Below are 567924 nucleotides of genomic sequence, written 5' to 3' on the forward strand. Positions count from 1 at the left end.
AAGTGCCCTCATGCAATCATACATGTGTTGTTTTTTTTGTTACATTTTCTGCGAAAGGCACAGAGATTGTACCTTAGAGCTGATATTTTAAGAATAGGTTTCTATTGAGCAATCGTTGAGTTAACCCTGTGTCATTCTGAGAGGAAATGTACATGAGCAAACTGGTCATGTGTAACTCTGGCATTGAGCCACAAGTGGAATTTTTTATCCACAAAATGCGACTACAGCAGCACCGAAAATGGAGCAGCTCTTTGCCCAGACTTCTTTTGTGTTTGGCAGACTCCCTCGTTTTGTTGTGCAGCCTGATCGTTCTACTTCAGCTCCCCCTGAAAGCTTGCTGGAGAGTTAATTCAACAATAAAATGAGAACCAGCGAGGTTCAACATGTGGGTATGTGCTCCTCTAAAAATAAAAATAAATAACATCACTGCAATTTCCTAATTCGAGTGAGTCAAGTGATGAACTTGATCACAAATTTGAGGAAATGAAAGTTACTATTTCATATCTTCTGACATCAATACTTAAAAAAAACTTCCTTCCTTATATCCTGATTGCCATGGTAATACTGATACCAATGAAAATGATTAACTGTGTAGATTTCCACAGTGTGTACTCGGGCTGATTTTAAGCTTCAAACACACTTTTTCTTCTTCCAAACCCTTCTCCCCTCATAGCCGGAGGGTCCTCTGCTGTACAGTGTCAGCTTTCACTCGTGCTTGTGGGCCATCTGAATTGTATTTTGAAGTAACTTGAGTGTTATTACTGCTTTCCTCTCTACTGCTTGAAATCCATTTTACACATTAGAGTCTAGCAGAGATTCACCCGTCACTGGCATAAATCTGCTTACCTTAGATTAAAGTGGGATGCATTGTTGAGTCACAGTACTGCAAATAGATGCTGTGGTAAACTGATCTGTAGAACAAAGCGTGCCATTAACCTCAGGATGTGATTTTATCAGTTTATCACACAGCACATCCTCAGATACCTGTTAAGTCTTTTATTAGAACAGTCTATCAGGCAGGAACTCACCATCATAATGGACACATTTAGAGACTCGCCAAATAGTATAGCTGCTGAGAACAGCAAGGCACTGATACAACCTACAACCTGTATGCTGAATAAACATGCGATTGGACTTAGACGGGCCATTTCGTTCATGCAAACCGCCGATTTGTGTTCAGGTTTACTGAGGTTATTTGTCCTTGTTTATCTCAGATAGACTCAGACAATTGCCTCTCAAAGTGAAAAAAGGTATCTTGATATCACTGTGACAGAGACTTGGAAAAAGACACTTGGTTGTTTTGGAGTCCTTAAACATGCCAAATGAGTCAACAGAGATAATCAGAATCACAGGAAGCTTTCTGACATGATAAACCCCTTACCCACATTCCCGGTACACCGAGCAGAGATGAGCATATGTCAAAGATTTATTTGCATACGTATGTTGGCGCTCTCAGGTCTGACTGGCTGCCCCTGTGGCTCATTAGAGGCCATCATCAACGCAGCTGCAAGTTAAGTAGTCCAGTCAATCACCTGATTAGAGCTCACTCCTGACTGCAGAAGCACTGATTGACTCTTCCTGTAAAGAGGGAGCTTTTGTCTTCCCACTGTTGGGTTTTGGTCTGCAATATTGCACAGCATCTTTTCTTTCAGTGTAAACTACCACAAGTTTCAGTTGTTGGGAAATGGAACTATATAAACAAAAGCAACCAGAATCTATATCCAGTTACAATGCACTGACTGGGGTTTTTTTTGCTTTTTGTTTTATAGGAGCTCAGCGGACAAACCCGTCTGTGGTTATCATTAAAATATCTGCCTGGACTGTTGTGAAATTCAGGTTGCTAAGGTCCCAGTAGGCCTCATGTGTTTTGTTATGTGGGCGTGCGATATTGCTCTCGCCCTCTGACTCTGTGGCCTGCATGAGTCTTGTCTTCACTAACTATTGTATCCCTCCCTCCAACACTCCATGTTAAATTGCACTCTGTTACATTAAAACAGTGCAGAAATATGCAGGGCTCGCTCTAAATGTTTTAGGCTAAGATATCAGTCATGACTTCGGGACAGAGCCAAAGCTTTGGCAGCTACTCGGAACAACAATGTGTTGCTTAGGCCAACTTCACCCGCTGCACTGCAATTCAAATGAATTATGCTCCTGGCAGCAACTTTTCTCAACTTATCAAAATAAGACACGCTTTTTTCGGTTTGAAATAATGATGCAATTTGCAGTAAAATGCCTGCTGGAAACTTTAGTAAATCACAGCTGTATGAGTCATTTAAATAATTTGTGCTCTGAAAAGGAATCTTTGACAAATATACACCCAAAAAGGAAATTCCAAAAATACAGTCTTCAACCACCTCATGTATTTCTTTTTTATTTTATATATTTTACTCAGAATACAGGAAATAGGTACAGCAATGTATTAATACTCATGCAAACATAAATGGAAATACAGCATATAAGGAAAAAAAGAGTATTTGGTGTCAAATGTATTCTTTTTTGTAATTCTTTAAGTAGTTACTTCTTCAGGCCTCTTGAAGGACATTTCAATGAAGATAAACATCTTCATACATGGAGATCGCCCTCAGGAGGATTACAGCTGGCAGCTTACCAACTGTAGTGTGCACAGACAGACCAACAAGACCCAGAGGTAAATCTTTCCATTAAAAGCCTCTTGTTCATTCAGACCAAAAGAAGAACTCACACAGCTGTCTGTCCTTAAGACAAGCGACCATAGAACCTTCAGCACAAACAGAGAAAAAAGCTCAAAATGCATGAAAAGAAAAACCTGCTTCCACTTTACTGACCTGTTGCTTTGACCTCTTTGTTTTAAGAGAAAAATACACCTTTCAAGCCAAGCTGATGCCACTTGGCAGGTCAGTCTCTGTGTGACCAGAAGTGGACCATCAGACCCATAAACAGCTTCAGGAAAGTGTCATTTTGTATTTCATCCCCATATATTCGGTGACAACAGAACATGCTTATGGCGATATAGATGCTGTTTTTTGTTTGTTTTAATCTCTAAATGAAGGACTTTGGGTTATTTTCACTATGGGTCACACTGGAAAACGATCATAACATCAGTATACAGTTTACTTACATCCATAATTATGTCTAATGCACAATTTAGTCCAAAAAAAAATCCTCAACACTGCACTGCTGGGTGCCAGTTTAGTTCAGTGGAAGAGCAGGTGGCTATATGACGTACGGCCTGAGTTTAAGTCTGATCCGTGGCCCTGTCATGCATGTCTTCCCTTCTCTCTCCCCACTTTGCTGTCCAGCTACACTGTCTCTATCCAAAAACAAGGCTAAAAGCCTCCCTTCACACAAAAAAGTGGTGCCTCCTTCATCAACTTTCCTGTTATTTTGGGGGGATTTTTGTCACCAGTTGGCATTGGTCTGGTAACCTCTGGTCTGAACAAATGCATATTTGCTGGGTGTCTGCTGGCAGTCAAATTAATCACAAACAGGTAAAATAGTAGCAGGTAACTGTGGTCACCAGTAAGTTCTAGGTCTATGTGACTGAAGCCTTAACCAGCTTGTTAGCTTACAGGGGCAAAGGTGCATCTTTTTGGGCATCACAGCTACAACTAAATTAACCAAAACTGATACGCGGAACAAACTAAAATTACTAGATTTGCCCCTCACCACCCCACTCTGTCAGAAATCTTTTGTTTAGCAGATTACAAAGAAATCTGTATGCTGCTCAGTTAGAAACTGTTTTCTTCCCAGTAATGATGCTTGTAATCTCTGTGTCACAACATTGTTCTACTCAAATTGCAAGAGTATATAAGTCACACTATTCTAATCGATATGTGACACAATATAAATTGTTTTCACTAAAGGTCGGCTAAGTAATCACTTGCAAGTTCTAATGCTAAACTTTCTTCAGTTTGCAGCTGGGTTCAAGTCTGTTTGTGCTACGAAGTGTGCAGAAAATGAAGCTCTGGCGCTCTGATTCCAAACTGCAGGACTTTAAAATGCGAAGCTGGCGGGAAATGGATGGAAAGGAAGATGCCGCTGGCTGTTTGTTTTTGTTTAATATGATGAAATCAGCCTCCAGATGGGATCCTAGAATGATTACCATATGGGCCCACAGTGATTTATGAGACTCGTTGGCGCTGAATGCCTCGGTTGCTCAGATTCCACCTGCCGTCAACACAGACTGATCACTCTGTCATATGAAGGAGGCAGTGATGTGTACATTTCTTTGAGATGTCAAAGAGTGTGTTAAAGTGAAATAAACCTATTTTATCTACATGGCAAATGACACATTTTCACAGATTCTGATGAGTCTAATAACCATGCAAGCAGACACAAGTTAATGAATTTTTGACAAAAGAAACGATGGATAAACTTAATAACGCTTAACAATAAAAGTCATCTGGTTTTATTTTCTGGGGTTCAGAAAAGAAAACAAATTACAGCCTTCTCTGCAGTGAGCCAACTATCCATATGTTGATTTATTTACTTTATTTCGTTTTCTGCAGAGCAAACAATACACAGACAAAATATTGGGCCGCACCTCTTAACCTTTGTGGTGCAGCCAGTCATACGGTTTGCTTTTACCAACATTTATGAAAGAATGGGTGATTTTAAAGAACTTACTAAACTTGAGAGAGATGCTGTAATAGGATGCTGCTGATGCAACAGGTCAGTTTGCGAAACGTCTTGCCTTCTAGATGTTCCACAATCATCTGTAACTGGTATTAATGCAACGTGGAAGTATTTTGAAACCAGAAATAAGTGTCAGAGTGGGAGTCAAGGACTGCTGAGGTGCATAGTGTGTAAAAGTTTGTTTGCTGGTTCTGTATAACTGTATACTGGGAGCTTCATGGGATAGTTTTCTATGGCTGAGCAGCTCCTCTTTTCTCCCTACACTGTATATTACACAAATCACCTCAGGGCATTATTTACAGTTGGATCAAACTCTGACTATACATGAAACACGGTGACAGATCTGATTACTGACTTGTTGGTGATACCAGGGGGCTTTCCTTGGGTGTTACTATTAATGGATTTCAAATGATACACCCACCCTTAAAAACAAAGCCATCCCTACTTGAGCTGTGTAAAGACCTCCACCAAGTGTGTGATTTAGTTTCCCTTGTCACAAAATCATCACCCTGCATTGGAAAATCCTTATAATATCTAGAAAAGCAGCTAAAGGCAGGCGCCTTCAGGCGAGCGCACAAAATCAAAGGTTGTCATCCAGTAGGATTGTCTTATATTTAATCAGGTTATAAGGTGCTCTAATTTTATTTTGTACCCATCTGTGTATTACCAAAGTAACCAAAACAAGTCACCTGCCAGTCATTTCTTGGTGGGTGAAGGAAATAATGAGCAGCTCACGGTTCCTGAGTCATCACTGTGTGCATTTGACAGAACTAGTGGCTCGCTCACCCACGCCTCTGAACAACACGGGCCAATGTGGAAGTGCAATAATAAGTGAAATAGCAAGAACTGCCTCAGGGAGGGCCATCGTAATAGCTGTCCCTCAACGGAGACCCAATTATTTTGGTCCCCTGTCTTTCTCGCCAGATCATTCACTCACCTATTGACTCTGCTCATTTCTTCAAGCTGGTGCAGGACCTGACATGCTGGTACATGAAGCTGGTACATAATGCATGACTGTTATCCAAGGGGATATGTTACTGACGAGCAAACAAATATGACAGTGTTTAACACAATCAAAGATACCAGCAAGACCATCAGTCAGATGCAAAGACAGAAGACAAATGGTACAGCATTTACACGGCAACATAGCACATTATCTATTTTGTCCAGACATTCATGGAGGGAGCATCTTTTTGAAATTCTTTGTGATTGGAAGAAACAGGACAGGCAGACGAGAATGCAAACTGAATAAATCATGAGCGCCGCTTTAGGCAAAATGTCACGAGGAAGATGCACACACACTCTTCACTATTGTATTTACACCTCAGTTATTCAGTAAAATTAATCATCTACAATTCCCTGTACGGGTACCATGCAAGTTCACTCAGTTAACTCACAGTTTGTGGGGCAGCTTATTCAGAAAGATCATATCAGCAGCAGTATGATAGCAGGAAGTGTTTATAGTATTTGCAGCACAGTCAACAACCACACAGAAGAAAAGGGCTGGGTGGAGCAATAACACCTTAAAGAGGCAACCTTACTATAAATTGTGCAAAATGGTTTTAATGCATGGGTATTGTCATGTATGAGTGTGGCTGAACTACGAAACCCGCTTCGCTGTATTAAGAAAAAAGCATCAGGGACAGAAAAAGAAATGCAAAGCCAGAAAACACTACCAATGCATGTAAAATTTTCTCATATATTGTATTTGGAATTGTTGAACGCTGAATATAATGATGACAGTGCAGCTGATTTCTGTACATTATGCAGTTTGCATGTAAATAAGTGAACAATATAAACAGGGAGTCGTTGTTGTTATAGTTTTAAAACTGTCATTATTTGTTTCTTGTCTCCTGTGTGAAACCTCTCCACTAAAACCTCAACAGAGACAAAGGCAAAATATTCGTATGAAGTCGAGGGGTCTGTAAAGCTCATTTTCTGCATATGTTTTAGTCTGATTTTCTTCATTTCGTGGAGGTGTTCGTGGACATGTTAAGGGCAGCCAAACACAGCTCTCTGTCCTCTATCTTGTCACCTGAGGGGAAAAACACACATCCTGACCTCCCAAATCGTCTTGCAGAAGCACTTGTCATTCTGCCACCGAGAGTCGATCCTGCAGTGACATGGGTATTTCGGATGCTGACATCTAAGGGCAGTTGTTGCTCTCAGTGTGGCTCTCCTGCACACTCTCATACATATTGAGACCCCCTCATCCCTGCCTGCTGAACCATCCATACTCCAGAGATTGCAAAGAGTGCCACCATCGCTCTCCCCCTCTGACTCCCTAACGAGATCCTCTATCTCTGACACCCAGCTCTGTCACCCAGAACAAAGCCTCGCCTCAGACAGAAAAGCAAGCAGACTGACTGCTCCACAGAGGCTGGATGGAGAAGAGCGAACCGTTAGGGGAAGAGGCACAATGCTTGTGCCAGAGGGATTTATTTCCTGCCCTGACAGGTTGCTTTTTTTCCAGGTAGGCAGATGGATTTTCTACCTCTAGAAGCACAGTTCTAGCCAGCAGCAGAAAGACAGCGTGTTATTTTAATAGTGTATGACAGGTCATCTCTGGAGTGTACTTTAAGTTAACATGTCAGCTGGTGTGAAGATCATGATAACGCACGTAGCAACCTGTGAATAAACAACATTTGTTTTATTCTGCACAGAGAATAATATGAAAGCTTGTAAAAAAAAAAAATGCCGCATAGACATTAAACATTAATTAAAACATTGCTATAAGAGATAAAAGCATATGACAGGAATGCATTAAAGATTAGAGATGCCTAACTAATCCCAAAGTAGCACAAGGCTTTTAAGGCAGTTAATAACAGAATTAGCACTCATCAATGATTTTAACTGCAGACTCGTGTGGTTTTTATCTGCTCTCACAGCTGAGAGGGTTAGCTCATGTCAGCATGTGCCAGATGGGCATAAAGCAAGTCCACAATATGACCTGGAGTGCATTCATCTCATGCCATCATTTATCCTTCATCAGTTACTCATTCTGCCATATTTGGCCTGACTTTTGAGCTAAAGGGGAGTCAAGAAAACCATTTTTGTGAACATTTCAGATGGAGAAAGGGCCAATATGTCCCCATTTTGATGCCTGTCTGTGTTGTCGCCAGCTGAACTGAATTCAAGAATGGAGGGAGGTACGCTGAAGTCGCTTTAGCCTCTACACATTCTCTTAAGTCTTGATTTAAGAAAAAAAAAGATATAGTTGATTCTACTAGTTGCCCCAGCTTTGTGGGGGATCTTTGACTTTGAAGACTGTAAATAGCATCTTACATACTTCGATTTCCAGGAAGCATCAGCATTTCCTATCACTTAAAGTGTAAAAATAATGAGTGCTACACTCCTTTAATGCAACAGCGAGCACCTTTTCGTGATCATCCTGACTGCTCATGTCTGTCAAATGCTGTCAGTTTCTAACTGAGATTTTATGTTATTCATTTTTGGTCTCCATGACAAAGTTATTGATGACATCAGCTTTGCATCACTACAGATGTTTAGTTATCATCCAGAGTCAAAGATTACACATTGTTTTCTGAGCTTTTGCAGGAATCTGTGTATAGGTAAACTGTAACAAGTTAAATCGCTGGCCTGCTTCATGTTAACTTTGATTATTCGAGCCAATTTTGTACATCAGTGTACTGTCACACGAGGTGACAATTTATTGTCACACCTTGTGTCTTACTTGTGCTGCTGTCATACCAGAGATTCACTTCCACTGGTTGAGTCAATAACTGAAGGGAACTCAGAGAAGATTAGTCGCTGCATTCATCAGTAAGGTAAAGAAGTCAATCACCCATGCACTAAAACTGAAATAAATAAATATGATAAATGGCCTGTATTTGTATAGCGCTTTATTAGTCCCTAAGGACCCCAAAGCGCTTTACACATCCAGTCACCCACCCATTCACACACACATTCACACACACATTCACACACTGGTGATGGCAAGCTATTGTAGCCACAGCCACCCTAATAATTGAGGATCTCTGAATAACAACAAAAGGCAGACACAGACAGACCAACTTGTAGATGTGACAGTAAAGCAAGTGCCAAGAGTGGCTCCAGAGATAAATGAGAACAACCAGATACAGCTCATTTCACAAACCATTCGGAAACGAAGTGTGTTATCCAGTGGAATTATTCCAGAGTTAATGTCTTATTAATTTTAATCCACCGAGAGAAGCAGAGCTCTACTGTCATCACAGAATATATATATATATGAAAGCTGCAGGAAGTCTTCAGGTCTGGAAAGGGAAGGTAATTTCTTTGAATGGCCAATAGGAGGCGACTTATTTGATAATAGAAGAAATCTCTGGGAAAATGACCCATTTGTTTTTATTTATATCCTAAATGAATGCATTAGTTATGATCTTGTGACCTCACATGCTCGTTTATTGGTTTATTTAATAAACCAGTAATTTGTTCAATTTGTAAATTATTGTCAGATTTAGAATGATAACTGAAGACAAAGCAAGGCCAGATAAGGACGTAGCTACGATGACAGTGACAAGCTGCTATTACGATGTTTACATACGCTCGTCGTGGGCATGAATGTCATGATCATTTTGGAACTGTGTTTTTTCCTGTTTATATAAGACTGTACAGCAGACATCTTTAATAAGAACTGGGAGAACAAGTTTGAATTTATTTTGGACTTTTTCTAAAGCACACAGGGTCAAAACAGAAAGGCTCAAATATATGCAAACAGTCACTCATCTTAATAAGTGGTGCTGAAGGTTTGACAATATATCTTACTCTTTAGTGATTGTGATTGACTGAAATTCGTAGTTTCTGTTTGCATAAAAAGGATTTGCTTGACAGTGCTCGTTGGATTAACCAATATACAGTGGCTTGCAAAAGTATTCGGCCCCCTTGAACTTTCCCACATTTTGTCACATTACAGCCACAAACATGAAAAAGTCCTGTTGTGCTCTCAAGAGGACATCTTGCGCCTTCTTTTTCTATTGCTGCCACATTTATGTGAGTTGGGCTAACAGAGCACAGGGACTTTCTTTTCGAAATGATGAGGATTATTTTTTGCAGATATTATGGTTCTGTAGCTAAACAAAACTTTTATTCGGTTTCCTTTGTAGTGGACAGCAGGATTTACTACCTTACAGTTTCAATCCGTGTACATACTTGAGCAAGCACAGGGCACAATGAGATAGCAGGGATTTTACTCAAAATTGTGGAAGGAGGGTCGGTGGCTGTCAGATGTGGTGGAGGAAGAACAGACATTAGAGCAGGAAGATGAAAGCACAAAGGAGGATATACCAGCTTTTTAGGTGGCATGTTATAAGATTTTTCTTTTTTTAATGCAGGGCTCTGAAGATTTTAGGCAATACAATTTCTAGAAAGGGAAGAAGGAGCCTTTTCACTTGAATTCACACACACACACAAAAACACACTTCTTTAAAATGTAATTTCTTCTTTTATTCTGTTGATTTCTATAATTAATAATATATATGTTAAAAGTGCATTATCTGCTGTCTTTATCAATTACATTTAAATGAGGTTGGGGTTTTCTTTTTTGCATGAAACATGGAATCAGGACAACACTGGCAACAAACCACAGAGACAGCTGCTCCTCTGATTACATCAAACAGGAAATAAGCAACCAGGTTTAAGAAAACATCTTTGAGCACATCAGTGTTTGCGGCATGACTCAGATAACCTATGATCCAAATTTAGTAGTTCCAGGTTATAAGTCAGGACAGATTCTTTAAGATTAGGCAGTCCATCAAAGTAACAAATGCACTTGATGTCTTTGATAAGGTTGGAACAAGCCCTTCCGGATGGTGAGTCCTCTCATAAGCACAGTGCAACATGCCACATCATTCTGCTGACACCATGGACGGATGATTTCTTTCACAGGCTGCTGAGTAATCAAAATCCCAACACTTCATTACCCTGGTTTACACTATGCTGCTTACCCATAATGTACTTAGGTGACATCATTTTCTCCCAGCTTAGGCTTCTTAAAAGCTGGAAATGTCCTCCTCCAAGCTTTCACCTTCCTGCTCCACTGTCTGGCCCTCTAAGTATTACTCCACTTGCACCGTGCTGAGAAAAATCCTGTCTTCCACCCTCTGTCATACATCCATTACCTAGCAACCCAGGTTTAGTTGAGTGTTAGATGTGGAGAATGGAGAGTGTTCTCTTCATCTAAATGTTTTAATGTTCATAAAAATAAAATTAAAAAAATGTCCAGAAATTCACAGAAAAAAGAAAAATATCCATAACATCACTTTATTCTGTAATAAAACAGGACCTGATGTCCATTACCAGGGACAGAAGATAAAAAAATAGATAACTATTCTATTTGTTTTTCAATTGACGCTGTAGCATGTTTCTTTAAAAGGCAATATTTAAATAATCTAACAATGAAATATAAAAACGTTTTTTCTTCTGTGTTTCAGGAAGATATGAGGGTGCGGTGCCTTTTTCTCAGTGAGGCCCGCCCTTCGCTTGTAAGGTCTCATTCTTCAAAACCAAAAAGGCGATGGCCAAAACACCATCTGGGTCTCAAAAAAGGGAGTTGACAAACCACAAGGTGTCACCAGTTACGTCGCTGTGCCGATGTCTGTTAAACCAATATGCAGTTCTGAAGTAAGTGAATAGGAAATAAGCAGCTGGTAACTGCAGCCACAGACAAAGTAGCTGAGCCCTCAGCAGCGTGGTGCTTCTGAGAAGCTCACTTTGAAGTCAGATAACTACAGAAGCTGCTTCACTTAACCCTCGCTGATTGCTGCCAAGGCTGATTGAGGCAGGCTGTGATTTTGGCTCTGGTGATGATTGTGCTTTAGTACCTTAGATTTTGGCCATGATGCACTATTTGACCATGAGTGAAAAGTGTTCGGAGGGACCTTGTGTGCTTCTCCACAGCCATACTTCTCATATTATCGATGGCAGGTTCTTTTGAGCCAAATACCAAAAATACATTTGGTGCAATTAAAGTTAAGTTTAAAAACAAAAAGGTGCCCCAGCAGGTGTATTTGCACCAATCACAGCTCATCACTGGGAGAATACTGATTAAATATTTTCCCAAGTTTTCTATCTTCCTTCCTCTCTTTTCTCCAGTCAGACTCTCAGAGAAGACATGGCGACATAAATACACCCTTTACCACTATACCCTCCTATTTGCATTGAGAAGTCTGCATGAATAACACAGGTAAAGAAATAATGCAAGTCAAGCAAGCGCCATTATCCTCCAAGGCGAAATTGCTGTGGGTCAGAACAACAAAGGCTCTGTGGTGGGAAATGATGTTAGTGTGCAGCTGCAGAAAAGGGTGCAGTGAATTCAAAACCTCAGATTTCAGACGGACCTTAGAATGGCTGCTAATTCATAACCTCCCCTGAGATACCTGTGGTGAGAGTGTGTTGCTGCAGAGTTACAGGCTGTGCGTGAATACCAGCTATTTAGAGCTGATAGCCCGCCATGGCCATCTGCTGAAGATATGCCTAATAGTGTTGGCGTTGGCGCGCAGCCAGAAATATATCCTCAGCACCTCAAGCTGTCCACAGCAGGTGGTAATCTCTATAAAAGCCATTTTACTATAAACAGAGGATGCACATTAAGCTTTAAAAGACATATATAAAGCCTAATAGAATGGCAGTGATGTGAAGGACAAAGAGATAAACAGATGAGAAGGATTACTAAAATGTCACTAGAGAAAGAAGCTGAGGATGAGGATGTTACTCTTGGTTTATACGAGCATGGGTTCCTTTTTTGTTATATTCAAAGACTTGATAGCAATGGCTTTGAATCCTGATCATAGTGATTTTGAGGCCAAGAGCGCTGCTGCAGTCTTTAGAGGATATGCTGGACAGAGACCGAGTTGTTTGCGTAAAAAGCAATGCTGCCCTCATCTGTTTGTTAGGGAGTTTACATTCTGCTGGCAGAAGAAGGGCAAATGGAGGTGAAGTGTGTCTTTTAAATATTGGTCTATTTATTTCCTAGAACCAGTTACTCCCAGTTTATGGTCACAGGTGGAGGAATTGAAAGTAGCTTCCTGTTATGACCAGAAGCAGTGCAAGAGCTGGCAGTCGGGTTTGGGATTGAAACGGGCAAATCCAGGTGCTAGACTAAAAAGAAACAGTGTAATTACCAGAGAACACTAGATTTACATCTCCTCATGGTGATTGCATTTTGCTTGATATGCCTGCTTATTACCTTAAGACCTGATGAAGTGGGTGCATTACAAATTTGGAGAGGAGAATTGTTTTATTTTGGGTTTAGAAGAGCTGCAGCTGTACAAACAGCTGTATCTAAGACGACTACTGCTGTGGGGACAAGTACACCCTTACTGGTTCCAAAGCAAAAGGGATAGGTAACAACCAGGTTCTGCTCATCAAATGCATTTGATTCATTTATCTTCAGCAAGTGTAAGCATAAATGCAGAATTTCTGGCAGTTTTATTGCTCTGGAGCATTTAGATGTGTGTTAACATGATGCTACGATCTTCCCAGGAACATCCAAGCAAATTCATCCCAAATGTCCTTTAGACAGACGAGACCAAAGAGGAGATGTTTCGCTATGTAGAGAGGTGATGATTTGGGTTTGTTTTGCAGCCACAGCACCTGGATACCTTGAAGCCAAAGTAAAATGTGAGGCCATCAGTCAAACAGCTAAAGCTTGGCTGATACTAAATCACGCAACAGGACAATGATCCCAGGCACAGCAGCAAATATACAAGAGAATGGCTGAAAATAATAATAATCAAGATGTTGCAATGGCCCAGACTAGGTGGTTAAGAGAGCTGTGTATAAACGAATACCACAAACCTCAATGAACTGAAGCAGCACTGTGGAGAAGAATGAGACAAATTTCACCCACAACAAAGTGAGAGACTGATGAAGTCATACAGAAAGTGATTACATTGGTTGTTGCTGCTAACAGTGGTTCTACAACCCCATAGGGAGTATTTAGTGTTTCACAGGAATGCACCACGATGATGATGATGATGATGATGGTTACAGAGTGCTTTGACAACTTCCTTTTTCACAGGACTGTATGTTGTTTACCCTGACTTGTCAAATCAAAATGATCTTTTGTTGTGTTTATGTCTCAAACACTGCAAAATTGCATGAATGAATATAACCTGAAATTAAAAAAAGGTTTCATATTTGAACAGAATGAGCTATATTCAGAGTTTGACAGTGAAATACTTAAACTTACTTACTTTAAAAAAAAAAAATTATTTTTCTAAATGTGGAAAAATGCTGTGCCCGCCCAGATCCTGCAAACATGATCTGTGAAATTACTCTGTTTGCACCTGTAGGTAGATTTGGTCTGCATTAGGTGAGTCTTTCACTCTCATTGGCTTTTAAAATGTAAAAAATATTTACATATTAATAGATTCTGGATCTCCTGAAGAGAGGACGAGGCACCGATAAGGATGGAAGTGAGTTGTTGCTTTTTCTTTCTTCGATAACAGGTCAAAGCAAAGGAGATTGTATAAGATGAGCAAGAGGGCACTAAAATATTAAGGGAGAGATCCACAATGATGGTCGAAGTATATACCGCAGGGGGGCGTTTTAAACCCCTATTTTGCAGCAAATAAATAAACTTTTGTGAATTTTTAAAAATCTAATTTGTGTGGAGATTCTAAACATGTAGCTTGAGATCTCACTGAACACAGAAATGAAAGCTAATTTATATAATGCTTTCAAATAACTACAAAATAAGTACCCAGTTGTGTTTCAAGATTTCTCTACAGCCTTGATCTTTGGCAATAGAGGGGCTTTAAATAGGATTTGTTTCTTCTTTTACATGTTTAAAATACCCCATAACTAAAAAATAAATTAGATTACATTAGATACCTACTGATTACATAATGTCGCTCTTGTCCCTGAAAGGTAAAACTCGGGGAAAAGGTTTCCATGACTCAGCCAATCAGGGACGGCTACGAAACGAGAGTTGTATTGCTGTATTTTCACCCAATCGGCTCTGCCCTTCAATACACTTCGGACCAATGATATTCGAGGATGTTCAAACGTTGAGCCTAAGGAAGTTGGAGATGTGTGTATTATGTGTACAGCTGTTCCGACTCTGACAAAAAGCCAGCCGCCGTTTGGTCGTTAAGTTAGCTTAAGGTTTAGAGCCTCCGTTTGTAGCTAAAGGTAGCTTGCTTCCTAACTTACGGGCGTTAAAAGTTGTCTCGTTTAGTTGATCTCTCGCGGCAGCTGCCATGCTGCTCGTTTTCCTCCTGTTCGCCACCTTTCGGGTCTCCATGCTGGAGTGAAATTAGATGGGGGGCATTACACCAGAAGATGGAGGATTTAACCAGGGGTCCTCATGGCTGCTGTGAAGGTGTGGAGTTACTACAGCGCCCGTGTCCTAGGAGGATGGGGCCCGCTGCTTTGCATCGCCCTCGGCTCACTCGTGGCGCTCCTGATGCCCATGGTTGGGGTGGAGGATCAGTGCTGTGCCTCCCTGAGAGGCATCGCTCTGCTCCGCTGCCAGCTGTGGGGAAGTCCACAGCAGCATCCAGCTGTGCAGTCCACCAGCCTCACCGTCCCCTTCACTGCTCTTGATCTGCTGCCTCAGAGGCCCAAGCCGACCAAAGGTACACTCACGTTATTTACTGTGGAGGTCAGCTTAGTGCCATATGCAGAACAATATTAACCATATGTCGAGAAAGAAGGCCGGTGTGAACTCATGTAGGGCTTAATTTAACAAATTTATAGAGAAAACTGCGTTCCCTTTATCGCTTTCAAGCTCTGATCGTATTGGTTTTTCCTGTATGTTGGGATTTCTGAATGATGACATTGTGAAGACGTCAGCTTGTAATTCTCCAAATCCTCTGCAAATTGTAGGTATTTTCACACTGTTTTCTAACTGTGAAGACCAGCGAACTGTTAAGGAAAAAGAGGAAGCACAACAACTAAATGTAAAAATAACAAATTTGCGGCTTCAGTGTTTTAAATTGAATATTAGTTCCCTGAATGATTTCTGAAGTTGTTGAAAATTCTAGTTCATCCAAGTGTAATAACGTTTTTTTTTAATTAATTAATGAATTTATTCATATTTTGTCATGACATGACCTGCTGTTTTACTGCATCTTCACTGCTCACCCTGTCAATCATGTCGTGATTGCAGAGATGGAGCTGGAGGCCAAAGCTGCACTGCAGTTGGCTCAGGAGATGAAGAAACTTGGGAAGAGGGAGAAGGCTCACAAGCTGCTGGTGCATGCACTTAGCATGAACCCAGACTTCGTGGATGCCCTGACGGAGCTGGGGACCATTTTAGAGGAGGAGAAGGATGTCGTCCAGGCAGATCACCTGTACACCAAGGCCCTGGCCATCTCACCGTGCAACGAGAGAGCTCTGGTTAGCCGAGACCGGACCCTTCCCCTGGTGGAAGAGATCGATCAGCGTTACTTCAGCATCATCGACAGTAAAGTGCGCCAGCTTATGTCCATTCCTAAAGGGAACTCTGCATTCCGCCGAGTGATGGAGGAGACCTACTACCACCACATCTACCACACCGTGGCCATCGAAGGCAGCACGCTCACGCTGTCAGAGATCCGTCATATCATTGAGACGCGTTACGCCGTCCCCGGAAAGAGCCTGCAGGAGCAGAACGAGGCGATCGGGGTGGATGCGGCCATGAAGTACATCAACACGACGCTGTTGTCCAGATCAGGAGCCATCACCGTCAACGACATCCTGGAGATCCACCGGCGGGTGCTCGGCTACGTAGACCCCGTGGAAGGAGGGAGGCTGCGCACCAATCAGGTGTTTGTGGGCCACCACATCCCTCCTCACCCTCGGGACCTGCAGAGACACATGCAGGAGCTCGTTCAGTGGCTCAACTCCGACGAGGCGCTGCAGCTTCACCCCGTGGAATATGCTGCACTCGCCCACTATAAACTGGTGTACATACACCCATTTGTTGACGGCAACGGACGTACGTCGCGGCTGCTCATGAACCTCGTGCTCATGCAAGCGAGATACCCACCAATTACTATCCGCAAGGAACAACGGGCTGAATACTACGCCGCTCTGGACACAGCCAACGAGGGTGATGTGCGGCCCTTCATCCGCTTCATAGCCAAATGTACAGAAATAACTTTGGACACGTTGTTGATTTCTACTACGGAGCACGCCGTGGGGCTGCCGGGAGCAGGCCAGGACCAGACCTGTTTCGACTGCAAGCAGACCATCCCATTCCACAACTGACCATAGGGTAGGGATACAGGAGCATGGCAACACTGGCATGCAAACATAGATGTCATTTCATTTTAGAGCTCATCATAAAATGCGAATTCCTTTGTCCACATCATACCCATCATTCCCTCGTCACAGTTTGGATTCTGTGCCTGCTGAATTCATCAGCCTGCTTCAGGAAGGTGAACTGAAATTTGCTTTTTGTCGTGTCAGGTTTGCTTTACCACACCCTAATTTTCCCACGCAAGGAAAAGTTGTGTTGTGGGAGAGTTTAGGCGTTTTAATTCTCTATCATAGGAAACAGGAAACAAAACAAGATTTCTGTCGGACTTGAATCTTCAGTTTCAACTGCGGATGTGCACGGTGAACATTTAGTTCTTTGACGTAAAGATGATGTCTCCAGACACTGTAATGCACTTTCCTGTATTTTCTTATTTATTTTAAAATAAAAGTGGTCTACAATGAGCAAAGTAGGGCATCATTTGTATGACTTTATTAAAACAAGTTTCAGACCAGAAAAGAAGGGAGGGAAAAGAAACATGACATGATTTCAAAGAATGAAAGTGAAAAAGCACAAAAATAAATACTGAGATTAAACGAACAAAAAATAGCCTTTTATTATTTACCTCTACTCCAAATGTAAAACACTGACTATAGAAATTATACAAACGGCAATGCACATAATACAACCTTTTTAGTATAGACAAAACAGAAGGTGACTTCTACAACTTCAACTTTTTTTTCTCCTTTTTTTAAATTAGGCCACTGCGGTGAGAGCAATACATACAGCTTGTATTACATGTTTTGAAAACTTAAGATTCATCACAAACTATGCTGACCTTTTTTTTTTTTTTTTTAAACGTGTTTACCAAGTATCATGTACACAAACAGAATTTTATTAATGTGTAAAACAAGACAAGTGGACAGCTGATCGACCCCCTGAAACATGGGATTACTGAAATGGGAACTGCATAGATTCTGACCATTCTCTTGTTTTTCCAGAGAGTGCCGTCGACTAAAGAAAACCAAACCGCACTTATAAAAACAGCTTGAGTTTATATTCACTTTTTTTTTTTTTTTTACTTCTTTCAATATTAAATGTTAGAGTGCTGCAAGTGACTCTTTTTTTACTAAATAATCTGCTGTGGTAATTTTCGCTAAGAGTTAAGATCAAATAATCTGAAAGCCAATTAAAAATTTGCCAATGTAGACAAAACTAATGACTGAAAACTGCCTTGAAGGACAAAGCCTTTCTTCTTTCTGAGTGACTACAGGCTCACGAAGCCCACGTGAAGCCAGGTGTTTCCTGCCATCAAAGCACTTCAGAATCACCAGCTTCCTGCTTATGTGCACCCTCTTAAATTTCAGGCAGGTACCCTTCGTTCCTCTTTAAAGGTGACTGACGTTCTCCACCTGAACAGACGGGCCACGCATGGAAACATAAAAAATATAAGCAGGGTTACTTAAAACAGATTTGTGAACACTAACTCAAGCATCAGCTGTGTGCTGCAGGACAGCAGCTTTCACACCGTCTTAAAAGGTCTTGTTTTTTTGTTGACGGTAGCTTTAGAGGTCTCTATAGCATAATAATACTGGACATTAGTACGGTAGTTGACGGAGACTCAGTGATGATGTTACATAAAAAATAATGAATCAGCTGTACTAGAAGGTCAGGAAATAAAACTATTTCGGCTCCTTAAAAACATCTGGAGAGTGTCTTTTCACCACTAGCACATCCAACATTATGTACACACACCGACTATATTACACCACGTCCAAACTTTTGCATATACCTATTTAAAACAACATTCACAAGTTTGGCTGTTTTGAATATTTAAAAAAATACTCTCCCATATGCTTCTGTTAAAATCCCTTACAGTGCACAACAACAACAACAACAAAAGAGAAAAACAAAAAAAGGAAACCTTGCAACAATTTTAGATACAGTATATTTACACACAAATATGATACACTTTTAATAAAACATCCTGGCTGCCATCTTCAAAACACACCCATCAAAAACAATCCGAAACGCTCTTTGAAAAGGGCTCGTGATGGGGATTTAAGGCAACCTCGCAGAACGGATGGTGAGAGCATGACCGGGATTAAAGGGACATCAGGTAACCGGTTACGAAAAAGAAAAAAAAATTAATCAAGGACATCCATTTGTAAGGACACAAGATGGCTTTCAGTGTGAAGGCGGTCGTCACGCTCTTGCCTGTCTTCTCACATGTTGAGGAGCATCTTGGCAAAGTCTGAATTTGACAACTGCTTCGGCTCTCCGGCTGCATTTCCTGCTGCGCTGGCTGGCTCTCCATCCGCAGCGCTCCCGTTCTCCACTTTCCCGGCGGGCACGGATTGTCGGTGGAGGGAACGAGGGAGCATGGAGAGCTGGGTGCGTCCTTTCCCTCTCCTGGGAAAAAAAGGAAAACAGTCAAATTTGTTTCCTGTCTTTATTACCAATATAGATCTGGGAATCAGGGAAGAGCAATTGCAAACATTTTGGGAAACTTACGCTCCGTACACCTGGCGAGGCATGGCGTCTCCCGTGGGCCTGCTCGACCCAGGCTTATCTATCGTGTTTCTGCGAGGAGGGTTGCTTATAGCAACAGAGATTTTGTTGCCCTCCACTTCTATGCCGTCCATTTTCAGCACTGCCTGAGAGGCCTGGGTTTCATCTGCGAACTCAACATATGCCAGACCCTGCAGAGCCACACAGCATAAGAGGGTTAACACACCAACAACTTCGCCCTGCGTGTGGGTCGAAGGCAGCGATCACTAGCTCCATCATCTCACCGCTGTGCTCTTTATTCCTCACCTTGGGTTTTCCTGAGCGATACGTGACCAAACGAACTTCTTTGACGGTGCCGTGATTTTTGCTGATTTCCGCCAGCTGCTCCTTAGTGCACGAGAACGGCAGTCCAGAGATGAAAATTTTGTGTTTCTCCATCATCGTGTTGTATTTAAACACCTACAAGGACATAAGCGTGAAGATATCACTTTGCACTGCATGCTCCAATCACGTTAGCCAAGCTGGATGAAAAACTAATTGAATTATGTGCTTCACAATATTTTAGCCCCTACAATAATAATCTTGGACTGGGTGAAGTGGCATTGATAGCTGTATTAAATGAATAAAAATGATGAGGCGTCTAAGTTCAACACAAATGCAGGAACTGAGCCACGCTTACCTTAAAGTCAGGATTTTTGTTTTTGTCGACACAGGGTGACACAAACACAGGCCTGCCCTCCACATCCCGTCGGTCCAGCTTCAGGGCTTCAGGGACTGACACTGGGGATTCAAACTGTATATAACCGTAGCCTCTGAAGCTTCCTTTACCAGTAAAGATGGGGCGAATCTGCTTGATTGGACCACAGGTCTCAAACAGCGTCCTGAGTTTCGCCTCTGGCTCCTCCAGGGTGTACGCCAGATTGCTGACGAACACGCTGCTGTTGTCATTTCGAAGCTCCGGGTTGTCTTCGTTCTGCCTGTGGGCAGACGGAGCTGCTGCTGCTGCTCCTTGTGGGGCTTTTTTAGTAGCAGGCGGAGCAGGCTTATATCCAGGGGGCGTGGCCTTTCCAAAGAGTCCAGTCTCTGTCTCCATGTACTCATCTGTGGGTTGGTCAGCGTTTCCTCGGTGCCTTTTAGGACCTTGTTATGTCACAGAGAAACAAAAAGTTAGAATCACACTTAGTTTTGGTTAAAAAAAAAGAATTAGTCCATCAGCTAAGGAGTCTATTTCACCTGCGTCCTCATTCCATTCATCTTGATAATCGTCCTGTTCTGCTTTCCTCTTCTCCCCAGCTCGCGTTCCCTTCTGGACCTTCTTCTGAGCCTTCTTTTCTACCTTGGCTTTCCGCCGCTGCTCAGCTCTCTCGTCCTCTTGCCGAGCCAGGTTGGCTTCTTTCTCAGCTGCCTAACAGATGGTCAGAACATGGTAACATTAGCCAAAGGCAGCCAAACGATACACCTGGCCGGTGCAGTACTGCTCCTACCTTCGCTCGCTGTTCATTAATCCTGTTCAGCCGGGTCTCTGTCTTCTGCACGGCGAAGTCCCAGTCCTCCAGAGAACCTGTAGGTGGGAACGTGTAGTATAAAGCCATACTGTGTCAAATTCTCCCTTTTCTTAAAAATAATGATTTATAATGAATTTATAATCATTTTTAGTTTGAGGCTCACCTTCCACTCTCTCAAAGCTGAGCAGGACTTCACATACATGCTCCGGGTAGTCTGAGGTGCACTGAACTGCTCTGTGGAGAGCTTTTCGACAGTGAATCGAGTCCCCGTATGACCTGAAGATTAAAAAAAAAAAAGCAAAAACCATCAAGCACACCCATTTTTTTAGTTAGAAAGTTTTTCCCAGTCAGGCATGTCCCGTCTAACTCGCACACTGAAAATTCCAATTACACTGACATGTACTGCATGTGTGTACTGTGAGTGTGCAGTCAACATGTTGACTGTGAAACGATGTGCAGTCAAATACATTTGGACAAACTGCCGGTAAATAACAGATACTGTTCATCTGCTCTGCATAGTTTTTTTAAGCCCGACACTTTTTCTGTTGTCATCCACTTGACAAGTTTCATTGTTTTTTTAAGGGCACACATGTTGAGATATGCCAAGTTCTAGCTGGTTGGAAATCACCTTGTTTGTCTGTGCAAAATTCTTACCTTGTAACTTTCTAATTGTGTTATATTTGGTTCTTTTCATAGATTGAAATAACGCCTCAACAACAAAAAGACATTCTTCTGAATGTGGTCAGCTAAATAGTCTGGACTGAAAATGAGCGAGAAAGCAGCCAATGTCCAACAGTGATGGGATTTCTGGCTCTTTTTAGAGAACCGGCTCTTTCAGCTCCCAACCGGCTCTTCAGGTCGTTTTGTTGCTTTAATTAATTTATTATTAACAACAATATAAAATTACGCACAAAAGGAATTACTAGTGTAAAAAAAAACCTGTGGTTTTATTTAGATATATTTATATATAATTATATACGGTGGCCCCTAGAGACAAAGCACGTCCAAGCTCCAAAGCACATTTCTAGCATTACCTGAACTTCCAAAGCAGAGCTACTAGATCACTTAAATTACACAATTGAAAGCATATGTGTATTGTTTGTGTATTTATACACAGGCACTCATATATATTCAAATAATTAAAAAAATGTTCATTTACCTGTTACTACCACACACCAAATACGGTCGTTGGTACTTGCTGGCTTGTGTAGCCACAAGATAACAAAAGCTCAACACTGCGCCCAGCATCCTGGAGCACTTCTGTTGTGTTTTGTACGTGTTTTGGAGTTTTTACGTGCTTTGTCTCTAGGGGCCACCGTAAATATACTTTTATTTATTCACTCCACATAAAATGTAATAAAGTGAGAGAAGGAAAAAAACCCACGACTCCCAATAACGGCTTGCGTCGTTCACTTCAAAGACTCGGCTCTAAGAGCCGTTTCGTTCGCGACCGACACATCACTAATGTCCAAAGAGAGTCTTTGAAAGACCTTCAGGAACCCGGAGACTGCTTTACAAATGACTACAAGAAAGTCTGTCTCCTTGGTATCAATATATAAAGAAATGAGTGGTGGGCTTGAGACCTTTGCACAACAATGTAGGGTGTATATATTGTATAATGCACTACTTAGAAGTAAATGAAGAAGAGACAAAGACAAAGTCACAGACTCACAAACCTTTCCAGGTTGTAGTACTCGAGCCACATGTTGGCATACTTGGCGTTTCCTTTTGTCATGATGCTGTCCCACAGTTCTCTGGCCTTCTGCATGTTCTTGCAGTGAAGTGCCTGACAAGGAAAAGGAAACATCTATATGACAAACACAATAACTCCTGTATCCAAGTTGTCAGTGAGAACGCCTTTACCCTCCATCTCATTACAAAGAGGCTAAAGGTGATTTTTACAAGTGATTCTACTGTGACTCAAACATGTCTGTAGGAAGCTGTGGAGCTATATTAACTCTTTATTTAAGGCCTAATTTAAATAAAGAAGCTTACTTCTTTTGTTACGTGATTTGACCTGGCTCATTCTACTGTGCTAACTGATTTACTCGCCACAATCCAACAACACTACTACACACTGCATGCTCCTGAAAACGGTTGTCATAGTAACACCGCTTACCTCTATCCGTGCCCAGATCTGCATGATGATACAAGAAGGATCGCCACTTTCACCAAACCCTATAGTGACAAAGGAAGGTGAATAATGTGAAAACTAAACCAGGACAAGAAGACAGCAAAAATAGATGTCGGTGCCGTCTGCTTACGCTCTTCGACATCGTGTTTCATGTAGTCCAGAGATCGAGAGAAGGCTGCTCGTAACTCCTCTAACTCTTTGCTGGACTCTGCAAAAAAAAAAAAAACACAAGGTAACACATCATCAAATAAATTATTTGAGTTGTGTTTTGGTTTTTTTTTGACATACAAAATGTTCATGACACGAAACCGCTCTCACCTTTACTGAAATCCACACGTCTCCTCAAGTAGTCGAGGTACGCCTGCCAAATTTCCACATAATCGGTAGCCTGAATGAAGCCTGCATTTAGTGCCTTCTCAAAGACGTCTGCGTGGAAGACAAAAGAGAATAATACACATCAGACGACAACATTTCTCCATAAGGTCGTTAGTATTTTCAATAAATTCAAGGTGGTTTTAAAATGAATGAAAGACAAGCACACGTCTTTCATTATCCTTTATAATGCTAATGATTTAATATCAAGGTAAAATTCGGGTTGTGTTTGGTTTCATCTATTGCCTGTTTTATGACTCTTTATGGGCTACAGCGGTAGACATTAACCATAAAAGTCATAATAAACCAGATTAGGATAGTCAGGTTTTTTTCAGAAAACAAAGAAATAACTATACTGCAAGTTAAAATAAAATATTTCCACATCTCACATCGTAAATATGCTGTATTTTTCAGGGAGCAGGCCATATTATGGACTAATTTTGCCTTTTTGTCATCACATTTAATATAAATGTGATAAGGACTGGTCTCCCTTAGCAACTTCCAAGAAAAAATAAACACAAAAATGTGCAGGCCTACGTGATCTTATAATGATGGAGCCAAGTCCATCCAATCATTTTTTTTAAACTCTTACATACTTGGAAGTCAGGCAAGGTTAAGAAAGGTTACATTTTTCCACATTTCATTAGTCACACAGCTCAATCTTTTTAAACTCAAACATAGTTTGTTTATTCTGCTTTGTGGTTTCATTATTACTAAGTTAATATTCATCCTGTGTTAGTAATTGCTTCCACAAATACTTGTAAATTCTGTTTATAATAAATGAAATAAACAAAATCATCACTTATAATGAGAACAATTATCAGTTTGTCTCTAAAACCAATGCACATCCATTCAGAATGAACGCAAATTAAATTCCACTGAAAAATCATATCAATCTTTTTCAGTCGTATTTGTTATGAAGGAAAAAAAAAAAAAGGAGTTCAAATAGTTTCAATATTGAAAGCAGCGGGCGCTCTTGTGTGAACAGCTTCGAGCTGTGCTCGTGTTCTTACCTGACACGGTCTGATGGTCGGCTCCGTGCCTCTCCAGAGCAAGCAGGTAGCTCTTCCACAGTCCCATGGTCCAGGGGCAGTTCCTGACTGCACGTTCATGAGTGGAGAGAACCAAGTCTTTGAACTTCAGCTGACGATCCTGACGATCACAGAAAGAAAAATAGTTAAAAATGGTTAAAACAGTCTGAAAAAAGAACGAGATGAACAGCAAGGTTTTATACATTAGACGGGGTGTGTGTGTGTGTGTGTGTGACCAACAACTCACGAGGTATGTGGTGTATTTGGCCCACATGTCTGGCACCAGGCAGTTCTCTGACAGAGCACGCTCAAAGGTTATCTGGATCCGTGCTGGGTCGCCCTCCTTTAGTTCAAAGTCGATGTAGGCCTGATATTCTGCTAACTTGGGAGTTTCTGCTACCATCTGCAGCAAAACAACAGCAGCGTTCACAAAAACGATCAACATCATTTAAAAACATTACAGAGAACGAATGGACATCATATTTAGCAAAGTGCATTACCAGTGCCTCCTCAAACGGTTTGCACTTCTCCATCTGCTGCACAGCTTTCTTGTACTGATGCACAACCGTCTCAGGGACGCCATGTTCGGACCACTCCTCATATTCTGCGTAGGTGCCTTCCATGTCTACAAAGCAGCAGAGCACAGTTATCACAGATTTTACATTTACATCACACCATCGATAGTCATTTTTCAGTTTATGTTCTACTTTATCTGTTGCTTCATTTAAATTTAGAGATTCAAATGTTTCAGAAACGGCACGGCTCTCCACTCAGAGAAAAACAACACGATACCAAAACAACCGGTTACCTCTCCAGTAAACTAATGAGGAGTGCACTCGTCACTCTGACACGTTAATTTTATCCTAAAAGCCAGCGTCATCATTTTCTTTAAACTGGGTAATTTCTGACATATGGCTCTCGCAACAGGAATCTGTCTCATTTTACAGCAACCAGTCTGGCCAGAAGACACGTCATGCTTACCCATTAAGGGGATGGCCAACTGTCGGCGAAACAGTGTATGGATTCGCTCGAGCTGGGTCTTCAGCATCTCTTGTTCCTCACGGCTGGGAATCCTGCCAGGGGGAGGCTGAGAGGAAAGCCAGCAGAGAACATGGGTGTTAAAGCACAAGCCATTCGGTTAAACATGGAAAGAATTCAAGTCAGCAATCTGAACTGAAGAAGTGTTATATTTGACATCATTAACATGGAAACAAAATTATTTCCACTAGCTTTTAATTTCTAAGACAATGGTTGAAACAATATGGCATATGTACACAATCAATACAAAAACACAAATATAGCTTATGTGTGAATGATGAACTCTGTCCTAGTGACGGGCGCACAAACCTGTACTGTGGACAGGATGGCGTTCTCAAACTCTCTGTACGCCTCCCACACCATCTGTCCCTTGGTCATGTGAAGCCCCACTGCTGTCACCGCCCTCTCAAAGATGGATCTCACCCTGTCGATTCCGCCTGGTGAGCCCATACCACCGATCGAGTACTGTGCGTACTCAAGCCAGATATCGGGGCCTGTGTGTGTAAAGTTAAATGTTAGGATCGTGTAATTACTAATCATCAGGCCGGAAGGTGGTGGCGATGGTGTTGCGCACTCACAGATATAGTCTTTAACAGCTCTCTCAAACAGCTCATATACTTTCTCTCGGTTTGGCTCCTCCTCAGTCAGACGGATTTCATCCTTGAGCCAATCCAGCCAGATCTCTGGGGGATTAAAAAAAACAAGGTTTCAGTTGTAAATAATGCAGAGCCGCTTATTCCTCCAACCCCAGAAGCATGTTAGCCGTGCACCGACCTTCAGTGAGAGGGAAAAGCTCACTCATCTTCTGCCTCGCCTTTCGCAGGCGGAAAAGTTCCCCTTCTTGCTTTAGCAGCTTGATAAGATCCACATGGCAGTTGTAGTCGAAAGCGTTGATGGACAGCTGAGGAGTTACACAAAGATGAAGAAGAAATGAGATACGTGACAATGCACTTCAGGGGTTTTGTAGGCACAAAATCATAATCGGTTGGCATGTAAAATCTACTTTAAGCTGTTCTTGCATTCACAAGAGGTCGCCACAGCAGGTAGCTCCGCATATTTGATTTGGCCGAATTTTTACCCTTCATGACGCAACCTCTCCCAGGATCGCACCAGGGATCTTTTGATTCTTAGGTGAACACATAAAACAGCTACAATTGGTTTGCATGTAGGAAAAGTGTGTTACCTTATTTAATATCTCTCTATGAATGTAAAAATATTTTTATGAAGCTTTTTGGCAGGCCAAGATCTCTTTGGTGAAAATACAAATCTGTTATATGCAAAAAAAATCCCTGCACCCTGTGTATCCTAAATAAACTAAACCCAATCCTTCATGAGAGCAAATGTTTATATTTTGTTGAGTTGTTGGTTGAAAATTCAGGTAGTTTCGTGGGTTGTAGTTTGATCTGTTAGACTTTTGGGCTACAGCAGTGAGACTGAATATTTAAAAATATCTCTGTATATAGCACACTACAGTCAGCAGTACCACACACTGATGCTCGCAGAGGGACTCGTGTACAGTCATGCAGTTGGATCTATATTTGAGTGTATTTGTAGGTTGCAGGAGAGCTACACCTACCACACAGTCAACTCAGCGCAACACCAGCGACGCTGCAGAAGCACTCTCCGTACTTAAGACTACAGCAGATTCAATGCTATGTGAAGGGGTCACTGATCACGTGACGCCCATTAAAGTTAGCACAGCGTGTACTGTTTTTGTTTGTACTGTACTTTCTTTCTAACCCACACTAAACGCTGGGATCCCGCCGTAGACTGAGACTGCAACAAAAAAGGCGCGTGTGAATACGAGGCACGCGAACTATTAGCCTCGCACATTAGCAAGGCAGCTAATCACGACAGCTATATAAATGACGTGGTTGTATATTTAGATGTTTTGGTTAACGAGAGCTACCAACGCCACGTATATTTTATGCCTTTACTCTACCATGTCATGACGGAGGAGTTCACAGCTTTAATGCTGCCAACCCGATTGTGGCTGGCCGTGTTTACCACCCATTCATTCTCATTAGCCCCTCGGCTAACGCTGGCTAATTACCTGCTCCTCAAGTCGCTGGATCTCGGCTTCATTTTCTTTCTCGTCCTCCGACGAATCGTCCTCCTCGTCTTCGTCTGAATTTTCCACTCCCATGCCTTCCTCCTCTTCTTCGTCCGATTCCATCTCCCTCTCCTCCATCCCTGCATCTTCCTCCTCCATATCTTGCAACTGCGTTTGCTCTGCGTTGCTTGACGCTGCCATGTTGGAAAGCCTATCTGCCTGGTAACAGCCTGCTAGCAGCCAGCGGGACGACGAGAGGCGGAGCCCGTCAACACGGGTCACCGTCTAACCCCGCCCGTGGCCGCTAGTGGGCGCTCTCTGGTTGTGTAAAACCTTCTTCTCTCATTTGTTTGTCAACACAAGCCGTTCGTGCTTCCTCGTGTTCACTCGTTGATTTCCGTTCGCAGTTGGTGCTGGAAACATGGCGAACGCCTGCCTACGAAGCTCCTCGTCCTTGCTGCTGTTTTTCAGCAGGAGGATTTTCAAACCGGAGCTGAGCGCTGTCTGCTTGTACCACAAAAAGGTAAACGAGTGAAAATGCGTCACCTTACTTAGAGTTAGCTGACATTTTTTGTTGTTGTCACTGGTAACACTGCCCTGTCTGTCAGCTGCCCCACCAACAGATCAGAGATATATATATTTTCTGATAAGTGTGACCTCTCCCTAAGGTTGTGGACCACTATGAAAACCCGAGAAACGTGGGCTCCCTGGACAAAAACTCCAAAAATGTGGGGACTGGATTGGTGGGTGCACCGGCATGCGGTGATGTTATGAAACTTCAGGTAAGCTGGAAGCCAGCAGCAGAAACCAATGTATTGTCATGTCTTTGAAATTCCGATGTTTGACTCTGTGCTGTTTGCAGATCCAAGTGGATGAAAATGGAAAGATCGTCGATGCAAAGTTCAAAACATTTGGCTGCGGATCGGCCATTGCTTCCAGTTCTCTAGCAACAGAGTGGGTGAAGGGGAAGTCGGTATGTTAAATTACCAAAGTACAGGCAACCAACAAATGGACCCTAAAAGTGCTGTTTTCTCCGCTTTATTGTAAAGGATCTCATGAATCTGCTTTTACCCTGCAGGTTGACGATGCTCTGAAGATCAAGAACACAGACATTGCCAAAGAACTCTGCCTTCCTCCAGTCAAGCTTCACTGCTCAAGTAAGTTCACAGTCGTTATTAACACCTCTTAAGACATGGGTGTCAGAATATATATCATATATCAAATATAAAGTCTGGGGGGCAGAATCGACCCAGCAAAAACTTCAGTCCGGCCCACTGGAAGACTTTGGAAAATGTGAATTGTATTTTCATTTCAAGTTTTGTAGCTTTTCCTAATAGAAGGATCTCCACTGTGGCCATTCATACTAAACCAAAGTATTTTAGGTCAGTTAATAAAAAAAGACAGTAATTTCTTACCATTTAAGCATAAAGGGTCATGCTGACTGATTTCTTTAATTCAATATGGCAGCATTTCCTAATTGTGTAGAAAACCTGAGAAATATGATTCAAACTGTTTTGTTTTTTTTTCTTACATTAAGCTATCTCAGGGATTAAATATGTAGTTAAACAGCTTTACAACAACAAAGGGGAGTTTCCCTGGTCCAGCCCACTTAAGATCAAAATGTGCTGTTAAGTTTCCAAAATAGCTTCAGGACCATGCACACCATTTTCCCCCCCGAAACAAATTCTTTCTCTTGCTCTGTTTGAAAGCACATACATTTATGCTTTCAGATCAGGTGTTTCCTGTGCAATAAATATATCTCTCAACAGTGTGGGCTCTCTCTGGGTACTCTGGTTTCCTTCCACAGTCCAAACACACGTTACAGTTGTGGTCAGATGTTTACATTCACTCATCATTGGCATGAATCTCATGGTAATTTGGGTCTTTTAATGGTTTCTTTGAACTGTTGTATTTCCATCTTTACATACATCTTTAATGGCTTGATGAGTTCATAGCAGGCTTGAGCCTCAGCAGTTCCTGAGTTGTTTCTGAACATCTAAACCAATTTACTCTCATCTAACGGTGACAGTTTGGGTCTTCTTCCAGACTTTGACAAAAACACAGTTACCAGACCCCGTGTGTATACTTTTAACCCTGTGTGAGAATCAGAGAAAGTCCATAATAAATTCAGAAGAACAGTTCAAAGAAATCATTAAAAGTCCCCTAATACTATGTCAGTCCTCCCCACGATAAGTGTAAACTTCTGACCACATCTATAGGTTAACTGATGATGGTGTGAATAGCTCTGTTTCTATGTCTTAGCCATGCAACAGATTGGCGAGCTCTTCATGGTGTAACCCGTCTCTATGGAAGAATGAATGACTGTATTAATCACACCTACATAATGATGATATGAAATCAAATCACCCAGTTATCATGAACTGAATGCTTTTTGTTTTCCAAATTATGCTCATAGTGGCTCTAAAATCTGCTTTTTTTGTCAGTGCTTGCAGAAGATGCCATAAAAGCAGCACTGTCAGACTACCGGCTAAAGCAACAGGACAAGGAGGAACATGTTAAAGCCAGCAATTAATGTTTTTATTCACTGACTATAATAATAGATGTATCCTATTGTTGGATATTGTGCCTCTCCTAGTGCCAGAGCAGTGCAGACGGGTCGCTGTAATCACATCGCATCAGATCTTGCATCCATTGGGGAATTCTCCACAGGTGTGGGTCCCATATTGTTCAAGTGTTAATAGCGTTTATGGATTCTTTGCTTTTATCACACAATCAGAATTGTTTAATTAACAATGGGTTCATGGTGAAGCTTAACACTTTAATACACATAGCATTAAAGACATCTTTAATGAAGCAGGGATGTGGGTTTGTAGTTTTATTTTTTTGGCTTTGAGGCTCTTTCTGGCTCACTTGTGAGACAATGTAGGTCCCAGATGAAAGACTTGGTATGAGAATGTCAACAGTTAAAGTTTACATACAAAAAAAAGTTCAGAAAATTTGTATGAGGTGCTTTGCTTACTGTGAATAAACAGATTAAAAGACTTCAGTGTCTGTGTGTGTGTAAATGTCATCCTGCTGATCCTGAATCAGCAGGAGCCACCCTCTGCTGACGCACAAGCACCTTTTTCAGCACGAGCAGCACTGCCAGCATTACGAGAGCCACTAACACACACAGCACAACGAGCAGAGAGACTATCGCTGCAGAGGCCTGCTGAGTGAACAGCTGTGGGACGAGAGTGGGCACGAGTGCATCTCTATGTGTGGAAAGCAAGAACTGTGTCCCCTCAGCAAGGGTTACGTTACTCTGAGGGTATCGAGTTGTAATGTTGTCTCTGCACCTCTGTTCCTCCTCAGGGAGAGAAGTAGTAGTCTTTAAATGGAAGGGGCTGACTGACTGACTGTTATTTAGGGATAAACACTCCTCATAGGTAAGAGTCTCTAAAGAGTAGTGCAAGACACGCGTCTTGGAAGAGTCTTGATTACTGTTTAGAGCTTCAGAAAGCAGTCCATTAGTGGTTAGTTTTGATATTTTCTCTGCTGGCTGCGCTGTTAGCATCCTCGCCTGTGCAGAGCTGAGGTCACGTTCGTGTGTCCTGTCATTTGGCTTCAGGACACGAGGACAGATGGCCACGACAGAGAGATTCAGAAGCAGACGGTGGGCGAGATGATCAGGCTCTGTGCACACAATGTCTGTGGCCATCTTAAGCCTACCGCTCAGCAGCCAGCGGTACAGATACAGAATGTCACACTCGCACACCCACAGGTTGTTGGTGAGGTCCACAGATCTGAGACGTGGCAGGCTGTCAAAGGCGCTCTCTGGGACTGACCGCAGGCAGTTGCTGTTGATCTTCAGGACCTGCAGGTTGACCAGGGCAGACAGTGAGGGCAGGTCCAAGGCAGAGATGCAGTTTTCTGAAAGATCTAAGTGGGTCAGTGATGGTGGAAGACTCATGGGGAGACTGGTAAGCCTGTTCCCCTTCAGCATCAGGACCTGCAGCTTATGGAGACCCTGAAGTGCCCCGGGCTGGATGGCACGAATACGGTTGTCCTCTAAGTCCAGGTGAGTGAGGTTTCCCAGCTGCCTCAGGACACCTGAGGTGATGTAAGTAATGCGGTTTTCTTGCAGCTGCAGGGACTCCAGGCTGGGAGGCAGGCCACGAGGGAAGCGGGCTAGCAGATTGTGACTGAGGCTGAGCTCCTGGAGGCCAGAGAAGGGCCAGAGCTGGTGGTCCACATTACAGAGCTGGTTTCTGGCCACAGATAGAGCCGAGGTACTGAGAGGAACCAAGCGAGGGAGTGACCTCAGGCCTAGTGACTCACACAGAACCAGAAATCCTGGACAGCAGCACCCAGTAGGACAGGGAGACACTGCAAGGCAGGCTAGAGGACAGATGCAGAGAGCCAGCAGGACACCACATCTGCACCAAAGCATGACTCACTGCAAGAATAATGCAGGAAAGATGAGAAGTTAGATGAATTTAGAGGATATGGTTCTTCTAAAAGTTCTATAAAGGAAGGGGTATAATGTTATAATATGGCTTAATTAACGGTTAATAAGCAGCTGAAAGATCCCTGGTTTGATCCAGGAAGGACAGACAAATTCCACTGGGGCTGCATCAGGAAGTGCATCTGACATAGAAACTCTGCCAAAACAAACACGTGGAGCCACCTGCTGTGGTAATCCCGTGTGGATAAGGAAACAGCCAAAAGCAGCTTTATTAAAGGTTAATGAACCATTTATTAATACCAGTACTCCACCAGCACACTCTGGTACATATAATGACCTTATGGAAAAGAGCTGCAGAGTGTAAAACCCATTCATGGAATTGCCAAAACTATTTATAAAGCCACTTCTTACGTCTTAAAACCCCATGATAAGGTGTGACTTGTTATAAAGTGATGCCAAAGAGTGAAAGCTGCCTCACTTACCATTCTTCTTTCTGTGTATTATCTGCTCCTCCAAAGAGACAGGCAGGGGTGCTTTCCCATGCTCCCTACGTGATCGACTGTCCCTCTAAAGATAACCGACGTTGCTGATAATTCCAGGCAGATGCTCATCAAAGTTTAATGACAGCCTTAAGGAGCTCTATTACCTGTTCTTGATCATCTTCTCCATCCGAACTGACCAAGAAGTCCTTTTGTTTGTCAGCTGTTTTATGATGAACAAGCTGAAAATACAAAAGACATTCAGAAAAAAAAATGGTATGAAAAAAAGGATGTCCTAAATATTCTCCTGTTGGAGCCCAGCTAAGGTGGAGGTTATTAGTGACTTTAGTGAAGATGTGCTACAAGGTTTGCATCTTTCTGGAAGGAAGAGTGAAAGTAAGGGGCTAGCATTTTCTCGAATTATTTAGCACCTCATTGATAAAAGAGCAGGGAATCTGAGCCCGGTGTAAGGCTCTGTCTGGGCTCACGTTTCAGCCACCACATGGTTACACTTGCTTTTCAGCTGGTGCGCTATCATGTCCTGTTTGATCTTTGGCAGTTTGACCTACTTAAGACCTGAAAGAAGTTTTATGTTTGAGGATTAAAAAAACATTCTTATGAATTTTCTACCTTTTTAAAACAGATTTCAGATGGCATCATGATTTATCCATGTCACACTGGAAATAAGATATATTAAAATACACAACTGAAAGAGTTGCACTGTTCATACAGCATCAATATTTCATTACTTGCTCAAAATATGGAACAAAAGGGATTCGACTTTTTATCATAATTCTAATGGGAACAAATCAGGGTCCCCAGGATTTGTATAAACAATACATGAGCTCCTGTTTTGTGCCAAAGGGTCCGTATGTATCTGGATTACTGCTATTGAAATATTAAACAATTCTGTACAGTTGCCAGCAAAGGACAAAGGGGGCTCTCGTCATCTCCAGGCTCGAGTACCTTCTTCTGCAGTCCTGCGAGGTGATGGTGCCAGCGGCTTCATCCCGGCCAATCAGAAAGCTCTGGCAGTGTTTTTTTTTTCTTTTGCAGATCAGGGGTTTGAACTGTTAAAAGAGAAGACAGCCTATATCATCACAGAGCAGATATCACAGATCTGGCATTTCGGTAATTACCTTAAAATAGTTACCAGTGATTTCTGTGTGGACGCAGGTCAAAATTACAGATTCCCAAGTGGAACATAATGTGCACGTTGAGATTGTCCTCTTGTTTTTCCGAGACCTTCCTCGCCTTTTCTAATTGTAGGTTTCCACAGGGTTGTATCTGTGCTTCATTTGGCGTAGCTTCAGCCATGTACGCTGCTACATTTACGGCACTCAGAGACATCTTTTTTGATAGCTTTATTAAATATAAGCAAAACAAAACGGTCTTTTTGTAAACAATTCAAGTGTCAAAAAAGAAAGCAACTGTGGCTGAGGTTAGGCGGAAAACAGTATGTCAGCATGACAAAAGCATCGGCACATAATTCAGGCTTAGATTAGATGCTCAAGGTCATTAACTTAACAACAGAACAGAGTAATTTAATCAAAGAAAATCAGATAAGAGAGACAAATATGCATCTGTCAAGCCTATACACGTAAGCTAAACATGCCAACTGTCTGTCCTTCTACTCACATTTCAAACGTTTACACTTAAAATAAAAAAGCATAATTTATCGTATACATAAATGCACTAACTATTTAAAAGGAAAACTTAAACATTTGTTTTCTACTGCCTACTTTTTTATACATTTGCCCATTGAGAGCAGGTCAAAGGTATTAGCCGAATAAATATGTACAGTCATCGTACAAAGAAAGTGACCCTCTTTCAGTTCAAGACAGTTCAGAACAGCATCCTGTGACATATTACAACATGTCACTGATTTAACAAAGACTAAGCTGAAACGCAGAAGCAGTGTGTGGAAACTAAGTCCACCCTTCCATTATGAAGTAAGGGGGTAACTAACAGCCAGGTACTGCTGATCAAATGCATTTGATTAACTAATCATTTGATTAACTAATCATTGATTAACTAATCATTGGCAGGTGTGAGCACCTTTATAAAATCAGAGGTTTGTAGGTCTGTGGTATTCAGGTGTGTTGACACAATGCTGAGGATGAAAGACATCAGCAACAGTCATCAGTGTGGGAAAGGTCATAAGGTCATTTCCAAACAAACTGAACTCCATCACTCTACAGTGAGAAATATAATTCACAAGTGGAAAATGTCCCAGCAAATTCACCACAAGGTCCACGCCCCTAAGATCTACAGCTCAGACTGTGCAGGCCTCAGTTAGCATGTTAAATGTTAAAGTTCATGACAAAACAATTATCAAAGAAAAGACTTAACAAATGTGGCTTATTTGGAAGGGTTGCCAGTAGAGATGCTTAGGTTTAAGTTACATCTGATTAAACCACAAGACCAAAGCAGACATGTGTGGTCACTGTGCGCGGCGCCATGTTTAGGGAAAACTGAACACAGCATATCAGCACAAACACTTCATAACAGCTGTCAAGCACGTTGGTTGCAGCCACTGTGTCCACCATGAACTCCTCTGCATACCAAAGTATTGTTGAGTCTAATGTGAGACCATCTGTCTGACAGCTTACGCTTGGCCTAAATTTGGTTATACATCAGGACAATGATCCCAAACACAACATCGAATCTACAACAGAATGATTGTTGCAATGGTTCAGCCAAATTTCAGATCTCAGCTCGATTGTAATGCTGCAGGCCAAATACCCGCAAACCTCAATGAACTGAACCACTGCAGCAAAGAAGAATGGACCAAACTTCCTCCACAACGACGCGTGAGACTCGTAAAGTCATTCAGAAAACAATGACTTCAGATTATCGCCGCAAAAGGAGCGTACTTAATGTTTCACACTCTGCTTCTGCATTTTGGTCTGCAGTTTTTCAAGTTAAGACCTGATCATTCTTTAATATGTCCTGATACGTGAAACCTTAGAACTGAAACACACTGTGATCTCTTTTTACCATGACATGCAGTACACATAGTAGATTTGTGGTAATTTATACAGCCTTTGTTCAGATACCTAAAAATAACACAGTTAAAAGGTTTTTAAAATAAAATATGATATCATGTGAAACTTAACAACCCGATGCAAACAAAATGAAGTAAATATAACTGTAAATATAAAGAGAAAGTTTTGCTACTTATCACGTCAAGTTTACTGACATTTCACTTTGACTTATTTACAGCACCGAACGTGTTGCTCTAAATGACAGATCCAGATGTTTTCACTCCAGCAGGACATAATGAGGAGATTCCTTTGGACAGGTATGTGGAATAATACTTTATTTTAGTTCCCTTTGAAAGTGTTATTCACAGGAAAATAATACTTATTATATAAAGTTTTACTGCCTCAGTAGCACAGTGGTGTTATGTTTTTTTCAGTAATTACAGGAAAAAGAAAAATCCTGTGCTTGCCGTGCCAAGTTAAAGTTGTTTTCGGCACATGAAAACAAAGTGGCTGTTAAAAGGGTCTCGGTATGCTGCTATCTTTCCTCGTGCCTGCTTATCAATCAAACAATTTGAGCTGTACCATTTGTAATCTTTTCAGTAACCAGTGATTTGGGTAATAATCCTCTTCACTGTATATTTAAATCTAGATCTTAGACTTTAATGATGGGTAATTTTTCTTCATGAGGCATGACTTCACTTAAATATAGACCTATTTCCCTCTGTAAGGCTATTCTAATGAAAACACATTTTGAGGACCCATTTTGCCTTTGCCCGTTTCTGATCTTGTTTAAAAAGCGAGAAAAAGCCCACCACTGTGACCTAGTGGTGGCCTTTTTTCAGATGGCAGGTGCAGACTGGCTGACTGGAGCTAGAGCTGGAGCTGGTGCTGGGACTGGAGCTCTGCTGAACCTCCTCCCTGTGCTTCACCTTCTCTTTGTGTTTTGGTTCCTCTCTCCGCTTTTCCACTGCCTCTGTATCTCTGACCTTTCTGACCTCCTGTCGAGGTGATGACCGGACGTCTCTCCCTCTCTCTCCCACCAGCGCCTTGGAGGGCATCCGCAGGTTCTTCGGGGAGGACATGCTCTGAGTCTGGACCCTCTTGACGTGATCGACGGCGTACGGTTTCTCCTGCAGGTCACTTGAATCCTTGCGTCCTCCGGCTTTATCGGCCGTATACTTCCTGGGTGGATGAGGTAGGGGCTTATATGCCTCCAGCTTGCGCTTGTGACTCATTGCAGAGGCACAGCAGATGATGAAGACCATGACGATGAGAAGAGAGGTCACCACGATGATGATGAGCATGTTCTCCTGCAGGAAGTCCACTACTCGGGTCAGGACGTAGTCCTTCAGACGGATCATGGTGGTGGTTATGGTGTTGGTGAGAGTGGGACCCCCGGTAGCGGCGGTAACGTGAACAGGCGCGCGGGTAGAGAAAGACACCGGGAAAAGGAGCTCCAGCTCGGCTTCATCTCCGCTGCCGTCCATGGATATGTTGTAGAACAGAGGTGTGGCGTGACACACAGAGCAGCACAGCGAGAGCAGGGTCACACAGGAGACCTGAAACACCAAGTGAGACTTCATCTTCTCTTTGAGTCCTGCAGAAACAACAAGAGGATGCTTTTAATTTCAGGCAGCACATAGACTCGAAGTCACTGAAAGAATAACGTTGATTGTTAGGTGAAAAGATTTGGGACTGCCTTTCTCAACTTTAATATCTGATCAGAAGGCATGTGGTCCTGTCTTGGGTAAGATTTATGACGTGCACGTTTCTGGTTGTACTGTCTCTGTTGGCAAGTGTTGTGCACACGTGTAGTGCTCTGTTGGCTATTTTATTTTTAAAGCTTGGCTTCATTCTGATGGATGACAATGTGCCCAACAGCTCCTCTAAAACAGCTCTAAATCTTGTTGGTTTCATCCTCACACATTAGGAAGACATAAAATGTAATAGCTTTGGTTTTAATGTGGTCTGACTGTTTCCCTTAAGACCAGCAGCCTGTTGCAGTGACTCCTGGTTTTCAGGTGCTGGTAGGACAAAAGCCTCACTAACTGTTGCTACTCTTTATCTTAAGCTCCTCACTCACCCTAAATATTTACCGTATCACATCTCAAGTGTGACTGGTATCCATCTTGACCCGGGTTTTTCATTTGCTGCCTCTCTCTCTCCTGCACCAGATCTATTTTAGCAGACAGCAGAGTAGCCATTACTTACTCGGGGTGGAGACAGTGAGTTTGGAGCTGGAGGCCTTATAATTTGTAAAGCAGAGGGAGGCCACCCATCCACCACACCAAAGCCAGGAGGAAACTGTATTCTAAAGCGAGCACAGAGGCGTGGGAGACCTGCGGCTCTCGCCTCTATATTTACGCTGGGCAGCAGCTGCTGTTCACCAGCCCACAGCAGCACAGTCTCACTGAGGATATTTCTGCTTCCAGGAAAAGCTGCATTTACACCACGACTGAGTGAAACCTCCTAGCTTGCTCAGTGTTACATTTCTCCATCCTTTTCTTTTTGGCTTCCTCTCACTGAGAAGATTTAACCGAAACCAGTGAGTCTGTTAGCTCTGCAAACCTGTTTAACTCTTTAACCCAGTCTGTAATTACACAGTGCTAAGCTGTAAAGACAAGCTCCCCTTCCCAGTGTGGTCAAACATACAGCATGTACTGTGCTGCACCAGATGGCGGGCTGGGTCTCCATCCTTGAATGTACAGCTCTAGGATGGCCCTGCCCCTTAAGTCCCCATAATTACAGCTAAAATTACATTTCCTGTATTTCACTAGAGGGTCGCCCTTATCTTCAGCTCAAAGCCTTCTAATTTGTGACACTTTAAAGCTTTTATAAACTTAATTACATGAAAAACTTTGAACGTGCAGAGCCATATTTTACACATTCAGCCTGATGACCCAGTGTGCAGCAACTTACTAAACAAATGTTAGACCATCTCAAATATTTCTTGACATACAATTGTGGCTACCTGGTACACGGTGCAGATTCAAGGTTAGACATTTAGATCTTTTTTTAAGGAAGTATTCAGAAGAAAATAATCCATAAATAAGTCGTGCATTCAAAACTACAGAAGTATTTAAGAACTGTACCAACGATCCCTTTAACTTTTGCTGCAATATTACGACTATTACAGTTGCATGTTGAGCGGTTTTCCCTTGCAGTGAGTAAATTATAGCACAAGATTATCAGCATAGTTGAATCTGTAGTGATGCATCACATGATTTACAGTTGGATTATGGGAAAAGTTTGCAACATTTGAATCTCTGACATAAAATAGTTGAACCGAATGTACTTTTGCACAAACATTCAGACTTCATTTATTTCTTCATCACTATTTGCCACTCGTGAAACGAATGTATAAAAGTACAACGTATGAAAGGTCAAACATCCTGAAAATATTTGGCTTCTCTTTAACCTTGAACTTAATTTCACTACAAATGTAAAATGTATACTTACAGGATGTGCTAGCCTCGGCTTCTCTTCTGTGCAGCACAAAGCAGTGAGTAAGACTGCAGAAAGAGGGAGGAAAAGGGGGAGACAAGACAAGACAAGACGGACAGACGAGAAAGTAAGAGTGGAAGACCGTTTCCGAGGATTCGCCCTCCCTGCTGACTTGTGCCGACTTGTTGTTTTACTGAGCTCTTAAAAGTATCCTCACCTCAAACTCATGTCCAGCCCTCCATCTTCAGGTTCTCCTCCCTCTTTTTCTTTCTGAACTTTCTATCCTCCAACAGCCTAACTCTTGGTAAGTTCATGTAGCCGGCCATGTGGGACCAGATTTTTTTATCATACATATGTTTTTTTGAGAAACATTTGATCTGAGCATGGTGATACTTCACACTAACAGGACAAAAGATACGCGGGATGCTCTACAAATAGAAACAGTCTTTATTTGCAACGAAAGGCTAATTTGCCACAGTATGTGCTCGTCCATTCACAGTCTGACTGACAGATACAACCTTAGCCTCAGTGTTTATCTTTAAAACAAATATGTTGCAGTTGGTGCATGTTAGTCCCAAGTTCTTCGGAAAAGGGTTTTCTATTCTTGGTGGGGCGAGTTCCACAACTTTTTTTTGGCCTGCACTGAATACTCTCTAATTACGTTCCTGCTGATTACAGCCTGTCTCTGCAGGGCATACAAGACCAGTACAGGGAGAAAGCACTCTTTTCATCCTGAAACACATGTACAGAGCAAATATATGAACTAAATGGACTTTTAGGAGCACTGGATAACTGTTTAACTTGCAGGGCATTTATTTAAGGGTGCTCGTGTTTCTCGTCTTGTTACACAGTACTGCGTAAAAGTGTCAATTATAGTTTTTTTTTTTTCTTTCCAGGGAGCCAAACCTTTCTTATAGTGGTCTGAAAAAATACTTTCTGAAGGCCATTTTCTGGAAATCTTTCAGTTTTCTTTGGACATTGGCTGCTTTTTCATTCATTTTCAGTCCAGTTCTTGTACCCGTCCATTTTCACAGGAATGTTTTTCTTTTTTTAAGCCACTTAACCCTGACCCATGAATCATCCATGCATTAAAAAAAGGCACCAGTGTTGTGTCTGCACATAACAAACAAAGAACCAAGTTCTATATTTAGCCACTTTGGAATAAAGTAGGTGTTATAAGAGGCTGGTAGTAACTATTTGTTAAGTTGAATCTGTAGAAAATGGTAAAGATTAAAGTGTGACAGGCACAAACTAGCATGTTTGCACCAACAAGGGGATTCCCAGAGAACTGTTGGCCAAAACCTGCACACATCTATGTGATTAAGAAACAGAAGAAAAAAAAAAAATCTAGCAAAGACCTGACAAGACGTGAGAGAAGATTTTTCCCTTCAGTTGGTCCATCTTAAGGATGGCTCATACCAAGTATTGAGTTTCAAGCTTGTTAGAACTGTATGAACTCAGAATTGACTTTTACTTTATTCAAATGATAAAAAAAAAACCCCAAAAAAACCCCCACTGCTACTATTTTCAAGCCACACAAAGAAATGAGAAATAACTCAAGACTTTTGGGAATGCATGTTGACTCTGTGTGTGTGTCATACAGTAGTACCTAATAAAGTGTCCAGTGAGTGTCATATTGATCATTAATTGGTGTATTTGTTAATTAACAACTGAACAGTGAACTCATTTTAAAAATTCTTTATTAATTTTTCTTATAATCAATGGTTTGATATTTGAAGCAAGAATAATGAACAAAAATGCTGAGCAGACCTCCACACGAGGCTTTCATCCTGGTTCATTTTTCATCAGATTTTCTTTCTTGATAACCTCCGACGTAACGGAGGTTCTGCTTTTCTCATGATGGCAAGGTGCAAGGAACAAACAGGGGGAATGTTTAAAAATCCACCTCCCACACAAATACCCTCTTCAGCACATCCACAAAACAAAAGAAATGGGGAGGAAAAAAATAGATATGGTCACGTTATTTACACAGTTCTCACTCATTTTCTAGACCTCAATTACAAACATACATCTATCTTTCAACACATTTTTTATTTTTCCACCTACAGTGTCCCTTTGGATCTCTATAAGCTACTACTCCTCAAAACTCCGCTCTTGTGCCAACAGTGCTAACCCAGAGAGTGGCAGTCTCATATAAAAGATATGGCAGTATGACCAGTGTCAGCCAAACATGCATCACACTCTACATTTCCTGTCACTAATATTCTCAGATTATTGACGACTCAGCTAACAGATTCCTGGTTTTACATCATTTTACATTTTAAGCTTGTACCCCAGAGGAAAGTGTCACAGCGTCAGGGGCACAATGTGTTTGACAAACCCTGACAAAGTAATGCTGCCTGGTGAACTTTATTATGGACTGGCAGGACTTCATGATGTCACACAATACGTAAGAAACTGAGTCCTTTGAATTTTGTACTGAGTATAGCACCTCAAAGTGGGTTTAAACTCCAGGCACCTCGCCTCCATTTATTCCACAAAACTACTCACAGAACAGTCGACCTACAAAGAAACCAAAAATAATAAAACACTTCCAGGGTCACCTCTATGGCACTTTCAGGTCTTTACAGTGGTAACATTTATTAAAGGCAAACAACAGATTGAACCATTACCCGTCTCAGCTTCCCACAGGGAAACAATCTTTAAAAAAAACAACAACAAAAAAAAACAACAACAACTCAGGTTGAAAAATATGATCCATTTTCAAATTTGACTGCACTAAATTGGAGCATCTGAGAAATAGCCAAGATGTGGAAGTGCTAAGAGGGATGTAGAAACAGCTGGAACAAGAAACAGGATTTAATTGAACATTGAAGCAATAACCCAACTACTTACTTCTTCTAAATTAAAAGGAAAACTCTGTAGTGGAAAGTCTACAGTGGCTGGTACCTAAAAGGCCAGAGACATGAGGACCCAGATTAGGCCTTTGAGGTCTAGCCAGCTTTAACATCACATGTTTAAAAGCAGTCAAGTAGCTGCGGGATTATTTGATGTCATTTTAGAAAACTTTCTTTTGTGCTTGTACAGAAAACGCAGACATCAGATGGCAAAGCAAACAAAAGAGCAGTGACAAAAAAAATGAGCCCACTGCACTTGACTACAGTGATGTGCTGAGCAAGCACATGGATAACCAAACAATCGGGTTGGAGTTTTTCCTCGCAGAAAGAATGAAAATGCAAAAGCTCGTCTTTCCATGAGCACCACATAAAGAATCCCAACAACTAAGCAGTGCGACCGAGTCACCGCAGTGAGTGTGTTTCCCCCCCCCTCATACCAAGAACAGCCAATAGGAATTGTGGAATGTGTCACTTTCTTGAATAAGTGCAGAGTGCATGTTGGTAAAGCAAGGTAGAAAGGAATGCATGTTTACTTGGACTATTACGTCCACAGTCGGAATGATGGAAAAGCGACAGGAATGAAAGGAAACAGCAGAGGCGAAGTGTGGATTTCTGCAGCTTCAACAGAGACAGCAAGAATTAGTCACTTAAGGTTGTGTCTGAGTGTTTGGTGTCCGCTGTGGCAACCTGCAATGTATTTTAACTACAAATTTAATCTGTCAGTCTCTCTTTCAGAACCATCCAATTAAATTATTTTAATTTCATAGTGCATCACTGATTTTGTTTCTGTACTTTAAAAAAATACTGCTAAGGAAGTGTAAACAAAAGTCCAGATTTGGCAATGTCTTAATTTTGGAGAAGGGCAAACACCAAACACTGAGGCCTACTTATAAAACATGATGCTATACAATGATAAATTGGGGGTGGGGGGCTGTTGACATGGTTTTCTTGATCATTATTCTAAAATGCAAAGAATTATGTAAGATCTTTTTATACAAGTAGACACAATTTAAAAAAAAAAAAAAAAAAGACTGCCACAGAATAAAAGGAAAAGTCCTTTGCCACCAAAAAGAAAGTATTTTCTACTAAATCTGCCACATGTTCTTCTTATTCCACCTGTTTTAAACTGAGGGTTGGGAGCTGGCTAAGAAAAAGTTCATCTGGAATGTTGCTAGGGATCTTTGCTAGGCAGACGAAACACTGTCATTGAGATAGGCAGTGAGTGTTCCCGCCCACCCCCACCCCCAGCCAGTGGAGCGTCCTGAATTGTAGCGGGTTGGGCAAAAGGGTCCTTAAATGGCAAGTTTGGACATCTGCTCTTCAAGTTGGACGAGTCGCTTTTCTTGACTGCTGATCATGTCCTTGAGGGACTTGATTTCTTTCAAGATCTCCTCCAGCTTGGCTTCAGATTTCTGTGAGAGATACGAGAAACAAAAGTGAGACTTAATGGGCTTTTAACCATCTTTATGAAAATACAGCTACAGTCACTTTTAAAATGAGGTAAACCTAAGGTGGGTCCCTTAGTAGTACGCCTTGAAATCCGTGGGTCAAAGAAACTTCTAGGAATTTTAAGCTGGTTTTGCACACACTGAACTTAATGACTGCACCGATGAATAGGGCAGATCATAGAAAGATGGATTCACAAGGAGTGAGAGTCTAGTTAAATCCACTCCCTAACAGATTGTGGCAGGTTTAGTTTATTTAAATTCAACTTTTACCTTAAGATCAATCAATTTACTTAAAGAGACAAGTTTCTTCATTATTAAAGTTTGATGAATCCATTATTTACTGCTCAAGTTAAAATGTTCATCTTGATCTACACTGACCAAAATTGCTGGTTATTAATTTTCTTTCTCTTTTTTTTGTCATAATCTGACAGCTTTAAGTCAAGTGTCCTTAAGACAAAAGCTTCATTTCCCCTAGCAAGAATGACCTTAAAGCAGACTACTCTCTAATCTGTGCTACATGTAAGGCCCTTTGGGACAACATCCCAAGTTTTGTTTTAAATCAAGTGTGGTAGGATCTGGCAGTCTGAGGGTTAACATCTTTCAACACCACTGGAGCCCAGTGGGCTATGATTACAGAGCAGACCTTCACAGAGACACATGGGCTGGGACCAAGGCTGTGTTGTGGGTGAGGTGCTGCTGGACGCCCAGGAGCAGGGGCCCAGAGCAGCAGAAGACCTCTCCCTCTATGCGCCAGAGTGGGACGAGTAACATTTACAAACCACCTCATCTAAGTTTGGCAGCAATCTGCCATGACTAATAAAATAAAAAAAAAAATGTAACGCTAGGAGCCCCAGACAGCCACCTGCAAGGAGATGAGACAGTGGCATAGCATGACCTACATGCAGGGACCTCAACATATACAGTGTAAGACTGTGAAATAAGGCATCTCAATCTACTGTTTAATCTAATCATGCAAAATAAATAACTTAAAAAAAACGACCTTACTCCTCAACACTACACGTCTGAGACTGAGTGACAACGTACTGTTAAACCGGTTTTAACTGGACACACTGATGAAAGCAAACACTCACAATTGATGGAGCTGGGTGGGAGGACTTGTTGGAAGAGCTCGACTTCTCTGAGTTCTTGGTGACCTTGTTGTCCAACATGTTCTTTTTGACCACTTTGAATTCACGGTTCTTGCCCGGGACGTAGCCATTCTTCAGAGAGATGAGAATGGGGTCTCCATTCTTACCATCAAACCACTCCTCAGCCTCCAAAGCAGGATCTGGACCAGCTGTGTCTGGGTACAAGTCGTCCTGGAACAGGTCCGACTGACGGGAGAGAATAGAGCAATAAGTTGTGAGGAAAAGAGAACTTGTGAATGTGGTGCTTGTGATTTAAAGAGTAGATTAGAGGTCTAAAAGCTGCTGCAAAGTAGCATGTTAGGGCGAGTACTCACCTTTCTAGGCACAGTCATCACAATAGGCTCACACTTTCTTTCATGCAGTTTATAGAACCTGCAACATAAAAAGCCTGGTGTTACTCACAGTTCAATACATCATTACACAATAAAAACAGCAGTTTCCTGTGGATTGTTGCATAACGGTTACAGTTTGCCTCCTAGTGGTCAATCAATGAACTCCACATTAGAGATGATGGAATAAAATCAAAACGATTTCTGGTTTCAGAGATGATGATTTAGGACCAGTCTTGGGTTACCTTGCAATTTCACACTTATTGACATCGAGGCCCCTCTTTGGCATGTAGCCCATACCCCTCTGGGGCTCCTTGCTGGCAAAGGTGTTCAGAAAGTGAACATAGGGAGCCTCGTCTGTGATTTCAAAGTAACGGATGCTGCTGTCTCCCTATCAGGATATAAACAAGTGTTTTATTTCTAATGTGTGCACATTTAAATTGAGACATTAGGCTTTGTGTTAGAACAATGCTTGATTTGATTATTGGGTGCTTAGAAGGAAACGCACCTTTCCACAGAGGTAAACGACATTGGTGTCTGGGTCATAGAAGGGCAGAAGCACTCCATTACTGGTGTCCATCTCATTGACAGTCATTGGCTCCTCCAAGTTTTGCTTAAAACAAAAACAGAAGAAAGATTAATTTGAGGCAATACTGTTCAAAAACATTAAAACACAGCTTTACATACCAAGTCCATAATGAGGCAAACTGAAGTGCTACAGGTGTGGAAATAGATCTTTAATCAACTCTGAAGCCCTTATAACTCACACAAGTTTATCATTACAACAGCAATGATCAGTAACAAACCTTATAGTGATCGGGCGACCCTGAACCCTCCTTTAATCATGCGAATGGGCGATTCCCATGATGCACTGAGCATTTCTTCTTCACCCACTCACATTGTGTTCATACACCACTCTGCATTTCATCATTAGTTATTGTGAAGCAGCTTACCGTATTCCAGAGAGCCAGCTGCCTCTCACTCATGCGACTGAAGCCAGTAGTGAGGATGTTTCCATCACTAAGGAAAATGGCCCTCATGGGGCGAGCGCCCTCGTGGGCTTTCTCTTTCTCCTGTGAAATAGAGGTTAATGGTTAGCCCTGCGAGTCCGTGTTACTGCCTTATCTGCAGTTCATCATGTTTGTTTCTGCTGAGGTCAGAGGTAGGAACACTCATAAACCTGCTTACTGGTGTGATCATTTAATCAGACAACCATCAGGCAGAAGTGAAATAATACGCAGAACACAAGTCTGAATGAAGATTTTTGATGTTTTATGAAAGGAAAATTCTGGTATGGGTGATTTTAAATGTGGCATGAATGCATCAGAAATATTCAGCATTTCTGATACTGATGGGATTTTCACCACAACAGCCTCCAAAGTTTCATCAGAACAGCTTAAACAAAACTCCACTAAGCACAGTTCTGCACTGAGTCGATGTGAGCAGCTGAAGATTGGGAAAAACATGGTTTGGTGTGATGTTTCTCAGCTTTAGTTCTGCCAAGGAAGGCTCAGGCTTTGGTTATAAACTCCATGAATCTACAAATCCCAGGATGAATCCTTGGCTTTTAGGGACAAGGAAAGATTTCGTATGATTCCAACAGAGCATGTTTGGAATGTACGGAACAGAAGAATCAAAGCATTAAATCAGAAGCTGTCAGAATAACGTAATGCAATCATGTCAACACTGGAGCACAATCTCAAAGGGAGGATTTCAGCATCTTGCCCAATCCACACCACAAAGAACTGAAACTGCTGTGAGATCAAAGGGAAGCCTGACCCAGCATCAACAGGGATGTCACAATACCAGAAATCTAAGAGGCTGACGATGATACAAGCAAATACCACTTCAATTCTACAACACTATCAATCAAGTTAACGCATTTAAACATAACCTCTTATTTAACAAAAACAAACCAAAACAAAAAACAAACCACTTTCCGACACTTCTTGCATTCTGGTTTTTGGAGGTCTATGTTATATCATTAACCTGATAAACTAACTCAAATGCAATTCTGGCTGCACTCTGTCTTTTTTCCGCTCCGACATTCACAGCAAAATTTGAATGCATCTGTACTTGTTATTAAACTTTAGGTGCTGTTACTGCCCTATTTTCTCAGGTGCTTACAGCAGCCAAGGCACATTGTGTAAATTTTTACAACACCTTGGTAGCAAATTACTGTTTCCCATGACAGTCCTTGGTCTGAATCCAAACTAAAACTGGTAATTCATAATTCAGACTCACAGCTAACAACAATTTTAAGGGAACAATGTTACCATACCGGGGCTTACTAGTCTCTCTACCTCCAAATCAAAAATCCCTGCACCTGAATTCATATTTACCTTTTAAATACTTCAGATACAGTTCAATATAAAAACAGAAAATATGACAATTTATTTGCAAACTACTTACTCCAACAATCTCCTGCTTGCGGGGGTCAATAACCCGGATGGACTTGTCCTTGCAGGAAGTGCAGATAAGGCTTCCATTGCGGTTCCAGCACACATTGTAAATGACATCAGGATGCATGTCCTCCAGGTTGATCATGGCCTCGCCGGTGCCCACATTCCAGATGATTATCTGGTTATCACAACCTGGTGACAGATAAAGGTAATGGTGAGGTTTGTGTTCAATCTGATCATCAAGTTTTGAAGGCAGCATTGTTTTATAGATTTGGAAACACTGCCAGAGCTCATACCTGCACTAAGGAGGATGTTTCGTGCTGTTGGATGCCATGTGATGATGCCCACACGCTTGGAGTGGCCCTCCAATATCACCACTGGCTCAGACATGGAAGTGACTAGGCCATTCTCCGGAATCTGCCACACCTGTAAAGAGACCAGGAAGTCAGAAACTGAGAGCAGACAGTAAAAATTCTCTGAAGTATGAAAAAAATATATATATTCTAAAGGATTTCATGATGATTATGCTGAACACAGTCTAGCAATTAAAATGATTACTGGATCTAAACTGTAATTACAAAAAGGAACCAGAGGGGGGCAGCAATCACTAAGAATTCACAGCATGTTCCTTACTGACTGATACACACAGTTAGACTTAGCAAAATATACTTTTCTTCAGTATCAAGTAATCCAACTAATTACTATTTCTATTGTTACAACGCCGTTACCGTTACTAACAAGAAAATGCGGTGCAGTCGCATTACTATTGTTCAACAAACAGACGGTTGAAGCTGTCTTCAGCTTACCGCACCTTATATCAGTTGCATGGAAGTAGCTGTCTATGTAAGTAATCTGGGCGCTACAGCTTTAAGTAGCTGCGCACACTCCTGCAGGTGGCAATCACTTTCTGGCAGACGATCACTTTTTGGCACAACACCTGGAGTTATCAGGAGCAGTGGCTAGCCACTGTAGAGCATAGGGAACTAACTCCAGATGTAACCCATTGCCATGGTTTAGGGAACAATGACGAGAGAATTAAGCCAACATGTTTTTGGTGTCAGGAGAAATAACACCGACCAAAGGAAACCCACACAAACCCAGGAAGAACATGGAAACTTCACATGTTCAAAACCAGATGGGTTGAAAGCCGGGACCTTCAGCAGTGCCAAACCCAACTCAAATTTTAAGAGATGTGCAGAAAAATGCAACATTATTACCCCACCTCAAAACCAGCTATTTAAGACTTCAGGATGTCAAGTACTGATTGGTTACTATTCACTAACACTATTTATAACATGATTACGTTGATTCATCTGATCTACTTTGTCATAACACTGCTGCATGAAAAGAATTTGAGGTTAAATTTTTTCCTTACATTCTTTAGTGCTCGGTGCCTGGCACAGGCATCCTGTAAAGGTTGTCCTTTCAGAGGAATAGAATGGGTACGCCTAATGCAGCATTTTAAAAAGAAAATAAAGGCCACTCCAGCACATTTTAACATTAAATTAGCTTCGTTGATGTCCAGTGTGTACTCTGTGATAACAAAATCTATTCCTTAATCTACAATAAACGTTTTATGCCCTGCCTACGTTATAGTCCTACTTTACAGGCCTGCTGTGTACACCAGCCAACCCACTCTTACCAAATCTAAACTAAACATCACTGAGAGTCTATTTAGGTTGTGAAATTTACCGTCACATGTTCTATGATATGAAGAGAGGAACCAGCAATAGTTCCTCTCTTCATGGCTCACACTTCTGCAAAACAAACCAAATAAATACTGCCTTGATTTAGCATGGGATTAACAGGAAGTCAGGCCTTTCAGGTGAGGAAGTGGCTGCCATCTAAACAGGCTGAAAGCCTATCCCAGCCTATTATATACCAAATAAGGACATATGGAGAAAAGTAAAACAGCAGCCTGAAAAAAGTCAGTGACCTCAGCTCAATAAATAGCTAAATCATTCCCCAGCTCTGATTCCTACAACACATATTTGAGCTTAATCTAATCCAGAGGGTGAGGCCTGCAACCATTCATGAGTAACCGCAGCCTTGCCTTTCGCAATAAGAGCATGTAGACTCTTGCCTCTTATGATCTAAAGAATGTATGCTCCTGTTGACCCGAGGAGGTTTGAGTTTGGGTGTGATGGGTGAGGCGAGCCTTACCATCACGGTGCAGTCCTCTGAGCCGCTGGCAATGACCTGGTCATTGTGGGGGCACCAGTCAATGTCCAACACAGGGCCTGTGTGACCACACACTGTGGGGTAGGATTTATCAATGCGGCCCGTCTGTAAAAACACAGATAAACAACAGAGTAATAAGATTAGTCTCAGTCTAGAGAACATTATCCATGCTGGAGGAGCGAGTGTGTTTTGAAACAGGACAATTACAGGATGATCCTAAATCCTACCTGCAAAAAGCAGCTTATAGATCTAAAAAGTACTTTGGATTTATCTTGTGCGTGCGTGCGTGCGTGCGTGCGTGCGTGCGTGCGTGCGTGCGTGTATGTATGTATGTATTAGGGGTGCAACGATATTCGTATCGATATTGAACCGTTCGATACAGTGCTTTCGGTTCGGTACGCATATGTATCGAACAATACAACATTTGTAATTTATTTTATCAACTTTCCTTCTGACGATGCTGTCTGTGTGGAGCGCTCAGTGAATCTGCGTTCGACTACTCCGCCTAGGGTCGACAGTGCAGCCTAGGCGGAGTAGTCGAACGCAGATTCACTGAGCGCTCCACACAGACAGCATAGTCAGAAGGAAGAGCGCAGGGCACCTCCCCCACTCTCATTCAGATCTGGCGTTTGGAATTATTTTGGTTTTCATGTGACGTATGACCCTGAAGGTAAGAGAGTCATGGACTAAAGTAAAACAGTATGTTGGATGTGCCATGCAATGCTCAATTACATGGGTGGGAACTAGTGTGTTAGCGCAGTTAGCTCGTTAACGTGTTGGCCGTCTAGCCCCATGCACGGGGCGATCGGCGGTAGCTCGTTAACGGAGATTTGCCGTGTTGTGGCGTTAAGGTCATTTCAACGAGATTAACCTGAAAGCACTAGTGGGAACACAACGAATATGACTGCACATTTACGCCGACATCATCCTAGTGCAAAGACAAAAACAACAAGCATGCTACTAACTTTAGCCGAGTCATTTAGACAGCTGTTAGCACATGATTCTCCTTATGCTGCTGAGAATATAGCCCAGAAGAAGCGGATAGTATAGCTTTTATTTTGGAAAGAGACATTTCTCTGTAATAAACTCTCTTTTCCAAAGATGAGTGATTCCTCAATCAGATACAGGGCTCGCAAAATCGGGCTAGCGATTTTTTTCAGACGGGCTACCAAAATCTCTCTCTGCCCTGCCCGTCGGGCTATTGTAGGAAGGAAAAATATATGTCAATGCTTTTGCATTCTTTCAGAAATGTAGCTGGGTAATTATGTCATTGGCATCGGTGAGCCACTGTCAATATGTGACATATTGAAATTGCGTTTGAATTTGCGCTTGTTTTTTTGCTTTCACTTTGCAATCATGCGAACTGTGTATAGAGAGCGACAGCACTGATCTGTGAGTGATGATAATTTGTGCACCAATTCCTCTGACATCTCTTATTAATCGTTAGCTTACTATGCAAACATGACAAGTGAAATCTCCCGCAGCAAGCTTAAACATGTGAGAGGCTGATCGCGCAGAGAATCGCTGAGCTTATGTGAGTGCGTGTGTAAAAGTAGCAGGATATATATTTTAGTTCTGCTGAGCCAAATAAGACAGGTCAGGGTGAAGAAGTGACAGCCAAAGAAAAGCTTACCACAAAACGGAAAAGTTATGACAAATCAGACTATAAGGCAAAAAGAAAGTGCAGCTTTATGGTTTCATGGACAAAAGAATTTCTGTGGCTGCGATATGATGAGCTAAATAACCAGGGCTGCACATAAGTGGTCCGCAGGTGCGCATTCGCTGTCAAAATAAAAAACGCGCACAAGGGTTAGGGTTAAATTTTAAAACTGTACTTTTGAGTTAAAATATATATTTATAATTTTAATAAATGACAAATTAAAAAGGCATGAACATTTTTTTTGTATCGAAAAAATATCGAACCGTGACACCAAAGTATCGAACCGAACCGTGAATTTTGTGTATCGTTGCACCCCTAGTATGTATGTATTAGGGGTCTCATTTGTCATAACTTCTCCGTTTTGTGGTAAGCTTTTCTTTGGCTGTCACTTCTTCACCCTGACCTGTCTTATTTGGCTCAGCAGAACTAAAATATATATCCTGCTGCTTTTACACACGGACTCACATAAGCTCAGCGATTCTCTGCGCGATCAACCTCTCACATGTTTAAGCTGCGGGAGATTTCACTTGTCATGTTTGCATAGTAAGCTAACGATTAATAAGAGATGTCAGAGGAATTGGTGCACAAATTATCATCACTCACAGATCAGTGCTGTCGCTCTCTATACACAGTTCGCACGATTGCAAAGTGAAAGCAAAAAAACAAGCGCAAATTCAAACGCGACTTCAATATGTCACATATTGACAGTGGCTCACCGATGCCAATGACATAATTACCCAGCTACATTTCTGAAAGAATGCAAAAGCATTGACATATATTTTTCCTTCCTACAATAGCCCGACCTGCCCGTCTGAAAAAAATCGCTAGCCCCAGGACGTCGGGCTAGCGATTTTGCGAGCCCTGTATCTGATTGAGGAATCACTCATCTTTGGAAAAGAGAGTTTATTACAGAGAAATGTCTCTTTCCAAAATAAAAGCTATACTATCCGCTTCTTCTGGGCTATATTCTCAGCAGCATAAGGAGAATCATGTGCTAACAGCTGTCTAAATGACTCGGCTAAAGTTAGTAGCATGCTTGTTGTTTTTGTCTTTGCACTAGGATGATGTCGGCGTAAATGTGCAGTCATATTCGTTGTGTTCCCACTAGTGCTTTCAGGTTAATCTCGTTGAAATGACCTTAACGCCACAACACGGCAAATCTCCGTTAACGAGCTACCGCCGATCGCCCCGTGCATGGGGCTAGACGGCCAACACGTTAACGAGCTAACTGCGCTAACACATTAGTTCCCACCCATGTAATTGAGCATTGCATGGCACATCCAACATACTGTTTTACTTTAGTCCATGACTCGCTTACCTTCAGGGTCATACCTCACATGAAAACCAAAATAATTCCAAACGCCAGATCTGAATGAGAGTGGGGGAGGTGCCCTGTGCTCTTCCTTCTGACGATGCTGTCTGTGTGGAGCGCTCAGTGAATCTGCGTTCGACTACTCCGCCTAGGCTGCACTGTCGACCCTAGGCGGAGTAGTCGAACGCAGATTCACTGAGCGCTCCACACAGACAGCATCGTCAGAAGGAAAGTTGATAAAATAAATTACAAATGTTGTATTGTTCGATACATATGCGTACCGAACCGAAAGCACTGTATCGAACGGATCAATATCGATACGAATATCGTTGCACCCCTAGTATGTATGTATGTATGTATGTATATAAATAAATTAGTTAATGACTAATGCTGGCTGAAATGAGTTATATGTACATTTGCAGTGAAGGCAGCCTACCAGAGCAATTATGAATTTAAACAAACAAACAAAAACTTCAGACCCAATAAAACAATTTCAATTTTTTAAATTTGCAGAGTGGGGAAACCCCCCAAAACAAATGCATTTAAAGGTAACACTTAACCATCCTTGTGTACGGTTAATTACAGTTTGGTGAGAAAATACAAAGAACAAGATTAACTGTGCGGAGTCAGAGGTTTCTTTTAATGGAAGAATCAAAAAACAAACTAGTTCAGCATCACTGAAATCAAATTTAAGATATCAAGTCACATTACATGGCTCAATAAAACAATTTAAGCATGAAAAATAAAATTAAACTGCTTAAAGCCAGCCTTGATTTATAACATCTCCATAGCCAAAAAAACAAAACAAAACAAAAACAAAAACACTTGGGTTTTACTGCAATCTGAGTTTGTGTCTAAAACAAACTGATTAGATTTAGCTCCTGCTGGACCACCCATAGTAATTAAGGAAAGTTTCTAGTAGTGACGTCAGTAGACAGTAGAAACATGCCAGAGATTCAGTGCAGCGATTTACTTTTAAATAGTAGCCCCAGATCAAACATTACTAAGCTCTTTATATAATCTGCTCACGCAATTCTGACTATAAGGTTACAAATGAATTTCTAATGTATGCACTTGCACATCCTTAAAGTCATACTGCAGATGGATTTCACCTCTAAACCCTATGAGTCCAGAGAGCCAGGTGATCTCTCTGCATGGTGAGGTGACCTATGCTCTAAAGCTTGGGTGACACACCCTAGTCTGTGCTGACTCCCTTGTGCCACTGCAGAGCCATAGAAATGATGTCACCCACTGTGGAAATAGTCCCTCTGCTGCAGGCCTATTTAAAGCATCATGGCTCGTATAATACAAGGAGTCCCTCACTGCCCACAGCTATTCTGAATGGCTTGACACGAGCTACTAAATCCAAGAACCGTATATTCTGTAATGAGTCAGTGTATGCTGGCTGCAAGAGTCAGGACCACTGAGGCATTAAAGTAGACTGCAAATTGTACATGACAGACTTTATAGCCAAACAATTAATGTATTTAAAGCTTTTAAATATAAACATTTTACTTCTGATTCATAGCAAACAGATTTTGTTTTTATAAACTAATTATAACCACTATGAACCCTTAAACTCACACAGGCAATGAGATGGCACTTCAACCTTGCTGTTATTGCATACTTTTAATAACATGACTCATTTAAGAGGTCCACATTGATGCAAGTGTCTTCTGGGCCAGTCCAGACCTGCAGTGTCCCTGTGCTACGTGAAATATACCACGCTTGTACCAATGCTGTCACCTGACACAAAGCTGGGCTGTGACACACACTCCAAGTTTAGTGATCAAAGTCTGGTTTATGTGACAATGATCTCTGTGCGTGTGTACATGTAATAAGAAAAAAAAATCACAAGATCGTGCCAGAACCTTGCCCTACTGAACACACCCTCAAATCCACCCTGAAGCCTAGTACAATAAGCTGACTTTGACACTACTGTCAATAGGTTTCTGTGAGCTACCAGCTTATATCACGTAACACTACCATTACATTATGAAAATATACACCTTTCTTTGTTTAGTAACTTACATTCAATTGAGCCAGGATGTTTCTGGGCACATAATTTCATCACATGCGAATGTATATTAGCTCGCAGTTAAATGTATTCATGGACAAGACTTCCCAAAGGCAATAGGAACAGGATGTAAAGCAGGAAGGACATGGACTGATGACCAGGTGTTTCAACAGAAACTGCATAAACAAGTTTGGAAAAGAACAAACCGATCACACAGATAAGATAACCCAACAGTTCAGAGCCATTTGCATTTCCACTTATTCTAGTACTATAGCATTCCAAAGAGGGCATGAAGACATTGTCCATATGTCTGTAGTGTCAAGTTGGAAAACAATACACAGTAAATTAGTAATTGTAGCACACATTTCCCATCATGCTTCTCTTTAAAATGGTAATCTCATATTAAACATAGCCAAAATTAAACAACAGGATACTTGCAAGTAATCCCTGTGAGCCAACTCTAGAGCCAACGCTCTAAACTCTTTTTTTAGCATAGCTCTGGTAGCAGTTTGAACAGCAACATCAAGCTACTTTATGTTCTGTTAGTGAGGGGTAGACAATGGGAAGAAAGCAGACTTAAAGGCAGGTGGCCTTACAGGAAGAACAGCCATAAGGGCTTGTTTCAGTGAAAGAATGAGCTGAGCGGCTGCATCAAGGCCCAATAAGAGATAAACAAAGATTATCTGCACAGGGAATCATGCAAGGCTACTAGAGTAGAGTCCAAAAACAAATATGTAGAGCTAAAAAATTAACAAACTGTGTCAGACCTTCTGGTTTCCTTGTCCTACGCTTCTGAAGTTAATAATAAATGTTGGTCTGATTATTCAAGACCTTGTATGTGATGAGAACGATTTTAAATTTCATTCTGGATTTAACAGGAAGCCAATGAAGAGAAGCCAGTATAGGAGACCTATGTTCTCTCCTTCTAGTCCCTGTCAGTATTCTTGCTGCAGCATTTTGAATCAATTGAGCAATTTTAAAGGATTTTTCTTACAACATCCTGATAATAACTTTACTACAATGTTCGTTGCATATTATGACTCCTGTGTTCTGCTAAGCAAAAAGGATCAATCCATAAACATGTCAGCCCCTTTAGTCTCCGTTGCCCTTTCGCCTCCCGCCTGTGCTAACCGTTTTACAGCCTACGAGTCTCGTCTGATCCTCGTCTTAGTGTGTTTTATGAAGAAACAGATACACACAGACCGAGCACCCCTCTGTGTTTGGGCCATACTGATTTGTTAAGTAGGGCTTAATTTGTACAACACACACTTGAGCATAATATGACCCCCTATGCTCTATGAGAGAATTTTGCCTATTTTTATTTATTTATTTTAATAAATAGCACCTACTCTGCTCAACTCCACTCTACTCAGTTTTTAGTGTTTTCCATTATATGGTAGTACCTGGTAACAGGTGCGTGTTAGTATCTACAGAACTGGGCTTTCAAGCAAGCTGAGTCGAGCTGAAAATATAATGTCAGACTGCAGGCCACTGATTGGCCAAGGAGTGATGTCACTGGATGAATCACGAGAGCGACTCCTTCACAAGAATCAAACATAAACACAAAAAGCCATAGGTGCAGATACACATCGCGTCAATGTCATCCATTGTTGTGGTGTGGAGGTTTTAACTACAGATGACATGTTACAGTAAGAAATAGTTCTCAGATGGAACCAGAAGCACGAATACCAAACTCCAAAAGAGAAACTGATGTTTATATCTCATCATTTTTCTACTAACAGGATAAGTTAAATCCATACTTTATGCTCAAATCTACTGTGATATTTGTAGTCCCAATAACACTTCAACTAAACTCCCGAAAACCCAGGCATGGCAGAAGAGGCCGACAGTTCGACCAGAGAGCCAGGCGTTCTTCACATTCCACACCTCAGCCTCAAGCAGCTCTGTTATGAGTACGACTAATGAGAGCAAGTGGGCTGCTAGGGTGTCAAATGTAACACCCTTTGAGGTGTTAATTGTGTTAGTGTCTGATATACACAATTAGGAATTTCAGGGTCTGCAGAGCGAGCACAAGCGGCTTGCCTCAAGTCTGCAGAAAGTTATGATGACATGATACACAAGTTCAGGAACGCAGCTGGCATGAAGCAGGGCATCAGTAATTGTGAGCATGGGAAATTAACAAGCACCAGTGGGATTGCCTGTGTATAGCAGTACACCTATTGTGTGCATCTTAAAAGTCTCATATTGTGAAAATGTATTGTTTTGTGGTTTTTCCCCCACCTGGAGGCATAAAACAAAAGCTGTGAACATTTTTAATACGTTACTACTTTCATTCCTCCACTACATCTATCTACATACATCCACCTTTAAAAGCCATTTTCAACTTTCCACATTAAACTGCAGCTACTTGCAAATCTTCTGTTATTGGTTGCAAGAGTGAATAGAGATTCCTTAAGACTCAATACAACTATCCATCCACCAATCCTTTCTACTGTGTATACAATTCAGGGTCAGAATACTCTGGGGGTCACTTTGCAAGAGGCAAGGCACACTGTGGACAGGACACCAGTCTAATCACAGGGCTAACACACATTCATGCTCACATTAACACCTACAGCCAACATAGAATCAAAAACATACTATTCAACTCTTTGGATGGTGGGAGGAAGCAGAAGTAACCTCAGTCACACGGAGAACATACCGACTCAACAAAGAAACCCCCCAGATGGTCAGCAGGTTTTTACCGGGAGCACTTCTGCCATGAAGCAAGAGCATTAACCACTTTATCATCCCATGGCCTGCTTATTGGTTATTGCAACTGATTCAAATGCTAAATCAAGTGTGAACTTTGAAAGCTTGAAGAAGAAGAAGAAAGAAAAAAAAAATCAATAGACTGGACATTTTCTCCACCTACACCCTCTACTTCTAAAAATTATTTTTTACAGCCGATTTCCTCATTCCACTCTGCTTAGAGTCCCTGAAACTGCCTGCTTTCTATAGTTTGTGGCTAGCCTTCTGGCTCAGTACTGCATATATGAATGACAACTTTTATACTGGTTAAGCAGATCATTTATTTTACACCATTTGCCTCATGAGAGACAGCAGTGAATTAGAAATTGTGCATTTGAGGTGTTAGAGAACTCTGCACTTTATTGCCGTTTTTACAGTAGACAAGGCATGCTTTTAAAAAAAAAAAAAATTATATCTGCTAACTAGCAGTGCTCTGGCCCTTTCCTGCTGTCATACTGCAGGAACCCAACTCATTTCACGTGGCAGTTTTAAATACTACCCAATACCATATCTCAGCAACAACATAAAGCCTCTGGTTCAGTTTGGGTTTGGGTGTAGGTCAACAGATTATTCAAATTGTACATTGCCAGTAAACCCCAGCACCTTTGATCAGTAAATAACCCAACCTTTAGGCCCTGTGTATTCAGGCAGGTATAAGACCTTAACACCTCAGCAGAGGAGTGTACAGTGATAAGGCAACTTGTCCACACCTCAGCAAAAAAAAAAAAAAAAAAAAAAAAAAAGTCAGCATTTGAGGAACAAGAAACTGCACCAGTATAAACCACGCCTACACGAGCAGCAAGCGACTGCGCTCACTGCTGAATACCTAACATGTCCATAACTACACTACAGACATTTGAATCCTTTGAGAGGAATGTCTGAGGCCTAGAAAACAACTGGTTGCATAGCAACAAGTAAGGCTGCAGAAAATAAGGGTGAATCACACCCGATGGATACAAAGCACAACACTGAAACATACACAAAAAAAAAAAGAAGAAAAATGCATGAACGAGATTCCCTGAAGGCAAAAGAGGACATTCTTCTCATTCACACAAGGCCTGCACACCACACTTCCTCTCCTTGCAACTCAACATGTGATTCACACATGCACACCACTAACAGGGTCTTGCATGCATGCCGTCCAGTGCTAAGAGCTTCATGGAAATTTCCACTTTTGCAAGTCTCAGCCTATAAAGCTGAGGCGAGGAGCTAAGGTAGAGATAAACAGCTGAGGAGTAAGTAGCAACGGCGGCTACATTATCCCAAGATTTACAACCTCCGAATGATAGGCCAGGAACAATGCAAAGCTGGCTGTAAACCAGAGCCGTATTTCACTGAACAGATTAAGCAAGCATACCTGTAGATAGTGTAGAGTTTATTATTAGATATTTTGCAGCCAACATCTTTGCAGCATCTTTGGTGACAGAGATTACTCAAATGAAAAATCAAAGCTTCCATTATCTTCTAGTACGTCTAAACAGATATTTTACACCCCCTGAGGGATGGACTCTCCTCACGTCTATTATGAGCAGAGGACATGCTGTGACAGAGTTCTGCACTTTTGGCTGAAAGCTGCTAAAACATACTTGGAGCATATATATGTTAAGTTGGTAATGCATTCAGATGTAGATAGATGAGAAATGGCTGCAAACTAAATAAATAGCTAAAAAAAGATTTATTTCTAAAAATTTTCTTTAAAGATTTGCTACTTCAAGAAAAAAGCCAGGAGTAATACTGATTATCACATTAAAATATTTAAATACGGCACTTGGATACAGTGAGTGACTCATTGACAGAAACAACATCTGACTCCAACCCAATTCTCTCATCTTGGCCGCTTTTCATATTTCGGCCTATCCCAGAATTCACATGTGTACTTACACTGCACGAAGCAGCCAATGGCAGGGCAGGGAGGAAATGGTCTTGGAAGCCTGTCAGGCAGGGAGCAGTGAATGACCATATATGGTAAAATCTGCAGTCAGCAGGACTGAGAGGCAGAAGCGGCAAAGGCAGAAGCAAAATGACCAAAGTGTGGGGAAAGACCCTGGATATCATGCACACCCAGTGCATTTTTGCATAAAGACACAGGAAGCAGCTACAAAGGCAGTAAAACCTAGTGAATATTAGACAGAGGAGAAATAACGTGTCACTGTAGAAATGCCCAAGGATTACTAACAGGCACAGGCTCAGCAGAGTGAATGAATGGTACCATTGATTTAAAACCCACACTCCAAATTTGATTTCTGTAAAGTGCTTAGAACATAAAGGTGTTGCTGGGTAAAAGTGTTTATTGAGCAGGATTTTTTTTAATAACACTCCCATCATAGGATGAACAAATCAGATTTCGATTTAAAGGACTATAAATTAAAATCCACAGTAACAATTCACTCATCCTTCGCTCTTCGTTCGTGTTGACCAGAGAGGAGCCACCAGGATTTTTTCTCCCAATTACGAGCTAGCTGCTGTATTCACTTCTACAACTTCCTTCATATGGAAATCAGGGAATAAATTAGCAGGCATCCAGCTAAGAATGAGAAAGGGACAGATTGAAAGCATGAGGGAAGGGAATGACATGTGCAAAGCTAGACATCTGATCCCCTCTCTATAAATCTCATTTTTCTCTCAGGAAGAGGCAACAATACTCGTGGCTGTGCTGAGTCAGGGCGGCCTGCCGCACTAACCCACAACCTAGTGAGTCACAAAAAAGAGCCACCCCCACGAGGTCAGGTCACAGATCTGAATTTTAGGTGATGCTTTTTATTTACCCAAAAAAGCAATTTGAGGACAAAAGAAATATTGCTCCCCCCGTCTGGGCTTGCATGACAGTAACAAAGACAGTGCATAGTTACTTATAGCTTAATTACCGGGGGGGGGGGGGGGATTGCATCATCACACTTCTGCTGCACCCTCCCGATGCACCCCTGCTGCGGAACCCCCCCCCCCCATAAGTGGAGTAATGACAAAGGGCTGTACTGGGAGTAAGCATTGGGACAAAGGCCCAGAGCAGCTGGCTTCCCGTAGAGACTAGGAGCCACACAGCACAGGCAGATGGGTTAGCCGCACAGATGCACCCTCAAATTAGAAATCCAAAGGGGAGGGAGGTTGAAGACACTGAGGGGATGTGCACCCTTGCAAAAAAGTGGAATGAGACCCAAAAAACTGTAACTCAAGAGTTTTATCCACAAAGCAGAGCTGCATAAATGAGAACACAGAAAAACAGGCTCATTTACACAAAACTTAAACTTGTAATCCATTCATAACTGAGAAATAGCTTTTCCCATGTAGTCTTTTAGCAATGGCGTTAAGTGCAGAGATCAAATCTTTAATACCAATCCACTGCTCTGCAGTCTAGTCATACAATTTGCAAGAACAGACTTGTCCCACTTTTGAGACCTGCATTGCCAGCTGAGGCTATACTGAGATTTCCAGATGGACCTGCTTTGTCAGAAAAAAGAAAAAAAATCATTTGAGAATAGTAAGGTCATAAAGACTTGAAATAGAAGTTAAAAGGAAAAAAAATAAAATAATTGAAGCTTAAATCTTTATGTTAGTTGTAGGTTCTAATAACTGTCTTTTCCCATTATGGTTATCTGTAAAACAGGTTTGGTGGCACAAATACATGTCAAAGTATCTTTAACATGCATACATACAAATCTTAACTAACAGAATTCCCCTTTCAGCGCCAGGCCCTCAAAGCATGGGCTGCTCTATGAAGAAAAGACTCACATTTGAAGGACTAGTTTGTCAGGGTTACAAGAAAATACGTGGGAAGATCTGAAAGTCTCAATTGAGGAAACTGCCTAGAGGTTTTCGCTGTACAGAAAGACCTCACTGAAAACTTTTTTTTTAATTCAGCAGTGAAAGTAGACTTTGTTCAGGAGACACACCATTACTGTACTGCAGCATGGCATGCAAAGGGAAGCTCAGTAGTACACAGACACAGAAAGAGGAGGACCCAGGAGGAGTGTGAACCGGTTCGAGCTCGCAGCCCACCTCCAGTACAAGCTTTGTATTGAATGAGGTGCTGAGAGGTGTTAAGCTGTGTGATGACAGGCCTAAGGATCCAGTCTCCAGTGCCAGGGCTAGCTCATATGACATGGCAGTGTAGTGGTGTACACTAATTACAGGTCCAGGGTAGATCTGTCAACAGCATTGCAGTGCTTATGTCACTCTATGTCAGGGCCTGCTACTTGGCCACTGCCTGACGCTGACAAACAAACACAAGCAAGCAGCAATTCACCACTATCAAACATAACAGCAGCCAAGAGGTTTGTGGGACATGCCAGGACATTGGACCTCTATTGCGCCTTAACTGACCTAATTATGACACAAGGTAAAAACAAACGGGAGGCATGTACCCTGCTAATTTGTTTACATCCAAAAACTCATCAACATGGAGGCAAGGATCAGGAGACCGTGTAGCTTGCATTGTGCTTGCGTGGCTTGTGTGAAACAACCCACTGTTAAACATTAATCCAAAGGTTTATAGTTCAACTTTATATTCATATTACTCAAAATATAATCAGGGAGCACTGAAATCATGTAGTATGATAAAGAATACGATTTTTTAAAAGTGGATGCAACCATGCTTACACATTCAGTTCACTCCATTTGCACACCTCAGCCCAGTCCAAAGGGCGCACAACACATAATAAACTCACCTTGTGCAGAGGGAGGACGAGGAATGCTCCGCCACCGCTGGCCTCAATAATTAGGGCGACAAACTTGGGGTTCACTGCACAAAAGGCACTGTCCCACGTGACCCTCGAGACCCGGATATCATCGTAGCACTGGTCATTCTTCACCGCCTGGCCGAAGACGTGACGGAATTTGCTCTGCCGTACAACTCGTCTCATATCTGCAGAAAACAAAAAAAAAAGGCAGAGAGCACATTTATTTAAAGACACACTGTTGCCGTTGTGATGTTGAACCTATTCATTTCAGCAGAGGTTTGCACAAGCCGCAACTGCAATATGCACCAACACAAATGTAGAGTATGTGAACTAGTGAAAGCCTCGAGAGGGTGAGACACCCAACGAAAACGTTCAGCACATTTGTGATTACAGACTGAGAACATTAGAGATTTGATAAAAGTCTGAAGTTGTCGCTATGCACAGTCTCCTTGTATCTATTTGGTCCTCAGAAAGAGGAGTTTGTCACATGCATGTTTCAGATTGACAGATTTATCACCTTTTTTTAAATAATGTGAGGACGCTACAGTGAAATACAATGGTGTGATTTCATGGTTTCGCTAATGTCAGGTAAGCACTTCCAAAAAGGTACTGTGAAACAGAATGTGTTTCATGAGATTTTAAAGACTTCAAACTATTTCCAGTGGGTAGCTGTAACCCCTGTCACGCCTCCTAAATCTTCCATTGTGCCAAACATTAAACATCTGACATACTAACAGCATGTATCTGTGGCACACTTTTAGAAAGAGCCACTTCTAAGAGGGAAAAATAGGACATACCCAATCCAAACAAAAACAGACTGTGGCTGGTTCAGCTAAAATCTTTACCAAGACAACAATCTGTTGGCAGACAAAGGCACTCTGGAAAACATGCTCATTCAAAAGCTTCAAGTTCCACAGCTCTGCCTACAATAACAAACCACTTCCAAAGATAATGGAAAGCCATCCAACTTCAGACAAACAACTGAATGAGGTCCAATCTTACCAAAACCTATAGATAGGCAAACACTCTTGGGTGGGTTTCGGACTCCTTTATTCTATTTTTTTAATATTCGACATGGGAACAGTTTCAAAGCCTGAATCACCACGACTAAAGCATGGCACAGGATGTGAGACATGTTTTGAAGGAGGTTTTCCACTGTGTGCAGAGAGAGAAAGAGAGACGGGGAGAGAGCAGGAGAGTGAACGAGCAAGGAGGAAAGAGTGACTATGAGCGAGAAACACTTGTGTGGCATGTTTCCGACAGGACAAGGATCACAACACAAGCAGGAAGTTCGTCCTGTTGAGCAGTGGGAGTGTCCGAACAGCCCTTATCTATCGTAAAACAAGTATAGAATGTCATTAACTAGTAGAATGAATAAGTTATTATAAACCTAAAGAGGCTAATTTGTTCAAAAATGGAATTACATTTTTAATCTCAAATTGTAATCTTGCTCAAAACAGGGAGGAGTCCTCCCTACATTTATCTGGTTCAGGAGTGCATTGGTGTAGGAAACTCAAACTTGATTAGTTCTGGAAAGAGCTGATCAACTACATTGAAGTCCTTCAAAGATAACCAAAGGTAATTATTCTGCAACTTCACAAAACCTTATATAATGAGCTATAATTACTTTTCATGTGTGTCAAAAATGGAGAAGGAAAAAATAAAAATAAAAAAATGGGGTGGGGGGTGGGGTGGGGGGGTGTTTTTCCAGGAAGGCGATCGCAATCTGGGTCAACACTTTACAGGAAAAACTTGTGATAGGCAAGCCTTGTTTGCATACCTGTACAGCTTTGTTTGTCACATAGCTGCATGTCAGTAGAAACTGAAATCAGATGCTTCCCTGGAGGAAAATGTGCTGACGACACCAAAATATGAGGCAGATTTGCACGCTTTTATTTGCCCGTAGCTCTTTTAATTACAGGTGAATAATTTGATTATTATTTTAACGTTGTCCTTTTTTATGCATCTCTTCTAACAAATACAAGGAAACCCTTGACACATGAAAACACATATCACATGAAAGCCTACATGTGCCCTTGAACTCTCAACCAAGCGGTTTCTGTCATATTTCAGCCTGCTTAAAGATCAAAATGACTGGGTGTTCATCAGAAGTTCGTGAGGGTGGTTTGTGCCTATCCGACTACCCTGGAAAAACCCGGAAATCATTCATATGGTCGTCAAACCCCATCTGTATTGATATATACTGAGATGTCAAAACTTATCGTCAAGGGTACAGGGGAGGTCATCAAATGTTCTCTTTGTGGAGTTAAAGGAAATATTCTAAAGTCAAACTGACTGTACTTTATTCTGTGCAGAGAGATCAAAAACACATGAGTGGAAATAAACTATGTGCACCATATGAATTAGACAAATCAGACGTGATGGCGTGACTGCTTGAGGTCAGGATATGGTATGAATATTGGAATGAACAAAGAGTGCACAGCAGGTGTTTAGAGAGGGCTTAAACTCACTTTTTTTTTTTTGCTTTTTTGTGGTGGCGGTGATGATTGAGCATGTACATGATCACAAAAATGAATTCATACTTGGGTTCCCTGCATAGAGGTGTTTTTTTTTTTGTTTGTTTTTTGGGGGGGGGGGGGGGTGTCAAAAGCATCGTTTTGGTGTGGTGAGTGACATGTTGCTTGTACTGTACAATTATGCTTACATGCATAACAAAAACTTAATATCCACTGTGAGCCTGAAAAAAAAAATCTTGTAATGTCATTTCATTTTAAATAAATTGCCCTCCATACAACATACTGGTGGGCAGCCTGCTTCTGCACAAATCTACGCAACGAAGAAAACCTCCACTGATGGGTACACAGCATGACTGAGCTCCATTTAGTGACACAGCCAAAACTAAAGCCTCATCCACATAAACAGCAATTTATCCATCAAATCTGCTTTATTTGCACCACCTCAGATGTGAGATTAGTTTCACTTGCTATTTGGCCAACAGTTATTTCCCTGTGATCACTACAGAATTACACATGCCATGGCCCGTGTTACACTGCAGCTAGTCTGTTCTTGTAAGTACAATCCTCACGACACACGCCAACAGTCCCTGCAATGTAGTCTAAAGGCCATTTTGGTATTCGCAGCTGTCAAGACGTGCAAGATTGTGATGGTTTTAACAGCCATTTCAATGACAGATCAGTACAGGGGCCCAAAGAGTCCCAGACTGTGCAGAGGGAGATGTTGCAACACAACCACACCAATCGTAAACTCCAAAACATGAGATGCAGCGGTGTCTTTGGAGTTTTACCTATGCTAACACTGTCAAGGTAAACCACTAAAGTTCAGGAATTACTTAAGCATTGCTGATACAAAGTGAAGCATTAGCTTAGGGCTGATTCTTCACCTTAAATGTAAACTGGTGGACGATTTAAGTGGAGTTTCTTTTGTTTGAAAACGCAAGCCTACCAATCAGGATAATCAGGTGCAGCTAAGTTTTGAAATACCAGAAGCCAGAGTCCTTGCCACACTGTCATCAGCAAATCAAGCAGCAGAAAAGCCCAGTATTACATTACTGATGTAATGCCCAGCTACTCAAAAGTGATGTAACTATTTTGAGAAAGAAGTGTTTACACTACAAATGCTTAATGAAACCAGACTGATCCACTGTTTTCTAGATTGGATATGCAACCTTAATCACGAGGGATGGACAGTGTACACGCTGCAGGTCCGAGCAGACTGGGTGGGGTGGCAGTTGATAATACAACACTGGGTCATGGTGAATAGGCCACGTTGTGTGGTAGTGACGTGTCCCAACAACATTTAATCAGGAAGACGGCACAGTTTCAAAAGAACTTTGAGCCTCCTATACTCACTGCAGACTAGAATTACATTTATTCCAGAAGTATTGCACTTGTATATAAAAAGCAAGACTCTCAGTAGTTTTTTACTACATTCTGACTCAAATTGAAATGCTCCAAACTCCAGACTTTCTCTAGTGATCAATTAATTAACAGTCAGTGGAAACAACTCTTCAGCTGGGAGCCATTAAACAACAGGAAAATAGGAGCAAAAGTGTAAGTCCATAATTAGAAGTGTGGCAGCCATTTGTGCTAGTTTGTTACAAGACAATGTGTGTGACAAATAAGTCGCATACTTCATGTACACGATTTATACATCAAGTCTGTTAATCACCAGTTATTTGTTATGTTTTCACTGCTATTATTCCTCTTCAGTTGTTTTGGGGGGAGGGGGTTGGCATTTCTACTCAGTTGTTTTGTGTAATGTGTAAAGAGGTACGTATTCCAGTGTCTCGGATCTCACTGAAGGGAAATGTCACCAGGGCCAAGCTCAGGTGTTGACAAGAGGAAGGACAGAAAAGCAGCAGTAGTGTCACAGCTGAACTGAAAAGAAAAAGTTATCCAGCCATGCCATTTATTAAAGCAGAAAATCTGTTATGTCAGGTCCGTTTAGAACGCCGTCATCTGCTTGGTTCTAAATACACATATAAAGCAACCATGACCACACCAGTTTTCCCTCATTTGGTAGCGCACATGGTGCTGAATGTGTTCAAACTCAAAGACTGATCATCTTATTTGCTCAAACTGCAAAAGTTAACACAAAAACAGAGAAGAACTCTCAAATAACAGCTTCTAAATAGTTAAATTGATTACAGCTTCAAACTGCAGATATTTAGTGTTAAGTGGCTCTGGCATGTAAAATCAGCGGGGCCTGTGTGTTCAGGCAGTAAAGGCTTGGCACTGGACTGACAGCTTCAGTCATACGTTAGTGATACGGAGACACTCCCAGGAGAAATGCTGTGTGTATTCAATGATAGCCTCCTGAGAGTTACAGTTCACTGATTCAGCCCCAAGTCAAGAAAAAATAAATAAATAAAAATATTTTGGGCAAATAAGATGAAAGCAGACCCATGTACCTTATTGCCTCCTGAGCCAGCAGCACTGAGCCTGATGTGCAGAGACAGGAGGAGGGCCCACACCCCGAGGAAATTACCAACAGGAGTAGCACCAGTGTGACACAGATTTTAACATCCTTGTTTGTATTCCTCAACTGCACTCACATCTGACACTGTTAAGCAATTGAACAGTATTCCAGTCATGTGTAACCAGTATCAAACAACAGACAATACTACCTTTAGGAACAGCAGAGTTTCTAAAACCAAGGTTTTCATTTGGGTCTGTGCTAGATTGGGCCCTCAGACTGAGGGTCACTCCACACTGCCGTGCTGGGCTATTTTGCTGTGCGGAAACAGATTTATCTTCTACATATATTCTGTCACTCATCAATGACGAGAGTGGGTGACCACTGGCCAAGGAAATATAAATGGCCCCCTTTAATTTGTGTTATAAAACAGTCATCCACTGTGGCAGCACCTCAGTGACAGGAGACATCTCATGCTGCCACAGTCAGTTATGTTCACACATTTCAGTTAAAACATAGGCCACCTCAATCTGTCAACACCCATTTGTATTCCAACCGGTTTCCCATTGACACAACTAACGTACAATGATATTACCAAACATAACTGCACCGTTGTAAAGACAGAGCTGCAGTAAAGAGTCTCTGTTATGGTGCTGAAACCCAAATATAACCTCTTGTGAATCAAATCAAAGCAACTCAAATCAAGAGTAAACAATATATATCAGTTAAAAATCCACTTCCAGGCTCTATATGTTTTTAATCACCGTTTTCAGGGTGCAAAACTGCACTTGCTGCTTTGTGTTTTAGAGTGTGCTCGCTGCTTGGTGAGTAAGATGTGACATAACATGAAAATCCCAGCCACAAATCAGGATGAGCTGATGTTGGAGAGGGAGGGGCAGCGGAATTAGAGCGGAATTACAGACAGAGCCTAAACGGTCACCAACCGTCATTATGGAAAACTGCTGTATACTATATACTCTTATTAGCTGCATATGAATTACATCAACCTACTTTCTTTTCCATCAGCATGTCAACAGTAGGGCTGGGCCATATCATACCATTCACGGTAATACCTTGATGGGGTTTTTTGCACTAATAAAGTTGGTGAGTTGTAAAGTATTTTGTCTAGTGTCAATTATATCGTCAGTTATATCGTTATCGCAAATTTTCAAATGTATATCATGATAAATATTTTTGGTCATATCGCCCTGCTCTAGTCAACAGATATAAAGAAGTTAAACTTTAACTACTTTTATTAGTTCTAAGATCATTTTAAATGAAGTTTAACACCAAACCAAGGACAGCAATATACATCAAAAATGAAAATATACTAATTTCATGTAAAGTTCTTAAATTACCAAATAGTGCCACCTTGTTAAACTCAGCCCAGGTCACTGCTAGCCATCCATGCAGGTTCACACTAATGACACACTAATATGGTGGTAATATAGAGAGGAAGGTGCATGGGATTGTATTTGTGGTTAAAGAATATCATATTGTACCTTTAGTAACAGTCAGTATAGGACAGACATTTCTTTCTCACACTCAAATTCCCTCACACCACACACACACACCCGCCAATGTCGCCTCATTGCTCTTCACACACTGGCTGCCTTTTGCCTTTTGTCACCAAGACCGCATGAGACGCCACCTAAATCCCCTTCCTGTAACCAAGGCCACGGACCACTATTGTAATCAGAGTCCAGCTACATTCCAGCAATTTTTGAAACAATGAGATAACGTGCCTAGTTCTTTTTCTCCCCCCACCTCTCTCCGACCCCAATCTGTGCTTTCATTCGTAAGCATATGTAGCCCAGCTAGAAAAAAAGAGCAGTGGAAAGTAGTTTTTTTTTCATGTATAATGTAAAGAATTTAGTCATTTCTTTTTTCTTTTATGTTTAAAGGAAGATGTGGACCAATAAGATTATCTGTTGTCATTTAACTTGGCCAATCAGCAATGAGCTCCCAGTGACCCTTGCTGTTGACCTTGATCACATGATTTCCTGTGTTGCCATTTCGTTCCTGTTCATATAATGCCATGTGCCAGAGAAACTAATGTTCCCGAAGTCGAATCGCTAGGAGTTAAAAGCAAGTCTGCTGCAGTTGTTTTTGGTTGTTCAGAGTTTCACCCTGTCAACGGTCAGGTTTTTTTGTTATCTGGTAAAAGGATGACTCGACAGATGGACCCAGTCTGAAGCAAGCCCCATCGAGGAGCAGTGATTCCACAGTTCCAGTTAACTGGATGGCGAGCCAACCCGAAATTGAAAAGGATTTGCCAAGGTTTTATTGAAGCCAAAGTTTCGTTCCCATTGAAGCTTCAGATACCTGCAGGACTACGAACTTTCTTCCTTCATCGGAGTGTGGTAGGACAAACATTAAACAAACTGAACGGGCCCCAACGATCCATCAGTTATCAGACATTATCCACTCATATAATTGACTCAGAGAAAGCTGTATGCGCGCACTTTTATTTAGTTTGTTATTTTGGGGGAAATATTTTGTATTTTATTTTATTGTTTTTTTCATTACATTGTTGCAGCTGTTGTGTGTCAAATATAACAAATTTGTGAACAGTATATTGTGGTGTGGTCTCTTCTTATTGGTGTTTATACCTTGGGCTCCTGCCGATCCTAGATCTTCTGATACTGGCTAGTGGGAGTTCGGTCATTCTTAATAATAATTCACAAGTTGGGTTACATAAGTGGCGAGCCAGCCAGGAGCCTAAGAATTTTTAAACATCAGTAATGAGAAATTGTGTCTGACATGGATTTTGTCCAGCGCTCAGGTGTAAAAATTCCCAATGCAGTTATTGTGAGTGGGATCACGAAATCAGAGAAAGATGAAGAAGTTTTAGAGTTTTTGAAAAAGTATGGTGGTGTTAAAACCCTTTTGCCAGTGGATGATGCTACCTCAGAATTTCATCAAAACCTGATTGTTGAGTACTCAAGTGGCTCAGCTGTAGAAGCTTTAGAGCCTCTTATGCCATACAAGTATGTTGCAGAGGGTGAACCAAATGTCTCTTACTGTGTGAGGGCCTTGGCAAGCGTTTACACTGCTAAGGTGGGTGAAGGTGTCACGAAGTCATACTTGGCTGAATTAAAGGGCTTGGCTAAGCTCAGTGGCAAAACCTATGAGGAAGTATTGAAAGAGATGATATCACAAATCTGTGAGACAACTGAGAATACAGATGAGGCACCTTCTGTCTTACATGATAGCATTGTTGATGAGACACCAATACCACAGCCCCAGTTGCTTTCAGGTCCCTCAAGGGTAAGCAGTGACCAAGGTGTCTCAACTCCAGTTCCACCCTTGCGTGTACAGAAGCCTTCAATAGTGATTAGTGATGTAAATCCCCCTGAAGTTCAGAAGGTCGTTGTTGAGCATATTTTAAGGAAGGATGACATTGGATCACAGATCCATTCTTCAATGCGCATCCGTTCCTTCTCAGGGAAAACTCCCAGGCCTAACAATGAGACAGACTATGAGACTTGGCGCTCACACATTGAGCTGCTTTTAAGTGACCCCAGTATGACCCATCTGCAGGTGTCCAGGAAGATTTTAGAGAATTTGCTTCCACCTGCAGTTGATGTGGTGAAGTGCTTGAGTCCCAGCGCACCCCCAGTAGCCTATCTGCAGTTGCTCGATTCAGCCTTCGGCGCTGTAGAGGATGGTGAGGAGCTTTTTGCTCAGTTCATGAATACCCTTCAGGACCCAGGCGAGAAACCATCAGCTTTCCTCCATCGTTTACAGCTAGCACTAAATTTAGCAGTAAAAAGGGGGGGTATTCCACCTGATGATGTAGACAAACATCTCCTCAAGCAGTTTTGTAGGGGGTGTTGGGATAGTGGATTGCTCTCCAGTCTGCAACTTGAACACAAGAAAAACTGTCCACCGTCATTTTCAGAGCTCTTGCTAATGTTGCGTACCGAAGAAGATAGACAAGCTGCAAAGGTTGATAGGATGAAAAAGCACATTGGTTCATCAAAACGAGTATCTGTCCATGCTCAGAGTTCCTGTGTTTGTGCAGGCGTAAGAGAAAGCCCACAGTGTGGTCCGAAAGCTATTGAGGAACTTCAAAAGCAGATAGCTAGCTTGCAGAGTCAGCTAGCCTCATTTGCATCACAGGAAAAGCTAAGTGAGCGTGCCAACAAGAAACCGGTTAAAAAGACAACCTGTAAATCGAAAATGGACAACACACATCAAGAAGTGCATCGATTAGCCGGAGTAAAACAGACAGGCAGGCCCAGGCCTTGGTATTGTTTTCACTGTGGGGAAGATGGGCATATTGCCACTTCTTGTACAAACCCTGCAAATTCTGCACTAGTTATTGAAAAGAAGAAGCAGTTGGAGAGGAGGCAGCACGCGTGGGAAAGTCAAAGTTGTCCCAGCGACTCCAGTTCACCTTTAAACTAGATCCAGTCTCTGTTGTGGGACAGACAGAGGCTGAAGAACATGCGCAGCGTCCCACAGACGTAAAGATTGTCAGCAAAGCAGGCAAGTGTGTGGATCTAGAGCACTCCAGTAGTGAAAAGCAATCCTTCAGGCTTCCAAAGGGTCTGATTGGTACCAGGAGCACTGCTGAAGTGATAATTGAAGGTAAAACATTTAGTTGTCTGCTAGATACCGGCTCGCAAGTGACTACTATCCCCCAATCCTTTTATGAACAACACATGTCAGTGCAGGACATCAAGCCTCTCTATGACCTCTTGGAGGTTGAAGGGGCGAATGGACAGGCTGTACCTTATTTGGGCTACATTGAAACTACTGTCACTTTTCCAAAAGAATTTCTTGGTATGTCTATTGAGGTGCCCACATTAGCTCTCATAGTTCCTGACGTTCGAGCTACCTCAGGGTCCTACTTACTCATAGGGACAAATACACTTGATGTGTTGTATGACATTTATTGCAAAGCTAATCCAGGAGATCCCAAGACATTTCCTCACGGCTACAAAGCGGTCATTAAGGTGCTTGAACTCAGACACAATCAGTCTAACGTCAGTCACCATGGTGTTGTAAAACTGAAGGGCAGAATCTCTCAGGTTGTCCCAGCAGGGGCCACAGTGGTTTTGGAGGGTGTCTCTACTGCCAGCGGTCTTCAGCATGAACAATCAGTTGTTGTTGAGCAGCCTTCCAGTTCCTCTCTACCTGGTGGTCTGCTAGTGAACACTTGTCTGGTTGACCTGTCCAAACAACGACCCTTTAGGCTTCCAGTTGTGATTACCAACCAATCTGAACATGACATTGTCATTCCTGCTAAATGTCAAATTGCTGACATTAGCGCTTACCAATGTATTTTGTCAAAGGAGCAGAGTGTGGTTAACTTGCAAAAGGCAGATCTCACTCAAGAGGCCAATTGTAACTTCAACTTTGGAGAGTCCCCAATCCCTCCCGAGTGGAAGGGTCGTATCACACGACTCCTTAACAACATGCCAGATGTATTTGCGCAACATGACTTGGACTTTGGAAGAACCGACAAGGTGACTCACCACATCAAGCTCTCAGACGAGGCTCCTTTCAAACACCGTGCTCGTCCGCTACACCCTCAAGACATTGAGGCTGTCCGTAGGCACATTCAAGAGCTTCTTGATACAGGTGTAATCAGAGAGTCCGAGTCTCCCTTCTCTTCGCCCATTGTGGTAGTCCGTAAAAAGAATGGCCAGGTCCGGTTGTGCATAGACTACAGAAAACTCAACCTTCAGACAATAAAGGATGCTTACACGCTTCCTAAGCTTGAAGACACCTTCGCGGCTCTCTCTGGTTCCCAGTGGTTTTCTGTGCTTGACCTAAAGTCTGGATATTATCAAATCGAGGTAGATGAAGTGGATAAACCCAAGACGGCCTTTGTCTGCCCTTTGGGCTTCTGGGAATTTAACCGCATGCCGCAAGGCCTGACAAATGCGCCAAGCACATTCCAAAGATTAATGGAGAAGTGCATGGGGGATATGCATTTGAAAGAGGTGCTAGTTTTCCTCGACGACTTGATAGTGTTCTCAAAGACCCTGGAAGAACATGAAACAAGGTTGTTGGAGGTGCTCACTCGGTTGAGAGAGTTTGGATTAAAGTTATCACCTGAAAAGTGTGTGTTTTTCCAGACCTCAGTGCGGTACCTGGGACACATAGTGTCCAGAAATGGAGTTGAGACAGATCCAGAGAAAATCTCTGCCCTTCGTACTTGGCCAGTTCCTCAGACCCTCAGGGAATTGCGATCTTTTCTTGGGTTCGCTGGCTATTATCGAAGGTTCGTAAAAGACTATTCCAGCATTGTGAAGCCCCTCAATGATCTGACTCAGGGCTATCCTCAATCAACCAAAAGGGGTAGATCAAGAGACAGCCAAGAGCATTATCACCATCCCAAAGAGCCGTTTGGGAACCGTTGGACATCAGCTTGCCAGCAGGCATTTGAGTCAGTTATTGAAAAGCTGACAACTGCCCCTGTCCTAGGGTTCGCTGACCCTCAAAAGCCTTATGTGCTCCACACTGATGCTAGCACTACAGGCCTTGGTGCTGTCTTGTACCAGGAGCAGGAAGGGCAGTTACGTGTCATAGCCTATGCAAGCAGAGGGCTGTCGCATAGCGAGTCTCGATACCCAGCGCACAAATTAGAGTTTTTGGCGCTTAAGTGGTCAGTAACAGAAAAGTTTAGTGACTACCTATATGGGAATCACTTTACTGTTGTCACTGATAGCAATCCCTTGACGTACATATTGACGACTGCAAAACTTGATGCAACGAGCTACAGATGGCTCGCAGCTTTGTCTACGTTCACATTCAAGCTGCTGTATCGTCCTGGGAAGCAAAACTGGGATGCGGATGGGTTATCCCGTAGACCCCACGGAGCTCTTGTGGATGATCTGAAATCCCAGAAAGAGAGGGAGCGCATTTTCCAGTTCACTCAGGGTCATCTCGCTGATCTTGAAAATCTCGAGGAAGCCAACCAAGCGGTTGTGAAAGCCATTTGTGAAAGACAGTCAGTGTATAGCGCCAGCTCTGTTAATCCGAGTTTGGATGGCTGTGTTACTCTTGTTGAAACTCTTGCTATGTCCTCTGATGCTGTGCCTGACTGCTATGGACAAGAAGATGAGTTTGGAGGATTGCCTGTTATTCCTCAACTGACTGAGGCTGAGTTGATGGATAAACAGAGAGCTGACCAATGTCTAAGGCATGTCATATCCCAACTTGAGCATGGGGTAAGCCCACCGCCTACTTTAAGGGGTGAACTTCCAGATCTTCCACTCCTACTTCGAGAGGTTGGTCGGTTTCAGCTTATAAATGGCATCTTATACCGGAGACGCCAGCTCGGGTCTCGGGTATCTCACCAGCTAGTACTGCCCCCAGAGCTCAGAGAGACTGTTTTGAGCAGTCTGCATGACCATATAGGTCATATGGGCATTGAGCGCACATTAGATCTCGTTAGGGCCAGATTCTATTGGCCCAGAATGGCCTTGGATGTAGAGAGGAAAATAAAGACCTGTGGTAGATGTGTGCGCAGAAAGGCGTTGCCTGACAGAGCTGCACCGTTAGTCAACATCAGTACCACAAGGCCACTGGAACTGGTTTGTATGGACTTCCTCTCTCTCGAACCAGACAAAAGTGGAGCTAAAGACATCCTTGTGATCACTGATCACTTTACTAAGTATGCAATTGCTATACCAACATGCAATCAAAAGGCTCGCACAGTAGCTAAGTGCCTATGGGACAATTTTATTGTGCATTACGGGTTCCCAGAAAAGTTGCACAGTGATCAGGGACCTGATTTTGAGTCTCGCACAATAAAAGAGCTCTGTCAGATGGCTGGCATACAGAAGGTTAGAACTACTCCCTACCATCCCAGAGGAAATCCAGTGGAGCGGTTCAATCGCACATTGCTGGACATGCTAGGCACTCTTCAAAACAAAGACAAGTCTCACTGGCGTGATTTTGTGAAGCCCCTTGTTCATGCTTATAATTGCACCAGGAATGAGGTGACTGGATTTGCACCGTACGAGCTTATGTTCGGTCGCCAGCCTCGCCTGCCGGTGGATTTGGCTTTTGGGCTGCCGGTGAAAGAGGAGCAACAGATTTCACACTCACAGTACGTGCAAAATCTGAAATCCCACTTACAAGAGAGTTACAAGGTAGCTACTGGAAATGCTGCCAAGATAGCAGAAAAGAATAAATCCAGATTTGACAGGCGTGTGACTATTTCAGATCTGGAGGTAGGGGACAGAGTATTAGTCAGAAATGTCCGCATTCGTGGAAAAAACAAGATTGCAGACAAGTGGGAGGCAGCCATCTACATAGTCGTAAGCAGAGCAGGATCCCTTCCAGTGTATACTGTGAGACCTGAGAAGAAAGATGGTCCACTGCGGACATTGCATAGGGACCTATTACTCCCTTGTGGCTATCTCCCCAACGAGAGTAGTGACAAGCCTGTAGGGCAGACACAAAGACGCAGGCCAGCAACACGTCTCAGTCCAGTTGCAGACTCCGATCAATTCTCAGAGGCTGAGGATGAGATTTTCCCCAATTACTGGTTCAGAGACGCCCCCAGTTCTGAGATACCTACGGTCACCATTCATCAAGAAACGCACCCTTATTTATCAGTGTCTTCTGGGGAAGATGCACAACTTCCAGAATTTTGTCCCTCAGTTAAAGGTTCTACTGCTCGATATCCAAGCTGCAATCCACAGACTGACCAGTTATGTAACTTACCTGTTGACAGTCCAGATTCAGCAACTCTTCCAGTGTCTGAGAGTCACTGTCATGACACAGAAATCGTGAGCGATGACCAAAATCCACCAGCAGAGATGGAGACCGAAAGGATTGCACCTGGAAGTGATTGTCGTGACTTGAATCCCGGGTTATCTTCTCTTGCTCCAAACCTGTCTACGGATGTTGAGGCGGCAGGTCGAACTGAAATGGGATTGTCAAATGAGTCACCAACAGATGAATCTCCTGAAGAGCTCTCAGTAGACCAGACACTGATTGGAAGCCAAGACCAACCTGGTTCTGCTAGACGATCAAATAGGGAGCGAGAACCGCCTAAACGCCTTCAGTATGTGAAACTTGGGCATCCACTTATAGCGGTGGTGCAATCTCTGTTCCAGGGTTTAACCACGGCTTTTACAGACATTTTGGATGAGGGTTATCACCCATTAGATTGCCCTGTCCAGACCCATCAGACAGTAATTACCCAACCATTGCCATGCAACGGGGCGTGCATGAGTTCAGTGGGGGAGGTTGTAGCCCAGCTAGAAAAAAAGAGCAGTGGAAAGTAGTTTTTTTTTCATGTATAATGTAAAGAATTTAGTCATTTCTTTTTTCTTTTATGTTTAAAGGAAGATGTGGACCAATAAGATTATCTGTTGTCATTTAACTTGGCCAATCAGCAATGAGCTCCCAGTGACCCTTGCTGTTGACCTTGATCACATGATTTCCTGTGTTGCCATTTCGTTCCTGTTCATATAATGCCATGTGCCAGAGAAACTAATGTTCCCGAAGTCGAATCGCTAGGAGTTAAAAGCAAGTCTGCTGCAGTTGTTTTTGGTTGTTCAGAGTTTCACCCTGTCAACGGTCAGGTTTTTTTGTTATCTGGTAAAAGGATGACTCGACAGATGGACCCAGTCTGAAGCAAGCCCCATCGAGGAGCAGTGATTCCACAGTTCCAGTTAACTGGATGGCGAGCCAACCCGAAATTGAAAAGGATTTGCCAAGGTTTTATTGAAGCCAAAGTTTCGTTCCCATTGAAGCTTCAGATACCTGCAGGACTACGAACTTTCTTCCTTCATCGGAGTGTGGTAGGACAAACATTAAACAAACTGAACGGGCCCCAACGATCCATCAGTTATCAGACATTATCCACTCATATAATTGACTCAGAGAAAGCTGTATGCGCGCACTTTTATTTAGTTTGTTATTTTGGGGGAAATATTTTGTATTTTATTTTATTGTTTTTTTCATTACATTGTTGCAGCTGTTGTGTGTCAAATATAACAAATTTGTGAACAGTATATTGTGGTGTGGTCTCTTCTTATTGGTGTTTATACCTTGGGCTCCTGCCGATCCTAGATCTTCTGATACTGGCTAGTGGGAGTTCGGTCATTCTTAATAATAATTCACAAGTTGGGTTACACATAGAAAACACTACACAGATAGTGTTTTAAGGAAAGCAGCTGTATTCTTTTACAGTTTGTAGACAAAATGAGAAGGACTGAGTGATAAAACTCTAAAAATAAATAAATAATTATAAAATGGCTTTCCTTGATTCTGCATATTGACTGTAACTGTTGTACATTGACTTCAATGGAAAATCTATAGAACTCATTCCACCCACATTTTGACAGACTACAATCCGCACTAAAGCAGCCACACATTTGCTAATATTCGAGTGCAGCTGTGGACGCCAGCACATTAAGAGTGTGAGTGAGATAAAAGACCAAATGACTACAGATGATGACATTGATGAAAAGAAGGGTCAGAGGAATTATGTAGTGTTCAGATGTTTTAACCATTGTTAACCAATATTTGATCTGGCAAAACTTTACACTGGATGCTCTTCCTGACACAACCATTCCCATTTATCTAGGTTTGGGATTGGCACTAGGAATACAATGGCTTAATGCCCCTCCCAGCTGGAAGAAAGCCTGGAGAGGTGGAAGTATGCTTTGGAGAGAAGAGGAATTAAAGACCGCAAAAGCAAGACAGAACATGTGTGAATGAGAAGGAGTAGAAGTAGTGAAGACAGATGAGTTTAATCATCAAAAGCAATGGGGAATACACAAGAGGGATGAAGAAGAGAGTGCAGGTAGGGTGTAGACAAGTGTCAGGGGTGATTTGTGACAAAAGAATAGCAACAGGAGTGAAAGGAAAGGTTCACCAGATAATAGCAAGTTCAAAAATCAAAGCTGAGATGGTTTTGACATGTGCAGAGGACGGATGGTGGATAAATTGGAAAAAATATATTGAAGAGTTGCCAGGCAGGAGAAAGGAAGACCACAAAGAAGTCATGGTTTTAATGAAGGAGGACATGCAGAGGATTGGTGTAACAGAGGAAGATGATAGGCATGGTATGAGATCAATATGATTCTTGGTGGTGACTCCCTGAAGAAAGGAGCTAAAACCAGGAGGAGACCGTTTAAGTGTGACAAAGGCTACTTTCACACTGCAGGCGAAAGTGCATCAAATCCGATTTTTTTGGACCCTATGCGACCCATATCCGATCATGGTATGACAGTGTGAACGGCACAAATACGATATTTTCAAACCCGATCTGGGTCACTTTCGTATGTGGTACTGAATCCGATACATATCCGATGTTTTAGAAAGGGACTGCTGTTTGAACGGTCATGTCGCATTAAATCCATCTTTTACATCACTGACGCAAGACAGATGCCAATTATCAGCGCCGGAGAAGACATCGCGAAAGCTTCCTGGCCATCCAGTGTAGATGTCAGTGATACTATTGGGAAGACAACGTTGGAGAAACGTGAACATTTTATTTGTACTGTATAATCTGCAGATTCTGACAGAAATCTGCAACTATCCTTTGAAGCACCGCTCCTCTAAAACAGCAATAAGGATAATTATTAGGTTAACTACATTATTATGTAAATAACTTAAAGCAAAAATTGGGAAACGTAAAGTCAGAAGTCTTTATATTAAGGGCCATCAGTCAAACAATACTGTTTGCTCTGGGTCTAAACCAGAGTGTTGTGTGTGACGTCTTCTTTTGCGCATGCGGGCCTCTTTGAGCGTTCACGCTAGAGCGCATTTGCTGTCGCATTTTATTTGTAGTGTGAACAAGCAGACCAAAAAAAAAAATTAAAAAAAATTTCGGATTTGATCAAAAAAATCGGAATTGAGCATTAACACCTGCAGTGTGAACGTAGCCAAAGAAGCAGAGCAGCTTGCACTGCATACTCTACCTTTTTTCCCCACAAAGGCATGTAAATACATGTAGACGCCAGTACAGGGAGTCAAAAATGTTGGATTTAAGTAACCAACCCTCGATGCCTACTATCTACTGGTCATAAACAAATCTCTCAGACAGCACATTCCCAGCTATCTGAACAGCTGTGCCATACTTCACTACCAAACCAGACTTGTGCTCTGAGCCATATATGAGCCTCACTGCCCACTTCACTGGAGCAGTACTGTTCTTGAATCTATTAAAAACAATTGAAAAAAATGAAATGATACAGAACCTTTTTGCTTTTTAAGATATTATTTTGTGTTATTTTGCTTGTGTTATTTTGCAAAACGTTTTTGAATTACCGCGACAAGATTTTTTCCCATATTGTTCAGCCATAGAAATATATTTAGATTTACGACCCAAGAGCAGCACAGAACTAATTACTAGCTGCGATCACATACCTCAGATCCTATGTTTAATATGTTTAAGAAAAAACTGACACTGGCTGTTTTCCAACTTCCTCGTTTCATAAGAGAAAAAAAACAAAAAAAAAAACAGACTCCTTAAAGCCAGACATAAGAAACAAATGTGTCAGAAAACGTCTGCGTGTTCAACATGAGACTGGCCATGCCTCAGAGTGCTCAAGCTTAGCCCTTCATCCAAACTCTTTATCACTTTCTGCTCTATAAGACTTTAAGGACTAAATCCCAAACTTCTTATCCTACTTAGAAGTCAAGGTTTAACAGGAACCACTTTAAAGTCTTAGAAAATTACTCACAACAGGAAAAACCCTAGTTTGTGTTGGTGTTCGTGTGTAGGATTACATTTATCTGTGTGGACATTTTCTTTTTCCCATGAGACAATCTGCATGATAAGCCAAATGAAAAGCAGACAAAAAGTCAAAACCTGCTTATTCCTCAACTCAGAAAAGAAAATCTGCTCAATATTACCGCCTCAGTGTACAAAGCATATTCCTTGCCTCTTCCTGATTAGATACTTCCCCTCCCCCACTGACTAATGCACAAACCACCACTTCATTTCAACAGATGTTGTAAGTGGTGGTGGGAAAGACCAATGGATAAAACAGTATTATTAGTGTGACTGCACCTGCTTGAACTGCTCATCTACAGTTCATTACAAACGTAAAGAAGATGACTAACAAAAAGTGGACTGCGGATTTAACTTCATTCTTCAGCACAAGAAAAAAAATAAACTTTATGCCAAACATATCAGGACACAACAGAAAGGGTATTTAGATGCCAAACTGACTACTGGCTTGTTTTCATAACATGGTCTTTGTTATGGACGCAACTTGTCTGAGCAATGGGGACTAACGCAATTAGCAGCATAGATTTAGCCAGCTGTCCCTTTTCTTATCTACTAGTCCAGTCTAAACAAGCACGACTGCACTAAGCAGGTAGTTAATTACATGTATCTGTGCTCAGATTTAAAAAAAAGAAATTTATTGATTATGTAGGAATTGAGATAACATCTTGCATAGACAGGACAGAGGCATGTAAGCGAATGGAGTCTTTGATGCAGAGGCCAAATCGATGACTCAATGTTTAGCTTCTTTCCACATGACACTGATGATGTCCAAGCATCTAACATACACATAAGGCCAAAGACTTGGACTAGTCCACCAACTAGAGGATTTGTTTTGCAAAGGGGGGGGGGGGGGTACTCCAATAGGACCACACGGAGGACGCTGTGTTTGGTGCAGTGTTTTCATGATAAGATAAACTGCAAAAGAGGCCTGCAGTCCATAATCTAATCTAAAAACCAATCTGAAAATTTACTACATAACACTTTGTGGCATGTGCTGGTCCTTGGCCAGGGACAGCTACCAGTAAGTCATACCACGGAAAATATATGCTTCCTATTTCAGTTTCATGATTTTCTTTCTACACCTTTGTGCAGTGCATGGATGCCACAGAAGATTAGATGAAATGGAAGCAATGGCTTTTTCTGTTTTTTGTATGACTTGTTGCATTTTAGCTTGTTTATTTTGGTCTTCCTGTGCTGAAAGTAGGTTTACCTACCCTAATGCAGGCACTAAAAAGACTCCACAAGTGGGATTTTAATAACTTTAACACTTCCTACTTTCTGCCCTCTGGACAAACAAAAAAAGAAGAACCGTGTAAAGGTTTCTTCAGTCCGAAAGTGCTTATTCTGTATTTCCCTGAAAAGCCACAACTACTTGTGAAAAAAGATGGAAAAAAATCCACCAGATGTGAAGTGCTTGCTTTAAAGAAGTCAACACTAATTAAATAAATGTAACGGACATGCTGGATACCATATTACTTTCATGTAATTCGCAATATTTGAAATTCACTTGAAAGTTCACCACAGCCCACACGAGAGCGCCTTGCAGCAGCTGATAGGAACAAACACTCCCTCACATCTTATGCTCAGTTTCCCTCTGCTTCCTGACCCACTTCCTCTCTCAGCCCAGCCATAGGAAGGCAGGCTATCCACTTCTCAAGACCGTGTGCTGCAGCACAACAGGCAGAGGTTGATGTGTCTGGAATGGCAAACAAGTCTTAACACAGCTGTAGTACTGCTGACCTCAGGGTCGCTCTGTCAGCCTTCACCTGCTTTTGTGACCACAGCATGATTCGCACATGGGAAGAAGGGGGGACCCTCCTTCAACTGAGAGCTAATTACACATAGAAGCTGAGTAACCTAGTTAAAGACAGGGGCCAAGTATGTAAGTCATGCTGCCCTTTTGGCACACTAACCACAGTCATTACAATTCAAACTACCCTATTGTCATAAACAAGCAAATGAGCCAGTGGTGGCGCACAGACACAGCGATACACAAAAGAGTGTTTGGGAATTCATGCAGCCACTAGTGACTCTTTACAGAGACTACTTATGACTGCCAAATGGGAATAAAGGAGACAGCACTGAGTATTTAATTATCTCCATAAAACCTTCAGATTTGGAGTCAACAATTGTAATAAATCATTTCCAATGGTGGTATTGTTTTGATTGCTTTCAATCACTTTAAAAAAAAACACAAAAAAAAACACAAAAACAAATCATCTCTAGTTCAGGCGTTTGCTTTTCTCTGTTCAGTGCACCTGTTTATTGAATATGTACTGGCCATATAATGAAGTCAAAAAGAAAGATCTTGGCTTGAGAAGCTGCATTTGTGAAACGCAGTTATGTTCCTGTCCACCCCCCACCCCACCCCCCAAAAAACACCCTCATTCATTAATGGCAACACCCATTTAATTACATCTGTGGTCCAGTTGTGGGCAGTTTAATTAAGATATTGAGGCAATAAACCGTTTTTGACTGCAAGCCAAACAACACTTGCATTTAATATACAGCTCTCCACGTATGATGAAGCAGAGGCGGTTTGGTGATGGTGGAAGAAGGGGGGACGCAGTAATCTATGCAACTGGGAGGTGCATCCACTTTCATGCTTTGACTCCTTCCCATTTCCCTTCCATAACACTGTGTTAGTGGGTCAGTTCTGAACCTAGCAGCATTTGTGTGAATACAATGGACTCGAAGAGGGTAATTTACTGTATGTGCGAATTAAAGACTTAACATTTGGATATTTTTTCGAGCCCATTGTTCAGTTTGAAAGAGACTACAATGACGCCAGCAGTGAATGCCAGGGGGCAGGGCGCGGTTGCACCTCGGCGTATGTGGGTCTACCGTTTGGGAGATAAGTTTTCCTGCCGCACTATGGCTAGCTACCCCACCCCGATCCATAACGTACAAACGGCACATTCCCTCCCTCTAAACCCAAGAGCCAAAGGAACAAAAATCATCTTTGTCTAGGGGCTAGAAAGTTTTTCAGCAATGTCAGTTAACTGCCGCTAACGGTTAGTGCTAGCTTTACCGAGAAAAAAAAATGTTCCCATTACACAGACTGTCCCGATTCATTTTAGCTAGCGCATGCACTTTCGTGTCTGGACTGCTGTAGTTGGGTGTAGGGGAAAAAACGAAGATCGCCGCAACCAATTTAAGAGAGCGAAGCAGAAAAACGAAATATTCTTAAATAATCTACATCATCTTTAACCTACCTTCTGAGAGGAAAATGCAAGTATCTCCGAAAGCTGAATGAAAAAGCACAAAACCCAACTCGTATCCCAACTGATTTCTCCTCCCTCTGCCGGAGCCGCTGCTGCGCTGACACGAGCCGCTCTCTCTGTGTGCTCTTTCCCCTCTCCGTCACAGGCCCCGCCCCTCCGCTGCTTTGGCGAGCGCTGCGTGGATTACTTTCTTTGAAGGACACAGCTCACAGCCAATCACAAGCATAGACCTCACACCTCCTTTCTTCAGGTTCCCACTTACTGAAAATGACTCCTAAACTGTGTGTTTATGGCAGCTTCATACCATTTTAATCTCTATTGCACGCCGTTATGTCCTCCTGTTATCCATTTACTACATACTGGTTATTATATACATATTTTTCTACAACCATATGTTAAGAAAAAGCACAATTTCACAACCCATTTAGATGAACTGCCAAATGCAACTCCTTCATGATCCAGGAGGATTTCATAATATGGCATGAGGCTGAGGCAAAAATAGCTGGATAGTCTGGCTTTATGCATGCACATCCAGTTGTAAGTGAGTGGGGGCAAGCTGGCTGATACTATTAGAAGGACACACACACACACACACACACGGCATGTGGCTAAGTTGGCTAACAAAGTTGGATTACATTTCTTAGGCTTTTTCCAACATCAATAAGCAAAAAGTGTGATTCAGGATGAAGCAACACCAATACCTGCTTAGTAGATACTGAAATTACATTTCACATCTCCATAAGAACACATGTAAAAGTACTGCAGAGGGTCATCAACACAGCCCAGAAGATCACTGGCTGCTCTCTGCCCAGCCTGGAGGTCACTGCAAACTCTCGGTACCTCAGCAGAGCTGGCAATATCATCAAGGACCACTCTCACCCCAGCAACCAACTGTTTGAACTATTACCGTCAGGCCAAACCAGGACAAACAGATTCAGGGATAGCTTCTTTCCCAGAGCTATCACCGTAGTAAATAAGCACAAAAACAATTGAACCTATTCCATACCGTCACTGTCATTATATTATGCTGCTATTCATACTGTCATTATATTAATGTTGCTATCCTGTATATATTGTACATACTATTGTTTGAGTACTTACGATTGTTTTTTTTTTGTACTTTTTATATTTTACATTTATATTTATTATTGAAACTTGCACCAAGGGAGTGGCACTCCAATTTCGTTGTACTCTGTACAATGACAATAAAGGCTATTCTATTCTATGTACCCCAAGTGTAAAACAGCACCACGAGATGGCGGTATTTTACAAATCCAGAGACACTAGAAAACAGCCGTGGTCTATCAGGCATCCTTTCCCAACATTTTAGGGCTCATATGCCAGAAAAACTTCAATAAACACGGACATTGATTCATTTTCCTGCTATCCTGGTACTCCCAGTTAATTTGACGCTGCAGTAAATGGAGTACTGCACAAAAGTCTTAGTCTTATTTTAGTTCTGTTTTTTTGCACAATACTCAGCTGAATCAGTTCCCAGTTCATTCTGCAACAAGAATGATGACCTCTAAAAAATTACCAGGGTAATAAGCAGTCCTGCAACAAATGATGGCTTTAAAAAAAAAAAAAAAGTGCACCCGTACACTAAAAAGAAGTGGTGCTGCTTCAAATGTAAGTACCAAATATTTCATTTCTGATTTATCCCGGATTTATCCCATATGCATGAAAAGCAATTTGCATTAATATTTAAAGATCTTTGATTTTAGGCTTAGATTTAGCCTCCTTACACTCTGCAAAGTACTATGTATGTTACAGTGTAGATTTCAAATTACTTACCTTTTCTCATTGATGGCTTCCTCTCGATGGGCTTCTCGGGGGTTTTCTGAGCAGAATCAAAAGCCGCCTTCATCTGTGCCACCTTCACGGACTGGTTCTGCTCATCCGACTTGAGTTCAGCTAGCTTTGGCCGCTCCTGGTGCTGCAGCTTTTCATGCAGCTGAACTGTCTCCTTTATGAGTTCAGAGACGGGCCTTGATCGGGGAGTGCCCAGGGACTTGTTTCTCTCTGAGATAGAGTCATCATCATAGTCTTTGCCAGGTTTTTTAGCAGTATCTTCTGGAATCTTGTTTTCTGTGTTAAGCATCATATGAGCATCCTTCCTCATGCTGACTGAGACTTGGTGGATTTCCTCTGAGGTAACCTTAACACCTGAACTCGAGACTGAGCCAGCATCTGCAGCTAGTGCAACAGTTTTCTTCAGGGACTCTTTTCTCCTGACCGACCGACTATCTGCCTTTTCAGAGTCAGATAACTGTGGGTTGCTTTTGCTCTCAGCATCACTTCTTATCTTCAAAGGAGGTCTGAGAGTACTGGTGTCTGTCTTTTGCCCATCATTCTTTGTAGGTGGAGACAGAGAGGAAGGTGCAGATTCCTCGCCACTCACTTCACTTTTTTCATGTGAAACAGCTGATTGTAAATCATCCGAGCCTACACCCTCAGAGAGGCCTATATCTGCCTTTATCTTCACATCCTGCTTGTTTGAAGCATCAGTTGAGTCTATGTCTTCAGCTCTGAAATCACATGATTTTGGGCATGAGCTCTCAAAACAAAGCAAATCTGAAGCTGCACTGTGAGTAGAGATTGCTTGTTTCACATCCAGGTCTTTACTGGTGTAATCTTTTGTTGCATACTCTGCTTTATGCTTATTGTGTATCCCATCTGCAGAGGAGGACAAAATCCCCTTTATATCACTTTCTGAAAGATCAATCCAATCACCAGGCGATGCTAATGCTGAACTGTCAAGGACCTCCTTTGCACTTACATCTACAGGAACATCTGAGGTGTCCTTGCAGTCAGTATGAACTTCTTTTATTTTAGAAAGGGATGGTGTTGCCTCCTTTTTATTCCTCTTAAGCAGCTTCTCCAAAATAGAGCTGGGTTCAGTGGAAACTGGATTCATGTCAGCTGTATCCACGTGTGAATAAGCCCTTGCCAACTCTCTTTGGTCATCGGTGGCAGCTTCATGTTTAGTTTTACTTTCTGCGCTCTCCTTTGAAGGTCTACAGTGAATGGTATCACTCACGTCTGATAAAGGCGCTCTCTGAAGGCTGTTTTTCAAAGGATGCTGGGGTTGAGGTGGGGGTTCTTTCCCCTCACTCAAGCGGCCCACTGTTCCCGCGCAAATCTTAATATCCTCATTCTCAACTTTATGCATCATAGTTTCATTCAGATCCTGAAAGTGCAGAGACTCACTTCCTGCATGAGCTCCACATCTGCTGCTCGTCTGCATCATAGATCCCCGTTCAGAGATGTGAAAAGAGCTTGCGTCCTCTGGGTTTTCACCTTGGTTCTCCTCATGTGGTAAGGTTTCCTCTGCCGGATACTCCATCTTGATCTTTTTCTCACTCTTGATCTGACTGAACCGCTTACAAGCTCTTGCACTTTCCACAGTTTTCAAACTGCTCTTGCAGTCCTCGTCCGTCTCATGTGGGACCAGTGGAGCAGTCCTCCCTCCTCCTCCTCCTTCCTCCTCCTTTCCTGCAACCCCTCCCTGTCTCACCTCTCTTGCAGCAGCAGAACTCTCCCACACATTCATGTGCTCCTTACTAGAAGGTGTTGTTGGCTCCTGATCCTGAAACTCTGGCTTTACCCCGGAGTTACTGCCCTCGTCTTCACATAATGTTTCTCCCTTTATGACATCACCTGCATGACTGCCCACACATTCAGAGTCATGGCTGGGATTCGCCTCCTCCGATCCTTCACTGAAACCTTGCTCTCCTCCTTCCACTTTGTCTAGATTCTGTCCCATGATGGTCTGTGGAGAAAGACACAATGTTAATCTCACAACAGTCGACCAAATCCTCCTTCAATCACACACTGAAAACTGAAATAAACAAAAACAGTGAAAACAGAGGAAGAAGTGAGCAGACACTGTGCAGCACATTGCAAACACTCATAGTCACACGGGCCATTTTCATGGAGGTGGTTAATTGCCCACCTTATTACTTTAACTGCAATAGTATAGTCCCTGTTGACTATTTAATGCACTTCCAATGTCTGGGCCAGCTTGACTTTAAGTCAAATTACATTTGCAACATTAAGCAGTGAGCTCTCCTGTGAATTTCCATACTTTGTTTTTCAATCGATCAGTAATCCAGTAAATGTATGAATCAGGGTTTTTTTTGTTTGTTTGTTGTTGTTTTTTTGAGCATCACAGATGATGAACTGTTACTTGCAGTCTGTCTCAAAAGAATTTAATTAGTTCACATTTCTTTAGCTGAATTTAGCAAAAGTGTTAAAGATTACATAGTTTTTCAGGCACTAAATAATATTTCTCAAAGACCTACTAGCTGAAAACTTGGCATATCTCAGCATGGTGTGCAATGTGTGCTTAAAAACATCTTAGGAAACAGCAGATGTGCAGTATCTAAGAGTCATGTCCTCAAAAAATAGAAAAAGAGTCCAGCCCTTTAGTTGATGCATCTACAAGTCATGGTACAACAGTGAGTGTCTACAGCTATCTGTAAGACACGGGCGGAGCTCTGCCATGGATTGCAGCTGCATTTCAGTCAGTGGTGCTGGACATCTTGTCAAAATTGGTGAAATTAAGAACGCAAAAGTATCTTCGGATTTTGATTTTATTGCCAACAGCTTAATTTTTCCATCTTGACAGTTTTACTCGATAGAAGAAAGAAAAAAACAAAACAAAAAACACACATTGTGGAAAACTATCAGTCATGGATTGGTCTCCCCAGAGCCCTGACATCACCATTATTAAAGCATGTGAGATTATGTTGACAGAGAACGGAAGAAAAAGCAACAGACATCGAAAGAGGAGCTTCAGAGTTCAGGCCGTACTGAAGAATAAAGGTGGTCATAGCAGATATTGACTTTCAAGCTCAATACAACTGTACAAACACCGTTTTTTGCTTTTTATACTGTGCAGCTCTGCAGATGTTTCAATAAACTGCTCCACCTATTTCCAGTTTTCCCAGAAGAATACAAAGATGTGGTGGGTGGCTAGAGACTTCAGCACAGTGCTGCATGTTAAATGTAGGGAGATGTGTATATTCATTTAACTGAGGGTCTGTGTTGTATATCAGCAGGCTTCTCCGGAGAAACATTATCCTCCACAGCTGACTGCAGCTATTGCTCTTACAAATATGATGGAGGTGTCATTGGTGCTTATGAAGATAAATGGTCAGAAAATATTACAGCCTTAGCAAGAGGAGGTAAAATGAACTATTATTAAGCCAAGCATAAGGGGGGGGGGGGGGGGGGGGAATTACAATTACGCTGAAGAGAAACCTTTCCATGAGTGTGTCTAATTGTTTAATGGGTTACTACCCACCAAACTGCAGCAGTAAGCAGAGAAAATGGTTAAATACAATGAACAATGATCTGGACACGGAGTCTGTTTCCTGTCTACGGCCTCATCACCCATCTGTGTGACAACATATGACTGCTCTTGTCTTATCATCTGACAGGCCTGCATGCTGGCCAGAGACATGTTGAAAGGGGCTAATGTTATCACAAAGCAATGGTGGCATAACTCTGTGGAGAAGCTGTGATAATGAAAGAGAGTGCAGATGTGCATGATAGCACACATAAAAGGCAGAAGGAGATGTGAGGACATCAAGCGAAAACAAGTGACACGTCTGCTTTCCTTCACGTCATGCGGCCTAGTCAGGTTGAAGCCAGTGTCGTAGCTCAGTAGAATTCACATTCACAGATTATCCTCCACCTACTCTCTCACTCATTGTAGGGAACCCCTTCCCTTAAGGCATTTCATCCATGCTAACAACAATTCGTGAATTATCCGGTCTCATCCCTCCTGAATGCCCAAAGCCCATCACTTGATCCCCATGTGCTCTGTTGCTCCAGCATACTCAGACATCCAGGAATTCAAAACCAGTGAGGCACAAACCAAAGTTTCAGCATGTGGAAAATACACAACTTACTGTTTCCCTAAGCTTTGATAAGCACAAGAGAGCAACAAGCCTAGCTTGCTGCTCCCAAAATACACTGGGCGTAATATTAAATATTACCCCCAGGAATATGTTGCAGCTGACACTTACCAGTTAGACGCTGTAGCCAAGTCGATCGCTCCTCGCTCAGGACTGACAGAGTGCTCTTTGTTGGTTGTTTGGTGATGATCGGTCCTCCCTCAAATAAACCAGCAACAGGAGCCTTATATTACATCCATGTGATGTCACAGCACATTTGACTAATAAGATCAGGGGGCGCTTGGACTTGTAGATTTATTTTTTGCTGTCTTGGAGATGTAAAATTAAATATCTCTAACACTGTTTGGACACACGGTTTATGAAGAACAGAAATAGTCGATCAGAAACAGAAATCATCAATCATCACTGGGGGAGGGCAGTCAGCAGCACAGTGTAATTGCAACAATGGATATGTATATTCAATGGCCACTTCATTAGGTATGCCTGTTCAGCGAAAACATCTAACCAGCAAATCACATGACTTGCAGACATGACATGCTGAAGTTTGAACTGAGCATCAGAATCAGGAAGAAAGGTGATTTAAGCGACTTTAGAGGTGATATTGTTGTTGGTGCCAGAGTTTCAAAAACTCAGTTGTCTGGTTCAAAATGCCTTGTTGATGTCAGAGGACACGGTAAATCAATTAACCACTGGTTGCAACCAAAGTATAACTTCAACCAGTGGAAGTCCACACCAGGTGTAACTCCTGCCAACTAAGAAGAGGAGACTGAGCCCTCGATTATTTTATGAGCACAGTGGATAACGTGTCATGTCACAAAGCTCAAACTGACTTCTTAAACATGACAGTGAGTTCACTGTACTCACATGGCCTTCACAGTCACCAGATCTTAATCCAATAGAGCACTTTGGGATGTGATGCAACAGGAGAGTCAATATGCACCAAAATCTCGGAGAAATGTTTCGAGCATTTTGTAGAATTAAGACAACCTGTGGGGGGGAGGGGCCACCCTGGTGCTAGCATGGTGTCACTAATAAAGTGGCCAGTTTGTGTATATTTGAAAACAACAGCTTCAGTGGAAATGACAAATACAAGTAGATGAGAACAAAGACATAAGACACAAGGCAGACAAGCCCCACTAGCAAATATAGAAAATGACTTAGTTTGTTTTTGCTTCAATATGAATCTGTGTGATCAGGGTGAAACACAGGCCTACTGTAGGACACAGGCAGGACTGTTGCTATTTTACTCACTTCAACCCACTTGGAGGGTGATTACGTTTGCTAACTGTGTTAAAGTCCAACCAATTGAGGCTGTAGATTAAACGTGTAATGCTGTTGGGTTTTTAAACAATTTCCTTTTAGATTTAATTCCAAATCCTTGCATGTATTTTTCTTTAATTGTTTACCTTTTGTCCGTGTCTTCTGTGTTTCCTCGCGTCTTCCTCTGTTTGTCGTGTCTTAATTATGGCCGCTTCCCCTTTTAATTTGGTGATTGCTTTTCCTTGTGCGCTTATTTCCTCCTGCTTTCGAATACATTTCTTGAGTTTGGTTTAGTTTAGTTTTATTCCCCTCCTTCTGCTAGATAAAAAAAAAAGTTGATTCGTGTTTTTATTTGTTAACATTTTTTATAATTTAAATAAATTAAAAAAAAATGTGTATGTGTGTGTGTGTGTGTGTGGGGGGGGGGGGATCTGAACTTCCTCGGACTCTTACCCAAGTGTTACGAGCTTAGCATTTTTTTACACCTCTGTCCAGCAGTTAAGAAAAGCAGGGTTGTTGTTTTTTTATGTTGTGTCTGGGATAAACCGTGAGCATTTGTATGCCCAGGGGAGTGGGATATTATCTGAAAACAGCTCTGGCCATTTCTTTTGTTTGCGCTTGGTTACTGGAGTAACGTCCCAAACAGGATGTGTCCTCAGATAATAAAACAAAAGTGGAGGTGCTGCAGCCAAGAATTCACCGGCAGACGAAGGGGAAGAGGGGCCCGTCCACACCCACCGGCCGCTTACTGAAAGCTACTGTGCCGACAGACAGGCAGCCAGTGTTCTTATAAGCCGGTGTGTTTGAGTTTATAAAGGTCACTTTGAATCTAATCTCTAAAAAAAAAAACAATCTGTTACTAGTTTAGCGCGATGTTTAACTCGAAGCAGGCTTTTTTTTTTTTAGCAGATTAATGCGCCTGTTTACAACTGTTTAACAGGTTACATCAGGGGACTAGTCATTCATTTCACATCCGTTGACAAACTAGTCCAAGTAGAAATGGGTTTTATTCACACACATACATACACACACACACGATATAAAACTGCAGCTTAGCCACCTCACTTCCTCATCACACGCTATTCTGTGCACAAGAGCAGCATTCATACACACGGTCACGCAGGCCTGCAGAAACAGGAGTCTGTAAGTTAACTCATGCACTGATGTCATGCAAACACTGACGGGAAGCCAGATGTTATATAACCTGGCTGTTAGAAAATATTTCCTCTGCCAAAGCGTACAGATGAGGGCACAATCATGATGTAATGTCAGGGCGCACACTCCATCACAGTGGATTCGTGTATTTCGTTATTATGTCTGAATATCTGTGCCGGACAGTTCGAACATTCATGAAGATTATTCTAGCTGTTTGTGTTCACCAAAACATTTCAAAGACTAAAACCTTTTATTTATTACAAGTTCAAAAACTTATTTTTCCATTTGCCATCCATCCACATTGTTTGTAATTTGAACATGGAAAAAAAAAATAGAGATACTGACTGGGCACGACAGAGAAAAAATGAGTTGTAAAAATGCAAGGAAACGGAAATAATCGCAAAACAATAAAATACAAAAGAAAAAAAAACATTTTGGTTTTTAAATGCAAAAGATCATGGAATAAAAACTTATTCCACAGGTACGTGTTGTTTTGAATCTGTAAATTAAGTTGGATTAAGTTACCCAGTCAGGGTTACCATAGCTGATAATCATGTATATTATGGCTCAAAATGTTATATTTTTCCTCCAAGGAACCACTTTGCTGTATTGTTTTGAAAGTGGTCTTGAGAACAACTTGGTGAAAAAATGATTTTCAATTGTATTTTTGGCAGTTTATTACTAGCAGCTTGTCACAAAAACAGCAAATTTGTTCCCACTTTAGTTGAATCTATGAAAAATGTCAGACACATAGACAAGTCTTTTCACACAAAGACGACTTGGTATGATAAGAAAGGTGTTCATACCAAGTATTAACTTTAAAGCTGGTTAGAATTATTCAAACTCCATTTTTGCTTTATAGACTGTATTTCCATGTGTGTTATTTTGTATTGTTGTTGTATGTTATTTTTCCATTTACTTTATCTTCATGAACCAGTTCTTAACTGTTGGGGGCTCAGTTTTGAGACGACTGTGATTCCTGTCGGTCCCCTCTGGCATTTGACCCCGAATTGCAACGTTTGGATCTTTTACGAAATCCTGAGTAACTCTTCAGTTTTGAAAGAATTATGCTCAGAGAGGGAAGAGCAAAAGCAATTATGTAAAAGAAATGTTTATTTCCATAATTAACACATACAGTACAGTATCTTTACCAACATAAAAAGTGCAATATGCATTCAAACTACAGCAATGTACAGTACAAAAATTACTGCATACTTAAATATAAAAAGAAAATGGTTACCAAACCATGAAGTAACCTACTGTGATCGCTGTCACGTCAGTGTGACAAAAGCTTCAGAACTCATTAATGATATGAGTGTAAAAGCTTAACAGCTATGAGCCCGGTGACTCCAACGAGTCTCTTTTGTTTCTCCCAAAAGGTGCAAAACAGATGTGACAGCATTTAAATATGTACGTGATTGACGTTATGATTCACATGTTTTATACAGCTTCAACGGCATTTCCTATTTAAGACAGCCAAAATTAAAAAACTTAAAAAAACAAAAAAAACAAAAACACTTTGGTCTTTCACATTGGAAAAAAAAAAAAAAAAAAAAGTAAAAAAATGTTGTGAGCTAAAAATGTTGGCAACCCTTAAATAATTTTAAGGTAAAGAATGTTGTAATGTTTTCTGTTGTTTTGTCAAGAATGTTCAGCTAACTTTAGCTGTCATAAATCCCCAGTTTCTGTCACGCTTTATGATTTTCAGCCATGTAGTGTGACTCCACACTCCGCTCTCCAAGAACAGTGAACATTGTAGGGAATGATGAGGTCAATAACATTACTCTAATGTTATTTTGGAAGATAGCTTGTTGTGTACCAGTATTCACTCAATAAAAAAAGCAGTGCAAAGGAACAACAAACTCAGAAATGTTTCTGTTTGTTGAGAACAGTGAGCGTGCCTCTGGCAAAAAGTTACCTCTCCTCTCTACTCTCATCCCATTCACTCACTCAGGGACTAACACATAGTAAATGCATTAAAATGGATTTAAAAACCAAACTGATTTCCTCACTTTAACTAGACATCAGCAACTGAACTGACTTGAACTCTTGGTTGGCGTTCATGTGAGCAAAAGCTCCATGAACACAACATGAGGTAACCATTAATTTTACAACCCGCTAGCATCTTAAACATAAACCGTGTGGTAAACAACTATGTTTATTCAACAGTTTGCTTTATGTGAAGCTCTTTGAGGGAATCAAGTTCATCAATGTAGGCTACCACTTTGTACCCGACAGATAAAAATAAGATAAGTGCCAGTGGACACCAAATTAAAGGTTACAGATCACCGTACCGTCTCGTTCTGCGGACGAACACACAGCTCTGTGCCTCTGGTCTCGTAGGTAAGGCACTTGTTTGTCCATAAATCAAACAACTTAGAGGTGAACTGATGGCTTTACACACTTCTCAGATACAGCAATATGACTTTCATCACTGTGAACAGCAGTTTGAGAAACAATGTGGCAAAGGAGAGCATACACTCCTTATAACAACAGTTGGCTTTCTTTTTATTTTCTCAGACTCTACCCTTTCCCGTTTCCAGAATCTGTACAACCTTCTTCAGCCCCGCAGGGTGACAGAAGAGGGGATGAGTGGACCGTATACAGCCTCCACTTGATTTGTCAGCTTCTAGGTTCACCTGGTCGTGCCCTCTCTGGAGTGTGCAAGTCCTTGCGGGGCCGGGATAGCGCAGAGGTGGTCGGGGAGTCCCAGTCCAAGCTGGGGTCTGGCTCTGGCGACAGTGAGAGGAGCAGGAGTGTTCCTGCATCTGAGGAGCAGACTGAACACAGGTCCTCGGAGGACAGGTTGAGGCTGCCCAACTTGGCCAGCGAGTTGGACCGCTTCAGCCTCGAGGGCACAGTAAGGCCAGCTAGCCGCATGCGGGTCTCGATCTCCTGTGCCCTCTGGCGTACGAGGCCAGGCTTCCCCCTCACGCTCCTCAGGCTGTCACTGCTGGAGCTGCGTGTCAAGGTGGAGCCGTGAGGCGAGGAGGTGGGTGTAAGCAGCCCAGACCCCACCACCCCCAACAAGGCTTCATTGGTCAGTGGCACGACCAGTGGCTCTAACCGCACTTGGCATGGCGTTGAAGATTTAGCGAAGTCGCTGGAGAACTCCTCGTCCTCCTCAGTGTGAAAGGGACTCTTTTGGGACATTTGGCATCCGTGCAAAGGCTTCAGAGAGTTCAGGCTTTCCTGAGATAAACCCGCAAGTCTCTCTAGTCTCTCTGCACGGCGGCGGACCAACCCAGATTGTCGCAGCTGTAAAAGGGTCTCCTGTTGTTGGCCAAGGTAGCAAGCCACTGCAGGCTTGTCGTCCTCAGAATCGATTTTCATCAGCTCAGGGAGAGCCTCTGAGGCACTAGCAGACTGACTCTCATCAAGCTCAGTCTTTACTTCAGAGAACTCCCCATTATGCTCAGGCTCTACTAACTGCAGTGATTCTCCAAGCCGTTCCTCTCTTTCAAGTGGAGCCTTGGTTGGGGAGGCAGCACAGTTGGCACAGTCACACAGAGGCCCACAGGGGCACCGCAGTCCCACTGAGGATCTGAGGCCTTCAGATGAGGTATGGGACTGTAGGAATGAAGCACTTGGGACTTCGGGAGGAGTCAGGTTAAGGCAACGCTTAGAAGCCAAGTTTGGAGAATCTCGTTTCAGATAAGACTTGGTCTGATCACACCAAGGCAGTGGCGTAGAAGCATCGGCTGGAAGAAGGATGGAGGAAGCTTTTTTCTAAATAAAGACGGCGCAGAAAAACAAATGCAACAATCAACAGTTATTTATGCAAATATTTAGCATTTTCAGTCTGAAATATGGGCTAAACTTCAATTTTCAAACTTACATTGTAGTTGCATGGAGTGCTGAAATGGTTGTTATTGTTGGAATTTTCATTGAGACTTGCCAGGTCCATCCCATTACCCTCTACTTCGACATCTTGCGTTTCACCACCGCCTTCATCATCTGGCTGCATTAATACCTCCATCTCTGCCTCCTCCTTTTGCACGTCCTCTTCCTCCTCCTCCTCCACTGTGCTGAATTCCAGCCTCAGACGCAGCTCCTCAAGGGGCTCCGGACCGCGACTGCAGGTCTGGGCCGCAGTCCCCTCTGCCGTCGGCCCAAAGTGGGGGAGCGGCAAGCCCTCACGGCCATCAAAGGCCTCGTCATCCAGCAGAGCATCCCTTTCCACATCCTCAATTTCTATAAAGACCTTCTCCATGCCGAGAAGGGGAGGGCCGCGCACAGGTGTTGATGGTTCACTGTCCAGCGCAGAGTCAGAGAGACGGCGGAAGTAATAGTTGTTGTAGGCTGGGTCGTTCTCCAGGGGAACAGTCCTGCATGGGGAGGGGCACGCTGCACCTTTATCAGATAGTGCTTCCTCACAGCAGGGAGACATTCCTGGATCTGGAGTCAGGATGCCTCCCTCCTCTCCTCTGCAGCACTGAGCCATTCCCTGCTGTCCCTCGGCCATCTCACAGTCTCCGTCTGGATGCCAGAGCTTGTTGTGCCGTTGTTTACTGAAAACAGAGAGAGACCAAACACAAGTTTAAAAAAAGCTTAAAGAGTTCACCTACAATTTATGCATAGATCAATCGAGGGATTATACCTGGCATCCAAGATGCCTTCGTATTCTGCCAGCTGTCTCATGAAAGCTGGGTTGGGTCGCGTGATGCTCCTCTTTTGCTTGACAAAGTTATAAGCTTTCTCTAGCGACCAGCCGTACTCCTTCATGGCATAAGCGATGACGGTGGAGGCAGACCGACTGACACCCATCTTGCAGTGAACGAGACACTTGGAGCGGTTCTTTCTGTGGGAAGGAATACATGCACATTTTTATAAAACACACATAAACATCAATTAGCAATGAAAATAACCAAATAAACTACAAACTTTCCTGTTCCACATTTGCCTTCGTCTCATCTGAAAAACTGTTGAGGTTGGATAGTAGATTAAAAACAAAAGAGGCATCTGAGGACTAATTTTCTTAATAAGTAAACCAGACTCATTCTATTACTCGATTCAGCTGTTTTGTGAAAGGGATGATCAAAGTAAACCAGAAAATGCTGAAACGGTTTTACACTTATTAAGCAATATTTTGGAACACACACACGTGATAAAATAATCATGTGAGGTTTGTTTTCTCAATTGTTTACTTTGTTCTCTCCTTGCTGCTCCTTCTCTCACTCCCAAAATCTCTCTTTTTCCACTTGTGGCCTCAGCTTATGGACTTGAGCACCTCCCCAACACTTAAACTGGTGGATCCCTTTATTTCCCCACTGTGTGAACTTTATCAAAGCAAATTTTGTGTTAATCAGCACTTCAAGAACCTGCCTGGCTGGTTCAAGTGTTGTCAGAAAATATGATCCCTAAAGCAGGAAGTTAAGCTGGAATTCTGTTTTTCTGCTACATAACAGATTGTTAACTAAACCTGTTCAACTTCTTTTTAACACAAATATCTAAACATTCAATCACATGGGAACACCTCAATGGCTTTTAGTCATTTAGACACGGTCATGACAACCTGCTGAAGTTTAAACTGAGCATCAGAATTGGGGAGAAAGGCAGTTTAAGTGAACGTGGCATGGTTGTTTGTGCCAGACAGGCTTGTGGTGGTGCAATAGTATGAAGGATATTTGCTACCAGCCGAACACTAAACTCCACAGCCTACCTGAGTATTACATAAAACAGTGGGGCCATCTTATGACAGCTGCTTCCAGCAGGATAATCCAAGAGAGCACCTTTGGGCTGTGGTGGAACAGGGGATTCGCATCATCTGCTGCGTGATGCTATCATGTCAATATGGACCAAAATCTGAGGAATGTTTCCTTGTTGAATTTACGGCATAAAGAATTTTAGGCAGTTCTGACTGCAAAAGGGGGTCTGACCTAGTATTAGCAAGGTGTGCCTAATGAATGAGTAAGTGTATGTACTACAACCTTGAAGTTACCAAGTGGGGTCATTTATGACCTCAGCTGTATATTTATATGTACTAATGTGTTACTTCACTAAAATACTAGCTTTGTTGACAGTAAGTCTCTAGTGATGATGACATACAGATAGTTATATCATTGACATGTTTTCTGTTCCACTCAGGACTCACTTTGCTTTAACAATGAAGTTATATGTGTCGTTCCAGTGAGCAAGCAGGTCGGTGGCCTCTTCATCGTAGACGCGTATGTTGTGATAACTGAATGTGCCTGGAAAGAAGTTGTCTATTTCTCGGGTTACATTGAGTATATAGGCCACCCTGGGGAGGAAAGATAACATGAACTCATCAACAGCATTCTTTCTTGCTCAAATCATAATGAAAATATGTTTTTTTTATGTGGATATCTGAGCTTCTCTATTATCTAAAATAAATCACCCTGACTCTTGCAGCTCCTCCAAATTAGATGCATTCCATTCAGAGCCCTAAAAAACAAAATGAGAGAAAATAATGTTTAGACTGGGTATATTTTCAAATCTTTGGGAGACTGTTCTTTCTCCAAAACAATGATTTTAAAGGCAAGATTACTTTAACACTAATGTTCCTTTGGGGTAGAACAGAAAAGGAATCATTTTATCTCAGCTACTCGCAGGAAACAACAGATGTAGCAAATGTTTCTGTCAATGTAAGAGACAGCATTAGTTTTCCCACCAGGTAGACATGGTCAAAGATGAGGGTGGCTTTGTCCATCTGACCCAGGATCAACAGCATCTCATTATCAATGAACTCTTTGTATTCCTTAAGGTTGCAGTTCATGTGTTGCTCCAACTCTGTACGGATCTGAACAAAAACAACAACAAAAAAAACCAAAAAAAAAAAACAACACAGCATGACTTATGTGTGAAGGGCAATAAACACACATTTAAGTGATCTCTTTTAACAAGTTAGTCCATTGATTTTTATTTCATCAAGTGACCTACCAAAACAAAGGACAGGGGCTATTCAAAAATCTTTTATCTTGCAAGCTAGACAGTCAAAAATTGACATTAAGAAATGGCAGTTAAAGCAATAACATGGAGGTATTGACAACATCTTAAAGACTATTAATACTTTCAGATACAACTGCCCATCTGCTGGGTGAAACCTAAGCAGAATATTGACCTTCATATAACTGCAAAGGAGCTGCAGGAAGGTTTAGCTGACACAAGTGGCACTGCACCTCTCCACTCTGCAGCACTGATGCAGAAACAGGATCTACATCTAAAAAGGAAATCCTACCTGCAACCTCATCACAGAAGACTAAAGCATTGCGCTTGGGTAAGCCCAATTCACTGTATCCGTTTCTTGATGAAGAGACTACAGTGACCAAATTTAAGTAAAAAACAAATCCAATCTAGAGCTCAACAAGCACAAAGTGTATGGAGTGGCATTCAGAGTTTCCTAAACAGAAACTCTGCAGGGAGACTTTATGCTATATGGTAAAAAGTGAATAAAATCCTAAATCAAGAATAGAAAAGATAAATGGTGTAAAGAGGGGTTAGTAACAACTAACTTGGTAGGATAGCCAAATGCTATAATTTAAGTTAATGAGAAAAAAGTAGGATGCATGTTTAGGTGTTTGCTTAGTAGTTCTTTTCACTTCCAAAGCAAGAAATTTGCACAGGCGTGCCCAAGTATTTCCATAAATAATGATAAATCTTTAAAGAATAAAATTTAAAGGAAGCCTTTCAAAACTAAACCACATGAAATGGAAAGTAAATGACTTTTTTTTTTTTTTTTTTTTTTAAACCTGTTTGGAGGTGACGTTCTCAAGGTCCTGGCACGTCATGATGCTTCTGAGTTTTGCTTTAATAAGGCACTCTGTCCTCTCTCTCTCTGAAGGCCTGCAAAAGATGATGTCTCATGAAACTCTCAGCACTTGTTAAAGACAGCTGCTCCAAAAGAATCTGAACCCATTTCAACAAAATTTAAGTTGGACTGCGTTTACTGACTTGTCGACAAACATGGTGGGTGAGTCTGGTCGTGTGGTCTCCAAGTCCTTCATGGCGTTCCACTCGTTGATGCAGCTCTGGTCTGAAGCAATGCAGCTCTCATAGTAGCCCATCCAGGTGAGAGCCATTCCTCCAGGGAAATAGTTATACCTGCGTGAAACCTCGCATGCTTTGTGCAGAACCTGCAGGGCTGACCTAGATGGTTGTTGAATAGGAAAATAAAGAATTGATAGTTTGATTCTCTTTAATGATGAAAAAAATAATAATAAAATAAAATCACATGATTGTGTTGTTTACAGTTTGGCCTTGTGCACTTTTGTGCACATATGTCTTTATGCCAGTAGGTGGCATATTGAGCACTGCCTCAGCCTGCACCATTGCAGCAGAGTCTGTCTATTAGGGGATTTATTGTTGTGTGCCATGAAAGTCAACTGTAGCAGCCAGCCACTGTGACTCCGGGGGTTGATCATTACTCACCACATAGCCTGCACTGACACGGGTTTGAAGACATGAGTCCGACCTGCCGTGTTCACAGTAAAACCCCTGAGGAGCAAATAAAACAGATGGTTACTATGTGTTCATCTAAAGTGTCAGGGATGGATGCAAAAAAAAAAAAAAAAAAGCAGCACGATAATGCTCCAGCTGTGGCCTCTGTCCTTAAAACAAGGGTCATAAAGAAAGAATTTAAAAAAAAAAAAAACAAAAAAAAACCAAACTCACCCATCTCCATCCAAGTGGATCTTTGTATCGCTCCACAGAGGTAGCACCATGCCTATCGAGCAGCTTTTACTGGAAAAGTAGAATAAAAAAGGCAAAAAGGGGGAATGAAAGAACAATGTTTACATGGACTTTTAATTCAGTTGTTACAAGAAATTTGTATTTTGTTTAAAACTACTAGCTTCACAGGTAACTCCATACCTCCAACAGAGAAATGGTAACATTTAAATGTCAACTGTTTTAAGGTACAAAGGTTTGAGCTTATGTGTGGCTAGAAACAAGGACATATTTTAAGCTTCAGTCAGAGTGGTGCAGGTGAGTGCTATCTACATTCACAAGTACATATTGTATAAAGTATTTCATCTGTCTTGTTCAGAATAAACACAAAGTCAATAAAAATATCAAATCTTTAATGGAGCTTAGCCTTTAAGAATATTAAACTCTACATATTTTACCAGTCTTTGTTGGTGAAGTCGATTCCCAGAAGGATGTTCTCCTCTGTGTCTTGTCGCCCACTGGTGTACACCACCACCATGTACCGCACACGATCTGACCATGCACTCTCCAGCCGTACCGCCTGCACAAGACACAAACAGTGGAATTCAAAGTGTTTCATCCAGGTTATAAAATTTCAAAACACTAATTTAAGTATTTATATAATAATTAAAATGTAAACATTGTGTTAACTGCCTTCACACAGGCAGAAAAGCTAATGCACAGGAGAAGCAAGAAAATTCTGGTAAACTGCTTTTCTGTCCAACAAAGTGTCGCACGCTTGATGCAACAGGGTAGCTGAGTGCTCAGGATGTGTGCGGGCACATAGGTGGTAAACATAAAGTGGGTAACACATACACCCCTATGCTATGGAAACATGTTGTAATGCTCTCCTGAGTATGTTCAAACCTGCCCTTGTGAGCTAATAATTACAGTGAGCAAATAAGCATCTGATTACACAATAAAATGCATTCTGGAGGGTTTGTTAGTCACTGGTCTCACTGTGTGTGTGTGTGTGTGTGTGTGTGTGTGTGTGTGTGTGTGCGCATATTTCCATCTAGATGTATGAACAGATTTAAGCTGTCTCTTACCAGTTTGATTCTGTCCTCTGATCGAAGAATGTTTATCATCACCTGCAGGTGTTGAGGTAAGTCACCTGTTGAGGTGGTGACAGTTATTATAAATTTTCATCAGCATACACACATTTGTAGTTTGAAAACAATAAGGAGAATTAAGGAGAATAAAAAGCAAGCACAGTGGCTTATTAAATGCACTGCTGCAGGATACTGAAGGTAAGTGAAATTAGGCTGCTCCCTAGTGTTGAACATCAAGGCCAAAACTAATACCTGCTCCTGGAAAAACGAACAGATCACCTGCTCAGTGATTCTTATCAGCTGACAAAACGTGAACTGACAATGAAATTGCATGCACAAATTTATCTAACCACAACAACTCAAGAACTTGTCTTGGCTCCTTTTATATCACTGAGTGATCTATCTGCCAAGACATGTCAGTGGAGCTGGATAATAAAACAGGGCGTGAAGATGGACCAGCAGTTGATAGAGAGCCAGCTATTTTGAAATATGTCACAACAGGTCAGGAGAAACAAACTGACATCCTGACTGGTTTAACTTACAGATACTGGCATGAGACAAGGTAAAAGACTCTTTCTGGCAGTGTCATGTCATTTCTCTGCTCTGATTTTTGGGCCAGGCTTAAACTATATACATTATATTTAAAACCTACAAATAAAAAAAAGAGGAGGATCAACACTATATTGAAGGTATTCTAAAGCTCCTCCACCAAGTTATTGCTTTCAGTACTAAAACATTACTCTGAATTTATTTGACAGACCCTGTTTATGCTTTGGGTTCCTTCTTCATAGCTGTTAGAAATAAATCCTCAGAAAACTATTCACATGCTGTGGATCAAAGTCAAGTGAGTTCCTAACACTAACAGCTGCAAGTTACCAGTCATACTCAACACATAAATGCATTGTTTTGTTAGTCTCGTTTAAACTAGTTCAACTTAAAGTCTTCACTTAAACCACTGAGCCTGGAGAGAAGTTAACAACAACCAAACAGCTCACTCATATGTAAAGTCAAACACGTCACAGCCACATAAATATTGACTCCCAGATTGCAGAGCATTGTATTTTTAATGTCATGGTTATTTCCACAAAACTGGTTGATGAGACCAAAATATTTTATTCCCACAGAGCAGTTGTTCTTCTCATGCACGTTTTGCATGAATCCCTCTCACTGTTCTGCACTTTTCGTTTCTTAAAGGCCAGAGTTACTGGGAAATTACACAAGTATTTCCATAGTAAAATGTGTTTGAGGACAAAGTAGGACCTTCAAATATGTGGGTTACCTGACAAAGTGGCTGGCAGCATAGACCAAGCTGCCAGCCGCAGCCAGCACTTGCCAAGTGACTTGGCAGTGCTTCAACTGTTGGCTAGTGTTAAAGACCCATAATGTCATTGGACTGACTCGTAAGCCTTATGTCTTTAAAGCTATAATTGTGTCTTTCAAAAGTGATTAAAGATACATGCAAGTTCAGTTCAACTTGTAACGAAACCTCTGACTTTAATCAATAGAAAATCAATTACAGATAAATCACTAGTTCAAGTTCAAACAGGCCTCACAGGAGTGTAACCATAAATGAGAGACTTAAAACAATTTGTATAATGGTTCTATTTCTACAATATCCAAATTCCAGTATTCTATTGCAATATAATGGTATTGTGGCATTAATTTACACAAAGAACCACAAACTCGGTTTCACATAAAAAATTAAACTTGAATAATTTTGTTTATCTTGCTTGAGCTAAAATGATGAAAAACTACCAAACAAAGTCACAAAAGGGAAATCTGAGTACAACTGTTTATAGTTACTAGGTAAAGTTAACACAAGCAAAGTAGTTCAAATGATAAGGCCCTCCTTTAATCGTCAGCAGAAGTTTTGTCCACAGTGCTAACATACGCTGGATTTAAGCACTAATCTGCCTAAGCTACACGTCTGGAACATGCTTATCAACGAGGCAGCCTCCATTCTCCACACCTCAGCCGCAAACATCTGCTGCAGTGTTAGGAAGTTTACCAGCTAACCTGGATGAGAAGTCTAATGAAGAGATTCACAAGCTCATGAGTTCAGTTTGGGTGAATGACGTGGGTATTGTAGTGTCTCACCTGCATGTTTGTGATGAGGATGTGCTTTCTGGCCCTGGTGACTGCTTCCCTGCTGCAGAAAGAGAGCAGCACCCTTCACCATGAAGAAGCTCTCACTCAGGCTGCAAACAAATGAGAGGAAAGTCAGGGGTTACACATCTTTAGAAAAGACACACTGTGTGTAAACCACAACTCAGCAGAGCAACAGCTCAGGTTGCTCTTTGGAAAACTCAACCAAACAGTGGGACACGAGACAAATGAATTTTTTTTTTTTTTTTTTTTTTTTTAAACAGGATGCTTCTGTTCAGTTGGAAACATCCAACGAGATGACAATAAATCCTGGTTGTCTGCTGAGGGCGAATTACCTCAACAGCTGAGTGGAAAAGCCCAGCTGCCATGTTACAGGCCCAGACGTCAGGTCTGCAGCCGCCATGAATCAAGCTTTGATCCTGAATGCTTATCTGTCTTTTTTCTGCTGTACTCAGATTTGACCTGTCAGGACTCCACTGTCTTGGTATAATGCAGCACAGGCCCAAATAACTGACCAAACTGCAGCTGTTTGCGGCGCTTAACCTCCACAAAGACCGAAAAGCAGCAATTACTACGTCACACCTGCTTGTAAAAATCCATGAGTTTTTCAGGTTAGGCTTAAGACGTGTCAACAGACGACACAAGTATGAAGGCGCAAAAATAAATAAATAAGTGAGGTGTTTCCTCCGGGCTGAATTCAATCATTCAATTTCACTGAAAAACAATGTCAACGCATTCATAAATCTACAGTACCTGGCAGCTGCGTGGAACACACGCATCACGTATTCTGTGTGCGCACTCTGGCAAACCAGGACATCTTTGAAAAAACAAAATCCTAACATGTACTAAAGAAGTGCCTGCCTGCAAATACGGTCATCAGGAAATCACTGTTTTCAAGTTGTGTGAGCTTAGAAAGCAACACTGGCATCAGTTTATGATTATGAAAGAAAAGAAAAAATATTTTGCTTTTCAAGTTTGCAGAAGTTTAATGAAAAGAATTGAGATGAAATCACACTTCCATGGGAAACTGCCGATTACTGCAGTGGCTCCTAAGGTTGCCTCAGAGGAAAAACTCAAATATGAATTATTATCATAAATGTCCTCATCTGAATTAAATCAACTACTGCACATTTTTATATCCAGCTCTGGAATTCCTCTCCCAAACAGCCCTCTCTGATCATACTTTCACAACCCACATACACAAGAGCAAGCCTGGCTCAAAACAGATGATTTTGTGGGAACAAAGGATTTCGTTTTGTACACCTCACAATAAACTCCGGCCGCCCCCAGCAGCACAGCAAAAAAGTTTCAGTGACAAAGTATGGGGGCGGACACCTCTCAACAAGAGCTTTTTGTCTCACTTTGGAGGATTTTTGTTTCACTGTGTTCTCTGCTTGGGATTTATTACGCTGTCAGGAAGGTCTACTGTCAGGGAACGACTATATGTGCCAAAAGTGGCAATACCAAGAGCAAGAGCAGAGCAACAGCCCCATTATTGCTCAGCAATTTGCACAAAAGTTGTAATCCAACTGTAAGTTCACTGATCTTAACCTGTGATACTAGATAACTTCTAGCAAAAAAACCAAAAACCAAAAGTGCACTCTGGTGAAATTTGAGAATCTGTGAAACTTGTCCTCGTGTAAAATCAAGAGCTGTCCCGCAGCTTCACGATCACACTCAGACATCCTAATTGAACCTACTGTCTCTTACCCTGCAGCACCCTGCTATCAGCTTCTCCACAAACACTATGGCTAAAAATACATCTGGTATCAAAGCAAAACAAAAACAACAAATGACTATGAAAGAAAAGCTCGCCAGATAGCCAGAATGATTCAGCTAGAATGTGGAGTGCTGTACCCATACCTTATTTACATCATAGTGAAAAGATCACAGTGAAAAAGTCACAAGAGCACAGCTACTAACAGAATGATGGTGAATCCAAGATTTTGGAATCGCATAACTCCTTTTAACTGATGTTCATTATCTCATATCAGCAGGAAAAGTCCTAAAACCAACTTAGTCTGTTGACCTGAAAAGACACCATGGCATCTGTTAGAATAGAATCCAGCCAATCTTCAACAACTTATACTGACAGATTTTATTAAAAGTTAGAATATACCAAGTTGTTTAAAAATCTAACCACTATCATATCAGTGAAGGATTTCATTCTTAGCTGTTTAAATCCCATTTAGAAGTTAAACTTAACTTACATGCGGTTTATCTCACTCTGGGTCAACACTGCATTCTTCACAAAATAAGGTAGCATCTTCATCATGGCCTCCTCAATGGCTTCTACAACCAGATACATCCTGTTAACCCGAACCAGACACACGCGTCTCCTGCACGAGGTAACCCCTCTTGGTCAGCCTCCAGAAACAGCGAAGGAGCAAAGCAAGAGAAGAATGGTGGCTACAGCACTCTTGAGTGACAGACTGACTGACAGCCTGTACTCATCTGCGCTGCTCAGTAGAGAAGTGCCGCCTGTTCAGATGCCACTCCCTCCGTTTCACCTCCTCCTCCTCCCTCATGTGAGCGTCTCTTTGTGCAAGTCAGCCTTCTTCCTGCAGGGACATAGTGCAGCCTCCACCCGTTGCCTCAGGCTCACACAGCCAGTCTCCCTCGTCTCCCAGTCTGTCCTGTCTCTATCACACACTTTTGCAGTGTTACACTGAGCTCTGTTACGATTAAGATATTCCAGTATCACTCAAAGTGCAGATCTCCAGTATGAAATCTGTGTCAGCTGAGAATGACAAAGTTAAAGAGAGGTGGTTTCTTCCTTAGCTAATGCAGAACATTTATCTCCAGGATGTTGTGTTGCTAAAAACATGTCTGCAAAACGACGGAAAAGCAGGGGAAAAGCAAAACCACTTGAAAGACAAAAAAGCAGACTGAGGAATTTTGGCTTGAAACTCCCTAATGGGATGTCTCCATGCCACATTATAGGTCAACAGAATCCAAGGTAGTTCCTCTAGGCTGCTTGACACATGGGCCAAGCATGGCTGGATAGGACAGTAAGAACTGGCAACGTCCCAAAACTCCTAAATCTCATTATACGCAGGCTTATAAGGGAGGGATTATCTTGGCTCTTTCCTTAAAGTGGCCAGTGCTGGTTCTCACTCATTCACATGAACCACAAACAAACAACATTGTGTTATATTGTTGGAGATTACAAGAGGTGAAAACAAGCATATCTTCTATGTCTAATATGTCAGCAAGGACTATTGCTTTTAAATGCAGGTAAAGAAGGAAAATATGGAACTGAAATTAAATACAATGAGGCCATTATAGTTCACAACAATTGGTGAAACGTGCAGCCACATGGTAGCCTAGGCTATAACTTTCCTTTGCACTTTCTCTTTCTCACCAAGCATTTAACCCCCCACACATTTACAATGAAGCGGCACTACTGTGTTAATCTGAGAAGATTGGCTAACAGACACTAACAATAGCTCTGCGACACGGATAACAAGATAGCCCTCCTTTTCTCCTCAACAATGGGACATCGTCTGTAACACCCGTGGTTACTAGCAGGTGCTGTACTCTACAAACTGCTCTGTGGCAGTCCAGGTGAAACCCTAAACAGCTTGATGTGCCAGGTGCAGGAAACAGAAGCGTAGACCTGAACATAGGAACTTATTCTGCATTTAAGGTCAAGCTTTAGAAGCAACAGGTAGGAATAAAGGCATGTCATTTAATTAAGGTGTAGGCTGTTCCTGTAAAAGTGTCCAGGTGGACCTGAATGGGGCCAAGCAGGACCAGATGTCTGCTAAAGCACTGCTCTGAGTCACCAGGTGAGCTGCTATGTTAGGAAGGTACTCTGGACTAGACTGAGCACTCACAAAGAGGCTACACAGAGGCTGTAACCAGGCGGGTTTATCCACGGTCTTAGAGTGTTTTGCACACAGCAGCACAATAAGGGGAAAAAAGCCTCCTCTCGGGGCTGTCAGTTGCATAATGCTGGCATTTTTCTCACTGACACCACTGAAAGCAGTAAAGAGAGGGAGGGGCCAGACATGGAGGAACAGACCTCAAGTATCTGTGGAGTTTTGAAGGACCTGAACAGGAAACAAATAACGTCATCGTGTTACAGAGAAAAATAGACCCGGATCTGGTGATTCTACTGTAGTTTGTTCTGCCAAAAAAGAGTAAAAGTATTTACTTTCTGGACAATAAAAGTACAAGTATAATAGTGCCTGTGGACAACCTCATCTACCAGTCCTTCATCTCACTATCTGTGCTGTGCTTTCTTTCTCTAACGCGCACATTAACACACATTTTTGTCCGATTCTGTGTCTTGCCCACCTCTGCTGTGTACAAGGTGGTAAAATGAAATCATTCCTTGGTTTAGCGCCATAGACACCTGCATGATGTTTATGTTGGCCCAAATCAACCCCTCCAATTCGTCATCATTATCGAGGTGGGCCAGGAACAGCGAGCACAAATACTCCCAGTTGGCAGATGCACAGCTGTCAATTAACAGATGCAACTACATATCTACCACAGAAGATAAGCAGTGCCTGTCAAGTAAAAGACAACTTATTACACCTTACTATAAACATGAATTTACTGGCATTTTAACCACAGAATGTTATCTTACAGACTCCTCAAAAAATGAAAGAAATCTTGAGGCATGCCAGCACTCGCATCACACATAGATCATTCCCTCACACATGCATTGCTTGGGGACACAGCACAGAAGATTGCATAACTCCAAAAGAAACGAAGCTCTTAAAATGATGAATGTGCACACATCATCCAAAGTGAATAATAAGAAATCAGGGAATCAAGTTTATGAGAACAAAGAACTTTCAACAGGAGAAAAGAGAAATCTGTCAATATTAGTGACACACAAAGACCGGCTTTCTCTGTTTCACCGTCTTGACAAGTTTATTTTGTACATGGGACTAAGCTGTTACAAAAGTTATTGTATTGATTTGTTGTGAAATAAAAAGTCTGCCTGTGCTTTGAGATTCAGTTTGGCAGAGTTCATTTTTCAAAATACAGCGGTTACAGTCATTGCATTTAATGTTTTAAACCTTCACATCTTGCACAGTTATTGGAAGAAAACTTTTTTTAAAAATTGCTTCATGTTTTCTCTGTCAAAAATATTTACACATCTACATCAACATAAACTCAAAGAGCCTAAAACAGTGCATTTGCATTAATGTTACAAAAAGAATAAAATAACACACGATAAAGGGACAATTACTCTATTTTGAAAAAACACACCTCTTTCTCTCTCTCAAGCTGCCCCAGGGACTCAGAAGAAACTTTTGGAAGAAAACTGAGTTTATTACTGAACACAGCTGAGTCATAGAACTTGTAATGCATGAATCCCTTATCCAAAGATAACAAACCAAACATATTCAGCTTGGGAGTATTCACAAATTTGAATGCTCAAAACACAAGTTACTAGAGCCAAGTGGTTTCTTGAAATCATTGACTGTTCTAAAAATGCACTCTTGTTCTTGTTATAAGATCAGGAACACAAAGGGAAACCCACTTCAGACTGAAAAGAACAGATTACAACAATTATGGCTGCTGTACATTATAGTCATGTCAGATTTCTCATATTCCTACATAATATAAACACATAATATATATGATGCATTATTAGATACACCTGACATAGTTACTATGACCTGTAAAAGTTTAAACTGAGCATCAAAATGGAAAGAAAGCAGGCTGGTCAGAGTATTTCAGAAACTGCTGATCTACTGGGATTTTCCCACGCAGCCATCTTTAGGGTTTACCAGTGAGCGACAGCTGTCTGAGCAAAAATTCCTTGTTTATGCCAGAGTAGAATGGCGAGTCTGCTTTGATACAACAGAAAAGAAGAGCAACTAAAAAAAAGCGCTTGCTGCAACCAAAGTATGTAGAAGAACATCTCCAAATGCACAACACGTTGAACGTTGAAGCAGATAAGCAACAGCAGCAGACGACTACACCAGATGCCATTTCTGGCAGCTAAGAACAGGAAACTGAATCTACAGGCTCACCAAAATTAGACCTCAATTTTGGTAGTGCAATCTTTAAGCACTTTGGTCTCCTTAGTCCACTGAGCATTGTTTAAATGCCACAGCCTACCTGAGTATGGATGCTGACCATGTCCATCCCTTTGTGACCACACTGTTCCCATCTTCTGATGGCTGCTTACATCAGAATAACACACCATGTCATGAAGCTCAAAAAGTCTCAAACTGGTTTCTTTAAAATGACAATGAGTTCACCGTGCTCAAATGGCTTACAGTGTCACTAGATCTTAATCCAACTGAGCACCTTTGAGATGTGGTGGAACAGGAAATTCACGTCATGACTGTGCCAACAAATCATCATCAACTGTGTGATGATACCAGCGTGGACCAAAGTCTCTGAGGAATGTTTTCAGCACCTTGCTGAATCTGTGCCACGTAGAATTAAGACAGTTCTCCAACCTGGTACTGGCAACTAACAAAGTGGCTACTGAGTGTACCTGACACATCCATCCGAACAGACTAGAGAGTCAGTAAGCATTTTTTTTCTTTTATCTACACTCATTAAACACTGCTTAATAATTTGCTTGCAGTCAAATACTTTTAAAAAAAATGCTGATATTGTGTGTTTTTAATAAGTAAAAAGATCAAATCCTAAATGTTAAGTTTTTTTTTTTTTCCAATCTATGCCACACACACACACACACACACACACACACACACACACACACACACACACACACACACACACACACACACACGGTCTGTTAAACAGCAAAAAAGAAAAGCTGTGGGAACGCCAAGTGACTCAGATAATGGCGCGCAGTCCAAGAACACGTTGATCGGTCTAAGTGCTGATAAATAAACAGACATAATTGTCAACATATTACATGATAGACTACTAGGAACAGCATGTTTTTTTTGTTTGGGTTTTTGTTTTTTTACAGTTGGCTTTTAAGAACTGTAGACTTTAATCAGACACACACCCACACGCTTTTTATGACCCTGACAATCAGGTGTGCTCATTCACCGATAGCGCCTTGTTTGCCAATATTCCAGGTTTTACTAAATGACTCAAAGGCAGATGCAGACAGTCAGTTGATAACACCTGTGTGGTACCATATCACAGAAAGCTTAAGCTAAATTTGAAGTAAACTTACCTCAGATTTACTCGCCGTTCATCTTCACTCCCAAAATCCTGCAACAGATAACAGAAAAGATTTATACCATACTGAAATCATTTCAACTGCACTGTTACTGCTATAGCAGAACTATAGTCTTGTCTGTATTTTACTAAGCACAAACTCTGATAAATGTATGCAAAAAATCAAGCAGCAATGGAGGTGCTATACATTCAGCATCTACACTTTGGAAGATGAACATACAGAGATACTAAATTTTGATATAAAGCATACTTTCTAGGGTTACCACCACTACAGCTACTCATGTGATCAAATGATCTGTAAGAAAGCTGTACAACTTCAAACACCTATTCTTAACCGTATCAACAATGGCTCACCACAGCAGGATTGTAGGGATGCTAGGGTAGAGTTTGATTGAAAACATGACTCTGAAGTAAATGCCAGGGTAGTCAAGGTACATGTTTTACCTTCATTTTAAAGGCAGCCACACCACCAAGAGAAGCTTACAAGGTAAGAGTAGATAAGACTCTAAAGTTCATCAATATTTTGAAAGATGTTGTTCCAAAGACGATTTTTCTTGTCACAGTGAAGGTGCATTAAAGGCAATGGGACTCAGTTGATGCTGAATGTAACAAACATTCAGCTAAAAGGAAAAATAAAAATGAGGAGTACCATTCGTAGGGAGGACGGAAGGAAATCATTTTGCACGGGCTTCCACAAAGTAATGCACAGCGAGCTGAGTGTCTTTATTATTGTGCATAAGCATGAAAATAACCTCACACATTAGCTGCCTCGTGCCTTCATACCAGTATCTCCTGCCTCCCTGTTTACCTCAGTTCTCCTTCCTCCCCTTCCTACAGTAGTCCTCCTCCACCCCACCCACCCCTCATGAGCAGATGACATCATAGTTGCAGCAGATTTCTGCCAGCTTTATCTGTCACACCTAAACAGCCGTCAGGCAACAATGACATACAGGACAGGACCAAAAAAAAATCCCCTTTAGAAAAAGGAGACAATCTACTTGCACTAAATAACGTGTCACCATATTTATGAGTACAAAATAAGGTAGAAATAAGAAGTATTTCAGCCTATCCTTACCTAACACAGCTCACACACTTCTGGTTGTAAATAAAGCCAGCTATAGATAGTAATTCTAGTTTCTGTTACAGGCAGAGAGCAGCACAAGGTAAGCTTCTCTGCCTATAGCTGGTAGTTAGCGCCCCCATCTGGTAACGAATAACTACTTAAATAGCAAAGGGAACTTATTTTGAATGGCTTAAACCATTACTTCTTCTCAGTGAAAGTATGCAGAAACCTCAAACCGTGACTATCTACTGTTACAGTTAAGTATTAACAATTTCAGTTGTCGTCGTATGTGTCTGTTTGCCAGGAATATGGTATTTTCCCATGCTTAATCGCACGACCAACGACACAGCACGATGGAAATTAGAATAGCGATAATCTGTGTGTAACTGTTTCCAATTTGATTTCTGTAATAGGTATTTTATAGTCAAGTCCGCCGAGTCAAAACATCCACACAGCTTTAGAGTCAGTAAATTAATGCAAATATAGCAGCAGTGCATTAAGCTCCCTGACAGTGCTGTGTGCTTGATATATTTAAGAAAAACGTTCATTTTTAATGTCAGCCACTCACATCATAAACAGCTAACGTTAATGTTAGCCACAGCTCTTATCATTTATGAGGCACTTGTCAAACTAAGCTAACGTTAGCTCTTTAAAATGGACACCTGGCCAATTGAACAGGTGTGGCGTTTCTTTAATATTATTAAATAACAAAAAAAGATTTCACAGACTAATTGGAATAAGCGATAGTCAGCTACAACTCTCTGTAACGAAAACGTTTGCTAGCTACCATGAGCTAACAGCCTAGCATAACTAACTAGCTAATTCAGTCTCAATCAGCAGGCCTTCCTCTGGCAGCATCTCCCTCATCCTCACTCTGACACCACCACAACGGAGCATTGAAGCTTTGCTTCACTCGGCACCAAACTCACCTCCCCCGCGGTCGTAGTTGCTGTGCTGGCGGTGGAAGCGGCGCTCGGGGTCGGGGACCGCTGCAGAGTAACCAACGCCATGGCTGGGAGCTGAGGATGATGATGCACCGGCCGGCCGCTCTGGCCTGGTGAGCTGCAGCTAGCTGCTGGGCTAACGATACATACAGCTGACAGAGAGACTGATGATTGGAGGGAACCGAGCCGAGTTATCCTTTCAGGCAGGGCCCCCGGTGAAGGAAGTTATGCCTTCAATCCATCCCGGCGACACTTCTTTTGTAATTATGTAGTCATAATATAACTGCTAAACCTATGAATAACAGTGACATCACGGCAACTGACATGTACAGCAGCCTGTTTGTATGCGACCTTTAAACGAGGCAATTCAGGTTTACATAACAGGCTATTTACAACAGGATCGAAAACACAAACAAGGCTATGTAAAAGCACACTCGTGGGTAGGAACAAAATGTAAAAATCGCGAAAGAAAGAAATATTCAAAAAGCTTTACAGATATACGAAAAATAAGCAATGTCTGAAATATGTTTTTACTATTTTGTTCAGAAGTAGGCGTGACTTGACTCATAATAATGTGCAAAATGCGACCCAAAGTACAATAACAATTTCATTATTATTATTATTGTTGTTATTGCTGTTCTGACTGCTTTTATAATAATGAATCAATATAATGGCATATCTGAATATACTTAAAGTGTTGCTTCTGCGTGTGTGTGTGTCCCCGTCAATCTGTGTTGAGGTGTGGCTTCATGAGACAGGAATGGCAATTTTATTTTTATTGCTGATTATTAACGTATCCTTTTTGCTTTACACCAGGTAATGTATTTCTGACTGTCGGTGGATTATTCTGATACTGATGGATATGCAGAACAGGACAGAACTTGCCACAGAATCTGCCCATTTTTTTTAAACATTTCTTCATTATTAACGAAATCTCTGATTTTAATTCAGCACATTAAAGTTTTTGAAATGAAATGACAATGATCCCAAACACACTGCCAATGCAGTAAAAAGAGACCGGGATAGAAAACACTACCAGTCATGGATTGGCCTCCCAGGAGCTCGGACCTCAACATTATTGAAGCAGTGTGAGATCATGTAAACAGAGAACACAACAAAAGGCAGCCAACATCCAAAGAAGAGCTTTGAATGTCCTTCAAAAAGCCTGGAGTACTATTCCTGAAGATTAGTTAAAGAAATGACAAGAAAACTGACCAAGACAGTTCCGACTGTGTTGAAGAATAAAAGTGGTGATAGCAAATACTGACTTTCAGATTCGTAGGAACTGTACAAACTACGTTTTTGTCTTATATGCTGTATTTCTGTGTAAGGGTCAAGAGTTTTGGACAACACTGTGACTTCCATCGTTGCAGTCCTTTTAATTATCAGGCGAGATCGACAGAACATTTTCTCAGTAGGTTGATTGCGGTTTAAACTATACACCGTGAACGCGTCTTGCGCTCTACGTGCCTGCAATCTCCGCCTTGCTTGCAAGAGAGAGGCGGACCAGTTAGAAGTAGGAGCTGAAACACTTTTGCTTTTTAACTCTGCCAAAAGCGGTGGAAAACCAGAGTGAAGGTAAGGCGAAACTTATTTGTAATCTATAAAGTGGACTATGCTGACAGCACGTGCGTCTGATCCCTCTAACCATGCTGCTTTTACTCAAGTTTCAGTAACTAAGTTGTTGCTTCTCAGATGGATTCTTTGTTTCACCAGATCTCAGTGTTACGTAATACTGTATTCTTAATAATAACCATGTGGAAGCACAAGTTCTGCACAGCTGTGCCTCACCCCTCAGTTATGCAGCAGGTTTGATCAGTGGAGATAGGTTGTTTAAGGTCTTTATTGTAATTTCTGTTATAGATACTGCATACGCACATGTAATGATTGACTTAAAATGTTGAAATATTTTACATTTTATTTAAATATTTCATTAACATATAACTTATTCTCAACGATGAGCAAATAGACAAAAAAAAGAAGAAGAAAATCGTTTTAATGTTAATATTGAATCCAGTCTTAGTCAATCTGCTGGTTAATGGTTATGTTTGATTCCTTCATGGGTTAGTGAGTCTCACTGTGTCTCATGTTAGTGCAGACATGCGGGTGGCAGTGATTGGGGCAGGAGTGATTGGCCTGTCAACAGCTCAGAGCATCTATGAGCACTATCACTCTATTGTCAGTCCGCTGACCATCGAGGTGTATGCAGACAAGTTCACTCCACTGACCACTAGTGATGGAGCAGCCGGCTTCTGGCAGCCTTATCTGTATGATAAGGGCAACGTTCAGGAGACGTGAGTGTGTTTTATTTAACTTTCCTTTAGATTTTAGTTTTTATCTACAAACATTACTATTGCTACATTATTCCCATATGTGTCCTTCACATTTAGAAAATGGAATAAAGAGACATTTGACTACTTGCTCAGCTTTCTCAAGTCACCTGAGTCCATAAAAATGGGAATATTCCTTGAGTCTGGCTACAACCTTTGCAGTGAACCCGCACCAGTGAGTACTGCTTCTTTTTTTTGGAACTACACTTTTTTTTATCTCAAAGATAAGATTTATTCTTATTAGGAAACCTTTTACAGCCAAGAACATAGGTGTGTGTATATTTGGTTAAAGTGCAACATCAAGCAACTCATTCACAAATTTATTGCATTTCGGGGCAATATCTACACTAAACAAAGTCCAGTTGCTCTGAAGTAGAGCTTTGTTCAGCCACATAAATGATTGTTGAATGCACTGGTTGGAAACTGTAAAGAGAGAGGCCCCACTAAGGGTTGTTTTTACACTCAGAATCAGGGTTAATTGGGATTCTGTGTACTAACGCCACAGACATTTCTAGCAAATAATGAGGAAAAACTTGCAGGAAAATTGCTTTGCACATGATTAAGACTGTGGAAGCTGTATAATTATTCTAGAAGTACAAGAAAGCACAAATATGCAAATTCTGAACTCTTGTAACAAAGTGGATGACATCCCATAGTACGTACAAAACATTCAGGAATGCACGCGTAAACTCCTCCGGTATGTAGTAAGGACCCTGTCACACTGCAGTTCTGAAAATATGGAATATGGAAATATTCAGCTGTCTGCTCGAGTGGTCTGACAGTCACGGACGGAGATGGACTTATGTGGTCAGAAGTTTACTTACACTCATCAGATTCTTGTCATACCACAGCTTTACCAAAAGTTTAAATTGGGTAAAAAACAGTTAGTTGCAGAGATCCACATTAGCAGATGATAAAAAGAAACACAAAATACAGAAATTACAAGAAAGCTTGCATTTGGGTGTTTAATGATTTCTTTCAACTGTTCCCTTTTTAGTGCGGAATGATTGTAAAGCATCTTTAATGACTTTAAAAAACCAAAATTGGGTGCTCAAGTTTGGATTTATTTTAGATGTTCTCTGCACACAGTCAAAACTAAACATACAGACTCAAATATTTACATACATTAACTTTAACTTCACCTTGAATCAACAGCTAGGTGGTTGAATCTTGGACACATGTGGGTGTTACAACAGGACGATGATCCCAAACACAAACACACATGAAAAATGTTTTTTGGAATGAATAAAGCAGACTAACATTACAAAAACCAGCCAATTTAAACAAGCTTGTTGATGGCTACCAAAAACATCTGGTGAGGTGCCACTTACATTTAACCAAAAATCAGTGGGGGCTAATGTGTATATATATGAGACTATATGTATAGTTTTGATGCTGTGTGAATTAAAGAAAATCCTAAATGAATTCAAACTTGTGCATGTTTAAGTCATTAAACATGCTGTACAATCATTCCACTCCAGAAAACAACAGTTCAAAGACATCATTAACATTGATGTACATCCATGGCCATGATGAGTGGATGTAACCTTGAGAACACAACTGTATATTAGCCGGCACTGACATTGTTGAGTGATTTCTGCATGTTTGCAAATAAGATCATGCAGTGGGCTCTTTTTTTTTTTCTGTTGTGTCACATTAGTTTAGTGCCGGTTAAAAGTTCACAGGTCAAGCGATGAAACTGGAAGACTTTCAAACACTTATTTTTTCATATTCTTATTTTATCTTAACCCTTAACTTGCTATGCTAAAAGCTTAGCAAAACAGAAATAGAAAGTTGCAGAACCAATCCAAGTTGGCACAATGCAGAGTTACAATAGTGATGCAAAACTCAAGTATATGTCCAGTTTCGGGTTCAGTGCACTCTGGAAATTCTTTTGTGAATTTCATGTGTTACAATAAATCTGCTCTTAGCAGCAGAAAGCATTTCATTGAGCTTTCTCTTGCAACATGAAGTAACATACATTTCTTTTAGTTGTAGTCATGCCTACATCAAAAGCCTATTTGTCATGAATGGAAATGGCTCGTATCTCATTAGAGCAGCCAAATAATCCCAAAGTACAATCAGGCTAATTCTGTGTTATTTAGGAAACCGGGTAATTACGTCAACCACAAAACTGCCTGTACTGGTACTGATGGTGATCCTTCACTGTTACCACAGTGTCCTATATTGTTCCATATTAGGAAAACGGAAACCAATATTGTACCATAAAGTTTCACTGCAATCTATGCAAGATGTCAAATATTAATAATATACACGATAGAGCAACTCTGTTTAGTTGGCAGGGCTTATTCCCAGCGTTAATTTGGCATTTCATAAAAAAAAGTGGTTATCCTCAGTTGTAGCAAATGTGGCTGAGGAAGTTAGTAAATAACCAGGAGCTGATGAAACCCCATCTAACCCAGAAACACTTATTAACATATTAACTTCTATGAGAGTGTGTACTGAGAAATCTGACAACAAAAAAATGTTTCTTTCAACTCGATTCCTAATCTTTAGGGAGTTTGTATGCATTAAGCTATTACTAAGTAGTTCACAGGATGACTTTCATAATGTAATAGCACTGAGAGGAATGTGTGACACAAACATGCGTTTGAGTCATAACCAGAGTGAAGAGTCAGCTGACTCGATATCACCAAGACAGCCCATGCATTAGCAGCCCAGATATAACATGGTAAAGACAAGCGAGTTTTCAAGATGCACTTAAGTTACTTTCTCTGTTGAAGATCTCTTTATTGAAGATAAAAACCCAAACAAAATATCAGTGTTTGGCCACAAGAGACTCAGAGTTTCACAGTGGATACATCCTCTGTAATAATGTGATTTGGTGACTGTGACACCCATAAGATTGCCCTCTCACTGCCTGTGGCTTGTTTTTGGTTGCAGGATCCCTCGTTTAAGGACAGCGTTCTTGGCTTCAGGCAGCTCACAGACCGAGAGCTGCAGATTTTTCCTGGATACAAGTAAGCTCTTTCTGAAAAACGCCAATGAAAGACAAGACACAAATAAACAAATAGTTAGCCACATAGTCAGCTGTTTACATACAGTGTGAACAAGTTGACTTTGAATGTGTGGTAATTAATTAAAGAAACTACTTGACCCCATAAACTCTGAACCATGAAAAAATTGCCAGAAAATTTAAATTAAAAAATGCAATGTGTATTTAAATGTATGACCAATTTAGAAAAAAAAAGGAAAAATTACATTTAAGTTTGAATATATGAGTTTTAAGTTGTATTTTCTTTGCGACATCTGGCATTTGTAACCCTAACAGGGTTAGGGTTGTAAGTCACACTGAGGATGTTGACTCATGTTTCAAATAACATAAAATCATGTTTAGTTTGATAAACATGAATTTAAAAATGCTAAATGTGTGAATTTCACTGTATTACAAGCGTCCCACTAAAAGTTACCAGTATTTTTTGTGATTGAATGGACAATGTTGCACAACCAGCAGTTTTAGTGAAACATTTGCTTCTTATCATTTGTTCAGGTTTGGGTGGTTCAACACTGCTCTCATGATAGAGGGTAAAACATACTTACCTTGGCTTATGGAGTGGTGAGTGATCACCTAACTGACTTCTCATGTTGTATCAGTATTGATTTATTTAGTCCAACCTCCTGAGTTAGCTTTAAAATTCCCAAAGTATTTGACATTGTTTGAGATCCGTTGTTTTTATATTTTACCTTTAACATAAGACCATATCGTGTTTACAGTTTTATAATGTTGTCCGATATATATGCTGTACCTGGTGGACTGAAATGATCCCACAATACTGAGTAACGTATACTTGAGACTTCATCCTATTATGTATTAGTAATAAGAGTAATAAACATGTAGTCTTCATTAGGTTCTTGTGTGTTTAGCATCGATGCTCCTTAATATAAAAGGTTTTCTAGTGCACAGTGTTTTTATTTGCAGGTTGCGAAAAAGGGGAGTGAAATTTTATCACAGGAAAATAAAGTCCTTCAAGGAGGTTAGTGAAAGTTTTCAGTGTATTGTGCTTGCAAGTTCTTTATACATTCACCGGACACTTTATTAGGCACACCTTCTAATCTGACTTAATTCGTCATGGGATAGATTCAGCGAGGTGCTGGAAACATTGCTCAGAGATTTAGGTTCATGTTGACATCATTTCTTGTAGCTGTCTGGTCTCTCTCCTCTGACCACAGGCATTTTCACCCAAACAGCTGCTCACTGCATAGTTTCTCCTTTTCTGAACATTTTCTGCAGTGTGGGAAAATCCCAGTAGGTCAGCAGTTTCTGAAATACTCAGACCAGCTGGTCTCCCATTAACAACCACACCACACGTTCAAAGTCACTTAAGTTACTTTATTTACTCATCATGACGCCTGGTTTGAACTTCAGCTGGTCGTCTTTAATGGTGTTTTGCTGACTTATGCCCAGTCTGTACTATATTAACATTTATTACTGAATGTTGTAATGTTTTACAGCCTCCAGACAAGTTGAGCAAAAGTTATCTGTCACCATGTTTGTTATCTCCTATCATCCTTGACTTTTTTTAGCTGGCTGAAACCGGAGCAGATGTGATCATAAACTGCAGTGGGATGTGGTCAGGCCAACTGCAGCCAGATCCAGACCTGAAACCAGGCCGTGGCCAGATATTGAAGGTGAGAATATACAGGGCTGTGTGTATGTACTGCACAAGAGATAAAGGAATGACGGAATGAACTAGTGTTTGTTTGTATTTCAGGTCGATGCTCCCTGGCTGAAGCACTGGATTATTACCCACGATTTCACCAAAGGAACATACAATTCACCATATATCATTCCAGGGTAGTACAAGTAACATGCCACACTGATAAGCACTGAACTGCAGAACCACACAGCTGTTGACTTATAGTATTACTACATTTGCAGTTAGAGGATTTTATATATTTCACCTTAAAAAAAAGTTTTCAAATGTAGTAGCTCTAGTAGTTACTCTCTGTAGTTCAGTCGCTATGTTAACAGCTGCAGCACTTTTTCGTATAGAATAGAATAGAATAGAATAGAATAGAATACTTTTATTTGTCAATTTCTTCAAATGTACTTGCCATACAAAGGAATTGAAATTACGTTTCACACTGTCCCATGCGTAGACATTGACAACAATAAGGTGCAGATGCACAACAAAAACAGCCCTAACAATAAAGTAATAAATAGTAATATAATAATATAAATAGTGCTAAAAGAAATACTAAAAATATATATATAGTTGCAGGTGTGTGCAATTGCAATGCAAGTCAGGAATGTTTTCAGTTCTTGGTTCAGAGAGTGTTTCTTTGTTGGAGAGTGTGCGTGGGTGAGGGGGAGTAGAGTCCAATCTGTCTTCCTATACTTCTGCCAATCTGGTGATTCTGCTGGCTGGGAGTCGGGAGGGAAGAGAGTTCAGCAGTCTCACAGCCTGGTGGATGAAGCTGTTGGTGAGCCTGGTAGTGCGGGAGTGGAGACTTCTGTATCTCTTTCCAGAGGGCAGGAGGCTGAACAGACAGTGCGCGGGGTGGGTTGCATCGTTGACAATTGTGATGGCTTTGCAGGTGAGGCGAGTGGTGTAAATGTCTTGCAGGGAGGGGAGTGGTACACCAACTATCCTCTCAGCTGTTCTCACAATGCGTTGTAGAGCTTTTCTGTTATAGTCAGTGCAGCTACCGCCCCACACAGTGATGTATTGTATTGTACAGTATTGATTTGGGGTTGGAGTACAATGAAGACAGAAAGCAAGAGCTGTTTTTATCAGTGTGCAAAACATTTGTGTCCGCAGAAGTCGTCTTGTGACGCTTGGTGGCGTTTTCCAGATGGGAAACTGGAGTGAACAGAATAGCTCTGTCGACCATAAAGAAATCTGGGAAAAAGCTTGTCAGCTTGAGCCTAGTCTCAAGGTACGATGAGTTCAGCAAGGCCATAAAAAGATATGATGATTCAAGTGTGATTAATTATTTACAGTAAGTGTTCTGTGGTGCTGAAGTTTTTAACATTTTTCATTTTATATATTTAGACCTCATTCTAAAAAGATGTAACTGAGTGTCAAATTTTCAGTTTCTGAGTTACCTTTATTATTATGTATTTGTTTATTTATTGTCAGTTCTGAAAAGCTTTCATCTCTTTGTTCTCTAATCTCAGCATGCCAGGATAGTCGACGACTGGTCTGGCCTCAGGCCAGTTCGCAGCAAAGTCCGACTGGAGAGGGAAGCCATATGGTCTGGTGAAACCCCCATAGAGGTATCCTTTCTAAGATCTAAGTAGCGGAACTGTAAATACATATTTCTGCTATTAATTGTCTAAAATACTGTGGCATTATTCAGGTGATACACAACTATGGCCACGGAGGTTTCGGACTCACCATTCACCGAGGCTGTGCCGAGGAAGCGGCGAGGCTCTTTGGTCAGATCGTGGAACAAAAAGGCAAAGGTCCAAAAGCTCGCTTGTGAATTGGTGTGCAGAAGTAACGATTGATGCTCTTTTTTTTTCAAATGTCAGCATCAGTGCATATATTGCTCCTAGCCTCCACTAATTTAATATTAAACATCATTTTCAAACAGTCTCATGCACCTGCAAAGTTAAGGACAAGGCCACCATTGTTAATTAAACAATGGCACATATGTAAGACAATCGTGCTGAAATCTATTTGAGATTTGGATAATTTGAGAAGCACTTTTTATGTATAAATTGTACATATTTTTGTGAATTTTTTAGTGCACTAAATGCAAGATTTGCAATGAATTTAAAATATTTAACTAATTAATAAAAACACGACAGTTACTTGTCTTTGAAAGATCATTTACTACAGTATCATACACATTTACATCCAGTGCGTTGACAAGGATCTGTGCACACAGACACGTAATGCAGCTCTTCATCTCAAACATTGGCAGGTAACAGCTCATCAGACCTATACTCGTTAAATAAATACAGAGATTATTTTTTTAAACAAAACTTCCCTCAGTCCATCTCCTCGTCACCTCTGTTACAAACAAAAGCAAAGACAACAACTAAACCAGGTATTGATACATTATTTACAGAACACAACATCCCGTTGTGGACATTCGGAAACGCAGCATCAAAGTCTGCTGAAGTAGGGCACGAGATGCATCAACGTCTATAGATTATGACACCACATACATGTGTGAATGTTTTTGTATTTTTAAATTATGTAAACCTTGCTAACTAGGCTCAGTCAGCTTTGGATGTTGAGAAACTGCTCAGATTTAAATGATCAAACACTTTAATGTTAACGTAAATACAGGATCCATGGAGCATGTTTGTGCTGTAAATATGAGAAGTTATTATCTTACTGATGTTAATATCTTCTGGTGAAGGTTTCAACAGATCCCTCAGCTTGCTATAAAGAATCTGTCCTGATAATGATCAAGAGATGAGGTGGTATTTTCAATGTTACCTGCATTTTCCATGGGTCTTTACCGTGTTAAAATGTGAACTAATACTGACACAAGAACAACACATACAACACAAGAGTTCAAAAGGATGCTCGGTGTATGAAAGCTAGTGACTTCCTTTCACCTCTCACGGCTGAAACTATTAAATAACCCCACACCCTTTTCATTCAGATGCCCTGTTGTTTTGATTGTGTGGGATTTTCCTTCAATCTATCAATGCTCTGTTTTAAAAAATAAAGACAAGTGTGATTAGTGTATTTCAGCAGGCAAATTGTGCGCACAGGATAATGCTGTTCCTTACATATGTATCTACGCCCACTACGTTAGCAGAAGCAGCTTTCTCATAGGTTTAAGAGTAGGTCTCGACCACAAGCTAAATAGGTAGTTTTAAGGCTTTTTGAAAAGAAGATAGTTGTTTGACCTTACGCTATCCCTTTTGCTTCTCTTGGATTAGAAAAGCTTGATTAAAATACTTTGGTTGAAGTATTAGAATTCTCTCTTTACGATTTTCCTCCCCCATTCACTCTCACACTCATGTAGGTCATTTGGTCTTTCTTGATTACCCTGTGTGCAGTTATACAGTGGCAAACTTGTGAGAGCAATGGTGTTTAAAAGACTAAAAAAGTACAATGACATGTACATGTAACTACTGTGTTGCCTGGCTCCCAGCCACTGCGGTGACTAAACTGAAGATCATTGAAGGGGGGCAAAGATGAACACAGAGAGCTGGTTTTGTTGTCTTCCCTCTCCTTGCTTCTCTTCTTCACTGTGGTCTCCTCTCAGCTGCACTGCAGCTGATGCATCCTCAGCCCTGGGAGCCGGAGCTGGAGTCAGGGACTCCTCCAGCGCTGTGGGAAGAGGCCCTACCCATCATCTCCTGTCCCCACTCACGGTGGCTGGACTCCTGCAAGCCGCGGCCTGTCGTCTCAATTGGCAGCGCGCAGGAGGCGATGGCCGCGAAGAGGCAACAGCAGCAGTACACTGACAGAGCCAGGTACACAGAGGACTCCAGCATCACCTGCAGGATGAAGCCCATGGACAATCACAATGTGTGACACTAACACTCTGACATTTTTGTGCAGTGTTGTCATGGGAAAACAAAGTGTTACCTGGGCAACAAACGGAGTTATTAGGGCACCAACCCTGGCCATTCCACTGCTTGTTCCCAATCCTAAAGCTCTGGTCGCTGTTGGGTATACCTGCAGAGTTTCAGAAATACATAGGAGGCTGCCAATTTTCTAATTCTGCCCTGCAAATGTGTTTTACACAGTAGGAGCAAAACTGCTCACTGTGTAGATATCTTACCTCTGGAGTGTACACATAGGCTGCCTGAAACCCTCCTGCAATAAATGCTCTGGCGATGAATATCAACACTGTCATGGAGGCTCTGCAGGGGATAAATCAGTATCAGTAAATGGACAGCATTACTAATTCTTAAAGTATTTAAAAGCCTGATTATGGCCAGTTGTGCCTTTACCTCCCAACACAGCCATAAAGTGGAATAATACACATAGAGAAAACGAAGAAACACAGTGCCATGGTCTTCCTCCTTCCCAATCGATCGATAGCCCACAGCGTCACCAGCAGTCCTGTACAACATCAGCATACTCAGACCCCTAAAATCAAACTGCATGCTCTCACATAGTAGAAAAAAAAATGCAGGTGCAGCCAATCATATTGAGACACCAAAATGAGTGCCTGCATGAGTGTAAAAAAAACAACAATAGAACAAGAATTGAAGCAAGAAGAGAGGAGGCATTTATATTAATGCATAATAACCAGCAGGTGGTCATATTTGTGCATAATTTAGAGCAGAATTTGCACAGTTTTTAATATATTGAACAACAAATTTATGAGAGCTTGGTGATGTGTACCTGGGAATTCAGATAACGTAGTCCACAGCAGGTCTTTGTAGTCGTCAGAATTCAGGTATTTACACTCTAAGCTGCATCGGAGCTCCTCCTTATTACCTTTGGACACTAGAGGGAGTTACACCAAACAGGATGCTTCAAATCCAGCACTCAGCCTACTGTCTGTGATGCTTTTTGCAAAAACATAACCACCATAAAGTGTGTGAAGCCCTCAGCATCTGACTCACTTCCACATGCGCCTCCCTCCTGAAACAGCTCTGTGGTGAGCAGCACCAGCCCATAGTAAGAGAAAGCATTCGCAAACCTGCATGAACAGACACAGATCAATTCATGCTGATTTGCTTTAGGTAAATCACTGGACAATGAAAACGCAAGGTTTTCGAGAAAGAGGAAGACATTATCAATTGCTAATTTACCAAATAAACCACAGCAGGACTGTGGTCCAGCGGAAGTGAGATGAAAATAAGTCTCGAATCTTCCCACGATCTTCCTAATAAAAAAAAACAGCCATAAAAAAAACCCTCAGAACACAAATGGCAGTATGATAGAGGGTACTTAATGTACACAAAGCATTTAGTTTTTGCAGATGCACACCGCACCTGTCTGGCGGCAATCAGTTTTCCCAGTGGCATGGGTGCTCCGTTCTCAGTGGCAATCCGCTTCAGTGTGTTCAGAGCCTTTTCCTGATTCCCTGTCAGCACGTCGTATCGAGCACTCTCTGGCAGCCACTGCTCCCACCCACCAAAAAACAAAAGAAAAATTAGGTTGATAAAGCTGTAATCTATCATGCTTCAAATTGTAGAGCAGCTCAAGACTGCCAACATACTTACAAAGCACAGAATGGCAAAAATGAAGAGAGGAATGGTAGAAAGTCCGAGCAGCCAGCGCCAGCCCAGAGTGGGCATCACCAAGATCGCTAAGAGGACCTCAAATACAGTGCCCAGTGCCCAAAATATCTACGACAGCAGCAAATGCAGGTTTTAGGGCTGAGAAGGTTTAAGTGCTGAAATGATATAAGATTTGTGCACTCCATACCTCAATAAGCAAGATGCATGTGGCTCTGGACTTCATAGGCAGAAACTCAGCATACAGCGTCACCCTTACAAAAAGAGGCACTTTATTATGAACCCAATCGCCATACATTACAATTTGATTGTTTTTTTGCTTTGTTTTTTCAAGATGAAGGGTTACTCACGACTGAGGTGCCCCTCCAATGCCGAAGCCCACCAGTGCACGGAGGACAAGGATCCAGCCGTAAATAGGTGCAAAAGCACTCATCAGGCCGTAGAACATCGTCCACAGAACACTCAGCTTCAGACCCTGCATGTGTATACAATCAAGACATAATACACTGCTAAATAAATAAATAAGCAAAATCTCACTCTGGCATAATGAAGCGGCTCACTCCTGTTGTCTAGTATGTACTAAGAAACCCTAACTCTGTAAATCATTTGGACCTCTGACTGAATGCTATTAGAACTTACTGTCTTTCTGCCGTATTTGTCAGATATGTTCCCCCAAAGAGAAGAGCTGATCATCATCCCGATGAACACTGCCTGTATCAAGAAGAAAGAAAGAAAAAAAAAAAACAGAAAAAAATCAAGTCCCAGTCAGATTGCAGCCAAAAGTTGTCCGACATAGCATGCACATCCTCTTATACACTGTTCTTAAACTGTCGGTAGTATTTGGTTTTGGTTGAGCCACAAAAATGTGAATGTTTAGTGTCTTTAGTAAGTGAACCTTAATTTCCTTGTTTGAATGATATTCTGTATTTCACTCTGACTCTAAATAAGACTTTCAGATTCATTAAGGTTGCAAAGATTCAGCACATATCTGAAGTGTGCTCAGGTCTTCTTTTCTTCGCCATTTGCTGGCTCCGTTTTAATCCAAGCACAAAATCATCCCTGGGAACTCGATCAATAACTGACAGGACGGTCATATTGCACTGCAAGAGGAGGACTTTCACAGGCATAAGAGAGACATTACCGATGTAAGCAGTGCCACTTCCAGGCTGGGCAGTCTCCATTCACAGTGGAGCTGTGGAGCTAAGATGCTGAGGATCATCATCTCCATAGCATCAGCCATCTGAAAACACACAAAGATACTCAGTGAATTCATATGCAGTTGTCATAATTACTTTGTATTGTGCTTATTTAAATGAAAGAGCAGTTCTCACCCAGGATAGGCCAGTGAGGATGGAGAGTTTCCACTGAAATGTCCCAAAGCCTATGGCTTCTACGGCATCTTCCACCATGAATGTGTCTGAGAGAATGAGGGCGTGCAGCAAGATTGTACTTGAGTCTGAGCCCAGGAGGAAAATGTAAGACCTTAAAACAGCTGTCTGAGAGAAATGAAGCCATGCCATACTGTACCATCAGTCGGATTAGCAAACTCTCGAGGTACTGGAGCTCCCTCAGTGAGCGCCACAGCCTCCAGATCAGTCTGCTCTGCAGTCCTTGCCTCCTGCTCTCTGCTCTCAACATCTTCCTCTGAGCGTGTGCTCTCACCTGTGCGACGGAAGCGGACAACACTACAAAAAACATAAAGAAGAGGATAGAGTATATCTTATCCTAAGCTCAGGAGAATGAACTTATCTGCAATAAGGCAGGTCACAGGAGTTTCATAAGACTGGTGTCAGAGCAATGCTGAGTGCAAATGAGAGTCAGAGGCTGTTGCCTTGGTGATATGAGCTTTTCCTGGCTTTGATTTTGTGTATGGGTGATATTATTCTCCAATGGGGAAACCATATCAGGCCAGCAGACAGGTTGGCACACTCCACTTCACTGCCAGACAAGCTTTTAAAGGCTAAGAGATACACATGTGAAGGATGGAAGGGATACTCTTCTTCTACATGCAGATAATTGATAGTTTGCTCAGCCTGAAAGAGTGGGACGTCTTAATCACTGTAATTACATAACATAGCCTGCTTGCAGTGGAAAGTAGCCTATCAGTATTACAGATGAGTTTGTGAGATTTCCGGGGAGGTCTGTGTTCCCCTGTAAAGACTATAATTTCCCCTTTCAATCTCTCTGGTAAGAAATGCACACGGGAGTAGGAAGTATGCTGCAGTGGACTGCTCTGACATGTTTACCTTCCCTTTGAAACAAAAATAAAATGTGATTTTAATTTTTTTTAGCAGGATTCTGAAAGGAGACTCCTAAATATCTCTCACTAAGGCTAAGCTAGACTGTCATAAGCCAGCCTTAACGCATGTGCAGCAGGGCTGTGATAAATTGTCTTATGGCAGTAAACATAGTAAAAAAAAAAGAAAAAGAAAATCATGTTTAACCCCCCCAAAAAACTTATTAAGCTGAGAAATCACAGCCAATCTGCTTCCAGTAAATAAATAGTTTCTTAGGAAGATGCTACGCCTGTAAACAAAATGCCTCCAGTAGCGGAGACAGAAGACGCGGTGTTATTGTTCTTTGTTTCTCTTCTGTCTGGGAACACATGTGGGGATTATAAAACTGCACGATCGGTGCTTTTGAGCAGCTTCAGGCTATCTGTGGTCCAGGGAGCTAATCAAAGGCGACGCGAAGCCGTCAGAGGGCGATGCGTCGGACAATCACGCAAAGCCGGGAGGAGAAAACACACAGAAAAAGGCGTTGGTGTGCAGACTGCACCGTACTCACGGCAGCTGTCTCAGCTGGAACAGATCATCGTCCATTTTGGTGTTCATTGGCCGACGGTCCGTTTGGCATCATCGCCGTTTACATGGTCACGACGGGCTGCGATTTCAGCACCGAGGAGAGCGATCTGCTCCGGGTGTCCGTCGACAGCCAATGAGAGGCTGCCCTGCGCGAGTCACAGCGCGAGACTCTCGGAAAGGCATGAGCTCAGGAGGGTATAAGACCGCATGACTGCTGATTACACGAGCCAACACATGACGAGTTATCAACACTGACGCTGGAAACCAGACCGGGAAACGCACAACACAGATGAATCGGAATTTTTAAAGCTGTAACGTCAAAGTTATTGAAAGAACACCCAGAAGCGAGTGTACGAGTGGGGTTGAAACTATTAGTACAACTCGATGCAAGTTTGCTATATATTTAAATAATAATAATAATAATAATAATAATAATAATAATAATAATAGGGGTTAGGAAATAAGTTACAACAAGTGACGTAACCAGGGTTTAAAAATTAGTAAGGTGAAGATTTTTTTTCTCTTAAGGTATCATATTCCAGGTGTAGATAGATTAAATGTGAGACGGAAACCTGGTAGAAGCTTTCCCTTTTACGCTTTTAGAGTCACATAGCTTTCGTGTCAAAACTGGCAGTCTTTAAAAAGGGAACTAGTGTTTCCAAGTACTTTTTTGTCTTCATTCTGAGCGCTATACCAGTTTTCTGTTTAAAAGAGTCCAACAAACATCCTTTTTTAAATCTACACTCTTGCTTGGTAACTGCACTCGTGTGCTTTCTTTGAGATAAATGGAAGTTTCTTTGGCATTTTGTTTTCTAAGCCAATGAATTTCACATACACTCACGGAAAAGTCACGTTACGGCAGCAAAGTGGACAGTGCAGAACAAATAGATGCGGTATAACTTATAACAGGGGTGGGCAACTCCAGGCCTCGAGGGCCGGTGTCCCTGCAGGTTTTAGATGTGTCCTTGAACCAACACAGCTGATTTAAATGGCTAAATTAGGTCCTCAACATGTCTTGAAGTTCTCCAGAGGCCTGGTAACGAACTAATCATGTGATTCAGGTGTGTTGACCCAAGGTGAGATCTAAAACCTCGGGGCCTGGAATTGCCCACCCCTGACTTATAACAATAGTGCTATACAGAAAACCTATACACTGTACAAGGTATGAGATTTTCAATTTATATATATCATACAATATGAAGCTTAGTAGCAGCAAAAAGGGACGTTTGATGCAGAGGTTGTGTGTTTATAGCAGGAAAGGTGGAATGTTGCACCTGTGCTCCAATCATCAGTAGAAAAGGCTACACTTCTGAAGAGACTAGCTCCAAGAGTTGCAATACAATCAAAACCAGAGAGTTTGAAAACTGAAGGACTTCGTTTAATACATGTCCCCTCTTTTGCAGGTGCAACTATATATATATATGAAAAAATAGAAGCTGAAATTTAGATTAAAAAAAAAATTAAACAAAGAAATAAAAAAAAAAATAAAAAAATAACAAAGCGCAGATACGTGTTTATCAGTCCACTTGAAATGAAAATAGGACAATGGAAAAGATTACTTGCCTTCTGGCTCTGGCCCTATACCAGAGGGTAAGCCAATCCTTTACTTTCCTCGTGTCATGTGTAAAACAAGTGAGGGGCAGTGTGAGGCAGGGCACAAGTTCCTGAACTTCCCGTAAAAGCCACTTAGAGTTTACAGGCCAGATTTAATTGTCTTTCTTCTGAAAAAACAAAACCATCTGATCTCGTAGGTGCTTACGGCCATTACAACGTTGTAAAAACATGTAAAAAGAGAAAGGAGAAAATAATTGAAATAAGACCTATGGAAATTTGGAAGGCTTGCACGGTGTTTTGATGGGTTAATTTCTTTTCCAAGTGTGAAACCTCTCGTTTTGTTCTACAAAATGTTTTGGGGAACTTGAAAAAAAAAAACTGTTTTGAGTTTCAGCTTGAAGTGTGATTTTAAAAGATTTGTGAAATGTAAAGAATTTTGTGGTTTTATTCTGTTTTCTTAAAGAGTCTGATGAAAGCATAAAAACTAATTCAGACTAATCAAATCAAAACCAACGCATCAGTGCTTCAAGCCCTACTTTTTTTTTTTCTTACGAAAGCAGGTAATGACGTTACAGGCGTGCCACTCTTCCTTGGGTCCGTCCTGAAACACACCACCAACCATTGAGAGTTCCGCAGAAGGAGCAGGATGTTGTGGTGCAGAGCAAAAAGCTCTGATAAGCTTGTTCGGGAGTTTCTTGGCACTGGACCCGTAATCAGGTAAATCCTCACCACCTGGCACAAAACAGCTTAATTGCAGGTGCACGCGGAAGGAAGAAGCGCGGTCGCGATGCCGCCGCCGTAGGCTTTGGTTGGACCCAAAATGAAACATGCGCAGACTCGCTGTCTGGTTTAATGCCACAGTTAGTAAGCCTGCTACAGGAGATATGCACTGATATTAATGAGGTATAGACTGTTTTTGAACATAGAAGCGTGGGTGCTTATTGATGGAGGATACGTAGGGGCCAGAGGGTAGCCTTACCTCGGAGCTCTCGGTAAGTTAGCTACTACAGCTAAACCTAGCCTGTATGTCCTCTTATGTGAACTGGGTCGTGTTTACTTACTGATAAAGATGTGGTAATTAGTAACGCCAGGGACTTTTAAATTTTTTTTAACCCACATAATGTTTGTATTGAAGCCGCAAACATAAGTTCAGGCAGTTCAACTGAAGCTTTATCAGAGCAGATGTCGGTGGAGGTTTTCTTTGATGTGATCGAGTCTCGTCGTGTCCTCGTTTACTCCAGATTAGCTAATTAGATGTCGGGTTAGTAGATCAGAGTGGAATTGTTGTGCCCGTTTTGTCTGTGCTGTCTGAGAGGATAACATTTTACAAATTCTAAATATATTTATATACTCAAATGCTAGGACGACTTATACCAGTGTGGCATGTAAGAAAAAGTGGGATTGATGAATAAAAGTTTAATAAAAAACAGTTTGTAAGAATAAACTTTATGACAGAGCTGATGTTTAATTATATTTCACAGCTTTAGTCTGTAAAGTGTTTGGTGGTATATTAGAGAATTAATATTCATTTTTGGCTTGAACCTTTATCATATTTTGTTTCAAATCCGAGCTGATCGCTTTTATTGGGTGCCAAAAATTTAGTGATGCAAGATATGGTGGCCAAAAAACAACAAAACACACACACCTCCATCATCAATACAACTATCAGTCTATATATGTTTAAATGTTACTCTCATGCCTATCCTTTCTGTCCTATTTTTATGAATCCTCCCCCCATGTCTGATCCCTTGCTGTGTTTTGTTGATAGGAATATGTTGTTGTCGTTGTTGTTTTTAGAAACAAGATGATAAAGAACTGGGGCGTCATTGGTGGGATAGCTGCTGCGATTGCAGCTGGAGTATATGTTTTGTGGGGTCCAATCACAGAGCGAAAGAAAAGAAAGAGAGGTAAGAGCTGTTGTGACCGTGTGGCGCACACATTATATTTATGGCACTGTTTACATTGCAGCAAACTACAGTGACTCGTGGTTCCCTGCAGGTATGGCACCAGGTCTTTTAAACTTGGGGAACACCTGCTTTCTGAACTCGTTACTTCAGGGCTTAGCAGCATGTCCGTCATTCATCAGGTGGCTGGAGAAGTTTGCAGCTCTGCCTTCAATCCAGTCCTGCAAAGACAACCAGCTATCCACGACACTGCTCCAGCTTCTCAAAGGTACATAAAACCAGTGTGTCATATAAGCACAGTGTACTGGACATGCTGAGTTCCTCTGAAATGTTCACATGGAGGTTGTTTCTGCACTGACAGCGCTATCCAGTGAAGAGCCAGGTGAGGATGATGTTCTTGATGCTGGATGTCTCCTGGATGTCCTCAGACTGTACAGATGGCACATCAGCTCATTTGAAGAGCAGGTCAGTCGGTATTATTGCTGATATTGTTTTTATTTCAAATGAATAGTGCAGTGCACTAGTACTTTTCCTCATTGACCCAATCTCACACACATTCAGCAACTTAATCTGCCTCCAGGCTTTTTTTTTTTTTTTTTTTTTAAACACACATTCACATACACTGTCACTCTTGGGGGCAACTCAGCGTTCATTATCTTCTTCTAGGATATGTCTGGAGGAGCAGTGGATCGATCCACCAGCTTTAGATTTGTATACAATTTGCTCGTCCACCTCATAACCGTTGTTTGTGTTGGTTCATCCCTTCTTAGGATGCACATGAGCTGTTTCATGTCCTTACATCTTCTCTGGAAGAGGAGCGAGATCGTCAGCCCAAAGTCACAAATCTGTTTGATATGCACTCCCTTGAGGTAATTCATTTTTCTCACCATTTCTCTTGCATGTTGCATCCATTCCAATACACTCTGTAGAGTCTTCTAGAACAATGAAGCACAATTGTAATCTGGAGTTTGTAGGCCATAATAATCCAAAGATTGCCTCCTACACTCTAAAAATCTCAGTCGGTCTCTGTGCTGTTGAAGTATCAGAAATATGTGTCTAGTTATTCTTTGTGTGTGTGCTTATTTTATACCAGAGTCTCCCAGATCAAGATGAGAAAACTATGACATGCAGAAGTCGAGGTGAGAAGGAGTAGAAATCATAGAACCTAGATGATAAAACAAAGTTGTATTTCATTTGAGTGAAATTCTCATTTGGCAGCTCCCCTTCATCCAATACCAAGTCCGTGGAAGTTTCAGCATCCGTTTCATGGCCGGTTAACAAGCAACATGTTCTGCAAGCGCTGCGAGCTACAGGTGAGTTTTTTGTTTTGTCTTTTTGAGGGGAAAAAAAAAAAAGGAAAATTACTGTTTGTCTTCTTTCAGGATGTGATTTTATACCTCTGCTTTGCATTTTTAGAGTCCAGTGCGGTACGACTCGTTTGATAGTCTTTCCCTGTCCATTCCTTTACCTCAGTGGGTAAGTGAAAATGTATCTTGTGCTGTGTACACAACAGTATATTTCATGGTTGTTCTGTTTGTTATAATATGACTTGTGCTTGTTCTCAGGGGCGGCCGATCTCTCTAGATCAGTGTCTTCAGCACTTTATCTCTTCGGAAACCATCAAAGAAGTGGAGTGTGAAAACTGCACCAAGGTACACTCACTTCCATATCAGTGCCAAGCTATACTGTGGCAATCCTCTCATTAAATGATTTACTCAGTGAAAGATTTGAAGTAGGGAGGTCGCCTGAAGAGGAACAAAAGGTCCAGTTGTTTCTTTCACAGGTGTATTTTTTGCTGATTTTATGTATAAATTTTAAGTTTTTGATCATTTTTCCTCAGCTTCAACAAGCAACCACAATAAATGGACCAGTTGTAGAAAGCCAAAGGACAACATTTGTTAAACAGCTAAAACTGGGGAAGGTAAGTAGTCTCTTTTGGTTAAGCATTAATAACCCAATTATTTATTTTCCTTTTAGGAACTCTGTACATGGCAAATGCTAGTACTTATCCAGCTTGAGGTTGAAGGGTAAATGATTGGCAGTCTTTGTTAGCTCCCCCAGTGCCTTTGCATCCATTTGCAAAGATTGACGTGGTCGAGTGAAGGAACCCCCATCAAACGACAGGAGCATGTGCAGTTTGCAGAGTATCTATCAATGGACCATTACAAACACAACACTTCCACACAGAGGAGTCAGCGGCTCAGATGCACTGCAAAATCCATAAAGGCTGAAAGCAGAGACGATTCAGTAGAAAAACCCTCTGCCAATGGCTCCGGTATGTTGGAGTTCTTGCATCTGTAGTACTATTATTATTATTATTATTATTATTATTATTATTATTATTATTATTATTATTATTATTATTATTATTATTATTCAGTTTATTAGATTCATGCATTTATTGTATTTCGTGTTTCAGATTCAGAGCATCATAACAACAACAAACCTTTTTCTAATGGAACTTGTTCATCGGTCCTCCTTCACACTTCTGGTGTGAACCCACAGCTCAGCCTCGCATATGACTACAGGTAATCAATAAGGAACTCAAATATATCAGGGTATTCAGTGGTGATCTGGTAATTGAAATCCCTTTTTCCGCATTGGCAGAATTAGCAGATATCAATGTGTCTACAGATTTTTATTTTTTTCTAGTAGAGCTAAAACCAACACATATGGACAAAAGTACTGGGCCACCTACACATTACACCCACAGGAGCTGCTCAGCTGTGGAAACTCCTACCATGAAGCTCCCGGCAAACAGTTTTTGTGCTGATGTTAATGCCAGTGGAGGTTTGGAGCTGCCACTATGGATTACATTTACACAGTATGCACTTTGCTGACTGACTCTGCTCTGTAATTTTATGTGGTCTGTCACTTTGTGGCTGTGTAGCTGTTCTTGAACACGTCCACTTTGCAATAATACCACTTTTGGTAGAATATCTAGAAGAAGTTTCACAAACTGACCTGTTGCAACAGCAGCATCCTATTACAGCTCTACCCTCGAGTTCAATGAGCTCTTTAGAACAACCCGTTCTTTCCCAAATGTTTGTAAAGGCAAACTGCATTGCTAGGTGATGGATGTTTGTAAATCTATGGCAATGGGATGGCAAACAGTTCAAAGATTAAGCGTAGTGGCCCAACACTTTTGTCCCTATAGCGTGTATTAAACTTAACAAGCCTTTCTACTGAAAGCTAAACTATCACGAAGCTGAAGTTTCATTGTTTAAACGCCAAGTAGGCTACCCAAAGGAAATCTACAGCTTCGTCTTAGACCTATTTTTGCTCTCATACACCTACACTAAGTACTATACAAGAAGAACCCAGTATCCCTTTATTATGTTTAAACAACATCGATACCATTACCAGCATTTCTATTTAATAACATTCAAAGCAATAACTTTCATTGTTTCTGACATCCATTGTCTGTCACAACCTTATTAACGAACGCACCGGTGAAAATGAACCGAAACAAAGACTGCATCCAAAAAGCGTGCATGCAGATTGTTCCACACAGGGTCTAAGCGAGGACTGATCATAAACCACATGTAATTGTCCCGTTCCTTCCAGTTCTACAGAGTACCTTTTCCAGCTCACGGCGGTGCTGGTTCACCACGGTGACATGCACTCAGGACATTTCGTCACCTACCGCCGCAGTCCCTCCTCATCTCGCAGCTCTTCGCCCTTCAGCTGCCAGTGGCTGTGGATGTCAGACGATTCGGTACGCAAAGCCAGCCTGCACGAGGTGCTGTCTTCCAACGCTTACATGCTCTTTTACGAGAGAGTTCGAAGGCTTGGCCTCTCTCTGCAGTCAGAGCAGTAACCAAAGGCTCGCAGCCTGAATGACTTCTGCCTTTCCAGTCACACTGTCACACTCGATGTGGCAGGGGACAGCACGGTTACCAACAGGTGGCTTTGTGAACATGACACCAGAGAAGAAAGCCATCCTAGAGTTGTCCTAGGGTGTAGTGTGATGTGTTGTGGACACCTTGCCTGCTGCTCTGCTCCAGAGGAGGAGCCTTTTAATCCCAAAGATAATAAAACTGCAGGATTTTTGTGTTAGCGTTTATCGGTAAGCTACTTTTTCTTTGACATGTAATAATTTATGTAACACCTCGACTTCTACCAGATAAAGAAAGAGGAACATTAAACGCTGCATCGGCCACAACATCAAAAACCACTGACAAGCAAAATGAGTAATGGTTGTCATCACTGGTGCAGTGATCTGCTGCAAAACCTATGGGTCATGGTATATGGATGCTACTTTGGTACACTCCACCCACCTAAAGACTGTTGCATCCCAAGCAATGGCACTCTGTGGCAGTATCCTCCTCCAGCAGCATATTTACCCCAAACCCCACCTCCTCGTGTGAGTGTGAGTGAGAGAGAGAGACTGACTTGAATGTAAAGTGGTTTGAGTAGTCAGTAGGACTAGAAAAGCTCTAAATAAATGCAGTCCATTTACCATATTCCCAGCTTCCAAATTCCCCAAATCCTGATCTGATGGAGAGGCTTCATCCTGCAAGCAAGCAGATTAAACAAATGCCAAAATGATTTTGGTGACACCACAATATTAGACTGGTGGTTTTACTGTTGTGGCTTATTGGTGCAGTCTATGCCAAGATAATAACCCTACAAACTGCGGTTCACATTGAAAGCGTACAGTGTTTAGGCTGGCTCAAAAGTTGGCTAGAGGTGTGGTTTCTGGTGTTTAAATGTGAATACACCCTAGGCTGCTTCAAGGTGTTCCTATTATTTTGTCCATTGCCTTCAAGTGGCTCATTAGGACTTGTCAGTGATTATATTTAGGAGCTGTTGCATATTCTGTAAAGTCACAAAGGTGGAATTATCCTTGACTCCGGTTCTCTTTGTCAGATGTAGTTTGCCTAATCCTTCTCAGCAGTGTATGTAAACCCAGAGCAGTAATAATGTTTCTATTGACACGGTTTCTGTTTGATTATTTTTGCTGTTTCTAGTGAACCCAACTCTATCACGATTTATAAAACTGCACGTTTGTGGTTTAAGTGCCATATTGTCTTAAATGCCTGAGATTTTAAACACTTGGAACCATGAGTGCTACAATTAATGTGAACGGGGCCCTTCCTTGAAATGTGACACATCACAGCCAGTTGACATGCTGTGGGTGTTTTTAAACGGGTTAATAAGAGACGTGCCCTTAGTTAACATGACTGCAGATTTCTGTAGTCATCCTGTTTGTTTATAATTAATGTGTAACTTTTGACCAACAAGGTCAAAATGAGCAGTGATCTGTTGCAAAACTGCTTAATTTTTGCAGTTTGCACTACTGTATATTCATGTGAGATTGTATTTGTGTGCAGTCTGTAAGGTGATCGTTTTCAGGTATTAAAAGCATTAACAATGGTCTTTAGAGTGTTTTATTAAAGCAAGAACATTTTTTGGTATGTTTAAGAGATTGTTATGTTAACTACCCCATTATTTAAGTGTCTTTGAATGAAATACAGTTAATTTGAAAACTGCTCAATTTGCAAGAGGTTTAAAAGTATACTTGTTACTGGTATACCAAAGGCAGCAAATCTTTTATCTGATCAAATGTTCACCCTAATCAAACTGCTGATCTACTTGGGCCTTTCCCACACAATCATCTCTGAGGTTTACAGAGTGTGGTCTGAAAAGGAAAATAACCAGTGAGCTGCAGTTCTAAGTGCCAGAGTCAGAGAAGACTGTCCAGACTGCCTCCAGCTGATCTGAAAGCAACCGTAACTCAACCACTTGTTACAACCAAGGCATGCAGAAGAGCATCTCTGAATGCTGGAACTGCAAAGCAGATGGGCTACAGCAGCAGGAGACCACACTGGGTGCTAGTCCTTTCAGCTAACAATAGAAAATTGAGGCTACAATTGGTATAGTCTTACCAAAATTTGCCATCTAATGATTGTGGCAGCAATCTAATAGAGCACCTTTGGGATGTGGGGGCAAACAGAAAATTTGCATCATGAATCTAAAACAACTATAGGATGCTAACATGGACCAAAATACCTGGGGACTACTCTGAAGGTAAAAGGGGTCCAACCTAATAAATTGGCGAGTGTATATAACCTTGGAATCTGACAACTCTGGAACATAAAAAAAGCTCCTGTATCAACAAATATTTCCATATCCAGGGAACAAACTGATGCTGAAGTCATGCACCCTCCTCTCATACCCATTTAAGCCCATTAAAGAGAAGTCTGATTAAAGCAGTCTACATTTGGACCAACCTGACAATCCACTAAGAAGTACATTTTCATTGTTTACATGCCTTTCCTTTAAATGCAACCCAGCGACCTTTTACTTTCCAGAGCTGCTAGAGTACAGCACCAGCAGTCCAATCAATGAGAACTAACAAGCTCACAAGTCAACTGTTTACATTTATTGATCTGAAGTCTTTGCCTTCTTTTCGAACAGAAACATGAATATGAGTTGAGCAAAGTTAAATGCTGATTCACTGAAAAAAATTAAGACAGTCTTCCTCCAGAGTGTCAAGTTGCTTAAATTGGAGCTGTGCTGTTAGTGGCTGTGCACATGGCCATGTCCCTAACTTACACCCGGCTTTGGCTTGGTCTCACGCTTGCTGTCCAGCAGAATGCGCCTGAATGTGAGGTTAATGCGAGGCAGGAGGATCTTCTTGCGGACAGGGAGGCTGTGGTACCAGAAGGTGTTGGTCGGCGGGTTCATGAGGAGCAGGCTTCCGTGAGCGAGCTCCAGCTTCACAGGTTCAATTTGTCGGCGGCTCTGCTTTCCTCGCGAGTCTCTGTGTTTGAAGAAGAAGTCCCGCGCTGCTCCCAGAGAGACCGACGCGATGGGACAGCCGGGGTCCAGCTCCTTCTCGTCGTCACGGTGCTCGCCCATGTGATCTTGCCCATCTTTGTACCTGATGGAGAAAAGTGTGTTGATCAGTAAAACCTCCAAATCTCAAAACTGTGACATTTACAGCTTGCATCAGTCATTTCTCACCTGTTGACCAAGACAAAGTTGAATGTCTGTCCTGTCGTTTTAGTGACAGTGTCTCGAATGTATTCCAAAGTTGGAGTCCATGGGCAGGCTATACGCCTCACCCCAGAATAAGTGTACGTTAGGCCTGCGTCTCCATACGTGGCCTGCTTTCTCGGTATGTTGTACACCTTTCCATACACCTGGACCTTTGACTCTTCACCTGGAACAAGCGCAACAGTTAAAATGCACTGCAACTTCTGCTCATAACTTTAAAGAAAACAGGGTTGATGTACCTGTTGCATACACCACCTCCTCCTCCAGCTGTGTAAAAAGGCAGTCTGCCTCCTCTTTAGAGAAAAGCAGTGCATAATCACAGTCTAGTCCCTCTGCTTCTATTTTTTGCCAGGGAACAGGATTGGAGAACTCTGCAAAGGCTGCATCCTCATCATCTTCAGAGTCTTCCTCCTTTATTTTCTCGTCTCTTTCCTGTTTAATCTTTTTTCTCGGACTTCCTGCTGGAGTGTCACTGGTGCAGCGACGTTTGTTCCGATCCTGAATCACAAACTTTTCCATTGGTGGATTTTTAATACCTGAGTGATGGAAAGAGGAAACATTAGCATTCCTCAAAGATGTTGGTCCATATTAACACGACAGCATCACACAGTTGCTGCAGTCTGGTGCACATCCATGATATGAATCTCCTGGGACAGACATGGTCAGCAAAGCTGTGGGGTTTAAACAATGCTCAGTTAGTAGTAAGTGTGCCTGTGAGTGTACTAAGAAAATATCCTCCACAGCATTACACCACCTGCAGCCTGGACCTTTGATACAAAGCAGGACTGATCATTGCTTTCATGCTCTTTACTCCATATTCTGACCCTACCATCTGAATGTTGCAGCAGAAATCCAGACTTATCAGACCAGGCAGCGTTTTTCTAATGTTCTAATGATCTTTATCCAATTTTGGTGGCCACTGCATCCTCGCTTGCTGTAGCCCTTTTGCGTCAAGCTTCAGCTGTTGTGAGCAAGTGTTTATTTGACTTCCTGTAGCCTTCCTATGAGCTGGAAGTAGTCTGGTCATTGTCTTCTGACATCAACAAGGCATTCTCGTCCACTGAGCTTCTGCTCACTGGATATTTTTCTTTTCTTCAGACCATCCTCTGTAAACACTAAAGATGGGTGTGTGGTCAAATCCCAGCAAACCAGCAGTTTCTGAAATACTCAGAACAGCCTGTCTGTCACCAAAAACCATGCCACGTTCACCTTTCCCCCACTATGGTGCTCAGTTTGGACTTCAACAGGTCTTCCTCGCTATGTCTGCATTTCTAAATGCACTAAAATTCTATTATGTGACGCAACTGGCCGACCTGCATTATGGGCAGTTGACCCGGTATACCTAACAAAGTGGCCGGTGAGTGCATGTTTAGTTTACCGGAAAGAAGAACAGCAGAAAATATGCTCAGTTATTTTGCATGAAAAATGACTCAAAACTGATTTAAATATGAGGCTTTCTGGTCATCATTACGTGGACGTTTTGTTTCGTTCAACAAACACCTTAAATAACAACAACAAAAAAATCCCTAAAAACGTCAGACAGACACTTTTTTTATTCATGTAAATAGACGCTTATCCTTATGCTAGGTGCTGCACGCTTACTTTTAACAACATAAAACGCCAAACAGTAGTGTGTCTTGAACACCCCTCAGCTCATTAACATATCTCTGTGCCGTCACTGTTTAGGCGCCAAATGTGTTATTCCCACTTGGGGAGATTTGGGTTTCGGAGCAGCAGACTGCTGTTTTATTCTCATTCCGGGTATTTTTTTTAACTCTCTTGGTTTACAGCAGGTTACCACCGCAGTGTTTTAGACAAAATGATTGGACAGAAGACTATTAACTCATTTTTTTCGCCAGTTTCGAAGAAGAGGACTTCTACGGAGTTAATTGAATCCGAGGAGGATGCAAACGAGCCGGTGAGTGTCATTTCTTTTTTAAAACAGTTTAAATTTTAAGAGTTAAATATGTACCTTATAAGTTTTATATTAGCTTGTTGGCATGTATTTAAAAAACTTACAGTGGAGTCATGAGCGTTTCAGACACTGGGAGATTTGTACTTTCCCGCGACGCGTTCGCGTACTCCAAGCTGCGTTCAAAGCCACCGCTGTGTTGTTGGTGTTCAGCGTGACACTCGCAGCGCGACTATGATTCCACCGCTCTGTCGACACTTTCTGAAGCCGTTTAGACCCCCGGCTGTCCGCTTCTCACCAGTTCTATGTGTTTCTCAATACATTAAAATTATCCAGAAAAAGCAGAAGGGCTGTGGGGTGGAGACGGAGCAGAGCAGCCCACGCCCTGCCCCTCTGTCCCCGGAGCAGCTGGACAAGATCGCCCGCAACAAGAAAGCGGCGCTGGAGAGACTGTCTTCCGTTCAAACACCACCAGGGTTCGGGGAGAGCTGGAGGAAGGCGCTGTCGGCTGAGTTTGGAAAGCCGTACTTCAAACAAGTGAGAAGAGGAGGAGACGGGATACTGCACACTGTGTCTCTGTTGTTTTGAACAGTTATAGTGACTTCACATCTCTCCCACAGCTGACGAGTTTTGTTTGTGAAGAGAGGAAACGCCACACAGTTTACCCACCTGCTGAACATGTATTTACCTGGACACAGATGTGTGACATCCGAGATGTAAGTGTGTAAACTGACAATCGATGCCATGTACAGATTGAGCTTCAGTGACACTGGTTGTTAGACGTAGACATAGACTTTGTTTCATCCAACAGTGGGGAAATTCACTTGTTACAGTTTTTTTTTTTTTTTTTGTGCTGTTATTATATTTGTAGATGTACATAAAGCGCAGTGGGAGTGATAATGATACACATGTATTTTTAGACGGTATTTATTCTGTGTGTATACTGTACAGTGCGACTGTTGTCGGGATGAAGGAACAGTCTGCTGCTCGAGAAGCTGCTCAGGGCCTCCACAGTCTTATGCACGGGGTGTGAGGTGTTGTCCATAATCGACATTAGTTTGGCTAACGTCCTCGTCTCACCCACTTCCTCTATGGGGTTTAGGGGACTATGCAGGACCGAGCCAACCCTCTCTGCGCTGCCATCTCCCCAGCAGACAACTGCATAAAAAAAAATTTCCTGTGTGATGTATTATCTGAGGTGTCCTTTACTCTGTCACAGTCGCCTAACCCAAACGTGTGTCTACAATTCCAGGTAAAAGTGGTGATCCTTGGCCAGGATCCATATCACGGTCCTAACCAAGCTCATGGATTGTGCTTCAGTGTGAAGAGACCAGTGCCTCCTCCCCCCAGGTTTGAAGCCCTTCACTACCTCTGATGGGGGAAAAACACATAAATGGCTTTCTTCATGCAATTTCTTCTTTCTTCTTCTGTGAATGAATAACTTTCATACCTGCTTGTTCCCTGTGTTGGAAATTTGTGAGTTAATTGAAATCAGTGCTGTTGAGTCAGATCCTTTTCATTTCCAGCTTGGAGAACATGTTCAAAGAGCTGAGCTCTGACATCAAAGGCTTCCAGCACCCGGGACATGGAGATCTGACTGGATGGGCCCAACAAGGTACTTGAAAAAAAACAAAACAAAAAAACCCATTTTGTTAAATGTTTAATCATAGTTCCACAATAAGAGAGCTGCAACAAACCTGCTCTCCTCCTCCTTTTTTTTTTTTTGACCTTGCTCACCAGGAGTGCTGTTGCTCAACGCTGTGCTGACTGTCCGAGCGCACCAGGCCAACTCCCACAAAGACCGAGGCTGGGAGGCATTCACTGACGTTGTGGTGCAGTGGCTCAGCAAAAACCTGGAGGGCCTCATCTTCATGCTGTGGGGATCATATGCTCAGAAGAAAGGAGCTGCTATAGACAGGGTCAGTTGTTTTTAATTCAGGCTCATTCAGCTTAAGCTTTATAATGTGTTTTCATACTAAGTTTTCTCTCTGTGTGTTTATAGAAACGTCACCACGTCTTGCAGGCTGTTCATCCGTCTCCCCTGTCTGCTCATCGGGGGTTTTTTGGGTGCAGACACTTCTCAAAGGCCAACGAGCTGCTACAAAAATCTGGAAAGTCTCCCATTGACTGGAAAGCACTTTGAATTCTAGTTTTCTAGCATGTGTTCAACTACAGACCAAAACACCCATAAGCTTTCCTGCAACCTGTTTTTGCATCTTCTTAGTATTGGCAGCTTTTTCTGTATAGTTTTTTTGAAAGCCTTTTGGCTAAAGCTTACTGTTGAACTGCATATCTTTGTATGCACATAACAGTTTCCATGTTGTAAATATGTTTTGTACACTATTGCTCTTTTTAGGTTAAACAATAAAGTTCCTTTTTTGTTCTTACTTTTTTACATAAATGTTGGGTTAATTAAAGTGATTCCAAAAGGCAGATATAGTGTTTTAATGCCAGGCATGTTGACTACCTCTGACGTCTGTAACACTGAGTTCTGTTAGGGTCTGCTGTTGAATAAGGGTAGTTTTTTTTCTCTCACAGTAATTTAAAGTAGTTCATAGTTTTGTAAACTATTAACTTGAAAAATAATCTGAGGGACCAACTAAAACTATTTTCTCCTAAATGGGGTGTAAGTAGAAGTATAAAGTAGCATACATCAACTATAAATCAACATTGTGCTTTCATACTTAGATGGATACATTTTTGGGTTTAACCTAGGCTAAAAAAACAAACTGCTTTTAAACTTTAACATAAAGTAGTCAGAGTCATTGTAATGTTCTTGTTACAGGTTAGCTGTGTCTAATCAAAAATTATATGAGATAAATGTTTATAATATCTGTTGTACATTTATAGGTCTACTCCGATCTATAAATCTGTAAGGCACATGTGAAGGTTGTAGACTGGAAAACTGAGATATGCTGTGTGAATACTTTTTTAAGAAGAAACATTTTTTAAATTTCTTGATTCATGCTCAATCACCTTGCTGTGAGGGGCCCATGCTAACTAGTGCTGACCAAAAGAGGTCACATTGCAGATTAATTTAATAATTTTCTTTCTAATAATAATAATCATAGGAAGAAGAAAGTATATAGTTTCCCTTGCTGTGTATTTATTCACCACTCTGCATTTAATAATCAGTTATAATCTCGGGGCCCAACCAGTCACGGCTAATGTCCGTCCCTCTATGAGCCTGGTTATGCTGAAGGTTTCTTTCTGTTAAAAGGTAGTTTTTCTTTCTTTCTTTTATTTTATGTTCTTCAAGTTTATGGAACATTTATGCAGCATACACCAAAAAAAATACAGACCTTAACTAATTTAATTACATGTACATTTCCCATCTAGCATACACGCAATTTAAAATATTAAATCTGGTCGAATGAAATGTACTTGATTGATATATATTTAGTTTATACCAAGGGTGATTAATTATTTACTAAATAAACATTTTATTTTACGTATTTCAACTGCATTTTACTCAAAATTATTGCTTAATGGTGGATGGTGAAATTAAGGTGAATTTTTTTTTCTTTTCTTTCTTTTTCATGCTCGTTTCCGAACTGTTTCGGATGTAGACGTCAATGCATGGCGCCACCAGTGACGCAATGACGTCGACAGGAAGAGAGGCGGTAGTGGTAGTAATATTCACACAGGTAGAAAACTGAGAATGCCCGTGCAGAGCCGCTCCGTGCGGGACTCCTCCGTACATTTCAGGTTACTCCAGCAGTACCTGGTCCTCCTGAAGAAATACCCCATCCTGACTAAATCTGTAACCAGGTCAGTACACGTCGCGTTTCTGCACTTTGACAGTGTTGCAAGTTAGAAGCTCCCATTTACTGACAGCCAAACCACTGTACTGTAGTCAGGTTTCTTGGGACGTTTATTACACTGTAACTAAGAAAAGTGTTTTTATCAGTGTTTTGTTTCCTGCTCGTCTTCAGGTTCTTTAAGACTTTGTTTGCATTGAACGCACACTCATTTTGTCACAGCACTGCTTTTAGCCAATCAGCATCTGTCCTGAAAACCTCCCCCACTAAGTCTTTTGCAAGTGGACTATTGATACTTATTGACAGTTGTGTGTGTGTGTGTGTGTGTGTGTGTGTGTCCTTTGTATTTTCAGTGGCATCCTCTCTGCTTTAGGAAACCTTCTGTCTCAGTTTGTGGAGGCGAGAAAAAAAGCCCAGAAGGGAGCTCCTGTCAGTAATATCGATGCAGCTGGAGCTGCACGCTACGCCATTTATGGGTGAGATCCAGTAAAGAAAGCAGACTGAGCACTGACTTGTTTTAAGGCTGCAGGTCTGTGATTGTGATGTTGTTCCAGTTAGACTCTGATAAAACTAATCGAACACTGTCCAATGTTATTGGTGTCTGTGATAACACAGTTATGTGATAACATTTAGATGTTCTTCTGCTATTCATATTTGCCCTTGTTGTGTGTTTCAGGTTGCTTATTACAGGACCCGTGAGCCACTTGTTTTACCAGCTGATGGAAGTATGGATTCCCACCACAGATCGGTTTTGTGTAGTCAAACGTCTGCTGCTGGACCGGCTTATTTTTGCCCCGGGCTTTCTGCTCCTTTTCTACTTTGTAATGAACATCCTGGAGGTGGGTCATCTCAGACACCATTGCTTTCAAATTAGCTCAGTATAGAGGGACACCTGCTCTCTAATGCAAAAAAAAGTCATGTCAAAACTGAGGCAGCAGAGGCCCTCACCTCATTTAATTATTTCTTAATTTATCAAAACAGCTCACACAACTTAGGAGTCCAGTTTTGCTTTTTCATTGCACTGGAATGGTGTTTAAGCGTAGTTGTTGTGGTTCAATGAACAACAATTTTTTGTTGTTCATTATACACACCATTGCCAGTATCTTAACAAGCTTTAATGCCATACATATGTCCTAACATTGGACTGGCACTATGATGTACACTCATTGGCCAATTTATTAGGGACACCTTGCTACTATTGAGCTGGATCTACTTTTGTCTTCAGAACTGTCTTGATTTTTTTTTAATGGCACAGAAGGTGCCGGAGACATTCCTCAGAGATTTTTGTCTGTAGTGACATGATGGCATCGCACAGATTCTGCAGATTTGTTGGTTGCATGTCTCCAATTCCACTGCATCCCATAGGTGCTCAATTCGATTGAGATCTGCTGATTGTGGAGGCCATTTGAGTACAGTGAACTCATTTTCATGCTCATCTGACACCAAGAACCTGGCAAAGTACCCGATTCAACCTGGACATTTACCATAGTATTAATTATCATGTCCACGATATAAAGATTTTATATATAAGCATGTAATATGACTGTAACCACTGTCCCTTAGGCTAAAGGATGGACTGATTTTGAAAAGAAGATGAGAAGAAGTTATTGGACCGCTTTGAAGATGAACTGGAAAGTTTGGACCCCTTTCCAGTTCATAAACATCAACTTTGTCCCTGTTCAGGTACACATTTCACTTCATTTCATCAGAGAATGAGTTATTTTCTGTCGCCACATGTAATTAATTTCTTTGCGCCTTCTGTTTCTGTGTACATTTCTGGTTTCAGTTCCGAGTGCTGTTTGCCAACATGATCGCCTTATTTTGGTATGCCTACCTTGCATCTGTGAGAAAATGATGCTACCAAGACGTCTCTAGAGAAAACACATCTTCAGGAAACAGTTTTGGCATATTTGTAAATGCCTTAAAACTGAGATCATACAACAGACTGTTACGTTTACTGCCATAAATCTGTGCCTAATCTGGTCACTAATTTTCACATACACAAGCGCTTGTGATTAAATTTAAAGTGGACTGAAACCATTACCACATGTTGCTGTAACATTTTAAATACTTGACTTGAAATTTATATCTTAACAGTGTAAGATCTAATAAACTATTACTTTATATGACTCATAAACATTGAGAATGACAGCCCCACCTTCCTGAGCTGACACAGGCAGAGGAAATGTGAAGAGACGTAGGCTCCTGTTGTTAACTTTATGCTTTGTAATAAGTACAGTTAACATGTATTTGTCATGACAGAATCACCAACGTGTTGATTTGTATGAGTTACTTATCTGTTGTGCCAAAAGAAAACACAGATTTGCAAACTGGTTAATGAACCCATATTGTACGGTCTATGGGAATGTTCTTGTTTTTCCAAAATAAAAGCACTAATAAATATGATAAATGAGTTAAGTCAAGTTTATAATATTAAATAACATACATGGGTTTTCTGAACCATTTTAAAGTGTCCTCAGCCTCCTCTCAGGTGCAAAGTCATGTAGATGGTGCTGTGGTTTCTGACGTTGTAGTCCTCCAGTTTGCCACCCTGCATCTCCCGGCCTTGGTGAATGAGCCTCTGCTGGCTCGCTGGCACCCCCTCTCTTTTCTCGACTCTGTTCTTGAAGTTGCTCACAGTCTCGCCGGGTTGGATGTCGTAGGTGCTCATCTGTCCCTTTTCATTTCTGAGGAACACCTGGATGGGAGCAGGTGGAGGAGGCTCGGTGACCAGCAGGGACACCCGGGAGCAGTGCTGTAAGCCGTAGTAGCTGATGGGTTTGGAGTCGTCGTTGGGATGACCGTTCAGAAAATCCAGTTTCTGCGTCTGAGGGTCGACTTCCAATTTCTCCTGGATTTTTATTTTCAGAGAGCCAACTGTGTCCTCTGGGTTCACGGTCAGAGTGTGGGACTCACCCAGCATGTTAATAGTTATATCCATGTTGGTTGTAGTCTGAAAGAATTCAAAATAGTCCATTAGAAAACACACACACTGGGGAAAAATGACTTTTCAGTTCTTTATCAGCTTCCTACCTTGTGATGACGTTTTCACTTCAAGTCTTCAAACGTGGAAACGTAAATGATGCTCGAGCAGCAGCTAAGTTGAAGGGCTCAGCCTTTATATACACTCTGCCTCAGCTGATCCACACCCTCACACTCACCTAAGGTTCGTTTTCCCTCTCTGCCATAACAACTTTCAGTTTCTATTGTCTAAGCATGACTTGGCTCTAATGCTGTAATTAAAAAGCCTTTCCTTCACAAAATCTAGACTTAAGAAAAATGCCTGCATGACCTGCAGAATCTCCTTATCATATTAGGTGTCCACAATTGTCACTTAAAGTCGAACTTTATGCTTTCTCACTTTTGAAAGTGATTACATCCTTGCATTACATACTTGAGTCTTTTGCTGATAGGTTTCTAAAAAGAAACATGCAGATTTAAAATATAACATGCAGCTTTCTATAGATGGATACATAAAAACACTTTATTTGTTACATTTATGATTAATGTATTTGAACGTAGACACAACACATTTGTGTCGGCCTTGGCTTATTAAAGTTCGTGTCTTGAACTTTGCCTGTGTGTGTTTCAGGTACTGCACTCTCAAAGACTGAATCAACCGGCATTTCAGCCATGGGTCATTGTGAGCATCACAGGGAAGGTTGAAGCCGCCCACTGCAGCTGTATGGCTGGAGTCGCGGAGAGCTGCACCCATGTCCCTGCTCTTCTGTTTAAAGTAGAAGCAACAGTGAGGATCTCTGGCACAAGGACTGTTACAGAGGAACCTGCATACTGGGTTTTGCTGGGTAATATGACCAAGATACAGCCAGAGGTTGGCCATAAGATAGACTTCTCCTCTTCAGCTGCCCAAAAAAAGGCTCTCTCAATCAAAACATAAACAGACCATCTGTAGTGACAGGTAAAAGAAGCCGTCCTCAAAACAGAAAAATTCCACCTGCTACTGTGGAGGAGTTGGATCAACTGATGGGAAAATATTTTTCCAAGCATAGTTCTGTTCTGAATAGCCCATAATGTTTTAATTTAGGGGGGCCTGTAAATAATTTGCATTTACTGATTATGTACTTACTAATTACCACTGTTCAAAAGTTGAATAAAGAAAAAATCAGGTGTTTACCTATTTTTAATTAAAACCAGTTTATAGAACATCACATCAGTTACAATGTAGAATCAGTGTCATGTATAGTTTACAAATGACAAAATGTTCACATAAAATGATGACAGCATTTATATAATATCACCCACTGCTAGCATTCTGTAATTTACTGTCTCTTTTGAAAATGTATCACTGCATATACAGCACAAGACTTTTGGGAGTATTTAACAAGAGCATTTCCCCTGGTTTTACTAACACACTGGGGCACATGTTCACCAAAACGCAGCAAACCTTTGCCATCTTATCCAGGAGGGTCACCTTTTCACCCTCACATGGAAGAAGTAATCTGATTGGCATGGTGTTAGCATGTAGTATGTATGTAGCATGTACAAAGATTTCGTAGTGCCCCATGTGTAGTGTTGGAACCCAGTCATTCATTTCATAGGCTGGTTTGCTGCAATAATGCCAAATAATTAGCAACTTTATAAATAAAGGTAGTTCTTCATGTTTGTTCTAATTTGCTATGACCTCAGAGCGCATTGAAAATAAAAAGAGTAACTTACCAGAATGAAAATACTGAAGCACACCAACAGATATCTGTGGATGGTAGAGAACTGAATATCAGCTCGTCTCACAGCCGCTATCCAGGCTAGACGCCTTCTTTTGGTAACATCCAACACATAAGCTCCCTCATGATGCTTCCAGGTGAGGAAACAATGAAAAGAGAGCCCGTTTTCAAGCTTATTCCTTTGCTGGTAGTGCAATCTAACATTACAACCGACCACACAGCAAGCATTTGTTTGGCCTGCTAATATGGCGCCTCAACCAAAAATCCTGGCCACGCCCCATCCGGTAAGATCACGCTCCAGAGCCCTATTAACGTACGGATCTAGAAAGAAGACGCTGCATTTTTAACTCTGAGGGAGATGGAGAATGAGCCTATTTCCAAAAAAAGTGGAGTGTGTTCCTTTAAGTACTATATTGTATATATTGTCAAAAACTACAGTGTACATAGCAGTTGTTGTATCTTGTTTACTGTATCACTGACAGATAATTTCAAAGTCAAGTGAACGCTGCATTATAGTGAGATATTGTGTAATGTGAAATACTGTAAGCAAATAAATAAACTGTCTAATTCTTGCTAAACCTTTGACTCTGTTTTTTTTAATCCAACTGTTTTGCAGATGAACATAAAACATGTTGTTACTTTTAGTATTATTATTATCATCATCATCATTGTTGCACTAAATACATTTTAAATAAAGGATACTTTGATATACATTCTACTGTAAGGTTGGAAATGTGTTTTCTTCACTCTGAAATATCTTTTGAAATGCATTTTGTTTTGAAAAAAGATATTTTCAATTTCAAAAATATCTTTTTTTGAGCATCACAAATACAACATATATTTACCATATATTTGAAATATATTTTGGCCAGGAAAAATGTATTCTTTTACCGTATGGGCGTGCTGCCCCTAGTTAAAATATTATACTCATATTCTAGGAATACACGACTATTGCAGTTCTTTTTTTTTTTTTCTTTTTTTTGCCTGTCCCATTTGGTTGTTTAGCCGTCAGAATTGTTGTCTGAAGACCAACAAGGATACCCAATGGATTTATTTTGCCAAATGGATCATCGTGGCATTGCCGTATTGGTCCATTTGATCGACCTTTGTTTTTATTATTTATTTTATTTTATTTTCAGTTGTTACAGATGGGACAGACATGAGTGAGGGATAGGAAAGGGAGAAAGAAAGGAAGGAAAAGAAAAACAGAAGGGGAGAGGGACAGTGAGAAAGGGGGGGGGGGGGGGGGGGGGAAATGAGCTGGTACATACCTGAGCGCCCAGCCCCGGACACCAAGAACCACCAATGTACCGACCCCTGAGGGCATCAGTCACCGGCAGGGAGTGTGGTGAGGGGAGATAGGCCTTGGAGGGCCTGGGAGTTCCCAGAGAGGTGGAGTCTAAGACCCGACCTGACATATAGACACAGACAAACAGGCACACACAGACACAAACATGCATTCCCACCCTCATGCACACATATACAAACACTCAGCACTCACCAAGGATTGACATAAATAGACATGTACACACAATCACACTCCCCAAACATACTCTATACCCCGGGTCCAGGTACCCTCGCCCCCAGAGGGGGAAACAGAACCCAGACCCAAGAGATGTTACCCTTCCCCCCGAGGTGGAGGCAAGCAGACCGTCCCAGGCTCCGCAGCAGCAGGGAGGCCAATCGGACAGCCAACATCTCCTCCCAGCCCCCCCGCCCCGATAGCTAGCAGAGAACGGGGGTGTGTGAAGACCCCATACCTCCCTCCTCCCACTCATGTGTAGTGTTGCTGCGTGTTGTTCTAAAGTGCATTTAAAACAAGGGAGAGCATGGTGCTGCTGCCAGAGAGCAGCAGGTGTTAGCACGGCCCCTCCCGAGAACCCTCAAGGTCTACATGGATTTAAAATTGAGAGGTGGGCACCGGCGCCACAGGTGGGGTTGAGTACACAGACCGTCCACTGGACGCCGTTAACGTGCCCACCCTCAAGGCCCTATATATATATATGTGTGTTATGAGAGTGTAAGTAATGTGGATGTCTAAGTTGTGAGATAAAATTGAGGCACAGGTGGCTAGAAGGGGACCCTGGTGACACACCCGCACCCCAAGGCCCTACCTGTGTGGGTGAGTGTGGTGGAGCGGGAAGAGGGAGGTAGCCGGGGATGGGGAGGAAAAGGAGGGAGGGGAGGATCAAATCAAATCAAATCAAAATTTATTTATATAGCACATATTAAAAACAACAGTGTTGACCATAGTGCTTCACAGTCAATAAAAACATGAGACAGTTAAAACAAACAATAGAAGAGGACAACAAACAATAGGTAACAACGCAACAAGCTAAAACAGCCAACTAGACAGAATCAAAATCCAAAGTAAAAAAATAAGTTTTAAGACGTAATTTAAAAGACTGGATAGACTCGGCAGTGCGAATATGAACGGGGAGGTTATTCCAGAGTCTGGGTGCCACGGATGCAAAGGGAGGATGCCCCTCCCTAGGGCCAGCTCCCCCGCTGACCCCAGTAGGCACCCCCGTCCTTGGACTATTGCAGTTCTTAAAGCATAGACAGACAATATGAAAGCATTTTGCTTGTTTTTTTTAAGGGGGATGGACGTTAACATAGATATTTAGCCATAACACTACAATATATTCCCCACAAATCAAAGTCCAACATTTTCTTTATTTAGTTTTAATCAGGAACTTAGTTTATTAACTTACATTACAGCAAATTTATGCATTTTGTCCACGTGTTTATTTTTCTGTTTTGCAGCTGGTCGGGAGGCTGGTGTTTATTCTCTGCTGCAATTAAACATGACTTGCGGTAAAGCTCTATGGAGTGGCTCGATGGACAAAAACATAAATATTACACATGTGGCCCAGAGAAAGAAGACTCGCGTTGTGAGTTTGCTAACCCTGTTTCCCTGCACATCAACGATTGCTGTTAAAGCAGAATTGAAGTGTACTGTTCAAACACAGGGATTTTAAGTGGCACCACAGTGGATTAAAACAAACAAACAAACATAAAAAAAAAAGACATGTCGGTTTTTCCTGTGACTTTCATATTGTGGACAGTTAGAGCAAGGAATGCCAATTTCTCATGGTGAATCTTCAAAGACAGAGCAGAGTGGGTCTGCTTCAGTGGTGCATTCATCAGGTGATGAAAGCTGAACTTGTGTGAATTTCACTCTGGGTCTGTAAAAACTCAGATGAGCAATGTTCTGCCTGTAAAACATTGGTTTGTGTGTAATCCACACCAGGATTATTTATAATAAAAGCATTTTTTAAAATTGTGGATTTACTACTTTTCCTTGATTATTAAAGGACTACAACACCCAAACTAGTCATTACTTTTGCTTTAATTCTGAAATTTTGTTTTTATTATAGCGAAAGTAGTCTTCAGGAAAAGTTCTCCAGGCTTCTTGAAGGACATTCAATTCAATTCAATTCAATTCAATTCAATTCAATTTTATTTATATTGCACCAAATCACAACAACAGTCGCCTCACAGCACTTTATATTGTACAGTAGATCGTAGAATAATAGATACAGAGAAAAACCCAACAATCATATGATCCCCTATGAGCAAGCACTTTGGCGACAGCGGGAAGGAAAAACTCCCTTTTAACAGGAAGAAACCTCTGGCAGAACCAGGCTCAGGGAGGGGCGGTCATCTGCTGCGACCGGTTGGGGTGAGAAGGAAGACAGGATAAAGACATGCATTCAAAGCTCTTCTTTGGATGTTGGCTGCCTTTCCTTCCCTTCTCTGTCAAGATGATCCTACTATTCACTAATGTTGAGGTCCAGGGTTTGGGGAGGCCAATACACAACTGATAGCATTCCATAATGTGTTTTTCTATTTGAAGATGGTGGTGTTGTAAATGCTATTGTATAATTACGTTAGCACAATGGTGATAGGAAGGCCCCAACCCCGCCTTCCTAATGTGGGAGCCAACCAATAGGACCACTCCCTCCATGTCTGCGACCAGTGAGACCACAATCATCCCCATCTAACAAGGTACCAGTGATATGAGACACATATGTTGCTTTCCACTTGTATGCACAATCATACTGGGTCACAGGTGGTATAGGGGAAGTCTAGTAAACAGGTCCCTGGTGGCAGGAAACTAAGTCCGTGGGTCAGAGGGGGCCAGCCGAGATTCAGTCTCTGAGCATGTTACATGTAGGACATTGGGTTCTGTGTTCCCTCTGTTTGGTTTCTGCCCATGTGTTCCTTCTGTTCTCTGTCTGTTACTGTGTCTCTGAGTCCAGTCTGTGCATTTCCTGTTTTATTTTGAAGGTCTGTGTCTTATGTCAGTGTGTTCAGGTTTGTGCTCTCCCTGTCTCGTCTGTGTAATCAGTGTCAGCTGTGTCTCCCAGCTGTTTCCTTTCAGTCCTGTTCACCTCTTGTATTTAGTGTCTGAGTCTTCCCCTGCTCGTCGTTGCGTCATTCTTCATTCTACTCTGTTTGTTCTGTTTGCCCGGTTTCCTGTCTGTTGCTTCCCCAGTTTAGTTAGTTTTCTGTTCAATTGGCAAACTCCCTATAAAGACGGGTGTTTTGACTCCACGTTTGTCTCTGTGAGTCCTGCTCTTGGGTGCCTGCCTGCCTTCACACAGGCATGACATTTTCTTCTTTTCTTTCTGTTATTTATCTTCCTTCGTTGAGTCTCTGTTTCCTCCTTTTCTGCTTTACAGTTTTTCACTTTTTCCTTTTTATTTGTTTCCTGTGTTTGTTCCTGCTGCTTTTATTAGATGCAAGCTCCTCTGCAGAAAGAAACACAATGTAGGACACATGTAGCTTTGAAAGATGGGTGCAACACTGACTGTCCAGCTCAGCTCAAAATTCAGTGTTTAGACATTTTTCTAGCTCTCCCATCTTCTTCTTCTTCATCCTCCTCCTCCTCTCTTGGTCTCCTCCTCGAACCGCCTGGTACTGGGTTGGGGGGCAATAGCACAGGAGCATCCTGGCCATTGTCTCCATCGTCATCACTGTCATCTGTGTCACTATCAGGAACACTTTCAGTGTCGCTCTCAGATCCCTCATCTTCCCACCACCACCTCATTTCGTCCATTGGATCTTCTTCTGCTCCATTATTGTACAAGGGTCGTTCTATTTCTAGAGGTGGATTTCTTTCTCTGTAATCTCCTGCTCCCATCTCTGCTAAATGAATGACCAATGGTTGTTCTATTTGTTGGGGTGGATTTCGTTCTCTGTTATCTCCTACTCCCATCTCTGCTCCATTAATGACCAAGGGTCGTTCTATTTGTTGGGGTAGATTTCTTTCAATGTTATCGGCTACTCCCATCTCTGCTCTATTATTTTCCCAGGGTCCTGCTATTTCCTGGGGAGGATTTATTTCGATGCCTCCTACTGGAACATCAACTGCCTCCTCTTGTTGTGGCAGTTGATTATCAACTACACCAAGCAACTGATCGATTTCAAGCCAGGGGAACATCATGTGAACTGCTATAAGATTTCTCTGTTGCAGCCATTCCAAAACCAGCTCATCGACTGCTAGCCCTACACCAACATGGTTTTGTTCACCATCGTCAAGGTTTTGTGAGCCGCCTCTATTCATTTTTTGAAAACAGTCTGCTTTAATAGACTGGAGGAAACTGGTCGGTACAGCTGTCAAACTTTAGCTGATTGGTATAGAACTTTTAAAATGTCCTTGAAAAAGAGTTTAAATCGCTTTAGCAAACCGTTTAAAAACACGGAGCAAATGTGAACTAATCGCAACTGATTGCTGTGAGGAACACTGCGAACTAACGGCTATTTGAGGATTTTCAGAGATCAAAGTCAAGATTTTGATTGGTTATGCTTCGATCTGACTTTTGTGACGTCATCAAATTCGGTTCATTGTGGTGACGGTCAACGTTCTGCTGATGAAAAAATGTCGCCGGTGACTGAAACTAATAATCAGTCCGCTGTAACTGTATGCCAGGCGTTTATTAGCAGCCAACATGAACGTCCGTACACTCGTAACAGGAAGTACACATAACCCCTAGAGAGAACCACAGCGACACCTGCTGGAACTTTCCGTAACAGCAGAAACAGGAGGCAGTATGGACAAACATAACATTGCTGTTATCTACACAGGTGAAGCCTTGAATGAATTATAGTGACAGAAAGGGGCCACAAGATGGCGCCATTTTTCACGTAGTAGATACCGCCTGTTGGCTGTTTGGTTTACGTTCACACCACTCCATGAGTATTGTGCATAAAGTTTAAAGTTTTCCTCAGGCTCATGATTTTGTTTTCCTTTCTGGCTGAATTAAAATTAATTCATTTAATAAATGATGAAGAGATGAACGTCATAGATTTCCTTTGACAATTTTTGTGTTCCTACTCTTGTGACCTGTGATGGTATTTTTTTTAATGTATTTGTATTCTATTGCATTCTCAGAGTCTGGCCCAATCCGGTTGTTCAGTCTGACGTCACTAGCCGTGTCTGGGTCTAAACTCCGCTGCAGGTCCATATATCAAACGATCACTGTGGCATTACTGAGAGTTGAAAAACTGTCTAAAGTCTTTCATCTTTAATAAAATGATCAGCGTTCTGCTCTACCAGGTGTAACAATTGAGTTTAACATCCAGGCATCCATGAAAACGGAATTTATGACATTTAACGGAGTTAGAAGTTAGCAGGGAGTTAGCTCGCTAGCTTCTATCTAAATACAATATAGCATGTCCTGACTGCAGGGTTTTGGAAACAAATTAAAACGTACAGCTCTGTTATCACTTCCAGCATAAATGAAGACAGAAAACTAAACAGCAGTGACGTTTGTAGGGTTACTGAAGTTGGGCTAGCTGGTATATAATGATGTGCTGCGTGACCGCTAGCGACACAGCTACGTTAGCATAATATAAACAAGCTAACTTTTTTTTCCACTCGATAAAAGTTACCGTGAGTGTTCTCGGTGGTCAGGAACAAATGTAATCGCATGGCAGGATGCTGTAAAAGGACCAAACTTCAGCCAGGAGAACAACTGAGATAATCCATCCACAATACGAGGTTAGTCATTCATATACTGCTGCATGGGCTGGGCTGTAGTTACATCCTAAGGTTTTAAAAACTGAGCTTAAATAAATGATTAGCGGTAATAAAAGCCGAGGGAGGTCAACAGTGATCACTGACTGTTTTAGGAGCTTTTTGAGATCAAATAGAAGAAAATACATAACATTAAACATGTTAACAACACAAAAGCCATATTAAACGCAGACTACTTTAGACCCGGAAGTAGGATTCGTCGCGTCATCACTGAACAACCGGATCGGAGCGCTGAATCCCACTTTAGACTACCAATCGTCAGTCGACGGAAGTTTCGTCACCACAACAACAACATGTACCGGGACAGCAAAGCAGCCGGTAAGTCCGCTATTTTTTTATGGAAACTTGCATTTCTTTTATGTTTACGGTAAATTATAGACTCTAAGATGCTCCTGGACTTAGCTGAAATTACACGAGGCTGAATAGTTCATTCAACTCTTACTTTAGGGTAGGGCTGCTCAATTAATGGAATTTTAATCACGATTACGATCTGGGCTTTCAACGATCATTAAAAATGACTGAGCCGATTATTAGCCCCTCCCTTTACTCTCGCGCTGCTCCGTGTGGCAAATCGAGCGCACCTCTCTGCATTTCGAACACGCATCACAACAATTAGGAGGACCCGAGGGAAGCTCGGAAAGCTAAGCAGAAGTTGTTTGGAGAGGAGAGTGACTGCCGTTGGTTGAAAAGAGAGGTAAAAAAAAAAACTTCAGTGGTGTGGAAACATTATGGGTTTGCGGAGTCAGACGTGGATCAAGTAGACATAGTGTGTAAACTTTGCTATGGTGTCATAGCTGCACCACAGAGCAACACTGCAAAGTTCACGAAACATAGATGTTTACATTTTTCATTTATTTTTTATATTGCAAACATTTGCACTGTTATCAGTATTTGCACACTATTTTATATTATTTTTTAAAGTCATTATTCAATACATTGTTATTGTTAACCCTTTAAATCCCTGTAGAACCGAGCCGCGTAAGCTAGCGCAATAATTTGTTTTGCATATGAAACTGGAGGAGTTGTACTTACATCTTATGCCATCAGCTTGTCCTCGGTCACGGTTTCCTTCCACATAAAGCTTTGCAAAAATTGCATAAAAAGCGCTTGCAGGAACAAAAACATAATATTTCAGAAACACGCTTTGCGTAACACTTCCCACATTGAAACAGACATCAGCGAAAACTGTCGCATGTCCGCCATTTCCTGTCCGAAACCGGAAATGACATCATTTTCTCGGAAAATGTAGGTTTTTACTTGTAGGCCTTAAAAGCCTATACTGGTGTTTTTATAAGTCACGTTTGACTTTTCTGAATAGTTTCTGGGATGCTTAGAACTCGAATTGCACTGCTGGAAATAGTTTATTTTGATGCACCTGCTGTTTTCTTTGCAAATTTGCATCATAGGATTGTTTTTTGTTTTTCCTGCAGTATATAAAAATTGCTGTATCTCTAAAATAAAACTATGAAGACACTCAAAATAAATTTCCTGTTGTTGTAAACTATTTTTTGCAACTTTTTTGTATTTAAAGTTTTGAAGGATAAGCCTCTTAAATTTCCCCAAGCAGAAATATATGTAAAAAAAACAAAAACGATTTTCAATTTTTTTGTAGTCTATTGCACTTTTTTTGCAATTAATGTAATTACTATGGACTTAATGCAGACATATTATTAAAACATGGCCTATAACAGTTGTATTGATGTATAGCAACTTGAAATGCTCCCAAAAATGGCACTACAGCATGTAAAAAAAAAAATATAAGCTCTGGCGGACTTGGTTCTATGGTAGGTCTTAAAGGGTTAAATAAATATCGTCAAATAATCGAGATCTCAATTTCAGTGAAAATAATCGTGATTATCATTTTTGCCATAATCGAGCAGCCCTACTTTAGGGTAAATGTTAGCTGCGCGGTAGCCAGCATCTAATGCATTACGCCCATTTCTAGTGTTTTCAAATGGCTACACCTGATGACGGCGACACTAGCAATTCGTGTTATAAATCCAGATGCCCCTGCACATCGTCAGCAGGCCGGGTGAGAAGTATGGTCTTCACCAAACCTCCACAGGAGCTGCTCAACCGAGTCGCTGCCTTCACTCAGGCACAGACGGTATCCACGCGCCTTCACGTCTGCAGTGCCCGGTGGTGCTTTCCGTGGCTCGTTACAAACGATGTGACATATATGAAGTCGTAAGTGTATCGTGTATTTAATATCGTACTAGGCAGATTTACTGCACTACCATTTACTACACATTTACCTGTGTATGGCTATTGTCAGTAAATGCTGCTCATCGTAAACTTTCTTTAAGTGTGTAACATTCACAATGATACTGTTGTTGGTAACGTGTATGATTCCAGCGTACCTGACAGGCACTATTGACTTTTTGTACACAGTTGATTATGTAAAGCCCCTCGCATTGGATTCATAATCAAGTTCACTGATTGACTGCCCTGCAGTGCTGTTTTCCTGTATTCCTGTTTCATCCACTTTAATAAAGTGTCCTGTGTTATAGTAACAGTGAGTTGTGGATTCACTTAATGAATGCCTAAGTTGGGCTTTAATCTGCCTTAGACTTACTGGTCTTCTTTGAATCAGCACCACAATAATCGTAAGGGCACTGACAAAACATGCAAGTATAAATAAATAAAATCTATTGAAAGAGAAATATGTTTGATATGTTTTTATTAAGTTGCACACAAATAGCATTCTCTGCCAACAGGCTCAGAAGACAAAACTGTATAGAAACTGTGGAGGCAAATTTCTTTTCTCTTGTATTAATCACATGTTTAATCATATCACATTAGTTATAGTAATATCACTTTCTCACTTTACGAGCACTCCCATCACCAGTTTACATGCATGTGGAATGTTAACACAGTGAGGCCATTGTAATGGGAGACGTTAAACAGATAGTGGGATGATCCTAGTGTTTCACTGGGATGCTCTCTCCACATTGCAATGTGTTTATTAAACCCACTTCATATCAAGCTCACTGGGTGTGTTGCAGGTTATTGTTAAAATTTCCATAACAAAACAACACAGACCGGAACCACAGAAGCAATGTGTACATGCAGGTGGCAAACACAAGTTTTTGAAGTATTTGTACAACACATGCCTCTGCAACAGCTTCAGTGTTTCCTAGAATTGATTCGGAAACAATAACAAAGCTATTATCTATATGTTATGACAGTCAAATTTCCCCCAAATAGTCTTGGTTGAGGTCGAGTGACTGTGAAAGGTATATGATCACAACATTTTCATAATGAACTATTCAGTGACCCATCTTCAAATATTTAGTCACAGGACAAACATAATCTCTCATAGCATCTTTGTCATGATTTTACAACTCTTTGACCTTTGACAAGTGGACCCTAGCATGGCAGCAAAGTGCAACAATATCTCTTCGTGTACGGGTCAAGAGTTCAGGGTATGCATTTAATTTCTTGCATGTCTGTAAATGACTAGTACAATGGTATGAATAATCCTTCACATTTTACCAGTATAAAAGTAAAACAATTACATCGTCTCATCGGGGCAACCTAAAAGACTCCTTTTATGGCTAGTCTTTGCACATCATAATAACACAGAAGAGAAGAAAGCAATTCATTCTCGATTGCTGTTAATTCCAGGGGATTTTCCAACCGGTTTTGGTTATTGCATGTGCACTGATAATGCTTACTGTCCTGTCATTGTAAGCCAGTCAAAATACATAAATAACACATTGTGATCATGCTGAAGACCACAGACGGCAGTCCAGGCGTCCCGCACTTAGACTGACTCGAGTCAGTCTAAGTGCGGGACATTGTCTTAAAAAGTGGGACAAGGAATAGAAATGCTGTACAAACCCACATAAAGAGGGGCATCTGGTCACCTGGGTAGGCCTATAATAGATGTATTGGAGTCAAAACCACTGAAGGATTTTAAAAATAATTCTGTGCTGAACTGGGAAACAAAGAAGTGACTTCAGTAATCAAAGAAGTGACTTCAGTAATGGCAACAATAGTTATTCATTTGTGTTTTAAAGGTAATACTGTTGGTTATGTGTGCGGGCACACACATCACACTGTGGACTCTGTGGAGAACAAATTGCGTTAGATATCACGAAATACGTTTAAAATTCGTTGGCATGCCGAGCAAAGAGCCCTTTAAAGTGAAATGCTGTTTATTTGCCATCTGACGATATCATGTGGAGTTGCGTCCTGCCACCTGTAGGGGCGCTGTTTTGGAAACCCCCATATGCGTCATATGCTCGTCAAATGATCGTTTGGAGGTTGATCAAAACAACCCCTTGATACCTGACCAAACAGGTTTATCCACTAAGTGGGGGATGAACAGCTGGGAAACAGCTGCTGACAGGATTACCAGGAAAAAATCGGTCTAATTTTAGTTGACTGTACTTTTTTAGTTTTAGACATGATTTACAGGGAAACAAAACAGAAAGGGCAGAACAGAGATGGGTGCACTGTGATAAGGAATTGTCATGATGACCAACAATGCGGTAACGAAATGATCCTCGGTAGAAATAAGGGTCTCAAAGTGTGCTAAGAAAAAAAAAAAAGGGTGGGAATGGATGTTTGTATCTGTGTGTGCCTGTATGTCTGTGTCTATATGTCAGGTTGGGTGTCAGACGCCACTTCTCTGGGGACATCTCAGGCCCTCCAAGGTTTGGAGGCCTATCTCCCCCTACCACCACTTCCCCTGCCAGTGGCGGACTCCCTCAGACATCGGTGCATTGGTGGTTCTTTGTGTCCGGGGGTGGGCGTCCAGGTACACACCGGCTCACTCCTTGGCGGCCGCTTATCGGGACCTGGAGCCTGGGGCTCGCTCGGGCCACTTCGGAGGTGGGGTGCCCCCGGCCTCTCGGCCTGGGGCTCGGTCACTCAGGCACGGCTGGCTGCCGGCGGAGCTCACGGGCGCGTCACTGCAACCCCCCCTGGCTTCTGCTCCACGGCTGCTGAGTGAGCCCTCATCTGGGACTCTCCTCAGCTCTTTCTGGGACAGTGGCACGGCTGCCCCTCTGTTGGTCTTCCTTGGTCTCTTGTGTTCTGGGGGCCTCTGGATGTCTGGAGTTTTGATCTCCTCCATACCTGCTTCATGCCCTGGAGGACGGGGCTGTGGCCCCCCCACACCCTCTAGCAGATCATTACATGAAGGAACCTTTTAAAAAAAAAAAAAAACAAGCGCGTCCATGCTCACAGGTGTACACACGGGTGATCACACCCACAAACTACACCCTTTTTGGCTCCTACCTCAAAGCACACTGTGTTCTGTTGATCTTATGTGCTGCACAATAATGTTTAATATTTAGTATTTACTGTCATATTCCCATATATCATTGTGATGTTGTTTAGTCTATTACTCTTGTTCTGTTCTGCTTGTTTTCTTTTTTCTTTCTCAGCAGGTGACCCAGGTGATTGATATATGCATTTTTTTTCTTTTTTTCTTTTTTTTTCTTCTGCTCATTCTGTTGGTTTTTGTTTTTTGCCCTTCTCCCCCGTCCCTCTTCTCAGCTGTTTCTCTTTCCCTCTTTCTTTCTCCCCTTCTTTCCTCCAGTCAAGTCTGTCCCGTATTCAGTAAGCGAAAATAAAATAAACAATAAAAGGTGAATCAAATGGACCATTACGGCAAGGCTGGGATGGTCAATTTGGTAAAGTAAATCCGTTGGGCATCTTTCTTTGCCTTTAGACGACAATTCTGATGGCAAAAGAGCCAAACGGGACAGGCACAAACCCCCCCCCCCCCCCCCCCCCCCCAAAAAAAAAAACCACCTTACCATTGCATCACCACCACTCTCAACCCTTCACACTAGACGGGTTGGAGCCATGCTTTCATATTTATGCCAATCCTGACTTTACCGGCTGAATATCACAGCAGACATCGAGATTCAGACCAGTTGTCCAATAAAAACTCCAGTGTTGCTGAGCCTGTGTGAACTATGATCAGGTTCCTGTTCTCAGCTGACAGGACTGACACCTCCTGCACCTCGGCTGCATACCACCTAACAGCAACAAACGTAGATCACCTTTCTTCCCCATTCTGATGTTCGGTTTCAACTTCAGCAGGCGTTACTGGCCCTACCTACATATTTAAATGCACCTATATGCAGCTTGTGATCGGAAGTTCAGATATTTTTGTTTACAAGCAGCTGAACAGATGCACCTAGTAAATTGGATAGTCAGTCTTTATCTTCCTGTTTCTCTCTCTGTTGCCTGTCAACAATAAAAAATAAAAGACTAAAGCAACTACAAATAAATAAATAAATAAATAAAAATGCTGCTATAACATTTTAAATACTTGACTGGAATTATATATATTTTAAAATTTATCTAATAAAATACATTAGTTTATATGACTGAGAGTCTCATAAACTTTAAGAATGACAGTCCCCCTTCCTCCCTTCTTGAGCTGTCACGGACACAGGAAATGCAAAGAGAGAAAAACTTCTATTGGAAACTTTATTCTCTGTAATCAGTGCAGGTAACATGTATTTGTCATGACAGAGTCCATAAAATGCTGATTTGTATGAATTACAGTTGTTCGTTGTGCCAAATGAAAACACAGATTTGCTAACTTGTTACACAACACATAATGAGAACAGTGAATAAAAAAATAAATACAAGATTAGTCAAACTTATTAAGATTCTATAGTATACATTTTTTTTCTGGTGTATGAATCATGTTAAAGTGTCCTCAGCCTCCTCTCAGACGGAAAAACATGTAGATGGTGCTGTGGTTTCTGACGTTGTAGTCCTCCAGTTTGCCACCCTGCATCTCCCGGCCTTCATGAATGAGCCTCTGCTGGCTCGCTGGCACCCTCTCTCTCCCCTCGACTCTGTTCTTGAAGTTGCTCACAGTCTCGTCGAGCCTGATGTCATAGGTGCTGGAGTGTCCCTTTTCATTTCTGAGGAACACCTGGATGGGAGCAGGCGGAGGAGGCTCGGTGACCAGCAGGGACACCTGGGAGCCGTGCTGTAAGCCGTAGTAGCTGATGGGTTTGGAGTCATCGTTGAGAGGGGTCTTCTGGCCGTTTATGAAAACCAGTTTCTGCGTCTGAGGGTTGACTTCCAGTTTCTTGTAGATTTTTATTTTCAGAGAGCCAACTGTGTCCTCTGGGTTCACGGTCAGAGTGTGGGACTCACCCAGCATGTTAATAGTTATATCCATGTTGGTTGTAGTCTGAAAGAATTCAAAATAGTCCATTAGAAAACACACACACTGGGGAAAAATGACTTTTCAGTTCTTTATCAGCTTCCTACCTTGTGATGACGTTTTCACTTCAAGTCTTCAAACGTGGAAACGTAAATGATGCTCGAGCAGCAGCTAAGTTGAAGGGCTCAGCCTTTATATACACTCTGCCTCAGCTGATCCACACCCTCACACTCACCTAAGGTTCGTTTTCCCTCTCTGCCATAACAACTTTCAGTTTCTATTGTCTAAGCATGACTTGGCTCTAATGCTGTAATTAAAAAGCCTTTCCTTCACAAAATCTAGACTTAAGAAAAATGCCTGGCCTGTGGAGTCAGTCTAAGTGCGGGACATTGTCTCAAAAAGTGGGACAAGGAATAGAAATGCTGTACAAACCCACATAAAGAGGGGCATCTGGTCACCTGGGTAGGCCTATAATAGATGTATTGGGGGTCAAAACCACTGAAGGATTTTAAAAATAATTCTGTGCTGAACTGGGAAACAAAGAAGTGACTTCAGTAATCAAAGAAGTGACTTCAGTAATCAAAGAAGTGACTTCAGTAATGGCAACAATAGTTATTCATTTGTGTTTTAAAGGTAATACTGTTGGTTATGTGTGCGGGCACACACATCACACTGTGGACTCTGTGGAGAACAAATTGCGTTAGATACCACGAAATACGTTTAAAATTCGTTGGCATGCCGAGCAAAGAGCCCTTTAAAGTGAAATGCTGTTTATTTGCCATCTGACGATATCATGTGGAGTTGCGTCCTGCCACCTGTAGGGGCGCTGTTTTGGAAACCCCCATATGCGTCATATGCTCGTCAAATGATCGTTTGGAGGTTGATCAAAACAACCCCTTGATACCTGACCAAACAGGTTTATCCACTAAGTGGGGGATGAACAGCTGGGAAACAGCTGCTGACAGGATTACCAGGCAGAAATCAGTCTAATTTTAGTTGACTGTACTTTTTTAGACATGATTTACAGGGAAACAAAACAGAAAGGGTAGAACAGAGATGGGTGCACTGTGATAAGGGATTGTCATGGTGACCAACAATGCGGTGACGAAATGATCCTCGGTAGAAATAAGGGTCTCAAAGTGAAAAAAACCCTTACCATTGCATCACCACCACTCTCAACCCTTCACACTAGACGGGTTGGAGCCATGCTTTCATATTTATGCCAATCCTGACTTTACCGGCTGAATATCACAGCAGACATCGAGATTCAGACCAGTTGTCCAATAAAAACTCCAGTGTTGCTGAGCCTGTGTGAACTATGATCAGGTTCCTGTTCTCAGCTGACAGGACTGACACCTCCTGCACCTTGGCTGCATACCACCTAACAGCAACAAACGTAGATCACCTTTCTTCCCCATTCTGATGTTCGGTTTCAACTTCAGCAGGCGTTACTGGCCCTACCTACATATTTAAATGCACCTATATGCAGCTTGTGATCGGAAGTTCAGATATTTTTGTTTATAAGCAGCTGAACAGATGTACCTAGTAAATTGGATGGTCAGTCTTTATCTTCCTGTTTCTCTCTCTGTTGCCTGTCAACAATAAAAAATAAAAGACTAAAGCAACTACAAAAAAATGCTGCTATAACGTTTTAAATATGGAATTATATATATTTCAAATCTGACGAAATCGCGTGGAGTTGCGTCCTGCCACCTGTAGGGGCGCTGTTTTGGAAACCCCCATATGCGTCATATGCTCGTCAAATGATCGTTTGGAGGTTGATCAAAACAACCCCTTGACACCTGACCAAACAGGTTTATCCACTAAGTCTGAGGGTCGACTGCCAGTTTCTCGTAGATTTTTATTTTCAGAGATTCAACTGTGTCCTGTGGGTTCACCCTCAGGTTAAGGAACTCACCCACCATAGTGATAGTTATATTCATTTTGACTGTCTGAAAGAATTAAAAAATAGTTCTTTAAATTACACCCGAAAAAAAGAGTTTTCTGTTATTTCTCGCAGGCTCGCCCAGCTTCCTACCTTGCGATGGCTTATCGAGGCAAAACAAACGTCGGAAATCTTTAGGTAAACAATGATGCTCACACAACAGCTGATCAGCGCCCGCCCACTCACTTAAGATTCGTTTTTGAACTCTGATGTAATAACTTTCGGTTTCTAGTGTCCAAACATCACGCAGTGCTATGGTGCTTTTGGTATTTTGATCAGAGACTATCCTTCTTTATAAACAAAACAAAACACGTGTTTACGACCAACCTACAAAGGGCGTGTTAGGTTAAGAAATATGGAAATCCCGATTTTTTTTCAGATCTCTCTTTTGGTAACTCGGAATCAAATAAAGTATGATTCTGTTTAATTTTGAACACAAAGATATGCAAACTATTTATGAACATTTCCTTTTCGCTTTATTCTACTGGATGTGTTGCGGATCATTTCAATACTGGAGAAAACTTCTGACTGTATATGTGCACTGAGACACACACACACACACACACACACACACACACACACACACACACACACACACACTGTGAAAATAAAACTGATTTGAGTCTACTTTTGATACAGACAGTTGTAACTGACCTCGGGTCAGCGGGAAGCTTGTTCCAATGACCACAGTAATGTCAGCACCCTCAGGACTCTTAATGGTGAATTCCCTTTCAGTAATGTGTATGTAAGGACTGGCTGCTGCATTCTGAACATGCTGAAGTCTTCCTACTCAGGATTTGGATAGTCTTGCCAATTCATTGGATTAAATTCTTTTATAAATGCAAATGTTAACTAGCTACTGCTAACAATACTCCAGTGTCAAACCACACTTCTGCAGCAGTGTAATATAAAGAGCCTTAGATATTAGCAATTTATTGCTGATGTAGCTCCTTTGAATTAAGGAGATTGGCATCAGCCACAATGTTTCATTTTCACTTATTAATTTATTGTTTCACAATGTTTGCTGCCAGTGATATATGCAGGAACAGACATCACATATATGATATAGTAGAGTCTGTGGGGGACTAAATTATGTAAAATTCCTACATTGTATTGATGTCACACCAGAAATGTTCTTTTTAAGATCTGAATTACATGGAAACACAACAGAATGGTCAGAACAGAAGATTGGTACTGTGGTCATAAAGGGATGGACATGGACAGCAACAGTAATTAGTTAATCTGTGGTGACTAAATGATGCAGTAATAAGGGTCTCAAAGTGTGCTAAGAAAATATCTCCCACTAAACTAGCAGTAACAGCTTGAACTGTTCATACAAGGAAACACTGATCCATGTTGTTATATCATTAACACCAAATTCTGACTCTGCTATCTGAATGTTGCAGCAGAAATAGAGACTCAGCCTTCCATTGTCTAATTTTAGTGAACATGTGTGAATTATAGCCTCAGTGTCCTGTTTTTCACAGACATGATTGATACCCGGTGTGGTCTTCTGCTGCTGTAGTCCTTCTGGCTCGATGAGCTGTGTGTTCATAGTTCTTCTGCATTAGATATTTGAGTTAATGAACAGCTGAACAGTAGCCCAGTGAGTGTTTGTATCTCTCTCTCACTCACTTAAATCACTTTTCTTCCACATTCTAATGCTCACTTTGAACTTCGGGAAGCCACCTTGACCAGATCTACAAGGTTTAAATGTAGATATTCAGTTCAATTCCATCTAATTGCTGCCGTGTGCTTAGCTGGTTCGTTATGAGCAATAATGCGCAGTCGAGTGGTGTACCTAATAATGTGGCCACTGAATATATTTCTCTTTCTCACACTCTGTAGCCTACCAGTGACTAAACACCAAATACTCTAAAATATTCAGCTTATGGTGATTTTTCAGAAAGTAAGAAGAGAATAGTTTTGCTCACATTTTTTGAAATCCTCCAAGATAAATCTTCAGGAAACATTTCGTATATAAATGTATCTAACTGTAAAAAAGCCAGATAACTGAGATAATACAACAGACTTATGTTTATTGTAAATCTGCTTAATCTGATCAATGATTTTCACATACAGAAACTATTGTGATTAACACTTAAACAGTGGACTGGAACCATTACATCCTGCTGTTGTAACACTTGGAATACTCGACTTGGAAATTAAATATTAGATATTTTCTCTCTCTCTCTCTCTATGGCCTACCGATTACTAAATATCAAATGTCCAAATACTCTAAAATATTCAGTTTACGGAAATATTTTAGTATGTAACTTCTTGTTAAATTAAATTTTAAGACAAATCTTCAGGAAACAGCTTAATCTGACTACTATTGTGATTAACACTTCAACAGTGGACTGGAAACATTACATCCTGCTGTTGTAACACTTGGAATACTCGACTTGGAAATATATATGACTGAGAGTCTCTTATAAACACTGAAACTGTGATTTTAGAACTACTTTTAATGGGACCCGTTTGTCTTGTGATCTTCACGGTATAGCTACAGCCCCCCCGGAGCTGACACAGACACAGGAAATGTTAAGACACATAAACTTCCGTTAGAAACTTTATTGTTTGTATTTAGTGCAGTTAACATGAATTTGTCATGACAGAATCCATAACACAGTGGTTTGTGTGACTTAAACACAAACTTTAACACAGAATGGTTAATGAACACAGACGGTGCAATCTGGAGGAATGTTTTTTTTTCTTCAAAATAAAAGCACTAATAAATTAAAAAAAATATATACAAGATTGGTCGATATCATTAAAATTAAATAACATGCATGGGCTTCCTGGTGTATGAATCATGTTAAATTGTCCTCAGCCTCCTCTCAGACGTAAAGTCAACTCGATGGTGCTGTGGTTTCTGACGTTGTAGTCCTCCAGTTTGCCACCCTGCATCTCCCGGCCTTGGTGAATGAGCCTCTGCTGGCTCGCTGGCACCCCCTCTCTTTTCTCGACTCTGTTCTTGAAGTTGCTCACAGTCTCGTCGAGCCTGATGTCGTAGGTGCTCGTTTGTCCCTTTTCATTTCTGAGGAACACCTGGGTCGGAGGAGGCTCGGTGACCAGCAGGGACACCTGGGAGCCGTGCTGTAAGCCGTAGTAGCTGATGGGTTTGGAGTCGTCGTTGAGAGGGGTCTTCTGGCCGTTTATGAAAACCAGCCTCTGCCTCTGGGGGTCGACTCCCAGCATGCTCTGGATTTTTATTTTCAGAGAGCCAACCGTGTCCTGTGGGTTCACCCTCACGGTGTGGGACCCACCCACCATAGTGATAGTTATATCCATGTTGGCTAGTCTGAAAGAATACAAAAATAGTTCCTTATAATACAAACGCTCAGGAAATAAAAGACTTTTCAGTTATTTCTCACAGGCTTGCTCAGTTTCCTACCTTGCGATGGCTTATTGAGGCAAAACAAACTTCTCCGGAAACTTGAAGTCTTCAGTCGTGCTCAGGTAAACAATGATGCTCACACAACAGCTGAGCGGAAAGCTTCAGCTCAGCTCTTTATATACTCTCCCGCTCAGCTGATCAGCGTCCGCCCACTCACTTAAGATTCGTTTTCCATCTCTGCTGTTACAACTTTCGGTTTCTAGTCTCCAAACATCACGCTGCAGTGCTATGGTGCTTGGGGTGGTTTGATCAGAGACTATCCTTCCTTAAAAACAAAACAAAACACAATTCGACCAACTTACAAATTAAGCCACGTGCAGCGGTCGTGCGTCAAAGGGCGTGTTCGGTTAAGAAATATGGAAATGTCGATTTTTGAGATCTCTCAGATTGAAATAAATTATGAATTTATTTCATTTTGAACACAAAGATATGCATTTTTTAAATTAACATTTCCTTTTTGCTGTATACCACTGGATTGCTAACTATCAGCAGATTACTATATCACTGGCAGATTACTAAAAATGAAAAAAACTTCTGTCTGTATAGGTGCACCGAGGCAGCAATGTTCAAGCAACAGAACTTGACCGAGAATCAGCACATTTGTAAGATTTCTTCATTGTTACTGGAGTTTATGAGAGCTATCGCTATGTTCAATGAAACTTAGCACAGAGAACTGTTCTTAGTTAATGCGGTGCATCGAATTTTTCCATAATTAAATGTTAATGGTAATTTTATTTATATGGCAAATGTCACAGCAATAAAGTCAATGTGCTTAACATAAAAGATATCATAGACATCATAGGCATCCTATGATGCCGTGGACACACACACACACACACACACACACACACACACACACACACACACACACACACACACACACACACTGTGAAAATAACACTGATCTGAGTCTGCTTTTGAATACGCACACAGTTGTAACTGACCTCAGGTCAGCGGGAAGCTTGTTCCAATGACGACAGTAATGTCAGCACCCTCAGCACTCTTCATGGTGAATTCACTTCCAGTCATTCTGTGCTGAAATGGAAGTTATAGTGATGTCAGTACTGGGTAATGTGTATGTAAGGACTGGCTGCTGCATTCTGAACATGCTGAAGTCTTCCTACTCAGGATTTGGATAGTCTTGCCAATTCATTGGATTAAATTCTTTTATAAATGCAAATGTTAATACTGCTAACAATACTCCAGTGTTAAACCACACTTCTGCAGCAGTGTAATATAAAGAGCCTTGGATATTAGTAAATATATCCTTTGAATTAAGGAGACGGGCATCAGCCACAATATTTAATTTTGAGTTATTAATTTATTGTTTCAAAAATTTTTGCTTTCAGTGATAAATGCAGGAACACACGTCAGATCACATATATGATATAGTAGAGTCTGTGAGGGACTAAAATGTGTAAAATTCCTATAGTGTATTGAATTTTGCAGCAGAAATAGCGACTCAGTCTTATATTGTCTAATTTTAGTGAACGTGTGAACTATAGCCTCAGTGTCCTGTTTTTTACTGACAGGCTTGGACCCGGTGTGGTCTTCTGCTGCTGTAGTCCTTCTGGTTCGATGAGCTGTGTGTTCATAGTTCTTCTGCATACCTTGGTTATAAAGATGGGTTGTTTGAGTCACTGTTTCCTTCTTATCAGCTCAAAGCATGTTGATCATGTTTAAATGTAGTGACCTGCTGCTATGTGACTGGCTGTTTAGATATTTGAGTTAATGAACAGCTGAATAGGAGCCCATTGAGTGTTTGTATCTCTCTTGAGCTTTCAATGTGTAGTCTATCACTGACTAAATGATTTTTCAGAAAGGACAGCAAGGAAATGTGTCAATTTTAAATGTTTATATCAGAGAATATTTTTCCGTGTTTTTCCTTAAATGGTTTAAGTTCTGTTTGCTGACTCTCTTCCATTAGACCATAGGTGTCAAACTCTGGCTCGTGGGCCAAATTTAGCCCGCAGCCTAATTACATTTGGCCCGCGAAGCCATACCAAATTACTATTAGAGCTGGCCTACTGGTATTATACAGCTAATATATATATTGTTTGGTATTAAGCTTTGCTTGTTCCATATTCCGTTTTTCAGCAAAACGTAAATGAGTCCATAAGAAAAGATTCATTCTTATATCTGGAGGAATAAATATATTTCAGTAAATATTAACGTTAGCCCACGACTTTTTTTCAGTTTTGAATTTTGGCCCACTGTGTATTTGAGTTTGACACCCCTGCATTAGACCCTGACTTAGTCTTCCAAAATCTAAGCTCTAAGTTTGTGAAATTAGTATTGTTATTATAATATTTTGTATTTAACAGGATGAACACTAGTTTAATGTCCAATAAACTTGCATAGCCAGAGACTACAGAGACTGAAGCGTGTTGTGCGCTCTGCTGAGAAGGTGATTGGCTGCAGACTCCCATCTCTGCAGGACCTGTACACCTCCAGGACACTGGGGCGTGCAGGTCGGATCACAGCTGACCCTTCTCACCCTGGACACAGTCTGTTTGACCTGCTCCCCTCAGGCAGGAGGCTCTGGTCCATTCGCACCAGAACCTCTCGCCATAAGAACAGTTTCTTCCCCTCTGCTGTTGGACTCATGAACAATAACCATATGACTGTTCCCAGCACTAACACATGACCCTACACTGTGTTCACTGCATCATTCCATGTTTGGCACTGATCACCACCTGCACTCATGTATATATCTATCTACTTAGCACTTTTAATTCTTATTTTTATGTCTATTTAATGCACTAGTATGTTTGCACTAAGTACCGCAGCAATTTCCTAATGTTGTAAACCTGCTCAACATTTGGCAATAAAACCCTTTCTGATTCTGATTCAGAAAAGCCTATATGGCACCAACAAACATACCATGTTTAAAATCACTTTTCTTCCACATTCTGATGCTCACTTTGAACTTCAGCAGGTCACTTTGACCAGATCTACAAGTTTTAAATGTAGATATGCAGTTTAATTCAATCTAATTGCTGCCGTGTGTTTGGTTCATTAGTTACTAGCAATAATACACCGTTGAGCTGTGTACCTAATAATGTGGCTACTGAATATATTTCTCTTTTTCACACTCTGTAGCCTACCAGTGACTAAACACCAAATACTCTAACATATTCAGTTTATGGTGATTTTTCAGAAAGTAAGAAGAGAATAGTTTTGCTCACATTTTTTGAAATCCTCCAAGTTTGTAAAATTAAATATGAAGGTAAATCTTCAGGAAACATCTCGTATATAAATGTATCTAACTGTAATAAAAGCCAGATAACTGAGATAATACAAGAGACTGTTATGTTTATTGTAAATCTGCTTAATCTGATCAATGATTTTCACATACAGAAACTATTGTGATTAACACTTAAACAGTGGACTGGAAACATTACATCCTGCTGTTGTAACACTTGGAATACTCGACTTGGAAATTTATATGACTGAGAGTCTCTTATAAACACTGAAACTGTGATTTTAGAACTACTTTTAATGGGACCCGTTTGTCTTGTGATCTATACGACATACGGCCCCCCCTCCCCCCTTCCCCAGCTGACACAGACACAGGAAATGTTAAGACACATAAACTTCCGTTAGAAACTTTATTGTTTGTATTTAGTGCAGTTAACATGAATTTGTCATGACAGAATCCATAACACAGTGGTTTGTGTGACTTAAACACAAACTTTAACACAGAATGGTTAATGAACACAGACGGTGCAATCTGGAGGAATGTTTTTTTTCTTCAAAATAAAAGCACTAATAAATTAAAAAAATATATACAAGATTGGTCGATATCATTAAAATTAAATAACATGCATGGGCTTCCTGGTGTATGAATCATGTTAAATTGTCCTCAGCCTCCTCTCAGACGTAAAGTCAACTCGATGGTGCTGTGGTTTCTGACGTTGTAGTCCTCCAGTTTGCCACCCTGCATCTCCCGGCCTTGGTGAATGAGCCTCTGCTGGCTCGCTGGCACCCCCTCTCTTTTCTCGACTCTGTTCTTGAAGTTGCTCACAGTCTCGTCGAGCCTGATGTCGTAGGTGCTCGTTTGTCCCTTTTCATTTCTGAGGAACACCTGGGTCGGAGGAGGCTCGGTGACCAGCAGGGACACCTGGGAGCCGTGCTGTAAGCCGTAGTAGCTGATGGGTTTGGAGTCGTCGTTGAGAGTGGTCTTCTGGCCGTTTATGAAAACCAGCCTCTGCCTCTGGGGGTCGACTCCCAGCATGCTCTGGATTTTTATTTTCAGAGAGCCAACCGTGTCCTGTGGGTTCACCCTCACGGTGTGGGACCCACCCACCATAGTGATAGTTATATCCATGTTGGCTAGTCTGAAAGAATACAAAAATAGTTCCTTATAATACAAACGCTCAGGAAATAAAAGACTTTTCAGTTATTTCTCACAGGCTTGCTCAGTTTCCTACCTTGCGATGGCTTATTGAGGCAAAACAAACTTCTCCGGAAACTTGAAGTCTTCAGTCGTGCTCAGGTAAACAATGATGCTCACACAACAGCTGAGCGGAAAGCTTCAGCTCAGCTCTTTATATACTCTCCCGCTCAGCTGATCAGCGTCCGCCCACTCACTTAAGATTCGTTTTCCATCTAACAGGCTTTATAAGCTGTTATAAGTTTCGGTTTCTATTCTCCAGTGCTGACTAATGGCTTACAGCATTACAGGTGTATTGATCAACACACCCCGTGACGCGTTTATGAACATATAACCTAACAGGTTTATCAGCCAGGTAGGGGAAACACCGCTGGAAAACATCCACTGATACAAATCACAGGGAAAAGCTGCTCTCTTTTTAGCTACTTGTACTTTTTTGGGAGTGTGGATTGTATGGAATCAAAACAGAAAGGAAAATAAGCCATTATGCACTGATTAATATTGTTACAATAGATAGAGATCATCGTGTAAATCATAAATCAGGTGTGATAGAAGAAATACTTTAAATAAAGTAAAACACCTGGAGGCAAACTCCTGTTCTAGATGAGAATCAAAGTACTTGACGCATTAAAATGTCTCATGTGACTGTTATATACACTCACTCTCCGATTTATTGGGTACCCCTTGTTAGTTCCTGGTTGTACCCCTTTTGGCTTCAGAGCTGCCTTTGTAGTTCTTTGTAGCACAGACTCAAGGTTTTGGAAACACGCCGCAGAAATTTATAGTTAATGCAGTTTTGCTGGATGATTGCCTCAATGAGTAGTTGAAAAGGCATACCTAATTAAATGGCCAGTGGGGGTTTGTATATTGCTCTTTCAAAAGCAGGGGTATCAAACATGTGGCCAAAGGGTCAGGACCACCCAGCAGGTGGTTCAGTTTGGTCCACTGAATGGCTTTGCATACAGGTTATTATACATTAGGTTCACTGGTGTGGCCCAGATGAGAGGAAACTGGGCTTTATGTGGCCCATGAGCCAAATTATATTTAACACTAATGACCTAGAATAAAAATCATGACAGCTTTAATCACAGGGAGAAGAAACACACAACAGTTTCTAAACAGTTACAAAAAAGTTTGAATACATGCAAATCTTAATATGTAAAGTATTTAGAACTTCCCAGTAAATGTACTGGAATTAAGAATTAATTACACACAAAACAAAAATATTCAACTACAAGAATCTCAAACTGTACTTAAGCACAGTTCATTTTATTCACTGCAGATCAAAATAATGTACTACCTTTGACCTCAGTGTCCTCATAGAGGCTGTAAATAAACCGTCCACTCACTATTTCCATAAAACGATACTGAAACTAAACAAAACATGGGCGGCAAATGAAAGTGAGAAACACAACTTGTACAAGTTTTTTTATTTTCCTGTTGCAGAAAAAAATGTGAAAACACACACATCACACCGTGTTTATGACTGTAGCTATGAAGGCAAGCTGGCCTCAACTTCATACACATCAAAACTCTGAGTTTTTCAGCATGGCAGTCCTCTCCTCCCCCTTAGGTAGAGGAATATTTCCTGTGGTAAGAAAACAAGCAATAGTTAAAGACCCCTGCAGGTACACAATGAATAACATAACATATTGGGTAATTTTATTAATTTCTCTACTCATTAATCCAGTCATACCATTTTTAAATCAACACTAATTGACAGAACCACAAGAAATTTGGGTTTTTATTACCTGGTGGTGCCACAAAATATTCTTCAACTGTGCTTTTTGAGAGCTGAAGCAGTTTTTCAGCACAGTCACCCTCCATCACAGCATCCTCCCTCAGGTACAAAACCCTGATTGTGCAGGGATAAAACCCAATCTTTAATCAGCATTGAAGCTAATACGTGCAAGTGAACACAGCCATTAATTTATTGACAGGTGCATACCTGACATCAACCCCAGCCATACCTGTCCTCCAAAACTGAATCCATCGGTTCAACCCCTGTTGTGTCAACGACATGAAGCTGGTCTGCAAACCGTATGGCTTTTTCCAAACAGGCCAGTCCCTGTTTGGTGCGAAAATCCACCAAAGCCAGTCGCTCCAGTTTGTCCACCAGGTCAGCAGGAATATGGGCAGGCTGTTAGATAAATGGTGTATTGCTTAGAAATGTATGGGTGACAGCTTACTTCAACCATCACTAAACTATGCCCAGTACTCTACATAATCACTGAATAAAGTCCTCAATCATTTATTCTCAGCCAACTTTATAATGACCAAATTTTTTTCATCAAGTTATTTTCCTCTTTGAAGAGTTTAGCTGTCTGTCACTGCTACACAGCTTTATCATATCCAAGCTAATTTTGTATGACATTGTTTTGATGTCATACAAAACCCTAAAGCCTCATGGCAACAAATAACTCACTGAAAAAAAAAAATTGTGGGATCTGCCCACTATCAACTAAACTGACATTAGGAAGGTGTTCAATGGCCAGTAATGGCCTAAAGATGAATGACTGAAATCTGTCAGCTAAATATCTAACATCTACTGTGGATTTCCAGACATTCAGTCATGACTGTACTATGCTGTGCCGTGCTGTGTTAAGGGGATTACCGGAGGAAGCTGTTCCTCTGGTACTGGTTCCCATGTTGCCACCTTTGGTATCTGTAGAAGAGACAACCTGGTAACAAGATTGAGCCACTGTTCAATAGAAGATGCTGCTATATTGGATATAGTGAGGGTAGCAAAAACTAAGTATATTTACTCAAATTCTGTAGTAAAGTAGTTTCTGAGATAACTGTACTTTATACCCCCACTTTCAGGGGTAAATGTTACATTTTTAATATTTATGTTGACATCTCTAGTTATTAGTTACTTTTAGTATGAAAAGGCAAGGCAGACCCTGTGACCCTCCTCATATGAAGACACTACATTTAGAATTTTCTGTGTGTAAATGAGAGGGAGACAGGTGTACCAGTGAAGCTGCAAGAAGCAGAGGTAGTGAAGGTAGATGTGTTTAAACACCTGGGGTCAACCAAAACAACGGACAGTGCACAAGTGGCAGGTGAAGAAGAGAGTGCAGGCCGGGTGAAGTGGGTGGAGACGAGTGTCAGGGGTAATTTGTGACAGGACAGCAGCAAGAGTGAAAGGGAAGCTGCTGTGATGTATGGTTTGTAGACGTTGGCACTGACAAAAAGTCAGGAGCTCAAGCTGGAGGTAGCAGAGTAGATGATGTTAAGATTATGTTTGGACCAGGATGGGCAGGATTAGAAATGAGAACAGCTGAGGTTGAGCAGTTTGGAGACCAAGTCAGAGATGCAATTCTGAGATGGTTTGGACATGTACAGAGAAGAGATAGTGGATAAACTGGACACAGGACACAAAGGGTAAGACTACAGAGAAGGTTCACATATACACCGAAAGAGAACATACAGAGGTTTGGTGTGATAGAGGAGGATGCGAAGGATAAGGTGAGATGGAGGGAGATGAACTGCCAAAAAGGGAGCAGCAGAAAGAAGAAGACAGTTCATTTTGATTAGTGGTGTTTTATACTTTGTCAAGCAATGTGGACTTTATTGTGTTATACTACAAAATATGCTCATTATCCCCATGTGAGGGGATAAAATACAAACAAACTGTAACTAACAACTTTCTGGTCCAACAGGAATTTTAGTTTATAGTTATCAGGTCCAACTAATCCCAAATAGCTAGGAGAAATTAAAATCACATCGCAAAGAAAAGATCTCTGGATCTAAAGAGCTTAAAATACTGTGCAACTTTCAAACTTTGTGACCTCTGACCTCTCATATTGACTGCGCCACCAAACAGCGGTAGCTTTCCTGCAGACTTCGCACATAAATGTTGAAATTATCAGATATATCGTCAAAAACCACGCTTAAGTTTTAATCGGCATGTCTCAATTAGAGGGGCTAACCCAGAGCCCTTCTCTAACACTTCACTTCAGCCACGTTTTAATGCTAATGCGTTGCACTTAATCAGGACTTTTACTTGTGACACATGTACTGTACCTTCTGGTTAAGTGGTTCAGAGCTGAGCAGACGCGTTGTATTTGCGCTGTGGCTCTGCGGCCAGCTGATTCTCTTGCTGTTTAGGATTGTTATTGAGTATCCATCATTGGGTAGCAGGCTAAATAACATCCGAGGGATTTTTACCGACACGCCACGGAATGTACGCGAAGCAGCGAGGCTAAACACGGACATTTTCAACACAGCTAGCTGCCAGTCAGCTATGTCTAAGATGTAGTAGAAAAATTAAGCATTTCACTTCTAGTCTACTTTCACTAGGAAGGTAAGCTCCAGGATAACCTAGCTTCACATGCTATAGCTAGCCAAGGACCTGCTGTAGCTAGCAGGAAAAACGAGAGGAAGCGAGAGTTTGAAATCTGAACGTACTTCCTTGTTGGCACCGCCACACTTATTTTCTTTAGTTTATAAGGAATGAGGGTTTTAAGCCTGTTACACGTATAACACAGCTTAATAGATGCAAGGCTTAAATTATAACAATTTTAAAATACGAAAACGTATTAGACCTCAGTATAATTTTGAGTTAGCTTGCGACAGCCGTGTGTCTTCGCATCGAGCGCCCGGATAGCTCAGTCGGTAGAGCATCAGACTTTTAATCTGAGGGTCCAGGGTTCAAGTCCCTGTTCGGGCGTCAGTTTTTGTTTTCAAAGTACTCAAAATACATAACGACCCTGCTGGCATAATAGCGGCGTTCTTTATCCTGTAAGGGGGCAAACGCGCTGAGAAGCTCGCTTTAAAAAATGAATGCAATGAAGCTGATTTCCACTAAGGTGTAATTCTTGACTTTAAAATCTGTATAGAGTCTCTTGACAAAATAAGTCACAATTTAGTCACCACCACAAATGTCACACCCTCAGGAAAAAAAAAGAGCTCTTTCATTTGTAAAAACTTTCATGTGAAGTGAAAGTACACTTTCTTTCATTTTTAAGGGTTTTAGTATCAGGGAGTAATGAAAACTTAATTGAATCCTTAATAAGTTCTAAAGTTATCTAAGTCACAAGATGACATATTACACACTGATTCATTATTAGCCAATCAAATGCAAATCGGAAAGTGTGAGCACCTCTGTAAAAGAAGAAGCTTTGGCAGTTTGGAGCATTTAAGTGTGTTAACATAATACCAAGCAGCAAATGTTGATCTGGGAAATCAGTTAAATCAGTCTGGGAAGGGTTATAAAGCAGTTTGAAGTCAGTCATTCTATAGTGAGAAAGTTGTTGTCTTCACCAAGAGTCATCGTCCCAGCAAATTCAATGCAACTGTGCAATGTAACAAAAGGACTGAACATCTATCACTTGTTTGGAGGAGTTGAAGAAACCTCCAGAAGTCTTCTGGGTGCATTTAGTTTTTATTTTATTAAGTCCTGATACATAAAACAATTTAAGGGGTAATTTCTTTTTCACATGACTTCCTGAATCTTGATTTTTGTTTTCTTACTAATGAACAGAGCCCTGTTGGTATTTCTGCCTAATCAGCCCCCTTCACTTTGATTATATTTAGTAAAATGCACATTACAATTATGGAAAAATAATGATTCCATTTTATTTTTTATTATTAGAACATATACCATTTAATATATTGTATATATGACCTAAGTATAGAATTTGATTGTTTTACAATACACATTTAGAACTGGCCACAAAATAAAAATATCCGATTTACAAACAAAGCAGCATCCGAAAGAAAGAAATGGATGAATGAATAAATAAATACTTTGGCATAAATGTTACAATAAATTAAAACAGGCTTTCTGACAGCATTTAGCATTCACAAAGAAACACCAAGATTAAATGCAGCTCATCCCACCACACCCTTGAAACAACACTTGAAAGTTTTAGGCTTTAAATGATGAGTATACGTCTGTCGAATCTGCCAAAAAACAAAAAAATGCACTTTTAAAAATCTGCCATACGGTAACTTTCATTCTCAGCTCTCTGCTTAAACCATCCTCACACTGAATAATCATATGATCTCCGCTTTTCAGCTAAAATTAACATTTAAAACAGGCACCGGACAATACAGGACAACACAAGGAAAAAAAAATCAAGATGAGTAATCACAATTTAAAAGTTCACACTTGGTTCACTGGATAATGAAAAAAAAAAGAAGTTAATCAATCCAAGCTTGTTTCTTTACACGAATCTCCGCTAAGACATCAATTGGTAACATAAATGTCAGATTATGATTTTACAAGATAATTTATTTCCAATAATTCAAACACGTTTTCTTCTCCCGGTACACCACAGTTAACACACATAACAAATAAAGACATACTATTTGGCAGACGAGGCAGTTCAAGAACACTGGAAACACCGTTGGCTAAACCAATAACGTGGTGTTAAAAGCTGAATTATCCTGAACACTGTGTGTGAAACGTAACTGGACTGGGTTACATTTTGGGCTCCAAGCCAGTGTCCTGAATCAGTCTGTAAAAATTACTTTTGCTTTAGGGTGTAAAGCATATTAAAAGTCTGCAGACATTCTTTCCTTCGTTAGAATAAGAGGATAACTGTATCTCTTTAATAGCTCTATCTTGTAGATGAAAAATAATCAATATAAACTATTATCACAATGTATTTTTCCCATAAATATAGTCTCTGGTTGAATTCAGTTCTGCTTTTTGGTTTGAAGTGTGCAGCTAAAACCATCTTTATCTGAAAATATTAAGTGCACTCGGACTAAAGTTGACACTTGAGGGATTTCTGAGAAAAAAAAGAAATATTTGGAAATTAAACAGCTTTACATTTGTTTTCACTTCAACGTACTGACAAATGTTAAGCGTAATATTCTCACACACCTGCTGACAACACAAACAACATCGAATAACATATAAGGATATAGTCAGTAAGGCTCATAGCAGCAAAATGATTGTAAAGGCTTCATGTATGTGTGAGAGCGTGCGTTCTTCTCTTGTGCTGCTACAGCCGGTCACACTTTGCTCGGAAGGAAAAGAAGACAAACAGCACAATCACTTGTTCTCTATCAGCATCTGCACCTTGCACACAAGATCTCTGGCCAGGGTCAAAATCTGCTTGATGTTGTGACGCTCCGCCATTTCTGAAAGGCACAAACAAACAACAGCTTGAACATTTTTACCCGTGCAAGATTGCACAGATCGTCTCTGTAACTGTCTGTATCCGTGATATTGTAACTTTTTGAAAACATGCTCAGAAAACTGTTTACACAGACTTTACACTCGCAGTCATCCATAACACACTCTGCATTTCATGCTCTAATTAAAAGTTTTTGTGGACATGACATTGTAAGTTCATGCTGGCAAGCAAATAATATCTCTGACTCATTTACATAATTGTATTCAGCTGCTCATAATTCAGTCTAAAGCAATTTGTACCTGAAAATGAGCCTCACTCCTCCTTAACCCTGGCTATATATATTTTTTTTAAATTAAATTTTCACCTGAAAATATGTCAGCAACACCTACAAAACTACGAGGGCACGATGCCAGCCTTGCTCTCTGTGGATAAGACAAATCTGTGGGAGCGTTTTGAAATACAATATGAATCTTTAGTGAGCCAGAGTAGGAGTTGTAAATTATTTACTGTCAGTAAATAATGTTTTAAACCTCAAGAGGGAGCAATCCAGTCTCAAGATTCACTGTTTTAGCTGCAGAAGTTTATATTGAGCAGTGTTGCTCTGTTGTGGGACTTACTGCCCTTGCATGAATGTACATGGACAGTCTGAGGGCAGTGAAAGCCCAGCAGGCACAGAACAGAGCAGGCATCAAGGACAAAGCACTGATTAAGTCAAACATAATATGTAAAAGACAATCTCAGGTAGAGGAGGGCTGCAACAGTAACTGTAGGCAGTGTGCAACAATCTCAATAACAGTGCATATATTTGATTTGCCATTTGAATGTGTAAAAGGAGATATCAGCTGTAGCATCAGTTGATGTGTGCTGGCACTGGAATCAGCTGCTGTCACTGGGATTTTGGGCTGAGTGTAAGTTCATCGCCTGCCTGAATGTCCTGCTCCACAGAAATGGAGCAAAAACATGCTACAGCTATTTTAGTCAAAGCAGCAATCTGAAGCTCATTCACTGAATATCACGCTTGGCAACCCTCGAAAAATGATGCGTGGTTTCAAATACTGCCTGGTCCTGATACAGGGACCTGGAGGGGTGAAAAGGTTGAGTCTCACAAGAAACTCTCCTGTTAAAACATGAGCATGAGACAAACAGGTTTTTGAAAACTGGATGGGAGAGGCTGCAATATTACAACATCTAATCTATTGTATGAGTCAGACTGTTAAAATGGTGATCTCTATATTGTAGCTGCTTCTTCAGTGTCTTTAAGATACAGAGCTAAAATTAATCTGCTGTAGTATACAGGCTGAATAGTAATACAATAACAAATAGATTAACTTTAATAAGTAAAATATCAAACATAAGGGGCAGGGATAGCTCAGTAGGTAGAGTGGTAGCCCCATGATCGGAAGGTCGGGGGTTCGACTCCACTGAACGGCTACCCTGAGGTACCCCTGAGCAAGGTACCGTCCCTACACACTGCTCCCCGGGCGCTGCACTGGCAGCTGCCCACTGCTTCACTGGGTGAATGGGTTAAATGCAGAGGAACTATTTCCCTATGGGGACTAACATGCACACTTTTAAGGCTAGAGGGCCAGAATTGGCCCAGCAAAGACTTAAATTTGGTCGACTGGACGGTTCTGGAAAATGTGAAGGAAGGCATAAATTTTCTACTCCTTGATTTTCATGAAATGCAAGGTATGGCTATGGTACCAATTTGAAAATCCTACGATGCTTCGAGTTATTGAGTTCAGAGAGTTGGATGTCCAGACTGCAATGACTGCGTGCCCGATGGGCTGATGACAATAAAAACTTTATATTTCATAATTATAGGACAGGCTGGGAAATAAGCTACTGGAGGCTTTTCTGTAATTTTACACATTTATCATGTAGAAACACTAAATGTTGAAATTGGAGTTCTTTTTCATATATTAAGACATCTCAGGGATTAAATGTTTAATTTAATGTCTTTACACTGACAGAAATGGAAGTTTCACTGTCTGGAGGATAAAAAAAAAAAATCTATCTGCAGTATTAGAACAAGGCAAAACAGAGTAATGTAATCAGAGTAGCATAATGTTAATATAAAACCTCATTAAACCAGATAGTTACTAGATTAATGTTGGTTTTGAAACTTGTTCTTGTTTTATTGTGCCAAATAGTCTTGCACAGTAATGTATATGTGAACTTCAGCTTCAAGGCTTTACCGTTGAAGAACTTAATGATGTCAGTGAAGTCCATGTTATTCTCCAGGATGATGTCCCTGTACACCTCCACCAGCGCCAGTGCAATGAAGAGGACAAAGTGACTGGAAGAGACATGCTTTGCTGCCCAGATGGTTTCCCAGACTGCAAACACGTCATCATAGACCAGCTCTGCAAGACAAAGCGCCCAAACAAAAGCTGAACTGCAGCGGCGTTCGGAGGTTTGGGTGGGAGGTGAGTTCGTGGAGCTTTCAGTGGATAGAGGAGACGATACAGATACAGCAAATACGATAATAGAAAGTACGGCTAAACTAGGGCAAACCCTCATTCTAAAGTACTGTGAATCGTAAATCCAGAACATTTAACGATCATTCATGCAAAATCTCCTCCAGCTGAATCTGCTGCTAACAAGCTGGCAGATTGTTTGGTATTTTATCCACAAGCAAGGCTTAAAGAGAGGAATCTTCTCTAATTGGTGCAAACTGTGTCAGGCTATGCTGTCACTTTACCTCGCTTGAAGTCTAGGAGAAACCAGCGGTAGCAGAAATAGAAGTGGGTGTAGTCTCCATTCTGGTGCATTAGCTCAAACAGCTCACAATCCAGGATCTATACCGAGAGACGGTCAAAGTAAATTAAATAATTATAAATAAAATTAAGACAGCAATTGTGTGAGAAAAACGTGAAGAAGAAATGGGGGTTTGTAGATGCTGTGTGACCTGGATTAGTGAGCGCATGTTTGCAAAGTGAGTGTCCATAGCTCCTCCGTGTGGAAAGTTTTGATTCATTCTCTTCATGAGTTCAGTGAAACAGCTGAAAGCCATGGCCTCTGACAGGACAGAGAGAGGAAGCGGGAGTGAAAAAATCGAGTGGGCAAACTCTTCTCTGCTGTTACATCAAATACTGTAAAAATACACCAAGTGTCAAAGAGGAGGGAAAATAAATAATGACTCAGTGTGTTGACTCACCATCATCCAGAATGACTAGAAGTGGAGCCAGCAGGTCGCACATTCCCTGCACGTAACCGATGTCAAGGTGCCTCCAGATATAGCTGTGAATATACAACCAAGAGAAGTGAACTTGACTCCACTTGGCTGCTTTTCTCTCTGAGCTGCACTAATGTCAACAGCTGTTTCCACACTCAAGTTGTAACATATAATAATCACCGTTTTTAGGACAACTACTCTGCAAAAGACTTGATCATATATTTTTCTCGGAAATTGGGGAAAAGGCGGAGATTTATTGAAATGTGGAAATACAGCATATGGAATAAAAACAGGGTTTGCACAGTTCTTACAAGCTCGCTGGACAGCATTATTCTTCAGCATAGCCTGAACTCTCTTAGGCAACCTGTGTTGTAATTTTTAAAGTAGTTTTCAGGAATAGTTCTCCAGGCTTCTTAGAAGACATTCAAGCTTTTCTTTGGATGTTTGCTGCCTTTTATTCTGTTTTCAGTATGCTCATATTCAGTATGCTTCGGATCACTGTCATGATGAAAAATGAAGCCACTGCAAATCAAATACTTTCCAGTTGGTATTTTTTTGGTGAATTACAAACTGATGGTACTTTTCTGTGATCATGATTCCATCAGTTTTTCATAATTTCATAATTCCAGCACCACTGGCCCAACTATGAAAAGCCCTTCTACCTTGTTTTACAGAAGGCTGTAGACACTCATTGTTCTACCTCTCTCCTGACCTCCTCTGCATGTATTGATTGATATTAGGTTAGTGTTAAGGATCTTAACGAGTAAAGAAAAAATAAAAAAAAAAACATAGAAAAAAACCCCCAAAACACAAAAATATTTAACTGTTGCTCAAAAAAAAGTTCTGGCTTCTTTGGAGCAAAATATAAAGAAATGATGTGTGACTCAAGACTTTCGCACAGTACTGTATGTTCTTTCTCCAAAACGTGTTATTCTTTGTAATTAGGGCTGCTAAAACTGTATATATATATATATATATATATATATATATATATATATATATATATATATATATATATATATATATATATATATATATATATATATATATATATATATATATTTTGTATAAGAAGGGCTTAGAAAGGTGTAGATGAGTGGCTCATCGTGAGTGAAGGCATAAAGAAAATAAAGACGTAATCTGCTGTTTAAGAAAACGTCTTTTTTGTGTGTTTTCTTATTTTCAACTAGTTACAAGAAAAAAAAAAAAGTTAGGCATGTACAATAGAAGCAGACATAAAAACTAGAAAATGCAACTGGAGAGAGAGAAAGAATGTGTAGCCTGTTAGCTCAACTGGCTATAAAAACATTTCAGATCAAAGTCATTTCTGCTGCACTGTTGGATTTTCTTTCCTTGGGTTACATCTTAGTGTTGTGATCACTTGTATTCCTGGCTTCGTAGCGTTATTGTGTCGGAAAATTGACAAAGGAAGCTCTCAATTGAATCTGAGTGAGTCATTCAGCTCTTGAAAAAAAGAACTGCCCACTGCTTTGTCTTATTGGTGTTCATCTTTTCACGGTGTTTAAATATGATCACAGTTATATATATGACGTTTATAGAGCATTTATGTAGTTTATTTAAGCCTAAACAGAGACAAATCCTCCATTCTTCTTCTATATCTTTTTCACCGCAAGAGCTCTCTTCAGGAGTAAAATGCTTAACGAATGACATCACTTTTTTCAAGATTTTGTCAAATCTTAACAGCCAATAATGACGAGAAACTCACGTTTCCTTTCCATTTTCCTTTTATTACCCTTGAGTGTTGCTCTCGGTGTTTTACCTGCACATGATGTTGCGTAGTTTCTCCAGGTTGGCAGGAGTAAAGTACCAGTAGTTTCTATCACAGCGCTGGACGTCCTTTTCAATGCGGTGCAGATTCAGTGTATACAGGTCCAAAAGTTCTTGCTGAAATAGATGAAATGATACTTATGTTTAAAACATAGTTACGGTCATTTGAGTTTATTTAATGTAAATTAATTTCATATCATATTGTCATACAGAGAAAGGACTCCCAGTTGACACTTGAGAGGTCACTTGGTTCTTTGTGTTTTCAGATGCAGCCAGAGAGTCAAAGGGAGGGTAAAGGCTCTCCATCTCCGGCTCCGACAGGTTGGACTCTGTGCCCTCTGGACTGAGCTTTCTTTGTTCCTCCTTCTGCCTGAGCTCTACGTGAGGGGGCGAGTTCTCAGAGGAAGACGAGGTTTCACAATGTCCTTTCCTGCTCCAAGGCACCATGGAAACTTTGGCTTTGGGGATCTCCTCCATTTCTATGGCTGAGGGAGACTCATCTGACTCAGTCATGATGTGAGGCTCATCTTTCTGAGTGGCACTGTAGGCTTCTCTTGCTTTCACCACTCTGGTGTCTGCTGAGAGAGTGAGATTTTCCACTTCAGGAGCCCCGGGACCTTTGAATATTTTCTCTTTCCCTCCTGTCACTAAAACCTCTTTACTCGTCTTTGATTCGTCCACTTCCTCCATCTTTTCCACATTCGCTTCTTCGGGTTTCAATGCTTTTGCCGCTTCTAGTGTCTCTAAAGATTGGTTACCTTTAATGTTCCTATCGAGGCTTTTATCTTCAAGCTTTGTCCCCGCTGCTTTAACAGCTTGTGACTCCTCGATATTATCTTTCATTTCAGGCTTTAAACTCGTCTTTTTCGTGTCTATTTTATCACCTGTTTCTGCAGCATGTTTTGAAGTTTTGGTCACATCGGAGGCTTTCTCTTTCTCCACCCTTTTGTCCTTCACTTCACCTTGCACCTGGCCGTCCTTTTCCAATGACTGACCTTCGCTCTCTCCTCCTGCAGGCTTGACAGAGCTCTGTGATGCCTGAGGGACAGCTGCAGGTCTTGGGGTTGTATCTTGTGCAGCGCTGTCCTCTGTGCTGAAGGAGCCGTCCGACAGGCCAGAGGTGATGGAGAAGTTGCGAGAGGAAGGATGTCCAGAGTCAGGAGAGCTCGTCCCGTTCTGCAGAGCTCCGTTGGGCAGCTTAGGCACCTGTTTGGTTTCTCCATTCTTGGGCTCCATCTCAATCTGGTCCACCTCCTCTACAGACTCAAACACCTGAAAGAACAAGCCAAAGGGAAGCAGGCTACTCCAGGGGAAGGGTTGGGAGGATGTAAAGAACTAGCAGGAGAGAAGGTAGCAGTGAGGAGTTTTGGTTCAAAATGCTGAGATCAAACGGACAGAGCGACAGAAATGGATGATAGAAATGCAACATTATCTTCACCATCTTTAAAAGACCAAAAGACTAATTTGACATCCAAATATTGCTGAGTTTGTGATACCTGTGTGCTGCTGCTGGAATCACTCTGCAGGCGAGCCAAACTCTGCCTGTCTGAGCTCTGGGAGGACTGTGATCAGAGAATAAAAGGCATGTGTGGGAAAAAGAGTATAAAAAAAGCACAATTCAAGCTCCAAAGTGTAAAATTGGCATTAATGTTTAATTCTCCATCTTCTCTGTCATTGTACCTGGATGAATTACTAGTTTTGGTCACAACATACACTGGTCTACACCGAAGGTTACTGTGTTTTTCCTTTGAGTCTGCATGTGTACGCGTTGCTGTTTTACCTCATTGCTCACAGTTGAATCGTGATGCTTAATCTTCTGACTGTAACTGTCCATGCTTGCACCTGAGGAGCACTTCGCCAAAGCCGCAGCGTGCTGCTCCTTCTCTCGCTGGCGGACAATCTCCTCACAGCTGAGCCACTCCCCCATGGTCTGCTGGTAGCACACTCTGACCTGATCATCCACCTGCATGAAAAAGTAAAGGATGAAGGATCAGTGTTTAGGTGGAAAAGGCTTCTGGTTCAAAACCATAAGCATAGAAACTACAAACCTCCTTTCTCTCAGCCTCTGACATACCAAACTGGTAATGACCCAGCAGGAAAGGCCACACCTCTTTCCTCAGTGATGGCTCCACACCACCAAAGTACACCAGGCGCAGCAGCTCCTGCTCCTTGTAGGCCTAAAGAAACAAGACAGGCAGTTGATTAACTGCATATGTAAATAGTTCATCACTGCTTCAAAACCACACAGGTCACAGGCTGCTGGTGCTGAAAGTTACTTCAGTGTCAACTGGTTTATTAAGAACAATCCAGTTTGCAGTGCTTGGCTAATAAACTATTCTTTTATTTTTAATTCAGACTCTCTTTGACTCCAGCAAATATAACAATGTTAAAAATAAGTTTGAGATTTATAGAGCCATTAGTCGCCTGTCATGCACACTGTCGAGAGACTAATAGTGTGAACCACTTTTTAGGAGAGGATTGATATTAATATGAAGACTGACTGAGTGATGGGGGATGCTGCTTGTGTGTGTGAACAGAAAAAAGGTAATATTAAGTTTGTGTTGCAGTAAGGGGATGTCAGAGGTGCTTACTGTGCAGTCTTTGAGGAAAGTCTGCCACACGTCTGCGGTGAGGCCTCCGGAGGCGGCACAGGGCACGTCGGGCGCCACAATGGTGTGATTTACGAGAGCTGAGAGGTGCGTACGCACTGTAGAAAGGTGACGGCAGTATGCCAGCCCTGGTTGACAATGCAGTTTGTTATTGAAGAAGCTAAAGCACGCCATAAAATATGTTTTCAAATTGAATGTGAAGGGATTTTTCAGGGTATACACTACGGCTCAGTCACAGTAGAGTAAAAATAGGACGGCAACCTCGCTGTGATGAGGAACAATCAGTGGTTGACCGGTGAACGCATTTCGTTTCTTTGCTGTTAGTGACCGGCTGCAAAGACTTGCGGCGATGCCCAGAGGTTGAGCTTGCAGCTTTTAATTGCAAAGTGATTGCACAGGTCACCGCGTAGGAGGCAAGCTGTGTCCTAACAATCGTAGACTGATTCAGTGAGTAGTTTTCTCATATGAATTTGTGATTTCTGCTGATTTATGAGTGAAGGTCATTACGCACCGAGTGCGATGCAAAAAAGCGACATGAAATTCAGAATTGTAAGATCCAAACCTGTTGTGTAATGTATAGACATACCGAACACAAAATTCGCCCACAAAAGATGTGAAAAAATTGAAGTCAACATCGTCATGCAACCATCTTTTTCCCTAGTGTGACTGCAGCATTAAGCATTTACATACAGCCATAAAATGCCCTGGAGATGATCTGATACTTCATGTTGTCACATAGCAGCTTCAGAGGAGTCCTGCAGAAAGACACAACCCACATTAGTATGCAGAGAAAACACAGACAGCTATACACTATCATTAGACCAATTATTAAGTGCAGGTAATTCATATTCTCTCGAATATATGATAATCCTCTATCTAATGTAGAGTTCATTACTGTGTCGGGGCTGACCTTTTATAAAATGATAAACTGTTATGCTGCCATATAGAACAAATTAGCCAGCAGCCTGTCTTCTTTCCACAGCTCTCTACCATTTTATCTGCACAGCTTATCACCAATTCTCCCAACACGTTCTCATTTCACTGAGGTAAATGTCACACAATTGTCTTCTGGGTAATTGCTGGGTTCTTGTATCTTGCTTCCATCCCCGGTTTCCTCTGTATTGCAGAGGTTGTCAGGTGCGTCAGGTGAATCGCAGCAGCCTTCAGGAGCTTCACAGTTCCCCGGTCGTAACACAGCTCTGTCTATCTTGGGGCGTGTTTTATCTCTCACCTCTCATGGTTGCACCCCTTGGGTGTCGCCGCTTCAGAGAAGCTCCCCTGAGAGCAGGAGGAACACGAGGACTTCCTGAGAGTGGGATGCCACATCTTAGCTCCCGGATCCATCAGATCTGGAGGAGTCACTGCAGCATGCACACAAACACGTGCCATCATAATCCCTTTAGAGCAGCATACTGCTGAGGCTTTCGAGAACAGTTATATTTGCACTTTGCAATATTTTTGCTGAAACACAATTATGCTGATCACTAGTGACCTGCTTATGCTCGATTCCTGTAAGAGCAAAGAAAAGGCGCACAAACAGAAGCATTTACGATACTATGATAATCGTGAGGAATGAAGCCATCGTGTTTGATTACATTAATATAGGGAGGAAGTTCAATTAAGCAAGCGCCTTTCTCAATTCGGTTGCCATGTTTGATTAGTTGTCCACTGTTCGCCTGATTAAAGGCTATTGTGTCGTGGTGCAGTAAAAGAGGTGTGAAGCATTGTGGCTTTATTGACACGGCACACCAATAAACATTTCCTGAGGCACAGGACAGGGCAGGAGGATATTAGACGCAAGGAATTAAAGCAAGGCAAAGCTGACAGATGGACAGACGAGCCAAAGTGTGACAGTGTTACAGCTGCTTCCTGTGAGTGAGGGGGATTCTTCAGGACAGCTGCAGGACTGCCTGGGTACGACCAGGGGCCCTGCTTTGGTAGGGCACTTTCCAATCGGTTGGAAGGACAGGGATGAAGTCAGACGGGGAGGATGAGTTACAGTCACTGTAACAAACAATCGGCAACATTTTTATCAAAATGCAAAGGCAGGGAGAAGCCCCTGGGCCCTGCTTATGTCTGATGACTCACCAAACTCTGACTGACTGTTTGGAAAGAGGATTCGGAAGACATAGTCCGTGGCCTCGTCCTCCTCCTTATCGGAGACCGAGTCTGAGGATCCAGATCCCTGAGGAACCCTCTTTCGTAGCTTAGGAAACACCTTTCCCTGCAACAAGAAAAATAACTAATGGCAATGACAAATATGCTGAACCGCTAAAGCCCAGAAAAGCCACCCCTGTGAAGATGAACCTGTTTAGTGTCTGTATGATTAAGCCTATTAATAGTGGCTGAACATGCGTGGGTGGTTCTCTTTCTTCAGTTCAGTTAAAGAAACATTAACAAAGCCATTCAAGGTCTAAGCAGACACTAATCCACACTCCTTCACCAGTATCTCTCCACACAATGCTTTAAAGAGGCTGTGCATCCATTTCTTTCACATCCAGATGTCTTTTCTTTATTGATTTATTGATCAGAGGAGACTGAAGCACACCCTAGCTCTTTTGTGTGGAAGAACACTAGAATAAATGATGCGTGCTGTGGGAGAGCCCTCCGTGCTGACCTTTCCCCTCTGCAACCAGAGTGGAGGATCAAGCTGGCCGTGGGGAAGGAGGCCATTCTCAAGGCAGGAGAGGAACTGGAGCAAATGACCTCCTTTAGGGAAGCGAAGTGGAGGTCTTTGGATCCCGTCTTGACTGACCAGCACTGCCGTCCCCCCACTGTCCACTACAAGGTAAACAGCAGATGTAACAGATCAACAGTAATAACCTGCAAACCCAGAGTTACAGTAGTGATACAATTTCACCCACCTTGCTGATGACAATGCAAATAAACTATCTCCTCTAGAGGGATTGTCATGGCATAGTCCCAGTAAACGCTGAAAAATATGGAGACAAAATGCTGTGACCCAGACTAGTCTAACCACAATACTAGATAACAGCGACACACAAACCCATTGTAAATATTTATGTAAATCCATTATTTTACAGCTGCCAGAAAAAAGTAGTTGGAACAATCAATTCATTTGGAGAGAGAAAACACCTCACAGGTATGACATGATTTACGAGTTCGACAGGTGTCTTTTACAGTGTCTCAGTCAATAAACCATCTGCTGGATGCCGGTGTGTGAATATCAGCCTCATCAGATCAGCACCATTTATTCAGTGAGCCCTTGAGCAGCGCACAAACACACTGCATTATTCAGTAACAGCCAAGTGTTAGACAAACAACGCAGCGGAGAAGAAATAATGTGCTGCTTACACGTCTGTGTGGAGGCAATTTACATGCTAAGATCAATCAATCAAATCTTTTTTTTAAATATATAAGTAACAAGTTTTAATACACATGAAGAACAAATAAACATGAAGTCATTGAAAGTTATCCTCTTCACACGAGAAAAGAAACCAAACCAAATGTTGAACATTTCCTGTTTGAAAAGGAGTATTAATTCCTACCCAGCTCATCTTATATATCTGTTCACAATCTAATACAGATATATGCTATAAATAAATATGCCTGTCTAATACACAGATTCATGTTATTTTAATATATATGTTTTTATAAACAGATCTATAATTATTTAACTACACCTATACAAAATTATTGCTTTTTTATAATAGTTACTATAGTTAAAATAATTATAATGACATATTAAAGCATGTGTTACTATAGAAGTTGGTATTATAAAAGTATTTCCAACATTTTACATAATGATTTTTACAGATAGGTAAATTTGCACCTGCGTTCATACTCCAAGTCTCCCACAGAGCCGTTCATGAGCTGATTGGGCGTCCACTTTAGTGTCATGAGTTCAGCAGTCTGGTGCAGAGACAGGTAACCTGGAATAGCCTCCATATCGTCCCTCTGAAAGAGCCACAGGGATTCAACTGAGGTTATGTTTGTAGGTAATAATAAATAAATGTAATAAATAATGCAAATTTTATCCACAGTTTACCCTGATAACACATAAAAGCAAAGCATTTATTAGTTTTGTGTGAAAAAGACAAAAAAAAGAAGGAAGGGAAGATGTGTGCATTCACATTATATCACAGTGATGTGAGAAAAAAATCTGCTAGAGCGCTTTGATGACAACATAATATGTAGAGCAGCTTTTATCCAGGACGTCAATGTAACAGGATATACGTCAGGTTTTAAAGACTTTATCTCACAGCTATATAAATGCTGAAGTGAACAGAGACGGTTACCGGTTGTACGAGCACGTTGTTCTTGCCAAACAGTAGTGTCGCCCTGTTGTTCTGATGCAGCGACTCCACATATTCACGAGCTGATGGTGAGGGGGAGGGGCGCTCATCCATGCTGCTGCTGGAGTGCCGCTTCTGGATCTAGACACACACACACACACACACACACACACACACACACACAAAATATATAAAATCAGATCAAAAACTCATGACTTACATTTATTCATTCATGTGCACCAATGCAGTTTCAGTCGTTCCCGATGTCAAAAACCAGTCTGATTTTGCTTGGAGCTAGAGCAGGGCGATATGGCCAAAAATATTTATCACGATATATATTTGAAAATTTGCGATAACGATATAACCGACGATATAATTGATGCGAGACAAAATACAACTCCACAACATTACTAGCGCAAAAAGACAACCTTCCATTTATTTTCACTTAAACAAGAAGCTGGTTTTTATGTACATTAAAGCTTTATAAAAATGTAACAGTGCAAATGCAAATTCCTTGCTGAAAGTTTAACCAAAAGGCATTTCCAGTAGAAATGGGCTGACATATCCTGAGCATAACCATGTATAATATCCACTGAAGTTAAAAAGAGGTGCTTTGCAACATTAAACTGCAGTGTGCAGTACGCATTTTTCGGACCATAAGGTGCACGGGATTATAAGGCACATTAAGCGAAACAAAGCAGTCAGATAAATCAAACTTTATTAAACTCATTCTTCTTGCTTCCTCCACTTCTGTACCATTGATTCATTAATGTTGAATTCTCTGGCAGCTGCTCTATTCCCATGTTGTTGCAGTATATTAATGACTAACCTCGTATTGTGGATGGATTATCTCAGTTGTTCTCCTGACTGAAGTTTGGTCCGTTTACAGTATCCTGCCATGCGATTGCATTTGTCTCTAACCATGAAGAACCTTCACGTTAACTTTTATAAGTGGAAAAGTGTTAGTGTTCGTCCTCCAGCTTCACTGTTTATGTTATGCTAACATAGCTGTGTCGCTAGCGATCACGTAGCACATCATTATATACCAGCTAGCCCAACTTCAGTAACCCTACAAACGTCAATGCTGTTTAGTTTCCTGTCTTCATTTATGTTGGAAGTGATAGCAGAGCTGCACGTTTGATTTTTTTCAGAAATCTCTGTCAGAACATGCTATATCATGCTTAGGTAACTAGCGAAACTAGCGAGCTAACTTCCGCTAGCTTCCTGCTAACTTCTAACTCCGTTAAATGTAATAACTTTTGTTTTCATGGATGCCTGGAAGTTAAACTTTATAGTTACACCTCGTAAAGCAGCAATGCTGATCGTTTTATTAAAGATGAAAGAATTTAGACAGTTTTTAACTCTAAGTGATGCTGCAGTGTTGTTTGACCGGAAGTATACGGAGTTTAGGACCCAGATTACTCCCAGATTTAAGGGCATCTTAGTCCGACGGCCGCTTGCATGTTCTGCAAAAAAATGTGCTTTGTCGTGTATCTGACGGACAAACACCAAACCAGTTCCACATCACTGAAGTTGCACCATTTTTACAAACCAATTCTGGTTCATCTGTTTCACTCAACAATCGGCCATGTGCGTATGAAAACAAAGGCACTGCGCATGCGCGTTTTACTCCCATTCTATCGCGATATTTCATTTTCCTATCGTTGCCTAACATTATACCGGTATTACCGTGAACGGTATAATATGGCCCAGCCCTACTTGGAGCACACAAACGCATCCGTAAGCACTGCGGCGTACAGGACAGGCCAAGTTGACCTGGTTCGCTCTTAACTTGGCAACTAAATAAATGTGATTGTCTGCAATACACTCTGTTCTTTCTCCTGGGACACACTGAGCTCCACTCATTGCAGCAATCTTAGCGAGGCCTCCAGACAGATAAACAGCATCTCAGAAGGGGACGGAACTGATAGTCTGCCGAAGCTAATATCAGCTCATATCTCAGCATAAATGGACACTATACATGTGCAGAGAAAAAACAAAAGAAGCCTGAAACTAACTCTGCTTTCACATCTGCTGAAAAATACAGCTTTTATTGTTTTGGATATGTTTACTTTAGAAATTTGCAGCAGAAAATGTAGTTTGACAGGAACAAATGATCATGAAATCTAAGTAAAACTTACATTTATGTTCTTTGGGAGCTGTAAAAGAAATACACAAGTGCAGACGCTTATAGATGGAGTGGAAATGGAAAGAGTTCATGAAAATACGTTCCTTGGATTGACAATAGAGGATAAAAACACCTGGAAATCTCATACATGACATATACATAACAAAGGCTCAAGAAGCATTTCAGTACTGAGTGAACTGGACCACAAACCACTCCATGTTCTCTACTCTCCACTGGTTTTAGCATGTTTGAATTACTGTGCAGAGGTCTGGAGCTATACTTATCAATACTGCAAAAAAAAGGCCATACAGATAATCCATAATACTGATTATAGAGATCATTTAAACCCACTATTCCCAAAATCAAATAAATTTATGAATTTCACTGATCTGAGTCATCGCAATAAACAGCCTAACTCCCTGACAATATTTTGTCTGGTTTCTTTAGGGGGCACCACAGCAGCTCACCTGCCTCCATCTCCCCCTATCCCTAACATCCTCCTCTGTCAGATGATCCCTCTATATGTCCTCCTTCACTCCATCCATAAATCTTCTGTTTTCCTCCTGCCTGGAAGCTTGATATTCAACTTCTGTTTGTCCACCATTCCTCCTCTGCACATGTAAACACCATCTCAGCCTTGCTCTCAACTTTGTCTTTAAGCTGCTCAATCTGCACACCCCTCTGATGTCCTCATGACCAGGATGGATCTCAACATCTTCAGCTCTACCACCTACAGCTCAGCCCCCTGACTTTGTCAGTGCTATCGTCTGAAAACCATACTTTTGTCACAAATCACTCCTGATACTCGTCTCCATCCACTCCACCTCTGTCCACTGTCTTCTTCACCTGTCTGGTCCATTGTCAGTTGCTTTGGATGGTTGTCCCTGGATATTTAAACTCATCCACCTTCACTGTCTCACTCACACACGCCTCTACTGACATTCATTGTTCTTCTCTCCAGAGCATACCTCCACCTTTCCAAGCTCTCTTCCACCTGAACCCTACTCTCACCATGGATCACAATGTCATCTGTAAACATCATAGTCCACAGAGACTCAACAAATGACAAACAACAAATAACACTTACACACAGCGCGGGCCTCTTAGTAGGAGAATCCTGCCTGCAGAGGCCACCGTGGATACGATGTCGTTGTACTAACTCGTCAGCAGACGGGTCTGTCCAGAAGTGGTCAGCTGTCTTCATCTTTGTGTATTCCAATGCACAAGGTCCAACTGTTGAACAGTTTTGTTAAGCAACAATCTCTATGAAAATCAATCATTAAACACATTGTGTAATAAATAAAAGACAGAAGAGTGACTTCATGCATGTCCAATCATCCAGGTAAGGAAATCCCAGAAAGCTGATCCTGTTGATACGATTAACAGACTCAAGTTGCTGGGAAAGACTGAACTGAATTTATTAATCTATTTATTAATCTATCACTGGAAAGTATGAAGTTCCTTGCAATCCCTCAATACAAGCCTTCTTGTCTAGAGTGTGTATATTGTCTCGGACCTGTCAAGCAAAAATCAACTGAAAAAAAGTAATAAAACAAAAATAAAATGGCAGAAACATTTTTTTTTTTGCTGCTGTCCTGTCTTGTTATTCAGTTCAAGGCCCCTTGGATTGATACTTGGACTCTCTTGGTTGGGGATAAGGGGACAAGCATGCAAGCATATTGATAGAGACAGGGAGCACTTCTGCCTCCAGTGAAAACAATTTTCACTGTTCACTGGTGGGAAACAACTGCGGGACTATGCCTGTGTTGCTGCACAGCAGATGTCAACAGGTTAACGTCTCAGCAGTTTAGCATTTGGTCACGAGGACAAGTTGAAAGAATATAAAGAGCAAAGAACAGTTTCCTTGCTTGGACAATGAGTAAATATAAGAAATGGTCTTGTAAAAAAGGGCAGGATAACATAACATCCTTGTTCTGCCTACTTTTCCCTAGGTCATAATTTTAAATCTTCATGTAAATGATATTAAACCACCACTGTTGGTATAATTACCCAACAGAGATGCGAGGATGGGTCCATCTACAGGGTCCATGAGAACAGCCTCTTTTTCGTAGTATTTACTGAAAGACAAATATGAAAGGGGAATTATGCGGGAAGACAGAAATCTTGTAACTCATTTGGACAAGATGCTGTTTCCCATCTCAAATTACCTGCTGTTCTCCACCAGGTAGAGGACAATCTTGTCTAGCACCTTCTCAAAAAGAGCCGTCCGTATCCACAGGTTCTTGACTACAGGCGGGCTGAGGCTGGGCAGTCGGGGCATCTTGCGAATGCTGTCTTGACTTTGCAAGCTTTGACTTCGTCTGCAGATGGGAAAGAGTTATAATTTTAGGAAGTAGACGTGTTTTTAAAACTCCTAAAGCAAAACCCCATCTGCATAAAACAAATACAGTGGCATAAGTAACTCATGAATAAAAATGCCTATAAACATGAATTATTTAGAAGCTTTTCATCATAAAAATAAACCCCAGCCCTTCAGAGAGACAGTCATTTGTTTTCAGTGCTTTCGCTGGAACAACAAACAGGCTTTGGTGCAAGCTTTGAAGTCTGCTGTGATGTGTGATATGAGCTGTGATGTGTGCGTCTCGCACTTTGTCTCAATGATCTGCTCGAGCTCCTGGGCCTTCCTGCACAGCTCCTCAGCTGGGGGAAAGCTTTTCCCCACCTTGGTGAAGAGTGCCGCGATCTTGTTGCTACGTAGAAAGCCTGCCGCTCGCCGCTTCAGCCCATGAAGGACACACGCCTCCACTGCAGCTGTGTGTACAAAAGCACGATGCCATTATTAGGGCACACTGATTAATAAGGTATGTCAGAAAAGCATAACAACACAGGACACGTGAATCCATCATAACAACAAAATCATCAAACCCCACAGAGAGACGGGCAAAATGTAAAGCAGAAAATGCTTCTGTGGCACAAAATTTTAAGTTTAATGTTATTTTTTTTTATTATGTTAGCAAAACTCATTTGACTTTAAATAGCAGAAAATATTATTTTAGCATTTTTAAATCAGCCGGGACAGTAAAAATATAAAAAGAAAGCTCACATGTTAAGTTGTTTTACATACTTTGCTATTTACACGTCACATGGACGCACAGGCAGATTATGATGGATGGGCAGCATACTCTGCACCTAAAGCTTTCACATAAGAGTAACTTTACCTACAGCTGCATTAAATATTACCACAACTTTGATCGGCAATGACTAATGCAATTTTGACATCACCCAGAAATGTGTTTGGTAACACAAAATATTATCTTATGGGTAGCTTTTATCATTCATTCTCATTCAGCCTAGCAGTTAGCTGACAAATAATGTGGCTTGTTGCGCAGTTAATTGCACTAACAGTACCTTCAACACCTTAAATTTGGGATCCAAATTTGGTGTGAAATTGTTCTTTTGCATGTTACTTGGCAAACAATTAGCAGGCATCTGAGGATCCCCCTTGTTAATTAAGTTTGTGTTAGCTGAAATATCGTCACTGGCCATTTATTTTTATACCTGGCTAGTTGATTGGACATTTATGATGTGAATCTCCCGATTCGCCACATCTCAAATGTGCACTATGCTACTGAGATGTGGGGACTGTGGAGGCCATTTGAGTCCAACTCATTGTCTTATTTAAGCAACCATTTTCAGGTGATTCGAGCTTTGTCTTCTTGCTGGGAGCAGCCATTAAATGATGGGCACACTTTGGTCATAAAGGGATGGACATGGTCAGAAACAATCCTCTGTGGTGATTAAACAACGCTTGGCTGATACTAAGGAAGCCAAAAGTGTGCCGAGAAAATATATCCCCCACACCTTCACAGCACCACTAGCCTGAACCATTGATACAAGGCAGGATGGATCCATGTCTCCACGTTGTTCATACCACTTTCTGCCCCTACCATCCGGATGCCACAGCAGGAATAGCGACTCATGAGACCATCAACCTTATTAATCTTCTTTCAATCACCTTTCTTGTGATGGTCAATCTGAATTTCAGCAGGTCATCTCGACTATGATGACTACATGGCTAAATGCACTGAGCTACTGCCATGTGATTGGTTCTCTGTTCTGTTTTAGTTTTACATATCGAAAGAGAAAACCAAGATGACCGTTCTAAAGCTCAAGTTTCTAAGCTGTACTCCACAACATAGAAGTTACTTTAATAAGTTAATACTGTGTATTTGTATAGTCTACATGTATGTACGTTCAGTGCATTTACACTGTAGAGATCTAGCATCTGTCATGTGACCTGTTTGTTTTCTTATTTGATGAATGACCATTTGCTAAACTGTTTTCCTGGTTACAATACACTATTAAATATGCCAAACCATCAGATAATCTTCCAGTTTACCCAGTAAGCGGCCCACAAGTTAAAGGCATGTGGACACACTTGCACAGTCACTTGACCGTGGCAAAGAATAAGACACCCCCCGTTCCCTTTCAGGTCTACGTGGCAGCGCCTGGAGCTGTGTTGACATTTGAGTCCTCTTTCAGGACTAATCCCGTAGCTCTGTTCACATGGGTTCAGGGGGAAGGCTGGGGTTGCCATGGCAACTCACGAGAGAGCGAGATGAGCAGAGGGAGGGAGGGCCAGCGCCGAATCATCGGCATCATGATCGTTGTCTTTCTACCATCTTCACCCCACTAAACACTGTCACTCTTTCCTTCACCCCACCCCTTTTTTATGGACTTTCTCTGTCACTGTTAAAATCTGGTTTACAAGATTTTACTCCAGCACAGCCATTAAAAGGCTCAGTTTTCCCCACCCTGAACATTTTTTGCTAATTATCCCTCACATCTTTCTAAGGGCAACATGCTGAATGTCATGACTATATTAAAAGGCCTCCAAATATACTTCATGCCCTTTACCCTTTCACCATTTCAGCTAAGTCGTCTCCGATGCCAAAGCTGAAAGCAATAAAGCTTTAAACCTCTACACTTTTGTGGAAGCTTATGTCACAATCTCTGCAGCATCACTTAAATTAAATCCTCTGCAATTACAACCAACATCTGTTGCAGAAGTACTCATAGTTTTAGAAAAAGGGAAACCTGTTACTCACTTTTTTCAATACAGGAATTTCAACTTCTTTAGTGAAGTGAATAGTTTTATCTGAACTATTTAATGCAATTACAATCACAAAAATCATGTAGTGTGAAGAAAATGAGCATCACATGCATGGATTCAGTCCCTAATGGTGAAAACAGCTAATACAGAAAATTGCCTCTAATCATCCTGTATCTGTGGCAACTGAGTGCATTAGGAGACTCTTGGCAGTGACACAGCTGAACAACACTTCGTCCAAGGCATTTGTGTTGTGGATCTCAGCAAATGAACGGGAGAGAGAGTCTGTGGGAATGAGTCAGCACGAGGTTCTAAAAAGTTATTAGCAGCCCAATTTCAGTAAGATTTGAGTTTTAAAACAGAGTTGCTAGTGAAATATTTAGAATGTGTTTGTTTTCCCCTTTATTTCTGTCACATAAATAATATCACACCACGAATGCTCGTATTAAACATCTCCAATAATGACGTAACCCCTGTTAACTTCAGCCTCCTCCTCTCTGCTCACTTTTAGGCATTTTCTTTCTACTGTGCGTGTATCCCTGATGTGGAAATCGTAGACACCTAACTCTGGCTGTAAGCTGAAAAAGAATACCCACCTGCTGATCTAACCTTCTTTTTCAGAATAGGAGTCAGTCAGAGAACAACTTTTTGGACAGTGAATGAACCGAGAAGGGTGCATTAACGGTAAACATAAGACATATGAGCATTATTTTGAACTGTCAATCATGCAAAGCTAGTCTTAGGGTCCAAGGATAATCTTTTATGTGATACTGCTGGCCTGACTGCTTATTACACTGTGCTTCTTTAAAACTGTATGGCAACAAAACAGTGTATGTGCGCTCAAAATACTTCCACTACCAACAGCAAAAGTGGAGGACACTTGTTGACAATCTTACTTTAGCTTCAGGAAGTATTTAACATGCTAACTGGTGCCTGTAGAGTCTGAGATGTAGCTCTTGGGTTTCTCTGATTACACAGCCTGACTTTGGGGGAATACCTGCTGAGAGGCCACTCCTGGGAAGATGTCTGTTTTGAATATTTTCCACTTGTGAATAATATTTCTTACTGTAGTATGATAGACTTCAAATTGTTTGGAAATAGATGAGAACCAACAGTTGTTCCTCATAAAACTGCCAAGCCCTTTGATTTTATAGAGGTGCTCACATTTGCTGATGATCATTTATTTTAATGGTACAGTGTTCAAAAGCATTTTATCTTTATTATGATATTTTTTTTTAAAAAATTCAAGTGAACAGCTTTTGCATTCCCTCTGCACTAACAGCATTTTAGCCTCTGCCTGGGCAGCTCATCACACTAGCTTGGGCTTTGGAACTTAATTGCTCCCCAGAGTTTTTTCTCCCATCTTCCACGCACTCTCACTCTCTGTATAGACCACATCTGAAAGACATGTAGTAGCAGGAGCCCCTACCCCCCAAAAAAACAACAACCCAGAGATGAGAGGGTCATCCTGCTGCTGAATTGCCACTGGTACTGGTATGACAGCAGTAGATGAAAGATGTACCTCAGACAGAACAGCAGCTATTAAATCAGGCTATTAGATGATCCAACAGATAATGTCCACAGTGCAGGCTGAGACCGTTGAAATGAAACATGAAAGCACCACCGGATACACATAAAAGGCACAACCCTGCCCCCCACAACACAACACAACACAACACAACACAACACAACACAACACAACACAACACAACACAACACAACACTGAGCGGTATTAAAGAAGTCTTTTAGCTGCACTGTAACAAAAATCTGAGCTCTGTGACAAATTATTTTCATAACCCTCCTGCAGAAAAATAAAACTACAAAAAAGAGATTTGGGGTAAGCTGATTACTGGATGGGAAGGATGTCCAACATTATTCACTTATGGTTGTTAAATAGGTTCAAGCTGTGCTGCAAATTCTTTTCCTACTATGATAATAACCCAAACAGGCTCTACACGGACATTATGAGGGAGTGAGCTTACATAAGAACCCAAAAAGGAAACAACATTGATTTCTAAATCAGCTTATTTTTGATTTCACATACCTCTAAATGAATTTCTTCAAACAATGACACTAAGAGGTAAGTCACTGTTTCTGCAGCGTCTAATTTACTTTTCCTTCTTTGATATTAGTCTGATCCAATTAGTCTGAGTAATGCAAGTGCGCAATTACAAGCCTATAGACAACACCAGTTTCTCTTTATTATCACTGGTACACCTCCTTGCACATTTTTTATACAGTAGTAGAATGATATCATTTACGCCACAGGCCTTTTTTTAATGGGATATTTTGCTTATTTAATATTTTTCCCTACTTAATTCTCTTCCCTAGTCTGAGTATTTACAGCCTCTGGGCATGTAAAATGAAGCCAGTGTGGGTGTGCCGCGTGCAGTTCCTCTAGTGGCCACACGAGGCACGCGCTAAAGTGGGAAAAAGTCAAGTCAAAGAAGTCAAAGTCAAGAATCCAATGTGAAAAAGCTTATCTTTAAATCAACAAAAGGATGTTTTTGTCTCTATAGATAGTTTTCTCCTTCACCTCTGTTAACTAGAGTCACTGAACTGGACTTCTCTGCTACATTTGTGCTGTTGGTGCTTTTGAAGCATTTTCAGTTAAATTATCTGACAAGTAATATGGCACAGACTTTTTGCTCCAGTTTTGGTGATTCAAATTTTAGTCTTTTGTTAGTCTCATCACTAATTAATTTCTCTATGTCGCAGTCGTACAGTTCATGGATGCAGCTTGCTACCCAGATTTGCTGATGACACCACCTTCTTTTCCAAATATGGCCACTGCTGGTTTATAAAACAAAAACAAACCATAACCATGGCCAAAATGCCAATGCTTGAGTCCAATGGGTGATGTCACGCTGGTGATGTCCATCTTTTAAATACAGTCTATGGTATTAACAGCTCTGTCTATCCCTTTGTTAGTTGTTATTCTGTCACATGCCTTATTTTCTGCCAGTGTTCAGCTTTATTCATGGTTTGATTCCCGGAGCTTCAGAGTAACTTTTTAATTTTTTATTTTTTTTACTTAACCTGTGTGTTTTGTGACATTTAAAAAAAACCCCATAAATACGCATAACTTGCTTTGTCCTGGCCTAACCAATCATCCCAAGAGTCAGAGTTTAGGTTCTAATCTGAACACCATTAGAAATTATTTATTTCCCATTAATAATGATGGTCTGTGTTACGCCATGCCTTTTCCCCCCCAACAGTCTTTGTCTTTGCACACAGCTAGTAAAAATATCACCTTTTCTGCAAGCTGAGAGTCATTTTATTCACACTTAAATCCACAAATATATCTTGTTATTGATTACAGCTCCGGTCTGAGCCAGACATCCGATGAGCGTGACCACCTGCATGTGGGCAGTGTGTTTCTCGCACTAATCATACTGCAATCCAGAAGTGTGATTTGGAGGCAAGAACAAAAACACTTGGTAAAGGACTGAACTTTAAATATCTCTTATTTGTACTGAACAATAAATATACTCTTGTGCTAAAAGTGTGTCACTGCCTGCTGTTAATGCAGTAGGCATTGACACACTCATCCACCATCCACCATCTCTCCTTGTGGAAAAACTAATTCTATAACACAGACCAATGGATAATTTCTTTGTAACAACCAAATTTTCTTTGAATGTACTGAACATCTCACTGTTATCAATAACTCTACATGAGAATATTGATTAATCTAATATTAATTAAAGAAATTAAATTCAGTTAGTGGCGTTGGAATGAGTGTAAATAGAATAGAATAATCCTTTAATTGTCCCACAAGGGGAAATTGGGTTGTAACAGCAGCAAAAAGACACATATACAAACAGAACAGAACACAGGGCATAGAACAGAAGCACTCGAAATCTTTACATATTTACATCATGGACAATAGTTACCAAAACAATACTGTACAGTTATTAAAATTAAAGTACAGATAAGTGGCAAACCCAGGTTGTTGTGTGCAAACAGAGCAGGATACTGAAAGATGTTTGAATAGTAAGAATATTTAGAATAACTTGAAAAGTACAGGTTGTGTATTGTACCTGTGCATTAAAAGTAGACATGTAACTTCCAATAAATTAGTATATATAAATTGAGAAACGTAATGTGCAAGTTATAACAGTAGCAGTTGTTTGGTTGAAAAAAGCAGAAAAAAGCAAAAAAAAAGCAAAAAGCAAAAAAGCAGAAAAAAGTGCAATGAAGTGGCTTAATGGTTAAGAGAAGTATCACTGCGATTGCTTTGTTTTTAATTTTGTCCTGTAATCAATAAATGACTTGTGAGATATAAGCAAGTATGATTTGTGTGAAGTAATTTTGAGCAAGGCATCATGTATAATTGATAATATTTTAATGGTTGAAATTAATCATGAGTTTTAGGCCACTTTTAAGAGAAACGTAAGATCAGGTTGTATAGTTCGACATTCAGAGCGAAAGATAAACAAGAGAAAGAGTTCTGAGTAACTTGACTGAAATAAGCTGACATTAAGCCGTTCCAGCATTACAGAATTACTTGGAGAGCAAAAGCTTCACAATTTGTTTGATTACTCACCACAAAAGGACACAATATGGCTGCTGTCTTCGTGGACAAATTTCCTGGTGACAGCTTCTTCCATAATCTGCTTCACCTGTCAATGACATGGCAGATGTTGGGTGACTCATTCAATAATATACCACAACAGGCAAAATTTGGTGGCACAGGAAGATAAATAGATATTTCAAATCTAATGTAATTTTGTGCATAAAAATGAGCTCAGTGATGAACTGGGGTTTGAAATTAAGGTGGGAGGGACACTGAAGAAGGAAGAATGCATGTTAAGTTGGTGGATGAGTCACCAGCTCTCATCTCAAACTACTGGGAAATGAAGGAGATATATTTGGGTGTGGAAGGAGAAAAGGGAAGGGATGGGAGTTCATCACAGACCCTTGTTTCTTACTTTTCACATCCAAATAAATCAAAGCCCAACTTGTTTTTTAAATAAGGATAGAGAGGGTCAGACATCAGAAATGGCTATTATTCAGGTTTTGTCATCTCTGGGATCTGTCCCTCTCTCTGATCACATGCCAACAGCTACAGTTAGAGCCATAAGATTTTGGACAATGACACATTTTTATAGTTGTGAACCACCACAGTGGAACTAAAAAACCAAACAAATCAATCAACAGACTGATGTGCAGACTTTCAGCTTTTAATCGAGGAGTTTAACAAAAGCATTGCATTAACTGCTTAAGAATAGCAACATGTTCTACACATACATGTTATCAAGGGAAATATGGATGAAAAGTGATTGGACATTTGTCTGACACCTGGTTTCATGACCAAGTGAGGCCTGTTGCCTCGTTATTCCACAATGCATTTAGTAGACAGATGACCCCGGGTTGACTAAACTTGCAATTGGTAGCTGTTCACTGGAACTCTCAATATGAGGTCCAAATGAGGGAGGCCATCATCAGGCTGTAACTACTGGTTACACTCAGGAAGAAGTAGGCCAGATTAGACTTTGTCAGAAAACATCTAAACCAGCCTGCACAGTTCAGAACAAATATTTGGTCAGATGAAATCAGGATGAATCAACTCATGATCTGACACCACATTATCTGTCAAACATGGTGGAGGCTTCGGCACGCACTGTATGTTTTCCAGTCGAAGCAGGTCACTACTGTTTATTGAACATGTGACTGCTGATAGAAGCAGTCTATAAAGATGAATTCAGAAGTGTACAGGGCTATACCCTCTGCTCAGATCAGACAAATGCTGCAGAAATGAACAGACAACACTGCGCAGTGCAAATAAAGAGCAGCCAAAAGCAGACTGCAAAAGCAACCCAAGGTTTTCTCAAGGGAAATAAAATATTCTTTAATGGCCAAATCAGTCACCTGTTTCAGTCAAACAGAACATGATTGCCAAAGGCCAGAAAAACCCACAAACAAGCAACAACTGCAGTAGGTGGTTGCAGAAAAGGTATAACATAACAGTTAAAGGGAGGAAACAGAATTTGGTGATGTCCCTGTCTTTCTAGACTTCAGGTAGTCTTTGACTGCAAAGGATTTTCATCCGATTATTAAAATAATCCTCGTATTTAAAATGATGTTAGCTTGTTTAATTACTTTTGATCTTCTGAAAGTGGGGAACTGTGGGTAAAAATAGTTGTAATTCCAAACCATTTACTGCTAAGATTTTTGTTAAAGCTAAAAATCTGCATATTGATCACATAAAGATTGTATCCACTGTGGAGGTGCACAGAGGCAAAACTACAAAAAAAGGTAAGTAGTCGGATAATATAAGGCACTAACTGTATAGCCAATAGTTAAGATGATTGGGTGTATCAGCTGCTCTGGTGGCTATGGAGACATCCTACTGTGTGGGCACTGGTCTGCAATATGCATGGAAAGTATCAAGCCCTGGACACGGCCACACAGATAGCTGTAATTTCCTGTTGAAATGAGTCTGTCCACAATGACCATATTGCACTGCCAGGTTCACCCACTACACACAAAGACATTGACTTACGGACACACACACACACACACACACACACACACACACACACACACACACACACACACACACACACACACACACCTTCTCCAGCACATTAACTCTATATTTCGGTGGCATGGGCAAATATTTTCTCTGTGTGGCACTTCTGCAACTGTAAGGCAATGAAATTTACAGCGGGATCATAATATTTTCCACCAGATAAAGTTCTATCTTCAGATTGGATTTTCCACTATGGCACAATTAAATTGATTAATAATTTCATTACTAGTTTACTCACTATACATAAATGGATTATGCCACCTGTATTTTGATCTCACATTTACTGTAAGAAAACAGAGATAATTAAATCACTTCAGGTCATCCATTTGGCATTCAGATCTTTATTTAAGCAAACATGAGCTGTTAAAATATGAAGGCACACAGTACTTAAAGGCTGGCTATTATCTAACTATTACTACTGGCTATGAGGAATTTAAGTACTGCTGTTAATCAAGATGACAGTAATTTTAGCTACCTTACTGTTGATATTTATTCCAAGCATAGCATCTGACGTTTATGTTTATTGTTCATTTATAAAATGCTAATCTAGTTCTCAAACAAATGAGGTGAAAAGTGTTAACCTCTCACTTAAATTTGATTTTAAGTGAGAGGTTAACTATAATAACTGAAAAGTACTTTTTATACTTGAATAAAGTTACTCAGACATTTGGCAGTACTGGTAAGTTTATATAGTGATGTTTAATACTGTGCAAAAATCTTGAGTCACCCACCACGTCTTTATATTTTGCTTGGAAAAGGCTTTCCACAAGATTCAGGAGTATGTTTATGGGAATTTTTGACTATTCTTCTAGAAGCTGCAGGCAAGAACTATCCCAAGTATTTCATTTGTAATGACCATGAAGAATACAATATGGATGTTGTGGCAAATAGTCTCAATGAATTCTTTGTAACTGCTGGACCAAATTTAGCAAGAACAATCACTCATCCTGGGAAAGCACAGGAAAAACCCGATACACTGATTGACAGAAATCCATATTCTATGTTTCTCACAGCCGTTGATGAAAATGAAGTTCTTGAAATTGTCAAAAAATGTAAAAATCACAAATCTTTGGATTGTAATGATATTGATATGATAGTGGTTAAAAGAGTCATTGAGGCTATTATAAAACCATTTACATACATCTGTAATTTATCATTTCAAACTGGTCGATTTCCAGACAGAATGAAAAGAGCAAAAGTTATACCTCTATACAAATCTGGAAACAAACACCATTTCACAAACTACAGGCCTGTCTCTTTACTACCTCAATTCTCAAAAGTTCTTGAAAAACTGTTTAAAAACAGACTGGAAAAATTTATAGATAAACATAAACTACTCACTGAGAGTCAGTACGGATTCAGATCAAGCAGATCAACATCATCGGCACTATTAGATTCAATAGAATACATCACAAATTCCATAGACAAAAAGCAATATGTGGCTGGGTTATTCATAGACTTGACAAAGGCATTTGACACTATAGATCATGATATATTAATAAGAAAACTGGAACGTTATGGTGTCAGAGGGGTAGTTTTAGATTGGGTCCGGAGTTATTTAAGTGACAGAAAGCAGTTTGTGAAAATAAATGGTGGTTGCTCCTTATGTATGGACATTGCTTGTGGTGTACCCCAAGGGTCAGTTTTGGGTCCAAAATTCTTCAACTTGTACATTAACGACATCTGTAAAGTGTCCAAAGTATTAAAAATGGTTCTCTTTGCTGACGATACAAACATTTTTTGCTCTGGTGATGATCTGCAGAATTTATTGGAGGATATGACTAATGAAATAAGTAAAGTGAAGTTCTGGCTTGATAAAAACAAATTATCATTAAATTTGAATAAATCTAAACTGATGTTATTTGGAAATAGTAGTTTAAATACAAATGCAAAGATTCAAATAAATGGTGTTGATATTGAAAGAGTCAGTGAAAATAAATTTCTGGGGGTAATAATAGATGAAAAACTTAACTGGAGAGCTCACGTAAGATATATTCATTCCAAAGTATCACGAAGCATTGCAGTACTAAACAAGGCAAAACAGGTATTCGACAGAACATCACTTCATATTCTCTACTGTTCACTGGTTTCACCATACTTAAGCTATTGTGCAGAGGTCTGGGGCAATAACTATAAAACCACATTACATTCACTTTTTACTCTTCAAAAAAAAGCAATTCGAATCATCCACAATGCAGGTTATAGGGAACATACAAACTCACTATTTTTGCAGTCTGAAATATTGAAAATTGACGATATAGTGAAATTCCAAACAGCACAAATTCTATTCAAAGCAAAAAATAAAGAACTGCCAGGTAATATTCAGAGTATGTTTTTTTTGAAAGAAGGAAGTTATAATTTAAGGGGTTTTTGTAACTTGAAAACAATGAAGGTACGTACTACAAGAAAAGGCTTTTGTGTTTCTGTTCATGGAGTGAAACTATGGAACAAACTGAATATGGAATTAAAGCAATGTCCAAACATAAAACTGTTCAAAAAGAGTTATAAAAATATGATCTTCTCGATCTATAAAGAAAAGGAAAATATTTAAATTAAGTGAATGTCTCTATTTAAAAACAAACAAACAAACAAAAAATTCATGATGTGATATTATAGTATATAGTATATCAGAAATCTGTTCACTATTTTTATTACAAATTATATCAGTAAGGAAGCTGACTAAATATTCACTGATAATTTATGGCAAAGGGGTGGGATTAAATAAGTGTATACTTCTTCCCACTCCCTTTCAACATGTAAATTAATCAGAATGGTTTTTTTGTATGTAATTTGTATAGTATTTTTTTTCTCTCTTATTTCTTTTCTAAATGTACTTGTATATTGTTCACATGTTGAAATAAATTACCAATCAATCAATCAATCAAGCACAATGACCAAGCACAATGCAATTATTCAGATCATGTGGTGAACTCAAACACTGATGTTGGACAAGAAGGCCTAACTCGTAATCTCTGCTTTAATTCATCCCAGAGGTGTTCTTTTGGGTTGGACTCTGTGCAGGCCAGTCAAGTTCTTCCACACCAAGCTCCCTTATACATGTCTTTGTGGACCTTGCTTTGTGCACATGTGCAGTCGTGTTGGAACATCCCCAAAACCATTCCCACAAAGTTCCACAAACATGAAATTGTCCAAAAATGTCTTGGTATGCTGAAACATTACGAGTTCCTTTAACTAGAACTAAAGGACTGAGCCAAACTCCTGAAAAACAACCCATAATCCCACTCTGCATTGTGCTTGGTGATGCAAGGCTCAGATGCAGCTGCTTGGTCATGCAAACCCATTCCATGAAGCTCTCTACACACTTCTCTTGAGCTAATCGGAAGGCCACATGAAGTTTGGAGGTCTGTAGCGATTGACTCTGCAGAAAGCTGGCAACCCCTGGGCACTATGCACCTCAGCATCCACTGACCCCGCTCTGTGATGTTACGTGGCCTTCTACTTCATGGCTGAGTTGCTGTCATTCCCAGTCACTGTCACTTTGTTATAATACCAGTAACAGTTGACTGTGGAATATTTAGTAGCGAGGACTGGACTTGTTGCAGAGGTGGCATCCTATCACAATACCATGTTGGAATTCACTGACCTCCTGAGAGCGTCCCATTCTTTCACAAATGTTTGTAGAAGCAGTCTGCATGCCTAGGTGTTTGATTCTATACACCTGTGGCCATGGAAGTGATTTGAACAGCTGAATTCAATGATTTGGATGGGTGAGTGAATACTTTTGGCAATATAGAGTACAACACTGCATTTCCTACCCCTATTTTTAAGACGGAGACTACAGGCACGAAAATGTAACAGATGCACAAACACTGCTAAGAAAATCTGCCAACTGAGCTCTCACTGTTTATGCAAGATGACAAATTAAATCCACAAATCTTTTTTTTTTCTAAATACTTGGACGACAAATGAACCCAGAAGCCTGGAATAAAAAAAAAGCAAAACAACTCACTAATTAGACAGCAGTCATTACTCAAACTTGGACTGTTCGCATCAGTAGCATTGTTTTCTTTAGCATCAACAGAAATGATTCACACTGCCGACACGCCAGAGAAAGTGGCAGTCACTGTGATGCACACCAGCTCCGTTAATGATTATATAAAAGCCTGCGTTCACGCAAACACACACACAAACGCTTAAAACACAGAGGGCTTTTATATGCACCAATTTTTTTTCTCAGTGCATCTGACACACAGAAAACTGACTGCTAACTTGAGGAAGCACCCTCCTCATCTCTCTCGTCTGGGCTACAGATCAGGCCTCTGAGGAATTTATATGGTAAAACGCCTAAGCACAGACAACCTACAGGTTTCTATGGAGACGTCACGAGTCTCACAGTGGATCACTTCCGCCAAAAGGACGCGCAAACATTCATTCATCTCTGAAATAAGAGGCTGAATGCGGCTCTCCGACAGCCACTATTAATATCTAGATGCGCCGTGTTGTCGTCATCTTGTTACTCTGGCATCAATAAAGCAGAAATACCACCCAGACTTTACTTTTTAAAGCAACCATATATGCTACAATATCACCCAAGAAACAATATATTCTCACTGAGATTTAAGAAAAAACGGAAAATTTAGAGAAAAAAATGATTCATTTCATCAGCAAAGCACGATGAGTCTGCTTGAAGACAACAGCATGAGTGATAAAGGATCTTTTGAGTATTCCAATTAACTCCTCCAAGAGCAGAGAAAGGAAATAAGAGGGAGAGAGAAAGCTCCTTGCATTAAAATCTCCATCCTACATTATTCATAATCACTAAGTCTAATGCTGAATGAAGGGAGCGCACAATGAAAAAAATAATTACTGTTATTCATGTTAATCTACGGCACATGGAGCTGCAGTTCTCTTATAAAGAGGTCCAGCTGAATCACGATTCCATTATGTGAATTACAGCTTAATACCGAATGAAAAGAGTGATCAGCTGTAAAAATGGCAGAGAATGTGATGCCACCATAAAGGTCAATATAACCAAAAGACAGCCCAAAACAGATCCAAGGTACTCTAACCACAGGGTGGCTTTTCTAAAACGTCTTTCTGATGACGGCACCTTTACGAGGACGCTGTGGGATTTTGAAGCGCTGATTGTACAGTGTCAATATTCAGCCTTGACATGAAATAATTTTACACGACGTATCATTCGAGGTCGAGACAGGACAGCTTTAGAGGAAGCAGGGCCCTCCATTCACATAACATGGTCCAGTTTGTGCAGATTTGCCTCAACTGCCATACTAAACAGCATGAAGTACTGTAGTTCAGTTTGATTATAAGCAGTGTAGCAGCAGTGCACCTCAGCAAAGCCAGGTAATCCTATCCTATCGATTTAAAAGTGTCACTAGGGCTACTTTCAAAAAAAGAAAGGAAGATTTGGGATGTTGTGCAAAATGTAAATAAAAACAGAATGCACATTTCCAAATGTCATGAACTGACATTTTTTTCACAGAAGAACATGGAAAACATCAAATCTTTAAACTGAGACATTTTACTATTTCATATGTAATATTTGCTCATTTTGAATTGTTGTCTCTCTCCGGGTACTCCGGCCTCCTCCCACAATCCAAACACAGGCAGTTAATGGGGTTAGGTGAACTGGTGATTCAAAATTGCCCATAGGTGTGAATGTGAGTTGACTGGTTTTTTGTTTCTCTGTGTTAGCCCTGCGACAGACTGACAACCTGTCCAGGATGTAAACCACCTCTCGCCCTATGGCCGCTGGGACAGCCGCCAGCCTCCCCGTGACTCTGAATTGGCTAAACAGAAGAAAATGGATGGATGGATGTTGTCCCATTCTTGAATGACATAGCATTCTAACTGCTCAGCTGTCCTGGGCCTTCTTTGTTATATTTTTCCTTTCATGATGCATCAAATGTCTTCAAGTGGTTAAAGGTCAGGATTGTATGGAGTGCAGGAAGCAATGCTGCTGTAACAGCTGCTATGTGTGGTTTAGCATTGTCTCGGTGAAATGTGGATGGCCTTGCCTGGAAAAAAAAAAGTCATCTGGATGGAGGCATATATTCCTTTAATAAGTCACTTTTATACACCTTTCAGCATTGATGGTGCATTTTCCAGATATGCAAACTGCCAATTTCAGAAGCGCTAATGCACCCACATACCATCAGAGACGCAGGCTTTTGAACTGAGAGCTGAAAATAAATCGGATGGTCCATAAAGATTTTTACATTTTGACTTCTCTGACCACAGAAGAGTTTTCCAGTTTGCCTTAGTCTGTTTTTTTATGAGCTTTGTCCCAGAGAAGATGGCAGCATTATTATGGATTATGCTTATATACGACTTCTTCTTTGCGTCACAGAGCTGTAACCTGCATTTGTGGATGGCACGGTGAACTGTGCTCACAGACAGTGATTTCTGTAAGTGTTCCTGAGCCCCTGCAGTGACTTCCACAACAGAAATGTTCTGTTGTGGTGGTTAATGTGGTGCTGCCAGACAGCCAGAAAATCACGTGCATCCAATATTGCTTTTCATCATTGTCCCTTGCACACAGAGAGTTCTCCAGATTTTCCGATCTGTTGATGATTTTATGTATCGTATACGATGGGATATAAAGAGTCTTCACAATGTTACATTGAGGAAAATTATTCTGAAAGTTTTCCACAATTTCTTTTTGAAGATTCATGAGCTTTACCGCTCTAAAATGCTCTTTTTATATCCAATCATCTTCCTGACCTGCTGTCAGTCAAACTAATTAGTTGCAATTACCACTTACGTTTCCAGCTTTTAGTTGCCCCTGTAAAATTTTTATTTTATATTTTTTCATGAGAAAGTTTTTTTTTTTTGTGTAAATATAACATAGATATCTTTTCTATGTTCTACTGAAAATAATCAGATTTGCAGGTCATTACATTTTACACAGCATCCTAACTTTTTTTGGAATTGAGATGCTAGTTTTTAATGAAACAATCTCAGAAATATTAATTTCTAATACAATAATAATATCTGATGTTTTCCCTGCATTTGTCCCTGCAAAATGAATGCATCAGCCCTGGATTAGTGCTGTAGCCACTCCATAATCTGCTTTGTATCTAGTAGCTGCTCACTACTGAGTCAGAGTCTCCGTCTTGCAACGTCTGTGAAGAACTGGTTCTTGTACAAATCCCTGAGACCAGGAGTATACGCACAAGCAATCAACACAACATGATGAAATTCACAGACCTCCACTGTGTTTGCTGCACAAACAGTTAAAGTGAAAAATCTCTATAAACAGTCAATCTCTCAGTCTATTCAGTTTGACTACCTGCAAAAGTTCTCACTTTGATTCATTTGCTTTTTTTGTCCTCAAAATGTAATTAAGCCAAGGCCAAAGCTCTATTTAGCAATTTCAAAGAAAGTACTCCGGATGTGCATAAATATTTACTAGATTCTTCCCTTGACCGCGCTCTACCTCTCCACCTAGTTTTATGAAATTCCGCTTGGTAGTTTTTGTGCAATCTCGTTTATAGACAGGAGGAACTCAAGACCCAACAGTAAAAAATTAAACAGGAAACTAAATGACACAGCTCTTCAGTTTCTCTCCCTCTCTCTATTGCCCCTTCTCTCCTTTAGCAAACACAGGTGTGTATTTCTGTTTGTGTGCATGTGCACGTGCACACGTGATTTTCAAGAAGGCGGAGGGAGCAGCACGATCAGAGCGAAATGCAGCCAGACAGAGTGGGGCTCTGTATCAAAGCTGAGGCAAATAAGATTTCTTATTTAAAACAATTTTGCACCAGAAGGCAATTCAGCTGTCACAGACATCCTGCGCTCTCTGGATAATGGCCCACATCCAGGTATATTTGAGCAGACTGATGGCACAAAACCAGCTGGGCAAGGAGAGTGTGAGAACACACAGCATAGAGTCACCATATGGCACGGCCCACACTGAGTAATAAAAACCATAAACTGATGTGAAAATGGCACAGACAACAACAACAACGTCTATCTTTCCTTTCAGGGACTGAAGAAGTAGATACAGCTTTTTCAAAAATGTTATCAACAGATTTAATAGATGTAGCAAAAAAAGAAAAACCCTAAAAACCTCTGAATAAGTTTCCACTATCTCTGATTTTGGCCACTCTTCAGCTGAAAAATGTTGAAGGATGTCTCAATTTAGCTTTTATTAGACTCCTCTAAAGCCATCAGTTTCTCCTGATTGAGACATTCCTTAGTGGATTTCTATTGGGACCAGAATCTTTATCCTGCTGAAAGCTCCATTTCTGGCTCAGGTTCAGTTTTTGGATAGACTGACCCAGAACTCTGTGATATGACGCTGAATTCATAGTTGACTAAATGACTGTAGGCTGCATGAAACAAACCCAAACTATAACATTTCCATTTCCAATCAAAGTTGGAATGAGGACCTTCTCCTAAAAGATGTTTTTGTTGTGAACCAAACATATCTGCTGGGTACTTGGGCTTCCTCCCTCCATCCAGAAACAAGCATGTTGGGTTAACTGGTGATTCTAAATGGCTTTTGGCTGTGATCTAGATAAAGTGCTTTAAGTGGTTTGAATGGTGGGTGAAACTAGAAAAGCGCTACATAAGTACAACACATTACATTATTGATATTGTGGCCAAACAAACGTATGTGTATATATTTCCGTTCCTAATGATCTGGTCTTTGGTTGCTTTGTAAAACAGTAGCTTAGCTTTGATGCTATTTTTGGACAGCAAAGGCTTTTCCTGACAAAATTCCACACAGGCTACATTTCTGATTGCTCTGATTGTAGATATATGGAGTTTGACACCAGGCTCTGAAAGACTGTCAGCACGTCATGCAAAGACATTTTGGGTTTCTGAGGCTTCTTTTTGCATCTAATGTCCTGCCTGTGGGCTAAATTTGCTGGAGGGCAAAGTGAAATGTTTAACATCTAATAGTTTTCCTTGCAAATAATTCAGATATCTTTTTAAATCACTTGCCACACTCTTAGACATTCATCGGCACAGAGAACCTCAGATGTCAAAGATTTTAAAAGGACCTCCTTTACAAGCTTCCGATCACTGCCAGGATCAGTGATGCTTTTTTAATTATGAAAATGTTTTAAAGAGTGTAAATTGTATGTGTCATTTGTTTGCCCATCAGCTCAGTGTGTATCCTGATCGAATATGGTAAAAAAAAGAAAGTAACACTTTCCACTCTTCTTTTTTCTTTTCAGATTCTTACATCATTAAAAATGCTGATCTTCATTAAAAAGCTGTCTGAGAATAAAGTCGCTGCTACGCTAACAAAGAGCCCCAGTGAAAGAATCTTTGAGAGGCCTTATGCACACAGAGAGCATATTTAATCATGGGAAGGGTCTGCTCTCCACAGATAAACACTGGAGAAGCAGAGGAAAACAAATCAGGCCACCGCCTCTACACTCTTCCTTTCACAACATTCAGGATGTGATGATTTAAAGGAATAAAGCCCAGTAGAGCATGAGGTAATTAGAGAGGAAAGTTAAAAAAAACATAAACACTTTTATCAAATGAAGGTTGAAAATGTCTCCATGCAACAATCAAACAGCTGTTACTGTCCCTCTTCATCTGAATATTCTTTTAGAGACCAAAACCAACAAGACTCGGAGGGTTTGGGTTATATTAGAAAGGCGTGGATGACACTGAGAAAACCTACCCTGTACAAACAAAGGGCAACAAAAACGCTTAACTGTAAAGTATACACCACTACAGGACAATGGAAACACAATAAGGTAACACACAGCAGTCTGCTAACAGACATGCACCTGTCATCTATCTCCAATACACTGGATGTGCTTTCGTTTTAGATTTCAGCTGTCAGAATGTTATCGCTCTACTGTGAATATTTCAACGTGTCTCTGTTATGATAAATCAACTTCCTGTTGGGGAGTTTTAGTTTCCTGCCAGTCCCATGTTTGGGTGGACGCAATTACGACCCCAGAAGCTTGCTGCTGATTTAAATAAGGTTGCTATGTGTGAAAGAAAGGGTGTTATTACTTTAAGGAAGCTGCTGAGATTTAATACATGTTTTAAAAAAAGGAGCAAAGTGGGGGGAAAAAATGGTGCCACTCTTGTTTACCTTCAGCATCTATATGAAAGGAGGCTCTTCACAAAGGCACGGCCCATCAGTTTGGACATCTCACAACATGTTCACTTCCATCATGCTTCCACCATCAAGGCAAAGGTTTAGCCAACATGCCAATAGATACTATCTATTTTCAACCATTCCCCTCCATGACTGGTGACATGTAGGACATTTGGCTCTCGGACTTTAGAATTTCACCTGCAGTTTACTTTAATACTTACTGAGCTGAATGTAGTGTGCCTGCTTATCTTCAAGACTGTATAGGGGAGTGTTGGCGGCACAATCACCTCGACCGTTCATCATAATCTAATGAAACTCTTACTAAGGCATTCATTTTGTGGAACAAAGGGCTTAACACTATGAACCATAAAAACATTAGCTAATCTAATAACACCTTCCTCCAAACAGATGCTCCTGCAGGTCGAGCTTTGCATCCCCGCACCAGCCTCATTAACACAGGCTTTATGTAACAGTCTAAACAGTCATTATCATGTCAGTGACATGTATGGAAGCTTTCATATACACAAAACTCATTACACACACACACACACACACACACACACACACACACACACACACACACACAGTTTGAGTCTAGAATCACCAAATGGTTTGGCAGAAGGCTGATGGTTTGCTGTGCCATAAACACAACAAACACTGGCTAAAGACAATCTGCTTCCTTCGTGCTGCTTCTCCACCCAAATAATTAGTGAGGTGCAGCACTACATCATTCATGCTGAGAACAGACCTTAACAAATTAACCAACCATAAACTGTTACTGGACTTTAATAACTATTATTAGTATTCTACTTTTTCTCCCTTACTATCAGCTTGTTTCCTGGTGTTTTTCTGGCTGAGGTACAGATGAGCACCACAGGCACACATCTGTAATCATCACCAGGAAACAGCTGACACGGTGCCAGCCAGTGTTTGTTAGGGATCACCTGGCAAGCCTCTTCGAGCACAGGCTGAACTGCAGAGCTTCATACGAACCAACATGTTTGTTTTTCCGACTCGATAACTGCTGAGCTGAAAACACCCACCTCCTTTTTGACGGTGCGCAGCAGCCGCTGACGGGTCTCTGCCTCTGAAACACAAATAAAATAAACCAAACAGCGCATCTTTACTTTCTGACACGACTCAACTTTCTCCGCGTTCCCAAACAGAGCCAAATGTTACTTAAATAAATTTAAATTAAAATGTTCTTTTGCTCCCACCTGCCATGATTGTTGCCATGGATCCTGTCTCCTGTCTGAACGCAGCACCCTCCCATCAGCTGCTTGTACAATGTGGATCACGACTCCACCTCCTCCGAGCACACGCCTCTTAAAGACACGCTGCGCTCCCTCCGGGAACGGGTCAGAACCAGGGGAGAGAAATAAATGTTCACCGAAAGACAGCTTTCTAGCCTTAAAATCGGAGTGGACTATATTATTTACGGATACAACCCGTATGGATACAACGTATTACAAACGCTCTTTAGTTACAAGAAATCTTAGCGACAATCTGACTCAAGGATAGTAAAAATAATTTGGTTTAACCGAGATTTTGGATGAAATCTATTACTGAAATTAAAACATGACTAAAACACATCAGAGCTTCGTTTTTGCGTAAATTTATCAGATGGGGAAATCTTTTGTCCTTACGCCATCTTGTGGTCAAAATGTAGAAGAACGGTTAAATTAAGATGCCAAACAAAACAAAACTAAAATTAAATTAAATTCTGGGTAAAATTATTATATAAAAATCAGTTCTTAACATAATAAACAAATAAAAAAATAAAATTCATTGATCAACCGTAACTACTAAAATAATAAGTAAATAACTAACTAAATTAATGAATAAAATAAAAACAAAAGGCGCAAAAGAGAATAAAAAGAAATAAAATAAAATATATATGAAGATCCATTCTTCCCCTCATCTGTTCTACTGTAACACTCTACTGCATGTCAAACCAGATATGACTCTTCATTATTTTTCTGTAAAATTTAAAATAAAAAAAGCTTGAAAAACCGCGTCATTCTGCAACAGAATATCCCCACAAAGAGTTATAACTCACACTGTCCAGAAGATGGCGACTGTGTAATATATATTTATACCCAGTGATTAGAAGAAAAATAACCAGCAGGTCCACGTGGATCACCATTTTTCACCTTTTATTTAAATTTTGCACTTACTTTATTTTTTTCTCATAGCATCCAACTCAGAACACATTAGAGAAACCTGCAATGTGAGTTGGAGAACCACAGTAGACTTGAGTGAACTATAGAGTGGGAGATCTTAAGGCCATGAGTCCAGCCACGCCTGGAGGACTGAGCTGTCAGGTGAATCAGGTGGTGAAAGGATGGAGTGATAACACAAGATGACAGACTGAGGGGACTGAGGGATGCAGGGTTGGGCCCCTTTCTCCCCCCACGTTGTTTTTCCTCACAAGCATCCTCTTTAACCCAGGATTCCCCGGCTGGGGTGACTCACACCTTTAGTTAATGTGAGGTAATAGGATGTCGTGTTAAGTGTCATAACAGGACTTCTGCCTGAGTAAACGGCACAGCACACCAAACTCCTCACCAGCTATCCTCTGCCTAATTAGCAATGTTTGTCTTTAGACCACAGCTCAACGCACACAAACATCAACACTCCACATTTATTTGCAGCCTTTTAGCGTAATGCTGTTCTGTATAGGAAGAAAAATGTATTTAAAAAAATGGACAGGTTCCTATGAATCACAACAAGGTGCAAGTGGACAGATCAAATAACAAATAACAGGGGTTGCAGTAAAACTTGATTTAAATACATTTTGATATAAATATACAAAACAGATGAAAAAGGTTAAATTTAGGGACTTTGTTATTTTCTAAATGACAACAACTCAAAGGATTTTTAAACCACACCAACACCAGCTTTAGAAATAACAATGCTGTGTCATACAGGCCTCTTTGCCTGTCAGCAGAGCCTCTGGCAGAAGCCAACATGCACATGTCGATGCGTGATTAGAGTCGACGTGCTCTAACAGACACCAGGGCATGTGAGGGAGGCTCCTGTCAGTCTGATGCTCTTCTGCACATGTATGCCAATGCAGATTGACAGGTTTGTATGTCTGAGAAGGCCAGTAATGTATGGTTTGTTGCTATGTTATTGGCCCTCAGGGGCCCCTACACCTCGGCTGGATAACCACAGCCTTTCCCTCCCAGCTTTTCTCCATCCTAGCTCTGACAATAATATTATCACTTGTATTATAACTTTCTCTGCCTCTCCCTCTCTGTCTATTACCCGGAGAGGTGCTAACTTGAAGGGGAAATAATCTATATTCTTCTTTGCTTCTCCTTTGATGTCCATTTAGCAGGAAAGGGCCAAAACAACAGTTATTAAACAATCCTTCTGCACAGCACGTTGCCCCAGCTTCAGGTGGGGAAGCTGGGCAGTAAACCATGTGACACCAGGCCAGACAGTGCGGCTGCAACTTGGTTCTTAAGTGACAATTTTATGATATTACTAGATGTCTCCTGTCCTATCCTGTGTCATATCCATTTCCCAAAGTAACTTCATTTGATGCACTCTCTCCGCTCACAGACCTACATGACCATGGCTCTCTGACTATCCAGTTAGTAGCCTTTTCAAACTACTCAGTGCTAAAAGCGGTAGATTTGATTACAAATTCATTTTATTAGGTTTCCCTAATCAGTGCAGTTAAGCTACTGTGATTCTATTTTGCTGTCTTCACCAAACTATATGATGCCACAGGACCAGCAAACCAAGATGGTCCAAGGTGCCGTTTATGGCTTTCTGTATTAAATCTGTGGAAGTTCAAACTGACCGATTGCACACTAGTTAAAATTACTGTTACACTGTGTCAGAAGCCTGTTGTTTGATTTAATCTTTCACTCATGTTTCAGGTATAAGATGTTGAAATCAATTTTCCTTGGCCTTTTTTTGCAAAAATAAAGACACTGATATCCCCAGAAAATGAGGATCATAATGTACCAATTCATCCAAATTCAGTCTTTATATTCTAAAGTTTGAGTTTCAGGCGGCAACAAATTCTAATTCATATTGATAAAAAGAGAAAATATGAGGTTGCAGAGTTTTGAATTTCGATGGTGTGACGTGCAAGAGATGACTTACACAGCGAAACTTCAACATTCACTTTACTGCACATCATGATGCGTTCAGGGGAAAGGAGTTTAAAAAAAATGTGAGTAAAGCTGCAATCCCATCAGTCTTTGCTGCTGGTGAAATTCAACCGTGTTCAAAAACAGGCCTCTCGCCTTTAAAGTGAGTTATCGCATTGATCAACTCTAGCATCGTCGCTTTAGAGTCTGTAAATCATCCTGGACGTTTTAGTTGAAAGACGGTTAAAAAGTGAGGGTATGATTTCTACTGACAGGTATCCCCAAGTGTAGCACCAACAACTCCTCCCACTCGACCCTGTCATCATCACAGGAGAAGCATCCTCCTCTCTGAGGAGCTGTTCCTCTGCCTGACTTTTCACAGTCCGGTGCCCCGACAGGACTCAGCGGTCATGGCCGGCAGTCTGACCCACCACAGCTCCCCGAACCCCGGCTATAGCACCAACAACGCGGTCCCGGTGCCGGTCATCACGCAGACGGAGTCCCGAGACAAATGGAGCAAAAAGATGGATTTTCTCCTGTCTGTGATTGGCTTTGCTGTGGACCTTGGGAATGTTTGGAGGTTTCCGTACATATGTTATCAAAACGGTGGCGGTAAGTAGGCTAAAGGTTTAAAAGCAGGTCGATCTATAAGTTAGGATGTGCGGACTTTGTTTGTAAAACTTGTTCTGTCCTCAAATGATTTTGATCTCACAGTTTCTGCTCGAAAAAGATGACAGCAGAAACTGTCCATGGTGCTGAAGAGAGCATCCATCCGTTAGAAACTCAATTAAAAAGTCTTTGAAATGCATTTGGTCTTTGTTTATAATTTCAAAAAATAAAAGAGCTTAACAAGTTCATATTAAGATAAGATTTTTAGGTCAGGGGACAAAAACTAGGAAAAGAATCACAGGACTATGTGGACAATTCTTTCTTTGCCTGCTCTAACAAGTGGGTCAGTTTCACTTAAATCATGCAGATTCACTCTTTAAGCTGGGATGGGAACCAAAATCAGGTTTAAGTTAGTGTTTTTGTCATTTACAAATGTCCTCAGATGTCATCTCTCCATGCAGGTGCTTTCCTTATTCCCTACATTTTGATGGCCATCTTTGGTGGTGTTCCGCTCTTCTACATGGAGCTGGCACTGGGACAGTTTCACAGAACTGGAGCCATATCAATATGGAAACACATCTGTCCCATTTTCAAAGGTGAGGCCTGAGCTGCTCGACAGATCATGTGCGGACAAAACACATTTTTTATTTGCAGCTACAAAGCTCTTTTCATTTCCTGGTGTGTTTCAGGTATAGGATACGCCATCTGCGTCATCGCTCTGTATGTGTCCTTCTACTACAACACCATCATCGCCTGGGCCCTCTTCTACTTCTATTCCTCGTTCTCCAGCATCCTGCCTTGGACTAACTGCGACAATGTGTGGAACACCCCCGACTGCACCAACTATTTTGGCATGGACAACATCACCTGGACAAATGCCTCCAGGTCTCCGGCAGAGGAATTTTACACGTAAGTGCATGTAAGTGTGAGTAGCAAAAACCACATAGGTACACGGCTGTGCGGGAATCCTTGACACAGTCAAGCTGGTGGTTTTGTTTGGGAAATATGATCTTGTTGCTGAAAACGTGATGTTCCATGTTTTGTTTCAACAGGAGGAATGTTCTTGAGATCCACAAGTCATCTGGGCTGAGAGATGTTGGTGGGGTTCGCTGGCAGCTGATGCTTTGCCTTTTTCTCATTTTCACCATAGTGTACTTCAGCCTGTGGAAGGGCGTGAAGACTTCAGGGAAGGTAGTTTTTTGCTGTCGCTTTACTGCCACAACAATGGATGTTCTTTGCTTGAATCACAGATTTTATCTTAGATTTCTGGTTCTCTTACACCTTTGTTTCTGACTCTGATATATCGCCTTCCTCTGCACCAGGTAGTGTGGGTGACCGCCACATTGCCCTATATTGTGCTTTTTATCCTACTCATTCGAGGCGCCACTCTGCCAGGAGCCTGGAGAGGTGTGGTGTTTTATCTCAAACCACAGTGGGGAAAGCTGCTGGAGACCAGTGTGAGTTGAAGCTGGGGGACCAGCTGGTTTGTTATAAATTATATAATTATTTAAAGTTAAAAACAAACAAACAAATGCTGTTAATTTAAACGATCCATAAAACCCTTGTTCTACGAGAATACGTTTTCAGTTACCTGTAGTCTCATTTGACATGTGTAAAAATTAAGTAAATAAAAGAATAATTTATTTTCACCGATGTGAGAAGAATCAATGCAGCCACTTTTTAGAGCAGCATTTTATCTATAGCAGGGTCATTTTTTTGCTAATATGAAAAAAGTGCTTATAACCTCTTAGAACTTTCACACTTAGCAGGTCCTGGTGAAATGACTCAAATAAGTTGATATTCTTGATAATTTTAACCAACACTGAGGAGAAATCCCAATGCATATTTAACTTGTTAAAATGATGACACTCAGACATGCAGCACAGCTGGATCTTCCAAATATTCATTTAATTCTACCCACTAGTCCCCTGAGAATCAGCCTGTATTTCTTTTCTATCTATCGCGCCTTCTCATCTTCCTTCTTAGCTCGCTGCTGTTGTTTGCAAAACATGTGTGAGTGCTTTGGTTAGAAGAGAATATGGATGAGATGAAATGAGATGCATAAATAAGCCACAGAGCAGGATAATAAGATGCATAATTGGTTTAGATTTTCTGCCATTAACAAAAGCCTCCCTTTCTGTCTCCCTCCCCGATATCCAACGCTGTCCTCTTCTTTTTAATGCCGAATGCGAGCTGCTCTTCAGATCTCCCTGCATACAGCTGTGTACCCACTGTACCACTGACACAACCAATCTCTGCTTGGCAAAATAAAATAAAATTTAAAAAAAACAAGAAAAATTAGATGGTGTTTAATCAGTGACAATTTATTTTAATACTCTTAAATACCATAATAATCTACAGCATCCCAGAGCATTTTTGCCTCTGTGTTTTGTAGGTGTGGGTGGACGCTGCTGCTCAGATATTCTTTTCTCTGGGCCCAGGGTTCGGGGTCCTCTTGGCTCTTTCAAGCTACAACTCTTTCACAAACAACTGCTATCGGTAAGATCCCTCAGTGCCTGCTGACATATGAGACACTGAGTTATTGTCTGAAACTGTGGTTGTGGCTTAAATAGTAAAGACTGATGCTCTGGGTGAAATGCTGAAACCATTGCACGAGTGAAAACACATCTCCTTTTGAGCGTTGTGTTTGATTTTAACGGCAAGCTTTGGAAACATTATCCCCGTAACGCCTAGTGTGTCACATTTGATACACTATTTGATACTATTTGAGTTTTTGAGACTTCTGCGCCGACGGTGTGATTTTCTTTTACCTCAGAAAAAAATGTGATAAATTGCACGATACAATTTTAAGCAATAAATTTCCAAAATAAAAAAATAAACCAATTTTTTAAAAAGCTGAACATAGTGTGATACAAATTAAAACTCAAATATGTTTTTTGTATTTTAATTTCTCTTTTGTTTAACAAGAAAAAGTTAAAATGATTGGGAAAGAAATGTTTGAGAAAATATGTCATGTAAGATGCATACAATACAATGTATATACGTTTCCATAATCTCTTGATAAACAAATAAAAAAAAAAAAAAAAAAACTCAAATATGCAAATTCTAGTTTTAATTTCTCCATGTGTAATTAATGTATTCTTTATTATCTGTTAATTGTAAGTTATTTATTCTATACTTTATAAGCAAACAGTATCTTGTCGGCTTGTTGGGTGTGTGTGAGCTAAGTGTCTCAGAAAAAGTTTTAAGAAATTTGTAAAGAAAACCAGGCGAAATGCTGAAAATGTCATTTCTGCCTCCGTCTGCAAACAGACCTGTTGTTTAAGAAAGTGTTTTTCTATAAGTAAGTTCAATGACTGCGCTGCTTCCTCCTCGGCAGCGACGCCATCGTGACCAGCTTGGTAAACTGTCTGACCAGCTTTGTGTCGGGCTTCGTCATCTTTACGGTGCTGGGCTACATGGCAGAGATGAGGCAAGTGGAGGTTGAGGATGTAGCCAGAGACAAAGGTCAGCAGGCAAAACAGTAAAACATTGTTTTAAATAAAATGTATTGTAACTATTATAATTACAGATACTCACTCCCATCTGTTCATGTTCATTTCTGTGCTTTTAAGGACCGAGCCTACTCTTCATCACCTACCCAGAGGCCATTGCAAACATGATGGGCTCGACCTTTTTCGCGATCATCTTTTTTGTGATGATGATCACACTGGGACTGGACAGCACGGTACGAGATGAGAAACCTAGAAGTATTCAGTGCATGATGATTACTACCACAGATTCAAATTCATAAATTCAGTCCAATATTTCTTATTTCATGAACTTCAAACATCCTTACACTTCTCTACATGTTTCTAATGATAACAGCTGTCTCTGTGTGCTTCAGTTTGGAGGGCTGGAGGCGATCATCACTGCTGTGTTGGATGAATATCCAGATCAGTTCTATCACAGACGGGAACTTTTTGTTCTGTGCTTGGTGGTTGTCTGTTTTTTAGGCTCTCTGAGCACCCTTACCAATGTAAGTTACTCGTGTTTTATATCCTCATCAAACCCGAGAGAGCAAAAAGCATCGCCTCAATATTTTAAAACAATTACCTTCAATTATAATTAATGCTCTGGATACATTGTAGCAAATTGGAGTAGTGCTATCTACTGTCTGCTGCTCAAATGAGGGGAAATGAGTGCTGACTGATGATCAATGATTGTAAAATCTTACTGGCAGGGTGGTGCCTACGTGGTGAAGCTGCTGGAGGAGTTTGGAGTTGGAAGCTCAATTATTGCAGTGGGTTTCCTTGAGGCTATTGCAGTTTCCTGGTTCTATGGTAAAAAAAAAAAAAGGAAAAAAAAGAAGAAATCTATTGACTAGTTTTCTGTTTCTTTTATCACCAGTATAAATTGGTGACCTATAAGGGATTGTATTATTTTTGCTGATTTCAGGAATCCATCGATTTAGCAATGACATTCAGGCTATGCTTGGGAAAGCCCCGGGACTGTTCTGGAAAGTGTGCTGGGTTGCTATCAGTCCTGCGTTTCTGGCGGTGAGAGATACTCTGAACACCCAAAGGTTCAGTCGTAACGTCAGCGGTTATGCTGTATAAAAACGACAAGATCTTTTAGTTATCTTCACTCATTGTAAATACTTTAACACATAGTTCTTTGGGTCAAATGAGCATCATCCAGTTAAGCCACTCAGAGATCAGTGAGCTGTAGCAGACAAGGATATGAGAGAAAGCTCATTGCAGGATCAAAAGACAGCTTCAGCAGTGGCCTTTAAAGTTGAAGAGAGCAGACAGTTCAGTGCCCCCTCTGTAGATTAAATTCTTCTCTTTGTGAAGTAGCTTCCTTAAATATTTTCTAGCATGCACACAGACATATGCTGTTTGATACCCTAATCTCTTATTTGCATCCACCTATAAGGTTGTTGTCCTGATGACATTTTAGAATTAGAAATCTACACCAATAAGACTTCTTTTACATATTTTTAAATAATGGACTCAGTACAGGTCATATATTAACATATATGGAAATGCTGCGTATCCCATATCTTCTTAGTATATCATTGTGAGCTCCCTGCTGAAAGCACCACCCCTCGCACTGTTTGATTACAAGTACCCGGACTGGAGCATCATAGTCGGGTACATCGTTGGCTTATCATCCTTCATTTGGGTCCCAATCTACATGGTCTACAAGCTGGTGTGGACCCCTGGTTCCCTCAAACAGGTCGGTGGATGCGTGCAAAGTCCTGAAACTGTTTCTGATGCATTTTCTTCTAATCTAACCTCTGCTTCGTTTGCACGCGTCCCTTGTTTTCCACAGAGATTGGCCGTGTGTCTGAGGCCCGAGAGGACAATACCAGACATCCACGCTGAGAACCTCAACATGGCCACTGTACCATAGAGAGATAAACATCTCTGTGTGCTTTTAGATTGCCATTAAAACCACAGTTGTAGGTTTGTTTATGGCTGAACCTAAACATGATCTAACATTATGACTGATTACCAGTTAATGGTGTTGAACTCTCACTGCGTATGTACACTCTGTATAAAGGTAAATGCTGCTAAATTTTTAATTTTGAGAGGATTTGAGATACTCATATCTCTGCCCTATGTGTGTGTATGTGTTTGTGTGAGAGAGAGAAACAGAAATGATAGAGAGAGAGCGATTCAGACCTGCGTCACCAGGATAGTTTAGAGTTTTCTCGTTTTGCTTTCTTGTGGTTGTACAAGTTAAGTGGTAAAATCTGTGGTCTCTTTTCATCTTATAAAGATAGATGATGCCAAGGAACATGGGAATATTTGCATGGGAACATTTCTATATTTTATGTACGTTGTTGCTTTGCATGCTCAGCTTTACTAACAGTGGGATCATCAGTGTTGCAGTTGTAGCAGCAGTGAGGCTATCATAGTTAATCTCGGTTGAGTGAGTCATTTCGTGTTATTTACAACCAAAACCTGAGGTAAATAACAAAAGAGTGTATTACGGTGTATTTGATGTATTTTGTATTTAGACAGTAGGTCTGTAATACAGTGCTTGCATAGGATTTTAAAGGCAGCAGCTTGAAGAAGTCAAAGTTGAAAAAGTTGTTTTTTTCCCTACTAGTGTTTGCAGTGGAGGTAAGTGAGACTCTCAGACAAAGACCGTGTTAAAAGTGTAATCTTCTTATCATAACTGTGAGTGTATGTTTCACAGTTAAAGTAGACACTAATACAATATGTAAAAGAATCTCATGATTATTTTAAATGAGACTGTTGAATATTTTCTGGTCTTTGTCTGATAGCTTCATTTAACTCCAGATAGCCTGTCTTGCCTTAATATGAATACATGCTATACTGTATTTGCAAAACTTGGAAAGGTTGTATTGATATCTATGGATTCTGTGCCTCTCCAGACAATATTTCCACTTTCTAATTTGAGACTGTTCAAATGTTTGTTTGCTTGTTTGTTTGTGTTTTGCATATAAATAGTAGCTCTGTTTTAGTGTTACCTTATCTGAAATGCTTTATCCTTTATTTACAATTAGGGAACGATGTGATGCCCGAGGTTGATGATTGTTCTGTGCTTTCTGTTCTCTTCGGTGTGGTTTCTGTAGACATGTGTGTGTAAATGAATTATAGCATAAATGGCGTATTTTATCGTTTGTACTCCTTTTCAATAGAACAGATTAAATGTGACAAAAGGAAGAAAAACACTGCATAAGATTTTTAAATTCCACTATTTATATCAAACACCCTGTGCTTTTCCTGAACTGTAATTTCCACATGATGATCTTCATGTCTTTGTAATGGCTGTTGGCTGTCATTGTTCACCTCTATTAGATATTCTAATTAACAAGCTAATTTGCAACATCCACAATCCATCCACATACGGGCGAATAGAGCAGCTTAAACCTTCTGATCTCCTCAGGCCCTCACACTGACACAGACACACACACATGTACAATTTCCGCTAACGCTACCCTTCAGAGTTTTATCTGAGCACGGCTCCATCACGTCAAGGCTGACAGGTATGAAAATATACGAGAGTGGGAAGTGGTTTTGAAACATTTGATTCCCCAATGAGCTGCTGGGTGATGGACGTGCAGATCAAAGCCCTTTTGTGTCAGTGACTGCTATTGAAGTAGAGAACAGGCAAGCACAGGAGACACATAAAAGAGGCAACGCTAAATAGGTGGTTCTCTCCTGCTTGATATGGACAGCTTTAGAAACAGTATACATGGAAAGAATTACTGCATGAACACACTGTTAAACCCTCCAGTTAATGCTAATAATTCTAACAAGGGGTGAATAATAGAAATAAAGGAATAACATTCATTCATCACATGTGCAGGCAGTTAGACTTGACTGTACTCTTCTCTGACTTGTTGGTGTCCATTGTACATGGCTGTAGTTTCTAGTTGCTGATTTAACCAGTGGTGACACAAAATACATCTGACAGTTGTAAGAGATTCAACAACAAAGGGACTGATACTGGGTATTATGCTTTTCTACCACCGATTAGCATAAGCATTTTAAGCTAGCTTCTTTAGCCTACAGGTAGGCTAAAGAAGCTAAGGACTAAACCACCAACCTCCTGACTAGTAGGCAACACGTGTTATCTCCTGAGCCATCTATTTGTTGGGTTTTTGTTTAAAGACAAGAAGCAAAATCAACACAGGAGACAAAAGATAACAAACCTTAAAATTAAACAGGAAGTAAACAAAGGAGGCTGAAAAATACATGAATATTCACAAATACGAAGGCAGGAAACATAGTTAACATGGACACATGAGGACTGAACATAAAGTCAGAGACGAGGGAACACTGCAGGACAAAGACATAAACACAGAGAAACAGATAGGGAAACCACGATGATCAAAACTACTATTATACATGAAACAAATACATGAAAGAAAACACAGGATGAAAAACTGAAAGTTATCACTGGGGAGTTATAAGAAAAAAATGGACTCAAACACTCATAGATGCCACAAGAAATAAAGCTTGTAATCTACTAGAATAAGGAATGCAAAACTTCAAACACTTGTATTAACAATAAAAGGAATTAAAACTCCCAAAATAACCAAATTCCTCAGGCGGCGACCTCCCCAGCTCATTTACTTCTGATTCCATCCCCTTCCAGAGGGTCCTTTCACTTGCCTAGCCCTGATATTCACAGATGGCTGAGGTGATCCTAACTGCAGCAGATGGTCTGATGACACTTGGAGGTCTAACTGTTAAGCAACTCAACTGACTGATCATCTAATTTACTGCTGAATTAAAAAATACTTTCCACTGATTAAACTAAAATTTAATTTAATTCGGTTTCTATATTGCTAAGTCATGTCAGCCGTTATCTGAAGACACTTTGCATCGTACTGAAAAAGCTTTAAAAAACACACAATAATGATTTGATAATGATGAGTCCTTTTATATTTTTGTGTTAAGCTTAAGGTCATAACTTTATGATTTTAAATGCCTTCCATTACAATACAATTTCTGGCTTCATGCTATTATGAAATGCTGTCTTGTTGTGATAAATGTATCCAGGAAGCCTTCGATTTTACATTCAGGTCACCGTGACTGACATTTCTTAACACTCATTATGCCTTTCTAGCATGTAATCAACAGCTGTACGAGTTTGCAATGGTGTGCACTTGTCTATAAACGATGAGATTATACCCCAGTCACGCAGAGTAATTATATTAAAATATAACTTCAAGGAGCTCAACCTTTCTAACGAGCCTTCTTTGCTCTTTGACATTTCAGAAACTGAGAGTGTGAGAGACACCACACGACTGTTTTATGTTGCGGAGAAGAGAAAAGAGTTTGTACACTTTGTATTTCCACCATCCTGAAGCTTTCAGTGTCAGAGCTGCTGAGAGAGTCTACAGTTAGCTCAGCTTACTAGGCTGAGATGAATAATCTCTCAGTCTCATAGTTGAGCTGTAACCAGTCAAAGGGCTATTCCACGAAGCGTGTTCATCAAACTCAAAATTTTAAAAACAAGCTCAGAGTTGTTAATTTAATCCACTTTCGGGAATAGGGCCTAGGGGAGACTGGGACAATATGTTCACACACAAGGCAACAAAGGGCGAGGGAGTTGGTGGGGACACAGCTGTAGACACCTACGTTACGTGTGAAAGATAAAAAGACTGAAGGAACAGAATAGGAAAGACTGTGGGGAGGATCTTCATCAATATGAAAAGCTCTCAAACGTATTAAAAACAATTCAAAGTACAAAATGCATGCGCTCCTTCGTCTTTTCCAAGACGTCCAGCTGAATTCTTTGCCGGGCCCATTCTGGACCCCGGGCCTTTTGTTTGACACCCTTGTTCTGGACAGTTTCACGATACAATAATACAACGGCGTTAGGACCCAGATCCTATAGCGGAAGAAGAAACCCCTCGCTGTCATCCTCATCCTCCATCTCCATCCTCCACTGCTAAGATGCTGCATCTTCTCACACAAGCTGCAGTAATGTGCTTTAATGCGCTGGTTATCGCTCAGCCCGACGACTACAGGGTGGCCGAGAGAGCTTATGTGGTCCTGCAGAAGCAGAATTTAGGTGAGAACAAATGTGAGGCCTGTGGAGGGGCCGTTCAATGATCCCGACATCCAGGTGTAAGGTTCAAGGTGTTTATTTCTCTTTAGTCTCCAGCGACCACAACTATATACTGCAACAGAAACCTTTAAACCAGTGTAACCAGTTAACCCGTCGCGCTTGTCTGCCCGTTAGTCTGTTTTTATTGGCTGTGCTTGTGTTTTTGTCCTTACAGTCACACTGGGGAGTGTCCTGGCGGTGGTGCTGGTGCTGATGATCATTATGGCTGTCTGCGTCTACAAACCGCTGTCTCGTCGCTGAAATCTGGAGGACTTATGAACCGAGAGACAATCCTGTTCTGTCTGCAAAGTTACACCCGCTCTGTTGCCGTAACCATGTGCAGATGGGAACCGACTGAGGGAAAAGCAGCTGCCAAAAAGCCCAGTGTGCGCAGTTAGTTTATAAACACAGATCAGGCGTAACTTTGTGAGCACCGATGGTGAATAACAGTGATTATGTCTTCATCATGGCACCTGTTGGTGAGTGTGGGCTATATTAGGGTGCAAGTAATCATTATGTCCTCAAATTTGGTGTGTTAGAAGCAGGAAAATGTGCAAGCATAGGTGTTTGAGTGAGTTTGAGGGCCACTTTGTGATAGCCAACTCTACTGAACATCTCCAGAATTGCGGGTCTCTTGGGCTCTTCCCGGTGTACGGTGGTCAGTTTCTATCAGAAGTGGTCCAAGCATGGAGGCTCACTGATGTACGTCAAGAGTAACGGCTGGCCAACTTGGCCCAATGCAACATTTTCACTAGCCCCCCCGAAGGTGCAATTTGAGCTACAGTAGCTCAAATTGCACCTTCGGGGGGGCTAGTGGAGTCCATGCTTTGATGGTTCAAGGTTGTTTTGGTAGGAAAAGAAGGACTAACGCAGTATTAGACAGGTGGCCATAATGCTATGCCTGATCAGTGTATCTTTAATGTCTTTAATTTATCTTGATCTCAGGTCAATTATTAATATAATTTAAAGTGAACACAGATACAGTGGAGATCAAACATCTGAGACTGGGCCTCATGTTTCCAGCAGAAAACTGCTTTACCACTATCACCTGTGTCATCTTCAGGTGATAGTGGCAAAAGAAACTGAATCACATTTTATGACTAGACAAAGATCGCAGATTAAAACTTTCCAGAAATTGCTCCATCTAAACCTCGCTGTTCACTGTCACTTAAAAGCAACTCCATCACAGATAAGGACATTTCTAAATAAAAAGTAGAAGAATAAAAAGTGCAGTTGAAATAACCACGCCTAGTCTGGTCTCAGAGGAGGAGCGGTGGTCTCTTGGGTTGGGTAGGTGTGTAAATGCGAGATTTGTGTCAGTAGCACAAGGGTATATGCGGAGAGAGAGAGAAGGATAACAGTGCATTAAACCCAAAGTGCTCTGGAGATGGATACTTGTACTGAGTTGATTCCACCCTGACCAAGGAGAACCACTGGTTTCATCAGAGACATCCTTCACCCTTCTGGTTTTGGAGAATATTATTACTGCTAAGGAGCCAACACACCGGGCTCGCAGGAACTACTTTAAGATGATACACATCACAAGAAACTCCTTGAATCATTTGCTATTAGCTGTTATCATTTTCAAATAGGGGGTAGATATTCTGAAATTCAGATTCATTTTTAAGGCTTTTTGGCTCCACTGCATATTAGTTTATGTAAAATTGCTTTTGTAAATAGAATGAGACAAAACTGATTTAAAATGCTCACCTAATGGCACAAGTAGTAATCTGGGCCTGTATTTTATAAAAAGAGAGCACCATGTGTTATTTATTTGGGTTTCAAAGCTGGAAATTTTGTGATTGGTTGTATTTTTTGTTTGATGAAAAGCAAAAGTTCTGCAAGCATTAAACTTTGAGATTAAAAAGTGAGAGCAAGTTATCATTGCTGTCTTTGTTTTGATCTGGTCATGACTGAACCTGATGTGCAGGATAAAATCAAACAGTAAATGGACTGGTTTTTATTTAGTGCTTTGTTACTCTGCGCACTCAAAGCACTTTCATACAGCTCGCCTCATTCACTCATTCATACAAGCACTTCTATGCTTTTTCTATGTAAGTACTTTCTATCTAAGACTCACACTCTGGTCATCAGTCCATCACAGAGTTCACACATAGAGACAGGCAACTATTCATGGTCACACACACCACATTAAAAAAAAAAAAAAAAAGAAGCATGCAGTAATGGAAATAAAGTGCTTTTATTTCACAACATTTTGAAAACTGACACATTCTCTGAAACTTTCAACCTATTATAAAAAAAACCTTACAGCTCAAATGGCGCACTGCAAAGATTTTCATTAAATTAACTAAAGCTACCATTTTCAAATTTGACTTTTCAGCAGTTTGGCAACTTGATCTTTACAGTTAGTAGCTGTTCAGCTGAAGCTTCTGATGCAGTCAGTCGCACAGACCTCTGATAAAGTGGTTGGTTGTCAGTAAAAATCATTGACAGTGGTTAATGAGTGTTACTTGGCATCACACAGCTGAGACACCTTGTTTTTCAAACTACAAAATTTTAAAGAAACTCATTTAAACAGTTTAGTCTGAGTTGCACTGCATATAAATTTTGCCACGCTTCAGCTCCACCACGTGTTATCAGAGCGAAGCAATCCTTGGCACATGCTGAAGAAAAGAAAAGGAAAAAAAAAAAAATCAAACCCCAACGTATGGCGCTCATGCTTGACCTCAGGGTCTGTGCTGCTTTCCTTCTTCCGCACAGAGGTGTTGAGTTGTTCATGGATACAAAATGTAGACTGCCCTTTGGAACTACTGCTTCCCAGCTGCATGACTATTATAAATCCACAGACAGACTGGTCTTTGCTATTGCATTTCTGAATTGAGGTGAAGTTGCTCAGTGAGAATTTACAAAAAAAAAAAAAAAGAAAAGAGAAGTCAATTTTCACCAGAAGCTCAAGACAGGAAAGGAAAGCCAACCACCCCCTTTATCCTTTTTGCAAAGAGATACTACACCATGCGGCTAATTTCAAATTTCTTTCAAAGCAACATGCTCTACTCCATCTGTAGAGAGTACATTCACAAAGTACAAGAAGACACATTTACATATGAACATCTGAATCAACCCAACAAACCTTTCCAACTTAACACTGGCATAGTGTTCTTATAGAACGATATGCTAGAGTGGTACCATATTAAAATCATTTACCTGGCTAACTTCTGTCAGTTTTACAGCTGATTAACAAAGTTATTCCAAAGCAAAGGAACAAAAACAAAACAAAACTGCTAACCCTGAGTTTTCTGCTTTTCAGTGAGTCCAATATCTTCAACCAAGTGACTATGTAGGGAGACTTTACAATGACAGCACTGCTGTGTTTGTTTGCCGGGGCCGCGAATATCACATTTGTGTGCCGACACTATATGAAGTCACCTTTGAGCAGTCAGTCAAACTTTTTTTGTTCACAGAACCACGTTACACTGACTCAACCCTCACCCGAGACAACAGTGACAGAAATACCTGCAAGTTGCCGCTGTGAGTCTGAACTGAAACAAAGAAACTGAATAAATAAAAAGTAGAACCCATCCAGAATGATCTCAAACAGTCCAGGAAAGAAGCGTGACGATGGAGACACTATACTGAGATAGAAATATACAAAAAAAAAGAGTATACTCTTACCAAAATACCTTCTGAAAAATATTGGATACAGACAGTTTGATTTTGGCTGTGTAAGAATTATCTGTTGTAGAAAGAGATCTGCAGTTGCATAGTTGATGAGAGTGGTTAGGAAGGAAAACTGAGGTGTGGTGGTTGCTTTCTGGATCAGCAGAATTTGTATTATTATAATTATTATTAATATTTATATTTCCCTCTTATTCCCTTTATTTCTCTGTGAGCGAAAGCTGCAATATCCTCTCCAGCTCCTCTTCCTCTTGTTTCCTCATTCTCTCTTCTTCCTCTTGAGCTCTTGCAGAAAGCTCCATTGCTAGACGCAGGTCTGAATCAGGGCTAGAGGCAGAGGCAGAGCTGGGAGGGCTGGAGGTGTCTCTATAATCCACCAGCACCCCCTCTGGGATACTCCTAGAAGGTCAACAGGATAAAACTGAGATTCACCTTTTTTCCTGTTGCCTTTACTGATGCTTACAGGCAGCGAGGCAGAATATCATCCTCACAGGTGGACACTGAACAGACTTAAGGTGCGCAGAATAAATATGTGATAAAGTTTGACTAAAAACACTACAAAACCAACCATGTGAATCCCTAGGCCTCCTAAGCTGCAAGCACCTTCTATTAAAACACTCAGTAACAGAGTTACTTGTAACACTGTTAATCTGTTCCTACCTGTCACTCTGGTTAATCGGCATTACATCAGCGAAGTCCCCATCAACATGATCCCAGAGCCCCTCCTACAAAAACACAAACACCAGGGGAAGTTACAGTCTTCAGCATGTGGGGAGGGGGGGGGGGAAATTTGCATGAAAAAGAAGTTTGTGTCAGTGACGATTGCTCTGACCTGGCCAGTGCCTTGACGAGACTCCAGGAGACTCTGATGGATGGCGTACTGTAAGAGCTCCTCATCGTTATTGGACACAGGCATGTGGCGGCTTCCCCCGCGACGGTGATAACTCGCAGGTACCTCAAACACCGAGGGACACACCTGGAAAGGAGGTGGTGCTGGGTAGGGTGGATAAAAAAAAACAAAAACAAAAAAAAAAACCAGTAGTTGAGCAGTTTAAAATGACAATCGTGCGTTTTGTGTTTAAATATTCTGGATAAACCATCTGCTTTCCAACCTGCTGCTTCATCGTCTCCTGTGGATGTTGGTGTGGCTGCTGCTGATGTGTTCGCTTCCTCCTCAGTGCTGCATTTATTTACACTACCAAAGGTAATCTTGGCATTAAGCACATGAAACAGGGGAATCTCTGAAAGAGAGGGCCACATGAGATACCAAAGTGACAACAGAAAGGGTATCAGAGTGCTTCTGCAAATCCAAAATTTCTAGTGAAAAAAATAACAATAAATAAAAATCATAAAACTGCAAAAATACCTATTTTAACAGGAAATCCAGGAGGGAATTTCAGGGTTACAAAGTCTCGTAGTCTTGCAAAATGGGAACTCGTGCGAGCCATGAGGTCGATAATGGGGGTTACCTGCTCCACCAGGGAGAGGGGATGGTCCTCACTCATCCACAATGTTCCTTTGAATCTGCGTGAGAGGAGATTGCAGATAAAGTGAAACATTAAATTCCACAATACAACTAGGAAAATGAGTGGACTGGAGTTTAGAACACTTGAAATTACTTCTGTGTTCGAATGCTCAGTTCAATAGGACGGCCGATGTCTCGTTTCACAAGGTCAAAGTCGGGATCAAAGTATTCCTCTGGAGTGATCGCAGTGGGATTGTTGGCAGTTGCATATTCGAGAGTCAGGTCCTACAGAATGATGAAGTCGCAAAAAATAAGCAGGTGCATGGCAACAAAATGTATCACGTTTACAATAATGCTGAAGGAACAACTTACTCCTTGCGCATTTATGTGCTGCTCCACAGTCCCCAGTAGAGACTCCAGGATGTTTCTTTCACCTTTGGAAAGACCAAAAACAAAAGAAAAGCAGCCAATCAGCACTCAGATTCAGTTCTGTTATGAGTGTAAAGAAAAGTTGACTATAACAACATTCAAACCACTTCCCTGGCATTTTGAACTGGCAGCAGATTTCATGTTGTTTTGAAAGGCATCAACAATTAAACTTTATTATTACTATTATTTTATTTCGCTGACACTTTGGGTCCTTTGGGTTAGTGGATGGGGCATCCATGGATCTGCCTCAATCAGTCAGGGATACATGTCAGAGAGGACGACCCTGCCAGTGTTGGTGCTGGTGTTTAGGTGAGTGATACAAGGCAAAATAATAGCCACATTAATACTAGAGCGCTACAAAGCGAGATCAATTGGTTAGCGAGCTATGTCAAGCTTAAAGTTGGAGTTTTTGGTGTGACAAGAGCAGCTCTCGTTTTACCTGGCTAAATCACTATGGTAACTTGTGCTGAATGAATAATCTTGTGGGGCAAAGGTTATGTTTAGAGTTTCAGTTTAAAATATACCACGACTTCATTGATTCTTTTTTCTCCTCCCGAAGGGTAGGTGTATGGATTTGGTTCTTTTTTAGTATGTGTTTGTTAGCATTCTTATCAAGATACCTTTTTCTTGAGCTGATGTCATTTTGGTAAAAAAAAAAATTAAAAAAAATCAGGTCAAGGTCACACCAAGTGTGAAAAATTAATTGTAAAAACTTTATATTACCCACAATTTTTATAGATCATCTTCAAACTTCACATAAGTACCCAGGTTGCCTTCACCTTCATTCTTAGCACCAAAGGCTAAAGTTCACTGTGAAAAATGCATTCCAAGGAACCTGTCAAAATATATACTCTTAGAATATATCATGAGAGTTATATTCATATGAAAGGGCATGGAGGGAGCTATGAACCAAATACGACACGCTATGATGTCACAATGACACCATAACAGGCTGAAAACCGTGTGCTGTAATAAAGACATCATAAAACATTGAAGTTTAGTGTAGCCCTCGCCCTGCAGAAGGAGATCTCCCTGAGTGCTCTTGTTTACAGCTTGTTTTCTCTGCTGGGAGGATGGGGGAAGTTAAGTTATTAAGCCCTACCTTACTGATATAATAAAAGAAGCAAAGCTGTAAAATCACAGCAGGTCCCTTAAAATTTGCATATATTGTTCTGGCGATGCAGAAAACGTATAAATGTTTTTATGCTTGCTTCCAATCTGCTGATAAGTCTCCTTTACACTGCAGGAATTGCAGCTGCTAGAACACACAACAAACACCAAAAATGTTTATTAAACTTAAAAAAAATAAATACAACTTTGATCCACTGACAAATTAAAGAAATTTCCATGTCTGCTTTATTTGTCTGTGCAGAGCCTGAAGCAGAAAGTCTGGCTTAACAGATCCGTTATCATCAACTAGGTTCTAGGTTTTGTGAGCCAGCTAACACAAAGAAAGCCCGGCTGTGTTGAGCTTCTTTCAAAGGATACTTAATAATTAATGCTGTCACTGATCAGTTCATTTAAACTATGTGCTGAAACCCCCCCCAAAAGCAAACAAAAACAATATATATACTGAAATACTTAAAAACTGTACTTTTTATCCTGGCTTTCTCCTCGTCTGTAAGATGCTCCGTCCGTGTCCTGATTACCACATTTACATTGTTCACACTGAAAACCTGAGAAAATGACAAAAATACAATGTCAGGTAATAAAACCAGCACATTTTATAAACACATTCTGGTTTGATTTATAACTTCTCTATACCTTCGCTTCAAATCCATTGACTACTTCAGTTTTATCAGCTCTCCAGCCCCAAATGCCAGACTTAGTCCTGTAGGAAAAACACAAAACAAAAGACTGGTATATATCCAGAAAACATAAAACATCATAATAGAAGAGATTCATCGTTGTTCTTTAGATTCAAATACATTCACAATCCAACAGTGCAACAGCAACTACTAATGTAAGGATAGCTGAAGTAAGATGCCGTCTGTCACCTGTGTCGTCATCATCATTGTGATAACATGTCCTCTAGCTGGATGTTGAATAAACAACAACAAAAAAAAAAGTACTAAATATAAATATTGCATTTAGATGCTACAGTTTCCAGAAGGACAGACAAGAAAAAGCTTGAATATCTCATGTAAAAATTCCATAATAACTCAATATACTGTATAATAGAGAATCATCTACCCTGCTATTTTAACATGTTAGATTCTGGTTTGACGTGTTAATTTTGAAAAATTTAAGAATATTCCATGTAAGGCCTCAAAATATTTATTATCTTATACTACTGGAAATGTCATCCATAGATCAGAGGTGGTGATCATGAACTCTAATGGGTTACACAGTAACCTGGCTCAGGCAGTAATTCCACTGAAACAAGATGCCATGAGAAGCCAACTCTCGTGAAGTAGCATAGCTTTGGAGTTCTGTCGCAGCTTATCAAACAAATTTAGATCCTTTCCTGACATGAGGAAAAACAGGAACAAGGAGGAATAAATGCCTCTTACCTCTCAAAAGCAATATCCTTTGTGTCCAAGTAGGTGTTGACAATAGGAGTCGTCAACCTTTTTGCAACTTCCTGCTCAGCTGGCTGCATTGACTCTAACGTCACATCCTCCATTTCTTGGGATATGTTGAAGCGTTCGATGTCCACGACTTCATCATCATGGTTCACCTCCATCAGCTCTGCAAATGAATCTGCAGACACGCAGACAGGGAGTCGCTTAGACCATTTTAATCAAAACAGCAGCAAAGAAAACTCGTCTGTGTGAGGGAGTGTAAACACATGCCATCTCCTCTGAAGATGTAGCTTCTACGCCCTCTGATCCAGGTCATGTTCTCAAAGCCTAGAAGAGTAACATCCACTCGCAGCGAGGCGCCGCTTTTCCAGATGCGGCAAACATCACTCGGACAAACCCGGGACACGAGAGGAACTGCGAAACAACAGGATACAGAAACAAAAAGCATCCATACGTGAAAAACACCACTTAAGCAAACACCTGCCATCAGGCAGGTATGTAGTTTTTCCTGTGTGACCTGATGAAGCCGCACAGGAAAAGTGTCAATCTTTAAAAATAGACTGCTGCCTTAAATAAAAAAAAAAACAACTTTTGAAACCATCCCTCTTTTGCATACTGGATTTCTGATAAACTAGCTGTTTTTGCATGAACATAATACTATTTATACACTTGTCTACTTTAAAAATCTACTTAAAAAATATATATTTCCACTCACAAAAAAAAAAAAAAAAAAAAAAACTTACTCCAACTGGTGAATTCCCATTTCATCTCCATATAGAAGTCTGGAGACTAGAAAGAGCAAAAGAAATGTTATAAATGTTTCCAGGCACACTTACAAATGATGACAAGCAAAAGGCAAAAATATATGAAGTCACACCACTCGGATCTTTGACAGCAGCTCAGGCACTCCTCCCAGGGCAGTGGAGGCTTTGAGGTAGTCTCTGCGTTGAAGCACTAACTGAACCATCTCTGGATCTCCTGTGCTGACTGCTTCCTGCAGCACTGCCCATAGAAAGTCAAGCAGAAACAAACCACTAAACCTTTTAATGCAACAGCATCCGTTTCCTGAGAAACGATTAACCATTAAAAACCTCAGCAATGAAATTAAAGACCAAAGAAACCATTTTACTGCTGTGGTAGGAGTTGATATTCTTGGATAAGTATATTTACAAGAAACCTCATCAACAGCAGATGACGGGTAGAGTTATAGACAGCAGGGATTGAAAATCAACCAACAAACCAATCCAAATCCTAGCCCTCCTTGTCTGTTATGTAGCTAGCTTCGTAACAAACCTGTCCAATTATTGGCATTTTCTTTAGTCACTTGACCGCCATGTCTCAGCAGGATTCTCACTGACTCCAGGTGCCCGAGTGATACAGCCAGGTGCAGAGGTGTTCGGCCTCTGGGATCCACAGCCTCGATGTCATTCTGAAAAATAATAAGGTGCCTGTTTAGATTAAATACTACCGAGCTGACATAACAACCTCCAAGCGATTACTATAACCAGTGCAGTCAACAACATGCAATTTGGTCATGGCTAACAATGATATAAAACTGCTGGAGTCAGTACAGAGGAATCATAATAATTGTATAGTTTGGATGTATAAGCCCAACAAGGGCTGAAAATTAGGAACAGCTATAAACTCTTTGTGCGGCACATCAGTTTCATGCTCTGTACTGGAACTATGTCAAACTGCATTGTCCATTTTAAGTAAATAAAATACACTCTCAAGCACGTATTGAGGTAATTATCGGCGTAGGGATGGGAATCTAGAGCTTATACTATTCATCGGATTATCATAAACCCCCCAAAACATCGAATCTTTTCACGACACATGGCATGTTTTTCCAAAAGTTGCAGATTGCACAACAGTGACACCAGACTCGTGATAGCGGCACTTTTTACACACCTGAGTCACATGCAAGCTTATTTCCCCCTACACTTTGTCCAAGCAGTGAAAATGAAACTGAGTTGACAGTAAAAACCAATCTGACCTATAAAGAAAATCAATAATGGCATTTGCATCAATAAACTCTTATCAATACCCATCCCTAACACTTCTTATTGTTTGAGCTACTGGATCTCTCCATTTTGAAGCTAAATAGCAATGCCGAGTTACTGTAGGTAGTGCAAAAATAAACAACAAATCTATGCATGCGAGTGATAAAACACGTACTGCTGTCTGTTAATCAGTGTATTTGAGGAATCCAGTGAAATGGGACAGAAGCTTACATTTTAACTGGAAACAAGCTACCAGTCTGTACCGGAAGACTTTTGGTTTTTTTTGTCTTTTAAAGCTTTCAAACTTATAGATGCGTAAAAAGCTGCGCTACTCAGTGTCATGTGTATGTGGCTGCCTGCGGAGCATCTGTAAACACCACTGGCCTTCTTTAACTGCCTGCCTGCGGAAATTCAGCAGCTCACTCCTGGCTTAGTCCGGCTAGCTGAGTATCGGTGCCAAAGTTACCAACCTCGCCAGTGGTTTTAACCAACCTGCGTTGATGTTAATAGCTGCTCCAGCTTCCTGTAGTCATTCTCCCACACTGCGGAATGTAGGGGAAACTTCACCCTGATGTCTTCGCTAATGTTAGCCATGGACATCTTCCTCTTTCTTTCAGTGCAACGTTAGCCACCCTCTAACAACTGGAGCCATGAGAAAAGCTGGGACAGCCACAGTAGTTACGCCAAAAAGCTTTGATCCATGCCTTTAATGTCTGACAGCAGCGTCGAAGGAATAACCAATCCGGTGACCAACTTTCCCCCCCAAGCCTTCCCCTAAATAAAACTTTTGAACAAGGAAGTGCCAGGAGTAGTTCCCAGCAACGACAGGGGTGTTCTATATAGAAACAGACTCGCAGTCCATTAAATATCGCCTGATTAAGGTAACCTAATGGTCAATTTTAAAGGAACACCTTATATACGGTTTACAAAAAATCATTTAGGCTAAAAACAAATGAAACAGCACTCGTAGTTAAAATCATCGCCTTAAAAAAATAATAGACAGTCCCAGTCTGGAATCAACCATTTAGCATGTCGACGTGGGGGTTGCAGAACCTTCATTGTTAGTACTATGACTAAATAAAGTGATTTCTATATTGTCTAACTTTGGTTCCCATATTTTGAATTCTTGAAATGTAGCGCTGCTATATCGTGCAGACATTAGCTAAACAAACCATGTAAATTCCCAGAAAGTTAATTGTCCTATTATGCCCTATAACATTGAAATGGGATTGGCAATATTACGTTTTGAGAGAGGGGGTGGATGCGGGTTAAAAATCTAAATCTGTACCGCCAGGTTATAATGTACATAACTTTTTAAAAAAATGAACTTTATTTAGAACAATAACAATGACAATCTCAAAGAGACAAGCGACATATTAAATCAATCAGAACAGAATCACATCTCCTGTACTATAATGTACATAACTACGCCTGCTAAATTTAAAGATAGTATATAACGTTGTATGTATCCGGCTTATTGTTTAAAACTTCACAAATCAATATTAATTAAAAACTCATGTGTCTCAGTTACGTTCGGTGCCTTTTTCTGCTCTACGCAGTCAAATTTTAATACATGATTTAATACACATGACTGTTTTCACGTCTTGTATCTGGGTTGGTCACTTGCCGTTTTTGTTTTTTTAATCTAAAATTGCATCAGTGTTAAAGATGTACAAAGCGCGATTTAAAAGGCTGTCGGTAGGTGAACATGTATGGAGATTAATTTAAGACATAAAAAATACTACAGTGTACTCCAAGGTGAGTAGATCAAACTCACCTCTTTTAGGGAAAATTAAAACCCTGATTTTAATTTGTCAGGTTGTGTACCGACAAAAACGAGCTCCACAAGTATTGTGTTGTATTCATATTTCATGTTTACCCGTAGATATAAAATTAGAGAATCGGAACAAATTTCAAGCAGGACTTATTCGTATTATTTTGAGAGGTTTATTTCCTGAGAGTCAAAACTATGGGCAAAGTAAACCACAATTATAGGTCACAGTCACAACTGCCTCTGGGATCGCGCTAGCGCTAAATGCTGCTGTCTAGAGGCAGAGGAGTAAACTACCAAGTGTGCACAGGCTAGTTAGCTAATCAGGTGGCTGCTCAGTCAGCTCACTTGCAGACGAGCGGCGTTGTAGCGGGAGGAAATGTTATCATGGTCATAACTCCAACTCTAGCAAAAAACGAAAAGGCTCGCAACGGTTAAAAGGAAGTAAGTACGATAGTTAGTTGTTGGATTGTTTTTAATTTGCTGGGTTTAGCTAACGCGGAAGGCATCTTAACGGAGTAATCAATGGTTAGCATAACGGACACAATTTCCTCTACTCAGTTTTAAAAGGCGTTTCTTCCCGAGTTGAGGATGTCTAAACGCCTGCGAAACACTGAGGTCTGCGCAGATTGCTGTGTCCCAGGTAAGTAAAACTCACACCATCTATGCAGTGTTTGTCTGTTAGCTGACATTTGGTGCTTAAGAAACACCCCAAATCCAAATAAATCCGATTAGCAGCGCTGGCAACACTTTGGTTTCTCTTTACAGTAATTTAGGGTATCCAGTTTACCTAGTTAGTATTCATATCTAACGCCATAGCTCCCTTCATGAAAGGAGTTTTTAGGGTGCCGTTTGGTTTAATAACCAACCAAAACCCTATTATAATTATATGATATGTCCCTTTTATATGCCCGTTATAAAATTAACTTTCAACTGCTGGGATTAACTGTTTCTCATGAGTAAAGTGCAATAAAAAAGGGGGCATAACAGTGGTCTTCTGGCACGATGGAACTCAGCTGAACTAAAGGTGTTAATGAGTAATGACTGTATTGTATTTCCTACTGTATTCATAAAGATTTGATTATTTAAAAAAGTCGCTGCATCATTAACCCAAATCTGCAGTCCGTGTCATCTGTAACCAGTCACTTGTAATGTAATAGAGTAAAAAAAAATAGTGCTATAACTACTTATATGGCATCAGGGTACACGAGCACTCTCTAACAGAGCTTTGTTTTTCGGGACCAATGGCACCAAGCTCTGAGAGCTGAGCATACAATTGTTGTATTGTGTCTGAGGCTGTACTTACAGAAGTTCCACTTGTATAGAAATGACGTGATGCTGTTCAGCAGGCACAGGAAGCAAAACAGGATGCTGAGTGAATTGACCGCATACTCAATGCAGGAGAGATTTTATTTTTCTTCTTCTTGTGGCGACATAATGCACTGTAAATTAAGCAAAGTCTAATAATAGAAAATACATCGGTTTGTTTTGCATCATTCAGCGGAACGCAAATATTAAGAAGCTCGTCTGTCATCATGTCACTCATGTCATTAGTTAACCCTGAGCTCTCCTCAGCAGCTGCCCTGGATTGCCCCACTTTATGGCTGCTACCAGTTGTTGGGTGTGAATATTTTTAGCGTTTCAAGATGTGGTATTAAATTTAGCAGCACGTGCTGAGGAGAGCACTGAGACTCGGGAGGTCCTGAGGGACAGTTGTTAGAAAGAGATTCTGAAAACTCTGGGACCAGGAGCCACAATCTGTCCAGCGACCTCCTGCATCTGTTGCTCTTGCACTGCAGCTGCTGTTGGGATTTTTACAGCGCCTGTCCCGTCACTCTATCTGCTTGAAACTCAGTGGGCTTTAGTGTTGTATCATTTTACAGTGTTTCTAGTCTTGATGTTTGCTGTCAAGAAGAGTCTGTGCACAGATGGAAGACAACTCTGTGACTTTTGCACTGCATGAACCGTGCAAAATAGGCCAAGGTTAAGTAAACACATTTATTTTGGTCACAGAGTCATAGTACACTTTTAATTCATAGGGCAAAAAACACCATGCATTAGGTTAATATTGCAGCTCAGTTCTAAGATTATTAGTTCTTCAGGTATTTTCTTTATAGTGCTTTGAAAGAGGAAGCTGCTCTGTTAGTCTTCACTTCCTTTTTACGCAACCCATAGCTTCACCTAAATCTGCAGTCAGAAAGGCGATACATGACTATGAATGTGACCTTTTTCACAGCCTGTTTTGAGTTTGGCTTTTTCTTTTCTTTCTTTCTTGGATTGTGTTTTTCTTCATTAGATCTTAAAGCATCCACTCAGCATCTTGTGATATTATTATGTTTAATTATATAACATATAATACATTGTGATCTAGTGTCCAGAAATTTAATGAAAACGCCAACACCAACATTTTGTTAATCCCATGTGTTGAAAGCCAATGAAGATTTTTAAAAAAAATAAAATATATGAAATAACTATTTTGAAAAGCCTCAGCTATTTCTTCCAGCAGGACACTAGTTTTCAGCGAATGCCACTTGAGCAGGATTAAACAGCATATTTTTCAGGGACCTTTCTCAGCTATAGATAACTATATGTTTGTTTTCTCAGAGCGGGTCTGGGGACAGCTTTGTGCTAAGGGGTCCTCAAAATAATATGCTTTAACTCATAAAATCATGCCATAGCAATCAAAAACGAAATACCTTATACATATGGGGACTATTTACGCTATCAAAACAATCAGATTCTGTCGATTATTTCATTCTGTGGGATCTTTGGCCCAACTGAAATTCTTATGTTGTCTCGAAACTCCGATATTATCCCTTTCTGTCATGAAATCACAACTCTTTTTAGGGTGCTAGGAACCTAAAAGATAGTTGTCTTAAGCCCAATCCAGCTAAATCTGTCAGAATTATGAAGGATCCATGTAAAACGGTTACTTCTGTGCCTCTAAACATTTGAGAGCTCATTTTTGTAGGTGCGTAATGGTGTGTGTGAAGTACTGATATCACTGTGGCTTGGCTATAATTTTCAAGAGTCCTATGGCACAGAAGAATAAACTGTATTAAACTTTGGGTAAATTAGCAGTACTTGTGAGTAAGAACTATCAAATGATGTTTTTTCCTTGGACAAAAAAGCAAAATATCATAATTATTACAAAGTAAGCACCTGCCTGTAGTGGTCATCTTACAACAGCGGTAACAGGAGACTCTTTGGGTCCAGCTTGTTGTCAAAAGAGAAGCACTGAGTTGATTTGAATATGATTAAAAAGAGAAAGAAAGATTAACTTCCTCAGCTTGATCAAAGTAAAACCAGTGAACTGCTCGAACTCCAAGATTATACTCTAAGTGCACAATTTATCTATCATAATTGTGACCTGGTTGTTTTCTGTTCTCGCTCAGAACCTCGCTGGGCCTCGGTGAACAGAGGCGTGTTGATCTGCGACGAGTGCTGCAGTGTACATCGGAGCCTGGGCAGACACAGCTCCCAAGTGCGCCACCTGACTCACACGCCATGGCCCCCTACGCAGCTGCAGGTAAATAATCCTCAACAGAAATATTTTGATCATTCAGCTGTTGCATGCATATTTATTCTGTTGGCTGTGAACTTGTCTTACTTGTAGTTTCTGTGCTTAGATGCTGAACTAAAGCCATTAGAACATCTTATACTTGGGTTTGGGTTAGTATTACTTCAGTTTTAAATTCAGTAGAGCTGTATGACATCAAGTGCAGCAGATCCCCTGAGGTGTATTGATTTTTGTCCAAATATAGCAAGTGCAGCACAGGAAGGGGATTTATTTATTTATTTATTTATTTATTTATTTTCCCCTCACCATTTGAAGGTCTAAATCAATATGAGAAATTATACACGATGCTTTCCTTTTTAATCTAACCTAGATGGTTCAGACATTATACAACAACGGTGCGAATTCAATTTGGGAGCACTCCCTTCTGGACCCTGCGTCTGTGACGAGTGGAAAACGCAAGGCCAACCCTCAGGACAAACTCCAGTGAGTCATAAATGTTTGGAAATGATTATGGAGTACTTTTTTGTTTTTTAATTAAAAAATGACAATGGACTCTCTTGCTGCTTTCTCATTCATAGTCTCTCAATGTCTTTTGTGTGTGTGTGTGTGTGTTTCATGGCATCCCAAAAGTCCAAACAAATCAGAGTTTATAAGAGCCAAATATCAAATGCTGGTGTTTGTCCATCGCATACCTTGCCGAGAGGATGACAGCTCAACAGCCAAGGATTTAAGCAAGGTGAGGAGAAATGGTTGGGTGCAGTGATCCACCAGGGAAAGAAAGGAAGCATGTTTTTGAACAGAGCTCTATTGTTGTGCTTTTTAAAGTCACAGTTAAATTTTTTTATTTCTTTTTTTTTTCCCCCAGCAACTTCACTCAAGCGTACGCACTGGTAATCTGGAGACTTGTTTGAGGCTGCTGACACTCGGAGCTCAAGCAAATTTCTTTCATCCTGTAAGACCTTCTGTATTTAAAAGTATCATTTCTGTGTTTTTGCATGTGGTTTTTTTTTTCTGTCAAATTCTGGCTCATGTTCTGGCTTTTGTTATGTTGATCATTGTCTTGGGCAGGAAAAGGGAAGCACTCCTTTGCATGTAGCTGCAAAGGCTGGGCAAGTATCTCAGGTTGAACTGTTGACCGTTTATGGGGCAGATCCTGGTGCTCCAGACAGCAGAGGCAAAACTCCCATTGACTGTGCAAGGCAAGCCTACGTGTTTATTATGTAAAATAATTATTTATATATAAGACAAAATATTAAGCTTAATTTGACTTTTTAAATATGGTTTTGTAGAGAAGCTGGCCACAACGACCTGGCAGACAGGCTGGTGGAAATTCAGTATGAACTAACCGATCGACTGGCGTTTTACTTGTGTGGACGAAAACCAGGTAAGCGGAGATGTGTCATTTAAAATAAATTTTTTTTTAAAAAGCTGAAAAAGCAGCATTTGCTGCTGCTGGGTGAGCAGTAATGTGCAAGAACTCTTGATGTTTTTGTAAAAATAAAATAGTATTTTTGCACCAACAAAGTGATTCTAAGAGCTTCTGGCTGAAAGCTTGGCATATCCGAGCATGCTGTGCAGTGTGGACTTAATAATTTTGAGAAAACTGGACTAGTGGAGGGCAAAAGAAGAAGTGGGAGACCTAAAAACAGCAGACGAACAGTATCTAAAAGTCATATCCTCAAGAAATGTGAAACAATCCAGCACAGACCGTGACTTTTGCACAGTGCTGTAGGTGTTTTAGTGATGTGGCTCTACAGCTGATCAAATTTGCTTATGAGCTAAATACAGATTTTAAATGGTGATTAACAGAAAGTGAATACAGTTCCTGTAATTGCCCCGAAGGATTTTGGCACTTATCCAGAACTTTCGCGTTGTTCCTTTCAGATCATAAAAGCGGCCAGCACTTCATCGTTCCACAAATGGCCGACAGGTAAGAAAGCAGAAGCTGTACGTCAGTATGATGCATGTCTACCAATTAACATGCGCCTGAGTGAATGAGTTTAAGTTGAACTGAGCCAGCAGAGTGAATGCAGTGAGGCATTTAGTGATGGTTGTTTTAGTTGTGAGTCTTGTTCTGACATGAAGTTAAGCTTGCTGCAGTCTTTTAAACAGAGTGAGGGAAGTTTTCATTATTAGCTCTAATTTCAAAGCAGAAAAAGAGCAGAAAAATACTTTTGCACGTCAAATGACACATGCGATCTGTTTTAACTGCTTTCATTTATTGGGATCAGGAACATGTAAGTATTACTGAAAATAAACTGCATTATAGTAGCAATAGACCTACAGACCTACGAATTTATTAAGCAATGTTCACAAACACAATTTTCTGTTTGCAGCAGTGCAGATTTATCGGAACTTGCAAAGGCAGCGAAAAAGAAACTGCAGTCTGTAAGTGTTTTCACTGTGTTTCATTTTAAATATTCTCCCCTGAAGTTTGCTCAGGTGTGATTTTTCTTTCTTTTCTATTTAATGTAGCTCAGTAATCATTTATTTGAGGAGCTGGCCATGGACGTGTATGATGAAGTGGACAGGCGAGAGACTGATGCAGGTAGAGTTTTACCCCTTACCAGAGGACTCAAATGCATCTATAGTGGTATTCACACGCACTCTTCAACACCTCCACTAGCATTGCAGCTGTACTCGTGCCTTAAACAGCACTCTGCTCATTCTCTGCAGTGTGGTTGGCAACACAGAATCACAGCACGCTGGTCACAGAGACAACTGTGGTTCCTTTCCTTCCTGTGAATCCGGAGTATTCATCGACACGAAACCAGGCAAGTCAGCTGTGCAGAACACCCCTGCAAACGTGGTTGTGTTGGTTTTCTCTCTGTTGTTACCTTAAAGGTTGTGCATTGTTTGTGTAATTTCTTTGTGTTTTTTTTTCTTTCTTTCTGTGTGTTATTTAGGGGCGGCAAAAGCTTGCAAGATTTAATGCACATGAATTTGCAACTTTGGTCATTGACATATTAAGTGAAGCAAAGCGCAGACAGCAAGGGAATCCGATAGTCAGTCCCAAAGGTCGGTGTCTTCTTGTTACTTTCTTCAAAAATCCCCCCGACACCCGAGTCTCATGAAGATACAGAGTAACAAAACAAGTTGGTTTTTTTTTTCTTGTTTGTCCTAGACAACGTTGAACTTATCATGAAGAACGTGGCCGTCAGACACTGTAGTGATAGCCAGGACAATGACCAGCCTGACTATGATAGTGTGGCATCTGATGAGGATACAGATCAAGAGCTCCCATCAAGCAAAGGAGACAGGACCAAGGTACCCAGACAGTATTTTCACAAACTAAAACCCTGAATGAAATCTCTTTTGCATCATTCACCTCTTTGTTTTGTTTGGCATGTCTTTTACAGAGCCTGGACTCGGACCTCTCAGACGGACCCATCACTATGCAAGAATACCTGGAGGTGAAAACCGCCCTCTCTGCCTCTGAAGCAAAAATCCAGCAACTCATGAAAGCAAACAACAGTCTGAGCGATGAGCTGAGGCTCATGCAGAAAAAGGTACCCACCGCGCTCCACCCGTAAGATCACTAACATCGAGGGCCGGACTAGAAGGGGCGGGGGCACAGCGGTCAGCAGAGCACTTCTCCTGCACAGTGCGAACGCTCTCTGGTGTGGAGGCCCAGCCTGTGTTTAGTAATCACGGCCGAACCACCTGAATAGGAATGCTCTGTGGTACGATAAGGCTGCTGTGACACCCTGCTGGTCCACCCTCTGTTATGGCCAGCATGTTCAATTTTCAGAGTCTGAATGTAAACCAGAGATTTCTGTTTTGTTTTTTTTTCCTTTTTGTGTGTGTGTGTGTTTTGGTTTAACACCAAGGTCACTTTTCCCACCTAATTTATAAATTAAAGTTAAAGCCGGTCTAATGTTACTAACAAGCATGTTTGAAGAAAAAGCATGATATAATTGATGATGGTGTTTTTTTTGTTTTTGTTTTGTTTTGTTTTTAATCCCTTTGATAACACACAGTGACTAACTGAAATTGTATGTGTGTGCCTTGCTTTGTCATATATACTGTGTTTACTGCAATGAATGTTTTTGGATGATTTCCAGCTGTTTGGGGGAACATACTTTAGCACATGTGGACTTTTTGTTTGGCTATTTTTCACAGAACACCTCACCTTATACTGTTAAACTCAACTGATGATTTAATGGGAGACATTTGAGATTTATACAGTTTTAGCTTGCTAAAACTAAACCAAATTGGAAGTTATTAAGTTACTATTTACTTATTTGGTAAAGTAAACCTGGTATAAAGTTTACCCAGGGTAAAGTAACAGTGATGTTACAATGTTGTCGTTTTACTTTTAGAGCTGATGAAGAGCATCTAGAGCATTCACGTAGCTGCACTCAGTCTGCTGTTGTTTCTCCCCCTGCAGTAAACTGTAGCACACAGCATCATTTAGATAAAGATGTAGTGGAGAAAACGTGCAGCACTGTGGCTTTTCTTGGCTTACTGTGGTTGTACCTTGTAGTTTCAAAAGTACAAATGTTTCTTATTTTGTTAGCTTTTTATATTTAAATATCAGTTCATGATCACATAAGCACAATCTTTAGCTTTATCGCTATTAATCTTCATCACAGTTTTAAAGTAGTTGTAGTATTTAAGGCCAGTGTATTCTTGATCAAATGTTGATGTTTAGAGCATCCCTGAATCCCTTTATAATTCCTGAGTCAGTCTGTTAGTGCTGTAAACCTGGAAGAAGAACCGTGGAAAGCTTTGGATTTCTGCATTGGTTAAGCTATAAAATGTGGTCCGATCTCAGTCACGGGTATAGACCAACACAATGACTCTCCACAAATGCAACAAAAATACACAAACTGTTGTATTTTTCGTTGACACCGAGTTAGCACTTACTTCAGGTTTGGGGGGGAATAAGTGAACTCTTTAATGTTATTGAACTTCCTTTACCAACCATAGTTTCTAGCGGGTGTTTCCTGTAGCTTCTTATGAGATTTGCACAACATTGAGGAATTTTGGACAGTTTCTTCGGAAGTTCATCAGGATTTCTGGAAGAACAGCCTGCATTGGGCTGTGCTACAACATCTTATCTGGGTTAAGTCAGATTCTCACGTGATCTTTGAAAAAGGTGGGGAAACAGGGTAAAGGTTTCTGAGACAACTTCACCCAAGGTGCAAGAAGAAGAGCAAACATCTGAAAAGGTTGAAGCTTTTTCAAAAACTTGAAAAACCTTGTCCTCTTTTTCAATTAGTCTGTCTCCATTGCCTTGTTAAGTCATTCAACCTCAGCCTCCAGACCCTCAGGCAGCAAAGCATTCCCAAACCATGATGCTCTCTTCACCATACTTTTTCTGTTTAATTTAAGCCAAATTGTTTTTTCATCCATGCTTTAGTAGTATTTTCCAGCTTTGTCCACCTCTAGTCCTCCTAAACCTCTATAGTCCTCCTAGATATTGTTCATAGACTGACTTGGATCACGTGACTTAAAGTACTTCTGGAGAAATCTGTGTCATAGAGGTTCACTTACTTTTTCCTGCTTATACTGGGAGGGAGTGTTTTTTTTTTTTTGTTTTTTTTTTTGGTTTCGTCAGATTGTGTTGGTCTATAATTGTAACTTGGGTGAAGATCAGACCATGTTTATTAGTTTTTCATGCAGCAATCATGATTATTCCAAAGTGTTCACAAACCTTTCCTTGCAGCTGAATCTTTGACTTGAACTGCACCTGTGTTTCTTACCTGTACAATGATCTTTTGCTTGCTTATCTTGAGCTTTGCACTGATAGGCAAAAAGAATCCACCCAAACCAAAATTCATGTTATTCCTTTGATGCTGTTTCAGACGAGACCTTGAATTTGAATTTCCCTGCACTATAGATACTTAACTACTGGATACTGTCGTCAAGTAAACAGAATCTAAAGCTGTTTGAATATGAATGGCAATGGTTAGTAATGATTAGTGAAGGGTACTCAGCAAGACACTTTTCTATAGGAGGGGTGTTGTGATGAAAATCTATCAGAGCTTTGAGCGAGCATTCTCTCCATAGCTATGGACTTTTTTTTTTATAATTCATTCATAGTTGTGAAAACAGCTTCAGGTTTTGTATATTGGTGACGTGCCAGAAAAGAACATGTTTCAAACTCTGTATCTGGAAAGATTGGTGGTTTCTGCCAAATTATAACCTTGGCAGTAGGAGCGGCAACAATCTATCAAAATTTAAATAGATAGCAATCTAGAGAAACAGTGGCATTAAAGCTAAGCGCCCCTCTTAGTGTATTACTGACATCTCTTCCAGCTGCAATCTCTGCAAAGCGAGAACACCTCTCTCAGGCGGCAGGTCACTACCAATATCTATCAGATCCCCAGCGGTACAGACTACCCTGACCCCTCCAGTCCCTCTGCCCTGAAACGCCGGCAGTCTGCACGGGCCAGTCGGCCCATGTCTATGTATGAGACCGGCTCAGGCCTGAAGCCCTATCTCCCTAAAGGGGAAACTCCCTACTCAGAGGAGGGAATCCCCACCCTTCAATCCTTCCCAACTCATGTAAGTAAGACCTGTTCCCTGCTCTCCTTTGCCATTTCCACTCAGTGACTGTCCCTCATGTCTTCATCCTGTCTGCAGACATTTTCCCCTGCCTGTGTTTGTGTCTCTCCTTACTCATTTTCCACTACGCACGTTTTATTTTGTTTTGTTTTGGGGTTTTTTTTTTTAATTTTTGGCTTCTTCAAAGACTGACTCATTAAAAACCACAATGCGATGCAATGTTAGATAGAGCCAGAGCAATCGCAATATGTGTCCAGTTTAATAACACACACATCTGCAAACATCTGTTGTTAATGGGAGTGCTGCCTTTTTAATTTTTTTGCTAGACAAGACTTAGTTGTACACGCAGAAACATGCTGTCATGGTTTGTGTTGGTTTGTACTGTGTTTTTTATGTTGATAAAGTATTAAACTGCCATACGAATACTCTGTGTTTTTGTAATGCACCATACATTTACACACTCACTTTAACTGTCCATCTGCTCTGTTTGGTTTTAATCCAAGCCTGTGACTTATAGTTTCTGATATTTTTTTCCCTTTATCAGCTCGTTTCCAGGCTATTCAGTGATATTTTTTTTTAAAGCACTGTACACCGAAAGGAAACAGTGGAGCTCAGGGAATAAAAATAGGAGGATTAAGCTCCATTGCATTGTCTTTGTACTATTGATTTATCCTAAGCTAAGAAAGACTTTTATTATTTTGAATTCAGTGCTCACGGTCTTTGCACAGCTTTGCATCGACTCCAGTCCATACACAGTATTTTTTTAATATCCATTCAGCTTTTTTGTAAGTCCGTATAAACAGGTCTTTTCATTTTAAGAAATCTGTGTGTGTGTGTCTGTGTTACATTATGATTTGAACCCTGTCTTTAGACGGAAAGGGGCGCTTTTGTGACCACCTCTTCATCCCTTCCCTCATTTCCATCCACCTTGTGTTGGTCGAAGGACGACAGTGCTCAAAAGGTTAAGTACATCCTAACTCGGTCTGCGTCTCGCGGGACGCCGCAAATCTCCTCGGAGCCCAATTCTACCCGTTCATCCTCTGTTCTCCTGCTCTTTATCTGCCCTGCATGAGCCATCCTTCCATCGGCTGTCCTCACCGCCAGATACCTGCCTTCATCAGCATCATCCTCATTGTCCTACTAAACAAATGGAATTTGTGGGGTTTTGTAAAGGCAAAACCTCTGCGTCACTGCTGAGCATTGAGCAGAAATCTGTGCTTGTCATGCAGCGCTGCTTTTTTTGTGTTCTAGAAACTGGTATGTGAGATGATATTAAAGTATTTTAGCAATCTATGTGAAGACAAAGGAAAGAAATTGCACATTATATATTGTTTTAGTTGGACTTTTTTTTCATTTGAAATACTCTAAGAATAAGACAAAGTTTCCTTCTGCCCTGTTTCTTACAAAATCTTAGCTACTTTGCTTTTACTTCTCTGACAACCAAACAGTGGAAATCTGTGAGTGGTTTGCAGTGTGAAGCGATTGATCATCTGCTAAGAGGACAATTTATGTAAGCATGAGATAATCCCACAATGTGCTGCATTTAGTATTGCATGCACAGAGAGGATTTTGCTCAGACTCTTGAACGCAGACTGTCAGAGTATGAACATGTTGTGTAGTACAGTGAACTTCCTGTTTTTTTAGATGTAGCGTTGAGTGTGAATTTGCATAAAGTTAAGTCACGCTATCAGATCACAGCAAACCCTATATAGTATGAAGATAGCGTGCCTATGTTGTGTGGCATGCACCACTGAGCTCTGACTTCACATATGCAAGTGTGGGCCCTCTGGGGTTTACTTGTCTTTATTTTAGAGGAGAAAAGCTTGTGCCGCACTTGTAAAGTAACGTTTTAGGGTTTGTTGCTTTCTGTGTGGCTGTTTTCAAATGTCACATGTAAATCCAGCCTTGCTTTGGCATTTCAAGAGGTTTCATAAGGTATTAGGAAAGGCAACAAGTGTCATACTAATGCAAATAAATGATATGATCTCAGCATAATCTGCTCTACTAATGTGAAATCTTTAAACTGTAGATGTGCTTTTGCTTTACAGCTTTACTGGCTTGTTTGATTCAGTCCTCTGCATCACCTTTACTTGTTTATACTCCACTTTGATGTGGCTGTGCAGTTTCTTGTTGGCACAGCACACAGATGAGTCTTATGTTTTTGCTTTTTAGATGAAGAAAATGTATTTTCACCACAGTTGCTGCTGGGTTTTGCCGTGAGTAATACTGGATCTCTCTCATATTGTTCTTTCTTCCCTCCCAGGCTTCAAAATTGGAGAAGCAAAGCAGCATGCCAGAAAGTGACTATGACAACACGTTCAATGACTCGGAGATGGATGACTCGGGGTAAGAAAATCACCCAGAAGTCAGTGAGGCAAAGTGGTCTTCATGTACAGTTCAATAGGAAAAAACAGGTTTTTGCAGGGGGCTTGATTTGTTGTTTGGGTTTTTTTTCACCCACTTAGCAGGTTCTGCAGGAGAGGGAGGCTGAGGAGCAGTGGCTGGCTGGGGGAGGGTAGCTCTATCCCTGAACTTGATGATTTGGAGATGGACTCTGACCCCACGCTTCCCAGCACAGAGGACGTCATCCGCAAGACCGAACAGATCACCAAGAATATCCAGGAGTTGCTGCGAGCTGCTCAGGAGAACAAACATGACAGGTCAGAATGAGATGAAAGGTTTTTGGGTTTTTTTATGAGTTCTGCAACTGATTTATATATATATATATGTGTGTGTTTTTTTTTTTTTGTTGTTTTTTTTTTTAAACTTTCGTTTCCTTGCTCTCATTTTAAACCTCAAGTTCCTCCTACATTCATAGCTACTCTGTTATAATTAGTTCCATGTAAGCCCTGTCATTTCCCCCTTTTTTTTGTCCTGCTCTTGTCACTCTTCCTCCTCACTCTACTTCCTCTCTGCTCCGCTGTTATCATGTTGTTTTGGTGTCGCCACCAATCACTCCTGCCATCAGACCATGTGAGCGTGAAGGTGTGCGTCGGCTCAGGCACAGCCTGGGATGTTTCAGCACTCTGGTACCCTGGGCTGAGAAGGCCCCCTCTCCCCTTCAGCCGCTCAGCCTCCGGTCCCCCGACCCCACCTCCTGGTACTCTGGCTTCTGTCCCTGCCTCCCAGGCACAGTTTTATTTTCCTCTCCCTCAGACACTTTCTTCTTCTGGTCTGCCTCACCTGCTAACAAGCTGTCTCTTTTTCTGTCATATTGTGCTGCATGCTTGAGTATGCCGAGTTTCAAACATCAATTCATTTCATGTTTTATCTTCAAGCGCTGACTTTGCTTTAGTTAGGTAAAAAAGGTAAGGTGCATCTGTGCAGTGACTTATAGCTGACAGCATATTTGTTTTTGATCTTGACGTTTTTTACTGTAGAATTAAAGTGCTGTTTACTTACAAGGTTTAAAATGTCTTTTAAATGGCATGTTTTGTAGGTAATCTGTCGATGATGATGGTGCATGGTGTGTTCTGAAAACTAAATTGCACCTCCACTTTGTGAAGTAACCTGATTGCAGTGGTGATTAGCTAATTGATCATTCGTATCACTTTTATAACCATTGTATTTGTTACTTTCAGTTTACTTTCTGACTGTGACTTCAATCTTTTCACCTCACAGCTTCATACCCTGCTCAGAAAGAATACATGTGGCTGTAACAGAAATGGCTGCCCTATTTCCTAAGGTAAATAGATTTTTTTCTTGCAAAGAATGGATCTGCTAATTGTTTGTTATTTGACACCTGGATGCACACTGCACCCCGTTTCTGAAGAGGCCTGTGAGCAGACTTTTTCTATGTTTATTAAGATCATTTAATCTTCCTCTGCAGAAGCCGCGTTCAGAGACGGTGAGAGGCTCTCTGCGCTTGTTGACCTCCAGTGCGTGCAGGCTCCAGGGCGAGTGCCGGAAGGCGGTGCCTTCGGAGGGCTGCCCAGGACCGGACATGCAGCTGGTCACCCAGCAGGTCATCCAATGTGCTTATGACATTGCCAAGGCCGCCAAGCAGCTTGTCACCATCACCACAAAGGAAAATACCAACTAACAGCACTTACAGGGCTGCAAAGAAGTCAGCATCTCAGTTTTGTTTTTATACGCATTTATAGTTATTTTATTGTTTTTGTTTTTTGTATATGTGGTATATGCATGCCTTGTTTTTTAATTATTTATGAATAAGCATTGACAATATTTAAAGACAAAGTCTTGGTGTCAAGGGAAAAGTCAGAAACTTAGCCAGCTTTTGTAGAAGCACATTTTCTGATGGGGGGGGGGTGATATGACTTTCCAGCTAACATGCTGGGGAAATAGCTTGTTCTGTCTTTGATAATTAGAATTACAAAATATCATTAAAGAGTTAATGCCTTGCATTAGGACAAAGAGCACAGTAAATCGATATGATACTGGTCAGTGTTATCAAACCAAAGCCATGCATGGATGCTGAAAAACCATAAATGAGCCATGAAATCGTTATCATTGGATGCTATTACAAACACTCTTGTAGCAAAAGGAGCTTCCTCTAATATATTGCACTGTTTAAGCATCACTACACTGTAAAGTTTTAATATGAAAAAAGGAAGAAAAAACGAGCGTACGGTTTTGTTAGCTTCCATAAGTTGAAGACTTTACGCACATTTCAGTTTCAGCGCAATGCTGATAATGTTTGTTACACTGAGGGGAAAAAAAAGTTATTAATATGACCTGCTCCCTGCCCAAGTGTAATCCAGTCTGCAGTGCACTTACTGCAGCTATTTATGTGTGCCCATTTGTCAAGTCAATAAATGCAAGAAACACTTGTTCAGGGGCCAAGTTATCATCTTCACCAGCACCGAGATGTTGTTGCATCAAGTTAGGATTATTTGGTGTGTTTCTAATAGGCTACCCATTGCACTGTACACTACAGCCACTCTTGGTGTTAATATTTAGTGCTAGTAACCATACTGTATGTATGTCCATGTGTATTGTGCTCCGTTCTGTTGCTACTAGTTTTGTGTGTAATGTGCAACATATGGGATCCTGTAATACTGTGCTAGCCAATGTTCATCATCGCCAGGTGTTGCAGATTTCATTTTCCTTCTGAAATCTGTTCTAAGTAACGTCCATCTCTGTGCTTGCATGGAGTGCAGGGATGCGTGATGCAGCAGAAGGTGCATTTTGGGGAAATAATTATTTTCTAAATAAACTTAATTTATAACTATAACTGGTTGTGGTTTGTAAATACAAAATGCTCAAATGATTTGATTGCAACAGCTTTAATACACACAGAATAGAAAATTTATAGACATTCAAGAGCTCTAAGAGCAGAGACGAATCGATTCGAGTCCAACAAATAGAAATTAAATCAGTATGGCATGACAGGAGGCACATGTGGCCTACTTTTCTTTTCTTTTTCTTTTTTTACGTTTTATCCTTTCAAAGGACAAAGTTTTCTTTTGGCTGTTAAAAAACACTAATGTACAACAAAAGTCAAATTCCACTGCAGGCCTGCTTCCACAGGATGTGTTCAAAGACTGCAATGGGTGAGAGCTTTTATTTTAACTTTAACATTGGACGTTTTTGTCCTGAATTTGGACGGAGAGTTTCTTTGTGCATCTGTCACTTTGAAATCATTTGACAACACATAATGCTTCATGCTCAGTGTTGACCAACAGTGTAATTACTGTGACAAATGGCCTTTAAGTCTTCATAGGGCTGTTTTAAAAAGCATGAAATATCCTTTAAGGCTAATTCCTAACAGAAAAAATACAACAGCTCATGTTCGGCTTCACTTCAGTCTGGCAGGTCTCTCATGTCCAGGCTGATCGTGGCCTGCTGTGAATCTGAAAGAGATGGTTTCAAGCATATTTTAATATTAAAGAGCAATTTTAAGCTTGGAATCATGAATACGGCTGCCTCACTCTTCTTTCACCTTGTCCTGGTATCCTTTCTTGGCGATCCTCTGCATCTCAAGCCTCAGCTCCTCTTCTTGGATTCGAAGGGCTTCCCGTTCTTCCTCTTCCTCCTGTTCTTTCCTACACCGCTCCTCCCACTGCGCCTCTTGTTGCTGCTCCACCTACATAACATGAAAACAAACAACTTCACATATGATTTCTTATTTAACCTCCTAAGACCAAACTCTTTCATGGCATGCAATTTTAATTTCTCTTTGATATTTGGGCTGATTGGGACCTGATGAATGTAAAAACAAAGATTTACCAGATTTTTTTTTTTTTTACCTTTTTTTGTTTCTAAGAAAAATGAGAGCCACAAATGAGGATATTCGTATAAAATTTCGATCGAACAGTAGCAGTATAATGTCCTCGTAAGTAGATATCAAGGCCCTTGTAGAGCAAAATTGAGTATTTTGGTCTTAATAACCCAAAATGTGATGTCCACATATGTGGACGCCAGGTCCTAGGAGGTTAATGCATAGTTGGGGAAATAAACCTGAGAACCCCCTCCCATAAAAAACAAAATAAAAAGTATCCAACCTGAGCATTTATCTCTTGCATCCGCGCTGTCCTTCGGCCCTCTTCTTGCTCCTTTTCCCGACGTCTGAATTTCCTCTCCCACTCAAGCTCCTTGATAAGCTCTTCTCGTCTCTTTAGAGATTCCTCCTGAGCCTCACGGTTCTTCTGTATTTTCAGCTCTATCTGCTGCTGTCTCTCCACAAGCACCTTATCAAAAAAGACAGGAAAAACCCAAAACAGGACAACTTTTATTTGAACTCACATCTTTAAGCTTTACTTCAAGTTTTACTCCAAGAGAAATTTACCTCATGCATGAGCCGTTCTCTGGCTTTCCTCTCTTTCTCCCACTGAACTTCTCGTTTCTCCCAAACATGCTGAGCTTCTTCCCTACGAACAAATGGGATGCATTGATTTGTATTCACAGAGCCGCACGTGCGCCTTTCTGGAGAGTTGAGGCTTACTAAATCTTGGCGCTCACCTGTGTAAGACTTCAAACTCAGCTTCCCTCTCACGCTCCAGTTGCAGCTGCTCTTCAATCACACGTTTCATCCAGGCTGCATCAGCGACAGCTCTTTCCCTTCTTGCAGTCTCCAGCCTCCTGTCCTCCTCCTCTCCTTCAAGCAAGGCTGCCAGGATCTTACGATCGGCCTCCTGGTGTCGTAAAAAGGATTTCAAAGAAAAGGTCTGGGGAAGTTATCTGGATGATCACACAGTAAAATCTGCAGGTAAAAAAAGTATTTACCAGTTCTTCCTGCACTTGCTGGGCTCTTCTTCTCAGCTGAGCTCGATACTGACGGATCAAGAAACGCCTAGTGCAACATGAATCCCATATGTAAAGTACCTCAGTAGATTGAAATATCATACCACTCTTTTTGTTTGGTCATCTGGAGAATAAGCTTCACATACCCGATCTCAAACTTCTTCCTCTGTTCCTCCGCCTTCCTCCTGTCCTCCTCTATCTTCTCCAGCTCCCACTGCTGCAACAGTAGAGCCTCTTGCTCCTTTTTCAGACGAGTGGCCTGTAAGAGAAAAATAAAAAATAATCTTGTTTACAAAAAAAAAAGCCTGCAAAGGTGGTTTTGCACAGAAGAAATTGTTTGCTGATGCTCTGAATACCTCTTCTTCTCTCAGCTTCAGTTCTTCCATCTGCTTGCGTAGCTCCTCCCCTCTCCTACGCTCCTCGTCTTTCCTTTTCTCCTCCGCTTGTTTGATCCTCTCCAGAGCTTCTCTTCTGGTCCTCTCGTACTCGTTTTCAAAGCGTCTCGTCTCCTCCTGGTACGCCACTTCTTTCTGCATGTTTGACAAGCTGGGTCACTTACAGTAAGTGTCAAAGCTTTCTTAATTATGCACCACCTTTGAGGGGCTGACCAGAGTAGGTTGCGGCCGTGATACTGTGCTCACAGAGTACACGAACACTGTTCAATTAAAAATAGATGTGTTACATAAAAACTTGGCCACATAAAAAGATAATGACTTGTGGGTCATATGTGTCAACACCGGCCTGAGAAGGGCTATACTATGAAGTACTGAAGCAACTTCTTCAATACTGGCTATCAAAGTTATTAAAACACTGAAATGAACATAACTGACTTTGTCTGGTGCCTGGAATGATCCACCTACCTGTTTCTTCTCAGATATCTGCTCCTGCCATTGGCTGACAATGTGATCTTTATGTAATCCTGACTCCAGCTGCAGACAGATTGAAAGAGTGAGTTGTGACAAAGCTGAGACAGAGATACTGATGACCTTGACCCTGGGTGGAAGGGATACCAGAACATTTCTTTTTCTTAAGTCAACACTGGAATCAGGTTAACAGAAAGTCATGGAATATCTGCATCACAGGCCATATAGGTTTCCAGATCAAATGGATGTCTTGACAAAAAGTGTCTGTTTCCTCTACTTGGTGAACTCTCTAGACGTATGGGGTGGTCACTAGATTCCTGAAGCCGTCAAACACTTCATCAGTGGTAACACCTCGAGGTCTGAGGTATGGGGCTCGGCAACTTGTCACATTTGCATCAATAGTTTAAACTTGCCTACCTTTCTCAGCTCTTGGTTGTTTCTCTTCCAGTGCTCCCTCAGCAGCTCCTGTGCAAGCTAGGCATGACAAAAAAAATGAACGGGGATTGCAAACTTACATGGCACAACACTGTGGTGAATATTTATGGGGCAATATTCCACCAACTTTCTTTCTTCTGTCTTCTCTTGCCGTGCGAAGCTCTTCACTTTTTTGCACCAACTGACTTGCCAACGTGCTCCTGTCGGGCACCATCTCTCGGAGCTCTGCCTCAAGTTGGTTTTGCTCCTCTTGCAGCATTACCCTGAGTCGATTCCTGCGCTGCTCCAAGCTGGCTTTCTTTTCTTCCTTCAGTCTGTCTTTATGGTATGCTGACATACTGAAAACAAAAAGAAGAAAAATGCTTGGGTAAAAAAATTAAATAAATACTAGCATTTTTGTCAACTGATGACAAAGAGCAACACAGTAAATATAATAACATAAGGCTATTTATCTATTTTTTAAACTAATTTATACAGACAAACAAATATGACATACATACATATATATATGTTGTTACACAGATTTAAAGGAAGATACACTATGGTATACTCACAATACAACAAACAACTTAACACTACTTCTCTTAGCATACCAGCATATTCTAATAGGCCAAAGAAATTCATGAAAACATTTATTTATTGTAATTTCAGTATTTATGGTATTTCCAGGATGTTCCTGGCTTTACCACATTGGATTCCTGTAGGTTTTAGATTTTAAGATTTTTCTGCTCCCAGCCTGAGATGAGACCAATCTGGCTGTTGTAAAATCGAGACTTCAACATAAAGGTTAGCCTAGTTTTGCCATAGGTAGGGAGTAGTGTCAAGTACTATCACTTTTTTTATAACACAAAACTTATATATGACATGGCGTGATTACTTACAGAGCCATCTCCGAGGGCAATAAAGGAGAAACAGGATGATAATGCTGGAGTACGTTATGGCAATCATGTAAAATTAATGACAAGAAAATGAAAGGAGGATACAAAAATAAAATCACCAAATATAAAGCAATGTGTAGTTATTTAGTTGGATTGCTTCAATATTTGTGTAACGTTTCGGAGACCGTGTGAGTGAGAGCATCTATGCTGGAGGAAGTTACCTCTGCTGGTAGGATTGACGGGAGCTCCACACCGTCTGTTTCTGGCTGCGGATGCTCTGCTCTCTGAAGTACTGAGCATGCAGCTCCCACTGCTGCCGCCACCGGGCCTCCTGCTCCCGCTGCCGGGCCAGCTGGTCGGCCAAGACCCGAGATCGACTGGGCACACGGGTCGAAAGTGTCGGCAGAGCCATGAACCTGAACAGTTAGCACAAATGAAAGCTTGATATTAAATTTGCTAAAAATAACAGTGCAGACATAGTTTCATTAGGGCATGTAGCCAGTCAGTATGCACGAATGCAGACATCACAAGTCAAAGGTCTCTTGGCCCCATCATATATTCACTAATGCTGCTTTTTTAAAGTAACTAGTTACTTAACAAATACTGACGCCGAAGACAGCTCAATATCTCCACTGTTATAGGTGATCTGCCCATGAAAAAATTATAATTTCATGGCCATAAAGAAAACAATAAGAACAAAAGACTACCAGCTCCAACTACCCGTCTGCACTCGGATATAAGGAGCGTTTAGCTACACCGATAGCAGCCACTTTACCTCTCGGTGCTACCTTGGATTGCCTCCCCTTGGCTTTTAATAAAAAAAAAATCGACGTTTTGCTTTCAAACAAGGAAAGCTCAAATTTACTCACTACAGCTTTCCTTAGTTACCGATACATACACTTCCTAGTTACTCATACGCTACGGGATGAAGTGAAGGTCAAATTTAGTTAGCGGCGGAAAACGCGAAACGCATAATTGGAAGTTTGTTTCCGCCACTGAATTTTCTTTGTCTTTGTCGTCGTCGATAAGTCATGATTTTATGTGATTATCTCTTCGGTCAGTGTGTTGAAATTTTGTAACTTTCCTTTAAATTTTCATTAGATATGATTCGACACATCTATCTGATACTACCACTAATACTATTACTACCACTGATATTAATAATATTAATATTAATTAGAACTTACATGAAACTAATAATTAACAATAAGAACTAGCAAACCTACTCTGCAAACTAAACTATATTTAACACAAAATGTTAAAACTAAAAAGGACTAAAATAAAATAATCTACGTAAAATACCAAACTGCGGAGTTCATGTGTGATACTATTTTGTCTGTCTCTTACAGTAAGATATTACATAGTTGTTATATGCTTGCACGAATCCCGGGATAACTATAACTAACTAACAGATAAACAGATAAATTAAGTGGAACCAAAGAGCGATATTCCACCAGACTCCATTAGTTGGCAGCAAAGCAGCACATGCGATTAAACGCAGAGGAAGACCAGTGTCAGCTGATGGAGCACATCAGGTGCTGTTTACTCTGGACTTGTTTCTTCTGTCTGGTACCGTTTATCCGCCCTCTTACCCCGGCAGGTGGCGATGGCCCGGACCTATCACTAACATGTCGATCACATGAGCTCCTCTGCAGCCAGGAGTTCAGTGTAGGTGACTTCCATGTGTGTGTAAGAGAGAGAAAGAGAGATGTGTGTGTGTGTGTGTGTGTGTGTGTGTGTGTGTGTGTGTGTGTGTGTGAATAGATCTGTCTGTGTGTGTGTGTGTGTGTGTGTGTGTGCGTGTGTGTGTGTGTGTGTGTGTGTGTGTAAGGGTGAGAAAGAGAGAAAGAGAGAGGTTTCTCTATGTGTGTGTGTGAGAGAGAGATTTATCTGTGTGTGTGTGTGTGTGTGTGTGTGTGTGTGTGTGAATAGAGAGAGAGATGTCGCTCTCTCTTTCTCTCTCTCTCTCTCTCTCTCTCTCTCTGTGTGTTCTCCTCCTCCTATCACTGTGAAGCTGCAGTGGAGGACTGACAGCCTGTTGCTATCATTTCAACAGTTAGGAGTGTATCCGGACTAAAGAGATGGCTCTGCTAATGGAGCACCAATTCAGACAGCTGCCAGCTGACAGACAAGTGGAAACAAGACCGTTTCTGGAAGCTGTGTCATACCTTCCACCATTCTTTGGTAAGTGAAGTTTCCACAGTGTAACACAGGGGAGACTACATTAATGGGACTGCAAATGAAGTTGTGAATTTTAAAAATAGATGACAGCAGGGAAAATGTATAGTTGTGGTGCTTTATGATTAACCTCTCAAAGGCTTCCAGATTAATGCCACGGACCGATCGTGCTTTATACTTCCAGGACTGTTAAACTGGTCCAGTAGGCACAAAATGTGCAGTTTACGTTAAAATTACCACCCATGCAATGGACGTGTTTTTTTCCACTGCTGTGAATCTTCATTTGGAATTTGTCTGATTATTAAACACTGAACTTGTGGTGAGGATAAATCTGTCACAACACTTCCATCTCGTTTAACAAAACGATGTTGCTCTTCCTAATGATAATCTTTTCTGGATCGTGTTTCTCTCCACCAACCTGTCCACAATCCTTTAGCATGCATAATTTACTCCACTGGCCTGGATTTTAAGTTGTGAAAATTGATTAGTACGGTGTTGAGTTCCCCATGCCCATTCACCGGTGCCGCAGTGCGCCAGGGCATCTTTGTGCGGCTTCATTCTCTATTAATATGCCAAAGTCCCTCCATTGAATTTGCCACGTGAAACCCTTGAGATGAACCAAGTCTGATGTCGATATTAGGCTCTTTCCTCCTTGTCACCATTATTCTTCCTGACCCAGAAATTTTTGAGCCAACTTTCCTACAGGCCATTACCATCCCGCACACTCATAGTACATTCACACAGGTGTCTGAAACTCTCTTCCCTAATTAGTGTCCTAATAGACTTCACTCCACTGGCACGTTCACTCTCCTGTTAGTCTTGTTTCAACACACCAGTGTATTTTATTTTTATTTATATCTAAATAGAGACTTGTTATTTAACCTGTAGTAGTAAAAGTTAGTAGTAAAATGTCATCATGGCTTTGCCTCAAATCATTCTGAGTCATTTCAATTAGTAAGTTTTACTTTATGCTTGTTATTAGTAATAAATAATTAGTAGATAAATAATTAGTTTCAGAAGTCCAATATTTAGTACATAAACCTTTTCCCCGTGGAGTGTATGGAAATTAAAGGGATCTGAAACATTAAATGATGCCATTAGTGTTGTGGCGATGCATTACACTGCATTGCACAATAGAAAAGGCTTAGTCATGGGTAGTTTCCAGTAACAGCTCAAGAGCTAAAGGCTGTCTGTTGTGTTAGCAGGTCAGCCATGAACCATGGGAGGTCCGCACTCGAGATGTCTTGTTGTTCATTATTACTATTCACTCAGCATCGCCTAATTAACAGATACCAAATGAAAACAGTGTTATGTGTCTGATACTCGCTGTCCAACAGCAGATTTTTGTCACCGCAGACATTTTGACCTGTCACTGGTGGGAAAACAAAGGAAAAACACTTTCTTAACGAATGTTCACTAAACAATCCTGCACTTTATTTATTTATAATCATAGTTGTAGAGTCAATGCTCACCTGTCACCCTACAACATACCTGCCGTGCAGCACTGATGCAGGGTGCGGTCAGAGGTTACACAGGCTTAAAACTTTTAACCAGAGGGTGCAAAAAAACCACTGGCAGTTTGCACATGCTTTTTCCATCATTTTACTAAAGCTATATCATTATTCACGAGGGGTCGCCACAGCACACAGCTCTATTTATTTGATTTGGTAGTTTTCAGTTCTTTTAAAAACCAGATGCCTGATGCAACTCCAAAGGGATTTGTGTCTGCTTTCAGAAACAAATCAGGGACGAATGTGTAAACCACTTAGATTTTTAAAGACATTACTGTTCAACAGTCTACAAGTACGGACAGGTCAAATAGCAAACATGGGATTAAGCTCTTGGGATTCCATTGTAATCTTGAAGGACAGCTATAATTAAAAAAATCTAACTTCTAAAGGGGTTGTGAGATTGTTCGTAAGTCCCCACAGATGATCCTGTGCATTCAAACTGGAGTTTAAGTCAAGTTTAATACAGATTCAAATTGAGCTTTTGTGTTAATTAGTAGGAGATGTTGATTACTTCCAAAGAGAATGTTCATCATCTCATATGAGCTCCGTAGTTTTTGTTCACATGTGTGGGGAAATAAGTTTTGACTTCTTTAATTGCGAGTCACAGCCTGTGTAAATATTCCTCCTCAGACTGCCTCGGCTCTACTATTTTCGCACCGATCAAGGCTGACATATCGGGTAACATCACAGTAAGTATGCCCCTTGACTTCTACATTGCTAATGGATGATACAATGATACAATAACTGTTTTATTTAACAGAAAATCAAGTCTGTTTATGATAGCAACCCCGGACGGTTCAAGACTCTCCAGCAGATTTTGGAGGCAGAGAAGGACATGCATGGAGGAGAATGGCCCAAAGTTGGAGCAACTTTGGCACTTATGTGGCTAAAAAGGTGTGAGAAACTCTACATTTTAGACCAGGGGTGTCAAACATAAGGCCCAGGGGCCAGAATCAGCCCAGCAAAGACTCCAAGTAGGCCCGGTGGACAATTTTCTAAAACATGAAGGAGGGCATATATTTTAAACTTTTAACTATATTTTAAAATGTTGTTTTAAAAATACTTTCAACTATCAATTTGACATCTTTTCCTGCTGATAAAGAATCCCCAACAGCCATTCATACCACGGCAAAAGTTCTGCTAGCACTCTGAGCCCAGAGTGCTAGCAGAACTTTTTCTGTAATTTTACACATTTATCATTATAAAAACTGAGATTTTCTATTGAAACAACACTTCTTCATCTTTTATTAATATATCTTAGGGACTGACTGTGTAGTTAAAAGTCCTTACATTGACAGAAAGTGGAGTTTCACTCTTCTGTCAATGCCACTTAATGTGGCCATCGATGTAAAATGAGTTTGACATCCCTGTTTTAGACTGTTGTGCTGCACTTGCTTCGTCAAGCTGAGAAAAGTCCTCGTCCATAATCACTGTGCATGTCTTCTTGTCCAAAAGGGGTCTAAAATTCATCCAAGTTTTCCTTCAGAGCCTGGTGGACGGTGAAAAGGACGAGAACAATCCAAACCTTATCCGAGTCAATGTCACCAAAGCCTATGAAATAGCACTTAAAAGATATCACGGCTGGTTTGTGCAACAACTGTTCAAGGTGCATTCAAAGTAGCTACAAAAATTTTCTTTATACAATAAATGTGTCATAAGCTCATTAGACGCGTAGGCTTGTGAGTAAAATCTGTGCTTGTTCTTATAGGCGGCTCTTTTTGCTGCTCCGTATAAGTCCGATTTCCTGAGAGCCCTCTCCAAGGGTCGGGATGTCAAGGAAGAGGACTGCTTGGAAAAAATCAGAAAATTTCTCATCAACTTCTCTGCAACTGTTGATGCTATATACGACATGTACAATAAGATGAATGCTGATCTAGACTACACAGTGTGAATGCAGGACTTCCCTGCGTTTTCCTCAGTGGGAGTGATGTAATCATTAAGTCGTTTATGTTCAGCAGCTCTGCAGTCCGCATGTTTAAAAGACAGCTCACTGTGACAGAGCATAATATTCACTTCCGGCTTTGCTGGTGAATCTTTTCCTCAATCTTATTTGATTCTGGGACGAGAAATCCAAATATAGCTATAAAGTAAATATTGTTTTTACATAACAATTGCATTTCTTTACTCTGTGTTTGAACATTCGTGTTGCATTCAGGTTTTAAATTATTGTTGGGTGTTTATATCTATTCTTATGAGTACTCAGTACACAGAAATGTGTTAGAACTATACAAAGTTAACTTAACCAGACAGGACCAAGACGTTAATGTGTGGGATATCTGATGCTGACATATTTAATCAGCCTGTAACAAGTCATCACAAAATATAAGATTAATTATGAATTAGAAAGTTTCTAATCACACGGAGGAAACAATATAAACTGGGAAACGGTTTAATTTTGCCATTATAATGGGACTGTCATAGTGTCATGCTACCTTTAAGCAATATCTCTCTAACACAGGGCTCTATGGTAGTTACACTGAAGTGACTACAGAGAGAGAAGAATCCATATGTTTCAGCTTATCCACCAAACACTGTCTGTGATTGGAGTTAAACTTAATCATTACCTGCACTACAACCAGCAATCACTATCATGACTTCCAGTATTTAGGGCTCCTCTCTCTATTCCTGCTCTACATGAACATTCTCTATTGCACACACCTGTTTGTGCCTTAAGCTGGAGGTGCAGCTCATTTAAGCGACTGTGTCAGCTTTTCTGTGTTTGATTGTTTTTATTGTTTTATACGTCCGTCACTATTAAAGGCAAAGTCTGCCTAACATATACTTAGCTGCTATGCTAAGTTGTGCTGTCTTTCTAAAGCAGTGCTTCATCAATGTTTCTCATTCTAAAGGTGCTTTTTACCCTTTAAGCATAATTTTAAAAAGCTTTTTCATTCCAGTTTTTGACATCTCTAAAGGAGTAATTTCAAGTAAATGTCAAATGATTGATGAGTGTGGTGTGTCTTCTTGCATTATGTTGCAGTGTGTGTACTGTACAAGAAAACGAATATTGTTCTTTCATATTATGTATTAAAAAAATGACAATTTGTGTGATTATCAGTGAAATTATTTGTCTTCTTTAATTTGTTCCCTATCATTGTGTAATTAATGTGTGTAATTAATGTGTGTAATTAATGTGTGTAATTAATGTGTATTGTTCAACCCCCATTTCTTTATATTTTGCTTCTAAGAAGCCAGACTTTCTTGTCATTTTTTAAAAGGAGGCCTTGAGCAATAGTTCTCCATGCTTTCAGAAGGTCTTTCAAAGTTTCTCTTTAACCATTGGCTGATTTTTCACTCATTTTCAGTCCAGTCCTTGCACCGTATCATTTTCAAAGGAGTGCTTTTGTTTGCTAAACCACTTAACACTGACCTATGACCTATTTATGCATAAAAAAGACACCCGACACAAGGGATGAGCCAGTGTTGTCGCTCCACCTAAAAGACAACTTGGGAAAGAAACTATCTTAAATTCTATCTTTAGGAACTTGTCTACTACCAGCCTGTCACAAAACATATAATTTCTCCCTATTTCTTTAGCTGAATTGCTGAAAAATGCCAACGCTAACACAGTTTGATAGGCATGAAATAGTATTTTTGCACCAATAAGGTGATCTCAGTGGAAGGGTGGCTGTCAAATAGGCATTGTTAAGGAAGAGAAACAGAGACCCAAAATTACACAAGAACTGGAATGAAAATCAGTGGCAACAGGTTTCATGGAGTGACGAATCTAAATGTGACATTTTTAGTTACAGTAACAGAATCAACTTACTTGGATTTCCTCACCGGGATTTTTTTTTAACATGGATTAAGATACAGGGAAGCTTGGCTTTCCAGGTCATGTTGAAGAAAAAGATGGCCATTCCAAATGCTGACTTTCAAACTCATTAGAATTTTATAACCTCAGTTTTTTGCCTTATATACTGTGTTTCCACGTTTAATGTTTATACTAAATCGCTGCACTTGTTTCCAATTTTTCTAGCAAAATATAAAAGAAATGAAGGGTGGCTCAAATTTTGTACTATACTAGTAATGAAATACTTTTTGATAGTAATCTTCTCTGTGACCACCAACGACAGTTTTGTTTGTCAATATTTTTACAATAAGACATCTCTATTTTTACAGCAATCTCAGTGCTTGGGCTAACCTTAAATGCTAAAGCTTTTTTACATTATGTGGGGGTCAGTGATAAACTATACACAGTGAAGCAGCTTTAAAAGCAGTAAATCACAACATCAAAAGAAGTGGCTCTTTGTTTTGATAACTGCTCAGACATTCTTGTTCTTTTGTATAGCGCCTCATGTTCCTTTTATTGGTCTTGCCACACCCTCCTCATAGGAATTGAGTAAACTCTTCTCCGCTCCATTGTGCGAGTTTGAAGAGTGGAATAGAGTGTCAGAATCTGACAAACTGCTGCTGTGTGAAGGTATGTTGTTTCAGCAGTGCATTCATGTGTTTTTGGCACAGAAAACCAGGTTAACAATTAACTTAACTTTCAATCTCTGCTTTGGTTTAGCATAAAATTAGATGCCTTCAAAATAAAATGAAAATTCCAGAATAGTGTGGTGCAAAAGAAAACAAGTGCAGTGATTTATTGAACTGTGTGCAAATATTCATGGAAATACAGCATATAAGGCAAAAAGCAGACTTTGCACAATTCTATCAAATTTACATTTTTCATCATTGACATGCTGAAAATTGAAGCTGTTGCCAATCAGATGCTTTCCAGATGGTTTTGCAGGGTGGATCAAAGTCTGACTGCACTTTTTTGCTTTCATAATTCATCAGTTTTGACAAGATTACAACATCCCGGCCTGAAACGCACCAAGTTTTTCTGTGTTTTACAGATGGGTGTAGACACTGTTGCACCTCTCTCCCCTGACCTCCTCTGTACATTCTGACAACGATGATTTGAACCAAAAATTTCACATTGAAATTCAGTACTCCATAAGTCCTACCCAGTCCAGTTCTTGTATGATTTGGCATACCTTAGCCTTTTTCTCCCTCTTTCCCTTCCATAAGAATGGTTTCTTGACAGCCACCCTTTCACTGAGACCACCTTGTTAATGCAAAAATACTATTTTGTGCCTGTCAAACTGTGTTATCTTGACATTTTCAATAGATTCAGCTGAGTAAATCAGCACAAATTATATGTTTTGTGACAGGCTGCTATTAACAAAGAGACTAAAGATAGAATTTAAAATAGTTTCTTTCCTAAGCTGTCAAACAAAACACTGGTTGATCCCTTGAGTTAGGTGTCTTTTTATGCATGGAAGGGTCATAGGTCAGTGTTAAGTGGCTTAACAAACAAAAAGCATACTGTACCTGTGAAAATGATATGGTGCAAGGACTGGACTCAAAAAGCATCCAATGTCCAAAGAATTTTTTTAAAAAGACTTTCAGAAAGCCTGGAGAACTATTGCTCAAAACTACTTTTAAAAAATGACATGAATTCTGGCTCCATTCTTTATATTTTTGCTCACTGTAACCAAAATATAAAGAATGACTCCTGACTTTTGCACAGTAATGTTGATATGACAGAATGAGAGGTACTGTAGACATAAAACAAACAAACAAGGAAACAGATAACGTCAGCTCGGAACTGTTGTTTATGGCGGTACAAGAAGAGGAGAAAATTCCTGGTGCACCATAGTGGCTTGTAATGGCATGTAAATTGTGCTCAGGTGTCTTTGTAATTCCAGGAAAAATCCGGAGACTTCAGTGAAGTCAGCCTCGAGCGGCATTGGAGTCAACACCTGGCGGCCACACGTGGTACTTCACCTCAAAACTTCCGTGTTGGCTCCTGCTTTGAGGCAAGGATGTGGTCACTTTGTCCCACCCAAAGTTTGTGAAAGCGGCCGTTGTTCTGTGAGACTTTAGGGCAACTGTTTTAGGTAATTCACTTTCATCTGGATGCCTGGAGTTGCATTAAAGCAGAAGATGCATTCAAGGAGCGCACAGTAGATCAGAGAAAACACGTCCAAACGTTCTATGGGATAAAGTTACGGAGCAGGCTGTAAACATTTCTAAGAAAATGAAAACTGGATTTACTGGTTAGAGGAAGGTAAGGAATATGCCATACTCTTTAACGGCTTCTTCTGCTAAAGAAATTAAAAAATATATATATTTTACTGTATCTGTGTTAGCTGAATAATTAATGAGAGTTGCGCACAAACTTTTTTTTTTATAATAATACCTTAGTATAGAAAAAGTGATATGAATTTGTATGTTCATTATTCTTCTTATTAGTTTTCATCATAATTTATTTTTAACGTCGTTTTTGTGCTTTTAAAAATATAAAAATATTTTCCCGTGTTCTTTTATTTTCTCACTTATGAATAAATATAAAAGAGATGTTTGTATTTTTTACGCTATTATCTTTCGAACTCTTAAAATGTATTTCAACTAACGACTTACTCAAAATCATAATTCTAATCTTGTTCTTTTGCTTGCTCTTCTTTCCTGCGCTCGTTTGGCACAGTCGTCACGCTCTGTGGCTCTGGATAATGTCACGTTAGCTCTGGCAAAGCAGGAAATCCCACATCCCTGAGGGGACCCTCAGTGTCACTCACACTGAGAAACTTTTAAAAGTGAATTTCTACTTCTGGACCCCATTAATGGATGATATGAGCCTTGGATCAACTTGATGTTTTATGATCCCATCCTATCACTAAACCCTTAGTAAAGCAGTCTTTGCTCTTCGTGTTTCAGTCTTCTAATAATCAGGGGCAGCCTTTTGTTATGCCTGTCTTTTTACCATCAAATGCCCACTGAGGTGTAAAGGCATGATAATCCAGTGTGTCAAAAGGGGCTGTGAGTCATTTCTCCTGCTTCAGTGGGACCCCAGGTTTCTTGTTTGTATTGCTTCTTTTACAGCAGAGTTTGGCTTAGATTGGTTGGCTGTCTTGAGCAAATTCATAAAGACCTGTTTTTTTTTTTTTAAGTCCATGCTGCACAAAGTGTGAGAGTATGCTGCAGCTGTACTGTGTGTGTGCATGTGTTTTGCATAGAGATACTATAATATACGCATCTGTAATAGGAAAACATTCAGAGCATTCATTTACTAAATGTCCCGTGTTAAACAGGAAGGTGGTGTGATTCTGCCTTCTAGAGAAAACACGCTCAACCGACCAATGGGAGTCAAGACTCGTACTGATGTTGGCATTGCTCCTTTTTTAAAGTTTTCCATACATTCCTCCTCTAAACACAGACACTCTTGTTGTATCACTAGGGACATACCGATGTTTCGTCTGTACTCTTGTGCCACTGTTTCACTTGATGCTTACTTTTCTTTGCTCTGCACAGCGCCCACATGCTTCAGCATCATTTCCAGTTTCCCCCCGAAGAGGAATTTGGCACATCATTGTGATAAAAGGGATGAATGAGGTACAGAGCACTCCTAAATGCATGATGTTAAATCTACTTTACGCTTTAAATGTGGATTTCAAGTGCCACTGTGGTAATTGCAGTCTTAATACATCTTCTCTTTAGTCAGAATAATGTGTTGCTGAGTGCAGTTTGCTCATCATATTGTCTAATGTTAAAAGCACTGCTGTGCAGTGTTAAATAAAACTGGCATATTACAGTTTAATTTAACCCTGCACAGCAAATGCCATATAAAGTATTTAATCTGGGTTTTTTTTTAATGTATTGATCAGTATCTTGGGATTTTTACCAACTTGTTTTTTAAAATTGCATGTCTAATACCATTTCATACAGACAGCATATAAATGGGAGTCACTGACGCCTTTCTAAGGCTTTTACCCTTCAGCAAGCAGCTTTGCGATGGTGACCACTGGAGACTGTGCTTGTGTCTTATATCCTCCTTCCTAATGTGACCTCAGAAAATGGTCAGGTCCACTATAATTAAATACAGCTCAGCTCTCTCTCTTGTAATAGTAAGCAAGAGCTTGAAATAAAATAATAGTAATAATGAAATGACCAAAGATCCTTATCAAATATTCTAGCTGGGACTTTCTTTATTAATATATTAGAAAAAGTTATTTTTCTACATAAATAAACAGATTTAATATTTATCTTTTTGTTTTAAACAAGACCTTTGTGACATTTAAAGAACCTGCTGCTTCCTCACAATATTTTTATCATTTGTATTCCAGGGGCGATCTGCTATCTTCAAAAGGCGGCACCTTGCCTTGCCCAAGGCCAACACCATCAGCTCTGAACCAACCAGAGACACTCTCTCGGTGGATTTGGGAGACAGTGAGGCTGCTCAGCCTGAGGGTGATGGAGCCTTCCCTTTATCTGAGCTCTCACACCTGTTCGAGAGCCAGGATGGATCCCCAGCAACTCAGGACTCGAGTCAGGAGTCAATTCTGGAGCCGGCCCAGCCGGGCCACCCCGCAGACAGCAGACAGTACCTACGGATGAAGTTCCACGGTGCTTTCAAGAAGGGCATATCCAACCCGATGGACCTCCTGGAATCCACCATATATGAGTCAAATGTGGTTCCTGCTCCCAAGAAAGCACCCATGGACTCACTCTTTGACTATGGCACCTACGGAAGCTCAAGCAACCAGAAGAGACGCAGAAAGAAGCTCCCAAGAGGGTGAGAGAAAAGATCTAAGCTGTTCTCAAACTGCAACATTTGTGTGCTTCCAGGAAACATGGAAAATGATTCAAATGATTCAAACATCTCGCCTTAGGCGTTTACCTTTCTGTCGTTAAAATATACTGGATTTTTATCCGTGGACAAAAGGGCTAGTTTGGAAAAGTTTTGTCATTAAAAACAAAATCCTCCCACATTGGCCACTCTGCAGACAGAGGTGTGCCACATGAAGTGGTGCAGTTTGAACACATAGAGACGCACTGTGTGTGAAGCACAGTCCCTAAAAGCCAACAGAGAGCATGTTGTTGTTTCCCCTGCAGCCACTGAGGTAATATTAAGGCTGCTGTCTGTTCCTGGCTGCCCTACCTGCCCCATACGCACAGAGGTCTATTTATTGGAGCAGTGAAGGCTGTTTGATTGCTTATATAGTTTGTAAGTAAAAAAAAAAATCTTAATGTTCTATCAGTGAAATATTAAAAATTCACTGGTTCACAGGGAGTTCCTGCTCTTGTTGGATCATCAGTTCAGTTGGAACATGTAACGCAACGTAAATCCTGTTTCTGTGTCATCTCAGTAAAACAGAGGCATCCTGTGACGAGAGCCAGAGCTCTGATCCTCCAAAAGTCGTGAAAGTATTCAACCGCTGGCTTCTCTTCGACTGTGTGTCACGTGGAGACCCCGCGGAACTCGAGGGCCTGTTGCAGTACCTGCAAAGTAACAACAAGAGGTTAACCGATGAGGAATTCAGAGGTACGTTTTAAGATGCAGTTGATTCATATTTGTTTCCTACTCTTTCTAATGTTTTTGGGGGTTTTTTAAGTTTTGTCAGCTCTGCGCTCAGCTTTGTCCTCCGGCTCCTTTGACCTTTTGCACTTCCTCGCCTCTCCCTGTCTCTATCTGGTTTTGACTCTGACAATATTAAGAGGAAAAGGTGGAATGACGTTAGAGTCTTTGTGTGACCCAGTGCAAAGCTTCCTGTGTGTGTCTGAGGAGCTTTATGTCAGGCAGCACAGAGAAATCACAGCAAACTGTGGCCTCTGTGAGAGAGTTTAAATAGTGCTTTATTTTTAGGCTCAGAATCTCATAATAGCTTGTTTAAAAGGGCTTGTTTGACCCCTGTCTTTAACAGCCTGTTACTGTAAATCCCAAATACTGATTTATTTCCCAAAACTTGGGCTAATTTATCGTGTACATGTTCTGGGGTGTACTACAGCACATCTGATAGGATTGGGGTAGCCTTGGATGCTGGAGGCCTAAAGGGGTATTGGAAGCTTTTGTATCACACTTAGATTAGATTAAATAAAGAAATAAAATCCCTTTCTAAACAAAATATGTCTGGATTAAAGTCTTTTCTTTTTCTTTTTGGTAAACTTTTTTCTTTCTACCAGAGCCATACACAGGTAAGACATGTCTGCCAAAAGCTTTGATGAACCTTTATGGCCGTCAGAACAACACCATCCCAGTGCTGGTGGACATAGCAGAGAAGAATGGGAGTCTCAGAGAGTTCATAAATACGCCCTTCAGGGACGTCTACTACAGAGGTATGAAAATAATCCCAAAACGACCACATGCAGTTGCAGAAAATGCATTTGTGCTTTAAATTAATGTGAATTTTGCGGTTAGTATATAGGGCTGCTGTCCCTTCTTCTTGCCCTGAGTTACAGCTGGCAGGGGAAAATGTGTTTATAGTTAATATGTTTGCAATGTCTTGGAACCCTGAATTGTCCAGACACCATTTGTTTGGCTTTCACTCCTTACACTGTTAGCTGTGAGACAGTAGCACCTTGTGACAAAAAATGAGTTGTTAGGTCACTCAGTGTAACCTCTGAGCTTTTACTCCTTTTTGCACTTTTGGGAAATATTGTAGAAGACAGTTACTAAAACTTTGAGCTCCTGAAAACCTGTCCACAAACCCAACCCTTACTCCACATTGATTTAATTAACACAAAGCAGTGGTATGACATAACGTAATATTTCTTCTGCTGGGTTCGGTGGCGTTCTCAGGCCAGACAGCGCTCCACATTGCCATCGAACGACGCTGTAAGCAGTATGTGAAGCTGCTGGTGGAAAAGGGAGCTGACGTTCATGCCCAGGCGAGGGGACGCTTCTTCCAGCCCAAAGACGAGGGTGGTTACTTCTACTTTGGTAAAGACCTTTGTAAGCACATAAAAACTTATGTGCTTCTGTTTTTCTACTTTTAGCGCACCTATTCCCAGTCCCAGTCAGCCACACATACAGAGTCCTGGAAATGCATATAATCTTTATATAATTGGGAGGTTTGTTTGAGGTTTGTATGACTTCACCGGTCACATTTTCAATTTCCACTCTCACTGCTTTGCTCATAAGCGGTTATTCAGCTTTTTTACAATGCAGAATTCACATCAGCGCAACGCAGGAGCTGCCAAGATCAAGTAGTTAACGCATGGAGTATTTTTCTGGCAAATAAACAGCTGTTTCCATGGAGAAATGAAGTGACATTTTGGCAGAGCCAATACACTCAGGGTACTGCTGTGGTCCAGCGGTGAGCTCCACCTTTACCTCTACCCAGATTTTTTTTGACATATTGAGGAGCTTTCATTAGTCACGCTCTGAAAACACATGAAAAGACGAACCTTATGTCAGCTGTTCAAGGACTGCATCCAGTGAAAGGTGTCTGTGTCCTGCATTTGAGAAATGTAAACATCCTCTGCTGGTGCAAAGCACCTCATTGACCTGCTAACAGCAGTAGGGGAACTACATCAGAGCCGGTAAAGTAAACCCAACACTGCCCTCTGCTGGGTAATGTTCAGATTTTACTAAGGGACAGCATATAACAGGTTTGACATCAGCTGTGTGAAGTACCCAGAAAAAAATGTCTTTATATACATGTTATCATTTTTAATTGCAATCGAACAATATAAATGATGCACATTGTTTTTCTCCTAAAACGTCAAAAGACAAGTAGATTTGCTACATTATGGGCTCTATTTTTACTTTTATTTAAAAATTTTATTGTATTTTTTACCCAAACCAAATTTAAAAATTGTCTGTATGGTCACAATCGAGCATCACACTCCTTACTCATCAAACAGGGGATGATTTCTATTTGCACTTAGCATGGCTGTCATTCCCAAATCCCAGCGTGTCCGGGCACAGTGTGAGTAATTTGCTGCGGAGCTTTGCAGTGAGGTGTACAGGAACCTGGCAGGGCTGATGGCTAATGGGATTTAGACTCACGCTAACACTCTGCATGCACCCGTGCAAATCCATGAAGAGGAGCATTTCTATGCGGGGTGACAAAGTAATCTGTCACCCATGGCAACGGCTCATTTTCAGCAGCTGCTTTTGGCACTCTGGCCCCATTGCGCCCCTCCCTCAAACAACTGCTAATTGTGCTGTTTTCATAGGGGGGATTTAAGTCAGATCTTTGATCCATGTTTTGTATGCTTTGCAGGGACATACAGACACCAGCTACAGTTCCTAATTAACCCTCCTGTTGGTTTGCTTATTTTTAATCTGAAATGCAGCTTTCCTAATAATCTCCTGTGATTTCAGAATTAAGTGAACACACACACACTCTCTGTCTGTTTGCCCAGGTGAGCTGCCTCTCTCTCTGGCTGCCTGCACGAACCAGCCTGACATAGTGCACTACCTGACGGAGAATCCACACAAGAAAGCTGACCTGCGACGCCAGGATTCACGTGGAAACACGGTGCTGCACGCGCTGGTGCACATTGCAGACAACACCAAGGACAACACGCGTTTCCTCACAAAGATGTACGACCTGCTGCTAATCAAGACTGCCAAGCTTTACCCAGACTGCAACCTGGAGACAGTGCCGAACAATGATGGCATGTCGCCTCTCATGATGGCTGCCAGATTGGGCAAGATAGGGGTAGATAAAATGTTTTAAGCATCATTTTCACTTATTATAGAAAGTCCAGATCAAAGATGCTTAGGCCACCTTGTTCATGTTCCTCCAGATTTTTCAACACATTATCCGACGTGAGATCAAAGACGAGGAAGTTCGTCATCTGTCCCGTAAGTTTAAGGACTGGGCCTATGGTCCAGTGTACTCCTCCCTCTATGATCTCTCTTCACTGGATACATGTGGCGAGGAGCCATCTGTGCTGGAAATCCTTGTCTACACCAGTCACAATGAGGTAAACAAAGACAGTATTTTCTTAGTTTTTTTCTTTCAAAACTTGAAATTAAGGTTTTTGAGCCCACCGTTTGATTATTAAAACATCTAAACTAAGCATAAAAAATACACGGGAAACCTGGCACATTGTATACATATACAAATATCAGGATTTATTTATGTTTTTATGTTTTCATCACATCTATTAGCATCATGTTTTTGGTCCTCTGTTGTCAGAACCGCCATGAGATGCTGGCAGTGGAGCCCATCAATGAGCTGTTGAGGGCCAAATGGAAAAGGTTTGCTGCTGTCACTTTTTACATCAGTGTGTTCTCCTACCTCATCACCATGATCATATTCACCCTGGTGGCTTATTACCAACCAACAGATGGAAAGGTAGGTGTGAAATGACTGAAAATGACTTTTCAAGACACCACTTGAATATTTTCATTTATCATTGCAGGGATTTAATTTTATGTTCTGTCTCATGTATAAAATACAATGTATCCTCTGCTATAGCAGCAATTTTATGTCCCATATTTGCTCAGTTCTGCACTAACAGGAGTTCAGTGCTCTACATTATAAGAATATTTACTTTTTTGGGGGTGCGGGGGATCTGCTTCCCTGCCAAGAGGCAGATAAGGAGATTGATGGCATTCTCATATCTTTACAATAAATATTAAGCTACAGGCAGCTGACAGTTATCTTTATTTAGCATAAGCAGGAGGGAAACAGTGAGCATACCTCTATCCAAACTTTGAAATGTGAAACTCCAGAGTAAAATGTGACAAATTGAAATCTTACGGGGGATTACATGCTAATACTAAACTAAGATAAAAGCTGCAGGCTTGGGGTTTATTCTGATAGATATAAGATTGATAGCAATCTTCTCATCCAACTCTCAGCGAGGAAGTGAAGCCACATAGGCCTCCAAAAAGATAAACTAATCCTTTAATTTTTGGTCATAGTCACTTTTTTCCTTATAAACATTCTGCATATGATGCTTTTCTTGTGTGTTTTGCTAAGATGTTCAGATGTTCTTCCTTCCAGCCTCCATACCCACGTACCACATCGTCTGACTACTGGCGGATGGCCGGGGAGATTGTCACACTGGCATCAGGAATCTTCTTCTTCCTCACAAATGTTAGTGTGTGCCCTCCGACCTCTTGTTATATTCTGACCATCGCTTGGTTGATGCTTTCTCCCAGTCTCTTTCAGCCTGTTCAGCAGTGTTGTTGTCACTGTGGAAATATTTCTCTCACTTTTTTTTTCTTTTTGCAGATTAAGGACCTCTTCCTAAAAAAGTGCCCTGGGGTGAAGTCTTTATTTATTGATGGATCCTTTCAACTGCTGTAGTAAGTCTCCATCCTCTGTACTCACAGGCTCTGATCCTCACCTCCGCTATATCGTTTGCTGGCTTTTACCCGAGGCAAATTTCGCATCCTTTTAATTGAGTCATCTAATTAATTTGTCAGCCTCCTCGCTGGCATGTTTTATATTTTAAATCTTTAGTTAAACCCATGATCCAAACACAGAGCAGAGGATGTCGAGCATCCTCTCTGAACTGTGTTGATTTAGATCATTAGCCGTGATGTATACATTCTGTTAAAATGCCAAATGCCAGCAGTCGTATCTTCCTGCCATCATCCCTACTTCAGTATTACACAATTCACCAGTGATACTGGTTTACTGACAAAGTTATTCTCTGTCCTCTCTAGCTTCATCTACTCTGTATTGATCATAGTCACAGCTGCTCTCTACCTGTCTGGCATTAAGGCCTACGTCTCTGTCATGGTGTTTGCACTCGCCCTGGGCTGGATGAACACACTTTACTTCACCAGGGGCCTGAAGCTCACGGGCACCTACAGCATCATGATACAAAAGGTTAGACTGTGAAAATGGACAGCTAATTAAAAAAATGCAAGACATCCAAAGGCTTGTGTGTGTCTTAACATTTGTTTTCTTCTTAGATTCTTATCAAGGACCTTTTCAGGTTTCTGCTGGTGTATGTGCTCTTCATGATCGGTTTTGCATCAGGTAAGCTACTGGGACAACAGCACCTTGAAAAAAATTATACAATCGTCACACTTTTAGTAACTGCTTTCAATCCTTATGATAATCACACATTCTGCTGGCTGTAGCATCATATTTATAATAATCAGACTGGTAGAACTTGCCTCTCAGGTTAATGTTCATGTAAGTGCTCACAGACTCTTAGCCAACCTGCCTTTTGTTTCCATCCCACAGCCTTGGTATCTCTGCTGACAGTGTGCCCAGTGTGTAACGGTAGTTGTCCAACCGACCAAACAACCTACCCTGCATGCAGGGACAATAACACTTTCAGCACTTTCCTTCTGGACCTCTTCAAGCTCACCATTGGGATGGGAGACCTGGACATGATCTACAGTGCACAGGATCCAGTCGTCTTTCTCATCCTGTTAGTTACTTACATCATTCTCACCTTCGTGCTGCTACTCAACATGTTGATCGCTTTGATGGGGGAGACAGTGGGTCAGGTCTCCAAGGAGAGCAAAAAAATCTGGAAGCTTCAGGTGAGTCAGTTGTTTGTGGAAGCCGACGAAAAACGAGGCTCATTTAAACATATAATTTAAATGGAAAAGAAATGAAAGCCTTATAACTGCCAGCAGGGGGCGACGCTTCTGCTAGCATAAACGAGTTTGATTACATAGAAGCCAATGAGAAAATAAACTTCCTGCACTCTGGATTTTTGACTTTCCTAACACATTTGTGGTCTCAGTGTCTACTGACAAGTTTTATTTTAAAGAGCATGATGATTATTTAAAATTATAGAACCATAACTTACTGTAATACAAAGCACCTCTGTCTGTGTCTTTCTTCTTTTTATTTTGTCTGCCCGCTCCTCCTACATGATCAACCAGACTTGAGCACAGGTGCATCTTAGGCCCCTGAAGGTTCTTATCTAACTCAGCTATTAGCACAGCATCATGTTGCCCAGTATCTGCCTAGCAACAGACTAAAATGCTTTCATTTCCCCCGTTTTTTTTTTATTTCTTTCTGTTTGGACTACTGTAGCTCACTTTATGTGGGGGTCAGTCAGTCGTTGCTCTCACGTCTGCAGCTGGTTCAAAATCCCGCAGCACAACTCATAACAGGAACTTGTAAAAGAGAACACGTAACAAAGTACTGAGATCCAGGAGGAAGCTCAGAGCCTTTTCTATTGTTGCTCCTAAATTATGGAAAAACTTGCCCTTGCACATTAGAGCGGCCCCTTCACTGTCCACTTTTAAAACATGTCTTAAAACCCATTTTTATTCTTTGGCTTTTGACCGTAGTGAGACTTAGTTGTTTTTTTTGTTTGTTTTTTTAAATTAAACCGTTTATTAACTAACTAGTTAATTATTTTACCTTTTTTCTTCTTTAATTTGGCTTTTATTTTTATCTAATGTAATTGTATTATTTAGTAATTTAGTACAGCACTTTGTGTCAGCTGTGGTTGTTTTTAAAGTGCTTTATAAATAAAGATGATGATGATGATAAAATAACCTGTTTTAGCATTTAGGCACCTATAACACCTTATATGACCATTGTATCATTTTTCATTTCACCAAACTAATGTCATATTTAAATCCAGAAAATGGTGTATATTATTACACCATCACTTTACTTGGCAACCACCTAGCAACAAGCTCACACCTGTTTTTTGGCTTTAATGTACCTACAACACTTGATGAAAGCACTGAATCGTATTAAATTCACACAGTAACGTCTCATTCATATCCAGAGAAGTTGAATTATACATGCATAACAACCACCTAACAACGGCCTAAAATGACCCATGTTTAGTGTATGAACACCTGCCACCCGTATTTGGTTACTTTCCTCGTTGTGATTAAACATATCAGTATGCCAACAGCACAAACGGATAAAACGACACGGTAGCATGGGCATACACTGGTGGAGTCAAACAGATGACAGAGTTCAGAATATGACTATGTTGTGATTAAGAGGGCTGCAGCATCCCTCAAACGTGTCAGTGAGATCAGGCTGCAGTTCATCCTGTGGAAATCTTCAGTTTGTGAAGCATATAGTTGCCAAAGATTTATTCTCTAGACATAATGATAATAACATGTACAAATTTTTTATGGCAAACTATCAAGAACTTCTTGATATTTATTTATACATAAAACAGGGACAATAGATATTAACATTGCTTTAAACAAAAATGCAGCTGATGCAGGAGTTCACTAGTTTGCAGACCTTGTCCCTGGTTAGACACAATATGTCAATACAAATATAACTCAAAAAGCAGCAAATAATAATAATATTGATAATAATAACAGACAGCATCTACTACAAGTAAATCCAGCATTTAAGAACAATTAACAGTGATAGAAGACCCATTTCTGGGATCCCAAATGTACTTTTTTTAGGCTATAATTTTACCTTTACTTTAAAACTTATGAGATCAGTTCATGTTGTTATTTTTGGTGGCAAAGTGCTCCAAATCTGTGAGTATTTAACTGTAAACGAGCACTGACAAAATGTTGTGTTATATTTCCCTAATTTACAACCACCAGTAATTAAGCTGCCCTTGTGGTTACAGCTTTACTGCTGAATTTCAAAATCTGCTTTGTTATGATAGTTTCTGTTTACTTCAAATATTTTTCATAATTTGTACTCCCAGTGGGCAACGACTATCTTGGACATCGAGCGCTCGTTCCCGGTCTGTCTTCGCAAGTCTTTTCGAGTTGGAGAGATGGTGACGGTGGGGAAGAACTATGATGGCACATCTGATCGGCGCTGGTGTTTCAGGTGATCTGTCTGATTCGTAATCTGTGCCACTCAACAGCGCCGGCGCTACAACTAAGAAATCTCATTGCTAATGGGGTCCTTTTATGTAATCAGGGTGGACGAGGTTAACTGGTGTCACTGGAATCAGAACCTGGCGATAATTAACGAGGATCCGGGAAAGAGTGATACCATCCAAGCCAACGGGTTGCAGCAGGGCGTTAGAGCTTTGAGGAGAGGTGAGAGATTCTCGTTGCATTCTCGTGGTTAAATAAAAAGACAGATACAATGTACACTCATCTGGACCACACATTCATTTAATCTTCCTTGTTATCGGCCTTAGATCGCTGGTCCACAGTGGTCCCGCGGGCGGTGGAGTTGAGCAAAGGCTCTCAGTCTCATGATCTCGCGGTGGAGATGGAGCTGCTGTCACCCAGGCACTGATTCCCGCAGATGATGAGTGCTGTCCTTGTGATGAGGAGACAGCAGAAAGCCATCAGCATCAGTGAAATCACTCTGCAGGGAACGATTTGGCCAATAAGTGTACTAATTTGCACGCGTCTCCTGTGCCTTTTGTTCAGAAAAGCTGTCGCGAATATAAAAGCAGCACACTCTGTGTAACAGGACAGACGACATGCAGAGACACTGGATAAAGAATTGCCGAGTTAAAGACATTAAATGCTGTTAGAAACTAACCCTGAGACCAAAAAAGGATAACAAAAAATGTGTTTTGTAAGCAGGGAGCTGTAATTTGTTTTGTACTTGTCACATAAGAATGGAAAATCTCAAAAAAATGTACTGTACCTCCACTTTTCAGACATCAGTGTCAGAATACTCAGGGATATAAGAAAGCGAGAATATTTCAGCATTTACAGTGCCATATACTTTCGAAAACACAATCGTAGCAGGCTAGCAGAAGCATAATTACAATATTATTGCATTTTTTGTGATAGTAATAAAACTTTGCACCTATATTTACAATAAGAGATACTTCTTTATGAAAACATATCAATAAATATTTATAGACTTATAGAATAGAACTTTTTCACTTTTAATTTTCTTACTGTGTTTTGCAAAGTCCTCCCCCGTGTGTTCTTAATTACGCTCCACATGCTGATTTAAATGTTCATTTTCTAAAGTGTAGGGGAGCAGTGTCTGCAAAGAGGACACATCTATTATAGAAAGTCTATTTCTTTCCATTTTTATATGATATTAATTAAATAGTTTCCAAACTTTGACAATCTCAGGCTAGGAATTCCAGCTTAGGCAGACACAGCCGTCATTTGGACTGAAACACTATTTACATTATTACACGTATACAGAGACATTATTCTGAACATGGTGGGCATGATGAGCAGGTTATAGTTGTCAAGCAAGTATGCAAATGGAAGACAATAGCCTTCCGTGTTCTTTTGCAGCTGGGGTATTTGCATAATCAACTCTCAGTCCCTCCATTATGTACTTCCCCTTATTTGCTGCAGTGTTTTCATTGCAATTGGCTCCTTGCCCTATATAGCTTGTTTTTAAAAACACTGCTTGTTTGTGTTACTGCATTACACAACAGCTGATGGGCTGTACATTTCATTTTCACTTATTCATTACTGTTAAAAGTCACATTATGTTTACATTTCCAATCTATGACTGTTCATTTTTATACTGTTTGTACGTTGCTGCACAGAACAGTAAACACTGACTGTGTTTTATATGTTGTTTGTCTTTTGGGTGCTTTTTCTACAGAAAATACTTTCCAGTTAGGTTTTGAATGATTAAAAATCCATGTTGCTATTTTACTCCCAAAGGTAAATAAAACCTGACATTAGACCACAGTGAGTGAGACGACGGTCTAATGTGGTTTAATCCATCTGAGGAAATGCTGAAAGGATTCCTTTTCTTCTGTGCCAATAATTGCTATCAGTTTATGACTTCTGTTGTTTAGTTTGCATTTAATAATAGTCCCCAGCCACTTTATTAGTTACACCTTGCCAGTACCTGATTGGACCTCTTATGTCTTCAGAACTGCCTTAATTTTTAATGCGCAGTTTCAACAAGGTAATCTTCAGAGATTTTGGTCCATGTTGATATGATAGCATCACACAGCTGCTGCAGATTTGCCAGCCGCACATCCATGATGCAAATCTCCCAAAGGTTCTCTATTAGATTGAGATCTGGTGACTGTGGAGGCAGTCAGTAGCATAGTGAGCTCATTTTAATCCTCAAGAAACCAGTTTGAAATGATTTGAACTTCATGACATGGTGCGTTATCTCGCCGGAAGCAACCATTAGAAGATGGGTACACTTTGGTCATAGAGGGATACAGATGGTCAGCAACAATACCAAGGTAAATTGTGAGGTTTGAACAATGATAAGGAGTTCAAAGCATGCCAAGAATATATCCCCACCCCATTACATCACCAGCATCAGCATGAACCATTGATACAAGGCAGGATGGAGCCACGTGTTCATGCTGTTTATGGTAAACTCTTATCCTACTATTCAAAGGTTGCTGCATAAATTCAGACTCATCTGTTTTTGCAATCTTCTTTTGTCCAAATTTGGTGAGCCTGTGCAAATTGTAGCCTTGGTTTCCTGTTCTTAAGCTGACAGGAGTGGCACAGAATGCGGTCTTTTGCTGCTGTAGCCCATCTGCGTCAAGGTTTGACGTGTTGCACATTCAGAGATGGTATTCTGCATAGCTTGGTTGTAATGAGTGGTTATTTGAGATAGTGTTGCCTTGCTATCAGCAGGAAGCAGTTTGGCCTCCTCTGATCTCTGACTTCAAAAAGGCATTTTCACCCAAAGAACTGCCACTCAGTGGATATTTTCTTTTTTCTCTTTCCATTCTCTCTAAACTCCAGAGACGGTTGTGTGGGTTAATCCCGGTGAATCAGCAGTTTCTGAAATACTCAGACCAGCCCGTCTGGTACCAACAACCATGCAATGTTCAAAGTCACTTAAAGCACCTTTCTTCCCCATTCAGATGCTCAGTTTGAACTTCAGCGGGTCATCCTGACCATGTCTGCATGTCTAAATGCAGTGAGGTGCCGGGAGGTGACTGACTGATTTGCATTAATAAGCAATTGAACATATGTGCCTAACAAAGTGGCCAGTGAGCATATGTAGTTAGGCTATTATCATAATAGTTATAAAGAATATTCCCTTTCTTTCCATGAAAAAAATACAATTCTACAATCTAAGATCTGCATTATCTACAGTGTTTTAAAATTACATAAAATGTATACAAAAGTCAAAATGAACCTTAATTTTCATAAACTCATGCAGTATTCCTGACCTCTGCAATCCTCATCTGCATCACTTGCAGTTCCTTCTCTGGCCTGCTGATGGCTGCAGAGCTCTAAATTCCTCTACCGCTGTTGCAAGTTGAGATTCCAGTTGACAGAGTGTTAGCCATGTCTACCGTTGTGACTCTAGGGCATCTATATATAGTATATTTTAATTATAGCTGTAAATAATCAATTGTGAGGGCTAACTGTTATAAAAACATATGGTAAAGTGAACAGAATGCGGTTCGCCAATGAAATATATTTTCCCACTGGACCTCAGGTCTTATTGATGCCCTTGGAAACACCTGGCCAGTGATTATGGGCTTTTGCCTTCCTAATGAAAGCACAAGCTGGCAACAATTTATGGACTGGTTCATTGCCTTTCACATTTCATCGTTACACCTCACCTTTCCCTATTTAAAGAGGAGCTGGAACGGCAATTCTCACTAATGATAACCAAAGCCTGACTGGACACCTCTTGTCCTTCTCCTCTCTCTCCTCGCTCACTGAGGCCAGCAGCGCTGAAGGACACAGGGAATCTCTCGCCACCTCAGAGAAGAGGCTAATCCTCTTTGCCCCAACTTTAACTGGGCCACTAATCCTCCAGGTTTATCTAAGCAGTGAGCACCTAGCGCTGCTGACAACTTGGCCTTCCCTCCTCTCTGTAGCCTGTTAAGTAGGGCAGGACTCGGTCCTGCGAGTGTCACTGTCAGCAACTCTAGAACCGCACACTTACACAGGAAGTGTGAACTGTTAACAAAATGGCTCACTCTCTTGCAGCATGTGCATGCTTGCTGCCACAAATGTGTCTCAACAAACCAAGTGACAGCCAAGAAGGATCATGTCGTAACTGCCCTTCATTTAGTAACCACACAAAAGGAAAAGTTGCCAGTCTCAGCAAAGTTTAAAGTAAACTAACCACCTTAGATACTGGCAGAACAAATTGTTCCGCTATTGTCTGGCCAGTTAAGCTTTAAGGTGTTCAGGCTGATGAGTGGATACTGAACTGGACTTGGGCCAGCTCATTCTTTCATCACCAAACAACAGCCCAGACTGTCTGATGACTTAAAGTACAACATTAATTGTCTGCCTGAGGTCCAGCAGACCAGCACAGAGAAGAAAGCTCATATTGGTGACACTCCCACTAATCATTTCTCCAACTTTCATTGCAAAAGAGATGATAAATCGTTACTGAATGACGCTCTACAAGGGAAGATTATGTCAGGCTCAGACCTGAGAGATAACTCCAGGAGCACATTTTCTGCTGTATTCAGCCAGTGCTAATTGTCTTTTCGAAATAATTCCTTCCATGATCCCCAGTGAAATATTTCACCGCAGTGGGGTGCTTCTAAACGTAGCGAGCAATCACTTGACGCACCGGGCGATGAAGAGGAGGAGCCAGGAACATACTGGTTAGGCGGCGTGTGAGATGACCTTTCAGTTCATCTAAGATGAAACGAGGCCGCTGAACCCGAAATGATTCAGAGTGTCTAAACTGACAGGCGAGGGCATGGCCATGGCAGAGTTTCAGCCGGCTGCCCGGCCTCCACAGGCATCTCTCATGATTTATTGTGAAATTGCCAGGGACTCAATGTGGCGTGCAGGTGAATGAGTTTTGCTAATAAGAGAAGCATTTCTGCTCCACAGAGCTCTTTTTCTATCTGAGCGAGCGTGTATGAAATCAGTGTGCAGTCTCCCACTACCACACGCTCTGGTGGAGGCAGCTGGCTCATCAGTCTACGACTTATCTGATGTTTTAGGTGGGTGGAGAGGCTGGCAGTGAGGAGAGAAAAGAGAAGAAAAGTGTCAATATTGAGGTGTTGAAGGTACCTGTGTTGTTCAACATTTAGATTAAGTGTATGCTGAGTTACTTCGAGTGCTGGAAAATTCTCAACACACAATTCCTATAGATGAGTTGATATTAGACTGTTATATAATATAAGCGATGGAGTTAAATATAGTGAAAAAAACAAGTGTAAATGGTTTTTGGTGTTTTAACTGGAGGGAATTTTTCAGTGGTTATTTTATAGGTCTGTTCTTTCATTATGCCGCAGCTTGTGTGTCCAACCATCAAAGGAGATGCTTTCACTTTGAAAATTTGTGTATACTGTGACTTAGCCTGCATTTGTCTTTGCTTGAGAGCAAAAACATAAGAAAAAAAATCAGGCAGTCCCACATTATTAAATTACTGTTTCCTTTGTGTCCCAAAGCTTGCCTGGCAACAAAAGCACAAACCACACATGCGCCATGAACTGCGAGGCCTTACCGATGCTGCAATAGACTGCTGTAAAGGTGAAAAGGATTGTCGCCGCGGCATATGGCGGTGATGCACAAAGTGAATCCTAAGACTGATATGCTTATCTTCATTACAGCAAGGTCTTCTTCAGGGATTTTAAAAATTGTTTAAGAAAGAAGGAATGAAAGTAAGGAGTAATGCGGATAACAGGACAGACATAGAAGTCATCTGCTTTATTTACTTATGTCAAACAATAATACATAAGAGACGAGAGGTCAAAAGAAAACCAACCATCTACATTTAAAATAAAGAAATTTCAGTCCTGAGATTGACAAAAAGCAGGGAGAACAGACAAAATATCTACTGTGATCGTTGGGATGGAGGAGGGACAGTGGCAGTTTCAGCAAATTGAAGATGATGGTTGTGGGGAGATTAGGGGGAGATTGCAGAACTGGAGAGGGTAAGCAATCACTGGGATGCTTGGCTGTAGGCACATTCAAAAGTTGAAAACCCCACTACTAAAGGATTTTACAGCTTTTTTTCTTTTTTCTTTTTTCTTTTTAAATATTCAGACTTCTTAGTTCAAAATCTGAGTCTCATATATTATAATTTTTCCAAAAAAGAAAAAAGGAAGATATTCTTTACATATTTTCATCCTGAGGAGACAAAATCATTTTTAAACATAAATACAACACTGCAGGGAGAACAATAAGAGAGATGCTTTATAGATTTCCCATTTCCATATATATTATTTTCTCAAGGTTGCGGCACCCTCAGACTTTGGCAGCGTTGGTGCATTTGAGATCGTTCGGGAAAAACAGCCCTGTTTGTCCACAGGAACATTCGGAGAGCCTCACAAACAGTGAAAGGAATCAGGAAGAAAATAAGCAAAATCCCCAGACTTTTGAGTTTTGATTGGATACAGCAATATCCCCACAGCGTAAACAAGATGAATATTTGGAGGCCATAAGCTTTCTCAGCTGAACATACATACTTGTGGCGCTGAAGAAATAAAAACGCTCTTGGAATTATGCCCCGCTGCATTGCCTTTCAGAAAAGGGCTCCGAGGCTGTGCCTTTTGGGATAAAGATCCTGATTTATTTCTTCATCTGTGCTGATCTTTTACCTTGCGGTGCATTTAACAGGTGCTGAAAACAAAATTTAAATTCTACGGCGCTCACATGTGACCCATCCAGTTCTATCAGACAGCACTAAAGAGACAGCAGTGTGCTCAACGTTTGTGACAAAACACAGAAAAATCTTTTAATGGTATTGTGCAATACAGCAATAAGGCTGGTGGATTAACAATACAAGCCTCCTCAAAACCAACTGAACTATTGATTAAGGTATTTTCTTGCTAGGTAGGAGCCAAATGGAGAGGAATGGCCTTGTGGATGTAACGTTAAGGAGGGATGCTGGGAAGAACTCTGAGATGAGAGCCCCAGGGGCCCAAGGGCAGCCAGGGGACATGACTGAGGTTGACCAAATCATTGTGGAAGTAAGGGGGTGGGGGGGCGCTTGGGCCTTCTCCCCCTCCTGTCATCTGTAGATTAGAGCAGCGCCAAGACTCTACAGAGTGAGCAGCTGCCTATATATTTTTTTGTCCTTCCCTCCCCTCCCGTTCCCTCTCTTCTGAGAGTGAAAGAGCTGACCCTGCTTTGAACGACCCCGTCTGCTCTCTTTTCTTCTCAGCAGTATTTAAGGCGCATAATATGCAACTAGACCTTTACACTGGGTAAAGGTCCTCGTGGACTTATTGGGATTTACTAAGGGATTTTTACAACCAGCATAAGTCATTTCACCTTCGTTCTGCCCTCGGGCGATCCTTGAGAGCATCTCTCTGCCCTTGAAAATGTGTTAACAGTCAATATCGGTCTGTTGCTACAGCGATAAATTACAGATCCAAATGTCCTCATTCAGACTGAGATTTCTGTGTCATTAATAATTTCCTGGACAAAATATTTGTTGAAGTGTTAAAAAGTTTAAAGTGAAGTTTTTGTTTGTTTGTTTTTTTACTTAGGAAAATCAGATTGAGGCTCAATAAGTCTTTCAGCCAGAGAGGTGATTTCAGTTGGCCTTCAATCTGATAAGTGACCGCAGAGCCAAATAGGGGAAGCTTCAACCAGGCACCAGGAATATGGCAATTATCCTGATTACTGATGCTTCGAGGCTTCTCTGGCCCCCAAATCCTTGCCCACATCCTTTCCTCTCTCCAAACCCCCCTTTTTTGTTTTTTTTTGCTGAGACCTGTCACATTGCACAGGACCCATCAGCCAGGCAGAGAACAACCATATAACCATATATAATCCAACAGAAAACAAATCCCCTCGATCAAACACAGCCCAGCCTTTAAAGCAGGCCTCTGAGCCCAGGTGCCAGGGTGCAGTGCTGAGGCCCTCAGAGAAGCCGCGGAGGCTGTGATTTAGCAGCCTCCCCCCACCCACTCACCCACAGAAAACCATTCTATCCTCCTCTTTAACGCCAGCCAGCCAGTCCTAACCTTCAGTTTGTTTAAGCACTGCTGAACCCAGTTGGCCCCGGACAACGGGAGGGTGGGCTTAGATAATGACATGCCATATGCCACTCTGCCTCTGCAGCTGAGTGAGCCATGGCTGGATCAGCCCAGGCACAAATCTATTTGAAATTTAATTCTATTATCCTAATATGGGCTAAGCGTCCATTGTCCAAATCAGGAACAGAGGAATGGACCACAGTTCCAGGGATAAGATGCATCCCATCAATAGAAGCTCATTAATGTGTGTAAAGGACCAAGGGGACAGACAGTTTGGAGCCTGTACATAATGAACGGTGGCCACAAAGGCACAGAGTCACCTTTCGCTAAATAAAACTGTTGTTGTTTTTAACTTTGTATTTTTCTAAATGACAAATGATCGTATTCACGTGGATTTTTTCTGTTTATTCGGCTGAAGTTGGCTTCAAATGGCCAGATTTCTCTCAGTATCTAAGAGGAAATCCTTTACTATTTGAAAGGTGTTTGATTTCAACCCTTTGACTGAATGAATACTCTCTGCTGGCTGTGTCCTGTAGCCAGACGTCACCCAATATTCCCATTAGTAGAGAGGCCTGGTGCCTCAGACCTCCACTGGTGGGAAAGGCCAGACACTAGAAGCTCCACTGCCTCAAGTGTCTCCTCTTCACTTCAACATCATGTGACAGGGTTTAATGCTTGGATGCCGAAGCCAAACGGAAGGGATTTTGGGAAGGGATGTATCTGTAAATCTGTCAAAATATTTCTACAAGACAGAAAATATGCTGGAATCAGACCGCGGCTGGGGCATTAAGCTGTTGAAACAACATGAAAAATTTCACTGGAATGTTAAAGAGGCTTACTGTGCAAATTTAAGCCAAGGGGCTTGGTACTCTTTAGACTGGAATCTCTGTCAGCGTTCAGATACAGTGGCATGCCTACGAACACCATTACCTCAAAATTTAAGGCTCATCGTTAATAATTAAGGGAAAAGATCAAATCATAACGATGCTTCTTCTTCTTTTAAATATCCGTCGCATTTCAGTATTAACGGTTAATGTTTTTCAGCAGTGCTGTCTGTCCCGTATCTTTGGATGGCCAAAGTGTAAACATTTAAAAGACGATCATCTAAATGCACTGCTACTACTACGTTTATCATTACAGCACATTATCCGAGCGATGTCACACACCGTATTCCACTCTGGGTCTCACAGAGCTGCTGTAACAATATCCCAAGCTTCCCACTGCCTTTTAGAGGTCACATGTTAAAAAATAATCACAGACTTCAAAGCCGAAATGTGGCTTCTGAATACATTTTTAAAGAAATTTATTTTACACCTCAAAACAAAAGATGGATAAGGATTAGGGATGTGGTACATTGGGAATGTATTGACAACTGTAGTTTACATTTTTTTTGGTGTAAGCTCAGAGAAAAAAAATGTTAATACAGTCATAATAATTGCACTTCATAAATCTAGACTAATGCCAGTATTTCCCCACAACAAAGCTCTGGTTCTTTCTTCCTCTGCAGTTAATAAATTCAATTTACTACTCAAATTTGACTGACAAAAGAAATGCTAATTTAAGACCAGAGGACTGCTGCACTGATCCAATTTTTCTCTTTCACTTGAGTCCCACTAGGCAATAAAACATCGCAGTAATTTAAGTGCAGTACATTCAAGGGAATCTCACAGTCATAATAAATATTTCACTGCTCTGAATCATCAAGTTAAGACTGGCCTCGGCTAAACGCATCCCAACCAGGGGCTGAAATGGACAATGAAAAGCAGTGAGCTTTGAGTCTCATTTCATCTGATGCCAGAGGACAGGGCATGATTGTTTTCATTTGTTTTTGTTTGCAGGATTAGGGGTGAATAGCACCCCGAAGATATGATCTCCATTTGTTTCCACCACTTTCTCATGATGATAGCACCTGACAGATGAAGAGGCTGTAGTGCTGTAAATACAGTCATAAAGGAGTCACGTGAGAAAATGCTCTCTAGCTCCACTGAAAATCTAAAGCCTCCGAAAATAAAAATTAAATAAGAGGGGTTGAATTTGCAAACCATCTCCCGTACATTATGCAGATATAATGTTTATGGGACCGGTGACTCAGTCTTTCGGTCTTGGTGGTAAAAATCTTGTAATGACAGAATTTGAGAAGAAGAAGAAAAAAAAAAAGTCTGAGGATTTTGAAGAACACAAATTTAAAAAAGAAAAAGACAAAGCACGCACGCATGCACTCAGCCACATACACGCATTAACATACATGTAAGGTTATGCAGATAACCTCCCAGTCACATTCTTCATTGTAACAATTCTTTTTCTTGTAATGTTTTTTTTTCTTTTTTGCAATGTTTTCTTTTTAAATAAGTATTTATTGTATTGTATGATTCCAGTGTTGGTTAGGAAAAAAAACAGCTCTCCAAACAGGTTCTTACAGAACCAAAGCAGCAACTATGCCTCACACCAGGACATAAGAAACTGCACGTCAGCCAGAGGAGAAATTATTAAGTCATCAAAACAAGAAGTGGAAAATAATAAAATTAAATTGAAAAAAAAAAAAGCAAGCATTTGAGACACTTTTCCCCATAGCAGCCAAATACATATAATATACCTACAAATATATCAAACAACAAAAAATAGGTTCAAGTTTTTCAAGTTTCTTAAATATATCATATCCAAACTACCCAATTCCAAACTTCAAAGTTAACAAAATTCAAGCAGTGCAATTTATGTATCAATTATTATAACAGCAATAATAACTAATATCGTACTAGCCTTTTAACTCAACCTTATGATCCTTGTACATAACACCCGAGTACAGCCTATAGTCTTCTCACTTGTCAGTACATGTTTTGTTTTTTTGTCTTTTGTACGTGTTCACGTGTGTGTACTGTTACAGAGTTTGGATTTTGAGAGCAGCCCTAAATATTGGCCCTTTTGTGACCATTTCAGTGACAACCTACACAGTAGCTTCATCCTTAGTATTTAGAATGGGGATACAAGTGGCTTATGCACTTCATGTCAAGCTATGATTCTGGTCAAAACAAGTTCAGGCATGAGAAAAAAACAAAAACAAGAAACAAAACAAAAACAGGAGACCAAAAATATAATTAATTCAAAATCCTATTGGCAAACCACAAGCTGGAACATCAGGAGAATCATGAAATCCCTTTTCATTCCCACTGGCAATCACTACCACTTTTTGTATTTGGGATTTCCACAGCCTACCTTGAAACCACCAAACCTAGGGCCACACAGCACGACAACTGCTCTTCTCTAAGCACCCACACTAGTTAAAGCAGTGGCACTCGCATCAACCCCCTGCCCCCCCTCCCAAAAAAAACATCTGTTTTTTTTTTTTGTTTTTTTTTTTTAAACTTGGAGAATCTTCACAAATTCACAACTCTTGATTCGTTTCCTTTACTTCCCCCTCTATCTGTAAACAGGGAGGCGGATGTGTGCATGCTGGTGGTCTAAGAGACGTGGCACAGACACAGTCTCGTAGCCTTTGCCAAGCATCTGCTCCTTGATGCAGGGTGGGTGGATGTCGTTGATCAGGTACTCCAGAGACTGCAAGCTGCTGCTCAGCACAGACGTGTTGCACAAGCTTTTGCTGGGCAGGCTGCAGCACAAACCTCCCCCGCTGTCTATAGCAGGGTGGTGATGGTGATGGTGATAGTGGTGATGGTGGTGAGGGTAGCCCATCTCTCTGTGCCCTGTGGCCGGCCCTCCGGTGGAGGTGCCCAAAAGCTCCTGGGGATTGTAGCAGTCACTGTCAGGTGTCACCAGCACGCTGTTCCACGGCGGCGCAAAGTACTGACCCACTGAGAAGTTTCCGTGCATACCCACGCAGTTCAAAGGGGAAGAGCTGACTTTGTCCAGCCCGCCTCCTCCACTGGCACTGGCAGTCAGGTGGTAAGGTCTAGAAGAAGAGGAGGACACCTGGGCACCCATAATCCCTCCTCCTGGAACACAAGTTTCCGGGGACTTGCTGATGGCGCCCCCTCCTCCACTGCCTCCACTGTACATGCGGAGCACAGCCTGTTGCTGCTGCTGTTGCTGCTGATGTTGCTGCTGCTTCTGCCATAGTATATAGTCCATACCATCTGCGTACACACCAGTCTTCATCGCCTCTGAGTTCTGAGCCGGCAGCCCCTGACCTGTATATACCATGTTAGCCTGGGGACCCATTCCTACCACATAGCCTCCACCGGAGGAGTTAGAAGAGACCCCCATGACAGCCGCGCCCTGCTTGGAAGGGCTGGAATTCGATGGTGCGGTGGCAGCCCCTTGACACACCTGCTGCAGAGCCTGGGCCTGGCAATGTTGGTTGATCTGGTAGATGATGCTCTGAATGGAGGGAAGGTTGGATTGCGTGGGCAAGGCCAGGCCTCGGCCCCCCGTTACAGGGATCACTGAGCCAGCTACAGTGACATTTGGGGGCACTGACAGTCTGGGGCCTTCTGGAGGCTTTGAGGGCCCAGTGTGGTATACCATTTGGCCATGGCCACTGGCTAAAGTGCTACTACTAGGGGGCGGGTATGGGGCAACAGCTATGTGGGCTGGAGAGAGCTTAGTCCGTCTGCCTTCGGAGTTCTTGAGAACACCTTTTGAAGAGACGAAGGTGGATGTTGACGATGATGACGATGACGAGGAGGAGGACTTAACAATAGCAAGGAGACCCTGGTAGCCCCCTGTGTGGAGGTGTGGGTAGGGACTATAGCGTTGGCCTGTGGTGTCATATCCATTTACAGTCCGGTTAAGGTGCTTGTGCTGGGGAACCCTGATGTTGGTGGGGAAGATCTTGATGGACAGCGGGCTGTTGGCTGTCTTCTGAGCATAGGCATCAAGTTCTGCCGCAGTGGGGTAGCGAGGGGAGTGTGTGGGCACTACTAGTTCACCTGCAAGACACAAAAAAGAAGAAAAAAAAGAATGACTTAAATGAACAAATGCCCGTAGAAGAAGCGAACAGCAGACCTGGGGTTTAATTACCAGAAATATCAAAGAGCCTGACAGCAATGGCATTCACAAAGCCGGGTCAATCAATTGTAATAACCACTGTTCTCCTGGAATAGTAAGATCTGGCAGCAGCACCACGGCTAGATTGAAAGCAGGTTAAAAGATGTCATCGTGACACAAGAGCAGGCGAATAACACAAGATTACAAACAGCAGAAACACTTCAGAGCAAACCCACACAGAGTTTGAAAATTGTAAATGAGGGCTGGCATTCATTTGCGTTCTCTCTCTCGTCCTCCATCTTAGCTTTCCTCCCATCTCATTTTCTCACCCTCCTGTGGAAGTTCATCCCTAGACAAATGGATCTTTTTAAAAACTCATTCTGTCAAAGCCTGGTACCTTAGGCGCTGTTAAATCAGTGCATTGTGAAATTAATTCGGACTCTCTTTAGCATTGAATTGGGTTAGCCTTGGATACCAGGCAAGGAGGGATGAAGGGGAGGGGATAAAAGCTTGTTTAATTGCAGTGGCACATTTGAGATTTATAAGTGCTATCACTTACTGGGTCTTACCCTTGGCCACAGAATTTTCACATTTTTTATTCAGTCCAGGAGTACATGAGAGGCCCTAGCAAAAACCTATTAAAAATCCATGGGGAATTAGTAGCCTGGTTAAGGTGAACTACATGAGAGCAGAGCCAAGTCCAGAATACTTGAGTGATATTTTTTTTTTTGCTGAAAGTATTTGTTAAAAAGGCAGAAAAACATAAACTCAGTGATGAAATAAATCAAACATTAGTTTTACAAATGGTATGCTCATACGTGACAATGAAATATTTCCAGTATGAGGTTAGAGAAGTAAAAAGCTGGCCTCCGTATCCTTGTAATATAAATTGATGTTACAAAAACTACACAAAAATGCTTGATTGAACAGGACAAAAAGATAAATAGACGCCAGTATAGCAAATGTCTTCCTCTTACTTTACGTCCAAATTCTCTCTAAGGTTTGACCAGTGAAACCACTCATTTCAAAAATCAATTGGACACTGGTGTTGAGTGAGACTGGCGATGGTCCTCGGTCGTTGAACCAAGGGTTGGCCATTGTGAACTGAGGTGGCAAACAGGAAAAAATGCAATTTCTAAAAACCCCACCATGTGTCATTGTTTGGGGGGGGGGGCACAGAGGTGAGGCACTGCAGTGAGATTGGATTTAAACAACATTATTCAGGCAATTTCATGGCTACTTAGCTCAGTGCAACAAAAAGGGTATGGGGGTGGGAAAAGAACTCAATTTACAAGCAATATATCAGCTGCCACAAATGACTTGCAACCCCTTCAAAAATGACTTTTTTATGCAAAAGCTAACAAAATGCACAAAAATTTAACTGCCATAACTGTGCCGTCAGCAAATGTCCTGGCGACCCAAGGCAGTCTGCAGGGTGCAGGCTGTGACTAGGACTCACTCCATTTGCTTTCCGATTGCAAAATCATTTTAAAGAGACTCCACAGCCAAGTAGTCACAATTCTCATTTCTTTGCTCCCATTACAGAAAGCATGGGGAGTTCATTTCAAAAACCCTATGGGTCTCCAACTGTGAAAATGATTAAATCTACAAGATCCATATCATAAAAGAAATAAATTGGGAATTTAACAGCAGACTGGAGAAACTGTGAATATTCCAAGCCAAATTTAGTGCCTGAACTATTATACGGGTGTTGTTTCATCCGACAGGCAACATGCTTTCCAGATCAGAAACTCTATGGCATCAAATTAGGCTTTAAATTTTGTAAAAGAAAGAAAAAAAAAAGTGCTGACATTAATTATTTAATTTTAATTTAGAGTGTCATTCTAATGGGCTTGTCTGAGTATGCCAGGCTAGCCTATCTAAGATCTAACCAACCTTACTGAGGCAAAGCCCTGCTTCCCTGGTGACAGCAGTGCCATTTGCTTTGATGTTCTGACTTGCAGAGGAAAACTGACAGAAGACTTATTTGCTCAGAAGAAAAAAACATGCTCATTTCAAAGCACATTGCTGGTCCACATGCAAATGGATGGCAGCATTTTTTCTGATCATCTTTACATGAGGGCAAAAAAACATCTTTGATCATCACATGGTCTAAATGAGGAAAGATACTTGGCTTTCAGGCATATCAAGGGCCTGTGCCCTGCCGCCCCTATAAGCCCCCAGCTGCAGTATGCCCATCATTCCACCTAATTACTGCCACATGAGGAAAAAAACTATAAAAACAGCCAGGAAATTCATTAAAGGGTGGCTAATTCTATTCCTTCTCACTGACTGAGCCCATATTTTCCATGCCTGAGCCTGCATTTCTTCTGAGAGAGAGAGAGGAGAAAGCCTTCTCCCTCCGTCTTTTCCCAGCTTGGCCCTTGTTTGTCAATAGGCAGAGCCTTTGGCACACCAACCTGGCATCAAAGGGTTTCACACTTCACAGGCCACAGGGATTAGAGGCCTTTCAGGCCTACAAAACCCATCTCAGCTCCACAAAGGCTTCCGGTTATTAGAACCCATGGGCATAAAGGAAGAAGAGGAGGAGGAGGAGGCAAATGAGCATCTGGATGCTTCTGATTCTGGCTTCCTCTTTAAAAAGTTCCACGGTAAAAATTTTATAGCAAAGTTGATTACAGTAGCCTAAGTATGGCCACAAACCAGAGCATATTTCACTCTCATACACACATTGTTATTCACACTGTGTGTTTGATGTGCGGGGTCTCTGCATTTCTCTCCTCCAGAGCAGTAAGTCTATAAGTGAGGACATGGAGGTTAAAGGAGTGAGTCTCTTTTTAGGCTGGCGCTCTGTGACTTATTGGTTTAGGCTGCAGTAGATCATAGCAATGAGCAGCAGCATACAGATGGTGCGGGCTGATAAACACCCTCTGAGGCCGCCAGTACTGCCTCCTTTGTGCGAGCCCTTACCTCCTCATAAGGTGGGAGGGGGGGTTTCCTGCACCTGTGCACACTCTCTAGCGTGGTCGTGCATGCAAACATCATGCAGAAAAACAGGGGGGAAAAAATGGGGGGAGGCACATTCGCATGCATACACACACCTGCATCGGCAGTTGTGTGTCTCATTTGCCATCAGTGGAGCATGTTGTTATCCTCTGCTCAGCGCTCTCTCATGAAATGTAGGGCAGGGACAACAACAGGTGCCTGTGCGGGCGACAGCCTGCAATGCCTCCTGGGCTAAATGCTTCACACTCGCTTCATTTCAACATGCGACAGCCTTGTAAGGATTAATTATTTCCCCTGGGGATGGAAGAATATGCTATTTCCCTTCCTGAGAGCAGGAGGCTATGTGCACTCACAAGCACATGAAATAGCTCACAGTAAATGAACAGCAAAACCTGGGCAAGCGCTGCTTTGAAAAGAAGTAAGAGCGGAAAAAAAACTTTCACATGAAAGGAATGTAAACAAACCAAGCATAGTGTGATTGAACTGCATTGGAGATTAGATAAAAGCTCAGGCAAACACATGCATTAGTACTGAGAGATCACGCGCCAGGGAGCGGAGATGGCAGGGAGGCAATTAATGGGCTGACCTTCGTCCTTAATCACCCAGTGCCTGGCACACAATGCCCATGTGTCAGAGCAGCACATCTCTAAATGCCACCCCTCATTAGCACGATGCACGCCGTGAGAGAGGGGCTATCTGTGCAGTGCTCCACTCTCCAGCGGTCAGACAGAGATAGCAAGGCAGGGATTGGATAACATGGCAGCACAGCACTGAACTGAGCTGCAATAGGCCATGATATGATCTAGAAATCCCATTTCACTTGGAGGATGGGCACTCTCCTTTCTCTCCATTTTTGATTGGCATGAAACTCCCCAAGCGCAACGTCCTTGGTGTACCCGGTGCTGTCACTGTGATTGCGTGTGTGCTTTTTGTGTGATTGCTCTGTGTGTGTGTGTCTGTGTGCATTTGGTGAAGGGGGTACCCAATTCTGAACACTCAATTAACACTCCTTTAATTAGCCAGCAGTACATTTTGAATTCTGATGAACTAATTTTCTTGGTGTGACGGTGGAAGAGGCGGCAGAGGGGGGAGGCCTGGTAAAGATGAGGTCCACTGGGTACAAAACAGCAATAAAGAGGGAACTGGTTAGATTAGACTGTAAAAAATCCATTAAATTCTGTGCACTTCTTCCAAGTGAGAGGTCAAATTGTGTTGATAACAAGAAGCAAAGGCAGACAGAGAGAGTATGAGAGCATGGAGTTAGGTGAGGTGAAAAGAGGAGGGGTAGCAGGGGAGAGGAGCAAAAAAAAGGAGAGGAGATAGGGAGTCAGAGGCTGTGCGAGAGTGCAGCACCAAATCCAGAGGACCACGAGAATGCTTTGCATTTTAATTAGAGGTTTAAATGAATAAGCGGAGGAAAAAGTCTGAGAGAACTGCCTGAGATGCCCTTGCTCCCATTTATTAGTGTTCCAAGTGTTCTAAAATTATGAGCAGGTTGGAGAAGTTTCTTCTTATTAGCGGAGAAAACGCTCCAAAACATCAAAAAGCCCTCAGCATTTCCTCACTCACTCCTGCAAAGTCTACGTCCCTACTTACCACACGCTTTGATCCCCTCTGACCATGCACACTGGTGAGCAGGGGAGAAGAGCGCTTGTTTAGATGAAGGAAGAGGACCATTTGGTTGAACGGCAATTAGGTTTTCACAGAACAACGAGTGTGTAATACACTCAGACTACGGCCAAACAAACAGAGCAGCCTGTGATGAGGTTAGGGCAAACTACAGGAACAGAGATGACCAGGAAGACGAAAGAAAGCGAGAGGTCAGTCTTAGTTCAGCACCCGCTACTTTCGCTGGGAACCATTTCCCCTCATAATGACAGTCCACATTAAGTAAAAGCACGTCCTCGAAATACTCAGCATATATACCGTAAACCTATATGCACTCATGTGTGCTGGGCCTCTTTTCTTCGCCTTTGCTCTTCATTTATCTGGGTTGTCTTTTTGAGGACTGGGCTGGCGGGATGCTCCTTTTCCACACTCTCGCAGCCCATTCCTGCACTAATGTACAGTCAGCCATTAATCTCACTGTAATAAATTTATTCAAATTAATAATTCATGGCAATTCAAATCCTTCACATCACAATCTCCCAGCTTGGAAAAGGTTTGACCTGTCAAGCACGGGGCAGGCTGAACAGCATTGTCCCTTGAAGGAACCCTTGACCTGTGGCTATTGTTTATCTCTTAGCAGATAGAATCAGCGTCCCTTAACTTGCTGTAAAAGGATGGGCAGGCTGGGGAAAGCCAGAGGCAGCTTCACGTCCTGAACAATACCTGCCTTGTGCTAATGGAGGTGTCATCTGGCACAAGGCTGATTAGTCAGCGATTACAGCCAGGCCTCAATTGCCGTGACAACTGCTGCAAACACAATGGGCCCTGATAGAGCCAGCTGTTTGGTCCTCTGCAATTAACCCTGCATCCCACTCGTCTCCGGCAGAGCGCTGCCTCTAATTGACTATCGGGCACACAAAGCAGGGGCTTTCGTCCAGACCCCCTGGACATAGACCCCCGCCCCTCTGCCGAGGTAGAGATGATAATAATAGAGGCGTCCTGTGGACTCAGCCGCCAGTCAATCAAAGCCTCGGTGCCCCACAGGAGCTTCCTGAGGAGAGGGAGAGAGCGGAGGAAGCTCATGTATGAGCCACTGATCAACAGGGTAGAGCAGCCTTGCAGGGGGGCAGACATGTTGAATATGCCCTCAACCAAAGTACTAATCAATTCAAGTGCACGTGAGGGGAAAGGAAACCCTGCTGCTTGCTTGATATCAGAAAAGCATTTTTTTTTTTACAAGCACTCATCTCTCTCTGTTCATCTCAAGGTTGATTTTCTGTGCAACAACACAGGGAAGGAAAAAAAAAATCCAGGCAATTATTTGTCAGGCCTCTGCTATCTATAATTGCAAAGATAAAAATCAATCACTGCAATGATTTCTCAGAGGATAGAGCTGTCTGAATTCAGCAGCTGCTTGTGTCATCACAATCATCAAACAAATGCATATTGTGAGGCAGTGGAAACAAAAATGTGCTCACCAGATAACTCTTTTCTAAATACTTCATGACTTATTGATTGGATGTTTTTTTAATACGACTTTGTTGAATCAAAATCGGTTTATTTAACGCAGCTTTTTGTTTCCAGTTGCCGTCACTTTATCAAACATCGCACACAAACTTACAAGAAAATTATTTCTCTAATCAAATTAATTTCTATGTAAATAAAAGCAGTAGCTGGACAAGATATTTCAACAGGGGATACCATACTGCACTGCATATTGGGCTTTTAACCTGCCAACATGTTTCACAAATAGCAAAGCGGATAATGAGAATGTTAAAGCAATCTGCACACTGATCCTTCACAGGCACGCAGGCATGGCACCATGTCAAAAATGGATTTAATTGTTAAAATAGATTTAAGCAAAACTTGGACAAAACTCCCACATTTAATCTTTCATTTCATTAAAGACAATCTCATCCAAGATTTAATCTATCTATTTTCCACACAAGCAGATGGAAGAAATACTAAACTGAAAGACTAATCTGGGCTTCCTCCTCACTGCAGCATGAGGTCATTTGTTTAGCCTGCAGTGAATACAGTACGCTGATACAGAGATGGGGTCCACAGGTACTGGATAACAGTGAAAAGGAGCAGCAGAAAAACAGAAATGTTTTTCACTTTCTGTTCCGCATGTTGTTACACGTTTTTTAATGTTTTACATATGCGGCTAACGTGTCCAAATCAAAACTGCTAATTGGATTTCTATTATAAAGGTTTCTACCAAAGAAATGTGAAATATTATACCATCAGGACACTGTCGTGTTTACATTTTCTCATTAGAATTTATCTCCAAAGCCAGATGTTACTGAATCAGCTATGAAAATTAATTAGCTGGTTTGATGTGGCAGCCTCATGCTCCTTCTAGACAGACCTGGCTTTTATGGGCTGTAGGGGAAATTACTGAGAACTGATTGATCCTGAAGGACTCCTCTGTACACATGGCCTGCCAGCCAGACACACACACACACACACACACACACACAGATCCCACTAACAACTAATTCTAATATTTTACCCTCCCGATGAAACTGATGTTTTTTCTCTTTAATAACATCAATAGCAATTCATCAATAAAATCCATAAATCAGAATTAGCTTCAAGCTAACTGATTTCTTATTAAAAACCACCAAACAGGTGAATAAACACAATTTAGTCTGAAAAAAGGACAACTCTCAGCCTGAGTGTGTTGACCTCTAAAACCCACCACTCTCTGAAATAATAGCGTTGCCCTCTGACCCATAAAAAAACATTGACTCTCCCTCTGCATGTCTTTGGATCTTTTTTTCACCGCTTTCTCTTGTTTCTCCCCATCCTTTTCATTTCTTTGTGCTCCTCTCACGCTTCATCCCCCTCTCTGTCTTTTCATCCTCCTCTCCGTCTCCTCTGTCTCTTCATCCCCCTCTCAGTCTCTTCTGTCTCCCTCTCTGAGTAAGTGAGTTTCATCTGGGGTGCTTGCCGGGCGAAATCACCTCAGGGCGAACACTTTATTATCTGTAGTCAAAGCGTCACCACAAATACCATTCTACACACACAAGTGTCACTTTCCATTTGTCTGCACTCTGGCTGCATTAGCAGAGCCTTGCCAGCCCAGAGCCTCATCTCAAACGCACCCAGCAGAAGAAAACTAACAGCGTGGGAAAGCACTCGCCCTGCATTCCTGCCCCATTAACACCACTGGCAGCACCAGAGCAGACCTGCTGCCTCTCAAAGGAATTAAGACATTATTATCAACACTGACCTTTCTGAAATATCTTACAATATGACAAGCTATTTAGGCAGGAGCCTTAGAGTCTAGGGGAAGATATCTTAATGTGCATGAAAGGGAACTAAGCAGATGAGCCTCCCTTTAATTCCGGAGATCACTGCACATGTTAATTACTAATGATCTAGCTGAGAGTCTGGTCAACACAACACCAGTGGGTAGTTTAGTCCTCTTTGAGCCGCAAAGGAATGCAGGCCGGCAGCAGCCGTGTCAGGCCTTTTGTAGGACACCCGTGCACCAAACAAACAGAAAAACTGGGGCAACATGTTTACCTCACACTACACGCTGAATTTCATAAACAACAACAACAACAACAAAATTAATTAAAAAAAAAACACCCAAACAAAAAGAACAAGCTCCGTGTTTGTTCCCATGACAGCCAACACCAAAAAAAAAAAAAAAAAAAAAAAGGCATTTCAATGGAAAAATAACCGTCCTGAATATTTCACACTGTGAAGAGAGCTGCTCACAGCCACAGCGTCATTTCAGGAACAAGTTTCACCAGGCTCTTTCCATTTGCAATAATTTATGGGGCTGGATGGGCAACATAATAGATTAATGGAAAAAAATAACTATATTCATCGCAAAAATTGCTTTCTGTTTAATAATCAAGGCCTGCCAAAGGGCTTAGTTGAGTGCACGGTTCTGTATAGAAGCAGGTTCTGTGATGAGCCAGCCCTCAGGCCTGCCTGGGCCACCCTCATTGTGCATACAGCATGGTCTAGAAAGCAGAGCTTTATCAGCAAATACCCCGAGTCAGCACAAGCAGCGGGGTGGTTATGTGCTGCGACTGGCACACCAGCCGATATTGTCATGTGCGATTAGGCCTGTGCTCATGAGCCTGTGAACTCATTCCTATGGCATCAAAGTCAACTTCACCTCCTACTCTCCTCCATTTACATCCATTCCTCTCTGCTGCCCTCTCCTCCTTCCTTCCCCAGGTTCTTCCCATTTTACATTCAGCCCTGCCGCTTCACAGCGTACCTTCAGTGAACCTTGTGAAAAGCTGTGCTCTGCTGAAAACAGATAGAGAGGGAGAATAAAACAGCAGGTTAAACTGGTTTGATTTCCAAAACAAATCTCGACAGCTTAATTAACTCCAGCCAAAAGGGTCATCCACAAGTTAGAGCCAGCCAGAGCAACAAAGGAGCAGACGGCTCCAGTTGTTTTGTTTTGTCTTGGTACACCTCTCCAGATGACAAGGCTGATAGAGAGGAACAAAGCACAGCTCACGGAAGACAGAAAGACAAACTATGAGGCCCGTTATGGGGAGACATCAGGAAGAGGAAACAGAGATTAAACCATTCAGCGATGAGCCAGAGAGCAATGCGGGACACAGAGCCAAGAAAAAACCCCAACAAGCTAAAAACCTGACCTGAAAGATTTATGTCAGGCCCTCCTTGTTCTGTCTTTAAGAGAATATGCCACGCTGTGACACCATTTTCTCAAAGGGCTACATGTACAGCAAAGAGCCAGCAGCATTCAGAGTCATGCACAAACACAAATGGACACAGCAACAACACACACACAGTTTTGGAGTAAAAAAGAAAAACCCAGAGGTAAAGATCGTAAGCACATAAGCACAAGAAAAGGAACCAGTGCACAGAGCAGAGGAGACGGGGAGGTAAGGGAGAGAGAGCGGGAGAGAGATGGAGAGATGAAGGAAGGCTGGAGGGGCCTGGGCAGGCCTGTCAAACTGGAGGAAGTGCTGGTGCGCAGGCCTGCAGGTAAATGGAAGAAGAAAGGCGCCTGCAGGCTGCCTGAGGCAAGCCTGGGCCCTTCTGTTCTATCATTTAGGAGACAAGTCCTCCACTGATTCCCAATTAATATTTAACACTGCACAGACAACAAGGCAGTACACATGCCGAGGAGAGGAGAGGAGAGGAGAGGAGAGGAGAGGAGAGGAGAGGAGAGGAGAGGAGAGGAGAGGAGAGGAGAGGAGAGGAGAGAACCATTGAAAGGACATGCATAAATGAGAACGTTGTCAAAAAGATTAATCAAAATTTGTAAAAGATTTAATGTCAGTGGAGTTTTTGAAGGAAGGATTTAATAGATGCAGTGTTCTATAATGTTAACCATCGCTTAAAGCTGAATGTTTTAATGTTTATTTTTCATCAATAAGGCTCCATCTTATCCAACTATGGGTCTGTGGTCAAACTTAAAAACTTGTTTTAAGTATTAAAGTTCAGTTCAACGGAATTCAGTATGCTTTATTGGCATGAATGATGCACAACTGTGTCAAGGAACCCCGTCACCAAAGCGACAAAATTAGTTTATATAGTTTATGTGGTAAGTTAGATCGATGACACCTTAAAGTTAACAGAGAAAATGAGATACAAATGCATTACAAGAACATTGTGAGTAGATCGTCACCCACTATCTTGCTGGCGAGATTCACCAAGCAGTCTGAGTGCAAGTGAAAGCACCATTAGATGATGTAACAGGTAGTGTAGAAGCAACATACTGACTGCTGTATGGTCTTCGCAGACCCATGGCTCTTATTCATTATTATTTAATAGATTAATTTTTATTGCATAAAAAGAAGTGACTATAGGCCACTACAAACTATTACTGATATCAAATTTGAGTTGTATTCTTGCAAGTAAATGTTTTGTTTCTTACTCAATGCACTCCTCTAAATGAAACCTGTATATTTGTATCACTGGCACCATCTGGTCACTGCCATGATCAATTTCCTGAGAAGCCACTTTCATTTGAAGACCAATCTGACAATCTGAGTTTGCAGATTGTCCTTTGAATTGTGATTGGTTAGGGGAAACTGATTCTTGGGGATAGTCTCTAAAGTCTTTAAGGAACCATGGAAGAGGATTGTAGCAAGAGGTCTAGGATAAAACCTTAGGGTCAGACCATGGCGTCAAATCTTTAACTATGTAAGTAAATATTCAAATATGAAGATCCTAAAATGACAAAAATGGGCTTCATTAGAATGAGTAAACAGCAGACTGCAGTTAAATGTCCCAGTGGAGCAATGATTTGACTATTGTGCTGTGGTCAGTTTGCACTCCCATGCTCTCTCTGCCAAAACCTCTGCACTGCTTAGGCAGAATGAAAAACCAAAGGCAGGAGTGGTATTAAAAGTGCATTGCTGGTTCAAACCAAAACTACACACTGCTAATGGCTCTCTAATTTCAAATTGCTCACACATGACTTCTTGTGCATTTTCTAATCATGTTTACACCCTTCAAAGAACTTGTGCAATAACATACTGATCAATAAGTACTCTGTGAATCTCAATAATAGCTATGAGGTTAAAATGCGTTGGCTAATTCACTTAAAACTAAATGCTGGTGAATCCTCCAAAGAGGACTACTTTTATGCAAAATATTGCCAGTTTAGTAGAATTTAAGAAGGTAAATAATAATATCTTGATTTAAACTTTCGAATCTGCTGTAGTATTTTCATTTGGATGAAGCAACTAGACAGAAATAGAGCAATTAATGGCTTGAAGTTTGGTTAAAAAAATAACTCAAACTTTTCTTCCAACTCGCACACTTTTAAAGTCCAATTACTGGACCAAAATTCCGTTTTTATTTTAAGTTTTGTTAAGACGTCCATGCTCAAAAACAAAATATCCTGCCAGGAGTGTGCCAAACCTCCTGAACGCCTCTCACAGCCAGGCTGTGCTGGGTTTAGCTTTATGAAGACACGATCATTTCCTGTGGGACAGCTAGAGCCTGCAGACACTCTCTGTACCCTCGCTCAGATCGTCCAACCCACCCCCACTTTCTGGCAGGCGAAGACAGAGGGTGTCGCTGCCTTGCACCTGGGATGCCCAAATGCCAGCTTGGAGGCTTTGGAACAAGGAACCTGTTTTTGAACCCAAGTCCTGCTGCGACCAAAACTACACCAGAGTCCCTTTTCCTCAAGCTCACCTCTCAAGGCAATAAGATTGCTTCACCCCCTGTGTTCACAGCAGAAGGCAGAGGGCAGAGGGAAGGCATGGCTCTGCTGGATGTCACCATCCGGAAATGATTCTCTGTGTGCCAGCAATCAGACGCCAACACGACAGAAGAGGCTGTGGTATGCATGAGGTAAGATATGTACAACTAATATCATATGGCCGTCTCTCTGAAATAAACTGCGACTCAAAATTCTCCGCTTTTCACAATCTAGCAATATTACAGAAGTGCAAATTACACAATCAGTGCAGCTATGCAAAGCCAGCGATTCCTCAAAATGAAACTGCATAAATAGGAATCGTGGATGAGTTATGGAGGAAGACGTGGATAGCTGTCAATCACCTTGCACTGTAAAAAACGACTCGTGACCTCTGCTTCCTTGCTGCAGACAGTGGAATAATGACAGTCTCTGTGGACCCTCTGTGGAATTCCAAATGGGAGTTAGAAATGAGGTAGTTCAATCAGCGGGAAAAGGTCAAGTGCATGCAGATTTGCTCTCCCTTGCAGTCTCCATTCCTTTTTTCCCAGTTTCGCTTTACACCCTCCAGCCCCCGCCACCTCCAGGGTACTGAGGCAATCAGGGTAAAGGCTGTTATTTCTGCTGCCGCAAGTGACCACGTTTAAATATTCAACTAAAAAAGTCCCTTCCCTCCCCTTTCTTGCCAACTCCCCCTTTTCCCCCTTGGATAGTAGTTGTTGAAGTATTGTGGTGCAATTTGATACGGCCAGCTAATTCCACTGTTATGTCTCGTACTGCCTCAGACAAGTGTGGAGGAGAGGTGGCAGCAGGTCATTACCTGAGCATATTTCCCTCCCAATGGCAATGTGGCTTAGGAAGAGAAGCAGCTAAAAGCAAAGAAAAATAATGGCTTTGGCAGCTCTGCCTGCAAAAGCATGGGGCTATTAGGAAAACTACAATCCCCAGGTGTACCTCTATGTCATGTCCTAAGGCTGTATGTGACAAGGCCAGGTTGTCTCTGTCGATCAAGCTGGAAGAGGGCCGAACCTGGCCTGACATAGCATGAACCTGGGATACCAAGCCTTCTGGGAATTTTTCCTCTACACCTGGCTGATTGGCACCCCCGGGCCTCCCGGGTGGTGTCACACAGGGTTATGGTTGCAGGTGTGCTTGTGTAAATGTGTGTGTACACATCTCTGCTACAAGAAAAATTCTGGGCTGTACAACAGTTGATTGAAGAGTGGCTTTAGCTTTAAATAATAATTTAAAAAAGTAGCTTTATGTTTTTGACATAAGTAGAATTGCGTTCATCTTTAAAGGAAAATCATTTTTGTTTTAATTAGGCTTAGGTGCAGTGACACCAAAAGTAATTATAAATCACCATTGTGTGCTCATGAGTCGCAACCAGGCCCTGTTGAGGTTAGAGACACAAGGGAACACCCAGGTTTAGCCCAAAGTCTGATCCAATCATTGGACAAATATGGGAGTGGCAGTAAGCTGTTTTGTTAACAAGGGTACTGTAGCATTGACAGCATGTCTGCACAAAATGTGCAAATATGCACACCCATTTTGACAACTGCATCATTACAAAATGTCATGCTGGCACAAACGCAACTGCTAAGGAATGAATAAACAAATTAAAACCTGCTGAAATTTGAAAAGATATTATTTTGGAAAATAGCCAGCAGAAATACCCCCATCAACTACTCAAGTGAAGGATTCTGGACCTGTTATTCTCTAGCTGACATGCGACAGAGTAATTGCTGTCTGGGCAAGAGGGGAGGCAGGGTAGTGGTGGGGGCTGCTGGGCCTCCTGTCCAGCCATCTCAGTGTTCACTGGACTGGTCCGCCTCCCGTTCCCCTCCGAGAGCGGGGCTTTAACGCTCACCCGTGTTCCCTGGACCTTCCGGACCACATCGAAGGATGATCAAGGAAAGGAATGGGTGGAGAGGGAGGTCACCGCCGGCTGAGGGTGGCCAGGGTCAGTGGCATCCATTCACCCCTCTCCCCCTGCAGGGCCTTTCTCTCTCATCTGCCTGGATGGGTGCCCTCTCTGTGGGGCACAACACGATGAGAGGTCCTGGCTCCGCTGCCGTCTCTGCCTTTCATGTCTCCATATAGGGCAGTGGTAGATAGACGCGGAGGGGGAGGACGAAGGAGGGGGCAAGCTACAAATGTCACCCATAAGGGGGGATTTAATTAAAAATGACAGGGGCTGGCGCTGGAGAGTGCAGCCACATATGTGCGGAATTTGGGCGCAGTGAAAGCAAGTGCCTATGATTTATAATTCAAGTAATGCTCCGCACTCCTTTTAATTCTACGGCCAAAGAAAAAAAACTATCAAAAGGCTGCCCTGTGAGGCTAATCCAATATGATATTTTTAAGGGCAGGCGGTCAATAGCTTTTTGAAAAGCCAGCTTCTCTGTCTCCCTTTCTGCTTCTCTCTCTCTCTCTCCTCTACTTGTCTGTCTTTCCCCGTCTCTCTCTCTGCTCCTGCCTCCTTTCTCTCCCCGCTCTACAGTACCTCACCCCACCCTCCTGAGCACAGACACAGAGCGGGCTGTGATAATGGAAACATCCCGCTCTCCGCCTCCTGTTTCTCCTGCTAAGCTCTGTGCGCTTGGGGGAAATTGATTGTCTGGCGAGCCGATCTGAACGCTTCCAGCTGATGGTAGAGCCAGTTAAGTCCTTTTTTATTGAGGGTATGAGGGATTTTTAATGGGATTCAATAGGAGTCGCATCAATGAACTGTGCAGCCACTCGGCATCTGCATGCAGGGGCTTTTTCTAAAACCCTCCTCGCCCTCTTATCCCAATGCTCTGCCACCCCACCTCCACTTTCTCTGACACTGAAGGAAAGCAGATGCAAATGACAGAGCTCGCCTCTACCTTCGCTGCCACGTAATCCCCCTCCTGCACTTTTACTTACTGTCCATTTCAAGGGTGTATTCTTATATTCAGCTTCCTGTTGAGAGCCCTGTCATTTTACCCACAAACCCTTTCCATTCTGGCACAAACTTGGCCACGACCAATCAGTCATGGGACCTGCTCAGCATGGTGACCTGAGTGTGCCCACTTCTGCAGCCAGACCCACTGTCTGCTTTTCTGCAGCCTTTCTAGGCCCGGACAAACAATTGCCTTATTGAGGCCAAGTGGTGCACGATGGTGGAAATCCAACACTTGCCTCCCCCTCCCTCCAGTCCAAGGACAGAAAGGAGGTTATTATGTTCAAACATCCTCATTATGAACCTCAAGTCAGTCACTGCGGTAGTCCTTCAATCAAAGGGTTTAACAGGTGGAGAAGGAGAGGGAGTGACAGGGAGAGTTAGACAGAGAGGGTCAGCGAGAGGGAGGGCAAAGGGAAAGCTGGAGACTGTTCTTTTTCTCTATTGATTTGAGTCCTGACTCCCACTGGCTGCTCTTCAATAAAGGACCTTGAGAGGAAGTGGGCTAATCCTGCAAAATTGGAAGTAGGGAATCGATTAAGAAGACTGCTGAAGACTCCTTCCATTTCTCTCCCTTCCTCTTCATCTTTACCTTCACTAATTTTATTTTCACAATTTCTCCTTCCCCCTCCCCCTTTCACTGTGCCTCTTTCTCTAAAACCTCATTAGCGATTTGTGGTTGGTTCACTAATCTAAAGAGCTAACCCTTCCAAATGCACCCAAGGCTTTGTTTATCTCTCTGTTCCTCCCTGTTTCATGCACATCTATACACCTCCATATCCACACAGACTAGAAAAAACAACAAAAAAAGTCTGAGTACATATATTATACAGTCACCTTTTTGTTTATGATTCTTCTCTCCTCTGCATAAGGAATTTGGAAAGTGATGCTGAGCTGAAGAGTAGCTAATTGGACAGTGAGGAGCTGAAAAAGAATTTGGGCAGTGCTTCATTTCTTCGCCAATCAAGAGTTTCAAGCCTTTCACAGGGCTAGTTAAAGGCTTGATACAATGCTCCTCTGATGAAGAAGCCCAGATCCTTCTATTTCCACTAAGCCTTTGTAAGCTTGGGTAAAAACTGCAAGGTTAGTACTCCCCTGCTCTCCATCCGCCAACCTTTTTAATCAGCTTGAGGTAGCTCGTAGCCCTGCCATGTAAACAAAGGCCAATAAAGAGTCTAGGAGTGTTAAATAAGCAGGAAAGACCTTTCCTCCACTTGTCAGACAAAAAAGGCTTATTCAAAGCTTCAGCAAAGTTAACGAGAAGTTCACCTTCCAGAGGCCTGACCGCTGCAGCTCTCTCTAATCCCAAACTGGTTAGAGCTAGTTTCGCCAGCACTCTTAGCGGTTTTCAGCCCTGGCTCATCTCTGTCCCTTTACACCATTTTGTGGGTGGACAGAGGGTGGTGCTAGGGAGCAAACAGAGCAGCTGTCACACTTTACACGCGGCCGGCACAACCAGGGCCAGACACTGTAAATGTTTACAGACCCTCAGGGTCACCCAGGGCCACTGAGGCACGTTAAACACTGTCTGTTCGGCCCTGTTGCCACGACTGCACAATCAGCACTGCTAAACAGCCTCCCTCACAATGAGTAGCCAAACAACATAGCATTCCAAGGCCCAAGTGCAAAGTGAATGAAAGTGTTTAGAGTTCCTCAGAGTATTGAGAGAAAATAGTGCCAACAACAGAAACTGAAAAGTCTATTTTTTGTAACTTCTCAGTTAGGGTTAACAACAAGTTTCTGTCCTTCAGCATGAAGATCAAACACAAACGTCGTTCTCATTCCACTGCTTCAGGCAAGAATTCCTGACCTCCATCGCACCCTCTCTTTGTTAACTTACATTTCCGTCCAAGGGCTTGTGGTGGCTCCAGGGTCTTGCTGGCACACACTGGGTGCTGGGGTTGAGGGTTTTGCCTCCTCTGCAAACAGGCCAGCATGGCGAGGTGGGCACAGTACAACAGCCGGGGGAGTTCTGCGGCCAACCTAGAGTAGAAAAGGAGCAAGAGAAAGAGAAAAAGAGGAACACTGCAGTGAATTAAGCAGGATGATTCGAGGTCATGGCCGTGTCTCGTAAGGCTGCAGGAACTCACTCTGGGCTAGATGGGCTAGGTTTCTCACTCACGATTTAATTGGTAAAGCATGCCTACGGCTGCCTGCCCCTCAGCTGTGTGTTGAATGATAAACACACACCTGCATCGGGGCACCACAGTTGACACGGGTTCAGAGCACAGTCCAGGCCAGTCACTCTGCAGCTTCAAACAGCACATCCACAAAGCCATTCAACCGCATCTCCTGTCCATGAAACCATCGTCAAAACAAACACACGGGCTCACACACAAAGTAGCAATACTCAGGCACACTGAGACACATTCCTTCCAGGCCAGTGTGTACGTGGTGATTGATGGCGTTATCTATGGACAGCTAAAAAAAAAAATAAAAAAATAAAAAATGGGAATGCTGAGAAAACAGCAGTCTGCCTGCAACAACTTAACATGCAACAGCTCTGGGGGACTGTCAGGAAAGGCCTGGGGGGGACTGAGTGGTGTCTGCATGTATGTGTAGCCGTGTGTTGAACCGTATGGTTGCATGTGTGTGTGTGAGCAAATGCGATGGGCTAGGAGGGGGAGACTGCCAACCGTACATCAGGGCTAGTGACGGCACTAATCAATCTCCCTCTAGGCTATAAATCTCCAGCTCTACACTTCCATTTTTCCCCCACAGCCACCTTCACTCAGGAACAGGGAAGCAGTTGCTGCTAGTTTCTTCTGAAAAAGCCCATCCTAGTCCTAGTGGAAAGCACAGGACACAGTTTTACATATATTATGCAGATACAGGTTATCATTCATTAGAAACTTATGAGTGTCAATGATGACTGATTACTTCTACTGGTTTTATAGGCCAGATGAAAACAGCTAAAGCAAACCGCTGAGGTTCCAGAAGTGATTTTATATGATAAGGATCGAGATTCACTTCACCATTGTTTACACAGCAGATACCGTTCATTTCCTGGAACCACACGCTCTCGCTGTATTGAACACTTTTGCAGCCCAGTCTCACCTACAATGGATAATGGCTGTGTCTATAAAAAGGATTGTGGCCTTAATCTTAGCTCAGCCTGTGTTTGAATGTCTTGTCCAAAATGCATCAATATAAAACACTATTGTTTCCATCTGGGCTGGTCTCCTCTCATATTAAAACAAAGAACAGAGGCAAATATTTCATCTATGCTGTCAGCGCCAGCGTCTCCCGCCATGATGCGTGGCAGATTATTGAAAAATGATTTCTCATGCGCCTGTCACAGGCTTGTCCCCTGTTATTTATTTTCTCAGTGAATCACTAAATGAACATTTAGCCACCTGCCATCAGTCCATTACTTAGTTTTATAGATTATCATTTTAATATGAAAGAATGCAATTACAATGATTACAAGATAAATTAATGGCAGCAAAGCGCCGGCTCCTGTCTCATTCATTTAAAGAATAAAGCAAAACACAGACCAGCAGTGAAAATTGTCAAAAAATTAAACCAGTCATTGAAGAATCCAAACAAATCAAGCTTGTAAATGACCCAATGTTCCTGTAATATTTGACCAAAGTGAAAAACCATCATCTAAAGCAGGCTACGTTATGACAAACACTTACAAAGTCAATTTTGTAACTTTTATTGAATATCTGTGACAATGACTTCCAAATGCACAAATGCAAATTTGTGCTACGTTATCTGGCCTTAAAACAGAACATCCCCAGCACAGTTTAGGTGAAAAAGAGGAAAATTATAGACAAAATCCTTCCTCTAAGTTTGGCAGTAATTAACTTTCGATTTGTATTTACAGGTGTATTTGTATAAACTTGTGAAATTCCCCACATATATTTTACCTTTTAAAAACAGGAGATTTAAGAAGTGCATCCAAATGTTCTACAGCCATTTAGCTTTTCGAATGATTCAAGCAAAATTTGATTAGAAGTGTGAGGGTGGAAAATGCAGAAAGGAACTACGATATGCAAACACATCTAGCTGCCTGTAATTAACACTGAATGACTTCCCTGGTTTGAATAGGCAATGATCAGAAACAGGTGTTAAATGCATCCTCCCCGCCCAGAATGCAGTCTTTCACCCATAAAAAGCCTTTTAAAAAAATAAAAAAATAAAACAGTTTTAAAGAAATTACATTTGACCTCAGACCCCGAGGCTTGTATAATGCACTTAACACTCGCATGTATTTTTAAAGCATTTTAGAAGCAGCACAAAACAACTCTTTTAGCCTGTCGGTGTGAAAAGGGTGTTCACTAAAAATGCATCTCTCTAATAAATATGAGTAAACTGCATCTTTAGACTCCGAAGACTCCACTCCCTCTTCCTCTCTCACACACATTTGCAGTGAAGAGAGGGGCCACTCTCTGTCTCGCCAGGTGCTTGAGCAAAAAAAGGTCGCTTGCAGTGCCATTTCCTCTCACACACAGGCAGGCCTGGCCTAAACACACTGGCACTTTGAGCTCATTACTGGCTATTCACATAATCCTTTCTCTGTGTCCTCGCTGTGAGGATACTAATTTCACAACAAGCCCATCCTCACAGTCCATTTGTTCAAAGATAGTGGTTGAGAGAGTGGAAAGGGACACGGTGTAGATTGAGACTAAAAGCTAGTCTTAACGGGGGATACCGCCACCGCTTTCCCCTCTCTGAAATAAAAGACAATCGTCTAACTACCCTCCATTTTTCTCCATTTGCTGCTCACCAAATGTATTCGGAGGCATTATACTTGCTGAAAGAGACCCTCTTTTTTTCAATTCAATTTCAAGAACCAATTTTCCCCTATTATTGCCGTTAAGAGAGAAGCCGAAGGTGCAAGTCTTCAGCTTGTTTGTCATGTCCCTCTTTTCCCCTCATCTCCTCCCATTAGGTTATTGTACTACTTAGCAGATGTCTATCAGTGGCAGGAAATAATCTCCAAACTAAAACCCTGTGATCCATCGTCCAGCTGCCCAAAAAAACAGCCTGTCTTCCTGAGGTCAAACCCCGTGGAGCTGCTGAAGAATGTGCGAGCACACACACTCACTGCCCCCCCCCCAAAAAAACCCACCTGCACTTCACTCACTCATCAAATCCACTCACAGGTCTCCTATTACACCAGTGCAGGGATATCTCAAAAGCCAGGATGTCTATCGGCTCTTTCTCGTTCTGCTAACGCTGCTGCAGGGTTTGCAATGGGGGCGGAAGATCAGTCCCATGAGATGAGGGAATAAGCCGGAATCAAGAGGCGGTGGGCTTGGCAGAGGGCTATTTCTTAGTTAAAAGGTTCTTAAACTGCAGAGGAGATCAGAAGAGATGGCTCCCTGCGCCCAAAGCTGTCTGCTCAGATAAGCATCCTGCCAAGTGCGGGGTGTAACAGGGTGGTCATGGATGAATGAACGGTGTGTGCGTGTGTTTTTTGAGGTATACATGTTCCAGGTGAAAGAGAGAGTGAGGCAGCTGATACCCAGGACATGTCCGTGCTAACAGGTTTTCATCTTAAAATTAAAATGTGAAACTTTTGCGGCTTTTTGCCTAACATCCAAACTACTTTACCTTTTTTTGGGGGGCACTGAAAACAGAGATTTTATTTTAATTTAAAAACTCTCAGACTGTGTTTTAGTCTGAAGTAGAGAAACGATGTTGGAGACAACATGTGCAGTTTGATTTGAGTCCTCGTCTGATTCATCACGCTGCTGTCACATTACGCTTTTCATCAGTCTTGACTACCAGCGGTTATTTTAACACGGTACATCAGGTGTTGCTGACCTTGATTTCTGTACCATCAGAAATCAAGATCAGCAATGTGCTTATCATGCTGGCTCTATGTGCCGGTGGCATGCAGTGTTCATTTTTTCAGGAGTTTATTTATGAACAAAGGTTATTTCTTTGCTGGTGCAAAAATGCTGATCTGGTTATAAATATAAATACATTAAAGTTAAAGTAGCCTCAGGGCCGGGTACTTATGGCTCTAAAAATATATCTCAAGCGGCAAAAACTATCCAAATTAAATGCATGTCCAACCTGAACTGTTGGCTTACTGTGTAATCAGATGGGTGCTGGTTTAAAATACGTTTGCATTAAATGTGAACCGCACTTCTGCAGCTGTTTGTGTTTAAACAGCATTTATCATGTGTAAACTCTTATTTACTGCTATATGAAAAGTTTATCAGTATCACAGGATTTACGCTCATATAAGCCAGTCTGCATCTCCAGCAGCAACATTCTGTATTAATACAGGGCACGCGTATCAAGACTGAAAGCTAGCATCTGGCTGTTGGGGTGATTAACAGGTTTGACTGCCATATCCAAAACCTAACTAAACTAGTCCGTGGCTCCTATAACTGTAACCGCTTTCTTGTAACAATTGATTGGAATAATTAACAATGTATTGATTGGATATCAGCCCGATTCTGACAAAAAGCTGCACTGGTTACGGCCATAATGGCTCCAATCAATCACTCGAGTTCTATTTTGTCCCGTGTTTACTACACTACGCTTCAGCTGCAGCGCACTCGCTCTCACTCACTTACGTTCAGTGTAACACTTGCTGGGAAGCTTTTATTGCACTTACAGCAACATAACTTCTTGTTGTCAACTCTGCTTCTATTATTTCACTTCACCTGTGTAGAGTGAAACTGCTTCCTTCCTTCCCCGAAGAAACAGGTGAAGTCGTAAGTGATAGCCATATACAGAAGCTTATTTATCATAATTTTTTGTTCTCATTTTAATACTTTATTCCCACTGGGTTATTATTATTATGATCATTGTTTTACTAAGAAATACTGAAACAGTAAATTTATATTCTTGGATGTATCTTATTTAATTTTCTTGTATTCAGTGTGTTGCAAAATAAAGGTTTGTAGTATGATACAACATCAGCACCGCTATCTGCGAGAAGCTGATTTCATGTTTTGCCAGTGTTAGCGGGCAAAATAAACTATTTTCCAGCTCTAGTTAATGTTGCTGTTGTTACCAGTTTACAGAAAACTTCTCATCAAGCTTCTACAGTTAATCGTCTTAAGCGTCAGCAGTGAAAATTTCCCCTCCCAGCAGTGGTTCGGGAGCCTGGCAGACAGCCTCGACAATAAGCGGGGGGCGTGGCTTCAGCCTAATTGAATGGTGACCCTGCAGTCTCACTATGGGACGCCCCATGCAGTGCTTTTAACAAGCTGCTGTGTCTCCCCTCTTAATAAGCCCAAACAAGTTAATCCAATCGACACACTCAAACCCTTTCTTTTTCTTTAACAAGGCACTGCCTCTACCCCGTTAATCCCTGGCTCCCCCCTTCTCCGTCACCATACCGTCACATGAATGGAGGGAGAGTGAAAGGCTCCATTAGGGAGGACTGGCAGTAAACCCCTTTCGGCTCGGCACTTTCCACACACCAGCATTAAATTATTTGCACTCATACTGTATATTCAAACACCCACTCACTAATGCTCACATGTATCCGACAAAAAAAAAAAGGGGTCTATTTGGATGTGGCACACAATGAGAGGGTTATGTTCGCCGACCCTGATCCACATAGACAAACCAACAACAAAACCACACACAAACAAAAATTCTGAGGGGACGTTTGCCGACAGGCACGCACTCTGGGACATGAAAAAGGCATTGTTAACAAACCCTCCCAGCTCCACAAACAACAGCCACTGATTCCCTAACAATACAAGCCCCTGGATGCACTCACCCACCAGCTCTGTACAACCTCACACCAGCGCGATAAATAACCTGCACAACAAAAGGCCATTGTGTGTAAAAGCCAACAGTTTGGGCATTATTGCCATGATATACAGTGTTGGAATAACATATTGGCAGCAGAGCCTTATATATAATAATGCAGCATGTCACAGTTATTGGGGCTTATACGGCCTTGTATGCCGAGCAGTCATATTTATAAGAGGTTTCCCTGCAGATGAAGGGCAACTTGGCAAAAACACTCAGCTGTTAGCTTTCCATATTCCAGTCAGCTTCAATAGCTTCGCCCATGGGATGAAGGGTGAGGAATGTCTGGCAGTCCAATAGCAGCGAGTCGTCTGTCATCTCTAATCAAAACACGCATGCCTAGACTAATGTCAAGCCTATAATAGCAATGAGGACTAATTGACTTCACAGCCAACTACTGCATCTTTGTGCTGAGCTACGTTTCATTAGTGCTAAATAACAGCCTCACGAAGCATTGAGCTGTTACGTGGCAACTAAACTCCAGTGTTTAAAAAAGAGGAAAAGAGACTGAAGTTCAGAAGATAGTAAATGTATGTCCACACAGACTAAGGAGCATTTAAACCAGTTATGAGTGGACATATTAAAAATACTCTCATTTCTCCAAATGAACTGCAATACGAGAGTAAAATCTGAAGGTGGTTCAAGTTGACTTGTCAGGCAGTGTTTCCACCAGTTTGCGCTCCTATTCTAGGAAGGTGCACTGACAGACACCTGCCTAGAGGTTGTTAATGTTTACCATTTGCTGGGTTTAATGTCAATTATTATAAGTATGAGATCTAACCAAGCCGTGCAATCTTATAATCAAGCTGTAAATTCTTCCTGATCTTGTTCTGAGAATATTACATAGCAGGCTGTAAAAGATTATTAAGACTTTTTTAAGAATGTGTCTATTTTCCTGACTTATTTGGCAAATCCCGTTTAGTCATTTTGCATGCACATCAAGCTTCATTTGTCTTTTCAGACTGTTTTTAGCTGCGAGAACTTGTTTTGTGCCTCCCTCATAGTAATTGCTTAATAATCACACTTGATTTGGTAAGTCACATTAGTATTCGAAATACTGGTGTTGTGTCAACATCAGCACATTAATTTGCAAAAGGCAACACGCTCCCTCAAAAACCTTACCCAGTATCGTTATTATTTTCTATTTTTTAACAAAATCATCAAGGTTGTTTTATCTTAAAACATAAATATTTAACATTTCTGGATAAGAGGATCCACTAGCCTTTAAACATACATCAACTCAAAGATGAGATGTGAAACAATATAATCAACAACAGACCAAATGCTCAAAGGAAGGCATCGTTTTATAGATGGACTTTTTACCATAATTCTGACAATAATTCATGTTACAGTGTTGGACGGTATTGATCCCCCCTCACAACTTTTGTTCTTCGCTATAATGCACTCCACACTTGTCACGTTAAAGACGGTAACATTGTATTGATTGCAACACGGTATATTACACTCTTGTAGAGAGATTTATTCACTAACTGTAGGGTTGGCGGTTTGATCCCTGATCACTTGCTATAATGTGTTGTTTTTCACTTACACCTCACAGAGAAAATCTCCGGTTTCAAGAGATTTTCACTCTCATAAAAGAAAGTAACCGTCAATAAAATAACTGACATTCATCTTACATTTATTTGACTTAATACAGTGCTTGGGATGCATGCCAGTGCTTTGTATTGACTTGAATTGTTATATCACTAATCTCACTTTTCTGAAGCCTACATATTTTTTCTTGTTTCAAGAAACCTTGCTAAAGCATCTGTACTGGCAGATAATTAGACTTATTTCTAGTGGGAATTCTTCTCTAATCAAGAATTTAATTCTTATATTTAGTTATTTATTTGTTTGTTGTTGCCGCGAGCAGACCAGCTCGCATAGTTCGGCTCACTCTTTGCACCTGCAGCTGTTCCTGCACATGGAGTTCATAAGATGCTCCGCTGCCTGGTAAGGTTTCGAAATAAAAAATGTCCCCACATATCCGAAACATTGTAAAGCACGGCCAATCCGAGCTAGTGAGGACAACAATGTATAGTGCGCCGCAGTACTAGGAAGCAATCAGTCTCCAGTTCTCAGAGGTATTACCTGTGCAGCTTTCGGTGGGACTTACCAAAGCATTAGTCATGTAAGGCTTAACATTACTGCTCTTTTTACACCTACAGAATGAGTGATCACCGCGGAGCTGTTACAGCAAGCCAAGCACGATGAGTATGACCTTCACATCACATGTGACAGTGAAGGGGCCTTGAGCACCGAGGGGTTAAGGACATTGTTCTTGACAGAGTCTGCCAACTTGCGAAACGGTTTTCTTTTCAACAGGCCTGAGAGCTGAGACAGTTTCTTCAGCCTCGATAAACATGAGTAAAATGTAACTGAAATATATCTAATCAACGGTTAATGTATTCAAATAATAAATCATTAAGGGAAATGTGAATATATACCAATCAGATACATTTCATTTGAACAGATTTTATTCAATTTAACATTTTACTACACAGGAACTGTAATTTTGGGCATAATTTGAGTTTAACGAATTCTGACCGTGCTTACTGATCAAACAGTAAGAGTTTGTGTTGATTGAAGGGTTTGTTTATTTTGTGTAAACAACAGTACAAACGGAATACCGTTTTAGCCTTTAGAAAAGCGTCCTTTGCACTAATAGCCGACCGGGAATCTGCCCTCATTCATTTCAACCAATGTACTCTTCCAAAATGACAGAGTCCCTGCGCTCCTGCTCAAGCCTGTGGGGGACTTTGAGCAATGAGAGTGTGGCTTAAGATTGTCAGACAAACCACAGTGGAAACACATCCTGTTCCCCGCTTATTGTCTCAGCCGTTGTTGTTTTTTGTTATATTGTTCTACAAAGCAAAAGGATCAGTTGTTGTTTCATACCACTTTCACACACAGACCCAGCTAAATGATTATCGAACAATGTAGAGGCCGACTGTAAAGTTGATCCTGAAAAACACAGGGCAACTGAAATGGATGATCTTTAATTAACTAAAGTTTAATCACACATTCAAACTGCATATCAATCCAAAACAAACAAACAGAATGCTTCTCCATGCAAAACCCAGGAAGCATGTCCAAATATAAACCAGCTCCCTCCCTGCTAACTTCAGCAATATGTGAAAAAAACAACGATTTTTTTGGTTTTAATGCTGGGATTTCTGTTTTCCTCCATAAACCTTATTACACACTGTTTGTAAAGCATTGTTGATGTTGCAAAATTTCTTATCCCAATGTGACACAATCCTTTATTGTCCCAGACAGGTCCATTCATGGCTTAACACAACAACAATAAAACAAGGGCTCTTTTTTCCCCCCTTTCTAACCATCCTATAGTGGCTCACTTGAATATTCAAATGTTCATTGTCTTTTCTGCGTTTTGTTCATTGTTTGTTGTGCTGTCATTCCTCAGCTTGGCTCCTGAACTTCAAAGAAAGGCTTATGTCAATTTATGATGAAATGGAGTGAGCAGGCGAGAGGCAAGACGGAGAGGGAACGAGCGAGAGAGAGAACCTTCATGCAAAACGGCCCTGCCTCAGAATGTATGCTTATTAATGGGTGTTCAATAAATCAATGGAATATAATTAAATTCAAACAGTGTGATTTCTTCTCCGACTCCAAATATCACTCTCTCTGCAGGGCCTAAGGTGACCCCAATTCCCATGGTCCAAAGGACAACTCCGCTGTCTTTCACTGGAGGGTGTCACAGATCCAATACTAAGTCATGCATAACATTAGCGTGTTTTGAAGCCCACAAGGCAATCAAATAGTGCACCGTTGAAATGTTGACACTGATCTCATTTGATATATCTCAAGTGTGACAAAGCCATTTTTGCTCTGCTGGATATTAAAGACTTTAAAAGAGAGGATGACACGAGTGCTCACAGCTAGTTTGGAAAAGGAAACAGGCAGTTTTTGCCACATATTTTCTCCGTATTGCAGTTTATATCGCTGAGGCTCAGCAGTCTCTCTTTTACTCCATAATGTGTGCCATCCAGCTGTTGTCATCTTTTTCCCTCTCGAAGCTGGCCCCGACCATGCCAGCAAAGGGAATCCAATTGGACAGAGTGGGAGGTGAGTCTGCGGTTGGTAATCACCTGCTGGCTAAAGGCACAGATGGCACAAACATCAGCAAGATGTTCATGCAGCAGCGATCCAAGAAGTCTTTCTGACAGGCTGACAAACAAATACAGAAACCTGAGAAACCCACAGGAAGCTGAGGAAGCACTGCAAGCAGGTTTGATGCAGAAAGTTGGCAACCTGGGAGTAAGTGAGCAACCTGAGGTGCCAAGCACTGATCCCTGTGCTGTTTTCACAGGCAAGATGCTGATTGCAGATTGTAATGATTTAAAAATTTAGACTCTTTGCTCAACAAGAGTAGCCTAATAACGTACTGTGCTGTGAGCCGATGGCAGAGTTAGCAGCACTCATGCAGGCTGACTTCTTCTTCCTCTGTGATTTTATTTAGCAGACCAAACACTTGCATTCTGTTTCAGGTTTTAGGACTGCACTTCAACGAGAACACGACTGTAGTACATCTGTTAAGATTTCTCCCTGAGCTGCCATGACTTCTCCTGACACGCTGGAGAGAGCCCATTTAAGTTTTCACTAGGATTAACAGGCGATATATTTAACTACAACAGTTTGCACAAGCATGCAGCTATCGCTCCAATCAGGTGTAAAGCCTGTTAGCTCTTCTCTCTCAGCTCTGGATGAAGGAAGTTAGACGAAGTCATTTAGTTTATTGATGTTGCTGGCAGAGATTTTTTTTTTTTATTTTATGGTAGTCAAGGCTCCCAACACATCAAACATATCAGAGTAAAAAGGCCCCAGAGACATCCCTCTTCTTGAAGACTCCCCAGCAGATGAGCTCCTTCTGCTCTCTGTGTTACTGCTTGGTGCCGTGGTTTGTCCTTCACAAGAGACAGGTAACACTGCCAAGACCCAGTAATTAGTGCAGATGGAGACTGTAATACTCTCTTCCCCTCCCTGCAGAAATGCCAAGGGAGGCAATCTATAAATTCCTGCATATTAATGCAATTTAAAACCACTCCAGACACCTTGCTGGAGGCATGTGATAAAAAGGGTGAAAGCCAGACTATGGCACAGAGCTGCGGATATGTCGCTGACATCAGTACCGTCTCAGCAACTTTGTGACCTAACACAAACCGGAATAGAGTCCCAATCTGTCTCCTTTCTTGGAAAAGGCTTTCCAAATCCTGACCTTAGGCCTTACAACTGGGTCTCTATCAATAATTAAATGGTAATCTAAAAACCCATTTTAGTTAGGTCATCTTTCTGCGCCATTGTCCCCGCTTCTCTTCTTCCTCCGTCTATTTTTTCCCGTCTTTCCGTAAGATCTAGTTAGAGATTCCATTAGCATGAGAAAGCAGGCTGGTAATTGTCTTCACCCTACTGAGTGATCCCTGGATAGAGGATTAGGCAGTGAGTAAGCCCCATTTCAACTTGGAGCACAGATGCTGCCCACAGCCACCCACTCCAGATTAGATTAGACTGTGGAGGGATGAAACCAACTGGTAACTTCAAGCAGCATTAAACAAAAAGCGTGGACAGGAGGTTAAAACCAAACTTTTGTTCACCTTTCAGCACCAGCTGTGGCCACCTTGTTTCCTTTTCTCTCTCTGTGTCTCTCTCTCAGTCTAGTCTTTTTCAAAATTTCTCTTTTAATCTACTAATATGCTTTTCTGTTGAAAATGGGGATTGTGGGAAAGGCAGCTTATAGTTTCTCTCTCTGATATACACAGAGTATTTAGAGCTGAATCTCCCTAAATCATCCCCCTGGGCCACCCTGTCCGTCACTAATCTGCACGCCACCACCCACTCATAAGGAGGTGTCACATTTCTGGCACTCCTCCATGGGATATAAGCACTTCAAACACCACAGCTTCTCCACTTGACCTTTCCACGGAGATGATCGATTAAGCCAGTTGGATTTATTCCATAAACAGGCAACCATTACATCAGAAAGGCGAGGAATTTACCTCTGAGGCAGAACTTAAAATCCATATAAGCTTCATGAGGATTCCAATTTTTATTGGCTTTTTCAATCCACGTCTTGGAGAACATTAATAACCACTGAGCTTTTTCGGGAGGCTGTTACCGTATCCGAACCGCAGCAGTTCTCCGGCTGTAATTATCGAAGCAAATCACAATGACAACAGAGTGAAATTCAACCGCTATCTGTACTCCATAAACCTGATGATGCAGGAAAACGATTGAGCTCGCTGCACTGCCGGGGTAGTACGAGGCGCATTATAAAACAAGGGGAAATTTAGCCCTGAAAAATTCAACGCCGCAAATGTGGCTTCCTTCTTTTAAAAACGTAACAAAAAAACAGAAAAGGAAACAAAACACAAACTGATACTTCTTTAGTTTGCTGTTTAGGAGGCTCTAAACAAAGGAGTATAAGCAACAATAAAAGCTTTATTACACTCAGCAGAAACTTTATTAGGTACACCTGTGAAATCTAATGCAACAGCTCTACCATAAATTTGTCTGGAGACTCTATTATGTTGCACCCCTCACATTAACCGGGCTGAAAGCATATAAGGAACAATGTAGTCTAGCTCAGGTGTTGGGCTACATCAAAAAAGTGTAAAAGTAGACTTAAGGGTGGAGCTGCTGAACTGCATTGCATAAGACTTCATTGTCTCTAGTGAAGAAGAGCTACAACCCTGTAGCTTTCTTGTTTTTATGCTTGAATACCTTTTGTATGCTTTCAGTACAGACAAGAAACAATCTGAAGTGAATCAACAGGGTGAAGACACCTAGTAAGATGAAAAGTATTTCGGTGGCAGTACGCTCGAGTTAACAAGCTCAAATTTCATTTGTGAAAGTTAAAACAGGAAATCTAAAACCGCTTTCATTTAGCCAGAAAAGCAGAGACCTCCATCGAGGAGCTGGACTCCTCCTGTTAGTGATCACAGTAGCCAGAGAGCTCTGCTTCAGCTCTGAGGGACTCCTGCTCTATGGTAATCATATCCTATTTGAATAATGAGGCAATACCACCACTCCTGCTGCCCATTCCCCCTGCATCCTTGACTGGAGTCTTTGATAGACACTAATTCTAGCTCCATCTATAAAGCTCCTCTCATGCATTTTTAATAGAATCTATTACTTTAGGATTAAATTATAAAAGACTGTCCTCCTTAAATTTTTAATAGTTTGCATAATTGGTATCAGGGCCTGAATGCGGACCATAAAAACCCAGTTTGTACAGGGCTAAGCTGCAGAACGAGTTAGACGAAAGCACAAAACACTGTTGCACAAAAAGTGCATGGCTATATGACACTATTGCATGCAAGCACACATCTGCACACACATCGCAGCGTGCATGTGAGCGAGGCTTTTACAGCTTTGGTTTCACTGTCGCTGTGAATACGATGGCGCGACCTCTGAGGGAAGGGCACAATAAGGTCAGGGACCACGAGAGATACTCTTGGCTGCTGAGCTCCTGAAGCAGCCTGAGGCAGGGGGAGTCACTTGAAGGAAACTGGAGACATGAACCAGGTGTCCACAGACACCTGCTGCCAAAGATGTGACCACAACACTCACCAGGGCAAACAGCAAAAACTACTTAGCAGGTTTACAACCTCCCTTTGTCCCCACAGTCACTGATAACTGTGTTCAGTCAGCGTAAATGGAAATGTATTTCCCCTCTCTGTTCCTCGTCGCAGGCAGATCAGCCACAAGTTAAATGTCATCTGCGCTCTCTCACTCTCTACATCTCTAGCTCGGCTCCTTCCAATAGCAGACAGAGCATACAGGAGAACAAATGTGTCTGAGACATCGCCTCCAAACTAAAGCCCCCTTAGAAATCTATGCACGTCACCAGTCCCCAAATTAGCACCACAGGGACACCCTCCTCACCGCCCCCGCATGCTAGCGGCAGCTCTTTGGCATATCTGTACTGGGGAAAATATTTCACACTGTATGAATTATTAAGTGAGGGGCCAGTGCTAAGCAGTGTGGAGATAGACCAGTTATTCACAGCTCTATTGGGACGGATGCGTCGGAAACCCGGGCCGCTCGCCTATCAGATCGTTTGTCACGAGCAATAGACAATTTACAATGAGAGAATTTTTCAATTTATTCGTTCTGCTGTCACTGCACTTTTCCACCTCCACTCATTCCACTCGACAACCCCCCCCCTCCTTTAGTTCCGTCTCTTCTGGTTGAGGGGGCTCCATGCCCGAACCACCCGCGCGCTTCTCAGTCTGATACTGTTGCTCACTTTGTCTTCTGCGAGGGGAAGTCTGGGAGTGTAACACATGCGTAGAAGGCACGAGGAGAGGGACTGTGCTGCTTTAATCATCTTAACTGAAGTAAAGGTGTGTTAAGGACATGCTGTGTTACCTGAGGGCTCTAGGTGATGAAGCTGATCTGTGGCTCTGTGACAGGGGAAAGAACAGGAGACTAGGGGGGAAGATGCTTGGCTGTGCCTCTTCAGAACTTTTTGAGTACTTCAGAACTTTTTTTTTGTCCCTGTGTGATAGGGGCAAAAGAAAGAGTTAACTGAACCAAACTGCAAGTCAACAGAAAAGAACCTTACAGAATGCATAGATGTGACAAATACTATGATTGGACCTGTATTGTAATAAAAGACTTAAAAAGAAAAACACATCCAGAAGGATTTTTTTTTTTAAGTTAATGAGAATCTTCTTCAGGAGAAAGAAGAGGATCCCACCGGGCATTTCCTCTTTCACTTAAGTGGAAATGCCAAATAACAACTCCCACACAGAAAGACAGAAGACCTCAGCACAAACGTCTGGCAGAATGCAATTTTACCATTAATTACCGAAGGTGAACCAGCTGTCAAAACAGCCACACATTTCGTTTTTGTTCACAAATACCCTCCGTTAAAGAGGATGAACTGCAGAACAGACCATGCCCGAAAGCCCAAAGCAGTACTCTTGCACCATTTCATGTTTCCAAACCTTTAAAAAAAAAAAAATAGATTCTGTCTCTCTAAGCTGAATATACAAGAGAAACAGAACATTACATGAGCAGCTTTGTTGGTCTAAATGCTTATGGAGTGCACTGAGAGCAGCAAAGCAGCCCAGAGTGTTTCTTTATTGGTGATGTCCTTTGAAAACCTGATGCAGACGGGTTGCACTGAATAGGTCTTGATGTGAAAGGCAGAGATGTTAGATAAATGTGCTCATAGCCAAGGCCTTTGCCCTCTTCCCGATGACGCGTTCTTTTACTCAAATACCTACTCCCCCTTTACATGCAAGCACACACACACACACACGGAAACACAGACGAACAGTGCCAATAATCCCACTGAGGGCAGCATTTGTTTGGGGACAAGGTGACCCTGTTGCCTTGGGGCCTGTGAACAGGCACAATGAAGGCCTCTCATCCTGCACACACCCAGCTGGCTGTGTTGGGCTGACGATGGGTGGAGAGGTGAAGGGGAGAAGGGTGGGGTTGTGAGAGGCATCGCAACACCCTTCGTCTGCAGTTTTAAAACTCCATTCAGGAAGCCCCCCTGAGATAGCTCTTTTCACACCCTTCACAGACGGAGCAAAATCCCCGCTTGTAACCCAGAGTCACGCAGTCAACAGATGGAGCTGCTATTGAGTGAAGGATCGCGGCAGCAGAGGCGGCTCCCCATCCATCCCCGCTGGAAACAATGGGGCAGCAGGTCAAGAGTGCCGTCTCCAGGAGGAGGGGTCAGGGAGGAGGGGCGTGCTTCGACACAGTTGAGCTATGCGAGCGCTTTGAAACCGGAGGAACTGAGAATCTTTTGGGGTAACGGACAGAGGGGAGGAGGCTCGCGGCTACGTGCAAGTCGCCAAGTTCCCGGGGATCAGGCTCAGGTGGAGGAGGATTGCGTGTGAATCTGGGACAGCAGTGTTTGTGTTTAACCTGCAAACAAGAACAAAAAGACATCCCTATGCACACACATTTGCCTGTTCAGAAGAAAACACAGACTTACAGTTTAACATACATTCCAAGGACTCGCACTTATACTCGCTCATCTCGTTGCAAACACAGCCACGCGTAAAGAAAAGCGGACCTCATTTTTGATCAAAAAAGAAAAGGAAATACAGAAAAAAAAAAACTCAGTGCAATGATGCTTTATAGACAGAAAGGCGAGAAAACGATTGAAGTGCCCCGAAGACATTTTTTTCCATAAAATACTAATGTGTATACTTTTAAAGTTCGTGTCAAGTATTACAAAAGTGGGTCAGAGAGCTTTCTAGTTTTGAAAGCACACAATTAAAAAGCAAACACTTCTATTCAACTATTCCTTATTGTTCAAGCTCTCAATTTTCTCACAGAAGCATCACATAAGATCAAAGTTCCAGACTAAAGCTTATATAAATAGTGACACTAAAGTGCTCTGAATTTATTAATGTTTTGTGTGTGTGTGCTTTTCAAATGTACCGAGTTAACTGTGTGAACCACAGAGGAAAACTATGAATAGCTACATGCTGAATCGCTCATGTGTGTGTGCATGCACAGGTGCATGACCACACAGATCAGAACAAAGCACTCGTGGCTTGCTTTACAGGGGAAAGTATATCCATTTTCATTGACCAGAACTCTGGCTATTATTTTGCTCTGACCTGGAAGTCAATTAGTCAGCTAGGTTGCACTGCCTCGCTGGATTTCTATGACTGGAGCAGAGACAAAGACACAATCAAGGTATACAGTGATCCCACAATTTCAGTCTCTTTTATATGGCATGAACATTTCTGAGGGAGAGAGAAGCCAAAATACTGCTGCCACATGCTCCTCATCCTTGAAAGGTTTGGTTTATGGGGCCATTTTGCACAGGAAGGAACTCATTATAAAGCAGAGGGTGTCAAGAGCATTGCAGCAATTCTCCATTAACATCCACTTGACAAGAAAGTGCAAAAAAAAGAAGAAGAAAAAAGAAGACTTCCTATCACTCGGGATGTTCACAAATCGCACCTAATTAAACACAAAAGCCTAAGTCCATGAAATCAGAGTGCAGAAAGCCATTTGAAGACAGAGGTGAGAGAGAGCGTTTTCTTGGTGGCAAGAAACATACATTGCAAGGAGGCCACAATTTCATTCATGTTTGCGTCTCCTTCAAACAAATTGTCAGCTAAGTACACTGGGACAAAGGGCTGAACTGTTATTCTACCTTCGCTAGGTCACATCACAATACATCAATGGGTTGCCATTTCAGAATATGCTGCTGTTATGCTATTTGAGCCCAGAATTGAAAAAAATAAAGACTATTCCAACCATGCTGGAAAGGATCAATAAGCGCATAGAAAAAGAAAATGGCCATAAACACAGAGGCTTTTATTCAGAGTGCCACAATGTAGATGAAAGCACAGAATGCACCTGGAGAGCGAAGCTGAAAGAGGCAGAAGACAACAGAGCCCACAGAGTTATCAGGTGGGTCCAGAGAGCGTTATCTATATTCAGACCTCGGGATCATCCATCTCCGCAGCACCTATTAGAGTTCTAATATTGTAGGTTTTAAGGAGGCTCTGCTTTCCTGCCACAGTGAGACAGATTCAGCACTGTTGCCCCCTTTCCCTTTTCAGTGTGGTCTCACAAGGTCCTCTTGGTTTTCTACAAACAATACTGCTGGGCTGCGGCCCTTATTTAAAAGATTAATAGGATGCTGTCTTGGCAGAGAAGCAATCAGTGAGGTTTCTGTGACAGCAGAAAATGTGTGAAAACAAGGGAAAGAGGAGAGACCATTGTCACGGTTACCAACTGGCTGCTGGAGCTCAATTGAGATAGCTGTGGCTTTCAAGCCCAGCTGTCAATCACAGCAGCGAGCATCAATGGGGTAAATTTAAATGATAAAACGATAAGTCATGAGCAGGCGATTTCGCTGTCATCAGGACGGGGGCTGCTTCAGAGTAACTCACTATGGGTGCAGAGATTTCACTGCAGCCATATGGAATTTGGTTTTGCATCGAGTTGCTGGCTTCACCCCTCAATCATGACAGAATGTGTAATCACCAAATGTCTTCCTCTCAATCCCTGTTACAATTGGCAGCACAGTGCTGCCACTAGAGATGGGGGAACAAAATGGAAAGCTGACTAAATGACAAGCTTTAAGTGACACTTAATTTGAGATACCCCGGCATTCTCTCAGCTCCAGTAAACAGGATCTATCAAACTTCGCCCACAGACTGTATGACTCCGCAGCTGTCTGTGGGGAGAGGCACAGTATGCCTGAGAGGCCCCCAGCTACCAAGAGTGATGATAAAGAAATCAAATCCTTAATAGTTCCTAAAACACTCCAGAAGAGCTGTAGGAACAATTAGCACACTTTCAAAATGTGTACATTTGCATTGTCTGTGTGTCTCGAGGATTTTCGACCTCTGACGATAAGCATAGACTGTATAAAAAAGATGAACAAGGCCACTGGTTTGTGCACTCCCTAAATGCTGATCATATCATTTTTTTGAAATCAGATATTACATATAAGGTGTGGATCTGACTGAAAAATCCAGGGACACTGCTGGCCACCATAAAGCATAAACTTGACGTTAAAGCACGCTAAGTATAACGGAGCCGTAACGTATAAAATTCACATCTTCTTGTATAAATAAGATTTGAAACCAGCGACTGACACCAAAAAACAGCTGGAAAACTGCTAATCATGGTCACAGATCAAGTGAGAAGTCGGTTTGTTTACCCACAGACTTTATACAAACAGACTTCTTTTTCCACCCCAAGAAGTCGCCCCCTGCTGGCCATTAGAAAGAACGTAGAGTTAGAGCAACTCTGCATTGGCCTCACTTTTCAGACCCAGAGACTATGTCCATCTTTTATTTACATTCTGTGCAACAAACCCATTAAAAAAAATTAAATAAAAAAAAAACAAAAACAAAAAAACAATACTTGGAGGTCATATCACACAACGTACAAGGCACATCTATAACCACACATAGACACACAGAGATACACAGAACCTCTGTTATCAAATGCCCCTAACTGTTCAAAAAGTTATTTAAAACCCGTGTAACAGAAGCTAATGACAGCCTTAGAGGAAATGACAGAGTAGGGAAAAACACAAGTGAGCTGGTGAAGAAGTGAGAGAAAAACACTTAACAGCTGTTTTCTCCCTTCTTCCCTTTGCTCATCCCAGGAGAGAGTTCCACACGATCTCCCTGATCCTAGTTTGTGGCTGACAGAGGGGACCGCAGATCTGTTCATCTCCCCACTCACATGGCTCTGTGCGTCCCCCCCACCCCCGCCTGCCTCGCCATCGTGCTCTGATGCCAAGAGGGAAAGATGGTAGAGAATGAGGAGGGGAAGCGGGAGTGGGGGGGGGTCTACATCAAGGAGAGACTCTCCCAGTGGGTTCTCGTCAGTTCCAGGCCATTGCACCTTGTTCGCTGGGATTTTGTTTACACACACACGCACGCACACGTGTGCACAAGAACTCACACACACATACATGCGGAGGCAGATGACTATTAATGGATACAATAATGCAGAGTCGCTTTTCAGGTTTTTTGGGCTGCACAGTCACGTGTTTTGTTTTTAACTACTGTTGTGACAACAGGAAGCTTCAGCGGCAGATCACTGTAAGTCACTGACAAAGAAAAAAATAATACAACAGTCTGAAGCCTCGCAGAGCTCATTTAAGTGGCACAGAAGCAGATGACATTCAATCAAAACCCAGTGATACGGTTGATGTGGTCAGCGGTAATGTGTAGCCAAAAGGCCTGACACACTTCCACGGTCTTCGGGGACAAGCGGGGAACGGCAGGCTGCCCTTGTGTGTTCAGTCTCTACAGATGTTGCCTTGGAGAGCGGCTGACTGGTGGGCTGCCGTGACAGCTGGACAGCTGTTCTATAGATGCAGCTACAGAAGCATGGCACTGAGATTGAGGGGGAGGATAGGGATGTATGTTTAGTTTATCTGTATGAAGTTCCCAGGACATACGAAGCTGTCAATTTTAGCATTGGTGCATGAGCCCGGATAAGAAAAGATGGCACCGAAGAGGATATGGAGAAAGAGCACAGATGGGCAAATATCAGACGCGGCTGACGATCTATAAAGAAGCTCCAATAACAAAACAGATTTTTTTTTTTTAAGTGTAGATATAATACGTCAATCCAGAAATGAACAAATACACCACCAACTGGCTACGCGAGCGCAAGACAAAGCATTTAATTTGATCCACAAGGTCTGTTTAAGCAGCCGTGACTTTTTATCATCATAAACAAGTAAAAGTTTAATATGAACTTCACAGGCGTGTTCAAATGATTCAAATCTCATGAAAGAGGAAAGGAAAGAAAAAAAAAACTGGGAAGATTAAAAAAAGAAGAAAGAAACAGAAACAGAGAGAATAACTGGCAGATAATTTAAAGGACTCTGGAATTTGTGCCAACACCGAGGCTGCTGGTGATGAAAGGCAGCTTAAATTGGGGGTCATGTTCAGATATTACACCTTTATTCTGCCACTTAAAAATCCAGTAACCTAAATTCAAACCTGCAAGAGAACAGTGCGAGTAGACTGTATCTATTACAACAGAACTGCTTCAGACTAAGATCTGAAAAAACAGAACAGATGAAAAAAAAGAGCTGAAATGTTGGGAAACACTCCGCTGTATTAAATGTTGTCACCTGCTGAATAAACACGCTGTAAATCATGAGTTAAATAGCTGGGACGGGTGCCAGTCACCACTGCCAAAGCTCGAATTTGTCCTTAGCGGGCCAGACTTTTCATTATACCATAAAAGGTCAGCAATTTGTTCAACTCAATAAAAAATGTTAATAAAACTAAGAGCTCACATGAAGCAGCCCTTGATAGCTTCTGGTCGCTCATCAGAAAACATGAAAGTGTGTGTCTGTGTATTTGTGCATCTGCACCGTCACCAGTGTGGCATTATGTCGGTCAAAGGTCGTACAGCGGCAGGAAATATAGCTTTGGCCTAGTCGTAATCCAGGCCAAACTCCAACAGCAAAAGCACATACAAACACTTTCCTACAAACACACATGAATGCAAGTGCAATTTTGCATTGCACAAAAGCCGGGAGTCGATAAGCACCACCACGCAAAAATCCCCAATTCCAGCTCACACCCTCCACCCTACTGTGCTAAATAAATGAAAAGCCCCATTATAATTATATATGAAATCTTTTAGAGGAAAAAAGTGATTACTGTGGATGCAAGTCTGGAAGTGGGTGGGGGTGGGTCATTGCTAAGCAACCAGTCATTATCCTCCAGAGTAGAGAGCGAGGTGACCGGCCATCCATCTAACTCCGGTGGCTTGCCTGGCTCCTGTGTACCCCCCCTCGCCCACACCACAAACACCTTCTCTTCCCCTTCTTTCCTCCGCCACTCACCCTCTCTGGCTCTCCCTCTTCCTTGCTCCCTCACTCTCTCTCTGCCGTCTCCCCGTCCGAATACAAACAGAGATAAAGAACGCTGCAATCGCTCTTGACACACAAATAGGTTAACACAATAAAGCCGGCTTTGCCTGGCTCACTCGAGGGAGGAAAGCAATTCCAGCAGCAGGCAGGAGGTAATAAAACAGGGCTAGGAGTGTGTGTATGTGTGCGTGTGTCCATACATGTCCTCATGTCAATGTTCCTGTGTTTTTGTATGTGAATGGAAGCAGGCACACAGAAGCTCTTTGGCCCCAGGGCCTAATATCCCAGGGATTTTCAACCCTTTCTTGACACAAATAATACCAGGAGAGAAAATGACAGAAATTCCAGGGTGCTCTGCCATTTAGATTAAAGGAATGGTGGTTTTATATTAACAGTATAGCTGACCTGCATGATCCCTATAAAAACATTCTCCTACGGGTCATATGGCGGCTCTTTTGCAAATGGTCTCTGCCTCGCATGGTTAAAATTCAACAAGTAAATTGAATGAGTTTTATCTGTGCAAGCCTCGGCTCACTCTCCCTGATGCGGCTGCCAGGCCTGGCAATAAATGATAAAAATCTCCAGAGTTTTATTAAATCGTGTTGCATTCACGCTGAACTCGGGGAAAATGGCGAGGTGGCTTCTGCAATTACAGTGCAGACCAGACAACATTGTTTTCTCCAGTCAGTGGAAATTTCATTACCTTACAGCAACCGCCTTAGAATTGGGTAATAGCCTCTTTTTGTCACAGACGTAAGCCGTCTGCGGGAGGTGTGACACCCCCTTAAGTGTTATCCATTTGCAACAATATGCACCAAGCCAGTCGCAGTCCGGATGCTGGTCAGCATAATGTACAGCGTTATTCAGTGATACGGTGGAGGAAGAGAACGGACCAAACAAAAAAAAAAGAAAAAGGAAAGCGGTCAATAGCTAATTCCTGAAATGACTGTGGCGTAATCAAAAGCATTGAACCTGGATACATCCATGCAGCTGACATATCTCTCCTCAGGCTACGCATGCCCCCCTTCTCTGGCGTGTCAATAAATAGAGAGAGGGCTAGCACATTTGGCTGTGGATGGACTGAACTGTGAAGAAACCCCAATTAAAGCCTCTAGAAAAGTTTCACACATTTAGGTCATACAGGACAACCATTTGTAAGCGTCAATCAATTCCCCCACGTTTTTACCCGCGGCTTCTTCAACCAGCTAATCAAACAGCAGAGATGTAAAGTGGTGGCCATTGTCAACAGGGAATAAATTACCAAAGCATGAAGAGAAAACATCTTATCTGTCTGATGTATTTCCTGCTTCTGCAGAAAGCTACAAAGCCCAAGGGAGAGCAGTCAACCAAAATGCAGGGAGAGATGGAGATTAGGATGATGTGCAGTTCCTTGTTCCATTAAAGTTTGATCTTCCTCAATAGCCGAGGAAAATCAGATATCTCCCATTCAAGATTAAAGTACACCAGCAGAGAGGCAGAGATTAATCAGAGGCCTGCATGAGATAAAAACAGCCTTGCTTCTGGCATGGAAAACAGTGGCAATAAAGAGTTCAGCTGATAATATGAAACATGGCGAGGCACAATAGCAAATCAAACAGCATGTAGGGGCCTCCAAAACAAATCAAAGCACCGACTAGACTGCGATACAGTGGCTGAAGAAGTACAGCAGGGGCTGATCTGATAGTAACCAAGGCCTTCATTTTATTACTGTTTAAGGTTGAGGAGGGCACGCTGTGGATTTTCCCATGTTGCTCTCTGTCGCCAGCCTTTCATTCCCTCTCCTCCTCTTCTCCTTGAGATCAATGGCGCTGGGGTGATTTCACAGCAGCCTGCACTGTCACCCAGAACAAATCAATGTGACCATGAGGAAGGCAAGAGCGGCATTGTTTTTAAGGAGAGCAAATTCGCTGTTGGAGAGCTTGTCAGATTTGCTTTATTCTCCTTCTTCCCCCCAAGAAGTCTTTGCAAGGAGCATGCCACCCCTCACTTTACTGCCTGTGCTGTGGAACAAACTATAAACTGCACAGTACTCTGGCTCGCCATATGACTGTACTCATTAACCACGTTTGAACAGCACAGTTCCCGCTCACGATATTGCACAAGCGCCAAAAAAAGAAATAAATAAAATGGGCTGGGTGTCCCTAACCTTTAGAAATGAAAGACTAGACATTAACCTCGAGCCCTGCTGAGACGTGACTTCCATTCTGCCTGACGGAGGGGCGAGAGGGGAAAAAAGAGAGGAGGTCGGAGGATCATTGCTGTCCGTCATGCGCTAAGTGGTTGCAGATAACCCTGATGAGGAGCTGCCAAGGTCTCATGAGCAGAGTAGTGAGCAGGTACAACTCACAAAAATAAGTGAAAATGATCAGTGGGCAGAGAACCGACACCCTTACCAGAAACACAGAAAGAGTGCACGCAATCACACTGCTGTAACTTATGTTAGAGTAGTTCTTCTGCATCACACAAAATCAACTTTCATGTAAACGCTAGAGCGCCTGTTTATAAAACCAAGAAGCTTGCACTGTATTTAAAATTTACTACCACGTCTCACTTAATGCTTTATGATGTATAAATGGAATCTCACTCTGGCATCACATTTCGCACAAGTGTTGATGTCATTAGGTATAAAGTGCTGTGATTTCATTCGTTTTTACAAGGCTAGCAGCATGAAGAGGTTTTTCTCCTACCATATACTGTATTATGGAGTATATGGTTGATAAAATGAGTATTTCTTCTTCTTCTTGTTCTCATTTTTTGATTACTGTAGTTCAGCATTTATAACCATGACAGTGTGGACACACTGGGAAGAATACTCATTTCATTTGACTTCCTCAGTACAGCTAATATAACCATGAAGGTTAATCTTTAAGCGCTGAAATAGTCATAATAATGGTCACAAAAAAGGGCGATATAGATTAGATAGCATTAACAGCTAGCAGTGTATGGGGGTGCTACCTGCACACAAATGTGCTAAATAGCTAAGTAGAAGGACTCTTATTAATCCTGCCTGCAAAGTCCCACCAACGCCACCAAGTCTGCTGGAAAGTGGACATCACTTTTCACCTGTATTTGTTCACGCCGAGTTGCTGAAAGGTGTCTCTGTTTCTCTAGCCCCACTTCCACGTAATGCTTTTTGTTTTCTGTTTCCCTTTTCATGTTCTGTCACTACTGTTCCAGGTACTGATGTGCAAAACAAATCTCTGTACAGGGACAATAGAGTTTATATCAAAACAAGTAAAACTGCAAAGAACAAGAAAGGGCAAATTTTCTGTTGTTTGGCTTAACATGAAAAAGCGTTAAAAGCGTTAAAACAAGAACTGTTATAGACTTTCGCTGATATGAAACACTTTGATCAGGTACCTAATGAGCTGCTGTTGACGTGGCTTTGAGGGTCCGATGATGTTTCCAGGTAAGAAGCTTTGTGCTTTCCTGTGATATCAGTTAACGTAAGAGTTGTTGTCTTTTCTTTGGCAGGAAAAGAAGATGAATTTAATGTTTGTTTTCATCCAAAGTGTATTATTCTATAATTGGACTTGGTGGGAAAAAGCTATTTAAAAAAAAAAAGATTTAATTTGCACTTTCAGTAATGAAGTCCGCACAAGAATGGACATAAGCTTAGACACTTGAGGGGTCAGTAGATCTTGAGTAAGGCGCTCTCTCTCCCCCCTCCCCCCCCACCACACACACACACACACACACACACACACACACTATTTTAGTCATCTTAACTGTCAAAATGAGTTTTGGTGCCTCTGGGTAGGTGTTGAGACAATCAAACCATGCAGGGATTAAAAAAGATTAATACACAGCACAGGAAATTAAACTTCAGCGACTTTAACGATATTCATGAGTGGAGCTCACTTATTCACTCCAGGCAGGCACTTTAATAAGCAAAGAATACAGCAAGGAGCCCAAATGCAATCAATCAATCAAGCTGATACGCTATTTGAGTTCCAAACTTATAAAATTTCAGGGTTATTTTGGCGTGTTTCTGTTAACTCATTGCTCAAATATGTTCACTACCTTCCAGCTGTTGGCAGCTCAATTAAGTACAAGAGATTACATTTTACTCAAGTTGGCGACTTACGCCCGTTTCATTTTATGATCAAGTAAAAAATAATGTGGAAAACACGTGAAATTAACTTTGAGCCCACAAAGCACCGATATCCTTTTGTCAGCTACCAACGCAGAGAAAGCAGAGCAAAAGCAAACATGGTGAAAGCGAGAGGAATGAAATGTGGATCAAGTCTTGAGCTGGCAGCGGGACCCTTGAAGCTCCAGTGTTACAAAAAAAGAAAAATCGAAAAGCAAGCCAAAAAAAGCAGTCAGAACAACAACTACAATCTCAAAAAGGTAATTCAGTGACCTAAATATTAAAGCTTCCCTGCCATTCCACTCTCCCCTGCCTTGTCCAACCATCATGTTGAGTTAAGGCAAGCATTATGCTGGGGAGACTATTTGTTTAGGTGAGGAGCAGCCGCAGAGCTAATATGAGCACAATTTGCTCAGCAGGTCATAGACGCAGAGTGGAGGAAGTAAATGAGGCAGTTCTGCCCCCTCGGGTGCAGCTCCTGCCTCATACATCACTGGATGTTTTATTCAATACAGCCAGGAAGGCTCTATGTCAGGTGCCCTGACTGTGGGGGCGCCTGCCCTGCTGTAGGGGCCCATATTACATTCTGCAAGCTGCCTATCTGCAAGGCTGCTGGAGAGAGAACGACTGGAAGATAAGAATTTGAGGATGCTTGTAGTCTAATGATAAAACATACAGTGTGTGGCTTTTTCACTGCACAGTCAGCATAATGTGGAGGCTCATTTACGTGCAATGCGAGCAATGGAACTAAATATTGCAAAGCAACCTCAGCAACCAGCGAGGCTCAAAGTTCACGGGAAACAATCCAAACTTTATCAGCTAATTCACAGTCGAGTCAAATTTTCAGACTTCCTCTGGCTGCACCAGAGGCTGGGGCCGCAGAGGGCACGTGAGCTGTGGAATTCACGGGACAATGACAAATTGTCTCCCGACCTTAGTGCAGCACTGAGGATCATCCATATCACCGAGCATAAAGTGAAAACTTTTACAGCGCTAGGCACACATGCTCGTGAATTTTATGAGTCTCTCTATGAAAGCCTGTCACACCATACAGGCACACAATAAAATAAAATAAAAAAGACAGAGATTGTGTATCATTAACACACCAGGGTGAAAATCTCTAATTGCAGCAGGCACTGTAGTTACCCTACCCGTGCGCGGTGACGCACGGGGGCGTACAGATGAGAAATTCGCACCTTTTGCTCTGAGCCGCAACTCTTCCAGTGCCACACATCCCCGTGTCTGTGATGCCTGCCTGCAGTGCACTGGCCTCGACAATATACTTAATTGCTACCCATACTTGAAAAGACCAATATTACACATCAAAGCAGCTCCTCGAGCAATTCGGCAGCGGCTCTCTAACAAGTCGATTTTTACAACACTTCCTATGGGTCAAACAAAGGGTTTAAATCCGAGACATCATCAACCGTGTGGGCAGCATCCTGGGGGGAAAGGAGGGGGGCATTTTATAAACATTCATTATTTTCAGGCGTTTCTCTGTTTCGGCGACAATCCTCCCCAAACATTGAAGCGAAGCTCTGACACAAACTACCATGATGGTTACAAATAAATGACCCGTACCATTCAGAATCTACACGACTGGGAGAGACAGACATGCAAAATATATTTACCATAAATTGCTCCGTAGTGTACACTAGAACTCCATGCAGATCGTAGCATTCACTGAGCAATCTGCCTCATACTTCTGCGGTCCAAATTAAAACGGATTCATTCTGTTGCCCCAAAATCCAGATGCTGCTTTGTCGATGTCAAATGTTGATTAAGTTTATCCTCGTCTTCCGACGGTATGCAAATGTAGCGGTAACCGTGCAAATTAGATTCCACACTCTAGCCTCTAGCATGCAAAGTTAATAAGCTTTGCCTTTTTTTCTCGATTCGGCTGCCAATTTTTGTCGAGGGCAAAAGCGCAGGTCGGCAATTTCAAGAGCGTCCTCAGAAGGATTGCGCACCAAGTGTGCTTCGGGTTTTCACCGTTTAGCCTCCGAATCAAAGTAGGTACAGGGTCCCGGTTGATCTTCCTCTCGCTTGAAGATATCTCCAAATAGCAGAACTCTTAACCGACACACTGGGTAGGTTTAGCGGCTACGCAGTATTCCAAAAAATCCCCCCGCTGTTACGCATGGGTTTCGTGGTCCGCCTGCTCAATTTTGACGACCTTATGAGAAATGTATCATTCAAATGTTTTCATCTAGGCAATATTGTGTGAAGGTACCCTGAAAGAGATCAAGGCTGGGCCAAAGTAGCTGCCTGAATATCCTAAACTGATGCGATGTAAAATCCCGGAGAGCAGGCTCTGCTCCGTCCGTCACTTTATCCGAGGTGTCGGCAGACGCTCTGAGATGTGTTGCCTCTCGATTCAGACTTAAATTTCCAGGTGAGGCTGTGGAGTAACCTTGACGGCAAAGCCCCGAAAGGCTCTCTTTGGTAATATTAACCAAACAGGAAAAGGTTACGTCTGGATAAAGAGCTAGCTACTTCTGGCAGCTCCGGGATGCGGTCCTGCCCTTCTGCCGAGCTGCCGAGACTGACAATAACCCGGAACGCTGCAGACTGTCAGGCTGCACAGACCGCCCACCGACCAATCACCGCACTGAGGGAATAGAAACATTCCCACGGGTTAGCCAATCATTGGTAATTGAGGACTGTTACCATAGAGATCCTCGGCGTCTAGGCGTCTGAAACCACGTTGTTTATACGCAGAAAAATAATAATAATAAAGAAAACGTAATTATAAATTTAACATAGCAGAATTCATATTAATATCGTAATTACTCTTTTATCCATTGTAGGGTTTCATCCATTCCCCCCAGCAGTCAAAGGTTAACAGCTTTATTGGAAAACCTGGGCTCAAACCCGAAGGCATCTCTAAAGTGCCCTTGAGCAACAATGACCTCAAGCTGCAGGAAGGCCCCCCTGTAGCTGAAATTAAGTATTGTTATGCAGCTTGAATAAAATTAAGTGTGATCAGTGTGCTAAAATTACTACACTGTTCATAAACGTAAACGTTTCAAGTGCTATTTAACTCCATTGCTTTGTAAATTGCTTTGTAAATCTAATAGAACAGCTGTTACATCTTTTAAAATTCATTTTAAACATCCAAAATTCTCTTCTTTTCTGATCGTCAACAGCCCGGGAAGCATGGAGCTTGCTGTTTTCTACATGATATATTAAGACAACACTTTTTTCCTACCAAAATTCCCATATTTCCAGTTGCTTCCCGTTTTAAATTACCCACATTTCAGCAAGAACATCTTTAAAAAAGTATGACATGTCTGTGACTGTCTGCTTAACTTTGCAGAATTCCATCACTGACACCAGAAGCTTATGAGTCACTGGAAACCTCACAAAACACCTATTTTTGCCAAAAGAAAAAAAGGGGGAAGAGAAAAAGAAAAAAAATGTCACTACAACAGTGGGGAAGTGGACTGTTTACTCTGACAGAAGCCCTTAGTATTTTTCCTCTTCTTGCCAACTGTGTCCGGTGCACACAGACCCTGGGACACACAAAGGCAGTACAAGCAATCACACATCATGGACTCTCATAATAAGCTGACGCTGGGAAGTGGGTGATGCAGCACTCAGCTTATGCCAGTGCTGATAAGAGCCTGAAAGTATTACCTCGGTCTGGCAGCCCGCTCCAAGAAATCCATCGTGAGCCAGGTCATCAATTCTGCCCTATCTGATTGCTCACCAATCCCTGGCAGCTCCATGTCGCTGTCCTGGCTTCTGCCTTTGAAATTTTCTCTATGACTTGCACTTTTGTGCTAGTTCTTTCACAGAAAAACAGACACATACTGTATGTACACACAGGATCTTTTATGTGATCTTACACCTACATGTCAAATAATAAAGCAATGTGTGTGTGAGAGAGAAAGCAATGTAGACTTTCCAGAACAATGGATTGCCTGACTTACTTAGTCTCAATCAGATCTCCTGCTTATTGCTGCAGTGGACCTAAAAAGCATACATTTAAAACTTGTGGAGTTCATTCATATCACACATACTGTGTGGCTGCGCAGTCAATCAAACAGAAGAACAATTAATTGAAAAATACTCAAGCAGGCCTGTGCTGTGCTCCAGTGAGGCAGTCGGGCAGGCAGGCAGGCAAATAAGCCATTTGATTAGCTGATAAGCAGATGACTCAACAAACATTCAAGGCATGTTTACTGTGGTTTGATTAGAGTACGTCCAATACGCAGAAGATTGGACACAAATACGTTGTGAAAACACTCAGCTGTTCCAATCCCCAAGGCAGCATGAGGGCACATAAAAACAATGAATTATTTATGGGGGAGACTAGTGAAATATCACAGTGGATAATTTTCTGTGGGCTATATTAAATGTAGTTTTCAAAATGATATGCCTGAGTCTGTGCATTTCCCAGAAATCATTCCCTCCCAGTGACAGGATCTAGAGCCTGGAGATTGGACATGAAATCATATTAGATATTTCCCCTGCCAAGAAATCTATGAGCGTTTATCTAAAACACCAAAGCAAGGGTTATTCACATGCTAATTGGGCCTCCCTCTTTCTTAGTAAATATGATCAAAGGATATTTGCTTTGTCTCTGTTTTAGGTATTAGCTCTGGTTCAAAATGAAAGACCTAGAATCAAGGCAAGCCTTTTGCATGCCACATCTGAAAGAGGGTTCACAATACCAGTAAATCCAGGTTCTGCTTCAGTAGAAATCACTGCAGCATCTCTTTGAATGGGGCATCTCATAAATAAAGCTCTTATACTCCCCATCCGGAGCTAACATTAATGTCTGTCTCAGAGCTGAAAGCCTTACGCTGTTACAATTTGTTCCTGAAAGTCAACTCAGTTTAATTGAGCAAAGTTCAAGACTCCGCAAACAGCAAAGTAACAGGGAAAAAAAATCGATGGCGGCAGAGGCATGGAAAAAAGAGATAGCATTGATTTATCTGCCATTGATTCACGAGGATCGCTGCATTGTGCCCTGCGGTTGAAATGCACGCTGTCTGCCAACTGATGGGGATGAATTTGAAAAGGTGTCAAGTGGTTGGAGGACACAGAGGTGGAGGATGAGATCGGGCGCAGCGAGCGGTGGCTGGGGAGGAAGAGTAGACTGGAGTGGGAGCAAGGGCATGAAGTATCAAACAGAAAGAAGGCGGAAGAAGAAAGGCTTGATAAGAGGGGATAATGTTGCAAGGATGACACCACTACCATGTGGGCCCCAGTCTCCATAGCGTTGTGTTAAAATGTCTGACAGGAGCGAGGAGAGATCAACTTGAAAGCAGAATACCGAGTGACCCGAAGGACCTCAAGTTAAAACCACCGCCATGACACTTGTTTAAATCCACTCTGCTCTATCCGTTTGATAATAAAAAACATCTGAGATTAAAATAACACATCAGACTCTAATATTTCAGAGTATTATAAGCAGCTGAGGCAGCGGGGCAACAACAGTTTAGTCAGTGAGAAGTAAAAGGTTGTTACAATAACACTGTGTGTAAGCATTTATCAAATCCCGCTGTTGCAAGTACTTGACAAGAAAAGCAACTTTTGCAATATTTTAAGTCTCAACTATTGGCAAATAGATGCCTCCTCAGAGACTAATACTGACAGCCATATGTTGTTGAGAAGAGGGGAAGCCAGGACAGAGATCAGAGGCCAGAGCAGCTACACAGGCAGAGAAGCATTATTGCTCAACTTTGGTATCTTTACAACATCCCTTTTCCTCTGCTGTGACTGCTGGCAGTCTCCTGTTTATGCCGACGCTAAAAGAGAACTATTATTTTCTGTTGTTTGATGTTAATTGTGTGTTTAGGGGTATTTTAGAAAAGCAGACATAGTTTCTTTTCATTGCCATTGTGGCAGCATTTTTAAATATTTTGTTTTACTTTCCCAAAGTCTGTGCGTCTGTGTTCAGTGTGTAGTAAAAATGTAGCTGTTCGACCAGAAGCCCGACACCTATTTGTGTTTTAAAACGAGTCGTGTAATCATAGCGTGGCTTCAAGTGGTTCCTGAGCAGCTTTAGCTAAGAGCGAGTCTATTTTATTTTTTTCCCTTTTTGCAAAGTGCAGTTTAAGTCAAGATGACACTTGGTTGACTTAGAAGTCTGCTTTTTTCTCAGCGGCGTTTTGGTTCAACCCTGGAAAGCATCTTGGTTTCCTGTGTGTGACCAACCAGTGATATCTTCACGAGAAACCCCCCCAGTGCCTCCGCACACACACAGGAAGCCGTTTGCAGGGAGGCTGAGTTAAGGTTATCTAATGCATGCCCTGTGTTTGGTGCAACTGTGCTGTGCGTGATGACTGTTATTATTCATGCGACCAAGGTTGATTTTTCTAAAAAAAACAAAAGTTAAATCCAATTACTGTTACCACATAAGGGTGTGAAAAGCAGAAACTGTGCTGTAAATGAGAAATAACAATGTTGAGTATGAAACAGATACCCACAGATGATCAGAGATGAAATATGATGTTTGTTTCACGTAGCCAGATCCTTGCACATCTTCATTAAAGGGACTCATAAAAGCTCTTGAGTGTGGGAAGATCATTCACAGCGTGACCCCCTGTCACACCCTGTAAAATCTCACGGCATCTCGTCCTCCTCATAAAAACAAAAAGCACAGGGAAGCAGACGCCCAAACTGTTTGAATTTGCTACACCTAAGGTAGGAAACCAGATTCCAGTAATTGGAAGGCTTTGAAGCAGAAGTTGTTCCTTGTAGCTGTCACTGCAGTAAGAAAATAAAACAACTTTTACCACCTCCACGGGGTCTGTCAGCATCTTTATAGTAGCTGCACTACCTAGCAGGATATCAAAAAACGACAAATTTAACTATATTCTTTTATTCGTTAATCTAAATGTGGTGGATTTAAATATTTTACATCTACTTAAAGCTTTTCAGGATCATATAGAAATATCAGAATCTTACAAAACTGGAAGTACAAAATATTAGCAACTTACCTCACACTCTTGTCTATTAAGAGGCGCTCTTGAAATCACACATTTACAGTGTTTTCCTCCCCACAGCATCTGGTTAAGGCAGGTCTGCCGAGAACACAGCTATTCTTCCTGTTGTTTGACAGCTGCACATGCTGTATCACCTCTCCCCTCATACAATGCAATGTCACAGCAGCACCACTGTATGTAGCAGCCAAGGGGCCACTGAATGTAACCTAAGTAAAGGACTGCTTTAGAGAAAGGGGCCTAGGAACAGCAATAAGAAACATAAAGATTCATTGTTAATATGTTTGGGGAAAAAAATCAGAAAAATACATTAAAAAAGTTGTAAATTACAATTTCCTCCATTTTACATATTAATCTTACAAGATCTCTATGTAGCACTATCATTTACTCATGTAGGTGGCAACTTGTGCATTGTTATTCATTCCTAACTCCACATAAAATCAACACCATGAAACCACTTTGCATGACATATAATACAGAAACATCAATTACAGATGAATTGAATGTACAAAAATACCTCTTAATCTTTGATTTCAGGTGTTTTCAGTCCCAGTGCCACAGGTGCATAAAATCAAGCACAGAGTCATGTACTCTTTACAAACATTTGTGAAAGAACTCTTTGCTCTAAAGAGCTCACTGAATTTGAGTGTGGTACTGCCACGCTCAAATGCCACCATTGCAACAAGTCAGTGTGTGAAATTTGTTCTGTCCTAGATATTCCACCATAAACCACAGAGGTTACAGAGCGAGGTCACTGAGTGCATAGTGTGCACAAGTCCCCAGCGCACTGCTGACTCAATAACTGCAGAGCTTTGGCATTAATATCAGCACAAAAACTGCATGCCAGGAGCTTCATGGGATGGGTTTCCATAGTCAAGCATTATATCTGTAAGTATCATTTTCAGTTGGTCCAGTACATTTACTCAATTTCATCTGTGTGTACATTCAAAAGCAACACTTTCTGATGGTGTTTGCACTAAAAAGTTAATTCTGTATTAAAATGATTTTGATTAGATTTGACTCATTCTAATAGCATTTCAAGTATGCAGTGTGTTCACTGAGGTGGACTCAAAATGAGCGTGTGTACATATGCTGAATTTTCCTTTTGAGTGTGGTTCTGTATGTATAATTTGCAATACAAATTTAATTTAATACGACTGCAGGAGGTTCTCGCAGTCATCAAAAACAGTGAAAGCTGCAGGAGCATCTCGAAAAAGAATTTGAATTATGTGTTTCTGCTATTCAATTGAGTTGCAATTCTCCATGTCTGCCAAGGCGTGACCTTTAACCTCATCACTAACCCATCAATTTATGCTATTAGACATTTGTGCGAAGTGCCATCATAATTAACCTATGGATCCTTGGCCTATGGTTAAAATGTGCTTTGTAAGGTCACAGTGACCTTTGACCTTTTCCCACTACACCCTAATAAGTTCATTCTTTAGTCCAGGTTGACCTCTTTGGCAGATGTAATGAAATTTCCTCCAGGTGTTTCTGAGACATTGCATTCAGAAGAATCCGATTGACTGACATACCAAAAACATAACTGCTCCGCTCACAGCTGTTGCCAACACAGATTTTGCATTTTGGGGCATTTTCAATCATGTTCTTCAGCAACCTTTAGATGAATCTCTTGACATCCAGGCTCAGCAGTTGCTTTCTACAGTCATTATTTCCAAAGAGTACTTCGTTTTATGAACACAGCAAGTACAACCACAATTCCAAAACAGCAGCAATGCCATGTTAAACGTAAATAAAATCAGAATGCAGTCATTTGCAAGAATCATAACCCAATTTTTTATTTTTAACATAGAAAATAAATCAAATGTTTAAATTGACAAAATGTACCATTTAAAGAAAAATGTTAGCTTGTTTTGAATTTGATAGTGGCAAATTCAAAACATGTTCTTTTACCAACAGTTTATAAACATGTGGGAACTGAGGAGACCAGTTTTGGGGCTTTTAGGAATGGTGTCCCATTTTTGTCTAAAACAGGATTCTAGCTGCTCAACAGTCCTCGGTCTTCTTTGTTGTATTGTTTTGAGTTGGTGAAAGGTTTGAAATGCAGGCAGGCCAGTTCAGCAGCCGGATTCTTCTACCATCAAATCCTGCTGCTGCAGTATGCCGTTTAGCGTTGTCCTATTGAAATACGCAGGAAAAAGACGACATCTGGATGGGAGCATATGGTGCTTTAAAACCTGTATACATCTTACAACATTTATGGTGCCTGTCCAGATGCGCGAGCTGCCAACTCCATTGGCAATAGCCCCATACCATCAGAGATGCAGACTTTTGAACCCAGTGCTGATAACAAGCTGGATGGTCCCTCTCTCTTTAGTCCAGAGGATGCAGCGTTCATGTTTTTCAAAAAGCATTTTAACTTTGTATTCAACTGACCACATAATAGTTTCCCAAATCCATTTTAATGAGCTTTGACGAGAGAAGATGCCAGGGATTCTGGACTACTTTATTGTATGATAGATCTTTTACCTGCATTTGTTGATGGCACAGCAAGTGTTCTTGAGCCCATTCAGTGATTTCCATGACAAAATCGTGCCTGTTTTTAATGCAGTCCTGCATGAAGGCCAAAGATTTCGGGCATCCAGTGCTGCACACAGAGATTTCTCAAGATTTTCTCAATCTTTTGATGATAATACGCCCTGTAGATGATGACATGATGAGTTTTCACAATTTTATGTTGATGATCCTTATTCTGAAATTGTTCTGCAATTTGTAGATGTGGGTATTTATTAGTGAACCTCTGTCCTGTTGTTCCTCCAGGTGTTTCTTTTTGTGCAACTTTTCAGCTTTTTTGTTGCCCCTGTCCAAACCTTTTTGAGACATCTTGCTGCAATCAAAGTCAAAATGAGCCAAAATATTATTCATTAAATAATAAAATGTCTCAGGTTTAAGCATCTGATATGCTTTGTGTGTTCTACAGTAAATAAAATCTGGGTTTGTGAGTTATGCAGATCATTGTACTTGTATCTCTTTTTATTTACATTTAACACAGCACCCCAACTTTGTTTAGAATTGGGGTTGTTGAATAATGTCAAAATGCTTGTAGCCCATGCACTGCAAAGGGGACCAAATTCTTTTTAACTTAACATTTTAAAGCCATATTTAAACATGTTGTGTAATAAGTCTATTAGTGCTATCTTCTTGCCAACGCTGTTTTTCTGCTCATGAAGCTGGAGTGAGAAGTAAGCTGTAAACAGATACTGAAAATAGCCATTCTGTCTGTCTTATTGTGACAGCACATATTGAGTTCATTAAATATTGTGTCATGTTAAATGTACAACAGTTACAAAGAACAATCCAAGTAGGCGGAGTTGTGTGTTGTGAAGACTGTTTTTCTTTTAAGCAAAATTAGCCATTTCCCAGCTGAAGCTGAAGGATTAACGTACAAATATGGGACTGACATTGAACTGTTCACCTAGCTCTGCAAGAAATTAATCATATCGTGACTTCATTGTAAGGTCTTGTAAAGTAGCAAAGTTGTCTGTCTGTTAATATTAGTCTTGGCTGCGCTCAGTTATTTGCATTAATAGATTCACATGATTTTGTAATCCCGTTTGCCAGTTACCATATTCTGAATTTTTTGTGTCAATTTTAGAATTTCCCTGGCTTGTTCAATTCAAGTTGTGAGGTAGCTGGCAGAACACTTTCCGCGTCTCTCCATCTCAGTCAGTCAGGCTCCAGTGGACAGAGGGACCATCATCCTCTGCTTTGCGCAGTGCTCAGCTCTGCCCAATTTTGCACCTCCGTTTGCAAGTGATAGAGCACTATCAGTTCTGACAGCTCCCCAGAGCCACTGGGATTTGAGTGCTCCCTCCTTTCACCCACCCTGCACCCCAAAAAACACACACACAAGCACATTTTTCTCTACTGTCTGTGTCTTAAAAGGATGACGGCTGAAAATGAAAGGCGAAACAAAAGCTGTCAAAGCATAGAAAGAAAGAGAACTGAGGATATCTGTAGTGATGTTGAGGACAATGGGATACTTTGTCCCTAGTTTCATTATTGGCTTGTGTTTAATTTGAAACAGACAGCTAATCACATTAAAGACAACCTCTCAACAACACTGGGGCACTGCTGTCTCCTGGAAGCAATCACCACGCTGAAACTGTCTCATCAGATTCTTGGTTCAATTACTTAACTCCATACAAATTGTCCTTGATGCAACTGGAATGTGAGCTCTGATGACTGCATTTCTCTGACACTACAGGAGCTTTAGCTGCTATACGGTGATAATGATAATGATCATCATTAAAATACTATGTTTAAGTTAATTGTTCGTATTTACATTGTTTATATGATAATTTTTCACTATAACAGCTTTACAATAAACAGAAATCTGTACTTAATACCACATTCTTAAATATTTAAAGTAAACATTGCCATGTTATTGCAATGAGTAGACAACTTTGGTAAATTATAGTATATAGTATTTATGCTACTGTCACTATTGTCTTATGTGGCTTACATAATTTTCTTAAGCTGAATGTCAACGCGACATTGATGTGCATATTTTAAAGTTGATATGGCTAACTTTTTTGAAAGCTATAACCTCTGTGACTGAAAAAGAAACAACATGAAGTGCCAAAAATGGTTTTAGTCTTTATAGTCATTTTATGTATTTCTCCAGTGAAAACTGCACAGGGCATAAAATGTTATATACTAACTCGGACTTCTTTTTATTAACATCCCGGACCCACCCAGGCTGCCCCTGGGTGGGTCCGGGATGGGTGTGAGGTTCTGGGGGCGCTCCGTCTCTGGGCTGGGGCCCGGGCCGGGCCTCGGGGGCTTGGGTCCAGGTTGGTGTGTTGCCGGGGTTGTGGGCGGGTGGGTGCATGGGGGCCCAGCCCTGGAGCAGGGTGCCACCGGTGCATCAAGCCACCTGGGGGGCTCTTCAACTGGTGGGGGAGATTGTCACATCTTGCAGGAGCTTTCCTCTCTTCAGGAGCTCTCTCTGCAGGAGGGGGAGATACAGGAGAGGTGGAGGAAGATCTCAGCCTGGGTGTTTGTTGTCTTATGTAGTCTGGAAGATGAGTGGATGGTGGGGTGGGTGCAGTTTTCTCTGTGGTGGGGTTGGGTGGACTGTCCCGGGCTCTGTGGGGCCGGGAGGCGCTGCTGCACTGGGCCCCGGTCTGGATGGGCCTGGGCCCCCTTTCCCTGGCGGGTCGCGGAGTATGGGGGTGCCTACTGGGGTCAGCGGGGGAGCTGGCCCCAGGGAGGGGTCACTTGCCCCTCCCTTCCTTCCCTCCCCATCTCCAGCTGCCTCCCTCTTCCCGCTCCACCACAACCACCCACACATGCAGGACCTTGGAGTAGGGGTATGTCACCAGGGTGCAGAGGAGGCTGTGCCCCCCCCCCCCCCCCCCCCCACACACACACACACACACACTCTAGCAGATCATTACATGAAGGAACCTTTAAAAAAAAAAAAAACAAGCGCGTCCATGCTCACAGGTGTACACACGGGTGATCACACCCACAAACTACACCCTTTTTGGCTCCTACCTCAAAGCACACTGTGTTCTGTTGATCTTATGTGCTGCACAATAATGTTTAATATTTAGTATTTACTGTTATATTCCCATATATCATTGTGATGTTGTTTATTCTATTACTCTTGTTCTCTTCTGCTTGTTTTCTTTTTTCTTTCTCAGCAGGTGATTGATATATGCATTTTTTTTCTTTCTTTTTTTTTCTGCTCATTCTGTTGGTTTTTGTCTTTTGCCCTTCTCCCCCGTCCCTCTTCTCAGCTGTTTCTCTTTCCCTCTTTCTTTCTCCCCTTCTTTCCCCCAGTCAAGTCTGTCCCGTATTCAGTAAGTGAAAATAAAATAAACAATAAAAGGTGAATCAAATGGACCATTACGGCAAGGCTGGGATGGTCAATTTGGTAAAGTAAATCCGTTGGGCATCTTTCTTTGCCTTTAGACAACAATTCTGATGGCAAAAGAGCCAAACGGGACAGGCACAAAAAAAACAAAAAAAAAAATTACGTATTTCGAGGGGTGATGCCAACATATGCAAGCTACCAGAGGTGGCATAATTACAGACATTTTTTACTTAAGTAGAAGTACAGATACCTGTGTTAAAGAAAATACTCAGTATGCAGTACAGTAAAAGTACTGAATCAGTTTCTTTCCTCAGGTAAAAGTGAAAAGTACAGGCTCTGAAATGTACACGAGGTAAGAACTCCTTGAAGAACAATTCTATTTATTTTTATGCAACGTTAGCTGAAATTAATATATATTAATATGAAAATAAAATTATATTAATCCATAAGAATATAAATGTGATTAAAATCTAAATTCTACTTTAAATGAATGTTCTCATCTGGAATCTGTTATGTAGGAGAAGAATTTTGAAAAAATAACATTTCTGCTGCCTACATTGTAGAGGGGGAGTTTGCCTCCACACTTAAGAAGGAAAATAAGTGCAGTGAGGAGTTAAAGTGAGATTTGGCAAGTGGGAGAACCCTGAGATCGGTGGTAATGGCTCAGCGTGGGGAAAAGAATCACAACTCACAAAAATTTCTATTGTGAGCTCCAGTCGACTTTTACATCTTTCTTCATTTCTGAGTATCTCACACTCGTTTTGCTCCCTTTTAAATACAGCAACTGAACCTTTAGCTAGCAACACAATGTGCAACAGACTGTACACAGTTTGTGTGGTTGCTGATGTTTGTTAAGCTGTTAGAAATGTTGCATTTGAAATTATCTGACAGTTAAAAAAAAACTTTTCTTGCTTTATGCTTGCTCCTCTTCTGTATTGCTAGCTACAGGGAGTGCAGAATTACTAGGCAAGTTGTATTTTTGAGGAATAATGTTATTATTGAACAACAACCATGTTCTCAATGAACCCAAAAAACTCATTAATATCAAAGCTGAATGTTTTTGGAAGTAGTTTTTAGTTTGTTTTTAGTTTTAGCTATTTTAGGGGGATATCTGTGTGTGCAGGTGACTATTACTGTGCATAATTATTAGGCAACTTAACAAAAAACAAATATATACCCATTTCAATTATTTATTTTCACCAGTGAAACCAATATAACATCTCCACATTCACAAATATACATTTCTGACATTCAAAAACAAAACAAAAACAAATCAGCGACCAATATAGCCACCTTTCTTTGCAAGGACACTCAAAAGCCTGCCATCCATGGATTCTGTCAGTGTTTTGATCTGTTCACCATCAACATTGCGTGCAGCAGCAACCACAGCCTCCCAGACACTGTTCAGAGAGGTGTACTGTTTTCCCTCCTTGTAAATCTCACATTTGATGATGGACCACAGGTTCTCAATGGGGTTCAGATCAGGTGAACAAGGAGGCCATGTCATTAGTTTTTCTTCTTTTATACCCTGTCTTGCCAGCCACGCTGTGGAGTACTTGGACGCGTGTGATGGAGCATTGTCCTGCATGAAAATCATGTTTTTCTTGAAGGATGCAGACTTCTTCCTGTACCACTGCTTGAAGAAGGTGTCTTCCAGAAACTGGCAGTAGGACTGGGAGTTGAGCTTGACTCCATCCTCAACCCGAAAAGGCCCCACAAGCTCATCTTTGATGATACCAGCCCAAACCAGTACTCCACCTCCACCTTGCTGGCGTCTGAGTCGGACTGGAGCTCTCTGCCCTTTACCAATCCAGCCACGGGCCCATCCATCTGGCCCATCAAGACTCACTCTCATTTCATCAGTCCATAAAACCTTAGAAAAACCAGTCTTGAGATATTTCTTGGCCCAGTCTTGACGTTTCAGCTTGTGTGTCTTGTTCAGTGGTGGTCGTCTTTCAGCCTTTCTTACCTTGGCCATGTCTCTGAGTATTGCACACCTTGTGCTTTTGGGCACTCCAGTGATGTTGCAGCTCTGAAATATGACCAAACTGGTGGCAAGTGGCATCTTGGCAGCTGCACGCTTGACTTTTCTCAGTTCATGGACAGTTATTTTGCGCCTTGGTTTTTCCACACGCTTCTTGCGACCCTGTTGACTATTTTGAATAAAACGCTTGATTGTTCGATGATCACGCTTCAGAAGCTTTGCAATCTTGAGACTGCTGCATCCCTCTGCAAGATATCTCACTATTTTTGACTTTTCTGAGCCTGTCAAGTCCTTCTTTTGACCCATTTTGCCAAAGGAAAGGACGTTGCCTAATAATTATGCACACCTGGTATAGGGTGTTGATGTCATTAGACCACACCCCTTCTCATTACAGAGATGCACATCACCTAATATGCTTAATTGGTAGTAGGCTTTCGAGCCTATACAGCTTGGAGTAAGACAACATGCATGAAGAGGATGATGTGGACAAAACACTCATTTGCCTAATAATTCTGCACTCCCTGTAAATGCTAAAGTACAAAGGCCACCACTTATGGACACCGGTACTTAATCTAACTCACTTAATTTAATCCTTGAATAAAACACTATAAATGATACAGTTGAACATAAAGTAAGGAGCCTGTTTTGAAAATCCAAGGAGTAGAAATTATAGATGTTTGTATCAAAATGTAGGAAGTAAAATTAAAAAGTTATCAAAAAAAAAAATCCTTGCATAGCAATGTTGCTATTCAGACTAGCTAACATTAGCTACAGATGGACAGTGTTAGCTGAAAATATAGCACTCTACGCTCTCTTCCATACATGGTCACTTCATGATGAAAAAACATGTAACTTAAATAATGACAAACTCAAGTCTCAAAAGGTTTGGTGAAGTTCCATACAGAGTCTATACTATTAGGAAATTTACATAGACAGCCACAGATTTTGGTTATTACCATATTCTCGCAAGCAAATTGCATGTAAATGCCAATCCATTTAATCATGACCTGATAGAAGACTGTCCATCTTATTGCTGTTTTATCACCATCTTGATGCACCAAAATCACTTGGAAGACGGCAACTGACTGGAAGTAGTAGCAGGCATGGTTCCCATCACTGAACCATTTTCAACCAACGAGATCACAAGTTCATTCCAAACGTCCGCAGTTATTTTGGTGATCCAACCACTGTATGTATGACTGTAGTGTTAGCTATTGTTCTATAACAATATGTAGTAAAAAAGGCTGTTGATTATAGACACTTTAAAGCTGAACATTTCACTGTGCTATTGCGATGAGGGGCTGCTTCACAGACATAAAGATTTACCCTTTAAAAATAAGCTGAATAAACTATCAAAATATTTAGGCAGAAATGAGAGAGCAGGTTGAAAGTTTGTGTTGAAAGCAGGTTAAGTCTCCCAGCAGGACATCTTAAGTCAAAGCACAAAGTATGAACAAGATCAGAGCGAAATCTTAAACTGGAGTCTTCAGAGCGGAAAGCTGGAGCAAGATAGAAACATCCACTTCACATGGGAAGAAAAACTAGCTGATATAAGCGGCATGCAATTAGCTGGACTTAGAGGATGCTTTGTAAAAATTAAATAGTCCATTTCCCATTTCACCACGACGTAATTGACTTTCAGGGTGATTTATATTTGTTCGGCTAAAATCACTCCAAAAGAAACTGGATCCAAAGAAGCTCTCAGGAATCCAGGTGTTCATTTACATGTCCGTTTGCTACCTCGTGTCTGCATGTCAGATGATGGTTAAAAGGTGCACCGACAGTGGTGAATGCTTAAACTACACAGTCATTGACCTCTGTCTAGCACTGCACTCTTCTTTCTTCAACTGTTCTAGTTTCCTCACTTCAGTTTCTTCACAGATTTTCCTTCAACACCCACCTCATTCATTTCTCTTTCTCAACTGCTTCTAACCTTTGACTCTTCCTACCACTCTTAATCCCTTTTTTGTTTCAAGGAAGGATCTTGACTGCATTATTCAATATTCATATTTCCATCTACATCATTCCTCCTCACTCAACTCTAACCTCAGAAAAGCTGCCTTTCTTTTGCTTGGTGAATTATTATCCCATCTTCTGTGAGACCTTGCCAATCTATTAATCTAACTTGCCATTTACCGTCTTTTCTCTCCAGCTCTGTTAAAGGTTGGCTGCCTCTCCTCTCACTCTATCTGTCAGTCAGTCTTTGTGTGCAAATCCCACATCTTTCTCCCCCAGACTGAATTATTCAATTTAGATGCCATTTGTTTCACAGTTGGCAATAGGGACTGTGTGCACTCTCCTCTGTATAAACTGTGGTTCTAATCGCCGGCTGAACCCACCCCCTTTAACTCTGAATATTCTTAAGCAATGCAGCCTCTTTTCTATTTCACATTCATTTTCTGTCCATTCCTCTGAATTAGCAGTATATATGTGTGAAGAATGTTTTAGGAGCTGTTGTCTCAGGGGACAAGTCTCACCTTCACACATGGAAATCAGTTTGTCGAGACGAGCGTTTCACTCAAAGGTGCCATCAAGATTCACTATTATGAGCAGGGAAGGGGTTGACATGTCTGCACCCTTGACCTTACTCCATTTAAATAGGTTGTTATTGAGGGAACACACCTTAAAAAGTTTTTATCAGGACAAACAGAAAGATCAGTTGACACAGGATTTTAAAAGAAATATAAGAGATTACACACAAAGCAAAACGTATTCTCTCTGCAGATATGAAAATCAACTACGGGACCAAAAGAGTAATATCATTTACACATAACACTTTAGCTGCTACATCATTGGATAATGTTGTGCAGATGTCCATTGTATTACAGGACAGGAACACAGGACCTGGGTTTTGGTGTGTCTGGCTTTGGGTCGTATTGATTGTTGGGCTTACCCTCCATGGTTCTGGCTTGTTCTGGCACATTCTGTGAATGTTGGATTGGATCAACACCAGAAATACAGTGATTGACTTCAGAAGGAAGAGGAAGACTACATGACCCATGTCTAACCTGGAACAGGATGTTGGTGTATTGGAGGAATACAGGTAGCTGAGTATCCGCATCAACAATCTGGTCGTTAAGTCTGACGTCACTAGCCGTGTCTGGGCCTAAACTCCGCTGCAGGTCCACAAGCTAACTTTTTTTCCACTCGATAAAAGTTACCGTGAGTGTTCTCGGTGGTCAGGAACAAATGTAATCGCATGGCAGGATGCTGTAAAAGGACCAAACTTCAGCCAGGAGAACAACTGAGATAATCCATCCACAATACGAGGTTAGTCATTCATATACTGCTGCATGGGCTGGGCTGTAGTTACATCGTAAGGTTTTAAAAACTGAGCTTAAATAAATGATTAGCGGTAATAAAAGCCGAGGGAGGTCAACAGTGATCACTGACTGTTTTAGGAGCTTTTTGAGATTAAATAGAAGAAAATATTGTATTGTATTGTATCTTTATTTGTTTCAGACATATAAAACAAAAAACAATATATACACACTACATATATTTTCATTTACAGATACGAATATATATGTAGATATACACACACACACGTATGTGTTCAGATAAACAAAAAATATATAATGAAATAAAACAAAATCGTCTGACATAATGTAACAATGTTTGGTCTGAAAAGGAGTAGGAAGAAGATACAAAACTTAAACATGTTAACAACACAAAAGCCATATTAAACGCAGACTACTTTAGGCCCGGAAGTCACGTCATCACTTAACGACCGGCTGAACTGGAAAACCAACACAGAGGCTATTTACAAGAAGGGGATGAGTAGGCTCTTTTTCTGAGATCCTTCAAAATGTACAGGAAAATGTTTTTCCATCAGTCGGTTGTGTTGAGTGTTGTGTTGAGTTTACTTTGCAGTGGTCTGCTAAAGGAGCAACACTGGAGCTGGTGACACCAGCATTGGATAAGCTGATCAGGAAGGCTGGCTCTGTGATTGGCTGCAAACTGGACACCTTTAAAGCTGTGTTGGAGAGAAGGTCAACAAACAAACTTTTATCCACCATGGATTATCCTGACCACCCTCAGCACAACTTACTCTAAGAGACTGATACAGCTCCACTGCCACAAGGACAGAAACAGGAAATCTTTCATACCAAATACTATCGCCCTCTATAATGCAATCTATGTCTGTTATTGTTGGCATTCATTGTTTTAAATTACTATAATTGAAAAAAAAAATCCAAATATTGAATAAATAAATTCTGATGTATTTATCTGGTACCATTTCTGGTTGCATGCCTTCACCAGGTTTCAAACCCCGACCAACTGTTCTAGATACGGTAAAGTTGCTGTCCAGCTGCTATAATGACACAGAGCCTCTGATCATGGGAGCAGGAGAACAGGCCCTAAGCACCAGAGAGGCAGGGCCACAGTCAACAGGACCCAAGTTAAAGACTGCAAAGTTACCCCAGAGACAATCCAGCACATAGTAGCAGGATGTAAGATGTAAACTGGGACAGCATACACTGAGAGGAAAAACCAAATGGCTGGGATAGTGTACAGGAACATCTGTGCCGCATATGGACTAGAAGTCCCCAGTTCCCAACGGGAAAGACCACCAAAGGTGGTTGAGAATGACAGGGCTAAGGTCCTATGGGACTTCAAGTTCCAGACAGACAAGCAGCTGCTGGATAGTGGTGGTTGACAAGGAGCAGAAGACTGCAATTGTGATAAGTGTAGCAATCCCAGAAGGCACACAAGAAAATAGAGAGGTACCAAGGGCTGAAGGGACAATGGAAGCAGATATGGAAGGTAAATTCCAGAGTGGGAATAGGAGCCTTAGGAGCTGTAACCCCAAAACTCTAAGAATGGGTCCAGCTGATTCCAACATCAGTGGCCTCTGTCCAGAAGAGTGCAGTCCGAGGAATGAAGATGCACACATTCCTACTCTGATGCTGTGTCTGAAATCCGTTCCAACTGACAAGTAAGAGTACTTGGTGTAAACCCTGTTATTTTAATTTATTTATTTATTTTGGATGACCAAGAAATAAATATGGAGTGAAAGTAACAAAGTAATAATTTTTGTAGGAAATTAATAAAGCAAACAAACAAAAATTTGGCAATGCTGCTGTGATGAGTTTTATTATTCTAACATTTAACTTGTATAAATTCATATTGTTAATTATTGGACTGGAAAACGATGTAGAAAAACATTTTGGCTTCCAAAGTAGGATATGCCAGAAAAATGATTGAGAACCACTGCATGAGAGTTCCTGTATTGTTGTCTTCTGTGTAGAACAACAGGTCTTAAGTTAGTTTGGTCAGCTCATCATCAAGTTGTTGCATCTGTATCACAGCAAATGAGACGGTGAGATGGTGCTATGCTTGTTTTTTTTTGTACCAACGTTCTGACCATTTGTGTGACCTACGGAGAGCCTACAGAGAGGGGTTTTCAACCCTCACTACATCCTATGCAGTCCTTTAGAAACCTAACAAGACGTAGCTCAGCTGTGTGTGGGTCGAATGCTGATTGGTTGGCAAGTGGGCGAGGAGAGGGAAGAGAGCTTCGTTTCTTCCATTCAGGAATTCGTAAGGAAGGGAAGAAGCATGATAAAACATCAAAGATCAACAAAACACAGCATGAATACTTTTGAAGTGGAAGGACGCAGCCTCGCCCACGGTTTCGCATTGGGTTAAGGATGTATTATTTCATCTTAAATTAGAGAAAATTAGGTTCGTTTTGAGAGGCTCTGTAAATACATTTAATAAAGTCTGGAAACCCTTTTTGATATTTTTTGACCAACCATCTACACAGGTTCAGGAGTGACCTTCATTTATTTATTTTTAATTATATTTGTTTGCTTATTTTTTCTTCCTTCTTATTCTGTATACCTTGGCTGGTGTTATTTTGCACTGATTGAAAGTTTTTCCTTTTAAACTTTTGATTACTTGACAGCGAAGAGGGGTGTTGTTTGTTAGGGTGGGTTTTTATTTTAATTTTTCTCCCCTCTTTTACTTTTATTTGACGCTTTGTATTTTTGTATTTCATTGTGAAAAATAATAAATATACCGTATTAAACACCAAAACACAGCATGAAAAGCACAGGCAGAGGCTGCGGCAGACACGTTTCAGTGTCAGCTTCAGTCAGTTTCAGTTCTGCTCTTTGTATAACTTTGCTCTTCTCTGGTACTTGCTGATCCACCAACAGCTTCATAAGGCAGACTGGCTCACGGACCAGTTGTACCACTAGCAAAAGACCTTTGTCAACATTAGGGGCAGGTAGAAGGGCAGTCATTATCTCCCTGCAGTCTGCCAATGCACTGGCAATGGAGAACCATTAGAGTTTCCTGATTTGGTATATATAAAATCTTAAATCATAGCTAGTAATTGCAACAACTAATTAGAAACAAATTTAAACTTTCATGCAACTGATTTTTCTAGAGGAAGTCAAACTATAACATTCAAATTGAAAAGTGTCAACATACCTTTCTAAACGAAAATGTCTGTGCTGATCCCTCCCTGATAAAACGTTCAACAGTTGACTTAATGCACCAGTAAAGCCTCAAAGATTCCCTGCTACAATGCTACATTTAAAATGTGAATGATAGGGGCTCTTTCTGGTGCCAGTAATGCACTCTACTAGCTTAGCCCTGACAAACATGTATCCTTTGGGCCCATCTAATCTCTGATGCCATGGTTTCCAACACCTCTACTCCAACTGCAAATGGAGGCAATCCGTTTCCCGGGCAACAAACTTCTCTCCTTGCTTCTGTCATGCAAATCCCTCTGAAGAAAGGGCAAAAAGTTAAGGAAGCCCATCCAGCCACTTTGCAAAGTGGTATGACAGAGACAGGATTCAGTGAAAGTGGGGAGACTCCTTTCTCAATAGAGCTGCAGGCTTGTCTCACTCCCATTTCATTCTCTCTCCACCAATGTTCCCATCTCTTGTGGAAATAGTGTGAAAATAGTCAAAGGACTTATTAACTCACACAGACACAATAGACACATAACCCCCCACTTTTTAAGGTAAATTTCGAATAAAAAATAAATAAATAAAATAAAATAACGATCCCCAAACGCATTGTTCTTTTATTTAAAAAAAAAAAAAAAGACACACATACACAGAGGACCAAGGTAATAGCATTAAAAGCTGCGATAATACAGACAGGAAAAGGGAATGACTAGTCTGGTAAATTAAATCTACGAGAGCCTCTGTGTACCTTGAGACCCTCACAGGGGCATTTTCTCCTCGGTGGCCTTAGAGCACCCTTCCTCCTAATGGAAGGGAAGCAGAACAGATGGGACACAAATTGCACTTTCATACACCTCAAGGTTCAAGGCAATTTCCCCTCTGCGCCAGTGAAGTTCTCGGATTGCCTCTCCATCCTTTGAGCCTTTCACTCTTCAAAGGGGTTTGGGTTTGTTCAGTGCCCTGACTCACACACACATACACACACACACACACACACACACACACACACACACACACACACACACACACACACACAGAGAGAGAGAGAGAGAGAGAGAGAGAGAAACTAAAAGCACTTCTCAAATTGGTCATCCTGTATGTTTTATCATCACAAAGTAATTTCTGTGAGTCATTTTAATGATGACATGATACCATCAAAAATGCTGCCTAAATAATTAGTTGAATTTTTTCTAAAAGAGCCCTTTGTTTGGTCTGGCAGGCATGTATTCAGGACACTCTGATGCCCTTTACAATGCAGGCTGTGTTCTAAATCACTTGCTCCTCAATGTATAGTGGACTCTGTGGTGGGTTTGTCATTTTTAAGTGCTGTCCAAATGTATAGTGAATATTGCTATACCCCATGTAGTGCACTCAAAATATCCTACAAAGCCTTGCAAAAGGCAGCGTAGAATCAGTTGTCATTACTCAAGCGCCGTATAACATCATGCACTGCACTAAAGGAAAAATGGCAGACAGGGAAAAAATGTATCACAGAATTGCACGGTGGAATTTATTTATTAAACCAAAGTTAATCTGTTGTGTTTAAATTATGCAATAGCAACAGCATAATTAACAGTACAAAGAAAATGAACTGTGTACTGTCCAGAGGTGTTTTTCATTTTGCCAATAAGCTCAGTATAGCTCTCTATGACGAATCCCCTAAACAGACATTAAGGAGAAGTGAGTGAGTGTAAAACATTTTAACGGCGACCGTATTATTATTATTATTATAATTCTTTTTTGGTAATATATATTTTTATTAGAATATTGTTGCATTAGATGGCTATCCGTCTCTATTTCCTAATCTTACATCTATGAGAAGAAGAAATGCAGAGCAGATTTCCTCTCTTTCATTTGATGTTTGTGTAGTGTGCTGTTGAATGGCCCAGGTGCTAGCTGAGCTGCTGAGGAGGTAATAAAAGACCTCCAGCAGTATTGTTTACGGCACCATTAACAAACAAACATTAGGGCCCATTTGACTAAATACTGCTGACAGAGAATATGGTGATCAATCACCATGGCAACCATCCCCATTAATTAATATTGCACTTGGAGATTTAGGAATGATTGGATGGCGAGGACAGAGAGTGTGTGCAGATTTATTTATATTTTTTCTATAGGATGGGGAGGGTGGGTTGGAAGTCGTGGGTGGGGTTTCCACAGCAGCATCTTTCATTTCTGGCCTTTGTCCGATGCCTGCAGAAGTAGCCTTGCTCTGCATACCAACCAAGGGGTTAACTGTGTCCCCAAAGCAATTACAGCCAATTGTGGAGCTAGTTAGCAATTAGTGGATTAAATGTAATGAGTCTGCCGTTGCCATGGCGACTGAATTTTTTCAATGATACTTGTGGAAATGAAGAGCCCTTTAAAAAAAAAAAGACAGTGGTTTTAACAGATGTCGGCAGATAGGTGCAGTCCATTTAGTGCCTTCGTCACTTTAGTTTGTTATTGAATGTAATTAGTTGTTTTCATGTAAACCCGAAATGGAGAAAAAAAACATTGTAATTAACCTCTGGGATCAATGCAGCTAGTAAAGAAGACCAGGCAAAAGAGGAGCCCTCATCTGTGCATAAGAGCACCTGGTGTGGGTGGTTTGAAGCTAATTTTCAAAGCCCCTAAATGTTTCGCTGTGTATCTGATCTTTTTCTCTTTTTTTTATATCATATTTTCAAAATTAGCTGCAATCACACAAACTTTGATGGATACATGGTGGGACCAGCACTAAAGATGGTTTGCATGATGAACAAGTTGTATGTACTAAGCTTGTATGTTGCTCACTCAGCTGTCAGCTATAGTTATTAGACTGTTCAGTCATATGCATATTGCACATATACAGTACCATCTGTGCTTTTGTCCCTTCAGGGCCAGAGCTGACATATTAAAGTGCAGAGACTCTTATTGAGTAGTATAATGGATTCCAAACTACAGCATTTCATATCCCATGTAATTTGATCGCTATTTAGTCCGGATATCTGATCCCCATTCCTCTGCCTTTATGAAACCGTCTGTGCAAACGGGGCCAGAATCCAAAAATGATTTATGATAGATTCATGAAGAGAGGCCAAGGGGAGAGAAACAGATTAGGTAAAAATCTGGAGAGATAAAGATGAGACGTCTGTCTGCTGCTGAGGGCAGCGAGACAAGCCCTGTCTGTATCAAGCTCAGGGAAATGTGCTCAGGGCCCTGACAGACAGCATCGAACCATCTCAGAGCTGACACAGACATCATCTTCCCTTTCTTTTCCTAGGGCAAGGGGAGAACTGTGACATTGCCAATTATAGAGTCCTTAGATGGCCGTCTTGTAGTGTTTCTGTGAATGTATAAAATCTGGTTGAAGGCTTTTGTCAGGTTTTCTTCTCAATAAACATGTCATCATGTTTCCAGCCAGCAAATGATGCAAGAGAACAGTGTATCATGCCTTGAAGTGTGTGCAGCTGAAGCACCTGTTAGCAGCTAGAAAGGAGAGGTCTGATCCTGTCAACTGAGCACATAAGGAGTGGACAGCATGATTTATCCAGTGTGCTGCACATCTGCTAATGCTATGAAGTGACTGGAATCCACAGCCACAACTCGGTGTACAGGTGGCATAAATATATCTCTGTTAAACCAGCAAAAAGCCACTGCCTGGTTTTCGTTCAGACACTCTCTGTCCAAGTCATATCGCCGTTACATCACCCAGAACAGAGTCGGGTGGACTTTGACATCTGATCACAATGAAAGTGTTGCTGTTTTCTCACTGGGTAAACCAGCATTTGTGTGACAAATCAACAGTAAAACCGACTTGATTCAGCCCACTTCTCCACTTTTCAGCTTCCATCTCTTTTTCATTTCTCCCCTCCTCACAGGTATGATGACTGTCAGCCATAATGCCGGTCAGCATGAGCCCGGCTGCAGCAGAGCAGAGTGCTGGAAGGCCTGTGCGATTACCCCTGGCCCCCTGCTGCGAGCACTGCAGCGGTGGAGGGACTGAGTGGGAGAGTGGTGAGCTTTTAATACCATGCACAATAGGGCACCTCAACCCCAGACAGGCACCATATTTACACTGAGCTAAGGCTCTCCCTGAGCCTTATGACAGAGCAGGCAGAATGATCACCCCTCGCCTTGCAGCCAGGGATCCATAATTCATGAGAAGAGGTGGATGGGGTGCAAACAGGGCATGCTTACAGAGGGGTGGGGGGTGCTGCCTGAGGAGTGTGTCCTGAGCCCTGTGTGTCTAAGTAATTAAATGGGATTAGGTATGCGCTGAACCCATTTTCAGAGAGATTGGCTGGCAATGCCATTATTATTGGAAAGGATCAGAGGGGCTTATAGGCATTGAGGAGAAAGGTAACTGAAGAGAGAGGTTTGAGGAGATTTATTAAAAGAAAAAAAACCCTACTTTCTCAAATGTGGGTGGCAGGTTGGAAACAATCATCTTTTACGTCCCTTTTCCCTCTTTGAGGCAGAGAGAGGTGAGACAGATTCTGTCTTGCGGTTGAGCTTCCAGTGAAGATGTGGAAGGCACATAAACTCGTCAAAGAAACCAGGGCTAACTATGTCTCTGCACCTCTGCTCTGCCCAAAACATCCGTTTCTAATTTGTGTGACAATGCCAGTGTGGATGGCACCTGATTTGCAAGAGGGTGCCCGGAGCAGAACTCATTTGAATAAGCACACATTCGAGTTATCACGGATCAGGAAGAGGAGCTCAAAGACAGACAGGGCGCAATTTCTGTGCTCAGTAGCTCAACACGTCAACAAACTCAGTTAACAATAGGTCTCTGTGTGCACCTGGACTGTAAACCTAACAATAGAGCGGAAAAAAAGGTCCAAACACAATCCTGCATTGTAACCCAAATGTCTTATTCCTAATCTGAATGGATGGTAAATCCCGGCTAGTGTGCTCTACTGAGGAATGATTTCCTTTTGCCAGAAGAGCTGAAGCAACTTCTTGTTTGTGCCTCCCTTTTCCCTTACAGAGAGAACCTTTTGGCGACAGCAACCCTGGGAGAGATGCAGAAAGCACGTCCCCTGGGGAGAAAAGCTGCCTCAGGCTTCAGAAAGCCTATTTACAACAAGCTGTGCTTGTTACTTTCATCAAAATAGAGCACTGAGCTTTTCTCTTGCCTTGTTTTTTTGTGCTTTTGGCAGGAGGTTGTTATTGTAAAGCACTGACTCCATTGTGCTCAGCAGTGCGGTGAAAGTCTTGCTGTCCACAGCCATAGAGAAGACAAGACATGAGAGATGGCTAGATGGAAAGAAGGGAAGACACCCTTTTCCCTCAAGACACCAGACTGTTTTATAGACTTTGAAGGAGTGTCTGTGGGACGAGTAGAGAAACCTGCTATGTCACCGAATTTTCCCAACCTTTGATCCTCAGCTGTACTCCATCAAGATCAATTAGAGGATCGGTGGTCTCTGGCGGGCACGTTTGTCATAATCTATTGGGTATGGTGCATTCCACATATTGAAGGAGAGGACAGAAAATCAATAAACTGGATTGGGCTGCCAGGCCCAGGGGGAGGTCTCCTTACCCTGGCTTGCATGGCTCAGGCTCAACTCCCCTCCATCAAGCCTCTCCTTTTACTTCTGTTTGAGCCATTAAATTGAATTTCACCAAAAGGTCTCAACAAAAAAGAAAGATATATAGCATATGGCTTTTGTATTCCACAGACTCTCCATTTGCCCTGCAGGCAAATATGCAATCACATATAGTCAATGTTCAGGAAGGGCTGCTGTTTGCTTTTGATTTTATAAAAAGCAAACACCATCTGATTTATCACTCCAGTAGGCTTTACTCACTAGTAGAAGATATACCCTCGCTTTCTGTTTGTCATCGTCAAGCACTGACACATACTGCATGGAATGGATAAAACCATGAAATACTTTTAGATTGTGTTACACTTTAAATGTGTAGTGAGACAAAGGCATTGATCTGACAGATCTTTTGGGTTGTATGGAAGCCCCAAACGCAATTTCATTGTTCTTGACAATGACAATAAATAAATAAATACTAAAATACTAAACATGCACATTCTAGTTTGCTCTTATCAACCCTGAGCAGAGGGAACAGAAAGGAACTCTGGTGTGAATCAAGGTCAATGACTCCTTGACAACTGTTCCATCTGCGAGGTATTATCATTTCATTACCTGCCCACGTCAATAGCCACTGCTGTTTTCTTTTTGACTCCATTTCCATAGTAACTATTGACTCGTTGTTTTTAAGGAGCCAATCACTCTTGGACAATTGTCTCAAAAGCTCCAATTAATGGTGAAAAATCAGTCGCAGCTTACGGCTGGTTGAAAACTCTGCGTTTGCCTGTATGGGAGGATAAGGCTAAGGGCGACACATGCTGTCTATTGTTCCCGAGAGGTAATAATCATCGAAACAGTATGGCAATCTCCCACAAGGCAGAGATTTCCATATACATGACTGACTGCGTTGCTGATCTGGTTATTGTCACTGTCACCATCAGCCCCCGTGCACGCTCCCACTCCTAAATTTCACCACCTTTCCTCTCTCTTTCTTCAAGTATGTAGAACAAAAGAGAAAAGAAATATTACCCAAAGGAGGTGGTCCACCTACAAAATCTATAAAGTCCTCCATCAAAATCAGCTCCCTCGCTTTATGAGGACATTAATCTGCTGCTGCAGTGCTCTGCTCTTCAAAGCACCTTGACAGTGTGATTGTGCCCCCCCCCCCCCCCCCCCCTTCCTCATGGATGCTGTTTCTTGTGTGCTTTGTTATACAAAATCTCAAAAGTTTATCAAACGGAGGTGAGGCTGCGAGAAAGAGACTGCACCTCAGAGAGAAATAAAGGATGGAGATGTAGAGAGGACAGAGATAGATGGAGAGAAAGAGAGGAGGGAGGAAAGAGCAGCACTTCTGAGTAACAGCCCTGCCAAAATAAATCCTCTACGGGAAAAACAAAACATCCTGTGAAATAAAACTCTAGCATCCCCATCCGAAAATGCTGCAACCTTCATCTATTACTCTCAAGTGTCAGATAAATGTCTGGAAGAGATGGAGAAGTTGTCCTTGCAGTTGTGCTTTCTCTGCCTAAACTCTGCATGTGCCTTCTCCCCGTCCCCCTCCACAAATATGAAACTCACGCAGCATACGCACGAACACACTCGGCTATGTACCACGGCTGGGTCGGTCAACCGAGAGCATCTACGGTGGACTTGATACTGATTTTATTGACTGTCTTTAGGCAGGGGAATGAGCGATGTCTGTCAAACTAGTGAACAAAAAGAGGAGACAAAGTTAAAAATCCATCATTCGGATGCTATTGTCTTCGCGTTGGTCATGATAAATGCGGCTTACAGATACTCCCCATCCGCTATTACAATCAAATTCATCTCTGGCTGTGCTCACTGGCCCCAGTGAAGTCTGCCAGAGAGATTATCTACAACACACAAGAAAAGCAGTGCTCTGTTCTTTAACAGCCTTTCAGTGTGCAGAGAGTTACCAGGAACATGTGCAGAGCTGAGCCAGTGGCACTGCTCTGTTTAGTAAATAAATTAAGTCAGTAAATGGGGATGGCAAGAGTGGGACCCCCACTCTTGTTAATTATGGCCTTGGCTGCAGCTCTGGGACTCCTGAGCTAACAGCTAGGGTCTGGGATACTAAGGTTTCCAGGTGGGATTGTCAAACTAGGCCCTCCTGTCTGCTGCTGTGGCGAATGCAGGATCTCAGACACAAATTATGTGCTGTCAATGGAGAGGAGGCAAATAAAATGCGCGCAGAATAATCTCCAGTAAGAAGGCTCCACTCCAGTCGTTTCATTTAACAGCCTGTCCTTTTTTTAAGATTCACTTAGTAATCACAGATGAGATGTGCACATCAAACAAGACGAGCGACTTTGGTCTACACAGCTGCCTTATAAAAAGCAAACAAGCTATAAATAAAAGAGAATTTTATAGAGGGGTGTCTGTCTGGCATGTGTAGTTGAAATAGGGAGAAGAGGAAAGGAAAGGAAAGGAATAGGGCATCTGTGAGACATCAGAGACCACAGTGCATGACATTACTTATTATGAATACAATGTGATGCTATTTAAATGTGATGGTAGGAACAGGTTGGCTCAGGGTGGGGCTGGTGTCACAGCTCGTAATGAGATCCTTTGATGTGTCAGATAAGGGGGAAGTGAATAAGGGAGAGGGCCCTCTGGGGAGGAGAGGCGAGAGGACACCCAGCCACCATCACCACCACCTCCTCCAAAAGAGAGGAAAAAGGAATAAAGATGAGAAAACTGTGGGTGGAGGCAGGAAGCAGTTACACATTAACCAGACAGGACATAAAGGGTTTTTAAATAACTAAGCCACGCCTCTTAGAGCTGCTATATACCTGACGAAACTTCTGCTGGAGTTAAAAATGGTGGATTGAGTGCTCAAAATTTTTGTTAATTTTTTTACTGGGGACGTGTTTGACAAGACTGTTTAGTTATATGACTGATTGATTTTCAGTCTATGCTCATAAAATATTATTTATGAGCTTATGGTATAATCAGACATGATTTAGGCTGTGATTACACGCAGACACGTAGTCGGTAATGTTCTTTTTTCTTTCTTGTGCAACATCATAATTATTGGACAGTAGCACAAGTTCAGCAAATTGTCAGTGATTTTTTATTGATTTTATTTGATTGATCTTTTAAAATTATAATATCAATAAAGACACGTATACAGTATCAAACACTGTGCTGTTTTCTGGTAACTCAGCTCGTCAAAGCACAACACACACACTCACAAACACATTTTTTCCTGACCTTAAGAGCGTTAAACTCACTCCAGGTGTCCCGACGGGCTCAATCTGGGACGCTCTGCCATTAGCAGATTTCTCCACCCGCTGTCTCAGTGCAGCCTGCTTTATTTTTGTCAGAAATCAATCAGCCCATCATCAGCTTTACTATGTGTTTGTGTGCACCCACTGTGCGCATAAAACCCATGCGCTCAGACAGTCACATATACAAACAAACAGAAGCCTGGAAACAACACAGGGGCCCTGCTTGATGTTTTTGATGGCAAACAAAGTGCAAAGACAGAGAGGAATAATTTGACAGAGAAAGAGAATCTGACAGTGTGTATTTGGAGGCCTTGTACTTTTGACACCTGCAAGTGAAGCAGTGTTATTGAAGCTTACTTTGAAGGCAAGGGTGGAAGAATAATCAGGGCCTGCTTCTGAGTACACGGGGGAAGCTCGGCACAACATGCTTTTTATGATCGCAAACAAATTGGTATTATTATTAATGTCACCTCACATGAACTTACATATCAAGAGGCAAAGGTGGCTTTTGTTTTGTTTTTGGTGCACATGCCTCTTTTATCTGAAACAAGTTTGTTGTCCCTAACTATTCTACTGGCTTCTTCTTTTTTGCAGGGGTATCTTGAGATAACCAAGACTCTTATTTTTTTTAACTATCTCTCCATCGGGGCAGGTTTGGGGTTATCGTGAAGCTGGATGCTCAGCAGAGTTGTAATCTACCAGCCTGCTGCTCAAACATCGCAATCAATTATCAGCTGTCTCAACAGAATCAGAGATGATCTCCACGCATTGTTCCATGCGGAAAGTCCAGCGCACACAAAAGAAAGGATAAAAATCTAATGAGCTGTTGCTTTGCACTGCGACAAATCTGCAAAGAAAGACTGTGAATAACACATAAGGTGAAATAACATGAAAGGACGTGAAAGGAAAGTCAAACCCTTACTTGAACGGTGTAGACAACAGTAGGTTATTTACAGTCAACGTCTGGGACGGCGACTTGCGTTTCACCTGGAGACCCATAAGCTCACAGAATCATCAAAGCAGCAACTGCCACAACCTGGCGTGTGTGGGCCCGTGTGTCACACCTCATTTCCCCCGAGTCTTCATGTCTGTTGACAAGCAAATGACTTGGGGGAAACATTCACATTTACACACCAGAGGTTACGTGCCTTACCTTTATTTCCCATCAGCAAAAGCCTGGAAATATGGAAATTTGACTCCTACATACTGGTAGTTAAAGTACTGTCAACACTGTTTTATAAAAGGTGTTGGTGATCACAATCATATATTATCACAATAATCACAAAAGAAATCCAGGTATTCCCTTTAATCAGATTATATTAACTGGCTTTCAAGGCTGTGTTTATAGTATATATCAGTTTAAATGAATAATAATAACCAAATATTACTGTAGTGAATTAGCAACTATGGTTATATGATGGCAGTGGAGGCATGTCCCATAATGAACTGTAGAAATTATAATAATACTTGAGCCAGCAGCTATGGATAGCTTATCGCCAGATTTGGAAACACAGTGAAATTATGAGGCTGGCTCCAAGGTCAAAGGTAAAAAGAATGTAGTTACAAGTAACACTAAAGCTGACAAAGCACTAAGTCTTATTTATTACGTACAAAAACTGAAATATATGAATATAAAAAAGCACACACACGAGGACAATCTTTCTTGGTTCTTTGTTGTTAAATTACTGTTTAAGTGAGGTTTTTTGTCGGGTTTAAACAATTTGTCCAAAAGTGTTTGTGATTTTTTTCACCTGAAGACACACCTTTTGTTTTCCACTGCATCTGGTCTTTATAGTTAGCAAATCTCCACTAGAGAATTTCATGAAACATATTTTCTAAAATATCAACATTACTGCTTTTTGTTTGATATTTAAAAAAAAATTGAGCTGGGGTATATCCAGAGGGGGGCATGGGGTGGCACTAGCCCTCCTGTAATACGATTGGCCCTCCCTGCTGCTCCCACACCAAAGGAATTGGACTGAAATACTGTCAATATTAGATTTACCCAAGTATTTTACTGAAGTCTAATGTACCTGCACATTATTTAAATATTACCATGTTATGCTACTTTCTGCTTTTGTTACACTATATTTTGGACATAATCTTTGTACTTTATATTCCATACAATTCAATTATTTATTATTTTGCTGATAAACTACATCATTATAGATTATGGTACCAAGCACCACCTAGACTGACAATCATCAAAAACTGCAACATTAAAGTTGCCACTTTAAAATGAAAGAGATTCTCGCTTGAATACATCAGCAATTATGATCCAATAATACATATATCATTCTGAAAAGTACACGTACTTTAGGTACTACTTATATATTTTGAAAATACAACTTAAGCTAAATAAGTAGGATATATAGGATATATGTATCATAATTTTAGATATTACATATATCATATAGAGCAGCACAGCGGCACTCCTAACAGCAAGAAGGTCCTGAGTTTGACTCCACCATATGTATGGAGTTTGTTTGTTCTCCTAGTGTTGGCGCAGGTTCTCTCCGGGTACTCCGGCTTTCTCCCACAGTCCAAATATATGCAGTTAGTGGAGTTACATTAATTGGTCACTTGAAATTGCCTATAGGTGTGAGTGGTTGACTGTGTTAGCCCTGTGACGGACTGGCAACCAGTCCAGGGTGTACTCTGACGCTTGCCATGTCAGCTGGGATGGGCTCCAGCCTATCCAGCTGTGACCCTGAAGTGGATAAGTGGAAGAAGATGGATGGATGGATTTTTTTTCCACTGTTTGTTTATTTTTTAAAGGTCTCCACAGAGATGTTGCCAAATGCTTATTTTTACAACTACAAAGTTCCTATCCAAAGCATTCTCGTGTTTTATCACTGGACTGCAAAAACCACAGAAACCTGCAGCAGAAGTCACTGGGTCATGGCAGGGGGCCTCTGCTTACAAGGTTGTTTTTGTACAAGTTTCACTTCCGGCCCTTCATCTTGACAGCAAGTCAGAGTCTCTAAATCTTTCCCTCAATAAAAACTCTCCTTTCAGGCCCAGGTTTTCACCCTGCCTGGCCTGACATCCCCCGCATGCTGCAGCTGTGACCTCAGAGCTCTTTATGCACCACAGTGGGAGGAGGTTACACAGTGGAGAGCATGGCATGTAGGGTTGGTCTCTGTAAAGTAGGCTATTTTTGTTCGTACACTCTTGATATTCCTCTGATGTTGCTGAGACCGATTAGGTTGAAATTATTGGACTCTTCCATATCACAGTTTTTGGGCTTGCATTTCCATTAAAAGCTTTTTGGGATGTCCAGAGAAACATTTTCCCGGTGTGTATAAAGAAAAAGTGGTTTACCATTCCCAAATTTGTACAGTGTACTATATATTTTTAAAGTTGCATGAATAGGGGGCACAAATTCAGGTGGACCCAACCTCAAAGCAATACATGTGCTTCTTTGTGACTACTAAATATGTTGCTAGTTTAGTTTAGTTATGATGAAAAAAAGGTTAACTCTGCACTATACATTTAATTTCTTCTTTCTAAAAGAGTCAATTACAAATTACACCGCTAATAGCATTCATCTGATAAATGCTTTGCACCACATTTTTTAGCAACTGCTGTTGCTATCATGCTTTCAGAACACTTTTAGCAACCTACCACAGCTGACTGACAACTTACTTCATTATCAGTTTTATGATGAGATGGTTAACACACATCTTCACAGAAACCTCAATAATCTAATTAAAGTCCAGATCGCAGAAACCTGCCTGCTCGCGTTTTCATGAGTGTCCCTCGAGTTGATGACCTCTATTACTAGATTTACTGTGGTGAGGTGAAAATAAGCTCCTCCGATTTCCACTGATCACCAGAGGGCACAACATGCTCCTCTCTGCTGGGTGGGGTCATAACCCGTGAATTTGAAAGTTCTTGCACAGAAGGAAATCTGGCAATTTATCTAAAGGATCACTTAAAGGTTTTTGCATAGAGAACAAAGGGCTCTGTAAATCATTGCTAATCAGACACCGAGAAGAAAATTAAATCGGTGGGAGAATCAATTGTCTCCGATTGATCGGTGTAGAGGACAGCTGATTTGGCCCCAGAGAGTTGTGGAATTCCAGAGGCCATACACAGAGACACAGATCTGTTTCCACTTTGTAGTCACAGCTGTCAGAGCTCATTTCTTTCGAGGTGGATGACCGTTTCTGAAGGTAGCTCTGCTGGGTTTAACTAAAACAAAACCTTAGAGGGAAGAGTAATATGAACAGAAAGCAGTCTGATGGAATCTGACTGGATAGAGAGAAGATTAAGGCAAAATTGTCCTCAGTCTTTCTTTGCCTGTCTGTCTCCCTCCTTCTCCAGCTTTACTCTTGGAAGTAAACAGATCTTCAATCTACAGATGCGCAACAGATGGCTTCAAGTTTAATGATGGCTCATTTCCTGATTTTTGAGGTCACAGACACAGTGATTTACCAACATCGTGGAAATATTTTTCACCTTGAACAATTACATTGTGGTAGTAAAACTATTTGGAATGACAGTTTGGGCACACAGGGGTCAGTATAATTACACAAATTAAACAAACTAATTCTGCCATCATAGAAGCATCTATCTATGCAGCCAGCTACATAATATGGACAAAAAATGTTGGGTCACACCTAATCTTTGAATTCAGGAGTTTTCAGTCCCATTGTCACAGGTGTCTAAACTCAAGCCCCTAAACTCACAGTCTGCCTTTACAAACATTTGTTAAAGAATGGGTCATTCTACAGGGCTCACTGAGGTTGAGTGTGGTGTTGTAATAGGATCCCACCACCGCAACAAGACAGTTTGTGAAATTTTTCCCCTCCCAGATATTCCACAATCAGAGAGCAGGGTCGCCGAGTGTTGAGGCACAAAGTGCGTACAAGTTGCCAACGGCAGCTTTAGATCTCCAAACCTCCTCTGGCATTAACAACAGCACAGAAACTGTGCACCGGGAGCTTCGTGGTATGCTTTTCCAGAGTTGAGCAGCTTCTTTAGGTATAATGTATTGGTGGCCCAGTACCTTTGTCCATGTGGTACATTTTGCATTGCAACTCTTTACTCTTTTTTTTATTTCTTTGTGCTCTGGACAGGAAAGTTTAGTCTGTTGCTCCATCCATCTGCCAAAGTACATCAACAGCTTTTAGAGGGCCTGCAATCAAATTTCATGGTTTCCAGAGGACGAGGCCTATGACTTGGGGGATTCCCTGCGTTTTCTTCTGAAATCACATCAACACCAGAACAGAATTCATTCGTTAATATTTTTTAAATACAAATACCAGCAAAAAACACTAAATTCCATCAACTTTAGCTGTACATTGCTATTTCAACCTTGTATTCACTATAATTCAATACACTAAGTCAGGGGTCGGCAACCTTTCTGATGACAAGTGCCGTCAGTGTGCCATATGATTGCATTAGCAATAAATTTAATAATGCTCTATATTAACAGTTACACACTATATAGAACCACTTTATATTTGTTTGCAGATGTTTGCAGCTATCAGCAAATAGTTATCAGCTATTTTGAAACAAAAAAAAAGACACTTTTTATCAATAACAAGAACTCCATAACAGCAAATGAACTGTACAACAGAAAATACAAATGCTATTTATGGTCTCCTCACAACAATGGTAAGAAAAATAAACTGGGCCAATATGGCATGTTTGTTAACCCTTTAAGACCTACCATAGAACCAAGTCCGCCAGAGCTTATATTATATTTTTACATGTTGTAGTGCCATTTTTGGGAGCATTTCAAGTTGCTATACATCAATACAACCATTACAGCCTAAATTTTAATAATATGCATGCATTAAGTGCATAGTAATTACATAAATTGCAAAAAAAGTGCAATAAACTATAAAAAAATTGAAAATCGTTTTTGTTTTTTTAACATATATTTCTAGTTAGAGAAATTTAAGAGGCTTATCCCTCAAAACTGTAAATACAAAAAAGTTGCACAAACTAGTTTCCCACCACAGGAAATTTATTTTGAGTGTCTTCAAAGTTTTAATTTTGAAATACACCAATTTCTATACACTGCAGGAAAAACGAAAATAAATATTGCAAATTTGCAAAAAAGCAGCATATGCATCAAAATAAACTATTTCCAGCAGTGCAATATGAGTCCTAAGCATCCCAGAAACGACACAGAAAGTCATAAAGTCAAACATAACTTTTAAAAACACCAGGCCTTGATGGCCTTGATGGGAAAAAACTACATTTCCGCGAAAATGACGTCACTTCCGGTTTCGGGCAGGTCATGGTGGACATGAGATAGTTCGTGCTGATGGGCGTAGGAAGTGTTATGAACAGCTGATCGGATCGGCAAAGCCTGTTTCTGGAATATTATGTTTTTGTTGCTGCAAGTGCTTTTTATGCAGTTTTTGCAAAACTATATGTGGAAGGAAACTGTGACCGAGGACAAGCTGATGGCATAAGATGTAAGTACAACTCCTCTGGTTTCATATGCAAAAAAAATTTTTGCGCTAGCTCATGTGGTTGCAGTGCTACCAGGATTTAAAAATAGTTATGCAAAACGGAGCGTGCCCGCTCTGGCCGGTTTTAAAGGGTTAATACACATGTTAATGTGATCTCTGGTCTCCCACTCAGAGACACAGGTCTCCGAGGGTCCAGCATTCAGACGGCTACCTGAGGACAGTCATGTGAGAGAAAATCTGCTCACACAGATATGTAGAACCAAATACTGTCAATAAGGCCTCTGCAATGTTCTGAAGACAATTAAACTTGTCAGGTAGTGATGTCCAGCAGGTGAAAATGCAAGCTCCATGAACACACACAGCTATGGATTCCAGCTGCTTCGATGTTGCATTAACTGGCATTAACTCAGCCAGTTAATGCGAGACAAATCCAGCTGCTCATTAAAGATTTCTGGTTTGATCAGAAAAGAAAACATTGGTCCATACACCTGAAAGTCCCAAAAACACATTGTGAATTCTGTCTCGAGTCTACGGATGTATCCGTGTATTTCCATGGTGCTAATGCTGCACTGAGCGGAAAGCTCCTGAAGCATTTGAAGTGTCGGAATGTGGAAAGCTAACAACATCCCTCTCATTAAGTTATTTTTAGCCAATTACAAGTTGAATCTGGTAGTTGGGGTTGTTAGTTAAGATACCGTCATTAAGAAGAGGCACAACTAATCTGTCTATCAGAGCTAATTTACGATGTGCACCGCTGGCCTGGCCATTTATTTTTAATGCACCTCAGATTAATTCACTGCGTGTCGTGCCCAGGGCTGGACTGGGACAAAACATCGGCCCGGACATTTTGACTAGAGACCAGCCCACCAGGTATTAAAGCCATAAAGCCTTTGAATGAAAACAAACGCTGTTGTGACAGTGATGTACAGTCTTGTTGGTATATGTATGATTTCTATACATTTTACGTCAGATAAAAACTTTGGTTTTAAGCTTCAGATAATTATTTAATAACAGCCAGACATTTTAAATGAGAATAAGAAAGTATTTCTTTGTACCCCCCTCTCCCTGTTAATGCCCTACATGCCCCCCTGGCAAAACTTTGCTAGACCCGCCCCTGCACAGTTACCAGCTGTCAGCTACATAGAAAAGGATCCTGGTGTTATTTGTCTCTCAGAAACAGTTCATAACTTCAACTCATTCATGTCACCTAAAAGGTAAACCTGTTTCTCCATCACCTGTTCAGCTCTGATGATTCAGTAAGGACATCTCCTGGTTTCATCTTCATGTTTCCCTCTCACCAGATAACCAAACCGATATCATGACCAGCAGCTTTACAGCTGTGGCTCCAGCAAACATCAGCTGATACTAGAAATTAATATTAAATAAATTCTAACAACAGCTGATCAAGCTTAAACGTGCTGCTGTTGTTTAGCGCGACATCCGGCGGTTTCCTCTTTCTGGCACAAAGTGCCCAGTATGCCCGATGGCCAGCTATGGTCGCGCCATCAGTTAACCCTTCTGCACACGTGCCTAGGATTGCCGACCCCTGCACTAAGTGATATGGTGACATGATGATGTATAATGGGCTGAGGACTTAGCCCAAAGACCCAATGACTAAGAGCGTGCAAAGCTAAGCTGGTAGCATGGCTGTATATTCTTAGTCATTTTTTGCAGCCTTTTTTGGCTCATACCCAAGCCAACAAGTGCCATTATGAGCCATTAATATGAACCATTCAAGTCAAAAAGTGTAATACCCACTGCATTAGTTGCACTAATGCTTTGGATGTAGTTTTTAGAGTAATGAAACTACAATGACAAAAGAATTAGCAAGGATGTACATAACCTAGACTATGAGCATTTAAAATTAAAGGTTATAAAACAACAGTTATGTATTGCTAATAATCTACTGCTTCAGCATTAACCACAGGGTATGTAGGTTTATCCCCACATACACAATTCACTCAGTGCCAGCCTCTCTTTGCATGTGTCATGAAAAATATAGTTGTAAATTCCACAAATGTTTCACCTTGTTAGAGGTTTACAATTATAGCAAAGACCCCTGAGGCAAACCTAATCTCAAAGTGAAGGGAAATCTTCTATCATATCAAGTGAAATTACTGTGAGCTTTTCTCAGCCTATTCCGATAAGATACCGATCAGCCAAATAGATTGGCTTTTCCATTATCTGCTGGGAGATCTTGGAAGGCATTGGGTAGATAATTTGCTAATGTTTCCTGTGACCTCCCCAGATTCAAATTATGTCTTTGGGTACATGTCAACTCAATCCTTCTGTTTACCACGGAGTAAGCACTCAAAGAGCCATTAATATTCACTGCAACGCAACTGTCTTTCCACATATTTTTCTGCAGCATTTACAGACTCAAAGAAGGGTAGACTCCATGTTACTTGAAGGGTATGGATAGAGCTGGCTGAGTGCTTTACAGACCTTGTGGGTGGTTAGAAAAGAAATGACAAAGCCAGAGATGAAAAAAGGAAGAACAGGAAGAGTATAGAAGATGGGGACTAGGGAATAATAATATAATTTAGAAAGTGAAAAATCACCTTTAGCTGCCTCAGATGTTCCAGAGAGGCTAGACTATTCAAGTCCAACCCATATTTCAATGAACAACAGAAGCCTACTTTCATATTCCTACATTTAGAAGGAAGGGTCAATTATTCTGGGTCTAATTAACAAAATGTAATGAGCTGCTTTGATGTGGGAATTTACTGAAATGAACACAGGAAAATAATTTTAATAACAGAGGTACATTGTCAGTTTTCATTAAACACTTGCTTAATTCTGCTTTTTTTAATCATAAATACACAGCGGCGGTCCATAAAAAAGAAAAGAGGCTAACTGGTTAAATCTAGCGCATAAACAATTCAATTTAATTAAAAACACATAAAAGCTGGGTAGATTTGTTTTGTCATGTTCAATTGGTGCGCTCCCCCACCTCAGTATCAAAATGATATGAAAAGACTGCAAAGGATTAAATTAAACTAGCGCTCAGCATGAAGCTAGTAGAATTTACGCCATATGAACATTTTGTATCAGATCAGTAGTCTGTGTCATGAGAACAGTGTGACCTGCTATTGTTGTGAGTTTAAAGTTGTATTTGTAGCAGCTCAGCACTACTGAGAGTGAAGTCCTACCCCTGCAGACAATGTCTTCTACTCATCTAATGACACATGTTAAATCTACAAACAAATCAAATGTAGTAGATAAAGTCTGCTGTGCCAAAAAGAACCCAAGATTCTTTTTGACTTTAGTTACAAAAGGCAAAGCAAGTACAGCAAGCAAATAAAGTGCCGAATTGTTACAAATGTGAAGCTAAAATCTGAAAAACTGGCCTGATGGTGACTTAATAACAGCTCACTTTCAGCCGGACTGTGTCCTACACAGCATGCAAAAGGGACACTAACCAAAAAGAAATGAGGGCAACTGCCATTTCATCTTGCAATCATATTTTAAAACCTTGCTCAAATTTTCATTTATCCCAGCACCACCCCCTCCTTCTGGAGTTATTAAATCAGCTGAGAGCAGTGCAGCTCTGTCACACATAGTATTAGAACGTCCCCCCTCCCTCCTATTACCAGGTGCAGCCCTGTGATTTAAAGCTTTGATTCTGTTCAAATGACAACAAAGGTGAGCCCAGAGCTGACGCTCCTAATTCATCATTCTCTGCTTGATAAGAGCGGGATTAATGCTTTTAATGCGACGGTCGCAGGCAATCATCCATTTTAAAGCTGGCTCCCTGGAGGATGCAGCTAAAAGGGGAAAACACCTGAAACACAGGGTATGAAGAAGGCACATCACAGGGATAAACTGAGCTTTAGAAGGCCTCTTTATAGATCTTGATGGATCCAGAACTGCCCTGTGGTCTTGGCCTGCATCCCAGGAGCAGATGGCTGCAAGACCCGGGGTAAAGTTTGACCTAAATGCTGAAATCCAAAATTCAGAAAGCACGAGAATTGCCCTCCTCAAAAATCAAACCTCCCCATATCCCATCCCCTGCCAGGGTTACCGTAGCGACTGTGGCTTTGAGTGAAAGTGCTTTGACCATTATGGATCTGTGTGTAAAATAGCACAATATTTAGGACATGTTTTCCTGCTTTAATAACTCCTTATGTGTTCACGCCATGCTTAATTTAACATCTACTGATGTCTCCACCCTTGCTCTATGGCCCTTAACTTGGGTAAACGCATGGGAGATGGAATGAAAATGATCCATTATCCACATGTTTCTGGGCAGAGTGAGCTCCATCGCTGCTGTTTCTCTCTGTAGCTGTAATTTCCACTATAATATGCTCTCCAAAGAAAAGAACTGGTAATCAGAAGGTTGATTTTGACAGGAAATGACCATATGTAGTTTTCTATCACCTAAAGTTCTTTTTCCATTCTTGGTTAACCACCTGCAAACCAAGGTGCTCTCTGTAAAGTCTGGCCAAATCTGCCCCAGACAATAAAATCAAGTCATAATACCCAGGGTAGATCCCTCTAAGGAACGCAATAAAGTGTGTTATCATCCTTTAAGTAGGAAAACAAGTCCTGTCCTTCTCCTCAGGTGCTGTGTTTAACCTTGAACCTCAGTAATGAGAAATGAGTCTCAGTCAAATATGTTTTTATTGTCTTTACTGTCTTTATATGTTCCATTTGGTAGCAAGAGCAGACAAGGGAGTCCTTTGTTTTTGGTTTATTTATTTACTTTGTGAAAAACAAAGCACACAAAAGCACAGACTTGATCAGCATTTGATCCTGATGAATATGGAATATAAGGATTTTGTCTTTGGGACTGGCCAAAACACAAAAAAGCACTAAGGCTTAATACATTTGAATTATGAAATAGATTTTATGTGGATTCCAGACTTGCAAACCTAATGCTGTGCTCAACTCTAATTTAATTAAATGCAGCTGAGCTCATTTAACAGCAAGCCACTGTAAAACTTTATGGTACAGTACAGTTTGTCACTCTCGAGTCGCACTCTGTCCTGCCATTACAACATCACGTTGCATCAAGTCACAGAGAAGCTAAAGAATTCAAATCACAAGTTTATTATTTTTTAGTATTGCCACACTTTGACTGTTGATCTGTGCTGGCCGGCATTTATCTCCACGCTATTTATTTATTTAATTTTCAGTGCTGACTACAAGGGTGGGACAAAAGCTTCTACCACATTTCATTAAAAACAAGAATCTGAATTATGGCAGATGAGTGATCCTGTTCATCTTTATGAATAATGCTCTACAGAGCTACATTTTCAAAATACAAGAATAAACTGTAAGTGTAGATCACAAGGTCAACAGCTTAGAAACTTTTGAGCCCCAACTTGTAAGAAACTGTGTTTTTATAGTAAGTTCACTGTAAATTAACTGTTTCAAGCTTGGAAATGTATCAGTCTGTACTTTATTTTATTTAAAGAGAAATATACCACAGACGATATGTGTATAGCTTCTTTCTGTTTCAGTATCACCTTTGTTTTTCATTAACAGTGTAACAACTATGTATCATTTATTGGGATTTATTTAGAATGAAACAATTAAATCTATTAACTCTTTCTCCTAATCTACATTAGTATCGGTGGTGGCAGACACTCATCGTTTTACGTCTCTCCTGACCTCCTCGTACATATTGAGAGTAATTTGAACAAAAATGTAAAATTCTTATGGAGTCATCACTCTATTAGACCTGTTGTTGGAGATTTTCAGTCCAGTTCTTGTGTAATTTGGCATACTTCAGGCTTTTCTCCCTGTTTCCTGTCCTTAAGAATGGCTTCTTGACAGCCACCCTTCCACTGAGACTATTTCTGATGAGGCTTCGGTGAACAGTTGACAATTTTATGTCATAACTGTTATTTTAGGCCTTTTTTGTAGGTTTAACTAAAGAAATGGGAACAAATGATGCATTCTTGCAACAGGGTGCAAGTAAAAAAAAATGCCTCAAGATACAATTTTAAATTGGTTCTTTGCTATTGGTTAGGTTTGCTTTAAAAAAATTAGTTTGGCTTTAAAAGTCTGGCTGCTTGAAAGCAAAATATGAAAACAATGAGGAATAGTTCAAGGATTTTTCCGCAGTATTGTAACTATTAAGAAACAATTGCAACCCTAATGATGCACAGCACACTATGATACCCAAAGTTAGTCCCTTAACATAAAAAGCAAAACATTGCCACTGTGGTAATACAGTCATGTGAGGTCATTTCAGCAGGGATTTATCTGCCTGCTGTAACGTTTCTTTGGGTTTCAGGAACATTTTCAGAGGAGGGCCCACAGCTGATGCGCCCCAGGTGTTGGCCGACACTGGAGCTCGGAGCCTTGACACTATGTGTAAGTCAGTCATCCATTTTAATTCCATGCTGTATCACACTGTACACTTTGTTGAGCACACTGACATGTTTCAAGATGCAAGCAGTGGCATTTAGGGAAGAGTCAGGCAACCAGGATGAGTCATGGACTTTGCATGGTTTTGTGTGTAATTGGCCTGTGAGGAAAAAAGTGACCTTAGATAACTGCTCAAGTTAACGTTCATTTTTACTAACGTCCTCTCGGCCCAGCGGAGGCAGAGAGTCTGTTCGTTTGCATGTTATCTGATCAAAATGTAGGACTAGCCTTTGAGTTAGCTATAGCACCTCCTGTAAATGGGGAATGTACCTAACAAAACCCAACATTTGAAGGCCAGCAGTGTTGGTGTGCATTAAATCTAGAAACAACCTACATAGTGACTTTCCTCCTAATCGCTGCTCAAGGCCAAAGTATGGTGCTACAGGCCAAAGCTCTATGAGCTGTGATGTTTCATTATTATCCCCCTTTAGCTACAATGACAACACAGTAGGCTGCTTTAATTACTCTCCATCAGTAGGGGAGTCAAAGCCACTTCAGAGACACACTCTAATCCCCCTCCCTTCTTTTTCTCTGCAGGGCACACATTGTCTCCTAAATATCATTTCCCTGAGCTCTATGCACACTATTGGATTAAAATGTGGAAATTTTGCTGAAAGGAAGAGGAGGTGGGAATGGGGGGCTGGCATTTGGGTATTTGAGCTGAGCCTGAGGACCAAGCTGTCTCTGGTAACAGCGTTTTAGTTGCATCTGCTCCACAGCCCACAGAAGAGACGCAGACATACATCACAGCTCTTGAGTTAGCCCCACAGACACATATTATGACTCTTTGTGCACAAATAATCATTATAAATAAGCTCGTTGGATTTTAAAGCCTGTGTTCGCACAGCAACAACGTTCAGCGTCCTTCTCTCAGTGTGCCTGTTCAAGTCATGTACAAGTCCACATCCTTCCTACCTTGTGGAATTTTTGTATATTTGCAGAATCAACCCGAATGAGAAAATTGAAGTGGAACAATTATATGGACAAAATGGCACAAAAGACTTTACTTGCAAGTAGCATCATCCTGAAAGTGTGTGAGTTGTTGTTGGCAATGTGTGAATATTTGTTTGCTGTACTGAAAGCTGGGAGCAAGGGTTGGAGTATGCAACACTCCATGCACATATAAAAGAGTATAATGTCAATATCCACAAAATATAAGCTGAGTTTTAGAGTAAGTGCAGTTCACTTAGGCCATTCAGAGCAGTTAGAGGGCTGTAGAGTGTTTGCATCTGTACTCTGAGTCTGTTAAAACTTGTAATACTAGGAAAATACTGCAGCTTTAATTCTCTATTGGTCAGTGAATACACAGTGATCTAGAGTTGTGTATGTGAAGCACTACATACAGTAAGGTCAATTAAATGCATTTACATTCACTGGCCACTTTATAAGGTACACCTTGGTAGCACCAGGATGGACCCTTTCTGGCTTTAGTTCTTCTTGGCATAGATTCAGTCAGATGATGGAAACGTTCCGCTGAGATTTTGGTCCACATTGACATGAAAGCATCACACAGTTGCTGTTGATTTGTCGGCTGCTCATCCATGATGAGAATCCCCCCCACATCCCTAAGGTGTTCTGTTGGATTAAGCTCTGGTACCCGTGAAAGGCATTTAAATACAGGGAACCCATTGTGATGTTCAAGAAACCAGTTTAAGATAATGTGAGCTTTTTGACATGGTCAATAAGGGATGGACATGGTCAGCAACAATACTCGGGTAGGCTGTGGTATTTAATTCAATTCAATTCAATTTTATTTATACAGCACCAAATCACAACAGCAGTTGCCTCAAGGTACTTTATATTGTAAGGTAGACCCTACAATAATACACACAGAGAAAAATCAAACAATCATATGAGCCCTATGAACAAGCACGTTGGCAACAGTGGGAAGGAAAAACTCCCTTTTTAAAAGGAAGAAACCTCCAACAGAACCAAGCTCAGGGAGGGGCGGGGCCATCTGCCGCGACCGGTTGGGGTGAGAGAAGGAAGACAGCATAGAAGTCATAAAGTTCAGTTGATACTAAGTGGCCCAAAGTGTGTCAAGAAAATATCTGTCACTACTATAACTAACCTTTACCATTAATACAGGGAAGAATGCATCCATGCTCTCATGTTGCTACCTTACCGTCCAAATGTAGCAGCAGAAGTCAAGATTCATCAAGCCCGGCAAGATTTTTCCAATTTTGGTGAGCCTTTGTAGCCTCAGTTTCCTATAGCTGCCATGTGATTGTTTGATTAGATATAAGTGTTAAAGAGCAGTTGAACAACTGTTGAGTGAAGAAAAATGAAAGGACTTACCTCTTTACTAATACAGGTCCTTTAGCCACCACAGCTGCCAAAGTCAGCCACACTGAAAACCTGTGAGAGATTTTAAACCTTCATGCTAGACAGCAATATCCACCTCAGTTATACCAAATGAGGGAATATATGGTGGAAGTATGGTGCTACTTTCCTCCACCAGAGTTTCAGAAACTTGAAAATCAGTGTCATTGTTCTGCTGATATGTGACGGTTCAACCACAAACAATGATTCCTTTATGCAGTTTCTTTCTGCGCATTCATATAAAGAGTTAGAGATAAATATTATGGAACTTTTTTAAAAGTGCAACCTCCAATCATTTGGTCTAGACCTCATCACGTCCATTACATCTTATTGTCCCATATGCTGATCCACAGATTTGAGCTTAGAGTTTGCAGAATTTAGTTATTCACACATAGAGATCGACTTGTATCGTTTGCTTTATACTTTAAAGCAAATGATACTTACTTACATTTATAATTTCAAATGTACAGAGCAGATAAAATAATTGAAAAACATGAACTATTTCCTCCCCCACCAAATAACAAACACTAAAATATGTGAAATAATGAAAACTGTAGCCATTTACAAGCGTGGGAATTCGAAAATTATGCAAATCCTGTTCTATGACCTTTACAGTCTGAGGTAGATAGTAGTGATGGGATTTCCGGCTCTTTTTAGAGAACCGCCTCTTTCGGCTCAGCTCACTAAAAAGAGTCGGCTCTTTTGGCTCTAAACCGGCTCTTCAGGTTGTTTTGTTGCTTTAATTCATTTATTATTAACAATAATATAAAATTATGCAAAAAAGGAATTACTAGTGTAAAAGAAAAAGTGGTTTTATTTATATATGTTTATATATAAATATATGCGATGGCCCCTTGAGACAAAGCACGTACAAATTTGGTACTTGCTGGCTTGTGTAGCCACTAGGTAACAAAAGCTCAACACTGCGCCCAGCATCCTGGAGCACTTCTGTTGTCTTTTGTACGTGTTTTGGAGTTTTTACGTGTTTTGGAGTTTTTACATGTTATTCACTTCACATTAAATGTAATAAATAAATTATATAATACAAAAAACAACTATTCACATTTCAACTTTTAAATATTTACATTTTCAGCTTTTTCCTTTTAAACAAATTTAAAGTGAAACAACACAAAACACTGCAAACCACAACACAATTAAATATAAATTAAAATATGAAAACAAAAAGAACATGCATATTCTCTGTCATATGGACCTGCATGAATAAACTTTCTGAATCCTTTATCATCTGCAACTGAAAATAGTTGTGGATGATTACTATACCTTTCTAATGTGACGTTGTTGTCCCTGGATCTCACAAGACTTGCATGCGGAGTGAAGGGGAAAAAAAGTGCGAGAGAGAGGGTGAGAGAAAAAAAAAAAAAAAAACACCTCGCGATAAGGAGCCGGCTCGCGTCGTTCACTTCAAAGATCGGCTCTAAGAGCCGTTTCGTTCGCGACCGACACATCACTACACATCACTAGTAGATAGTTAAGTTGCCAAAGGGTTTAAAACAGGAGACTCTTCAGTTCAAAAGCTCAGGTGCAATTAATAAAAATAACAATGGGGAAATTCCGCTTACTTGTGCTTGTTTTGAGAGCACTGGAAATCTGCATGCTCACAAGGAAACTTGAATGGAACGGTATCACAGTAAATTATTATGGGTACTGTATCGTCATAGATTCCTAAAATCCTGTTCCGCCTTAATGAAGAAACTCCTTTTAAATTAAACAAAGTCCCATGCAGAGCCATTTACCACACAGCAACTGGTGTCTGAATGTAGAGATAACTGGCTTGTTAAGAAAAGGTGACTGTAGTAAGGTACCACATGACACTGCTACAGCCATTGATGAAGCCATCAGTGCTGAAACCCATTTTCACTCACTGAAAGGCATTTTGGAAAAGAAAAAAAAATGCTTTCTCTGTAAAATGACTTACAGGGAGTGTCTCTCCACAGAAGACAGGGATACGAGTATTCACTAAACCAGTTCAGAGGGGACAGCTCGCATTGTCTTCTTTTATTGCTCACGATAAAGCAGTATTAGAATTCCCACTTCCTGCTCCTGTATGCATGCCAAGACTCTTTGTTAGGCTGAATGTGGAGCCTATTCATCTCAGAGTGCTCATCAGAACGCTGCTCTAACACAGTCGTGAGTTTTGACTGATGTCGGCGAGGTGCAGGATGGCTTTGTGTAAGCAGGAGCCGGAGTTTGTATACAGACCCCCTCACCTTCTCCTCATGGGCCTCTGCTGACCTCTGCATGGCCTCACTCCAACGCTAACAATGCGGGGTCCTTTTACAGAATCAGAAGACCCCACAATAACAGCCGGGCTGTTTAATACCAAACCCAGGTTAACCTCCTGGCCCCACTTGGCCCCTGCCTTCTGTGGTTGAAGGAGGATTGGGGCTGATGTTTCTTGGAGCTATTTTTCAAAGCTAATGAAGTGGAATAATATTGCTATTACTAGTCGTGTGAAGTATCAGCAAATTCATTTTTGCACCGCAGTGTTGATTGTCACATACAAACAAAGAAATTACAGCTGCCCCAATTCCCCCTCATAAACACTGCACTGCTGTGCATTGTAGTCTACTGTGTTTTGTTGCATGAATATGATGGTACAACAGTAAGGTAGCAGATGTTGCGAGCACCAACAATGCAGAATGGGTTAGGAAACGTCATTACATGGGAACTAGGTCACCATTCAAGCACACTCGGTTGCATTGACTGTTTCGAGTGACTATTGATTTTCTGACTAAAGCAATGACTTCATTAATATCACCATTAGTCTGCCATCTGACACAAATGGGTAGCTTGGCTGATGGATCAGACAATAATTCAAGTGGATACGAATCAGAGATTGCATGAATTAAACATACAGTACATTTCACAACAAATTTGCATTACCCAAAACAGGACAAGGTTGAAGAGCTACTTCGCTCAACCGTGTTCAAACAAAATTACCACCAGAAAAAAGAAAAACTGGTGGCAACATAACCCCCATTTTAGTGTGCACAAACATAAGCAGACATTATCAGTAAATTCCCCTTTCATCGTTCAATTTAAACTTAATCTGTGAAAGATGAGAGAAAAATCAACAGATCGCTTTTCAGCAGGTTCTCAAAACAAAAACAACAATGAAAGAAGGATTATTTTCTCTTTAATCCGGGGGCAACAGCTTAGCTAAAACAAAAGCAAGACCATGGGAACGCATAGAGGAATGAGAAGGCTTGCTCTGCCCACCAAACCCAGATCTCCAGCAAACCACAAAAGAAGAACAATGACTGTGCGAGTGTGTGTGCGTGTGCGTGTGTGTGTGTGTGTGTGTGCGAGTAGGAGAGAAAGGGAAACGGGATTTGAGATCTATATTGAAACTGCAAATAGCTTTTAAAGATTAGTGATGGGCACAAGGAGGTGACAGCAATGGGGATGTGTGAAAAGTGGATTGCCCCTCCCTACTGTGACTATTTTGATAGCAGTAGGGTTGACAAGCATCGACTTGATTGTGAGATGGCAATGTGCGCTGAAAAGCCTTGACAAGTTTCTTTGAGGCATGTACAGATCTTTTGGTGACTGAAAGGAACACAAATCAGGATTATGTATTACATAGCCATATTCAAACAGCTGGCATTAGGAGCTCTGAAGAATCTGTTGTTCAAGGATGCACCACCCTCTCCCTCTCCCTCTCTCCCTGTGTCTGCACTGTAATTACCCAAATCTGCGCTTTTAGAAAACGATTTTTTATAAAGGCACACAATCATGGCCTGAATACTCACAGCACAACCTACTGTAAATGTTTCCGAGACTACTTAACGAGAAAGTCTTTCAAATGTGTCAAAAGTGGAACTTTGTGGTTTTAATTTAAGGTGTCTAATTTTTGTATCGCGGCGCATTCAGCTTTTATGTTGTGGGAGCATGAGAGTACACCCTGTACCCTGTGCTTATTTAAACCGATCACCATGGTCATCGCAGGCTGTGTAGTTGCTCTGTTGTCAGAGATGTGTCTCACTCTGCAGCATTTGTCAGGATTAGACAGGAGTAATCCCTAACCAAACTCCAGAGGATGTAATTTGGAGATATGTGCTGGAACTGAAACTGTGTCGGCTTACTCCCACAAACCCCCATCTTCCACCCCATCTGAGCCATCTAACTCCTTTCTGCCAGCCCTCAGACATGTCCAATATTTTGAAATGATAGAAAATGTAAAATACGGACACGAAAAAGCTGAGAAAAGTGGAGAAGTGTCCTTCAGCTCACTTTCTCGCTCCAGTCCCGAACAAACCCTCCTCCAGGCAGGTGAGGTGCTCGAGATGTCAGGCCCCATCGCTGATATCCGTTCTAATATCCCTCAACACTTGGCTGTCACATCACCACCCACCATTAAGTCATCGCATGTGTCCAACACTGGGGCCGATCTGTGTGCTCTGGCCCACTCCCAACCCAATGCCTTTATCGTACCCCAACCTCTCTGTGACAGACAGGACTGATCTCCCCCGCAGCAACCCTCCATTCTGCCAGTAAAAGGACAGCAGTGGCAAAAGCCCCCCAGGGCCCACTGAGGATGGACTCATGAATCAAACATGCGCCCGAAGCTTCCTTCTTATCACCGAGGTCAGCCCAGGCATTAATACGCCATGGCTCGGGGGAGCTACCTACTGTGACCTCCCCCAGCTTCCCTGAACAGAAGGGCACAGTCCTCAGGAGCCGGTACAGTGAGAGAGGGCCTCCCTCCAACACAGTCACTTCACATTAAGTCCACACACTGAGAGAGGGGGCGACAGAGAAAGATAGAAATGAGAGAAGAAAAAAGAGGCACAGAAATGAAGCATAAAAGAGCAAATGGACAAAGAAGGAGAGAAAAAGAAAAACAATATTCCGTGGTGCAATGTTGGGCAGGGAATAAAACGCGGGTAAAATCGACTGTGTATACAGACCCTTTCAAACACCACCAATCTTCATTGGCCAGACGGGGTGTGATATATGTGACTGTCTGCCAGCGTAAATTAGGCAGTCCAGCCCGCTGTGTGGTAAAGCATGACGGGGCCGGACAGTGCACTAACTCAGGCGGCCTGGTGCCATGCGCACCAGCTTCTCTCTGCTTTGCCGTGCCATAAATCACCAGCTGGGGGAAATGAATCGCTGTCCGTCCGAGCTGGATGCACCAGCTGGCATCGCCATCACCTGACCAGCAGGAGCCCGTGCCGACACTGGAGCGGCTGAAATCAAGAAAAATGAGGCATGGAGGCAGACGGAGCCATACCCCTGCACTCTCTCATTAGTCTCCTCTGGGCTTCCTCCACACTGAGCTCGTCTGAAGTGAAAGGGCACACAAAATATATTTCAGAGTGTCACCTGAGGGGAGGGAGAGAAAAAAAAGAGAGGAAGAAATGATCACCCCTGGTCTCCTCACAAATCTATGTAGAACTGAACTGGCAGACAGCATTAGTGTTTCTGAACACAGAGCTCTGAGAGACAGCAGGAGGGACCGCAGCTCGGGGAAAAGAAGAGGCAGCGTGTGGGGGACAGCTTTGTGTTCACTCTTATTTAATGGAGTTATTTTACTGAAAGTAATGACTCAACCCTATTGGGGATTCCACTCTGCATTCAGATGTAGTTAACGGAAAAACATGTTGATGAATAGATTTTCACTTTTCAATATTGCTGAGTTGCTAGTGGAGAGCCCACTTATATGCTGACCGCTGCGATTATGAGAAGCTGTGTGGGCGTCAGAACTGAGGCACTCATCAGGAAAATGGGTTGAAATTACATCAATACAGCCACACAGAGCATTGGAGAGATCTAAAATAATATATACTTGATCCTCTGCTATGGACATAAGGTTGCTGTTTACCTCTGGTGTCCGGAATTACGGATTCAAAACATTTTTCGCACTAATCTCTAACTCGTGTTGAGAAAGCAACAACTTTGCAATGAAAGTCACCGATGGATACGGATTCATTATGAAAATAGGGGAGTGTAAATGAACAGATGCTGCTGAAATTGACATTAAATTTGAGCCTAGTGATACAACACTGGGTTGCTGCCTATGATTGGCAAGGCCAATTTCCTGTGAACCCCCACAGCAGTTTTAGACTAAATTTCATTGGTCCTGCTGTAGTCCTGTGGAGGAGCAAGTCAATCACTGTCTGAGACATGGAGGATTAGCTCCTCTTTCCTGCTCAGATGAATTTGCCCATCATGCTGTGGTGATGAATGGCAGGAAGGCTGAGGAAATGTACTGTGGCCTCATTGGAGGTAGCAAGGTGAAGTCTGGCCTGGCAGCCTGCCCCAGGCTCGAACCTCACCCCCCACAGACGTCCAGGTGCACGCTCATATATCCGCAGCCAGCTCATCAGTCGGCTGGTCAGTCAGTAATAAACCACGGCATCAGTTTGACATCTGTTTTGACAAGGAAGTTGATTCCATCAGCCTGTCCCAGGGTCCCTGGATGCAGCAGATAGTGTCCACTGTGTCTCCTCTATTCATATGAAAGGGCTATATTTAAAGGTCAGCATAGTTTAAACCGCCTGCTGCTTAAAAACAACACATTTGATCTGGTATTGGGGAAAAATGTATTAAAGTTAAGCTCAACTCAACTCAATTTTTATGGTAATGTAATTACAAGCAAGCGAGCATGGTTTTATTACGCGCTGGTGACAGGATATCAGTTCCCTTTCATCAAAACATTCCCATCATGCCTCTGTGGATGTGGCTCAGTTGCAACAAAAACAACCGCTCTCCATTTCCTGTCCTCTTCTCTGCAGCTGTTACTGTCACCACCTTCTGCCCCCAGCCCTACCCTCACCACACCTCCTCCATTTCAGCTGTAATCATGTAGCCATGCAAATGCTGTGCGCTGAGAGGTTCATGTTGCCCTCTCTGGGACATCATTCCCAGCTGCCTGAGCCCTTGAGCTGACCACCCAGGGGAGGGAGAAGAGGAAGTCATTACTGCTATCACAGTCAGGCACAGTCCCTACACTGCCAGACAGCCCCTCCAACTCATAAAGTCCTTGACGACTTCACTAAAACATCCAATTTCAATCGGACCTCATTTATAATGACAAATAGAAATCAATCGCTCTAACCACTGCACACTCCTCCTGAATCTGCCTGCTTATTTGACTGCCCAAAATGGCACAGAAAAAAAAAAGGATCCCCCCTACCTCCCCTCCCCTCCCCTAACGCTGGTATCCTATCCACATCTCCGGGATATTCATAATTCATCATCTTCGATTCCTGACATCTGCCACTGATTGTGCCGACGGGTTGGCTGGAATTAGCCACTCCTGGGAGCAGCGTTAATGTGCTGGTAGGCAGGCACATGCATTGCGGCTGGGGAGGGGTTGCGGGGTTGGGTGGAGGATTGAGGCCGAAGCGGCAGGAGCCTTTCACACTCCTAATGTGTAATTAGGAGCCATTTTGGAGTGCTGACTTTCTCCACTGAAATTAGCTGCCTTTTATTAATCAGGCAGCCCAGTTCAATGGCACGATGGGTCTCCCTATAATCTAACACAAAATGTTGTTCTTAATTACGGAGGGGGAGAGGCAGCACACAGAGGGGCTACAGCTCCTGCATGATCCCCCAGGGTTCAATTTCTTAGCTGCAGAACACATGCAAATTGAACATTTACTGCAGCATAACAGTCCACATGCTGTGCTAAAAATAATAGTCAATAGATTATCAATTATTCTTCCAGCTTAAGCATAACAGCCCACATTTGGCATGCTTTGCATAATGCGAATGTACCTTATAACAAGCATACAAAGACCAGAACTCTCAGAGCCACAGTCTGTGGAATAATTTGCATTTGCTGAATGTCAACTCCACTTGAATGAGAGATCATACGTTATTATGTGATTACAAGCACTGGTCCTCCTTTGGAGAGTTAAGTGCTGTGACCCTGACCACGCTCATCAGTGCTGATGCCCTCATGACTACAGATGAGGTCTAAATACTTCACTGTTCATCCTCAATGGTAGCGATTTCTTTCTTTCTTTCTTTTCTCTCTCTGTTTTTTACTTTCCATTACACATCTAATGAGAAAGACAACAACTACACGAGACTATCTTGTGATAGGATGACATGAACTGCAGTGCCAATGAATACCACACCCATCTTTGAAAATGTTACATGTTTATACACCAGAGAAAAATACTTCAAATACAAACACCATAGCATTTTACAATAGATTTGGGCAGGGCCGTAAAGCAGAGGGCCCATTTCTGGGGCCCTTTTTCCCAGTACTCATCGTTTTGACTCCATATGTACATGTGCTCAGTTTTGTGACTATATTACACTCTCCTGTAGACATCTAGCACTCAAAACAATCTACATTTATAGTTTCTTGCATAAAAGCTGGGGGGGAAATTCCACTCAAAATGGGAATCTGCAAATTCCCTAACACGCTAGTAATAATTTTCAAATTATTAAATTATTCAAAAACATCTAAGTAAAGCTAATCATGCTGACTAAAAGAAACATCTTCCACATTGATAACCATCCTTGTTGAGTTAAACTGCTTTATTTGCTGCATCAAAAGTGTCTTGTTTGTTGGTTTCTTATCCTTGAGAAATCCTCCCTTTCACAGCAGTCCCAGATTTGGTTGGCTATGTTAAGAGTTGATTTATTTCGCATTTCTTTAAATTGCTTCCCCCACAATATTATCCTCCTGTAAGTGAATGCAATCATGCAAAATTGCCACTTTTGTGTTTCTAGTGTTCCACAAAGCCTGATGCATATTTATGAATATTGTTGTAGTGCCAGCTATCCCTATAATCTTCTTGGGAAATGCACAAAAATCTATGACCAAATCCTTAAAATGGCTTCTTGACAAAAGTTTCTCTTACTACCAAGGGCCCTAACTGCTGATTAACAAACAATCACCACACAGAGATGGCACACTACTAATGTGAAGCGTATGATAAAGACCCCCTCTTGTCTCCTGATGGCAGTGCAGCAGGACTATCATATCACTGAGGTCATCTCTTGCTGCAAGGCCAAGTCCGATTTAGCATTCGGCATAGTGGCTGAACGAGAGGATAGCTTGTCACTCAAGCCTTATTGATGGAATCCAGAACAAAAAAATTAGATGCAGGGTCAATGAGTGAAGGTCCTGGCTTATCTCTGCTCAGCTTGAAACTGTGTCCAGTGGAACAGAAACTGTCACACAGGGTTAACACAGGCATGGACAGCAATTCTGAGAAATGGAAAATTGTCAAGAAAATTTATGGCTATGCAAGAAACAAAAGCCAAACTGTGACTGATTTATACAACACCAATAAACATGTGAAATGTGGAATGGGAGCCAGAGTGGTTTCACTTCAGAGTTTCACTACTTACTTAAAATAAAAGAAATGTTGATTTAATTTGAAAAAACAAAGTAGCAAACAAAATAAATTATTATTGCAATAATTAACTGAATAATAAAAAGTTCAAATTAAGATGCAACAACAGCTAGTGATATCCGTGGCCAAAATCATGACTGCTTTCTCTTATACGGTAAATCGCAAAGGCCACCATTCCTTTATGTTCTGCTTTCAAGGGGGCAGACTTTCTGGTAATTGTGGTCTCCAGGTTTGTTTCACATATTTTCACTCCAGTCCTTCTAACTGACAATTTTTGCAGAAAGGGTTTTTTGTAAAGCCACCAAATCTGACCTGTGAATCCTCAAATTATATATTTTTAAAAAGGCACCTAACTCAAGAGAAAAATTGGTGTTTGTTACAATTTAACAAAGAACTAAGTTTGAATTGTATCTTTAGATATTTTGTTACAAGCAGGCTATTTCAAAATATATAATTTGTTTCCATTTCTTTAGTTGAATCAATGAAAACTGCCAAAGATAACACAGTTTGACAGACATAAAATAATATTTTTGCACGTAAAATGAGGTTAACAAAGAGCTTGGCATATTTCGGCTGGACAATAGAAGAAGAAAAAAACTATCTACACCAGGTGAACAGTGTCTAAAAGTCATGTCATTAATGAAGCTGACCCTGCAGTTGATCCATTTACTGTTAGGGAAACAGAGGCTGAAGCATTTCAAACAGGAGAGAGGTGTAACAGTGAGTGTCTGCAGTCGTCTATAAAACACAGTGGAGGCTCTGTCACGTTTGGAGCTGCATTTCAGTCAGCGGTGTTGATCTTGTCATAATTTAAGGAATTATGAATGAAGAAAAGTACAGACAGATTTTGATCCACTATGCAATATAATCTGAAAAGCATCTGATTGGCAGTAGCTTTATTTTTCAACATGACAAAGATCCCAAACACACTGCCAATGCAGTAACAACATACCTGAGAGAAAAACATGGTGAAGAATAGGATAATGAATGTATTGTTTTTCGGTGACTGGTGGACGCTGTGACCTCACAAAAACAATAAAAAGAAGAAGAAGAAGAAGAAGAATGAAGAATTTAAGCATTAATTATAACATAATTTCACACAAAATGTTTAACAGAATGAAATGATTCATAAAATTCTATACAAAAGGTCAAAGATCCAGTCTGGGCAAGCAGCATTTTATTGCAGCAGCACACCGAGGAAGCAATAATTTAAACTACCTTATAAACTGGGCCATTTACCTTCTGATTGAAACCAATATAAAAATCACTGAAACATGAAGTAAATAACATTGATTACCTTGTAAGCAAGTAAACAGTTTGTTCCTGAAGCCAATAAACTGAAAGCAGAAAAAGATCAATTAAAGTGGGGAAGCAAAAGGGTTTGAGCAACTTTGACAATGTCAGAGTTATTACCTCTAAAACAGCAGGTCACGTCTTCCCAATATCCAGAAGTTACCTATCAAATGTTTTAGAACTGTGGAGTCAGCTGATCATGTTATCCAGCTGAAAAACACAGGCTAAGATGGGAAAGTGTCAGAGCACACAGTGAACTAAGCTACTGAGTATGGGGCTACATATCTCCAAACCACAATAGTGCCCATGACGACAACTATCTGCCACATAAAGTGGAAATGATGGGCAAGTTAGCATCAGAACTAAACTACAGAGTAATAGAAGAAGTTGGCTTGGTCTGATGAATCACCTTTTTTTTCTTTATAGCCATGTGTGTATGTGGGTCATTTAGCTCAGGGAGATGGCAGCAGGAGAAACTATGGAAAGAAGGCAAGCTCTTGGCAATGTTTGACTCAGAAACCTTGAGTCCCTGCATTTATATGCATATTATTTTGACATACTGCCTACCTAAACACTGGGTGGAGACCACATCTGAAGGCAGTGTCCTCTTTCAGCAGAATAATGCATCCTGCCAAACTGTTAAAAAAATAAAATAAAAATGTTCAGAAGTTGTTCTGGGGATTTAAAAAAATGTTGATTGGCCTTCAAATTCTCTAAATCCCAAGTCAATCTGCGGCATGTGCTGGAAAAACAAATAACTAAAGGCTCCCATTCAAGAGCACAGCATACCTAAAGACAGAAATCAGGTTTTCATCAAAGCTCAAGTTACAAAATGAAAGTTTTGACTGTATATATATATTTTAAAAAGTTGCTTGTCTTTTAAAATATGTCACTAATTGGCATCAGGTACTTTTCAATAAACCTTGTGGCAAATTTAATGCCTGAACCTACCAACTACTTATATTTATAGAAATGGGCTGTGAGCACAACACTGGCATATTATCACCTCTCAAGTCGATATAGTGAACTTGTTAGAATTACACATTTACTAGACCCGCAGTCACATTAACATTCATTTTGAGTCCTATTTATGTCCTCCAAGCAATATAAATCCCATATTTACATAATCTTTACATCCTATTTTGTCAATAAACTGTTAGATACTGGAGTTTTGCAGAGTACCAGTGGTGATGTTTTCTATGGGCTCTTTGCAGTTCTTACCGCGTTCACAATATGTTAATATAAAATGTTGATCTGTGTAAAGGCTTTAAACAAGTTCACCCACTGAGATTGAATCGCAATTAGAGTTCTCTTCCAAATTATCCTCATTATAAGATAAGATCAGCTTATACCAACCTTCTGTCCCCTGTTCAGCAGCAGCCAATGAATTTAGGAACGTGCCCTAATTCTTAGAGGGAAAAAGGCAGAAGAAAAAGTCACTATAAAGGCAGAAGTAGCACTGTAGCAGTTGGAGTGTTATAATTAGCATTCAGAGTGAAAGCAGGATTATGTGTCCATTGGCAGAATTTCTAAGTTCTGGCCCAATGGACAGAGAGTAAACTCCACAGGGGACTCCCCAGGGAGCAAGGCATGCTGGGTTTGAGAGGGGTTATTGGACTGTGCTGTCTTCCTGACTGTGAGCCACTGGGGACCAGAGCAGAGGTCCCTGATGGTGCACTGAAGCCTGAGTGTGACACCTGGGCTGTCTGTCACGGCCACAAACACTGACAATGTGACACTTGACAGGATAGAAGTTGAGGCTGCAACAGCTGAAGTCAAGACCCGGCTGACAGTAAGGATGAGAGGCGTGCAGTTCAACTCAATAATTTCCCCGACACACTTAAATCCAACCCTGCTTGTCTCCTTCCTCCGTTCTCTTTCTTCGGTGTTCATGGCCCTTTAAATAAATCAGGGTCCTGAGGAGGCTGAACCCATCAATTAGAGTCGTCTGATGAGACCGGTGTGTATTAATCAACAGTGTGAGGCGTGTGACAGGCTGAGAAGCGACAAGATGAAGGGCTGCACTGCCAGAGAGCTTTAAGAGGAGCACTGACGAACAGGCTCTTAAGATGAATTTCCCAGTGTGCATCGCTAAACTAAACTGATATCCAATTATGTTTCCCACATCGACAAGCTAACCGAGCAGCTGCGAGCAGCAAAGGCTTGCAGTGTCAGAATTGGCCAGGCGCAAGGCAGAGAAACTCAGGACCTTGAAGGAGATGTCACAAGGAGGCTGGAGTCAGTCGCTTGAGTGAGCGATGGTCCACACGCTTGCCTGAAAGCATGACATTGCCGAAGGGGGAAAAACACCATTTTATCATTCAGTGCGATTCGCACCCTCTCTCCCTGTCAAACATGCCATATGTCCCCGTCACAGGTCGTCTTGCTGGCTTATCGAGTGTGACAGGGCTATTCACACACTGCTCCCAATCAGACACCATCTCCTGCAGAAAAAAAATCACCACTATAGCACAGTGACGGGCTGTCAAGCAGAGGGCACCAATGTCCACAGGGCCTTGGCTGAGAGTCTGCCCATCTGGGGGAAGGGGGCAAAGGCCAGAGGTTATGAGCTCAGGCATCCATACATGGTACACCTCACCACAGACTCACACTGTTGGCACTCTTGTCGTAATTCAGTTTGCAACAAGAACAAATTCAGTTTTAATTCAAACTGCATTTATGTATTGAAATAATTTCATGCAGTTTTTTTTTTTAAGAAGTGTGACATTTTTCATCTTGGTTCTAACACTCTCTTTAAGTGCTCTGTGAAATAAATATGACTTGACATTTCACTGGATGACGCAGATCATTGTGACTGTGGAACAGGTTATTTGCCTGACAGGAAACAAAAGTACTATGTAAACCTTACCTGGGACTTTGCACTGGGATGTGGTTCTCAGCCTATTTTCCTAACCACTAGACCTTACAACCCAAAATGTGCGATGCCAGTTTGTGGTCACAAGTGAGTACAACCAAAAGTCACAGAAATCCATTTTTAGGGCACACAATCTGAGCTCTGAAGAGTTGCTTCTTACTTCTTAGAGTCTGCAAATGTTTACTTTGATGCCAAAGAATCTCATTGGTACTTAGCCACTTGGCTCCAAACACAATGACACTGCAGATGCTGAATATATTCACTAAGTGAGCAATCAGTTGCAAAGTGGGCTGAAAATTACACTTATCCCCCCCATGATGATATGCATAGAGAAATAAATCAGAGAGCAAGAGAAGAAGCAGTGGGGCAAGGGGGAGAAGTGGTATCACCTGATCTTAAAAAAGGAGCGGGATGTGGCAACTCAACTCTTCAGAAAAAGCGATAGAACCCTCCTGGCACATTTTTATAAGAAAGATTTCTGTGAAATGATTGCTAATCTATGCAAAAAAGCAATCAGTGACTCATTCATAATGCATGAGCAACGAGATACCAATTTTGCAACGCTTTCGGATTATTAGATGTTATCGTGAATGCAGCAGATGAAATATGAACACTCCTACCTGGCCCATTGTAATTACATGACTGCAGCAGTCCAGAGATACATGGCGAGAGGGAAAATGCGAAGAAAGAAACATACAGAGAGACAGACAAACCATCAGATAGAACATCCATTACCATCTGACTGCAGATAGCTCTAGATGGGAATATTTGTTTCTAACAGCTTTATGTATCCATTTGTGCCATGATTTATCAACCTAAAAGCTGTGGTTTTAAGTACATCTGGCTGACGTTTTAATGGTCCATCAATCACATGGTGTCATGTGATAACATTTTGAGATCATCCGCCTCCCTGAGCCTCTGAGGAAAAAAACCCCCGAATCCAATAAATTGGCTGCAATCCCAGGGAAATGATGAGAACCTATTTCGAATTCAAAGCAAGTTCAAAGTATGAATGTTAGATAAGCTGCTTCTCAAATTAATGCAAATCAAATTTCATTTAGGATGTTTTTGTTCTATATAGACCCTCATGTACTGAATATATTTCTGTGCCAGTATCTAAGCCGCAGTTAAAAGCCTGACAAAAAACCCATTCCTGTTTGGATTATTGGATTCAGATTATTTCATGAATTAATGCAATGAACTCTTAAAGTAGAATGCTTTTCTGGTGCAACAGCCCTACATGCACTCTCATCAAAGAAGTAAAAATAATTAAGCTAATTCAACATATCTTCACTTGGGTGTGACTTTTTTCTTTTAATTCAAGCAACAGAAACAAGCGCAAAGTTACAAACCTTGACCTTACAAGTCTCACAAGCTCACATTCATCTGGCCCCATATGAGCCAGAGTAGCATGTAACACAGCTTCTATTCTTCCTTCTTCTGTTTAAAATTGTAAAAAAAAGAAAAAGAAAAAAGAAAGAAAGCCAACTCTTTTTTTAAACACGAGTGTTAACGTGTCTGGATAACACCTGGAAGCCTTGTGAAAAGCGCTGACAGATTTCATACTTTTACATTCACGGCAACTTCGACACCAGGGATTTGCTCTTAAAACGGAGCACAGCAAGGATGAAGGGTGGTATAAAAATCAATGAGGCTTTTCAAAGGCAACATGAAAAACCAGCGCCTTAGCCTGCAATTAAACAAGAGCGCTCCTGGCACTGAGGGATGACAGAGTATGTACAGGTGCCCTCGACTTCACAGGATCAATTACAGGATCAATACTACAACATGATACAATTCCATGATGGAAACTGAGACGTGGACTGGAGCTGCTTTGCGTCATGTGCTTCAGATGTTCACAGTAAAACAGCTCAAGCTGGTCTGTAGCTGTGGAGCCATTTCATAGGCATGAAAGAAGCCTCGTTCTAGACCATACAGATCCTCCAGGTGGAAACCTCTTTTGAAATATTACTGTCTGTGTTAAGGCCAGTTTAAAAGGGGATTACAAGTCTGGAGGTTGGGGAATATATGTGTGTCTGTGTGTGTATACACATGATATATACATATATTATATCACCATGTTTTTTAAAAATAGTATTTTGTAACTATGGATTCCAAATGCCCAAAAATGAAATCTGTGGATGAAAACACTGCTATTTGTTTTATTATAAAAACTGTTTTAATGTGATTCATTTGCACAAACACATGTAGGATTTACAGTGACATGCATAGCTTTAGCTTTATATTGACTCTGTTTCAAAACAGGCCTATATGCTAACTTAGTGTTCCTCCTCTCTACAGTTCTTCCATTACAGGCTAAAATCTCAACATAATGCAATATTTACTCCTCAGACGGCCGATTAGTTACACCTTAATAACACCAGGTTGGACCCCCTGTTGCTTTCAGAACTGATAATTAGGCATGAAAGCATCACAGAGTTGCTGCAAATTTAGTGGTTGCCACATCCACCACATCCCAAAGGTGCACTATTGGATTGAGATCTGGTGACTGTAGAGGTCATTTGAGCACAGTGAACTCACTGTCATGTTAAAAAAAAAAGTTTGAGATGATCTGAGCTTTGCGTCATAGTGAGTTATCCTGGTGGAAGCAGTCATCAGAAGATGGGTACACTGTGGTCATTAAGAGAGCAACAACATGCAGGTAGTTTGTGATGTTTAAATGATGCACTACTGATAATAAGGGGACACGGTGTGCCAAGACAACATCCCATGAAATCATGGACACATGCTTTCATGTTGTTTACCCCAAATTCTGACGCTACCATCCAAATGTTGCAGCAAAATTAAGGCTTCCAGACTGTAGTATAATTTAACTTCCTAAGACCCAAACTTTTTCATGCATTTTTAAATTTCTCTTTGCCATTTGGGCTGGATGAATGTAAAAACAAAGAATTACCAGTTTTGTTTCGTTTTGTTTTTTTACCTGATTTTTATTTCTGAGAAAAATAAGATCCACATATGAGGACATTCGTTTTAAATTTTGATAGAACAGTGGCAATATAATGTCCTTGTAAGTGGATATCAAGCTCTTGTAGAGCAAAATTTTGTATTTTCGTCTAGACAACCCAAAATGTGATATCCACATATGTGGACACCAGGTCCAGGAGGTTAAAACTATAAATAATTTACATTTTTAACAGATATTAAAGGTTTCCAGAGTTTTAGTGTCAGTTAAAAATATTGAATTTCAATACCTTAGAGCAGATACTTACTTTAACTTTCCATTCAGTGAAATTTTAGCTGCGATTAACACTGACTACCATTTTTTAGCATGCTAAACTATGATGGTGAATATTGTAAACATTAGAATTAGCATGACCGTGTTAGCATGCTAACATAAAGCACTGGTCTGCAGATGGGGTGTGATTAAAAAGTTTTAGCTGTAGCACCAAAATAAAAACAAAAAACACAAAAAAACCTACCTGATATAAAAATGTTGCACTGCTCCTTCTCCATTTGCGCTGCTTCTTGACCACTTGTGTGTCCAATTTTATTTTGTGATGGAGGACAAATCTGGCGAGTAAGCAAGGTGGTTTGGCCATAAATGCCTGACTGGCACATGATGGCATACAACACAGTTTAGGTCTTTTGTGCTCAATGTTCTCCCTCAGAAGCCTCGGGACATTACAGTAGGACTCAGTGATGACAGTATGGCCCTGGGTGATGAATTCAAGGTGCACAATCCTGTTAAGGTTGAAGAAAATTACAAGCATGCTCCTGACCCGATATACCACCTTCAGGCTAGCAAACTGGACAGTTCCTCTGAAAACCGCTATTTGGTCTCTGGGTCATAGCTGAGAGCCACAAGCTCTCGTCACCACTGATTATCCTTGGCATGAAGCTTGGGTATGAGAAGGATGTTTGCTCTTTGCACAAGTTTGAAGCCCATGATGAAGTCAAAAAGGCACAATGGGATTTCCAGGGAGTGCTCTAAACATAAGAAAGCTAGCAGTGTTACACAAGGAGATAACCTTGAAGGAGAAGGCAACCAAACTACACTTAAATCATGTATGGATTAAAAAAAAAAATTTTAGCCTCACATTTATTTGTTTTTTGTTTGGTTGAGTAGAATAATTTCCATCCTTCAGACCCCTGAAGATAATTTTAATAAACAAACCAAAACTTCCTCCACCACCGAGCGTTCACAGGACAGAAGTATTTGCAAATCCTAAAAAAAATGAGTAACTCTGGTTTGTCTACTCAAGTCACAACCACTGGATGATGATTAAATGCTAAAACTGTCACAAAGCACAAGCAGACCAGACTCAAAGTGAGCACACTCACACTAAGGCATAGCAGACCGATTAACACTGTAGCAACAAAGTGTTTTTAATTATGCACTGGGTTACTTTATCAATAATGAAAAAACTGTCTTAGTTGTTCATCATGCTTTTTGAAAAAGTTAATCATTTAATCAAAGAGTAAGAACTAAAAGCACTTCTTGACATATTGGTGAATGTAAACCTGAATCCTTCGAGATCTTCGACGGCCCTCCCGCACCATGCTGCCTTAATCGGACCCCTGCTGAGAACACCGGCCACCGACCTCGACTTAGTAAAAGGGCAAACACCCCCAGGAGGGTCATGCAGCTCATCGTGACAGAGAGGATCATCATGATGTTGATTCTGCCTCTGTCATTGTGTTCATTTGAATGCTGGGCAGAGGAGGGTTGCGCAGATATTTCCTGCTGTGTGCCAATTCCACATCCTCTTTTAAAGATATGAAGACATATAATTCAATCAGTACAAGACGTTTCCCATAATAACAACCCAATAACAAACTGTGATCCAAAAGCCTATAGATGCAAATGCAGACGTTCGCTGTGGGAAGTCATACACTAGATCCCCATTGGCGAAACCAGTAGACATCAACATGATATCTTGTCAGTCAGGTCTAATTCTGTATTCAAACTTAATGGCTCCTGACAAGCATTTCACCAGTCGACCGGGGACCAGAGGGAATGTGCCACAGTGTGCATGACCACTCAGCAAATTCACATTTAGCATTTTATTCCTCCTGCTTGGACAGAATGAATTATTCATCCCAGATTGTATCACATTGATCCACACAGACAAAACTCCCTAAAACCCCTCAAAATGTTAAATGTTAAATGGTTTGTACATCTCGCTCCTCGCTGCGGGGACAGCGCACGTTTTTTCCACTGTATCTCTCTAATTTTGACATTCTCCCTCTATCCTTGACCCCCTTCCTCACTCCCTCTGTTATCTGAAATCATCTTAGGCCTGCTCCTTAGATTCTATTCATCAGAGCAGAAAGAAGCAGGCGCTGACACTGATATAAAAAAAAAAATACCATCTGTGCCTCGCAGGGCTAAAAGGAGCGAAAGAGAATGAGACAGAAAAGAAAGAGAGGGGCTTCAAATAAAACTGGCTCCGTTGTCTCGCTCTTTTCCCCCTCCCCTCCTCGTCAATGCCATTTCAATTGAAAAGCGCAGTGGTAATTAAATTCCAGCAGGGGTTAGGGGCAACTGTGCGGCACGCTGACGGGGGGCTGCCCTGACAAAGATGACACAATTCAAGAGGACAGAGGGGGCGCCAGGCAGAAAAAGGAGGGAGGGTGACAAATGCCGTATATTCACGCACGGTGCCAGATTTGTACTACTCAATCTTTGTGACATTTACAAAAAAAAGCAGAAAATGAAATAGATATTCAAACTCAACTGAATCCCCCAATGACCTTTTCCCCAAATCAGTGAAATTCTAAACAGATCCGTCTTCTCCATCTGCGACATTTGCAGAAAACTCTGTAATGCTTTCAAGGGAGCGATTAGGTGGAGAAGAATTTGGGAAAGCTGGTTTTTGTGTGTGTGTGTGTGTGTGTGTGTGTGTGTGTGTGTGTGTGTGTGTGTGTGTGTGTGTGTGTGTGTGTGTGTGTGTGTGTGTGTTTGCATGTCAGCACAAACGCGTGACTCAGAAGGACACTCGTCATTGATTCACATTATAGTAGCGCTAATCCAGAGGCTCCAGAGAAAGTCACACACTCCTGCTTTCCCTCTTTCCCCATTCTGTATTAGCAAAACAACACAGCCGGTTAGCCTTTCACTGCAAAAACTAACAGACCATAAAATAGTGACATTTTACCAAAGTGCTGGAGAAATTATAGACGCTCTCAACAAGGAAACAACTGAAATCACATCAAATTCTTTGGTTTTAGCATAATTAGAATACATTTTAGCACACCAAAATTTCAGAGCAATGCAGCAGTGCATGATGGGATTCAGAGGTTTTTAAATGATTTGCATCATTTTTAAATATTTCATGAGAGTGAAATCTGTTGAGTTTGACTTTGTTCTTGTTAAATAATGTCTCATCGTCATCACAACATTGTATTAGAGGAGTATTATTTCAGGATTGGTGATCTTTTAATGTACTAAAATATACTGACCCCTACTGCTTTAAGCATTTGGAGGAAAATATAACTTAATCCTGCCAGTGTTTCACTTCCATGTCAGTCAATTTTATGAGTGCCGTCTTCTGCAACTCTCCTTCCATAAAGAAGCATTTGTGCAACTCTGATGCCACCTACTGGACTTAGATGTCAGTGCACAGGCTCGTAAACCGTGAGTACATTTTCACTGAATAAGAAGTGTTACCCAAAACACAACATAGTTCAATCGTCACAGATTTAAGAGAGATTAGACCGCCCCATCCCACCCCACCCTGCCCAGATTGAAATGCTCCTTGGTCCATTCGGCCTCCTTTATTAGTTCAGTATACCGCAGGTCTTGAGATAATAAAAAGCCCACTATTACATCTGTCCTCCTTCGCAGACACTGCCACGGGTGAGTCTTAGTAGTAATTTAAAATCTCCAGAATTTCCTCCTTAACAGAAATGGCCGAATGCTGCTGGACACCTGGCCCACCAATGCTTGTTTCCCAGCAGTCAAAGCCACAGTCTTTCAACTCCTGCACTGTACTCTGGGCCATCAGGGAGTTGGTTTCTATAAAACAAGCCAGTTATAACAGGTAATATAAGACAAGGTCAAGACAGGGATAAAAGTAAGTCACTTCAGTTAATAAGCTGAGGCAGACTTGTGTGCTCTGTGAGACTGTACCAAACATCTGCTGCTTTTTGCAAAGGAAATGGTCCAAAACAGGGCTTGACATCATCTCAACAGTAAGGATGCAGCTGCATAGTAATACTCACAGTAACCACACAGACTCAGATGAAAATGTAAAGCTTCACATTCAAGAGCAGCTTTAAAACACAAAGATAAAATAACTTAATCCTCGCTTCCTTAACTTAAAGAGCTGCGCTATAAAACCCTCTGAGAGCATGTAGACTAGACAGATATGAAACACTTGGAAATTCCCTCAGTCAGAAACATTTGCTAAGAAAACAAATAAAAAAGCCTTTGGAAATCTATTTGGTGTGGTTAAGACTTGTTAAAATTCGGTATGTTACAGGCTGCAGGCATAAACAAAGGCTGAACTTGCAGGTTCCCTGCTTGTTTGCTTTGTCAAAGAGAGGATGATACAAAGTTTTCTTAGAACCAATTGCACAGTAATACTTGCATACCAAAGACGTTTTCTTGCACAGCCTGCTCATCATTTTCTGCCACTCAAATCGTTAATATGAGAGTGAGGGAGAATTTGAGGGGAAAAAAAACAAAAACAAACTTGCTGTCAGCAGGAGCCTGACAGTTTAGCTCTTCAAACATTCCTCATCAAAATTAATTCATTACAAGACTGAAGACCAATCAGCTGAAGGATGTGGAAAAAATGAATGATTAATTTGAATTATGCAAGTCATCTAAACTGCAAAGGTACTTATAACAGCAGATAAAGTACATTCCTTTAAAATAAATTACTCTTCACATAATCATTTAAAAATGCACAATAAAAAGCACCTGGTCTCAGAAGCGTGATGCCACAGCCTCCTCCCCCTGCACCTGTTAGCTTGCTGTGGAGCCCTTTGGCCAGTGTGACCTGGCAAAGTCTGTCCAGGGCAGGGTGCCCCACCCCCATCACATTCAGATGGTGCTGGTTGATATCAATGAGTTCCTTTAAAGGGTATCACACAGCTGTTGGTTAATTCATACATGCTACAGGGAGAAAATCAGCTGTGTGGTTTAGACATTTTCAAAACAGCACTATGCTACAACAGTTAACAACACTAGCTAATGTGCACTAACTTTTGTCTAACTAGGTTAGACAGCTAGCCTACACTTGCGTAGCTAGCAACTGTATCATGCCGGAGTGTAAATACTATTCGGCTAACCTGCTAATGTGGTCTAACATGGTCTTGACTTTAGCCAGGAAGTTATTTTTTGTTTCCTTCTCTTTCTTATGAGGTAATAGATAGCGCTAGAATAATTTATGCATTATGTTTGACGACACAGATTATAAATCATATGATTTTGAAGGAGGTATTGACCCTGAAAGGAATGTGCTTAATACAATTAATGTCACATGTGATTATTTTACAGAGGAGCAATTCAGGGATAAGGTTGATATAGCCAATACATTTTCTTTAATTCATATTAACTGCAGAAGTCTTTATAGAAGTTTTGCTTCGATTGAAGATTTTCTGTATAGTCTGAGAGGCAAGTTTCAAATAATTGCTCTGTCTGAAACATGGTTAGATGAGAATAAGGGTTGTAATTTTTGTATTGAAGGATACGATTTGTACTTTGTGAATAGAATTAAGACAAAGGCAGGAGGGGTGGCACTTTTCGTTAATTGTGATTTGAAATGTAAAAAAGTTGAATGTATGTCTGTTGTTATGGATGATTTAATGGAGTCTGTGACAGTAGAATTGGATATAGAAAAGAGAAGTAATATAATTGTAACGTGTATATATAGGAAACCGGGATCACAGATTGAGTTATTTACAGAAGCAGTAGAAAATTTATTGAGTAAGGTTAAGGGAAATAAGACTGTATGTTTGTGTGGTGATTACAATATTGATCTTTGTAAAGTGACAAATGATAAGGCTTCGTCAGATTTTTTTGAATTATTATATGGTAAAGGATTTTATCCTTTAATTATAAAGCCGAGTAGAATAACGGATAAATCAGAAACACTAATTGATCATATTTTTATTAATAGTTTGGAGAATAATATTGAAAGTGGCCTCATCATAAATGATATAAGCGATCATCTACCAGTCTTTTTTATTTTCGATTTAAATATGAAAAGAAAGAAAGAAGTTAGTTTTGTGAGTTATAGAAGGTTAAGAAATGATGAAGCAATTAATAGGTTTAGACAAGATCTCATGGAAACGGACTGGAAGGAGGTTTATGTTAATGAGGTCAACATTGCATACGGAGTATTTCTAAATATATATTTGGCCTTGTATGATAAACATTGTCCATTGATATCATTTAAGCATAAGAAAAAGAATATAAATAGGAAACCTTGGATAACTAAGGGTCTTGCAAATGCGTGTAAAAAGAAAAATAATTTATATAGGGAGTATATAATATATAGAACTAAAAATGCGGAAATGAAATATAAACTATATAAAAATAAGTTGGTATTAATATTGAGGAAAGCTAAGAAAGATTACTATAATAAAGTTTTTCAGGAAAACAAAAATAATATTAAGGGCATTTGGAATATTTTTAAAGAGGTATTGGGTAATAAGAACACACCCATAGTTCGGCCTAATTATTTTATTAATAATAATCAAGTTGTTAAAGATAAGACCGAAGTAGCAAACGAATTCAATTCTTTTTTTGTAAATGTTGGACCTACTTTAGCAAATCTAATCAGGAAAAATGATGATCCAGGAGATGAGGAAGCCTGGATAGGTGATAATAGAATGGTTAATTCCATATTCTTAGCCGATACTACCATAAAAGAAATAGTAGCAATCGTAAAAAATTGTAAAAATAAAAAATCTACTGATTGTGATGGTATAGACATGGTCATAATTAAAAAGACAATAGATTGTATAAGTACTCCTCTTTGTTATATTTTTAATCTTTCGCTACAGTCAGGAGTATTCCCTGACAGAATGAAAGTGGCAAAAGTAATACCATTATATAAATCAGGAGATAAGCATAGTTTTAACAATTATAGGCCAGTGTCTCTTTTATCACAGTTTTCAAAATTGCTAGAAAAACTCTTTGCACAAAGACTTGATAGTTTTATTGAAAAATATCAACTAATACATGAAAACCAATTTGGATTTCGTAAAAATAGGTCAACGGCATTAGCGTTGTTGACTTTTATTGAAGATATTTCATCTGCAACACATAATAATAAATACACAGTGGGAGTATTTGTTGATTTAAAAAAAGCTTTTGATACGATACAACATTCTATTTTGATTTCTAAATTGTACAACTATGGAGTGAGAGGAGTAGCATTGAATTGGTTAATGAGTTATTTAGAGAATAGGTTGCAATATGTTTATTATTTTGGCAATACTTCTGAAAGACTGAAGATTGTATGTGGTGTTCCTCAAGGTTCTATTTTGGGACCTAAACTCTTTAATTTATATATTAATGATATTTGTGACGTATCTAAAAGGTTAAATTCGATTTTATTTGCAGATGACACAAATTTTTATTGCTCTGGAGAGAATTTGAAAGACTTGGTTGAAATTATGACTTCAGAGATGTTAAGAATAAAAAAATGGTTTGATGTAAATAAATTATCTTTGAATCTGACAAAAACGAAATATATGATATTTGGCAATCGTGTAAAGGAGGATAAAGTCATTATGTTTATAGAGGAAGAATTGATTGAAAGAGTTACTGAATTTCGTTTTTTGGGTGTAATAGTGGATGAGAATTTGACATGGAAATCTCATATTGAACATATTAGAAAGAAAATGGTCAAAAGTATTTATATTTTGGGTAGTATAAGAGATTTATTAAATTATAAAACAATGCGTATTTTATATTTTTCTTTGTTTTTTTCATATATTAACTATTGTGTTGAAGTTTGGGGGAATACATATGAGAATACCATAAAACCTTTAAACCTATTACAGAAGAAAGTTATACGAATAATTCATAATGTTAAATATAGAGAACATACAAACAAATTATTTATAGAATCAAAATTATTAAAATTAGGAGATTTAGTGAAATTACGGACATTATTAATTATGTTTAAGGCTAAAAATAATATTTTGCCTTTTAAGTTACAAAGAGTATTTTTGATGTGTTCAAGGGGAGAAGAGAATAGAAGGAAATTTTATTTTAAACATCAGTTAGCCAGGACTACACAAAGATTAATGAGCACAACGGTTAGGGGTATAAGACTGTGGAATTCACTTCATTATAATTTAAAGAATTGTATAAATTTACAATGTTTTAAAAAGTGTTATATGTTTAAAACGATAACTCAGTATGAAGAATGCGAATGAATGTGATGTTGGTTTGGGATTCGACCGGAGAGAAATGTCAATATTAGTTTGTTCTTGATTTTTGGTGCCCACCGGTGATATAAGTTCGATGGTAGATAGGGGGCAGGGTTTAATAAGAATATTTTCTTCTTCCTGCTCCTTTTCACACATGGTTGTTGTGTTTTGTTGACAGAAGATGTGGTTGTTTTGTTTGATTTGTAGTACCAAGTGTGAAATAAATAAAAATGAAATGAAATGAAATGAAATTTTGGAAAACAAAGTGATAACTTTGCACAACTAGCACCCCTTCTATGATCACCTCAAAGATCAAAGTCAGCTTTGTCTCAAGTATACAGTATATTTCTTAGGTACTATACATTATACAGTACTGTGCAAAAGTCTCGTGTCGCCCCTCATTCTTAACATTTTGAGAAATAGGTGGAGAGATTTACTGAAATGTGCAAACATACATGAAAATACAATATTTAAGACCAAAACAAAGTGAATGATTCTAACAAGCTTGAAAGTCAATGCTTGGTATAACCACCTTTATTCTTCAACACAGCCTAAACTCTCTAAGGCAAGCTTTCTTGTCTTTTCTATAAGTAGTCTTCAGAAAAAGTTCTTGGGGCTTCTTGAAGGACATTCAAAGCTCTTCTTTGGATGTTGGCTGCCTTTTGTTCTGTTCCCTGCCAAAATGCTCCCACACTGCTTCAATAACGTGGCGGTCCGGGCACTGAGGAGGCCAATCCATGACTGATAATGCTCTACTGATGTGTTTTTCTATCCAGGTATGCTTTTACTGCACTGGCAGTGTGTTTGGGATCATTGTGATGCTGTTACCAATCAGATGCTTTCCAGATGGTATTGCATGGTGGATCTTTTTTTTTTCCTTCTTTTGCCCTCCAACTTTCCTCAAATTTTTAAGGACACACACACTGCCCCAAGATATGACAAGTTTTCAGCTAATAGTTCTTTTGAAAACACTTTGTTGGTACAAAAATACTATTTTATGTCTGCAGTACTAATTCAACTAAAGAAATCGGAATACATGTTTTGTGAGAAGTTGCCAGTAACAAAGTGCCTAAAGATATAATTTATAATTGTTTCTTTGCTAAGTTGTCTATTATGTGTAGACAAAACTAGTTTATCCCTTGAGTTAGGTGCCTTTTTATGTTTAAATGATTCATAGGTTAGTGTTAAGTAGCTTAACAAACAAAAAACACTTCTGGGAAAATGATCAGGTACAGGGACTGAACTGAAATGACTGAAAAAGCAGCCAATGTCCAAAGAAAAACTTATTTCAAGAACTTCAGAAAGCCTGGAGAAATATTGCTGGAGTCCGTATGTCTGTGAAGTTTGTCAGTCATCCAGGTCATCATACTCTAAGGAGCTTGGAAAGAAAAGCATCTGAACTTCTTTAAGTTTCTTGAAGATGTTTCACACCTTGGCTCGTGTGATAAGGCAGAGGATCACAAGGGGGTCCATGACCCTCTTAGTGATGCTCCCAATAGGGCTTAAAAATCTGGTACTCTCCACCAGTTGCTCTCAGAACTGAAGAAGCTTCCCGAATGAGAGGTGAAACGTCTTCAAGAAACTTAAAGAAGTCCAGACGCTTTTCTTTCCAAGCTCCTTAGATTGCTGGAGACCGCTTAAATAAATAAATAAATAAATAAATAAATAAAGTGGAAACCAAATATAAAGAAATGAGGGGTGGCTCAAGACTTGTACAGTACTCCACAATACATCTATTACATTATTTATTTTAGATGCAGCAGACTTTCAAAAAGAAGTAACACTGACATTTAATGACATGTTTATAACGCAAACTGCTTCACAAAATCAACTAATATTTGTACCTCTAGAATATTGTAATGCTCTCCTGTGATGGGCTCGCAGGTCATCTCTGAGAGGACCTTTTCACAAGTGCAGGAAATGGCATCAACCGAGTCAAGAACAGGTACCATGATGGATGGAAACTACAGGAGGGGAACACAAAACCCAAAGAGATGAACTTTTCCAACATCACTCGTGCAATACAATAACATCTGTACACACATATTTTTTTTAATGGCTGTTTTCTGATGGATAAGCTGCATACAAATACAGATTCTGGGATGGCAGGTTTGACTTGTGCTCTAGCTTGATCACAACACTGTCACAACACCATTCAGGCCGAATTCTCTGTCTCAGACAGAAATCTGCACACCTGCTGGTGTCACCAAGGCAACAGCGCACAGGGGTGCCGGCTAAGAGTTTAATTTTAATATTTTATGAAGGCACTCAACACCACACGCAGGAGTATCTGCCAAGCAAAAGCACCGCCTATTATATTAATTACAGTGTCGGCAAGTAACACACGGGGGAGGAAGAAACCATTTAGTACCTTGTTAATTTTGTCCTTCACCCCGGCAACAAGTACCTTGGTGCTTCGTGGTACTTTGGTGTTAGTGAGGAGGATTCTTAATAACGGCACCCTGGAAGTAAAACAGACAGATCAGAGGGTTCATTCAGACGTATTATTCTGGTGCTTTACTGACGTATTAATTTTGTCCAGACAATGAGTTTGTTAATTGACCCTTTAAACAAAATCTAATTAATAATCCTTCTTTAGTACCTGCTCAGCGGTATTATCTTTCCAGCCAAGAATCTGAGCATGCCGCCTACGTAAACCAAAGATGAATCATTAAAATCACAATAATCAGATAACAATGAACAATGATGGTGCAAAACTCTGATGAGTACATGAAAGAGTGCGGTACAAAAATGAAGGAAGGTGTAACAAGCTACACATTTTAATGCCTCACCCCACGTTCCTACAGCATTGTCCACTCCTGAAGGATTACCGTGGATGATCATCTCCCCTTGGAAAGCCCAACTGTTGATTAGCTCCAGTTCCTCCTGACACCACCTGACACCAGTCATACCAAAATAAAAGGAAGAAGTGTCAAAATCCTAAAACGATTATATACGAGACAGTTTTTAAAAAAAAAAAGAGGCAGTTGTTATAAAATCTGGAAATTTAGCCAGAAAATGTTAAAAGTACTGGTGTAAAATGCAATATCTTTTGTATTGTGAACTGCAATACAAGTTGTGTTGTGGTGCTGACCAAACCCATCCATTAATTTTTCTTTTTAACAAGTTGAATGTTATAATTTAAAGCCTCACCTTCAACTTCAAACCAAAAGCCTGTGTGACACCATTTCCATTGTGTGATGTGTAATTTAAAATTTTACGCTTGCTGTCCCATTTTTGCAGCCCTGCCGTGACGCCTATACAAAACGGCAGCTGACAGCTACCGCATACAGAGCTCGTGATGGAGATGGAGGCCTGAACATTACCTGGCAGTGTGTTCCCACTCTTTGAGAGGAGGGGGGATGGCTCCACTTGCGCAAAGCAGAGCTGCAGCTAAACACACAGAGTAGGCGGCACTTGACCCGAGTCCTGCTCCAGTAGGCAGCTCTGACCACACAGTCAGCGTCAAACTGGGCAGCTCACTGAGAAAACAAATACAGAAACTGCTTTTATAGAATTTAAATTGTGTATATGTATGACTTTTGACTGCATATGCACTGAAACGGTAAAAAAATAGTTGCAGATAATAGAAATTTGCAACTGTATCCCCAAAATTAGAATGAACACAACCTGTGAGCATCACTGTAGATTTAAAAATCCTACTGATTACTTCTCATTTACAATCAGCTATCAGTCATTTTTAATATATAGAGAATACTTCATTAAGTAAAGTACATAATATGGGATATTGCCTTCTGTACAGTCATGTGACTCTTACAGCACACATGTACACTACTACATTCAACAGAAACTTGACACTTCTGTCAATGCCTGTCAGGGACGCTGCTTTTGGGCAGAGGTGAATACTGTAAACTAAATGTCCAGCTCTTCTTTCTCTTTAGAGGAAAATGCATACAGGCACTAGGGCACAGACTGGCTCAGTGCCAGACGCTCATTAGCGGGGATCCTGTCACAACCCATCACCTCTCTCAGACATGCCACCGCCTTGTCAACGTCGATTAAACCTCCCAACAATCTGCAGCTTAATGCTCCTCAGCATCTTTTCTGTTAACAGCTGCCGAAGCAGTTAATACTAACATCCAACCAATACCTTTAACATCTTCATTTTAAAGAAGAGAAACTTTTCCCTGAACCTAATCTACTTCACTGGTAACTTAGATGTTTGGAAATTGAACTTAAAACTACATTTATTGCAAGTGGGCACAAAACCAAAACTAATACAATCTACTGTAATGTGTATATCATTTTAATAGGGACATCTAAATATAAACAGAGTTATCACTGAGCAAACAATAAAATCTGAAATGCAAGAAACCCCACTATTATACGCCACAGAATACAATGGTACACACAATAAATAGCCCTCCCTGACGCACTCTCATGCACACACTCACAAACACACACACACGCACGCACGCACACACACAGAAAGACTGTAGAGTTTAAACAAGACAGAGTCATTTTGTCATTTGTCATTATTTGTCTGCACACTGTCTGAATCACCAGTAGGTGGGGAAAGTAATAGCTGCAGCCATTTTCAGTTGCACCACCTCTGGGCAATGAGTTTACAGCTGCAGTCTTTCATCATTTTTACTGGACTTCTCTTTTGAGTGTTTACTTTTGAGAGTTTGCCTTTAACACTTGTGTAACCTGTGAGTTAATATAGAAATGAAACTTCATCTTTTTTCAGATGTTATAACAGAAATATAACATAATTACTATCCTGTACTTACTAAACATCAAAGACTTTGACTGCTTTAGACAAATGACCTTTAACCCCCACTACTCCTAGAAAAGTACACAAGAGTCATGATAACAGATTTCCTGTTACTCAGCACAAAATGTTCCTTCTAAAATAATGTTAAATTTTACACTGTAACGCTCTGTCTCAGAATGAAGTACCGATATTTTTTTAAAGAGTTCAGTGAGTGATTGACTACAGGTTTTTAAAAAGGCACGAGTTATTACTTTCCTATGTGCATAGAGAGAACATTTTCATATATACACCTGCAATTTGTTGATGCCTTTGTGACAAAAATGGCTACAGATGTGCAAATGATGAGAAGAAGTCCTCTCTCTCACCCTGATCCAAACAGCGACAGGTAGAGGTAAAGGAAGGATAAGTTGGCCATGCTGCAAGTATCCAAGCTTCCATTGCTTACGCCAATAAATTCCCGCAGTCTCCTCACAAGTTCAGCATCCAGGCATTGCACCTCATCCCTCTTACCTAATAACATCAATTAAAAGGTATATCACACCAATGCACTTTGATCTGTAACTGTACAAAACCAAAGCATATAGTTTAATCTAGCAAATTACTTAAAAACCTGTTAATTAAGACTGTCATTAGTTGGCACATCCAAAGGCTGACATTATAAAAAGACAGTAAATGGAAATTTACAGCTGCAAAAAAACTCAATAAATATTTCTCACCCAGAAGCTCGTAAATTTAATCACTTTGGATGGTGGTGAGTTTATAGTACTGTCAATGATTCTCAAATAATTATGGGAAATACAGTAAATGAGTTGCACTTTTTTCCTACTTTTTCCACACTAAACACCTTTGTCTCCCATTTAGACACAGACTGGTGTTACAGTGGATATACTGCTGTACCACCAACATTAGGCCAAAATTGGTATCAGTACTAAAATTTCACTGTAGGATGCTTGAACTGCGCGCAATATCATAAAAACAGAATTTGCAGGAGCACCTCTGATGCACCTTACCATAAGTAACAAGCTGCTTCAGTTGTGAAAGGTCCCAGCTGAGGAATGTGTCGATATTGGGCAGGTTGATGCAAACCTTGCCAAAAGTATCGGCTTTCAATCGCAAATATGTCCTCAAGTTTAAGCTCACAGCAAGAGCCACCTGCCATGAAGCAACATTAGAACAAGCAAAATGTTAAAGAGATAAATAAATAAAATCTCCTCTTTTTTTATTTTTGGTTATTAACCTTTTCATCAAAGACATGCTGTAGCTTTATGATAACGGGGTAAATATTAAAATATAAAATGACACTTTTGCAATTGGACCGGTTGTTTGATAAATCTTAATTAGTCATATTTTTGCTAAGATGCTGACTGGTGCATTAAATGTCATTATGGTATCACTTCAGAGCTTACCTTTCCGTGAACGACTGCATGCTCTCCGTGTAGGATCGCCTTTCCAGGAGCTGACACGTAAAGGTCCGTCACTTGCATTTCTGTAAAAGCTTCCAGAACAGAGCACAAAATATGCCCAAATCTACGTAACTCAATTGCTTCAGTTCAACTTTTCACTGACAGCATTAATAAAAGCTAGCTTAGCTAATGTTAATCCGCTGAACAGGCAAGAAGCCGTAGACAGCTTAGTTCCACAGCACCGTCCTTTACGCGAACATTAATGACTGTTAATAACTTTACAAATTAATTTGGTGAGTTAAAAAAATCATGGAGCAACACAACATTCTCTTCACGAGTATCTGAGAGTGTTAAACCGTGACCTGACACACGGGACGAGTGAGGATTTCCTGTGTCCAATCAACTCCCCTTCAGCTGGTCGAGCATATTTTCGTCTGGCCAATCAGCATTCAGAACTCTGCCACCACCGGGTGAGTTGGCCAATCATGCGATGAAATGGAAACGCCTATGAACTACGGACACCACGGATGGACAAAAAGGGCAATTCTGTCGTTTACCCTTGCTGCTGTCGATACTGTGTTGTAGCTAAAAATGACATCGTTTGTTTTCAGACATTCTCTCCTTCGCGGCGTTCCAGGGACATGCAGGTTCATTAGCGAGTATCGGGCAAAGAGACCGTTGTTTACCCTGTTTTCAGTCAGAAGGTAGCTATACTGTACAGTCCTGTGTCAGCGTTTGTGTGCACAGTGTTGTGCTTCTGTTCGTGTTGTTCGTGTAACTGTCTGTGTAACTAGCAACTGCTGGTTGGCATCTGCCATACAGATCGTTCCTAAAAATACAACAGAATTAAACTCAATGGTCACTTTGTTAGGTACTGTATTGTTGTTGACAGTGACATCCCTTTATGACCAAAGTGTACCAATCCTCTTCCAGCAGGATAAGTTGATGTGCCATACCACTCAAATAATCTCAAACTAGTTTGTTGAACATAACAATGAGTTCACTGTACTTAAATGCACTCTGCAGTCACCAGATTTAAATCCAGTAGAGCACCTTTAAGATGTGGTTGTGGTGGCAGCTGACAAATCTGCATCATTGTGTGATGTTAATATAGATCAAAATCTCTGAGGAGTGTTTCCAGCACCTTGTTGTATCTATGCCACATAGAATTAAGGTTCTGAAGACAGGAGAGGGGACCAAACCGATTAAAGCAAGATGTACCTAATATAGTGTTTGGTGAATATATAAAAATACTTAAACACCTTTCCTTTAATATCCTTCTTTTTCAAAACAGTTATGCCACTGGTGAGGACAACAGGGTGCCCAAAATATACACCAAAACAGGAGACAAAGGTTATTTATCATTGTAACTCAGACAACACTACCGCACTGTACTTTTGGAATAAGCAATATTTTAAAAAACTTTGTCTTGATTCCTTCTTAGGTTTCTCAAGCACATTTACAGGAGAAAGAAGGCCAAAAGAAGATCACATTTTTGAAGCCTTGGGGAATACAGACGAGCTGTCATCAGCTATAGGGTAACATTTCTACAATTCAAATATGGCATGTCATTTTAGCATTTTTTTTTATGACATGCCTTGTCTAAAGTTACATTCTTAACTTTTACAGGCTGGCAAGAGAGTTTTGCCTTGATAAACGTCATACATTCACTCATCAATTGGACAAGGTTTGATTTTGTCATACTGCATTTCTTAACTTCTTTCAGTTCCTACACCATAAATTCAGAGAGAAGGTTTGTCATCATTTGGCTTTTGTCACCTCAGATCCAGTGCGTTTTACAAGATGTGGGCTCCAACATTGCTACCCCTCGATCATCTGCAAGAGAAAGCCATATAAGTATGATAGCTTTGGCTAATCAAGTCTGTTTTTATTTATTGTGTCACATGTGATCACACTATTCTGTTTTTTGCAAGAGAGAACAAAATTTATTGCACAGCCAATTGTGGACTTGGAGACCTGGATTGATCAGTTTACAGAAGAACTCCCTCCTTTAACCAGCTTCATTTTACCAGTAAGCTGCGCACGTTTTTAACAAATGTTTGCGTGTCCCTGTTGCACTAATATATACTGTTTCCCCCCCCCCCACAGTCTGGTGGGAAGAGCAGCGCAGCTTTGCACTTAGCTCGGACAGTCTGTCGGCGAGCAGAGCGCAGGTTAGTTTTAGTATGATCTATGTAAGGTCGTCCTGAATGACAAAGTAATCTGTAGTTGTTTCTGTTCCCCTCCCCATAGCGTTGCTCCAATTGTGCGATCAGGTGAGGCAGATCCAGATGTTGCCAAGTTCTTGAACAGGTCAGTGTTGTACCTTTTTTTATTAAAAATAAATAAATATTTCTACTACGTAGCTGACAAATATCCTTTGCCTCCCACTCAGGTTAAGTGACTACCTGTTCACAGTCGCCAGATATGCATCTATGAAAGAGGGCAGTGAAGAGAAAATCTACAAGAGGCCAGAATGACCAGTCTCACGTGAAGATTAAAATAAAAAGCATTACCTTTTGAGATGCATATACTTTATTCAAACTATAAATACAATACATATATTTTTATTTTAATGCATTTTCCCCACATGTAAAAATCACAGGTCACAATAAACAGTGTACATCCAAAATATTTGTGTCCTATAAGTTTCAAACATACATTTAGACAAGTTAATATACAGTTAACAATTTTGTCCATAGAAATCCATTCTTGTTGATTCTATAATAATGCGCTTCTGTCTTCCATGGCCTGCTCATAACAAAAGTGGCAGTTTGTTTAATTCCAGCATGGCTGTCATTACCCTCCCACACAGTCACATAATCTGGCACCAGCCCTGGCTTTTCTGGGAAAGGCTGCTGGCCCATGTCATTAGAGACAGATTGCGGTCCTCGAAGGGTGGATAGCGCAGGTAGGTCACACATTCAAACCGTGCGCTTCGTAGCAGACAGGATTTCTTGTGAGAAAATGTATCAAAGCTGTAGCGGCCATGGAAAGAACCCATTCCACTGGCACCTTCAAAGAGGGGAGGGGGGGAGGGGGGGGTTAGTTGGTCAGACTGGCAGATCACTTACAGACTGTCCCACCATCCATACTACTACTGCAGCTTAGACTTACCTACTCCACCAAAAGGTAGAGCCACCATCACACTCTGCAGGATGCAATCATTAGAGCAGAAGCTTCCACTGCAGGTCTCACTCATGAGTCTTGAAATTACCTGCAGTGTCAGAAAAGCCACCACATGATCAGAATAAATCCTACAATGAATTCTGGCTTCAGTTTCCCCCCCTGTTCAATTTGCCTCGTAGACCTACCTTGCCGTTGGTGGAATATGCATACACACAGAGGGGCTTTTCTTGCTTATTGATAAAACTAATAGCCTCATCCACATTGTTTACAGTCAAAATAGGAAGAACTGGACCAAAGATCTCCTTTTGCATGACGGGGTCTGATTCAGCCACATCTGTCAAAACTGTTGGGGCTTCAGATTTAAAAAAAATAAAATTACAGCCATGTTAAAGCAATCTATTAAGTGCAATATGTGTCAAGGAATTCAGCTTTTCATACCAATATATTTCTCTGCTTCTATCACATGCCCACCCACAGCCACCTTGCCAGATCTCCATAAGATCCCTCTAGTACGGTTAAAGATCTCTAGATTGACTATCCGGCCAAAGCTATGCGACTCTTGGGGATTAGAGCCATAAAACTCCATCAGGCAGCACTTGAGGGCCTGCACCAGCCGAGCTTTGACATCCGTGTGGCATAAAATGTAGTCAGGAGCCACCAAACTCTGTCCAGCATTATGAAAACGTGCCCAAGCAATGCGCTGCACAGTGGTGAAAATGTCACAGTGCTGGTCCACGTAACATGGGTTCTTCCCTCCCAGAATCAAGGTGACGGGTGTGAGTGTGCGGGCGGCAGCCAGAGCAATTTTGCTTCCGTCCTCTTTGTTTCCTGCAGAGTGACAGCCAAGCTTAAACAGTGAACAATTCAAAGAACACTTTTTTTTTAATTAAAGGATGACTAATAAAAATTACCTGTAAAGAAAACATGATCAAATTTGAGCTCAATCACTTCAGGCAAGTCACTCAAGCCTGCAAGAATCGCATGGAAGCATTCCTTGAGGAAAACAAGAGTTTTGTATGAGAATTCCTTTTGTTCCCCCTCTTCAAACAAGCATCTCTTATAATTCAACTAAACTAAAAGCACACAAAAAATAAAAAAGCAATATCACTGGTGAGTCAGATATTCAGTCATGGATGACAAAGTGCTCAATTCTGAAATGCCAGATTTAAATATCTCAAAGTGTAATCTCACCAAATGAAAGCTCATTTGATTACAGGTCAATAAAAGGGTACCTGCTCAAACAGATTCTTACAAAGGAGTCAAATTATTCTGGAAGCTAAAACTATGAAGTGTTTCACTCTCACTGTAGCAACCAAAGTCAGTTATTCTTATGTTAAAGAGAGTGAAGTAAAAATTCATAGTGTGCAGTCTAATCAGCTTCAGAACAAAAAAAAAAAAAAAAAAAAAAAAAGGGGGGGGGGGAGGAGTATTGCCTTTGATATTTTAAGAAAAATACTGCAAGTTCTTGCAGGGAAAAATCAGTCCCTTTATGCTAGCTTACTCACATTATCCAAGTAGGAGGGAATTAGACGATGGAGAAGCTCTGTTGTGTGCACAGTAGACTCGGAGGGGCTGATGACTGCACAGTTTCCTACACAAATGGAAAATAAAACATCAGTTGCTGTCAGTTAGCCTGAGTACAGGAGAACTAAATGATGAAATAATACTGGCTGCACCTGCTGCAATGGCCCCGACCAGTGGCACAAGGCACATTTGTACAGGACTACACCAGGTCCCAATGATAAGCACCACTCCCAGCGGTTCACTGATCACCAGACAGTCGTCCAGCGTGGTGGACTACACAGACCGAACAAATTACATTACAAGTGAAACAGCACAAGTAAAAAGCTGGTAAGGTTCATCATGACACAAAGAGAAAATACACATGAGCTCATTTTATTCCTTTAGAAAGGGGCAATGCAACTTCTGTTTTAATCTGCTTTGCAGGGCTCAGCACAATACATTTCTTTGTAGCAGTACGTGGAATGTTCTCTCGAAAAAGGTCATGATTAATCCCAGTCACATTATCAAGATGATTTAAACAACAGTCTTACCAGGTTCCTTTCCACTTTCTGTGGCTGCATCCACTTCTTTAAGTTGTTAATAGCATATAGAGCCTCATTCTTGACCAGGATCAGTTCAGACACAACCGTTTCAAACCGAGGCTGGTTAAAAACAGAGTAAACGAATATGAAGTCAAAGAAAAAACATTTGACTCTACCATCAGTTCTCACTATTAAAAACAACAACCCTGCAGGGAGACCGCTTCAGCCCTGACCTTATGGAGGTCCCTTCCAAGTGCATCCACAAAGTCACACTCGTGTTCCTCCAGCATCTGCACCACAGCCTCCAGCTGAGCCAGTCTGAAGTTCTCCTTCAGGGTACGTCCAGCTTGAAAGGCGACTCTAGCCCTCCTCAGGAGATCCACGCTTTCCAGAGGATACGTCTTCAGACAGGGGTCCCCGAGCCTGGTCCTGTAACAGTACGCTAGTTTTAACATCACAAGGCGAACGCACGCACGCACGCACGCACGCACACACACCTACACACACACACACCTTCTGCATGTTAGCCGCCCATGTCTCTGACAAGCAGAGCACGCCTTTACTTTTCGACTCATGTCTGTCTGTGTCAGTCAATAAATCGCTACCGCTGGCCTTTCCGAATGAACCAGTGTGAAATTAAGCTTGTGCGCCCGCTCAGCAAGAGCCTCCCACCGGCATATATTGAAAATCCGAATAACTGCAGTGCAGACAGTCAGGTGATGCACATAAAACTAACAAAGCTGGACGCTTAAGCTGAGCCACCCAGAACAGCTGTATCTAATCTAAGGTCATTTGCAATAATAAGTCTCAATTTCTCGCAAGTAGGCCAAAACAAAGGTCTTTTCACTTTTTTTTTTTTTTACCTGCGCAGCGCCTTAAACCATCGTGCTGGAGTCGGACTCGGAGGACGGCTCATGGTTATTGAGAAGCTTCAATCTCAAGCAGCAGCCGGAGTAAAAACGACCAGCAGCTTTCCCAGCAGCGCCGTCCACCTCTCACTAAGGGTCACACGGTGCAATCAGAGAGCACAACGGAGAGTTTGCTTCAGACGCGCGTATTTACACGATAATCCCCCATCCACGGTATTCAAGGGAACCAGAAAATGTACCAATCCCACAGCCTGATTTTAATGTCTCATGCATGCTGTGAATTACCAGCCTTTTACAGAGGCCTGTGTCTCCACTCTTGTTTGCTTTTTCTAAACAGGATCTACAGGTGTTTGTAATCAACTAATTAACGAATGAAAAAAAACCCACAAATTGTGATCAAATGATTTATATCACACTCGTGTACACGATTTAACATTACATGAGGAGGTATCTTACAAATGGACAAATCTTACATGGGATATTTTTTTAAATCAATAATGCGCCTTACTATAGTGCAGCGAGATTCATAGACATTCACTTTTAAAAAGAGAAAGGGGGAACAAAAAAAAACTTACAAAGAGCGGTTGAGAACATTTCCGGGATAATTTCTTTTTATTTATTTATTTGTTGTACTAAAAGAGTCAGCATCAGCAATCACTGGTACACTCAAAGTCTTCTCTTGACATCATTTAAACAGATGAGCCACCTCATCGGGAGACAGACAAGCATGTGAGGTATCTTTCACCACTCTTGCACACTACCACGCACACACACACGCACACACACACTCGTGAGCAGTTGCAGTAGTGTGTCATATAAATCCATTTGCAGTGCTTTCAGTTCTTGCCCAAATACTTTAAGGATCCCCTTAACTGATTTGTCAGGTTTGATTTTAACATCATTTAACAACATTATTAGATTATTAGATAAATTTATTACAACCAGTCTTATGTGTATATATGTAATGGTTGCATTTTCATTATAAATCACTTTTTTTTTTTCACGAGTTAGTGGCCATCATATAACTTCTTAGAAACATGGTTACATATTAACAAAAATCTCAATTTTCATTCATGACAAAACTTTTTTTTGCATAATAAAGAACTTTGTTAGGTTAGACTTTTTTCCTTCTTCTTCTTCTTCTTCTTCTTCTTCTTCTTCTATCGCTTTTAATGATGCAGTCCTTTTTTTTTCTCCAAATAACCAAAAGTCTGTGCCTGGACCTTCTGCTGTAAATGAACCCTGTGTAAGGTAAAAAAATTTAAGCTTATAAAGTCACATTCACTCTCATGTCCCTTTCCCCCTCCCTCCCAACTGCCGCAAACAGCAAAATTGTGTGCAACGTTTCCAAGGGAACATCATCAAGTCAAGCGGTCGCATTTGGTTGACGAACCAGTCCATGACATCATTCTTTTCTGCATGGCTTCAAAAGTCCACAGAGATCAGAGAGCATTGTAGTGAAGCCCTCCGCGGTTGTTGTGGTATTACAGTGGTTCCGCTCTGTGTTGCTCCTATAAGCAGAGAATATATCCAGGACCATAGCCCCCACATTTCTATGGCTTGTTTCCAAATCGTGGTTATTGGTTACGGTTGAAACACAGTCAAGCGTGTGAGCAACAGGTGACGACGATTCGTGAGGCACTCGGCATTAATCCAAGGTGTAGTGAGATTTATTTTTTTCCCTAGCATTAGATACACAGAGTAAGAAGACTGGTTTGCTTTGCTTTTCTTCGTGTTTTTAAGGTGGAAGTTGTGCAACATGGAACAGCTGCAAACACAAATAGTGACAAAACATTTCCAGTTCTTTTGGTCAAAAGTAACTGATGCTACAGAAACGACATCTTTCTTTCTTTTCTTTTTCTTTTATCGAAGAGTAAGATCAAACCTTTTAGGGGATTATTTGCTGCGTCACTGGAACTGAGGCAGATTGTTGGTTTTTAAGATCTACTGGGAACATGAAAACCAGAAGGCCAACGTCTCTCTCAGGTGGACCCAGTGTCTTTTAGTGGGGAGAAAAGGGACAGAGCTCAAAAACTATTTTCCTTAAAAACGGGACATAACGTAACGGACAGGATCAGCGTTATGAGCCACCACTCCTTCAAGGAGACTGAACACAAAACATTGATTTGTCTTCCACTTATACGATAAGCATCATGTTCAGGAAAGACACATTAAGACTCATTCAATATAAGCTGTAGGGTGCCGGGATAATGGAATCCAAGCTTACAAGTAACAATGCATCGCTTAGTTTTACACAAGTGAGACGACAATGTGTGTAATGGCTTGCATTGCTTCTGTATTGCTTTCCAGTTCGCTTAAAGTGGGAGTGTTAGACTCATTATTCTGTTAAGCCTGAGAAACATGTATACTCAGTTTCTGGAGGGGTAAAAAGAGAGAGGAAGATGTTAGAAATTGGATTGTTCTGCAGAAACAGCATTCCCCTTTTGATGGGAGACACAGCTTAACTGGAGCTCACTCCCTTAGAGCTCATCCAGATTATAAAAGAGACAAAAAAAAGAAGTAAAGGGTCCTTCAAGAGTCCTGTTTTGTTTGAGTGATGCCCCTTTGATGTTAAAGGCTCCAACGCAGGTAAGCTGAGCCTCTTGCTTGGTATCAGACTGTATAATACAGCCCTCCTGTGCAGATTGTCCTGATGCAACAGAGTTAGGAGAGCTCAAAGCCTGTGTTCATACTGATAGCGTAGCGCAGCTTGTCACGTAGGATGCTTTTCTTGCTGTAGTTGGGGAGCTTGAGCAGGTTGAAACATGTAGATGAAGTCGGAAGTCGCCCACCAGGCTCCCTCTTTCGGATGGTGAAGAAGCCCCGGAGGACACTGCCGAGGGTGTCCCCAGTGTCCTACACACATTGGCGAAAATGTCAAATTCATCAGAACACAAGGACACAATCATACACAGGAATTAACCTAGCAGCACATAATATTGGTATAGACCGTTAGGTTTAACTTAATCAACAGCAGAAGGCTTGACAGCCATCTTTGTGCACAGTCCTTTATTTTCAGGAGTTCCAATCAAATATATCAGGACAAATAAACACAATCATAAATAAAATGTTGATGTTTAACAGCTTATGGAGAACCTTTCAAGGCTGAAACTCGCTAAGATCACCAAACAATGTCTTTCCTCCTTTGTGATGATTTGTCTGGGAAGTTTGTGTTTGTTAGCTTAAATTTTGTCTTCAGCAAATGAAATACAGCGATCCCACTAAGAACATAATCTAATTAATGTAAATGATTCAGGCAACTGTCTGCTTAACTTTGGCTCTCCAGGCTGAATCTGAATAGAAATTGTAGTCCTCTCTAGATTTTAATTGTGCACATCAGAGCTCATCCAGCTCTTTCTTTCTTCTGTCGTATAATACCACCCCACTACCTCCACTATTGTTTATATACGATGTTTGCTTAACATAACAAGCCATTTCAGGGATTCTACATTACTTTTTCCTTCCTGTCTTTCTATTGCCTTTAGCCTTTTATCTAAAATGAAATGTGAATACCTTCTTTAAAGTTTGCACTGCTTTTTGTTATATAACTGTGGTATTATATACTGTGTTAGTGTCTAAAAATATATATTCCTAACTCTTTTTTTCTTACCTGATCATCTGAAACTTCCACACAACGGATGGAGAAAGGCGGTTTGAGGTAGGCAAAACCTAGGAGAGGTGGCCTTGAGCAGCTGGTAACAAACTGTGAAAACACATTTAAAAAAAAAAAAAAGACAATAAATGGTTAAACTATTGTGGCACCGATAAAAAAAAATATCTGGCTCAACAAATGACACCTTACTTTGAGGAACATAGCCCTCTCCTCAGCACTGAAATCACTGGACAGGATGTCCCACAGCCAGATGATGACACGATGGCTGCTGTGAAAACCTCCATAGTAGACCGTGTGTTTCCTGAGAATGATGAACATATTTAACTGTTTGCACAAACAGAAAGCATGTACTACAAGCAAAAGACATCCTCCGTATTCGAAAAAAAAGACAAAAAGGTAAAATGGTACATACTTTAGGTCATCTAGATCAATCTCCGCGTTATCTCCTGAAATGAGACGCTGAACCTCAGGGGTGGAAAACATGTGCAACCACTCCGGATTAATGATGCTGCGGAAGCCTCGGATGAAAGCAGCCGTCTGCTCCTTAATTTGTGTGTGCATGCGGAAGTGGGCCATGAGGTGGATGTAGCTGATTCTGCAGGACATGACAAAGATAACATCATCGAGATAACTGGCGAATTCTACAGAATACAAAAAGTCAACAAAACAACATTTCAGACATGAAGTGCTTCCATATCCTTTTATTGTTTTACCGAATTTAAATGCACATACTTGTTTTCATTGGTAACTGGCATGGTTTTTCCCCCAGGTATCAACTCATGACAGACAAGCTACAATGAAACATACAGTTAACTCTTAACTAATGTATTTTGTATATTTATAAATTAAAATGTATAAACATATCCCATCCTTACCTGCCCCATAACATCCTCATCATAGGATAATGTCAGCCCCAGATCCCCTACATCTCCATCATAGCGCTGAAAACAAATCAGAAGTGAAATATGCCCTGGATATCAGACACTGAAATACAACAACGTGAGCTGCAAATTGCAAAAAAGACAAAGTCAGAAGTGTGTGTAGTTACCTTAATGGAAGTGAGGTTCTTGTAAAACTCTGAATCCAGTGAGGGAAGCTCATCAATGGAGCTGTAGAAAGTGCTGTGGTGGTGACCCAAGACTTGGCTAAGGAAGAACGAGGCAAAAGGGACGTCCACAACAATGCCCTGAATAGGCAGAAGTGACAGTGAAACACTGAAGCTCAACCAAACATTTTGTTTGAAATGTATTCAAAGATCTTACAGACATGGTATATTTTAGACATGACACGTACCTCATATATAGCTTTCCCGAGCATCTTCCCCACAAACTCAAACAGCTGCAAATGGTTCTCATGGATGTAAGAGGTGGGCGAAGGATACAGCCTCTCGTTTCCACTTGTGGTCTACAACAAACAATCATCACAACATATTCAGGAAAAAAAGAAAACACACTGAAATTTCGCTACTTAAGTCTTCATGTTTGAAGAATGTCAACTATTTGTTTGAGTTACCTTAAAGAGGTTGAGAGCAGGATTAAAGACTTTCTTAATGATCTCCTCTAAAAACTCCTTGAAGACACCATCCTGGTCGATTCCAGCCTCATCCACACCCAGGTCGTTCACAAACTTCACCCGAATTACGCCTTTTATGGAATTCACTGGTAACCGGCGCAGTTGGTCATATCCATCCTTAAGACAGAGAAATCCTGGTTTTATTAAGGAACAATATATTTGCTTTCATCCAAGTAAATCTATTTGACTGGCTGAAGCCATACCTCTAACATCCGCGAGCGCCGAATGGTAATATGGGTGACATGCGGCGAAGCAGAGCTCGTTTCCACCAGTCCTAAGCTTTCTTTCTCCTTCGTAACAATGTTCCTGAACAGCAGCACCCTCTAAATTGAGAGAAAAAACAATTACACAACTGACCCCCCTATCACTGCTATAAATGAAAGAATTACATTTACTCACATTTTTATGTGGGATAACGTGTGGGATGTACTGGAGTAAAAGCTGCGCTCTCTTCTTGCCTTTCTCCAACTCTTGGAACAACACGCTAGGCTTTAGATCCCTGAATGCAACAGCAGCAACATGTAAAGATGTGCTTATAAAAAAAATGTATATATATATCACGTAAACATGTCATTCTGAAACACAAGGCTAGTCATGCTGTTTGTATTTACTTGCGCAGCCAGTGGTCGTCAGGGGTGAACCTCCGCCTGCAGTCTCGCTCATAAAGCACCATCAGCCAGCCATGAACACTGTGGAACAACTCCAGTTTCTCTCCCTTTGCATTTTCTATTAAACACAAAATACACAACAGACGTTTCAATAAGAAAGCATGACCTGCGTAACAGGTGCCATTGTGACACCGCACTCACCTAAGATGCCATCCCATATCATCTTGTACACAAATGTGTTCAGAAAAGAGGAGATAGTAACGAGTTCCTCTATCTTGAAGGACGTTTGTTCTTCATATACTTCAATGTCATCCAGAATTCTGTAACACATTGAAGGTGTGTCATAAAATGCTGCAACCACCTTTTAGAAAGCATGGCTAATGAAAGTAAATAAATAATCTGTGAAATTACGTGATAAGGTGCCGCGAGCAGTCACAGAAGAGCATGAGCATAGCAAGGAGCTGTTTTGACTCTTCGGTGTCATTGTTCAGACACTCCATGAAGAGTTTGAGGCCTCCCTGAGGACCCAGCTCACAGATGAAAGCCCAAAGTTTGGGCAAAAGGTCATCAAGATGTGTAAGACCTTTAAAAAAAACCCAGAATGAGCAGAGACTGAGTATTGTATCCTTCGTACTTTCAAGTTTAGATAAAATACCAGTTCTTTGGACTGACCAGTGAGTATCTGGAGGCGTATTTGCGTCAGTGTAGACAGTGCGGTCTGGTAGAGCACACAGATGCTGCACACTTTCTGAACTTCAGCTGAGTCGACCCGCTTCCCCCCGACTGGTTTCAGGATGTTACGCACGGAGGCTGACTTCTGAAATGCTCGTTTGAAAAGGTCTTAAAAAAAAAGAAAAAAAAACAGAGACACAGGAGTTCAAAAAGTATTCAAAACATTTATTAAAAAATAAACATTGTGCTTACTTAAAAATATCACAACAGAACTTAGGAACTTACTTTTAACTGGTAGGTTATTTTGTGAAGTGCTAGGTTGTGGTGGTGGGGGAGTGGGCTCCTGACTCTCCAGCTTTTTAGAAAGGACGTCACTGAAAAGAGTTCTAATAACAGGTACGCCCCACAGGTGCTGAAGCTGTTTTGTTACCAAGGGCATTGACTCATTAAGACTGCAGAGAACAGAAGACAAATAAGGCAGGTGGGAGAAAAATAGTTAAGTACACCATTTCTTTCATCATTTTTTTAGCAAAAGAAAAGTGAAAGTATGCAAGAATACAAACATGTAGACATATTTTCTTCTTCTTTTGGTTGCTCGCTTCAAGGGTCGACAAAGAAGATCATCTACCTCCATCTCACCCTATCTCGAGTATCCTCCTCTGTCACACCAACCCTCAACTCGTCCTCCTTCATGACATCCATGAATCTTCTTTGCGATGTTCCTCTTTTCCTCCTACCTGGCAGCTCCATCTTTACCGTCCTTTGTCCTGTATATCTATATCCCTCTTCTGCACACTTCCAAACCACCTCAGCCATGCCTTTCTTCAAACTGCTCTACCTGACTTGTCCCTCTAATCTTCTCTATCCTGGTCACTCCCAATTAAAATTTAATATCTTCAACTCTGTCACCTCCAGCTTCACCTGTTCTCTCGTTGGATGGTTGAACCCACGTATTTAAATTTAGCTTCACTATCTCTACTTCTTGTAGCTTCATCTTACCACCTGTCTCCTTGCACTCACTACAGATCACAATGCCATCTTCAAACATCATGCAGACTCTTGCCAGAGATCATCTGTCAGTCCATCCATCACCACCGCAAACCAGAAAAGGCTCAGATTCTGGGATTCCTGTGCCAGAAGTAATCCCACTCCTACTTTGAACCGATCTGTAACTCCTACCACTGCACCACCCTCATATACCTCTCTGCCTATTCTGATTTCTTCGTGCAGTACTACATTTCCTCTCTTGGTACCCTATTATATGATTTCCCCAGATCCACAAAAACAAAGCACAACTCCTTCTGATCTTCTCTATACTTCACCATCAACACTTTCAAAGCAAACATTGCATGTGTATGATAGATTGTTTCATGTTTATTTTCTTCACGGACTATATACATAATGTATTAATCACATAAAGGGAAAGTGCTCTTTCTCAGCATGAAGCCATACTGCTGCTCGTTGATCATCATGGCTCTTCTTAAACTAGCTTCAACATCTTTTCCCCACATATTCATGCCACGGCTCATCAATCAATCAATCAATCAATCAATCAATCTTTATTTATAAAGCACTTTTCATACAGAAAAAATGTAGCACAAAAGTGCTTTACATAGTTAAAAGCAGCCCACCCCACCCTCCAACTCACTCCCCACACTCTCAATACACATATATCCCCCCACCCCCACCCACACACACATACACACACGCGCACACTTAAAGAGTAAAAATTGGGCTGGGCTCGCATGAGCCAAGTGAGGAAACATTATAACAGAGAGCCGTCTGCACCGGGAGCCGGTCACAGACCGCAGCCTCCGGGCTGGGCACACAGCAGGAGGGAGGCCAAGGAGCCCCCCAACCAGGCTGAGAGGACCCCAGAGACCCAGCAGCCACGGTCAATAACAGCCCCGGTGCAGAGAGCGCCCTCCGAGGAAACACTGGAGATATGACGCAATACGATATATACAGGGTAAAATGATAAAATAAATAAGAACAGGATACAATATAAATATAAATATAAATAGAGTAAGAAGATTAAAAAATGAATAAGAATAAAATCAAAAAATATTAGGTAAATCCTAAATTAATAATAGAATGACAGGATAGAATAAATAAGCATAAAAAATAAATAAACGCTAAGTAAAAGCTAAATTAAAAAGGTGGGTCTTGAGCCTGTTCTTAAAAACATGTACGTTCTCTGCGGCCCTGAGCTCCTCCGGCAGGCTGTTCCACAGACGAGGACCATACCACTGAAAGCTGCCTCTCCGTGAGTATGTGTCCTGACTTTAGGGACAATCAAAAGGCCAGTACCAGAGGACCTCAGGGTCCGTGAGGGTTCGTATGGTAAAAGCTAGGGGTGCAACGATATTCGTATCGATATTGAACCGTTCGATACAGTGCTTTCGGTTCGGTACGCATATGTATCGAACAATACAACATTTGTAATTTCTTTTATCAATTTTCCTTCTGACGATGCTGTCTGTGTTGAGCGCTCAGTGAATCTGTGTTCGACTACTCCGCCTAGGCTGCACTGTCGAGCGCAGATCCACTGAGCGCTCAACACAGACAGCATAGTCAGAAGGAAGAGCGCAGGGCAAGCTAGCGAGACAGAAGTTAAGCTCTCCTTGCAACAGGCAAATTGAACCTCATTCAGATCTGGCGTTTGGAATTATTTTGGTTTTCATGTGACGTATGACCCTGAAGGTAAGCGAGTCATGGACTAAAGTAAAACAGTATGTTGGATGTGCCATGCAATGCTCAATTACATTGGTGTGAACTAGTGTGTTAGCGCAGTTAGCTCGTTAACGTGTTGGCCGTCTAGCCCCATGCACGGAGCGATCGGCGGTAGCTCGTTAACGATTTGCCGTGTTGTGGCGTTAAGGTCATTTCAACGAGATTAACCTGAAAGCACTAGTGGGAACACAACGAATATGACTGCACATTTACGCCGACATCATCCTAGTGCAAAGACAAGTGGAAGCAGACAAAAAAAAGCAAGCATGCTACTAACTTTAGCAGAGTCATTTAGACAGCTGTTAGCACATGATTCTCCTTATGCTGCTGAGAATATAGCCCAGAAGAAGCGGATAGTATAGCTTTTATTTTGGAAAGAGCCATTTCTCTGTAATAAACTCTCTTTTCCAAAGATGAGTGATTCCTCAATCAGATACAGGGCTTGCAATATCGCTAGCCCGACGTCCTGGAGCTAGCGATTTTTTTCAGTCGGGCTACCAAAATCTTTCTCTTCCCTGCCCGTCGGGCTATTGTAGGAAAAATATATGTCAATGCTTTTGCATTCTTTCAGAAATGTAGCTGGGTAATTATGTCATTGGCATCGGTGAGCCACTGTCAATATGTGACATATTGAAATCGCGTTTGAATTTGCGCTTGTTTTTTTGCTTTCACTTTGCAATCGTGCGAACTGTGTATAGAGAGCGACAGCACTGATCTGTGAGTGATGATAATTTGTGCACCAATTCCTCTGACATCGTCTTATTAATCGTTAGCTTACTATGCAAACATGAGAGGTTGATCGCGCAGAGAATCGCTGAGCTTATGTGAGTGAGTGTGTAAAAGCATTTCAGTTCTGCTGAGCCAAATAAGACAGGTCAGGGTGAAGAAGTGACAGCCAAAGAAAAGCTTACCACAAAACGGAGAAGTTATGACAAATCAGACTATAAGGCAAAAAGAAAGTGCAGCTTTATGGTTTCATGGACAAAAGAATTTCTGTGGCTGCGATATGATGAGCTAAATAACCAGGGCTGCACATAAGTGGTCCGCAGGTGCGCATTCGCTGTCAAAATAAAAAACACGCACAAGGGTTAGGGTTAAATTTAAAAACTGTACTTTTGAGTTAAAATATATATTTATAATTTTAATAAATGACAAATTAAAAATGCATGAACATTTTTTTGTATCGAAAAAATATCGAACCGTGACACCAAAGTATCGAACCGAACCGTGAATTTTGTGTATCGTTGCACCCCTAGTAAAAGCAGATCTGAGAGATAAGAAGGCCCAAGACCATTAAGACATTTAAAAACCAATAAAAGAACTTTAAAATCGATCCTGAAACACACGGGGAGCCAGTGCAGCGATTCTAAAACCGGTGTAATGTGGGCCCGCCCTCTGGTCTTCGTCAGCACACGAGCTGCCGAGTTTTGCAAGAGTTGTAAAGTTGAAATATTCTTCTTAGGAAGACCAGAGAGCAGGGCATTACAGTAATCAATGCGACTGGTAATAAAAGCATGCATCAGCATCTCCGTGTTGGCCCGAGAGAGAATAGGGCGGACTCTGGCTATATTTTTTAGATGATAAAATCCAATTTTGGTTACATGTTTAACATGTGGGATAAAACCAAGCTCAGAGTCAAAAATAACACCCAGGTTTTTCACTTGTAGCGAAGGACATAGTGAAAATGCCTCTAATTTAGACAAGAGTTTCTCTCTCTGAGCCTCAGGACCGACAATTAAAACTTCAGTTTTGTCCTGGTTAAGCTGTAAAAAGTTTTCTGCCATCCAAGATCTTATATCCAAGATACAGTTAAAAAGGGCATCCATTGGTCTGGTGTCATCAGGAGACACGGAGATGTACAGCTGCGTGTCATCAGCGTAACTGTGGAAGTTCACTCCATGCCTCCTGATGACACTGCCGAGAGGCAACATATACAAATTAAAAAGTACAGGGCCTAGAACCGACCCTTGAGGCACACCACATGTCATTTTATGGCTCTTAGAGGAGCATGTATCCATACTCACCATAAAAGATCTGTCAGAGAGATAGGATCATCAACTCTATCCCTCTGTTGTTGCTACAACTTTGCACTTTTGTCCTTGAAAATCGGTTCTCCATTGCACTTCACTCAGGTGTCCTTTCACTCTCCAAGATTGTCTTAAACAATCAGGTTAAAAAGTCCAGTGCCCTTTCTTCTAGACATCTCCATACCTCCTTAGGTATGTGAAATGAGCCAGCCATATATGTTAGCTTAATATACTGTCTAAGTTTTGAATTGAAGCTTTGGGGATCACTATTCCAAGTGAATATGAACTTATTCATATGATTTAAACAAACATGAAGAATTTAACTTACCCATAGTCCACAGTTTGCGAGAACCAGCCCAGCACTTGGTGCCAGTGAGTTAGGTTGGACTTCTTCTGGGATACATATCTCTGGCAGTAGGACAGCATGTCAGTCAGGTCCTTCACAAAGTGGTTGGCCTCCTCTTCAAGCACTTTCTCATTAAGGTAGCCTAAGTGAATTAGGTTTCCTATCAAAAATGAGAAGGAGACATTTAAATAGATATTACTTAGTTGTTTATTAATTTGTACACAAGATGCAACTGACTGAATGTGCACAATTCTTTGAACCAAAATACTATACCTAGTAGACACAGTGTGTGGCTGCCCTCAAGACACACACAGATATCCGAACACTGTTCTTCTCTACTGAGAAACAGAATGAATTTCCGCAGCAGGTCATGCGTCTGGATAGATGCCATGCACTGTCAAGGCAAAGAAAATATTAATAAATACTTCCTTACATTTTATTACATTGTCTCACTATGCAATGAAAAACACACATCACAGTGCTTTTACCTCTGGAGTAAGCCCACTGAGGTGGGTTATGATGGCTGGGACTGACATGATGTGGATGAGGAATGATCTCAGCAGATTCTCAGAAAAGTGAGCAGCAATGACGGGCCTGAAAAATACTTGATTTAGTTACAAACGTAGCCTGAAAACAAAAATTTAATTTATAAACAGAACAAACAGACATAACACAACAGCAATTAACATGTCTCCTCTACTTAATTAAAGGTGAAATATTAGCTTACCTTAATGACAAAGTGAAAATGGCTGTCAGAGTGCCTTTGGACAGAGACGGTTTAGAACGAGCCAAGCCATTGGTCAGCAAGATCTAAAGAAGAAAAGCTGACATACAGTGAGCCTTGCATTTCAGAAGAAAGGCAATGTCACACTATTTCAACGCATATCTTCATAAAAATGAGCAAATGAGTCGTAATACTGAACCTGCAGTATTGAGTAAAATCCCTTTTGATTGAGATGGCCCATAATATTTTCACAAATCCTTGTCAAAGCAGGCCTGAGAGCCTCACCTAAAATATTCAGAGGAAATTATATTTTTCTTCCTTGCAAAAAGCAAGACCATGAAACATTTTCCAAAGCTTGACTTCAGGCTTACCCTTTCCCCTGACTATCCGCCAGGTTGATGTGTCTGTGAAGGTTACTAGCATGGTGAGGTACAGTGTCACCAGTTTGTTGTCCTGAAGTATGTCAGGCTGGAAATCACAAAACACGCAGTTATTTTTATTATTGCACATTTATAGTGATAAAATGAATATCAAAACCTATTTTCGAGCTTTAAATTAAGACTAACCTTTAAATTTTTCAGCAGTTGACAGCAAGTCCAAAGCACATCTTTTATCTGTTTGAGCCAGGGAATAGTGAGGTCTTTGGACAGAGCCAAGGAAACATACCACACCTGAGGGCCAAACAGCCAAAAAGCCATTAAGATGAGAATATGATTGAAAAAGTTTTCAGCATGAAGAGACTTTAAACGCATGCATGTTTACCTTAGGTTCATTTTCAACCTCCATGCTGGCTAGGATAGCACGACAGAGCTTCTCAAACCTCTGAAAAACAAAATAAGAGCCACTTGAATTGCAGAGCAAATGACATGTGTATAAACTACTACTGCTAAGTTTACAGAACCCTCAAGGGTCTGTCAAAAGTGTCAATAATGGTAAGTGCAGATATGAATCTCAACTTATTTTTACCAGCTATATGACAATGGTTATTATTAACGTATTGATTTAAATACTTGTATAGCTGGTAACTCACCATCTTATCCTCTTGGCAATATATGAATAGTAATTTGCGAGCAATTTTGAAAATTGAAAGTGCATTTCTTTTAGATGTCCCAGTTTCAGAAGCTTGAAAGTAGTCATCAATCTCTTTCCTGTTTAGAGAAGAGGGGAAACACACACACACACACACGCAATGAATATAATATTCACTCATTGCATCTATGGTAAAAGCAGTGAACCAAGCTCTTTAAATCACAGTTTTCTAAGAAATCTGCAACAAGAAACCAGCGATCACCTTATTTGCTTCTGGAGCCTGCAGCGACATATAAATCTTCTGACCAGAGCTTGAATGATAATTGCTGCTCTCTCCTTCTCCTTCTGCCCCTTTCTCTCCTCTCTGGCCTGCCTGGCTTTGTCCAGGAACTCGGACTTGGAGCTTTGAGGTACACTAAACATCGTGCACCCTGGGAAGAAATTATTCAAAATCGCTTGGCCGCTGTACAAAAACTATGCATGTGCAGTTATTGATTGCATTTTGGCAGTGGTACCAGCGAAAACATCCGCTCTTTAAGAAGTCTGTGATAAGACAACATCTATGTTGTTTTCAGTAAACTTACCTGCGACAGTTAAGTTCAGAGGATTTTGTCTGTCCTTTGGGCTCACCTTCCGCTATAGCTCCTCGGTCATTTGGGTGTCCATGAGATCCATGCAGGAGAAGAGCAAATTTATTTAATTATTTATTTAAAAAGGAGGCTAACTTGCCATCTCCGGAGCGAAACAGTAAAAATCGAGCAGTGCTGGTTAGCACATAGGGCTAGTTAGCTACTTGCTGGATTAATACTGATCCGGGTGAATTTATTCACATCAATTTCGAGATATTTCTCATCACAGCGGGCTTAGATTTTATCTCATGTCAATGACAGTCTCGCAAACGCCGCGAACACACCGTTTCGAAATGTAAACAATGAGAGGAGATCAGTACATTGACTGCAGCCATTAATCCCCTGTGTCGCATTAAATGAGTCCGGGTAGCGTTTGTCTCCAATTATAACTCACGATTCGAGAGTCGGTATTAATAAAATGTCTGCTATGTGGCAAGCTATCTTGGGTGGTATTGTAACAACAGCGACTTTGTATTTCTGGCGTTGAATAAAGCTACAACCCAGTATGTTGGGTGGGTGGAGGGGGGACTATTATCCCTGTTACCCCTTAAAAAACGGAAATATTTTAATGTAATTAAAACATTTTTTTTTTTCAAATATGCGAGTAACAATATTAGGGTATAACGGATGGGATGTAACGCGAGCTGAGGGAAACTACTGCGTTTTTATTTATTTATCATTTATCACTGCCGGGACACTTTTGCACTTTTAACATAAAAATGTCACCTGCCCCTTTAAACACAACTCCGGACGGTTGACGTCATTTTAATAACTGCGCAGCAGCGCACCGGAAGGAAGTGGGTGTTAGCTGACTGACGTTAGCAAGCTACAATTACGAAGTTTGCTGTGGGTTCTATGGTAAATATGGTCGTTTTTCTGTTTTTTAATTTAATAGACATGCTGTCGATATAATATAAAGAATGCTATTTTATGGTTCGTGTTGTAGTATATCATGTTTTGGTTGGTTTAAAACAATGTCCATAACTTTATTTAATGCTAACTAGCTCATTAGCCGGGCTGGCTAAAATGAAATTTGTACTCGCTGGATTAAAGGATACGGCCCAGTGTTTCACTGGAAACAACTACGAAAGTCCGTATAAATGTAATGACGCTTTATATTAATGTAGTTAAATGCATATTAGATATATAACAAAAGTGCGTGTTCATAGCTGAGAAATTAAAAGACAATGCATGGGCTTCTGTCAAATGATGTCACACACCCTCATTCCCTTTAAACTACGTAGAAAATTAAAAAGTAAATAACGAGACAAAGCCACAATGAACAAAAACACGTAGTAAAAACTGTAGTAATAATTAAAATTCTCAAAAGTAAGCCCCAGAAAATCGCTTTCTAAAAGAAAGTCAGATAATGCTAGCTGGAGTGGTTGCTACAAGGCTCAGTTCCCGCAACCACCCTATTGTCTCCAGTCTTGTACGAGGGACAACTAATACATTTTAAGCCTACAGGATCTTTAGTAAGAAGCTGAGATAAATAGTCTCGAACTTCTCCATTTAGTGCTCTGTATGCAACTGAGACTTTTAAAACGAGTTTCGAAGTCAACTGGGTGCCAATGGAGAAACTATAAAAGTGGTAATGTGAGAGTAATGTGAGCTTGCTTACTTGGATGTGTTAAGAGGTCTGGCTGCAGTATCTTCTATTGTTTGGAGGTGTGACAGAGTTGATTTATATAAGATGGTAAGCAGGGCATTACAGTATAGGCATGATGAATCAAATGGATGAAAAAATTTCTCCTGTTTAGCTGTAGAGATGATTTCGAAATGTTACTTTAAATGAAAGAAACAAGACCATAAAATAGATTAGACATGCAAATGAAAGTCCAGAGAATAATCAAATATAACATCTAGATTATGAACACGGAGCTTAGCAGATGAGCAAAAGGAAGTAAGCACTTCACTGATACAGATTTTTGATGTGTTTATGTTTATGCATTTTCCTACATTACTCCTTTAAGAAGGCTACTACTTTTCTCCAGGTTTTGAGAGTTGTTAGCTCTCAGATATCAGAGTGCATTGCCAGAACAATAAATGGGGCACTCTAAATATAATTTTGCTTTTCTTTGTCATCCTGATTCTTAAATCAGAAGCAATCTATAGTTTCATACTGTCAAGACATGTTAGGACAATACTACCATTAAACTGATCTTTCCAATTGTATATGTAGTCTGATATTACTCATTTGTCTTAGCCATTTAAAGGTGCTGTTCGGTGTTACTGTCACCACCTTTAGAAAAAAATAAAGAAACAATGAACATTCAATAATTAAAATGTAACAGTTCATTGTCTAATCCACTGATATCCATGTGTGACTTTGTTGTATTTTGTATTGTTCTAGGAAGAGATGTCAGGAGAGAGCGTGGTGAGCTCGCCAGTGCCGGCAGCTACAACCCGGACTACGTCCTTCAAAAGCTCCAGCCCCAGCTCAAAATATGTGAAGTTGAATGTGGGTGGCGCACTGTACTACACTACAATGCAGACACTAACTAAACAGGACACAATGCTCAAAGCAATGTTCAGTGGGAGAATGGAGGTCCTCACAGATAGTGAAGGTGAGCTGTTAGTAAAACCTTGATCATATGCAGCAATTATTCCATCATTGCAGTTAAACTGTTACTGATGTTTTGGCATTTGATACCCATAGGTTGGATCCTGATTGATCGGTGTGGGAAACATTTTGGAACAATCCTTAACTACCTTAGAGATGGTGCAGTCCCACTCCCAGACAGTCGACGGGAAACCGAGGAGCTCCTCGCTGAGGCCAAGTATTATCTTGTCCAAGGCCTTGCCGATGAATGCACAGCTGCCTTGCAGGTACAATCATTACAAAGTTGCTTACCTTTGGAGTAAATGTTAAGTAACTAAGTTTCAGCAAAGTTACTGATACATTTAAAATTACAAAATTTACATTTTGGAATCTACATTCTCTTTTTGTTAAACATGCTATGTTCCCACCATAATCTTCATTAGCTCCCTTTTCCCATGAATGTTCTGTTGTCTTTTTTTGCTTTTTAATGCAGTCATAAATGTGACTAGCATTAGTCTGTGTATTTTAAAGAATGAAATTAAGTGTTATAAACAAAAACCCAATTAACCAAACAAAAATTACAAGTCAAAATCTGTTTTCGTTTTTATCTGGAAACAGCAGCAGAAATATTTATTAAAATGCTTTTTGACAATAGCTTTTTAACAGGTGTCCACAGGCATCACTAATGATATTATTAAAGGTGCAGAGGCTCATTTCGTAGGATTAGTAACACTTGTGGTTGATTTAAAAATATAGACCTTTTGCAGCAATTAATTTTTTCAAATAATTTATTGGTTATCTTTGGTAACTTATCATAATCAGAATACTTTATTAATCCCCAGAGGAAATTATGTGGTCACAGTGGCTCCAAGACAGTAATAACAGTAACTAATTAAACTAAATTAAATAATACTATATATTACAAAGTTATAAAATATAACAAAATAGCTCTAATAAATACACATAGTTCTAATTATAAATATTACAGTATATCACACAAGATTAAAAATTTATAGTTGGCAGTGAGGTTCCCTTCTTATAATATTAAGTGTAATTTTCTCTGTAGAGGATGTTATAATAAGAGTGTGGAACTATTGCAGTTTGTACTGTACTTTTCATGGAGGAATTGTATAGAAAGAGTCACAGGCAGGAATGATTTCCTGTTTCATTCAGTGGTGCATTTGGGTAATTTCAGTCTCTCACTGAACGTGTTCCTGTGACTGGCCAGCACGTCATGCAGTGGGTGGGAGGCATTGTCCAGCATTGTTCTTATCTTGAACAACATCTACCTCTCTAACACCACCTTTAGAGAGTCCAGCTCCATGCGAAAAAAATTAATACATTTAATAAAAGTTTTCATCCTTTTTATGTTTCTTTTTTTTTTTTTTTCCACATGTAAGTCTGTACCAACAGAATGGGATCCTGTGAAATTAACAGTATGCAGCAGTTTTGTGTGTTTGTGTAATGTTCTCAGTGGAAAAATGTCTTTTTTCCAGAACAAGGAAACATATGAACCCCTTTGTAAAGTGCCTCTGATGACGTCATCCAAAGAGGAGCAGAGGCTGATTGCTACCTCAAATAAGGTATGCTATGTCTGTAATATAATGTGCAGCAACTCATTTAGAATCAAGACATTTTTCATTTAGATTTTTCTTTTTTTTAAAAACTTGGTTGTCTTCACAGCCAACAGTCAAACTGCTGTATAACAGAAGCAACAACAAGTATTCATATACCAGGTGAGCCCGATCATGGGGTCAAGTTTGTCTAGATATAAAAAAATAAATAAAAAAAATCAAGTCGTTACATACACTCAAGTCAGTTATCATAATAAGTGACCTCTCTTTTAACTTTCTTTCCTCCACAGCAATTCTGATGACAACATGCTAAAGAATATTGAGCTTTTTGACAAACTGTCGTTGCGGTTCAATGGGCGAGTGCTCTTCATCAAAGACGTGATTGGGGATGAGATCTGTTGCTGGTCTTTTTATGGGCAGGGGCGTAAAATTGCTGAAGTGTGTTGCACTTCTATTGTTTATGCCACTGAAAAGAAGCAGACAAAGGTAAATATTCTTTGCAGAGTACTTTGCAGTTTCATAAGCATAGAGCTATGTTATTTTGGCTAAATAAACCTGTCTCTTGAGTAACACTTTACTTTTTTCCTAGGTTGAATTCCCAGAGGCTCGAATCTACGAGGAGACCCTCAACATCCTTTTGTATGAGTCTCATGATGGCAGAGGTCCAGACAATGCTCTGTTAGAGGCCACAGGGGGTCCTGCATGGCGATCTAACCACCTGGATGAGGATGAGGAGCGAGAACGAATTGAGCGCGTCCGTAGGATTCATATCAAACGACCTGATGACCGTACACACCACCACCAGTGATTCTCAACTTGAACCAGTCAATCTGGGATCCCAGACAGTATTTGCACTATGCTTGTGCCTTACAACACCCAGCGCCTCCTTCATTTACTTCCCTCATATTTTACCAGCATTCCCCAGAGGATTATTATGACACGAGTGTCATACAGCGGTGTGTAGTGGTGAAGTGATTGTGTGCAGTCCTCTTCTCCAGTTTTCCTCTTTGTCATCTTGTGTTTTTTTTTTTTGTCTCTTTTTGTTGGTCATGATAATTTGTATCACTGCTTTCTGCTACTGTGTAGACGCTCATAAACATGGATGTTTTTATTCATCACTGAGTGCAGGAAGGAAGAGGTCCTAATTAAATTACATGCAGAAGACGAGTTGTATCATGGAAGCAGCTAGTAATGTAGATAGTTTAGTTTTTCTTTGCCGTGGTTCCAAAAGGTACATTTTAAAGTCTCAAGTGGATGAACCGGGTGTTGTACTTAATGAAGTCACACGGTGGCACTGTTTTACTCTTAGATGATATTAACCATGGCTATAATGTAGCCTGTCTATAATTCCAAAACCTGAATATTTTCTTTTTATCATTAGACAATAAAAATTACAGGTGGATGAAGCAAAATTTCCTGTAATACTTCTGCCGCATTTAGTTCTAACATTGACGCAGTTCCCTTCACTAAACAAACCATTATTTTCAGTGGAGGGAACTTGAGCTGTGACCTGAGGTGTTAAATGCACTGGGCTGATTGAATGATGGATGCTGAGGTTGATGTGAATGACTGTAACTCGATATCACTCTAGCAGGAAGGGAACCCTGTCTACAAGCTTATAACAGGGATAGAAATTAGACCTGTCTTTCATCATCGCATTCATCACAGAATGTACCGTTTGCACACTAGTTTAAGTTGTTATATGTTTAACAATCACAGTACTTGTAGGTCTGCTGTACAGAAGTAAACATAAATGTATGTTTTATATTTATACACACTTTATCACAAATAAATTTCTACAGACATTCTTTTGTGCTGCTTTTAATTTACAACATCAGTGAACGTACAAATTTATTATACATATGGCTTCATTGTTCAAAATTAGAATTGCATCAGTTTTTGGTACCTTAAGAGTTTTGTCATTTTAAGTGTTCTTCAGACACAAACAATTGTGAAATGATAACATCTTCTTTCTTTTCTTAATAATGAAGTGAAGAAATTTTAATTATGACTAGTGTGAAATTCTGTCCAGCAAACAACCTCATCCAAGATTCCTCAGGTTCATCTCTTTCTGGGCAGATGTGTTTTCTGCAGACATGGTGATCATCTCCTTAGTGGTCTCTTGATGAAATATGCAGAGGCGTCTTATGTGTCTCCTCCTCAGCCTCACACGTTACCGTGTCCTTGCCCGAGTGGCAACCTGCAGTAGCAAACAATGATGCTGTGTCAGCATTTGTAACTTCATTGTAGCCCTTAATTGAAGACTTAAAATGGCACATCTGGTCGTTGAGTTTCCATGTCAAGTTTATGTATAGAGATACAATCGAAAGCAGCAAATACTAACTAAGGTGCTGTATAACTTGTAGGAAACACAAAAGTGGATGAAATAAGAAAAAGGACAGTATAAAACAGCGACAATATAAATGAGTCTAAACCTAAGCTTGATTAAAAGTCATGTTAGGGGATAAACATGGACTAAAATGGGACAATCTAACACTTAAGGCGAGTCTGTTCCAAACCATAGAAAATACATGGTACAAGCACCTTTTGTAAATATGGATTTAGGAACCATTAAGAGTTTTTTGACACATGAGCAAACTGATCTGGCTGTGACACAAAAGTGCAGGATTTTGGCAAGCTAGGACTGAGCATTTAAGGATTTTAAAACAAATAATAAATGTTCAAATATAATCTGAAAAAAAAAAAGGTAGCCAATCTGCAGAGAAACATGAGATAAAAGAGATAAGGCCCAACTCACCACCATCAGGTGACCATTCTTGGCCTTGTATACCATAGGCTCAGGCCCAGTGCTAAAGTCCACTGCTCCTCCTTTTCCAGCCTGGATTTCAAAGTTGATGCTGTGAATTAATGCAAACACAATGCATACACAAGCAGTTTAGCTCAATGTGCATTTCACATTAGATCTCTAAATTTCAAAACTCAAGCTCACCTGCCCTGAACCACCTTGATGGCATTTTGTTTGTTAGCAATGACACAGAGTTTGGTCAAAAGCTCAAATAAATGGTCGCACTGTACTACCAGATCCCCCTGAAACAGCCAGACAAGTTGTTAGAATCATCCACCTGAAAATCTTTCAAAATTTTCACTACATGCATGTTCCTCCTTCATTTTAGTTACTCTGCATTATCAGCAGAGCAAAAGCCATTCTATGTTTTAACTTGTTCCACCATATCTAATCATGTCATTTAAGCTACAAATAAACTTCATTGGTCTCACCATTAGCAAAAACAAAACAAAAAAAAGGCAAGCTTGATCCATACATTTGCATACCTTTTGTTTAGGTTCTTCACGTGTTATGTGGAATACAATGGTGCTGTCAGTCAAGTTACTGACAGAAATCTCTGCAGTGAGTCAAATAATAGAAGCATGTAGCCCCACATTTGAGAATGAAGATATCTGATGGCTAATAAAATATATATTAGCACACTGGTCTGACCTTTGAGAGAGGTGTACAGCACTCTCTGCTTGATCTTGGCTTCCTCTACCACATAGACAGCTGTCTGGGTGAGGATGAGCTGTCGCTGCCTCGGTTTGAAGCCATTCCTGTCATACTTAATTACTGGAACGCAGTACTGCAGAAACACAGCATATATCAGTGCATCTTTGGTGTGAACTGCCCATAGAAGTATACAGACATTTTATTACCTTTATACGCTCGTTGCGAATCATCTGGATGACCCTTGTGTTTATGTCTTCCTCGCCTATTAAGTGAGATGTTAAATGACATATGAATGATGGTTCTAAAATGAACAGGCATTGTGTGAGGGTGTCTGATATTTACTGATTCTGGTGTCCGCAAATGGATGGGCAACACTCTGTGGATAACTGTCCTTTTTCCCCTTGAAGACGGAGCTGGTGATCAGCTTCATTTCGAACTGAAGGGGCAAAAAGGAATGGAAAATTTAACTGTGATGACTACAAAGAGAACAAGACTGCCCTTTAATGTGGCTTACCTGTGCTTTCTTCTGCGGTGTGATTCCTCGCACATATTTCCGCACCATAAGACGGTAGTGAAGCTTACGCAGCATCTCTGATGTCTAATGAAGAACGAAATCAGTTCTTCACCACAAAGTCAAGATAAAAGCTGTATTCAGTCAGTTTTGCATTTAAGTTGATTAGTCGTTATTACTATATATTGCTATGTGGAAATAAAAAAGAGCATACACTCACTGGCCACTTTATTAAGTGCACCTTATACAACTCAATGCATTTAGTCATGCAGACACGGTGAAGACTATCTGCTGAAGTTCAAACTGAGCATGACAGTGAGGGAGGAAGATGATTTAAGTGTGTTTCAGTGTAACCTGGCGTATGAGCATTTCAGAAACTGATGATCTACTGGGATTTTGTTAATAACATCCATAGGGTTTACAGAGAATGACCAGAAAAAGAGAAAATATCCAGTGGGTGGCAGTTCTCTGGGTGAAAATGTCTCATTGATACTAGAGGTCAGAGGAAAATGACCAGACTGCTTCGAGCGGATAGGAAGGCAACAGTAACCCAAATAACCACTTGTTACAATCAAGATATGCACAACATATCAAATCTTAAAGCAGTTGGGTTAAAGCAGCAGAAGTCCGCAGTGGGTGCCACCCAGTCAGCTAAGAACAGAAAGCTGAGGTGGCAGTATTCATCGGTGTTAAACATTAGACAATAAAAACTGACAAAAAGCTGCATGTTCTGATTAACCTAAATTTCTGACGCTACTTTCACATAAAGAAATTTGCATAAACAACATGAAAGCGTGGATCCATTTTGCCTCGTATCAACAGTTCGGGCTGGTGGTGGCGTCATGGTGTGGGCAACTTTGGGTCCGTCAGACAGAGCTAATCATCTTATTGTTGTTGCTGATCATGCCCATCCCTTTATGACCAACATGTACCAATCTCCTGAAAGATCATCTCAGACTGGACCAAAATCTCAGAGAAATTTTTGAATCTGTGCCATGATGAAGGCAGTTTCAAAGGCAACAGGGCAAGCAAGATGTATCTAATAAAGTGGCCACTGAGTGCATTCTCACATGGAAATAAATACAGAAAATTATAGGAACATATAAGACACACATATCTCATTCTATAAAATACTTGTGACATTTTTTGTTATGTAACTCAATGTTTACTTGATTCAAATACAGTGTGAAAAATTAAAAAGGACCACAGTTATGAATGCATTAGTATTAGAAACAGTTGCTTGATTTTGTTTCTCTGTTTCATTGTTATATGACTTATAGCACCTCTGTGAGCACAGCTGGTGGAGTTAGCCAGGGGGTTTTATCCAAAACGGTCTTTGGCAGGTTGTCTCTAAGTCTGTTCAGGTAATTTTGCCTCACGAAGGCCAGGTACTCTGAGTTATCTGTGTTTTTTGCCTGCCCTCTGGTCATGTAGCCTTTGATAAATCTGAAATGTGTGGCAAAGAACAGGATCAGTTCAAATGTAACAGAGACACTGATGGGGGCTTTTTTTATTTTTGATATTTACGTGTTTTACTTACTTCTTGATGACTTTTACCGCCCAGGCTCTCTTCTCCTTCTCCTTCCTAGCCTGTGTTCCTCTCCAACAAGATTCAATCTTAGTGGCTGAGGAGATTAAAAATAGACATTATCTAATATTTTTTATTGCTAACAAAAACTGTTTCTATCATTCTGGATGTTGTGACATTTACCAGCTTCTTTCTGTTTTCTGTATTCTCCCTTTGCCCTGTAGCCTTTGTATTTTGCCTGGATGCGTGTTGCTGCAAATCCAGAGCAAAAAATATAAATCAGCTTGATTGTGAGACGGGATGACTGAAGGTCTAAGGCAGTTGACACTCACCCAGCTCATGTTTGCATTTCTCATAAGCATCCTCTGTGGCGAACAGTGTCCTGGGGTGACGGATGAAAATTTTGGTCCTGCAATAAACAAATCAGCAACTTGTACTTTTGTGATTCCTCGCATAAGCTGGATTTGTTGAGGTAACGAGAAAGACTTCCTCACCGTCCCATTTTGTACTCATCTGGCAGGTAGCCCAGATGTTGAACCAGCACTTCCACTCCATCGGCGGCTACTCCTCTCCAGTGTGGCCAGGTGGCTGGGCACAATGGTTTATATCTGTAAGATGAGCCAAACAAACTGTGCTCGAAAGAAGCCCCTCAGTTCACCTAGAGCTTACATTTAAAACATAAATTTCCCTGAAATTGAGAAACTCTACGGTCCTTTATACCTCTTCAAAAAAACGTCGTATTTACGTCTGTAAGCAAAACCAGCTCGTCTGACTCTGAGGTGCTCCATCAGACCCAGGTACTTCACCTGATGCCTGATCAGTGCTTCATCAAACTGACCTGTGATGTAACGATAAATACACGATTGATTTGGTCTTATTCGAACATTTCTGTGTCATTAACATCTACCTTTTGTTAGTTAAGGTACCTGACTGCTTGGACTCGTTAGATTTCAGGCAGCGTATGTACCAGGCCTCTTTAGCCACAAGGATCTCTGTCAGCTTCTGCAGACTGCTCTTAAACTGAGTCACCACCTGCAAACACAACACAAGGGTCACAATGTCCTTTCCGCCTGACTCCCCTCAGCAGTTAAGTTAGATGTTATGGATGAAGGATATGGAGGGTCAAACATGGGCGAACGTACTGTTTCTGGTCTTCTTCTGCTGTCTGGATCCATGGATGAGAAGCACTCTTTGACTATGTCATTTTTAGACTGACACATAAGCTTTGAGAAGGTGGAGCGACACACAAGCACACATTAACACTAGGGCTGCCACGATTAGTCGACTAGTCACGATTAAGTCGACTAGTCACGATTACGTCGACTATCAAAATCGTCGACGACTAATTTAATAGTCGACGCGTCGTTTGAAGCTTTGTAAGATCCCAAAAGACGCAGGAATAAGTAGTAGGATTTAAGAGTGTAATAACGGACTGAAACAGAAGATGGCAGCACTGCATGTACAAGGATGCCAGCTGCCGTTAAACCCCGAAGAAGAAGAAGCTGTGTCCCAGAATTCATAGCGCAGCCCAGCTCAGTTTCCAACAATGGCGGTAGCTAGTTAGTTTTAATATTACTCTTATTATTCTTTCTGGGTCACAAAATAAACGTTTAACATATTTTCAGGCGAGAATGTAGCTGTGTAAACCTCAAATATCTGCTCAGTTTATCAGGACACCACATATTTTCAAAAGCGCTCCGACGTTTTCGGAGACGTCTGTTACCCACTAGCTCGATAGCGAGCCGGGGGCTAGGTCACTAGCGCCGTGAGAACACCGGACTCCTGGCAAATTGTTTTCAAACCCGCTACTCAGGTTAAACATGATATATAAGTCACTTAGATAACTTAACAATGTTATTGTTTGGCTTTTTTTTAGTATTTTATTTGTTCCTGAGTAAATCGGTTTGGCTGAGATTAAAGGTATAGTTTTTACACAGCTAAATAAACATCAAGCAGACAGCTGATTATCAGAAGTGTGAGATGCTCGAGAATATACTCTGGTGTCCTGTTATATTTTAGATAGCAAGGAGTTTATTAAACTTCACCGAAACAATCTGCAAATTTCATTAAAATTTAATAAACTATCATCTTGTCTTTATTTTTAGTTAGCACAGACCTTAAACACTTAAAGCTGTAAGCTAATGATAGTTATATTAGAGCAGATGCTGCTGGTGCAATAAGCTGTACGTTTTACGTCCAATGGATGATGATCTGATTAGTCGACTAATCGCAAAAATAATCGGTGACTAGTCGACTATCCAAATAATCATTTGTGGCAGCCCTAATTAACACACAGGTTTAGGCAGTTACTTTAACCATAATTAATCAAATACTGAGAAAATACCCCCATCTTTTGCTATTTACAGTAAAGTCTAAAACACGTCTTTATCTGACATAATATCAGCTGTAGACTTACATCTTTTATGTTTCTATATAGTAGGTCGTTGTTTTTGTCCAGGAAACCTAGATTAGCATAAAAAAAAATATCAGTGTCTTAGGGATGTCAGTTCAAAGCAAAAAGGTTTAAATGGTTGAGTCACAGGGGATGAGACTGTGGTTTTCTTTACCCACAACACAGTAGGTGACCTCCCCGGCATAATGCAAGAGACGGAAATCTCCCCTCTCCAGAGTCTTACGTGTCATTTTGTCAGCTAGTTTGTGCCTGGAGTCAAAGAGGTGGAGAGAGACAGAGGGATGAAGAGTGAGAGGCTTTATAGTCGAATCCTAATCCTCCGTCTCTATCGGCTCACTGTCGACTCCCTCACAGGCCACCAGTCAACAGAACACCAATGAAAGGAGTCAGACTTTAGAGCCGAGGAAAGGCTTTGAATTGTACAGTAGATAGACAGTGTATTTAATTACGCTAAATGTTGTTATTTTTGAAGTCACAAATCAACATTATCAAAACAAAAAAACAACCTTTATTGTGACTTTGGAATAACCAGCACTCCTGTTTATAGATATAAGTGGGATGCATGGGGCTGATTCAGTGCGTAAGACTGTTCGTTTCTCTTAGAGTCAGTCAGGATCAGAGCAGGAGCATTCAAGATCTCTTGGAGTCAGAGAAATAAGCACTGGTGCTGCATACAGTGTCAATGTCAATTCTATTTATGTTGTTCATTTCGTGTACTGTGTGTGTGTGTGTGTGTGTGTGTGTGTGTGTGTATTTTAGGTCATTACTCACGTGACAAAGTGGGGGTGATTCCCCATCTTTTCTTCCAGTCTCTCCAGGAAGGTCAGATCTGTGGTATCTCCTGGCCTTAGACACTCCTCATCCTGCAAAATAATCATTGTGAATAATCTTGAGCAGTATTTTTAAAACAGTTATAAATGGCCATCCCAGTGTGAACATACACACCAGTAATGATATAATTCCTGTGTGTTTTTCCTCGATTAGATCACAGATGATCTTATTGTTGAAGAACTGAACTGGCTCCCACTGGTGGAAAAAGAGATGAGAAATACACAGTTATAAGCACGTGAAAAAAAGCAGCCGCTTATATGTTTTCTGCACGTCCGTCTGTTTGCTTGTTTGTTTGCTGGGGAGAGGGGGGTTTACCTCAATGCCCTCTGCTTCATATTCTTCCTGCTCCGATTTTAGTGTCAGCTCAATGAAAAGCTGCTGCAGCTTCTCGTTGCAATAGTTTATACAGAACTGCTCAAAACTGAGGGAAAGGATCAAGGAAGAGGTGAAAGGTAAGTTTGCAGGTTTCATAAAGATTATAAGGTAAATAAAACAGCTATCAGCTTGCAAAAGCAGCTGAAATTAAAAAGAAAAAAACACAGAAAGATTACACCTACCTGTTTACGTAGAAAACCTCAAATCCATATATGTCCAAAAGCCCTATAACAGTCTTTCGTGAAGGGTCCTAGTGAAAGAGAAAAAACGTATAAAAACACATCCTGGCAGGTGAGATTTGTCATTTGAAATACATCCTTATAGTCACTTCGTTCTCCATTGACTCGTTGATCCTGTTGACCAGCCAGGTGAAGGTCTGCCCATAGATAGCTTTGGCTAAGGCATCTCTGGCATAGATGGCGTGATCAGTTGTGAAAGGGCTGAGGACCTTTTAGAGTAACAAAGCATCATACCTGAGTTTATAGTTTAAACAGAAACACAAGTCTGTTATTGTTAAAACTAAAGAAGGTTTTAGCAAATGTGAACCTGATCTTTTTTGGCTTCAATCTTCCTGAATGTTAGGCCCTCTTGAAGTCTGTGTGCATCCACTCCTAGCAGCTGTGAAGAAAACTAAACATTAAAAAGCTTATTGATATGCTTAATGAATAGCTAAAGAATTTATATTTTCTACTTTCTTACATTTGAGACCCAGTGCAGCTCTGTGTTGTTGTTCAGGAGGGCGTGACCTTTACTATCAGAGTCAAACCGCACATTCCCCAGGTGGAGAACGCTTGCAATGACCTCAAACAAGTGCTGCACAAAATTATAATTTATAAGCAAGACTGACTGCTGTGAATGAAGCCATCTGCAACAGCATCCAACTCACATTGGTGGCAGTCTCATCAAAGCTGATGATTTGAAGTGCGTTTTTTACTGTTTTCCAGTCGTTTTTGTCATTAATGGAGGGCACAATGGGACACTGCCCCTGTCAGAAACAATGAACATAGAAAAAAAAACACTGTTTCTGAAAGTGTTCTACTTTCTTATCAGATTCTATGTTAACAACAAAGCCCACTGACTTATGCGTACCTGTGTTAGATAGTTATAATGCTGGCAACCTCTCTCCAAGCCCAGCTGATGCAGCAAGTCATCTGATCCTCCCTCTACCAGCTGATAAAAGATGTGAAAGTTTCTCTCCCCGTGATTCTGATGCACAACCCTTGATTTCTCCAGCAGGTAGTTCAGGATATGGCCTCCAACAGCATCCCCCTATGGGCATCATGATCCTAAAGACAGCAGCTCTACAACTTGCAGAAAAAACACAGCCTATGGTCCAGTGGCCAGATTGAAAACTGGTTAGGATAAAGAATCTCCTTCTGTTTCAGTAAAGTTGACTTTTGTTAAGCAGTCGTCGTTTTTTTACATAAATTAAATAAATCTGGAACCAACTTGATGTTTTTCAGGCTTCATGTAATGTTGTTTGTACTCATGCTACAACTTTTTTTGTCTTGTATAGCAAAAATAATCACACCACAACCAACTACACTCTAGGAACCAAACAACAGTAAGCTAAGTTTTTTTCCTATTCTGTGAATACAGCATCTGATCCTTACCTGGCTGTCAAACTGGATGTCCATATATTTCCCAAATCGGCTTGAGTTGTCATTTTTTAGTGTTTTGGCATTTCCAAAAGCCTGTGGGGGAAAAAAAAAAAGTCAAATCATTCACAGTAATTGATGATCTGTCCCTCTTCACTATATGTCAATGCACTTCTACAGCATGTAGTAACCATCAAACCTCCAGGACGGGGTTGGACATGAGCATTTTGTCTCTGACTGTGTTTAGCAGAGTGGTGCTTGGACAGCTGACGGCATAATACTGCAAAATCTTCTTGGAGGCCTCTGTTTTTCCTGCTCCGCTCTCACCAGAGATGAGGATGAAGTGATTGTTGAACTCTGTCAGCATGGTGTGGTACGCATTATCCGCCAAGGCATAACTGTTGGGTTGCAGAGCAGTTACAGTATTTCAGTAGTAAACTTTGAACCGCACTCGGAGTTATTTCAGTTGAAAGAACACAGGAGTGGGCTCATTTCCTTATGGGTGCTTTCAGCAGGATAACACACCATGTCACATAGTTCAAATCATCTCACGCTGATTTATTAAACACTGCAATAAATGACCTCCACAGTCACCAGGTCTCAATCCCATACAGCACATTTAAGATGTGGTGGAACGTGAGTTTCCCATCATGGACGTGCTGCCGACAATTTTGCAGGAACTGAGTGATGCTGTTGATTTTATTTTGAATATGCAAATATAACTAGAATAACAAGAGAAAAGAAAAATTAAAAACAAGTTTTCGTGATTATCTCCATGTCTACACAATGTTTATGCTGGAAAAGGAGTAGGATGAAGTTTAGACTTACTGGTGTAAACAGGTGCACCAAAAAAAGCGTGTGTATACAAACTCACATGTGGGGCGGCAGCTCAAAAAAGTTGACACCCATGTAGATATCCATCTGCTTCTTGTTGTAGATGTCCAGCTCTTTATATGGATTGACAGAGACTAACAACGTTCCAATGTAAGTCTAAAAGAATGAGTTAAAAATCATCAAATTTTTTGCAAAGAAAATGCCACGTGTGAACGTAAGGTTTAAATTGTACTCACATAGATGAGATCCTTGCTGAAGCGTTTCTTGAGGTTGCTCAGAAAGGCAGCTTCCGTGGTTTCATCCAGCAGTACAAAATCCTGGATTCCCACACGGTCCCTGGCAGTCAGGGCACCCTCCATGTCTAGCTGACCCTGTGCAACAAGTTGTAGCAACAACATAGCAGCTGAATGCACTAAGAAAAGTGACATTTCTAGTGTTTACTTCCAAAAATGTATATGTCTAAAACAAATTTGCAACACAGCCGCATATTCTGTGCTTCACAGGGACAGTTTTACTTTATTTATTATTTTCCCCCATATTAATGAGATGAGCAAAGTTTAGAGCAAAAGTAACATTTTCATGTTGTGCATATACAACATTATATCAGAATTTTCAGTCATGTGTTTTGACAACTGCAGCTGGATGTTTGAATGTTTGGATTAATGGCTCCAAGCGGGAGGACAACACAAAAAAAAGTGCCATAAAAAGAACAAACATGGTGTCCTTTAGTTCTATTGAAGCAAGAGGTCCAGAGGTCCTGTGTGTCTTTGAAGCTAAGGTCTGTGATTGTGCAGATGAACAGACAGAAGATAATGATCGCTACACGGCGCACAGGGACCTTGGCTGGCAGCCCATGGTTCACTTGAGCTGACGCACCAACCAAACACAACACACTGTGCAAATGGACTTGGGGAGCCCGAAACAGCGGCACATTTAAGAAGCGTAGTGGGAAAAAAATTCCACCAATCTGTTTTGCATTCGCAGCACCAACACTCGGACCAAAGGTTTTCACAGCTTTTGTTGGTTTTGTGTTTTTTTTTCTCTGTCTCTCTCTCTCCTTTGGAAGCAGAAGTCCTTTGATTCTCAGCTCTCTCTGTAAAACATTAAAAAAGATAATCCATTGGATCTAATTGACACAAAGTCCTCCTTCTCTTCCCCACCAACCCACTCTCCTCCCCTGCCTCTATCCTCCGCCTATGGCCCTCGTTTCTTCTGAGAAAGGCCAAGTGTTTTTGTCCTGTAAATACCACGGAGCAGAGACAAAAAAGACGTCTTTAAAATGCAGTCTACAATCCATTACACATATTCCCCCTGCATAACCATTCAGTAATTATTCATTAGAAAACATTTAACGTCACAGTGAATTTCACACTAGGCAGTCGAAACACAATAGAGGAGATTTGGCCTACTTTGGGGTGAGGAGTTGGGGAGGGGTTCGCTGTACAGAGGAAGGGCGAAGGCGAAAGGAGTGCGGGAGGAGGGGAGCAGTATTTGTCTGATCTGAGAACCTCTGAAACGGGGCTGTCTTGAGACAACGGGACAGACTAAATAGTGCACTAACGGTCTGTGCCCCGCTGCTTGCTGTGACACTCATTTAGTGTGCTTTAGTGTGCCCCGAGGCCAAACAATAGAGGCTTGTTCTTAGCAATCTTGTGCTGTAATTTGGACTTCATTACTTTGCTCATATGGGGCCTCAAAGAAGGATAGAGGAGGCTAGTCAGATGAGAGTGGAGGTTTTTTTTGTTGTTGTTTTTTTTTCCCACCTGTCAGCCCCCGACCCCCAGTGCTCTCACCCCTCTCGGCAACAATACCCCTCACCCCGTGTCCCCACCAATAACCCTCACCCGGCCCCCCTCACCCACCTCCCACCCACCCACTTTAAGCCAATGAGACAGGTGAACAATATCATTGAAGGAACTCTTTTTTGGACGTCAGAATCAATCTGGCACTGTGATGGTAGTGGTGCTGCTGTGGGGTATCTTTGACACCCCCTTCTTTCATGGGAACAAACTTCTCTCAGGGCAGCACAAGCAGACAATGTGCTGGGACAGCGTGACTTAGAGATCTGCCATACAGTATTACAAGTAATAACATGAACAGATAAGCTCCTGTCAAGAGAAGGATTATTGCATTCAGCCATGATAATAATGCTAATGTTTTAGATTTTTGGACTAAATCTAAAGGTCTGCTGGTTTCCATTCAGGCTTCCTTTGGTGTTCTGCAGGTATTTCTTTTTAAGAAAGCTGTCTGCAGCAAGCGGGAGCGTTCCTAATGACACTATGCAAGAAAGGCTAAATCCTTAGAGTCTGAGCTGAAAGAAGCGCCTAATTATTGAAAGCATTCCCCTCATCCTTGTGTTATTTGTAACTCTGTTTTTCCACATATATATGGAGAGAGAGGGGGGGGGAACAGTTTAGAAACAGAACTAGATACTTATAATTAAACAATAGATGGCACAATCTGACGCACAGTGGAAAGAAGGATTATGTAATGAATCCCTAAACTCGCTGTCAGATCAGGTGAATTGCTTTGCTACCTCAGAGCGCAACCAATTGTATTTTAATTAAGAGATGGTTCCTCATCTTGGTCTAGAGTGTCAGTGGTGCCTGAGACAGTGACCTCATCGGTGAGATGAGGAAGGGAGCAGCTGCTAGGACAATTTATGAACTTACAGGGAAAAGTTATCTCCCCTTTAAAGAGGGTTGCAGTTGAAACTTTCACATCCAGTAAAGAATAGCTCCACTAAATCACAATAATACTTCCTGTTAGCTTAGCACAGTTTTATCTCACAATGGCTCTTTTTCTCCCAAACCATCATTTAGCAAGACTTAGATGAGATGAGTAAGACCGCTTTTAGACCTGCATGCTGAATATCAAGCTACCAAATCTGTCTACCAACCCCTCTTAACATGAATCCCTTTGCTCATGAAAAGAAATGAAAACTGATATTTTACACCTTTTTGCTAAGAAGAATATATCTTGTTACCTCCAAACTCACTGAATTGATTATCTTAGCTTTTAGGTGACTGTGAGAAATAAAGGCCAGGCCTCAACACCACTCACAACACACAGGGTTACTTTAAAACTCCTTGTGATGAAGAGAACACACAGCAATGGTTACAGCATAAGAGAAAAGCCAAACCTGCATTCTGAAGCTGTATTATTGCTGCAGCCAGGTGCAGAAACTCAGTGAGGATCCAAAGTCAAACAAGGCCCCCCCTCCTACTGAAGTGAGACAAAAATAGTGTATCCTCCTGTGTCTGCTTGCATTGAAGTAATCAGCGAAAGACTGGCTGCTTGAAAGTTAGTTACCAAAGGTCAGGACTCTATAATGTAAATAGGAAAAAACACCCTTAGCTAGTTGCTCACTGGTGCAGCATGCTGTGGTAGTACTATGCTGGTGATGCTGTATGTGCACATATATGTTTCTCCACATCATGCTGAACCAGGCTCAGGCAAAGGGCTCTGTGGGCCGAGTAGTTAATCATTCATGTTGTGGTAGGTGGAGGGACAGAGAGATCTTATTCAGCGTTTACCTGGGTATCTACTGCTCTACTGAGTGTAACATAACAATACAGAAACAAGATCCAAGATCCAAACTACTCCATCTAAACTCCATTACATCACCACCAACAGTAAAAAAGGCCCCATTCTTCTAACTGGCACATTCCAGGTCTGGTTACTGATCTTTGATTAGGTGGGAACGTTTACAGACTAATCACCACTTCTTTAGTATTCATTATAACAATGTTACTCAGGGGAGCACCACTGCTACTGAGCTACCGCCTGAGCTGCTGGTGTTAATTGTGCTTTTGTAAAATTCTACTAGGCTGGTGCCCAAATGCAATTAACACACTTTATGCCTCAGTGAAAACAATTATCAGCACCTTTAATTAAAGACGATAGAATTCAAATGACTGCATTGTTTTGCCTGTGTTGGAGAGCTGAAAGACTTGAACTGACAGGAACTGAGTGACAACACAAACAACGGTAGGGCAACAATGAGCTGACCTGTGAGAACTTCAATTGGTAGTCATTTGTTTAAACCCAAAGGTCACCGGGTGGCATAAAAGTCAAATTACACTTCATCCAGTTGTTTTGGAGACTACCAAAACACAACATTACTTGTCTGTAATAAAATATTACCATCCAACCAAGGTTATTACGGTTAACTAAAATCAAATCTAAACTTAAACTAGATGTGGAAAAACACTTTGGTTAAATAAAATCAATAAAAAAGAAAAGAAAAGACCTTTGAACTGAAATGATTGTTTAAACTTAAAAAACTAATTATTAACACATTTAAAACATGGAGGAAATATCCTTAGTTGTAGTGTACGTCAGTTTGGTAAAAAAAAAAAAAAATCTTTTATCTAAATTTATTTTATATGGCTTTGATAGACATATTTATTGACACTTGAATGTCTGCTTTCAAAAATATCTGTTTTTATTGTAATGTTTATTGTATTGAAACTAAAATGAATTGAAAGCAAAAAGTTGAAATGAAATAAAATGAAGGCTATAAGGGCAAATTATATATTACAAAACTAGACTAACTCTGCATCTGACCACATTTGCTATCTCAAGAACACTGCAGCTACTCACCTGACTATAAATATAAATGGCACAATTGTACAAAAGAAACTGGATTAAGTTTTTCAATTATCACCTGGTGACAGTGGATAGGGAGAAAGTAATGGATAGCCACACTTAAAGGAAATTCTAATTCACTGTGAATACTAAGTAAATGAAATAGAATTGTCATGCCTTAAAGTAGTGGTTGCATATGTGGCCAGAGCAGGTGTGAATTATACCGGGTTTATCTCTGTAACCTAGTAACCAGTGTTGGAAAAACATGCCCCTTCCAAGGAAACACAGGTGTCCATTTTCTCTGCTGCGACGACCTAAATGTGATAAAAGCTCAGGTTTCACCACATTTATGAACTGATTAATGTTTGGAAAGCTTTCAGTCAGTCGGCTGTAATGTGTGACCAGTTGAGTGTTCAGCATATTGAATTATTCACTCTCCACCACAGAAAAGTTGTCAAGGTTACCTCTGCCGTCGCCCCACCTTTCCTCAGCCCAGCAATGCTTGTCCAATCTTAACAAGCTTTGTGCTACCCACTGGGCTCTGATTCAGCACGAGATGTGGCAAATCCAATTACACAGGAGTCAGAGAGGTTGATTTTCCCATTATAGATTCCATGCTGAGAATGAGAGCTGATGATAACACCACTGCTGCCCCCCTCTCTCTCTCCTCTTCTTCTTCTTATTTTCTGTCCATTTCACTGTTCTCCTCTCTTTTTTCTTTCTCTCTCTGTCTTCCTATTCCTCTTTCCCCAAATACCTTCTTTCTTCCCCCATCCTTTTCTTTGGATTCCTCATTCTTCCATAGTCCATTATTCTAATTTTTCAGAGCACCGTAACGAACACTGGGCCCCGTCATTACTTTAGTCCCAAAATTCTGGGTCAGTGAGGTTATTTCATACCCTGCATTGCATTTTCTCAAATTACTGTTTTTTGTCTCTCTTAAAAACCAAGCAGAATAGATAGCATCATTATAACTCTCTATTATCTATCTATTATAATTGTGACTTCTTATTCTTTCCTCGTTTTTTATGCACCTGTAGATATCTAATTGCATTACACTTGACACATTACATGTTTCCACTTAGAAAGGTCACCACAAGGGCTGATTGCAATTCATAAAACTTGACTTATGGGTGTCTAACTGTTATCCACAGTGGTTACATCATGTACTGGCTGTGCAACATAAAAACTAAATAAAAGCTCTTTTGGAAATGAAGCTCTTTTGCACTCAATCAGCTATGAAAAACAAGAGGGCTTTTGCTCAATCTTTAGCCCTTTAGGAAATGAAAAAGGCTTGACCTCAACTCAGACCAGAGGCTTTGGGGGTGACACAGGTCACTAGAGGTCAATAAAAAAAGGTGATCCTCGAGGACAGCGGGACTCGGGCGGGGGATTCAGCAGTCTGTCCAGAGAGGTCACCTGCTGAGTAGAAGAGAAGAAGATGGTGTGATCTCAGCTGCAGGGGAATCTGTGATTGACCAGTATTCACCATTACTCTGTCAAACCACTGCAACTTTACCTTTCCTCTGTTCACGCCAAAAGAAACAGATGGTTGATATTAAAAACTTGGTAACACTTTATAATATGAGGATGTTAAACCCCTGTAATTAAATGGAATTTGATTATATTTTATTAGAAATTACAACAGAAATATGTTTATATACAAGTACTTACAGGCAAGTAAACTATTACAGGCAGGTAACAAGTCAGGTTTAGACTGACACTGTAAGTCATTTTAACTACTGCAGAATTTCTCTGTAATTTGGTGCTGGTATGCTATATTTTGGGGGTGCATGTCATAAAGTGGCTTAACCTTGCCTAACTTGCAGGTATTTCACAGGAAAGGAGACACAAATTATACTGTCAGTAATTTTAAATCTGTGTAATTTCCTGAAAATATAGCAGAAAAGCTTTATTATGAAGAGCATTTATTTTAAAACATTTTTATTTAATATTCATTATGAATTTTCTGTTATTCAATTGTCTTTTTTTGTTACATTGTACTTAAAATTACAGTTTAATTAGTGTCTCCTTTCCTGTAAAACACCTAGAAGATGGTCAAGGTTAAGCCACTCTATAACATGGCCTATAGTGTTCTAGTGTTAAATAACAGAGAAATTACGCACTATTTAAATTTACTTACAGTAAAATTATGTCTTTGTTTCCTGTAACCTGACTTGTTACCCCCTTATTTTAGTGTACCTACCTTTAACTATTTGAAAGTAAATATAATTACGTCATAATTTCAAATAAAATACATTGAACTCCATTTCATTATAGTGGAATTACAGCCTTAGCCACAAGCCGTATTATAGAGTCTAACCAAAAACTCATAGTATCTCACATTGAAAATACTTCACTCACTAAACTATCATTAGTGAGTATTTAAAAAAAAAAAAACATCAGAAAAAGTGTCCACAAAGCCGAAAAAGTGTTTAGTCACTTTTACTTCAATGTTTTCATAGGTCATAATTTTAATACTTTCATATATATTGTTCTATGGTATAAAGTGCAACCATACATTGTCATGGTTTAAAAACTAATTCTACAATAGATAGAATACCTTAAACTCTAAAAGACTGTCTTAAATGAGTGTGTTCTAGACCCTTAATCTTAATTAGAGTTTGTGTCTTCCATCTTCAGGCACTGACATCACACAGAAATCATCCAATAATTAGCTGGTATGATCATCTGCTTGAGAGAAAAATGCTTTTTTAATTGTGTACCTATTGTAAAAAATGACATTTCTATAGTGGAAAATCAAGAGCCTTTCTGTCATTTCATTGTTCATCTAGTACTTATTTATTCTAGTGTAGGATAATTGGCTGTGTGGGATGGGGGTTTTTTTTATATGTAGCCAAAGCAGAAAATACAGTTATACATACAGTTTCACATTTTTCACCAGATTGAAGTCTTTGTCGGGCCATTTCTGGCCCCTGGGAGTTAAGTTTGACATCCCTGCATTAAGTGTCTGTTAAAGATAAAAAAAAAAATCGATTACAGGGATATTATCCAAGCTAATAGTTACGGGGTGATTGTGGGGGTATAGGTATGAGTGTAGTGCGCATGATGTGTAAAGAACATTCCCTCAATTTTCTCATCATTTGCTATATATGTGTATTTTATATAAGTTTTGTATAAAAGCACAATAACACAATAGTCAAGTTAGGCCTGTACTAGTACCACATGGAGATTAACCTCTGAGCAGTGAGTCTTGATTGGCTGAATCATTTCCTCCTGTCTCTTCGCCCTGTTTCCTCTCTCCACTGCGTTCTCAAACAAAGGCATAAAATGTCCCCAAAGGTCATCTTTAAAAACAAACAATTATTATTTTTTAATCTCTAACTGATGATCTTTGACAAGACAACTCACAGCTTGGCAACCTGGGCACTCCTGCTCCATTTAGGTGGAGGTTTTAGTGGGAAAACAAAGTGTTTGGCAGGACACTGATGTTGCTCTTTGGCTAAGTGTGGCTGACAGCCGCTTCCTCTGTATGGCCAGAGGGTCACTCTGGGTAACATGCTCTTCTGGGGGACACTCAGTCTCTGCCTGTGGAGGCGATTAGAGGGGTGAGCTGACCTCGTTCTCAGAGAGGCTGGTGTGTTTTGAGTAAACACTTGATGCAAGACAAAAACACTGGTTACAAACAAGGCCAACCTTCAGGCCGTGATCCCATTGTTTCCCCATTACTCCTGAACAGGCATGAGAGAGGAAAGCATTTACTCTGAGTCCCTGAGCTGCAGGGAGTCCTTGTGCAGTTAGCAGCACTGTGTCTGTATGTATCTCACAGAGCCAGGTCACAGCCTCCCAGGTGCCCACAGGTCACTGCCATTAGCTAAAAAGCCACATTTTACTAAAATCAGCATTAAAAGGCATGCACAGGTGAATGGGGAGGAATAGTAAAATGCCTTGTTTTTATACAGCAAACAGAAAACACAAGAAAAATACAACACCAGCTGAGGAACAGCTGAAATAAGTCAAAACCTTAAATGAAAAAAGAAATTCTGCACCTGAAATGGTAGAACCACAAACTTGAAAAGCAATACTGCCATAGCATGGGACGATGGGGATACTGCCAGGACGCTAAACGGTAAATTATCAGCACAACGGGGTATTAATATACTATAGACTACTGATACAAAAAGATACTGAGTGAAGTTGTTAAATAAATTGCATTACTAAGACTGATCAGTGTGTGGAACTAGATTAAAGAATAAGAAGTGGATTTAGGGGGGGGCGGGTGTACATGAAGTTAACCTAATGTCAGTTTAGAAACCACTAACGTTACCAGCCAAGGCTTTATCTGCAGAGCTCAGAAAATCACTTCCTGAACACCAGGCTCTGCAGAGCTGCGTAAACACTAATAATATAACGAACATAAAATGTGTCTCCATAGTGAAGACATAACCCTGCTTGCTTAGCAAACTTAAACAAAAGCATAAAATCTTCACGTCCGAGAAATTCTTTGGCATTTTTGGTGAAATGAAAACACTGAAATTATTAACTGGCTGTCACACTTCCAGAGGTGATGAGGTGTTTGTGTTGTATAATCCAACAGCCGCTGCTGGCAGCGCTCTTGGACGCTGATTCCAAAGGTCAAACTATAATCTAGTGTCAGTTTTTAAGCATCACCACACCAACAACACTAACCTGGTAGTATTCACACAGTTTGAGCACACCTTGCTCTGTGGACGTCCCCCTGGTTCCACATAATAAACCCACGGGCTTTAGGACCTACAAGGTCTGCCCTGTGAGGACGGTCTTGTTTTTGTCCGTTACGTTCATGCATGTAATCATTGATTGTGCCTATTGTGACAGGCAGATTTACCATCTGTAGAGTCCCATGGGGCTGATAGGCCTACTGCTGTCTCCCTGCAGACTTTAAGGAATTCCCCTTTAATTTCCTGCAGAAGTTTAATCTCAGCCTGGTTTCAAATGTGATCCTGGTATAAAGAACCATACCTGACAGAGAAAGAGTTAAGAAGTTAGAAAAAGTCATAAATATTTTCTCATAATATGCAAAGTTATACAGTTTTCAGCTTTTTTTGTTTGTGTGTTTGTTTTTTTTATTAATTGTATTTTCCATTATTCCATTACAGAATTGTGCATGCCGCAGTTTTTTTGTGTGCTGGGGGTTGTGCTTTTTTTTTTTTTTTTAGACTTGGTCTCCAGACAAGTGTAAGCGTTTGCCGCCTCCTGCTGCAGCCCCTGTCCTCCCTACCCGCCTCCCCGGGTCTTTTTCCCACTGCCGAGGGGAGCGGGACGCGGCCACAGCAGCGGGAAGCAAATTATCTACAAGTACATCCCTTAAAAAAAAAAAAAAAAAAAAAAAGTTGACACTCACATACACAGATACCACCACAAGCAGCCACTCACAACGTCTTAAGACCCGCACGAAGGAGTTACTGGGAATGACCTCGCAGGAGGACAGGTGGAGCAAAATGGATCGTTGATGATTTCATTTTTATTTTTTTTTATTTTTTTGTTTTCAGTTGGTTTTATTTTGCTCAGCTGGAATCAAAAATACTTTCAAACACTAACTGAACAGGTTTCAGGCCTGAACTTGTGTGTTTTGTTTTACTGAGACGCTCTTAGCGCACCTGTGTACCCCTGGACAAAAAAGTGCACAGGGGCTCGTCTGTTCAATAATCATTCAATGAGAAGACTGCGGTGTATGGATCGAGTATGGCCTGACTTTTGACGCAACAAACGTGTGTTTGACTACTGGATGTATTAAGGAGCGCACCACGAGCGCACAAAATCCACAGAAACAGAAAATAAACTCTCCACGTTGCTACTTAAGCACTTGCTGCTGAAAGTGTGAATGTTACAAGGGTTTACGAGAGACACTGCATTAACAACAGCTGTCAAACTCATGGGATCCTGCCCCCTGCACCAGTGGGAGCGCCGCTGAGGTCTCCACTGCGCATGTCAGAGCGCTGGACAGCTCCAGAGAGGGAAATTTAAAAACGGTTTTTCGAGAATCAAGTGCAATACAGTACAGCGGCTCAGCAGCGGCTCTCACATTCTTCAGTATCAACCAAAAACAGGTGATTGTTTTCCTGATTTCTCTCTTTCAGCAACACAGTCTTTGTCGGGTTGTTAGTTGTGTGAAGCCAGCTGTCATGTAAACGATTTTTAGTGTGTAACTGTAATTTCTATAGCTGGATTTATAATTAGCCACTCAAATCTAGACTGAAACTAACATTTGTACTGTGCACTTAGTAAAGCACACGGTACAAAAGCACAGTGGGCTTTTTCTTTTAATTAAAAAAATATATAAACAGCTTAATCTACATATTTTTGACTCTGTAATCTAATTACTGAGAAACACTAAACTGAGCTTCAGATGCATGCAGGTGACCAACGCTAATTTTATGCTTTCGTTTATTATTATATTAGCTGCTTATCAAACCTCTAATCAACCTTCAAAACATGGAGCAACTTTCTATTTTCTACAATTGCACGTGCTCATGTTCATTTACTTGTATTTTAAGCAATATTATCTATATTAAAAATGTTATTTCTGTATAGCTTGTTTATTGACACTTGTTTATTGAAGATTCACTAAATCACAAACTGAAGTGCATGCTGTTTTTGTTTAGCGTATTTTACTGCAGAGATACTACATATCCCAGGAAATGATAGAAGGAGGAATAACTTCCAGGATGTCAGGAATAACTGAGAATGCTGGACATCATCCGTCTCCACAGGATTACAGGTAGGACAAAACCATTTTCAGCCATATTAGAACAAGAGTTTGCAAAATTTTAGCCTTAAATAATGTGGGGGGGTTTTCTTATTATATAAAACACTACGAGAGTAATAGATCAAATCCATATTTTTCTGACTTTATGATTTTGAAATGGTTGTGCAGCAAACTTTGTAGTCCACTGTGTTTAATCTAATGGTAGATGGACAGCTCTTTTTGTGCATGGGGGGTTGCATGAAGAAGGAGAGAGGGACAAAATCCCAAAGAATAAATGATTTTCAGTCTGAATGGATCTGTCAGAAACCATCAGCTCTGTTTACACTCCCGCTGTCGGCGCACGGAGAGCCTGAATCTCTTGGTTTGCCAGCTCAGGGGGAGATGGGGCGCTCTGGGTCACCAGTGTGCACAAGTGGCTCCCAATTAGAAAAGGAGGGATGGGGGAGGAAGGAAAGGAGGGGGGAGGCACAGTGTTGATGTTGAATTTCTGCAAAGACATGGATGATAGATGGAAACACCAGCTCAACATGTTTTGCATCAGCGAGCATTTTCTATGCTTGACTAGTGAGGAAAGAAGGGAAGTGGGATTGTCCTAAGTGTGTCATCTATTCTTTGTTTTTTATCAGTAGTTGTTCTCCACAGATGATGGATGATTGCAGGAAATTTTTTTTCTTCAAGCAAAAGTGTAATAGGCCAGCTCTGGAAAACCTACAAAATTGCTGATGCATCTTTTGTTGCTTCTGAAATTGTACTTGAAGATTTGTTTTTCAGCCTTCAACAAAAAAAACAAACAAAAGGGACAAAGAAAGGTTAACTAGCTTCAACCTTTGTGGATGTGGATGCAAGGTGTTTGACAACGTGCGCTGCTGATTCTTGGCCGTAATGATGTCACTCATTCAGATGGCCGACATAGAACCCTGACCTCAAACTACACTTGCAGCCGCCCTTTGGCCTGAGGCTCCGTTGATTTCCCCGATAAGGGCTGGGGGGTGATGGAGGGGGTTGGGGGGCTGTGGGGATAGAGGCTGGAAAGGGACAGGGAAGCAGATGGCATCCTATTTGTCCCTCTTATGTGAGGGCTGTCATTCCAACAGATTAATGCAAGGGCGGGTAAAGAAAAGAAATGACAGAGACAATCAAGGAAGGGTCTGGAGAAGACAATGGAGCCACGTGCCACTGGGCAGATTTGTCGTTTAGGACACAATAGGTGATCATTTTTCAATAGACAAGGCCAACTGTTGCAGGCAACATGTGCTGCTGTCCCATGTTTGAAACGATCTCTTGCGTTGTTTACTTATGATTCAGCCAATGGCTAAGGCGAGACCGTGGTCACCTGACACAGGGTTGATTTTTTTTATTAGGAGATTTGGTGTGTGTCAATGGAGGGATTGGGGGGGGGGGGGGCGGGGGGGGTTCCTGCACTGTCCACAGACACACAAAGTAACTGAATAGCATGTGTTGTCATAGCGACCCCAATTACTGAACCCTTGCACAGTAAGTGTGTGTGCAGAGAAGACTGGAGAGGATTCAAGAGGATTCCTCTCTTTTCTTTCCTTCTCTTCAGGGCTCGCCATAATAAAAGACACAATAACTGAAAGTTGATTGATACTGGTAGTGCTCTGGGCAAACAGAAAGCCTGAATTAATCCAGTTTCTAAGTTTAAATGTATTAAATGATTGACTGAAAACTGTTCTTTGATGAAAAGTAATGTGTATGAAATGATTTTTTTTGTTTGTTTGTTTGTTTGTTTTGTAAATTTGCATAGCAGAAGAATCCAGAATTAAAAGGCGAGAGGGAAACAAAGATCATTGCGCCACTCGAGCAAAACAACAAAACCAAAAAATCCACGATAATGTAAACAGATGATTTGCTGTGAATGAAAAGCGTATTTAAGTCCCTCTTTGTTGATTAAAACTGTCACTGTTAAATAACACTTGTAGGTAATCTTCTTATGGTAAATCCTCAATGGTTAATACGCACTCACCGAGCAGCTTTCATCCCCACATGTACCCCACATTCAGACTCATTATAGAGGTTTTGTCTGAAGGACAGGATGTTGCATCAAGTGTTTAGATTTAAATTCCACTTGTGGTCTGTGTGTGTCTGGGCTGACAGCCGTGTTAACCCTGCAAACCTCCCCCTCTTCCCTCCCCTCCTGAAGGCTTCTGACCACGGACCCCTCCCAACTGAGGGAGGAGGACCTCCCTGGGGACCTGCAGTCTCTGTCATGGCTCACCTCTGTGGATGTGCCCCGGCTGCAGCAGATGGCTGATAGCAGAGGCCACAGCAATGGGCCCTCCCAGGGCAGCTTGCTGGAGCAACAGACAGGTAAGGTGACAGGGAGGGGACAGTGCAACATTCAAAATCTGATAAAACTCTCTGATTGGATAGATCAAGGCTACTGGATTCTTCTGGTTCGTTGTTTTCTTTGCAAAAGTTATAGAGGACCCCCTCAAAAGATCAAGGTTGCTTTGGTGCCACTGGGGATTGCCCATCTATAAATCTACAATCACAGAAATAGTTAATCTTAGAGATTACAATGTTTTGATACCTATGGTGATCAGGTCTAAACTCTCAGTTTTTCCTCAGCCCTGTATAAACTTGTTGACTAAACAAGACCAGCCACTATGTCAAAGTAAAGTTATTGTTTTTTTCTGTAAAGGCCTATAAATGACATATGTAGCACTAAATTCTGTTTTAAAGCCCCCTGTTAGGCTCATATTCTGGAAACTGACTCGAGTAGTTTTGCATGGTTCATATTTCAGCTGATATCTGATTTAGACTTGATCTCTTCTTCAAGAGATCAAGTCCAGTTTCTCCTTATTGGCTGCCCCTTGCCTGCTTCTACAAACAGAACCCAGTGCTTGTAAGCCCAGCCTCCTTCTCTACCATATAAGGATAAAATCCAATCAGCTCCACACCAGGGTCCAGATTAAAGTAGCCTGAGGTCTTCATGTAAAACTTTGGTCTTTTTAAAAAAAACAAAAAACAAAAACAAAACATCCACCAGAGAAAAGTTCACCAACTTCCTTTTATAATGTCAGTGTAAAGAAAAATCAGAGCTTTGCTTCTGAACACTTATCTTGATATGTGAGCTTCATGTGTATGGTATAAATACTACTGAGCTTCATTTTACCATCACTGGTTACAGAAAATGTCTTCCAAATAATTCATGAGCACAACATCTGCATGAAAAACAGGGAACTCTGACATCTGTTTGTCATTACAGCTCAGATGAACAACATGACTATGACCACAAGTCAGGGCTCCATGCTCCACCTCCAGAGCAATATGCAGCACAGCCCTCTGGGAATCAGTATCATCAACACCCACAGTGGAAATGTAAGTTTTCACGGGACAGTAAGAAAGTGTATTTTATGTTAGACAGTGCTTACTTTAATATAAAATGACCTGTCTCTATGTTTATTTCCCAGATGTCTCCGTTCTCAATGAATGGGCTGCCTTCTCCAGGATACCAGTGCCCTACCTCAGTCTACCAACCCACATCCCAGCAGGTGTACTCTTTAAGCCAAACTGGACAGCAGGTATTATACGTTAAACTAATGAAAATACTTGTTTTTATGGTTAAAAAAAGGTCATCAGGTCCTCAGTATTCACACCTCTCTCTCTCTCTCTCTCTCTCTCTCTCTCTCAGTGTACAACTGGTGGACTCTATAGCAATGTCTCATTCAACAACCAAAGTCTATTCACACAACCTCGCCTGGCTCCACAAGAACAGGAGCTGCAGCCGAAGTCTTTCCCCAAGCCAATCTACTCTTACAGGTCAGTGCTCAAAACCTTACTTAAAATAAAAATATTCACAACTAAACATTTTTAGCTGTTGGCACAAAATTTATGACTTATGAATCGCAAAGTGTGCAAGTGTCCATATTTCTACCTCAGTTCGCTTGGAAACGTGTTTTTGTCCCCTCCCTCAGCTGTTTGATTGCCATGGCTCTGAAGAACAGCAAAACTGGCAGCCTCCCAGTCAGTGAGATCTATAGCTTTATGAAGGAACACTTCCCTTATTTCAAGGTACAGTACTCTGAATGTTATCAAATAAGGCTAAAACTAGAACTTGCCTGTAAATAAGAAGCGGCTCTACCTCTGCTTGCAGACTGCACCTGATGGATGGAAGAATTCAGTCAGACACAACCTCTCCTTAAACAAATGCTTCGAAAAGGTGGAGAACAAGACGAGCAGCTCATCCCGTAAGGGCTGCTTATGGGCATTGAACCCCGCCAAAATTGACAAGATGGAAGAAGAGATGCAGAAGTGGAAACGCAAGGACCTCCCAGCCATTCGGCGCAGCATGGCTAACCCTGGTCAGAAATGTATTTTGTTAAATATAAAAGACCAAACAGTTAATGAGGCAACAGGTCTGTCACAAATCTGACCAGGCCACACTTTTGCTTGACCTGACAGCCTGTCTTTGTCCTTACAGATGAGCTGGACAAGCTGATCACAGATCGTCCAGAGAACTGCAGACGAAAGCCTTTAGAGCCAGGCATGACCCGGCTGAACAGCTGTCCAAATGCCCTCCCACTGCCAGTCCCAGCCCAAATGCAACCTCAACCTATAGTCACGCTGTCCCTGCCGTGTTTACCCATGCACCAGCACCACCAGCTTCAGGCCCAGCTTCAGGCTCAGGCTCGACTGGCCCCCATGTCCCCTGCCCCAGCCCAGACTCCCCCTCTCCACACAGTCCCCGACCTGTCCCACAGTCCGCTCACCCAACAGCCCAGCAAACCCCCTGATGATTTCTACAACATGCAAGGGGACGCTCACACAGAGGTGGACGCTCTGGACCCGAGCATCATGGACTTTGCCCTGCAAGGTAACAACTTCTTCTAAAATTAAGGCTTGGTATTTGTTTATGGTGTCATTACATGCTTACACCAACCTCTCCATCCATGTGCTCAGGTAATCTGTGGGAAGAAATGAAGGACGACAGCTTTAACCTGGATGCTTTAGGCACCTTCAGTAACTCGCCTCTCCGACTATCAGACTGTGACTTGGGAACAGCCAATCTCCCTCCCGTCTCCAGTGGCGCAAACCTGTCGCTGTCAGACGTGCAGGTGACGGGGCTCTACACCTCCTACGCTTCCCAAGATGCCCTGTCTTCCCAGTACATGGGAGCACCATCTAACAGCAAGCCTATTGCCCTGCTCTGAACCAGCCAAACTGTTTCTAATAGATTCCACTGTCTGGATACTTTTAAAGGAGGCCTGAAATCAAAGTCTAAATGTTAGTTTCTTCTGTCCGACTGAAAGTATCACAGCTGGAGAACCACCTGGAGTCCGCAGAAAAACTCACTGAGAAGTGAAAAAGAGACGACTGTAAGAAAGACAAAGCAAGACTGCAAGTATCTGGTTTTGCCAAGCAAAGACTGAAAGCCTGTATGAGAACACGAGTGTTAGTACACACCAGTTTTTCTACTGTTCACACTGCATTTTAAAGCCTTTCCATAAATGTAGCTCCCTTACTCTTGCCTGTTGTATTGTGCTAGACATTTTTGCTGTGATGTTTTATTTATATTTATAAAAAGGACAGCTGGAGAAAGTAATGACTCTATCAATGTTTTTGCTGTATATATTTGAATGTTTCAAATTGCTATCACCACAGAAAAGCTTTCTGACTTCATTCCCAAATGTGAAGGTCTGCCAACACTTCCTGTTCACACATTATCATTTTACACATGGATTAACATTTCTGAAGGTCTGGTACATCTTACGTTCACTAACTTGATCATAATAAAAGTCAAATGGGTAAATAAAAGAAGCTTCTTCATATTTAAATACATCAATGATATTTATTAAAGTACAGCCTTTGGTAAAATACAAGTCATACAGTCATAGCAAAAATCGTTTATATACATTCAAATGAAACGTCACGGCTTGTGTTTCTGGTGTTTTAATCACAGGTAAGGCTTTTATGACCTTTTTGGCAATTACCATCTATTTTTCACAAAACCTGAGTTTTACAAATGAGGTGCTGAGTACACAGTGTCACACCATCGTTCATAATACTGTGCAAATCCACCCAAACATACCACAAACAGACTAGATGGACTGAAGTCAAACGTCAGGAGTAAAATCATAACCTGCTTGATAAAATAAGCTATTTTAATATTTAATATTCTTGATCGCAATAATAGTCAAACTTTTATTTATTGACTCAAAGTACAAGTAAGACAGAACTGACGGTTAACGGTGTTTTCTTTTGGTTTTATTTGAATAATTATCAAATTACTAACAGGCAGTTTAAAGCTTATTTTTAGACGGATTACATTCAAAAGTGAAAGCTCATTCCTGGTGTAATATCTTTAACAACGATAACTAGCACCGACATATTAAGTCTTCCATTTCATGAAGTCTGAATAACTTCAGGCTCATTAGACTGGAAATAGTCGAGTAAGGCAAATTCAACACTTAAACTTGTGCAGAAATACAGCAAAGTGAAATGTGCATCACAGTGATAGCCTGGGGGCTGGGAAACTGTGTTCCTGGACTGAGTGAGTGAGTGCATAAATGAACAATGTGAAAAACTAACATTTTCAAATGGGAAGGCACTCAGTAGAACAAAAGTTTAGGACACGCTCTCCTTGTGCACTATTTTTTTTTTTAAAATACCTGAACTGTAATCTTAAACGCAAGATTCACCGAGTTTTGTTTTAGTTCATCCCGATAAGGCATCATATGTTAACTATCGCTGGTGCTGTCCATAGTCGCCAGTAGATGTGACAGCTTGGCCCTCTGAGACGGAGTGATGATGTGGCTCATTTGGATGATGCAGTCCATGGCTACGTCAGGGTTGGCCTGGACCAGACTAGACACAAGGGGAAGTTGTCTTTTAAACATGTTCTCACACTGATGACTACAAGAAATGACAATAAAGCTTGTCTAAGAGAGTTCAGGCTGTGTGACTAATACTAATGTGTAATAGTAGTGTATATAGTATGTATGTATGTAGTAGTGTACCAAACTATAGTTGCATGTGGCTGGAGAAAATATTGTTTTCAGTGGCATCAATTATAATCAAGAAGGTCGGTTTGATCGTCTATCACCACCATCACTCCACAGGTATTAAATTACTTTGCCAAACCCAGAATGTAAGCGAGGCTTTCACAGAGTTTCCGGAAAAATACTGGGAACTGATTCAGGTTCCCTTAAAAATAATGCAACTCTGCAGGTAATTTTACTCAAACATGATCAAATGTGATAAGTCATTCTGACCAAAACACTTAATTATGTACACAGTCCAGCTCCTTTTATGAATTTATTGAGATGTAATAAACGAATGTTCTGTGTGTGTCTCCATACCTGCAAATGTGTTTCAAAGTGTTTTCTCTTTTCAAGTATTTGATGTTCTCTCGAACAGCTGACCTGATGCCATCCTCTTGGGACAAATGCCTCTCAAGCCACTCAACTACTGCTTGATTATTATCCCAAAGGTAAGCCTGAAAAAGCATGAGAACATGTCTTTAAACCTATGAACAGTGATGCATGGAATATATAATGACTTGCTCATGATCTGTGATCCACAGCCAAAAAAAACTTTACTAGGCATGACTCGGATGAGCAGTAAATAAGTCTCATAATTTCAGTTTGATGATTTAAAATCTTTGACAATTCAAAAATGTTAATGTAAATAAAGTAACCTACTCTCTAATACCTGCATTTTTCAAAAAAAACAAAACAAAACAAAAAAAAAAACCCCACAAACAGAGCAAATTGAATTTTGTGCAGCAACTGCTGTTCTCACATACCTTCACTGTTCCCTCTGTTTCAACAAACCAGCGACGCAGCATGGACTGCATGTGCCCGTCGCTGAGATCCTTGTTGGCTTGTAGAATCTCACTCTTTACCACCTGCTCCAACAGGAGGCGACGTAGGCGCCAGTAGAAGAAGCTGCGAGCATTCTTCCAGTCCAAAATATCCTGTTAAGAGGATCAAAAGGGAGCAGTAGCATAAGTTTGAAAAGCTTGGATTCCATTGTAATTCCTGGTCTCTCTCACACACACACACACACACGATACCAAATTGTTCATGAAGTGCACACTCACATTAATGACCCCCTTCTCTTGCATCCGGCCTGGGGTGTCATGGAGATCAACAAACTGCACTGCCACCTGGTGGTAGATGGGCAACAGGAACTCCTCCCTCGCTTTGAGTTTTGCCTCCAACTCTTTGCACTCTTTGTCAGACAGGTCTGGGGAAGCTTTTAAACAGAAGAGCTCTGAGTCAGCTCTCTTTAACGTTGTAATGGAAAAAAAAAGTTCAAATATTTAGATTTGAGACAGAAAGAGGCTTTACCGAGTTGCTCAGCCAGACTAGCATAGACCGAATCCAGCCTTTTCATGGTTTTCAGGAGGTCTTTCCTTCTGTATTTGATCTCCACTGTACCCTCAGCCTCCAACACGCCCCCTCTGAATAGAAAAAGCATACCCAGAAGCATAAACGTCAAAATTACCTTCAAAATATATCCATTTCTAAGATTTGAAGCGTTACTTTTCTTCATGTACCTGCTCTCTCTGTCAGCATAGAGCTCCATACACAGTGGGTTGATAGTAGGGTCTATCACCACCCAGGAACCCCCTCTCAGTTCAGCCTGTGGTGGGATGTACACCAGCACTGGTTGGCGGAAATCACGCAGAGCATCAACAATGTAGGCCCCAAACTTTAATATCTGGTCATACATGTCTGGAGAAAGGAAGACTTGATTAACACAACAGCGTTTGATAGTCCAGAATGCAAATATTTTCGCAGTTACACAGCTCTTTTTTTTTTAAATGAAATGCAATAATGAATACTGCATTAAAAGTGCAGAGCTTCAGCTGTGGTTTATCAGATCATAATGAGACATGAAAGAAAGTTAACATATTGCCCAGTATATCCACTATCCTTCCTCTGCACATGTCCAAACCATCTCAGCCTTGCTCTCTAAATCAGTCAACCTGAGCTGTCACTGTAATGTTCTCATTTCTAATCTTCACCATCTTGGTCTCTCTCAATGAAAGTCTGAATATTTCCAGCTAGGCCTCCTGCCTTTTTGTTAATGTCACCATCTCCAAACCAATCTATCCTTCGAGGTGCACACCTCAACACTGTGTCACCGTCCTCATATATGTCCTGCACCACATGTATGAGACACTTCTCTCTAAACTGTTAAGCTTTGCTGTAAATATAACTTCATTATGCGATCCATACTTTTAATTTAAAAGTGCCTAAACAATAAAAAATATCAGACTGTGCAAATGTCATGCTATCTGTTTGCAGAGTTTAGCATATTCATGGTGTACCCTTCATCCCCCCAGAGAAGCCCCTCCAGTTGGCAAACACTATGAGAGGCAGACGTTCACGGTTGAAGTCACAAATCGCCTGAGCCGTCTTAAAAGCTGAATCTGGAAACCACACCTGGCCCGCCTGCTGCAGGACCTAACATGAACACACAGAATATGGAGTTTAAATGCTCTTCAAATAAGAGTGATGGCTTTATTATACGGCAAAAATGCAAAGAGACATTCACTCACTTTAGATTCTGAATCCAAGTTGGCTGGATCTGCTGGCACAGTGAACTCAACCGTGCGAGTTTCAACAGCGATGACGCCGAGGGGGATTCCTCCTAACCTGTGTTCATTCAATTTGTGGTTAAGGTCTAGTTGCAATTTAGCATACATATAAAGTACGTTTCAAGTGCGCAGATTTACCGTGCTCTCCCAACCACCACTGTTTGAGCCCAAGAACTCAGGATCTCCATGAAAGAGCCATGGTCAAAGAATCCACTCTGCCAGGCACCTCTCACCACTAACAACACAAATGAAAAAAGGAAAAAGTTTCATCTACTACTGACATAAAGAAGTTTTAGAGTTTAGATCTTGCAGCTTACGCGGGTGAGGTCTGCCAGCTAGCATCCAGCGGGGATCATACGGTGCTTTAGTGGGAGTAAATTCTATCTCTCTGTCCACTGCATCTGTAGTTGCTATAATGGGCACAGGTGAGTGTTTGTCCTGTGAAGACAGAAGAACTATATGAGATGGTCTGAAGGACTGCCCGAGTTATTGTATGATTATATTTAGACCACAAAATGTGTGAAATTCACTCAGTCAGCAGAACCTTTGGCATGTAAGAGAGCCACTGCAGGATAGTAAAGACACCCTCAAAGTCATCTGGCACACTGGTGTGTGTGACTCCATTATTGTACATGATCTGAACTCCGCCAAGCTGGTTGTTGGAAGTATACACCTCTCTGCCCAAAACCTGGAGAGAAACAGGAACTGACACTTTTTTTTTTCTCTTCTTGGGGACAGATGGACAGACAGCACACCATGCATGAGCCCATTGGTCCTTTAGCTGGATGAGCGAAAAACTGATTAGACTTACTAACCTTGTTTAGAGCACCTGACCCCGTCAGGATAATGTGAGAGTTCTCTACTTGAATCACTCGCTGCCCCAAACGGACCAGATAAGCTCCAATTCCAATAGCACGACATGTCACCTGCAAGAGCACCAACAGGCTTACATGAAAATCTCAGGGACTCTGGCATACTGCTGCTTAAAATCAGATCCATGTTCTCACCAGACTGATTGTAACGATCTCTTCATAGGCCCGAGAAGATTCTCCAGCAATAGTGCCTGAGCCTCGCAGATTCTCAACACCAAGACCATCGTCCTTCCCAATAATGTCAGTGATGATGTACCTGAAACAGGTGAAAAATCTCTATCATTCAAATCAGTTCAGATTAGTTAGATTTCAGTTAAATATTTTAGATTTCAATAAACAAGCCTTTTATTCCCACTCTTGCCTGTTATTAACAAACTGTAGTTTGTGATTTGTCTTGCTTGTCGTTTGTCTCTCTATGCTTGTTGAATATTTCTTTAATAAAACTGTAATGTTGTAACGTCTTTACCTTAAAATGTAAGTCCAAGAAAACAACAAGGAGCCACAACATAAGGAATGAATATGTAAAATACTTTACAAGCATCCAAAAAGTAAAGGATGTCAAATACTTTGCAACTTCCTTTGAGCACAGATCGTACCTGGACTCTCCACCTTCTTCTACATGCTGACAGTGAACAGAATTGGTGGCGCTGATACGGGTGTAGTCCTGAGGTGTCAGATAAAGGTATTTGAAACCCTGCAAGAAGAAAAAAAAAAACAACAACAACAACCCACTATAAATGTAAAATAAGCTGCAATAATCAGTGGTTATTTCATCTGCTTTCACAAAGTGAACACGTGTAGAGACCTTGTAGGGGTCAGCGGGGTCAATCCAGGCCACGTGGAACATGTGTTTGACTTCTTCAGCGAGGCCAATGCGCGCCCCACTGTTGGCTGCAAGGTAAATTCGGGGGATGCCTTCTGTGCGAGCCAGCTCCGAGGCTCTGACGAACAGCTCGTCCTCTTGAGGGCCGAATGAGCCAATCATGTGAGTGATGTCATTACAGATGACAATAATGTCTCGGCCCTCTGGGTACTCCGGAGTTTTCATTTTCATCCTGAAAGCAACCATTCCCACCTGGAGGAGAATCATTATAATCGGTAAAAGCATCACCAAAGAAACATCCTTTGACGAAAATGATCTTTAAAACCAAACAAAAAAAAAAAAAATCCTACATCGTTGTCTCCAGGCAGGCGGTTCATCTGCGCCAGTCGGCCTTGAGGGTCCAGGACGAGCTCAGTGCACATCAGCACATCCTTTGGGCATTTGTCCCCTGGACCCCAAAGCTTCAATAACGCCTACGAGAAGAGTTTCGCAGTGAGCTTAGACAACATCAGAACATCAGAGACTGAAATAAGTAAATCAGTGAGCTAACAGTACCTGTCTGAACATCTCAGGGAAATCATAGACATATGTGGTACCCAGAGTTTGAGCCTGGAAGCGTTTGGCCTGCAACAGGTCTTTTGTCACATAGGGGGTGTTGATTAACATCCCGTGCAAGGGGCCCTGCTTATCCCCATATGACTGAAACATGATCTGAGAAGGGAAAATTGGCAAGTTGATTTTTTACATTTGTATGACCGTGAAAAATAAAATATGAACGCCTGGTGGTTTTAAAAAAAAAAAAAAGAAAGAAAAAGCTAAACACTCTGTCCTCACCTGTCCAGAACTTCGGTCAGTGACTTCTTTATACAAGCTGATATCCAAATAATAGCCAGATTCATTAGTAAGGAACAGGCGGATGGGAATGGCATTCCCAGTCGGTGTAAGGCGGATGTTGATCTTCAGCTCTGCCTGAAGGACGCGCAGCTTCCAAAGGCGACTGCCATATCGCATCACCATGGAGCGGACAGACTCCTCGATCTGATAAATCAAAGATCAGGACAAGCAAGCATGTTACATGTGAAGTCTGAAGGCTTTACAGGTCACGGTTTAGGTATCGAATCTGTGAATGTGGACTACTGATACAACAAAATATTAGTAACAAACAAGAAGTAAAATATTAAAAGCAGTAAAACATTTATGAAAGAGAGAATCATACCTGAAAGACTGATAAAACACTAATATTATGTAGTGCATATTAAAAAAAAAAAAAGTCATAGCACAATTTATTCACCAAAATAAAATATACTATAATCTCGAGAACTGTATGCATATTTTTGTCTTAATAACTTATTGTGAAGATATACTGCAATAGAGATTGCAGAACACTGACTTTAGATAGGTCCATGATAACAGTGGGGACGAAGTTGAGGAAGATGTGATTGCAGTCTGTGCGAACACTGGTGTTACTGAAGGCCACCTCCAACTCATCCATGGCTTCCAACAGCAGACGTTCTCCCTCATTTTGGAGGTATTCAAATGAAGCTTCCTGGTTATTAATAAACATGTAGTGGCTTTAAGTTCTTTGAGTGCAAAAATCTTTTTCAAACAGCAAAATAACACATGCTACAAGCACATTTCTCATCTTGTTGGACATATAAAACAAAAGTCAAAATTTGTTCTGTTTACTTACCTTTGTAATGAGATCTGAGTGGCGGATAATTGCTCGGATGAAGAAGCGGTAGTCCGTAACTTCAGCACCCTCCTGAACACGAGCAGCTCCCAGGTAGAGGTGCATCTTGTGGTTGGCGCAGGGAACAGCTGTCAGGTCAAAGTTCCTCATTCGGTTGAGCTCCAGCTGAAAGGCCAAAGCTGGCTCCAGATTCCGGTAAATACGATCTTCCTGAAACTGAAGGGAAGCACAGATTCAGTCATCGTTTCCTTAGAAATGACATGTCAGCTCTGTAAATGCAGGTTGTTTAAAAACACTTACCCCATCTCTAGCTCTGAATGTGAAGAACTTGGGGAATTCTCTCTGTTTAAATGAAAATTTAAAACAATAATTAGACTGCAGCCTTTCAAAGTAAAAAGTAGCCTGCAAGGACTTTCCAAATGGAAAATGAAATGAAAATGGAAAAACACAAACAATAGGATTTAGTCAAGGTAAGTACCCCCCCCAATCTTGATTTTATGAAAAGTGATATGTGAATGAAATTAAAGCCATCTATGATCATGATGCACTGCACATAAGATACACAATTACCTTCTGTACAATCAGAAAGGTGATTCTCCTTATTCCATACTCGAAGAGAATAGCTTTCTGTAAAAAAATAAAATAAAATGTCAAAATCACTAAAAAAAAAAAAAGAAAAAAAAAGGAAAACTGTGATCTGCTATTTAAAAGAAGAATGCTTTATTTTAGATTTGGTTGGTAACCTTTGACTGTCCAAAGGCAGTAAAGGCTCGGACCAAGGCATCGTCATCTTCTGTGTCTGCTGTTTTTATGGACACATTAATGATGTGGATTGGGTTCTCCCTGGCACTCTGCAGGAGATAAAAGAGAAATCAGAGCGTGCACATATAGATTAAAACAGTCTATTGTTAAGCCCCGTCCTCCTTATACAGTCACAGCTGCTCACCTTGAAGTGCTCCTCATCGTAGAAGCTGGAGCAGGACTCAGAGAAAGGAGTATTCTCCATAAGTGGCTCGGCAAAACTGGAAAGAACTTCATCAAAATTCCTGCAAAACCAAAAGAAAGACATTAACATTTGATTAATTTCACTTTGAGATAATTCATCAAATCCAAAAAAAATAAAAATAAAATAAAAAAGACCTTTTGAAGTCATCAAAACACTGGAAAGCCACCATGGCCCCCATTCGCTGGCACGGTGGAGACAAGGCTCCATCCAGGAGGAGCTCACTGCCCTGCCTTCTCAATTTAAATTGGCCTGATCCACTGACTGGCACAGGAACCCTAAAAAAAAAAAAAAAAAAAAAAAAAAAAAAAAAAAAAACCCAAAAAAAACAACAACCACACATTTAAAAATAAGTCAAAACCACTGGACAATGAGGTGACAACGAACAAGATGCCCAAAAATTCATAAAGAGAGCAATTAAAGCAAGAGTGGATAATTCGTCTTGTCTATTTAAAAACAAATTATAGAGTGTCACCACCATCAGATCATATTGGAATTACATACAGGTGATAGCAGAGGCAGCTTAAAGGATTTTTTTAAGGTTACAAGTCCTAAGCATAAAGTTCTCAGTCGTCCAGTAAGGGTGGGTAACAGGTTATATACACACACAACTGACAGAACCTGTTAGTATCAGATTTTGTACAGTGATGAAGTCTTAAACTGCCACTCATTTCTTCATATTTTGCTGAAACGTGCAAACATACGTGGAAAAACAGTATATAAGGCAAAAACTGAGTCTGCACAATTCTGACAAGCTTGAAAGTAAAGGTGAGACCACCTTTATTCATCAACACTGTCTGAACTCTCTCAGGCAACTTTCTTCTAATATCTTTATGTAGTCTACAGGAATAGTTCTCCAGGCTTCATAAAGGACATTCAAAGCTCTTCTTTGGATGTTGGCTACCTTTTGTTCTGTTCTCTGTGAAGATGACCCCACATTGCTTCAATTATGTTGAGGTCTGGGTTCCTGGGAGGCCAATCCGTTACTGATAGTGCTCCACTGTGGGGTTTTTTTTAATCCAGGTCTGCTTTTACTGCACTGACAGTGTGTTTGGGATCCTTGTCATGCAAGTAGGACTATTTTGACAAGATTCCAAACACCACTGATGGAAATATAGCCCTAAATCACAACTGCACCTCCACCCACAGAGGGCTGTGTACACTCACTGTTCCTCTCTCCTGACTTCCTCTGTACACATTGATGATGATTTGAAGCAAAAATGTCAAATATGGGTCCATCACTAAAAAAAAAAAAAAAAAAAAAAAAAAAAAAGATCTGTTGCTGCTGATATTCAGTTCAGTTCTCGTGTAATTTAGTGAACATCAGCCTTTTCTCCCTGTTCCCCTTTCCTAAGAATGTATCCTTTACAGTCAGTCTTTGACAGTCTTGGGTGGATTTTTTTTTTCCCTGACAAAGACTTAACCAGCTGTAGGGTTTTTGTTTGTTATTTTAAGGCTTGAAACTTCTTTTTCCAGTTTCCGCTTTTCTTTTTAAGGACACACTGCATAGCATGGCAAGATATGTCAAGTTTTCAGCTAATAGCTCCTTTGGCAATCACCTTTGAAAATAATCAGATATTAGGATTGAACTGAAAATAAGTGAAAAAGCCGCCAATTTCAAAGAAAAACTTTGAAAGTCCTCCAGAAAGCCAGAATAACTGTTGACCAAGACCACGTTGGAAAAGGAAAAAAAAAGCACAATAAAATGAAGTCTGGCTCCTTGGAAACAAAATATGACAAAACAAGGGGTGGCTCAAGACTATTGCACAATACTCGGTCATTTAAATTATGGAATATAGACATTGTAATTCTGATTACCAAAATGTTTTACTGCCTGAATTTTATTATGTGCCTATGTGCATGCACCTTTGTCTTCTGCTTACGTGGCCCGATTATCTGCTGTCTGGCTGATTAGCTAAGTAATGTATTTTTATCTCGGAGTATAGGGAGGATCGCCAAGTCAAGTCATCAGCTAAAGTCCAAGTGATGTCAGTAGATGCATGACTCAAGTCTGGCTCAGTTCAAAGCCGATTCCCCACCAGGAAGTGAGCTGAAAGGGATTATGAGCTGTTGTAATCCAGAGCAACTGTTACTATATCGGGTTTCAGATTTGCAAATTAAAGGTTGGAGAATGCAGGCTGGCCATTAGGTAACAACTAATGTAATTTCAGGCCTGAGGTTTTTAAGAGGAACATGAAAAAGAAGCTGAAAATGTGCCTCTTAAAAAGCCCAGCTATGCTTTACATGTTGAAAGAAGCAGAAAAAAAAAAATCAGATGGCCCAGTTCAGCATAAAAGTGAATTTAAAAGGACAAATCAGTTCTTAAGCAAATGTATCTGGGCAGAAGGAAAAAGCAACATGATGCATCCAGCATGCATTGCTGTGAGACAAACAGAGGATACGGTGGTTTGGTTGTTTGGGAGGAGCTTTACTCTACCTGTTCAGAGTAGGGCTGCTCCCTCTGAAATAAGATGATTAACAGGTGAATATTAGCAGTGCATGATCAAACTGTATGTCTACTACGTCTGGTAATATGATTAGACTGAAGCAATTTTAAAGAGACTAAGCACATTCACATCAAAGTCAAGTATGGCAAAACTGCATTCAGGGTTAGCCATATGTTACTTCACAGCACCAGGGTGGCACTGCACCTGTACCCCATGGGGACAGGTGAACATTTCTTTTCTGGATTACTGGTAATCGATCAAGCCACCATTGTACAGAGGACACCTAAATTATGTTTTTAAGGCCTGGATTTCATATGAAAAGTCTCTTTAAAGAATCCCCATCAATACAAGTGAACAATCTCCACAGAGAAAGAGAAAGCTTACATCCTCGGATGCTACAAAGAGGAAATATGTGGTCAAATTTGGAGGTGGTAGTGACTCATTCGTGACTCAGAAATTAGAGAATATCATTTGATTCGTCTGTGGCTCGGTGTGAAGTAAAAGTGTCACCTGTTTGGATGTGATGATGGCAACATAAACTGAAAGTCTACAGCGCATGTTCCATCCTGCAGCTGGTGATGCTGGATGCTGTTTAGCTCATAGGCGATGTAACCTCTGCGGACGTACACCTGAAAGTCAAGACAGAACAACAGAATGACCATTTAATAAAAACGCATAAGACAGAACATGTCTGTGTGAATGCACTAACCATACCTCCAAAGCAGCCATGCATACAACTTGATTGGAGTGATAGAAGAAGTTGGGCAAAACGTCAAAAATTGAGGTTTCAGAGAGAATGAGTTTCTGTGGCAAATAAAAATATATATTTATCATTCACGGTATAAATGTGCTGCTCTAAAGTGATGTAACAAAGATGTTTTTTTTGTGTTTTTTTTAAATACAAAACACAAAGCCAACCTTCAAATTCTCTGGACAGAACTGGTGACCATACATATCAATGGCTGACAGGAAGATGGACTCCACCTGGTTGTGTCTCAGTTCATATGATGGTAAATGAGAAGCAATCAGGACCTATGAGATATTTGCAAATACTATAACAACATAGTCAAATAAAATAACTTTAAAGCAGATGCATGATTAGTCAAACTTCAACAAAACATATGCAGTTAGATCTGTAATTTGTTGGACAAAGACAGAATCATGTAGCTTTGCTGCTGTCAATCACCACAGTGGATTTCAAATCAAAAACCTTGACACGATCGAAGTGACGACTTTCATCTTTAATTCTATGGGTTTACTACTAATTATAGTAGTTTTTATGCACAGTCCACCATTTTCAGAGGCTCAAAATAACTGGACAAACTAACATAATTTTATATATAAGAACTGTTTTTAATCCTTGGATGAAAATCCTTAGAAGTCAGTGGCTGCCTGAAAGTCTAGAACTCATGAACATCACAAAAGGCTTTGCTTCCTCCCTTAAAATGCTCTGCCAGGCTTACACCACAGACACCTTCAGCTTAATAACTGAAAAGCTGCTTTGTTGGGTTGAGATCAGGTGACAGACTTGGCCAATGAAAGATTTCTGGGGGGGGGAAGGAAAACAAAACTTTTTTCTTCTTCGGAAGAATATCCCATTTATTTGCCTTTGACAAACTCTTGGGTTGTGTTTGCAGTACGCTTTGGATCATTACCAGTTTGCAGAGAGTACAGGCCTGTACACTTCAGAATTCATCCTGCCGTGTCTATCAGCAGTCACATCATCAATAAACACTAGCTACCCAGTTCTACTGGAAGCCATACATGCCCATGCCATAGCTTTGTCTCCACCATGTTTACAGATAATGCTTTGGATCCTCCTCCATATTTTTCCTGGTACAAGTTCATTCTGGTTTCATCTGTTCAAAGAATTTTCTGCCACAAAGGTGCAGCATCTTTTCTGGCCAATTCCAATCTGGCCTTCGTGTTCCTGAGTGTAACCAGCGGTTTGCACCTTGTTGTTCTTGAGGGGTTTTTTTGAGACATTATTTTCTTAACCACAGAAAAAAATTCTGTCACCATCCAATTTATTTGTCTCTTGTGGTCTTTCAGGCCTTTTGGTGTTGCTGGGCTGGTCAGTGCAGACCTTCTTTTTAAGAATGAGACAGAATGTTGATTTGGACATTCCTACAGTTTTTGCTTCTCTCTCTCTAGAAGGTTTACTATATTAAAAATAAATAGCAAAACTCAATGCAAGCTCTCTTACCTGTCTAGCTCTCAAGGCTACCTTTGAGTTCTCCATCTTGCTAAGCTGTGTGAGTTCATTCAAAATAGCCATGAGCTCATCTGCCAGAGTGGGATCCCGTCCACACAACTGATCCTATACAAAGTTAAAGACAAACCTTCATCACTGTCCGTCCACGTGACTTTGTGCAGGATGAACGGTTATCAGGTTTGCTTCAGTGAAAAACGATGAGAGCCTTACAATGAGTATTGTGACCAGAACGTTCTTCTTGGATACTTGAGCATGAGAGAAGATGTAGTCGAGGACAGGACTCATGTCAGGTTTGTGCTTCTCTCTCAGGTTGATGACACACTTATCATAGTGAGCTGCTAAGGACCAAAAATAAATAAAAGCATTTCCATCATAACGGAGCTGCAATTGCAATAAAGAAGAGGTGACATAAAACCTGAAGGGGTGCTGATGTTACCTTGCTGAAACTGCATCTCTACCTGCAGGTAGCGCTTCAACAGATCGAGAACCACAGATTTCATGTAGCCACGGATTCCACTCCGATATCTGAACAGAAAAAAAATTCAGATGTGTCAACAATTACAACGATAACATAATTCAAAGATATTACTGCTACTACCACCACTACACAATATGCATCTGACCAAATGGGGGGAGAAAAAAAAAAAAAAAAAAAAAAGACCTCTGCACCAGCTGTACAATGCTCTGAGTGTTCATGAAGAAAACCTCTCGGTCAGCTTTCCTCTGCAAGGTTGCTGCATGGCTGTCTAAAATGTTTGCAATCTGGAATCAGATAAGCCAAACGTCATCTTATCACACTGGTAAAAGCAATTTATTTAAAAAGCTCACAAGCAGCCTTTGCATAGCATTTTACCCTTTGACTGGGGAACTGGCAGAGGACAGAGGTGATGTTGCTCGCATACTGAGCCATGACTTTGCGGATATCTTTCTCAACAGTAGGTGGAATACGGCCAGCCACGCTGGTCATGATCTCTTGAAGTTCCAAAAGCGGCAGTGAGGGGTCCCTTAGAGTCTTCATCAGGGTAGCAACCCACTCTTTCAGCTGTAGGTTTACATGCAAACATGCTCGTATACATCAATAAAACGCTTTTGTGTCTTGTAATGAGAAATCTGCAGTGGCAGAAGGGCTGATATATACCTTTGTGCTAAAGTAGGGTTCTTCAAGGCAGTACCCATCCATGACATTAACCAGGTTTTCAAGAACACTGTGGAACACCTGGTGAAGCTTCTCCCCAGCCATGGGAAGTGGCTGCTGAGGCGGTAGCACCGCTGTGTTGAGTTCCACCTGTGAAGGAAGAGGAAAGAAAATGAGAGGAAGTTTTCACAGCAATTTCAATAACAGGAAGAACTTACACTGAAGTAAAATAAAATAAATGGATACAGACCAAATATATAAACAGGACACCAAAGTATTGCTAGAAATTTTTGCAAAAAATTCGAAATGAAGATTTTGATGTGCTCTGGAATAACCCACCCTGTGTATACTGCTGGGATCATCCAGATCCATACGTGCCACCACACAGCCAGGCTCCAGAACTGCTCCTGGTCGCTTGACAAAGTGGATACAGCCAGACTGCTGCGCAGTCAACGTCATCACCATCTTCATCACCTGAATAATAAAGGACAAGTAAGCAAAACGAACCGGCACAAATGGCATAAGTCACAAAATCCTATCCACCGTATATTCTGTTACCTCAATCTCTGCATAAGTTTCCCCTGCAAAAATATGATCTCCATCCTCAACCATGTATTGCAGCAGTTTGCCAGCAGAGGGCGAGCGTAGGACCGTGGGGTCATTCTCCTTCTCAAAAACACAGGTCTTGTTGCCAACGGTGATGCGAAACCTGAAACGTTAAAATAGTGCCGGTAATGAGTAATCAGTTAAACCAGAAGTAAATAACCAAACTGGAAAAAAAAAAAAAAAAAAAAAACCCGCAGTGGTAGCCTTGCCTGTCCACTTCTTCCTTCATGTAGGTTATATGGCTGCTGCCATTGTAGCACAGCAGGAGGCCGCCATCGTTCAAACGGTGGACGTCTATTTCGATGTGCGAGCCATTCATAATAACGACATACGTTGTTGGGGACTGGCGAGCCACCTGCAGGAAACAGCAGTGATAATCTATTCATTAAAAAAGGTAAGAGGCTGAATTAAAAACAAAACAAAGCAGGAAAGGAACAAAACAGATACCTTCAGACAGAATTTGACTCCTTCATATATTAGGTCCACATTGACAGAGTTGAGCAGACTGTTTGCAGGCAGTACCTGACCTCTACAGATGCAGCAGATAATGTTTATAAGAGTCAATTGCATAAAGACACGGGAAGAGCGCTGCAGTGAAACATTAACGACAAGTGCCTACTGACCTTTCCAGGGAATGTAGATAGTCAGACATGCTCTTTCTGAAGATAGCATCTGCAACAAGCAAAGCCCCACAGACAACACCAAGCAGGGTATTTGGTCTCTCTGCCTGCAGAAAGAACACGTGGCTTTGTGAATTAAAGGAATTATACACAAGTTCAATGGTCCATATCTGTCTTCAGTCTCTTACCTGCACTTTCTCTGCAATGAGATGATCCAGCCATCCGGTATCAATGTCATTGTTTCTGAAGCTTTCGGTTTCAAGTAATTTAATGAGGTATTCGACCGTCGTCCGAAAGTCACCTCTGATGGACAGCTCTTTCATAGCCACCACCATGTTTCTGGAAAATACAGAAAACCCAAATACATACACTAACAATCTAACACCAATTAAGGCTGACAAATTTAAGACAACTGTACTGCTGGCAAAAGCATGCTGCATCTTCTAACAGAGTACCGCTTTATCTGGAATCAGGTAAAGCGGTACTCTTTGCCGCACAGCCTACAAGTAGCTGATAATAGGAAAAAATACAATTAAAATAAAATAAAGGAGCTTACGAAATGGCTTCTTCACGGTTCTCGCCCCATGAAAAACAGTGTCCAAACTGGGAATCTGCAAATTCGTGTAGGCCACCAGTCGCGCCCACACTGAAATAACCCCAGACGTTCTTACTGCTGCGGAAGTTCAGCTCCTGCACGGTGCCCGAACTGGGCTTGAACCCCTGTGGGTGAGTGAGTGTGAATCAGTGGTTTAAAAAAAAAAAAAAAAAAAACATGAACAGTACATAACAGTGTCATGTTTCCTGGTTAATGAAGCTGAAGTCCACCTCATCTGGGTTCTCACTGGTGATCCGTGCAGCTATGACGTGGCCTCTCGGACGAGGGACGCAATCTGGAGACTCAAAGTTAATAATGGTGTCACCCCAGGGACTTTCTCCATAAAGCACACGTATGTCCTTAATTCTGTGAAGTGGGATGCCCATCGCAATCTGTGAGAGATTAAGCAAATATTTAGATGGGAGAATCTGATCAGCATCTGTAGGATCAATAAGAACAAATTTCTCATTTTGTTCCTTGGGTATAATTATGTGTCTGAGCCTCCTAACCGAGGTTTACCTGAAGTTGAGCAGCTGGCAAGTTTACATCTGCGATCATCTCTGTACAAGGATGTTCCACCTGCAGGCGAGGATTCAGCTCCAGAAAATGGAAACTTCCATCTTCAGAGTAGAGATATTCCACAGTACCTGCACTCACATAGCCTACGATCTTGGCCAGTCGCACAGCACACTAGGCCACAAAGGAAATAACGAGGAGACAATATGTCTCTAAGAGCAGACTTTAGTGTGTTAGCATTAGAATACAAGGACATAAACTTACCCGCTCCATTCGCTCTAATGTTGAAGCGGGAGCTATGGTGGCAGGAGCCTCTTCGATGATCTTCTGGTGCCTCCTCTGGATGGAGCAGTCTCGTCCAAAAAGAGAGATGGCATTTCCATACATGTCCCCCAGTATCTGGACCTCCAGGTGTCTCGCATGCTGAGCCAGCTGCATGATGAAGATGGGTGAGCCGGGCACCTCCGTCTGGACCTGCACTCAGAATAACACATGAAGTGTAAAGTCTTCTTGTTCCTCGACAATCACAGCCTATCCAATCACAGTTTATATAGTATAGAGCTGTAATCTGGAAGTCTATCAAACTGAGTACTGTGCCATTTTATTTTATGACCATGCAAATTAACAACTGAGTGTGGACATCCTGGCTGCTAAGAAAATTAAAAGAAACTGGGTAAATTAGACATTAGTTTGTAAAACGTAACTGCACCAACCTGTCTAAAGAAACCTGGGAAATCATCAGAGCACTCAACTTTCCGAATACCCTTTCCACCTCCACCCTCAGAGGCCTTGATTACAACCGGATAACCAATTTTCTCAGCTTCCTGAAGAGAAAAGAAAAATACGCACCAGACAACTTATAACCAAAAGTATGTACTAAAGATTTCGATTAAAACTAATTAATTTGTAGATATTAATATTGTTGATTTGTTACTATGCTTACTGCTATCCCCTCGTCTACATCGTGAACACAGCCCTGTTTGTAGACCTCTGGAGGAACATTGATGACATTGCCCTCTCTTTGGTCCTCTTCAGCCCAGTCCAGTCTCAGATCTGGAGCACAAGCACACACTAGGTAAGAACAAAGTGGTCCCAACTGAGTATGTACTGCATAATAGAGTCTACGCCATGTGCAAAATAGCACATTATAAGTTTAATGCATGTAACAGTCATGCGGCCCACTGTTTTTGGGGTTTAACAATCAGTTCTTCGAGGTTTGTGGGCATTCGTTCACATTTTTCCTTTAAGGACCCGCCGCAGTATATCAGTTCGGCTAAGGTCTGGACTTTGACTCTGACTCTGGTATACAAAGTAGTTCATGACAGACTGAGTGACTACAATGTGCACAGGTCTGTGCCACCACTGTGCTTTACAGTTGTTATTAGGTGTTTATGCCGATATGCTGTGTTTGGCTTTTTCCTGGTAACTCTTTCAGGCAGGCCATGCCTGTTCAGTCTTTTTCTACTTCCACTGTCAAGAACTTTAACATTTAACGTTCCAACTGAGGCCTGTGGAGTTTGTGTAACCACATCTTAATCCGGTGCGCAAATTTCAGTCTACTCCAGGGAAGATTGAACAATGTTTTGAATGTTTTCTACTTATGATTAATCACTGTAAAATGATGGACTTTAACTTGTGTGAAAACTGATTTATAACCACTCAGATTTATGGGCAACAACAATCGCTTCTCTGAGATCATTGCTGATCTCTTTACTCCTCAGCATTGTGTTGCTGAACTTCTGCTTTTGTAAAGATGTTCATATCTGCTGATGACCAGTTAATCGAGCACATTCAATTAGCATCACCCGGCTACTACTTACCCTCTTAATTCCTATTGAAGCAGTAAAGGTGTACATAGCTTTCACAGGACTGCATAGAGCACAGTGATAACTCTCTCACACCTGCTTTGTTTATGGCGGAGTTAGTGCAGAGAGGAAAAGCATCACCTGATCCACTCCACGGTAGTGTGGGAATGTCGGCACTCTGGGCCACAATGGAAGAAGCCACTTTATCCCCCAAAGCCCACATGGCTTTACTGGATGGCCCTGAGAGAAACAGCAGAGGTCAATTTATCATGAGAAGCAGCACAAAGCTTTCTAACTAAATGAAAGTAATAAAATGAAAGAAACTGCTCTTTTACCCAAAAATGAAATGCCCGCTTTACTCAGGAGCTCAGGCAGTTTGGGATTTTCAGATGCATGACCCCAACCAGCCCAGACAGCCTGTAAAGAGCAATGTGCACAGAAACAGACTGTTGTTTATTTACAGGCAGAGAAAGTAACAACTGAATACACCACGGTGGGCCCGTGCTAAAAAGAACCGCTGTTTAAATAAACGGTGAGTAGCACCTCCACTTGAATCCTTTTTGCAATGTCAACTATTAGCTCCACGTTGGCATAGTTGTTATTGTTGGTGCCACCGGGTACAGGCACATAGTGGTCGGCCATTTTAATATATTCTGCAGGGAAACAGGAAGCAAGGCTCAGAACTTCACAGTGAGAAAAGCATTTCTACTGGTTCATCACATACATTTTAGGCGATGACTGATAACAATTACCTGCATTAGCTTTTAAGTCTTCAGGAGTTACCATGACAACAAAGCGGATGGTCCTCTCATTGCGAAACATTTCATAGGACCAGCGGCGGATAGAGCGCATACATTTGACTGCAGCGATGCCATTATTAGCGATCAGCACCTGTAAGAGGACCCAACATAAATATCGCTCAGAAAAATGTAGATAAATGAGAAATTCAAGAAGGGTTTCGTTCTTACTTTTTCTATGACACGGCTGCCACCGAATCTTGTGACAAACTCTGCAGGAGAGGCCACGGTAAAGTCCCTGTGCAGATCCATCTTTCTGTGTTCACGTCCTTTTTTCACCAAGTGAGGACCAGACATGCTAGGCCTGCATTGGAAAGTTCACAGTTAGTCTTGACCCCTCCAAAAAGTGAACTGCATGAAGGCAACAAGCAACTGAATTTAAACTGATAATCAAAACCCAAAGTCTAGAATCAGTCTCTCTGCAACAGGCAAGGGCAGCCTGTGGAGCAGCCCAGTTTTTATACCCTTAAATCCAAGAGTCTGCGCACAAAACTCAGAACAGTAACCTGAACACAGTAATAGCTGCAGATGTTACACTGAATCTACCACTCTTGACGGCCCCTTTTATCAGATGTTCACCACAGCTAAGCCAATAAATGTACATGTGTTGTCATCATGGTGTAATCATGCACACTTTACCTTTAGTCCAATTTCCTGCTCATTATATACACACAGCATAATTCCTATCGCCTGGCCCTGGATGACTGAGAACCTACCTACAGTGACATGTTAAAATGTAGTGTGCTTAAAATGTTTTTTTCCTTTATACCCCATGAACAGTAGTGAAAACACCCCCGATGACTACAATCTGGAACAGTACTGGAGAGATGAAGCACCGTTCTTCTAAAAACTGCCCTTTATTTGGCGTTTTGATTTTGGCAGTGCACCGTCTCACATGTCAGAGCAGCGCAGACGTACAGCTGGAGGTAATGGCTCAGAATAATCATGACCCAAAATAATCAGTCATTCATAAATAAATAGTCAAATCAAACACAGACTCTTGACAATCTTGGCTAATAAACATTGTGTAATTTGTTGAAAACAAAATGTCTTAAGGGTCAGTGGAAACCAAAATCATCAATCTTTTGAGACCCGGCTTCAAAAATCAGAGTTAAGAGTTAGCAGTTAAGTTGTCTTTTTAGCGGTATATGTATATACGAGTCATTTTGAACAAGTGCAGCCGTGGATCCTCCACCTCTGCCCACAGACTGCCATGCAGTAGTGGTGTAAGGACAATGAAATGTTTGTCTCTGTTATCACTTTTCACATAACAATAATAAATCAACTACAGATAAATATGAAATAAATGCAAATAAGTTAAACTGAGCTGTACTTATTTTAAGTGATATCACACCACATGAATCCCACCACACACACACACACACACACACACACACACGAAGCTTTTCCCCATGTTTGGAAATACATAACTGGACTGCACAGCACCAGAACATTTGAACATTTCACGCACATACCATCGTTATCGTCATCTGTCCGCCGGGGTGCCGTTCAGTCCGGGGTTTCGCTGTTTCTTTTTAAACCACCCCCGGGGAGATACGCCCTTGCCCCATCAGTGAAGCCACACAGTAAAGCTGCAGCGCAGCAGCAGTTTGTGCGCCTGTGCTGATATGTGAACTTTACACTTCACTCCTGTTCACTCGGGGAAATACAGTCTGTTAATGTGCTGCTTTCTGATAACGCTTTCCATTTCGGTATCAACCACTTGCAGACTTTTTTCCGGGGACAAGAGGGTTTAGTTTAACCCGATACGCCTACTGCGTTGCACAAACAGTGATAATCTAATCATAACCACGACTTGGGGATTACTAGAAAAATCGGTGGCTTGTCGCAGTGACAGGCTTGCGGCAATAATGACTGCTTGATTGTTACCGTTTCCTTATATGCGTGCAAGCTGCGCACAGCCCGTAAACTACAGCGGCCCTTCCTGTTCACAAACGAGCCTACGAAAGGTGCTGCAGCGGCACTAGTTTCAACACAGAGTAGTTCTGTGTTTAGTTTCCACATACCAGAGTATCACATTACCGAAAACTGCAGCAGCCCTCTGCATTATCGGACTTACCTCTGGAGATATGGGAATAAGCTGATACTCGGGTAGTCGTTTCCGTCGAAGGAATACATCGCGCTGTGTTACTACTAGGATTAAAAAAAGAGTTTTTAAAACCAAAACAAAGGAGACTTCCACAAAGTGCTTCCTCTTGTCCGCTTCCTCCCTTCTCCCCTCCCACATGTGCAGCCGCATATCTGCAAATAAAGTCCCCTGAGCCAAAGCGCTGGCTGCTCTTTGGAAACAAAGTGAGCAGTGCTCCACTAAATCCATTATTGGAAATGTTTATTGTTGGGCATCAAAGGGCTAAAAACGGTCGCGCACGACACGAGCAGACTGATTTTGTTTGTTTGTTTTTAAGTGCAGTAACAACAAAGTATAGGAAGACGCTTCGAAACATCTCACTTTTCTCTTCTTCGCCGTGTAAACCACAATATACCCACTAACACGCATAAATCCAGGCCGATGGAGCTCTAGTAGGTTTTTCTTGGCTCAAGTGTTTTCCATCTAACGTTCATACACATTCACGCCCCAGTGGGCGTGTCAGAGAATAACTTAACCAAAGATATTTAGCATCGACTCCTCTACCTGTTGAGCTACAGCCAGTCTAATAAATATCCATGTATTTATTGTTTTTATGCAATAAACACAGGGATAAATAAACAAAAATAAACAAAACAGTTTTCTAATTGAACAAAACTAACAAAAATCTTTGTCAGCTAGTGGCTATCTCATGTCTAGAACTTCTGGATATTAATCAAGAAACGGTTTCTAACTTTGAGATTTGCTGCAGCTTGTTTACTCTCCAAACTCCTGGGTTGGCTTCAGGGTATGTTTTGGGTCATCGCCTATCTGTGCTGTGAACATGAAGTTCAGTGGCATTCATAGCCACCCATTTACACACCTTTTATTTATTACTCACACTCCAGTGGTGATGGATAGATTCTAATTTGGGGTTCAGTGTCTTGCCCAACGACACGCAGGGGCTGAAAGGAGGCAGAGATTGAACCACCGACCTTCTAATTGGAAAATGACTTGCTCTATTTCCTGAGCCGCATTTTTCTGGCTTCCGTATTTTTCCCCATCCCTCTGATATTTATATTGATTAATCTGTGTAAGGAATAATCATCCAGAGACTGAAGATATTTGGCAAAGATTAATCTGACCTTTCTATTCACCAGGCGGATGTATGGTTTGCACCCTATGGTGGGTCTCTACATCTCTGTTTGCTCAAGTCTTCTTCTGAAAGTAGACTTGAATAAGTATCACTTGGATGCCTTTTAGAGAGTCTTCTTGATTGGTTTGGATGGAAAGGATCCTGTGAGCCTCCACCACCGCCACTGGTGTCATGTTTAACCTGCAGAGTTCACCAGAGCCTCCTTATTTTGTCAGAATGTAGCTTAATGATCCCGCTCTTTTCTCTTGCATGTTTTACATGCACTGAATGTTCCTTTGACCACATGTTGTGGGTCCAAGGAAAAAGAAAATATAGAAAATAAAACAAATACTGACCTTTTAACTGGTTCATTTATGAAAAATGAGGAAATAGCAGGCACCGGCCACGCTTTTGAGGTCATTTTCCAATTTCAAAAGAGAGGAGGCTACAGATTAGACATCTTTGACAGTTAAACCCTGCATTTAATATGCATATGAATACCCTCAAACTAAAGCTGAGGGTCTGCAGTTTAAGCCCATGTTTATTATAGAGTATAAGAGTAACCCGAATATGCTTTTGGTAAATAGTTATAATAAAAAACTGTTTAAACAGCAAAGAAAGAAAGAAAGGAAATTAATAATAAAAAGAAGAATATTTAAACTACAATAAAGACCATAAGTCAATTCAGCTGCTCGTGTCAAGCTAGTTACTTACCTGTGTGCACTGAAGGAATCCTTGTACCCTCCATGATATCACAAACCACCCGTTGGTATGAAAGTAATTCTTAATTTACCGATATCGCAGAGGAACAAGAAGAAAACTAACATTTGTTGACAATTTCAAAGCGCTTGCTGTGCTCTGACCTCGACTAATGCCACCACCGCTTGTCAAAGTCATTGGCTGAGGCTCTTGTTCCATTAATAGAGCCAAGATATTTGGCATGTGACAATAACACAGGTCAGCTCGTGCAGCTTGTGGAGACAGCGCGCTACCGATGCGATAATGTGTGCCCAATTTTTTGGGGGGAATGTTCCTCTAGACCAGGGGTGGGCAATCTCAGTCCACGAGGGCCGGTGTCCCTGCAGGTTTTAGAGCTCACCTTGGGTCAACACACCTGAATCACATGATTAGTTCGTTACCAGGCCTCTGGAGAACTTCAGGACATGTTGAGGAGCTAATTTAGCCATTTAAATCTGCTGTGTTGGTTCGAGGACACATCTAAAACCTGCAGGGACACCGGCCCTCGTGGACTGAGATTGCCCAGCCCTGATAGACCTAAAAAACAATCCAGTTTACATTATGCCCTCATTATAGTGCGAGTGTATAAATGGTGTAAGTGAACAGCTTGTTTGTTTATAACATGACAGAGCAGTAAAAACACGCCCCAACCTATATAGCTGACATTCATTTACTTAAAGCCCTTACTTGATGACCGTTGAGCTGGGCTGTGGTACTACAGAAGGCGCCTGTGGAGGGGAAGATTTGATGGTGGAGGTCGGTGGCTGAGATGCACCGCTTGGAGGTTTCGTGACCAGAGGTTCTTCGTCCGAAGAGTTATCCTCTGATGCTCCAAGAATAAACTTCAGGCGCTCCCTCGCCTTAGGTCCTGAACTCAGCATTGGTGGGACGCTCTTAGAAGGTTTCTGGGTGGTCGGCAGCACCGTTGGTTGTTTTGAATTTGCCTCCATGGAGCCCTGCAGAGCATCAGAGTCCACTATTCTGCCACAAAGACCCGCAAATGCACTGGCAGCCTGAGGCACGTTATGTTCAGCATGTTGTGAGGCAGCTGCAACTGTTGACAGAGGATCCATGCCTGCATCAGGGCTGCGTGCAGTGGGCACGTCCTCCTCGGCTGCAGAAGGAAGTTCCTCCCCTTTCACGGGCATTGTTACGGTCTTACTATTTATCCTCCACAGCAGCAGAACCCACAGAATAAATCCCCAAAGTGCAAACTCCAGCATTCACAGACATCCTCCTGAAACTGCAACAGGAATAAGGCGGATGTCAAAACTAATTTGAGAGAACAGAAACATTTTTTCATCAAATGTGAGCCAAGTTAACAGTATACCAACTGTTTTTTTTGACACTTGGAATGGATTTTCTGTAAGTGCATTAAAAACTGGAGTCTGAACTATGAATGTGAAAAGTAGTTTAGTGTCAGACACCACCTGGTGGCTGAAAGCTGAAGCTGTAGTTTTGGTCTAAACAAAAGGGTCATTCCATCTCAAATCATCTCATTTCTTGATCATGAAACATCTTTGAGTTGCCACAAATCTTGGACATGTATGAAAATTGCCTGTGAATTCCTATCCTAGATTTTTTAAAGCCCATCTTTCAGGCCTTGTTTGGCCCCACACTGTAATTAAAGCCTTCAGTGAAGTCCCATATTTGAATATACATTAATAAAACAAACTTAACTCTGCAAAAGACAACTAAAGACAATGTCTGAATTGTCTATAGCTGTATTTGACAATAATGAAAAATAAAATATGTAAATGCTGGAGTTTATTAACTCTATCTGAGATAATAATTTTGATAAATATGTGCAGGATTTTAATTATCAAAAACCACGTGCACTTTGTCCTGGACGAGTCTGATAATTCATGTTAAGAATAAAATTTATTAAGACCCATTAAAAAGACAACAAGTACTGATATAATCTTCTCTGAACATGCAAATAAATGCAGCAAATCAATTAAGATTCATTAAGAGGAATGAAAGATGAATTCTCAGTTCTTATGAAAAATTGTTGCATTTTTTTAAAGGGCTGCTTTCATGGTTTATTTTTTAGATTTTTCCCCAATTTTTCAGTCTAACTTTCCCAAATTACAGATCCTGACTAATCTTTAATGGTAGGAAAGGCCACTATCAGGGTATAAAGGTTTGTGATACATAATGCAAAATTTTGAATTTGCAATTGTTTTTTGGAAAATATGGTCAAGTAAAAGGTGATTTGAGATGAAATGACCCCAAAGAAATATGGAAAAAAAGACATTTCTAGATTTTTTAAATGGGATAGACTGTTTTAACTTGGCATTTCAGGGCAAATGATGACTACAGGGAGTGCAGAATTATTAGGCAAATGAGTATTTTGTCCACATCATCCTCTTCATGCATGTTGTCTTACTCCAAGCTGTATAGGCTCGAAAGCCTACTACCAATTAAGCATATTAGGTGATGTGCAACTCTGTAATGAGAAGGGGTGTGGTCTAATGACATCAACACCCTATATCAGGTGTGCATAATTATTAGGCAACTTCCTTTCCTTTGGCAAAATGGGTCAAAAGAAGGACTTGACAGGCTCAGAAAAGTCAAAAATAGTGAGATATCTTGCAGAGGGATGCAGCAGTCTCAAAATTGCAAAGCTTCTGAAGCGTGATCATCGAACAATCAAGCGTTTCATTCAAAATAGTCAACAGGGTCGCAAGAAGCGTGTGGAAAAACCAAGGCGCAAAATAACTGCCCATGAACTGAGAAAAGTCAAGCGTGCAGCTGCCAAGATGCCACTTGCCACCAGTTTGGCCATATTACAGAGCTGCAACATCACTGGAGTGTCCAAAAGCACAAGGTGTGCAATACTCAGAGACATGGCCAAGGTAAGAAAGGCTGAAAGACGACCACCACTGAACAAGACACACAAGCTGAAACGTCAAGACTGGGCCAAGAAATATCTCAAGACTGGTTTTTCTAAGGTTTTATGGACTGATGAAATGAGAGTGAGTCTTGATGGGCCAGATGGATGGGCCCGTGGCTGGATTGGTAAAGGGCAGAGAGCTCCAGTCAGACTCAGACGCCAGCAAGGTGGAGGTGGAGTACTGGTTTGGGCTGGTATCATCAAAGATGAGCTTGTGGGGCCTTTTCGGGTTGAGGATGGAGTCAAGCTCAACTCCCAGTCCTACTGCCAGTTTCTGGAAGACACCTTCTTCAAGCAGTGGTACAGGAAGAAGTCTGCATCCTTCAAGAAAAACATGATTTCCATGCAGGACAATGCTCCATCACATGCGTCCAAGTACTCCACAGCGTGGCTGGCAAGAAAGGGTATAAAAGAAGAAAAACTAATGACATGGCCTCCTTGTTCACCTGATCTGAACCCCATTGAGAACCTGTGGTCCATCATCAAATGTGAGATTTACAAGGAGGGAAAACAGTACACCTCTCTGAACAGTGTCTGGGAGGCTGTGGTTGCTGCTGCACGCAATGTTGATGGTGAACAGATCAAAACACTGACAGAATCCATGGATGGCAGGCTTTTGAGTGTCCTTGCAAAGAAAGGTGGCTATATTGGTCGCTGATTTGTTTTGTTTTTGAATGTCAGAAATGTATATTTGTGAATGTGGAGATGTTATATTGGTTTCACTGGTGAAAAGAAATAATTGAAATGGGTATATATTTGTTTTTTGTTAAGTTGCCTAATAATTATGCACAGTAATAGTCACCTGCACACACAGATATCCCCCTAAAATAGCTAAAACTAAAAACTACTTCCAAAAACATTCAGCTTTTATAATATTAATGAGTTTTTTGGGTTCATTGAGAACATGGTTGGTGTTCAATAATAACATTATTCCTCAAAAATACAACTTGCCTAATAATTCTGCACTCCCTGTATTGAAAACAATGAAGTAATTGCTTTTTTCAGCCATTATTATGTTTTAATTGGTCAACTGTTCATATACTTAATGTTTAACTCTTTTTTTTTTTTTTTTTTAAAGATCACTATTAAATATTTGTCTTTCTCCTTCTTGGAAAAAGCACAATTCTTTTGATGTCCAAACTTAATGAATCCCCATAAGAAATAAACTCCTTAAAGCATATTAAAATACATCATGACTATAAGAAAAACTGAAATACTAAGTAGTGTTTGTCTCTGTGTACTGTTTAAGTTACTGATTTGAAGGTCAGAGGTCAGATACTCTCTCAGGACAGCAACACTGAAGTTCTTACTTTCATATATTAAGAAAATTATTCAGTAAATTCAGTCAAACAGAAGCAAGAGAAGTAATTACGATCTACACAGTCACGTGTATACTTTAGATGACTAAGTCCTATGTATACACACGAGTGTGTTATCTATGACAGCTGGACCTGGCTGCAGGCTACATTTCCCAGCGAGAGTCCTGTAAACAGCCTGCCTGTAACAGCTGACATGGAGAGCATGTGCTGCTTCATGTGGGGTAAAGGTCAGCACTGAGGGAATGAAAGGAAGGGAAGTTCAGGTGAAGGAGGATGGAAAGAAAAAAAACATCCATAAAAAACAGCAGCAATAGCAGGAACACTTGAACACATCCAAATACAGAATATACATTACACACATGTTCTTTGTCCCATTGAAAGATATCATTGTTTTTTGTTTTTTTTAAATAAACAACAATTATAAGGATTTATTAGCATTCATTTTGTATAATAGAAGCACAAAATTTGTGAATTTATCCTTTGGAGCAAATTTAAAGCCGACATAAAAAAAAAGGAAAAGGCTAAACCGTCACTTTCCTCAAGAAACAACAAGATCTGAAGCAATGTATTTATGAAATACTTTTACTTTTTATCTGTATTTTTCTAAAAATATATCCTGATACCATATAGCAGATGAATGATTTATTTCTCTTGTGCTTTTCTTTAAAGAACAGGTTTATTCTCACAGGACTTGCTGTTCTAATTAAAAGTTAAACACAACAATTTTTATAGGAGTGTCACTTTTAAAAAGGTTATTAATGCGTCCAACTTCTGGCGTGAACGTTTTACCTCGTAAACATACAAATATCTGTGAACTCTAACAGAAAAGTTGAACTAACAACTGATTCTGCCTGACATAAAAGTTAAATCAGCGCACTGATCGGATCTTTTCCAGAGTTCAGTCTGGAGAAAAACGCGACGGTCTTTTAAATTAAAGGTAACGCGTAAATCAAAACATGCCATTTTCACTCACCTGCACAAACTCAGAAACCGGGCAGCTCTGCTCCCGGGTTGTTGATGGCGTTGTTTCACACAGCCAGAGAGCTACAGTACCAGGCTAACCGATTTAAACCCACTGATTATTTCCCACACCTCCACACCACTCGGAACTTATCATGAATTAAAACACATCCGTCATTATCTTATTAATGTGACACAAACCCCAGAATCCCTCCAAACGCTACCGCTGCCAAGGTCTTTATGATTATAGACAGTGCCTCGCCAGCAGCTACAAATGTCAAAGTCACCTACCACTACCTCCACTGCTCAGCGGATTGTGAGTGGGGAGGGGGTCTCTCCCAGAGTTAAGGGTTCCGCCAAAGATCGTGTATACTCAAGATGTTCCTGCTCGATAGAAAAGCAGTAAGCATCTATATTTACGATCAGCGGGAAAATGTTTGGTTCCTCGGTCTTCTGTTGAGTTCATGAACAATGGGGAAAAGGTGTATTTGAACTTTAAGACCGTTCAGCTCATATTAAAAGTCAATGTATCAACAAGCACCTTTTTTTTTTTTCAAATTAATGGAATTTGATATGATGCCCACCTTTGTTTTTATTTCCTGTTACTTCTGTATTGTGTGTGATGAACTTTTCCAAGAGTTGTCATCCTCCCAAACTGACTCCAAGAGCATGCAGAACAGTTAAGGTCAGTGATCATGATTCAATAAGACTAGGCAAAAATAGCACCGATGAGAGACTCCCGGGGCAAAAACCACTTCTGAACAAAAAGGACACAAAGATTCGTCTCACATTTGCCAACAAAAACACAGCTTCCCTTCCCAGATCCCTGAGATTTTTGTGGACTGATGAGACAAAAGCTGAACTTAGAGTCCCATTAAACCTGCTGTAAAACTAACACAGCATCTCATAAAAAGAACACTCAACAGTCAAACGTGGTGGTGGCAGTATGAACAGCTTTTTTGCTTCAGGTCCTGGAAGACTTGCAGTGATTGGTGAAGCCATGAATTTTATTCTCTACCAGAAAGGCCTGCAGGAGAATGTCTGGTCATCAGATCATGCCCTGAAGCTCAGGGTGGACTTGGATTATGCAGCAGGACAATAATCGAAAACACACCAGCAAGTACACAACTGAATGGTTAGAAACAAAGAAACAATTTTTTTTTAACTAAATGAAGTTTTTGGAGAGAGTGTGTAACCGAGGACAAGGGATGAGTAAACGGGGCAAAGAAATAAATTGATCATTTATTTATTACATGAGTTATACATACAAATTCCCAGTCATTTCCAGACAGGACTTACAACACATCCTGCTGATATCCCAGCTGCACATGAGACTTACCACACAAACTGTGCGAAATAACACTGCAACCCGTCACACCCCGCTTAGCGACACTGCAATCGTGGCACACACTGCAAACAATTCGGGTCTCAGCGCAGCTGGGAATCAGTGCTATGCATGGCCTGCGATCTGGGAGATAAAGGGAAGTGGCACAAACAATTAAACAAAAAACAAAAAGGGAGGTTAGTCCGCCCTTACACAACTTACTTTCAATCAATAACCGCCTTTACGGCTGGACGGACTAACCAAAACAAAATTACAAATCAATCAAAAAAAGAACGAAAAAAAGACAGCAGAGACAGCACAGCTGAAAAACACAAACAACATTATCAAGTAAAATATTACCCAATAAAATATCAATTTTATGAAACCATTCAAAATCATGAAGCTGAAACAAACACTCAATATACCTGCAATATTGATCAGTTTCCCTGCGCGCAGTCGATCTAGGGCTTGATCAATTCTTCTATTAAAATTCGTGGTCACACTAAAAAAGTCCAATGACATATTAAAAATAGGCACACGCAATAGCAAATGATCCAAACAAAAATGGCAAAAGTCTCTTACCGACAGTATACCCACTCGCACCTGGGTGAATTAATTGCCTCTGGTTTTTTCCACAGAAGAGCCAAAAAAAAACTTTTACTTTTTAAGCAGTTCCATATTGCATAATGTAACTTAAAAGTGATTTAGTGTAACTCAATTACACTAAATCACGTAAACACTTTGCTTTCTAACGTATTGTTTTTATTTTGTTGTTGTTTTGGTTTTTAGAGGCAGATCTATGAGCACCAACGTTACAATGAACACGACATTCAACCTAATTAGATACGTCTCAACACCACCGTGAGGGGTTCATCTCTCTCATTAACGATCTTTGTACTTCCGGTTCTCAGCTCCGTCCTCTCGCGGCAACTGCACGAACGCGCCAAAATAGGAAAACAGCAGGCGAGTCTGTGACAGGCGCAGACAAATCCAGCAGACAAAACTTTCTATTAAAGCGGCGTGTCTTCAAATGCGGCTTCACGCACACGTTTAGCTGTTTTATTTTAGTGTTTTGTACCCGGAACATCGCGATAGAAGATGGTTCTGCAGAACAGTGGACGCTACAAAGCGGACCGAGGACCGAGTGGGGATCCGGAAAACCAGTAAGTCCCAGCAGCTCTAACAGACCAAACGCTTCATAACACTTTCTTATTCAGAATATTAATGGATGACCGAGGACTGTCAGAATTTATTGTCACTGTTGTGTGCGTTTGAACCAGGGATGATGGATCCTCCTTATCGGCCCTCAAGCGGCTGGAGCGCAGTCAGTTCACCGACGAGATGGACGCTCGCTTCGGATTCGACAGGATGAAGGAGCCGGGAGAGAAAACGGGCTGGCTGATCAACATGCACCCCGTGAGTCCTCGCAGTGCGACAGTTTTTCCTTTCTGTCTGCTGCAAAATAAACACTTAACATTTATTTTTGATGCTCTGCATTTGTAGGCAGAGATCCTGGATGAAGACAAGAGGATGATCAGCGCGGTGGACTATTATTTTATACAGGAGGATGGAAGCAGGTTCAAGGTGTGTTTGGGGGGAAAGCAGAGCGCTGTAACGCAGCTTATTAAATGTCCTGCATTTTACATTTTCTCTCATGTGTTCTGTCTGTGCTGTAGGTGTCTCTGCCCTTCAAGCCATACTTTTACATTGCTACGAAAAAGGTAAGTTAGTGACTGTGATTATGCCAAGTGAACATTTTTAAAAAAAAGTAATAAATAACAAAATGTGTATGTCCAGAACTGCGAGAGAGAAGTCATCTCATATTTATCTAAGAAGTTCCAAGGAAAGGTGGCAAAGCTCGAAATTCTCCCAAAAGAGGACCTGGACCTGGTGAGAGTTTAAACTGACTTTAAGTTATCTAATAAATAAATAGTGAGTAAATAAATAAGTCAAATAAGTGTAGATAAATAAATATTTTCTATATTTATTTACACAGAATTAGTGAAGAAATAGTTGGTGGTTAATTAATGGATGATTTTTGACAAGAGCACCACCACAACACATTTTCACTCATTTAAAAATCTAATCTGTTTATGTATGCTCACCAGACACTTCATTAGATATGCCTCACTAGTACTGGGTTGGAAGGCTGGATGGATCCATGCTTTCATTTTGCTTATGTCAGATTCTGACTGAACCATCCAAATGTGGCATCAACAAGGTGTACTGCCACGTACTGTATATTTTCCCTTTTTTTTGGACTATTCTGTGTAAACTCTAGAGATGTTTGTGAAGGAACAACTCAGCAGATCAGCAGTTTGTGAAATACTCAGACCAGCCCGTCAGGCATGCCACGTTCAGAGTCTGTTAAATCATCTTTCCTCCACATTCTGATGCTCAGTTTAAACTTGAGCGGGCCGTCTTGACCACGTCTGCTTGTTTTTATGCATTAAGATGCTCCCATGTGATTGGCTGATGTGTTACAGTGAGCAGTTGATTACCTGTACCTAAGAAAGTGGCCAAGTGAGTGCACGCATTTAAGAAAAATCTAAAATATATATCCCCTTTACCACTGTGGCACTCTTGTCCTTAGTATTTAGTGTCCTTAGTATCAGTGTTTTTGAAGGTATCGTGAACAGGTTGCAGTATACTTCCCTATTGGCTGCTAGTGTTGACTTTGTGCAGCCACTCACATGCTGATTCTGCTGATCTGGTGTCTCCAGCCAAACCACCTTGTCGGACTGAAGAGAAACTACATCAAGCTGGCGTTCAACACCGTGGACGACCTCGTGAAGGTCAAGCGTGAGATTGCCCCGGCGGTACGTAAAAACAGAGAGAGGGAGCAGTCCAACGATGCCTACACCTCAATGTTGTCAAGGTATCACCGAACCTTCGTTAGATTCCTTTGATGTTCCGCCTGACGTTTCCAGCTTTATAATAACCCCCGACACCTTTTTGTCCTCTTAGTGCGCTATCAGGTGGCAACGTGACCTCAGTGGATGAAGACGGGATGTCAAAGAGTATTTCAGATCAGTTAGACAACATAGTGGACATGAGAGAGTATGACGTGCCCTACCATGTGCGTGTGTCCATTGACCTGAAGATCCACGTGGTAAGATCAACTCTATCAGGTTCCAGTGTTTTCCAGTGAGGTGTTCCTCGACACCTGTGCACCTGTGCGTGCTCTTCTTATCTTAACTGTCTTTATTTTTCAGGCTCACTGGTACAATGTTCGAAACAGAGGCAGCGCTTACCCGCCAGAGATTGTACGGAGAGACGATCTTGTGGAGCGACCGGTATCAGGATTTTGTTGTTTTAAGCCTTCCATCATTCATTCGGAGTTATACTGAAGTTTTGATTTATGTCGGGGCTTTTCTGTGAAACGTTGTTTCCCTGCAGGACCCTGTCGTTTTGGCGTTTGACATCGAGACCACCAAGCTTCCGCTGAAATTCCCAGACGCAGAGACGGATCAAATTATGATGATCTCCTACATGATAGATGGACAGGTAAGGTTCATTTGCGTTTGATTTTTCAAGTTATTGTTACGTTCCTGTTTGTAGTATCATCTAACAGTCCTTGTGTTTTCACGTAGGGGTTTCTGATCACAAACCGAGAGATCGTCTCTGAGAACATTGAGGATTTTGAGTTTACCCCCAAACCTGAGTATGAAGGGCCATTCACTGTTTTTAATGAGGACAATGAGGTATGTAGCCACTAACAATAAAGCATTGATGAATAATAGGCTGCTGTGTGTTTCTGTCAGTTTAATAACACGCTGTAACGGTTGCAGGCAGCTCTCATTCAGAGGTGGTTTGATCACGTTCAAGAAACAAAGCCAAACATCTTTGTGACCTACAATGGAGACTTCTTTGATTGGTAAGCCTATTTTCTGTTTCTGTAAAAGCCAGTTACTTACTTTAAAGGTGAAGTGGGTAGAATACATTACAGGCAGTGGCTGCAGTGAACACTTTTTATTATTTTTAAGTCCTTAGTTTCACTTCAGCTCGAGCAAAAGTGGCCCAAGCACCAGTTCTTTGTGACAATAGGCAGCTACGACATAATGATGAAGCTGTTAATAGTGAATTATTTAAACTGTTAAAAAGCTGATTATATTAGATATTCAATATTCTTATTCTGTTTGTTATGCTGATTACTTTTCTTGATCCTCCACCTCTCCTCATACTGTTTCTCTCTAGGCCTTTCATTGAGGTTCGGGCTGCCCTCCATGGACTGAGCATGCACAGGGAGATCGGTTTCCAGAAAGATAACCAGGGAGAGTACAAGGCCAGTCAGGCCATCCACATGGATTGTTTAAGGTGTGCAAAAGTTTTACACTCTTAAAATGATAAGCATACACTTTACCTCCACCAAGGAGGTTATGTTTTTGGTAACATTTGCATGCATCTCTTTCTGTCTGTAGCTTTATAACTTGGATACGATGAATCTTGTGTAATGTCTATTGTCAACACATAGAAAGCATTTTATAAAGATTTAAAATCTCATGTTTAACCACATTTTAACACATATAATCAAAGTAAATGTTATATGTAATGTTGGTTTTTCATATATCCAACTTCAAACCTCCTTATCCTGTATCAGGTGGGTAAAGAGAGACAGCTACTTGCCGGTGGGAAGCCACAATCTGAAGGCAGCAGCGAAGGCCAAACTGGGTTATGACCCCGTGGAGCTCGACCCAGAAGAAATGTGCCGCATGGCAACCGAGGAGCCGCAGGTGCAGAACTAAACTCCCGTCTTTATAAAATAAAAACCGGAATCATTTTAACGGGATGTTAACTTTCCACTTACTGTCTTTTCTCTTTCTTCCTGTCAGACTCTAGCAACCTATTCTGTGTCAGATGCCGTGGCCACATATTACCTGTACATGAAATATGTCCACCCCTTCATCTTCGCTCTGTGTACCATCATCCCCATGGAGCCCGATGAGGTTCGTCTATGGCGTGCTTTGCAAAAGATTAAGTAGAGTTCTCTTCTTTTTTTTTTAAAAGTGCATTTTACTAATTACCAGTCTCTCTTTTCTTGCGTTGTTCACCTGTTTCAGGTGCTGCGTAAAGGTTCGGGAACGCTGTGTGAAGCTTTACTTATGGTGCAGGCCTTCCACGCCAACATCATCTTCCCCAACAAGCAGGAGCAGATCTTCAACAAACTGACAGACGACGGCCACGTCCTAGACTCCGAGACTTACGTGGGCGGTCACGTGGAGGCGCTGGAGTCTGGAGTGTTTCGGAGTGACATCCCGTGTCGTTTCAAAATGGTACAGTCTGCTCAATTCTCAGAGCTCACTCTTCATCAGCACTTGTTTGTTTTTGTTTTGTTTTTTAAACGTCGCTCTCATTTTTGATGTTGCAACAGAACCCGGCTGCATTTGACTTCCTGCTGCAAAGAGTTGAGAGAACGATGCGTCATGCCATCGAGGAAGAGGAGAAAATCCCTCTGGAGCAAGTCACTAACTTTAACGAGGTTTGTGGAGGAGGGGAGTTGCCTCTGTCTGTCTTTTTTAATAAGTTACTCAAGTTTTTTTCTGAGCTTGAAATTCAGAATTAACGCCGATATTTTCTCAGGTTTGTGACGAAATTAAGAAAAAGCTGACGTCCCTCAAGGAGGTTCCAAACAGGATTGAATGTCCCCTCATCTACCATCTGGACGTTGGGGCGATGTACCCCAATATTATTCTCACCAACCGCCTTCAGGTTATTACTTTATTAATCAAAAAATGCTCACAATCACATCTAGAAAAGCATTAAATTTAGTCTTTATCTTCTAATTTTGTAGCCATATGCTATAGTTGATGAGGCCAAGTGCGCTGCCTGTGACTTCAACAAGCCTGGTGCCACGTGTCAGAGGAGGATGACCTGGCAATGGAGAGGCGAAATCAGTAAGTTATCTTTGGATATTTGTACTCTGCTTTTAAGCGATTTGGGGGGGGAAACGAAACCTTTGTCTCTCGCTGTCTCTCTCTGCAGTGCCCGCCAGCCGCAGTGAGTTTCACCGCATCCAGCAGCAACTTGAGTCTGAGAAGTTCCCGCCACTGTTCCCCAACGGTCCACCTCGGGCTTTCCACACGCTCAACAGGGAGGAGCAGGCCAAGCATGAGAAGAAACGTCTTGCAGGTTCCTCTTTTCTTTTTGGCTCCTTATAGTAGACTTTGACTATAAGTAATGAAAATAGTGGGTTATCAGGGCTAAAGTTAGTCCTGACTTTATTTTTTTTAAATCAGACTATTGTAAGAAGGCCTATAAAAAGACACACGTCACCAAGCTGGAGGAGCGAGTTACCACCATCTGTCAGAGGGAGAACTCCTTCTATGTGGATACTGTAAGAGCTTTCAGAGATCGCCGTTATGAATTCAAAGGACTTCACAAGGTATTGTAGCTATTTGATCAAATTATACCTGATCTGTCTCATTTATGTATTTATTTTTTTTATAGTTACGTGCGGTAAAGGTTTTCTTTTCGGTGCTACCTTTGCTTTAGGTGTGGAAGAAGAAACTTTCATCAGCTCAGGACAGTGGAGACGCCGCTGAGGTGAAGCGCTGCAAAAACATGGAGATCCTGTACGAATCCCTTCAGCTCGCTCACAAGTGCATCCTCAACTCTTTCTACGGCTACGTCATGAGGAAGGGGTAGGAGCCGGCCGCGGTTTTCATCAATCATCACAGATCCACTTGCGCTGTTACCTGAGCTTTTCGCTGCAGTCAGTACTGAGTGCTGTTGACTTGATGCTCTGTTTTTTTTTTTGTTTGTTTATTTTATGTTTCCATCAGGGCCCGATGGTACTCTATGGAGATGGCCGGCATTGTGTGTTTCACTGGAGCCAATATTATTACTCAGGCCAGAGAGCTCATTGAGCAAATAGGGTGAGTTGCATAATTCTTGCCAGCATGTTGGCTTTAATTGAGCTCACGCACTTTACAGTATATATTTTATGCTGCGGGTCAGTTTATTCAACTATAAAAATGCTGCAATAAATCTCCTTCTCTGTGACACAGGAGGCCTCTTGAGTTGGACACTGATGGTATCTGGTGTGTCCTCCCCAATACCTTCCCGGAGAACTTTGTGGTGAAGACCAGTAACGAGAAGAAGACCAAGGTGACTATCTCCTACCCGGGTGCCATGTTGAACATCATGGTAAAAGAGGGATTTACCAACGATCAGTACCACGAGCTGGTCGACCCCGCGTCCGTCACTTACAACATCAGGGCAGAGAACAGCATCTTCTTTGAGGTGGACGGACCGTATCTGGCAATGATCCTGCCAGCCTCCAAAGAGGAGGGCAAGAAGCTGAAAAAGAGGTAAGGAGATAATTTTGTGAAATGATTTGTGGCCTTCTTACAGGGTGTAATTAACAAAGGGAGTCGCCTTTCTTTTTAGGTACGCTGTGTTTAATGAGGATGGTTCTTTAGCCGAGCTGAAGGGTTTTGAAGTGAAGAGAAGAGGAGAGCTCCAGCTCATCAAGATTTTTCAGTCGTCTGTGTTCGAGGCTTTCCTCAAAGGAACTACTCTAGAGGAGGTCTACGCTTCAGTGGCCAAAGTGGCCGACTACTGGCTGGATGTACTTTACAGCAAGGTGCATATCTCTGATCAGGTTCTGATAACTAGGGTCTCCTGTAACAAGGTGTTTTTGTCATATTTCTGAATTGTATTGTTCAGCAATCGTTTATTAGAATAATTTTTATAGAAAATGCATAACAAAAAAACTCACTGGATCATTTCATGTGTGATGCAGGCTGCCAACATGCCAGACGCAGAGCTTTTTGACCTGATTTCAGAGAATCGGTCAATGTCTAGAAAGCTCGAAGATTACGGTGAGCAGAAGTCCACGTCCATCAGCACAGCTAAGAGGCTGGCAGAGTTCCTGGGGGATCAAATGGTGAAAGATGCCGGTCTGAGCTGTCGCTATGTCATCTCCCGAAAACCTGAGGGTTCCCCTGTCACAGAAAGGTTCGACAGTTGCCGCTAAAGTAAACTTATCGTACCGTACTGAATATGTTAGATGGTAAAGCAGGGAAACCTTTAGGCTGTAGCTACACTATAATTGGTAAGTTGCTACTGTGTGAGTGTGCGGTGCCTCGGTTGTCAGGTCTGGTTTAAAAAACCAAAACAAAAATGAAAAGATGATAACGTCCACAATGCTAATATTGAGACTTCAAACTTCAAAATCTGTCACATCAGACTATTGCAGCAATACCATATTTAAAAACTAGGCTACTGATTCGATAGGTTTCCTGGTGTTACACAGCACCAAAGACTTTTCTTGAGCTCGCTTTCCCATTTTTGAATATCCTTAGGAAACTAGCGATCTCTAATATGATCAGAAGTTAAAGCCATCGGCTCATTTTTGCTTCTGTGCATCAGGGCCATTCCTCTAGCCATCTTTCAGGCCGAGCCGAGCGTCAAGAAACATTTCCTTCGCAAGTGGTTGAAGATGCCCAGCTTGCATGACATGGACATCCGCTCTGTGAGTTTTAAGGGTAAAATTAAACGCGAATAACAAAGACAAAAATGTTCAAGTACTTTCATGTCATATGGTTTTTTGGTTCTTTCTTTTTTTTTTCCAGATCCTTGATTGGAGCTATTACATAGAGAGGTTGGGTAGTGCAATCCAGAAAATCATCACCATTCCTGCTGCTCTGCAACAGGTAAAATGTTTAAAAAATAAATAAATAAACAGAAAACTTAAAACTAAATAATTAATTTAATTGATTAAGAAAATAATAATGGCACCTTCCACTTTTTATTTCCATAAGGTGAAGAATCCTGTTCCCAGAGTGAGGCATCCTGACTGGCTACACAAGAAACTCCTGGAGAAAAATGACATATACAAGCAGAAGAAAATTAGTGAGCTGTTTACCAGCGAGGGCAAGAGACAGGTAAGGTTAACCTCACAGTAAAGTGTCAACCACTAAGCCTTATTGTTGCACTCTAAATGTCTTCCTCGCTCTCAGATTGCCCATCAGCCTCTTGAAGCAGGTCCTGCTGCTGACATAGAGGATTTTGGGATGCCACCCAAACCCCTGCAGCCAGCTATCCTTATCAGCACTAAGCGGAAGCGGGCGTCACACGGAGACGACAGCCAGGTGGAGTCTCAGGATTTAGAGCTTACGCAGTCCTGGCGAGAGATCCTGGGACCGCCCCCTCCCACGGGAAAAACACGGGTAGGAAAGCAGAGGTTTCAGTATATTAAGCTTGAGACATTTTCATGCAATTCCAAATGCACTTGTAGTGCATTTGAATCCAAGACGTTCCAGCGGTGAATGTTAAAAGGTTCAAACAACTTTTTCTGTGTGCAGGAGGAACGTCAAGTTTGGCTGCGCTACCATAAGAAAAAGTGGGAGCTACAGCTGAAGCAGAGAAAGGAGAGGAAAAAGAGGAGGAGGCTGCTGGATGGGGAGGCTCAACCAGTGGGCGGAGGAGTGATCAGAGGTGGTCCCATCACAGGCCTGGGGAGCTTCCTCCGCAGAACAGCTCGCAGCATCCTCGATATGCCGTGGCAAATTGTCCAGGTAGTGCAGAGCGATCCTGTTATCATCCACAAATAATTTAATAATGTAAAGATACTGATCTTCTCTATTTTTACTTCTTCTTTTTTTTCTCAGATTGCAGAAACTAGTCACCCTGGTCTGTATAAGCTTTGGGCTGTGATTGGAAATGACCTCCACTGCATGAAACTCAACATCCCACGTGTCTTCTACGTCAATCAAAAAGTCCCAAAACAGGAGGAGGGAGCGACGTACAAAAAGGCACGCTACAAAAAAATGCATAAAATAATGCAATGACATCACTGTGACTATAGAAGAAGTTACCCAAAATAACTATCAGAGCTGTGTGATTACAGGTGAATCGCATGCTGCCTCGCTCCAACATGGTTTACTACCTCTATGAGTACTCTGTGCCAGAGGACATGTACCAAGAGCACATCAATGAGATCAACGCAGACCTCTCTGCACCTGACATCGAAGGAGTCTATGAAACACAGGTCAGTGTAATTTTTTACACTGCATAGTGTCCGTGTTATAACTGTATAGTACTGGAAACAGAACGCAGCGAGTCGTTTGTTTCAGGTTCCTTTGCTGTTTCGAGCTTTGGTGCAGCTAGGATGCGTGTGCATGGTCAACAAACATGTTGTGAGAGATATGGCCGGAAGGGAGGCTGACACGTTTGATCTGGAACATCTGGAGATGAGGTCGCTGGCCCAGTTTAGCTACCTGGAACCTGGTAAGAGTCATTCAGACACTTTAGATTTAAAAGTTTTGACAGCAGACTTTTGATGGTCATAAATGTCACAATTTAATATTTACTTTTTTTGAATATTTAGGTTGACCTAAATTATGACTTTTCCCTTTAGTGAAAAAGAAAACCGTTTCACTGCAATTACTTGTGAATTTTGATCTGCAACTACTATGTTTGCTTCTCAGGGAGTGTTCGCCACATGTATTTGTATCATCACAGCCAAGGCCACAAGGCTCTGTTTGGCCTCTTCATCCCCTCTCAGCGCAAAGCTAGCATCTTCGTCCTGGACACGGTAAGAATAATGGGCTTTCTTTGAGTGTCCTCTTTGTTTTAGTACCAGAGAAGAAGTCTGTTTTCCTCTCAGTACCATCATGACATTTAATTGCATTGAGAATAAAGCTCAGTTGTTGGCTTGCATTTTTTAGGTTCGAAGCAACCAGATGCCCAACTTGAGTAACCTCTACACAGCTGAACGCACGGCACTCCTGGAGAAAACGACGGAGGAGCTTCTGCCTCCGGAGAAACACAACTTTGAGGTGCGGGCTGAAAATGACATGAAGGCGATCTCACGTGCACTCCAACGAATACTCCTAAACTACAAGGTAAAATAATCTGGTTATATTTAACATTTTTATTACTTTTTAATCTTTAAGTTTCATGCGACTAAATTTGCAAATGCCTGCTTTGTTTGTTGCTGTTGACAGGAGGAGCGCCGTGGGCCCACCCTCATCGCAGTGCAGTCAAACTGGGAGTTGCGTCGATTGACGGCCGGGATGCCGGTGCTCGAGGAGTTCCCGGTCGTTCCGGTTCATGTGGTTGATGAGATCAGCTATAATGTGTTGGACTGGCAACGGCTCGGTGCCCGGCGCATGATCCGCCACTACCTCAACCTGGACAGCTGTCTGTCACAGGCTTTTGACATGGCCAGGTATGATCTGCATGTTTCTGCTGAGTTTCCCTTCACACATAAGGTTGTTCCAGACGGAGACGAAGATTTTTTTTTTTTTTTTGTAAGAGGACACTATAAACGTCTTACATGCTAACTTTGTGGTTGTAGCCTCTAATAAAAGATTTATCCAGGCAGCAGAAATTGTTGTAAAACATTTTCAAGCACTTTTGAATTGTTCTTTTACTTTCAGATATTACCACTTACCTGTGGGGAACTTGCCACAGGATGTGTCCATCTTTGGCTCAGACTTGTTTTTGGCAAGACATCTACGGAAGCACAACCACCTGCTATGGCTTTCACCCACATCCAGGCCTGACCTGGGAGGAAAAGAGGCTGATGACAGCCGTCTGGTGATGGAAAATGATGACAGAGGCTCTGTGGAGATCAATGCTCAGGGATGTTATTCAACAGGTACAAAAAAAAAGGAAGAAAAAGGAAATCACTAGAGGGATTTTTGAAGTCTGTCTTAATCATCATCTTTCGTGCAGCATGTGTGGAGTTGGACCTGCAGAGCCTGGCGGTGAACACCATCCTCCAGTCTCAGCATGTCAACGACATGGAGGGCGGAGCCAGCCTGGGCGTCAGTTTTGATGTGATCCAGCAGGCATCTTTGGAGGACATGATGTCAGGAAACCAGGGAGCAAGCGCTCTGGCTAGCTACGATGAGACAGCTCTCTGCTCCAACACCTTCAGGTGTGTAAACTTCTGTGTTTGAGCGCAGGATTTGTGTTTTGTGTTTTGCTCAAACCACAATTTTCATTGATTAATTTTTCTGGGTTCTCTGAGCAGGATCTTAAAGAGCATGGTGGTGGGATGGGTCAGGGAGATCACACAGTACCACAATGTGTATGCAGACAACCAGGTGATGCATTTCTACCGCTGGCTGCGCTCCCCCAGCTCGCTGCTGTATGACCCCGCCCTGCACCGCACCCTGCATAACATGATGAAGAAAGTGTTTCTGCAGTGAGTGCCAAATCCTTTATACTTCAAAAATGAAATCTGAAAGCTTTCTTTTGAAATAATGGTAAACTCTACATCAGTAGGACTTCACCACTAAGAGAAAGCCCTGGTATTTTTAGGTTGTTGCTGTTGGTGTTGTTTGTGTTTTTGTTTTTTACGTTTTAAACGTAAAACTTTATTAGAAAATTTGACGATGTGAACTCTGATTCATAATAATGCTTTCAGTTTCCATTTATCCAGACCTCATTCTCGCATTCTGGCCTTAGGTTGGTTGCAGAGTTCAAACGTCTCGGCTCGACTGTGGTGTACGGAAACTTTAATAGGATCATTCTGTGTACTAAAAAACGCAGGATTGATGATGCCATTGGCTATGTTGAGTATATCACCAACAGGTCAGTGTTTTTTAAATTCTCCAGTCTGATCTGGGATGACCAGAGTTTTAGTTTTCACATGTTTTTATTTTCAAAATCAGAATGAATCCCAGTGAGAAATTATTTTGTTTCAATACACAAATTTTGTTTATAAAACAATATATACAATTGAGGCCCTAAAAGTGCCATGTTAAATTTAAATTAAATATTCTAAAGTTAAAACAGTACTTTAACTGTATAGACAAGATGTAAGTGAAAATAGTCCAAGTGTCAATACACTTAATTTTGAACATTTGATGGCAACAGGTAAGAATTATGTCTTTATTTGCAACCTCACAGAATAAACTCCAGCTGTAACATTAGTGCATCACATCACTGGAAATTGAATGTATTTTCTTGATGATGCAGAAAATGTAATTATGTTACATTTGATCTTAATCTGCTGCTAAGTTTGTTTGATTTTTAGCTGATAGAAAACTGATAATAAAATTGATCGGTTCCATTTTTGTAGGCTGTTAACATCATTTATCAATAAAATTCATTCCCTCTGATTGGATCACAAACTAAAGTGATTTTGCACGTCTCCTTTAGTAAACTACTGGAGAAAATCAGATCCAATCAGATGTAAAAATGCATGCATGTGTTCACAGCTGTTGGCTATTTTGACATATTAACAATAGTATATTAGTAAAATGATGCATGATGCAAAGCAAGAGCCAGAACACTAAAATCAGAAAAACAAAAATAATCTATTAGAAGAGCGAGACGGCAGGGATTGTTGTGGTTTCCATCAGCTGAAGTGATTTCTGTAAATTAAACCCAAAATGGGAGAACTGCCCATTAAAATAATGGATGTGACATTTAAATATTGACTTTATGACAAAATATGAATATAAAATCAATATTGCTACTCAGAGATACATACCTCCTGGGATTTTGGTTCTTGAAATATTGTTGTGGTTTTTTTCCCTGGTTTTCTGAAAGTATGTGACTAAAATAAGCACCAATACCTTTTAAATGTTTGACTTTTATTGTTTACAACTTTTGAAAGTCTAATTTCCTGTTTCCAGTCTTTTACGTGTAACCACAACATCTCACATTTCTAACCGTTTCTCTTCTAGCATCCATTCCAAAGAAATTTTCCACTCTTTGTCCATCTCCTTCTCGCGGTGCTGGGAGTTCCTGCTGTGGATGGACCCTGCCAACTATGGTGGCGTGAAGGGCAAACTGCCCTCCAGCGTCATGTATGGAGAGGTACTGCCAGATGCTGGAGGTTTCTTCCTGTTAAAAGCGAGCTTTTTCTTCCCACTGTCGCCAAGTGCTTGCTCATACAGGGATGTCTGATTGCTGGGGGTTTGGGGTCTTTATCTTACAAACTACAGCACCTTGAGGCGACTCTTTTTGCAATTAGGCCCTGAACTGAATCCATCTCCAATGTTGTTGTTTTGTTTTTTTGTAGGAAGGAGCCCAACAGAAGAAAACCAGACAAGAGGAGGGGGATGAGGATGGCAGTGAGGATGAAGATGAAGAAAATGCTGAGGAGGAGGACGGAGATGGAGAGACGGATGAAGTAGAGGATTTGATTGAGAGTAACTGGAATATCATGCAGTATCTTCCTCAAACCGCCTCCTGTCAGAAGTACTTCCTCATGATCGTCTCAGGTAAAAGAAGGAAAATCTCCCAACATTCTTTTTCTTTGCTTTCTAAGTTACTAACTCTCAAAACACCTTTACCTTGCCAGCGTACATTGCAGCGGTCTATCACAGTATGAAAGAGGAGCTGAGACGTAACGGCCCAGGAGCAACACCAGTAAAGAGACGTGGCAACAGCCAGGCTTCCCAGCAGGCAATTGGGGATCTGAGTGCACTTCCTGGTAAGAAGCTGATCAGGAAGCTGTTGTATGTGCTAAAGACGTCTGTTGTATTTCTCTGGGACTGCAGATTACGCTCAGCCGAGTGTTTAATGTTTACGGCTTTAAAAATTCTCTTCCACAGGAATGATCTCCTTCTCCCAGGAGTACGTGTCCAGTGAGCTGACACAGAACATTTTCACCATCACTCAGAAAATCCAGAAGAAGGTCACTGGTACCAGGAGTGTTACCCACACCTCAGAGATGTTCCCCATCCTGCCTGGGTCACACCTTCCACTCAACAACCCAGCACTGGAGTTTATCAAATATGTCTGCCAGGTAAAAAAAAAAAAAAAAGAAAAGAAATCTGCTCCTTTTTTTTTTCCCTCAGCGGTTATTTATATTTCCCCCATCCCTCCCTTGTTTAGGTTCTTTCACTAGACGCCAACATTGTAAATCAGGTGAACAAGCTGAAGAGAGACCTCCTACGTCTTGTGGATGTTGGAGAGTTTTCAGAGGAAGCCCAGTTCCGTGACCCGTGTAACTCCTACATCCTGCCAGAGGTTATCTGTCACCACTGCAATTTCTGTCGGGACCTTGACCTCTGCAAGGACCCGTCAGTGGCACAGGTAAGAGTACAATAACTCCTGATAATCACATTTCGAAACTGTGAAAGTCAGAAATCTAAATGAGATAAACTTGTTATCTTTTCCTCAGGATGGTTCAGTTTTGCCTCAGTGGTTCTGCTCCAACTGTCAGGCGCAGTATGACACCGAGTCTATTGAGATGGCTCTGGTAGAAGCTCTGCAGAAGAAACTGATGAGCTATACGCTGCAGGATCTGGTGGGTAAAATAGTGCTCAGTATATCAAAACACCTGGCAAAATTTAAGCAATGAAATGATAAAAAAAAAATGCACTCACTACTTCTGGTTGTTTGTTTGTTTGTTTGTTTGTTTTTCTTAAAAAAGCAAAGTTTTCCTGGCAGTAAAATCTAACTTGCATGCTTTTTGACAGCCCATTTTCCAGAAGGTGCCTCACAGGTTTTGTTCAATTTCAGGTGTGTAGCAAATGTAAGGGAGTGAAGGAAACCAACATGACCCTCTACTGCAAATGTGCTGGAGACTTTGACCTCACCTTCCCAGCCAAGGTTCGTACTTTGAAGCACACGGCACCATTCTGTTCAGCGTTGAACGCATATTATTGACACTGCTGTTTTTGGTCTGTTTACAGAGCTTCTCTGAGCAGATCACGGTGTTTAGGAACATAGCATCCCACTACAACATGAGCTTCCTGGAGGAGGCCATAGGCTGGCTGCTCGTTATGAGCCCTCAGATCAACCAGGGTGTTCACTGAATATGAGCTTCACTGACACTTCCTTCACTCCATCCAAATCAGGAAACAGAGTGCTGAAATTCATTTTTGAGTTTTAGCAAACTTCAGCAGCATCGGTCTCTGCTTTTTGCTGTGTGATTGTGTAACCAAGATGATTCCCCTGTAAATATGTTTAGATTGTATTAGTTATGCATGTGTATGAAGATCTTCACTGATAATAAATGTGTTTTTCATGTGTCTTGGTCTGCTTGTGATTGCTGCAGTTCTGTATTTTTCCTAAATTACATCTACTCTGTCGTTACGCTGTCTCAGTTTTCTCCTCCCTCCCTCGGCTGCTAATGTGTCTGCTGTAAATTGCGCACAGCTTCAATTACATGACCTGCATCCACTCTAATTTCTTCTGCTGTGAAACGTGACTAATGTTGCCTCATTGCATGTTGCGTAATCTTTCATTGTTTCTTTGGTTTGGCGACAGTGAAGAAGACTTTGACAAATCTAACTTCCTTTTTTTTTGTTGAGCAAATTTTAACCTTGCAGACTGAAAAAGATGAATTTCTGGCTGGTTGGAAATTGTTTTGTTTTTTGTTTTTTTTTTTGTCGTTATCCCATATGGGAAATATGTATCTGGTAGTGAACGTTATGTATGTCTGCTTTAGAATTGCCTTAATCCACACATCCCCTTCACTTTAAGTTCATTGTTTCACAGATGACTCACGTTACCTCCTGGTGGGCGTCTCCCAGACAAGTAATCACATTTCAGACTTAACTGCTGTACAATCAGATTCACTTCTTTGAGGTTCTCATAGACATGCTCTGCATGTATGTTGATAAAATGAAATGATGAGAGCAATTTTGTGCTCTTAAATGACTTATTTGCATCAGGATCTCAGCAAATGTTACATTTAGTTAGTATGGTTTGTCAGACAAATTACAAAAAGCTATTTAAGCTGTATGCTGTGAATCTTCACAATTTTTTTTTATATGGTGCAAGTCTACAGTTTCCAAAATGAAGTGACTTTCTGCCAACCTTCATAGCAGATATTGATCATTCAACTTGAGTCTTAAATTTTTGTGGGTTTTTTTGTTGTTTTAAACCACTGACATCTGTATTGCTCCTTGGCAACCAGATGGATTCACACTTCCCCACAATCTTGTTACAGGAACCATTTTATGGGAAATGTCTGCATTATTCGATTACTGTTCATTGCCCTCCTTGTGTTTCTCCTGGTAGTTTCCTCCTGTGTGCTGAGCACATCAGACTGAAAGAAGGAAATGAATCAGAGCCTTCAGATGCTTCAGTTTTATCTTTGTCACAATTTCATGATTTTGTTTTTCCTTTTTAAAAAGTCCCACCAGTCTTTATGTTTGAACCAAGTTAAAGGTTATTTATTGTTGGATTGAATGTCTACAATACATCGACATATGCTGTATGGTTTTTATCTTTTGGTAGCACTTTAGAATAATGCCATACTATCAAACATTATTAAGGTATTAGCAAGTGACCAAATTCATCATTTACATAGCATTACTCCTCCTTAGTATGGCCTTTATAAATACTGATATATTATTATGACTATGATTATTACTAGCAGTGATGTGGTAGCAGTGATAGCTGTGCATGATGGATAAACATCTGTATTTATAAACGGCATACTAAGGAGAAGTAATGACATACAAATGATGAATTAAGCACTTACTAATGTTTCCTAGTGTGGCGTTGTTATAAAGTGCTGCCAGTCTTTTTCTCATGACAGTGTACTGAAATGGTTTCCTGTTTTCAAAATAAACACATTCTCTATATGCTGTTAATATATTCTGAGGTCGTGTCAAGTTAAAGAGAACTAACTGTCTTATGCAAAGATTTCCACAGGGATCTCTTTCTTTTGCCCGTTTTTATCCCCACTAACATCAGCACAGTGTCAAAGTGAGCTGTCACTGACACCTGAGATGCAGTTGCTGTTTGCCACAGTTGGTGGTGGGGAGTCCATGCACTTGGCCAGCGAGGACTTTGGTCACAGCGGTACGCCGTCTGACAGGTCAGAATGGTTTGAGCCGAAGCTGTTGATGTAGCTGAGCTCTGTGGGTATGGGATTTGTGGGCTCCTTGATCACCTGTGAAAGGCAGAAGATGTTATTAGACAAACATCTCACAAAATAGTCCCTAAAAATAAGAAAACAGTCACCAAAACACAGCTATACAGTTGTATGATTTGTGCCTGGAGCAAAGTAATGAAGCCAGTGAGTTTCACAACGTGTGTTAGAGTCTCATGGTTATTGTCCATAAAATGACAAATGTAGCCCTGACTTTGACCACAGTTAAAGTGAAGACCTATTAGCTGACCATTAAGTCTATGCTTGATTAAATCTTGAACAATATTGTAGGAGCAGCGATTCTTGTGAATTGTGAAAAGATATACAACAGACGCCTCCCCATGACCTCAGCTCATCAGTCCTTCAGGCTGATGAGCTAATAATTGACAGCATTCTCCACAAGACCTGGAGACAAACTAGATTTCTTCTCTGGATGGACGATTTCATTCTATTTATAAAAGTCTTCTACTGGATATAGAAGCAGATTCACAAAAACAAATGAAACTGAGTTGCGTTTAATGAATAACGCTCTCTTTTTTTTACTCACTTCATCAAACTTTCTCTCACTGTAGACTTCATTCTTGTCGATAAATGTCAGCATGATCCAGTCGCAGATTATTGTGCACTACAGAGAGGGGAGATGAAGCAGAATAACAGTTACACTAATTGAACGGTGCCGCTTTAATGTCTCAGGATAAAAACAAATTAGTCAATACTCACAATCCCAACAGAAGTCATAGCAGTCACTGTGCTGATGATGGTTGGAATAGGACTAAATTTACCAGCCTGCACAAAAATGACACACAGTTGTTATGGAGTCGTACATCTAGATAGATAGATTTTTTCTTTGTTCCCACACTCAGTAGACTGAAGCACTTGTTTATAGGGGGTCCTCTGATTGTTGCGGTGTCCCCTGTATTATTGTAGTCTTTAGCTTACAGCACGTTGAGGTGACTGTTGTTGTGATTTGGCACAAATTGAATTGAAATATTGGGGGAAAAAAATCGTAGAAAATTGAAAATGTTTGTAATACTAAAGAGTTAATTCCTAATAAACAAAAAAAAACATAACATAAAAAAATATATTTTGATAGATACAACAATAAGCAGGTCTAAAGTAGAATCTACTCACATGTCCATGAACTATGATGTCTAGACGGATACCAAAGGCCTTGATTAGTGTCCGAGTTTCTTCCCCATCCTTACTGTAATATTTGGCAAACCTGTAGAATTACACATAAATTATTACAACAAGAAAAAAAAAACAGGTGAGCACAGCAGAAGAGCGTTTTAAAGACTGTTTTAAAAATAAAGTATAAAAGTCAGCGTTGGACGCCGGTGCTAACCTGTAATAATAACCAGCGTCGGGCAGATCCTTTCGGAGGTCAAGGCGACGGAACGAGTATGTGGGTTTACAGTGTGAGGGATCCAGATCCAAGTTACACTTCCAGTTGATGAAAACACCGATCACTCCTCCCTGAACTCAGACAGCATGACAGTAGTCATTTTTAACCCTCGTGGGTGCCATTCTTAAGACATCATGTAAACAGCAATAGCCCAGGAGAAGAATATAAAGTATTCAAACTTTATCAGTAACACAAATGAAATACGTGCCTGAGTACTTTCTGGGCAAATCCTAAAATTAATCTTGGGAAAATTCAAACACCAAGACACCAATCAGTTTAGAATTAACTAATGAGAAATTTGTATAGAGACGGCACAAACCATAATGATATTACCACATAAGAATCTGCAAAACTATAAAATAAGTTTCATATTTACTGAAGTGTTACAATAGCTGATTTGGGACAAATTGCAAGAATGGCCTTTCTGTCTAAGTTTTATATGTCTATTTTATGTCTATATGAATTTTATTTATAGAGACATAAATTTATTCTAATTTCTATTGTAATTCTAAGATTTGTTCTAATTTTAGATTGCTGGCTGGGGGTTGATGTTGATCCACACATTTTTAAATGAGAAACACTCTCCACAAATGAAATATTGTGAACACCATGCAGTGCAGGCATCATACTCACGGTGTTACAGAGCTCACTAAAATTCTCCCTCGCTTGTGCTGCGATGTATCCCAAGCGGAAGATGGGACAGTAGGGGTCACGCTCCTCATCATAGTGACACTTATTCAGGTATCTCTTAATGTCTCGCTTGTTTCGGGCATCCTTAATGTTTCCCCTGCCAAAGACAAGAACATCAGTATCTGCAGCTTAAATGTCCAGAAGTATTAACTTCTATGTGACCCTACCTCAGCACTTTAAATTTGGGGAAGTGGATAGAGTTCCTGATGAACACTGTGAAATTGATGGCCTCCTCTAATGGTGGTTCTCTGTTGAAGACAGCAAATATTTAACATTTCCTTAAAGTGACCTTGAAGTGGTTCTTGCATCTGGTTCAGGTTACACAATTTGTTTGACTGGTTTGGTCATCATTTGGTCAAAGTAGTGACCAAGCAACTGATAATATCTTGTCTCCAAGGAAGCACAGTCGATCTGTTTTCTCACATAGAGAAGGTTCTTGGTTCTTTCATAAAGCCCAAAATATGTGAACTTTATTGTGTTTTACTCATGTGGATGTGTCTTGATGACTAGGTTTTTTTTCCAAGCTGTATTTAATGATGACTTAATATTTAATGCTTTACTAATTTTTCTGCTTTGCCACCTGTCTTTTTGTCAAAATCATGCATCAAGCCAAATCTCTTGTAAATTTTACTTTTCACTCTTGCTGCTATCATAATCACAAATCACTTCTGACACCCTCCACCCTGCCTGCACTCTCCTCTTCGCCTCTCTTGTGCACTGTGGATTTAAATGTTTTTAAACAGGTTTTTAAACTCATCTTACTTCACTACCTCTCCTCCTTGCAGCTTCACTGTAACATCTGTTTCCCTCATTTACACACGCATTCTGTTTGCTTCCACTGACTTTAATATCTTTTTTCTCCAGAGCATACCTCCACCTCTTCAGGCTCTTTTCCACCTGCTGCCTACTCTGAGCACAGATCACAATGCCTTCTGTGAACATTACAGTCCACAGAGACTCGTGCCTGACCCTATCTGTCGGCCTGTCCACCACTGCAAACAAGAAAGGGCTCAGAGCCAATCCCTGATGTAATCCCACCTCCACTTTAAAAACATCTGTCACTCCTACCACACAACTCATCCTACATATTCTTCACCGGCCTCTCAATTCCTGAAGACTACTAAAAGAAATTACAAGAAAGCTTGGCTGAGTGTGTTCAGTAAATATTGACTTTCAAGCTTGTTAGGACTGTACCATTTTGTTTTTGCCTTCATTTCCATGTATGTTTGCACATGTTTTAATAAATCGCTGCACCAATTCGTATTTTATTTCATGTTAGTTTCCCATGTTTTTGGATATTTAGGCTCAGTTTGAGTCTGTTTAGAACTTATATGGATTTTTAGAGCAATGCATATATACCTGACATGATGCTGATGATTCTGTAGCACCCATCTTACCGTACTACAGCGTATTCCTCAATCGGACACCAGCTTTGTATCTCACAGGTTTTAAAGGTGTGGTTGTAGTACTGAACACATCTGCCCGTCCTTCTGCCTGTAGGAAAGTGTTTGAAACAAAGGGTGGCAAATGCAAACCAAAAAAGGCATGAAGAAAAATTAGATGAGAAGTGAAAACATTACCGTGGCCACTGAAGTTGACTTCCCCTTCAACGCAGTCAGAATCGGTGGTGCAGTTGGCATTGGCAACATTAAAATGCTAAAGTTAATAGAGAAACATGTCAGTGATGGGAGGGAAAAGGTGTCTTTGTTACTCAGTAGATTTTAGTTGACCTCTCACCTCAGCACAGGTGCCTTGTCTCTGATTGAACGTGAATTCTCGTCTCAGTATTGTGCTAATCACATCGCCACCCTAAACAAAAAGGGGAAAAAAAGACTTAAAGTGGTTAACTCAAGCATGAGCTATGCAGCACAAGTTTAATGAAGAAATCACCTCTGAGGGTTGGGCATACTCCACAGTGTCCAGGATCTCATCTCCATGAATTGCTGAGCCTTTCATGAGAGTATAAATAGAGCTCTCTGGACGGGTTTCGCTCTCTTGGTATGCTTTCTGACTTATAAAGACATACCTTCAGGATGATAGAAGAGACAGCGGTAATATCACATTTTCTACCATGATGTCAGTTTTTATTGGAGGTGTCATGTTACACTGGATCTGCTCAGCCCTCTTTGCTGAAGCCAAGAAAAGGTGATGATGTACTTTAATTCAGGGCATTTCGTTTATTTCAAATCTGAAACACTTTACATCTGTTCTCCTTGGATAGCATTTAAATCTCTGATAATATAGAGAGGGGATGAGCCACACTCAGTTGGATTGTTGAATTTTATGCTGTTAATTGCAAATGAGATGCATTTCCTCCCCACAAAACTGCACTACATGAGTTCAAATTTAAAGCCGTAGTGTATTTATTTTATCTGCATGAATATTATTCATTAAAAATTTTACTGTAATTAAATTTAAAAGAACCAACAGATCTAACAGAAAAAATGTAGAAAAGACAAAATAAACCTTTGAATTTCATATATTGTCCACACACCTGGTCATTAGACATGCAAAAGTACAAACATGAAGCTTACCATATGAAATAAGTGATCACAAGAAACTGAACACCCCTGTAAATTACGCCAAGAGTTCTGTTCTTAACCACCATCACCTTGGGGGTCTCATAGTCCCAAAAGCCATGAATATACTCCTTCAGGAAGTTATGTAGCCCCATGATGATTTTATGGCACGTTTCCGTCATATCCTCAGATGTTCTTGTGAAGTCTTACGATTGAATCTGTATATTTAGCTTTAAATATCTGTCATTGTGTCTTTTTCTCCGCTCCAGCCTGCATTTCTCTCAAGCATCCCTGGCACCAGCGAGTGAACAAGAGAGTAGGGGGTGGGGTCCTGATGTGGTTGAAGGCAGGCTTTGTTTTTTTTTTATGCCACTCTATTCTGATAAATCAGCTTTATGCCTGGATCAGCTTCTCCCTGTACAAGACTCTTTTAACTTTCATTTTCTTGTTATTAGTTTTTTTATCTTTCTTTTTTTTTAAATAATGGCTTACTTTGCACATAAACAGTTTTTAAATTGTCGATTTTAAATTGAAATGACTGGCTTTGACCCCTGTGTGTTGGTCTGGATGTTTATGGTCAACTGTCAAACCTGCAGAAAGGTATGATGAAAAAAGGGATGCCAAAGAAGTACAATAACCTGTCCATACCTAAGGTCTTAGAAACTGCCAAGCAAAGACTCGCAGCCTTGGGTAGCTGCTTGGAAAGGTATACCAGAAAGACTGAAGCCAGGAGAATAAACCATCCAAGGCACTCTTAGTGGCAGGGAAACAATATGAGAACAACAGCCCCACCAATGCTGGAGACCTAGCAATACTGGAAGACCATGTGGGGGATGGATGCAACCTATAGCAATAATGCTCAGTGGCTAGTAGTAGACATCCGAGAAAGGGTCTTAAGCATGAAGATTTGGACAGCACCAGGCCTTGACATGATACACAGATACTGACTAAAGAAGCTAGAAAGCCTCAAGAAAGCCTCTGACTCAATGACTCACACGTGGATCCTGGAATGCCTAGAACTGTACGAGTACTTTTACTAATCAATCAGAGCATTCGGAGTGCTTTATACAGCATCCTTCATTGACCCATGCACACCCATTAATACAAGCCCTTTTTCTATACTTAAGTGTTTTCTATCTAACATTCACACTTGGATGGATGCATTGGAGGTGTTAATATCTTGCACAAGAATATTTGGTATGCAGTCTGGAGCAGCCAGGGATCAAACAACCAAGAATCCAATTAGTAGGTACTCTAGCTTCTGAACTACAGCCAACCCTGTACATCAGGAAGGTGCCAACAAATGACCATGTGCTTAGCAAACACTTCAGGCATCAGAAACATGAGAAAGAAGAAGAGCAAGAAGGGGAACCATCATGGAAGGACAGGCCCCCGTACAGTATGTACCACCGGCAGATAGAAGAAGTGTCTATTATCAAGAAATCCAACCAATGGCTGGATAAAGCTGTACTGAAAGACAGCACAGAAGCACAAATCATGGCAGCGCAGGAACAAGCTGCAAGTACAAGATCCATAGAAGCCATGGTGTACCACACCAGCCAAGACCCCAAGTGCAAGCTGTGCAAAGATGTCCCTGACACAATCCAACACATAACACCAGGGTGCAAGATGGTAGCAGGTAGCGCATGCATGGAATGCCATAACCAGGAAGCTGGTATATACAGATATATCTGTGTCATTTATGGTCTGAAAGTAGTGGTGAACAAAAAGAGGAAGACGGCCATAGTGATAGATGTAGCTAGGATAGCATCATCAGAAAGAAGAAGCTCAAGAAATACCATGGGCTGAGAGAAGAGCTCGAGAAGATGTGGAGGGTCAAGGCAACAGTGGTCCCAGTGGTAATCAGAACACTCAGGACAGTGACTCCCAAACTGGGCGAGTGGCTTGAGCAGATCCCAGGAATGACATGATCACTGTCCAGAAGAGTGAAGTTCTGGGAACACCAAAGATACTGGACAGGACCCTTAAGCTCCCAGGCCTCTGGTAGGGGAGCCAAGCTTGAAGGATATATATATATATATATATATATATATATATATATATATATATATATATATATATATATATATATATATATATATATATATATATTTATCTGCCTTCATATTTATCTGTCCCGCAGACATGAGCGAGACAGATAAATATGAAGGCATGCCGGCTCGGACGTCGCCCGGATCAACAAGGTCCGCGTCAGGTGTTGAGGAACCAGGGCACCCTGACGAAAAGTGGGCTACTGGAACAAGAAGGCATCGGTGGGCAAGGGACGAAAACAGGGCGTTGTTGGAATGCTACTACGCAAGTAACCCCGGCGGAAGGGGCTACATGAATAGGATGAGGGACCTATGGATTCTTCGATACCCAACATCCACAATGACGGCGAAACAACTAGTAGCTCAGTGTTCCAACATTCGAAAGAAGGGACTGCTCTCACAGCTAGAGATTGACGAGGTACAACACAAATGCTACGGCAAGGAGGAGTCAGGACGCCAGGTCAGGGGGGAGATATCATCACCCCCACCCAAGATTGGGTACATAGCCCCAAGTGCGATAGGAGAAGGATCGTTGAGTGCGAGAGGAACTGACCTGAAAAATAGGATCATGGCCAAGCTTGAAACCTGGATCCCCCGTAGCCGGTTACCAAGATTACGTGAAGTACCCTCAGAAGGTCTGCTAGATGATGTTAATGCAGCACTACGGGCAATACCTACAACCACGATTACCGACACTAACAAGCTGATCTACAATACGGCAGCAGTGATCAGTGAGATGCTTGGCTACAAGTTGAACAGCCACAAGGGGCAGTACCCTCCATGGAGAAGGAGGCTAGAGGGCAAGATCAAAGTAGCACGGAGGGAGGTTAGCCAACTAACGGAGTTGCAGAAAGGTGCGACAAATAAGGTGCCTAAGAAATACAGCAAGCTGTCCATACCTGAGGCCTTGGAAACTGCCAAGCAAAGACTCACAGCCTTGGCCAGCCGCTTGAGGAGGTACACCAGAGAGATAGAAGGCAGGAGAATAAACCAGCTGTTCTCCACAGAACCAGCAAAGGTGTACTCTCAGTGGCAAGGGAACAATAAGAGAACAGCACCACCAAGGCTGGAGACGGAGCAATACTGGAAGAGCATATGGGAGAAGGATGCAACCCATAACGGCAATGCTCAGTGGCTAGTGGATCTGAGGGCAGACCACAGCGACCTCCCTGAACAGGGTCCAGTAACCATCACAGTGGCAGATATCCAAGAAAGGGTCTCCAGTATGAAGAGTTGGACAGCACCAGGGCCCGACATGGTTCACGCCTACTGGCTGAAGAAGCTGACTGCACTCCACGAGCGTCTGGCAGCACAAATGAACCAGCTGCTAGTTAACGAGAGACACCCGGAATGGCTAACTGAAGGCCGGACGGTCCTGATCCCCAAGGACCCCAAGAAGGGACCGGTCCCCTCCAACTACCGACCAATAACCTGCCTCAGTACTACATGGAAGCTCCTGTCAGGCATCATATCGGCTAAGATGAACAGGCACATGGGTCAATACATGAGCGGGACACAGAAAGGAATTGGCAAGAATACCAGAGGTGCAAAACACCAGCTACTGGTAGACAGAACAATCAGCCGAGACTGCAAGACCAGACTGACCAACCTGTGCACTGCCTGGATTGATTACAAGAAGGCCTATGACTCAATGCCCCACAGCTGGATACTGGAATGCCTAGAATTGTACAAGATCAATGGGACCCTAAGAGCCTTCATCAGGAACTCAATGGGGATGTGGCGTACAACACTAGAGGCCAACTCCAAGCCCATAGCACAAGTTACCATCAAGTGCGGGATCTACCAAGGAGATGCTCTGTCCCCACTGCTGTTCTGCATAGGCCTGAACCCCCTCAGTGAGATCATTAACAAGACTGGCTACGGATACCGACTACGGAACGGAGCAGTTGTCAGCCACCTCCTGTACATGGATGACATCAAGCTGTATGCCAAGAGTGAACGAGACATCGATTCACTGATCCACACTACCAGGCTATACAGCAATGACATTGGAATGTCGTTTGGACTGGAGAAGTGTAGTCGGATGGTAACAAAGAGAGGGAAGGTAGTCAGAACTGAGGGGATTGAACTACCAGAAGGCAACATTGCAGACATAGAGGACAGTTACAAGTACTTGGGGATCCCGCAGGCAAATGGGAACCATGAAGAGGCCGCTAGAAAGGCTGCAACCACCAAGTACCTGCAGAGGGTCAGGCAAGTCCTGAGGAGTCAGCTGAATGGTAAGAACAAGATCCGGGCCATCAACACATACGCCCTGCCCGTGATCAGGTACCCTGCTGGGGTAATAAGCTGGCCAAAGGAGGAGATAGAAGCCACTGACATAAAGACAAGAAAGCTCCTTACCATGCATGGAGGGTTTCACCCCAAGTCCAGCACCCTGAGGCTGTACGCTAAGCGGAAGGAAGGGGGCCGGGGACTGGTGAGTGTCAGCACCACAGTCCAGGATGAGACAAGGAACATCCAAGAATACATTGGGAAGATGGCCCCAACTGACCGAGTGCTCAGTGAATACCTCAGGCAGCAGAAACCCAAGAAAGAGGATGGAGACGAGGAACCATCATGGAAGGACAGGCCCCTGCACGGTATGTACCACCGGCAGATAGAGGAGGTGGCTGATATCCAGAAATCCTACCAGTGGCTGGACAAAGCTGGACTGAAAGACAGCACAGAGGCACTAATCATGGCAGCACAAGAACAAGCTCTGAGCACAAGATCCATAGAGGCTGGGGTCTATCACACCAGGCAAGACCCCAGGTGCAGGCTGTGTAAAGATGCCCCAGAGACAATCCAGCACATAACAGCAGGGTGCAAGATGCTAGCAGGCAAGGCATACATGGAACGCCATAACCAAGTGGCCGGCATAGTGTACAGGAACATCTGTGCTGAGTACAACCTGGAAGTCCCGAGGTCAAAATGGGAGATGCCCCCAAGGGTGGTGGAGAATGACCGAGCTAAGATCCTGTGGGACTTCCAGATACAGACGGACAAAATGGTGGTGGCTAACCAACCGGACATAGTGGTGGTAGACAAACAGAAGAAGACGGCCGTAGTGATCGATGTAGCGGTTCCGAATGACAGCAATATCAGGAAGAAGGAACACGAGAAGCTGGAGAAATACCAAGGGCTCAGAGAAGAGCTCGAGAGGATGTGGAGGGTGAAGGTAACGGTGGTCCCCGTGGTAATCGGAGCACTAGGTGCGGTGACTCCCAAGCTAGGCGAGTGGCTCCAGCAGATCCCGGGAATAACATCGGAGATCTCTGTCCAGAAGAGCGCAGTCCTGGGAACAGCTAAGATACTGCGCAGGACCCTCAAGCTCCCAGGCCTCTGGTAGAGGACCCGAGCTTGAAGGATAAACCGCCCGCAGGGGCGTGCTGGGTGTTTTTATATATATATATATATATATATATATATATATATATATATATATATATATATATATATATATATATATATCCATCCATCCATCTTCATCCGCTTTATCCGAGGCCGGGCCGCGGGGGCAGCAGCCTAAGCAGAGAGGCCCAGACCTCCCTCTCCCCAGCCACCTTCTCCAGCTTATCCGGGGGAACACCAAGACATTCCCAGGCCAGCCGAGAGATATAATCTCTCCAGCATGTCCTGGGTCTGCCCCGGGGCCTCCTCCCGGTGGGACATGCCCGGAACACCTCACCCAGGAGGCGCCCAGGAAGCATCCTTGTCAGATGCCCGAACCACCTCAGCTGGCTCCTTTTGATGTGGAGCAGCAGCTCTACTCTGAGCTTCTCCCGGATGGCCGAACTTCTCACCCTATCTCTAAGGGAGAGGCCAGCCACCCTTCGGAGGAAACTCATTTCTGCCGCTTGTATCTGCGATCTCGTTCTTTCGGTCACTACCGAAAGAATGAGATCTGATCCCACAGTCCCACAGGCTAACCAAGCCCGATAGGACTCCTTCTTCAGCCTGGTGGCTCCCTTCACCTCTGGTGTCCAGGCACCAACCACCTTGCGGCCGCAGCTCAATGCAGCAGCTTCGGCAATGGAGACGCTGAACATGGTCCATTCGGACTCAATGTCCCCAGTCTCCCTCGGAATGCTGTTGAAGCTCTGCTGGAGGTGTGCGTTGAAGATCTCGCGGACTGGGGCATCTGCTAGACGTTCCCAGCACACCCTCACTACGCGTTTAGGTGCACCGGGTCTGTCCAGCGTCCTCCCCCGCCACCTGATCCAACTCACCACCAGGTGGTGATCAGTTGACAGCTCAGCCCCTCTCTTTACCCGAGTGTCCAGAACATATGGTCGCAGGTCTGGTGATACGATTACAAAATCGATCATCGACCTGCGGCCTAGAGTGTCCTGGTGCCACGTGCACTTATGGACACTCTTATGTTCGAACAGGGTGTTTGTTATGGCCAAACTGTGATTTGCACAGAAGTCCAATAACAAAACACCGCTCAGGTTCAGATCAGGGAGGCCGTTCCTCCCAATCACGCCCCTCCAGGTCTCGCTGTTGTTACCCACATGAGCATTGAAGTCTCCCAGCAGGACAGTCTCCAGGTGGAGCACCTTCCAGCACCCCCCCCCCCCCCCCACCCCCCGTTCGGAGTACCCAGACTCTAAGAAGGCTGGGTACTCCGAACTGCCACTCGGCGCATAAGCACAGATGACAGTCAGGACCCGTTCCCCGACCCTAAGGCGCAGGGAACAAACCCTCTCATCCACCGGGAAAAACCCCAACGTACCGGCCGCAAGCCGAAGGTATGTTAGAGTACCCACCCCAGCCTGCCGCCTCTCACCAGGGGCAACTCCAGACTGAGACAGAGTCCAGCCCCTCTCCAGGAGACTGGCTCCAGAGCCCAAGCCATGCGTAGAGGTGAGCCTGACTATATCTAGCCGGTACCTCTCAACCTCACGCACTAACTCAGGCTCCTTCCCCACCAGAGAGGTGACATTCCATGTCCCTATTACCAGTCTTGGCAGCCGGGGGATCAGTCTGCCAGGGCCTCCGCTCCTGGCCGCCACCCGGCACACAATGCACCCGACCCCTATGGCGCCTCCTGCGGGTGGTGGGCCTGCGGGAGGATGGGCCCATGTCTCCTCTTCGGGCTGTGCCCGGCTGGGCCCCATGGACTAAGGCCCGGCCTCGGGCACCCTCCCCGGGCCTGGCTCCAGGGCGGGGCCCCGGTAACCCTATGCCGGGCAGGGTAAACTGTTCCCTCGATGTTCTCTTCATAAGGGTCTTCTGAATCGCTCTTTGTCTGGTCCCTCACCCAGGACCAATTTGCCGTATATATATATATACAGTGGGGCAAAAAAGTATTTAGTCAGCCACCGATTGTGCAAGTTCCCCCACTTAAAATGATGACAGAGGTCAGTAATTTGCACCAGAGGTACACTTCAACTGTGAGAGACAGAATGTGAAAACAAAATCCATGAATTCACATGGTAGGATTTGTAAAGAATTTATTTGTAAATTAGGGTGGAAAATAAGTATTTGGTCACCTCAAACAAGGAAAATCTCTGGCTCTCACAGACCTGTAACGTCTTCTGTAAGAAGCTTTTCTGTCCCCCACTCGTTACCTGTATGAATGGCACCTGTTTGAACTCATCATCTGTATAAAAGACACCTGTCCACAGCCTCAAACAGTCAGACTCCAAACTCCGCCATGGCCAAGACCAAAGAGCTTTCGAAGGACACCAGGAAAAGTATTGTAGACCTGCACCAGACTGGGAAGAGTGAATCTACAATAGGCAAGCAGCTTGGTGTGAAAAAATCAACTGTGGGAGCAATCATCAGAAAATGGAAGACATACAAGACCACTGATAATCTCCCTCGATCTGGGGCTCCACGCAAGATCTCATCCCGTGGGGTCAAAATGATCATGAGAACGGTGAGCAAAGATCCCAGAACCACACGGGGGGACCTGGTGAATGACCTGCAGAGAGCTGGGACCAAAGTAACAAAGGTCACCATCAGTAACACACTACAACGGCAGGGAATCAAATCCCGCAGTGCCAGACGTGTTCCGCTGCTGAAGCCAGTGCATGTCCAGGCCCGTCTGAAGTTTGCCAGAGAGCACATGGATGATACAGCAGAGGATTGGGAGAATGTCATGTGGTCAGATGAAACCAAAGTAGAACTTTTTGGTATAAACTCAACTCGTCATGTTTGGAGGAAGAAGAATACTGAGTTGCATCCCAAGAACACCATACCTACTGTGAAGCATGGGGGTGGAAACATCATGCTATGGGGCTGTTTTTCTGCCAAGGGGACAGGACGACTGATCCGTGTTAAGGACAGAATGAATGGGGCCATGTATCGTGAGATTTTGAGCCAAAACCTCCTTCCATCAGTGAGAACTTTGAAGATGAAACGAGGCTGGGTCTTCCAACATGACAATGATCCAAAACACACCACCCGGGCAACAAAGGAGTGGCTCCGTAAGAAGCATTTGAAAGTCCGGGAGTGGCCTAGCCAGTCTCCAGACCTCAACCCCATAGAAAATCTGTGGCGGGAGTTGAAAGTCCGTGTTGCTCGGCGACAGCCCCAAAACATCACTGCTCTCGAGAAGATCTGCATGGAGGAATGGGCCAAAGTACCAGCTACTGTGTGTGCAAACCTGGTAAAGACCTGTAGTAAACGTTTGACCTCTGTTATTGCCAACAAAGGTTATGTTACAAAGTATTGAGTTGTATTTTTGTTATTGACCAAATACTTATTTTCCACCCTGATTTACGAATAAATTCTTTACAAATCCTACCATGTGGATTCATGGATTTTTTTTTCACATTCTGTCTCTCACAGTTGAAGTGTACCTCTGGTGCAAATTACTGACCTCTGTCATCATTTTAGGTGGGGGAACTTGCACAATCGGTGGCTGACTAAATACTTTTTTGCCCCACTGTATATAGCTATATATTTTTTCAATAAAGCTATAAAGGTAGCTCGTTTGAGTTTTGGACGAAATGCATTCTGGGATATTGCGTTTCGTCATTTCGAGCTGATTGGAGACCAAAACAGCCAATCTGATTTTTTTTTTGCATCCAAGTCTGTGATTGGTTGGTTTTGTGGCACAAATATAACGGTGTACAGAAAGAGTTGAACGCGAATGGGCAGAAATGTTGAGAGCGCAAGCAGCACATTGCGAGCAAGCGCAAATGCAAAAACTGAGCGAGAGGGGCTGCTATTGTGTGTGTATGGATAATAGCAAACACTGAAATACGTTTTTTGCACGCAGCAATGCATTTTGTTCACTCAAATTTAGCTTTTCTTCCCTCAAAATAAATTTCTTCTCAAAATGCAACCTTTGCACCTGCAATTTTTTTTTTACGTGTGCTCAGAATAGTGGCACAAAAATAACGCCATAATTTTGAGCTTTTAAAGATGAAACAAGAACTGGGTGCACAAGTTTGAATTTATTTTGGATTTTCTCTAATCCACACAGGTTCAAAATGATACATACAGGCTTAAACATATACGTACACTCGGTTAAATCTTTTAATAAATGACGCTGACAGTTCTATGATGACCTATGAACTTATTTTTAGTGATAATGATTGGCTACAAGTGGTAGTTTCTCTTTCCAGCATAAAAAGGATTTTTTTTAAAAAGCACTTATTCTATTGACCAATTCTCAGAGTAATGGAAAAGTCCAATACTGACCCTTATAAGTCAGGTCTGTGCTGGGAAACAAACCAAGATAACTGAACTCTATCAAGTGTGAGGCTGAGGTGTAACTTGCTAAGTGACATTGAACTAATTATAAGTGGGGCTGTATGTATTTATTTAAACCAGTATGTACAATTTTGTATAATCTACTGTTTGGATTAGAGAAAATACAAAAGAAAATCAAACTTCTGTACCCAGCTCTTGGTTTTTAAAGTCATTAACGATGTGTGCTGTACAACCATTCCACTCAGGAAAAAGAACAGTTCAAAGAAATCATTAAAAGCACACCATTGATGAGTATATGTAAACCTTTACTCCTGGCACGACATTTTATTTTTTAGATGACTGCGGATTTAATAAAGAAGGTGCTTTTCATCATGTTGGCTATATGCTGTTTGTTGTGGACAACAAAATCCCAAAGATGAGTATAAGTTTTATATGTACGAATGTTTCACGTGCAAACACTGCTTCGGCTTTCCTTTGTAAACAGGCAAATAAACGGCCCACCCCTGGGTCCTACTGCTTGGGCCTCTCTTTCGCGCATGTCAAGCCACACGTGCATCTCCTGCGTGTTGTGTCGGTCGTTGTTGTGTACCCTTGCGAATTGTGTAATTTGTACACAACTACATTTGGATAAAACTCCGTGGAGGGTTAGAAACTGTCTCTAAATGGGAGGTCTTCAAAAGAAAAAGGTTGGTGTGGGTGTTCGCGTAATGTCGGGCGTCTTATTACCAAAAATCTGACTATCCCGTTAGCTAACAGCTAGCTGAAGTTTGTTTTTCTCAAACAGTAGATTCTTCTGGACGCGGATGAGCTTATGTGCCTTGTTAACACAAGTTGAATATGAGCATCTTCCTATGTTTTTCAGTTTGAGAGGGGCTCTGCCACCAACTACATCACAAGAAACAGAGCTCGAAAGAAGTTGCAGCTCAGCCTCCCAGATTTCAGGTAACGTTGCAGTTAGCAATTGTACACGTGTGTGTGTGTGTGTGTGTGTGTGTGTGTGTGTGTGTGTGTGTGTGTGTGTGTGTGTGTGTTTTAAATCACGATTTAGTCATACCCCGCCGGCACTGTATTAGTTTCTCGTTATTGTATAGTAACGCTAACGCTTTCTGGGTGAGAAAAGGTGCGAGGGCCCATTTATGACGCAAAGTCTTTAAAACTCAGTGAGTGAGTTTATTTTATTTATTTTTTTTTTTGGGGGGGGGGGGTGCTGTGAAACTCATGCGTTTGTATTGAACAAGGTAGACAATTGTGCAGGGTCAAACAAAAGTGCATTTCTTCTCGGCTCCTGGCTTTTGAGGTCACAACAGTAGTCCAGTCACTAGCATCCTCCTTTCACATCAACGCTCTGCATGTCCTTCACTACATCCATGAATCTTCTCTGTGGTCTTCCTCTTTTCCACCTGCCAGGCAGCTCCTTCATCAACATCCTTTGTCCAGTAATTATCCACTGTTCCTCCTCTACACGTCCAAACCATCCCGGCCTTGTTTCTATTTCTAACTTTGTCTCTTCTCAATCTTAGCTGTCCTTTTGATGTACTCAATTCTTACATTCCTACTGTAAATTTGAGAGTCTCAGCATCTACAGCTCTACCAGCTTGGCCTCCCATCCAAATTATACTTCACAGCACGTCTCACTACCATCTTGCAATACTTAGCTGTCATTCTTGCTGCTATCCTTCTGCCACAAATCACCCCTGACTCTCATTTCCATCTTTTCCACCCTCCCTGAACTCTCTTCTTCACTTCTCTTGTGCACTGTTGCTTTGGATGGTTGACCCCAGCATTAAAACTCATCCTCTTTCACTGCGTCTGCTCCTAGTTAGTGAAATGCAAAGAGTATTAATGCAGCCTCGAAAGTGAAGCAAAATTTAATTAGCACATCAGTAAAAACATTACCATCAACAAGAAAGAATGTATTGACGCCAAAGTTAGTGAGACAAAGTTATGTTAGTAGTTAGTAATGAATCTGCACCTAGTTATATTCTCTATGATCAACACTATATCCATAAATCACATCTGACATATAATGTGCATAAATTAATTTAACAAGTAATTCTGAGGTGTCTTACATCTTCAGTGAATGTGATCAGAATATTTAGCAGTGGTTGGTAATTTCAAAATAAATCCATGGTTCTGAAAGTGTTACTCTCCATGCCAATATTACTTTTTTTGGGTGTTTTGTTTTTTGTAAAACCAGCAATTCAAATGTAACAATATTTAAATTTTCAAAAATGGACCAATCAACTATTATTTTTTTTCCCCCTAATACGATTTTATATATATATATATATATATATATATATATATATATATATATATAAAAATACATTTTTTTTTTTTTTTTTTTTTTTTTTAAATACCATCATAGCAACTTACTTTTCTCCAAGTTTGTTCCAAATCTCGATTTCCAGCCTTTCTCAGAAAGGTGCCTTGTTGCAGACAAATAATTTCTCTTCTCTGATTTTCAGGCGACTTTGCATTCTCAAAGGCATATACCCTCATGAGCCAAAACACAAGAAGAAGGTGAACAAGGGATCTACAGCCCCAAGGACCTTCTACCTGCTCAAAGACATCCGCTTTCTGCTCCATGAGCCAATTGTTGGAAAGTTCAGAGAGTACAAGGTATATTACATAAGAAACCAGTACCTTAGTGTTCTTTACCTCTATAAAAAGGATATTTAAATCACTTTGCTTGAATCAGTTTTTCCTCATCATGTCTTTGGTTTATCGTTTGATTTCAATTTGGTTGACAATCTTTTTGGTACCTGTGTTATTTTCAACATTTATTTTTGTCTTGTAGATATTTGTGCGTAAGCTTAAGAAGGCTTATGGAAAAACAGAGTGGTCTGCAGTGGAAAGACTGAGAGAGAACAAGCCGACCTATAAATTGGATCACATCATCAAAGAAAGGTGGGGTGGTTATTCTTCACACTGAACATAAGAGGGCATAGTTGATCTATTTTTCTTTTTTTTCTCTGCCACTATATGAATTAAATTGAAATTGTAGGGTAACAGTAGAACAGAGTCTTTAGGAGTCTGTCAGTATCTATTTTTTTTTTTTTTTTTTACAGCTTTTAACATGCAAGTTATCTTTGTTTTTTATTTTTATTTCAAAGGTAAGATGTTTTTGTCAAAACAAAACCTCATAAATATTGCTTGTGCTTCTTTGTTTGGCAGGTATCCAACCTTCATTGATGCCCTCCGTGATATCGACGATGCCCTCTGCATGTGCTTCCTCTTCTCCACTTTTGCTCGAACAGGAAAATGTCATGTGCAGACAATCCAGCTGTGCAGACGCCTCACTGTGGAGTGGATGAACTATGTGATCGCATCACGTTCTCTCCGAAAGGTGCAAGTTCACCAGCCTGTTATTGATCTGACTCTGTGAGAGTTGGTTGACCTGTGTTCTGTAATGTGCTAAACGTTTCTGTTTTGATAGGTTTTCCTCTCCATCAAGGGAATATATTATCAGGCTGAGGTGATGGGACAGCTCATTACATGGGTGGTGCCATATCAGTTCTCCCATGATGTAAGTGCAGTTTGGCAAATTGCAGTCAACAGGGACAGTGCTAATAATAAATAGTCACTTTATTACTGTTGGGTTATAATGTAGGTTGCCAGGCCAACATTGTAAATAAAAAATTGTCCTTAATGTCTTGCCTGCTCATTAAGAATCAGAAAATGTGTGGCACTTATGAACAAGAAAACTGACTTTGCTGATGGCTTTAACTTGTGAGCAGCCTGTCTGTTTTAAAATTAGAATATACTAAAAATTATGTTGGAAGTGACTCTGATTGAACTCACACTTATAAATATATCACTGAAATATGGTCAAACTAATATTTGTTTCTCTTTCAGCACCCCGTTGATGTTGATTACAGAGTAATGGCAACATTCACAGAGTTGTACACCACTCTGCTGGGCTTTGTCAGTTTCAGGCTCTACAGTTCCCTCAACTTGGTCTACCCACCAAAGGTATCGTGGACTGTAATATAAAAAAGGATTTATGATAAATTGATCATATGTAACCAGACCTGCCCTCAGTTAATATTGCCTCTCATTTTGCAGCTGGACAGTAATGGAGAGTCAGAGCCTAAGGAAGAGAGTGAGGATGACTATGCCATGAATTCAGAAAGTTACTTAGAGGTGAGTCACTTTGTTTTAAACAGTGTAAAAGACCTCTGATGTCTTTTGTTTGTGGTGCTCATTACATTGAAAGGAGGCTTGTTGGTTATCCAGAGTGACAGAATAAATTCACTTAAACCATCCAGCATAAAGCAGCGTTGGAGTTTTGTTAAAACTATATCACCACTTCAGTGGCAGAGAGAACTCTGTCACACAACTTCTCCAGGAAGGATAGCAAAAGCGTTGTTGATGCTTTTTGGGGAAAAACATGTCCCAGGTGACCTCTAAAACAAGCTTTTAAAGCACAGGGTACGTTGTTTTCCTGGCTTCAGCAATCTGTAAAGACAATGCATTCTGTTATTCAAGCAGGAGTCGTCTTTATTTTCCCTCAGCTTTACTGAGACATAAAACTGGGATATGTGCTAATGTGCATTTATAAAGTTTAGACTTGTGCTCTGCTGAATATGATCCATATTCCTTACTAGGTTATATCCAGTGGGGTTGTCATTGGGAGCTCAGGGGGAGCTCTTTATTGAATAGTTAGCTGTACTACACAGTGCTTCAGAGGTTCAATAACCCCCTACATGCACTCACCCGCTCAGTCAGCCAATGCATTTACACTGTAGCATTAACAGGAACAGTTAAGAGTCACGCAACAATAACAGATGTAAATAACACAAGTTTCCTTGCTTAAACGGCAACACATGTTCCCAAGGCATGATTGGAGATAACTAGTCACTCCCAACACGCCATGATACCATGTTCTGATTGAGGGATTGAATTAAAACGTACAACTCTGCTATCACTTCTGACATAAACGAAGACAAAACTAAACAGCAGTGGCTTTGTAGGGTTGCTGAAGTTGGGCTAGCTGTAGGACTGGGCGCTATATTGAGGTTTTTTTTTGTTTGTTTTTAAATATCGATATATTTTTATACGAGATAAGATGTGACAATATCCTTTATATCGATATAGTCTATGTTACGTTATAATTATACTTGTGGAGCCGCAGGTTTGCCTCTCTTGCGTCCACTTTTGTCTCTACGCAACGTTACTCGGCCTCGCTTCTCTCCTTCACTGAACACAACTCCCCCTCCCCCATCGCTTCACCTGCAGGCAACAACAAGATGGACACGGCAAATCTCCGTTAACGAGTTACCGTGCATCGCCCCGCACATGGGGCTGGACGGCGTCAACGTGTTAGCGAGCTAACCGTGCTAACGAGCTAATCATGCTAACGCCTAAAATCCTTTCATTTTCTCAAAAGTTGACAGCACGCCTTGTGTGTGAATTCTGTGCTTGATGACCACAAACCAATTTTATGTGGTACACAGCGCTCAGCAATCTGTCAAAAAATGTTTTAATATGACTTTGCTAAGCTACGGAGCTGCACCGCTTGATGGATTGTCGGAGCATTACGGCTACCGTAGTCTGGAGCCTCGCGGAGTAATACGTACTGTGCTTCAACGTAGTATAGACCCTGTGCACGAGAAAATGCTAACTTCCTGGTTTGAGACCGGATGTAGGGTTGTAAATTTCCGGTAGCTTTACTTTGCGGTCAATCGCTACTGCGAAGATATACTCCAAAATCATGTCCAAAACTCAAAAACTGAAAGATCGCGTTAAGTTACAAAGAGCAGAAGGTGGGAACACTCACCACTGTTGTGTCATTAAAAAAAAATCTAATGATCAATTTTGACGTTTAAAGAGTTTAGATGATCAGTTGTTTACATCACTCAACACAAGCAGAACTGCATTACTGCAGCAGAAGACACATCGTCCACATTCAGAAACACATCTCTGTACAGTGACTGGTCTTATGATTTAAACAGGCAAATGTTCAGCATTCAAACTACAGGTGAAGAATAGTCAAACCAGATGTTTCCCCCGTTATGTCGATATCAGCTAGTCAAGTGTAGTCGCTATAACGCGGTTCACCTTTCACCTCGCTGTTTCACAGATTTTTTTTTTTTTTTTTTTTTTTAGTGCAAGTTTGCATGCTTATTTTTTTTTACGTCACATTGTATCCTGCGTCCTGATCGCTGCAGACGATCTCCTCCGTGACGTCTCTCCTGTACAGTACAGAATCGCTGCATCGATCCCTAGCAGTGTGACTCTGAAGTGCAGTGCTGTATGTCCACGATGTCCATGAAAGGTTTTGCACTGTCAAAAAATAAAATTGGCTACTTTTTTTCACCTATCGCTGGTTATTTTTAGAACATAACACCCGCGATAAACGAGGGACAGCTGAGAAATATAACATTTGAATCGCTTTGCTCTGAGGCGCGGGGGTAAAAAATATCGACAAGTCGATGAACATCATTTACAGATATATTGGGTAAATGCTCAAGACATCTATAGAAATGTAAATCGCCGCTTGATTCATTCATTTGCTTAACTTGTTTTGGACCGTAAACAAGGCGCGAATAGGACACCGGAAATCAAGCTCCCAACAGGAGTTTCCGCACCAGAAGTAGCATATGTTAACGTGCACATAGTCTATTACCGTATTGTGTGTATAAGGACCATAAATGGCACGAAGCGGATTTCAAACTCCAGGCTGTCAGTCACGCAGTAGAACTAAGGAACAGAGCAGCTGCGAAATGTGTCTCTTTGTTATTATGCTCAGCATCTTTTAGTTTACATTTTGACTGCACAATTGTGAGCTTTTTGTTGTGCACAACAACAACATTGTTTTCTTTTATTTATCAAGCATTATTATTTAATAATGTATTTATTTATTTTTGAGTAATTTTTTTTAATGTACATATATGCTGTATGTTACCAAAAGTGCCTGTGTGACATCTGGGACACAGCTTTGACTAAGAACTCTCTTTTCTTACTTTATGACTTTAAAAAAAATTATTGAGATATATATCGTATATCGCCATCCAGCTAAAAAATATCGAGATGAATTTGGGGCCATATTGCCCAGTCCTACCTAGCTGGTATATAATGATATACTATGTGGTGGCCAGCTACACAGCTATGGTTAGCATAATATAAACACAGTGAAGCTGGAGGATGAATGCTAACATTTTCCCACTCGCTACAAGCTAACGTGAGGGTTCCTGATGGTTAGGGACAAATGTAACCGCACAGCAGGATGTTGTAAACCAGGGGTCCCCAATCCCAGTCCGTGAGGGCCGGTGTCCCTGCAGGTTTTAGATCTCACCCTGGGTCAACACACCTGAATCACATGATTAGTTCTTTACCAGGCTTCTGGAGAACTTCAAGACATGTTGAGAAGGTAATTTATCCATTTAAATCAGCTGTGTTGGATCAAGGACGCATGTCCTTCAGGGACACCGGTCCTCGTTGACTGGGATTGGGGACCCCTGCTGTAAACGGACCAAACTTCAGTCAGGAGAACAACTGCGATAATCCATCCACAATGCGAGGTTAGTCATTAATATATTGCTGCGTGGGCTGGGGTGTAGTTACATCATAAGGTTATAAAAACTGGGCTTTAAAATGACTAGTGGTAATAAAAACCGAGACAGGCGGACAGTGATCACTGACTTTTTTTAGGGGCTTGTTCAAATGAAATAGAATAAAATACAAAGCAGTAAAACATGTTAAAAACCCAACAGCCTTAATAAACGCAGAGTACCCAGAAGCAGGGTTCATGCGGCATCACTTAAAGATTGGATATCCTACCTGCTGTGAATGTTTTAATGCAGTATAGTTGTTGTTGTTGTTGTTGTTATTATTATCACTTGTCACATTCTGTTTCTGACAGTTAAAATAAATAACATTCATATAAGAAATAAAATTGTTTCGTGTAAACTGTATATGGTGTTCAGTAGGCCTATACTATTGTACTTTAATGTCGGTCATAGGGGTGGTACTTCAAGAGCCATATATTTTATGAGGTGGTACTCGATGTGAAAAGTTTGAGAAACACTGCGTTACGCCTGGGTTGGACCTCCTTTTTGCTTCAGAGTTGCCTGAATTTTTTATGCCATAGATTCAACAAGTTGGGGGAAACATTCCTCAGAGATTTTAGTGCATTTGTCTGCTGCTCAGCCCTGGTGCAAATCTCCCTATCCACCACATCCCAGCGGAGCTCTATTGGATTGAGATCTGCTGACTTCTATAAGCTATTTAAGTGCATTGAACTCATGGTCATGCTCAGGTTGAAAACAGTTTTAGATGATCTGAGCTTTGTTTCATGGTGTGTTATCCTGGTGGAAGCAAACATCAGAAGATTGTTACACTGGTCATAAAGGGATGAGCATGGTCAGCAGCAATACTCGGGTAGGTTGTGGGGTTTAAATGATGACCAGTTAAGGGGCCCACATTATTATTTCGCCACTGAGCTATTGATACAAAGAAGCATGGAGCCATGCTTTCATGTTGTTTACACGAAATTGATGTGATGCTCTTCTGCCATGGTTGTAATAAGTGGTTATTCAAGTTTCTGTTGCCTTGACATCACCAGCCTGGCCAGAAAGAAAGGTTGCTGCCATGTGATTGGCAGATTAGGTATTTGCATAAATAAACTGTTATGGTGTCTGTAATAAAGCAACTTGTAAGTGTATTAATTTAACTTACACATACAGTACACTTAACATGAGGTCTTGCCCTATATCATTTCAGACACTTTAATTAGAGCTCAACATGTAGTCTACCTAAAAGCATTCAGTATGCTAATAGAGAAATTGTGTAAACTCATGTTTTTAAAAGCCTCATGCTTAAATTAAACTGTTGACTAAACTAACTAAATCTATTAAGTACGCACACATTGAGGTGTAAATGCTAACACTTGTGCTTACCTTGTTTTTGATTTTGTAGAAACTGTCAGCTCTGAGTGCCAGTCTGGCACGCGTGGTTTCTTCTGCAGATGAGGAGGAGGCTCAACTGGACCAGTTTCCCAGTGAAGGGGTAAGAAAGCTAACTTGCAAAACACGACACATCACATGTATCTTACGATTTACTCAGGCAAGGCATAACTATTTGTTATTGAGAAATATAATCAAAACACACAGATCACCACTTCATGCATAATGCCTCTTATAAATCTATGGACGTGTGTGCGATACTGTGGTGTCATGGTAAATTGCTCGGGTAAAGTTTGTAGCATGCGTGCTCGTTGGTTTTGTCTGCTTCCACTTGTCTTTGCACTAGGATGATGTCGGCATAAATGTGCAGTCATATTCGTTGTGTCCCCACTAGTGCTGTCAGCGTTAATCTCGTTGAAATGACATTAACGCCATAACGCGGCAAATCTCCGTTAACGACTTACCGTGGGGCTGGACGGCGTTAACACGTTAACAAGCTAACTGCGCTAACGCAGTAGTTCCCACCAATGTAATTGAGCATGTACATGCCTATGTTTACAGGTACTTATAGATATGTTACTTACACAGGGATAGTAGTAGTAGAATAGTTAAATTTATTACTTGCATATTTCCACAACCCTCTATCCATAACACATACTGTGTATAAGTGTACATAGAACCTCAGCTACTGTTGTATATACAGTGGGGCAAAAAAGTATTTAGTCAGCCACCGATTGTGCAAGTTCCCCCACTTAAAATGATGACAGAGGTCAGTAATTTGTACCAGAGGCACACTTCAACTGTGAGAGACAGAATGTTTAAAAAAAAATCCATGAATTCACATGGTAGGATTTGTAAAGAATTTATTTGTAAATTATGGTGGAAAATAAGTATTTGGTCACCTCAAACATGGAAAATCTCTGGCTCTCACAGACCTGTAACGTCTTCTGTAAGAAGCTTTTCTGTCCCCCACTCGTTACCTGTATGAATGGCACCTGTTTGAACTCATCATCTGTATAAAAGACACCTGTCCACAGCCTCAAACAGTCAGACTCCAAACTCCGCCATGGCCAAGACCAAAGAGCTTTCGAAGGACACCAGGAAAAGTATTGTAGACCTGCACCAGACTGGGAAGAGTGAATCTACAATAGGCAAGCAGCTTGGTGTGAACAAATCAACTGTGGGAGCAATCATCAGAAAATGGAAGACATACAAGACCACTGATAATCTCCCTCGATCTGGGGCTCCACGCAAGATCTCATCCCGTGGGGTCAAAATGATCATGAGAACGGTGAGCAAAGATCCCAGAACCACACGGGGGGACCTGGTGAATGACCTGCAGAGAGCTGGGACCAAAGTAACAAAGGTCACCATCAGTAACACACTACAACGGCAGGGAATCAAATCCCGCAGTGCCAGACGTGTTCCGCTGCTGAAGCCAGTGCATGTCCAGGCCCGTCTGAAGTTTGCCAGAGAGCACATGGATGATACAGCAGAGGATTGGGAGAATGTCATGTGGTCAGATGAAACCAAAGTAGAACTTTTTGGTATAAACTCAACTCGTCGTGTTTGGAGGAAGAAGAATACTGAGTTGCATCCCAAGAACACCATACCTACTGTGAAGCATGGGGGTGGAAACATCATGCTATGGGGCTGTTTTTCTGCCAAGGGGACAGGATGACTGATCCGTGTTAAGGACAGAATGAATGGGGCCATGTATCGTGAGATTTTGAGCCAAAACCTCCTTCCATCAGTGAGAACTTTGAAGATGAAACGAGGCTGGGTCTTCCAACATGACAATGATCCAAAACACACCGCCCGGGCAACAAAGGAGTGGCTCCGTAAGAAGCATTTGAAAGTCCGGGAGTGGCCTAGCCAGTCTCCAGACCTCAACCCCATAGAAAATCTGTGGCGGGAGTTGAAAGTCCGTGTTGCTCGGCGACAGCCCCAAAACATCACTGCTCTCGAGAAGATCTGCATGGAGGAATGGGCCAAAATACCAGCTACTGTGTGTGCAAACCTGGTAAAGACCTATAGTAAACGTTTGACCTCTGTTATTGCCAACAAAGGTTATGTTACAAAGTATTGAGTTGTATTTTTGTTATTGACCAAATACTTATTTTCCACCCTGATTTACGAATAAATTCTTTACAAATCCTACCATGTGGATTCATGGATTTTCTTTTCACATTCTGTCTCTCACAGTTGAAGTGTACCTCTGGTGCAAATTACTGACCTCTGTCATCATTTTAAGTGGGGGAACTTGCACAATCGGTGGCTGACTAAATACTTTTTTGCCCCACTGTAGTGTATCATCTTATTAATTTAGTATTTCTTGGCTTTATATTCTTGTATTCTTCTATTATCTGTAAATGAGCTGTAATAACACACAAATCCCCCCCGTCCGATCATTAAAGTCTTATCTTATCTTAGAAAATACTTTCATTCTTTCTTTTTGCTCTAATTGGTCTCTAAGGTTAAACATTAATGGTTACATCATTTGATCTTTTGAAGCTGTGATACAAGGGATTTACAGCTTTGTTTGGTTGCTACTGACGATATGTTTCTCATCCTGGGAAGCTTGTTGTCACTGACTGATTTGAAGTTAACAATTGTTTTTGTCAATTCATTCTGCTTTTTTATAATTATAGGTAGGAGTAGTAGGTAGTTCAAACTCTGCTTTAATTTATTTATTATTCTGTTTTGTGTGTGCGTGTTTTGGGGTTTTTTGCCAAAAAAGACAGTTCTGCTTTTTTGCTTCTTTTTTTGTTTGTTGGGTTTCTTAATTTTTATTAAAAAGTTTAAGTCTTAGTAATACGTTCTCAGTTTAATAAAACAGTATTTTCATCCACTGAAACAATCAGTTGTGTAACAATTTTTCAATTACAGAGGGGGAAAAACTTTTTTGCTCAAGCATGGGCACTTAATCGGGAGAATTTTATGAATAAAAAATTAGAATAACAGATTGTATTTTTATAAAGTTTTCAAGTCAACTCACCTGAATGATCTTTCAACATTACAGCTTTCAGACTAAAGTGCTTTATTAACCCTTTAAGACCTACCATAGAGCCAAGTTTGCCAGAGCTTATCTTGATATTTTTACATGCTGTAGAGCCATTTTTGGGATTGTTTCAAGTTGCTATATGTCAATACAACCGTTATAGCCCAAATTTATATAATATATATGCATTAAGTGCATAGTAACTACATAAATTGCAAAAACGTGCAATAAACTACAAAATGAAAATCATTTTGGGTTGTTTTTTAACATATATTTCTAGTTAGAGAAATTTAAGAAGTTTATCCCTCAAAACTAAATACACAAAAGTTGCACAAAATAGTTTTGAACCACAGGAAATTTATTTTGAGTGTCTTCATAGTTGTGTTTTTTGTTTTTTAGATACACCAATTTTTATATACTGCTGGAAAAACGAAAATAAATATAATGCAAATTTACCCCCCAAAAAACAGCATGTGCATCAAAATAAACTATTTCCAGCAGTGTAATTTTTGTTTGAAGCATCCCAGAAACGATACGGAAAAGTCAAACATGACTTTTAAAAATAAGGCCCTGAAGGTAAAAAAAAAACCCTACATTTTCCGCGAAAATGACGTCACTTCCGGGCAGGTAATGGCGGACATGCTGACGTCTATTCCAACGTAGGAAGTGTTATGAACAGCTGATCGGATCAGCAAAACGTGTTTCTGGAATATTATGTTGTTGTCGCTGCAAATGCTTTTTATTCAATTTATTTTCAAAGCTATATGTGGAAGGAAACCGTGTCATAGGACAAGCTGAATGCATAAGATGCAAGTACAACTCCTCCGGTTTCATATGCAAAAAAATGATTGTGCTAGCTTATGTGATTCCAGTTCTACAGGAATTTAAAAATGGCTGCGCAAAACGGAGCGTGCCCGCTCCGACCGGTCTTAAGGGGTTAAGGCATTAACAGATCAACTGTGGAAACTGTGGCTGATCTTATAGATATCTGGCTTCTTTTCAAACTTTTTACATGCCTGATGAGCACATATTTTTATTTAACTTTTTTGTTTGTCTATTTCTCGTGCAGTTAGGTTGAAAAATGTTAGTGCTTCTGAGACATTAGCTTTACTACAAAGCAGGGAACTTCAGGACTTAATTATTACTTAGACATGAGGTGTAACTTCCTGGTGTATTAATTTTACCTGAGCTTTGGAATCTTATCCGGGCGTTCCTGTGTGTTCTGAGAACGTAACAGATAAAATCTGCACATTATTAAAGCGGCCTACTAAACCTGTCACTTTTCCTGGAAAGTTACACCCCCTGTTCCTTTGGAGCTTGGTGTTTTGTTTTTTTGTTGTTTTTTTTTAGAGACAATCTAAACCCTCTGGTTTTTCCCCAATGAGTCTCAATCACAGACATATAATCTCAGAGGAAGGAACTGTAATCCCTTGAGTGGTTTTCTGCTGGCTGCATGAAATTTCAAAGATGTTTGTTGGTTCATTTATGATACTGTAGCTGTAGTCTATAGTTAGAAAGTTGGTGCACGAGCAGTGATGGTATTACTCTCTAGTCGGAGTCAGTGAGGCTGTGGTAATCCTTGAGGACACCCCTTTCAAGCCAATAACACGAATTTAACTTGGAACAGATGGTATTGCTGTTATGTGGTTAGTGTTCAGGCTGACCAGAATAAAGGAACCTGTACTTCCTATTGATGAAGTACAGGTTGCACTGTTGTTCACAAAGACCAGCTCCGTCTACAAGATGCTCTAGTTCCTTTGCTTCCAGAGTGGAGCATTACACTGGGGCTTGCCCGCTGGCTAGGTTAATATTTGAAGGTGTTTCAGGGTCCCATAGACTTTATTCCTGGGTTGTCAGGAGTAAGGTCACAATGCATCTACCCTTCAAGATATAGGTGTAGTATGCTCAAGGTCTATTGTGGGTGAAAAAGCCAATTCAATTCTCCTAACCTGGAATTAGTGAGCAAACTGGCTGCAAACTTCCATGGTTGCATTTCAGAGCTGGGGGGTCCACGGGGATGCAACAAACTGCATTCCTTTAAAATCAGCTTCTGCCATCCATGAGTCTACGTAGACCCAAGGGCAAGCTGTCGTAGCTTACTGCTTATCAGTGGCATCTGTTTGGTGATTTTAGGATAACACAGTGCATCTCACCACTAGGACTTTGTCTGTTAGTTGTGGACCATTGAACTCCATTTGTTACTGGCACATGGCAAGCCAGGTCATCCACTCCATATCCATGCAATTAGTGCTGCCACCCATATGAATAGGCAGTGGTGCTGTGTGCCACATCTTGAGGCAAGCAAAGCCATGTCTAGGCTCTGAAGGAGCTGGTTATGGAGATGTTAATGTTTTTGCTGTCTTAAGATAGCCAGTCAGCAGAGGCATAGCAGTAGCTTGGTAATACTGCAAGCAACAAACACTACAAGCTAAGCTGGTGGAAAAGATGCAAGAAAATCAGAATACTTTAATCCCTAAGGAAATTATGTGATGAAGCCTGCACTAATATTCGGTTACATTTTGTATTCTTTGAGTATTATACATATGATAGAGTAGCCAAGCCAACTTTATTTATAAGGTACTTTAAAGCTGGTTATCCAACATCTGAGTAGTCGTTTCTATTAGACTTCAAAGCATGCATAGTCAGTGTGATATAAATTGTCACAACACAACAGTTTCTGCTTTTACCCTTGATTATTTAATTAAATGTCACATGTTTTTATTGGTTTTAAATTGCTTTTCATATGTTAAATTTCAGTCTCCAGACAGGTCTGGGATTGGTCATCAGATGCCACCAACCACTGTTTTATGTATAAGTGCATCAGCTCCAGCTGAGATAACAAAGAGTCTACTAATCACCATTGCTGACCAATTTAACACCGGTTCAGACAGTTTGTTGAACCTGACTGTGATTCTTTAGTTAAATCTGAGCAACTTAAATTCAGAGATAAGTAAATGTATTAATTGTCGAGTTGTGAGTTGTACTTTTTACATAGCTTTTTTACATTTGCCTTTTGGAATTCTTTTAAGGTTGTAATCCCAATAAATCTAGCTGCACAATTCCTCTGTCATGGATCAGACACCATAATACATCAACAAGTTGGAAGTTGTTTAAAAATAAATAAATAAAAATCATCTTTTAGTTGCTGGCTTGTTTTTAAAGCAATGACTTTAAACTTTTCTGATTTAATTGTAAATAGAAATTCCCTGAAGAATAATTAATGTTTTCCCTTTATTTCTTCGCTACAGGAGGACATGGAGAAGATGGAGGCTAGGGAAAAGGAACTGAAACAGCAAGAAGCTCAGAAGAAGCTTTTTGAGGGACTCAAGTTTTACCTCAACAGAGAAGTTCCCAGAGAGTCTCTGGCATTCGTCATCAGGTGAGCGAGAGATGCTACAGTGAAGCAAAGAAACGTCCACGGAAGCCTGAAGCTGACTTTTTCACTTTTGTGTATTTCTGTTGCCTTTCAGGTGTTTTGGAGGTCAGGTATCCTGGGACAAGTCTGTGTGCATTGGTAGCACATACGATGTGACAGATGAGACCATCACCCATCAAATTATTGACAGGCCCAGTGTTGGCAAACAGTATATCAACAGGTAGAGAAATGCTGTGCTTTTCATCATGTATGAGAAGGTTTTTTGTTTTTTTTTTTTCCTTATAGAGGTATTTGATTTTGTCATAGAATTCGTAATCCTAGAGACAGGAAGTGTGTCATTCATGTACATTACCCACTTTTACAATGACTCCTTTCACTGGAATACTTCCCATCCCCCCCACCCCTTGGTCCTGCAGCAGAAAAAATCCTCACCAAAGAGCAAGATTGTATTCTCATTATTACATAGTAGACGCATGAAAATATGCACTTATTTGCCATCATAACAGATGATTTTCGAAACCTTTGCTTGTTTTAGATACTACATCCAACCCCAGTGGCTATACGACTGTGTCAATGCCAAAATTCTCTTGCCTGTGGAGGATTATTTCCTTGGGGTGACTCTACCCCCTCACCTGTCTCCGTTTGTGGAGGAGAAGGAAGGTGACTATGTGCCTCCAGAGAAACTGAAGATGATGGCCTTACAGCGAGGAGAAAAACCAGGTGTGGTTCAGTTATATCTCAGTGTGTATGCAGGTCACGCCCACAATTCGCTGACTTTTCCCCTCTGATCAGAGTCCTAGTTTTAAAAACAACAAACAAAAAATACTTTCAGATCTGAATGAACAACAGATGCATAGGAGGGAAAATTATAAGATAACCATAACCTCTAACCATGGTCTCGTGTCATTATTTTGTTACATCATAAAATTATGAGTATTGTACATAATCAAGTAGTTAAGCCAACTTTATTTATAAAGAACAACCACTTAGCAAAGGGTTGGACATAGGAAGAAAAACACACTTGAATAAAACCTTTTTTTAAAGAAGCCTGTTTAATGTGAAATGGCAGCAAATTCCACTATTTGGGAGCCACTACACCAAGTCCTGTCCCCTGTGAGCCTGCACTGTGTCCTCGGCATATACAAGGAGTTGGTCAGCTGATCTGAGCGACTAGGAAAGGGGAGTGCAAGTGCAGCAACTCAGAGAGGTGGTTTGGAGCGAGGCCATGTAACAACCTGAAAACAGATAAAAGAATTTTTAAAATGTCATGTGGAGAGTTAAATAGACATTCACGGCCTCTCTTAATCTGAATGAATGTAATTGATATTTGTGATTGATTTAAAAAGTTTAATAATTTGCTTCCTTTTTTGGGTTGTTTTGGAGACTTTAACACAGAACTGTTCTGATGGTCTGCTTATGTGAATAATTACTGCCAGCATTTCTTAATTGGATGATTAAATTTTTCTTGGTGGCTGGATCGAAATGTTGTGATTTACTAAAAGAACTGTAAGCGAGACAGCTTGTGGAGGTTATAGTTTATCTGATCAGAGTCCTAAAAAGCCACTTTGGCATCACACAGTAATGAAAATAAAAGATGAATATTTAATATAGGCACACAGGATTGAAATGTCAGCAGCACTAATTTTAAATAATTCCCTTTTCTTCCTTTTATAGGCAATGAACAAGAGGAGGATGAGGAAGAAGAGGAGGAGGAGGGAGAACAGGAAGAGGAAGAAGAACAAGAAGAGGATGACAATGGTGATGAAGAGGATGATGAAGAGGAAGTAGCAGAAGAGAAAAACCTTAAGAAAATGGAAGAACAAAGATCCCAGGGCAAGGTGATATGTCAGATCCTGATTTCTTTGTCATTGTGATTTTATTTTTTAGATCTTTTGGAATCTTTATTGACTCGTCTCGTTCCCTTTTAGTCTCTACATGTCAAAGTGACACCTGGAAAGCTGAAGGTAGAAAATAAGGCACGCTTGGAGCAGGAGGAGAAAGCAGAGGAGAAGCGTCTGGCCATTATGATGATGAAGAAAAAGGAAAAGTACCTCTATGACAAAATCATGTTTGGAAAGAAAAGAAAAGTCCGTGAGGTGCGTACATTGCCGCTTCGCTAAGAATATTTGTTCAACCTAAAAGCTTTAACTTTGAATATTTTAGTGTTGATACTGAGCATTTTATCTCAGGCCACAGTGTTTACCAGTATTATGTAGCCGCTGCGGAGAGAACGGCGCAGCCCAGCGTTGACCCCCGCTGAGTTCACTGAGCTTAAAAATGGTTGCGTAACTGGTGTTGAGTATCTTCCATTAACTGGGCTCCTTCTCTTTTTACAGGCTAACAAGCTTGCTGCCAAGAGGAAGGCTCACGATGATTCAGAAAAAGCAAAAAAGAAAAAGGCCCGAAAATAACTGGTGCCTTCTTCAGACTGACTTTCTTTTTAACTTTGAGACTCAGTGCATTGCAGGTTTACATACCATAAAACCTGAAAGTGCAGTAGAGCTCTGCGTGCTACATGCACTCTAATGACCTCTGCAGAACTTCAAACAGCGCAGGTTGTCACAAATGCTAGTTGTGTGATTATTATTGTAAAAGTAACTGTTTGATCTGTGCTCCACTTTTCTGTATTGTACAATACAACTTCCTGTTTATTTTAAAATCTGTAACCGAAACATTTTACAGTTAAACGGACTGAATTAAACCTGTTACTTGTGATATTGCATCTCTAAGAAGAAATGATTCTCTTAGTCTTGGCGCCATATTGAAAAATGATTATTTATCCTTGAGGCTGTAGCTTTAGGGCAGCTGTTTCTTTTTAAAGCTGTGCATGGATCAGACAAGATGGCAAAAGGTCAGAATATAATCTGTAACGCACGGCTTAAGATTTCACATCTGCAGAGGCTCAGGTCATGCTGCTGCTGTCGGTTGAACCTCTTTGCTGATTGGTTAACACTTAAGTAGTGGGTGGTAATGACGAAGAACCACAAGACCAAAGCACCATCTCAGAGGGCAAAGGCTACACCCATCATACCCCTCCGCTCCTTGGTTTCCTCACACAGTTTGACACTCGCTGCAGCCTCTCATCCCTTGCCTAGGACCCAAATCTACATTCCTCACAAGCCCACCCAGTTCAAGTCTCAGCCTAGCACTCTGTTTGCCTACAGGCAGAACCACTCCCCGCTGAACAAAAACGGTGTTGTGCCTGAGCTTGATGAATGTGGGTTGACCAGCACAGCTCAAGTCTGCCTTCCAAGAACCGAGAAATCAGTTTAGAGGAAGATGGAGTTCATGTGTAGTGTGGTTTTGTTTTTTTTTTTGGGCGGTATCTTGACAGCGTATTGCAGTATCTGTACACAAAGCCAGATAGACTTGTCGCTCCAGTAATGTTCACTTTCTGCTGAAATGGTTGCCTAGGATGGCAGTTTCACATCAGAAGGTACCGTGTGGTATAACTTGTATGTAGAGTTAAAATATCGATAGCCTTTAGTTAATGAATTGCAGATAAAGATAAGGGAGATTTAAAAGATCAATCCTTTGTAAATACAAGCTGGAAAAACTTATGTGCAGGTTTGTTGTGAAATAAATATCAAATATCTGATCTGTGGTGTAAAATTTAACAACACATACTCGGCAGCCTTGATCAACTAGTACACTCTGTCTTTGTGCTCTGGATTTCTACATTTGTTTCTCTTATGCTGTTTTCTACCCCTCATATCAGCTTGCAGCTCAGACTCCAGTGTCTACACTCAATGGTCTTTTGTATGTAGACACTGAATAGGCACTGTACAGTCTCACTCCTCCCTCACCAGTTCAACCTCCCTCCCTCTCACCCCTCCTTTACGCTTCCTAGCAAGTGCTTGTCCCTTGACACAATTACTGACGTCACAGGTGGCTTGATGAGCTTCCCTGCAGTGCTTTGTTCAGCGTGATCAATTTTGGAATCAAGTTGAGGGAGGAGGCAGCTGGCTGCCTGAAAGCATCAGGTGTGCGTACAGAGGCGGAGAGAAAGAAGAGAAGAGGAACTGCAATCAGATGAATGAGCTGCGCTGCACAGGACATGTGATAGGACAGCAGGACCGTGCTGGGTCAATAGTGGCATGTTTTTGTCTGAATCAAGATACAAGGACAGCCGTTAGAGGGAGATGAACTTGTATTCACTTTTTGGGAACTGGGCGGACTAAACGATTGTCAATAAATTACCATTACCACTAGTTTGTCTTTGGACTTGCGCATAAGGGTAAGAATTTCTTCTCCGCTCTTTTCACAATAATCTTTTAGTAAATCTCAATTCTAAGCATGTTGTACTTTTCCAACACCTTTTCTCCAGTGTTTTTGCACGAAATGCAGCGATTCAACTAAATCTAGTAATTGTTACCCTTAATGTTTACTCTTAAAACAATGTTATGCTCTTTCTTTTCAATTCCTTCTCATATAAATGGGGGAGAGAGAAAAAACAAACTTTGTAGTCCAGCTATGCAAAGCTTAAGAGCCATGATAGATGAGGAAACATTCAGGAAAGTAAGTGAAATAATGCTAATGTTGATCCTACCCAGGGATGCATTTTTGATAAATCAAGCTTTAGTGAAAATCTAAACATTACCCTCACAACGGAGTTTTTATTTATCCAGGCTAGTGTTTTGATATTATTGTGGGAAATGTTTTCACTGCACCTTTGCAGGCGAACAATCTATTCCCAACTTCAAACACAGTTACTTTTCTCTGCATGGACTTTTTGCTAGATCTGCTCTAAACCTCATTCGAAAGTTGGCCTCAGTCCAAAAGAAGCAATGACGTACTTCACAGTCAGGATTCTCTAAAGCAGCAAAAACACTGTCAGATTCAGTTCAGCACAGACAAACGCACACTGCCATGTGTGACTTACTATAATGACTAGGGATGGGTATCGTTTAGGTTTTATCCGATACCGGTGCCAAATCGGTACTTTTGAAACTGTGCCGGTGCTCAAACCGGTGCTTAAAGAATGGAGAACACAAAATTGGTCCAAAAACCTCTCATGTTCAGCTGTTTTTCGTAAAAAGATAACAATGTTAGCCTTTTCTGCAGCTATGGGGCATATATGGTATCACTCTTGGCTGGAAGCAGTGCTTAAACAATGGAAAAAACACAAACTTTGTCCTAAAACTCTCATGTTTAACTGTTTTCCACTTTTTCTTTGGTCATTTTAGCCTTTTTGGCCAGGGTGAAGGGAGTATCTGCCATCAAACAAGAGGACAGCCGCATGTAGCTATGATGATGTTTGCTAGTTCACCTTACATGCATTAATATAATAACGTGGTTAGCCTACTCAACGTAAATTACACACGAACAACATTAAGCTACTCACGCAGAGAAGAACGGCTGCTGCTGCCATCAAAGGACTCTCCTCTTCGTGTTTTTGGGGGATGTTGCATAACAGGCAACCCACCCGCAGTAGATGTGCTCGGTGTGAGGTCTCACAGCAAGCTATCAAATACGGCGCATTTTTCGGCTTTTAAAAAAACGCTATGCGTCGCCAGGTGTTTCATCGGATTTGAGGTGTTACCTCCTTTGACAGTATCACAGTATCAGCTTAAAGCACTTGTTGCAGGCTGCTGAGTTTGCATATTTTGCTGTGAAGTACAGCCAGACTTTTGACCGCTTTGCCTTGGACATTTTTAATCTGTAGCTCTGCTCTAAAAGAACGTACCTGGACCCACCTACTATCCTCGGAAACGTAAAATGATTGGCTAGAGGTGTATCACAGCTCAGGGAAAAAAAAGCACCGAAATGTGCGCTGCTTTTCGGTCTGGTTACTACCGTTTATGTCAGAACCGACACCGGTACCCATCCCTAATAATGACTAAAAGAAAAAATATTTAAGGAGTTATGCTTTGATCAGAAAAGGAGGGGACGCAGATGATCATTTTCTAATGGAAACCTAATTTAAAGCTGTTATTAGAATGGTCACTGTAATAGGTTTATCTTTCTACATTATACGTAAAAATATAATTTTTAGCAACTTTTGTGTATGCTGTTACTTCACGAAGACAAAATTATTGTGTGGGATGGTGTTTAATTGACGCCATGATGGTAGAGGAACCAGTAATCCAAGAATGTAAACAGCAACTGAAACAGAGTTGCACAGTGATGACATGTTTATGAAGCAGCAGCAGCACATAACAGGCAATTTAGTTCTGTCACAACACAGAGCTGTCCTATGCTGGCAAAATGCCTCCCTGTGTCACTGACTGGAACATTTACAGGCCAGGCCATAACACTCCTACAACTCCGAAACATTCGAGAATCTCTCCAGTTGGAGAGCTCCAAACATTCTGGAATGCTTCTGTCCGTAAGGAGGTCAGCTCTGTATAATTCATATATACAACTGTTACCAAAAATACATGTACTTCTTGTAAGTCCTTGTACTTCTATATTTCTAATTCTTCTCCTGCTCTCTTTCACTATAAGTCTGAAAAGTCCTCCCCACACACATACACACTCACACTCTTTATTAATTTTGTGCTCACTCACATATCTTGAGACCAGTGTTGGGTAAGTTACTTTAAAAAAGTAATTAATTACTAATTACTAATTACTTAATCAATATTGTATTTAAAATACTTATCTAATTACTGTATCTGAAAAGTAACTTAATTACTCAATAAGTAATTTAACTAAATACTTCTTAAAATCCCTATAAACCTTGAGTGGACAAACAATAGAAATGAAACTCTTTAAATAATAAATAATTTTTTTTAAAGATGGAGACTCTACAGTACGCAGCGGTAGCATCTCTTCCACAATGTAGCCTGTAATTATTTTTTAAGCTCACCTTCAGACCCATTTGACTAAACTACAAAACTGTACAAAACCTTTTGAGGATTGGGGGTGGAAAGGGGTAGTTTAATTTGGTAATTTTCTCTCTAAGCGATCTTATTCCACTAGTGGTTGACAAGTTGATACCAAAGAATACTATGTTTTGCTAAGCTGTCGTTAATTTTTAATTAAAAGAATGTATATGCATTGGGTTCACACTGGTTCAGATAATGTTACAAATTCCAGGTGGTGAGTTTCAACTCATTACTTATGTAGCTGAGTGAGCAGATGGCTCGCCTTATCGCAGTCTGCAGGAGGGAATGCAATATCACTTTCCGTGTTGATGCATTATTTATTTCACAGGAAGCTGAGAAACAAATATGTTGTTTTGTCATTCCTCATAAAGTTCAAATTCTTTCTGTTTAAAATATTCATTAGATACAATTACATTATATACAGTATGTAGTATGTTACCGCTTATTCACACTCAACTTGGAAAAGGTGGAAATACTTTGCTGCTTATGTATTTGAACAAGCTGGACCAAATTGTGAAACTACATTCACTGACTTCATTGGAGCATTTTGAAAGATTGTACTTATTGATCTGTACCTACCTGCTCTTCGACAGGTCTCTGTTGAAAAAGAGATCTTAATCTCAGTGAAACTCTGTCTAAATAAACTAGACAGCCAAGGTTAACTATGTAAGTGTAACCTTTCCCTGTGGGTTCATATTCTTTAGCACCTTAAATTATAGGCCACACTATAGCACTGCTGTCCATGTAAAATTACTGGTTTGTAAACCTGCTATTAGTGAGCTTCTTTAATTTTTTTTTAAACCAAAATAGCTGTTGTTCCTGCCCTCTGTCAGAGTGTTCCCACTGAGCAATACATGTACCAAAACCACCGTTAAAGCTACGCATTCAGTGCTTCCTTTCCTAAATGACAAATGCAACTTTCACCTGCCTTTGTGGTGCATTTTTCTTTTCACTTTGCTTTTGTGTGCACTTCTGCACACACAACCGAACAAAGATTATAGTCCCTGTAATCAAATTACAATTAAATAACCAAGAAACTATCTAAATCAATCATTTCAAGTGTTCTTGTTATGCTGTGTCAGCGACACACCCGCTGAGGAACAAATTCTGCTTGGTGATTCTGTTTTGAGACGTGAAGCTAGAGAAACCAGCAACCATAGATAATTGTCTTACAGGGTCCAGAGCAGGCAACACTGAGGGAACCCTAAAACTCCTGGCTAAAGATAAACATAAATTTGTAAAATTATAATTCACATCAACAGTAAAGACACTTGGTTAAGTCAATCGAAGGTCACTAAAATTAATATTAAATCAGTGTGTAACTTTGCCAAAAGAATATCGAACTCTGCAGCTTTCTCTGGTCCCCATTCGCACCAGTAGTGACGTGTTTAGCTGCATGTTTTTCTTAATTTGCCTTCTGTCTGAGTGGTGTCAAAAATAATTATGTATGTTTTACAGATAACTGGGAAACTTTCTAGGGCAAACCTGGTCTTAAGACAGATGACACACATCCCACTTTGGATAAACCAGCTCTCATTTTTATGAATCTGGCCAAATTGATTAAACTCCCCAAAACATGACTATCCAGAGTTGAGACCAGGAAGCAAAGTTGCAGGCTTACATTTCTCTCTGCAGCTTCTTTCTTACAAACATAAAAAAAAAAATCACAGGAGTACCAATATATCACATACAACTGTACCAAAGAGTAAAACAGTGAGATATGAGATTAATGCATGTTCTAACTCCCTGTTAGAACATGCATTAATCATTTGTCAACAAACTGATTCACCATGCCCTACAGAAACCTGGTTACAGCAGGATGATTATGTTAGTTTAAATGAATCAGCACCCCTGAGTTATACTAACTGTATAATAACTTTTTATTTGTTGTTATCTATCATCCACCTGAACCTTACTCGGAGTTTCCATCTGATTACTCAGGCTTTTTATCTGATTTAGTGCTCAAATAAAATATTTATTGTGAGTGATTTTAACATACATGTAGATACTGAAGACGAAAGCCTCTGGATGGCATTTTTAAACTTAACCTCTGACTACCTTCTCTCAAAATGTAAAAGAACCCATCCACCACTTTAACCACACTCTAGGTCTTCTTCTAACTTATTCTACAGAAACTGAACATTTAACAATATTTCCCCAAAACCCTCTATTGTCGGATATTTTCCAACATTTAAATTTACAATAAAGGATCACACAGAATTGGGGAATACATTTCATTACAGTACATGTCTTTTTGAAGGTGCTGTAACCAGAGATGGGCAGTAACGCGTTACTTACAAGTACTTACAAGTAACGCGTTGCTCGTTTTCATGTAACGAGTAAAGTCAGGGATTACTATTGCAAAAACGGTAATTAGATTACCATTACTTTCCCGTAGGAACGCTGCGTTACTAAAACCGTGATTTTTTTGCGAGAATGTCTCATGACAGTGACGTAAGCAAGTGCGAGTTTGTGACAACAGCTGTGTGCAGATCAACAATGGATAACATATCAAGCGCGGGAGAGAGTATGAGCGTGCAGCGTTTAAAGTGTGGAAGTACTGACCTTACTTTGAGTTTGATTCCATAAAAAGTGACAAAAACATTAATGTCCGTTGTGCGTGGGAAGAAAACTTCTTTTTACAGCGAAAAAAACCCCTAAACATCCAAGCAAGCACCGAGTGCGCTGCGAGGTAATGGGAAATTCACAGAGAAATTCGCGGATTCTTCCACTGACCGCTGTGGCACACCTGCACCAGGGTAAACCTCCGCCTACCCAACTCCTGCTTTACAGGTGAAAATAGAGCAACAGGACCGCTAGTCTTTGACTTTATTTATTTTCTTCTGTGTTTTACTTGCATCTATTTGAAAGACTGAGTGTAAACACACACAAAAAAAAAATGTATGTGCTGGAATGTGCACAAAATAGGTTTGAATATTAAACAAATTTCTTCCAGTCAGAGAATGTTGCATATAATCAAATTTTTGCTTGATGCATAAAGTTAAAAGATTAAAACTAATAAAAGTTTTAAAAAGGGACCTTTCCATTTAATTACATTTTGTATGATGGATTATGTAGAAAAAGTAGAATTGGGCTGAAAGATCTATCACTTTATCACCTATTCAGGTTGTAAATCGTGTTTAAAAAAAGTAACTAAGTAATTAATTACTTTTGAAAATAAGCAATCAGTAAAGTAACGGGATTACTTTTTGGGGGAAGTAATCAGTAATTTGTTACTGATTACTTTTTTCAAGTAACTTGACCAACACTGGTTGTAACTAACTTTATAGATATAATTCCCCCAGTTTTATCTTCTTCAGTGCCTTGTGCCAGCAGAGTGCAGAGCAGGTACCTGAACTTTAATCTCACAGAATTGATTATCTTGTTAATGATTTTACATCTTCAATGCATTTGAATCTGGATACTGTAGAACCTCTGAAAAGAGAATCTCAAATTAGAAAATATTTGACTCCCTCGTGTAACTCTCAAATGCACACCTTAAAACAGATAAGTTGTAAGCTGGAGAGTAAATGTTGTCTCGCTAATTTAGAAGATCATGATTTAGCCTGGAAAGTAGTTTGTTTCTCAAAAGCGCTCCACAAAGCTAGAACATCTTACTCGTCTTCACTGATAGAAGAAAATAAGAACTCTAGGTTTCTCTTCATCATTGTGGCCAGGCTGACAAAAAGTCAGAGCTCTGTTGAGTCAAGCATTCTTTTAATCTTAACTACTTCGTGAATTTCTTTGCAAATAAAATCCATCCATTCTTTCACTTGGCAAATTCAGGGTCACAGGGGTGCTGGAGCCTGTCCCAGCTACCGTAGGATGAGAGGTGTTTGTTGCAGGGTTAACACAAAGAGACAGACAACCATTTGCATTCACATTCAAATCTATGGGAAAGTACCCTGAGGTAACTCATACAGACATGGGGAGAACATGCAAACTCCACACAGAAAGGCAGAAGATGGTGGAACCCAGGACCTTCTCACCATGAGGCAACAGGGCTAACCACCCTGCTATTGTGCTGCCTAAAAATTTATCCATTAGAGAAAAAAATACTCATGACCATTTTAAAAACATTACATTGTGTACAGCTTCTTTCAATACCATTGATATTTATCTAGAGTCTTTTTCTCCAGTTGATCTTTCTGGGTTAACTCCAGCCCCTCACAGTACTGAAACAGCATTAGTGAAAGTTCCAAATGATCTTCTTATGGCCTCTGATAGTGGACTTGCCATGCTGGATCTCAGAGCAACATTAGATACTGTTGATCATAATATTTTATTACAGCAATCAGAGCATGTTGTCATTACTGTTGACCAAAAATATTTTTTACAGTGATTAGAGCATGCCATAGGCATTAAAGGCCCTGCGCTGCAGTGGTTTGAATCATATCTAGCTAACAGACTCCACTTTTTTAATGTAAATTTAGAGTCCTCTTACACACTAAGGCTAATTATGGAGTTCCACAGGGTTTTGTATTAGTTCCAGTTATGTTTATGCATGCTTCCCTTAGGCAGTATCAATAGAAGACATAGCATACATTTTCACTGCTATGCAGATGATACCCAACTTTATCTATCCATGATGCTGTATTGTACAATGCGCAAAAAATCTTATATAGATGGTTAGACGTTTTCTAACTAGATGCTTACTCTGGATGGCATTACCTTGGTCTCCAGTAACGCTGTGAGGAATCTTGGAGTTGTTTTTGAACAGAATATGTAGCTCAATGTGCATATTAAACAAATATGTAGACGCTTTCTCCCATTTGCACAATATCTCTCAAATTAAAAATATCCTGTCCTGTGGTGATGAGAAACAAGTTGATTATTACTATAGACTACTGTCATTATTTTAATTGCAATTTTAATTGTAATTAATTATTATTAGGGTGTCTTAAAAACTCCCTGAAAAGCCTTCAGTTGATCCAAAATGCTGCAGCAGGAGTATTGACCGGGTTTAGAAAGAGAGAGCATATTTCTCCTTTACTGGATTCTCTTGATTGGCTCCTTGTCAAATCCAGAATCGAATGATCCTACAAGATTTTGAATAATCAGGCCCCATTTCATCTTACAGACCTCATATTATGAGGATGAAGAAGAGATTTGTTCTGCGTTTCAGGTGAGCTGTTCTTCTGCTGGACCATGACTGGCAAGCAAAGAATCCAATGGAGGTCCATGTGCAAAAGCCTGGTCCTGGGTACATTCCTGACAAGCTGCATGATCTTTGTTTACTGCCTCTCCACTTCACAGGTCCACTTCAGTCTGCCTGAGTAAGATGGTGTGGATGTGTTCTGTAGAAACCCTCATGTAAAATTTGCATTTGTCTGCAAGGAATATATTTCACATTCAATTATTTAAGTATTTAAAAAATGCAAAACTGAAGTTTTTTTTAAAAACAAATATTTTCTTTCTAGTTTCTCAAGTGCGATGGGTTGATGCTTTTGTTTATTTTGTGTCACATCATTTAGAGATAATTTCCACAAAACCCCATATGTCTTTATAGTTTGTTCTCCTTTTCATCTATGTAGGGTTCCGGTGCCTTATTCCTGCGCCCACCGTCCAACACAGTCCCACCCCAAACCAACCATCAACAATTCAGACACTGCCTACACCTGTGCTCCTAAAGTTGATATCATGTTCATGAAGACCCACAAAACAGCCAGCAGCACCTTCCTTAACATCCTTTTCCGATTTGGAGAGAAACACCAGCTCAAATTTGCTTTTCCCGAAAGCAGAAATGACTTCTTCTACCCATCTCTTTTCCAGCGCTCCCAGGTTAAAGACTACAGACCGGGAATGTGTTTCAATATTATTTGTAATCACATGCGCTTCAATGCACCTGAAGTGTCCAAGTTGCTGCCTGTGGACACATCCTACATCACCATTCTGCGAGACCCTGCAGAGCTTTTTGAATCCTCCTTCCACTACTTTGGCCGCCTGGTGCCTTTTACTTGGAAGATACCAGGTGACGACAAGCTGACTGAGTTCCTACGTGATCCCCACAAGTACTTTGATCCAGAGAGTTTCAACTCTTACTACCTCAAGAATCTGCTGTTTTTTGACTTTGGACTGGACAACTCTCTGGATATGAATGATCCGCGAGTGGAAGAAGGAATCAAATTCATCAGTGACCGTTTTCAGCTGGTCATGTTAGTGGAACACTTTGAGGAATCACTCATCCTGCTAAAGGATGCCCTCTGCTGGGAGATGGATGATTTGCTCTTCTTTAAGCTCAATATCCGTAAGGGATCCACTGTGTCTAAATTTACTCCTGAGCTGAGAGCTAGAGCCCTTGAGTGGAATGCTATTGATTGGAAGCTATACCAGCATTTTAATCAAACTTTCTGGAAGAAAGTAGATGCGTACGGGCGGAAGCGTATGGCTGCGGATGTGGCAGAGCTCAAGAAGAGGAACAAAGAGATGACATCTATCTGCATTGAGGGTGGCCATGCTGTAGAAGCTGGCAGCATCCAAGAGACAGACATGCAGCCCTGGCAGCCAATCGGAGAGAAGTCTATCATGGGCTATAATTTAAAAAAGAATATAGACAAAGCACATCGGAAGCTGTGTCGCAAGATGTTAATGCCTGAGATTCAGTACTTAACAGAGCTTGGGGTGAACCTTTGGATTACCAAGTTGTGGGGCCATGTCCGAGATATAATTAACTGGTAACTGAGTGTGTGAGCACCAGAGGCCAATTTAAATCTGAAACACTGTATTAAGAATTACTGCATGGCTGATAGAATGGGAGGTTAATGACGTATCATATTTCCTGTCTCTTTGCCTGTTTGAATTGTACATCATTGTGCACTGTGATGTACATCATGAGAGCTTATGAAAAAAAAAAGTTATGCTCTACAAATACTGAATCAGTTTACTGCATGCAGCCGAGGCTTAGTATTCTCCACTATGAGTCCATTTAATTGTTCTTACTCCCAGATGTCAGCTTGTTCTAATGGAGCACTTGACGTAACTATGAAGTTCACAATGACGTTCTAAAGCATGTTGATGGATTGATAAGAAATATTTATTTACATCCCTGAGAAACTTCTGAGCATTTTGAAAACATGGCAGGAATATCAGTTGGTTTGAAGTAAATGAAGTCTTTGATGTTCACCTGAAAAAGTCAAAACATTTCACTGACTGATTCCCCACTAAGGACTGAAATATATGTGAAAATATGCAACAAATCTGTGGAGGACAAAATCAGTCATGATGTTAAAAAGTATGTGAGTATCTCTCTCTCTCTCTTATTTATATATATGTATGTATGTATGTATATACATATGTACGTATGTATGTCTGTATGTACATACGTACGTACGTATGTATATATACACGTATGTATGTATATATACATATGTATGTATATATGTATATATGTGTGTGTGTGTGTGTGTGTGTGTATGTATATATATTTTTTAAACGAATGGCATTAGCTATCAGTCTACTTGAGAGTCCTATCACTACAAATTCTAAATCAAATCATCATTAATGTTATCAACTATAAACGTGTTTCTCCATGTCTGTCATGTAATATGTTTAATAAATAACAACAGAAGAATCTATAAATGAAAGAGCCATTAAAAATGATGTAATTAGCAGTAAAAATACCTTAATTTTATAGGATAAATGTTGCATTTTCTTCATGTGAGAACTTTACTGTTCCGTTTTTGTTTGCTGCTTAAATCTCAATGATAATCAACAATAATGTGTTGCTCTTGCCAGTTGTTTTGGGAGGTAAAGTGACAATGTGATGTGACTTGTGTAGAGAGCAGGAAAATAACCTAAAACATGTGTCTGTCAAGTAAGGTCCTACCTAAATGTACAATGACCAAGAGTGTCAAACACCACTCGGATGTCTACACGGCCTTATTATCAGAACCACTCATAAGAAATGCAATTTCATTTCATTAATTTATGTTTGTAAATTCACCTATAATATTTAGTCAGTATTTCTTTCCATTCAGTATTGCTTATTCTTAGTGTTTTGTATTATTAATGATTTGATTTTAACTAATGTGCAATTTCCTGATTTTGTCCTCCATACAATAATCCATTGTTACTAGCAATATATGATAAGCTAAGTCTCAGAATAAAATGAAATGTAATATTGTTTATTTAAAACAACCATTTAATTTTGTTGAATGCCCTGGGATTATTCTGAATGAATGTACACGACGGCTCAACATCTCTGAAAATAAATGAGAAATATATGTTCCTAAAAATGGTGGGTTAAGATAAATGGCCATATTGTATCAGCCTATGGATGGGTGAATAACATTTCACAAGTTTCCTGTTAAAATGAGCATTTGGTGCCGATAATGCCTCAAAATTGTAGTGGTTCCAAACGGACCTAATAAAGCATTTATTTTGAAGATCAGTGTTAGAAGATTGTAATTAAATCCAATGCTATTTGCTGTTGTAAAATAAAAAATAAAACATGAAAAGTTCAATGAGGATGGTTATGTTTTTAACAAAAACTGCATGATCACAATACTTTTTCATTGCTTGGAGATGTCCTTAACATTTGTGCTAAGACAGTTATAGACTTAGAAACACTGTTAAGTCTACGGTTTTACATATCAGGATGTACTGTAATGGAAAAAAATATGTAACCCTTGGCAGGAATTAAAATTTGACAAATAAAACCTGAAATGAACGACATTTGACATATTACACTGTGCCATTATTGATTATTAAAAGATTACACCTTTCATTTCTGACTTCATTGGAATTGAGATTTCTCTGCTCGGTGTGTCCAACCCAACAGACAAGGAAAAATCAAACACAGAGGGGATTTTGTCTGACTCCTGCTTGTCAGTTTGGTGAGCCACTGGGGCACCTGACTCAAACAGGCCATCCTCCACAAAACCCTCATTTATAAAGTTATCTAACCTCTGTTTCAGTGCAGATAGCTAACAACAGAGAACCACTTACTGCTTCAGAGATAAAGAGTGAAAGTGGACACTATATCCTTGTTTTTAACATAAAACTCATTGCAGCAATGAGTGACTGCAGCTTTTTTAGTTTCCTTATTTTCTTTCTTTGCTTAACGTGCTTTAAAATCTTTAATTTCAAAGACTCTTTAACACATTCCAGCTTTGAAGACGGTGCTAAATCTATGACAGGTTTTTAGAGTAGGACTCCAAAGTGTAAATTAACGTTAATACCTATAGTGTTTCATACTACTCAAGATTACAGGACTGAAAGCACTTTGACTCCGCCTTTTTAATATTACAGGAAGTGAAGTACCCGCAACATACAGGGTTGTGGGGGGCGTGGATTTACCACTGCTTTTGATTTCTTGGTGTTGTTTTTTTGTCTGTGTAATATCATGACATCGTAGGTATCGAACCGGTTGGCCAGATGTTTTAACGCAACGTTAGCGTTGTTCGTTAACTTGTCGTTTTCTTCTTCATGTTGCTAGTTTTGGGGCGTAGCACTAGCTAGAGGCTAGCTAGCTAGCCAGGTTTAGCTGAGCTTTTTTGTAGCTAACAGTTCTCTGAAGGACAACAGCCTTAATCTTTAACAAAGAAGACTTGGGTAAGAGTAGTACCAATGTCACTCCAGATTTACATGTAGTGACAGAAGTATTAGCACTTATCCTGGGGCATTAACAGCGTCGTTAACCGTTCACGTCCCTGCAGATGAGTGGCCCTGAAATCTGATTGAGCCGGGGAGTTAGCAAAAACATGTCCTGTAAGTCAACTAAAGTGGCTCCGAGTGTTGATTTCGACCACAGCTGCTCTGACAGCGTGGAATATTTGACACTTAATTTCGGCCCATTTGAGACTGTTCATCGCTGGAGAAGACTCCCTCCGTGCGATGAGTTTGTTGGTGCAAGGTAAGGTGTGGACAGCTGAGCAGCAGCATCTTCACTCAAACTGAATACCTGTGGTTTTACTGAACTTCATGCGGCTTCACGCAGGCGCAGCAAGCACACTGTGGTGGCTTACAGAGATGCAATATATGTGTTCGGGGGAGATAATGGGTAAGGGCTACAAGACTTCTGCAGACATTTTTCAGATATATGTGTTATTATATGTATGTGAGAATTCTGTGTCACCCAACAGCAAAAACATGCTGAATGATCTGCTTCGCTTTGATGTGAAGGACTGTTCCTGGTGTCGGTAAGGCTATAGCCTCACAGCCGCAGTTGGTTTGATTTTACTTCGGAATAACCCAGATTAACACACATTTATGACCGATGACTGAATGTAGTGTAAAGCGCTTTGGGGTCCATAGGGACTAAGTAAAGCGCTATACAAATATAGGCCATTTACATTTTAAGACCATCATAGTGTGCATGCAGTGAGTATCAGAACAAGGAGCACTAAAAAGTAATCATAAAGATCAGTTTATTTCCACAGTGGACACTTTTTGAAAGTATTACAATACAAGACACCAAATCAGCCAGAGTATATATAAAACATACACAATCTTAACCATATAATAAAATAAAAGTTGACACATGTCTATAATTCACAGAGCTTTCACCACTGGAACGCCACCTGCCCCCAGATACCACCACTCAGCTGTGGTCTATGGCAGCAGCATGTTTGTATTTGGTAAATCCTTCATTATCTATAAAAATCCTTCATTTTATCCATTTTAAACTCTGGTGGCATTTCTGTAATGTTCAAATTTGATATTTTCTAGGGGGCTACACTGGAGACATTTACTCAAATTCAAACCTGAAAAATAAAAATGACCTTTTTGAGTACAAGTTTGCTACAGGACAGTGGACTGAATGGAAAGTGGAGGGAAGGTAATGTATTAACTCGTTTCTTTTTAATAATGACCAAACATTGTTATTGTGTGCCATGATATTATTGTATCTTGCCTCCGTGGTTCCCACCCTTAATACTTTAGGGTTAGGGGTGTCGAACTCCTGGCCTCGAGGGCCGGTGTCCTGCAGGTTTTAGATCTCACCCTGGGTCAACACATCTGAATCAAATGATTAGTTCATTACCAGGCCTCTGGAGAACTTCAAGACATGTTGAGGAGGTCATTTAGCCATTTAAATCAGCTGTGTTGGCTCAAGGACACATCTAAAACTTCCAGGACACCGACCCTCGAGGCCTGGGGTTCAACACCCGTGCTTTAGGTTGTCTGGAGGATAAAATATGTTGGAAAAACTGTGGGCTGGTTTCGCATGTGCCTTTATGTTTACTGGCTAAACTAAAACTTTGGAGGACCTCACACTGTGCACAGTTGCCTTCTACTATGTCCTAGCATGACAGCCCCCCCAACTCCAAAATCCTCTATTCTTCGCAAAATTGCTGATAAAAGTTAAGCCCACCTCCTTCAAAAATTAATTTAAGGTTCAAATTAATCCCATAGTATCTCTAATCCTCAGTCTTGCAGTCTGCTTAGTTTAATCCAGGACAAGCAAAATCTACAACTGTTTTAAGTCTTTGCAAGGCCCTTTGAGGTACAGAGGCAAATAAAAATTTAGTCTGGGACTATACTTAAGTGTTGTCATTTGAAACTAGTCCTAAAAATCCTGCATCTCTGTTCCAGCTTGCCAGTGGCCAGATCTGCACATGGGGCCACAGTCTACAGTGATAAACTCTGGATATTTGCCGGTTATGATGGAAATGCCAGGTATGTATGAATTTTTTATTTCATTTTCTGCAGATGTATTTGTTTTTGTGCATAACCTTGGTGACTATTTCGCCCACGTATAGGTTGAACGACATGTGGACCATCAGTCTGCAGGACCGAGAGCACGCATGCTGGGAAGAGGCATGTTTCATTCATTTTCACAACAAAAGAGAACAACATTTAAAGTTAAAGACTCAGAAACTCTTGGTCATTGTTCATGTCTGTCTTTCTGTCTTTGTGTCCATCAGATCGATCAGAGTGGTGAAATTCCCCCGTCTTGCTGCAACTTCCCTGTCGCCGTATGCAGGGACAAGATGTTTGTGTTTTCTGGACAGAGTGGAGCCAAAATTACTAACAACCTCTTTCAGTTTGAGTTCCAAGGCCACATGTAAGCAGCACCCTTTTTTATATCATTCAGCTACTTATACTATATTTACCAGCATTACCCGACACTCATAACTCCCATGTTCTCAGGTGGACACGTATACCAACCGAACATTTGCTGCGTGGCTCTCCTCCACCTCCGCAGAGGCGCTATGGACACACTATGGTTGCCTTTGACCGGCACCTGTATGTATTTGGAGGTGCTGCTGACAACACCCTGCCCAATGAGCTGCACTGCTATGATGTTGACTCTCAGACCTGGGAGGTGATCCAACCCAGCCATGACAGTGAGGTATGAAAAAATTTGGAAAATGTTCATTGTGTTTGTGATATCATTCATTTGTTGACACAAAGAACTATGTTAGTAGATATGGAGGTGGATGAATGATATCACAAATATTATTTATTAGGACAGTAAATTATTAAACGAGAACACTTTGTTCCTGTACGCTCCATTCCTATCTATTGTACTATTTCTTAATGTAATGCAAACACAATATGTTTGGAAAAGCTGTTGAGTGATGAGCCATTTTGAGTTTACTTACTTTACATTCTTCGTTGCTGTAGACAGTCTGCATTTTGTTGCAGAAATTTGTGCAAGACAATTTATATTATTGTAAATCATAGTGGTATGGTGTTCCTTTTGTGTCACCCCAGATAGGAATATAAAACACATGTAGGTGAATTTTACAGATATGCAATTAAACTCTTATCTTTTTTTGTTTTTGTTTTTTCTCAGATGCCCAGTGGGAGGCTCTTCCATGCTGCTGCTGTGATTCTGGATGCCATGTACATCTTTGGCGGGACTGTGGACAACAATGTCCGCAGTGGGGAGATGTACAGATTCCAGGTTGGTGTCAAATCACCTCATTGCTGAGATATACTACCATAGTTAAAAAGTCTGTCCTGCCTTAAGATTGATTGCTAAAACTTTCACTTTTGTAGTTTTCATGCTACCCAAAGTGTACCCTCCATGAGGATTATGGCAAACTGTGGGAGAACCGTCAGTTCTGTGATGTGGAGTTTATTCTGGGCGAGGTGAGTTTTCATTGCTGTAAAACTGGAAGCCAAGCCTCTAAACTGCTGATTAAAGCGTCAAGGTGAGGTGCCGGTTTAACTACATGGGTTGAGTAGGTTACCAGTATGCTCTGAGGTTGTTGCATGGGCCTAGGTTCAAATCTGTCCCAGACACCTTTGCTGCATGGCTTCCCCCTGCCCTCTTCCCCAGCTTTCTCAACTGTCTTCTTGTAATAAAAATGGTGAATGGCCTGTATTTGTATAGCGCTTTACTAGTCCCTAATGACCCCAAAGCGCTTTACATATCCAGTCATCCACCCATTCACACACTGGTGATGGCAAGCTACATAAAGGCTCACAAACCCAAAGGCAATTCTTGAAATTCATGGTGACTCGCACATGATCTGCCAAACTTGTTTTTTTTTTGTTGTTGTTGTTTTTTTCCACTTGTCTGACTTGACATTGTTGTCTTGTTTGCAGAGTGAAGAGAGAGTCTTGGGGCATATCGCCATAGTGACTGCAAGATGTCAGTGGTTGCGGAAGAAAATCCTGCAGGCTCGAGATAGGCAGCGACAGGTTAGGACAATGCACCAAGTGCATCTCCTCTGACACATACAAGACTGTCAGTGATCTCAGAAGATATTTATAAATATGAAAAATCAGGCTGATTATGTAACTCTGTAACCTATTCCACATCTTGGAAATCAGAAACACGGTGAAATGGTGACACAACTTCAAGCACCTGTGTCACAATTCAAATATTAAATGGCAGAAAGGTTTAGAATTGAATCCACATCCTCCAACCTGCACTCTTCAAGCTGTGCGGCATCATGAAATGAAACACCTTTTTAAAAAAAAATTTTAAAACAATGAACACCGCAGGAGAGGAAACAATTAGTCGTGATCACATCATGATTGGTTGGTTTCCATCTCCACTGAAATAGGTTAGAGTGGCGATATTGTCATAAAGAAAGAGTAATGATTTGGTAATTATCTGTAATAAAAGGCTAGTGTTTGGTATTTGTCCAACAATAGTGTTGAAGGGGAAAATCAAGGAGTTATTGCTCGTATTTTTTCAGACACTCATATTTATAGAAAATTAACTCAGTCCAGACTTAATGCGCAAAGTGAAGCTGCAAATGTAATCATTTTAGTTCATTTTCAGCTCATCCGCCATGGCGAGGCGTCTGTCGTCGGTCCACAGTTCACAAGAATATCTAGTCCTACAGTATTCGTCAGAACTGAATCAAATTTAAAGGTTGACCTAGTTGGGTCTTCACCCAAATTGTGCGCAAAGTCAAGGTCCCCATTTTAGTAACCCGTGAAATGTAATGGACTGGATGATGAGCTACATTCTCTAAATTTCAGTTTTATGAAAAGTCAGTGAGGCTTTCACTACAGAAAAGGTGCGGCAGCATAAATATTGCACATTTAATGCTTTAATGAACATATTTATCTAAGCTTGTAGGTCTGAGGCATCAAGATATATAATATAAGCATTTGTAAGAGTAATGGGTCACTGGTGTATTCACTGAGCCAGAATGATAATTGCATACTTTACTGCCTTACAGAAGACAAAACAGGAGAGCAGTGAGGATGAAGGAGCAGCTGGAGGCTCAAAAGATATGCCAGCAGGCAACAGGCCATCGGGCACACAGCCGCTGCTGGAGGTATCCATCAGAGAAGCGGAGGCTCAGCCTTTTGAAGTCTTAATGCAGTTTCTCTACACAGACAAGATCCAGTACCCTCGCAGAGGTACCACTCTGCTCATGCTTCTCACATTTGGTTGTTACCAGTCTTGCTGCAAAAGAGAGGGAAAATGTTTATTCATGTGTGTATCTGTCTACACAGGTCATGTGCAGGATGTTCTCCTGATTATGGATGTGTACAAACTGGCCCTTAGCTTTAAGCTTTCCCGGCTGGAGCAGCTCTGTGTGCAGTACATTGAAGCATCAGTCGACCTGCAGAATGTTCTCAGTGTCTGTGAAAATGCCAACAAACTGCAGCTCGACCAGCTCAAGGTACGTCCAGATTAAATGTTAACAGCTGAAAAGCGTCTTATACTGACCTCTAGTGGTTAAAGTTTCTTAATTTCACTGCTTTTCAAACTGTTGGGCTGGAACATGGACGACCATGGTAAAAAGATGGAGTGAGGCCAAGTTAAATGAATATGACTCTAGTCTGGAAAATAAACAAACAAGAGTTTACGGATGCTGTCCTGCTAACATTTTGTTCATTAAAACTCAAAAAAAGTTGTTTCTGATTGTTTAAAACTTATATATCTTCCAAATTGAGTTGATTGGTTCAGCTCCCCGTCACTACCAGATCTACTGCCCATTTGCGCATGTGCGAAGGTAACTCTACTTGGACAAACTGCCCGAAATGCGTTGACAGAAACACTTCAGGGATTTTGAGTCATTCTGCGCTCCAGATGCGTTAAATTTTTTTTTTTCCGCGTTAGTCGTGATGCCGGCTTGATTTGCGTTAACGCTTTAATTTTGACAGTACTAGCTATTATGACACTAATACCAACATCTTTTTTTCTTTCTTCAGGAACATTGCCTTAATTTTGTGGTTAAGGAGTCACACTTTAACCAGGTTATCATGACGAAAGAGTTCGAGCATCTCTCCACTCCCCTGATAGTGGAGATTGTGCGACGAAAGCAGCAGCCTCCTCCTAGGGTGTACTCTGACCAGCCTGTGGACATCGGGACCTCCCTGGTGCAGGACATGAAGGCCTACCTGGAGGGAAGCGGCTTTGAGTTTTGTGACATTATTCTGCTGTTAGATGGTCACCCACGGCCTGCACACAAAGCCATACTAGCAGCTCGGTCCAGGTAGATCAGCGTAGATTTTATGGATGGGTTATTTTGTTTTTGTTTTGTATTTTTGGTACCTTACTTAAGCTGAATTTGATTTAATGTGGATTTTATGCTCCTGTGCCGATAGTTGACTCTAGGTCTACTACTACTAGATCTACTCTAGAGTAGATTTGATTGCTTTCTGTAATGGCTTGATGTTGTATCACAGTTGGTCATGGTCCATTTCAGCTTAATGGTGTGACTTATCCTTTTGATACTGTTACTCCTCAGTTACTTTGAGGCAATGTTCCGCTCCTTCATGCCCGTGGACGGTCAAGTAAATATATCCATTGGTGAGATGGTCCCGAGTAAGCAGGCCTTTGAGTCGATGCTGCGTTATATCTACTATGGTGACGTGAACATGCCTCCAGAGGATTCCCTGTATCCTTTTCAATTGTAGAGTTTTTTGGGGTTTTTTTTTTTTTAACTTTAACATTTCTGCAAATATAAATAAAAATGAAATGAGTAAAGATAGCCTAGATAATAATAATGATTAATTAATTAATTTCTGTCTAAAAACAGACCTCAATACTTTTCTTCTGTTCAGGTCCTTAAAAAACACAACATATTCCTACAGAGACATTTGTATCGAGTACAGTTTGTATCACTAACAGTAAAACTGCTGGCTCGTCACAAAAGAACTCAATATTTAACATAAAAAAGGTGTGAACTTTTTATCTGTAAGTTAGAAGATGGTGATGTTTAAGTTAAGAGTTAGTGTTGGTTAATGTTTATAAATGGTTTATAAGTAGATAAGTTCAGGGACACAATGAAATAATTCATAAATATGTCAATGCCAGAAACAAAATAGGGCCTAAAATGTTTCTGTTATGGAGTTGTTAAATTTGCAGTTTCATATAGTGAGTTTCTAAATCACACTGAAGCTTTTTCGAAAATTAAGCCACATGGGTTGTCAAAGCACCCGGCCTTACTTTTTGGTTAATGTGAGTTTCATTGCGGTAAACTTGGTTTACATCCTTGACCCTGGATTAACAGCTATCTGTTTGCTGCACCATATTACTATGGGTTTTCTAACAACAGGCTGCAGGCTTACTGCAAGCAGAATCTCGAGATGAACGTCACTGTGGAGAATGTCTTGCAGGTATTGTGCTTTCTCCCAGGGGGAGCAGTGACCTAATTGGACAATGCAGTCCCTCACTTTTGTACAAAATAAATCATTTCTTCACTCACTTCTCTCTCGCTATCCTCTCTCAGATTCTTGAGGCAGCTGATAAGACCCAGGCTCTGGACATGAAGAAGCACTGTCTCCACATTATTGTCCACCAGTTCATCAAGGTGGGTGGGCTTGTATCCGAAGCCCTGGGGGTTTGCTGCCCACTCACTGCAGCTGAGCTAACCCTCTAGTCCCCTCTTCTTTGCGGGAGACTGACACCTTTGGCCTCTTAGTGGATCACCCTCCATCTTCTGCGTGAAGAGGAGACTGTTTACAGGCTGGCCGGCTGTACAAGCACCTCATCACATTGCGATGAGGTGTCGCTCTGATTATTGTTTGTTATCCAAAGGAACAAAGAAGCACTCAGTTTTCACTTTACTTCACTGGAGTGTTAGCTCTGCTGTATTTCTGTTAAGCTTTTATCTTCTTTTTATCTTTTATCTTCATTTTGTTGTGCATGAGCAATCAAGTGCTGCTTATTCCCCATTTTTGACTCATTGTCTTATCTTAATTTGCTGTTCTTTTTTTCATTTTTTTTGTTCTCCTCCCCTCCCAAAGGTATCCAAGCTCCCCAACCTGAGGTCTCTCAGCCAGCTGCTGTTGTTGGACATCATTGAGTCGCTAGCCACACACATATCAGACAAACAGTGTGCCGAGATGTGCTCCGATATTTAGGACGGCTCTTTTCTACTCTTGCAGAAGCCATACATCCCTGCTCCACCTAATCATTCCTTGCATGTGTCATACCCCATTCAACTGATGCCTTTTATCCACACTGTATCGAATTGCTATTGTTGTTGTTGTTGTTGTTGTTTGTCCCTCTGCATCTCAGCGAGGAATGAAATCAGTGAAGGAACCAGATTGTACCTAGAATTGTTAAATAGTGTAAAATTATCTTTTCATGTATAACTCTGCTTTTATTTATTTTGTACAGACAGACCTTTTTTGCAAAGAGATTATTCTGCTCACTGTTGCTTTGGCTTTTTTTTTTTTTGATAAATATACAGGTTACTGTATATTTTCACAAGTGTGACAATAGAAATGGATTCAATTTCATCAGATGTATCATCTCAATAAACCATCACATCTATTAAAGTCAAATGGGTTATTTATCTAAATCTCTATTCATTTAAGTTTGTATTATTTACATATGTCTTTTGTGGTAAAGAATCCAAATCATATGAAAATAATTATAATATATCTCTGTGTTAAGTACTGTTGCTGGCACATGTCTTTGTGATAATTCTTACCATTAACAAAATCTGTGTATCCTACAATACTGAACTTAGTATTTAGTGATATTATTCTGTTATCATGCACTTGAAGCCTTAATAAATCTCTTACAGAATGAGTCATGTGTTCTGTGCCTGTGCTCTGATTCACCAGTATACCAACGTGATTGAAGTTTGTGCGCAACCATTTTGTCAGTTAATCAATAAACACAAAGGAATGTGTCAAAAAACTGAAGTTTTTCTGAAACCACAGAATTGATTGATTTAACCTCTCTTTAGAAGCTATTGTCACGTTGTGTTATCACGAATCTTCTGGGCTCTAGATTCGTGATAACACTACACAAAAAGAATAAAGTCATCTGTTAGAGTCTCTAACAGATGACTTTATTCTTGAGCCCAAACCTAACTTTTAAACTGCTTTTAAATCCTACAGCCATCTGTGCAAAGAGCCGATAACTCCATTATGTCAGCTTTGCCTAAAACTACAGCATTGGCCATCCTCACTGGCTTTATGCAGGGACCATATTAGACTGGATCAGCCGGCAGGTTGTTTTTCTGTTTTTAGTGTTTGGGGTTAAAGTGGGGCAGCAGTCCTCATCCAGTCCAGCAGTATAATTTTTAATTTTAAACAGCTGATGTTTAAAGTGAAATATTCAAAGACACTTTTGTTGGCCTTACTGGTGCTAATCTAAAATTCAGACTACTGTTGCAAACTAAAGCCAGTGCAACTTAAACACAGTGTGAAAAAGCTGAAGGTCAGACCTTGACCTTTCATTAAATTAGCATGTCCGTCAGGGGTCTCAGTTTCCACAGATCCATGCATGATAAGTTCAGACAACACTCCCTGGTTTGAGCGGATGAATTCCTTTTGAATCTGCAAGGTTTTGCACTGCAGCGATTTTGGTTTACTCACGTGATCTAAATTAAATTAAGTGGTTTAATTTTAATTATTCATTTGAGATGTGTTATAGGTTCTTATGTATGTACCGAGGTCACCCTTAATAATCCCAGTATGAGATGAATAAAACTAAAAGAAAAGTATTTTCTGAACGTTTATAGTAAATTTTGTTCATGGGACTAAGACAAAATGTTTGTCCTAAATGCAGAGGCATTATATTGGTTTTCTACAAGCTGGCAGTTGTACTGCAGGATCTGTAACAACCCACAGAGGAATTCCCAAAGTGCTGGACTCTTTTGGACTTTTGTATTGCTGCAGTGAGCACAAAGTGCTATTCATAGTAGAGATACTTGAGAAATTTTGC

At 41.1% G+C, this 567924-nt stretch overlaps 39 protein-coding genes and 3 long non-coding RNA genes across 75 annotated transcripts; 19 read left to right on the top strand and 23 right to left on the bottom strand.

Annotated features, from left to right (window-relative positions):
- Positions 1–14551: 14551 nt before the first annotated feature.
- On the top strand, positions 14552–17263 carry ficd (FIC domain protein adenylyltransferase). Its single transcript, XM_082554144.1, has 2 exons — positions 14552–15194; positions 15728–17263. Exons 1-2 carry the CDS (start codon positions 14924–14926, stop codon positions 16807–16809), a joined length of 1353 nt encoding a protein of 450 aa, XP_082410270.1. The 5' UTR covers positions 14552–14923; the 3' UTR covers positions 16810–17263.
- Positions 17264–17635: 372 nt separating this feature from the next.
- sart3 (spliceosome associated factor 3, U4/U6 recycling protein) lies at positions 17636–27745 on the bottom strand. The gene is made up of 19 exons (XM_082554143.1): positions 27443–27745; positions 26164–26290; positions 25968–26072; positions 25699–25883; positions 25333–25438; positions 24852–24976; positions 24599–24754; positions 24334–24472; positions 23267–23374; positions 23079–23156; positions 22934–22992; positions 22491–22600; positions 20978–21090; positions 20794–20870; positions 20543–20714; positions 19989–20449; positions 19616–19768; positions 19313–19500; positions 17636–19210 (listed from the first exon to the last, which is right to left on the bottom strand). Exons 1-19 carry the CDS (start codon positions 27641–27643, stop codon positions 19024–19026), a joined length of 2850 nt encoding a protein of 949 aa, XP_082410269.1. The 5' UTR covers positions 27644–27745; the 3' UTR covers positions 17636–19023.
- A 58-nt stretch (positions 27746–27803) lies between these two features.
- On the top strand, positions 27804–30445 carry iscua (iron-sulfur cluster assembly enzyme a). Its single transcript, XM_082554145.1, has 5 exons — positions 27804–27965; positions 28111–28224; positions 28305–28415; positions 28521–28599; positions 29887–30445. The coding sequence occupies exons 1-5, from the start codon at positions 27864–27866 to the stop codon at positions 29973–29975; spliced, it is 495 nt and encodes a 164-aa protein (XP_082410271.1). The 5' UTR covers positions 27804–27863; the 3' UTR covers positions 29976–30445.
- Positions 30446–30470: 25 nt separating this feature from the next.
- On the bottom strand, positions 30471–32451 carry tmem119a (transmembrane protein 119a; the record flags this gene model as incomplete). The annotated part of the gene is made up of 2 exons (XM_082555698.1): positions 32333–32451; positions 30471–31841 (listed from the first exon to the last, which is right to left on the bottom strand). Exon 2 carries the CDS (start codon positions 31833–31835, stop codon positions 30471–30473), a length of 1365 nt encoding a protein of 454 aa, XP_082411824.1. The 5' UTR covers positions 31836–31841; positions 32333–32451.
- Positions 32452–33723: 1272 nt separating this feature from the next.
- Positions 33724–38861, bottom strand: LOC309719182 (uncharacterized protein). Of its 2 annotated transcripts, none has more exons than XM_082555107.1 (2): positions 38776–38861; positions 33724–36913 (listed from the first exon to the last, which is right to left on the bottom strand). In XM_082555107.1, exon 2 carries the CDS (start codon positions 36897–36899, stop codon positions 36138–36140), a length of 762 nt encoding a protein of 253 aa, XP_082411233.1. In that variant the 5' UTR covers positions 36900–36913; positions 38776–38861; the 3' UTR covers positions 33724–36137. The 2 variants fall into 2 exon arrangements, with proteins under 2 accessions (XP_082411233.1, XP_082411234.1); XM_082555108.1 differs by having other exon boundaries at positions 33724–36875; positions 38776–38858.
- A 1582-nt stretch (positions 38862–40443) lies between these two features.
- LOC309719444 (coronin-1C-A) lies at positions 40444–89810 on the bottom strand. Of its 2 annotated transcripts, XM_082555574.1 has the most exons (13): positions 89708–89810; positions 88413–88500; positions 84172–86149; positions 61528–61724; positions 49109–49231; positions 47242–47371; positions 46956–47137; positions 45497–45616; positions 45052–45156; positions 44789–44934; positions 44529–44586; positions 44158–44400; positions 40444–43030 (listed from the first exon to the last, which is right to left on the bottom strand). In XM_082555574.1, exons 3-13 carry the CDS (start codon positions 86141–86143, stop codon positions 42911–42913), a joined length of 3396 nt encoding a protein of 1131 aa, XP_082411700.1. In that variant the 5' UTR covers positions 86144–86149; positions 88413–88500; positions 89708–89810; the 3' UTR covers positions 40444–42910. The 2 variants fall into 2 exon arrangements, with proteins under 2 accessions (XP_082411700.1, XP_082411701.1); XM_082555575.1 differs by lacking the exons at positions 84172–86149; positions 88413–88500; positions 89708–89810 and adding an exon at positions 82369–82509.
- Positions 89811–91811: 2001 nt separating this feature from the next.
- Positions 91812–111773, bottom strand: ssh1a (slingshot protein phosphatase 1a). 2 transcript variants are annotated; one of them, XM_082553459.1, is made up of 15 exons: positions 111668–111773; positions 109671–109708; positions 102530–102630; positions 100430–100494; positions 99800–99921; positions 99348–99416; positions 99105–99170; positions 98628–98822; positions 98426–98519; positions 97348–97476; positions 97075–97121; positions 96811–96957; positions 95317–95517; positions 94555–95227; positions 91812–94445 (listed from the first exon to the last, which is right to left on the bottom strand). In XM_082553459.1, exons 1-15 carry the CDS (start codon positions 111746–111748, stop codon positions 93339–93341), a joined length of 3135 nt encoding a protein of 1044 aa, XP_082409585.1. In that variant the 5' UTR covers positions 111749–111773; the 3' UTR covers positions 91812–93338. The 2 variants fall into 2 exon arrangements, with proteins under 2 accessions (XP_082409585.1, XP_082409586.1); XM_082553460.1 differs by lacking the exons at positions 109671–109708; positions 111668–111773 and adding an exon at positions 104749–105057.
- Positions 111774–113160: 1387 nt separating this feature from the next.
- Positions 113161–121594, top strand: LOC309718343 (D-amino-acid oxidase-like). The gene is made up of 11 exons (XM_082553464.1): positions 113161–113260; positions 113776–113976; positions 114073–114187; positions 116917–116993; positions 117524–117589; positions 117953–118007; positions 118558–118662; positions 118746–118828; positions 119796–119913; positions 120155–120253; positions 120337–121594. The coding sequence occupies exons 2-11, from the start codon at positions 113783–113785 to the stop codon at positions 120460–120462; spliced, it is 1038 nt and encodes a 345-aa protein (XP_082409590.1). The 5' UTR covers positions 113161–113260; positions 113776–113782; the 3' UTR covers positions 120463–121594.
- On the bottom strand, positions 120795–129124 carry svopa (SV2 related protein a; the record flags this gene model as incomplete). 2 transcript variants are annotated; one of them, XM_082553462.1, is made up of 16 exons in its annotated part: positions 120795–122446; positions 122538–122627; positions 122734–122815; positions 122906–123017; positions 123303–123407; positions 123527–123603; positions 123716–123789; positions 123899–124027; positions 124130–124255; positions 124335–124398; positions 124495–124619; positions 124784–124855; positions 125286–125384; positions 125476–125561; positions 125672–125829; positions 129039–129124. In XM_082553462.1, the coding sequence occupies 16 exons, from the start codon at positions 129122–129124 to the stop codon at positions 122234–122236; spliced, it is 1698 nt and encodes a 565-aa protein (XP_082409588.1). In that variant the 3' UTR covers positions 120795–122233. The 2 variants fall into 2 exon arrangements, with proteins under 2 accessions (XP_082409588.1, XP_082409587.1); XM_082553461.1 differs by lacking the exon at positions 129039–129124 and adding an exon at positions 126932–127291.
- On the top strand, positions 122312–124680 carry LOC309718348. The gene is made up of 2 exons (XR_014279950.1): positions 122312–122422; positions 124479–124680. It is a non-coding gene; the product is annotated as an uncharacterized lncRNA (long non-coding RNA).
- Positions 129125–129135: 11 nt separating the features above from the next.
- On the top strand, positions 129136–135785 carry usp30 (ubiquitin specific peptidase 30). The gene is made up of 13 exons (XM_082553463.1): positions 129136–129219; positions 130300–130409; positions 130501–130674; positions 130768–130871; positions 131177–131275; positions 131500–131545; positions 131625–131719; positions 131823–131882; positions 131972–132058; positions 132247–132327; positions 132459–132681; positions 132826–132934; positions 133974–135785. Exons 1-13 carry the CDS (start codon positions 129149–129151, stop codon positions 134224–134226), a joined length of 1512 nt encoding a protein of 503 aa, XP_082409589.1. The 5' UTR covers positions 129136–129148; the 3' UTR covers positions 134227–135785.
- A 989-nt stretch (positions 135786–136774) lies between these two features.
- On the bottom strand, positions 136775–139542 carry alkbh2 (alkB homolog 2, alpha-ketoglutarate dependent dioxygenase). Of its 2 annotated transcripts, none has more exons than XM_082553467.1 (4): positions 139431–139542; positions 137651–137947; positions 137379–137577; positions 136775–137295 (listed from the first exon to the last, which is right to left on the bottom strand). In XM_082553467.1, exons 2-4 carry the CDS (start codon positions 137928–137930, stop codon positions 136959–136961), a joined length of 816 nt encoding a protein of 271 aa, XP_082409593.1. In that variant the 5' UTR covers positions 137931–137947; positions 139431–139542; the 3' UTR covers positions 136775–136958. The 2 variants fall into 2 exon arrangements, with proteins under 2 accessions (XP_082409593.1, XP_082409594.1); XM_082553468.1 differs by lacking the exon at positions 139431–139542 and adding an exon at positions 138241–138927.
- On the top strand, positions 139098–141710 carry unga (uracil DNA glycosylase a). 2 transcript variants are annotated; one of them, XM_082553466.1, is made up of 7 exons: positions 139098–139329; positions 139660–139860; positions 139944–140039; positions 140576–140673; positions 140850–140938; positions 141064–141242; positions 141326–141710. In XM_082553466.1, the coding sequence occupies exons 1-7, from the start codon at positions 139231–139233 to the stop codon at positions 141464–141466; spliced, it is 903 nt and encodes a 300-aa protein (XP_082409592.1). In that variant the 5' UTR covers positions 139098–139230; the 3' UTR covers positions 141467–141710. The 2 variants fall into 2 exon arrangements, with proteins under 2 accessions (XP_082409592.1, XP_082409591.1); XM_082553465.1 differs by lacking the exon at positions 139098–139329 and having other exon boundaries at positions 139442–139860.
- A 1198-nt stretch (positions 141711–142908) lies between these two features.
- Positions 142909–145494, top strand: pxmp2 (peroxisomal membrane protein 2). Its single transcript, XM_082553469.1, has 5 exons — positions 142909–143094; positions 143438–143560; positions 143761–143923; positions 144648–144767; positions 144871–145494. Exons 1-5 carry the CDS (start codon positions 142985–142987, stop codon positions 144937–144939), a joined length of 585 nt encoding a protein of 194 aa, XP_082409595.1. The 5' UTR covers positions 142909–142984; the 3' UTR covers positions 144940–145494.
- A 58-nt stretch (positions 145495–145552) lies between these two features.
- LOC309718347 (polyubiquitin-like) lies at positions 145553–148667 on the bottom strand. 2 transcript variants are annotated; one of them, XM_082553471.1, is made up of 2 exons: positions 147762–148667; positions 145553–146037 (listed from the first exon to the last, which is right to left on the bottom strand). In XM_082553471.1, exon 2 carries the CDS (start codon positions 146023–146025, stop codon positions 145561–145563), a length of 465 nt encoding a protein of 154 aa, XP_082409597.1. In that variant the 5' UTR covers positions 146026–146037; positions 147762–148667; the 3' UTR covers positions 145553–145560. The 2 variants fall into 2 exon arrangements, with proteins under 2 accessions (XP_082409597.1, XP_082409596.1); XM_082553470.1 differs by lacking the exon at positions 147762–148667 and adding an exon at positions 146118–146681.
- A 12585-nt stretch (positions 148668–161252) lies between these two features.
- Positions 161253–164091, bottom strand: LOC309718553 (polyubiquitin-like). Its single transcript, XM_082553918.1, has 2 exons — positions 162066–164091; positions 161253–161985 (listed from the first exon to the last, which is right to left on the bottom strand). Exon 2 carries the CDS (start codon positions 161971–161973, stop codon positions 161500–161502), a length of 474 nt encoding a protein of 157 aa, XP_082410044.1. The 5' UTR covers positions 161974–161985; positions 162066–164091; the 3' UTR covers positions 161253–161499.
- Positions 164092–166462: 2371 nt separating this feature from the next.
- Positions 166463–167447, bottom strand: LOC309718988 (polyubiquitin-like). Its single transcript, XM_082554693.1, has 2 exons — positions 167301–167447; positions 166463–167207 (listed from the first exon to the last, which is right to left on the bottom strand). Exon 2 carries the CDS (start codon positions 167195–167197, stop codon positions 166733–166735), a length of 465 nt encoding a protein of 154 aa, XP_082410819.1. The 5' UTR covers positions 167198–167207; positions 167301–167447; the 3' UTR covers positions 166463–166732.
- A 3453-nt stretch (positions 167448–170900) lies between these two features.
- LOC309719338 (polyubiquitin-like) lies at positions 170901–171884 on the bottom strand. Its single transcript, XM_082555386.1, has 2 exons — positions 171737–171884; positions 170901–171643 (listed from the first exon to the last, which is right to left on the bottom strand). The coding sequence occupies exon 2, from the start codon at positions 171631–171633 to the stop codon at positions 171169–171171; it is 465 nt and encodes a 154-aa protein (XP_082411512.1). The 5' UTR covers positions 171634–171643; positions 171737–171884; the 3' UTR covers positions 170901–171168.
- Positions 171885–173114: 1230 nt separating this feature from the next.
- Positions 173115–176303, bottom strand: gatc (glutamyl-tRNA amidotransferase subunit C). 2 transcript variants are annotated; one of them, XM_082553651.1, is made up of 5 exons: positions 175729–176300; positions 174314–174364; positions 173670–173839; positions 173451–173554; positions 173115–173287 (listed from the first exon to the last, which is right to left on the bottom strand). In XM_082553651.1, exons 1-5 carry the CDS (start codon positions 175918–175920, stop codon positions 173226–173228), a joined length of 579 nt encoding a protein of 192 aa, XP_082409777.1. In that variant the 5' UTR covers positions 175921–176300; the 3' UTR covers positions 173115–173225. The 2 variants fall into 2 exon arrangements, with proteins under 2 accessions (XP_082409777.1, XP_082409778.1); XM_082553652.1 differs by lacking the exon at positions 174314–174364 and having other exon boundaries at positions 175729–176303.
- Positions 176304–177274: 971 nt separating this feature from the next.
- sgsm1a (small G protein signaling modulator 1a) lies at positions 177275–215929 on the bottom strand. 5 transcript variants are annotated; one of them, XM_082555428.1, is made up of 26 exons: positions 215637–215929; positions 215463–215506; positions 202374–202449; positions 195362–195524; positions 194921–195073; positions 194763–194830; positions 193840–193985; positions 190628–190765; positions 190162–190286; positions 189233–189300; positions 188986–189149; positions 188457–188592; positions 188229–188372; positions 187600–187729; positions 187059–187123; positions 186351–186496; positions 185808–185936; positions 185540–185722; positions 185256–185321; positions 183970–185031; positions 183752–183876; positions 181954–182036; positions 181705–181814; positions 181498–181594; positions 180992–181159; positions 177275–178797 (listed from the first exon to the last, which is right to left on the bottom strand). In XM_082555428.1, exons 1-26 carry the CDS (start codon positions 215653–215655, stop codon positions 178709–178711), a joined length of 3897 nt encoding a protein of 1298 aa, XP_082411554.1. In that variant the 5' UTR covers positions 215656–215929; the 3' UTR covers positions 177275–178708. The 5 variants fall into 5 exon arrangements, with proteins under 5 accessions (XP_082411554.1, XP_082411553.1, XP_082411555.1 ...); XM_082555427.1 differs by having other exon boundaries at positions 183970–185094; XM_082555429.1 differs by lacking the exon at positions 188229–188372 and having other exon boundaries at positions 183970–185094; positions 215637–215928.
- Positions 215930–218900: 2971 nt separating this feature from the next.
- Positions 218901–225773, top strand: slc6a4b (solute carrier family 6 member 4b). The gene is made up of 13 exons (XM_082555374.1): positions 218901–219140; positions 219599–219733; positions 219827–220046; positions 220190–220328; positions 220460–220594; positions 221533–221636; positions 222478–222605; positions 222713–222825; positions 222985–223116; positions 223321–223420; positions 223536–223636; positions 224151–224318; positions 224415–225773. The coding sequence occupies exons 1-13, from the start codon at positions 218939–218941 to the stop codon at positions 224493–224495; spliced, it is 1758 nt and encodes a 585-aa protein (XP_082411500.1). The 5' UTR covers positions 218901–218938; the 3' UTR covers positions 224496–225773.
- A 2702-nt stretch (positions 225774–228475) lies between these two features.
- LOC309719485 lies at positions 228476–230548 on the top strand. The gene is made up of 2 exons (XR_014280255.1): positions 228476–228641; positions 228853–230548. It is a non-coding gene; the product is annotated as an uncharacterized lncRNA (long non-coding RNA).
- A 310-nt stretch (positions 230549–230858) lies between these two features.
- On the bottom strand, positions 230859–239735 carry ankrd13a (ankyrin repeat domain 13A). The gene is made up of 15 exons (XM_082554146.1): positions 239228–239735; positions 238026–238161; positions 237610–237734; positions 237476–237521; positions 237003–237146; positions 236721–236910; positions 235972–236038; positions 235802–235883; positions 234151–234212; positions 233933–234063; positions 233680–233837; positions 233426–233554; positions 233146–233306; positions 232974–233038; positions 230859–232712 (listed from the first exon to the last, which is right to left on the bottom strand). The coding sequence occupies exons 1-15, from the start codon at positions 239333–239335 to the stop codon at positions 232514–232516; spliced, it is 1803 nt and encodes a 600-aa protein (XP_082410272.1). The 5' UTR covers positions 239336–239735; the 3' UTR covers positions 230859–232513.
- A 1027-nt stretch (positions 239736–240762) lies between these two features.
- On the top strand, positions 240763–255733 carry git2a (G protein-coupled receptor kinase interacting ArfGAP 2a). 8 transcript variants are annotated; one of them, XM_082555115.1, is made up of 22 exons: positions 240763–240950; positions 241068–241149; positions 243902–244035; positions 244397–244509; positions 244657–244762; positions 244892–244978; positions 245095–245225; positions 245316–245410; positions 245911–245956; positions 246363–246414; positions 246502–246574; positions 246703–246800; positions 246933–247044; positions 247151–247293; positions 247386–247535; positions 250291–250539; positions 251411–251500; positions 252803–252885; positions 253008–253199; positions 253508–253639; positions 254161–254224; positions 254369–255733. In XM_082555115.1, the coding sequence occupies exons 2-22, from the start codon at positions 241098–241100 to the stop codon at positions 254579–254581; spliced, it is 2415 nt and encodes an 804-aa protein (XP_082411241.1). In that variant the 5' UTR covers positions 240763–240950; positions 241068–241097; the 3' UTR covers positions 254582–255733. The 8 variants fall into 8 exon arrangements, with proteins under 8 accessions (XP_082411241.1, XP_082411243.1, XP_082411236.1 ...); XM_082555117.1 differs by lacking the exon at positions 253508–253639 and having other exon boundaries at positions 246366–246414; XM_082555110.1 differs by lacking the exon at positions 253508–253639 and having other exon boundaries at positions 240764–240950; positions 253005–253199.
- A 36-nt stretch (positions 255734–255769) lies between these two features.
- On the bottom strand, positions 255770–261563 carry tchp (trichoplein, keratin filament binding). 4 transcript variants are annotated; one of them, XM_082555122.1, is made up of 13 exons: positions 261511–261563; positions 260140–260334; positions 259168–259378; positions 259023–259079; positions 258603–258671; positions 258099–258272; positions 257889–258001; positions 257725–257791; positions 257461–257633; positions 257288–257369; positions 257004–257189; positions 256442–256585; positions 255770–256352 (listed from the first exon to the last, which is right to left on the bottom strand). In XM_082555122.1, exons 1-13 carry the CDS (start codon positions 261546–261548, stop codon positions 256320–256322), a joined length of 1542 nt encoding a protein of 513 aa, XP_082411248.1. In that variant the 5' UTR covers positions 261549–261563; the 3' UTR covers positions 255770–256319. The 4 variants fall into 4 exon arrangements, with proteins under 4 accessions (XP_082411248.1, XP_082411250.1, XP_082411249.1 ...); XM_082555124.1 differs by lacking the exon at positions 261511–261563 and adding an exon at positions 260707–260853; XM_082555123.1 differs by lacking the exon at positions 261511–261563 and adding an exon at positions 260694–260853.
- On the top strand, positions 261476–266659 carry gltpa (glycolipid transfer protein a). 2 transcript variants are annotated; one of them, XM_082555125.1, is made up of 6 exons: positions 261476–261586; positions 261975–262102; positions 264238–264296; positions 264368–264501; positions 265063–265213; positions 265316–266659. In XM_082555125.1, exons 2-6 carry the CDS (start codon positions 262000–262002, stop codon positions 265496–265498), a joined length of 630 nt encoding a protein of 209 aa, XP_082411251.1. In that variant the 5' UTR covers positions 261476–261586; positions 261975–261999; the 3' UTR covers positions 265499–266659. The 2 variants fall into 2 exon arrangements, with proteins under 2 accessions (XP_082411251.1, XP_082411252.1); XM_082555126.1 differs by having other exon boundaries at positions 264377–264501.
- A 2601-nt stretch (positions 266660–269260) lies between these two features.
- Positions 269261–282763, top strand: trpv4 (transient receptor potential cation channel, subfamily V, member 4). Its single transcript, XM_082555204.1, has 17 exons — positions 269261–269668; positions 270910–270990; positions 271722–272170; positions 272745–272920; positions 273559–273711; positions 274175–274315; positions 275746–276044; positions 276133–276312; positions 276528–276686; positions 277341–277433; positions 277572–277645; positions 278009–278174; positions 278261–278327; positions 278538–278842; positions 280957–281084; positions 281178–281299; positions 281404–282763. The coding sequence occupies exons 2-17, from the start codon at positions 270982–270984 to the stop codon at positions 281502–281504; spliced, it is 2622 nt and encodes an 873-aa protein (XP_082411330.1). The 5' UTR covers positions 269261–269668; positions 270910–270981; the 3' UTR covers positions 281505–282763.
- A 7614-nt stretch (positions 282764–290377) lies between these two features.
- On the bottom strand, positions 290378–338420 carry fam222aa (family with sequence similarity 222 member Aa). Of its 3 annotated transcripts, none has more exons than XM_082555825.1 (3): positions 338124–338420; positions 310531–310673; positions 290378–293972 (listed from the first exon to the last, which is right to left on the bottom strand). In XM_082555825.1, exons 2-3 carry the CDS (start codon positions 310625–310627, stop codon positions 292504–292506), a joined length of 1566 nt encoding a protein of 521 aa, XP_082411951.1. In that variant the 5' UTR covers positions 310628–310673; positions 338124–338420; the 3' UTR covers positions 290378–292503. The 3 variants fall into 3 exon arrangements, with proteins under 3 accessions (XP_082411951.1, XP_082411950.1, XP_082411952.1); XM_082555824.1 differs by having other exon boundaries at positions 337522–338420; XM_082555826.1 differs by lacking the exon at positions 338124–338420 and adding an exon at positions 324819–324924.
- Positions 338421–398838: 60418 nt separating this feature from the next.
- Positions 398839–412456, bottom strand: mvk (mevalonate kinase). The gene is made up of 10 exons (XM_082553294.1): positions 412016–412456; positions 411615–411761; positions 410975–411114; positions 409198–409353; positions 408664–408767; positions 408474–408519; positions 408243–408333; positions 407716–407835; positions 402405–402558; positions 398839–401495 (listed from the first exon to the last, which is right to left on the bottom strand). Exons 1-10 carry the CDS (start codon positions 412091–412093, stop codon positions 401344–401346), a joined length of 1188 nt encoding a protein of 395 aa, XP_082409420.1. The 5' UTR covers positions 412094–412456; the 3' UTR covers positions 398839–401343.
- A 72-nt stretch (positions 412457–412528) lies between these two features.
- mmab (metabolism of cobalamin associated B) lies at positions 412529–414520 on the top strand. Its single transcript, XM_082554151.1, has 9 exons — positions 412529–412716; positions 413307–413365; positions 413457–413550; positions 413642–413699; positions 413797–413869; positions 413947–414044; positions 414122–414186; positions 414266–414325; positions 414408–414520. The coding sequence occupies exons 1-9, from the start codon at positions 412604–412606 to the stop codon at positions 414490–414492; spliced, it is 705 nt and encodes a 234-aa protein (XP_082410277.1). The 5' UTR covers positions 412529–412603; the 3' UTR covers positions 414493–414520.
- A 4-nt stretch (positions 414521–414524) lies between these two features.
- Positions 414525–418417, bottom strand: aldh3b4 (aldehyde dehydrogenase 3 family, member B4). Of its 2 annotated transcripts, none has more exons than XM_082554149.1 (10): positions 418050–418417; positions 417420–417615; positions 417196–417306; positions 416818–416938; positions 416647–416732; positions 416053–416134; positions 415580–415969; positions 415327–415493; positions 415130–415229; positions 414525–415027 (listed from the first exon to the last, which is right to left on the bottom strand). In XM_082554149.1, exons 1-10 carry the CDS (start codon positions 418100–418102, stop codon positions 414828–414830), a joined length of 1506 nt encoding a protein of 501 aa, XP_082410275.1. In that variant the 5' UTR covers positions 418103–418417; the 3' UTR covers positions 414525–414827. The 2 variants fall into 2 exon arrangements, with proteins under 2 accessions (XP_082410275.1, XP_082410274.1); XM_082554148.1 differs by lacking the exon at positions 418050–418417 and adding an exon at positions 417700–417957.
- A 227-nt stretch (positions 418418–418644) lies between these two features.
- On the bottom strand, positions 418645–432534 carry ube3b (ubiquitin protein ligase E3B). The gene is made up of 27 exons (XM_082554147.1): positions 431964–432534; positions 431642–431810; positions 431381–431498; positions 431113–431172; positions 430917–431021; positions 430722–430818; positions 430550–430635; positions 430354–430436; positions 430115–430220; positions 429900–430020; positions 429609–429786; positions 424806–424972; positions 424521–424688; positions 424260–424431; positions 424050–424168; positions 423852–423966; positions 423640–423739; positions 423444–423563; positions 423181–423357; positions 422962–423072; positions 422717–422854; positions 422544–422609; positions 422401–422459; positions 422081–422263; positions 421858–421969; positions 421666–421758; positions 418645–420911 (listed from the first exon to the last, which is right to left on the bottom strand). Exons 2-27 carry the CDS (start codon positions 431800–431802, stop codon positions 420720–420722), a joined length of 3207 nt encoding a protein of 1068 aa, XP_082410273.1. The 5' UTR covers positions 431803–431810; positions 431964–432534; the 3' UTR covers positions 418645–420719.
- Positions 432535–432766: 232 nt separating this feature from the next.
- kctd10 (potassium channel tetramerization domain containing 10) lies at positions 432767–437932 on the top strand. Its single transcript, XM_082554150.1, has 7 exons — positions 432767–432866; positions 434362–434575; positions 434668–434837; positions 436047–436133; positions 436234–436286; positions 436415–436610; positions 436714–437932. The coding sequence occupies exons 1-7, from the start codon at positions 432864–432866 to the stop codon at positions 436930–436932; spliced, it is 942 nt and encodes a 313-aa protein (XP_082410276.1). The 5' UTR covers positions 432767–432863; the 3' UTR covers positions 436933–437932.
- A 62-nt stretch (positions 437933–437994) lies between these two features.
- myo1ha (myosin IHa) lies at positions 437995–450876 on the bottom strand. The gene is made up of 32 exons (XM_082555828.1): positions 450817–450876; positions 447911–448045; positions 447715–447830; positions 447040–447238; positions 446856–446936; positions 446332–446511; positions 446129–446227; positions 445942–446055; positions 445789–445860; positions 445571–445690; positions 445425–445492; positions 445183–445288; positions 444982–445062; positions 444808–444899; positions 444191–444285; positions 444040–444086; positions 442766–442846; positions 442550–442655; positions 442344–442461; positions 442118–442231; positions 441956–442032; positions 441807–441875; positions 441636–441720; positions 441379–441541; positions 440099–440182; positions 439927–440020; positions 439791–439846; positions 439582–439717; positions 439416–439486; positions 439075–439172; positions 438883–438982; positions 437995–438324 (listed from the first exon to the last, which is right to left on the bottom strand). Exons 1-32 carry the CDS (start codon positions 450820–450822, stop codon positions 438298–438300), a joined length of 3090 nt encoding a protein of 1029 aa, XP_082411954.1. The 5' UTR covers positions 450823–450876; the 3' UTR covers positions 437995–438297.
- Positions 450877–457659: 6783 nt separating this feature from the next.
- Positions 457660–464715, top strand: foxn4 (forkhead box N4). The gene is made up of 10 exons (XM_082555827.1): positions 457660–458314; positions 458870–458985; positions 461135–461301; positions 462203–462315; positions 462408–462518; positions 462629–462756; positions 462912–463008; positions 463091–463298; positions 463418–463810; positions 463897–464715. The coding sequence occupies exons 2-10, from the start codon at positions 458906–458908 to the stop codon at positions 464145–464147; spliced, it is 1548 nt and encodes a 515-aa protein (XP_082411953.1). The 5' UTR covers positions 457660–458314; positions 458870–458905; the 3' UTR covers positions 464148–464715.
- A 50-nt stretch (positions 464716–464765) lies between these two features.
- Positions 464766–493114, bottom strand: acacb (acetyl-CoA carboxylase beta). 7 transcript variants are annotated; one of them, XM_082553296.1, is made up of 54 exons: positions 492816–493114; positions 488315–488870; positions 483840–483972; positions 483624–483762; positions 483415–483524; positions 483207–483288; positions 483013–483111; positions 482010–482119; positions 481780–481890; positions 481331–481540; positions 481070–481240; positions 480781–480942; positions 480512–480675; positions 480144–480294; positions 479959–480062; positions 479783–479864; positions 479545–479690; positions 479288–479438; positions 479069–479203; positions 478733–478879; positions 478448–478636; positions 478256–478356; positions 478031–478119; positions 477805–477929; positions 477586–477699; positions 476298–476411; positions 476094–476183; positions 475890–476008; positions 475370–475393; positions 473070–473210; positions 472876–472975; positions 472673–472780; positions 472500–472556; positions 472230–472271; positions 471930–472145; positions 471630–471785; positions 471074–471277; positions 470795–470950; positions 470590–470712; positions 470222–470491; positions 470013–470110; positions 469552–469672; positions 469360–469470; positions 469089–469232; positions 468862–468982; positions 468683–468779; positions 468506–468602; positions 468275–468410; positions 467498–467675; positions 467289–467401; positions 467039–467193; positions 466742–466912; positions 466296–466432; positions 464766–465801 (listed from the first exon to the last, which is right to left on the bottom strand). In XM_082553296.1, exons 2-54 carry the CDS (start codon positions 488848–488850, stop codon positions 465675–465677), a joined length of 7287 nt encoding a protein of 2428 aa, XP_082409422.1. In that variant the 5' UTR covers positions 488851–488870; positions 492816–493114; the 3' UTR covers positions 464766–465674. The 7 variants fall into 7 exon arrangements, with proteins under 7 accessions (XP_082409422.1, XP_082409421.1, XP_082409424.1 ...); XM_082553295.1 differs by having other exon boundaries at positions 477805–477932; XM_082553298.1 differs by lacking the exons at positions 488315–488870; positions 492816–493114 and adding exons at positions 485749–485822; positions 487604–487982 and having other exon boundaries at positions 477805–477932.
- A 1882-nt stretch (positions 493115–494996) lies between these two features.
- Positions 494997–510073, top strand: pole (polymerase (DNA directed), epsilon). Its single transcript, XM_082555576.1, has 48 exons — positions 494997–495289; positions 495407–495542; positions 495630–495710; positions 495803–495847; positions 495924–496016; positions 496850–497004; positions 497094–497238; positions 497342–497422; positions 497526–497633; positions 497720–497830; positions 497918–498003; positions 498324–498443; positions 498727–498859; positions 498959–499072; positions 499187–499399; positions 499498–499605; positions 499707–499835; positions 499918–500020; positions 500109–500255; positions 500363–500508; positions 500619–500767; positions 500909–501001; positions 501134–501436; positions 501516–501711; positions 501871–502085; positions 502500–502602; positions 502703–502783; positions 502892–503014; positions 503090–503299; positions 503435–503647; positions 503741–503884; positions 503980–504120; positions 504206–504359; positions 504560–504666; positions 504800–504976; positions 505079–505302; positions 505514–505734; positions 505812–506016; positions 506113–506286; positions 506550–506675; positions 507776–507908; positions 508114–508315; positions 508396–508527; positions 508649–508842; positions 508932–509132; positions 509221–509346; positions 509562–509651; positions 509735–510073. Exons 1-48 carry the CDS (start codon positions 495225–495227, stop codon positions 509855–509857), a joined length of 6879 nt encoding a protein of 2292 aa, XP_082411702.1. The 5' UTR covers positions 494997–495224; the 3' UTR covers positions 509858–510073.
- A 1665-nt stretch (positions 510074–511738) lies between these two features.
- Positions 511739–517028, bottom strand: p2rx2 (purinergic receptor P2X, ligand-gated ion channel, 2). The gene is made up of 12 exons (XM_082555579.1): positions 516556–517028; positions 515912–516047; positions 515759–515830; positions 515602–515677; positions 515419–515515; positions 514189–514269; positions 513965–514118; positions 513272–513402; positions 513058–513148; positions 512647–512712; positions 512474–512551; positions 511739–511947 (listed from the first exon to the last, which is right to left on the bottom strand). The coding sequence occupies exons 1-12, from the start codon at positions 516720–516722 to the stop codon at positions 511849–511851; spliced, it is 1248 nt and encodes a 415-aa protein (XP_082411705.1). The 5' UTR covers positions 516723–517028; the 3' UTR covers positions 511739–511848.
- Positions 517029–526792: 9764 nt separating this feature from the next.
- Positions 526793–544263, top strand: pes (pescadillo). Its single transcript, XM_082555577.1, has 15 exons — positions 526793–526948; positions 527125–527204; positions 528731–528884; positions 529063–529172; positions 529440–529611; positions 529702–529791; positions 530121–530237; positions 530331–530408; positions 535185–535274; positions 541421–541551; positions 541643–541768; positions 542084–542268; positions 543223–543386; positions 543477–543644; positions 543885–544263. Exons 1-15 carry the CDS (start codon positions 526925–526927, stop codon positions 543957–543959), a joined length of 1764 nt encoding a protein of 587 aa, XP_082411703.1. The 5' UTR covers positions 526793–526924; the 3' UTR covers positions 543960–544263.
- On the bottom strand, positions 542288–553497 carry LOC309719450. Its single transcript, XR_014280247.1, has 3 exons — positions 550944–553497; positions 542581–542783; positions 542288–542344 (listed from the first exon to the last, which is right to left on the bottom strand). It is a non-coding gene; the product is annotated as an uncharacterized lncRNA (long non-coding RNA).
- On the top strand, positions 544387–556840 carry gal3st1a (galactose-3-O-sulfotransferase 1a). Its single transcript, XM_082555578.1, has 3 exons — positions 544387–545785; positions 553504–553654; positions 553913–556840. The coding sequence occupies exons 2-3, from the start codon at positions 553527–553529 to the stop codon at positions 555054–555056; spliced, it is 1272 nt and encodes a 423-aa protein (XP_082411704.1). The 5' UTR covers positions 544387–545785; positions 553504–553526; the 3' UTR covers positions 555057–556840.
- Positions 556841–557611: 771 nt separating this feature from the next.
- On the top strand, positions 557612–566781 carry lztr1 (leucine zipper like post translational regulator 1). Of its 2 annotated transcripts, XM_082554612.1 has the most exons (20): positions 557612–557930; positions 558035–558231; positions 558316–558378; positions 558461–558517; positions 558876–558955; positions 559047–559155; positions 559911–559994; positions 560078–560135; positions 560243–560382; positions 560469–560670; positions 561118–561228; positions 561324–561416; positions 561876–561971; positions 562967–563150; positions 563247–563416; positions 563949–564232; positions 564488–564637; positions 565253–565358; positions 565472–565552; positions 565989–566781. In XM_082554612.1, the coding sequence occupies exons 2-20, from the start codon at positions 558080–558082 to the stop codon at positions 566103–566105; spliced, it is 2337 nt and encodes a 778-aa protein (XP_082410738.1). In that variant the 5' UTR covers positions 557612–557930; positions 558035–558079; the 3' UTR covers positions 566106–566781. The 2 variants fall into 2 exon arrangements, with proteins under 2 accessions (XP_082410738.1, XP_082410737.1); XM_082554611.1 differs by having other exon boundaries at positions 557612–558231.
- The last annotated feature ends 1143 nt before the right edge of the window (positions 566782–567924 follow it).

Source organism: Aulonocara stuartgranti (genome assembly GCF_965226115.1).
Source record: "Aulonocara stuartgranti genome assembly, chromosome: 12".
In the NCBI taxonomy this organism is placed as follows: Eukaryota; Metazoa; Chordata; class Actinopteri; order Cichliformes; family Cichlidae; genus Aulonocara; species Aulonocara stuartgranti.

Excerpts from the sequence above, each read along its gene's own strand:
- aldh3b4 (XM_082554148.1), bottom strand. The coding sequence starts at position 417,761 with ATGAGTCGAAAAGTAAAGGCGTGCTCTGCTTGTCAGAGACATGGGCGG. Across the intron at positions 417,616-417,699 it reads GGGCGGCTAACATGCAGAAG|GACCAGGCTCGGGGACCCCT; the intron begins GTGTGTGTGTGT and ends GTACTGTTACAG. Across the intron at positions 415,230-415,326 it reads CATATTCCACCAACGGCAAG|GTAATTTCAAGACTCATGAG; the intron begins GTAGGTCTACGA and ends CTGACACTGCAG.
- acacb (XM_082553295.1), bottom strand. The coding sequence starts at position 488,850 with ATGCTGGAGTTTGCACTTTGGGGATTTATTCTGTGGGTTCTGCTGCTG. Across the intron at positions 480,295-480,511 it reads AACCGTGAAGAAGCCATTTC|AAACATGGTGGTGGCTATGA; the intron begins GTAAGCTCCTTT and ends TGTATTTTCCAG. Across the intron at positions 476,009-476,093 it reads TATGCATGGCTGCTTTGGAG|GTGTACGTCCGCAGAGGTTA; the intron begins GTATGGTTAGTG and ends CTTGACTTTCAG.
- LOC309718988 (XM_082554693.1), bottom strand. The coding sequence starts at position 167,197 with ATGGATATAACTATCACTATGGTGGGTGGGTCCCACACCGTGAGGGTG.
- LOC309719338 (XM_082555386.1), bottom strand. The coding sequence starts at position 171,633 with ATGGATATAACTATCACTATGGTGGGTGGGTCCCACACCGTGAGGGTG.
- LOC309718347 (XM_082553471.1), bottom strand. The coding sequence starts at position 146,025 with ATGGATATAACTATTAACATGCTGGGTGAGTCCCACACTCTGACCGTG.
- sgsm1a (XM_082555427.1), bottom strand. Across the intron at positions 188,593-188,985 it reads TCTGGTTGCAGAGGGGAAAG|GGAAAGGTGTTTCCTAAGCT; the intron begins GTCAGCACGGAG and ends TTCTTGTTGCAG. Across the intron at positions 183,877-183,969 it reads CAACTGGGAGTCCTTTCTCT|CAAGAACTTTTGGACCTGTA; the intron begins GTATGACAATAT and ends CATCTATTTCAG.
- lztr1 (XM_082554611.1), top strand. The coding sequence starts at position 558,080 with ATGTCCTGTAAGTCAACTAAAGTGGCTCCGAGTGTTGATTTCGACCAC. Across the intron at positions 558,232-558,315 it reads GATGAGTTTGTTGGTGCAAG|GCGCAGCAAGCACACTGTGG; the intron begins GTAAGGTGTGGA and ends GGCTTCACGCAG. Across the intron at positions 558,518-558,875 it reads AAGGACTGTTCCTGGTGTCG|AGCTTTCACCACTGGAACGC; the intron begins GTAAGGCTATAG and ends TATAATTCACAG.
- ankrd13a (XM_082554146.1), bottom strand. The coding sequence starts at position 239,335 with ATGTCCATGGCTAACATTAGCGAAGACATCAGGGTGAAGTTTCCCCTA. Across the intron at positions 233,307-233,425 it reads AGGAGACGATGAAGCAGCAG|CACCACCTCCTTTCCAGGTG; the intron begins GTTGGAAAGCAG and ends CACCCTACCCAG. Across the intron at positions 233,039-233,145 it reads CTCGTCAAGGCACTGGCCAG|GAGGGGCTCTGGGATCATGT; the intron begins GTCAGAGCAATC and ends GTGTTTTTGTAG.
- ube3b (XM_082554147.1), bottom strand. The coding sequence starts at position 431,802 with ATGTTTAGTGTACCTCAAAGCTCCAAGTCCGAGTTCCTGGACAAAGCC. Across the intron at positions 423,358-423,443 it reads GGCGCTCGCGGATGTTAGAG|GATGGATATGACCAACTGCG; the intron begins GTATGGCTTCAG and ends CTCTGTCTTAAG. Across the intron at positions 421,759-421,857 it reads AGAGGGCTATGTTCCTCAAA|TTTGTTACCAGCTGCTCAAG; the intron begins GTAAGGTGTCAT and ends GTGTTTTCACAG.
- myo1ha (XM_082555828.1), bottom strand. Across the intron at positions 447,239-447,714 it reads TTTGAGCTGCCGCCCCACAT|TTATGCCTTGGCGGATAATG; the intron begins GTGAGTTTGTAT and ends GCAACCCAACAG. Across the intron at positions 438,325-438,882 it reads AGAATGGTCACCTGATGGTG|GTTGCCACTCGGGCAAGGAC; the intron begins GTGAGTTGGGCC and ends TTGCTACTGCAG.
- pes (XM_082555577.1), top strand. The coding sequence starts at position 526,925 with ATGGGAGGTCTTCAAAAGAAAAAG. Across the intron at positions 541,552-541,642 it reads TCTCTGGCATTCGTCATCAG|GTGTTTTGGAGGTCAGGTAT; the intron begins GTGAGCGAGAGA and ends GTTGCCTTTCAG. Across the intron at positions 542,269-543,222 it reads ACAGCGAGGAGAAAAACCAG|GCAATGAACAAGAGGAGGAT; the intron begins GTGTGGTTCAGT and ends TTCCTTTTATAG.
- unga (XM_082553465.1), top strand. The coding sequence starts at position 139,558 with ATGATTCCACCGCTCTGTCGACACTTTCTGAAGCCGTTTAGACCCCCG. Across the intron at positions 140,040-140,575 it reads AGATGTGTGACATCCGAGAT|GTAAAAGTGGTGATCCTTGG; the intron begins GTAAGTGTGTAA and ends CTACAATTCCAG. Across the intron at positions 140,939-141,063 it reads GACTGGATGGGCCCAACAAG|GAGTGCTGTTGCTCAACGCT; the intron begins GTACTTGAAAAA and ends CTTGCTCACCAG.
- LOC309718553 (XM_082553918.1), bottom strand. The coding sequence starts at position 161,973 with ATGGATATAACTATTAACATGCTGGGTGAGTCCCACACTCTGACCGTG.
- mvk (XM_082553294.1), bottom strand. The coding sequence starts at position 412,093 with ATGCAAGTGACGGACCTTTACGTGTCAGCTCCTGGAAAGGCGATCCTA. Across the intron at positions 411,115-411,614 it reads AGCTTGTTACTTATGGTAAG|AGGGATGAGGTGCAATGCCT; the intron begins GTGCATCAGAGG and ends TTATTAGGTAAG. Across the intron at positions 402,559-407,715 it reads AGCATTACAATATTCTAGAG|GAACTCATTGATATCAACCA; the intron begins GTACAAATATTA and ends TACCCTTTAAAG.
- gal3st1a (XM_082555578.1), top strand. The coding sequence starts at position 553,527 with ATGACTGGCAAGCAAAGAATCCAATGGAGGTCCATGTGCAAAAGCCTG. Across the intron at positions 553,655-553,912 it reads GTCCACTTCAGTCTGCCTGA|GGTTCCGGTGCCTTATTCCT; the intron begins GTAAGATGGTGT and ends TCATCTATGTAG.
- git2a (XM_082555115.1), top strand. The coding sequence starts at position 241,098 with ATGTCTAAACGCCTGCGAAACACTGAGGTCTGCGCAGATTGCTGTGTC. Across the intron at positions 246,415-246,501 it reads CGAAAAAGAAACTGCAGTCT|CTCAGTAATCATTTATTTGA; the intron begins GTAAGTGTTTTC and ends TATTTAATGTAG. Across the intron at positions 247,294-247,385 it reads GCAAAGGAGACAGGACCAAG|AGCCTGGACTCGGACCTCTC; the intron begins GTACCCAGACAG and ends TGTCTTTTACAG.
- ficd (XM_082554144.1), top strand. The coding sequence starts at position 14,924 with ATGGCTGCTGTGAAGGTGTGGAGTTACTACAGCGCCCGTGTCCTAGGA. Across the intron at positions 15,195-15,727 it reads GAGGCCCAAGCCGACCAAAG|AGATGGAGCTGGAGGCCAAA; the intron begins GTACACTCACGT and ends TCGTGATTGCAG.
- LOC309718343 (XM_082553464.1), top strand. The coding sequence starts at position 113,783 with ATGCGGGTGGCAGTGATTGGGGCAGGAGTGATTGGCCTGTCAACAGCT. Across the intron at positions 114,188-116,916 it reads TTTGCAGTGAACCCGCACCA|GATCCCTCGTTTAAGGACAG; the intron begins GTGAGTACTGCT and ends TTTTGGTTGCAG. Across the intron at positions 118,663-118,745 it reads GCCGTGGCCAGATATTGAAG|GTCGATGCTCCCTGGCTGAA; the intron begins GTGAGAATATAC and ends TTTGTATTTCAG.
- mmab (XM_082554151.1), top strand. The coding sequence starts at position 412,604 with ATGACATCGTTTGTTTTCAGACATTCTCTCCTTCGCGGCGTTCCAGGG. Across the intron at positions 413,870-413,946 it reads TGCAAGAGAAAGCCATATAA|AGAGAACAAAATTTATTGCA; the intron begins GTATGATAGCTT and ends GTTTTTTGCAAG. Across the intron at positions 414,326-414,407 it reads GTTGCCAAGTTCTTGAACAG|GTTAAGTGACTACCTGTTCA; the intron begins GTCAGTGTTGTA and ends CCTCCCACTCAG.
- gatc (XM_082553651.1), bottom strand. The coding sequence starts at position 175,920 with ATGTCCGTGTTTAGCCTCGCTGCTTCGCGTACATTCCGTGGCGTGTCG. Across the intron at positions 173,840-174,313 it reads CAGAGGAACAGCTTCCTCCG|CCTGCCCATATTCCTGCTGA; the intron begins GTAATCCCCTTA and ends TTTATCTAACAG. Across the intron at positions 173,555-173,669 it reads GATTCAGTTTTGGAGGACAG|GGTTTTGTACCTGAGGGAGG; the intron begins GTATGGCTGGGG and ends CTGCACAATCAG.
- trpv4 (XM_082555204.1), top strand. Across the intron at positions 272,171-272,744 it reads AGAAAGAAGCTCCCAAGAGG|TAAAACAGAGGCATCCTGTG; the intron begins GTGAGAGAAAAG and ends GTGTCATCTCAG. Across the intron at positions 274,316-275,745 it reads GGGTGGTTACTTCTACTTTG|GTGAGCTGCCTCTCTCTCTG; the intron begins GTAAAGACCTTT and ends CTGTTTGCCCAG.
- LOC309719444 (XM_082555574.1), bottom strand. The coding sequence starts at position 86,143 with ATGGGACAGAATCTAGACAAAGTGGAAGGAGGAGAGCAAGGTTTCAGT. Across the intron at positions 61,725-84,171 it reads GAAGCCATCAATGAGAAAAG|ATATGAGACGAGTTGTACGG; the intron begins GTAAGTAATTTG and ends TGTTTTCTGCAG. Across the intron at positions 49,232-61,527 it reads TCGTCCTCCCTCTGCACAAG|ACGGGCCGCATTGATAAATC; the intron begins GTGAGTTTATTA and ends GTGTTTTTACAG.
- LOC309719182 (XM_082555107.1), bottom strand. The coding sequence starts at position 36,899 with ATGAAGTCTCACTTGGTGTTTCAGGTCTCCTGTGTGACCCTGCTCTCG.
- alkbh2 (XM_082553467.1), bottom strand. The coding sequence starts at position 137,930 with ATGGAAAAGTTTGTGATTCAGGATCGGAACAAACGTCGCTGCACCAGT. Across the intron at positions 137,578-137,650 it reads GGAGGTGGTGTATGCAACAG|GTGAAGAGTCAAAGGTCCAG; the intron begins GTACATCAACCC and ends CGCTTGTTCCAG. Across the intron at positions 137,296-137,378 it reads AACTTTGTCTTGGTCAACAG|GTACAAAGATGGGCAAGATC; the intron begins GTGAGAAATGAC and ends TTTCTCCATCAG.
- ssh1a (XM_082553459.1), bottom strand. The coding sequence starts at position 111,748 with ATGGCGTTGGTTACTCTGCAGCGGTCCCCGACCCCGAGCGCCGCTTCC. Across the intron at positions 99,171-99,347 it reads ATCCACTTGGATGGAGATGG|GGGTTTTACTGTGAACACGG; the intron begins GTGAGTTTGGTT and ends TTTGCTCCTCAG. Across the intron at positions 94,446-94,554 it reads GCACTCCATGCAACTACAAT|AAAAAAGCTTCCTCCATCCT; the intron begins GTAAGTTTGAAA and ends GTCTTTATTTAG.
- fam222aa (XM_082555825.1), bottom strand. The coding sequence starts at position 310,627 with ATGCTGGCCTGTTTGCAGAGGAGGCAAAACCCTCAACCCCAGCACCCA. Across the intron at positions 293,973-310,530 it reads ACAAGCCCTTGGACGGAAAT|GTGAACTAGTAGTGCCCACA; the intron begins GTAAGTTAACAA and ends TGTGTCTTGCAG.
- sart3 (XM_082554143.1), bottom strand. The coding sequence starts at position 27,643 with ATGGCAGCGTCAAGCAACGCAGAGCAAACGCAGTTGCAAGATATGGAG. Across the intron at positions 25,884-25,967 it reads AGCTGTTAAAGACTATATCT|GCCCCGATATCTGGCTTGAG; the intron begins GTGAGTGCGCAA and ends TTACACACACAG. Across the intron at positions 23,157-23,266 it reads ACGTGTGGATTTCAGTAAAG|AGTCCAGCAAAGAGTTAGAG; the intron begins GTGAGAGCGGTT and ends TTTTTTTTGCAG.
- tchp (XM_082555121.1), bottom strand. The coding sequence starts at position 260,572 with ATGGGCAGATCACCTATAACAGTGGAGATATTGAGCTGTCTTCGGCGT. Across the intron at positions 258,273-258,602 it reads AGATATCTGAGAAGAAACAG|AAAGAAGTGGCGTACCAGGA; the intron begins GTAGGTGGATCA and ends TCAAACATGCAG. Across the intron at positions 257,634-257,724 it reads AGCAAGTGCAGGAAGAACTG|GAGGCCGATCGTAAGATCCT; the intron begins GTAAATACTTTT and ends TTACGACACCAG.
- pole (XM_082555576.1), top strand. The coding sequence starts at position 495,225 with ATGGTTCTGCAGAACAGTGGACGCTACAAAGCGGACCGAGGACCGAGT. Across the intron at positions 497,005-497,093 it reads TACACCTCAATGTTGTCAAG|TGCGCTATCAGGTGGCAACG; the intron begins GTATCACCGAAC and ends TTGTCCTCTTAG. Across the intron at positions 499,606-499,706 it reads AAGTCACTAACTTTAACGAG|GTTTGTGACGAAATTAAGAA; the intron begins GTTTGTGGAGGA and ends ATATTTTCTCAG.
- gltpa (XM_082555125.1), top strand. The coding sequence starts at position 262,000 with ATGGCTCTGCTAATGGAGCACCAATTCAGACAGCTGCCAGCTGACAGA. Across the intron at positions 264,502-265,062 it reads GCACTTATGTGGCTAAAAAG|GGGTCTAAAATTCATCCAAG; the intron begins GTGTGAGAAACT and ends CTTGTCCAAAAG. Across the intron at positions 265,214-265,315 it reads TTGTGCAACAACTGTTCAAG|GCGGCTCTTTTTGCTGCTCC; the intron begins GTGCATTCAAAG and ends TTGTTCTTATAG.
- pxmp2 (XM_082553469.1), top strand. The coding sequence starts at position 142,985 with ATGCCCGTGCAGAGCCGCTCCGTGCGGGACTCCTCCGTACATTTCAGG. Across the intron at positions 143,561-143,760 it reads GCACGCTACGCCATTTATGG|GTTGCTTATTACAGGACCCG; the intron begins GTGAGATCCAGT and ends TGTGTGTTTCAG. Across the intron at positions 143,924-144,647 it reads TTGTAATGAACATCCTGGAG|GCTAAAGGATGGACTGATTT; the intron begins GTGGGTCATCTC and ends ACTGTCCCTTAG.
- foxn4 (XM_082555827.1), top strand. The coding sequence starts at position 458,906 with ATGATAGAAGGAGGAATAACTTCCAGGATGTCAGGAATAACTGAGAAT. Across the intron at positions 458,986-461,134 it reads CCGTCTCCACAGGATTACAG|GCTTCTGACCACGGACCCCT; the intron begins GTAGGACAAAAC and ends CCCCTCCTGAAG. Across the intron at positions 462,519-462,628 it reads TAAGCCAAACTGGACAGCAG|TGTACAACTGGTGGACTCTA; the intron begins GTATTATACGTT and ends TCTCTCTCTCAG.
- iscua (XM_082554145.1), top strand. The coding sequence starts at position 27,864 with ATGGCGAACGCCTGCCTACGAAGCTCCTCGTCCTTGCTGCTGTTTTTC. Across the intron at positions 28,225-28,304 it reads GTGATGTTATGAAACTTCAG|ATCCAAGTGGATGAAAATGG; the intron begins GTAAGCTGGAAG and ends TGCTGTTTGCAG. Across the intron at positions 28,416-28,520 it reads AGTGGGTGAAGGGGAAGTCG|GTTGACGATGCTCTGAAGAT; the intron begins GTATGTTAAATT and ends TTTACCCTGCAG.
- usp30 (XM_082553463.1), top strand. The coding sequence starts at position 129,149 with ATGTTGTGGTGCAGAGCAAAAAGCTCTGATAAGCTTGTTCGGGAGTTT. Across the intron at positions 132,059-132,246 it reads AGTGTGAAAACTGCACCAAG|CTTCAACAAGCAACCACAAT; the intron begins GTACACTCACTT and ends ATTTTTCCTCAG. Across the intron at positions 132,935-133,973 it reads AGCCTCGCATATGACTACAG|TTCTACAGAGTACCTTTTCC; the intron begins GTAATCAATAAG and ends CGTTCCTTCCAG.
- p2rx2 (XM_082555579.1), bottom strand. The coding sequence starts at position 516,722 with ATGACGGAAACGTGCCATAAAATCATCATGGGGCTACATAACTTCCTG. Across the intron at positions 516,048-516,555 it reads GTGATCACTTATTTCATATG|GTATGTCTTTATAAGTCAGA; the intron begins GTAAGCTTCATG and ends ATCATCCTGAAG. Across the intron at positions 513,403-513,964 it reads TTAGTGAGCTCTGTAACACC|GGAGGAGTGATCGGTGTTTT; the intron begins GTGAGTATGATG and ends GTCTGAGTTCAG.
- slc6a4b (XM_082555374.1), top strand. The coding sequence starts at position 218,939 with ATGGCCGGCAGTCTGACCCACCACAGCTCCCCGAACCCCGGCTATAGC. Across the intron at positions 219,141-219,598 it reads ATGTTATCAAAACGGTGGCG|GTGCTTTCCTTATTCCCTAC; the intron begins GTAAGTAGGCTA and ends CTCTCCATGCAG. Across the intron at positions 221,637-222,477 it reads TTCACAAACAACTGCTATCG|CGACGCCATCGTGACCAGCT; the intron begins GTAAGATCCCTC and ends CCTCCTCGGCAG.
- kctd10 (XM_082554150.1), top strand. Across the intron at positions 436,287-436,414 it reads AACAAGTATTCATATACCAG|CAATTCTGATGACAACATGC; the intron begins GTGAGCCCGATC and ends TTTCCTCCACAG. Across the intron at positions 436,611-436,713 it reads CTGAAAAGAAGCAGACAAAG|GTTGAATTCCCAGAGGCTCG; the intron begins GTAAATATTCTT and ends CTTTTTTCCTAG.